General features: G+C 40.0%; 6 protein-coding genes across 14 annotated transcripts in view; 3 read left to right on the top strand and 3 right to left on the bottom strand.

Moving 5' to 3' along the window:
* Positions 1-71,508: 71,508 nt before the first annotated feature.
* NCOA1 (nuclear receptor coactivator 1) lies at positions 71,509-375,823 on the top strand. Of its 5 annotated transcripts, none has more exons than XM_083348417.1 (24): positions 71,509-71,885; positions 111,733-111,848; positions 159,338-159,513; positions 271,987-272,092; positions 279,325-279,491; positions 316,082-316,176; positions 321,261-321,438; positions 325,120-325,299; positions 327,570-327,665; positions 328,966-329,106; positions 331,451-331,598; positions 334,864-336,205; positions 341,530-341,701; positions 345,040-345,225; positions 348,725-348,851; positions 352,343-352,511; positions 356,343-356,660; positions 358,359-358,460; positions 361,695-362,097; positions 363,239-363,413; positions 363,997-364,180; positions 366,067-366,153; positions 374,021-374,077; positions 374,167-375,823. In XM_083348417.1, exons 4-23 carry the CDS (start codon positions 272,004-272,006, stop codon positions 374,063-374,065), a joined length of 4,404 nt encoding a protein of 1,467 aa, XP_083204543.1. In that variant the 5' UTR covers positions 71,509-71,885; positions 111,733-111,848; positions 159,338-159,513; positions 271,987-272,003; the 3' UTR covers positions 374,066-374,077; positions 374,167-375,823. The 5 variants fall into 5 exon arrangements, with proteins under 5 accessions (XP_083204543.1, XP_083204541.1, XP_083204540.1 ...); XM_083348415.1 differs by lacking the exon at positions 374,021-374,077 and adding an exon at positions 163,218-163,282 and having other exon boundaries at positions 71,510-71,885; positions 374,167-375,820; XM_083348414.1 differs by lacking the exon at positions 374,021-374,077 and having other exon boundaries at positions 71,510-71,885; positions 374,167-375,819.
* Positions 375,824-379,610: 3,787 nt separating this feature from the next.
* Positions 379,611-383,010, bottom strand: PTRHD1 (peptidyl-tRNA hydrolase domain containing 1). Its single transcript, XM_083349572.1, has 2 exons — positions 382,677-383,010; positions 379,611-381,299 (listed from the first exon to the last, which is right to left on the bottom strand). Exons 1-2 carry the CDS (start codon positions 382,878-382,880, stop codon positions 381,129-381,131), a joined length of 375 nt encoding a protein of 124 aa, XP_083205698.1. The 5' UTR covers positions 382,881-383,010; the 3' UTR covers positions 379,611-381,128.
* A 482-nt stretch (positions 383,011-383,492) lies between these two features.
* CENPO (centromere protein O) lies at positions 383,493-395,438 on the top strand. 2 transcript variants are annotated; one of them, XM_083348459.1, is made up of 7 exons: positions 383,493-383,725; positions 384,712-384,881; positions 385,881-386,007; positions 387,042-387,301; positions 391,784-391,952; positions 393,402-393,606; positions 394,830-395,438. In XM_083348459.1, the coding sequence occupies exons 2-6, from the start codon at positions 384,732-384,734 to the stop codon at positions 393,593-393,595; spliced, it is 900 nt and encodes a 299-aa protein (XP_083204585.1). In that variant the 5' UTR covers positions 383,493-383,725; positions 384,712-384,731; the 3' UTR covers positions 393,596-393,606; positions 394,830-395,438. The 2 variants fall into 2 exon arrangements, with proteins under 2 accessions (XP_083204585.1, XP_083204584.1); XM_083348458.1 differs by having other exon boundaries at positions 383,701-384,069.
* ADCY3 (adenylate cyclase 3) lies at positions 384,377-474,728 on the bottom strand. Of its 4 annotated transcripts, none has more exons than XM_083348424.1 (21): positions 441,300-441,402; positions 425,625-425,755; positions 424,686-424,797; positions 421,991-422,118; positions 420,532-420,690; positions 416,807-416,969; positions 416,349-416,468; positions 413,729-413,871; positions 412,641-412,802; positions 410,720-410,807; positions 409,733-409,849; positions 406,436-406,692; positions 404,852-404,933; positions 404,182-404,340; positions 403,604-403,750; positions 399,324-399,440; positions 398,732-398,858; positions 398,124-398,248; positions 396,909-396,990; positions 384,721-384,761; positions 384,377-384,419 (listed from the first exon to the last, which is right to left on the bottom strand). In XM_083348424.1, the coding sequence occupies exons 1-21, from the start codon at positions 441,399-441,401 to the stop codon at positions 384,411-384,413; spliced, it is 2,571 nt and encodes an 856-aa protein (XP_083204550.1). In that variant the 5' UTR covers position 441,402; the 3' UTR covers positions 384,377-384,410. The 4 variants fall into 4 exon arrangements, with proteins under 4 accessions (XP_083204550.1, XP_083204549.1, XP_083204551.1 ...); XM_083348425.1 differs by lacking the exons at positions 384,377-384,419; positions 384,721-384,761 and adding exons at positions 472,115-472,988; positions 473,734-474,728 and having other exon boundaries at positions 395,912-396,990; positions 441,300-441,449; XM_083348423.1 differs by lacking the exons at positions 384,377-384,419; positions 384,721-384,761 and adding an exon at positions 390,090-390,234.
* Positions 474,729-484,338: 9,610 nt separating this feature from the next.
* On the bottom strand, positions 484,339-499,326 carry DNAJC27 (DnaJ heat shock protein family (Hsp40) member C27). Its single transcript, XM_083359497.1, has 7 exons — positions 499,113-499,326; positions 490,882-490,964; positions 490,284-490,353; positions 489,317-489,481; positions 489,083-489,205; positions 487,423-487,583; positions 484,339-486,787 (listed from the first exon to the last, which is right to left on the bottom strand). The coding sequence occupies exons 1-7, from the start codon at positions 499,188-499,190 to the stop codon at positions 486,655-486,657; spliced, it is 813 nt and encodes a 270-aa protein (XP_083215623.1). The 5' UTR covers positions 499,191-499,326; the 3' UTR covers positions 484,339-486,654.
* Positions 499,327-538,333: 39,007 nt separating this feature from the next.
* The window catches only part of EXTL3 (exostosin like glycosyltransferase 3), a 149,358-nt gene continuing 135,155 nt past the window's right edge, over positions 538,334-552,536 (top strand). The window contains exons 1-3 of the mRNA XM_083348419.1: positions 538,334-538,472; positions 538,846-538,968; positions 539,433-539,560. The gene's annotated coding sequence lies outside the window, so the exon portion shown is untranslated. The remainder of the gene's footprint in view (positions 538,473-538,845; positions 538,969-539,432; positions 539,561-552,536) is intronic.

Here is a 552,536-nt window from a genome sequence, read left to right as displayed (position 1 = left end):
CAGCACCGCACAATCCTGAGGGAAAGACAGCTGGAGCTGCAGGGCTGTCGGGGCTCAGCAGAAGGCCCAGGATTAGCACCGAGCTCCAGCTGATCGACACTTTCGGAAGCTAGAGGTGCCCTGAAGAGAAAAGGAGGAGCGCAGGAGAGAGGAGAGGATATAAAAGGTTTTGGTGGGAAAGGGCCAGTGAGAGGCTGCCCCTGCCCCCCCGCCCGGATTTGTGAAGAAGAGGCGGCGACCGCCCAACATCCCTGCTGACCACTGAGAAAGAAAAGAGGCAGGAGAAGTGGTTTCCTTTCCCCCAGGACACTAGTGCTCGTGTGCTCGCCGCCTTCTCCATGCACCCGCAGGGGTGGGTGGGGCAGAGATAGCAGATCTAAAGCTGAGCACATTTCGTCTTTGATGCCCCCCACCAGTAGATCAGCGCCATGCTCGCTTGCTGACCTTGCCTGACAGCCACCAGGCTTCCCTTTCACTGAGACCACCCCAGCATGGCCACTGGCAGCACTGGCAATCTCTCCCCCTCCTGTCATCCCTTCCTGAGCACAGAGGGAGGGAGGGAGGGAGGGAGGGAGGAAGGAAGGAAGGAAGGAAGGAAGGAAGGAAGGAAGGAAGGAAGGAAGGAAGGAAGGAGCTGGGAAAGAGACTGCCTTCTGAGCGCTTCTCAGGGTTGTTTTTTTTAGCTGCCAGAGGCTCCAGGCAGGAGGCTTCACATTTTGACCCCTCCCCTCTGTTGGTGCCTCTGTGTGGCTCTCAGCTCACCTCTCCCAGACCCATGCACATGTTTGTGTATATGTGTGTGCGTGCGCAGACAGGGGGGGGTCTTGCAGCCCCACGCTGTGACATTGGAGAGGAAAACAACGGGAGAGATAAGAGAAGCTGCGATGGGAGCTTCTTGCAGCCTTCCACTGGGCTGGGGGCAGGAGCTGAGAGGCACAGGGCATGATGCGATCGGCAGCACATTGAGAAAAAGAACTCCAAAAAAACAGCTTTCATTAGTTTGCAGCCTGCCATTGCAGAAGAGGGCATGGGGCTGCAAGGGGTGAGACCCTCCCCCACCCGCGCACCTGCATGCACACACACACACAAACATGTGCGCAAGTCTGGGAGAGGTGAGCTGAGAGCCACGCAGAGACAACAACAGTGGGGAAGGGTCAAAATATGAAGCCTCTGCCCACTGCAGGCTGCCTGCTGCCACTTCTGCCCGGAGCCTCTGGCAGTTGGAAGGAAGGAAGGAAGGAAGGAAGGAAGGAAGGAAGGAAGGAAGGAAGGAAGGAAGGAAGGAAGGAAGGAAGGATTATAATGAGAGGGAGGGAGGGTTTGAGGGAAGTCCTGCCTTAGCACTTGGCCACAACGAGCCCTGCTCCCCTTTTGCCATCCCATTGTCCCTTCCTCCTGACTCTCCTGGTGGTCTCCCATTCTATCGCCTAGGATGCTTTGGTTACAAAGCCGGGTCTCCTTGCATGGAGAGGGATTGGGACTCCCTCTGACCCACACAGTTTGCCCTCCCGCACACACCATGAGCAACCTGGCCAAGGAGAGCGAGCCAAGTAGCAGCAGCCTTGAGGAGGAGGTAAGCACAGCTGGGGGCCCCCTTGGGGAAGACTGGGCTGAGCTGGACACTTGCCCTCCACTGCCCAGGGCTCTGGGCAGCCTGCACCACCGGGGTCCTCCACGTGGCTTGAGAGCAAAGGAACCAGCACCGAAGAAACCAAAATGTACTTTTTTCTTTTTTTTTAATGGTTTGCAACATTTTATTAGATTGTGGAATAAAACACAAAAATACAAAAGCAAATAGTAGGACACAGTGGGGAGGAAGAAGGGGAAACAAGTGAAGGGGAGAAGGGCAAAAGAAAAGGTATTGACTTCCGACTTCCTCTGTTAAGCAGAATGAAGCCTTAACATCGAACCTCAACTTTTTACTTTTCCATCATATTATAAACTAGCCATTTCTATAACAACAAATGAATCTAATCAGTAAAACCCAAAATCTCCCCCCTTGTTTTTTCAGTCCTCAAGTTTTTGACACCTTGCTAAGCACTGGTGGCACTCAAATATTGTCCTGTCTTAAAAGTGGTGCAATCTGTGAAAAGATTGAAAAGCCCTGCTCTAGATGATGCTGAACTACCACTTTCAGCATTCATCGATGGCAGTGACGACTAAGGCTGTAGAAAACCTTGATCCAGGAACATCTGGACAGCCATAGATTCCCCACCCATATTGTTGGATAACATGTATCAAATATTTCATTCGGTATGTCTTTGCATTATGTAATATTTATAGCTGTTTACAGTAGGCAGTTTCATGTACTTTATAACAGGGCAAAAGGGATGAGAACTATCATGCATTTAACTTTATTTATTAGATTAATGTGATTAATTAGATTAACACCCAGGATTCTATGAGCCAAGTAAGACTGGAATAAGAAATAACCAGGTGCATCCTGGAATAATTGAATGCTTGGCAATAGAGAAAGCGGGGTTCCTTTCCCTTTGAGACTTTTCTACAAACTTTTTTGCCCAACAACCATCAATCTTCCTTGCAACAAAGCATCATTCTGACATGTGGCAATGCTGTAGATAAACACGACTTTCCTGTGGTGGTTCCAGCTTGTCAAATATTATCCCACTGGACATCTATGTGGTCCCTACTCTCCTTGATTTGTAAGTAAAAACTGATTGTGGGCACCGTCACAGCCTATAACTGGATATTTTAAGAACGGACTATTTAGTGGTATTTTCTTAAAAATACATATTGATAAAGGAGAATATTTGTAGTTCAGGGTTGGTGCTCTCTGAACCAAGCTGAGAGAGCACAAGGACCCCTTAAAAATACACATTTCTGATTTCTCTTCATTGCTCAGAGTCCATTAGGATTGAGACAGAACAATTTTGTTAAATAAATTAGAGGTACGTGAAATGGTTTTTCATAAACAAAAGCTTGTGTGGGTGAGAAAGGCTGATACGAACACACACATACAGAGTGCAAACTTCAGGCTAATTAATTTAGTTCTGTAGTTATGGTCAGTAATTTACAATTTAATCAAAATGAAAGTATAGCTTTCCAACCCTCATTTTGAGATGCCTCCTAGCATACAGTAGATAAACGTAAGAAACCTGTTTTTACCCTTTAATCATACATTATTCCTGTAGCCTTCTACTACTTTTCCCAGTCAGCCAAATCTTCAGAATCCATAGTAATAGAAATAATTATTTTAAATATTAGATTAAATCTCAATGTGTTGAAAAACAAAAACAGTTCTTTTGGGTGAGGTAATTCTATTGGGAAGGAAAAAAGGGAATTGGTTAAATTGGGCTTCTATTCCTTCTTTTCACAGAATTGCTGAAAATGCAATCTTCTGTTTCATATTAATAAAATTATAGGATAGGATGAAATTATTTTTCTTGTGTCAGCTGGACACACAGTGATTACTAAATCATTAACGTTTAGAAATCATAGAATTCCAGAAAGACATCCTACATCCATACTATACCCATTAAAATGTGTGGTAAATATCTCTGTCACTTGCTTTCAAAATGACATATCTAGACGCTTCATTATCCAGTTATTAATGCTACCTAAATATTAGGATTTATAAGTCTATATTAGTAACCTAGGAACAATGACAGTTTATTAAATCATACTGCACACATCCTATTCAGGATCCCAGAATTTTTTTTGGGAACTACCGGATGATGCCAAAAGTAGATACAACTTAGCCAATATCAAACAAAGTAGCAGTGACTTATTTCAATGCCTTAAAAAGCTTAATCAACATTTCTGCAATCTAAGAAGCCCTCCCAAATAGGTTTAGATATCTTTTCTAGTCCAGATTGGTGGCCCTCTGCATATAGAATTCTTTCTCAAGAAATGTACAATCATGTTCACATTTCATATGTTGAATGGCCTGGTGCCAATGACTTACAAAGAGAAGGAGGGGCTTTGAATTTTGCTTGTAAGCCAAATGAAACTATGAACACCATAAATGCTAGATGAAAAGGGTGAGGAATCATTAGAACAGGGGTCCCCAACCCTCAGTCCATGGACGGGTCCAGGCAGTGCTTTTTTTGTAAAAGAAAAAGGTGCTGGAACTCACACATGTCATACAACCCGTCTTGCCTACCCTACAAGGTTCCATCCAAAAAAGGTGCCGGAACTCCATTCTGAGCGTTCTATGACAAAAAAAGCCCTGGGTCCAGGCCATGGCATGCCAGCATCTGGGCTGCACAAACAAGCAAAGCCCCATCCCCAGGATGCAGGCAGCACACAAAACCACGTCCCCTCCGGTCTGCAGAAAAACACACACTCCACGGAACCTGTCCCTGGTGCCCAAAAGGTTGGGGACCTCTACATTGGAACACAAGACCAGAAATAAAGCAGCCATTTGGATCTATTCAAGCCTATAATGCGGGCTTTTTGGACAGATTCATCTTATGTGCCAATTGCCCTCATTTCTGAAATTGATAAGTCATGCCTTGTCACTTTCTTAGATTGATTGTAAGTGGCTTAGAGTCACTTTTGGCAAGACGGGCAGCATCTAAGTTTAATTAAATAAATAGAAAAATTGCTGCAATTAATTCTATATGAGGTTTCCTTTCAAAATATTTGGAAGTTGCAGCTGGTCCAGAATAAGGCGGTGTGGGCAGTTCTGGACCTTATGCTATGCTAATACAATGCCACTGCTTTGCAGGTTGCATCAGATTCCAGTGAGCTTCCTGGTTCAATTCAAAATGCCAGTAAAGTCTTCCCAGCAGAATCACAGAATATTTGTTGGACTACCTCTGTTCAGTTGTTGCTGCCTGTATCAGCAGAATCAACAGGCTGGGTGTGGTCCAGGTGTCTTCCATTAAGCAATGCCATTTTGTGGAAACCAGAAGTTGTGTCTTCTATATTATGCTGCTTGTTGTAAGGCCGTGGTGGCGGACCTATGGCACAGAGCGCTTTCTGTGGGCACGCATACCATCACCCCAGTCCTAGGCCTTCAGCTAGGTTTTATAAAACCTTTTTGCTTTAGGCCTCCGCTGCTGTGTGCAAAAAAAAAAAAAAGGTTCAATCAATCAATTTCAACTTCTTGTGGGGGGAAAAAAGATCTCGCAAAGTTGGAATTGATTGATTGAACTTTTTAGTCCCACCCAGTCTGCCGTTACCACTTCAGCCACGCCCACCCAATGGGCCACACCCACCCAATGGGCCATGCCCACCCGGCACCCGACAATACATAAGTGGGTTTTGGGTTGCAGTTTGGGCACTCAGTTTCTAAAAGGTTCGCCATCACTGTTCTAAGGGATAGCACCACCTGGAAATCCAGATGGCCCCACTCCTGTTGGCCTCTTATAAGAGCTAAAGACTCAATTCTTCCTTCCAGGCATTTGGGCTGAGGTGTGAAGTGAAGCACACAAATAAAGCAGTAGCAGGCAAAAAGCAAGCTGCCTTGACATGAACAATATGACATAGATTTATAGAGAGAATTATTATTTCTATTACCCTGCCTAAAAAGTTTAAGGTAGATTATTTACAACATAACCGCTTTAAGTTTTAAAACAGACTAAATAGATTAAAACTGATAATACTCATTTTTACCCAGAAATCTATAGGCAGCCAATGCAGTTATTTAAGAATCTGGCTACTGCATTTTGAAATAACTGAAATGTCCAAATTATATATACATTACATTATATATACACACTGCAATATGTCTCCATTCTCAGATTACTAGCTGATGTACCATTGTTTTAGGTCATTGTCTTCAGGAAATGAATGGAGCTGTCAGGTTAATTGCAGCTGGGCTTCTGGGCATGACCTCAGTCTGAGATACCAGATAAGGCCATCTCATCCTCCAGATAACAATACTCCCCTCAGCCCATGATAAGCAACTCTTTCTATCTCAGTTTATTATCCTGATCTAACTCATTATTGCCCACAGATAGGCATTTTGAGAATAATGACAAATTTGGGAACTGATAGCATTTTGATAGTCACCAATACCAAATCTCTTGATGACCACAAGCAGAGGTCACAGAGAGATGATAAAAAGCATTGATGACCTAATGGAAAGTCGGATAAGTTCCATATAACAGCTTGTTAGATATTTGAGTTCATCAGAAGGCCTTGTTAATAGATAAACTCCTGAACACAAAGAGCAATGAAAAAATGCTAAGTATTTATTTATTTATTTATTTATTTATTTAGATTTATATTAATTAATTTATATTAATTAAGTAACAAGAGCCAGGTTGATGTAGTGGTTAAAGCATAAGGCTAGAAACCCAAAGACTGTGAGTTGTAGTCCTGCTTTGAGTACAAAGCCAGCCAGGTGAATTTGGGCTTGTCACTTTCTCTCAACCTTAGGAATGAGGCAATGGCATATCATTGATGAAAATCCTTGCCAAGAAAACTGCAGTGACTTGCCCAGGCAGTCTCCAAGAATTGGAAACGAGGAATGGAATTAAGAAAAAAAACATGTAAGAGTCGGTTAGGTTGAATGATTAAGGTATAGGACCAGGTGTGGGGAAACCTGAGCTCTAGATCTACCTTAGGTATAGACAGGGCTTTTTTTCTCATAGAACGCTCAGAACGGAGTTCCGGCACCTTTTGGGGATGGAACCTTATAGGGTAGGCAAGGCAGGTTGTATGACATGTGTGAGTTCCGGCACCTTTTTCTTTTACAAAAAAAAAAGCACTGGGTATAGAAGCCAGATAGCAGGGGTCTTCAAACTTGGCCCTTTTATGATTTGTGGACTTCAACGCTGGCTGAGGAATTCTGGGGGTTGAAGTCCGCAAGTCATAAAAGGGCCAGGTTTGAAGACCCCTGCCATATAGTGACTTCAGGCCAGTGTGGAGGGAAAGCATCCAGTAATCATCATGAATTCTATTCCTTTGCTGGAAAGGAGGCATTGGATCACATCCTATTTCCAATTATAAAAGAAAGATGCTGACAGCACTTGAGTAGGAGATGGAAGTGGATTCTTGTGTGGAACACCAGGGAGGAAGAATTAGTTGCTGAGAGGATCAAGATAAACTGTAGCTTAGCTGGAGATTGACGGAGGAGGAGGAGGAATGGGTGTGGATTCCAGGAAATCAACAGCAGAAGAACTGGAAGTATAAGCAGAGTCTAGCAGCCTCTCCACTCCAGCAAGGATGCTAACATCCCACAGCTATTCAAGGCATCTTAATTCTTCCCTCCCCAACACAGCCTGAAAGACTGTGTAAAGCCAATATTTTGCAGTAGTTCAGAATAGCAACTGACAGCACAGAAGCCAACTAACTTCAGGGTGGCTAAAGTCATTGTTATAGCTTAAATAACTATATAACTATATCAGCCAAGAACACGTAAAAATGTTACAATCAAGTACAGTTTCCAGGACTAAGATTAAAATGGAAGTAATCCAAAGATCTAACTACCCAGGAAAACTCTGCTAGATATTAGTTTACCAATGTGATATAAGCAAAATAACCTTTTTATTTAATTTAATTCCATTTATAGCCCGCCCTTCTCCGAAGACTCAGGGTGGCTTTTTGCTGGAGATATTGCCACAGTATAGGATTCGAAATAGTGCTGAATTTGTATTGTACAGAATTTGTACTGTATTTTACTGAACTTTTTACTGAACTTGAGATGAGTGCTCTAGTCCATGGGTCGGCAACCTTAAAGACTCAAAGAGCCATTTGGACCCATTTCCCAGAGAAAATAAAAAACCGGGAGCCACAAAACCCTGCTGCTTACCCCCTCCCTCCCACACGGAGTGCCCCACCACCACTGCTTCCATCCACCCACAGACGGAGCGCTCCACCGCTGCTGCTGCTTCCCCTCTGCACAAAGCGCCCGCCACCAGCCACTGCTTCCCCCCACCCCCGATGGAGCGCTCCACTGCTGCTGCTGCTTCTGGCCCACCCCTGCACAAAGCATCCCACCGCCACTGCTTCCATCACACACACCCCTCGATGGAGCGCTCTACCACTGCTGCTGCTTTCCCCCTCGCATGAAGTGTCCTGCGGGTTGCCAACCCCTGTCTAGTCTCTTGCCACTTAAGTCCCCAAGTACTTTCATATCACCTGGGGCTATTTTGAAGCAAACTGAAGATACTGATTAGAAACAAACATGTCTATTACCTTGTAGCAGGTAATTGAACTCCAAGGGTGAAAGGCTGAAGGTCTCAAACCTCCTTGCTCATAAGCCCTGTGGAAATTCACATCTTGCCTCCCCCTCCTATTTTGGGGTAGTTGTTGTGATTCAGCATCAGCCTGTGGTCAGATTCGGTGGTCTCTTTTCTTTGCGAGGTTCAATTTCCGAGTCAAGTACATACCCAGAGGTCGCAATCAAAGAGCGGATGCTCTGTCCAGGAAGCCCGAATATTCCCGAGTGGAAGACAAGCTTCTGTCCAGGACAGTGCTCCCCATCGAGTCTTTTGCTGCGGTGCGGGAGCCGATAGATATACGGGCTCAGACCCAGGAGGCACAGCAGCAGGATGTGTGGGTGGCTCAGTGGAAGGAGGAGGTGGGGCCAGATTCTCCATGGATGGTCATGGATGGACTCTTATTTTATCATGACCGGCTCTAAGTTCTGGGAGGGCCACTCAGGGGACTCATCCTCAGCCAGTGTCACGATAACCCGGCGGTGGGGCATTTGGGCCTGTTCAAGACCCTGAACTTGGTCTCCTGTACCTTCTGGTGGCCCCGAGTCCGACATGACGTCCAGGCCTATGTCACTTCCTGTATCCAGTGTAGGCAGGCCAAGTCAGTGACAGGGGCCCCGCCCGGATTACTGCAGCCCTTGCCGACACCCAAAAGACCCTGGGGGACTGTGTCCATGGACTTTCTGATGGATTTACCCCCGTCTTCTGGTTTTACAATGGTGTTTGTGGTGGACATGCTGACCAAGATGGCGCATTTCATCCCATGTTATGGTTTACCATCAGCCCGCACCACTAGTCGTATGTTCATTCAGCAGGTGTTTCAGCTGCACGGCCTCCCTGATAGAGTCATATCTGATAGAGGGGCCCAGTTTACAGCCCGTTTCTGGCGGGAGCTGATGCATGTGTTGGATGTCAAGATTTGCCTCTCATTCACGCATCATCCTCAAACTAACGGGGGGACCGAGAAAGTCATCGGTATACTAGAGCAATATCTGCACTGCTATGTCAATCAGCAGCAAAACAATTGGGTCGACTATCTGGCCATAGCTGAATTTGCATTCAACAACTCGCAGCACACCTCTACACAGATGACACCGTTCTTGGCCAATGTGCGATATCACAACCGGTTTTTCCCCCTTTCCCCATTAGACTCACTGGAGCCGGCAGTGAATGACTACATGGCAGAATTACAGGCGATCCATCGATTGGTGCAGCGACAGTTAGAGAAGGCCAAGGCCGATTACAAAAGGTTTGCTGATCGGTCAAGACGGGATACGCCTCCACTATCAGTGGGAGATCGGGTCTGGCTGTCCACCAGGAACCTACCGTCAACCCGGCCAGCTAAAAAGTTAGACCATTGATATTTAGGACCCGTCCCAATCAAGGCTGTCATCAATCCGGTCACCTATTGCTTAACTCTGCCACATTCCCTGCGTGTGCATCCGGTCTTTCATCAGTCTCTGTTGGTCCCCGAGCAACCGGTGTGTCCACTCCACCAAGCAGAACCTCCCCCACCGGAACATCATGATGAAGACAGCACCCCAAAGTACGAGGTCGCCAGCATCAGGGACTCCCGTTGGCTGAAAGGTCATTTCCAGTACCTGATCGAATGGAAAGGCTATGGACCAGAGGAGTTCACCTGGGAAGACGTGACCACCATTCATGCTTCTGCTTTGGTGTCTGTCTTTCATGTACAATTCCCATCCCGACCACATCCGGATTGGCAGACCCGGGGAAGGGTCCTGCGGTGCAGGATAGTGTTGTGATTCAGCATCAGCCTGTGGTTCCAGCAGCTGAGTCGGATGATTCTGAAGAGGAGGAGGAGGGGTTTGGAGAGCCTTTGGTGTCAGAGGAAGGGTCTAATGCACTGCAGAACTCTCACCCTGGCCCCTCCCATCTTGTTCCTCCTCAGACTCAGCTGTGTGAGCATGAGGGATTGGAAGAAGATGATCCACAGCTGGCTATGTTCAGGAGTAGGAGGCAATCTAGCAGAACAGAACAGAGGAAAGCAATGAGGCAACTCGGGAGAAGGCAATGAGAAGCCACGCCTTGGGACTGCTGATAAAAGGGGAATGTGTGGGAGGTGCTGGTTGCTGAAGGCAATGTTTGAAGATCTTCTGCTAGAGTCCTGCTCTGTTATTCTTGTTTAACTCTTGTTTAACCTTTTTGGTTTAAGTCTTGTTTGAACTTTTTGTTTAACTTTTGTTTGAATTCTTTGTAAATAAATTTGGTTGGGTTTTTTCCAGCCTGTTGACTATAAAAAGGGGTTGTCCCTGATATTCAAACAGGGCTGGTCATAGGCTGGAACAAAACAGTAGTCCTTGGTTGTTTCTGCTGCTAACATCTATCTCCCAGGAGAATTTCAACTAGCATCCTCCTGTTCACCCTGGTGTGTAATAGGACTGTCTTTCCAGCAATTAAGTAGTAAAGATATGGAAAATTTCTGTAGTGCTCTTGGCTATATAACATAGAAATTTGAATCTAAAAAATTTCAGTCCTCTTTGGGAGATAAATTGATCTCACAAGAAATAAAACCAAACTTTACTGCAAAAAAAAGATTAAAAATTGGAACACAATTCAACCTAAAAGAGAATCCAATGCTGTGTGCTGAAAAATTTGCTACAAATGAGTGCTTCACAGTAAAATATTTGCAGAGCTTCAAAATTATTATGGATCACAATATTTCAGAGCAGGAGTGTCAAACTGCTGGCCTGCAGGCCAGATGCATCATGCTAAAACCGTGCCCACTCCATTGCTGGCAATAGGAAAAAAGTTGCAATACGTCGCGATACATCATGTGACGTCGCGAATTTGACACCCGTGTTTTAGAGGAAAAAGCCTATCTTTTAAGACATACCTGGACTACCGTATCTGAAAGAATAAAGTTACATGCAATTGCTTAATCACTGTTATTTTTCCCATTTAGCATATTTTTGAAATTCTCTTGAGATTTTTGGTAACTTAGCATTTTCTCAATATTGCTTTATTTTTTCCTGAGGAATTTCTTCTGTATTATAATGTTTCATAAAATTCTTTAATTATTTTTTATTGCATCATTTTGACATTGTAGATTGCCTCTCAGATCTTGTAGTTTGTTTATCAATTTTTTCTCTCTTTCTTTTTTCAGTTTATAAGCCAACCATCTCCCTGGCTTATTGGCATTTTCAAAGAAGTTTTTTTTCCTCTTTTGATTTGTTGAACCATTTCTTCAGCTTCTATTAGAATTAATTTGTGTTTTATTATCTCCATTTGTTTTTAAGAGTTTTCTTTTGTGTGTCTCTTTGTAGCTCTAATTCTAATTTTGTAAGTTCTTCTTTGAGCTTAGTTTATTGTTGTTTTTTGTCTTTCGTCTTTTTTACCATATAGGTTATGGCTACTCCTCTAAAATATACTTTTGCTGTATCCCAGACATTTTGAAGTGATGTATCTTCTTTCTTATTTTCTTTGAAGAAAAATTCCATTTCCTTTACGGCTTTTTGTATAAATTCTTTCTCTTTCAGTAAGAATTGGCTTTAAGTCCATCTTGCTTTTTTCTTTGTTCCTCTCCAAATCATTTTTATTGGATTGTGGTCCACCCATACATTAATTTCTATCTCAATTTCTTGTATATCCCTTCTTAATTCAGGGGATACCCATATCATGTCAATTCTGGACCGCTGTTTGAACAAAAAGTATATTGGGATTTCTTAGGATTTATTTCTCTCCATATGTCCTGTATACAAATTTCTTCTGTCATTCTGAAAAAAAGCCTTAGGCGAAATATTCTTCTGGATAGAATGTTTTTATTTATTCAGAAAGAAAAGGCTCTTGAAACAGATGTTACATACACCTCAATTATTTGGGCGTTTCTTCCTTTAATACATTAATTTGGAGGCTGCTGGAAAAATGAACAAACCCTTTTCTTTACCAACCTCTTCCCATGATTTTCCCTGAGGTCTACCTTTTAGTTTTAAAAGGAACAAACTTTTCTGACCCTAAGCAAGAGCAGCTCTCCTTCTGGGAATGCCTAAGCCTGTCTGGCAAGCAGATATAGTATGTCCATCATATGCTTAAATGAACTTGTTTTCAAAAGACACCCAACAAGATAGGTAGAGAGAAGAAAAGATTAAAGGGACATGCCTATTGCAGGAGTCCTTAACTTATGACCACAATTGGGACTAGAATTTCTGTTGCTAAGCAAGGTTAAGTGAGTTGTGCCCAATTTTATGATTTATTTATTTTTGCCATGGTTGTTAAGTGAACTGGCTTTCCCCATTGACTTTGTTTGTAAGACGTTTGTTGGGAAGGCCACAAATACATGCCAGTTGGCAAGTGCCCAGATTTTGATCATGAGGTCCAGGGAATGCTGCTGTCATAAGTGTGAGGACCGGTCGTAAGTCACTTTTTACAGTGCCACTGTAACTTCAGTCGCTAAACAAATGGTTGTAAGTTGAAGACTACCTAAAGCAGGTCTGCACTGTTGAATCCTACAACCCACTGAAGCATCCTTTCTCCTAAAGGAAAAAGGACCAGGTTTATCTGTGTTAACATGCCTCATGCCTTAATCCAAATCTCAAAGGCTGTTTAGTTGTAATTACATACATGGATTACATTCCTCCACCTCCACCTTTTTCCTTTGCTTCCTTCCTCCTATCTTTTTTCACCTCCACAAGGGGAGAAACTAAAGGAAGGCTGGGAGGGGGAAACCGCTTATTTGAATCTGTAGACTGTGAGATTTACTGATTGTATTATAATATCAGTATGTATTCATATAGTCCAGACATGTCAAACACAAGGCCCGGGGGCCGGATCCGACCCGCGAAGTGGTTTCATGTGGCCCACGAAGCCATCCTGGAAACAGTGAGGGAATGTTCCCCACTGCCTTGGCCCTGGCCCTGGCTCAGAGGCCCTCCTTCTGCCAGAGACCCTCAGATCTGTCCCACTCCTGCCCAGGGCCCCATAGGCACCCTTGATGCGAACGATGTAGAGTTGGCCATGCCCACCCAGTAGGCCATATGCCCTCTAGCCACGCCCACCCAGTAGGCCACGCCCACCCAGCCCCCTGAGGGCAACTGCAATGCTGATGCGGCCCTCAATGAAATTGAGTTTGACACCCCTGATATAGTCCCTCAGATGGCTCCTAGCAATTTTTGCAGAGTCAAAATAAGAATGAAGGGTCAAATGCAAATAAGAAACCACTGAAGTTTCATTTGCAAAAGCATCAGGCACAAGTTAGAATAAAATCAACTCAGTAACATTGCAGCCTCTCTAAGGCTACTATGAGGAGGAAGAAGAGACCTGTAGTTTCTCCTTACAGAATAGCCCTTAGCAGAAGCCTTCCATTTTTCAACTCAGTGAGAGAAGTTCATTTTCATAGAGGCCAGCTTGGGGATTTCTCCTGAAAGGCAGGGGAGAGGGAGGGAGGGAAGGGGCTGGAGTGAAATGCTGACTGTTGTCTCCAAAATGCATCTGCAACAGATTTGCTCAATTCCATTCAGAGCTGAAGGGGGGGAGGAAACAGTTCCAGATGTTCTGAGGAACTGCAGAGCCAAGAGCAGCAGCAGGAGAGAGGCAGCTTTCCTACCCACTCTTCCTTGTCATCTGCCAAGCAAAGCACCTACTCTAACCTTCCCCAATGCGACGCCCTCCAGATGTGTTCAGCTTGCACACATATGTATTACATGCATTATGCTGGTGGGTAATTTCTGAGAATTATAATCCCAGAACATCTGGAAACATCAGCTTGGGGAAGACAGATGTACTCTACTCAGCACCGTGCATAAGAATTCAGGATTGATAATAACTAGTTCAACCAGCTTAAATTTGTGTTCCTTTTAGAGCGTCCAAGGTCTTGAGGGCGTTTTTCTTAAAATTTTAGTCATTTCTACAACTGGTATCCTTTCTAAGATTTCCTTTTCTTTACGTATTTTTCCTAGGTGATCTTGAAACAACAGATCATCACCAGCTGAATCAACAATGTCATGTAAAAAGCAAATGCAATTTCAGTTTGTATCAATGGTCTCCAAATCACAGAACATAAAGATTTTATTTTATTCTGTATTAGATGCCACTTCTCTGTTGTGCTCACTTCTGGATAATATTGCTCTTCAAATACCTGAAATTATGCCACATAGAAAGCTAAGTCTGTTCTTTATTATCCTAGAAAGCAGGATATAGAATAATGGATTCAGGTTACAAGAAGAGAAGCTCTGGTTGAATATTGTTATGTAATAAGAGCAGTTTGACAGAAGAACAGGTGTGGAACTCCTGTTTCCAAATATGTTTGAGCAGAGGTTAGAAAGTTATCCATGAAGGGTGCTTTAATCTGATTTCCTGTGTTTAGCATGGCACAGGGTCAACCTCAATGACCCAAACTGCCTCTCTCTACTCTGTTTCCATCCCTGTTCTTGATTTGAATAACTGGTATGGGGGAGGAATTTACCACTAGGAGACAAATGCCAAATTTGCAACCCTTGGAAAGCACATGGCTTAAAGCTACTGAATAATAAAAAGTAAAATCTGTCATTTGCTGGCTAGCCTCTATATAGCAAGGCTTGTTGAGACAAGCTGAAAATCAAATCAAATAAATGCAAGAAATACATGTGTACATTTCTTCTGAGAAGAAAGTCTCATTGTGAATATGTATTCACATATTACAATTTGCTTAACCATAATTTATTGAATAAATAATAAAGACAGGACCAAAAAAAAACCTAAAGCCCACAATGGCTGAATTTGCAAAATCAAACAAATCACACAAAATCATAGGGCAATAAGATTCATAGCCATTCTGTTCAGTAGGACTTTCATACAACTGCTCACCTAAAGTGTCAATTAACCAAAGCCGATTTTCTGATATTTTTCACCACTCTCTTAAATGTTTTCTTTAAATATTTAAATAATGTTACTAGTTTTAATATTTTCAGTACACTAATCTACTTAATTTTAATTTTGTGATTTGTTAAAATTGTTTAATCTAGCTAGTTGTCTTGATATTCTACATTTTTTATTGCAGTACTCTAATTACCTTAAATTTCAGATCTGTCTTTTATGGCATTGTATTTATATAGTATTCATATTTATTCTATGAATAATAAATATATTTAATTTTTTGGCTTTACAGTGATTTGTTTAGTCATGCTTTACAGATAGGATTGTGTTTATTGGATTGGTTGCATATATTTTTTTAACCTGCTGGGTTTTTTTCTTAGTCGACTCTACGACAATTACTGAATGATTTATGTGGGTGAAATTACATATCAATTCATCACAATTACAATTTAAATGGAATCATTCAATTATAAAATATATATCCTAATTGTAAAATATTACCACAGGTTAAAATTATTTTCAGTACAGATCAGTGAACAGTTTGGAAGGAGATTTTTATAGCTATATGAAAACTGGGGCTGAGAAATATAGATAGGTTTTTATGTTTTATAGAGAAATGCATGGCAACATTGGGCCTTATCTCAGTTTATTGATGGAGATGTGAATGAGCCATGTATTCACAAATACCATCCCATTCCTGCTCCATTTTAAAAGTATTCAATTCTATCTAATTTGAAGTATTAAAATTACCACCTTTAGTATAAGCCTCAGTCTTAAACTATCAAGGTCTTTAGTAAATTGAAAGTGACTCTTCCCCAAGCACAACTTTCACAGAGTTCTTTTTAGCAAAATTTATTGAGATAAACGCATTGTAGTCGGAACAATGGTAGCAGCTAAACTGTTTTCAATTTAGGACCAAAATGGTAATGCACAATAGAGCAGAGATGTTCTAACATCCTTCTGATGAAGTGATGTAATGGAATGAGAATGGAGAATGAGATGTTGCCTAGGAAATAATCAGTCAAGTTAGGCAGGAGCCCCCATTGCCTTAACCATCAGAGGGGAAAAACTTAAGAAGAACCTGCCCTGATGGACCGAGTTATTACAAGTGGCAGGAGGACGTTTGTACTCTCAGACTTTCAAGATTTAGTCAATGCAGTCTTACAATAAAGTAGAATTAGTTCATCTAGTTGTGTATCCTTTCTGATATACCAGCAAGGAAGTGAATCTCTTCAGTGACAACGGGGAAGATTGCAGCTGGTAACAGTAGAAGTGTTTTTAAAAAAATCCTTCCAATTATGTAGTTCTATATGGCTATTTCATGTTTTGATATCTGTAGCCAAATATACGTTCATGAGGAAAGATTGCAAACTGGAATATTTTTATATGAAAAAGAAAAAAAGGTGAATTCTGAAGTTTACCTCAAAATACTGCCAACTATCCACCACAAGCCACAGCAGTGCCAAATGATTGCACAGGCATGGTAGTGTCATCCCACTGCTGTTAGGTACTTGTGTCCTGTGACCTGATGCAAGTTGCCATGTTTTCGTGATGCTGTTATTATCCATATTTTACCACTTGCCCCCTCCCCTGCTTTCTTCCCTGTCCAAACACCCAGCGGTGGAGTTTAATATCTCTGAAATTTACAAATGGGGGAACAGTGAGCATCAATCATCGCTTGCTACGCTTTAGGGAAAATACAAGATTCAAACTAGTGCCCAATTAAACAGTTTCTGAGTGGCCTCAGACAAAAATGTATTGGCTAGATTCATACACTGCACTAAGCCACAATTTTTAAATTATATTTTATTGAATAACTGGCTGGGTTCCATTACCCTTAAGTAATAAATCATCATTTACAAACTATAAAGATAAGGTTTTCTCAACACACTAAGCCAAAATCAAACTTCTGCCTTGTACTTCATGTGAACCTTGTCACTGGACAATTTCAAACGGCCCACCTTGAAATGCTGACAGATAATAAGTCAATCAGTGTTTCTCCTCCAGCTAGGGAACAGAAAAAAAGATTTAATCACCGTCCCACCAAAGCACTGTGACCCTGGAGCAATATAAAAGCCATTCAGTACATTTTACACAGATGAAGTCCTACACAAATTACCAGTATGCTTCTCTTCAATCCACATTTTCAAAAATTGTGAGATTGTTTAGTCATTTGCACCATCATCATAATAACGACTGTCATTGGCCTCTGAGGGTTTTCGGAAAGTAATCAGACATTTAGCCCCAAAACCTTGTGATTTTTTTAAAAAAATGTAATGTATCCAAAACAATATTCATTATATGTGTTGTTAGTTTTACAGCTGCCCTCCCTTCATAGGTTTAAGTAAGGGCATTAATTACACTTGGCTGGAAAACTCTCAGAGTTGTCAGGACTTGACTACTTTATTTCTTCAGCCTTCCATTGGGTCAACTGAGCAAAGGTATCTTGTCTCTCAGCCTTCTTTCCTTTTATGTATTTTCAAGCTACTCCGTGGTCTTTTCCTGGACTGCTCTGGATATCATCAGCAGTTTTCAAAAGCTCATTAGTCCAACATGGCTCTTCTTCTACCTCCACTCCAGGTCTTAACTCACTTTTCTCTTCCTGTCACCAAACCAGCCCTTTTACTTTCCCTTCCCAGTGAGAAAACTGTTATTTCCCAGCCTGCGCTTATTAGAAGTATGTCTGAGTTGTCCTGTGACAGGATAGAGCAGGGGTCCTCAACCTTGGCAACTTTAAGACTTGTGGACTTCAACTCCCAGAATTCCTCAGCCAGTTGGCTGAGGAATTCTGGGAATTGAAGTCCACAAGTCTTAAGGTTGCCAAGGTTGAGGACCCCTGGGATAGAGGACAGTATTCATCTACTGTATCCTTTTATAATAATGATGATAATAGTTGCAATATTGAAGACTGTGTAATAGAGTTAGGCTGCCTAGATAACTAGTTACTAATTTCTCCTATACTAAAAATCCTGCTGATGCTGCAAAAAATGATAGGACACCATAACACTAATTTTGTATCCAGCTTTTCCCAGTGCTTTTATTAACACTTTGCTGCAGCAACAAATTAGGAGAAGGTAAGAGAGGAGGATGACATCTTCAACAAAACGCAGGCTGCAGGATTATAATTTACTAATGGCATATTTCCATTCCCTGGAATAACCAAAATCCTCTCAATAGTCACTCCATACAAAAAGGGAACAAGTAATAAAAAATCCACATATACAGACACTTTTTCTTTCCAGTCTCCTTTCTACAGACAGGGGGAAAATTAACATAATTAATTTCACCCTGATAAGTCACAAATCATCATTCCCTTAAACTATCTGCTAAGTCAGCTGAAGTTCAAGAGCTCAGGGAAAAGCTAGAGTTCCTCTGCAGATGGAAACATGGACTGCCTACAAGCCTTACACGATTTCACTCTCTTTTTTTAAAAAAAAAAGATTGCTCTATGTGTGTATAAGGGAGAAAGATGCTACACTGCAATAGAGCAAGAAATAATTTGACTCAGCTGCTGAGCTTAACCAGTTTTTCTGATCAAAGAGGCCTGGAGCTGTTTCTGAATCATTTAAAGATAAAATGTATGATAAAACTTTTCAATAAAAAAAAAGAATTGGCTATAATTAGATGTTCCCAACAGGGACTCCCTAGATCAAACTGGTGGCCCATGGACCAGTTGCAACACGCACAGGCCATGCCCACCCCAGCTCCAGAAAGGTAAAAAAGTCACGATACTTCACAATATGTCACCTGACACGATCATGTTTGACACCCCTGCCCTAGATGCATTACTATTGTGGCTTACAGAATTTCCAGTAATGGTGCATGTAGGTAGGGAATTCTGGGAACTGCAGTCCTAATGCATCTTTGTGGTCCTACTTGAGTAGGATAGTTTTTGGGATTGGGAGATCAGACTTTAAGGTAACACATATTGTATACAAAGAAGGGACACATCTGGACATCTTTGACTTCCCCCAATAAAGTTATTTTTTTCATCTGGATATCCAGCCTCAGAAAAAACTAATTTCCATGCATTTTTCATATTTAGAATTCTCTAAAGAGCATCTATAATAGCAGGCTGGAATAAGTTAATAACAAACTTAATAAAGAATGCTGGCTGCAGGCAGCACTAATGACACCCAGGCATAGCCAAAGTAGAGAAACTCAAAGGAGCCAGAACAAATTCAATGCTCCTTCTCAAAATTCTTGATTATTTCCATGCCTCAAGCTCTGAGTAATACATACAATCAGGACATTTTTAAATAGCCAAAGCTTAGAAGAAGGATGTGAAGTTGGCAACTTATGTAGTTATAATGAGGCAATACTATATTTTACTGTAAGGGATACATAGGACATGCAGTGGTATTCTAAATCTCATAAAGACTTGATATCAACTTTGTCTGTCTTCTGTCTATCTATCTATCTATCTATCTATCCATCCATCCATCCATCCATCCATCCATCCATCCCCCTGTGCCTGGAAACACCATGTCTTCAGGGACTTGCAAAAGATGAGTAGAATTGAGGCTAACCAGATCTCCAGATAGTTCCAGTACTGTAATTTTACTTTATGTTATGAAAAGTTTTCATTATATTTTATGGGATGTAGTTATAAGTCGGACAGTACAATTTCTACATTGAATTCCAACATAATAAGGAGGAGTCTAGACTTTTAGAAGTGGAAAAAGATGGCAAGTACAGAGAGTAAGCAAGATAGCCTTGATGAAAATATGCAAGAACAAAAAACTAGGCAAAAGATTTTTAATATATATATATATATAAAATTGATTATCTGGTCTGGTTTACCTGGAGACGCTGGTAACAAGTGTGGCAAAGTAATAGTCTATTACTGGTTTTGGAGATGTTTTTGATGTATAGCACTGTTATCTTTTTTACAGATTGCATTGTTGTGCTATATTGGGTTGAGTGACCAGGCACTTTTTGATGAAGTTGTGTGGATATCCATTTTGTTGGAAATGTTTTTTTTAATTAAAAAGTTTTAAAGTACATCTTTGAACATAAACCCTATCCCCCCCTACCCCTACCCCTAACCCATACCCTAACCCACCCAATACCCCTACCTCCCCCTGCCCCCCCAACTTCCCAAAGCAGAATACAGGGTATTATTTTCACGATCTTAATCTAAAATATACTAACTATAATTACACTTTAAATCCAGTCGCGCTTTAACTCTCCTTAAACATCATAATATATCTCCATTACAAATATTCTTCACATATTCCAAATGCTACCATTTCTATCTAATTCAAAACTTTCAAAATCCATTCTTCTATAATAAACAAATCAACCTTCTTCCAATATAACAGTACCAAAAATTCTACTAGTTATTAATTATAAATATCTTTTTCTTAAAGATCTTACATATTCCACTAAATTACATTAACTTTTAAAATTGTAATCTTTTACAATTCAACCATACATAATAATATATTGCAACATCACAACCACATCTTCAAGATTTAGACTAACAATTTAAATACATAGATACTAATTTTTAAGATCTACTGTAAATACCATCCCCAAATATCCACCATTATTAGATCTTAATTATCCTACAATCTTTAACAAGTTCCATTTCTAAATCTTATTTCTATCAAAGTCCTCCATTAATCTCTACTGTTGTTATTATTATTATTCCTTAAATCTAAATGCAGCCCATGTCCTTCTTTGAATCTTAAGATCTTTAAATAAAACCAAGGATTGCACAGCCTCCGAAACTATTTCTTGTAACTGTCGCTCTCCTTCTTCCTTTCCTTTTTGACTTCTGAAGATGATGGTAAGCCTGCTTTCAATACATTAGAATAAAAATCATGTGCCTTCCCTACTGTATTAAGACAATATCTTTTTCCAGAATAATTCACCACAATCCCCACTGGTATCTCCCACCTAAACCGAAGCTGTTGTTTCTTTAATTCATTTGTCAGGAAAAAAAATCTTTCCTTTTTCTCAAAATTCTTGGAGGAATCTCTTTCAGAATCAAAACCTCCTGATTAGCCACTTTAAGTCTTTTATTATAAGAGATTTGAATGATCTCATTTCTAATCTTTCTCTTTGTAAAATACACAACCACATCCCTTGGCAGTTTCCTTTGTTTAGCAATCCAAGAATTAACACGAAATACTTTATCTTCTCAAAAAAATCCTCAAGTTGAAACCCCAAAATAGGAGCCAGGGCATCCACCAGCATCTCTTCCAGATTCTCCTGCGGATTTTCTTTCAAACCTCTGATCCTCAGGGCGAATTCCATATCTCTATATTGCATCATCATCATTTCATCTTCAAGTTTTTCCATTTTATTCTCCACTTCACCCATTTTAGCCTCCAGCATCAGATTATTTTGTTTCACTTCTTCCATACCTTCATCCATATTCTCAATACAGCCTGTAAACACTTGAAGTGCCATCAAAGTATCCTCCCTTATTTTCTTGCTCTTCTTTCCAATAAATTCTGCCAACTTCTCAAATATTTTTTCAGACTGAATTTTTAAGGCATCGTTTAGAGCATATTGTAAATCTTTTAAAGTCAATACAGATGCAGCAGCTTCGGGGGGTAACTTCAAAGACTGCGTTCCAGATTGCTGAACAAACAATGCCTCCGCACTTTTAAAAACGGGTCTATGCGGTTTGGGAGCCATTTTTGCAACTAATGACTTTCAATACACCCTTTCACTTTCTAGTACTTTGTAGTTAAACTGTGAAATAACCAAATTTGGAAAATAACTTTTTAGCACCTCCAAATTATAAATAGCTCTTTTAAGGTTTAAAAGTCCATTTTACATATTCCAACTCAGTTCAAACAGTCACTTTACTTTAAAGAAAAACACTTTCGCTTCTTGTTAGAAAGAAAAAAAAATCAGTCAGGCGCCATCTTCCCCTTCTTTCAAAACAATCATTGGAGCAGGAAGAGAGTTTGAGTTTCAGAGTTAAAGCTTTGTACTTGATATTTATACTACTCCTGCATCAGCTCTGCTGCTACCGTCACTCAAGATGTCAATCAGATCCGGCAGGAGTGGATTCAGCGTCTTGTTCTGCTAAAGCAGAAGAGTCCTTTGTCCGGAGCATTTCCAGGCTTCGGGGGGGGCTCTCACCCTTCATGCCCCAGAACAAATGTATTGGGGCTCTAGGGGAACTCTACCCCTACCTGGAAGCTCCCCCTCCCCTCTTTGCCCGAGGAGAAGGGTTTTCGAGCGGCAGAACAGCTGATCGTCGGCTATTCCGCCGCTTCAACAGGATCGAAGGGCCAGCGGTCGAATCTGACCGTCCTCGCCGCTGAAGCGCCACCCAGAAGTCTGGAAACGTTGTATATATGATCTGTTTCCTTTTTTGAAATGTTCAGTTTGCTGCAGTGTGCTTGTGTTCCTCTAAATAGTGTTCTTGAACAGCTTCTCTTGTGAGAGCTGGGGTTGTTACTTCGATAGTGCAGAATTTGGTTGGTGTGGGTAGTTTTATGATAGTCTGGTGTTTCTGATTTGCCATCACTGCTGATGAAGATACCCAGGAAGGATACTTGTTTTCTTCTTCCCTAGTGAGTTTTATTCCTTTGAAGATGTTGTTGATGGTTTCATGGGTGTTCTCGAGTTGGTCCTTTTTTTATTATGACTTATGTCTTCTACATACTGGGTTGTATACTTTGGGTTGTATGCATAGGGAGTGCTGTGATAATCCAGCCAGCAGACTGCTGCAATAGTTATGAGGCAGTCAGGAAATGAACCATCTGCTTTGATATCTTGGCACTGAGGATCTGTTCCTACAATCATTAATTCAGGCACGTCAAACTTACGACGTCACGTAACATGTGACGTATCGTGAATTTTCCCCCATTGCCGGCAATGGGGTGGGTGCAGTTTCAGTATGATGCATCCGGCCTGCAGGCTGGCACTTTGACATGCCTGCATTAATTAAATGAAATTTAGAAATTGTGGTGGGTTTATAGATGAAGGACTTTAAAGAAAGTCTTTTATCAATATAGACTTCTAGGTTCTTTAGTACAGAGGAGGTTCACAGCTAGCAGGTCTGAGAGCAGAAGTGAAATACAGCAAACCCTATCTTGTTTGTGTTGGGGGGGGAATAAAATTATGAGCAAGAAAAAAACAGTATTAGCTGAACTAAAACTGAGGAAAGAAATTTAGCCCAGCTATTTTTGAAAATTTAAGAGGAAAGTTTAAATGTTCCCTTAAATGTTGTAGTAAAATTTGCAGGGCTTGACAGTCCAAACTGATGAATTGGTGAGCCAGCCCTACCAAAAGTAGGCAATCGAAGATTCATGTAATTAAAGTTTATTATGGTTGTAGAGAAGCATCAACCCAAAAGTTAACAAAGTTATATATGATCCAATAAACTTGCTAGCTGGTCTTCACTTAAGAGCCTGATCAACTCCTGGGCTCCTTGTTCTTCCTTGCCTGCTGATCAGCAACCCTGAGAATAACTCTTTAAACATTCTCTTTAATATTTCTTTCAAATGGATTTTCTTTCATTAATGCACCAAATGTTTTTGCTACTTTCATTATTATTTTTAATCTAGAAAAGTACTAAAATAATATGGAAGAAAAAAGGAACCCAAGAAGCTTATTTCTCTTTCCGTCTCTAACAATGTGCCATTGCATTGTTAATTGGATTTGAAGGCTCATTTTACATAACCCAATGTTTTCAGGAGACCACAAAATGTTTCAAAGAGGCAGAGAAGCTCCTTCAGAATGCTGAATTGCCACAGAATTCTTTGCCTGAGTCCTCAGGAGAGTGAGATGGACTGGGAAGTGTGGGGTGTGAGTTGCTTTATTCTCTGGAGGGAGATGTTCTTGTTCAACGCAGCACAGCAGGAGAGGGGGGCAGAAAACATCACAGCCCAAGATCTTCCTAGGTTCAAATAATAATGCAGACCACATCCCTTCCCCAGGACTGGATTTTTTGCCTTCCTTGTATCTCCCAAGAATACAATTAGTAAAAGCTCCCAGAATAATTTACAAACTGAAAAATGTTCTGTTTTGTTTTACATTATGTCAATTTTTAAAATAGCACACACATACACACAAGTGTTTTATTTGCAGATGCTAATTGTGTTATCTAGCAAATACGTGGCATCTTCACTCTACCAGACTCATAATTCCCTGTAGAAGAACCACTCCATCTGGACAAATAAAAGCAGCAGAAGAAATAATCCTGCATATTACACCAGTGGGTCTAACCAATCCGACTTCCTGGCAATTAGAGACAAATAAGAAATCCATAAGCAGGATGAACGGGCAACTTTAAAATTCAGTAAATGTTAATACTACTTTACATTGCATTTGACTTAATTATGGAATTTTAAAAATGCACTCATGCACCAATTTGGCTTATATTAAAAAGGGTTTAAAGAGGAAGTGTCATACTGGGGAATATGAGAAGACTTTGGACTTCCCCAGCAGCATCGTGTCCATTGTGTGGAAAAAGAAATTACTGTATAGAATAGTTAGGCCTTTAAAGAAAGCAACCAAGGTCTTCTTCCCATGTTCTCTTGGCTATCTTCAGGTGAACTGAAAGCTCCCAAATCAACAATGCACCCTAGAGGGCACCCTTGCCTTATAGAATTTTGTCCTCCCCATCTGAAGGTTTAGTGTACCTGGTGCAGGCTACCAATTAGAAGCTCTTATTTGGGCTTTTCTCCACTGCTGAATTATAGCCTTGGGTCGGCATGAAATTTGTATTCACATTGCCATTTCCTATCCTGTTTTTTTAGTTGTGTTCTGATTCATTGCCAAATGATGCTGTCCTGATTCTGCATGTTCGGCATGTGACAGGCAAAGCATCTGGTTGATTTCTCTGGTTTTGCTGTTCTCTTTCTCTGGCCCATCACTGGATAGCAAGAAAAAGATCCACTAAACATGATGCTGTAGTTGGAATGGGGTGGATCTGGCTAGAGCAGGGGTGTCAAACTCAATTCCATTGAGGGCCACATCAGCACTGCGGTTGCCCTTGGGGGGCCGGGTGGATGTGGCCAGGGTGGGCACGGTCTAGTGGGTGGGCGTGGCTGGACTGGGTGTGGACTACTGGGCAAGGAGACTCCAGACACCTATCCTCACGGTTTGGGCCTTGCTCCCATCTGGGAGACCTGAAAAGGATCCTTCTCCACCAGTGGGCTGGCCTGTGCTCCCTCCCCTGAGATAGCAGCCACTGACAGGGTGCTGGTTTCAGGCGTCCCTTCCTTTTCCATGTTGGGATCTTCCCCAAATCTTTGTCAGTCTATCCCTCAATTCTAGGGACAGCGAATGGGGGTCGGGACCCCAAGACAGATAGGTAAAATTTGTAGTTTCTGGTTTAATGTCATGGTTCCGATAGATGAAACTCTTCAAAAGAACTTTGAGACATTGTTTACCTTAAAGCAGTGATGGTGAACCTTTTAGACACCGAGTGCCCAAACTGCAACCCAAACCCACTTATGTATCATCGGGTGATGGGTGGACACTGCTGCGGTGGTAAAGGCAGACTGAGTGGGGCTAAAAAGTTCAATCAATCAATTCCAACTTTGCGAGATCTTTTTTTCCCCGCGAGATGATGAAATTGATTGATTGAACCTTTTTTTTTTGCACACGGCGGCGGAGACCTAAACCGAAAAGGTTTTATAAAACCCAGCCGAAGGCCTAGGAATGGACCGACGGCGTGCGTGCCCACAGAGAGGGCTCTGCATGCCACCTGTGGCACCCATGCCATAGGTTCACCACCACGGCCTTAAAGTATCTTTTATTTGAGAAACAAAGTATCGGCACTACATAATTGAAACCAGAAACTAAATTCCCCTCCCCTGGATACAAAGTCACAAAGTGCAATTCGCTCCTCCATTAAACAGTCATAAATCACATTTCCCAATTAGCTTGAAGTGCAGGCTTTCTCCCCAGCTCTCCAGCCTGCCAAAACACTATCTGCTCTGGGCCCAATATCCTTGGGTTCTCATGATTAAGTTATTATTGTTATGACTAGCTGGACAATCATCCCTATTCCCTCTCCCAGCAGCAACTAATTCATTCACGGGCAGAGGACTAGATGAAGGCAACTTTTTAGAATTGTGGCAGGGAAAATAATTGCCACATCATACAGGTAGTCCTCAACTTACCACAATTGAGCTTAAAACTTATGTTGTCAAGTGAGAAATTTGTTAAGTGAGTTTTACCCCATTTTATGATTTTTCTCGCCACATTTCTTAAATGTATCACTGCAGTTTTTAAATTAGTAACATAGTTGTTAAGTGAATCTGGTTTCCCCATTGCTTGTCATTGCTTGTCAGGAGGTCGCAAAAGGGCTCACATGACTTCAGAAACCTACAACCATCATAAATGTGAGTTTGGAAGTTGTCAAAGCATCTGAATGTAAATCATGTGACCATAGGGATGCTGCAACGATTGTAAGTGTGAAAAATGGTCATAAGTCACTTTTTTCAGTGACTTTCTAACTTTGAATAGTCACTAAATCAGACATGTCAAACACAAGGCCCGGCGGCCGGATCCGGCCCACGAAGTGGTTTCATGTGGCCCGCAAAGCCATCCTGGAAACAGTGAGGGAACGGCCCCCACTGCCTTGGCCCTGGGCCAGAGACCCTCCTTCTGCCAGAGACCCTCAGATCTGTCCCACTCCTGCCCAGGCCCCCATAGGCACCCTTGATGCGAACGATGTAGAGCTGGCCACGCCCACCCAGTAGGCCATACGCACTCTAGCCACGCCCACCCTGGCCATACCCACCCGGCCCCCTGAGGGCAACTGTAATGCTGATGCGGCCCTCCATGAAATTGAGTTTGACACCCCCGCGACTGAATGAACTGTTCTAAGTCAAGGACTACCTACCTGTATTTGTACTGAAGTTAAAGGAAAGCAGAACAAGACATTTTACATACCAATCGGTTGAACATTTATACTTGGATCTGTTTTGCATTTTTGTAAAGGAGGCACACAGCTAGTTTTATTCTTTTATTGCTACTCTCCCTGAAAGCCCATTGGACAAAAATTAGAATAATAATAAACAAGCATTAAACATTTATCTCAAGAACTGTTTTCCATTTCAGTGTAAGCCAGTTTACAGCTATGGTGCAATTAATCTCTTGCTTGCTTCTTTCATTATGCCTTCTTCAGTTAGACTATTATCAGCCTGGATGTTCTCTATGTACTTCTTTCAAAACAAGATGACTCCTGAAAAGTTCTGGATTAAACCCTCAGCTTCAATTATCAGGTTCTGCTGATCACCAAGAGCCCTTGCATATCTTAGACTAATATATTGACTACAATAATGTACCTAGAAATGAGTACAGCCACCATGGCATTGCTTTAATCGTAACCCATTTATATAAATTTATTTATTGTCAAATTTAGTTCTGTCACTCCTCACAGGCCAACCCATTGCAATTTTCACAGTAACAATAAATAGCATTAGATAACATGAGTTAAAGGAATACAAGCATAAATGATAACAGGGAAAGTAAAACCCAAACCAGCCACCATACATTATGAGGGCTCATATAAGAAGTAGGTTTCATTTAAGAATAGAAAATGAGAGTGAAATCTGCATCCTTGACTTTAACTTACTTAGTAGGAGGCAGCTTGCAAAGAGTTTTCTTAAACTACAATTAGTGATGCATTTTTCATATTTTTATGGGTCTAATACAAGACAATATACAACTCCTGTATTACAAAAGCTTTATGGATGTAAGGACCTGCCTCAACTAGGTCTCCCAAGAAAGCAGAACTCTTGAAACAGGCATTGTCTCAAAAGGAACTTTTATTGGGAGTTAGTGACAGCTAGGAAGCAAAGTGAGGTCTGGGGTAAAATCCCATGCAAGCAGTATATCAAAAGCAATATTCGTTACTCCCCCCCCCCCCGCAGGGTCCCACTGTCCATTTGAATCTCAGCCCATCCACAAGCACAAACCGTCTTCCAGATAAGGGTGATGGTATTCAGTTGCATTCCTTCCCCTGGGGGAAGGGCTGTTTGGAAAGCAAAGCAAAGCAAAGCATCCCCCCTCCCAACAGAATGGTTATAGAAGCAAGTATGGGATAGAGCAGGGGTAGGCAACCTCGGCTCTTTTATGACTCATGGACTTCAACTCCCAGAATTCCTTAGTCAGCTATGCTGACTCAGGAATTCTGGGAGTCGAAGTCCATGAGTCATAAAAGAGCCGAGGTTGCCTACACCTGGAATAGAAAGAAAAGTGATACATTTCTTTGGATATCTAACAATGGTTTTATTTCAAAGGTTGAATTCAAATATCCTACATTACTTTGTACCAGAGTATCTGAAATATATATATTTTCATATGGTCTTGCATATGTTTGGAGGAAGCCATTCTTGCTATCCTACTAATACAGGCCATATGTTTGAAAGGAACTTGAGAGAAACCTTCTGGGTTCCAAAATGGTTTGCCAAGGAAAGCTTTTCAGTTCTTCCTCTGATGACTTTTTGACCACATTCTGTTGAATAAGCTACAATTGACTAAGGTCATACATTGTGTTAACCATAAACAGGCATTAAAAATTAAATAAACTATGTCTCAGAGCAATGTGTGAACTTAGTTAAAATGCTACCTAAGAAAATCTCTCTGGTTTGATCTTGTGATAGGAAAGAACCTTTTTCAAAATATTCATATATGAACTTAAATTTTAGCTTGGATTGACTTCATTGATTACATCAGATAAGATCTGCATTCTATACATCTAACCACATTCACAAATGGCGTATTTAAGTTTCTTTGCAAGGATTTTTTTTACTAATGCTTGGAGCCTTTTACATTGTTTAGTTACAGCAAATGTTCTCATCCTTAAAATATAACTCCAGGTAAAAACAAAGCAACCAGAACGAAGCAGGGAATAGGAAGAGAGGCTGTTAGCAAAATAGAGGGTGGGGGAAAATGTGCTGTGTTATTGAAACTACCTCCAAAACTTAAAACACCTGCCCTTCAGGTACAGAACTTTCACAGGATCTATGGGGAAGGAGGTGTTTTTAATTTCTCTGAAAGTGTTATCTTGGATACCTTCCAGGGCCTAATCAATCACCAACATCTTAGAGTTGGGAGGGTCCAAGTAGTTAGAACATGTTTTTCAAATAAAGGTTTTTTCAAAGACAAATAACCTGTTTTGGAAGGAGACGAAAGGATCACGCAGAATTTACTGCCTGGGGATGATTGTGGAGAGGAAAAAGAGGACTGGGGGAGAAAAACGGTAAAATTCCAGGAATGGCTTCTAGTCAAAATTGTGCTTTCTTATTATTTATTTTTCTACTCAAATCTAATATTCCCCTGAAGTGAAATATTGGCAATATTTCACACACAAGGTCTTCCATTGAAAATCTCTGTTCCAGCATTCAGTGATCTGATTCACACATTGTAGAAAGTCATAGTTGCTTAACAATGGTTTACTAAGTAAGACACAAGTTTAGTTTAGTTTAGTTTTATTAAATTTTTATACCGCCCTTCTCCCTAGGGCAGATAATAAAAGTACAAAACTACAAAAGTTAAAATAGAATTAAATTAATGCCCAAGATAAAACAGTAAAATATACAAATATTTAAAAACCCAAATTAACTCCCCATCAGGCCAGGCCAGCTTGTTCAAACAGGTGGGTCTTTAACCCGCGCCGGAAGGAGCGGAGATCCGGTGCCATCCGGAGCTCCACCGGCAGTTCATTCCATAAGGCCGGGGCGCCCACAGAGAAGGCCCTCCCCCTGGGGGCCACCAGCCGGCATTCTCTGACTGGAGGCACCCTGAGGAGGCCCTCTCTGTGGGAACGCACAGGGCGGAGGGGGGTTGACGCCGGCAGCAGGTGGTCCCCGAGGTATTCCGGACCCATGCCATGTAGGGACTTAAAAACCGTCACTAAGACCTTGAACCTCACCCGGAAGACAACTGGTAACCAATGTAGCTCGCGGAGCAAAGGTGTAACATGGGAGTACCGGGAAACTCCCAAGACAACTCTCGCGGCCGCATTCTGTGCCAGTTGGAGCTTCCGAGTGGTCTTCAAGGGAAGCCCCATGTAGAGAGCATTACAGTAGTCAAGGCGAGAGGTCACGAGCGCATGAGTGACCGTACACAGGGCATCCAGGTCCAGATAGGGCTGCAACTGGCGCACCAGGCGAACCTGGGCGAAAGCCCCCCTAGTCACAGCTGCTACATGATCTTCCAAGGTAAGTCGTGAATCTAGGAGGACTCCCAAGTTGCGAGCCCTATCCACGGGGGGTAACAGCTCACCCCCCATAGAAAGGGATGGAACAATTTGAATGTCCCGGGATGCCGGAATGTACAGCCACTCAGTCTTGTCCGGGTTGAGTTGAAGTCTGTTCCTCCCCATCCAGACCCGAACCGCCTCCAGGCAACGGGACATCACAGCGAGGGCATCACTGGGGTGGTTTGGGGTAGAAATAAAAAGTTGGGTATCATCAGCATATTGATGATACCCAACTCCAAAACCACGAATGATCTCACCCAGCGGTTTCATGTAGATGTTGAACAGGAGAGGCGAGAGAACCGACCCCTGAGGAACTCCACAAACGAGAGACCTAGGGGCCGATCTCTGCCCCCCTGCCAACACCGACTGCGAACGTCCCAGGAGATAGGAGGAGAACCACCGAAGAACTGTGCCTCCCACTCCCAATCCCCTGAGACGCCGCAGCAGGATACCATGGTCGATGGTATCGAAAGCCGCTGAGAGGTCTAATAGGACTAGGACAGAGGAACATCCCCTATCCCGAGCCCTCCAGAGATCATTCACCAGAGCGACCAATGCCGTCTCCGTGCTGTACCCGGGCCTGAAACCCGATTGGTACGGGTCCAGATAATCCGCTTCATCCAGGACCAGAGGGAGCTGATGCGCCACCACACTCTCAACAACCTTCGCAAGAAAGCGAAGGTTGGAGACTGGACGAAAGTTGTTCAACACAGCTGGGTCCAAGGCAGGCTTCTTGAGGAGGGGTCTCACCACCGCCTCCTTCAAGATGGTGGGGAAATTACCCTCACTCAAAGAAGCAGATATAACCGCCTGGAACCAGCCTCGTGTCCTCTCCCTAGCTGCATAAACCAGCCAGGAAGGGCACGGGTCCAATAAACATGTGGTGGAGCTCAGCCTCCCCATAATCCTGTCCACTTCATCAGGGGTCACAGAATCAAACTCCTCCCAGATAACATTGACAAGACCGCCCGTGTCCTGATCGTCAGACTCTGCCCAGCTGGAGTCCAAACCGGTCCGAATCCGAGCGATTTTGTCCGACAGATGCTGACCAAACTCCTCGGCACGACCCTGTAAGGGATCCCCCCTCACCTCCTGATTAAGAAGTGAGCGAGTCACCCTAAACAGGGCAGCCGGGCGATTATCTGCGGACGCGATGAGGGTGGAGAAGTAATTACACCTCGCCACCCTCATCGCAGCGAGATAAGACCTAATATAGGTTCTTAACCGCAATCGGTCGGATTCGGATCGGCTGGACCTCCAGCAGCTCTCTAGGCCCCGTTTCCGACGCTTCATCTCCCGGAGCTCCGCGGAGAACCATGGAGCTCGTTGGGATCTGCGCCGGGTCAGGGGCCGCAAGGGTACAACTCGGTCCAGTGCCTCAGTGGCTGCCCTTTCCCAGGCTTCCACTAAGGCATCCGCCGAGTTGTGAGCGACGGAAGCAGGTGGGGATCCCAGCACTGCCTGGAACCCATCAGGGTCCATTAAGCGCCTGGGGCGGTACCATCTAATTGGTTCCGTATCCCCACGGCGGGGGGTGGTAAAACGGAAGACCAGCCGCAGGAGGTGATGATCCGTCCATGACAGGGGCATGATAAATGGAGAGCCCCCACCAAGATCATCCAGCCATCGTCCAGATAAAAAAACTAGGTCCAGGGTGTGGCCTCCCTCATGAGTTGGTTCAGAAATTACCTGCGTCAGGTCCATGGCCGTCCTGGAAGCCATGAACTCCCGAGCCAACTCAGATGACCCTCCCAGGGATGGTAGATTGAAGTCACCCAAAACTAAAAGTTTGGGGAACTCAATCACCAAACCGGAGAGGACATCGAGTAGCTCAGGCAGGGCTGCCGCTGTGTGACTAGGCGAAACGTACACCAGCAGCAAGCCCAACTGCGCCCCCGAACCAAACCTCAAAAAGAGAGACTCACACCCGACTATCTGAGGGACGGTGGTCTCCCGCGGACATAAGGTCTCCCTGATAACTACCGCCACTCCCCCGCCCCTACCATGAGCCCGGGGCCGGTGTAACGCTCGGAAACCTGGTGGGCAAAGATCAACCAAAGGGACCCCACCCTCTGGGCCCAACCAGGTTTCGGTAATACAAGCCAGGTCCGCATGCTCACCCTCCACCAAATCCCGCACAAGGGGAGCCTTATTAACCACGGACCTGGCATTCAGGTACACCAGCCGGAGCTCAGGAGGCTGCGCATCCTCGCTCCCGGCACCTCGGGGAAGAAACAGAGGGTCGGAGCGCCTCACCGCTTGTAAACAGCGGGGACGGCCCTCCCGGTAACGATACGGCCCTCTGTCCATACGCCTGCTGCCATACCCCAGTGTCGTGGGAATCGGCAATCCCACGACCCGCTCCTGAGCCCCAGATGTAACCACACCCCGCTCCCCCCGAACGCAGTCAGACCCAGGCCTGGCCTGCACCGTGGTTGTATGGCCACCCCCCATAGTCAAACAACCATTACCCCCCGCCCCCCTCCCTAACCCCCTAAAAAATTTAACTAAAAAAGTAACCAGGGGCCTCCTATTAAATTTGGATCGAGAGCCCCTGACCTTACCCGGCCATCTCTCAGGGTCCCAATAATTGGGCCCCTCATCGAGACTGGGAATGGCGAAAAAGGCGGGACGCACCCAGGAGAGGGGGGCACCCCTGAGGGTGAGCAAGTCCGTGCTGGAGTATCTATACATAAGTCCAACAAGTCCAGATAAGGCAGTCCCATAATGGAAAAGTCCAGTAGGAGGTTCTAAAGGAAGGAAGTAAAACATTCAGGCCATCAACCAACCTACTGCCACCCGGTTGGATGCTCCCGGGGGCAGACCCCAACCCGTCCTCCCACGACCGGTCGAGAGTCTGAACCAGGGGGATGGTCAAGAATGTACACCCTGGGTGGGGCATAACCCATAGAGCTCCCACCTCTATGGGAGTGCCGATGTGAAAACAGGCCGCTCTCCCACTGCGGCCTGCACCCAGGTCCGTCCCAGTCCAAAGGGGAATAGAGAGGCAGATGGAGAGTTAGTAATTGGCAGTCCACCGGAGCTGCTACGGCCCTCGCAGACCAGATGGAAAAGCACCGACCACCGCCATATCACTGCCGATGGAACGGGCCAGCAAGCCCCGAAAACGCCGTCGTCGCCATCACCGTCGAAGGCCGGAACAAGGCAAACGAAGCAGCAACACCACCGTCGTCGCCGCGGTCGTCCTCTCCACTGCCAAAGGCAGCCCGAGGACGCCGTCACCGTCGCCACCTCCGCCGCCGGCAGCGGCTCGAAAAACAATACCAGGGACATCTCTGCCACCAAGCTGACCAGCGGTCGTCCCCTCCACCGTCGAAACGGCCCGAAGACGCCGCAGCCGCCGAAAGCGGCCCGAGGCAGGTCCAACAGAGAGCTCCCCGCCGCCGCCGCCGCTAACATCGCCGCCAACACAGAAGGGCCAAAATAGAGGCGCCGATCAGCTGGAGCTCCGAGGCCACCGCCGACCAGCTGGAACCTCAGAGACGCCGAAAACTGCCGAGAGCCGGCCAGAAGCAACAGCGTTACTGCCCGAAGCAGCAGAGAACGCCGTCACCACCAGCCCGAAGCAGCAGAGAACGCCGTCACCACAAGTGCCTGGGATCACACGTTAAACTATAAACCATTGTTTAGAACAGTGGTTCTCAACCTTTTCTTCACCACGGACCCCCTTTAAATACCTTTTGTGTCCACGGACCATGGCCGGGGATCACCAAGACTTGAGTCAACATTTAAATCATAACATTTCTTCAAGACTTCATGGACCCCCTGTGACATCCCAGGCCCCCAGGGATCCACAGACCACTGGTTAAGAACCACTGGCTTAGAAATCATGTTTAGATACATATCGTACTGAAATTTAGTTTGCTGAATGAATGAACCTTTATTGTCAAAGTACAACCATGTATACATTGAGATTGGCTGAGCCTCCCTTCGTGCCCCCACCCCCAACTTACAGTGACACAAACCCTCCATCTTATTACACCCTATGAGCTAATTGCACAACACACCAGCCTCGCAAGTCAATTATGCATAAAGTTTATATTATTAAGTTTATATTATATTATATTAAATTATTTCCCATTCAAAAGCCTAACAGCCCAGGGATAAAAGCAGTTCTTCAGCCTGTTGGTATGGCTGGCTATACTCCTATATCTCCTACCCGATGGTAGGAGAGTAAAGAGATGCCGTCCAGGGTGTTAGTCATCCCTGAGAATTTTCCTCACTCTTCCAAGGCAGCGAGCCCTGGCGATGTCATCCAGTGGTGTCAGGGGACAGCCCACAATGTCTTGTGCTGTGCTCACCACCCTCTGTAATACTTTCCTATCCGCGGCTGTCAGACCAGCATACCAAACCACAATACCATACAAGAGGATGCTCTTTATAATAGACCGGTAAAAGAGGGTCATAAGCCGTTGTTCTACCCTGTTCTTCCGCAAGACCCTGAGAAAGTGAAGTCTCTGTTGGGCCTTTCTGGCCACCTGGGTTGTATTAACTTTCCAGGTCAGATCTTCACAGAGGTAGAGTCCCAGAAATTTAAAGGAGGAAACTCTCTCCACACAGTCCTCCACGATGTAATGTGGGGCAGGTTCCTCCTTTTTCCTCCGGAAGTCTAGCACCATCTCTTTTGTCTTGCCGATGTTCAGGTGCAAGTTGTTGTTACACCATATGGATAGTTTTTGTACCTCCACCCTGTATGCTGTCTCATCCCCACCTGTAATAAGACCCACCATGGTAGTATCATCTGCGAACTTAATTAGTGCAGTAGATGGGTCAGATGATACATAGTCATATGTGTACAAAGAGTACAGGTAGGGGCTAAGCACACAGCCCAGTGGCGAGCCGGTGCAAAGCTTCAGGGGGGTGGACAAAGCGGACCTGACCCTCACTGTTTGTAACCGGTCCCTAAGAAAGTCTTGAATCCAATTGCAGATAGAGGGTGAAAATTTCAAGTCAGTCAGCTTCTCGATGAGAGTGCTCGGCAAAATGGTGTTGAAAGCTGAGCTATAATCAACAAAAAGCATCCTGATATAGCTTCCAGGTTTCTCAAGATGACTTGCTACAGAGTGTAAAGCAGTAGCTATGGCATCATCTGTAGACCTGTTCCCCCTGTAGGCAAATTGATGTTTATTGAAATCCAGTGGGAGGCATGTCCTGAGATGTTGGAGAACCAGTCTTTCAAAGCATTTCATGACTACAGACATTAATGCAACAGGTCTGTAGTCATTCAGGCACTCAACTGCAGTTTTCTTGGGGACTGGGACAATGGTAGCTGCTTTCAAGCACGATGGTACACATGCCGTTTGCAAGGAGATGTTAAAAATCCTTGTCAGGACCCCTGCTAATTGGTCAGCACAATTCTTAACCACTATCCCCAGCACCCTATCTGGGCCTGCGGCTTTGCTGGGATTCACAGCCTTCAATACAGTTCTCACTTGGTCTTCAGATAGGGTGAGTGGCTGAAAATCAGAAGGCCGGCCAACAGAGGCTACGGGATTTGGTCTTTTTACCTTGTAGCAAGTGAAGAAGATATTCAGCTCCTCAGCCAACAAGGCATCAGTGTTAACCATGCTCCTCGTACTGCCTTTGTAGTTGGTTAAATGCTACAGTCCCTGCCACACTTGCCTCGGATTGTTGTCTGCTAAGTGGTTCTCCACCTTGTGTTTATATTGCTGTTTTGCCATCCTAATGCCTCTTCTAAGATTTACCCTGGCCTCTCTGTATGTGTCCCTGTCCCCTGCCTTAAAGGCAGAATCCTGGGCTCTCGGGAGTGTTCAATGTTCTAGGAATACAATTAGTGCTTAGTTTGGAAATCCCCAAGAGAGAGAGGCATAATACAGGCACACATGTATACACACACACACGCACACACACACAATCTTGTGTTCAAATGGTTGTTTTCCTCATTTTAAAGTGGTGAGTGCAATCACAGATGTGCCAAAATGAAGAACCATAGTCATAAATCAAAATCACTCAAAACATAATGATCCTATAGCCAGAACATTTTATGTTAAAATCAGTCTAAGTGTTCCTAAAAGGTCATTTAAATATTTTCACAACAGCACTAAAAGTATGTTTGTATTTCCGTATTCATTGTAAAACCTCTTTTTTTTCTTATTCACTGAAGTTTTCTGTATTTTATTTTATTGATTTATTTTGTTCAGTCTGTATGCTGCCCAATTCCCAGCAAGTCTGGGCAGTTACTATTACCATATGATAACATGATGTCTATTAAATTGAACATTTGTATGCAGGATGTACAGAGGAAAAATTACTATTCCTGCACATACATGAGAACAAATAAATCCATTGATTTTAGTGGAAGACAGAGCGAAATGTTGGCTACCATACTAGATGACAATGAGAAACTTTGTATTGTTCCTTTGCTAACATCAATGGAATCAGAAGTTGGTATTTGTGAAAAGTATGACCAATCAAAAGTGTTGCAATAAATTTAAATTCCTCCTTATTTCAGATCAATTGAATCTTCGGGTTGGGTGGGGGTGCCTTCAGGTCAGTTTCAATTCCTGACAACTATCTGGATAAATCCCTGCAATTTTCAAACATGTTTTGCCATTGCCTGTTTCCTACAGCTGAGTGTGTGTGTGACTGGCTCAAGGTCATCCAGCTGTCTTTATACCTTTTCTGTCACTGCTTTCTCATAAAGCAGGGGTCTTCAAACTTGGCCCTTTTATGACTTGTGGACTTCAACTCCCAGAATTCCTCAGCCAGCACTGGCTGAGGAATTCTGGGAGTTGAAGTCCACAAGTCATAAAAGGGCCAAGTTTGAAGACCCCTGTCATAAAGCATATGGGAAGTGAAACTGAATTTCCTTATGGCAATGACCCATAATTTGGCAAAATCAACTGAAATCAAAATAAAATAAAAACATCTACTAGAACTAGATTGTCTAAAGGAAATCATGTATCCCCCAATCAAACCATAGAGAGTCAGGATAAGGCTAGAAAGCCAACTTTAGCATAACGGAACAGCTGCTGGAAAATAGTTCCTTCTTTACTCTTACATAGACAATGGCCACACTAAAGATTGAAAGTAGCTGGCTGCTATGAAGAAGAAATGTCACATTTCCTGATAGCAGCTTGGTGCTTTTGCTTTGTGTAACTGTAACTCATTTATTTTTATCAACAATAACATCAAAGTCTTGCTGCAAAAGTCCGAGGCCTCCCTTGAACTACAAAAAAATATAACGTGCGTAAGATATGCTTTCAGATCACACCTACAAAAGGAGACTGGATAACTGAATTTGTAACAGATCTTAAATTAAAGAATGAGTCTTGTGACTTTTGTGTGTTGATTGAAACTTTGATGTTTCAGACATAAGAAACAAGAAAGTGCAACAGTCAGAGATGATTCCCCCCACCCTTTGGAAACACTACTGATCTGTACCAAGCAGCAGAATTCATTCGCTCACAACTGAAAGTTACGAGGCACAGCAGGAATAATACTTTGGATTTGGCCATCAGCTATGATAAAAAAAATTTCTGGGAAGGAAGGAGACCAGCAGTATCCCTAGCTACACAGCTTTAGCCCTAAGAACAGAAGTAGGAGCAGACAAAGAACCTTGGAATCAGGGCAAGGTGCATAGAAACCATGAATGTAGAAGAAATAGTAAGACAATATGTTAAGAGCCTCAATAGTACTAACTCTGGGCCTAAAACATCTGAAGTGTTACCAATGGTCAATAGGGTTGATTTAGTCAAGTCAATAGAAAATTATCGTAAAAAACCCCAAAATTGAAACTGTTAAGCAAATGCAAAGATATATTTTCACAGAATTAGATGAATCCCAACTCACATTGCTATTAGTAAAGGTACATGGTCAATAATACCTGCCAATAGAATTACATCAGTAGCACTGAATACAAAATTGAATGCAAAACTGGTCAGAGGACCAGTAAGTGGGATGAATGGCCACATAAAATTCTAAAAAAGAAAAGAAATGAAAGAAGTTTCAGAATTTGCCAATATTCTAAATAATTTTAAAAATGATTCAAAGAGAACACTAACACTTCCTGACACGAGTGGAACTCGGTAGAGAACCAACAGGCATGAAGATATTTGAGCTTGGTTGTTTTTTTAAGATGTTTCATTACCAAATGATGATGTTACCTAGTCTGATAATAAAACATCTGAGAGAAAACAACGAAGTTCAGAGAGCACCAAGAACCTCACAGTTCAACTCCGAGCTACAAATATTCTCTTCTATCAGTACAAAGAAATTATTGAAATGTTTCAGCTTGGTATGAGCACCAGGACTACATGAATGTAACATGGAGTACATTTAGAACACTATGTGTTCAATATAGTTTTAAACACATGCCTTTTGGAATTTGTTCTGTTCTGAATTTCTTTATGCAACACCTGATGAAGGTATTTCGGGAACCATGGGGCACTACAGAAGAAGACTGTGATCATTGCTATTTGCAGATATACCAAAACTGATATCCCCAAAAGATACTCAGGGAACTGTGGGAAAATTCATTCCCAGTTTGGCTGTCTACACTACAAATCTGAGGACAAAGATGTCATCCGGCATTGAACTTTACCATATGACAAGGATATAAATTACATAAGAATTCTCTAAGTACAACACTTGTTTTGAAATTTTATCATACTTCTAAAAGCATCCACTAAAGCTTTCAAGGACAACTTGGTGTTCTCTTTTGTTCCTGGAATATGATGGGTCATCGCTGCCTGTTGCATATGTATCATATCCACTGACCCTTACAAACGTATGCTGAAATGAGAACTAATTAACACTCCATATAAAATATAACAACTGTTGCAATTCAACAATATGGCTTTGACTTCAGTTTTAATCAAGCAAAGCATACGTCACAAATCAAATAGTGACTATCAACGAGTATTGAGATTCAGACATTCATATGAATGGCATAGAGGAAAGACATCCAGTGAGCCAATTACATATGGCAACAAATTGCAGAGACCACTAAAGCAGATGAAATTCTTAAGGAGGTTTGTAAGGTGATAGTAAGACATGCAAAGGATTATACAATTTATGTGCTCCTGATACGTCTTTTCTGGGCTTTCAAAATATAAAGATATGCTTCTCCAAGGATACAGCATCATTATACCTTCTTTATGACATTATACCTTCTTTATGACAAGTCACAATTTTAACCAACAGGAAGGTCATGCAGGAAATAAGAAGTCCAAAAGGCAAACCAGAATCAATCTGCATTGACTTACCATAAACTCCAATTCTGAAATGTGGATTGCTCAGTGTAGATTTTCTCAAATATACTGCAATCAGCCGAAGCATTGACCTGTTCACTCTACATAATCAATGGAATATGTGCTAATGGATTACTTTTCTGGTTATCCAGAAATTAATTAACTAGCAAACTTGTTATTGCAAAAGAATATTAAGTATATTGAAACTATGGTTACTGAACATAGCATACCATGAGCTGTGATATCATAATATAATGGATCAAAATTTGTTGGCATTATATTTAAAAGTTTTGCCACAGCATATAGGTCTGAACGTGTAATTTCAATTTCCAAATATGATAGATTTGCAGAATGTTGTATAAGGATTGTCAGAACTTTCTTGAAAGAAGCTGGAGATGCTTAAAAAAAGATCCTTGTTCTCTAGGAACTATAGGGCATTTCCTTTGTAATGTTCTTAACTAAGCTTTTGTTTAGGAGAAACAATGATACATATCTCCATTGTAGATCCATCCTTGCCACAATGATAGAGCTGTATCTCTTTGTTAATTCTTTCATCTGGTCCTGTGAACTATGGACTAAGCCAAAACGATATCACAAAGCTCACCACAATCTTACTGAGACAAAACAGAATCAGAAGAATTTCTTTGATGTCACTGAAAATATCTTTTTCCAGTTTCAAATCTTGGGGGATTGGGAGTGGGAGGCACGGTTTTGCAGTGGTTCTCCTCCTATCTCCAGGGACGCTCGCAGTCGGTGTTGGCAGGAGGGCAGAGGTCGACCGCGAGGTCTCTCATTTGTGGAGTTCCTCAGGGGTCGGTCCTCTCGCCTCTCCTGTTCAACATCTATATGAAACCGCTGGGTGAGATCATTCGTGGTTTTGGAGTTGGGTATCATCAGTATGCTGATGATACCCAGCTTTTCTTTTCGACCCCAAACCACCCCAGTGATGCCCTCACCGTGATGTCCCGTTGCCTGGAGGCGGTTCGGGTCTGGATGGGGAGGAACAGACTTCAGCTCAACCCCGACAAGACCGAGTGGCTTTGCATACCTTCATCCCGAGTTTATTCGGACATTCCACCTCTTGCTATGGGGGACGAATTATTACCCCCCGTAGATAGGGCTCGCAACTTGGGAGTCCTCCTAGATTCACGGCTCACCCTGGAAGACCACATAGGAGCTGTGACTAGGGGGGCTTTCGCCCAGGTTCGCCTGGTGCGCCAGTTGCGGCCCTATCTAAGCCGGGATGATCTATGCACAGTCACTCACGCGCTCGTGACCTCTCGACTAGACTACTGCAACGCTCTCTACATGGGGCTGCCCTTGAGGACCACCCGGAAGCTCCAACTGGCACAGAATGCAGCTGCGAGAGTTGTGTTGGGAGTTTCCCAATACTCCCATGTCACACCTCTGCTCCGTGAGCTGCATTGGTTGCCAGTTGTCTTCCGGGTGAGATTCAAGGTACTAGTCATGGTGTTTAAAGCCCTACATGGCAGGGGTCCGGAGTACCTCAGGGAACACCTGCTGCCGGCGTCAACTTCCCTCCGCCCTGTGCGTTCCCACAGAGAGGGCCTCCTCAGGGTGCCACCGGTCAGAGAATGTAGATTGGTGGCCCCCAGGGGGAGGTCTTTCTCTGTGGGCGCCCCGGAGCTATGGAACCAGTTACCGGTTGAGCTCCGGACGGCGCCCGATTTTCGCTCCTTTCGCCGCGATCTGAAAACATACCTGTTCGAACAAGCCGGCCTGGCCTGAGGGGGGATTGGTGGGGTTTTTACTATCATTTTATTGGGGTTTTACTAATGTATTTATTGTTTTTTATGGGCATGTATTTAATTACTTTTTAATTTTTATAGCTTTGTGTTTTATTCTTGCCCTGTACACCGCCCTGAGTCCTTCGGGAGAAGGGCGGTAGAGAAATATTAATAAATTAAAAATTAAAATTAAATTAAAGTACTACCAATAGAAAACTTAGAACAACTAAGTGAGAGTGCCAAGGGATACCCAGATGCTACTATATGCAGATATCACATGCAGATATGCAATCAAGGTGCCAAATTGATTATTTGAATAGGGTTGTATGTTATGAGAATAAGTTATATTTAGCAAGAGAGATGTGTGAAGAAATTGGTATTTACCCAAGTTATAGGGAGTAATATGTTCCCTGCAATATGTTAATTTCTTTTTCGTTCCAAGTCAGAACTTGAGTGCAAACAAATCTTAAGAAGTACACTTGATATAATGGAATGTGTGGATGACCTTGAGAGGTGCTGCCTAAGAAACAATCAGACAAAAGAGGCAGGAGCCCCCAGTGGCTTAACTGTCAAGAGAAAGAAACTGAGGAAGGACCTACCATAACTGATCAGCCAGTGGCGGGAAGTTTATACTTTCAGACTTGCAAGATCATGTGAAGTATTAACACTACTTTACAATGTCTTGGTAAGGCCACACCTGGAATACTGCATCTAGTATTGGTCACCATCGTGTAAAAAAGATATTGAGACTCCAGAAAGAGTACAGAGAAGAGCAACAAAGATGGTTAGGGGACTGGAGACTAAAACATAAGGAACGGCTGCTGGAATTGGGTATGTCTAGTTTAATGAAGAGAAAGACGAGGGTGGACATGATAGCAGTCTTCCAATATCTCAGGGGCTGCCACAAAGAAGAGGGAGCCAGGCTGTTCTCCAAAGTGCCCGAAGGCAGGACAAGAAGCTTTAGATTGTAAGCCGCCTTGAGTCTTTGGAGAAGGGCGGGATATATAAATGGGATTAAAAAAAAAAACCTAATTAAGGAGAGAAGCAACCTAGAACTAAGGAGAAACTTCCTGAGAGTTAGAACAATTCACCAGTGGAACAACCTGCCTCCAGAAGCTGTGAATGCTCCAATACTGGAAGTTTTTAAGAAGAGACTGGACAGCCATTTGACCAAAATGGTATAGGGTTTCCTGCCTGAGCAAGGGGTTGGACTAGATGACCTCCAAGGTCCCTTCCAACTTTATTATTATTATTATTATTATTATTATTATTATTATTATTATTATTATTATTATTATTATTATTATTATTATTATCCCTATAATAAAGTAAAATTAGTTAATCTAGTTACGTTTCCTGTATGGTTTACCTGGGAAGGCAGGCAATTAATTCATCTCTGTTATCACTGCTTCTTAGTGGGCTTCCAGATATTTTCAGTCCAAACTATTTTGATTATACTAGTATATTAATATGATAAATAAATCTGGGAACTCTGTCCAAAAGATTCCATTCTTGTTTATTGTCTCTTGTGGAAGAGACAGTTCACTCTGTGGGATAAATAACTATAGAAGCTAAATTTTCACAATCCAGTTAACCAGCTTACTGAATTAACACATTGTGAGGGGTTGTTCAAAACGTTTGAACCATAACCCTGCAACCAGTGTTGATTTGCACATGATAATTAACAATGAAAAAGTGTAAGTAAGGTTAAATTTAATCAAACTTAGCATGCTGTGCAAGTACAACCAACTGTTCCAGTTAAGTATGCTGTGTGAACCCAATCTCTGACTGGATTCACACCATTGTGAGAAATCATTCTTTGTTATTTATTGCATAAAACCTAATTAACTAAGTTCACAGAATACAATAATCAAAAATCAAATACGGTATTATTGCTTAGCAGTGGGAAACTTCTAAGATACATACATTATGTTGAATAAAAGCTATCACAGGGCATTCTGAAATTAAGTAACATTCAGATTGTGACACTGCAAGTTTTCCTGTATATTAATAAGTATTTCAATATAACTATCAACATATACATGCAATGAAGTGATTAAGGTGTTGGACTAGAATTGAGGACATTCAATTTCATCTCCACTCTCATGCTTGGGAGTGCATTGGGTGTCTTTGGAATAATTTCTCTCAGTCCTATTTATTTCACAAATTTGTTTGGGGGATAAAGATACCTTCAGCTCTAGGGAGCAACAACATAAAGCAAAACAGGATATAAATCTAACTACCCTAGTCCTTGCTTAGCAACCACAATTGGGGCTTGGTCACTAAGTTGCTAAATGAAACATCACATCAATATTACTTTCTATGTTAAACTCTCCTCATTGCAGGCGAGCTGCAAAGTGTCACTGCGTGTTTTTTAGTTTTGCCAGCTTTGCTCATTTCTATCTGTACATTTCCCCCTGCTCTCTGCACCTGTGTTACTATCTTATCATGTAACCATAGTGACTCTCATATGTCCAGCTATGTTATGGTTTTAGACTGTTTTGTGCGCATGCCTAGAAAAAGTTTCTCACAGTTACTTTTTTACTTTTCTCTTCTGCCTGATGAGAGAATGTAGTCAGTTTAGGTCTTTTGTTTTCTCATTAAAAGGTTTACCATAGAATATGCCTTGGATTTCCTTTCTTTGATATTCACCATGCAAATGAACCACAGTCCATCCTCCTCTGGTTGGAATGTTAATTGTTCCGCGACATTTGGTAGCAGAGGATGGTTTATTTTTACTTTCAAGATAATGATGCAAATGATGATTATGTGACCAAGGGGCACTTTGATTATCCCAAATGTGTACTGGTTGTAAAACACCCAAATGATAACTATATGACCGGTAATAAATGTGAGGATTGGTCACAAAGATTTTTTTTACTCAATCATAACTTTGAACAGTTGCTTAACAAGACAGTCAATAAGCAAGGGCTACTTTTAATTCACACCAGCTCTGTAGTTATGCCATGAATATGACACCAAATAGTATTATGATCAGGATATGAAGATTTCTGCCCAAGGGGCTTACTATCTGAAATTGGCAGTTGGAAGAGAATAGGAGAAGAAGGGAAGTAAGAGGTATAAAGAGGATCAAGGAAGCCCAACACATCTCTAAAAGGTATCTTGGAGCCTTTTAAGGACAGCACAAGGACTTTTGTGGGAGGAGAATATAAAAAAACTCAGAGGGTGGCAATGAGATAAGATAACCTTTATTGTCATTTTTTACTGTGGGCACACAGACACACATTAAAAATGAAATTGTTTGTCTGCTCTCAAAAGAGTACACATACACAACACACATATAAACATGCCATATACAACATATGAACATACCTACACCCTTATATATAAATACATACAGTATAAATATTGATCACATCTTGCAAGACATAGCAGAAAGAGAGTTCACAAGGTTAATACTGCATGGAACAAAACTGTGACTGAATCTGGTTGTTCTGCTTCGGATACCATGAAGTCTCCTCCCAGAAAGTAACAAGGAAAACAGGTTGTGAAGAGGATGTATAGTGTCTGAGACAATCCTGTGGACCCTGTTCAAGCAATGCTTATATGCTATGTCCTGGATGGAAGGGAACTGCCAATAATCTTTTCTGCTATCCTCACCACTCTGCACCACCTTCCTGTCTGAAGCAATGACAGTGCAATCCAAACCCTACCCTTTTACATGTGGGTGGAGATTCATTTGCACAACCACTACAGATGCTCTCACAGGAGCACAAGCATAGCACCAATTACCACACTTTAAAGCAAGAGCATCTGATTGCAGGAGAAAATGTAGCAGCCCTGCCTCCTAATTAACTATATTTAACTTTCACTTCAGCTTTGGAAGTAAAAGCTGAGTTTGGTTCACGTCATACTAAGCCAAAATTTGGTTAACCATGGCTTGTTGACAAGCCACAATTGGCTGGATTCACTTAATACATTATGGACTAAAACACTGTTTACAAACCTTATTGGCAGCATTCATAGATTGTTTTATACCATAGACAAACCACATTATAGCTTATGGCAATCTGTGAACTTTGCGAAAGGCTGCATTTGCATGACACTCTTTGGATAAAGGATGAAGAAGTTTCTTACTTCTCCATTTGCAGCCAGCTTGTTAACCACCGATGGAAATTCGTCATGTTATTTCAAACCCCAAACAGCCATCACTGTGGCTTTGCAGAAGAGGAATATGAAAATCACATTTGCTATAGATTTAAAGGGCTGGTTTCCACAAATTGGCAGTGACCATTAGCATCTTAGGCAAGGCCCTAGTCCTGATTAACAAACTCCATGTAACTCACCATGCTGTGGGGTGGGAGTGAGGGTGAGGTGCAGGCAAAGTCTTTGTTGGAAAAGAATGGTTTTGAGGAGTAATTTAAGAATAAAGACAAGAGTTTTAGGACATAATTAAAATATAAAGTGAAGCTAAAGTGAAAATTGTCTGTCATGAGCGCACACATCTCTTTGTTCCATCAACAGAAAAATATTCAGAAAGGCAGGCTTGGATCCCCATTTCCATTACTTCAACCTGCTGTGAACAGCAGTGCTCTACCTGAAAATTTTTGCTGGACTTCCAGTTATTGTTATTGTTTTATTTATGTGTTACAGAAGTCAGTTTGGTATACAGCATTTTGCACATAGCAGGATGTTTGTTAACAACTGAGTATCATACTCTAGGAACAACCCCCCCCCCCAAATGGTCAGTGATTTTAATTATGCATCTGAGGAATATTTTCTTCTGTATTATGGGTATGCAATGCTTTTCATAGAATCAAAATTTAATTACTTTTGATATAGGTAATGAAGATCAGTTTCAGTGATTGCATTATTATTCAAATATTTGTCAAAGAAACATGCCCAAAACTTTCAAGTTTTTGTGTGAAAAAAGCAACGGAATTGTAATGTATTGGGATCTTTACTTGAACTGTTCACGTGTCTGTTTGAATGCTGCTCATGGTTGCTCAATGGTGTGTCTGTGTAACGGTCACTGACTAAGCCAGACTTGCTGTCTCCAAGATCATTGGATGATTTGGGGCTGGAATGGGTTCCTTTAAACCTATTGGCCGCCGCCTAGTGGCCAACTGTATAAGTAGCTGCGCAGCAGCCTCTGTTTCAGTTCTGTCCCTGTTTGCCTCAATAAAGCAATGTTCCTGTTTGCAACCTCTCATCTCACTTATTGCCTGCAAAGAACCAGCTACACAACAGGAATTATTGGAATAATGTATTGAAATCCAGAAATATTCTGGATTTTGCTTTACATTTGCTTTACATTTGCCATAATATCCCATATTATTTTCCTAGAGACTGAAGGCTGATAACCTAGTAATTAGCAGAGATTTCATTGCTATACTAAATGACACCTGTGCTGTTTAAACAAGCCTGGTTATAGATCATGGTTAATCACCAGGTTCATATCATAGTATGGCATATTGTCATGACTGAATTCAGATACAGTAATTATCCTTTATATGGTTTAAAATTAACTTACTATGATTTGTGAATCCACCCATTGTGATTTGTAGCCATGGCTTAAGCCCGAAATCCCCAACCTTTTGGGCACCAGGGACCGGTTCCTTGGAGAGAGATTTTTCCATGGACCAGAGGGTGCATGATTTTGTGTGCTGCCTGCATGTCACGGATGGGGGTTTGCTTGTTTGTGTGGACCGGTTGCTGGCATGCCGTGCCCGGTACTGGTCCACGGACCAGAGGTTGGGGACCCTTGGCTTAAGCCATAATACAATGTGAACACAATCAACAGTAGTCAACAAATTATGGCTAAAACAGGACTTAGCACAATGTAAAAATCTAGCCAATTTATGAATGAATTACTCTTTACAGAATCTTATTCCTTCTCTCTTGGAATGTGCTGTCAGCTAATATTATAAACCACAAGTACTTAAGATATCAACCTCTGAAATAGGAGAATAAGAACAGCTGGACACTTTCCTCTCTGCAAATTAATTAAATGAGCCAGGCACAAAAGAAGGCTGGATCCTGCCCTTTAATAATTCCATGGGAAAGAAAATTCCAGCAGATGCTGCTTGTCATGGGAAGCTTCACCTGCTGAAATTCCCTCTTCTACCCGATTAATAAAGATGGAGGAGCCCAACCCTCTTTTGCATCTGGCCATTATAGCTGAATTGCTTCCATCTGAAATTCAAGAAATGCAGAAAGATGCCTATGACTGGATATTTTACATCCATCCAATAGTTTTGCCTTTAATGGACCTGAAGTAGAAATAGTTATTTTAATAAGAAAAATGATTCACTGTCTTCTTTTTTGATGTGAAGTGTTAGATTCACATCATTTGCATCTAGCTGACAAACTGTGTGACTGTGATAGTGGTATCTTTTTGAAGCAAAAATTTATGTATGACACAGGTGGATTTGAGAAGCAAATCTGAATGCTTGAATTAGAAATAGGTTTGGCTTAAAATGTAAGCTCAGGAAAATTGGTCCAGCAGTAAATGAGCATATAGTCTATATCAGAGGTGTCAAACTGCTGGCTCGTGGGCCAGATGCGACATGCTGAAACAGCACCCACCCCATTGCTGGCAATGGAAAAAAAGTTGCGATATGTCGCAACACATCACATGACGTTGCATGTCTGACACCCCTGGTCTATATAATCAACAAGCAGGTTGTTGATATTTCTTCATATAATGCTAATCTGTAATTTGAGTAATTCCCAAATACCGTAACTGTCTTCATACTAAACTAAATATTTACAAACTGCAAATAAACTACACTATGGCTTAGTATAATGCTTAGTATAATGATGTGTACATATTATATGAACCAAATGTACACTTAACAATGGTTTAGTGAATAAAAATAGCTGTCTTTATACAACATGTTAAATCAAAACAATAGTAATGCAATAGCTAAGTTGACACATCGGACCCAACAGTGCTTTTACTTCACTGATTCTGAAATGCAGAAAACACACAAAAATACCCTAACCAAGAAACAGGACCATCATGATTGCAAAAAGCATCATCCATTAAATGTTGTCTGTTGGTGAAGAAAAATCTCCTTGCTCTGCATTCTTTATACTAAAGAAATCTCTGCTAATCTTCCCACTCTCCATCCATACTTTTTGGTAAATATATTTCTGCTCATTTATCCAATGGTTTGTAATCAGTTTTGAAAAAGGGCTGTGATAAGAAGTTATGAGAGGGAAGATCAATCATAAAAATGTAAACAAAGCACCATAGTCCTGTAAACGCTTCCCTCTGTTCCTGTAAATTATCAAGATAAAACTCTAGAATGTCACCAGATTTGCAGCTACCCCAATAGCTGTGGCCGGTAGGGTGTTGGACCTGGCTCATACTGGCTAGTGAGACCCGATTGTTAAGTTTTCTGAAATTTTGATTGAGAGCAATGCTGAGCTACTACATAATGGCTGGTATGCCAATCAGCATCTCTGCATCTAGCAGCACTGTGTAATGGAGCTAGCAGTGTTGGTAAGGTCTGGAGGATCTGAGCAGCATGTCTATTGAAACAAAGGTCATGGGGGTGGTGGTTTTCCAAGCCTTTTGAATACACACACACAAACCACATTTTTTTCTCCAAAAAATTAGTTGTTAAGCATTTACCTGATGGCTATGGATATGTTTTGGAAGGGATGCAAACAAAGCAGAGAGAGAAAGTAAGATCTATACATAATTCAAGTGGCCCAATTCCTTTTATGTTGTGATGGCTTCATTAGATTTATTTATTTATTTAACAAATTTATATGGCTGCCCAACGTGCACACAAGTGAATCCAGATGACTTATCACATTAAAAATCCACAACGTAAATACCATAATCCCCACCCCCATGGCAGCAGTAAATTAAGCAAATGGTTGCTTAATTACTAGCTACTCATTTTAAGCTAGGTAGCCATGAACTAAGTGAACAGTGATTCATCTAAGTGTTAATCTCCAGTTAATTTAATTTATTCAGGGATAGTCAGACAACATTTTTTTCATTGAAGGATGTGCCATAATCCAATGCATTTGCTGTGTCCATGGCACTGAGGCTTTCCTGTTTCCTGGCTTCATACGTTGCGCTAAGCCTTAAAATAAAAGGGAGTAACCTCTGAGTCATAAGCAGCACACACACATACATATATGGCAAATCTATTTTTTCATTTCAAAATTTTCCAGGTTGCATTAAATTTGGCAGCAAAATTCCATGCAGGGGAGGCATCAGATAAAAACGAATGTGAACCCCCTGAAAATTGCCCACCTCAGCTTTGATCCAGCATTGATGGTTAGATTCACAAAGCTCACAAAGAGGACACCAAAGTTAGTGCAATTATGAATTAGTGCAATGTTTGGACCAGTAAGTTTCACTTGTAGAATGACTTTATGAATAGGTGTCTGTTCTCTACACAGGGCAAGGGGGTGAGTAATTTAGTACAAAATTTATTTATTTATTTATTTATTAATTTAATTTATATACTGCCCTTCTCCCGAAGGACTCAGGGCGGTGAACAGGGCAATACATAAAAACTAGATACAAAAATTAAAAATTATTAAAACGTGATTAAACAATGCCCATAATAAATTAATACAGATTAAAAATTGAAGTCCATTTATAAAAATCCCACCCCGTCCCATCAGGCCAGGCCAGCTTGTTTAAAGAGATGGGTTTTAAGATCGCGCCGGAAGGAGCGGAGATCGGGCGCCATCCGGAGCTCGACCGGAAGATGGTTCCATAAATCCGGTGCACCCACAGAGAACGCCCTCCCCCTGGGGGCCACCAGTCGGCATTCTTTGACCGGTGGCACCCTGAGGAGGCCCTCTCTGTGGGAGCGTACTGGGTGGAGGGAAGTTGACGCCAGCTGCAGGTGCTCCCCAAGGTATTCCGGACCCATGCCATGAAGGGCTTTGTAGGTCATTACTAACACCTTGAACCTCACCCGGAAGACAACTGGAAGCCAATGCAGCTCGCGGAGCAAAGGTGTGACATGGGAGTATCGGGAAACTCCCAATACAAAATTGCAGTAGGTCTCAGAAATTGTTTCTCCAAAGCAAAGTGAGAAGAGAAACAATTTGGTGTAGCGATGAAGGCATCAAGCTAGAAACTAGGAGACTGTAAGTTAGGCATGAGGTTAGCTGGGTGACCAGTCACTCTGGCTCAGCCCTAGGAAGCAGGCAATGGCAAGCTACTTCCAAAATTTTGGCAAGAAAACTGCAGGGACTTGTCCAGAGAGTCACCAAAGACACCAAAACAGCAAAGAAAAGTAATAACTGGAGGACCGAGAGAGTGAAACTACAAAGATATGACTGCCTGCTTTAGTCCTTCTTTATTCCTGAACATCTTACACTTACTTTCGGCCAATGGGACATTTGGGCAGGTAGATCCCAGCTTTGCATTAGTCAATGGATACACCAGGCAACGAGGCTTCTTAGCTGCCATTGGATGCTTCTGCTCTGATAGCCAATAGGTAGATCAAGGGATTTTAGGAGTTGCAGGTCTACCTACGAGCTCCATGATAACCCAAAGAGTCATTCTTCTAAGTAGCATTTTACTTTCATCCAGTATTTCTTCTACATATGTATTTAACATTTAGTTCAAGTTCTGTGGATTTCCATTTTGAATATACCGTACCATTTTAACAGCATGTTGTGCAGAAATCCATCTGAAGTGTCAATCTAAGAATGTGTGTAAGCCTCTCCTCCAATTCTGATGTGGTATTCCCCCTCCCGTGGAGAAGAAATCTTTAAACTATCCTTGAAATGACACTGAAATAAAGTTCTGCATCAGTTTTACACAACTGCTGCTCTCAAAGTCAAAAAGACCCTTAGTGGGCATGGAGTCAACTTTGAACAAGTTTGGGTTTCTTTTCACTTTCAAGACAGATGCTCGCAAAGCTTGTTACATTCTCACTTGAGTTGATTGTCTTTAAAAAGTGGGAGAAAGGATGGGGGAGAAAGAATTTTTCTTCTGTATTTTAAACTTGGCCTGCAGCATCATGCCTTTAATTGAGACAAAATTAATTAAGAAGACAAATGCCATACTGCCATTCTGTACAAGTTCTATCATTTTCAATTCAGTCTGTTGCCAAAATAAAAGACTAGATCTGAATAGACATCTGTGTGGTTCATCTGTTGCTCAAATTTCTCTATTCTTGTGGGAGTAAAGGCTGTGTGTCGGGGGAGGGGAAGCATGGATTAGGAAGACTGAGCTTGTTTTAACTTAGCCATTTATTTGTAATTATGTCGTTATTATCTTCTTGTAGACAAATGCAAATGTTGTGACTTAATAGAAAAGGGGCTCATTTTGAACCTTCATCTTTTCTACAAAGCTCGTGAAGAGCCTGAGCCAGAATCACTCCTTCTGCATTGATGTCATCAGTGTCCTTGGCCATTGGATTCTTGTGATGTTGCATTAAAACCTGGGCAACACCCACACATCACAAATTGGCAAAATTAAATCAGTCCACTAAATCTCACAAGATTTCAGCAACATCTAAAAACTGAACAGCTGCAACAATTAACCCATTTTCCCAGCGTACACTGAAAATGCACTTATCAGTAAACTAGGCAAACTGGGTTTGCATATATATAGTAAATCACACACATACACAAAAATCATTAATAATATGAATCTTTTCCTGATGGCTAAGTGGATTGCCTTTCTTTTATGTAAATTTATATAAATTTAGAAAAACAATACAGAACTCAGGCAATCAATTATAACTTGGCTATAATTTGATATTTTTCATAAAAGCCAACTTAGCTAGTATGCTATTTTGATTCCCTCCCCCATAAAGTGAGGGGGAGAACATACAACTGTAAAATTGTTTCAATTAATCCTTTATTTTCCACTATTTTTTGTCTTATCCCTGCCCCATAACTTTTGCAACCTTTTAGATTAACAAGCTAAGGACAATATCACACAGATTTAGAATGCTCAAGACTGCCTGCATCTTTTTCTCTTAAGTGAGGAAAAATCATTGCATATGCAAACACCGTGGAGTTCATACTCAAAAAAAATTGTCCTATGGTTACCTTTGAATTAGGTCACAGAAATAAAAGGGGGGGCAGCTCGAAATAATATTTCACTGCTGATCCCAGATAATGATGAGGTTACGTAACTCATGAGAACAGACTTCACATTCAAAAAGCTTTCTGTTGCTTCTGAAAACACAAGGGGGCGCTGGCTAGGATTTTTTATTTTATTTTTTTACTTTCCTTACTGTTGCCAAACCACTAAGGTTGCTTAATTCACATACTTTCTGAAATGGGGACCAACTCAGCAACTATATTAGTCAATAATTTGTTTAAAACAAATAATTACAAATCATGCAATTCTTTCAAGTTTGCACTGCCCAAAGCTTACATGAATGATAAAAGTAGTAGTCAGAATATAAAGCCATTAATTATCCTTAATGGAATCATTAATTAATGTTGGCTGATACAAGCAAGAAGTGTAAAATTGGTGCCTTAGTTTTTGGGTTGTTGGGTTTGTTTTTTTTGAAAAGAGTCAAAACTGTGTATTTCACATCCCATGATCCTATGACTTCCTTCCACCCCTCCACCTCCCAATAGGTTAAAATACAAAATGGCTAATCCTAAAACGGATGGTTTATGTTTTGGTGAGTCACATGATCTCAGAAAATTAATGAATTGGCTAAACAATTATTAAGTTTGGGGGCAAGCATTACCATCCAGCCTGAAATAGACAGGAGGACTCTTCTCCTCCAACTATATTATATAACTATGGGGCCACGGTTAAAACAAACAAACAAAACAGTAGGAGGTTGTGGTTGTTGCTGCTTTAAAAAAGCAACAAGGCAATGGGGAAATGCTAGGTTTGACTTTTGATTTGCACCAGTGAATGAAATTGTTGTGTGTCTCTTTTTGAGTTGAATCAGCTTTTACACTTCGTGTGCAATAATCTGTTCAGATGGGGCATTCTGCCGAGCAGTCCAGGACAAAATGGCCATTGAAGGCAAAAAGCAGTGATTGGGGGGGTCACAGCCAATTGAAACAGAGGAATTTGCCGAGGACGAAATGAAGCACAGCTGGCAGATTGTACCGCCTGGCTTGTGCTGGTGGAGGAAAAACAGTACTTGTGGTGCACAGCAAGAAAATGCAGGTAACTGTTGCCTTCCTGGCAAGCTAGAAGAGGATGAGAATGACATCATTCATTCCTGATCTCCCAAAACAGTAGCTGGTTCATCCTCACGCTAGCGTAAGGAAGTATAGATCAATACAACTCCTTGAAAGTTCTCTGTTAGCTCCTGTCCTAATGGGGAAAACACTATTTAAAATCAAGGATGACTGAATCATTGTAAGCTGAGGATAAAACATTGGCATTAAAGAATAAAGCAGCTACCAGAGGATATTTCTACTGGACCTCTATTCCTATAATTCTCAACCAACAGGGAGAAGGAGAAAGTTCAGATATATTTTTGTTAGGAACAATTCCTGGTCATAATGGGAATATGATTAATATAGCTATTAAACATTTTAGTAGAGGAATGCTGAAAAAGCTCTTCTTTCCTACAGTTTGCCCAGGAAAATGAAATATTGTCTTCTGTGTCTCTGAACCATCAGCAGAATCCCTTCGGTGTTCCAGGAACATAGCTACTAATTGATCTTGCAGCTTGTAGCTGGTGGTGTCCAAATGTGACCTTCAAAATTACAAAAGCTATATCTAATTCCAGTAACAGTTTCAAGATTTAACACAAATATTTATAGCAACCCATATACGTTATGAGTATTGCAAAGTTAAATCCTGCTGATTTTGATTGGAAAGATGTAAATATTTGCTTGATACTTCCACTGAATTTAGTAGTGCCTAAATCAATCACATTAAAAAGAAGTATCATGGCCAATTCTCAGTCACTGCCTGTACAAGTACTGTAGTTTTCATGGCAAGGTTTTCTAGAAGTGGTTTGCCATTGTCTCCTTTCTAAGGCTGAAAAAACGTGATTAGCCCAAGTTGGCTTTGCGCCTAAGGCGGGACTAGAACTTACCATCTCCCAGTTTCTAGCCTGGTGCCTTAACCACTATACCAAATTGGCTCAGTCTGCAAATAAGCAGAAACATGCACATAAGCAGTTCATTATCTGGTCCACAGTCAGCCCAAGGCCCTATCTGTTATAAATGAACTGTTTTGTCTCTTTGTATTATTGGTATAAAAGAAAAGATATGGCCATAGGCTGACTATGGAGCAGATAATGGAGGAGTTATGTGCACTTTCCAAATAAAGCTAAATTAGAAATAGAAAGACAATCACTTTCCATGATATGATCTTGAGTATGTACTCACTGTTTTTCAAGGAAAACATCAGGAATTGCTTTGAGATCCTGAACCTTATTCACAGGGAGCCAGAGGGACTGTGAAAGAAATTAAAGAAGTTCCTAAGGATGAATGTGAAATAGAGGCTGCCAAAGATCAAGAAACAGAAGAAAGCAAACTGGATGTCAGAACAAATGGTAGAAATTGCCAAGAATAGGAAACAAGTTAATTCCAAGAAAGTCAAAGATCTCAGGAAGGAACTTAACAAAGAATTTCAGAGAATGGTTAGAAAAGACAAAAAACAACTTTACAACATCTGTAAAGACATTGGATGGAAACAGATACAGGAAACAAAGAAAGTCTTTGAAAAGATTTCTGAACTCAGAAGGAGGTTTCAACCTCAAATTGGTATGCTGAAGGACAGCAATGGACAGATGCAAAGAAGATCAAACAGAGAGAAGAAGTATGGAAATTCTGTACAGTGGAGATGTCAATATTCAAGATAGCTTAGAAGATTTCCTCTACTACAGTACAAATACTCTAACATTCAAATATGAAGTTAGATCAGCAGTCACCAAGTTAGAAAATCTGCAGGAATTCATAGAATATATCTACAGAAATACACAGTGCTTTTTTGTTAAAAAAAAAGGTGCTGGAACTCATGCACAGCTCCGGTAGACTGGCAGAAGCCTCTAGCACACAACATCTGGCTCCAGTCGAAAGCCCTTTACGGAGCGGGGGTGGGGGGGGAACTGCTTTAGGGAGCTTCTGAGAGGCACAGATCACATGAGCAGTGTCAGCTGACGAACACCATTGTGGCGGCTTTTGAGAGGATGCTTGTTTGAAGCCAGGATGTCTTCTGCCACCTCATCCTCCTCTGCCTCTGATGACCCAGAGGCTTCCTCCAGAGCCAGAGTGATCAAGGCGGCGGCGGTGCTGCTGCTTTGGAAATGCACCTGGTCCCTCGAAGAGATTCACTCCAGGAGCCAGTCTTGGTCTCTGGTGGCCAACGCGGGGGTCAAGACAGGCGGTGGTGGTGGTGGGAGCTGCATGAACCAAATCAGAGAAGATGGTCAGCTTTCAGGGCTGTGAAAGTGTTTCTGGGTCAACCTTCGATGCCTCCAATTTCCCTGGGCAGCTTCCTTTACTTGTGCTAGCGGCTTAGAAGGAGCCAGTTCTTCCCTTCAAAAAAAGGTGTTGGAATGCTGTTCCAGTGTATTCTATGACAAAAAAAAGCACTGGAAATACATAACAGAAGAAGAACCATTAAAGATTCAAACTAAATTATGCCATCACATGTAAAAAGAGAAACAAATTGGATTAAATCAGTCCATTCCAATACTAAATTTAGTCAGTCTTGAGAAAATATGGACATATAAAGATATCCTAAACTCTGAAGGGAATTTAAAATCTAAACAAGAGATGGAAAATCAGGGTATTGATCTATCATGGTGGGCATATTTACAAATGCAAGTGAGATATGATAAAGATGTTAAATTGTATGGATTTTATAAAGAGCAGACCTTGTTTGATCAGATATTATTAACCTCTGATGAGAAACTAATTAAGAAAATGTATAACTTTTTATTGAATTTGAAAATGGAAAATGAACAAGTAAAAGAAAGAATAACATGGGCAAAGAATTTTGGATACAATATAGACTTAGAGAAATGGCAAAACTTGTGAGAAAGAAATTATAAATTGACGATGACAACCTCTTACAAAGAAAACTTATATAAAATGTTTTCAGATGGCATTTGCCACCAGCAAGACTAGCAAAAATGTTTAAAAATATGTCAGATAGAAGTTGGAAATGTAATCACAAGTCAGGTACCTATTACCATGTATGGTGGACATGTGTTAAAGCAAAGAGATATTGGAAAAAAAATACATACTTGGCTAGAAAACATGTAGATTTTAAACCTGAGCTTTTCTTAGTGGGTATAATGCCAGAAAAGCTAGACAAACAAAGTATATACTTGATTTTACATGTGATAACAGCGGCAAGAATCACATTCGCACAATATTGGAAGAATGAAGAAATGCCACCAGAGGAAGAAATAATTAAAAAAAATACTAGATTGTGCAGAAATGGACAGACTTACTTTTACGTTGAAAGAAAAAGAAGAAACAGAATACTTTCAAACTTGGGACTTATTAATGACTGGAGAAAAGAATAAGGGATTAGGAATTCAAGTTGTATTAGTGAATGATAAACTCAGACCAAACATTTGTTGTTTTAATACATTTGAATTGTATTAAAAATCAATAAACAATTATAAAACAACAACAACAAAGTCTTGGAAAAATATTCAGATACCACGTTCAAAGATCAGAACTATGCAGGCAATAGTTCTTCCAGCATGGAAGCAAAAGTTAGATTCTGACGAAACAGGAGAGAAAGAATATTAATGATTTTGAATTTTGGTATTACTGCCTTCTGAGAATGCCGTCGATAGCCAAGAAAACACAGAAATGAAACAGAACAAATCTATCCGAGTACAAATGACCAGACTCAAATGACACATTATGCAAACTTTTCTCCTGAGAAGTTCATAATACAGGAAAAACTGAACGAAAACAGAAAAAGACCAGCAAAATAGATGGACTTTTAAATACCTTAAGCAGGATTGGAAAATTGCTTGGAGATCAGGGCCTATAGTATATATCATTTATTTATTTAAGGAGGACCTGATGTTATATGTAACTTTTGTAATATATTGATTCTTTTTATTGAATTGTTAACCTACTTTTATGAGATTAGGATATATGCCACTCAGAGTCATTTGGAACTGAAGCAGGCTATATCGTTTTGGGGTGTGTGTGTGTGTGTGTGTGTGTGTGTGTACAGGGGAATGAACACTAAATTTTTCTTTGTTTTATTGTTCTTTATTTTTTACACTGAAAACTGCCCAGAGCTTTTCTGGTCTCTAAATTTAATTAATTAAATAAATTAACCATTGGAAAGAGTGGGTTGAATTTTTCAATCCTTTTTGAATGTTCTGAATTGATATAATGGAAAATAAATTTGCTAAGCCTACCAGAAAGACAGATTGATGTACTGTAGTTATTCAGATACCAGGTTAAAAAACAGGGGGAATGTGAGTTCTGGTCCTGCCTTGGGCACAAAGCTAGCTGGGTGATCTTGGGCCAGTCATAGACTCTTAGCTCTAAAGAGGAGGCAATGGCAAATCACTTCAGTGAGTTCTAGTCCCACCTTAGGTATAAAAACTCTCTCAGCCCATGATGTCAACCTCAGGCAACAAATCGGTTGACCAATACGTGTAGCAATCAATGGATCGATATTTGATTGATGCAAAAATGTGGACTCTGTACTTGTGGGGAAATGCTGGGAAGAAAAATACGGTAAATAAGGGGCTTTAATTCCAGTATGATCTGCTCTATCCTGGGTTACTATGATATGGAAACCAAACCATTAGCTTTTCATAGCCAAGGTCAGATGTGATCTTTGAATGGTGTACTGAGTGCTGCATTCAAAATAGTATTGAGTGAGCCTGGGTTTAAAAACAAAATGTTATTTAACTTTATATATTTTTAAAATTAATTAAAAGTGATTATTCTCTACTTCTGTGTTTCATTATTTTTTTTCCTTCTATCACATTAAAACATTTGGAATTCTTGGATGCTGTACTCAGAATCCAGGGGCTCCAATTTATGTAATTCTTCATTAAGCCATAATGCAGCTTGTCAGGGAGTTAAGATGGCAGTTACAGCTGTGTGATCAAAGCCATACACAACACAGAATAACAGAGTTGTTATTCATAACCACTTTTCCCACATGTTACAATATATGGGGAAAAAGGGGTGGGCTTTGACCATGCGGGCACATTTGCCACCTTTATTTTTTTTAACCTCCTCCTGCAGACCCCCCATGTAGCTTAGTTAACTTTGGCATGTTGTGTGAGCACCACTAATTAGGTATTATTCAATAAACCATGGTTAGGGCAGGGCATACCCAAACTTGAGGTAAAAAAAAACAGCCACTCTAAAGCAAGTATAAAGACTGCTCAGAATATTATAAAGACTTTTCATATGTAGGTATTCAGGATTTAGAAATGTTTAGTTCTGAAACATGTAAATCAATTGGATTTTATAGAATATAGTGGTATAAAAAGTAAGTATAAAAAAGGATTTTTATGCTATTTCAAAACCTCAGAGAAACTTGGAGAAAATGAGGATTTGCAGAGGAACTGGAAACTAACTGTGTTAGCCTGGTGCAGCAGAAAGAGCAAACACTCTAACATACAAATTGAAGCCAGGTCCACAAATCACATTAAGCCATAACGTGGTCTGGGTTCTATGAACCCAACTATTGTGGTTTGGAAACCAGGATTTACACTTGAACTTTTGCATGACCTTAATTTTTTTTTAATCCCATTTATATCCCGCCCTTCTCCGAAGACTCAGGGCGGCTTACAATCTGATGAGCACAAATCAATGTGCTTAGCATGACCTTAATTTAAATATGTTAGTCTGTATAATGGGGTGGCTCAGTGGGTTAGGATGCTGAGCCTGTCGATCAGAAGGTCGGCAGTTTGGCGGGTCGAATCCCAAGTGCCATGTAACAGAGTGAGCGCCTGTTACTCGTCCCAGCTTCTGCCAACCTAGCAGTTCGAAAGCACGTAAAAATGCAAGTAGAAAAATAGGGACCACCACGGTGGGAAGGTAACAGCATTCTGTGCGCCTTTGGCGTCTAGTCATGCCGGCCACATGACCACGGAGACGTCCTCGGACAAGCGCTGGCTCTTCGGCTTTGAAACGGAGATGAGCACCGGCCCCTAGAGTCGGAAACGACTAGCACGCATGTGCGGGGGAACCTTTACCTTTATAATGCTGGAAGACTATTTGCTTCTTTGGGGGGTGCATTGGGCAACTAAATGCCATTATTTCCATTTTAATATGTTTACTCATTTTAAAATCTGCTTTTCCTAATATTTTGCCAAGTTCTCTCGAGGGAGAAGTGAGTGGGAGAAGTGAGTGGAGCCAAGAGATAAGGAAGTCTTCCCAAAACTCCAGCTGTATATGGAAATAGTTTATGACTTTTTTTCTTTTCTTTTGCAGAGGCCACCTGTGTGTGTTTAACCCCGCTAGCAAGTAAAGATCTATCCTGGCATAAGAACAGTTAAAGGAGAAAGCTTTGCCTCTTTTATTTTGGAACACCCAATTGCTAGTAATGGCTCAGTAGTAGTTTCTGGGGGGAAAAAGTATAGCTCTAATCTTTTGTGCTTTGAGTTTTGTTCCTTTAGTTCAGGGGTGGAGAACCATGGCCCTTTTATGACTTGTGGACCAACTCCCAGAATTGGCATGGCTGGCTCAGGAATTCTGGGAGTTGAAGTCCACAACTCATAAAAGGACCATGGTTCCCCACCCCTACTTTAGTTCCTAGGCAGAGAATTTCCTTCATCCCAAATCATGGAATGTTCCCCCTTCCGCCTTGTAGCAATTTTCAGAACGTTGGACATAATTCTTTTCTTTATCTATTACTCTAATTTTCTTTAAAACTGCGGATATCTGGATTTGGCCACAGGACTTGCTTTAGATTTATGTTTCTGAACCTTGGCAACTTTAAGATGTTGGAACTTTAATTCCCAGAATTTCCTCAGCCAGCATAATTCTGAGAATTGTAGTCCATGTCTTAAAGTTGCTAAGGTTGAGAATTCCTGCTCTGGATGAAGCAGGTGCTTTAGGAACCAGCCATCCCATTTCTATTTCTGTAGCTGAATGTTCAGAACACCTTTACCGATTACATTTCTGCCTCTCTTGCAACTGCTAAAGACACAAGAATCAGAAGGGAAGGAAAGTGAGTGCGTGCTGTCCTAAAGTGATGTGGAAATATAGCTGATGCCATGGATACATAATGTACCTTTGACAGCATCTTTCTCTGTTCTAAAGCAGATGCTAACTGGCATTTTCAGGCTTTGTCTAGCAGCAGGGGAACAGCCTGAGCAGCTAAGACTGGCCTTTTAATAAATAATTCCTAATGCTCTTCTTCCTGGGGGAATGTTTCATCTTATTTATTTATTGTTTTAACAATATCTGTAACCCATCTTAGCCCCAAAGGACTGTGGTACACAGTGTGCTTATTGTAATGGTCAATAATTCCAGTAGCAAATGCCGAGATCCTCCACCCCCAATATAGGTAGTCCTTGACTTACAACCATTCAGTGACTATCTGAAGTTACAACACCACTGAAAAAAGTGACTAATGACTTGTCCTTGTATTAATGATGGTATTCTTACAATCATATAACTAAAATTCAGGCACTGGATAATTGGCACTTACCTTCAATGGCTGCAGCATACCAGAAACCTGTGATTGCCATTTGTGACCTTCCCACCGAGCTTCGGAGAAGCAAAGTCAATCGGGAAAGCTGATTCACTTAACAACCAAAAAATTAACTGCAGTGAGTCTCTTAACAACCACAACAAAAAAATCGTAATTCAGGCGCATCTCAACAACCGCCTTGCTTAGCAATGGAAATTCGGGTCCAAATTGTGATTGTAAGTTGAGGACTATCTATATTGCTTGGGCCTTTCTGCCAATAGCTTAGATTTCATTGTACAGTAGCAATCCTTGGTTGGCCATCGTATCCCCTAGTATACTGGGAAAATCTTTTTTCTGTGATCAATATCTCCTCTCTCCAAGATTTAATTGTTCCCAGGTGACCTTGCAAACTCCCCAAAATGGTTACCTTGAGTCCCTGCCAGCTTTCATTTTGTTTCCTAAGAGCCAACATTCAAGTGGCGCTTCAGGACTACTTTCTTCCTTAAAATTCATCTTTGAAATATAGAAATTGGGAAGATTATGTTCTTGAATGCATACCTTGTTTTTCATCTGCCTCTGTTTTTCAGTTGTAGGATTTGATAACAACTCAGATCAGAAGGAACAATTTTTGGTATGGCTTTTGCTCAGATTAGATACATGAATATTTGCATGTAAAGAGCAGGGTTTTATTCTAAAAAATGCAATCTATGATCAGGAAAGCTACTTAGAGGTACCACAAATAGAAATACCATAGAAAAGGAAATTTAAGTGTTTTTCTTGTTTCATTTCTGAGGAAAATGGTCCATCTGAATCTCGTTTCCTTTGGAAGGAAACAGCCCATTGATGACAATGGGGGATCCCTCACAAACCAAATATCAGTTCTAGAAGGAGGTGTTAATGCCTCAGAGTTTTAAAAAGCACTTATATATCTATCAACTCTGTTAGACCTCATCAGAGCAACACAAAGCAGTCAGTCAGCCTAAGGAAGCCATCTTGCTCCTTTTGCCTTTATTATTTATTTTAAATATCTTCTTCTTATTGTGACTGTTTAGTATTATTTTACCTTACTTTTCTATCTAAATGAATGATTGGATCTCCATTGATCCATCCTCTTTTGAGATATTTTTAACGTCTCTGTGTAAAACCTCTTAAATTAGATATGCCAAGGACTGAATCTCTGACTTTCAACATTCCAAGAATGCACTGAAATAGAAGGTTTCTCAAGTTATGATAGTTAGTGGCCTCACCACCATGCAAATTAGCAATAGAATCACGAGAGCAGCAAGAAGGAAAAATAAGCCTAGACTGCTGAATTTTAACCTTTAACAAAAAGGTTGAAGTTGGCAGGTCACCTTTTTCACAGCATGGTGGGAAGTACTATCACCTGCTAGTGGTTACAGCTAAAGCTATTAAGAATGCAGGAACAGAGCTAGCCCAGTGTTTCTTAACGTTGGCAACTTTAAGGTGGACTTCAACGCTCTGAATTCCTCAGTCAGATGAGGAATTCTAGGAGTTAAAGTCCACCCCTCATATAGTTGCCAAAGCTAAGAAACACTGTGCTAGAGAAAATTTTGGCAACTTTATTTACAAGCCAGATTGCTCTGAGTATTGAGGTAGTTATTTATGGAAACTGAAGAAAGACTTATTACCAAACATAAGATATCTATAGCTGTTAATTCATACTGATAAGATAGACTCTCCTTGCATTTTGTTTCATGTGAGAAGACCATAAGAAGCTGAGTCATTATTCTGAAGATTTCCAAGAGGGAAGGACATATTCGATATCCCTGTCTTTCTTAATTGGTTTCATGAACTAGGGAGATTCATAGTATCATTTATTCATTATATGACCTACAGTATATTTTTGCCATAGAGGGCAGTCATAAAACAAGCTAAATCAAAACTAAACCACATTAATAGCCAGTTTCACTGTGCTAACTTCTAATGTAGGTTATTTGATTCTGACATAGCATATTGTCTGAACTTAGCAAATCATGTTATTTGATTAAATAAACCTCTGGCTAAGCAAATACACTACAGATTAGATTTTAAGTAGGATAGCAATGAAGATCTTGGAAAAGATATTCAAATGTTGTGAAGATCAGAATCATGATCGTGCATGCACCTGATAGAAGCAAAAGTTGGATTTTAAAGACGCAGACAATAGGTATTGATGATCTTGAACTTTGGTGTAGGAGAAGATTCCTGACAATACCCTGAATAGTCAAGAAATCAAACAAAAGCATCATAGAACAAGTCAGAGTTCTCTTTCAAAGCACAAATGATGGCTTAAATCATGTTTTGAACACTTGTGAACACTTGGAACGCATGTGAAGACCTAAATTCCTTGAGATGTGTATAATGCTAGAAAAGGTGGAAAGAGGACAACCAATGGCAAAGAAGATGGTAATTATAAAGGTGATGGATGCATTGTTGGAAGACCCAAAGGGACAGGCTGGGGCAGATCATCTTATAGAAGGTCTATCTATCTGGTTACTAAGAGTTGACACCGATTTAAAGGTACAGTAGTGGCCAAAATTGTGGAAACCTTTTGGGAAAAGTGTACAGTAGAAATTTATTTATTTATTATTTAAACTTGTATACCGCCCTATTCCCGTAGGACTCAGGGTGGTTTACAGGGAAAAATTAAAAATACATACATACAAAGTTAAAATCGATTAAAACTAAAATTAAATTAAGTCCCTGAATTTAAACTAAAACCCCATTAATAAATAATTAAAACCCCTCAGTCTGGGCCAGACAGCTCAAAAAGCCAAGTTTTCAAATCCCTGCGAAATGAGCGAAGGTCGGGGGCAGTCCTAAGCTCCGTGGGAAGATGGTTCCAAAGGGCCGGTGCGCCCACAGAGAACGCCCTTCCCCTGGGGATAACCCGCCGGCATTCCTTGACCGGCGGTACCCTAAGAAGGCCCTCCCTGTGGGAGCGCACAGGACGATGGGAAGTTGATGCCGGCAGCAGGTGTTCCCTTAGATAATCCGGACCCAAGCCATTGAGAGCTTTATAGGTCATTACCAGCACCTTGAATTGAATTAAAATGCCACCTTTGGTTAATTTTTCACCAATTTTTCTTCTAATTTCTTTATAACTGTAGCCTTGTTCATTTAATAATACTATTTTACATCGCTTTCTGGGCAACCAATCAACTCTTTGTACCATTATTTTAAGGTTATTACGTTTTACAAGCTCACTAAATGAAAGAACACAAAAAAACCCCCAACCAACTTGATAGCGATCACATAACACACTGACAAATGTCCTCCTCTCAGCTTCAATACATGATATCAATAACTGAATCCTACTGTGATCTGATTGGCTCATTGCCAAAACAAGATGACACCTGATTGGCTCTCTAAACACTCATGCTCACTAGCTACAATCAGATGAAGGAAAGCTACCTAATATCAACCTAAGCAAGTTGTGCTTCCTTTTAATGGTTATTTGGCTATAGCTTTTCATAGAATATAGTACAGATAATTGAACAAACTATGTTGCATTACATTCTTGATTAAATTATCTTTCCATTGATATATAATTTAAAAAGTGGTGTTATTAGCCATCAAACCTCAAAAATACATTTTTCCCAAAAGGTTTCCACAATTTTGGCCACTACTGTACATCAAATTACTAAACAAGCTATCACTTAGGGCATTTTTATATGAGGGTTCTTCACAGACTGAAACGAACTCCAGATCTACGTGTTCCTATAACAGTAGGGTTGAAAAGCTAAGCTACATTTCTGCTTTTGCTGCCATTTTTTAACTCTAATTTTTTAATTTAGTTTAATTTTAATTTATTGTACAGGGGCCTTTAATTTTAATGTTATCTTAACTTCTGTATTTATTGTATGTTATTGTTGTTAGCTGCCCTGAGTCCTTCGGGAGATAGGGCGGCATATAAGTCCCAATAATAAATAATAAATAAATAAATGTAACTAAAATGGCAGCAAAACTAATTTGATGTGTTTGTGTGTGTGTGTTTGAGGCTCCTTTTTCCCGTTAGAAGAAACTCTTGCCTCTAGCCGCCACCCAAAAGAAGCAAGTGTGAAATTGACAAGTTTTCCTGAATTTTCCTTCTTTTCTTTGGCAGTGAACTCACTGAGAGTGAAACAATGTCAAGAATCCCCCCTCCATTTTAAATATTAAATAGAAATCGTTGGGAGCTTTGTTTCTCACCCTGCAACTGTAGAAGAGGAAAAGACGACGGTACAGCTACTCACCAGGGATTAGACATTGCAGGAATGATAGACATTCATTGTCTATACCTGTTAGAAATAAAAAGGATGGAATATAAAGAGGAATGGTGGAGCTACATTATTTAATCATCCACTCAATGGTTTTAACTAAATACAAAAACCCACAAATCTTCTGAATTAAATAAATAAGCCAGCACCAGCAGCCACTATGTATATTTCTTTGAAAATGAGGTTATGGGGAAGCTCACACTTACCACTGTTCTAAGTTTATTCGTTCCCTAGCACCATGATTTTTTTTTTAAGAAAATGAAAACAATTTCCTCAGGAGGATCAGGGTTTGAGGAACTTGTTGAGGAGCAAAAATAATTTATTTCCTTTAAGTGCTGCAACTTAGTAAGTATGAGAAATCTATCTAAATACCTTGCTTTAAATCAAGCTCTTTCTGGACTGTTATCCTGCATAAATCTGTTTGGTGAATCAAAACCCTTGCACATCCATTCCATAACATATTTATTTGTTCATTTAATTTAGATAACACCATAATCTTTTATGTTCTGTGCAAATAGCTGATGCCCAAAACTGTTATTAGTTTTCCCCCCTATGAATATATTATCAATTATGTTGTTTGGGATGTGGGTTAATTTTTTTTTGTTTGATGTTTTATTGTGTTGTATCTTTGCTGTAAGCTTGAATGAACCTGGAAATATTTGGCAGCATAAAAATTCAATAAATCTTCATTATTCTATTTATACTCAGATAGGGAATAAGACCTTGTACTAATGAACTCAATAGGACTTCGAGTAGCAAGGATAGCCTTCCATGTAGTATTCTTAAAATCTGTATTTTGTACTTTAAGAATAGACGTTCTTAACTCTTTCCAAACAAACATTTGCATGGAATAATAAGAGAGAATTGGTGGATAAAAAGAATTTTTTTAAAAATCTGCTGTATTGAATTCTTGGCTTTTAACAAGTCTTCTGGACTTTTATTAGTAAACCATTATTGATACGAGAACTAATGGTAAAAGTAATTTTACTTTCTTTGCATAAGGACAAATGACAGGTGAATAATAATAATAATAATAATAATAATCATAATAATAATAATAATAAAGTTGGAAGGGACCTTGGAGGTCATCTAGTCCAACCCCCTGCTCAGGCAGGAAACCCTATACCATTTCGGACAAATGGCTGTCCAGTCTCTTCTTAAAAACTTCCAGTGTTGGAGCATTCAGAGCTTCTGGAAGCAGGTTGTTCCACTGGTTAATTGTTCTGTCAGGAAGTTTCTCCTTAGTTTTAGGTTGCTTCTCTCCTTGATTAGTTTCCATCCATTGCTTCTTGTCCTGCCTCTGGGCGCTTTGGAGAATAGCTTGAGTCCCTCCTCTTTGTGGCAGCCCCTGAGATATTGGAACACTGCTATCATGTCCCCCCTCGTCCTTCTCTTCATTAAACTAGACATACCCAATTCCAGCAGCCGTTCCTTATGTTTTAGTCTCCAGTCCCCTAATCATCTTTGTTGCTCTTCTCTGTACCCTTTCTAGAGTCTTGACATCTTTTTTACATTGTGGTGACCAAAACTGGATGCAGTATTCCAAGTGTGGCCTTACAAAGGCATTATAAAGTGGTATTAATACTTCACGTGATCTTGATTCTGTTCCTCTGTTAATGCAGCCTAGCACTGTTGGCTTTTTTGGCAGCTGCAGCACACTGCTGTCTCATATTTAAGTGATTGTCCACTAGGACTCTGAGATCCCTCTCACAGTTACTACTATTGAGCAAGGTACCCCCTATACAATACCTGTACATTCGATTTTTCGTGCCTAAATGTAGAACCTTACTTTTTTCACCATTGAATTTCATTTTGTTAGATAGCGCCCAGTGTTCAAGTCTGTCCAGATCCTCCTGTATCTTAAGTCTGTCTTCTGGAGTGTTGGCTATTCTGGAGTGTTGGCTAGTAGGACAGCTGGTCACTTTCAGGTCATCAGCTTAATAGATTCATTAGATCCTTGCTTTAGACAAGCATATATGATATTTCAGTTGTGAAATATCTATCTATGTGTCATTACTCTTATCAACATCACTACTATTTCAATGTGGAGTGGTGTACCGGTACATTGATTTCAGAAAAAAATATTTGAATTAATTTCCCAAGAGATTCTATTTTAAAAAATGAGAAAATCTAAATGATTTTTAGTTATATCTATATGACAGTAGAAAAAAATGACAAAAATTGTCACTGAGCTATGCTACTTTTAGAAGGATGAAGACTGGTTCTATAAACAAGCGTACATCAGTGGCTCTACAACATGCTACAGGAAGTCTCTTAGGGCCTGTTTGAGGCCCTGCACTGTTCAGCATATTTATAAATGCAGCAGCTTAGAAAACAATATCAAGATTCAGGATGATCTTGACAGTCGGCAGAAACCATCAATAAGAGTTTCAGTAGGAACAAATGCCAAACCCTCCCTGCATGTGGACTTGAAACAACAAATGACAGGAACACGGGGAATTTATGGACAGGAGAAAATCTTTAAATGATTTGTCACAAATAAGTCAACAGTATGCAGGTGCAAAAATCCCAAGTGTAGTGCTAGTGTGCAGCGACAAACACAGATTAATGAGATTAAAATAAGTGTTGGGCAACATATACATTTAATAAATAATAATAGTACTCTTGATATATATGTAATTTTCTGCTTTGCTTAATATTGCTTTGTATCAGAAAGGGTATGCTTCGTGATAATAACTATTTGGAATCTTTGGTTTTAAAAAATCACTTATTAAATTAATACACTTCTGTTTATATCAGTCCTCAAGGTATTTTACATATGTGCATCATGAGGAGCACAAACATACTAACCATCATGAACTTCCACTATGCTAAGTACGTGTATGAAGTCATCTTGTGGTGGATTATGTCTGGTGCAATTTTAGGTTTTAAGTAACTGGTAGTGTGGCTTTGAACACGTATTGTGGACAAGTAATTGCACAGTTCACCACTAGGGTGATTTACTTTTTTGACAACAGATGGCTGAAGTGGCAAATGTCTGTTGCTTTCCACAAGATGGTTGACTTATCAAGATTGCAAAGGGAGGGGAACAAATTTAATTTTTTCCTTTCCTGATACGGTCCAGTGATGATTAGGTGGCAGGTATGCTAATTGAAGGATGACAACACAGGGCCTCTCTTTCCAGGTCATATTCAAACAATGGGAAAGAACTGAGAGAAAAGTCCTCAAGAGATGAAGGTGGAAAGACAGGTCTGAGGGAGGCTCTGAATTCATGGATAGGGTTAGGAAATATTTTAATTCCAGGCTGCGCTAATATTCATAAGGTACAAGTATCTTGTAGAAGTAAGTACCTTCTTAAAACCTGTTTTTATTTATACAGTAAAACTCAAGTTTGTTCGTTACTAGGGAGAAAGTACACATTCTGTTTGCCCTTCACTTCTATGGGCCACCTGGTTGAGAAAGTGATGTTATCTTTCACCTACTCCTAACCCGTCACAAATGCTTTCCTTATTTGTGATTTTCTTTTTTCCATCCTAAGCCATCTTAAGACCTTCTAAATAATGAGCAGTGCTTCCTTTCAATCTAGTGACAAACCAAGCTCCAACTGGCTACACAACCTGATATGCCCTCTACCCTTTATTGGCTGGTTGCCGTCCTTAATGGCCATTTCACAACAGGCTACTTTGTTATTATGGTCTATGGTGGTTGGTAGCTGCCATGTTTAATAAACTTGTAGTTGATTCAACAATAGCCAATGAGCTTTCTTTGCCTTGTTTTTCATTGCCTCTAGAAACCCATTCCCCTGTCCACAGCACTCTTATAGAGTTTCTTTCTCTTTCTTCCCTTCAATCTTGCTACATAGGATTGGAATGAAGTTACAAAATTCAACTGAATGCTACTTTGCTTCTATGAAGCTGAACCATCAGTTTTTCCTTGTTACAACGTTCATATGGATCTATAGTGGACTCTAGAAATAAAGGGACAAACTGTTCCTGTCCTTTGATTACAATAGCATCAGAGTAACAAAGGTACAATAAGAAGAAAAAGGGGACAAGCAGGAGAGAAGTAGTAGAGGAATAACCAATCAGGTTCTGGAGTGACTACAGGTAGTCCTCGACTTACAACAGTTTGTTTAGTGACCATTCGAAGTTACAATGGCATTTTTAAAAAGTGACTTATGACCATTTTTCACACTTATGACAGTTGTAGCATCCCCCATGGTAATGTGATTTACATTTAGATGTTTGACAACTGATTCACATTTATGACAGTTGCAGTGTCCCAGGGTCATGTGACCCCCTTTTGTGACATTCTGATAAGCAAAGTCAATGGGGAAACCAGAATCATTTAACAACTGTGTTACTAATTTAACAACTGCAGTGATTCACTTAACAAAACTGTTACTAATTTAATAACTGTAGTGATTCACTTAACAAATGTGGCAAGAAAAGTCGTAAAATGGGGCAAACTCACTTAACAAATTTCTCACTTAACAACATAAATTTTGGGCTCAATTGTGGTCATAAGTTGAGGAATACCTTTATAGTTCCAACCAAGCACAAATTTGACCTGGTTGCCAAATTGGACTCCATTTAGTCAGTTTTAGGCACAGAAGGAGACAAGCAGTTTAGGATGCAAACCTGAATTATCCCAAGTTAACCAAATGTCTGTGCTGTCCCATACCTCCCCATATTCCTCCCATTTAAGTTACTTTAGAGACTATCTAAACCAGAAAAGTGGTCTGTGGTGACTGCAGAACGAAAAGATAAGAAAAAAGTTCCCACAACACAGGATGTGTGAGTGGCCCTGAAGATGTCATTTGCTTTAAGTAGAAATTCTGAAATGATTTGTTATCAGAGGCAGATTTTGTCCAATTTAAATAGTGCCTTCAGAATAATATTCCTCATTGGGAAGATAAGGATTAAATTCGGGTTTCCTCCAATGTCTACAGGTCAAAGGACATAACAGGGAGCTGCCTTTAACCACTGGAGTTGCATTCCAAAAACTATTAGGTTTACACAGAATTGACACAAATGATATTTATTCCAATTACATGTCCATTTAAATTTAATATGACTCACCAGTTAGGGAGTTAATATTTTAAAACAACTGCATTTTTGTCACATTAAAGATAGCTTGAAAATTTTGGAGAACTCCAGGACTGAATTCAAGCTTTATAGCCCATTTATAAACATGCAGAAAACATGTATTTATCTACTAAGTTTTTATGTGGCTTACTAAAGTGGAACATATAACCTTAACAGTAATTTTTTCTACAGTTCGACTGATACACTACAATCACCTTATAAGAAAAGACAGGAACAACCACTCAGATCCAAAGCCAAATCTTGATGGCTTTACAAAAAGCCCAATAGGCTGAGGCATTTCATCGGAGCTGTTCCTAACTGTAGCCAAATAATAGATATAAGGCCATTCACAGATAAACCCGTCAAGGCATTAACCTTCTGCGTTTCACTAAGCACATTGGCGAGTAATGCTGGGCTACATTACAGCCAGAGTGCTCCTCTGCTTCATGTATAAATAGCACAAACCTTTGCACATTTAGTAAAAAATTAAGCTGTACTAACTTCATTGAGGCGTTCTTCTTTCAAAGACTCCTGGTAAGATGCAACATGCATTTAACATATGGGACTTACTTCTAAGTAAACACGTGCATAATTATTCGGCTTCGGTTTTTACTTGCACGATTTGCTTTTTTGAAGAACGGCGCTGCCAATGCATTTTCTCTTAAGGCTGCCAGGTTTCCCGCGAACCCCAACCGCAGCTATTTCAAGACCAGCAAGAGCTTTTCGTGAAGAAATTAGACAGGTGAAGGAAATACCCCCCCCGCCCCCGTCAGTTTTGGCGAAACCTTTCCTCTGTTCAGTCTTTACTGGAGAGGCCATTTTATTTTGCAATATAAACATGGAAACTGCTTAATACCTAACACGCAAAAGCACGTTAAAAAGACCGTCTGGAGCCTGCTCGGGGACGGGGTGGGTGGGTGAGGGGGAGAAATGCGTAGCCCGGGGGTCGGCAACCTCGGCTCTTTTATGACTCGTGGACTTCAACTCCCAGAATTCCTGAGCCAGCTATGCTGGCTCAGGAATTCTGGGAGTTGAAGTCCACGAGTCATAAAAGAGCCGAGGTTGCCGACCCCTGGCGTAGCCCAACAGGCCACTTCTGGAGGGGACCAGGTTGGGGCAGGCTGGCAGACGGAGGCGGCTGGCGAACGAAGCGCTAGAGCGCGGTCTGGAAAGCGCACCCATGCCCTGCCTACGCTCCCCGTCGACGCCTCTGCTGCAAGCGCGGTGCGGCGGCTGAACGCCCGCAGCAGGGCCACCTAGGGAGCCGAGCCCTCCGTGGAGGGGGGAGTGGAAGAGGTTAGGGGGCGGCAGCGGCGCTCTTTCGGTCCCCCCCCCCTCCGGCTCTCGCTCCGCGCTCCCTCCGGCCACCCCTCGTAGCTCTCCCCGGCTGCCGTGCCCAAGATGGCGGCTGCAGCGCGCGGCTAAGACGGGGAAGGGGCACAAAATCGCGGCGGCCTCCATTTCTCCCACTCCCCTTTTCTCTCTCTCTCTCCGCACCCCCGACGCGGCAGCGCTTACTCGGCCGCTGGGTCCCGCCTCCCGCTCCTCCCCGTCCCCACCCGAGCCAGCCAGCCAGAGCCGAGGAGGAGCAGCCGGAGGAGCCACCGGAGAGGGAAAGTTGCAGCCAGGGGGCCCCGGGTGCCCAGGAGCCCACAGCGGGAGCCGGGGCCCCAGCAGCAGCAGCAGCAGCGCCAACGCCACCGGCCCCGCAGGAGCTGGGCTCCGACGCCTCGGCCAGCCGCTCCTCCTCCTCCTCCTCCTTTTCACGCCGCCCCCAGCGGCCTTGGCCCGGCCTGAGGGAGACGGTAAAGAAGCAGGCAGGCAGGCAGGCCGGTCGGGGGCGAAGGCGGCTGTCAACGCGTCCGTCCGTCCGCCCCACGGAGGCGACCGCAGGAGAGCCGCCGGGGCAGCTGTCAGGGGGAAAGAAGGTGGGGTTCCAAGCTGGGGTCGATCTCTGATTTGGGGGAGGGGGGGGCTGCCGAGGAAGGGGCGGGGCGCAGAGGCGTGCAGAGAGCGTCTGCAAAACGGGGCGAAGGCGAAGGAGTGCGATTTGGGCGGGAGGAGGGAGAAGGGGTAGATGCAAAGAAGGGGGCGCGGTGCAGGTGGCCTTGGGCAAAGGTGGGGTGCAGCGGCCCCATTTGGGCTGCGAAGAGCTGCAGCCCCCCCCCCCGAAGAGTGACTAGGGGAGGGAGGGGTTTGGAGGTTGGGGAGGGGGCAAGGAAGGGGGCGTGGCGCCTAAGTGGCTATGGACTGGTGGCAAAAGGGAATTATATAATTGTGCGTGTGAAGGGCGAGGGGGGCAGCAATGCGAGCGGCCGAGAGGAGACGAGGGTTGGAAGGGAAAGGGGAGGAGGCAAGCAGGAGGAGGGGGGTCCGGGAAGTAATGTGGATCTAAGGGATAGAAGGGGGATCTGAGCGTGGTAAGTTAAGTGGGTGCTCGGAATCGAATCTGTGACGAGGAGGCAGGGTTGTTCCTGCAGGAAAAAAAGCGTTTTGGCTTAAGATTTAAGGGCAAAAAGCAGCTTGGATAGTAGAAAGGGGGTTGCTTGGTTCCTTTTATTTATAGTTGGATACCGTTGGGAGAATTTACTGGTGTAAAAAATTCCACTCTGCCGATGAACCCTTCTTCCAAGGTGCTGCCTATGTAGTGAAAATCTGAATTACAGAAAAGACTAGGAAGCCTTCACATTTTCCATCCTTGTTGGTCCCTAAGATTATCATTGTAGGATAAGCTTGCTGGAAGGATCCCCTAAGGCAGGGGTGTCAAACTCAATTTCATTGAGGGCCACATCAGCATTGCGGTTGCCCTCAGGGGGCCGGGTGGGTATGGCCAGGGTGGGCGTGGCCTACTGGGTGGGCGTGGCCAGAGTGCGTATGGCCTACTGGGTGGGCATGGCCAGCTCTACATTGTTCGCATCAAGGGTGCCTATGGGGGCCTGGGCAGGAGTGGGACAGATCTGAGGGTCTCTGGTGGAAAGAAGGTCTCTAGGCCAGGGCCAAGGCAGTGGGTGCCGTTCCCTCACTGTTTCCAGGATGGCTTCGCGGGCCACATGAAACCACTTCGTGGGCCGGATCCGGCCCCCGGGCCTTGTGTTTGACATGTCTGCCCTAAGGTCTAAAGCAGCGTTTCCCAACCTTAGGAACTTGAAGATGCATGGACTTCAACTCCCAGAATTCTGGGAGTTGAAGTCCACGCATCTTCAAGTTCCTAAGGTTGGGAAACGCTGGTCTAAAGAAAGTGCTAGAAACCTCTGCAGGTTGGAAGCATAGTATCTTGAATATATGTAGAAGTCAATGAATACTTTCCTGTGTAGGATAATTGTGTGGGAGGAGGTCACTTGAGAAAATGAGGTGTGAAGTTCAGAAAGAGTTTGAGGTGATCATCAAACTTGGTAAGATTTGGTGTATAACAAGCTTTCTTTTTGTATCTTGGGTTTCAAGAAGAATAGGAAGCAGTGTTGAAAGTGACTTATCCCCACCACAAATTAGCAGTGGTGGTGGTACAATCTGGCCTTGAAACAGGAAGGTTTTGCTTTCCTACTGGCAAATCACGGAAAGGAACTTCAATTTAGTGAGTAGAGTTTTTCATTGCCTTTCCTTTTGGGTGACCCTAGCACTCCATGATAGCAGAGGTGGTTGCTTTGAGAAGTCATTTGCTTCTCTCCAGTAAATGTAGCAGGCAGATAGGGCTACCGATTTATAAAGAATTGTATGCTGAACTAGTGGATTCCTTTACTAGGTGGGGGAGAATTGGATTAGATGATCTCCAAGATCCTTTCCACCTTCGCATTCTATGATTAATCACGAGCAACTTTAACTATATGTCTGTATGCTGACCGATGCTGCTTTCAATTTGTATCCTTTCACATTCCATTCCACTGCTTTTTAAAATAAGGGATAGAGGAGAGTGATTTGCTTCACAATGGCTCCCCACCCCCTCCGCCTACAGTACATGTCAGGCTCTTAAATGACAACCTATTTGTGCATTTCTTGTTTTAAGAAAATGCAAATGCTAACAGTTGCTATCCAGTTTAATAGAAGAAGAATAAAGTTGCATCCTTGTTGTTCTTTGTATGATTTGATCCTCCATTATGATTATCCTGCTTTGATACTTGGAGTGGGGGGATGGCATACTTCACAAAGAAAATTGGAATGGTGACAGTTATATAGTCACAGGGAAGTTTAGTCCAAAGCTGTGTTTCTCAACCTCAACAGTTTTAATATGTGTAAAGCTTGTCTGGGGGAATTCTGGGATTTGAAGTCTACATATTTTTTTTGCTGAGTTGAGAAACACTGCTTTAGACTGTAAAGTTCCCTGTCATTTTGTGACTTTCATCGTGGAGAATAAAAGTGCTTGTTTCTTTTAAGTGGAAAAAAATTGATGTTGCCCATTGTTATCTTCTAAAATTAATTTATTTATACCCCATGTCTGTAAACTATTGGTGCTTAATTACTGTTTACATGCTCCTATTTCAGAGGGCTTTGGGAAAAGAAAGTAATGAACTTCAACTATTCTGCTTGATAGAAATTGAGATGGTAAAGAGATATCAAATAGCTTTTGTAGTAATTTGGGTTTGAGATCTTAATTTTGGAGGGTAAGGGAATTATAAACAAAGATTTTGTGATGATGGGGGACATCTGATAGTATTAACATGACTATCTGGAAATCATGGTCTATTTCTGATTGTTAACTGGTTTGGTTTCATGTAAAAGTTTTTTCAACTGACCTTTTCCCACTTTTGAGCTATCATATGAACATTGAATATGTTTATAGTTATTATAGTTCAATGTGTTATACCTGAAGCATGATATTACTAGTTTGTGTTACATTTATATTCCTGAATTACTTGTTTATAATATATAATCTAGTTTCTAAGTGCAGGCCCATAACCTTCTATCTAAGTTACCTGACAGTTTTTAAGCTCATACCTTAAAAAGTGTAAAAATGAGGGGAAATTGAACTATTCAAACATTCCGTTTAACACAGAAACCGTGATTGAAAGGTGACTTCCTTCCGCTGTGGGTTGGAGGAAATGAACCTTGCCGTGGGAGGTTCTTAGAACTTTCTCATCATTCTCCCCATTACTGTATATTCTGATGATTTTACCAAATTCATGCTGAAAAACAAGGAAGTGTTCTATGAAGTAAAGTGTGATGAGTTTAAAAAGATACTTATTTCTTGATTTCAGCCATGGAATAGGACATGCTAATTATTAGAACCTTTATATGCTATTCTCTTGCTTGCTCTATTTTCTTTAGAAGAGGGGGTTACAAAATACAAATGTAGGAAAAAGAAGATTATATTGGATTCAATATTGAATTGGAATATCTAGGCCAGTGGTTCTCAACCTTGACAACTTTAAGATGTGTGGACAACTCCCAGAATTCCCCATTGAGCATGATCTAAATTGATACCATCTTAAACTTCTTCAATCTGTAACCTATTTTTCAGTTCAAATTACCATCTTCATAGCTTAACATGGTCAACATTACAAAACATTAAAAAGTTTTTTTTATTTAATTAAAATTAATGCTAACAGCTGAAGTAAGAAATACAGATAAGACAAATGGAGATAGGCTTAGCATGAACACAGCTAATTTGATTTCAGTGAATTGAGACTAGTTGCATTTTTTGTGGTTTGTTCGCTTTTAAAATAGCATGTATCTTAACTATTGTGGATTAATTTTATGTATAAACAATGCCTCTGTGGCTAATTCAGTATTAACATGATTTATGAGCCTAGCCTAGAGGTGAGTTCAAACAAAAAGATAGGGAAAGGAAAAGAGACTTGTACATAGATTTCTATTGAGATGTATATATCATTTTAAATGAATCTTAAAACTTTTAAACTATTTAAACATTTCATCTTCAAATACCTCAACAATGATTGAAGTAGCTTGGTTTGAATTTAGAACAGTTTCGAATTTAAAAGATTTTGTACAATATGACCTGCAGACTTTTGTAACTCGCTCCTGTATTCATAACTGGATTCATAGATCTTGCCAAATCATACTACAGTTGGGTTGGTCTGAGCTCAGCCATTGTGATTTATTGACTGTGATTTAAATCAAACCAGTTTAGTCAACTGATTATAGTTAAAAATACATGGCTTAGCATGAATTGTCTCCATGTATGATCAGCTGATAGCAGTCTCAGGAGCTATTCAGTTTGACTCTGAAAATGGATCTGGAATAGGCATGTTCTGGGGTGGGAGATAGCACGGAAAAGGCAAGTACTTCAGTCAGGTACAGACTAAGAGAAAGCAAAGCACTGGCGAGATGGAGGAGAGGGTGAGTGGGCTGGATGATATGCTGTGGTTGAATTAATGGTGATGGCAGCAAGGCAAAGGAAGGCTGGAGAAATGAAGGTGCAATGGATCCTTTATGACGGAAGCTGGTAAGTAGAAGGAAGATGGAGAGAGGGTTGGGTGAATATGCACTGGCTAAGGAAAGGAAGTTGGAGAAGAGGGGTGGTTGAATAGGTAAGTATGGGTTGTTGGCAGCCAAGTGATTGATTTGAGTAAGGTTTACAGTGAGGGAAAAAAGTATTTGATCCCCTGCTGATTTTGTATGATTGCCCACTGACAAAGAAATTGTCAGTCTATAATTTTAATGGTAGGTTTATTTTAACAGTGAGAATGTGAGAGTGATAGGTAGACTAGAAGACTTTGCACACTTGAACCATAGTAGGTCAAAGCAGATGTGAGGGGAAGGAGAATGCTGAAAGATCAGCAGATGGACTGGCCAAGAGGAGGAAGAGAGGGAATCATAGGGCATGCCAGCCTTGCCTTACTCGCCAGTAAGAATTTTTTTTCTCATCTAAAACCCAGAACAACCAAAGTGATCCAGATTTTGATTTGGCTGGATTGTGTCCCACTGAGGATGATGACGATGATAAGTTGGAAGGGACCTTGGAGGTTATCTAGTCCAACCCCCTGCTCAGGCAAGAAACCCTATACCATTTCGGACAAATGGCTGTCTAGTCTTTTCTTAAAAACTTCCAGTGTTGAAGCATTCACCGCTTCTATTAATATTTCAGAAATTTTTATTCCTTGCACAGAGTAAACTGTGTTTTCCATTTCATGCATGCTTTTAATACCAACTATATTTTGGTCACATTCTACTTTTTGCATGCTTGAAAAAATATTATTAAAAGTGACATCCTTAACAAAAATAACTTCAGAGACTACTAATAATGGAATTTACAGTTATTTAAGCCAGTTGTTAACTGAGTTCTGTAGAAATTTGATCAGATGTAGCGTCTCCCTTGCCTTCAATTCAAAGCAATTAAGGTTTAATTAACAAATCGGTATATTTTAGATAGTTTGGTTAATTTTTTTGTTCGCAATTCTTTTGTGGCAAACAGATCAATATTCATAAGTGTGACATATTTAGAGTTTGTTATGCAAAGTACCGTAAGTTACTGAAATAACAGTTTTGATTATTTAAAATGTGTACATTTCCCCACATTTTGGGGATGATTATAAGTGTTCAGCAATATTATTTTCAAGGATCATTATATTTAAAACTGTATAAATATATTGTGTGGGGCTGACTGGGCTGTGAGAACACTGCCACTGTATTGGCAACTTCTAGTCTCCCCATCTTAGAATTTTCCACTTTTTGTAATTTTATAATGTTTTACATTTAAAAACATTTTTTAAAAATGCAATCTTAAAATTATTTGTTTTTTAATGTTTTTTTATATTGATCAAATTGTATGTCACCACCCTCTATGAGGGAGATGGGTGACTAAGAAGATAGATAGACAGACAGACAGATTGATTGATTGATTTGAGTAAGGTTTACAGTGAGGGGAAAAAGTATTTGATCCCCTGCTGATTTTGTATGTTTGCCCACTGACAAAGAAATTGTCAGTCTATAATTTTAATGGTAGGTTTATTTTAACAGTGAGAAACAGAATAATAACAAAAAAATCCAGAAAAATGCATTTCAAAAAAGTTATAAATTGATTTGCATTTTAATGAGTGAAATAAGTACTTGATTTCCTAACAGTCAGCAAGATTTCTGGCTCCCAGGTGTCTTATATAGGTAATGAGCTGAGACTAGGAGCACTCTCTTAAAGGGAGTGCCCCTAATCTCATCTTGTTACCTATATAAAAGACATCTGTCCACAGAAGCAATCAGTCAATCAGATTCCAAACTCCACCATGGCCAAGACCAAAGAGCTGTCCAAGGATGTCAGGGACAAGATTGTAGACCTACACAAGGCTGGAATGTGCTACAAGACTATCGCCAAGCAACTTGGTGAGAAGGTGACAACAGTTGGTGCAATTGTTTGCAAATGGAAGAAACACAAAATAACTGCCAATCTCCCTCCGTCTGGGGCTATATGCAAGATCTCACCTCATGGAGTTTCAGTGATCATGAGTGAACCCAGAACTACACAGGAGGATCTTGTCAATGATCTCAAGGCAGGTGGGATCATAGCAACCAAGAAAACGGTAACACACTATGCCGTGAAGAACTGAAATCCTGCAGTGCCCGCAAGGTCCCCCTGCTCAAAAAGCACATGTACAGGCCCATCTGAAATGTGCTAATGAACATCTGAATGATTCAGAAGAGAACTGGGTGAAAGTATTGTGGTCAGATGAGACCAAAATCAAGCTCTTTGGCATCAAATCAACTCGCTGTGTTTGGAGGAGGAGAAATGCTGCTTATAACCCCAAGAACATTCCCATCATCAAACGGGGTGCTTTCAGGGTATTTTTCTGCTAAGGGGACAGGACAACTTCACCACATCAAAGGGACGATGGATGGTGCCATGCACCATCAAATCTTGGGTGAGAACCTCCTTCCCTCAGCCAAGGCATTGAAAATGGGTCGTGGATGGGTATTCCAGCATGGCAATGACCCAAAACACATGGTTGGGGCAACAAAGAAGTGGCTCAAGAAGAAGCACATTAAGGTTCTGGAGTGGCCTAGCCAGTCTCCAGACTTTAATCCCATGGAAAATCTGTGGAGGGAGTGAAAGTTTGAGTTGCCAAACGTCAGCCTCAAAACCTTAATGACTTGGAGAGGATCTGCAAAGAGGAGTGGGACAAAATCCCTCGTGACGTGTTCAAACCTGGTGGCCAACTACAAGAAACCTCTGACCTCTGTGATTGCTAATAAGGGTTTTGCCACCAAGTACTAAGTCATGTTTTGCAAAGGGGTCAAATACTTATTTCACTCATTAAAATGCAAATCAATTTATAACATTTTTGAAATGCGTTTTTCTGGATTTTTTTGTTGTTATTCTGTCTCACTGTTAAATAAACCTACCATTACAATTATAGACTGATCAAACATTCAAAATCAGCAGGGGATCAAATATCTTTTTCCCTCATTGTAATATTATATTCCCAAAATGAGTTTTAAGTCAAATACATACAAGAATTGGAAATAGGAAAATAGTATTTCTGATTTTTAACTTTCCTGAGTCTATTAAACTTGCAAAACTTAGACAATGCTGTTAAAAACTAAGGCAAATATATGTGTCCCAGGATAATGTTGTAGGATCCAATCTGAGTTGATCACCAGGGCCATAGGTTTAGTCTTCCGAGCTTTCGCACTCATTCTGGAGCCCATCCTCAGGGAACTTCTCTCACCATTCTGAGCCATCCTAGTGAGAGAAAAGTTCTGTGAGGATGGGCTCCAGAATGAGTCCAAAAGCTCAGAAGACTAAACTTCTGGTCCCAGTGACCAACCTAGATTGGATCCTGCAACAATGCTGTTATTTTTAAAAAATAAAGCTAGCACTCTTCAGTGGGTTTTGAATGTCATGTTATAAAAATAAATTGCAAATATTTTGTAAACAACTTACATTAAAATAATTACAAAAGTAAAATTTGGGATATAATTTTGTTAATTATTTTATTTTTAGACAGTTAAGGCTACTCTGATGTTTGTTGCCTCGTAGTAATTGAGAAATAGAAATGTCTAAATGTATTTTTTGGATTTTTTTCATAGTTGCATGATTATACATAAATTCATTGTTGCAATCAGTTTGCCTAGTTTTTGAGATAGATAGAAATTGCATCTCTTTTTTATAAATCTTATAGTTTGAGTAAGTCTCATTGACCAGTTTCAAGAATAATGTCAGTAAGTTTTAGTAAAATTTTGGTGGAGATGTGTAGGTTATTATTTTTTTCTCTTCATCATATCGAGTTTTGTTGCACCTCCAGAGCTATAAGATCTTGCTTACTTCATAAATTTTCCAGAACTGTAATCTGCATAATGAAATAAAGTTTGAATGCAGCTTCTATGTTAAAAGAATTCTGGGTAAGAATGCAGTTTTGAGTTGAAACTAGTTAACATTTCCATTAACCAAGAGTGACCTGTGCATTATCAGGCTGCCAGTCTTTTTAGCTCCGCTTCAATGCAAAACAAAAATAAATGTTCTTGCTTTTTTAGATTCAGAAGTGAATGCTGTTTTCACCATTTCAGAATGTTGTGGTAGAGACGTCTTGCATTGCATGCCAAATTATTTTGTAAGACTGGCTTTACAGTACTTCAGGAGTGACATCTTTGTAAAGCTTGGTAATTTGAAGACCATGCTTGCATAAATGTGTTTGAAATGAAGTGGATTTTTTTTGATAAAACTTGAAAGAATGCATTAAAGTGCTCTCATTTTGATATAGGAGCCACATCAAACATTGAAACAACTTCCTGTTCAGAAAACACTTGCATGTAAAGAAAAGAAAGTGGTCTATGGTTTGCATGACTGTATAGTGAGTGTTACTTTCTTAGAGTGGTTAGAATGGAAATTTATCATTGCACTTAGTGAAAGTGCAGCTTTCTTCTATTTCCAGAAAAAATGGCTTTAAAACCTGTCAGGAAATTATCCAGATGTCTCTTATTGTATGAATAATAATGAAATTGAAGCTTCTTGGTGGTTTTTATGTACAAGAAAAGCAAGATTGTGAGGGGAAAAATCCCATAAAAATGACAAAACTCAGTTGTTATATTTCAGAATAAATACTTTCTATACTTTCTATACTTTACTTCATATGTAAGGATATTCTTTTCCTTTATTTGATGCTGGATTGGACAAGAATTCCATCTGGAGTTCTCTTCACAGTTCTTTCCTCCCTAATAATCTTTCCTCCCTAATAATCCCCTTCTATTTTCCTTCAAGTTTTCGGCAGAGGGTAGATGAGTGGCAAGATGGGTGATCAAAGCCCCTCCCCTTTGTACATACATGCAATTCAAATGCATATACAAAAAAGTTGGCCCTTGGATTGCATTGCCATGAAAACCATTACATCTGTTTTGAGCCCTTTCTTCCCAATGAATACCACTGCATCCTTCCCAATTGTAAATTAGCATTCCATGACATTGAGTCCTCAGAAGTCTGTTTTGAATTCCTCAGTATTTTTCTAAATCTTTTAAAAGCAAAGAAGGTGGATAATGCATCTTGGATACATAAAGTCTATCATTCACTTTAGAACTACAGGGAATGCTTACATCTACATAATTTTAGTCCTTATTACAATGGAGGAATATTTTGATTTAAACTAATTTGCCTTGCCTCAATGTTTTATTGAGTTCTATGACTTATTTATGAGTTTAAACGAGACATGTCAAACACAAGGCCCGCAGGCCGGATGCGACCCTGCATGTGGTTCCGGCCCGGGGACCTGCTCTGAAAAGAGTGAAGGACTGGCCCGCTGCACCTCGGTTCGGCGCAGGCCAACCGGGCACTGATCTACAACCTGGTTGCATCCATCAAAGCCAGAACGCGCTCAGCGTTAAATCCACAGGGCAGCCCACCTCCTTGCGTGCGCATGCGAGCAGAGTCCGGTGTCCCTGCTGGCTGTCTTGTCACACAGGCTGACTTCATCCAGGACCTGGGTGCTGGTCGTCTCCTGTGTGCACACTCGGGCCGGGCAGAGGTGGCAAGGCAACTCCTTGCTGATTCCAGTCATTCTTAGGCTGAGCGCATTCTGACTTTGATGGATGCAACCAGGTTGTAGATCAGTGCCACCATCCCAACCCCCCAGCACCTCCAGCCTTGCAGCCACGAGACATCCCTTTCAACGGGACCGCCCCCACCCACCCACATGGTATAGGAATGGCCAGCAGCAGCATATTAGTGCTGGCAGTCCCTCCCCCTCCCATCACCCCTTCCTGAGTGCGGGGGAAGGAAAGAGATGAGAAGGCGAAGGAAGGGAGGGAGGAAGGAAGGGAGGGTGGGGAAATGGAGGAAGGAAGGAAAGAACGGAGGGAGGAAGGAAGGAAGGAAGAATGGGAGGGGGGCAAGGAAAGGGGGAAGGAAGGAATGGAGAGTGGGAGAGAAGAAGGAAGGAACAGAGGATGGGAGGGAGGGTGGGAGGGACCATGTCCCGGCACTCACCTTGGTCCCATCCTCCTCTGCCGGAGACCCTCAGATCTGCCCCAGTCCTACTCAGGATCCCCTGAAGCAAGTGATGTTGTGCTGGCCATGCCCACCCAGCACGCCACACCCACCCTGTAGGCCACACCCATCCCAGCCACATCCACCCGGCCCCCCAAGGGCAACCACAATGTTGATGTGGCCCTCAATGAAATTGAGTTTGACACCCCTGGTTTAAACCAAATCTTGTATTTTGTCCTAACATAGGATATTAGGGCTAGTTTGGGGTAGTGGTTAAGGCACCAACCTAGAAACCAAGAATCTGAGTTCTAGTCCTGTTTAGGCATGAAGCTAGCTGGTTATCTTGGGCTAGTCACTGTCTCTCAGTCCTAGGAAGGACGCAATGGCAAACTGCTTCTGAAATACCTTGTCAAGAAAACTACAGGACTTCTACAGACAATCTTTGAGAATCGGGTACCATTGAATGGAGAAAAAAAATCCCCAGTAATTTAATCAGTTTGATTTCTATGCACTCCGCCTTGTGATACCCACGTATATAGGCATCATTCTTGTAGTTGGAAGGTTGTGCTAGCAATGCAGAAATCACGGAACACTCTCAGTCCTATATGCAACCCAAGTTCTCTAGCTAATAACTAACACAATGCAAGATAGTAATGATTTTTTAAAAATAATAATAAATTTGGAAGGGACCTTGGAGGTCATCTAGTCCAACCCCCTGCTCATGCAGGAAACCCTATACCATTTTGGACAAATGGCTGTCCAGTCTCTTCTTAAAAACTTCCAGTGTTGGAGCATTCACAGCTTCTGGAGGCAGGTTGTTCCACTGGTTAATTGTTCTGTCAGGAAGTTTGAAAAACATTTAAAATTATAAGAGTTGTGTTCTAATACTTAGGGGAAGGGAATCCCTGCTTTATGTAATGTTATTGTTTAATTTAGGCTTGGTAGTCCAATAATTCTTAATCCTTTTAATTATCATTACAGAGAATTCAACTATCTCGAATATAGCAGAGAATGCTGAAAAAAATGGTCAAGTTCTTATTTCTAATCTAATAAATTGAGAATGTGTCAAACAATATAACTCACACTTTTTCTTAGCTCCTTATCATGAAGTTCCTTAGAAGAAATAAAAATGATTTCGCAATACTCAAATTTCTTATTGTTTATGGTTAATTGAAGCAGTTTATTTAAGGTTACCAGTGAGCCATGTGCATGATCCTAGTATGTACTGTTTTCAGTGATGAATTTTGTCCTTAGGTCCATCTGAAGAGGAAGCTTAATCCATGGGCTTCCTATAAACTAGAATAGGTTCTTAGTTTCTTTAGATCTGGATTGATTTAAACTAGCCTTGGGGATACAATTTTCTTCTTCTTCTCCCCTCCATGATTACAATAAATACACTCTTGTGACTACTTGGAAGTAAATTCTACTGAGTACAGTTGGACATATTATGATATAGAGAGTATTAACTGGGGTTTTAATTGTATTTTAATTGTAATTGGGGTTTTTAGTTCAAGGTTAGTGTAATCATTTTAATTGTTTTTAATTTTTGTAACTTGTGTATTGTTTTTAAAAAACCTTGTGAACCGCCCTGAGTCCAACGGGAGAAGGGTGGTATATAAGTCTAATAAATAAATAATAATAAATAAATAAATATATAGATGTATTGTATTTAAACTCAGTAAAATTGACCAGAATATATGGGATTTTTAAAATTCATATTTTTTCCCTATTTTACTCTCTGTTTATTGTATACTATAGGTAGGTGATGGACTACAACAGCTCTTGGGATTATAGATTTTTGTTCCAAGTATCAGAATCAATTATCTCCAAAAGTTAGGTATTGATTTAAAAGGCTTATCTAGCTTAATCTCTTTGATTAGATAAAATATTTCTGCAGGCAACAGATAGAAATATTCCTAATATTATAAATTAGACAATAATTATATTAAGCAAGGAATCACTGTTCTCTCCACAAGAATTTAATTATGTCTTTCTTCATCCTACATTTTCTGATTTTAAGAACTCTATTTGTCAGTCAGTAGCAATCTTATGAGAGAATTGCCTCTTTGGATGCTTTCCAGGAATGCAGAATGGCAGTTATTACCCTGCTAATCATAAGATCTGAGGGGGGAACACAAACAGATTATCTTCTTTTTACTGAGGAAAGTAGTGTAGCACTGTTGCAAGGGGGTGACGTACTTTCACAAATGAAGAAAAACTTCAAACCTAGGACTGTTTTGCTTCTGAATCTCAAACTAGGTAGGGTCTTTTTGAGCTAACTCCAGAATCTAATGAACCTCTGATTCATGTAATGTATGTGTGTTAGCAGAGTGTTATCTGGAGATATTAAGGACACTTTCCAGTCAGGATGGTACTTCAAACATGGCTGACTACTGCTTCATGTTGTATAGAGAATAAAGAGTCAGTCTTGTTTTGATTTGTTTATTTTTTATACCACATGTTTGAAGATACATATAGCAGAAAACAAATAGACATGCTGAGTATGTTTCACTTCCTTGATATCAGATTGGTATAGGACAGCATAAACAGAAGTAGTGTCCTTATGGAAATATTCTTTCATCCAAAATATACTTACGATCTCTTGAGTCCAACCAGCTATTGTTTTAATGTGTTGTATTTTTCTAACAGAATACAAGGTTTACTACAAATAGGTATAAATTCATTTTCAGAATTACATGTGAACCGAATGTAATTATGAGAATTGGTATGGGTGTACAGTAGTAGTCTTAAATATCATAGAAATGATACATAAACGTTATAGCCTGTCCCAAACCCTGGGGTCTGCCATTTCATTCAACTTTTAAGTCAAAGACATTAGCTTAAAATGTGGATATGAACATTACTCTATAGATAAATCTTCCTTTAATAATAATGAGGTTTTGATTATATCCTGAAATTGAACGAACACCAAAAAATAGATGTTTTGGAAGAGACACACAACCATGAACCAGAAGAAACTATTAGATTTTGCACATATGTAAAGCTTGCTAATACTTGTTGAACAGGCTCGACAACTACAAACGTCAGAAGCCAATGTCCATGTATATTTTCTGTCGTATTCTATATTCCATTCCCTTGCTTTCTGTCACAGATTGAAGTGTTGACTTTCAAACTTTTCAGATTTGGAATTCAGTTTTAATCCTAAACTAAAAGATATTCCCATTTTTAACTATCACCTCAGTATATTTAAGTATGATCTCGTTTTTTGAAGTTTCCTTTTTTCCTTTATCAACAAGCTGAGCATGGGGTTGCCTGGCATTAATTAAAAACCAATGGCTTGGGTGTGATGCTTAGACAAAGTAAGTTTCTTTGCCTTTCTATTGAAAACATCACCTAGGCTGCATATTTTGTAAAGCCTTTTCAACCTTTCACTTTGATGCTAAAATAAACTTCTCATGTTCATAGGAAGCATGATAAGGACAAGGTAGCTTTATTTAATTTTCCGTACTTAGATCATTTGCCAAAGATAAGCTTTATAGAAGTTCCATATATGCAGGTAGTAGATGTGATTGATTTTCTCAAGAATGTACAAAAATGTTTAAATGTATAAATTAAGATTCTTCTTTCTTACTGCATATTTTTTTCTTACTACCATTTTTATGAGTTGATTCTTGCCTTTCTTGTTCTTCTAAAAGTATTTTTAAATATAATAATTTTATCCTTTGCTCACTTTATAAAAACAATTTGCCTAATGTACACTTTGTCTGCATGGTGGTTCTTTCTGGGCAGAATACAATATTAAATATATTGTGTACAATTTAAACATATAATAAAACCTCAAAGAGAATAAAATATATTGTGTATAAATATAAATATATGCTATCATTAAGTTCACAGTTCAAAAGTATCTATAATTTCAGATATTTTCATTCTATGATAATCTTTTATTTATCAATTATTTATTCAGTACACATATTCCAGTTTTCAATTTTTTTACTCTCTCTAGTATGCTAATTTTCATTTCAAGAGCTAATTTAACAGATAATGTTATCAGAAAAATCATGGACATTGATATTTTTGAGCGTCTTATAAATTGTTAAAAATAACATTCTATTTTAAAATATATTTAATATATACCCAATAAACTTACCAACACTTTCAAAATTCTCATATCACTAATGTTTATGAAATTTCTAAAATTTGACAATCTGTTTTAAGAAATCAGTATGATGGACCACAAAAACCCAAGCTAGGTTTTCTTTTAAAGCATACTGTATTTTTAATTTGATAGAAGAAAAATTATTAAATACATAGGAAATAATCATAGTGTGTTAAGTTTATGATTATGTAATGTTGATTGGTTTGTTATCTTGAGCCTATCCATTTTTTAAAAGTTTATGATTACATAATGTTAATTGGTTTGTTATCTTGAGCCTATCTATTTTTAAAAAGTGTGGCCCCTTGTCCACCCTGATTTATTAGTAGTAACATTACCCTTATCATTGCAGTGATATGCTTTCAATTTAAAGAGTCTTTGGAGAAAATAAGTATGAGCTATGGAACTGATCAAACAAAACAAACAAAAAAGCCACTATTCCTAAACTTTGTACATAAAATAAATGATTTAGAATTTTAGTTCAGCCAAAGCAATTTTATCAGTAGAGAATGGATCCGTATCATGACAAGAATGCTTGAATTTGTTTATAGAGTGGAGTACTTTCAAACAGTAGCTATTTATGTACTGTAGTTATATGGAAAATTTTGTATATATGCTATAACTGAATTGTATTATAAATCTTAAGAGAGAAAATGTCTAAGTCTTGAAAACATAATGAAACGATTACTAACTAGGAGAGTGCTGGGATTTCTGGTAATCTAGGAAAAGAACAAGATGTCTGCTTCAGATTTTGACTGAATAGACTCATCTTCAAGTCTGTCTAACCTCAGCATGAATATGCCCTGGTAACTACTATTCTGTGTCATGTTCACATGACAATTGCTTTTATCTCATCTCCAAGTCTTAGTTGAACCAGCTTAAAGTAATACTTAGGTCTTCCATTTGTAAAGCAACATTTTTTCTCTTCTTGTGACATGCCTTTTGTCATAATTATGATTTGACATAATTCACTGATGTGATTAAAGATACAGTTAGGGATTGGAATCAGACTAGCTGCCTTCAGCCACTGGACACTACCATTTTGGCTTTGGTAGAAAAATAGAAAATGCTTTTGAAAGAGTACTACACCTTAGTTTGAAGAATATTTATTTTTATTTATTTAATTTAATAGAGCTAACACTTTCTTATGAGAGCACTGGACCTATGCTACACAAAAGGGAAAAAGCAAAATGTTCTGCTAGCTGCTTCTGCTAACAAGAAGTTTAGTTTCCTGTATTTTTACTGGTTTTATTATGTTGGTGGGAGTTACTATTTTTGCCTGTTGACTCCATGCCTGTCAACAGGCTGCTTCAAGTTGCTACCTCCACAGGGGCAGATCTGGACTTGCTGCTGGCACTGCTATTTCATTTCAGCATTAATCAAGGATAAAGCTAACTCATTATAGGTAGTCCTTGACATAGGACTGTAATAGAGCCTGCCATTATGGTTGTCTGTCATGCTTGTTGTAAAAAGGGATCAGTCACATAACTGATCCAATTTTATTACCTTTTTGTGAAGGTCTTTAAGCAAACACCACAGTCATTAAGTGAACACCATGGTCATTAAAGCAAAGCAATGTTTCGCTGTGGGTGCAGTTTTGCCAAAAACTTGAAGTAAGTGCCAGTTTTCAGCAAAACCTTTGTAACACATGGTCATGTGACTACGGAATACTGCAAACAGCTATAAATACCGCTATGTTGTTGATCGCTTGAAGTTCGGTCATGTAGAGGGGTCCCCAACCATTAGCACTTAAAATCCATGTTGTAAATCCCCTTTTTCAGGTCCATCGTAACTTCAAACCGTTGCTAAATGGATAGTCATAAGTTCAGGACTGCCTATATTAAGTATTCCCTCCTACTTCATCGTGCACTGTACTCTTCACCAGCAACCATGGGTTTAGTTGTACATGGGTTTAGTGTTCTTTCAGAAGAGCACTAGATCCATGTTCAGAAATAATGCAGCTGCCATTACATTTCTTGTTAACTTGATGGGTTATGAAATACACCATTCAAAGCATCTTTTTTATTTTTCCAATCCTGCCCGGCCTCACAGTAGGGGAATTGATCACTGGTTGTTTTCCTGTTAGCAAGTGACACCTAGTGGGAGGAGAAACTAACCTGGGGCATTCATCAATCACTTTGTTTCACGTTAAATAGTAAGGAAAATCAGCCTTATTACTGTGCCAAATTGACTCAGCAATTGAGGCAGGAGATTTTATGGCAGATTACTTTTCATTGTTGTTTTCTCAAGACTGATAAATTTAAAATGGCCACATTTATTTTATGTATTTATTAAACATTTATACCGCCCATCTTGCTGAAGTGACTCACACTTTGTCCAAGGTCTGTTCTTCTGCATTTAAAGCATCACTTTAAAAATAGGATCTTGAATTGATGGATATACGTATGTGCAATATTTATTATGTTTGCTTAATAATTTAGGATTTTTTTAAAAAAAAGTTGACTCCTATTAATGGGACTAAGTATTATTCAGAACTCAAGGGACGTGGTGGCTCAGTGGGTTAGGACACTGAGCCTGTTGTTCAGAAGGTTGGCAGTTTGGCGGGTCGAATCCCGAGTGCCACGTAACAGAGTGAGCGCCTGTTACTCGTCCCAGCTTCTGCCAACCTAGCAGTTCGAAAGCACGTAAAAATGCAAGTAGAAAAATAGGGAGCACTACGGTGGAAAGGTAACAGCGCTTCGTGCGCCTTTGGCGTCTAGTCATGCCGGCCACATGACCACGGAGACGTCCTCGGACAAACGCTGGTTTTTTGGCTTTGAAACGGAGATTAGCACCGGCCCCTAGAGTCGGAAACGACTAGCACACGTGCGGGAGAACCTTTATTATTCAGAATTTTATTTTTAGCACTATAACTTCTGACAGGTTGTTGATCTTTTTATGTAGTTTTTCAGAGGTTGTATTGACAAATGTTTGCTAGAAACATTAATATATTGAAAATAATCTTGCAAAATAAAATTCAACTAGTGAACAAGAAATTGTGCTGACAAGTTATGCATGAAAATATTCTACTTTGATTAGGATTTTAATATGTTTTTCAGTTTTTTATCTGAATTCATAAAAGTTGTGTTAATTTTATTTTTGATTTTAAGTTTGCAAAATAGTGAGTTTATTCATTCAGCTGATACCAACTTTTAAAAGCTAATTTTTACTAATTTATTCTCCCCTCCCCCAAGCCACTTGCACTTTATCCTCACGGATAGTTTTTCCAGTGTATATGGTAAATTAGCAAATTGTCTAATTCCAGTTCTTTATCTCTCAGTTTAGTTTAACTATGCATACTTTAAATCAGAGGTGGCGAACTGTGACCCCCTTTATGACTTATGGACTTCAAGTCCCAGAATTCCTAAGCCAATCCTGGGAGTTGAAGTCCATAAGTCATAAAAGGGCCATAGTTCCCCATCCCTGTTTTAAATAGTCAGAGTAATTAACCAAGAATATTCAGAGTCCCAGTGGGTTGGAAGGTAGATAGGTGGTAGGAAGAAAGGTAACATTACAGTATTAAATGAATGTTTCCTGGTAAAGTCACACACTATTAATTTTTTATACTGAAATCTCAAGTAAACATTATTGTTCAAATTACATGTCTTGTTAAATTTCTACTGTTGTAATTAGATTCCAGAGATATATGATGAACATTGATCAATTTGTCTCATTTTTCTGCATGATGATTAGCAATTGTTGCAGTGTTAAAGGAGGAAATGCAAATGCACTTTGGGATGGGAATGTAGTCAAGATATTTTATCAGTTTCCAATGTAATCTCACATTAGGTACACGTAGGATTTCCCTCTGGAGAAAAAGCAGGCTGGAAAACTTTCACTAGTCTGTTGATATCACATTAAACATCCACTTAATATTTGGCCTTACTTAGTTACATAACAGTTTATAAATGTTTATTCAGAAGTCATACATATTAAATCCTGGTACATATTAACATAACATACTGCTCTTTAATTCTGATTTTGTTTAATTTTTCCTTTGAATAATGAATATTAAAAGCATGCCTGATTAAATTTATATATTTATTATTACAAAAAAGATTGCAAAAAAGAGCAGTTAAGAGATTTCCAGCAACTGAATGACCTTGCTCTCTTAATTCTGCTGTCATTCTGTGATGGGGAGCTTGGTTGTTCAATTGTGTTTTAGTGGGTGGTTTCAAATCCAGCTATTCTAAATGTTTCCTTAAAGATGAATTTTAATAGAAGATAGAAAACTATCAATGGGAAGAATCTGAGGACATGCTAAGGCAGGGGTCCTCAAACTTGGCCCTTTGATGACTTGTGGACTTCAACTCCCAGAATTCCTTAGCCAGGCACACTGGCTGAGGAATTCTGGAGTTGAAGTCCACAAGTCATCAAAGGGCCAAGTTTGAGGATCCCTGTGCTAAGGCATTTATAGTCATATGATTGTTTCAATTTCTGCTTCAAATTCTGGGGCAGTAGATGGCTGAAAGCCAGTTTGGTGATGCAGTTAAGACACCAGATGAGAAACTAGGAGACTGAGTTCTAATCTCATCTTAAGCACAAAGCCAGTTGGGTGACCTTGGGCCTGCAGTCTCAGCCCTAGGACTGACAAAATGATTCCTGAAATTGTTGCCAAGAAAACTGCACAAAATAATCCAGGTAATTGCCAGGAGTCAACATTGACTTGAAAGTGCGCACACATATGCATACATACACATATAATCTATATATGGGGCTGGTTAAAGCTAAGAGGAAAAGACATAGCCACATATAGCTATGTCTTTTCCTCTTGGCTGCACCCAATTTCATCTTAGCTTTAAGAGATTCCAATAACCCTATAGTCCAGTGTTTCTCAACCTTGGCAACTTTAACATGGGTGGACTTCTGGGAGTTGAAGTCCATCCATTTTAAAATTGCTGAGGTTGAGAAACACTGCTATACTTGGTCAACTGCAAGTATCTGGAAACAGTGCTGATAAATGATTAGGCAAAGGACTAAGACTATATATCTTTCAAAAATATTTGAAAGATTTAATATGACAGCTATAATATTAACCTGAATTATTCTTATATCAGGGAAAAGGGCTGCATTTACCATCATTTGATAAAATTTACAGCTTTCTCCTCATAGGTTCAAGACAAGAAAAGATAGAGAATCTATTTGATAACCTATTTAGTGATTTGCAATAAATAGCTGAGTGTTTTCAACAGAGTGATTTAACCATAGCCATAACAAAAACTATTTTTTTTAAAATTAGGAATAGGAATGAAGAAGAGTTAAATTGGGGTAGTGAATAGAGAGCTAATATGGATTACAATATATTTTTTGAGCAGAGGTAGGTCATATTCTAATGTTTGTAGCTGTGTCTTTCTTTTACACCTAGTTCTAGGCAGTGCACCTTGGGGATTTTAAGTAGATTGCACAATCTTAAATTTAGCACATGGTTGTTTATAGACTTAAACTCTATTATAAGCTTTGTAAGCTTCCTACATGTATGGATAATTCAGAGGTTGAGATTCAAGTGAAGAATCTAATACATAAGCATTACATCCACTATAAATGAGAGATTGAAGCCTAAACTTAATCAATCAATCAAAATATAGGAAATAGCCTTATCTTGGGGAACATCCTTCTAAGGAATTAAATAGCACCTATTAAGAACTTCATCATTAAGAAGGAAGCAAAGTACTAATAAAAACTAGGCTATTTTTTATCTCACCCTGTTGGAATTTTAGAAAAAATAAAAAAGAATTGCTTTGTTGCATTTTTGCTAGTGCTGGGGATGGTATTGTATCCAAAATTATTCTTTCTTGCTACTGTAGTCCTGTGGCAACTACTTCAAACAATAAACCCATTCTTTGTTGAGGACAACTAATTGTAACACTTGACCCTCCCTGAAGCAATTTTAGTTGCCCCTGGAATTCTGAACAACTATTAATCTAATTTAATTGAGATTTCTGTAATGTATATTTAGTTCTTAAATTATGTCATCTAAATCCAGAAATTGAAATAAGTGAAGAGTAAGTTACCATTCATTAGAAGGTATTAAAGATTGTGTGCACACAAACAGATATATTTGTGTCAATAGTGCATTCCTCTATTGATAGTGACTTATTCAAGGAAATGTTTAATTTGGCTATGGATCCCATCAATAAAATGAAAACTGTAGTGACCACAAAACATTTTACAAACATAACATTAATTGCTGATTATGATAGACCAGTTTGGTTCTTATTAAATGTCTTATTAATGTACCTTTTCTCCCATTCATCTTGGAAAAATATAAAAATATGAAATCAAGATATCTTAACTTTACAGTGACTTGTGCTGGATACATTAATTTGGGGGATTTCGTACTGAAGGATGGTGATAATGTGGGAGGGGCGGAAGGAAGATTTAAACCTTGGTTCTGTCAATCTGGAGTGAGCACTCTCTTATGTTACAATCCTCCAGGCGATTTAGGTGATTAAACTTGATCTACTTCTTACTACTCATGAATGTGTCTTTAAATTTTTTGTATGCTGTAAAATTTTAAACATTTAAATATAATTACACCTTAATAGATCTAAAGAGCTAGTTTGATATAGTGGTTGAGGCATCAGGCTAGAAGTGAGTTCTAGTCTAGACACAAAGTCAGTTGGGTGTAGGAAATGACCAGGCAAAGCCTGAGAACAAAGTCAAATGCATCATTGGTCTGGAGTTCCTACAGTTTTGAAAGGGACCTAAATCCAGCCTCTTTGAAGTCTGTTGATTCTTATCTGGTGTCAATTTGCCTTGACCGTTAGTAGATCAGATTCTGATGTATAGATTGCATGGAATAAACTCACATTGCTTTTGAACTCTCTCTTGGTTCTTGGTTTCTTGTGCCTGACATCAGGTGACCTTGAGCCAGTCAATCTCTCTTAGCCCTAGGAAGGAAGCAGTGACAAACCACTTCTGGCAAAACCTTGCCAAGAAAATTGCAGGTGCTTGCCCATGTAGACTCCAAGAATGGGACACAATTGAATGGAAGGGGGAAAAAAGATAGATCTAAATAACAGGAGAAGATTGCAATTATTGGTGAGATACAAGAAAACTTTTTGGCTTAGTCAAATGGTAGGCATAACTACCCAACATTTCCACACATCCCTAAATCTATGTTTTTATTATCAAAGTTATGTTCCGTCCATCTTGTGGTTTGAGGTGACTGAGCAGCTCACAGTAAGATAAAGTACCAAACGTCCAAACAATTATAAAAAAGCAGATTAAAGTTAAACAATGTTCACTTATTCAGCAAGTGTAAGAAGTTTTTGCTCCAATATACAGAAGAAGCAAAACTAACAAAAAGCAACAGCAAATAAAATATTTTGCTGTTTTCCAAGAGATAAAAAAAAATCAAGGGGAAATACTGCTTAAGCTCCTAAAGGCAAAATGAAAGAAGGAAAGGTGTGAAGAGCCTAGAGCAGGGGTAGGCAACCTGTCTCTTTTATGACTCATGGACTTCAACTCCAGCTGGCTCAGGAATTCTGGGAGTTGAAGTCCATGAGTCATAAAAGAGACGAGGTTGCCTACCCCTGGCCTAGAGAAACTGAATCCCAGCTACTGTACTGCTGAGTCACGATAACAAATGGAATGCAGTGTTTAATGACTCCCTGAGCATTTTGCACTTTGTATCTTAAAAGGTGAAGGAATTTTAGCAAGCTATGTTATCTGGTGAGATTTCCTGCAGTTTTGTATTTAAAAAGCAGCTAGTTTATTTTGATAGGGGTTGGAGATTATAAGTAGGTACTTTGCAAGAAATTAGGCATGAAGAAAACATTTGAATCTGTTGATGCAAGTAAATGGTGTAGAAGTGGCGATAGGGCATATGTTTATGGGTCAACTTAAAAATTTTAATAAGGAACAAAACATGCACATGGTAGCACATATTTCAAATTATAGAGAGGTGCATTTCCATCAAATACATTCTCATATGCAGTGCAGAATTAGTTGCTACTCTTGTCTTTCTGGTGTCTTTACTATTTCCTGTCCTTGGAGACTTATTATATAGAGCTGGAGTATTTGTAAAAGAAAGCAAATAAAGGCCTTAAATGGATTTGAGAGGAGTGTGGTGGCTAATGACTGCTGATAAGGCCATTTTCTATCATAATGTAAATACTGTGCAGAGTGTGTAATTAGTTTATATTACAGTAATTCTTTGAAGACTCACAGATATATTTACAAGCTGTAAGTAGAATTTCACATGCAGCTCAAACAGTGCTCAGTAATCAATTTTTATACAGTACTTGGTCACTGAAGATAGAGCTTACAAGAAAGAGTTAAAACCGTATCTTCTAGCTAGAAGGCAGGACTTAAGATTTTTGTCTGTTTAATGGAAGAATCTCCTTTGTTTTGTTCTTATCTCTGCCTAGAACTAGAATTTCCCCCCTCATATCAAATTTTAGTGTTCAGAATAAGAAAAACAATCAGAGATAGTGAAAGCAAAGCAGCATATGATTGAATACAACTTTAGCAGCTGTGCACTAGCTAAAAGGTGGACCACTTTGAGGCTGCTATGTGGTGGCAGAACTTTAGAGAAGCAGAAGAGCAAAGAAGCAGGCATCAAACTGGAGTCAGGAATGGATGAGCAGACAAGGATTCCACAGCAGATAAGGGGGTTGCTTGGAATCCATACTCTTTATGCTCCATGATGCAGTTGTAACAACCTTCTAATGGTGTAGAACTATCATGGCAGATGGTAATCAGGAGACTTAGAATCTTTTCTCTCCCATATGAAATAGTTACCACGACTGCAAATTGCAAAGCAATTGGGGAAAGAATTATGATAGTACTGACTTTGGTGTCCCAGTGGCAGCCAGGCTAATCCCGACTTTGCCATCAGCAGGAACTCAAAGAACCGATCTGGTTTGAAGGCTGGAAAAAGTGTTGCAGCAGCACCTAGCAATCTTGGTTACTCTAAATCAGTTCCCCTTCTATTCCATTGGCACAACGGTAGCAGGGAACTGAAGAACACCAGATCTAGAAGTATGTTGGAGAAGAGGAGATGGATTCTGAGAGAAACAGGAGAACTATGAACTACTAGCCTATTTGGACCCAATACAGTGCCTCAAGGACTAGAAGAGGAGCATGCCTCCATCAGGACTTCTCTGCTCATGTGAAATATGGGAATCCCAGCAAGCCTTCTTCCCACACTCTTGTGAGCAATGAATCTTCAGATCCAAAATATCTATAATCTTGAACCAACCCATGGAGCACAATAGCTATTTCATGTCTGATAGGAATAGGAGGAATCAGTTGCTCTAATTTCCAGATGTCCATCAAGTAGATGGCAATCTTCATCATCTGACTACTCAAACCACTGTTTGCACTGCAAAAAGGACTCTCTTTTCATAAAAAAAGAGTAAAGGAAGAGAAGAATTTGTGAAGAGACTCAGGAAGAAGATGGATATCCATCTTGGTAGTATCAGAGGCAGAGGGCTGAAAGAATGAGAGAAAGGCCACTACTTCACTCTCAGGTTCTTCACTTATTAAGTGTGGAGCTCAGTCCCAGACATGCTCTAGTCAGTTATTCAGAGGTATTGCAAGGTTTTGCTTAAGTATTTCCTTCATGTTGCAGCACAGACTTTAGTATGGCCTTTTCAGATTTCTTTACAGAGATAAGGAGCTGATGGAACTAGCCAAGCCCACAGCACCCTCTATGTTGGTGAACAGGATGTTATCTCTTATTCAGAAAGAACAGGAAGCGGCTGCATATGCCTAATATTGATAAAGGCAGTAGCAGCTCTGATTTCTAAATCGGTAATGCCAAGAGAGAAAGGAGAGCTGGAGAGGCACTTATAAACCTAATCAAGATAGAACGGACATCATCTTCAAAGTAAGATGGTGAAGCAGCAACTTTGGGAATCAGGGATGCAGCTTGTTTCTACATTATCTTCATACAAGTGTTCACATGGGATCTTTTATCACAGGGGTGTCAAACTTCCAGCCTGTGGCCGGACGTGTCATGACGAAACTGCGCCCACCCCATTGCCTGCAATAGGGAAAAAGCTCCAATACGTTGTGCGACGTCACATGACGTCACGAGTTTGGCATGTCTGTTTTACCAGAACCCCACAAAGAGGCCAAATGCCTAAGATAAAGTGTCACTGAACTAGTTATAGCAGCAGAGTTCATGGCAACCATGTTTATGGAGTGCTTACATTTTTGAATCATATCTATGGCGGGCACAGGGTATTACTACTCAGGCAGTGGGAGACAGGCCACTAATCAAGAACAGTCTCACAACAAAGTCATTCTTGGGGAAGAATCTATTTGAGAAATCAACTCAATCTTAGTAGAAAGCAAGGATGAAAAAAAAAATCCTCGTCCTGACCCCTAAAGGGTGGGTGCGCCAGCCCTCTGGAACAGCTTACCAACCGAAATCCGGATGGCCCCCGACCTCCGCACCTTCCGGCGCGAATTAAAAACTTATCTGTTCCAGCAGTCCGGCCTGGCCTGATAGCTCTAATCTGGGGTCCCAGTTTGTATTTTACTATTGTTTGTTTTCACTATTGTTCATTCTGTATGCCTACCTTATTCTGTACACCGCCCCGAGTCCCTCGGGAGAAGGGCGGTTTATAAAAACAAACAAACAAATAAATAAATAAATAAATAAATAAATAAATAAATAAATAAAGAATGTAAAAAACCATCTTTGTTCTTTTGCTCTAGAGACTGCATCCTAACTTTTTGGCCTCTCAAATTAATGCCACTACCACCCAGGTGGAATGATACTTCCAAAATTTTTGTGCACCTGGAACACACACACAAGGACAGATGGGTGTTGGAGATGGTTTGGTGGAAATTTGCTCTAGAGTTCGTAGGGACACTAAAACATCCAGGGGAAGCCAGTTACAGTTTTCTCCATAAAGCCATTGATAAGCAGTTTGTATAAGCATAAATATGAACACTTTCACTGTAGTCTTGAAGTGTCCCATAAGGGCTGCCATTTAGAAGTACTTTGGGTCCTCAGACTGTCATAAAAGAGCCGAGGTTGCCTACCCTTGGTTTAGTGTATTGCATTTGTAGCTTTATTTTATTTTATATATTAATGATTTATAAGCTGCCCAAATGCTGGAGAGGTGCAGTTACAATAAATAGGCCAGCTTCCTAAGAAAAGTCAGTCAGAGGTTGCTCCCCATTCTCACTGGGCAAGCAGATGAGAAATGATAATTTGTTTTGGCTTTGGTCCTACTTTGAGAATGATTAATCTGGTTTAAACTTTCAATGCAGCTTTTCATTGCAGAGAAATCCCTCCAGGCACTCTTGGTTTGAGTAGATTGCTTTTTCTGCCAGAAAGTCAGGTGATCCGCTGTTGGTGGTGTCATTTATAGATGCATATTGAGGTTAAATTTCAATCTTTATTGCTGTGGTAGACAAATGTGCTATGTAACCTGAGTCAATAGTCCCTTCAAAGCAAAGCTGAACCAGTTGGGGCTCTTTTGCAAGAAACTCCACAAAGGTGTGTGCAGCTGTGTCTTTGGAATGTAGAAATTACACTTTCTTTTGCCTTGGCCATTTAGGTACAAAAGTATTACTTCTCTGGATATAGATTCTTTCTTAGTAGGTTTAAAATAGGGAAAGGCATATATTTAAGAGTAAATGAGAGGTTGAAAATGGATCCCATAACCGATATTGAAATAAAAAACCTGTTGGACTCAGAAGAGGAATGTGTTAATCAATCTTCATTTGGTTGTTGAAGGTTATGGTTGTGTTTTATAGGATAATGTAAGGTAGTTGCATGCAATACGGTATGTACATTTGAAAACCAGCACAAATACCCTGGGGTAGAGGGCATATCCATTGAATAGTGGTATTTTCTTTTGTGTAATAAAAGATAGGCATGCACTATCATTGGCAGAGGGCAGAATGCTGCCATTTATAGTCAGTCTCTCATAGTCGTGGCATAACCGTTCATCTTTTGTCTGTCTTTACAGTTTTCTGTATCTGTTTTTTCTGGTTTTATTGGGTCCCCTTCTCTGTCACTGTTTTTCTTCATTAGGCAGAGAACCACCAATGAATCCTGGTATTCTAGCTCTTACATCAGACACGTCAAACACAAGGCCCGGGGGCCGGATCCGGCCCGCGAAGTGTTTTCATGTGGCCCGCGAAGACATCCTGGAAACAGTGAGGGAACGGCCCCCACTGCCTTGGCCCTGGTCCAGAAACCCTCCTCCTGCCAGAGACCCCCAGATGTGTCCCACTCCTGCCCAGGCCCCCATAGGCACCCTTGATGCGAACGATGTAGAGCTGGCCATGCCCACCCAGTAGGCCATACACACTCTAGCCACGCCCACCCAGTAGGCCACGCCCACCCTGGCCATACCCACCCGGCCCCCTGAGGGCAACCGCAATGCTGATGCGGCCCTCAATGAAATTGAGTTTGACACCCCTGTCTTACAGGCTGCCATTGCTGTCCTATAAACACAAAGGAGAACTGAGCGAGTCAGCAAGTGGCAAAGAAGAACACTTATGGACTTGGTGGAGCCTATTAATGATGAACTTTTGTTGGCATATCAGGTGCTTGACTATGTCAGTCACAGATAATGGCCTTGCCTGGCATAAGGGCTGATATTTTGCAAACTAATAAAGAGATAGCTTGCTTTTCTTGTTGATACTTCGGCATTTTTCAAGAGCAGAAAAATGCACTACTGAATGATAAAAAGCAGGGAACGAAACCTGTTGCACCAGTATCCTCCTGAGACTTCGGCTGCCTGAAGTCAGGAATGACTGTTTTGTAGAAGCAGGAGGAGAATCTACTCCCAATACTGAAACAACTTACTTCAAGACAGAAAGCATTGTTTGCTAGATAGAAGCACTGTGCTCTCAATTCCCCCCTCTTGTATTTTGTAATTTGATAGTGTGTCATTCTGTTGCAATATAGCTTTTGAAAGAGATGGGGGTAGAATTTAATATGTTAATTACTGTTCATGTATTGGGAATCTCTCCTTTCCCTTGTGCCTCTCAAATAAACTCAGAGGTGCACAGAGATTAAATCCAAGTTTTCTCTGTGGAAATAGTTTCTTTTGATGGAAACATACCATTCTGTCTTCCATTAGCAATATCATTGTTCATTTTTAAAGTCACATGTTGCAAAAACAATCACATTTGTTCTCAAGTGGACAATAATGATGACCATGGAGAGGCTGGGATGAGGGAACTGTTCCAACTCAATTTGATATAAGCTTTAAGCTAGAGGAGTGAATTCGATCCTGTGACCCCAGATGAGGTGGACAGGATCATGAGGAGACTGAGTTCCGCCACGTGTTTATTGGACCCGTGCCCCTCCTGGCTGGTATATGCAGCCCGGGAGGAGACACGAGGCTGGTTCCAGGCAGTAATAACTGCTTCCTTGAGGGAGGGTACCTTCCCTGCCGCCTTGAAGGAGGCGGTGGTGAGGCCCCTCCTCAAGAAGCCTGCCCTGGACCCAGCTATTTTGAACAACTATCGTCCAGTCTCCAACCTTCGCTTTCTTGCGAAGGTGGTTGAGAGCGTGGTGGCACTTCAGCTCCCTCTGTTCCTGGAGGAAACTGATTATCTGGACCCATACCAATTGGGCTTCAGGACCGGGTACAGCACGGAGATGGCATTGGTTGCGCTGGTGAATGATCTCTGGCGGGCTCGGGACAGGGGTTGTTCCTCTGTCCTAGTCCTATTAGACCTCTCAGCGGCTTTTGATACCATCAACCATGGTATCCTACTGCGGCGTCTCAGGGGGTTGAGAGTGGGGGGGCACTGTTTTACAGTGGTTCTCCTCCTACCTCCTGGGCCGTTCGCAGTCGGTGTTGACGGAAGGGCAGAGGTCCGCCCCGAGGCCTCTCGTTTGTAGAGTTCCTCAGGGGTCGGTCCTCTCTCCCCTCTTGTTCAACATCTATATGAAGCCGCTGAGTGAGCTCATTCGTGGTTTCGGGGTGGGGTATCATCAGTATGCTGATGATACCCAGCTTTTTCTTTCCACCCCGAACCAACCCAGTGATGCCCTCAACGTGATGTCCCGTTGCCTGGAAGCGGTCCGGGTTTGGATGGGGAGAAACAGGCTTCGTCTCAATCCTACCAAGACTGAGTGGCTGTGCATACCGGCATCTCAGACTAACCAATCTTTTCCATTGTTAACTATGGGGGGTGAGGTGTTACCCCCCCATTGATAGGGCTCGCAACTTGGTGTCCTCCTGGATTCACGGCTCAGTTTGGAAGATCATATAGGAGCCGTGGCCAGGGGGGCTTTTGCCCAGGTTCGCCTGGTGCGCCAGTTACGGCCCTATCTAGACCGGGATGCCCTGCGTACGGTCACTCATGCGCTCGTGACCTCTCATTTAGACTACTGCAATGCTCTCTACATGGGGCTGCCCCTGAGGACCACTCGGAGGCTTCAGCTGGTGCAGAATGCAGCCGTGCGAGTTGTGATGGGAGTCTCCCGATACTCCCATGTAACACCTCTTCTCCGCGAGCTGCATTGGCTTCCAGTTGCCCTCCGGGTGAGAGTCAAGGTGCTGGTGATGACCTATAAAGCCCTAAATGGCATGGGCCCGGATTATCTAAGGGGGCACCTGCTGCCAGCGTCAATTTCCCATCGTCCTGTGCGGTCCCACAGGGAGGGCCTCCTCAGGGTACCGCCGGTCAAGGATTGCCAGCGGGCGATTCACAGGGGGAGGGCATTCTCTGTGGGTGCGCCTGCCCTATGGAATCAACTGCCAACGGAACTCCGGACTGCCCCCGACCTTCGTTCATTTCGCCGGGACCTGAAAACCTGGCTCTTTGAGCTATCTGGTCTGGACTGAGGGGTTTAATGTTTTTAAATTGTGATTTAATTTTTGTGGCTAGACTTAATTTAATTTATTTTAATTTTATATTGGATTGTTTTTAAATTTTGCCTTGTAAACCGCCCTGAGTCCTTTGGGAATAGGGCGGTATATAAACCGAATAAATAAATAAATAAATAAATGAATAAATAAATCTCGCAATGTCACATGACGTGTTGCGATGTATCGTGACTTTTTTACCATTGCCGGCAATGGGGTGGGTGCGGGTTTGCTATGATGCATCTGGCCCATGGGCTGGCAGTTTGGCACCCTTGCTTTAAGCCATTTATATGTTTTAAGCCATTTTAAGCCAGATAACGTGACCAGGACACTGTTTTTTTTATTGAAAAGTTTTAACATACAATTTTTCTTTAAGAATCCCCCCTCCCCCTCCCTCCTCCCTCCCCCCCTACCTCTACCCCCTCCCCCCCTCCCCCCCGACTTCCCAGAGCTAAATACAAGGTATATATAAAAAAAGCAATCATAAACAACCATATACTAACAACCATAAACTCTAAAATCCATCACTCTCTAGCTTATATAGGATAAGACAAACCTTAATAATATTAAATATATATAAAGAAACTAAAATAGAAAAAGAAAAAAGAAAGAAGACTTATTCAAATGCTACATGAAACTTCTTAACCCTATACTTGTTCTGGACAAACTCAATCCATTTTCTCCATTCCATAATATAACGTTCTTGCGAGTGATCTTTCAAATAGGCCGAAATCTTCGCCATCTCTGCCAGGTCGGAGACCTTTAAAGTCCACTCTTCTATGGTCGGCAGTTCCTCTTTCTTCCAATACTGACCTATCAAAAGTCTTGCTGCCGTAATTAAATTTAACATCAACTTAGTGTCCACAACCGTAGCATCCGTAATTATTCCCAACAAAAAGAGTTGCGGACAAAACTCTATCCTTTGCTTAAAAATCTTCTGCATATTCCACCAAATTTTTATCCAAAAAACCTTGATCTTTTTACAAGTCCACCATACATGAAAATATGTTGCATCTTCATCTCCACATCTCCAGCATTTTGGCTGATAGTTCGGATACATAGTTGCAAGCTTTTTAGGATCTAAATGCCATCTATAAAACATTTTATAAAAGTTCTCTCTTAAGTTTTGAGCTTGTGTAAATTTTACGTTCCTCACCCAAATCTTTTCCCACGTGTCCATTGTAATAACTTCTTGGATGTTTTGGGCCCATTTTATCATACAATCCTTAACGAGTTCTGTTTCTGAATCAATCTCTATCAATGCAAGATATATCCGTTTAATATGTGCTGGTCCCTGATTTCTAATTTGCTTCATCAGATTTTCATCAGTCATTGTAAAACCATTTTTCTGATCTTCTTTCCACCTGGCCCGTAGCTGAGTATATTGAAACCAATTTTGAACAATCTTCTCGTCTCGCAAGAGAGTATATGGCTTCAAACACCAAACATTTCTTTCCAAGCTTAAAATCTCCTTGTACGTAGTCACATCATGTTTGAAACCAGCATGTATATTTTCTATTGCGTGTTTTGGAATTGCCCACAATGGTATCTTACAATCTAACTTATGTCTGTACTTCTTCCAAACTCTCAACAAAGCCTGTCTTAAAATATGCACTCTAAACACATTATCTACCTTCTTATCATACAACAAATATGCATGCCAGCCAAACAGCAAGTCGTGGCCCTCAAGATTTAATAATCTCTCTTGTGTCAAATTAATCCAATCACTTATACCTGCTAACGCAGCAGCTTCATAATATAATTTAAAGTTAGGCATTTTAAGACCACCTCTTTCACGAGTATCCTGCATAATCTTAAGTTTAACTCGTGGCCTGACCAGGACACTGTTTTGAATAGCAATAGCACTCAATAGCATTTAGACTTACTTACCACGTCACAGTGCTTTACAACCCTCTCTGAGTGGTTTACAGAGTCAGCATATTGCCCCCAACAATCTGGGTCCTCGTTTTACTGACCTTTACTGGAGGATGGAAGACTGAGTCAACCTTGAACTGGTGAGATTCAAACTGCCAAACTGTTGGCAATCGTTAGTCAATAGAATTAGCCTGCAGTACTAACCATTGTGCCACCATGGCTTTTGATTCAGTTAGATGTCCATTGAATTGCTGGCATAAAAGGAAACAAGGAAAAAAAAGAAAAGAGAATGGATAAAATTATGCATAGAGTGACATGCTTTTTAACATTTTTGCCATTAATAAATGCATAGAGTACCAAAAGGAGTTTTTTTATACTCATAGCACTAGATTTAGAATAAGTAAAGCAGCACTCTATGGCTTATGGTTAACTTATGGCATTAACTATCACCAGATAAGATGAAGACAACATAGCAAGCTTAGTTTAAAAAATTGTATTTTAAACTTGTGGTTTATTCCTAGCTGCTGTGAAAATGCAAGAATTTTCCAAATCCTTCATGTGCTGTGTGTGAACTTCTTTAGACATTTGATTGGTCATTGTGGGCTATCTATTGGTAGTGTAGGTGGCTACTCTTAATAGTAGCCACTGACTTACATGCCTAACTTATGTTACAATACAGGGTCATTATGACTTTGACTTTCTTCCTAAACCAATACGATAGATGAGTAATCAACTCTTTGTATATTGCGGCAATCCAGAGACTCCATGCCAATGGGAATATCTACTTAGATCAATACAGCTGGTCAAAGTGACCTGTTCATTATAACTTTCTGTCCTTATAATCATATCAGATCTTGAAAACCTTAGGAGGAAGAGAACTACAGCCTGTGCCTGCAGACACAGGTATTTAGGAAATTAAATGTTCTGACCTTTCTTCTTAAAGTGGTTCTTGTGTCCATTTTGAACTTTTTCCTGGAATAAAGTAAACATGTTGTATTCTATCAGGCTATGTATGGATCAATACCATTTGTTTTAGAGTATTAGAGACATAGACAAAAAATGTTTAGGCATTTGGTTAGCTAATAGTGTGGTATTTAATAAAGTGAAGAGAGTTTAACTAGTTAAAAGTTAACTGTAAGAAGCAGCTGTGATCTAATTCTAATATTAAATCTAATATTACTGAGTTTCTGTTCACTGTATGTGGTCTTTTAAATCCTGTGAAAATAACACATGCTTTAGGTTTTTCTCCCCCATGAGAAAAGTAATCTTTGGGTGACCATCTTTTTTCATGCTGGTATGCTCATCTGTTAATATCTTTCTTGCCTCTAGCTTCCTTCTCATGATTCTACTCCTTTCTCATATCTCCTTTATCTCTGACCTCCCCCACAATAGGAAAAATAATGCATCTGCACTAAACAAAATTGCCTAAGGAATTCATTTATCTTCTCTTACAGTGCTCTGGAAGTAGAGGACAATAGCAGTAGAGACTTAGTTCCTTAAAATTATTACTTTACCCTGATTCTTGAGGACATACAGCACATTTCCCCCCCAAAAAAAATTTTGAGTGCTGAGATTAACTGAAATATTAAAGGAAGTTGTATGACTAGTTTATAAATAAAACTAATTAATTTATGAGGGTTAGGCTTGGTAAGAAGTGAATAAAGGATTAAAATTAAAGTATAAAATATTGGCGTATTTAAAATAAAATTGATAGAAACTTGCAAGACAGAACTTTATATCATGATCATTTGAATTGGAAAAAACAATAAAACAAAATTAAACCTTACTTAAATGGAAAGGATGAATATGCTTAGTTTTGCCTCCTTCATAAAATCTGGTTCTTTCTTTTGAGATTACCATACTGATTTTTTTTGTTCCAGATTTTTTGGATCAGCTTTACTTTTATTACAATGTACTGTAATAGCAAAAAATGACTTTGCTCCCAACTTATCCAGTCAAAATGGTAACAGCTCCTGATAACAATTTTATTCTACATGCAAAATTTGATTGTGACCCCACAATTCAAGAACCTGTCCCCTGTAGAGCTGGGACCTGATTCCCACCATTCTGAAACTAAGGGATGATACTAAAAGCACACTGAACTGCTTAATAAACTTACTAATGGCTTTTTTGTTTTTGTTGGTTTAGAATTCATTAATATTTAAGAACTTAAGAATGATGTCAGCCAGGATACAGCTTGATTTATCTGTCATCAGCAGAGTAGATTACATTGTGCTGGGGAAAAGTTTTACATTTATAGAGATCCCTGCTGATTTTCATTGATGAGTTACTGGAAAAATGAAGTTTAGAAATTCCCAGAAAGCATTTGATTACAATTATGGTATAGAAAAATGTACTTTTGTGGGAATTATTTTTGCCTTGGTTTATACCGTTTTGTGTTCTTAGATAGACTTGGCAAAGTTGAATTGTTTCAATACTTAGAAAGCAGTGAAGGCTTTGGATTAGATCTAGAGAGTTAAACATAGACCTTCCCTATGAAATCTCTTTCACTGGCCTGGAACCCTATCTATCTCACAGAGTTGTTTGGGCAAAAACAAAGAGGGAGTACTAAGAAATAAATAAAAAATATTTAGAATTTTGATATTCACATTTTATTTATATTAAACTAGTAATGTGTTTGAGCTACAGTGCTATTTCATTTTTTAATTATAAATGTATAAATTGCTGCAGATTAGGCTAGGAGAGATATTGTTGGTAAGTGTGGAATATATATAATAAATAAAGTCCTGCCAAGCAAACAGCAACAAGTTGGCAGATAACCACAGATAGACACATTTAGAATTTTGAGGAAGAGTCATAAGCAGTATCACACAAAGGCTATTTGATACAGATACAGAGTAACAGAGTTGGAAGGAACCTTGTAGGTCATCTAGTCCAATCCCCCACCCAAGCAGCAGACCCTACACCATTTCTGACAGATGGCAATCCAGTCTCTTTCTTCTTGAAAGCTTCCAGTAATGAAGCTCCCACAGCTTCTAAAGGCAATCTGTTCCATTGATTGAGTGTTCTCACTGTCAGAAAATTTCTCCTAATTTCTAGGCTGAATCTTTCTTTGTTCAGTTTCCATTCGCTATTCCTTGTCTGGCCTTCAGGTGCTTTGGAAAATAGGTTGATCCCCTCCTCTCTGTGACAGTCCTTCAAATATTGGAACACTGCTATCATGTCTTCCCTGGTCCTTCTCTTCACTAGACTAGCTATGCCCGGTTCCTGTAACCGTTCTTCATAGGTTTTAGCTTCCAGTCCCCTCACCATCTTTGTTGCTCTTCTCTGCACTTTTTCTAGATTCTCAACATCTTTTTTATAGCGTGGTGGCCAAAACTGATACAAAACTGTATTCTAGGTGTCTTAGTAAGGCTTTATAGAATGATATTAGTACATCACGCAATCTTGACTGAATCCCTCTGTTAATGCAAGTTAGGATTGCATTGGCTTTTTTGGCTGCTGCCACACACTGTTGACTCATATTTAATTGATTGTCCACTAAGATTCCAAGATCTCTCTCACAGTTACTGCTATTAAGCCTGGTTTCACCCAATCTATATGTGTACTTTTGTTTTTTCTTGCCTAAGTGTAAGACTTTACTTTTCTCTACACTGAATTTCATTTTGTTAGATAGGGCCCAGTGTTCAAGTCTGTCAAGATCCATCTAACAGAGTTCCTCTTTGGAGTCAACCCCAGTTTTCCACATATCTTGTTTCCAACTCCAAGCCTTCCCAAAAGCCAGACAGAGAAAATGTGAATAGGTTTTGGATTGTTTTGTGCTTTGGGATCGATAAAATATTCCTTTCTTATTTTCCTTTGTTTTCCTGATGTAGTGAGGAATGTATCAAAGCCGACACTAGTTTTCACTATCCACCATCACCATATTGCTGATTTTGGTGCCTCAGCATTTCATTTTGAGGTGCTCATAGCCACCTGAAAGTAAAGTTATTTTTTGTTTTAAATGAATCTGTCGAGTAGTGATGCAAAAGGAAATATGCATTCACAAAAGTGTCGAGAGGCATCATATTGCTCACCATGAATATTGGTGGGTGATTAGGAAATATCTATAAATTAATTCACCTTGTTCAAGATTTATATATTAGTTTTTGTTCTGTTGATGTCAAAAGACATCATTTGATTGCACAAATACCCCATTGTGAGCTGAAGCAACTTTACACACAAAGCATTCTTCTTGAACTCATTTATTTATGTCAATGAGCTAATCAGTTATTATCTAGAGTAGTTTTACAAAGATTTTGATTTCCTGAGCTCACATATCCCTTTATTTTTATATGAACTTCATTCTGCCTCTGCTTTTGCATTCACTTTGAGCTACAATATAGTACTGGGAGTACATTGTAGATTTGTCAGGCTTATGGGAAAATGGTGTTGCAGTCTGCGCTGTTATTATAATTGGGATGGCTTCTAATGATGCCAGGAAAGGAAAATAATTATGGTATTAAAGCCCATTTATAATCACTGAAGCCAGCCAACCATCCCTGTCCATCAAAAAGTATTTCCCCAGGTTTGTTTGGATCTATATAACAGTGGCCTGAATGTTTCTGGGGTGGATATTGCTGAGGCATTAAAATGCACATGGATTACAGCATGATGTGTGAAGATGGTCCTCTGGAAAATTGACATCTGGCTGAGCAGGGCACTGCAGGTAGAGATCAAAGCAGAAGTGGACTTTCAGTGGGGAAAGGAACAATTGAGCATGTGGCACAGTTGAGGCAAAAAACTAGAGACAAGAAGCACTGGATATCAATTAATCTTTGCTTGCCTGAAGAGAGATGTTTAAGATAGAGACAGGCAGCTTTTAGCACATTGTGTTTTTGGAGGACAAAGACTAAATTGGATAGAGTGATGGCGCAGAGTGGACAGAGCCAGCATTTTACGGATTTTGCTCTCAATTGGGGATGGTATTCCTTTTAAAATAATCTTGCTTCAAAACAGTGGGAAACTAGACCAGTGATTTTTTTTGGTAATTGTAATTGGAAGATAGCCTGGGAACTGCAGAATGGAGTGCTGGAGGTTTTAGTCCTGAGGTTTCAGATTTGGGCAAACAGCACTTGTCTTTGACATGACTTGAAGAGGTTTAATGTTGGCTGGCCATAACAAGGAAGAGATGTAATTTTGAGAACAGATCATAAATCACTTTTACCAAGTGCTGTTGTAACTTTGAACTGTTATTAAATAAATGGCCATAACTTAACGACTACCTGTATGGGTCTATGACAATTCGCCATGGCCAACTTGCCACAGGACAACTCAACACAGGACAACTCGTTGCTGGACAAAAGTTACACCAATAACAAAGAACTGGTGGAAAAGGAGGGATAGAATGAAATGTGATCGACAAAAATTAATTATTTTTTAAATTTATTTTAAATAATTAAATAGAATTGTTAAATTGTTCTGCAGTGAGTTGTCGAATGGCAAGTTGGCTGTGGTGAGTTGTCCCACAGCAAGTAGGCTATGGTGAGTTGGCTATGGCAAGTTGGCCATGGCAAGTTGGCTGCAGCAAGTTGGCTGTGGCAAGTTGTCCCATTCCCCTACCTGTATGTATGTATTATGATGTATTATTATTGATGTTGTTTTAATTGTTGGTTGGGAACTGCCCAGAGTTTGACATAAGATGGGGGTGGCTATATAATTGTTTTAAATAAATAAAATGTTTGCATGTAAACATTCATTATACCTGTTAAAATATATTTCTTTCAAATAATTGATTAGTATTTTTGGAGATCATTTGTAAATATAAGATGGTAACAGCAAGATTCCCTATTAAAAAACTCATGATTCTGTGCTTTTTAGTTGACTGTACCCCAGCTTCCTTATGATACTTTATGACTGTAATAGATATTTGATGGAAATCTTCTTGCTTTTGAAAATAGGTGGCTTAAATAACTTTTCTATATACCTAAGATTAGGGAGAAGTGAGTGCAGGAAGATTTTTCAGAGTTTACTCTTTGTTAAGAATATGGTCTAGCACAGGGGTCAGCAACCTGAAACAGTGAAAGAGCCACTCGGAACCGGTTCCCTCACAAAAGGAAAAACTGGGAGCCGCAAAAAATGTGTGCACATGCATGTACATGCACGCATGCGCAGAACAGGGTTTGACTGAAGAGTGGAGCCAAGGCGAGATATGCACCTACCCTGCATATTTGAATTGATTGGTTGAACTTTTTTAGTCCCACTTTTTTTTTTGGACTGCACATGGCAGAGGACTGGGAACCGCAGGAGATGGCTGAAAGAGCCGCATGCGGCTCCGGAGCCACGGGTTGCAGACCTGTGGTCTAGCAAGACATATATAGTATAGGGTTCCCTGCTGAAATAGGGGATTGAATTAGAAAACCTCCAAGATCCCTTCCAACCCTGTTATTAAGAAATCTCTTAATCCAGGTAATAGTTTAAAGTGCATTTTGCAGGCTTGCCAGTCTCTTTTGAGCTGTAACATAGTTTAAAGTTTTCTCCCATGGAGCACTGTCTAAAGCTCTAATTGTGTCACAACTTTTACTTCTGTGTCCTATAATCTCTGTTTATGGATCACATGACACGCTCTTTGCAAGGTAGGTTCAGCATACTGTGTTAAGGAAACGTACACGAAATGGACTAGCAATATAGAGCAGTGTTCCTTAAACTTTTTAAAGAAGTTCACTGCTTGTTGGGAAATGGCCCAGTTTTAAGCTATTTCTTAGCTTGTTTTAGAATCACACACTGTTAAATGAAGGAATTTGTTGAGAACTGCATTTTGCTATTTTTTTAAAACGGTTAGCATTCTCAATTTAGCTTTGCTATTGAAAAGGTGAGGGTTGGAAGGAAATAAGTAGTTAAAATAATAACTTTCTCATATGTTTGACATCACTGATTTGTTAGCATATTTTTAAAATGTATTAAGAGGCTGAAACAATTAGCATCTTGTTTGGGTTTTGTTTTAGCTATTCCTGTTTCTCTCCTATGATCTACTTTCTGTACTTTCCTGATATATTGACTACCGTACTTTCCGGCGTATAAGACTACTTTTTAACCCATGAAAATCTTCTCAAAAGTCAGGGGTCGTCTTATACGCCGGGTGCTGAAAATTTAGGGACAGGGCTGGCTGGAAAACCTGGAGCGGATCTCCCATTTAGTCTGCGCAGGGAAAGCGGGACCAATTGGAGAAGAAGCTGCAGTCTGTGATTTTTTACAGGCTGGGGTCTGGGTGTCTTTCCTTCTAAAGTTGAAGAGCAGCTGTAGTATATCCCAACTTGAAAGGCAGGTGGGGAAGGCAGCAGCCAGAGCAGCGGCTTAGCTCTAAGGTCACATTTGACTCAGGAACTGGGCGGGCTGGCTGGAAAACCTGGAGCGGATCTCCCATTTGGTCTTTTTTTTAAAATCCCATTTATATCCTGCCCTTCTCCGAAGACTCAGGGTGGCTTACAATTTAAAGCACAAATCAATGTGCTTAGCAATAGCCTTCATTCTGTGTATATGCCTGTTTATTAGGGCTTTCACCCCCCCCCAAGCAGCATTATTACAAAGTCAGCTTATTGCCCCCAACAATCTGGGTCCTCATTTTACCTACCTTGGAAGGATGGAAAGCTGAGTCAACCTTGAGCCTGGTGGGATGCGAACCTGCACTAATTGCAGGCAGCTGGTGTTATTTAAGGCTCTGTGCAGGGAAAGCTTTAGAGTGAATTAGGAAAAGTGAAAAAGTGAATTAGGAAAATAGGGAACGGTTGCTGGAATTGGGTATGTGTAGCTTAACGAAGAGAAGGGTGAGGGGTGACATGATAGCAGTGATCCAATATCTCAGGGGCTGCCACAAAGCAGAGGGAGCCAAGCTATTCTCCAAAGCACCTGAAAGCAGGACAAGAAGCAATGGATGGAAACTAGTCAAGGAGAGAAGCAACCTAGAACTAAGGAGAAACTTCCTGACAGTTAGAACAATTAACCAGTGGAACAACCTGCCTCCAGAAGTGGTGAATGCTCCAACACTGGAAGTTTTTAAGAAGAGACTGGGCAGCCATTTGTCTGAAATGGTATAGGGTTTCCTGCCTTAGCAGGGGGTTGGACTAGATGACCTTCAAGGTCCCCTCCAACTACTACTACTACTACTACTACTACTACTACTACTACTACTACTTCTTCTTCTTCTTCTTCTTCTTCTTCTTCTTCTTATTATTATTATTATTATTATTGTTGTTGTTGTTGTTGTTTAATCCACTTGCACTGTTTTATGTTTACATGTTTGATGACAAACAGCCTTATGTTTATAAGTGACAGTTTTCCTACTAAGCACCTGCATGTCATAAGCATTTGAATTAAAATTACCATATTAAAATCAAATCTGATGGTTTTAAATTTTTATTTGGTGTGCGTTGGAAGAGGGGTAGTCTTATATGGCGAGTATAGCCCAAACCCTATAATTTAACAGGAAATGTAGGGGGTCGTCTTATACGCCCAGTCGTCTTATACGCCGGAAAATACGGTACTTGTGCTCACTTCTCCATGCTAAAGCTTTCTTTAGCATGATTATATGCTTTGAGATGACAGCATTTCAAATATGAATTCTACATTTTCCATAAAAGTAAATGTCCAGTGGTTCCTAATGTTTGGTCTCTGCTTTTTTTTTTTTACAGAGCCACAAATCTGCAAAGCAGAAATTATTTGCAGGAAATTAAATCAAGGCTAATTGCAGTGATTGGTCTTCAGAAATTTAAATCTTTGATAGCTGATTCAATTAGAATGCCAGCAGGTAAGCACATCAAGCCTTTGCTATTTACACAAAAAGAATTAAACCTTTTTGTTTTGCACTTCTGAATTTAAAAGCATTTACTGTCCAAATGTGGTATTTCATTCTACTGTGCATAATAGTATTTATGAAATAGCCATTGCCTTTTATATTGGAAGGCAGGAATGTGGCTTTGTGTTACCTTTGAATTTGCCAGTGACCTTGAGCATACAAGAAACATATAGTTTGGGAACAATTTTTAAAATCTGATTTTCTTCTAAAATAGCATATCCTGATGTTTCCCACGTTATGTTTACCTTAGTGGTGTTTCAGCTAAATGCCCCTCTTCCTTCATATCTTCATATTTCATTAGAAAAAAAACCTCTTGGACTTTGTCAATTAAAAGATTAAAACATCAATATTTGACTATTAAGGTACAAGCATATTTACAACCTCTCTTTGTGCTTAAATAGAATTTTTCAGCACTGTATAGCACTGCTAAGAAAAAGGAGTGAAAACTGAATGTTTTGTATTGTAACAATGGGAATGCAAGACTCTCTAAATACATCTCTGTATAATACAAATTACATAGTGCAAGCATTTTTTATATGTAGTACTAATGGGCATTTACCATTCTCTATATATATGTATGGCTGGTATGCAAAGAAATGGAGTATTTTTTGCACAGAGGCCCTATATTATATTCATAAAGGAAACCATGGGTGCTGGGCAAATACAAGTCTTGTTCTAAGTTCTATAATGAAAAGGGATGGGGCAAAGGTGCACAGATGAATACTTTTCAGGCCATCTGTTGTTTCCATAGTATTATTGTAGGATCTGCATCTTCTCAAAATTTCAGCACTCAAATGTATCTTTTTAATAGTTGTACAGCTGTTGAGAATTTGAATAGTGTATGTATGTATTGTTTACTGGGCTTGCTATGTATGTATTACTTAAAGCTAATAGAATCAGAATTACTGTAAGAATGCTGACAATTAGGGTGAACTGATCATTTAAATAAGTTAGCAACACCTATTATGCCTTTGTCAACTCTTTGAAATAGCACAGTTTCATATGTGAGGAATAAAGATAAAAATCAGAAACATTGCATTGCACAGATGAAATGGCCAGAGAGACCTTATCCAACATTTGATTAGAGGGATTTGTGTCCTATCTGAAGGAACAGAATCATACTCTAATTTTGCTCCTAGATTCTCTGTTTTGATGAATAATTTAAATAATCTCTGTGACTAGGAGTACTGCTACTGGCTGAAGCTAGTATGTTAGTTATGCTCATTCTTAGAAGGGCTTAGTTTGGCCACTGTGATTCATAATTTGGTTTACCATTTCGGGTTCCCTGTTGATCTGTTCATGGGACTGTTCATGGAACCTGGATGGGGCAAGGGTGACGAGGGAGGGTCCCAATGGGCTTTAGACCAGGAATAGGCAACCTTGGCTCTTTTATGACTCGTGGACTTCAACTCCCAGAATTCCTGAGCCAGCCATGGGTGGGAGTTGAAGTCCACGAGTCATGGGACTTGGGAATGGCAGCAGGAGGTTGCACGGAGGGACATACCAACGTCTGGGATTATGCCCCCGCTGTTTTCAAGCGGTAGCGTGCTCCAACCCTCCGGTTGCTACCTGTTTATCCGGGGGTGAGGGAGATCGGGTCCCTGAGCTTAGACTGGTGTATTTTAATGCCAGATCTGTGGTGAACAAAGCTCCCCTCATCCGAATTTTGATCGAGGAGGAACGCGCGGATCTGGCATGCATTACGGAAACCTGGTTGGGCCCAGAGGGAGGTGTCCCTCTGACTGATCTTTGCCCTCCTGGTTTCTGTGTGCTACACCAGCCTCAGGCTCAGGGTAGGAGCGGAGGTGTGGCGGTGGTTATACGGGAGACCTTATATCTGCGGGAGACCACTGTCGTACAGATTGGTGGGAGTGAGTCGCTCCTCCTGAGGTTTGGCTCTGGGGTTCAGTTGGGCTTGTTGCTGACATACCTGGCGCCCAGCTGTGTTGCAACGGCCCTGCCCGGGCTTCTCGACACCCTTTCAGGGCTGATGGTTGAATTTCCCAGACTTATGGTTCTGGGTGATTTCAACCTTCCATCCCTGGGCGGGTCATCAGAATTAGCTCGGGAGTTCATGGCCTCCATGGCGGCCATGGGCCTGACCCAGATAATTCAGAGTCTGACCCATGGAGGGGGTCACACTCTCGACCTGGTTATTCTATCTGGCCAGTGGTTTGATGATCTGGAAGGGGGCTCGCCAAATATTGTCCCCCTGTCATGGTCCGATCATCACCTCCTGCGGCTGGTCTTCCAATATGCTACCCCTCGCTGCTGGGCTGCGGAGCCGACCAGGTGGTTCCGCCCTAGGTGCCTGATGGATCCAGAATGGTTCCAGACGGCGCTTGGGTCTATACCTATCTCCCTCACTCACAGCCCGGCCGATGCCTTGGTGGAGGCTTGGGAGAGGGCTGCCACCGAGGCACTTGACCGGGTTGTAACCCTTGCGACCCCTGACCCGGTGCAGATCTCATTAAGGTCCATGATTTTCTGTGGAGCTACGGGAGATGAAGCATCGGAGACGGAGTCTGGAGAGCTGTTGGAGATCCAGCCGATCTGACTCTGACCGATTGCGGCTAAGATCTTTTATTAGGTCTTATCTCGCGGCGATGAGGACGGCGAAGTCTAATCACTTCGCGGCCCTCATCGCGTCCGCAGATAATCGCCCGGCCGCCCTGTTTAGGGTAACTCGCTCCCTCCTTAATCAGGAGGTGAGGGAGGAGCCCTTACAGGGGCGGGCCGAGGAGTTCAGCCAGCATCTGGCGGACAAAATTCCTCAGATTCGGACCAGGTTGGACACTGACTGGGCAGAGTCTGACGGGGAGGAATCGAGCAGTCTTGAGAGTAGTATTATCTGGACTGAGTTTGATCCTGTGACTCCCGAGGAGGTGGACAGGATTATGTGGAGGCTGAGCTCTACCACCTGCTCATTGGACCCGTGCCCCTCCTGGCTGGTTTATTCAGCTCGGGAGGAGACACGAGGCTGGTTCCAGGCAGTGATATCTGCCTCTTTGAGTGAGGGTGTCTTTCCTGCCACCTTGAAGGAGGTGGTGGTGAGACCCCTTCTCAAGAAGCCTGCCCTGGACCCAGCTGTTTTAAATAACTACCATCCAGTCTCCAACCTTCGCTTTTTGGCGAAGGTTGTTGAGAGTGTGGTGGCGCATCAGCTTTCTCTGTTCCTGGAGGAAACTGATTATCTTGACCCGTACCAATCGGGTTTCAGGCCCGGGTACAGCACGGAGATGGCATTGGTCGCGCTGATGAAAGATCTCTGGCGGGCTCGGGACAGGGGCTGCTCCTCTGTCCTAGTCCTTTTAGATCTCTCAGCGGCTTTTGATACCATCGACCATGGTATCCTGCTGCGACATCTCGGGGGGTTGGGAGTGGGGGGCACTGTTTTACAGTGGTTTTCCTCCTACCTCCTGGGCCGTTCGCAGTCGGTGTTGACGGGAGGGCGGAGGTCCGCCCCGAGGCCTCTGGTTTGTAGAGTTCCTCAGGGGCCGGTCCTCTCTCCCCTCCTGTTCAACATCTATATGAAGCCACTGGGTGAGATCATTCATGGTTTCGGGGTGGGGTATCATCAGTACGCTGATGATACCCAACTTTTTCTTTCCACCCCGAACCAACCCAGTGATGCCCTCGACGTGATGTCCCGTTGCCTGGAGGCGGTTCAGTTTTGGATGGGGAGGAACAGGCTCCAACTCACTCCTGCCAAGACTGAGTGGCTGTGCATACCGGCATCTCGGGAAAACCAGTTTTGTCCATCGTTAACTATGGGGGGTGAGGTGTTACCCCCCGTTGATAGGGCTCGCAACTTGGGCGTCCTCCTGGATTCACGGCTCAGTTTAGAAGATCATACAGGAGCCGTGCCCAGGGGGGCTTTTGCCCAGGTTCGCCTGGTGCGCCAGTTGCGACCCTATCTGGACCGAGATGCCCTACGCACAGTCACTTATGCGCTCGTGACCTCCCGTTTAGACTACTGCAATGCTCTCTACATGGGGCTGCCCTTGAGGACCACTCGGAGGCTTCAACTGGTGCAGAATGCAGCTGCGCGAGTTGTGATGGGGGCTTCCCGATACTCCCATGTAACACCTCTACTCCGCGAGCTGCATTGGCTTCCGGTTGCCCTTCGGGTGAGATTCAAGGTGCTGGTGATGACCTATAAAGCCCTTAATGGCTTGGGTCCAGGTTATCTGAGGGAACACCTGCTGCCGGCATCAAGCTCCCTTCGTCCCGTGCGCTCCCACAGGGAGGGCCTTCTCAGGATACTGCCGGTTAGGGAATGCCAGCAGGTTATTCCTAGGGGAAGAGCGTTCTCTGTGGGCGCGCCTGCCCTCTGGAATGATCTACCCGTGGAACTTAGGACCGCCCCCGATCTGCGTTCGTTTCGCCGGGACCTGAAAACCTGGTTTTTCGATCTATCAGGCCTGGACTGAAGGGGTTTTAGCTTTTTAAATGCTTTTTAAATGTTTTAATTGGGCTTAATTAATTTAATGTATTTTAATTCTATATTATTTTTATATTGTATTTTATTCTGCCCTGTATACCGCCCTGAGTCCTTCGGGAATAGGGCGGTATAGAAATTTAATTAAATAAATAAAATAAATAATAAATAAAAGAAACAAGGCTGCCTACCCCTGCTGTAGACACGTCTATTTGGGAAACTCCTTAGAACATTTTTTATGGGTAGATCAACATTATCTTTTATTTTTTTTGGATTGCAACATGAAATGTATAATATTAAAAGTCACTTGGCTAGTGGGCAGGCATAAAAATTGAATAAATAAGATTCGTTGGTCAAAGATCTTATGACTAATTACTAATATGCACTACTTTCTTTAGAACAGATTATTCATATTACATCAGAAGAATATATTTAGAAAGTGTATTACGAGCCCACAGATTAAAAGGTGTTTACATCTAAGAACATACATTGGTTCTACTTTATGGGGGAAAAAATAAAATAGACATGACTGCCATTTTGTATGCATGCAATATTGGGTTACCCTCCAAGAGAACATCTTGAAACTTAAAGTCCTACTGGACTCTGCTAAAGCTTGTTGTTTCGTGATTCAGAGATGGTTCTTCTTTATGATGGTGTCTGTCCTATGGAATGTCCACTATGTCATATGTGGGGCATCAATTTTGATGTGTTTTAGGTGTTTAGTTTTTAAATTTCAAATTGGCCATCCCAGCCATTTGCCTATATATGTGTATGACTGTGTGATACATATATATATGTATGGATTTCTTTTATTCTTCCATTTTTAATCTAATGCTTTTTTAATTACTGTAATTACTGCAGATTTTTTCTCAAAGAAATATTGTGTAAGTATTCTTAGCTAGAAGGAAAAAGGTAATTGAATCAAAAAGATCTGAATATAGTCCAATGACTAATATCCTTTTCTGCCAGAGGAAAGTAACAAGGGAACATAACCTGTTGATTCTTCCAGAATTCTCAGCACTTTTTGATAGCAATATCATTTTGAAGAGATTGTGTGAGTTGGTTGGAGGTAATACTGCTTTGTCTTGATTCTGCTGCTATCTCAGATTACCTCCAGGAAATACTGGAAATTTCTGCTCAACCTTGTGACATTTGTGTTATGGGATCTTTTGTTATTTATTTCTTATCCCCATGCTATTTAACATCTGTATGACTGGCACTCACCATTTTGATTAGATTCAGATAAAATATTGAAATGCTCATTTACTATTTCAGATAACCTTAGGATCTTTTTAAGCTTACATCTTTAAGCCATTTTTGACTCATGGCAACTAACTGGACAAGTCCACACAGTTTTCATGGAAAGATTTTTGGAAGTAATTTGCCACTGTCTTCTTCCAGAGGCTGAGAGAATGACTAGCCCCAAAGTCCCCCAGTTGTCTTCATGTCTAAGAAAAAAGTAGAATTCATAGTCTCTTGGTTTCTAACCTGGTCCCTTCAACCATTAATCAAACTGGCTCTCAAAGAGCTTTAGTTAATAATGTAACTGGTACTGTAGTGAGTGGAACTGGGCATTATGATCATGTGATAACGGTTTTCCACTTTCACTGGCTTCCATTCCCCTTGAACACCTAATTTGTATAGGAGGTTTGAATCTATTAAGCAACATATAGTAAAATAATGCCTATTCTTGTATGTTTACATTTGGGTCTTAAAGTCACTTTTTGAGGTGGTGCTCTGAATGTGTCATGTGATAATGTGTTCTGTTAATACTTGTGTACAGTTGGGCTTTCTAAGTAGCATTTTCCTACCTTGGAATGGTTAACTTGGAGACACCTGATTTACATCTACTTTTTTATTTTTTTGACATTGGACAAAGGCCTCCCTCCCTCTCTCTCTCAGATAGATCTATTCATTTTATTTGCAGTTTTAATTTTCTGTATTTGTTCTACAGTACAGTCTTTACCCCTCTCTGCTGTTTTAATCCCTGCTGTTTTAATATACTGGTTAAATTAATTGTATATATTTTTAGTTGAAGTAACTTTTTGCATGGCACTGAGACTAATAAAATTAAAATTAAAAGTTCTAAAAATACTGGAGGCATTTCCTAAGTTGTCTGGAAAATACAATTTAAAAAGACAATATATGGCATTATTTGTTTGTTTATCAGGGTACCACCCACCACAGTCTCAGAATGATTCTTTTGGATATAAGTGAGAATGTTGGTTCCCTTTTTATTTTTCAAACAAGTTGTAAGAGCTGGATTTTAGAACAGAACAGAACAGAACAGAATAGAATCTTTATTGACATTTTAAATGTACACTAATCAGCATACATTAAAATGAAATTTTGTTGCATTCAGCTCTCAAAAAATACCATTATGCATAAATAACCCCATATATAATACAGAAAACCATCATAGTTCGAATACATGGTGAAAAAAGAGAATCCATATATAATACAGAAAACCATCATAGTTCAAATACATATATAATACAGAAAAACATTATGGTTCGAATACATGGCGAAAAAAGGAGAATCCTGCGAATTTATAAGATGGATGGCATAAGGAACAAACCTGTTACAGAATCTAATAGTTTTGCTACAAATACGTCGAAACCTTCTCCCAGAGGGGAAGCAACAGAAACAGACTGTGAAGTTGGTATGGGGGTTCTCTAACAATGCTTCAAGCTCTAAGCACATAGCACTTATAAGCAGTATCCTGAATAATGGAGAGCAAGCTTTCTATAATCTTCTCAGCTGTCCTTACCACTCTCTGTATGGATCTTTTATCGGAGCCTCTGCTACCACCAAACCAAACAGTGATGCAGTTTGTTAAAACTTTCTCAATTGTGCCTCTATAAAAAGCGGCCAGGACAGAAGGAGAAAGATGTACTCTTCTCATTCAATGCAAGAAATGCAAACACTGGTTTGCATGTTTTACTAAAGATAATGTATGGAGAGACCAATTAATAGAAACTTGGGATCACAAACTTGCATAAGGCCTCTCTTGTAGGATTGGAGAATTGGGCTCAAAGTGAACAGAGCCTTAGTTTTGTATATAGCCGTGAGAAGCGTGTTTGTGAATGAGTTGCATTGCTCAACACTATCCTTATTATCCAATGCAACTGTCTGGTTGTTTATTATACATGTATATCTTTTTTCTAGAGCAATAGGTGCATTATTATGGTTTTCATGCTTGGGAAATGTGATTCCATAAGTGAACTGTTATCATGAAAAATGGCTTCTAGGCTCTGTACATTAAATAAGGTCATGTTTTTTACACAGATGAAAAAAATTAAAATATGCATCTTGTTTTGAAGGCCTAAAGTAATATACATTTGTTAACAATACTAAATGCCATGTTTAATTAGTTGATTTTCAGCTTGGAGAAGACTGAGGGATACTGCAATGTGTGTGTGTGTGAGCGCGTATGTGTCTGTGTGTGTATGCGCATACATACACATACACACATTTTATTAAAAGGGTTAAGGACAGGGGTGTCAAACTGCCGGCTCGTGGGCTGGTTGCATCATACAGAGGCTGTGCCCACACCAGCTCTGGCAATGCAAAAGTCATGTGACATGCCACATGACGTGGCAAGTTTGACACCCGTGGTTAAGGAGAATATAAAAACCCACAAACTAATAAGAATAAAGAAACCAAAAGAAAAAAGAAGAAAAGACAAAAATGCAGAGGAAAAAACAGAAATAAATATAACCTTCCAATTTCTTTTGTAGCAAATTCATATATAATTACTAAGCTATCTCTTACTATATGATTACAATAAAAAGCTCACTTTTTCATATTATGCATTGTTTCTAATTATCAAAACCAGAAGTTGGAGCTTCCAATGGAGAATGTGAGTTTCTGATGGGGAATTAGGAATTTCTGTGGAGAATTTTGGTGGAATGATGGTCTCTGAAGAGCAGCTGAGTACAGGAATGGGAGGCAAATTCTAGCTGTTGCAATCTCCAGAAATCAAAGAGAAATTGTGAGATTAACTATGTGTACTCCAGATGATGGTTCCTTCTGAGTTGCCTGCAAAAATTGCAAAGTTTTGTAGCTGGCTCAAGAATCAAACTTATAGGAGTTCAATGAAGGGAGATTTTATGTATATGTGGCAAAAATAAAATGCCTTATGATGAGTTAAATCTTCTTTAGATTACAAAAAAACCCAAGAAAAATATGGTGACTTAAAAATTCAATTGAAAAAGTTTAAGAGGATGCAAGAAAGTTTTAAAAACGACAAGGAAACAGTCTTTTTTCTTTTTCTTTTTTCTTTTTCTCCCTTTAATTTTTGAAAGTGCTTGGGTTTAATTTTTCACTAAGTCAGTTAAAGAGACCAGTCCAGCATGGAAAAATTTGTTGGAATCTGCATAACAAAAGACAAAGAATCAGACTGAGATTGTGAAATGTAGTTCCTATGGAGGTATGATACTTGCGGTGATTGACATTATTAGGATCTACTAAAATATAATTGTCAGAAACAAAAATATAGTAATGGGGGTTATCTTTTTATTTTATCTCCTTGAGACATCTCTACTTTTGGATTAAAAAATGGCTATTAGAAAAATGATAATTTTGCTGCCGGCATCAACTTCCCATCGTCCTGTGTGCTTCCACAGGGAGGGCCTTCTCAGGGTGCCGGCGGTTAAAGAGTGCTGGCGGGTGATCCCCAGGGGGAGGGCATTCTCTGTGGGCGCGCCTGCCCTTTGGAATGATTTACTTCGGACCACCCCCGATCTGCGTTCATTTCGCCGGGACCTGAAAACCTGGTTTTTTTATCTATTAGGCCTGGACTGAAGGGGTTTTATTTTTTTATTTTTTATTTTAATTCCATTTATATCCCGCCCTTCTCCGAAGACTCAGGGCGGCTTACAAGCTTAGCAGTAGCCTTCATTTAGCTTTTAATATTGTTTTAATTGTTGGGCTTAATTAATTTAATCTATTTTAATTTTATACTATTTTTATATTGTATTTTATGCTGCCCTGTAAACCGCCCTGAGTCCTTTGGGAATAGGGCAGTATAAAAATTTAATTAATTAAATAAATAAATAATAGGGGCAGGAGAGGCTTGCTAGAGCAACTAGTGGAAAAAATGTTACAGAATATATACTTCAAAATTTTTTGGAACAGATGGGAAACAAATTTGATCAGATGGGAAATAAAATGGAAACTTGGGAAAAAAGGAACGGATGAAAGATTTATGAAGACAGGAAATGAGAAGATGTCAAAAAAGTTGAAAGTTCTGTGAAGCAAATTTCTGGAGAGGTGAAACAAAATTATGACAGAATGGAAATTTTAAAGGGCAAGATAAAGGTTGAAGGCAGAGAGCTGGAAAGAGAATTGGATAGTCTGGCTTTAGTTGAATTAAGAGCGTTCCTGATGAAAATAATCAAGAGTGGCCTACTAAAGTTTTGGCAAGTGTTTTGGATTTAGAATAAGAAGATTTGAAGGCTGAAATTGGTAAGATTTCTAGAATAAATTCCAGATTTGCCAGAATGAGGAGTGTCTCTAGGAATATTTTGGTGCCTTTCATTAGAAAGAAGATGAGTTCAAGTCATACAGCAACATTTTAATACAAAATGGAAAATTCAGATATAATTGTTCTGAAAGAACTTCCTGTTAGAATTTTCTATAAATGAACATCTCTTCCTGGCTAACACTAAAATTCTCATTCTGATCGGATAAATTGGAAGGTGTGATTTTTTACTTTTAAACAGTAAAAAATTATGCTGAATTCTGTTCAGAAAGCAAGAGACTATTTAGGAAGACATAAAGACACCACCTTTCTGAAACATATTGACAGGAACTTGAGAAAATTTTCATAGGATGGACATACTGCTAAGTGTTTCTTTTTTTGAATCCTTAGTATCATATGAATATAGGTTTTAACTGCCCAGAATTCCAACTTGATTATTTGGCTTATATTTTGACTGTTATTTTTCCATGGAACTTAAGTGATTCTTACTAAAAAAAACAACTTTATGGGCACATGTGGAAATTTATTGAAATGTTAGCCACCCAAAATTGTTTGCTTGGCAGGTAAATAGCTTTGCTTTTAGAGAAAAATAATCTTTCCTAAGTTAGTATTAATTTTAATTATTTTAATTTTAAATTGTGTAATTTAAATGTATAAAGTATAATTGTTGTTATGAAGGAATTTTAATATTTTGAGGGAAGAAATGTAGTTTGATTGCCAATCACATCAGAAATTGAGCCTCTGGAATAACCTCAGTTTGAGAATTGCAGGGTGTTTTATTCTGGAATTTATGGCAAAAAATTGAACTTCTTTATAGCACTTCAAACAAACTTTATCTCCTCTCTCTTTAAGATTATATTACATGGTTCCTTCTTTGCATGTTCAACCCTTTTTAATTAGCAAATTCATGAATCACCAATTCACTTTTTTCCATTTCAGCAAAAAGGGTAAAAATTTATTATGATTGCGATAGTCTCTCAAGTCTTTGCTTATTGTTAGTAAAGCATTTGGGCAAGGAAATGTGCATGCATGCAGCAAAACCTGTTGCAGGAGAGTTGTAAAACAAAGAGTAAGATGTCTGCTTTTTTCTGTTTTTTATAAAAAGGAAATGCTATCCTTGGGACTAATATTAACACAAAACTTTAAAGAAGGAAATGAAATCAATGGAAAGAAATGAAGTCAGATTTCAGTAGCCTTTATATAAATGTGAATTACATAGAAAATTATTTGAAAGATTTAAGGTAATTTTCATGCACTTTCCTGATCTTTAAATGGTGCCTTAACAATATCGGCTCATGCCCTACTTATAAAACAACTTGGGTGAACAAATACATGATATTAATAGCTCCCTTTCTTTTAAATTCTCTGTCAAAACTAACCTTTTCCACACCATCTCTGGATTATTCTGTTAACCCTTGAGCATAACTGCAAGTGAGTTTGAGTCATATGAAACTGAATTTGTAAATATGTATTACTGTTAATTAAATTTCTATCCCATCACCATTAAAAGCAATTCTACATGTGTATGTGTGACAGAGACATCTAAATCCATTAAACCTTTTGTTTAAAGTTTTGTGCTCCATATATTAGATATTGCCACACTTTTCAGGAAAAGTCCAAGAGAAAGAGAAACTTGTGTTTGAATATGGGGAAAAGGGTGAGAACAAAGTACTACTTCTACTTAACATGCATAATTACAAATAGAACTTTGATCTTGAAAAATGTCACAACTCATTTCCACTTTCTCATAAACAGTATTGCTTGCAGATCTCTATCATGAATAATGTTTCCCCAATTTCATTTGAATGCAGTCTGCAGTATTCAGCCATTTAATGTTTTCTTTACATTTCTTGTTCAGTCACAGTTCTTTTTTAAAGAGCATTTAACAGTCTTGAGATCAATTAAGTGTTCAGGATATACAGTGACTCCCAAACATAACAAATTCCCCTGTACTAAACTGTTAAAAAAATGTTTTGTGCTTTATAACTCTGAGCTGAAAAGAATAATGAATGAGTTTTCTTCACTGGAGAACTGTAAAACCCATGTATTTGGTTTATTTATTTTTATTAAATTAACTTTATAAAATGAATGCATGACAAAAAAATATATTAGCACAAGGATCAGCTCTTCCCCAGTTGTGCATTCATCACTGCACTTATGAGACTAATAGTTTGGGACTGGAGGAAGAGAGAGGGGAAAACAGAATGCTGCATCTTTAAAATACCACCAGAGAAAAAAGCAAGATTAAATGTCTTAGATTTTTGCAAAGACTTCCAATGCATACATATAAACATTTAAGGACATATCTTATTACTTTGCAATATTTTCTATAGGATCAGTACTGTGCAATTTAGACTTTGAAATTTTGGCTCTGTTTTCTGTCTTTTACTTGGGAAAGTACCTGGCAGGTGAACAACTGCAAGAAGCAACAGGTGTGCCATATATTCTAAATTTAGGGAAATGAAATATAGCTGTTGTGTCATTTTAATTTAAGTAACCTACACTGGCTGTATTTTCACACAAACTGAGGATGAGCAGCTTGCTGGTATTTAATAACTCTGGCCAGAAGATTTGACTGACTAACACATATTATTTGATCCATGGGCTATTATATCATATCATCATATGTGATTCAGAAACTCTGCTATGTTCTTCCTTTAACAAAAGGGAGTCAGAAGCCATGATTCTTGGCTTTGAACTATAGCTAATTCAGAATAAAACAGTCAAGAGTTTCTGATTTTCATGTAACAGAAAGTGAACTGCAAATGGAGTCTTGCAGGTGTGATAACTACAGATTCTTATAGAAGCAGTGAGGTAGGAATAATGTCTGGTATCTTCTAGAATAAAGCAGAAAGCTGAAGAATTCTGGTTTATTGTTGCATGTAAATTCTACTTTGTTTAATCATGTTTAATGGGCATGCTTTTACAACTTACATAAATTAGTGTGTATTTCATAAAAAATTGAGAAATATGATCTGTTCTTTTGTCCATGCTCTGAACTTACCCAACATGCATTTTCATTGCAAGAATCTGCTTTCATTGCAAACTGGTGCCTTTATTTTGATACCCCCATTAGCCCTAAACATCATAGCTGATGGCAAGGGATTATAAATTGTTGTCTGGAGAATGAAGTTGCCCTGTATAGTTTAATTTATTCCCAAGTTTCCAATTAACTATACATACTAGAAGAGTAATGGTATTTTAGGGTATTTTAGTAACTTTTCAGGTTTTACTGATTTTGCAGAGATAGAGAAGTATAGTATGTATATTCTAATCTAGGTTTGTCAGCTACCATATCACTGAGAGCTACAGGATATGAGGGATTGTGATTGTCCAGTTTGTTTCCATGAACATCCTGGTCTCTTGACTTTTTAGATTCTTTTAGTGAAAAAATGAATTCTGACATAATGTGAAGTATCACTTTATTGTTCTAAGAGCAGTGATATTGCAAAATAAAGATGGAGATTTTATTTATATTTCATATTTCTAGAGTGCCCCTCTCCTTCAAGGGGGAAGAGGGTAGTACTTATGTAGTATAAAACCAACTTAATTATGTAGAAAAGTATCCTGCTACCAAATAAATGACTGAGGTAAACTGGGAGATCATAGGAACTTCTTGTGGATTGTGAGATAATCTTCACCAGTTTGCCTTCTGTTAAAAGCATGTTATTGGCTATATCTTTTGTATTCGTTTCGTAAATAGCTAATTCTCTATGTTAGCTATTTTTTTAAAAAAATACCCAGAACATAATTTCAGAAGTCCAAATGTGCTACTCCATATTTTTAGAAATACCTTGAATGAGCACATTATTAAGATACCTTTATTCTGAAATTCCACATAATAGTGCTGAATTGAAATCAGCTAAGGAAATTCTTAACTTAGAAGAAATACTGCATTGTGTTTGATGAAATGAGAAAGGGCAAAACTGTAGTAATCCTGGTCTTGAGATTTCCTGAATTTCACCACAGATACTGTTTCCAGAAATAGAAAGTTTGTTTGTTCCCTATTGGTACAGTTAACAACCTGCATGCCTCATCTTTTACTATATATTACAAGTTACAGAATGTGGTCCAAGAAAACCATTATGTACTGAATTCATTGCATTTGTGGATAAAGAAAAGGAAATATAAACTCAAGAAAAAGAAGCAGAGCAGTACTACCAGGATACGATGGTAGTTTTAAGCATAAGCTTGCTCAAGTGAGGCATCACAAAGTATAACAAAGGCAATCTTCTCAAATGTCAATAGCTTATAATTTTCTCTGTTTATGAAAAGTTGCTAGCTTGCTATATGAATTGATGTTTGTCCCTTGTAGTTAAGAGACATATATTCTAACATATGTTTGAGATCCTATTCAAGACTTACCGTATTTTCCGGCGTATAAGACGACTTTTTAACCCATGAAAATCATCTCAAAAGTTGGGGGGTCGTCTTATACGCCCAGTCATCTTATACGCCGGAAAATAGTACATAAATCAATCGAGCGCCCCCGTTCTTGCAAAGCAACTTCAAGCCTCCTTAGTCCAGTCCCCCCTCCAATGTGATTCTCCCTTCCCACCCCCAAGAGCCTCTCAGCCCCTTCCCCTCCCCCTTGCAAATGCCAGACCCCGGGAGCTCTTGCGTCTATTCCAAAGGGTGGGTGGAAGGAAAAGCCCCTTTTGGCTGCGGCTTGGCTGCAAGTCAGCGAGCCCGGGAAGGCACGCCCTCCCCTCTCACTGTGGAGGAAGCAGGGCAGGCTGGCGTCTGGCGGGAGCCGGCAGGGCAGTCCTGCGCACGCGCGCGTTCCCCGGCTCCTAAGGAGTCCTCGGGGAGCCATGGCAGGCGCCTCACACTCTTCCCTCTTGAAGCAGCATCGGCGGAGCCGTCCGGCGTCGGGCGGGAGCCGGCAGGGCAGTCCTGCACACACGCGCACTCCCCGGCTGCTAAGGAGTGCTCCTTAATCCTCCTTTCAGGATTAACATTTAATTCTTCTCTTAGTTTTAGTTGTTTAATCAAAGGACATATGTAGATTCTTATTTTTTTAATTAATACTTAAACATAAAAGAATAGAGGTGATGTGGGTAACAACACATTGGATTTAGTTAAAAAGTGTAAAGTGCCTTTGGCTGTTTCTCATAAAAGAGTCAGGATTTTTGTGCTGCCTTTGCTACCATATAAACATAGACTTCCCAGCTAAGGCTGGAAATGGGACACACAGCAGCATAGCTGTCAGAATGCCACATCTATGCAGAAAGAAAAGAGCACAGAATTAGGGCGCTTCAGCAGCCTGTTCTGATTATCACAAAGGAAATTATTTTTGTTCCTCAGAGAGGAAGACACTGAGCACATGCAAATGGAAAGAGGAGGGCTGTTTAGAAAAGAAGAAATGTGGAATGACTTCTAGATTTTTTTTCAGACTCTGTTTACACGTAGTCCTTGATTTATAACCATTCATTTAGTGATCATTAGAAGTTACAACAGTACTGAAAAAGTTAGTTGCAACAGATCCTTGCACTTACAACTATTGCAGCATTTCCATGGTCACATGATTAAAAATTCAAGTACTTGGCAACTGGCATGTATTTATGACAATTGCAGGATCCCAGGATCATGGTCGCCATTTGCAACCTTGCCAGCTGGCTTCCGACAAGCAAAGTCAATACGGTTAGCCGGGTTCACTTAACAGTTGTATCATTCACTTAACTAGAGATTGCTGCAACACCTGGAATTTCTTGTTGAACCCAATGCATAATTAAAGGGAAACATCCGTAGGCCCCAAGCAAGATCCTGCGAGAAATTCAGTTCAATTCAATTTATTGCAGTCAAAGTTCAGCACAGGTAATAAATAAAATTTAAGACAGAGTTAAAATATATTTGTAAAGTAATCTAACTAGCATCTAATATATGAAATCCAGGATGAATGTAGCCTATATTAAATTATAAACATTAAAATACATTAAGTATGGTATCTAAAATTACAATAAAGTAAAACTATTAATATCAGCAAAGTGGTAATATCTAAAATTTAAATTAATTACAGATATAGGAAGTGCATTGCAAGAACCCTGTGAGAAGTAATCGGAGAACCACCCAGGATGTTTTATTACACAGCGCTGAAAGGGGAGTGGCTTTTGTGGCATTGTGTTTTATGTTTTTAGAACTATGTGGACTTTGTTGTTTTGCTTTTTTGGTGAGTTTAATTTTCTCTCACTGAGCTTCCACTTCTCCTGTGGCATACAATATTTGGGGGAAGGTTCTTCTGCTTTGAAACAAGAGAATAGCTATTTGGATGCTAATAGTTAAAATAGATCTTTCAGTAGCCTGCCAGTCGTAGGAAATGTTCAGCTTAAAGCAGGTTACAATAAGAGTGTTTTAGATTCGCATTTAGTAGGTAATTTTACAGTGGAAGCCAAATAGCTGTAAAAAAAAGTCAAGCTCTTGCGATATGGTAGAAGAGAACCCAGTCAATGAAAATTCAGTTGGTTAGATAGGTGACTTAAACAACAGCCAAGGTGGCCAATTTTGCTCCTGTTTCCAACAGTAAATAATCTAACAATCTAGAAAAGCAATTGCAATAAATAGGCAGCGGTAGAAAGCTAGGGCCCTCTATTCTATTGCAATGAACCTGTGATGGACAGAAATCACTGGTTCATATCTAGAAAAGCTGAGAGTTAGTTGGTGGTGGGTGAGGTCTTTAGGAGCACAACAGAAGTGCCTGATCCAAGGGTAACAACTTTTTAGTCTCAAGGAAAGAAAGAGGAAAAAAGACTATTTTTCTCTAAAAGAATAAATTTCTTTATGAAATGAACAGATCCTTTTCCACCAGTGTACCTGAGCAGACAACTTTCTCTCCCAAAAAGTAGAGAAGGGAACTAGGGGATTAGCCATATTGGATTTAATTCTCACAAACAGAGATGAAATGATAGAAGGTGTCGAAGCCACAGGAACCTTGGGGGGAAGTGATCATGCAATATTGGAATTCAACATTCTGGAGGCACAAGCAATAGAACACAGCCAAACTAGAGTCTTGGACTTTAAAAGAGCTAATTTCAATAAACTTAGAGAGACCATGGGAAGAATTCCATGGATGAGAATCCTAAAGGGAAAAACAACTCAAGAAGCTTGGGAAATTTTGAAAAGTGAGATAATAAAGGCCCAGTCTAGTACAATACCAACAAAGAAGAAAAATAACAGCTCTCAAAAGAAACCAGCATGGCTGCATAAAGAACTCTCTGATAAATTGAAAGATAAAAAAGACAAGTATAAGAATTGGAAAGAGGGGCACATAACTAAGTCAGAATATCAGCAAATAGCCCGTGCCTGCAAAGATGAAGTGAGGAAAGCTAAGGCTCAAAATGAACTAAGGCTTGCGACCAAAGTCAAAATAACAAAAAATGCTTCTTTCAACATATAAAAAACAAGAAAAAAGTTAAGAAAATGATTGGTCCATTAGTGGGGGAAAGTGGCAAGAACATGACAAGCAACAGGGAGAAAGCAGAACTATTTAACTCGTTTTTTGCATCTGTCTTTACACAAAGGGAAAAAACAGTCCAACCTACCAAAAACAGTGCCATAAAAAACAGAATAGAAACGCAAGTTAAGATAGGCAAGAAAATGGTGAGCACCTGTCCAGCCTAGACGAGTTCAAATCACCAGGACCAGATGGATTACACCCCAAGGTTCTCAAGGAACTGGCAGACGCGATCTCAGAACCACTGAACTATATTTTTCAAAGATCCTGGAGCACTGGGGAACTACCAGAGGACTGGAAGAGAGCTGATGTAGTTCCCATATTCAAAAAAGGGGAAAAAAATAGATCCTGGAAACTACAGACCTATCAGCCTGACCTCAATACCTGGGAAGATTCTGGAAAAGATAATCAAACAACAAATCAGCGAACACCTTGTTGCAAACAAAGTCATCACTAAAAGTCAACATGGATTTGTCAAAAACAGATCATGCCAGACAAATCTTATTACATTCTTTGACCAAGTGACAAAACTAGTGGACCAGAGGAATGCTGTAGATATAATTTACTTGGACTTCAGTAAGGCAGTTGATAAAGTAGATCACAACCTACTACTTGATAAGATAGAAAAATGTGGGTTAGATAGCATCACCACCAGATGGATTCGTAGCTGGCTGACAGGCCGTACTCAGCATGTGGTCCTCAATGGAACTGCATCTACATGGAAGGAAGTGTGTAGTGGGGTGCCCCAGGGCTCTGTTCTGGGCCCAGTGCTCTTCAATATCTTCATTAATGATTTGGATGAGGGGATAGATGGGGAACTCATCAAATTTGCAGACGACACCAAGCTGGCAGGAATAGCCAATACTCCAGAAGATAGGCTTAAGATACAGAAGGATCTGGACAGACTCAAATACTGGGCGCTATCTAACAAAATGAAATTCAATGGTGAAAAAAGTAAGGTTCTACATTTAGGCAGGAAAAATCAAATGCATAGGTATAGTATAGGTGGTACCTTGCTCAATAGTAGTAACTGTGAGAGGGATCTCGGAGTCTTAGTAGACAATCACTTCAATATGAGCCAGCAGTGTGCTGCAGCTGCCAAAAAAGCCAACACAGTGTTAGGCTGCATTAACAGAGGGATAGAATCAAGATCACGTGAAGTACTAATACCACTTTACAATGCTTTGGTAAGGCCACACCTGGAATACTGCATCCAGTTTTGGTCACCACGATGTAAAAAAGATGTCGAGACTCTAGAAAGGGTACAGAGAAGAGCAACAAAGATGATTAGGGGGCTGGAGGCTAAAACATATAGGGAACGGTTGCTGGAATTGGGTATGTGTAGTTTAATGAAGAGAAGAGTGAGGGGTGACATGATAGCAGTGTTCCAATATCTTAAGGGCTACCACAAAGAAGAGGGAGTCAAGCTATTCTCCAAAGCACCTGAAAGCAGGACAAGAAGCAACAGATGGAAACTAGTCAAGGAGAGAAGCAACCTAGAACTAAGGAGAAACTTCCTGACAGTTAGAACAATTAACCAGTAGAACAACCTGCCTCCAGAAGTGGTGAATGCTCCAACACTGGAGGTTTTTAAGAAGAGACTGGACAGCCATTTGCCTGAAATGGTATAAGGTTTCCTGGACTAGATGACCTCCAAGGTCCCTTCCAACTATTATTATTATTATTATTATTATTATTATTATTATTATTATTATTATTATTATTATTATTATTATTATTATGACCAGGGATATTCAGTCATAAGAGGTCTAGGGTTTATGACATGTATATATGTTTCCTGCAAATTGCCTGTTTTGTTGTAAAGCTTGTGAGCATGAATGATTATCTAGATAATATAGATAGTGCTACCATGCAATTAACCCTTGTGCATATGAACATAAGAGACCTGGGGAGATAAACTTCAAACTGAGGAAGTTGTGAGGCAGTTTTTCCAGGGTAGTTTTTTTTAATTAATCTGCTTTATGCTGAAGGCTAGCAGGCAAAAATGACAGGTAAAGCAAGTATTAGTTCCTCCCCCAGCTACTGAGGGTATAGTGTGACCTGATGAGTACAGTAAAAAATAGAAATACAATTGTCATTTTGGATCAGATTATATTATTCAGCATCCTGTCTCCAGTAATGGTAATGAGATGTCATTCGGAAATCCCCTAGCTCAGAGGTCCCCAACCTTTTGGGCACCAGGGACTGGTTACGTGGACTGGTTTCTGCGGACCGGAGGGGGCGTGGCTTTGTGTGCTGCTTGCATCCTGTGGATGGGGTTTTCCTTGTTGTGCGGACCAGTTGCTGGCATGCCACGGCCCAGTACTGGTCCACGGACCAGGGGTTGGGGACCCCTGCCCTAGCTGAACATTATGGAAGACAGAGCTGTATTCTCTTTTAAGGAACTTCTGTTTTTAGCTCTAAGGAAGGATAGCAGCTACCACTTACTACTACTATTATCAGTAATTTGGACACTTAAGTCCATGAAGTTGAGCTTATTCTGCCTACATTTATATGTTTCCTCCTCTTTTTAATCATACCCGAAAACACTCCAGAGTCTTAGATTCTGAGAAGCTCTTTGGGTGAAGGGACTGGTTCAGAACAAATAACGAGAAGCAGCTCTTCAGAATATCTTTAAAATATGCATGTTGTCCACTGTTTCTTTCTCTTCTCTCAAGACAAGTGTGAGCTCAGTTGGCACAAGCTTTTGCTTGTTATGAATAAGAGGCAATTATGATGAAGCAAGTTTGCTTTAGACTTCAAACACCAGGGAGTTAATTTGCTGTAGCCTGATTGAAAACACAAATAAAACATTTGTAAATGCTTGCCCTGGGATAGAGAAAATCCAGCCGGCATGCAGGATGCTTTTTAAATATGCAGATGTTCAAGCATCGTTCCCTTCTGCTTCAGGTATTTGACTGCTGAATCAATGTGTCAGCTGTCTTTACAACTGCTGTTTAGTAGTCAGTTCACACACTCAGCTGGTAGTTATCAGTGCTGGTGGACACCCACCTGGATAGGGCTGCCATATGCTTAGAACTTGCATCTGTTTTGTTCCATAAATTGTTCCAGAGTATTGAGATGGACAATAGAAATGAGCAAAACAGATAATGTGCATAGAAAGGTATGTACCTGCAACCTCCCAATAGAAAGTAATGTAAAATAGTTACAGGTATAGAAATCTATTTTGAAACCTATTTCTCCTTCCATTTCTTAGAGGATTGTCCACATTAGATTTACCCAACTCCTGTTTCCCTGACTAGATATTGAGTCAGCTGAAAGTATAATACAGAACTCTAGCCACCAGCCAAGGACGAAATCTAATAGTCCATGTAGAAATTGCTGCACACCATTTTACTTACCTTTCCCAGCTGAAACCATGGAGACTGCCTTCAAATGTTATGTGACATTTTTCTAAAGGACATCAATATGAATAAGTTAAGAGAAGAAGGATATCTTTAAAAAGATTTTCTACATATCCTTATACCCTCCTGTCTGATGTAGCCCTGCCATTCTGATCTTTGCACTGTAACACAGATGGCTTTGGGAACGAATCCCACCATCTCATGCATAAAAAATAAGTTTGACAGTTTTATGCTTTCTGGGCAACTTGTTCAAAAACAAACCAGTAAGTTGACACTCGTTGTTGGAGAATCCTCTTCATGGCATTTTCTTCAGACATTTCCTTGTGAAAGTCTAGCAGGAACTCAGAACTGTTGACCTAGTAAGCCTGTGGAGAGCTTTGCAGGATGGTAGCATGCTTCACAAAGTCACAGCAGGGCTGCAAGTAAATGAAATTCATTTCTTACAGTTTCTTAATCTGCTGGGAGGGAGGCTAAGACAACAAGTTACTTGTTAGATAGGGTCAATAGGCTTGGTAGACTTCGCATCTAGGACGATTACAGGTAATGGTTGAATACTTTTCTTATAGTCTTTTAATGCGGTTCAAAAAATTTGCTGTCTTATACAATTAACATTGACATATTTTACAAAAGCAGTTTCAATTAAAGAAGCTAGCTTGGTAAGATGCTGAAAAATCTTAATGCTGCTCATGCTTGGTTTGCTTTATTGTTTGGTCAGAGGAACTCTTCAGCTTAATGGTATTAAAATATCCAAGATGGAAGTGTTTTAATAGTCTTATAAAGTGGATCGTAGAAGGAATTGTATTTATCCTGCCTTGTCAAGGAAGGCTGAAAGTGATACAAATGTTTGCTAGCAGATAGTCCTAAAAGCTTTAACAGCTTTAAAGTAATTGAATGTATAAAAGTGTTTATCACATGAGAAGCACACCAAATTTGAACACCTCCCCCCCCCAGTGCCTTTCTATATTCCTTGTTTGAAAACCAGCAATTTAAACAGGATGTCTACTCCCATCTCTTTCCATTGTATTTTGGGACAGCGTGATCAGGCACTGATAATTCACATTTTCATTTAATGCAGTTTGTGCAGAAATAAATTCTAAGATGTTACAGTAGTACCTCGATACTCAACCTTAATTGATTCAGTGAGGCATGACAAATACCAAAAACGATGAGTACCAAGCAGAATTTTCCCTTAAGGAATAATGTAGTGAGTCACAAGGCAGCCAACAAACAAGAGGTTCTAGCTTGTACGTTGAGTACCAAACAAACAATGAGTACTGGGACAAAATTTTCCTGTCAAAATGTATTGATACCAAATTTGAGGAGTTTCAAAGCAGTTGAGCACCAAGGTACCACTGTATTTGAACCATTCTTCCAATGTACAGCAGTACTTACTTCACTTGTTACCACTTGATGGTTTGATGTCACATTGCTACTATTTTCCCCCACATATAGTATTTTTATAGTCCATGTGCTCCTCTGGTTAGTCCATCTGAATTCACAGTAATCAGCATTGACACTGTCTTTCTGCTGGCTTCATCTTAGGTTTATGTTGAAGAGAGCCTTAAATACTAGCAATAAAGGTAATTCTCAATAACTGTAATGGAGCCTGGAATTTCTGTCATATTTGTACTCAATTTTATGTCATTTTTGGCAGTATTCATCAGGTGAACACAGTGGTTGTTAAGCAAACCTGTTTTCTGCAATGAGTGTTTTTTTTTGCTGAAAACCAGAAGTAAAGGTTGGTTTCCAGCAAAAAATGTCATAAATTGCTGTCATGTGACCATGAGATATTGCAAATGGCCGTAAATGCAAACCGGTGTCCAAGTGGCCAAAATGGGATTATGTGACTGTGGGGTGGGATGGCCATTAGAACTTTGACTCTGGATTCTAAGTACCATTTTGAGTGTCTGTCAGAACTTGAAACAGTTGCTAAACAACCGGTTGCAAGTTGAGAACTACCTGTTCTTAGATACTTCTCATATTCATGGGCAGTTTCCCTGTTGGTTTGATCTATCTGCTACATTGCAATAAAACCAAAGGATGACAACATCTGAGGAACTGTTGTCTTTAGAAGCTTTTAGACTATTATAAGATCAACACAGCTATTTGCTCAGTATGGATTATGTATGGCAGACATGTCAAACACAAGGCCTGCGGGCCAGATCTGGCCCACGAAGTGGTTTCATGTGGCTGGCAAAGGCATCCTGGAAACAGTGAGGGAACAGCCCCTGCTGTCTTGGGCCCAGCCCAGGCCGGCCAGGAACCAATGTACAATTTTGTGGTGGCCATCTATGCTGAAATGCATTCAGTCTTAGCTCCACAAGGCCATCTGGAAACAGCGAGGGACCAGCCCCTGCCACATTGGCCCTGCCTCCTGGGCGTGTGCTGAGGAGGTGTCACCCTTTGTGAGGAATGAAGAAATGCACCATGGCTTGGAAGTGGCCAGCAAATGACAGTCGCCTAGTTCACATATCTGGCTTGGTGGGCTCCGGGGGAGGGATTTCAGCAGGCAGCGGGGCGCTCTCCTCACAGCGCCAAGAGGCTGAGCCGGACAGCACAAATCCCAAAAGAAGTGCGACGACACCCAGCTCCCAGCCTGCCCGGTTTTGGCAGGCTGTGGGGCGCTCTCCTCACAGCGCCAAGAGCTGAACTGGGTGGCATGAATCTGATGAGAAGTGCAGTGCTGCCCAGCCCCCAGCCTGCCCAGTTTTAGCAGGCAGCAATATGCAAAGCTGGCAAGCTTTGCACCACCCGGCTCAGCCTCTCAGCACTGTGAGGAGAGCGCCTTGCTGCCTGCCGAAACCGGGCAGGCTGGGGGCTGGGCATCATCATGCTTCTTTTCAGATTCACGCCGCCTGGCTCATCCTCTTGGCGCTGTGAGGAGAGCGCCTTGCTGCCTGCCGAAACCGGGCAGGCTGGGCGGCATTGCGCAGGTAACGACTCTCACTCTGCTCATGGCATCCCCTCCCCCAGATATGTGAAGTAGGTGAGGGCCATGTGCTGACCATTTCCAGGCGATAGTGCATTTCTTAATTCCTCACGAAGGGTGGCACCTCCCCAGCTGCGTACCTTGCCTGTTTTTCTCCCTCCCTCATCTCAAATATTTTCCCAGCACTCTATTCTTGGAAGTAAGGGAGGGAGGGAGGGAGGGGAGGGTCCGAGGGAAGTCCTGCCACAGTCCTGTCCTGCTGCCCTTTCACCATCCCCTTGCCCCCTCCTCCTGGCCTATCCTGGGGGGGTCTCTCATCCTATTGCTAAGGAAGCTTTGGATACAAAGCCCTGTCTCCTCCCATGAAGAGGTAATGGGCCTCCCTCTGAATTTTCCCTCATACCTATCATGAGCAACCTGGTTAAGGAGAGCAAGCACAGCAGCAGCAGGCTTGACGACGAGGTAAGTGCAGCTGGGTGCCCCCTTGGGGAAGTGAGGCTGGACTTGGTGCAGCAGGTGCTTGAGGGCCAGGCTGGGTGTTTGACCTCTGCTGCCCAGGGTTCCTGGCAGCCTGCGCCACCATCAAGGCCCCCCTCAGATGGCCTGAGAGGAACAGTGAGGCTCCTGTAGTGGACCATGCCTTGGCACTTGCCCTGGTCCCTCCCCCTTCTGCCAGAGACCCTCAGATCTGTCCCACTCCTGCCCAGGCCCCACAGGCACCCTTGATGCGAACGGTGTAGAGCTGGCCATGCCCACCCAGTAGGCCACACCCACTCCCTCCAGGCCCACCCAGTAGGCTGCGCCCACCCTGGCCACACCTACCTGGCCCCCTGAGGGCAACCGCAATGCTGATGCAGCCCTCAATAAAATTGAGTTTGACACCCTTGATGTCAAACGTGTGCCCTCCAAATGTTGCTGACCTACATCTCTGCATCTCTTCTTTTGCTACTGTAAAGCACCAAATTATCAGGAACTTAAACCTCTGGTGATGGGAATCATTGATTCTGCAGGGAATGGCTGAGGGTCAAGATTTCCCCCCCCCCCCAAAAAAATTGTAATATTAGAACTTGTAAACTGATAAAATAAATTGTGCCCATCCCCTTTTAATATGGTCAGTGATTTCATTGTGGTTGGGGACACACAAGAACTAAATATACCACTTCCTTTTGTAATTCAACATTAAACTATATATATTACAGGGATTTTCACATGTAGCTTGCATAGGCAGAGCAAGAAAGCAAAGACAGGAACACGTTTTGACAGTATTTCTACTTTGCCTGAACAAGCCCAATCAGGTTTAAAAAAATATTTGTCCTACCCAAGCTGCTCATAGCTCCTTGGGGGCTCATAATCCAGAGTTTAAGAACCCCTGGGACATGGTAAGTCCTGTAGCTTAGAGATAGATGGGTAACTTGTTTGCTATTCTGTGATAAAGGACTGCTAGTGCAGTACTTGTGGCTAGAGGATATTTGGTGAGATGTTAAAGATGTGAGTATGTTTATGGTGAAAATTTCATTCTACATTTGGAAGGTTTTGGGTTGGTGTGACTCAATCTCCACCATTCTAATTTTCTTTTGAATCAACAAAGACAGTTTATGTATATATTTTAAGATTAAGATTATTTACTGCTTGAAAACTCAGCTAGGGAATTTTTCTGGTATTCCATGGGAATGTTGAACTTGTAGCCTTCCTCAAGGTGTTGTGGAACGCGACAAGGAAGTCACTTTATAGGTTTCTAGTGGGCATCTGAATGACCAATATGGGATCTGGGTTAGATTCTTATGTTGAGTGAGTTAGATTTCATTTAGCAATCTACGTTGTCATTCAGCTGTGCTTTTTGGAGTAGGGGGTGGAGTGGGCTTGAGACTTTGTTTTTGTGTTTGTTTCCTTGACTGTCAGAAATATGTTTGAAGATAATATTTGTGTGTAGGGAAAATCTCTTGAACATAGTTGGCTAGAGAAAGGACACCTCCAGGCAAAGTTTTAAGATGAACACGAACACTGGGACATGCTAGGAGATATAATTAACCTGATATATTGCATCTGTTTAGATCTATTTTTAAAAATCCCTTTGAATTGTTGAATTGAATTGTTCATGTTTTGTTTTTAACTCTTTAAGGTATGTTTTGTATTGACTCTCTTCTTCAGCTAGTTTCAACTAAGCTGAAATTTACCTTTTAACATGGCACAGCCATTTAAAACTCTTTATAACAGGGGTGTCAAACTCAATTTCACTGAGGGCCGCATCAGCATTGCAGTTGCCCTCATGGGGCCGGGTAAGTATGGCCTGGGTGGGCGTGGCCTACTGGGTGGGCGTGGCTAGTGTGCGTATGGCCTACTGGGTGGGCATGGCCAGCTCTACATCGTTCGCATCAAGGGTGCCTATGGGGCCTGGGCAGGAGTGGGACAGATCTGAGGGTCTCTGGCAGGAGGAGGGTCTCTGGGCCAGGGCCAAGGCAGTGGGGGCCGTTCCCTCACTGTTTCCTGGATGGCTTCACGGGCCGCATGAAACCACTTCGCGGGCCGGATCTGGCCCCCGGGCCTTGTGTTTGACATGTCTGCTTTATAACATGCTAGTCTGAAATTGCTAAAATCAATTGATTGTCTTGTAAAAATGAAGATACTTCCTCTTATAATGTTTGCAGTTTAAATTTCTGCTTTTTTGTGGTTTAACAGGCACTTTGCTTTGCATTTAGTACAGAGTGGCAATTGGATATTGACATATCCAGCAGTATGTTATATTCAGATGTGTTGAGTTGAACTGTGAGCATTCCCTAGCCAGCATACTGGCTGGGGAAAGCTGGGAGTTGAAATCAATGTATCTTAAAGTTGCCAAGTTTGAAAAACACTTTTTAGCTCATAATGTACTTCCCACATATACAATGATTTTACTTTTTCTACAATTCCAGTTTTTTTCTGTACCTTTTTCTAAAATATATTTATATTGCTGGGGAACAATATAAGTACAAGAAAGTTGGCTTAATAGAGATCACATTGAAATCTAATTTGTATCAACTTGGTGTTGATCAGATCTTTCATAAGCACTGAATGGTAGAAGAATGGAAAATTCTTTCATAGGTTCTTTGCACCTGATATCCTCATTTGTGGTCCTATTCTTTTACAGAACAGGGAGACCAAGCAATATTCAACCATTGCTCCAATGGTTCTCTTTTGATCAGCTTAAAATCAGCTTTAAAATTTCCCTTTTAATCAGCAGTGGTTGGTTGCTTATTTGTTCCTTTCCTCTAAGAAAGGCATAATTTTATAGGAATTTGTGGGTGCCTCTTTTGCTCCTGTTCTCCTTCCTCACTTGTTTACAAGATATCCGGATTCTTCTTGTGCAGAAAAAATTAAAATATTTCAGACAAGTGGCTGGCCAGTCTCTTTTTAAGAAAAGAAATGGTATAGGGTTTCCTGCCTGAGCAGGGGGTTGGACTAGATGACCTCCAAAGTCCCTTCCAACAACTTCTTCTTCTTCTTCTTCTTCTTCTTCTTCTTCTTCTTCTTCTTCTTCTTCTTCTTCTTCTTCTTCTTCTTATTATTATTATTATTATTATTATTATTATTATTATTATTATTGTTATTATTATTGTTATTATTATCTTATGTTGGATTGCTTCGTGCTATCCTCATGAGTTTTGAGAAACTACAAACAGAGGCTTCTCGAGAGAAATTTTAAGCTGGACATAAGTTAAACAAGGAGGGACCTTTCTGGGTTAGAAGGCTAAGCCATTAGTAGCTCTTCACCTGTTCATAGCCCAATAATATTAAGATGATAATAAGAAATGATCCATAATTCTTGAACATAGGAAATGATATGGACTGAATCAAACAATTGAATTGTCCTATTACTGGTGAAAGTAAATTTCCAAAAACAGTGAAGAGATCTCTTAATTTTTGCTTAGTTTAAAATCCTTTTTCTAACTTGGAAGATGTTATGAGTTATGTAAATAATTTGCTATATTATGGAAACTTCAGTGTTGTTGGTCCTAGGCCAGTAAAGCTAATTATAGATTATGGCTCGCCATGGGTAGAGCCTGTTGAATTTTCTCAGATTTTCAGACATCAGGGTGGATCATGGATGATAAGCATATCAGGTAGTCAGAGAAAAAAAGAATAAGCATTCCAAACTGGCTTTAGTTGAGCTTCTTCAGTAACCATCTGCTTCATGCCATTTTGAAGCACTTCTATAAAATCTCCCTATGAAAACTCCCTCTTGCAGTTTCATAGGTACAGTTGATAGAACAACAATGAACAACAGAGAAAAGTCTTACTTTTTAATACGTATTAGAATTTCTAGAAAACCTACTGAATAACTTGAATTGTAGCAGTGTTGGAAGGTATGTGATTCAAATAATGGAGAAAAATAGTAGCAGCTATATCAACTGATCTATTCCATAATTTACTTAAAACCTTTTCTTCCTTGATCTCTATTCCAGATGCTGTTTGGTTTTTCTCCAGCCTATACACCAATGTTAACTGCTTTTGGAACACAAGAGTATTAAACTTTTAAGAAATAAAATGATGATTTAATGCATGGTGCACCAATGTTGGCAAAGATTCTACTCATAGCCTAAGTTCTGTAGTAAGCATTTTATATTTTTCTCAGTTTTCCTTTGGTGTAAATTTTGGTAGTGATTTTTCCTGCCTCTCCAGCTACACATTTAATTGAATTTAGAGTTTCTGTGGTTATCCTTTGAATAACATAGGTTCAGGCAGTTATGTAATAATATAATTGGTCTGGTATATTTAATAATTAACATAGTATTCTATATAATATTACATTAAAAAAACCTAGCAGGTATACTTGGCTTACGTAATTTGATCTATTTCAAATGTGTTCTTTGTAAAGATGCTTAACTGAACAGAATAAAAGTTTGTACAAACCCTTTTTCATTTCTTAGCCCTAATTATTTCTTATGTGAATACAATGCCAACTATGCCCTTTGAAAATTCACCAAAGTAGAACCTTTTGTAAAAAAAGAAAAGAAAAGCTAATTGCTGTAATTTCTTTTCCTTATTTATTTCCCCAAAGTTTTGTGGCCTTCCTTCTTTAACGCTTCCTCTCTCCTAATATTATGTCAACAGTCTGAGATTCATTTAGTACATAAAATTGTTACTGTGCTTTGTAGTTAATCTGAATAAAGTCCAATAAGATTAAAAATGATGTTTCTTGAATAGGTATAATCTGTATAATCTTCAGGACCCTTTAAAGTAGTTTACAAAATATTTGGCACACCCAAGTAATTTTGAGGGTTTTTTCACTGAATAGGGATGAAATACCATGTGTGTTCAAAAATTCTACACTCAGAAAGAGCTTAATTCACTTTGCTGATAGCAGTTGGTAACCGACATTACATTAAGAATCCTACTTTTTTCACCCCATCCCTATTTAATTCTAAAGAATTTTAATTTTATTTACTTATTTCCTAGTTTTCCATTTTCCCCCTCTACCAATTGTACTTCCAGTTGTGAGCTTTTCCTGGAAGGACTGTGGATTAATGCTACAACATGCATGTGCATACAGAAGATTTCAGGTTCAATCCTTGATATCTTCAGGGGTCCTGGGGAGTTATGGCCAGTGAATATAACCAGGACTGAACAAGATGAACCAATTCTGTGACACAATATAAAACAATTTCCTTAAAAACTATGGCTTTCATTCAAAAACCCCTGGGAATTTCAGCTATTTTTACTTGGAATCTGATCTACTTGTTTATCTGAACCCATGGGTAATCTTAATCTCTTTCTGAACATTCAGATAAATGAAATTAATTTATAATAGACAGTAATTCTTGATTACAGTAATTATGTCAGCTAACATGAGAGATTACTAATAGGAGATTATACCAAACTATGGAGGCAACTGTCATTTATTTAATGTATTTGGACACCACCCACGATAGCATAGGGCTTGTATGATTACTGTTGCCTCTGCAGCCATCTCCTTATCACTCAATACTTCCTGCTCTCGAGCAACAAAAAGTAGAAAGAATAAGAGGAATAGGAACTAGGATAAATTTATTCAAAATGCATGGTTATAAATAATGAGTATAATTCCAGTGAAATATATTATCAATCTCAGCTACTGTATGAAGATTTCAAAATTACTGATTCTTTCCTGCCTTATAGAAATGTTACTAATTTGAAGCTGAGAACCTATGATTTGCATAAACAATCAATCTGAAAAAGGCCACATGCAAGCCCACAATGCAAAAAAATAAATAAAATAAAAAGGAATTTAACATGGATTTTAAGTTTGTAATGAAAAAGCAAAATATTTAAATTATTGATGTGCATATTCTCAAAATGAATTCTGGGATGTGTGAGAAGATGGAGGAATGAAAATGCAAGCCAAGAATGTGAGTTTCAGTTTAAATTCAGATCCCATTATTAAGAAGGGAAGATTCTGCATTTTCTAAGTGGCATAAAACTACCATTAATGTTTAGAGTGAACTAGATAATTGTTAAAATATATAGCAAAGATGGTTTTATAAAGTGGTAAGTTCACATGTAAAATTCTGTGATATTAAGCTGGTAATAAAGAGGCATCTTTCTTCAGGATTTTACCAAATTATCACGTTTGTTTTTATTGTTGGCTGCAGAGGTGTTTTTTTTTTAAAAAAAAAATCTTTTTTTCATGAGAAGTTACAGATTTTGACATGACAGTGACATCTGCTCTACCCTGCAGGGATTTGTGATATAAAATATCTAATTGTAATACAGGCAGGAAAAGACAGCATGCTTCTGAACAATATTTGCAGGACAAAATGCAGCTGTTCAAAAACTTACAGGCTGAATTTCAAGTCTGCTTCTCTTTCTCTTTCTCTCTTTCAGTTAACACAGCCATACTTTGTTTACTTTGTTTTGTAGCCTGTAGATGTTAAAAATGTTGCTGTTCATGTATGGGACTTGGAAATCCTTGGTGGAATTATTTGGCGAAATACCACTGTAGATATCACATGAATTATTTTGCTCAGATGTTGTTATTATTATTATTATTATTATTATTATTATTATTATTATTATTATTATTATTATTATTATTATTAGAAACACCCTCTACTAATAAGATTTGTTGTGGAGAACTAAATTTGTTTCATGGATTACTGCCTTGTCGTGGCGAAGGGGCTTGCGTAATTCAATGAAGCTATGAGCTATGCCGTGCAGGGCCACTCAAGATAGAAAGGTCATAGCAGAGAGTTCTGACAAAACGTGATCCACTGGAGAAGGAAATGGCAACCCACTCCAGTATCTTTGCCATGAAAACCCTATGGACAGTACCAAAAGGCAAAACAATATGACGCTGGAAGATGAGCCCCTCAGGTCGGAAGGCGTCCAATATTCTACTGGGGAAGAGCAGAGGGCTAGTACTAGTAGCGCCAGAAAGAATGAAGCGACTGGGCCAAAGCCGAAAGGACGCTCAGCTGTGGATATGTCTGGTGGTGAAAGGAAAGTCCGATGCTGTAAAGATTTTTTCTCCATAGGAACCTGGAATGTAAGATCCATGAATCAAGGAAAGCTGGACGTAGTCAAACAAGAGATGACAAGACTGAACATCAACATCTTAGGTATCAGCAAACTAAAATGGACAGGAATGGGTGAATTTAATTCAGATGACCATCAGGTATACTACTGCGGGCAAGAATCCCTCAGAAGAAATGGAGTAGCCTTCATAGTCAATAAAAGAGTAGGAAAAGCAATACTGGGATACAATCCCCAAAATGACAGAATGATCTCAGTTCGAATTCAAGGCAAACCATTCAATGTCACAGTAGTCCAAGTCTATGCCCCAAACACCGGTGCTGAAGAGGATGAAATTGACCGGTTCTATGAAACCCTACAGCACCTTATAGAACTAACACCAAAAAATGATGTCCTTATCATCATGGGGGATTGGAATGCTAAAGTAGGAAGCCAAAAGATATCTGGAATAACAGGCAGGTTTGGCCTTGGAGTACAAAATGAAGCAGGGCACAGGCTGATAGAATTTTGTCAAGAGAATACGATGGTCATAGCAAACACTCTTTTCCAACAACCCAAGAGACGGCTCTACACATGGACATCACCAGACGGTCAACACAGAAATCAGATTGACTATATGCTCTGCAGCCAAAAATGGAGAAGCTCTATACAGTCAGTAAAAACAAGACCAGGAGCTGACTGTGGCTCAGACCATGAGCTTCTCATTGCAAAGTTTAGGCTTAAACTGAAGAAAGTAGGGAAAAGCACTAGGCCACTCAGGTATGAATTAAATCATATCCCTGTTGAATATACAGTAGAGGTGACAAATAGATTTAAGGAATTAGATCTGATAGACAGAGTGCCTGAAGAACTATGGACAGAGGTTCGCGACATTGTACAAGAGGTAGCAACCAAAACCATCCCAAAGAAAAAGAAATGCAAGAAAGCAAAATGGCTGTCTGAGGAAGCTTTGCAAATAGCTGAGGAAAGGAGGGAAGCGAAAGGGCAAGGGAGAAAAAGAAAGATATGCCCAATTGAATGAGGAATTCCAGAGAATAGCTAGAAGAGATAAGAATGTTTTCTTAAATGAACAGTGCAAAGAAATAGAAGAAAACAATAGAATAGGGAGGACCAGAGATCTTTTCAAGAAAATTGGAGAGATGAAGGGAATGTTTCATGCAAAAATGGGCATGATAAAGGACCAAAATGGCAGGGACCTAACAGAGGCAGAAGAGATTAAGAAGAGGTGGCAAAATTACACAGAAGAACTATACAAGAATGAGCTTAACGTCCCTGATAATCACAATGAGGTGGTCACTGACCTCGAGCCAGACATCTTGGAATGTGAAGTGGGCCTAAAATCCTGAATTTTACTTTTTTAAGCACACACATGTTAACAGCATTAACATGCCTCTTAAAATCAGTCCTGTCCTCCCACAAGTGTTCATCTCTGCTGAGTCACTTAAATCTGGGTCTGGAAGCAGCGGCTTGTAATAACCTTAAGGAAACAAAGACCTTGGCCCCATTCATAACACCTAGCAGTGTTATCAATAAAAAAGGCAGATAATGAAAACATCTTAAGGCAAATGCATAGGCTTTGGAAGGCAAAACAGGTGGATGGTGTGTAGGATGCATTACTAGAGGTTAATTACCTTTTAAATTACAGTTACTGTTATAATCAGATGTGGTTGGGTCTTCAGTGGAAATTTTCCAGTTAACCTTGCCAATTATTTTTAAAAACAAAATTGATCTTTATTGAATAAGAAAGAAGGCCCTCCTTTTTCTAGAAAGTCTAAATACTACGTCCCAATTGAAGACTCCTTCATGCCTCTGCAGCACATATCTCTTGACTAGTCATGTTTCCCACAGGCTGTTTTAGAGCTTTCTGTTAGATGTGTGTCCAAATGAGCCAGGAGGCCTTTGGCAATAAATCCAGACTGGGGGAGAACAACCCATACGTAAAGTTAATATTGTGAAGGAATGTTCTGTAAATATAGAACAGATTATGAAGATCAAGGTTTGCTATTAGGGTGCTACCAGCTAAAGACAGCTTTAGTGTGGAAAAGGCTTAGCGTCTCTTTTTGAAACATTGAACTGTGGTGGAGTCTGGTGCTGAGTTGCAAGACAAAAGGGCTCTTTTCTCAAGAAGTTGAGAGACAAAATCTACATAGAGTCCTTTGTAGGCAGAAAGAGACCAGAAGGAATCCTCTGTAAACTTTCATAGGGTTTATCACATAGTTATGCTGAGTGTGATTTAGTCTGGCAATATATTGCTGTCTGTGGGGGAACAGCAATAAATAAAGTATTCTGAGTAATTCATTGTGTTGTTCTTGGTTCTTTGAGCCTGACACGAACCTTTTAACTGTTTACCAACGTGACATTAAGTTGCTGCCCCTTGATACGGGATTCATCATATGTGTCTCATTATTAATGGACATGCCACAAACTCCACAGAGGAGCCCCCAAAACATATCAAAATGGAGTTTATTATCTTGGCCTGTGTTGCATTTGAATCAAACTGAAGAAAGATTAAAGCATTGGGAATTTGATCCAGAGAGAATCTGTATAAATAATATGGGCTGGAGCCATACTGCTGCACTTAATAAAATTAGCATATCAAATCTTACAAATGTTGTGGATGGCTGGATGCCAGTTTGACATATTTTATTTATTCTACTGCCCAAAGCAAAATATTTCAAATGGTGCATAAATGGATAGAAATAATAAGTAATATGAATACAAGAATAAGGGCTTTTTAAAAATATTTTTCTGCTTTTAAAAATTACCGTTACATCCCAGGTTGGACCTTAACTCTGAATTCATATACCGTAAGTAGAAGTTTAAAAGGAAAAGATTAATAGGATATGCATAATTCTCATAAGTTCAGTCATTTCAAAAGCAAATATAATCAAATAAGGAATGTGTATATTATAAAGACAGATAAGAATGCATTTCTTCTAGAAGTTGCTTTGTGAAAAATATGAATCACCTTTACAGCCTTACAACCAGCTATGTCCTGAAGTAGGAATATCCATAGAATTAATTCTGACTTCCTGTCTTTTGCTTGTATTTACTTTAAATATAGATTTCTCAGTGTTTTATTCTAAGAAGAGGCAAAAAATATCCCAAACTCCTTTATCTAGAAAAACAACTTCTAAATATTGCCCAGGCCATTGCTTTGAATCCCTGAGATCCATTCCCTTTTATACAATAGTCAGTTGCTTATATATACACTGTATACAGGAGTTCTTTATATAAGCACACAGATGGATCAGATTAAAAAATATTTAATTTAAAATTCTGATTTTTAAATAACTACAGGAAGAAAAGCTTAGAAAAGCTGAGCAACAACAAAGCTAGTGGAGATGACAGTATTCCAGCTGAGCTATTCAAAATCTTAAAAGTGCTACACTCAATTTGCCAGCAAATTTGGAAAACTCAACAGTGGCCACAGGATTGGAAAAGGAACAGTTTACATTCCAATTCCAAAGAAAGGCAGTGCCAAAGAATGTTCAAACTATCGCACCATTGCACTCATTTCTCATGCTAGTAAAGTTATGCTTAAAATCCTACAAGCTAGACTCCAGCAGTATGTGGATCGAGAACTACCAGAAGTACAGGCAGGATTACGAAGAGGCAGAGGAACTAGAGATCAAATTGCTAACATACGCTGGATCATGGAGAAAGCTAGAAAGTTCCAGGAAAACATCTACTTTTGCTTCATTGACTATGCCAAAGCCTTTGATTGTGTGGATCATAACAAACTGTGGCAAGTTCTTAAAGAGATGGGCGTACCAGACCATCTTATTTGTCTCTTGACAAACCTATATGTGGGCCAAGAAGCAACAGTGAGAACTGGACACGGAACCACTGATTGGTTCAAAATTGGGAAAGGAGTCCAGCAAGGCTGTATACTGTCGCCCTGCCTATTTAACCTATATGCAGAGCACATCATGAGAAAAGCAGGGCTAGATGAATCAAAAGTTGGAATTAAGATTGCCGGAAGAAATATCAACAACCTAAGATACGCAGATGATACCACTCTAATGGCAGAATGTGAAGAAGAACTAAAGAGCCTCTTGTTGCGGGTGAAGAAGGAGAGTGCAAAACTTGGGTTGAAACTTAACATTAAGAAAACCAAGATCATGGCATCCAGCCCTCTCAATTCCTGGCAAATAGATGGGGAAGAAATGGAGGTAGTGACAGATTTTATTTTCCTGGGCTCCAAGATCACTGCAGATGGGGACTGTAGCCAAGAAATTAAAAGATGCTTGCTCCTTGGGAGGAAAGCCATGGCAAATCTAGACAGCACACTAAAAAGCAGAGATATCACCCTGCCAACAAAAGTGCGTATAGTCAAGGCTATGGTCTTCCCAGTTGCAATGTATGACAGTGAAAGTTGGACCATAAAAAATGCTGAGCGCCAAAGAATTGAGGCCTTTGAACTGTGGTGCTGGAGGAGACTCCTGCGAGTCCCTTGGACTGCAAGGCGATCAAACCGGTCGGTCCCACAGGAGATCAACCCTGACTGCTCTTTAGAAAGCCAGATCCTGAAGCTGAAACTCAAATACTTTGGCCACCTAATGAGAAGGAAGGACATACTGGAGAAGAGCCTAATGCTGGGAAAGATTGAGGGCAAGAGAAGAAGGGGACAACAGAGAATGAGGTGGCTAGATGGAGTCACTGAAGCAGTAGGCGTGAGCTTAAATGGACTCCAGAAGATGGTAGAGGACAGGAAGGCCTGGAGGAACATTGTCCATAGGGTCGCGATGAGTCGGACACAACTTTGCAGCTAATAACAACAACAACAACAGGAAGACCAGAAGTTGAACTTAGCTCTACAGTCTGTCTCTTTTTTAAAAAAAATTCCATTTATATCCCGCCCTTCTCCGAAGACTCAGGGCGGCTTACAAGCTTAGCAGTAGCCTTCATTCTATGTATATGCCTGCTTATTAGGGCTTTCACACACCCCCAAGCGGCATTATTACAAAGTCAGCTTAATTGCCCCCAACAATCTGGGTCCTCATTTTACCTACCTTGGAAGGATGGAAGGCTAAGTCAACCTTGAGCCTGGTGGGATGCGAACCTGCACTAATTGCAGGCAGCTGGTGTTACTTAAGGAGGCATTAGCCCACTGCTCCACCAAGGCTCTTAAACATAAAGCATTATTTTATTTTATAAAATAAAAAAAAGAAAACAAGAATGATAGAATTATATAGCAGGCAATCCATGTCCTTACTAACAATTGCTGAATTATTGCCTTTGAAGACCATTTGGAAATAGGAATTGGATCCAAGATATAGGTGCCTGCATGCTGGCAGCTTCACAATCCATGACACAGTACACTAATTTTATAGGCCCTATACTAGTTGATTTCTATATTTTCAGACATAATTCAAATTGCTGATTTGAATATATAAAGCTATTTATAGCTTGATAAGTAAGTACCTGTGAAGTTCTGAAGAATTCAGGAGATTCAGCCAGTTCAAATGAGTATAAAGATTTATTGCAAGTTTAAGCTCTATAAGAATCTGACCAACTAACGGTCAAGGGAAATGAGCGGGAGATAAGAAAGGCATTCAAGGTGGGCTGGACTTTTATCTCTTGTGGGCGCAGTGACGTGTGACTTATGGTGTATTTGACTCTTCCCTGAAACTCAGCTTGGTCATTTCCTACAGTACCTTCAGGACCATCATCTCTAACCAGATTTTACCTATCCAAAGTTTTTCTATTAGGCCAATCTACAATCATGCCCCATTTTAGGTAAGAGAGGAGGTTGAAGTCTGGAGATGTTTCTCTATGTTCGCTCTTGCTCTCTGAAATGATCTCCTTCTATATATGTTGTTGGCTTCATTAATATTAGTTGGAGTCTTCCAGAAAGTAGTTAAAATTATTCCTGAATTTTGGAATGTTAATGTGAAGTGTTAGTTAATTTTAATTACCTGATTAATTTCTTTATACCCAAACAATGTAATACATCTTATAATAATACAGTAAAGCAATATTTAAAAACAAAACAAAAACTTATGTAGAAATAAAAAGGAATGGATCATACAGGAATTCAAGGTATGGTGTCAAAAAGTTACATTGGTCAGGTTTTACTTTAGTGGATCACATTAGTTGAAGCTATCTAGATCAGGGGTCCCCAACCTCTGGTCCCTGGCCCTGTGCCGGCTTACGGCCCTTTTGGAAGTGGGCCACAGAAGTGGTGGACAAACATGTGCATGCACAAAACTGCATTTGTGAAAGTACAGCATGTACGTGTGAGAAACCATCCCCTCTTTCCCCCTCACCGCCACTGCCTCTGCCAGTCCACTGCGCTGGAAAGGTTGGGGACTGCTGATCTAGATACTTGAAATGGCAAAACCTTGATTGTACTTTAGTCTGAAGCCAATGCAAACAATTGATTACTCTCTGACAAAATAAAGATTCAGAGCTGTAAAGATACAGCTAGTCCTTGACTTACAACCATTCATTTACTGTCCATCCAAAGTTATAGCGGGACTGAAAAAAGTGACTTATGACCAGTGGTGGGATTCAGATTTGTGAACAACCGGTTTGCTGTGTGGATGCCGCTTCTGGAAGTCCATTCTGGGCCTGGGCAACAAAAAATTAGCTACCGGTTCTGCCGAAGTGGTGTGAACTGGCTGAATCCTACCACTGCTTAAGACCATTTTCACACTTATGACTGCTGTAGCATTCCTGGGATTACATCATCAAAATTTGGATGCTTAGCAACTAGCCTGTATTTATGATGGTTATAGTGTCCTGGGGTCTTGTGATTACCTTTTGCAAACTTCTGACAAGCAGAGTCAAATGGGGAAGCCAGATTCTCTTAATAGCCATGTTAATGATTGCGGTGGTGCTGGGGTTGGAATGCATTATTGCAGGCTAATTCTGCCAACTGCCAGCAGTTTAATTCTCACCAGCTCAAAGTTGACTCAACCTTCCATCCTTCTGAGGTCGATAAAATGAAGACCCAGAATGTTGGGGACAATATGCTGACTCTAAATCACTTAGAGAGGGCTGTAAAGCACTGTGAAGCGGTATATAAGTCTAAGTGCTATTGCCACTAACTTAACAACTGCAGTGATTCACTTGACAACTGTGGCAAGAAAGGTCATAAAATGAGGCAAAACTCACTTGACAACTGGCTTATTTAGCAATGGAAATTGAGCTCATTTGTGGTTGTAAGTCAAGGACCAGCTATACTCTCTTCAATTTAAATCCAGTCCTACTTCCTCCTGTCTTTTCCATGGATTAAACAACAACAGCTTTGTATTTCTCACTCTTCATATGAGGCCAAATTTGGTTACTTACATATTCAATATTAGTGCCCTTGGAAATTCTAATTTCCAATGTGCATTTCACAAAAGCTTAAAATAAGTTGACATTATTAGTGAAAGACACTAAAAAAAAAACCAAAAAGATCTTCTTTGGATGTGTTGAAAATGCAAGAAAAGAAAAGAATCAGAATACCAACTGCTCAAAGAAGAACACTGATGGATATGAAAAACAAGAGAAAACTTCTTCAGATATCTTCAAAATAGAAGTATGATAAATGAAACAGTGCACCAGCTGCTTAATACAGATGGCAAAATGCTAGTAAGAAAAGGATAGAACTATTATTTGACTATTATCTTCCATACCCAGGGCTTTTTTTCTCATAGAACGCTCAGAACGGAGTTCCGGCACCTTTTTTGGATGGAACCTTGTAGGGTAGGCAAGGCGGGTTGTATGACATGTGTGAGTTCCGGCACCTTTTTCTTTTACAAAAAAAGCACTGTCCACACCTAAGAGATGTAGTTCCATAGGCACTCTGAAGAGCTAGGCTACTGAAAGATTTAGTTCAGTATTACTCAACCTTGGCAGCTGCTACATCTATGGATATCAATTCCAGAATTTTTAATGATGTCATTGCTGGCTAGGGAATTTTGAAAATTGAAATCTACACTCTAGGGAGGCACCCAATAAAGTTTGGCTAAACCGTTTTGGTTTTGGTTTTGGTTTTTTGTTTTTGTTTTTTAGAGATCCTGGAAATGGGCAAAGTGTCCAGTGACAGGATGATTGCCTAATATATTAGAAGGTTTTCATGCTGTTATTTGTCTCTGTTCTCTTTGCCAAATATATATACTGCTTTTCTACCTTTTGCCAAAATTTGGGGGCAAGATTACCATTTTTTAAAGGAAGTCTTCATGATTTGAATGACATCTCTGACCCTGCTTATTAAGAATTCTGGTGACTGCCTGCTCTTTGTGATACCTGTCTGATTTGCAGTATACAATGTAAAATGCTATTATTGTAGTTTTCAATAATCTCCCGAGTACTTGACCTTCTTAATTTACCATTCCAATTTTCTTTTCATCCATCCCCTAATAACTTTTGAAGTTTGCTTATCTGAAGTGAAATGTACCAATTTTGCTTTCTCAGCAAGTGTCTATTTAAATGCATATTGATTATTGAGGGGTCCTTGGTGCTCTCTGAGCTAGGTTGTTTTCTTGCAAATGTTTCATTACCCAAACTAGGTCACATCATCAGTGCTAGTAGGGAACACTGATGATGTATTCCCCAAGGACCCCTCATTTCAATCCTGAACTACAAATATTCTCTTTTATCAATACCGATCACTGTTTTTAATCAGTTCAATAACTTTTAGTTATTTGGCAAAATCATAAATAAAGGCACATTTTAGGATTATGTTCAGAGTTATACTCCCCTCCTCAGTTCCTTGAGTAGCTATTACATGGCATAATCATGCTTCAAAAAGTTGTGGGTTTTTTTTTGTCAAGTACGATGTGCATTTTCCCAATTATCTGAGAATAAGTGAAACTGCATATTACTATTTCTGTTTCTTTTTCAGATGCTTCTGAAAAACAGTAATTTGCCATCTGTAGTTTGGGGATTGAGTACAATAGCATTTTCCCTAGTTCTAAGTTTCTTGTGGGATTGCTATGGATGCCCACAGTGATTTGCTCAGTTTGTTAGTTCTGTGATTAAATTGGCATGTCATCCTAATCAAACTGGAGAGTGGTCTGGTCAATTGGGATGTGACAAGATTCAGCCTTGGGCCTTGTACTCATCAATATTTTTATTAATGACTTGGGTGAGGAAGTGGAGGAAATAATTTTTAGATCTGTAGTTGGCGCAAAATTGAATAGGAGTACTCCTAGTGATAAATAAAATTCAGAAACAGCCTGGTAAGTTAGAAAGAATGGGCTGAAAATAACAGAATGAAGTTGAATTAAATAAATAGATTTAACAGAGACAAAGTTATACATTTAGAAAGCACCAATCAAGTGCATTGATATATATTGAGGGATTTCTGGCATGGAAAAAAATCCTTGGGAAGAAAACATTAGAATTATAACTGACTACAAACTGAATGTGTCCACCACATAATGTGGCTGTAAAAAAAGGCAAATGCCGTTTCAGTTTCATCAACAGAAATATGGTTTCCAATTCATGGGAAGTAATTGTTCTGAATGTCTTGTATAGATTAGATCAGAAGTCCCCAACCTATGGGGCACCAGGGACCCAAAGTGAGGTTTTTCTGCAGACAGGAGGGCGTGTGGTTTTGTGTGCTGCCTGCATCCCGTGGATGGGGCTTTGCTTGTTTGTGTGGATCAGTTGCTGGCATGCCATGACCCGGCACTGGTCCATGGACTGGGGTCAAATATTTTGTCACTTCTGGGCACTGGGCTTTAAGATGTAACCATACAAACTGGAACAGGTAGAAAAGTTCAGGTACATGTTATAAGTAGACTGAGGTGTTATGTTTAGCACTGAGAGAAAGAGCCCGAGATATGACAGAACAGTTGAAATACCCGAAGGATGGTTGATAGAAGAATGTCAGGACCTTTATCCTCTCAGAGAAGAAGAGAAAGAAAAGTAGATAAGCAAAGACGTTTCCAATATAGTTCCTCAACCACTGATAGTGAGATGTATCTCACTATCCTTATCTTAAATAGAAACCAATGAAACTGATAGCCTTTAAGAGCTATTCTGTGTAACACACATATGAACTCTGTGTCTGTGTAGAGCAGGGGTGTCAAACTCAATTTCATTGAGGGCCGCATCAGCATTGCGGTTGCACTCAGGGGGCCGGGTGGGTTTGGCCAGGGTGGGTGTGGCCTACTGGGTGGGCGTGGCTAGAGTGCGTATGGCCTACTGGATGGGTATGGCCAGCTCTACATCATTTGCATCAAGGGTGCCTATGGGGGCCTGGGCAGGAGTGGGACAGATCTGAGGGTCTCTGGCAGGAGGAGGGTCTCTGGGCCAGGGCCAAGGCAGAGGGGGCCGTTCCCTCACTGTTTCCAGGAAGGCTTCGCGGGCCACATGAAACCACTTCGTGGGCCGCATCCGGCCCCCGGGCCTTGTGTTTGACATGTCTGGTGTAGAGGGTTTCTGAGAATGTTCTTGATCTGAGATACCAGGAGGAAGCCTCACCCCTCTCATCCCCTACTTTGTCTGTCTTTAGACAGATCCTCTTGCTGTTTTCTTTCTAACATTATTTTATTTGCTGAGAAACATTTGTATTTGTGGTTTTTTTTGTTAGCAGTTAGTATTGTTGAATTAATTGTTGGATCAACAAATACATTTTCTTTGAACCCCTTTCTGGAAGCATTTTGTTCTGCTGGGATGAGGGTTAAAAACTCTTTTTTGCAGGGTGGGTATTTAACAGTGTCTAGAGTTCATCTTCAGAACATTACCAAACATGCCTAGCATTATTAGTTCTGTCTCGGGACTTGTTGTGTAACAGGGCCGCTGTAGGTCCTTCACTACAATCTCTCTTAGGGACCCTGTTTGCAGGACTCAATGTCATTGTGAGACTAAAGTTAGAAGTCTTGCAAATAGAGATTCAAGGACACAAACACAAAAACTTGGATATCTTTAGGCAGCATTTTCAATTCTCCACCTGCGAGTGGGCCTCCTTCAATTACTGTCAATTGCTGCTTTGCTTAGGTAAGCATTAGATTGTTGATTCTCATCATTTATGCAGTAGATTTTTTTTCCTTTGCCCTCTAACCTTCTTGTCTAGAATCCATATTCCTCAGCACTGTGGCAAGTGGTTGCATTTTTCCTCACCAAGCGGGCCATTGATCCTCTTCTTGTTGAGGGTCATGCATGTATGGTATTCTAGTCTTTGTTGTTTTCTAGTACTAAAAAATACTAATACTAAAAAATAAGACATAGTTAGGATTTTGTCTGAAGTTTTGAAAGTTTACTACATAGTTCTATGTGAATAAACATGTGATCATTGTAATATCCTTGTATTTCAGAATGTGATGGGTTTTGATGATCCCCACTAAATAACATTGAGTACTTCCACATTGGACATATGCTACATTTTTTTATTGTCCTAGGGCAGGGGTAGGCAACCTTGGCTGTTCCAGCTGGCTCAGGAATTCTGGGAGTTGAAGTCCACGAGTCATAAAAGAGCCAAGGTTGCCTACCCCTGTACTAGGGTTTATATGCAACTCCAGAAGTCCTATCTTTCCTCTTTTCAAATTTTCCTTTATTGAAGTAACTCTGATGCTTCTGCCAAGAGAAATAAAAGATACACTTACCTCACAAATGATTATTAAGCTCTGTAAACAAGATATAATACAAAAAATAATTAAATATTTCATCTGCAGCCAATTTGTAAACTTGTACACCTCTGTTTATCCAACCAATCTGACCTACTATAAATCTCTTGTTTATTCTTTGAGATCACTCCTTGAATCCATCTTGGTTGGAACCAGTGCAGCTTCGTTATAAACGTAGTTGTAATTACTGAATTTTGCAAAAACAAAAATTTTGCTCATCTCAGAGAAATTGGCATAAGGTGGGGCTGAGAGGGAACTTTTACAGATACATGACAAGTACATATTCTCCTCCTTTTGTACAGGGCCTGATCAGCTGCTTTTTCCCTTCTTCGAAAAATTAAGTGGTGGAGACCTATAAAATTTCAGTAAGATTCCGGTGGCCTTAATAAATTTCTTAATTCTTTTAATTGTGGAATTCTGATTTTCTCACAATTTCAGACATTGCTTTCATGAAAGCTATAAAATTGTTGATGGGGTTTCAAGGTCTGATTGTCTGAAAAACTTTTTTACATACTAAACAATTAGCAGTTTTCTCCCAGGTTTTTGTGGCTGAGACTTGTGAGGCTTGTTCACTTTTTGCTGAGGTTTGAAGACACTTGTCTCTGTTATGTTTAAATGAAAGCAACAAAGGTTCTATTTTGGTACCCCTCTGTGTGGGGTATTCCTCTTTAATATAAATCAGCAGTTGTGCTTGATAGCCTTCAAATGTTAGCCCTTGAATGAAATGACTAATGTATTTCTGTGTGGCCTGTGAAATAACATATGCTATATTTTAAGGGAATAACAACACCTGTTTTTAAACAGACATATTCATTCAATAACAAACTAAACAGTAGAGCCTGTTTGTAATGAAACAGAGCATCACTTCCAAGGAAAGACATTAGATAACTTCCATCTTGCTTTTGCTTTTCTGGAATTTCAAGATTCCTGAATACAAGATAGTACAGTAAAGAACACAAGGAGGGAAGACATCATTGTGGGGGGAAAAGAAGGTGGAAAAAAATCCAAGAATATATATTTCAAATTACAATTGTCAAGACAGTGACAATTAATAACAGTGAACATTATATATGCAGTATAGTATAATGCAAGGATAAAATATTTAAACAAAGAAACATTTTCTAAAATGTTTTGTAATACATAGATATTTAAACAATTTTGTAATGCAATAAGCACAGATCAAAATATTTAGAAATTATTTAAGTTAATTATTAAAGTTAAATGTGACTTTAATGAACACTAATGAATCCTTTGGGTGGTTTGCTATAGATTTTTGGCAGTCAAAAATTGGTAAATCTCCAGCTCTTTATTAGAATGTCTATGATTCATATATATGGATTCTTTCTCTTCAAGATCGTGGTCCTAATCTTGTACCCTCAGGATACATCCATAAATTTGGAAGACGTCCAAATCTGAGGCCCAGAAGGAGAAGTAAAAGGATAACTAGCATCACACTTGACACCTGATTTTTAGGTAGAGTAGCCTTTAGGAAAAATACCGGTACTTGAATGTCATACTATAAACCTTATTCTTAAGCTATATTCACTCTTTGGATTGCAAACAATCAGCTTTTCTTTGCTAAATATCTGCATTTTCTTAATGGGAAATTATACAAGGAAAATTATTAAAATAATTCTTTCTGAGCCTATCAGAAGTCACTTTATAGGGGAGATGAGTAGCATAAAACTTTAATAAAATAAATTATAGAACAGCAGATAAATTCTACAACACATTCCGTGAATATAACTCTAGTTTGTGGTGGCTTCATTGTCCTTTGGTGTTGTATATCAGCTGGTTTAATTCCTGAATTTTAGATCAACTTTGAGCAATTCCAAGGATTTAAGTTAATGCTTTGTATCAGATACTGAAGCTCTGCTCCACTATTACACACATAGGCTTGCTTCAATTTCAGCAATTTTTGTCTGGTACAGTGTAATAGAATTTATCTTCCTCATGGGGAGCAGATGGATCTCTTGATCCTTCAAAACCTCTAGTATGGTAGCTGGCTAGTCTTCCATATTTGTGAATCATAAATCAAAATGATCTGATTATTTACTATAATTGTGCTTCTTCAAGGGGTATTCAGTAACTTCAGAGTACCCACTAATTGTGTTACATGCAGTCTTTAGAACTAGGGAAGATGGTGGGAACTGTGTGCTATGAAGGAAGACATGGCTCTTCCCCCAAAAATGCAGAACCCATTTGTGTGAATTCAGAAATGACCTAAAGAGTTACAGTTAGGTAAGTACGGGTAGTTCTTGTTTAATAACTGCTCCATTTAGTGACTGCTCACAGTTGTAATAGAGATAAAAAGTAGCTTCATGACCAGTCTTCACATTTACAATTTCTTCAGGTCTGTAAAGCAAAGGAAAGCTAAAGTAAAAATATAAACATAGTTGCAGTTTCAGGTAGTGTAATGAGTGAATTGTTGTCTCAATTCAAAAACTATCTATAACCAATTCTTAACAGCTATCTTTTCCATCTTGGAGTACTGATGTATAATAATGTATTTGGGTGCAAGAATCTGTCTCACATACATACATTTTGGTATTTATAAATATATGTGTGTATCTAATGAAGTAGATCTAGTCCATAGAGCTGACAAGATATTAATCTTGTCAATTTTTAGAATAACACAACATTCTGGAAGTTGTTTCATTAAGTTTTGTCACTGAAGCTTGCACTGAGGCTTAAATTCGCAGGTGATGCTTCATGTATTGGCTTTGAAAATTCCAACAACAGTTTTTAGTCTTTATGGCATTTTATAGTAGATCACAATAACACACATAAATACTCCTGAATTGGGACAGAATGTTACCTCCTTCAGCTGTATAGCTTTGCAACAGCTAGCACTTGGACTGGAGTTAGGACTCTTAGTTTTGTAAAAGACAGCAATTGGCATGCATACATAACAGTGCAGAGCAGCTTCGTAGCAGAAGCTTCCAGAGTTAACTAAGAGATTATGCATACATGTGATTGGCTGTTCTTCCTGGTTGCTAAGGAACGTTCTGCACTTTACTGTTTAACACTTAACTTGCAGGCTTTGTGTGATATCCTAGCACTGCTGTTTTCCCAACATGATGTTCATACTTGGAGGCAGAAGGTATGTCTTCCCAGTAGTTCTTGGGGCTGTTCTGCTTTGCAACCACATATTATATATTCTTCACATGTGTTTATCAGATTCTATGGTATTCTGGATGATTCATATGAAAACATACAAAATACTGTTTTGTGAGTCTGGCTAAAATTTAAATGAAATCGTCTTAATTCATCGGAGTGTTTTGTTCCCTAGCTGATTACTTGTATTTCAGCAATGGCACATATATAAAATGATGCCTTGGTGCATATACCAAGTTTATTTTCAGAGAACAGAGGCTTGCAAATTTAGGGGAAAGATACTGACAAAAATGTCAAGGTTCTTGAATAAATGCAACAGACATATAAAATATTTTAACCACTATCAACTGTGTTATTGATGTGAACATTCATAAACAAAAAACCTACTCCATTTGAAGTTTATAAGGATACATCTTCATTTAACTTGCTTATTGTTTACTTCATTAGAATTAATAAAATGAATAATAAGGATGTTGGATAAACAGGTCACCTTATATTGATTGAAAGCACTATATTCTCATTGTTCAAAATGTAAAATCTGTGTTCCAGTTTTTAATGTGCAAAAGCAAATATTTATTTCCTGAGTGAGAAATAAAAGGGTTTTTACATGCAGCATCAGAACTGTATAGTTACACTTATTTTCTATCCTCCTATGTCCTTTCATCCCATATCCGAGGTTGGTGTAAAGTAACAACATTAGTGTAAAACTGAGAAACAGAGTAATTATTTTTTATGAAGAACAGCATGAATACATGCAAATTGAAGCTGGGTTGGGGGTGATAACATAACAGACATCCTCTCCAATAGCTTGTCAGTAAATGCATCAGTTCCAAAACATTTTGTCAATATGTATTTGGAGCAGTCACTATAATCTAAGCACAAACCACAAGTAGAGTTTGTATTTGCTGACTGAGAATGTGTTCTAGATTGCTCCTGTGCTTCCAGCTGTCAGTGAAGTGAAACTTCAAAGCTAGAGAGGCAGAGACATGCAGCTGTTGGGGACCCAAAACAGGGACAAAGTGTGGTGGTTTGCCATACTATCATGTTCACTAGGCACTGGCTATTACTGGCTAAAAATGTATTCCCATAATGCATGAATTGGGAACATTTGTGACCATTTTAGTTAGTGCTATATAGATATGTTGTAGATGCAGTTTTTATTTATGATATAATAATGAAACTAATAGGGACGCGGTGGCTCAGTGGGTTAGGACGCTGAGCTTGTCGATCAGAAGGTCGGCAGTTTGGCGGGTCAAATCCCAAGTGCCGCGTAACAGAGTGAGCGCCTGTTACTCGTCCCAGCTTCTGCCAACCTAGCAGTTCGAAAGCACGTAAAAATGCAAGTAGAAAAATAGGGACCACTGCGGTGGGAAGGTAACAGCGTTCCGTGCGCCTTTGGTGTCTAGTCATGCCGGCCACATGACCACAGAGACGTCCTCGGACAAGCGCTGGCTCTTTGGCTTTGAAACGGAGATGAGCACCGGCCCCTAGAGTCGGAAACGACTAGCACGCATGTGCGGGGGAACCTTTAATGAAACTAATGTTTGAGTTTTAGGGTGTTGGACTAATTGGGGAACTTGCTTTCTTTTCTTCTTCTTCCAGAATTTACTTGATGCTGTTCTCACCCAGAGGAGGACAGTTTACTGACAACTGCCCATTGAAGATCAGCGCATGCGTTTGTTGAAATTCTAAGATTGCTTTGTACACTTTATATGATACTGAAGAATCTCATTTTTTGTTTCTCCATGAATTATCTATCACCTCTGGAACAGTAGGAGGTAAGTTGCTATCTTGGTTTTAAAATAAGAATAGCTTAATACTATAATAGATGGCTCTTGCAGTGGAATCTGTCCATGTGAATTTGCCTAAAGCAGAAATCCCTCTTCTCCTCTTTAGTTTACCTTCAGAAGTGCATAATCCTGAAGTTGTTGTTACCAAATTGGTCTTTCTAGTGCATTGCAATAAAGATCCTGCTAGATATGGCAGATATAGAAAAGAGCTTTTGGCTTGGAGAAGCTGAGGTGAGCTTTTACTGAGCAAAATGGTCATGATTGAACAGGGAAAAAAGCTGATGGAATTAAGGCTAAAAACGAGAAGACAAACAATTTTTATACATAATTTATTTTGCTGGACTGATTTAACATTTAAATTCTGGAATTCACAGCTTCCACAATGCTTGTGAAATCTAGAAATAGATTTAGATTCAGGCAGGTAGTTGAAAAGCTGATTTTGTTCTGGCATCTTTCTCTTGTCCACTCCTGAAACTTGAACGGCACATAACTATCCTTTATTAATTTCAGAAGAGCTAAGCAGAGTGCAAACTAAACTGGGAAATTAAAAAATCCTGGAAGAAGGCAATGGCAACCCACTGCCGCATTTTTGCCAAGAAATAACATGGATGTGTCTATATAATCAGAGATGTCAAACTTGCAACAAGGAAGATTTTATCTTTTTTCATCAATTAAGACTGATCTGCAGGATGTGGTTGTCCCAGCATGATTGCAGGCCACTAATATTTCTTGAGGTTAGAGATACACTACATAATCCTTTACTAGCCACCATGAAGGCAAACTCTCTGGTCTTTTTTTGTTATGCGTCAAAAGTAATTGTTGTGATTCCGTGCCAACCTGTGATCCCAGCAGCTGAGTCCGGGGAATCAGGAAGAGGAGGAGGGGCCTGGGGAGCCATCAGAGTCGGAGGAAGGCTCTGATGAGCTCCAAGACTTACATTCCAGTGAGGAGCCTGGCCCTTCCACTTCTGCTCAGGATGAGACGCAGCTGTGTAGGGAGGCTGAGTCGGACTAGGAGGATGCACAGCTGGAGGACATGAGAGACGCCCACAAATGAAGACAGGCCAGGAGAGTAGGCCAGAGGAAGGCAATGGGGTGAATCGGGGGGGAGGGGGAGAAGGCATTGAGAAGCCATGCCTTGAGGACTGAATTACAAAAAGGGAATGTGTGGGCAGTGCTGTTGGTATTGCTGGTTAATAATTCTTGTTTTGCATTGTGTTTTGGGTGGACAATTTTCTCCATTTGGATTGTGTTTTGTTGCACAAAAGAATAAGGAGAATAAGGGGAGAGATAGTTATACACAAAGTTTGTCAGTGAAAACCACATGTCCTGAAGGATCCATCCAGAGCAAGAAAATAGTTGAAGCTGGCTTTCCCAACACGGGTATATAGTGTAAAGATGCAGGGGAATTCACTAATCGGGGCTAGATGGTGATGATGATGTTATCCATTCAGTTATGTATGACTCTTGGTGATTCTATGGGCCAGGTCTTTCCACATCTCCCTATCTTGCACTAGTTCTTTGAATTTTTCTGTGCTCTGGCCAATGTCAACTTTGATGGTGTCCAGCCACCATGTTTTTTGACAGACCGGTTTCCTTTTACTGCTGACTCTTCCAAACATAATTGCTTTCTCTAGTGAATTCCCTTGCATGACACGGCCAAAGTATCTGAGTCCAGAACTGTATAATAAGTAGGGAGAACATCTATGAAGATTCTCAGTCATCCAGGTCATAGTTGTATCAAAAACTAGTAGGGTGATTACATATTAATAAGTAGGGAGATTGTATTCTTCAGCAAAAACTACCCTTATAATGCATAATATAATGTAATTTTGCCAAAATTTTCTACTAAATTATCATTCTGCTCTATTACCCTTTCTTAGAGTGATGAAGAGCCAGGCTTTAGCCATTTTTCAGGAAGATTTGGCTATGCATATATCTATGATTGTGATAGATTATTTAGGTTTCATATTAGGTTTGGTTTGATTTTGACTGTTTTTGGTTTTTATTTATTTGTGCTGCCTCGAGTAATAAATCGTGAATTGGGCAGCCTTATACATTTCAATAAATAAATAAACTTTATTATAAGAAGGGAGATACTGTTGCAGTTTCTTTTTAATATGTGCAGGTTATAAATAGAAAAGCCACTCTGAGCCCCAAAGAGACTGAAAGCTTATGTGTTTGGTTTTTTAAAAAAATGGTTGTACAAACTTTAATTTTTTGTTTTGTTTTAACTGAACTTTTAGCTGAAGTCTGAAAATTTATTTTGCTAAACGTATTTAGTTCAAAGTATGGTTTATTAATTAGCTATAGGTATACTTCATACCAATTTTAGCATTTGCATATGACAGGAAGTTGACATTTTCAGTTTTTCCCCCTCATGTACATATGACTTGTTTTCTTACTGCTAGAGAACATGTTGCTATATAGTATGCGGATATGAGTGAGTAAAATTCTTTGTTTCTTAAGATCAGTTGTTATCAGTGATCTCTCATCAGGATATAAAATGCGTCAAAAGTAGCAGTGCCATTATGTGTTGCAGTCCTGTGTTAGACAGTAATCTGAGGTGGAGAAAAGTGATGACATCTCACCCTTTATTTTCAGTGGTAATCTCTTTCTTTCTTTCTTTCTTTCTTTCTTTCTTTCTTTCTTTCTTTCTTCTCTCCTTTATTTTTTATTGTTATGAAGTATTTAATTTTTTTGCTTATCCTAATACTCTTCTGATGTTTTCATTCCTTTTCCTTTCTTTTGCCTTTCCTTTCCTTTCTTTTGCCTTTCCTTTCCTTTCCTTTCCTTTCCTTTCCTTTCCTTTCCTTTCCTTTCCTTTCCTTTCCTTTCCTTTCCTTTCCTTTCCTTTCTTTTCTTTTCATTTTTTTTGTTTTATTTCAGGGGTCTTCAAACTTGGCCTTTTTATGACTTGTGGACTTCAACTCCCAGAATTCCTCAGCCAGGGTGCCTGGCTGAGGAATTCTGGGAGTTGAAGTCCACAAGTCATAAAAGGGCCAAGTTTGAAGACCCCTGTTTTATTTGAACAGATATTTAAACATGTCACCAAGAAAAAGGAGGATCAAAAAATGAATTATCAAGAAGTTTTTAGCTTGATAAAATTGCACACAATCTTAGATCAGTGCTGCATAGAAATGTTTCTTATATCAATTTCACTGTTATTATAAACAAATTAATAATCATAATTAACAAAGGCAACCAATGTCATAAAATCAGTAAAAAAAACTATTGCCATCCAGAAATGATACAACTAAATGATTTTTGAATAAGAAGAGTAACATAAATGGGCAATGCTTGATGACCAAGCATTGTTGCTTTCTTTTGATGTGTCTGCAAAACATTAGGAACAGATACAACAAATATTTTTTCAAATATTTTGGTCTCATTTTAAAATATTATTGAGGACTCCAAAGAGATTTGGTTTATGTGGGCTATGTCTATCAAATTTATAGTGTTAGAAATCGGAGATTTTTTTAAAATACGCATTTATTTGACTTTTATTTTTATTTATTTATTTTATTTTAATTCCATTTATATCCCGCCCTTCTCTGAAGACTCAGGGCGGCTTACAAACTTAGCAGTAGCCTTCATTCTATGTATATGCCTGCTTATTAGGGCTTTCACACACACCCCAAGCGGCATTATTACAAAGTCAGCTTAATTGCCCCCAACAATCTGGGTCCTCAGACTTCCTGAAAAGTTCTCGGGGATCTCCAGATCACACACTTTGAGAAACACTGGGATAGATAACTGTAAGCAAAATGGTATTCATTGCAAAATGTTAACAGATTCATAATGAAAAGTGTATGAGCATAATAGGGGAAATTGTGGTAGCTTGCTGCACCATTTACTCAAGAAGCATATATCTTCATAAACAGATTCCTCAGAGCTTCCTATGTTCAAAACACAATATTTTTCAGATTTTCTATAAAACCACAATGGTCAGACAAAAAGTTGTGTTACATGGTTAAAACTCTCCTGAAGCAGATAGATTTTTGACTCGAAATATTCTGATGCTGAGATCCAGAAGAGTACATGGAACACTAGCTGTAGCCATGAGATAGTAATAATGACTGTTTCTTTTATAGCCACTAGGAAAGATGCAAATTTTCTGATCAAAGAGAAAAAAGGTCAAACTGGGAAAAGTGAGCTAATATTCTCAACTTACAACAGTTCATTTAGTGACTGTTTAAAGTAATGACTGTTTTCACAGTTGCAGCATCCCCATGGTCACCTGATCAAAATTCAGATGCTTGGCAACGGACTCATATTTATGACGGTTGCAATGTCCCAGGGTCATGTGATCCCCTTTTGCGACTTTCTGAGAAGCAAAGTCGATGGAGAAGCCATATTCACTTAACAGCCGTGCTACACCTAAAAACTGTGGCAAGAAAAGTTGTAAAATGGGGCAAAACTCACTTAACAAATCTTAACGACAGAAATGGTGTGCTCAATTGTGGTCATAAGTCAAGGACCACCTGTACTGACCATACTATAATGGGATTCAGGGAGAGAGTCTCAGGAGGAAGCAGGGATTGAGGAGAAAAACACAGGTTGACTATCAGGTTGACTATCAGCTGAAGCTAAAGAATCATTGGTTAAAAGGGTTTGTGCTATAGGCATAATTGGGAAGCAACACTTGAAATAAAGGTACGCAAAGAAGACCATCCTTTTATTATGTCCTGCAAGCCACAGATTGTGTTGATGCAGTTGATTCTGTGGGTTATGTTTTCTTGTGGCTATTTTTACTCTTTAATCTATTTGTGCTTAATATCATCGCTATGTTTTTTAAGTTATTTTGGACTTCAGAAGTCTCTCCTCAGGCAGATGCCAGTTTGTGTGACAGACCTGTCCTACAACATAATGGCCATGCAATCTGCAATGCTCACTCCAGCATTTTTGTTTCATTTTTATTGCTTTACAGTATATTCATTTTGTTTTATTAAATATTTTAACAGGATGTTAAAGAGAGAAAAGAGAGGAAGAAAATGAGAAACAAGGGAATGAAAAAGAAATAGAAAAGATATTTATAACGTATAAAACTGAATAAGGATTTTCAAAGTAACAGTGGATTACAGTGAATATAAAAATGATCTTATGTCAATTTAGCACTTTAAAGTTATTATTGAAATCAAACTAGTATTCGGTCATTAACAATGTATGACAGGAGTATTAAATTAGAGTTTATCCTTATCCTAAATCAGACAAGAAGTAAAATTATAAATCCATATTTTAAGGAAAAAAGCGAACTTAAATATGATGCAAGTTCATATGCAGAGTTATACTCCATAAATGGTTCCAAGTTAAATTATATTTAAGTTAAAATTATATTCATTGTGTTGAGTTTTGTATACATACTGTGAGCTGCCCTGTAATAATGTTATGAAAAGCAGACTGAAAATCTAAACAGTGATTTAAAATACCAAGTAAAATTGAAAGCAAATCTGACTTCAAGTGGTATTGTGAGGATTTTCCCACTTGTGTCACAGAAGAACACATATAGTATATTTTAAATTAGAATGTCCAAAAAGCACTCAAATGTTCCTGTGATGTTGTCCATGATCTGATCTTGTCTGTACAGCACAACAAACACATTTTTCAGAAATGTAAGTGCAGACAACTAAGCATAGAAGCAGAATACATGGGGGGGGGGGGGGAAGAATGAAATTCTGTCTGATATACTTTGATCTGTCTGGATGTGTACAGTATTTATAAAGCAGGGGTAGGGAACTATGGCCCCTTTATGACCTGTGGACTTCAACTCCCAGAATTCCTAAGCCAGCATGGCCCAGTCATAAAAGGGCCATAGTTCACCATTCCTGTTCTAAAGGAAGGATAGCATGAATTTTCTTCAGTCATAACTTGACTACTTAAATTTATAGAAAAATTGTAGGTAAAAGGCATGTTATAATACATGAGAAGTATTGTTTAAAAATATTAGGAGGCGTTGAAATTAAAAATATACAGGTTGTCCTTGACTTACAGTAGTTCATTTGGTGACTATTCGAAGTTTCAACAGCAGTCATAAAAGTGACTTACGACCATTTTTCACACTTACGACCCTGGCAGTATCCCCATGGTCATGTGATCAAAATTCAGATGCTTGACAACTGAATTATATTTATGACAGTTGCAGTGTCCCAGTGTCGTGTGATCACCCTTTGCGACCTTCTGACAAGCAAAGTCAATCTTTTTGGCACAGATTTTTTTAAAAAATATTGGTAAATAATAACCCATTTCATCAGAAATTATGGAGCGTTCAGTGAATCTAGTGTTTTCTATCTTAGAGTCATAAGTTTATTTATTTTTTAATTCCATTTATATCCCGCCCTTCTCCGAAGACTCAGGACGGCTTACAAGCTTAGCAGTAGCCTTCATTCTATGTATATACCTGCTTATTAGGGCTTTCACACACACCCCAAGCGGCATTATTACAAAGTCAGCTTAATTGCCCCCAACAATTTTACCTACCTCGGAAGGATGGAAGGCTGAGTCAACCTTGAGCCTGGTGGGATGCGAACCTGCACTAATTGCAGGCAGCTGGTGTTACTTAAGGAGGCATTAGCCCACTGCTCCACCAAGGCTCCACCAAGTTAATTTTACCAGAGAAGCAAAAAAGAAGCGTTGTGTATTAATGTTAAATGAAGAATGAATCTATGGTTTTAAGTATATGCATTTTAGAACAATGAGTCTGAGTTGTTGATCTGAACTTGCTATGCATGAATTGTGAGTATGTTTAAAGGAACCAAAGGTATAGGAGACATTTTTGTCACAAATGATTTTTTTTCAAAGTCCAAGGGTATTTTTTGTAGTTGAGACATTGTCAAAATTTCATCAAGATTTGTAAATAATAATAATAATAATAATAATAATAATAATAATAATAATAATAATAATAATAATAATAATGATGGTGATGGTGATGATGATGAAAAAGAAGAAGAAGTAGTAGTTGGAAGGGACCTTGGAGGTCATCTAGTCCAACACCCTGCTCAGGCAGGAAACCCTATACCATTTCAGACAAATGGCTGTCCAGTCTCTTCTTAAAAACTTCCAATGTTGGAGCATTCACTGCTTCTGGAGGCAGGTTGTTCCACTGGTTAATTGTTCTCACTGTCAGGAAGTTTCTCCTTAGTTCTAGGTTGCTTCTCTCCTTGATTAGTTTCCATCCTTTGGTTCTTGTGCCTTCAGGGGCTTTGGAAAATAGCTTGACTCCCTCTTCTTTGTGGCAGCCCCTGAGATACTGAAACACTGCTATCATGTTCCCCCTCTTCCTTCTCTTCATGAAACTAGACATACCCAATTCCAGCAACCGTTCCTTATATGTTTTAGCCTCCAGTCCTCTAATCATCTTTGTTGCTCTTCTCTGTACTCTTTCTAGAGTCTCAACATCCTTTTTACATTATGGTGACCAAAACTGGATGCAGTATTCCAAGTGTGGCCTTACCAAGGCATTGTAAAGTGGTATTAATACTTCATGTGATCTTGATTCTCTCCGTCTGTTAATGCAGAGGGATAGAATCCTTGGGTTGTGATTTGTTTAGCAGTCACACAAGGAATAAGATTGCAAAGATTGGGCCCATTTTTACATGAAAGGTAGTTGTGTCAATGGTAGAAAGGGATTTCAAAATATGATTTCTCAGCAGTTTTTCGGGACTATTTAATTTGTCATCCTACTTAGATAGCTCAGGACAAGTAACCACATGTTTTCAAAAAATACATGGCTGGATTTTAGTCTTTTGGGGCCTGAGCTATTTCAAACTTCACTATTCAAATTTGAACCAGGAGCAGTGTTTGGAACAATATGGAAGTTTATTGAAAATTCATGAGCAAATGTCATAATTTATATTCTAATGATCTTGCACCATGATTGAAAATTGGTCTAGCTTGTTAGTCTCCCCTTTTATAAAAAAGGATATGACAAATGAGTCTCATCTATTTGCATTCCGTCCCCCATAAAAATATTTAATGATTTGTTTCCCTTCCCCTGAAACCTAGGAAAGTTTGATTGCCACCAGACTGTTTATAGCACACAGCTTAGAGAAGTTCTTGTCCAGCTGTTTCTCAGTAGCCTTAATGTTTAGGACATGGTTTTAATTCAATGAATGGTTTGTGGGACTTTTACACAGACTTTCCCAAGGGTTGCTTCCTCTGAATAAGGAGTAAAGTATGGGAAACTGAATTAGGAAGAATGTTTTTTAAAAAAAAAACAATTAAAGGAGAGGAATGTATATTAAGATACAAGTCTCGTGTTCTAAAACTGCAATATTTTAACATTTTAAAACAACACTTATACAGGGGAATCTTTCATCAGTTTGAAAGCAGCTCCAGATGTCTCCAGACATTGCTTGCAATAGGCAGATGATCAGAATTCTGGCTTAGTTGTGCTGCAAGAGCTGCTAGGAGATACTAGCATTTGCTGGATGTAGTAACAATCTCCATTTCTGGGACTGCTTAAATTTGGAGCTGGTAGATATCAGGACAACCTTATTAACAAGCTGATCTATTCAATTTTCAGGCAGTTCCACAATCCTGGTAAAAGTCCCTTTTAATTTTCCCCAATTATAAAAGGAAACTTCATTGGCACACATGATACAACAACAACAACAACAACAATAGAGTTGGAAGGGACCTTGAAGGTCTTCTAGTCCAACCCCCTGCTCAGGAAACCCTATACCATTTCAAACAAATGATTGTCCAATCTCTTCTTTAAAACTTGCAGTATTGGAGCATTCACAGCTTCTGGAGGCAGGTTGTTCCACTGATTAATTGTTTCTCCTTAGTTCTAGGTTGCTTCTCTCCTTGATTAGTTTCCATCCGTTGCTTCTTGTCCTGCCTTCAGATGCTTTGGAGAATAGCCTGACTCCCTCTTCTTTGTGGCAACCCCTGAGATATTGGAAGACTGCTATCATGTCACCCCTAGTCCTTCTCTTCATTAAATTATATTATATTAAAACACTAGCCTGTATAACATACACTACATCCCCTCCCCCTCCCACTGCTTTAACTTTCCCTGCTTTAACAAGCATTGTGCACTGAACTTTTGCTTGGCTGCAGCTGGCTGGTAAGTTTCACTTCATGCCACCATAATTTCTTTCAGTGGGAATTTAAATGCAGGAGGAATGACATTTCCATAGCCAGGCAGCTTTCCACCCGTTCCAATAATTTAGCTTTTTTTTTTAAAAAAAAAAAGCCAAACATATTCAGCATCTGTTGAAAACATGGGGAAGAGGGATGAAAGCATTCCCTCCCACTCCATCTTTCTTTTTAGAGCAGATGAGGTTTTTTTTTTAAAACCACTCCGTGAACTGGCTTGGCTCACTTAGACAGGGCACTGACTGAATGACAATTTTTGGTTTTTTTTGTGTGTTGGTTGATTGGGGGAATCTCTGATTGACTCATGACATTCCTTGTGTGCTCCCAGCTTTCAATATTGACAGGGTGGAAAGCAATTGCAAAGCTAAATTCAAATCATTTTGGAGCCACTGGAAAGTGGAAGTTGTCGTTATAAAAGCACTGTTAGTTTTATTGAAAATAATGCTTTAGTTGTATTGAAAAGCATACTGTCTAAATTTTGTTTTGATCACATACAGTTGAAATGGCTAATTTGTGATGTATGCAAGACTCCACATTAAAAATATATTTTATAATTGGTTCCTCTCTCTCTGGATAACTGGTTCCAACTTCTGAATTGCTCTGTTAAAACACTTTATTTTATATGCAGCCCAAATGCCTTCCTATAACTTAAAACTGTATCCTTTACCTTGTCCTTTGGGATGATAGAAACAGGTCTTGAGCTGTGCTGCTGCATACATAAAAAGCAGGTGGAGCTTCAGTCTACCCATTGTAGCTGCCATCTTGACTTCCTTTGCCCCACCATTGATGTATGTTGGATATCTACACAGTTTACTGAAGCAGCAAGATTGTTGGCACTGTGGAAAAATATTCTCAGCAACCCACTTGAAATAGATGTGTTCATAGTCTTGTCTGCCAAAATTTGGTGGAATTAATGAAAGCTGATATCTCTGACTTGAGTGCAGGAATTTGAGTTGTGAGCTACTTTTCATGAATTGGTGAATAAAGTGTTTTTCCTTTCAGTTTGAGATTCAGCCAGTCTGAACTGAGTGAGGTTGCCACAAAATATTACATGGATAATGTATCCTTTCACCTGCAGTTCCTTCCTCCAAATTTTTGTGATTCAAGGATATGGGATTTCCTTCACAAATACTTAGCTTTTGCAGGAATGAAACTGACATAATAACAGAAAAATGGGGAATACTGTTTCACAATTTGAAATATATGGCAATAATGTGAATAAAAAATGTAATATATTACATCAGAATCTTAGAATCCCTTTGTAATAAGAAAAAGGAAATTAAAATTCTTGAATTATTTTTTTCTCCCCCCCCACTCTTTTTGTTTTGTCATCTTATGTTAAGAGATGCTTTACAGCATTAAAAGAGAATATAAGTTGGAATCATGGTTTTAGTTGTACCACATGCCTGTGTCAATGCGCTTTTTTAAGAAGTTATAAATATATTTTAATATCAAAGGAACTATTCCTTCAAAGGGAATTGTTCCCTTTTATAATTCACATCAAAACCTCAATAAGGGGTGGAAACATTCTTGTTCAAAAATGGCTTGCTCAGAGCAATTTGGCTTACTTTTGAGGAAACTGAGAGGCTTTTGAGGCTAAGTAAGCAAATAATGAAATATATGAACATGCCACTAGCTAATTAGTGAATTTTAATGGCTTAATATCATGCAGATATTTTACTGGCATATATTTGCAGCACAGCTATTAATGAATTCCAAATTCCATGTAGCTTCAAATCTTCAAATAATATTATGCCTTTATTTCCTTTGAATATGGCAGGAAGGCTTTTCTTTTTTTATATAAAAAAGGAAAAATTTACATAAATATGTCATGTGATCCCCTCTCCCCCATGAAACATTGTTTCATTGGCAACTGACTCAAATTGTAGTGTCCCGGAGTCATGTGGACCTTCTGACAAGCAAAGTCAAAGGGGAAGCCAGATTCATTTTACAATCATGTTACTGACTTTACAATTGCAGTGATTCATTGAATAACTTGGGCAAGAAAGATTATAAAATGGGACAAAACTCACTTAACAGCTGTCTCACTTAGCAATAGAAATTATGACAAAAATTGTTGTAAGTCAGGGACTACCTGTAGTTTTAATTAAGTGAATTCCTTGCAGAAAGGGATTCATACTTTATGATAATGTTAGGATGTTATGCAAAGCTTTTTTGTCTGATCAAGTATGACCTATAAAGGCTTTTTTGAAGTAATCAGGACATAATCCTGTTTGAAAATCAGTCTTCTACTTGGCTTCCCTGATTTCTAAAGTATCTATCAAATGTTTTCCTGTTAGTTCAGATAGATGAGAAATTTTGTTGTGATCTCGCCTTGGATATATATTTTTCTGTTGCCTGGCATGCTCTGTGGTAAAATCTGTGAGTTGTTACCATTTTAGTGTTCTGTGTATAATATATGGATTGAAATTATAATGGATGAATTGCAAGATGTTTGATTAGGGTAAGATGTTGGTACCACATGCCATTTATAAATGGTGCCCACTTGACCTGCTTTCTTCCTAATGTGCTTGTTCAAGCGGATGCTACACAGCTGTAGCTTAGAGATTAAATTGCACCTGGGCCATAATAGAAACCAGGTCCTTTTTTATCAGGTTACTTCACAGGCAGAATGATGATGATTTGATTTTTTCCAAGAAAGTGGAGCATATCATGAGAAACTTTTACAGAACCAAGATCAACGATTCTGTAAATGTGACTGCTTCTCCAAAGGAAATATAGAGCTAAATTCCAATCTGAATTCAGATAGGCGCTAATTTTGGAAACGATTGTTGGATTGCCCACTTGGGGACTTAATTAAATATTAGTTTTACCTGGTGTAAAGCATTTTGATCTTTCCACACAAACAATCAATCAGTTCAGAATATCACTTTTTCTGTTATTTACAGGTAGGATATTTAGTAACTTTTTGTTCATTTGAATAGCATTCTTGATAATAACTGAAAGTTTTAAAAATAAATACTTACAGTTCATCCTGTTTAAGATCTCAAGGCATATACCAGTGCCATTTTGCTATGCTAAGAGGTTCTGTAACCTAAAGACTTTATATATGAGGTCATTTTAGATGTCACTTTAGATAACGTTGCAGCCAATATAGATTTATTATACCTAGGTTAATTTCTGTTGGTATCATCATGCCAATAATTGCTAGCAATTATTTTATTACATTAGCGTACATATTTATCCTATGTCTAATTTACAATAGCTAGAGATTATATGAAAGCATTTGAAATAACTTTTATCATTCTTATAAAATTATGTATTTCAGGTTGGTCTTTCTGAATAAATTTAACAATCTTTCGCTTCAACCTGAATTATTTTGTATCTTAGAATTCATCATGCTTTGCTAAATCCTTTAATCACATTATGCTTAAGAAAGCAGAAGTGGAGATGGTGGAGAGGTGGAATTCTACCTAGATTAATGTGTGTAAAGACTGTGTCTGCTACATGCTTGACAATATCTGGCTGCTTTTCAGGGAGAAGTTCTAGAATGAAAACAATTTTAAATTGAGATTGAGATAAACCTGAGCTGTCAGATGAAAAATAAGAATTAAAGACAATGGAATAATAATAAAAAGCATTTTGGATCATTCTCATAACCTATGGATTGCACTAAATCTGATAAAAAGAAGTATGCATAGAAACAGAATATATTATTTAACATCCAGATCTGTATTTTATTTGGAACTCTAGAGATTTTCTTTTTTCCTCTGTTTGTTTATTTAATTAAAGGGTGGGAAACTGCATGAGGTAATTGGTGGTTCTAGCATTACTTGAATTTGAGAACCTTGTCTAATTTTGCATGTTGTGTGCTCCATGTATTGGCACATTCTTGTATTTAATCCTCTGAACTATTTTAATTTTTTGTTCTTGCTCTCTCTCCTCCCTCCCCTTTTTTATTTACTTTTTTAAAAGCAAACTTGACATAATTTTTAATTTTAAATATGCGGGCATATCAAGTGCTTGCTATCTGGATTTCTATTTTGCTGTTAATTAATTTACATAAAATGGCTCTGTGACAGTCACATAGGTATACATAAGTCTTAGAGCATTGGTTTTTAGCTTTGGTTATAGAAAAGACATGTCAAACACAAGGCCCGGGGGCCGGATCCAGCCCGTAAAGTGGTTTCATGTGGCCCGCGAAGCCATCCTGGAAACAGTGAGGGAACGTCCCCCACTGCCTTGGCCCTGGCCCTGGCCCAGAGGCCCTCCTTCTGCCAGAGACCCTCAGATCTGTCCCACTCCTGCCCAGGCCCCCATAGGCACCCTTGATGCAAACGATGTAGAGTTGGCCACGCCCACCCAGTAGGCCACACCCACCCAACCCCCTGAGGGCAGCTGCAATGCTGATGCGGCCCTCAATGAAATTGAGTTTGACACCCCTGTTATAGAAGATCCAAGAGGGATGTACCTAGTCCAGGGGTCAGCAACCTGAAACAGTGAAAGAGCCACTCAGAACTGGTTCCCTCACAAAAGGAAAAACTGGGAGCTGCAAAAAATGTGTGTGCATGTCCGTACATGCGCAGAACAGGGTTTGACTGAAGAGTGGAGCCAAGGCAAGATATGCACCTACCCTGCCCCCTCCGCTCTCATTCACTCACGTTTTGTTTGGAAAAGCTTCTCTCTCGCTCTCATTCACTCAAAAGGCCAGTCGTGGTGCCTCCATTGACTTCTATGGGGACGCTTGGCAATGAAGGGGCCGATTGAAACCGCTCCCGGTAGTGCTGCTACTGCTAAATTTTCCACTTGCTGCTTGGTTCTGATGAAACCGGAAAACCTCCGGATCCCATTGCTGGGGGTGGAGGAGGCTGCCCAGGTTCGGCCATAGCAGAAGCCGACAGTAGCGGTGGAGGTGGCGGCGAGAGAGATGCTGGATGTCTGCCGCATCTCGGTCAGCCTCCGTCAGCCCCGCAGAAACAAATTCCTGGGCCAGCCCCCATGGCAGCAGCGGGCCCCAAGGGCTGAGCAATCGTTCCGGCGATGGCTGCTGTTGTTGGGGCGGCCTACTGCACTCGCTGAGAGATGCTGGAGGTGCTCCAGGTCGGCATGGTAGCTGCTGTGCTCTCCGTCTTTGGCCCAAAGGAAGAGGGGACACACACACACACACACACACACAGAGAGAGAGAGAGAGAGAGAGAGAGAGAGAGAGAGAGAGAGAGAGAGAGAACTCCCCCTCCCCAGCACGCCCCATCTGACCGACCCACTCACCTTTCCAGCAGTCTTCTTGTCTCTTCCTCTGCTGCCGCCATGTGCAGTCCGAGGAAGAAAAGAGGTTTGTGGGCAGTCCCACAAACAGCTTGTGGGAAGTCCCAAAAACCAAAGAACTTCAACCAATCAATTCAAGTTTCGCAAGGTATTTTTTTCCCATGAGAAGTTTGAATTGATTGGTTGAACTTTTTTAGACCCACTTTTTTTTTTGGACTGCACATGGCAGAGGACTGGGAGCCGCAGGAGATGGCTGAAAGAGCCGTATGCGGCTCCGGAGCCACGGGTTGCAGACCTGTGACCTAGTCTAAGACTAATGGCAGTAGCATGTTAAGATTTTTTTTTATCCTCTGTTGATATTGTTAATCCTCCTTAAAGTCATTCAATTTGCCACTAACCTGTGATAGTGAATTCTGTAGTTCAGTTTTGTTTTCATTGTCTTACCTAACTCTCCTAATATTCAAATGTACTGGATGACTTTCTGTTCTAATGTTATAAAAAGGGGATTAAAAACTTTTCTCCATGTGTTCCTTGACAGAACCATGTAAAACTCTATCCAGGTTCCGTTTTTCTGAATCCTTTGCACATACAGTGGCCAACATTGTCTATTCCAAATATACACTGAGATGAAATGTTTTAAGGTATTTAACTGGGTCCAGACCCGGATCAAAATCCATACTCAGATGCTGATGTTGATGCTGACTGAATACCTTTACTTAATAGTCATTAAACCCAGTCTATCTCACAAAGCTGTTGTGGGATAATATGTGAGGAACCATTAATGTACAGCACTTTGAATTCCAAAGTTCCAATAAAAATGCCAGTCAACATGGGATTTACCATTTTCACAGCAGCCATAGGTTGATTTTTCATTGAGCTATTTATCATAACTTCAAAATTCCTTTCCAATCAGTTCAGGCGCCCTTATCATGATGCCAAGGAAACAATATGATTTTGTTGCATATGTAGATCTCCTCTTGCAAATGAGGGTGTGATGACTCCCCTGGATGCTTCCCCAGATACTTCTCTGGAAGTCACCTCGGAGGAGGATGAACCAATTCCAGACATGTCTAAAGGGCAGTAAGTCAATGGCTCCAAACAGCCGTCTGAGAGGGATTTGGCTAAAGCACAGCTGCAGCAGAACAGCCCTGAGGCTTTAGGTGGGGAAAACATGCAGCTGTAGCCAATCAGTGATGAGGAAGAGGAGCTTCTGATCCAAGAGTACATAGGGCAGAGAAAAGGCAGGAGCAGAGAAGGTTAGCCAGATTACTCATGAGGAGAAAGCCTCACCCTTCATGATGGGCTGCACTGGAAGTTGGCACAACAGACAGATGGAGGTGATGCTGGGAACAACATGTTTATTTCCTAGCTATGTGTTTTCTGGTCGTGATTCTTGCCTTGTTTTGGAATGACACTATGCCTATCTTGATCGTGCCTTGTGAATTTTGGACTTTTCTTGCCTTGTGAACCTTCTTGTGTTGTGGATTTAATTTTGCCTGGTGGGTTTATTTTGATTGGGAAAATTTCAAGTGCCTTGTGGACTCATTGGCCATTGCTCTGAGGATTAGCATTGGTCTGCTTGTGGCTGGACTTAATTGGGACAGCTCTGGGTTTTTGGGAGTTCCTGGGTAATATTAATAAACCCACTAAACCACAGTTATGTGTGTGTGAGCAGGACAGCACAGACTGTTGAAAATAGGTCTGGATTTAAAAATCTTAAGGCTATTTTAAAAGAACTGTAAGATCAGAATTTTGTATTGATCTTTGGAGACATTTCATTACTGCATCAGGTCTCAAGGTTAATTTTTTATGTGGGAAATCTAATGGAAATCAAACTTTTTTATTTTCTGAATCATAAAGGCTTGTTGTTAATTACATATGTGCATTTATTTATTCTGAAATTTGTTTTGTCTCTGATTGCCTTGCAAATATGATTAGTGGAGTTATTACATATATTTTCAAACTGGAAGAAAATTCGCAAAGTCATATTCAGAATTTGAACATTTATGAATCAAATAATTTAAATTATTATCATCATATTTTGTATTTTACTTTTGATGTTTTGGATTTATACTGTGGACTCTTGTAAGCTGATTTGACTGGTAATGAACAGTTGAGATAGGCATTTAAAAATGAAAGAATAATGAAAAATACTAGATAATAAAATAAAATATAGCTAATGCAGTGTTGAGATTTGTACTTGATCTGGTTAACTATGTTGTATGAATACAACCATTTTTAGCTAATGAGGCAATATTAACCATTTGTTTAGCAGCACAAATTTATCATCCATTGTGGTAAATTTTCTGGAAGGGAAGAAAGTAAGCAAGGGAGATTTGTTATACCCTGTCTGATAGGTTCTTCCAGTTTGCCTAAATGGGTTTTTAATTCTGAGCTCCAGTTCACCTAGAGCTTTTCTAGGAATATATTCTTACATGTTGGTGCAGTTTCCACTGAGGCTTTTACTAAATTTAAACACTATTCAGTATTATCTGCCTTCCTATCTAAATTTATTATGCAGTACATTTCATAACATCAAGGTCTTAGGCTACATATCATTAAAGAAAACATTTTATGTGATAGTGTGTAATCTTAAGATAAAGTTACAGAAATGTGTTTATTTTGGTGTCCCCTTTGACACAGTAGAATCTAATCTAGAGCAGAGGTCCCAACCTTTTGGGCACCAGGGACTGGTTACATGGAGAGAGGTTTTCCCATGGACCGGGGAGGGGTGTGTGTGGTTTTGTGTGCTGCCAGCATCCTGTGGATGGGGCTTTCCTTATTTATGTAGCCCGGTTGCTGACATGCTGCGGCCAGGTACTTGTCCACGGACCGGGGGTTGGGGACCCCTGATCTAGAGGATTTTTTTTCCACTTGATAGAAAGCAGCCATAGCTTTTTAAGTTTGAAAGACTGGAGCAGTTTGAGGGCTCTAAAATCAGTTATACAGTTGGAATGGGCTAGGACAGTATTATTATGCTGTCATTTAGGGAAACTGGAAACAGACTAAGAATTAGTGTGCATCTCAAGTTTATAGATCAGCAAATCCGAGGATGCTCTAGAGACCAGACCATAAAGAAAGCTGCAATAATTTGGGTTCCTTGTGCTATATGTTTTGTTTTATTTCTCTGTTCGATTTAAATAACGCAGAGTCTAAGGGTGCTATACCTCGGGATCCACTTGTTTGACTTATTTGGTTCTGTATAACATGTTACTTTTGTGGCTTCTTCTGTTATTGTTGCTATTAGAGAAAGGGGCTGGAAAAGAGAAGCCATAACAAGGCTGTGTTATCTCTCTCCACCACACAAATCATATCATTCTTTTCTATCCGTTTGTCTAGGACATTCTCCTGTTACTACCATGAAAAACCAGCACCCTCCCTGTTCCAAAGCCTTATTATTTCAAAATCCAGGTTACAGCTCCAGAAAGCCCTTGTGGTACAATTCAAAGAGCTAACTTGCAGAAAAATATAGGTAGCTTTATCTAATAACAAAAGACATAAATTAGTTACTGAACAGAGGAATGTTGACTCCTCTCAGGATTCTGCAGGGACTGCCTGCTTAACAAATATGGTGCCAATTTATCTTTATTTTCATTAAGAAACAGAATAAAGTGTTCTCTTATTTGGAGACAAAATATTATCAAGGTCCAGCTGTAGGCAATGGACTGAATGGCAGAGAGTCATGCTATGAGATATCAATAATGTTTTGTTTCATAGTTATTAGCATTATCTACTTAATGTAGTTATTTAGTTAAGAGACTGCAACTTTGCTCCTAGTTGTTGGAATGGTGCTTAGAAAGTGTCCCTGGCAGGTAGTAGGGATGAAGAAATACTAGTTTCTATCAGTTATTTCCCCAGTCTGAAATCTTTCTGTTCTGCTTTTTCACTTATTTGCATTAAAAAAGGGTAGATTTCACATAATGTGTATTTTCCCCTAATATAATGCATTTTATGTATGCTTTTCAATTTTGGCATTTTTGTTGCATACTTTTCACATTTGTGTACACATCTTATGGTTGGCAAACTGCCTCATAACATTTGGTGAATTGTGAATGCTGAAGAATAGCTCCATTTCGTTTTGGAAGTTGATTTAATAAGATTAGATATTTGTGATACTTTGAATACTAAACAGCTGTGTCTACCATTCCTGATAATTAGTGGTTCCTGTATTTAAGGCAAGAATCTCATTTTTGATAGTGCTTTCCAATCAGGATCAGAAACTTAATTTTTCATAGATACCACATTAGTGCTACCCTGTTATTTGTCTTGTCCCCAAGTATTAGTACAATATTCTGTTTAAGTGCATCAAGCATTATAGGAAGTTTGATGAGTGATCTCAATTAGGTTAGGTAAAGCAGGCAGTGGGAAAGGAAAATGTGGATATCTTTTAAGTTATGAATATTCAAAGATTAGGTATTATTTTCCTCTTGTTCTGTGAATTTACCAATTTAACTCTGAACTATGGAAGATATTGGCCCGGTTCAGAGAATCAAAAGGGAGTAAGCAGATCTTTGTTTTGGGCCCATATGCACCTTGACTCTCAACTAAAGACACTGGATGTGAATACATACATAACAGTTTTGGATTTTGATATTACTTTGACCCTGATTGGAACTGGCAGCACATGTGGTACACAGGCCATAAATTTTTAGGTTTGTAATTCATTGAAACTAAACCTGTAGGATGATGAAAAACCAAGTTGCTTTACTGCATTAGTAAATATTTTTCATGTTCTTATGCACAACTATTGATGTAAACCTGTTGTGAGTTATGAACCTCTTACTTCAAGCTGGATGCTTCCATTGGTGTGTGGCTTCTCTTACCATACAAAGTTACCCCTCAGTGCACTTCTTTTGTGGTTGTCTACTGTCTCTCATTTAGTTTTTGTGCATTCTAGGTATAATACATCTTGGAATTAAGATAAGATATAGTACTGGGTTTGAATGGATGGGTGTGGGAAAAGTAGTTGCAGTGGTCTTAATTGTGTTTTGGAATAGAGTTCAGCCATATCCACATCCTAACATTGAGCCCTATTGTCTTTTAATAGGCTATTCAAGTTGGAAGATGAGATCGATTGTATCCTTCTCTCTTTTGTTTGGTTACTATCATACATTACATCAATGAACTGTGAGTTATTTAGTCTTCAGTTGATTCCACATTGTTGCTGCAATATTTCCAAACTTTTTTATACAGATCACTGCTTAGGTCAGGGGTGTCAAACTTAAGGAAAAAGATCATTTCAACTGGGGAGGTCTTTAAACTGCCAGCATGGAATGACTTGATGACCATGTGCAGACAACACACTTTCTGTTGCTTACATGGTTATGACTTCGTACAGCTGTACATGCTGGCTTTTTCCTACATTCTTTCCACTAATAGCTAGTTTTAAGTTTATTTCATGAATCAGATTTCTTCTTCAACGGGCTAAGAAGAAAAACAGCCTAAAGAACTTATAAAATATTTTTTTTCTTTTAGTCAGCAGGAATTGTTGCTGTGCCTTTGTGTTTGGATGAATCCATAACTTAGAATAATCTAAACTTTGTTGGTTATCTGAAAGAACCCAATAGTTAAGCAATTTCCTTACTATTTATATCTCATGATTATAAACATTATGTTGGGGAGACAATTCGGGTGTTTCTCTTCTTGTAAACATCATAGTAGTACTGTATAAAGTCTGCTTATAAAAATTACAGATAGATAAAAATATAGATAAAATGTAGATTAAAAACCTACATTTGTTTTCTGAAATTAAGGCATACTGCTGAAAGATGCAAAACAAATAGTGAAATTTACATTTTTAAAGTTACATAAGGAAATTTGCTTCAAAGGAACCCGAAATAGAGATACTTGTGGATAATTATTAACTTAGTTCTTGAGTATTAACAGCTAGATAAACTAGGCGATGAACGTATACAACTTATATTAGGATAATTGGTGAATGTAAATCATTTAAACATTCCAAGAATTAAAACATAATAACCCCCATCCCACTCCAGTCACAAAATACTACAGTAGAATACAGTTTTACTAATACAACTAGTAATATGATCTGGAATTATTGACCATACATCTCTTGTAATGATTAAATAGCATTTTACTGATTATTTGAAGAATATGACTGCATCTAAGGAAACTTGTTTATGGGAATGACACAAGAGAGGCCATAAAGGACTGAGAAACTGCAAGTTCTTGATTGTATAGATAAGTTATGTCAGAATAGCAATCACAATTGCTATCTGAATGTATTTAATATTATTTACTGGCTTGTTTTCCTTTTTCTTTTGTAATGAGATTAGCAAAATCATTTTTATAAATCACTTTCTGTTATCTCTGGAAAAATTATGCCTATATTTGTGAATGAAGTACTGTGTTAAGTAACTTAATAATTCAGACTTTGAGCATGCTTGGAAAGCTAAATGAACATAATATTATATAAACTCTTCTTTGTCAAGATCATATCTCAAACTATATCATAAGAAAGTTGTCCTTAAGGTTTGGCACCAATTATTGTGATTGTACAGTTTTTCTTAGTTAGATTTGAAACAGAAGTCACATTCCATAAAACTTGCATGAATCAAAGTCTCACATAATCCAAAGTATATATTTCCAAACATTCTCTTTGCTAGCAATATTTGGAATGAAGAAGAATGCTTGCAATGGAAAGGGGATAGTTTGAACTGATTTTTAAGAGCTAACAGTGCCATGATCTCATGCAACAAACTGGATGAGGATATATTCTAATTTGGGCCAGAGCATTACTCTAAAGAACTATGTACTTCAATACAAAATAGTCCTGCTCCTCTCTCTTACTCAATAAATATTAAGTTGCCAAACTTCAGTTGCATTACCTCTCTCATCAAACTACTCCAGTAATAGGATAATTTAGACTAGCGTAAGCAACATGATAGTCTCCAGATGTTTTAGACTATTGTGTTTGTTAATCGTAGCTAGCATGACCAATGGTAAACAATTACTATATAGGAAAAGCAATGCAAGGCATCCAGGAAAGCATAAATTAAAAATAATTTTAATAAACTTTATTCCAATATTTTTGCAAAATGGCAAGAGAGATGGTTTCAACAAGTTCTCTGGCCAGTTTATTTAATGGTTCCAACAAGTTCCATTGGTCAGTGGACCTCTCATAAATAAATGAATAGTTTATATACTAAAATATTTATTCAAATCTTTGCTTTCCATATAACTTGAATGTGTTCTTCTACCATCATGTGACAGCTACCTGAATATGTGAATTGCTGTTTTCATGTTACCTCTTCTCCAGGCTAAGCATTTTTATCTTCTACTAGATCCAGCTTGGTGTTGTCTATTTTGAAAGTGGCTTTTCACAGCTTTCATGTTCTCTACTGAGGAGACACAGTTTCATTGATTAGATAGAAAATTGTAGGTTATGGTAGAAAAAATTGGGTTAGGCAGCATCACCACCAGATGGATTCCTAAGTGGCTGATGAACCACACTCAATGTGTAGTCCTTAATGGAACTGCATCTACATGGAGGTGTCATGGATCCGCCCTCAGACTTCTCTCCAGATGCCAGTTCAGAGGATGAGGGTGAGTTTGAATCTGCAGAGGAAAGTGTGGAGCCAAGTATCGGGGCTCAGAGAATGCTAGCCTGATAGAGCAGCCTCAGCTGGATTGATTGCAGGAGCCTGAGGCTGAGGGAGATGAGCCACAGCTGCAATAAGTTGACCAGGAGGCTCTAGGTGTGGACTGGGAGCAGCTGCCACCCATTAGCAATGAGGAGTAGGTGGAGTCCACATCTCCTGATCCAAGACATATAGAGCAGAGATGAGACAGGCAGAATGCCGGTCAGCTAGACTACTAATGAGGCAACCTCACTTCTCATGAAGGGCTGCACTGGCATTGCCTACTTAACCCTGCCTGAGGACTTGAGTGTTGCTGGAGCAGCATGCCCAGTTCTGTGCCTTGTGTTGTGTATCCTGGCCTATTTGACCCTGGACTGCTTTCCTGGACTTTGTGTGTGCCCATTGGACTCATTTCTGTACTAATTTGTAGATGACAGCAAACTGGCAGGAATAGTAAACACTCCAGAAGATAGGCTCAAGATATTGAAAGATCTCAATAGGCTTGAACATTGGGCCCTATCTAGCAAAATGAAATTCAATGATGTGAAAAGTAAGGTTGTATATTTAGGCAAGAAAAACCAAATGCACAGATATAGAAGAGGTGGTACCTGACTAAATAGTAAGTGCAAAAGGGATCTTGGAGTCCTAGTGGATATTCACTTAAATATGAGTAGCAATGTGCTGCAATGCCATAAAAGCCAACACAGAGGGATAGAATCAAGATCACGTGAAGTGTTAGTACCACACTTGATAAGACCACACTTACAATATAAAAAAGATGTTGATACTCTAGAAAGAGTGCAGAGAAGAGCAGCAAAAGATGATTAGGGGACTGGAGGCTAAAACATATGAAGAACAGTTGCAGGAAATGGATATGTCTAGTTTAATGAAAAGAAGAAGTAGGGGTGACATGATAGCAGTGTTCCAATATCTCAGGGGCTGCCACAAGGAAGAGGAGGGGCAACTTATCAGTGGAACAACTTGCCTCCATAAGATATGGGTGCTCCCAACACTGGAAGTTTTTAAGAAGACATTGGACAACTATTTGACTGAAAGTCCCTTCCAACTCTCTTATTCTGATTAAATGGGAGATGCCTGAGACACTATGAGACAATTTATGCTTTGCTGTCTGCAGTTACAGCTTACTCGGATCCTAGGTATGAGAAGACAAAACTTGAATTTTGGCAAATGTTTTAATAAGCAAAATGTTATGCTTTATAATATATAGTGCTGTCCACTTTTTTTCCTGCCTATTTGTCTTGTAAAAAGTAAAAGATACTGAATAGCATCTTGCCAAACTGATGTAGTTGTAGGCACAACTATATTCTGTCAAACTGATGAAGTAAAAACATACCCAGGCATTATTTCCAGCAGCAACAGTAGTACCAAACCAGAAATGAAGTATCTCTAAGAGGAGAGACTAATTAATGTGCGGCTTGCACTTTGAAATGAAAGTGGTTCCAGCTTTTATTCATTTTAAAAAAATGCATAAATAATTTTTAAATTTATTTTCTTCAGTTGTCAACAAACAGAGGGAGAACAATGTATATTGTGTCAAAAAAAAAATAACCTGTTATTCTCGAGGCAATGCAATTGACACTTAGTATGATTAGAGTCTCTATTTTTCAGTATATTATACTGTTTCTTAAAATCCGTAATACTCAGCACTTGGAAATACTACCTTATCAAAAAAGCAGTCTTCCAGTGCACAGTAATGTATGGACTACTGAAGGGTATTCCTTATATAAATGCTTTCTTTCTGTTAACTTACCAGAAGCTTAATGCTTTTACCTCTAGGGAAAGTTTCTAAAAATTCCTCTTACGGAAACACGTGTCCTGTGCATTTTAAGAGGTTTCTCTGAGCTAAAAGCTTTCAGTTCCCCCTTTTTTTTTTCCTTTTCACTGTCTCCTCCTGCTTCTTTTGAGACGAGCAGCTTGCCTGGAGGGTGTGGCAGAGAAAGAACTCTCTCTGGGATTTGTTCAAATCATGTGGTATCTTCTCTTCTCCAAGACATTGCTGCAGAATGTTGCTTGATAAGATAGAGACCAAAGCTTTGTGTGCTTCAGAAATCTTTGCTATTTGCTCTTTATATTTATATATTTGCTTCATGTGGATCAGAGAGACAAGTTGCCAAGGCAAGAGTGACCAGAGTAAGGTAGGCCTGGGCAAAAGGACATTTAAATGGGTGGCAAACATTGAGTGGCTCTCTTGAATGAGTCCAGAATGCAGAGAGACTGCATCTCAAATGCTGAGTCTTGCTTGTTGAGTCCATTGCTGGTCTCTTACCTGATTTTAATTATGCTCCTTATTAACATAAACTGTCTTATCCAAAACATTTATGGTAGCGCTAGATAGCTATAAAGGATTCTATTGAACAGATTACAAAATGTTTAAATGCCGTATCATGTTTCTCAAAAAAATTAAAGATAAGGAATCAGTTTAAAGGAACACACATGTTTCATAAATAGCTGAAAATACATTCATTGTATTGATGCCATATATGCTGGAGTTTTTGAATGAATTAAAATAACAAAAGAAAAAAAATCCAATATTTTTTAAATGGTGCTCTGCCTATCTTTTTTATATGGCAATATAGTAGGACTTGGAAAAATTCTCAGCTGTCTCTGTGAGTTGTTATTGCTGCCTAGTTACCACTTATGTCAGGATTCCATTATTTATTGGAGCTAAAACTTTTTCCTTTCAAAACGGTTTTTAAATTATAGCTTATTTTAGGTCCACTAAATGAGGTGGCTTAGGATATGACAGAGATACTTTGGAAATCAGAATCTGTGGGATAAGATAAATCACATATTCTTTAATCTGATTGCAATGATGCCACTCAAATTGTATAATAGGCAAGATACAAAGTTAGCCTTCTTGATGTTGTAATTTTGAGACAATGTCTCTTGGGAAAAATGAAACAATTCCAGGATGTTTCAAGCATGGTCTTTATTTATTGAATCTTTATCTTGGATATTCACTGATTGCTCCATGTCTCCACTGAAATGTGAATATCACTTACCGGAGACAATGTGATTACTTTTGATAACATGCTCCACTATTAAGAATAAGACTATGTGGTGACTTCAGGCTTATCTATGTTAACTAAGATATGATTTACTTGGCTAATCTTATTTTCTGGATTTGCATGATAGAGTGAAATATAATCTAATCATGTGTTCTAGCTTAAAGTGTGGTTGGGGCGTTTATGTTTCAGTTCGTAGTTTGAACATAACCATTTTTTAGTCTCTCTAATTGCTCCTTTACTTATAGTAATTCATTGCATAGATATAACACAACTGAAGTATTCTGAGTGCTTTGCATACGATTATGAGATAAAACTGTATGAGCTCAGAAGAGCTAAAATTGCTATTGAAGAATTAACCTGTAGCTTTTGCGTTAATTCTTCCAAAAATAGAATCCTTTCTTTCATATAAATGCTACAGTCTAAGCAATATTTATTCAAAGGCAGTTGGGTGTTTGAGGGACCAAACCTGTTTTAATTTCAAATTATAATTTAAGGACTATTTTCTTAATTATTAAATAGTCTCTAATCTGATAAAATACTGGTAAATAATAGGAAGTTTTTCTATTATAACTTATAAAGATAGAAATATTTATCTATAGTGTAGATAAGAAATTCCATAGAGAACTTTTTCAACCATGATTTAATGCCTTTGGAATTTCGATTTAATGCCTTCTAATCAGAGGGTGAAGCAGAGGAAATATTTTGAAATGGTTTTACAGATTTATATCTTTTCTCCAAAAAAGTTATAAGGCACATTTGCAGTTTTTGTTTCATGCATAAAGTCTAATCAGTTTTTTTGGCAGCCATAAAATAATCACGTGCTCATAACTGTCAGAAATATTTTCTTCATAAAGGAAAGTCACCACTTTTCTGTATCTTAAAAGATTCACGTTTTAAGTATTATATGACTGTGACTTACAGCTAGCTATCTGTGACAGAAGACCAGGCCTTGATTAGTTGAATTTATATTTAATATGAAGAAGAGTTGTTGTTATGGGCAAAATAGGAGGAAAGAGTATTATATATATTTGCCACCTTGAGTATTATTATTTATTATTATTATTATTTATTAAACTTATATACCGCCCTTCTCCCGCAGGACCCAGGGAGGTTCACAAGGCAATTAAAACAACATTACAATACAAAAATTAATAACAATTAAAATCGATTAAATTTTCCTTAATTAAAATCTAAAACCCCTATAACTCTGATTAAAAACACAATTACAATAAGTTAAAAAATTAAAAAATCCTCAGTCCTGGCCGGAAAGCTCAAAGAGCCAGGTCTTCAGGTCCCGGCGGAACGAACAAAAATCAGGGGCAGTCCTAAGCTGTACGGGTAACTGGTTCCAGAGGGCAGGCACACCCACAGAGAAGGCCCTCCCCCTGGGTGTTGCCCGCTGGCAATCCTTTGCCGCCGGCACCCTGAGAAGGCCCTCCCTGTTGGAGCGCAGATATCCCGGACCCAGGCCATTTAGGGCTTTATAGATCATCACCAGCACCTTGAATCTCACCCAGAGGGCAACAGGAAGCCAATGCAGTTCACAGAGCAGAGGTGTTATATGGGAGTAACGGGAAACCCCCATCACAACTCGCGCGGCTGCATTTTGCACCAGTTGAAGCCTCCGAGTGGTCCTCAAGGGCAGCCCCATGTAGAGAGCATTGCAGTAGTCTAACCGGGAGGTCTAACCGGGAGGTCACGAGTGCATGAGTGACTGTGCGCAAGGCATCTCAGTCCAGATAGGGCCGCAACTGGCGCACCAGGCGAACCTGGGCAAAAGCCCCCCTGGTCACGGCTCCTATATGATCTTCAAGGCTGAGCCGCGAGTCCAGGAGGACACCCAAGTTGCGAGCCCTATCGACAGGGGGTAACACCTCACCCCCCCATCATTAAAGATGGAATACAATGGTTCACTCGGGATGCCTGTACGCACAGCCACTCAGTCTTGGCAGGATTGAGTCTGAGCCTGTTTCTCCCCATCCAAACCCAAACCGCCTCCAGGCAACAGGACATCACGTCGAGGGCATCACAGAGTTGGTTTGGGGTGGAAAGAAAGTTGGGTATCATCGGCGTACTGATGATACCCCACCCCAAAACCACGAATGATCTCACCCAGTGGCTTTATATAGATATTGAACAGGAGGGGAGAGAGGACCGACCCCTGAGGAACTCCACAAATGAGAGACCTCGGGGCGGACCTCTGCCCTCCCGTTAACACCAACTGCGAACGGCCCAAAAGGTAGGAGGAGAACCACCGCAAAACAGTGCCCCCCACTCCCAACCCCCTGAGATGTCGCAGCAGGATACCATGGTCGATGGTATCAAAAGCCGCTGAGAGATCTAATAGGACTAGGACAGAGGAACAACCCCTGTCCCAAGCCCGCCAGAGATCATTCATCAGCGCGACCAATGCCGTCTCCGTGCTGTACCCAGGCCTGAAACCCGATTGCTACGGGTCAAGATAATCAGTTTCCTCCAGGAACAGAGGAAGCTGATGCGCCACCACACTCTCAACAACCTTCGCTAAAAAGCGAAGATTGGAGACTGGACGATAGTTATTCAAAATAGCTGGATCCAGGGCAGGCTTCTTGAGAAGGGGTCTCACCACCGCTTCCTTCAAGGCGGCGGGAAAGACACCCTCGCTCAAAGAAGCAGATATCACTGCCTGGAACCAGCCTCGTGTCTCCTCCCGAGCTGAATAAACCAGCCAGGAAGGGCACGGGTCCAATAAACAGGTGGTAGAGCTCAGCCTCCCCATAATCCTGTCCACCTCCTCGGGAGTCACAGGATCCGCTCAATTCCTCCCCTTCAGACTCTGCCCAGTCAGAGTCCAAACCGGTCCGAATCTCAGCGATTTTGTCTACCAGATGCTGGCTAAGCTCCTCGGCATGCCCCTGCAAGGGCTCCTCCCTCACCTCCTGAGAAAGGAGGGAACGAGTTACCCTAAACAGGGCGGCCGGGCAATTACCTGCGGACACGATGAGGGCGGCGAAGTAATTAGACTTCGCCGTCCTCATCGCCACGAGATAAGACCTAGTGAAAGATCTTATTCGCAATTGGTCAGATTCAGACCGGCTGGATCTCCAACAGCTCTCCAGACTCCGTCTCCAATGTTTCATCTCCCATAGCTCCACAGAAAACCATGGAGCCCATCGGGATCTGCGCCGGATCAGGGGTCGAAAGGGTACAACCCGGTCAAGTGCCTCGGTGGCAGCCCTCTCCCAAGCCTCCACCAAGGCATCAGCCGGGCTGTGGGTGAGGGAGATAGGTATAGACCCAAGCACCGTCTGGAACCGTTCTGGATCCATTAGGCACCTGGGGCGGAACCACCTGGTTGGCTCCACAGCCCAGCGGCGAGGGGTAGCGTATCGGAAGACCAGCCATAGGAGGTGATGATCAGACCATGACAGGGGGACAGTATTCGGTGTACCCCCTCCCAGATCATCAAACCACTGTCCAGATAGGAAAACCAGGTCGAGAGTGTGACCCCCTCCATGGGTCGGGCCCTGAATTATCTGGGTCAGGTCCATGGCCGTCATGGAGGCCAATGAACTCCCGAGCTAACTCTGACGACCCGCCCAGGGATGGAAGGTTGAAATCACCCAGAACCATAAGTCTGGGAAATTCAACCATCAGCCCTGAAAGGGTGTCGAGAAGCCCGGGCAGAGTTGTTGCAACACAGCTGGGCGCCAGGTATGTCACCAAAAAACCCAGCTGAACCCCAGAGCCAAACTTCAGGAGGAGCGACTCACTCCTGCCAATCTGTACGACAGTGGTCTCCTGAGGGTATAAGGTCTCCCGTATAACCACCGCCACCCCCCCCCCGCCCCTACCCTGAGCCCACGCCTGGTGCAGCACACAGAAACCTGGAGGGCAGAGCTCAGTCAGAGGGACACCTCCCTCTGAGCCCAACCAGGTTTACATAATGCATGCCAGATCCGTGTGTTCCTCCTTGATCAAATCTCGGACGAGGGGAGCTTTGTTCACTATGGATCTGGCATTAAAATACACCAGCCTAAGCTCAGGGGCCCGATCTCCCTCACCCCCGGGTAAACGGGTATCAACCGGAGGGTTGGAGCACGCCACCGCTTGAAGACAGCAGGGGCGTGATCCCGGATGTTGATACGGCCCTTCGTGCAACCACCTGCTACTATTCCCAATCGTCGTGGGGATTTGAGACCCCACCCCACAACCAGAAATCCCTAACCCCAAGCTCGTCTCGCTGGGAACCTTCTCCGGCCTGGACTGACAGCCGGTCGATAAAATACCCTTATCCCTCCCACCCCTATCATTCACCCCCCTCCCTAACCCCCTAAAACAACCGGCTAAAAAACATAGTAGGGGCTTTTTAATCCGCTTCAACCAGCAGCCCCTATCTATGCCCAACCACCTCTCAGGGTCCCAACAATTGGGCCCGTCCTCAAGAGTAATTTATAAAAATAATAAGGCAGGCTAAAAACTGAATAACTATTGAGAACAAGGTTTCTGAAGAATACTGGAAATTGGTAGGAGAGTTATGGAGGAATTTGTGTTCATGGACAGTCTAAATCAGACTTTGCTCAGGAAATTCTTGGTGGAATAAGTACTTTTTGAAGAAGATATGGAACAGATGTGTGGCTCTTATTTAATCAGATGATCACTGTGAAAAGAAAAGGATGGAAAGTGTCATGGGCTGTGTCATGCACTTCACTCAGAGATGGTGGTGAGTCAGTGTGGTAGAGTTTGGTTATGGACAGAGGAGAGAGAGTAGGCTGGCTTTGAGATTCTCAAAGCAATGATGAACCCATTGGGAGACCCATAGTCAATGCAAGAAGAGAGGCAGTATTATCCAAATTCTGTGGCTGGTGCATTAGCTGGAGTAGGTACTGTTTACTGGATATTGGAAGAGAATGTGAACAAACTGAGTTGAATTGATTTTAACCACCTTATGTAGTATATAGGCCAGCAGGAAGTTATCAGCAGGAGTATATGAAGGTAAGCCTTTTCCTTCCCAAGCCCAGTGGTACTTCAGTTGGATATATCTGCTAGAACAATTTCTTTGCTGCCACTGATATGAGCCTTGTGATGGAGCATATCTGGGAAGGGTATGAGGATAAGTGTATAAAGGGAATTAATTGAACTTATGTGTAGATTTTGATGGAAATGCAGTTGAGGGGAGTGGATGGATAGAGAATAGCATCCTCTGCTGAGAGTGGAGTTCGCAGAAGGGTGTGATTCGGTGGGGAATTATTAGGTGTGAATAAAAGGGAGCAGTGGTTGTAAAAAAATGTATTGTCTGTACATTTTTTACAGACATTTTTACATTTTACATTTTTACATTACAGAGAGTGGCTGTGGAACCGAAGTGATTGAGGGGGTGTGGAGGTAGATGGAGAAGAGATAATATAGATTAGTAGGAAGATTAGGGAAGGGAATGGTGAGGGTCAGATTGGGCAAAGGGAGATGTGCTGGAAGGTAGGAGGCAGGTAGCTAGGGATGGGAAAAAGACTGCCTACTTCTGCCTCCTGCTCTCAAGGCAAACCATAAGTTACCAGATTGTCAAAGTGCCTGACTTCCAGCTGTTCTTGCCAGAAATGCTTGTAATAAAATTTGTGTCGTTCACAATTTTACTGTAGATTAGAGGGCAGGCATGACCTGCAAAACCTGATTGAGGAGAAAGAAGCTCTCCTCCTTTTAGAAATGTGATATTTTCATTTTTAGATCTTCCACCAGCTGCAGACTATAGAAGGGGAATGTAGAGTGGTGATCTCATCCATTGGTGTCAAGAGGCATTGTTCCACAGATGACTAGATGGAGACGTACTGATAACGTTGGCTCTTAGGACAAAGTAGGAGCGCTGTTCATGTTCCATCCTGCAGGGTGATTTCCCTGTCTGAACTTCTAGACTTTATCAAGGTGTTGATGTTGGCATTCCTGAAGCTGATTGTTCTTGGGATTTCAACTTGTCTTCCTGCCCTGGAAGAAGGGTAAGAGGTGATTTAAGACATCGTGTCAAGCAGGACAGTTATGAACATATCTAAGGTTGCACATGGTCTGATGCATTCTAGAGGCCACCCTTCATAATGTCCCAAAGGAGGTTTTTCAAAAGGCAACTGGACTTTGTTTTTCCTTGAAGATGTTTTGCTTCTCATCCAAGAAGCTTCTTCAGTTCTGACTGAATAAGAACTGAAGAAGCTTCTTGGATGAGAAGCAAAACGTCTTCAAGGAAAAACAAAGTCCAGTTGCTTTTGAAAAAGCACCTTTAGGATAACCATGACTTGGATGACTGAGAATCTCCATAGATACCCTTCATATTGTTGTCCAGAAATTCTTGCATCAAGGCTAACTCTTGAATAACCATAGGATATTGTCTCTTAGCTGGGACCAGGGTTTCTTGTTTCAAATAGATGGTTACATGCCCAATGAAAAGACAAAATAATTGCTTCCTTTTCTCCAAAAAACAGCTACAGTATACATGTAATGCTATATATATAGAATGCTGTAGAACTGGAAAAAAAGCAACTGAAGGTGAATAAGGTTTTCAATATCAAGATAGGTTAAAACATCTGTACACAGATTTCAAGTTTAGGATATGTGTGACTAAGTGAGGAATTAGTACGGAGGATGATAAAGTGGAACATGATGGAAAGAGAGTTGATTGAGAATTTTTCATTTTTCCTTCTAATCTTGAAATCAGCCATTGAAAGCGTCAAATTATTGACACAAAATGTGGTATTTTCAATAAGTTTAGGTAGCTTTAAAAGAGAAAGATGTTAGATGTTAGTCATCATGTCTTTTAGGAAACCTCCACATTCATAGGAAATAACACTTTGAATATTAATTTTATGGCAGGATGCAACATTACAAAAGGGCTATTTGCACCCATATTGTTCCCATGTAGTATCTCCTGGCATATAATTGGCCACTGTGAGAAACAGGATGTTAATAAGGAAGTATTTTTCAGGCAGTTGCTGAATTAACGAAGATCAAAGTTCTGTGGTTGCTAGGGGTCAAAAAACAATTCAATGGCATGTAATCAAAGTTCATTCCAATAATCAGAACCTTAATTTCTTTATAATTGTTATCACCATTTCAATCTGCCAAGTGTACAGTATTTTAAATTTGGAATATGTTTGGGCAAAGATGCATGTCTGTATACTTACATTGTGCTTTGCTTTCCCATTTATTTACTCACCTGTAAAACAAGTTCCCTGAGATTTTGAACACTGTGGGATGAAAACTGTATCAGTTTATAGTAACAAAAATTCAGAAAGAGTCTGATAACACCTTTTCAGACAAATGAATTTCATTAAAAGGCATAACCTCCCCAGAGCCTCTTGACAGTGAGGTGGATAGTAAAATAAATACATAAATAACTGCTTTCATGAGCTTCAGATCAGTTCATCAGGTGCATCATCATACATACATTGTCATACATACATCATCATACATGTGATGAAATGAACCACTTTCCAAAAGCATAAGCTATCAGACTCCTGATTTTCAGAAATTTTAGCTAATGAAATAGAAATTATGCAGTACTAATATACAAAGCCGCAAACAAACTCCATTAAGAGGCATTTCTACCGTACTTCAAAACAACCTGAATCAAACAATGTCCAGTTGTGTTGCTTGGCATTGCATTACCTCATTATAGGTAATTTTATTTACACACACACACACACACACACACACACAGAGAGAGAGAGAGAGAGAGAGAGAGAATTTACAGTACAGTTTCTTTTTTCAGCATCCAGCCAGAGTGAATTCTACATGTTAAATGTTAAATTTATTTGGTATTTTAATCTCCTTTTTCTCTTTTTTGTTGTTGTTAGTGCTGGACTTGTGTTTTGTTTTATTGGTTTGTTTTTCTGTTTTTGTTTGTTTTCTGTTTACAAATATATTTAAACATAATAAAATAAAGTAGTGTTTCTTGGATGAGCACTTGCCATGTTTCATGACTCTAAAGCAGACATGTCAAACACAAGGCCCGGGGGCCGGATCCGGCCCACAAAGTGGTTTCATGTGGCCCGCGAAGCCATCCTGGAAACAGTGAGGGAATGGCCCCCATTGCCTTGGCCCCAGCCCAGAGATCCTCCTTCTGCCAGAGACCCTCAGATCTGTCCCACTCCTGCCCAGGCCCCCATAGGCACCCTTGATGCGAACGATGTAGAGCTGGCCATGCCCACCTAGTAGGCCATACGCACTCTAGCCACACCTACCCAGTAGGCCACGCCCACCCTGGCCATACCCACCCGGCCCCTTGAGGGCAACCGCAATGCTGATGCGGCCCTCAATGAAATTGAGTTTGACACCCCTGCTCTAAAGCTACAATCCAATGTTTTTCAGATGGATATTGCTGGATTTCAGAGATACTTTTATGGAATGAATTGTTTCTTGAAATAGCAAATTAAAATAGCACTTCTGGTACATGTACAGATACAGTCATGGCCGAAATTGTTGGCACCCCAGAAATTTTTCCAGAAAATCAAGTATTTCTCACAGAAAAGTATTGCAGGAACACATGTTTTGCTATACACAGGTTTATTCCCTTTGTGTGTATTGGAACACAACAAAAAAGGGAGGAAAAAAGCAAATTGGACATAATGTCAAACAAAACTCCAAAAATGTGCCGGACAAAATTATTGGCACCCTTAACTTAATATTTGGTTGCACACCCTTTGGGAAAAATAACTTAAATCAGTCACTTCCTATAACCATCAATAAGCTTCTTACACCTCTCACCCGGAATTTTGGACCACTCTTCCTTTGCAAACTGCTCCAGGTCTCTCTTATTGGAAGGGCACCTTTTCCCAACAGCAATTTTAAGATCTCTCCACAGGTGTTCAATGGGATTCAGATCTGGACTCATTGCTGGCCACTTCAGAACTCTCCAGTGCTTTCTTGCCATCCATTTCTGGGTGCTTTTTGACGTATGTTTGGGGTCATTGTCCTGCTGGAAGACCCAAGATCTCGGACGCAAACCCAGCTTTCTGACACTGGGCTCTACAGTGCGACCCAAAATCCTTTCATGATGCCTTGCACACATTCAAGGCACCCAGTGCCAGAGGCAGCAAAACAACCCCAAAACATCATTGAACCTCCACCATATTTTACTGTAGGTACTGTGTTCTTTTCTTTGTAGGCCTCATTTCGTTTTCAGTAAACAGTAGAATGATGTGCTTTACCCAAAAGCTCTATCTTGGTCTCATCTGTCCACAAGACGTTTTCCCAGAAGGATTTTGGCTTACTCAAGTACAATTTGGCAAACTGTAATCTTGCTTTTTTATGTCTCTGTGTCAGCAGTGGGGTCCTCCTGGGTCTCCTGCCATAGTGTTTCATTTCATTTAAATGTCGACGGATAGTTTGCACTGACACTGATGCTCCCTGAGCCTGCAGGACAGCTTGCTTTCCTTTGGAACTTGTTTGGGGCTGCTTATCCACCATCTGGACTATCCTGCGTTGCAACCTTTCATCAATTTTTCTCTTCCATCCACGACCAGGGAGATTCGCTACAGTGCCACGGGTTGCAAACTTCTTGATAATGTTGCACACTGTGGACAAAGGCAAATCTAGATCTCTGGAGATGGACTTGTAACCTTGAGATTGTTGATATTTGTCCACAATTTTGGTTCTCAAGTCCTCAGACAGTTTTCTTCTCCTCTTTCTGTTGTCCATGCTTAGCGTGGCACACACAGACACACAATGGAAAGACTAAGTGAACTTCTCTCCTTTTTGTCTGCTTTCAGGTGTGATTTTTATATTGCCCACACCTGTTACTTGCCCCAGGTGAGTTTAAAGGAGCATCACATGCTTGAAACAATCTTGTTTACCCACAATTTTGAAAGGGTGCCAATAATTTTGTCCGGCCCATTTTTGGAGTTTTGTTTGACATTATGTCCAATTTGCTTTTTTTCCTCCCTTTTTTTGTTGTGTTCCAATACACACAAAGGGAATAAACCTGTGTATAGCAAAACATGTGTTCCTGCAATCCTTTTCTGTGAGAAATACTTGATTTTCTGGAAAAATTTCTGGGGTGCCAACAATTTCGGCCATGACTGTATAGGTGCAAAGACAGAATGAATAAATGTATTTAAATCATTTTTTCATAATTGTGACTTTTCATCTACTGTACAGATAGTCCTTAAAACAGTTCACTTAGTGACCATTTGAACTTACAATGGCACTGAAAAAAGTGACTTATGACCATTTTTTCACACTTATGTCCGTTGCAGCATCCCCACAATCACGTGTTCAAAATTTGGATACTTGGCAACTGACTCATATTTATCACAGTTGCAGTGTCCCGAGGTCATGTGGTCACATTTGGCAACCTTCTAACAAGCAAAGCCAGATTCACTTAACAACCGCTTAACAACAATTCACTTAACAACCGCTTAACAACTGCAGTGATTCACTGGGAAGAAAGATCATAAAATGGGGCAAATCGCACTTAATAAATGATTCATTTAGCAATGGAAATTTTTAGCTCAATTGTGGTTGTAAGTTGAGGACCTCCTATATGTGTTCACTCCGTGTTCTCCTGGTTTAGCTTCCTTAACTAAAACAGCAACCAAAGGCCAAGACATTAGTCTCTTGGGCCAACTGTCTTCTTTACTTGCACAGACAAGTAAAGGTTAGTAAGCTGGATATTCTTTCTTTTCAAGAACAGTAACACCTGAAAAGTAAAATATATCTTCTTATCACTTTGCTTCCCTGCACTTGTTGAACAGTGTACTTCTGGCCAACCTCATTAATCAGATATGCAAACAATTAGAAGCAAACAAAGTCATAACTATTAGCCAGCACGGGTTTGTTAAAAACAGATCATGCCAAACCAATCTTATCTCATTCTTTGATAAAAGTGACTAAACTAGTAGACCAGCAAAACGCAGTGGACGTAGTAAACTTAGATTTCAGTAAGGCATTTGACAAAGTAGACCACAACCTACTGCTTGGTAAGCTTGAAAAAGGAGGAATAGACAACATCACCACCAGATGGATCTGTAGCTGGCTGACAAACTACTCAATGAGTAGTCCTCAATGGCAGTACATCCACATGGAGAGAAGTAAGAAGTGGGGGTACCACAAGGTTCCATCTTAGGCCCAGTACTTTTCAATATCTTCATAAATGACTTGGATGAGGGAATTAATGGGGAACTCATCAAATTTGCAGATGACACCAAATTGACAGGAGTAGCAAACACCCCAGAAGACAAACTCAGGATCCAAAAAATTCTTGACAAACTTGAACAATGGGCCCTATCCAACAAAATAAGTTTCAATGTGTAGAAAAGCAAAGTCCTACATTTAGGCATGAAAAACCATAGGTACAAATGGGTGAGACCTGGCTTAAAAACAGTAACTGTGAAAGGGACCTTGGAGTCCTAGTGGACGATCACTTGACCATGAGCCAGCAGTGTGCAGCAGCAACCAAAAAAGTTAATACAACCCTCAGTTGTATAAACAGAGGCATAGAATCAAGATTATGTGAAGTATTAGGTGAAGGTAAAGGTTCCCCCGCACTTGCGTGCTAGTCGTTTCCGACTCTAGGGGCCGGTGCTCATCTCCGTTTCAAAGCCGAAGAGCCAGCGCTTGTCCAAGGACGTCTCCGTGGTCATGTGGCCGGCATGACTAGATGCCAAAGGCGCACGGAACGCTGTTACCTTCCCATCGGAGTGGTCCCTACTTGCATTTTTTTTACGTGCTTTTGAACTGCTAGGTTGGCAGAAGCTGGGATGAGTAACAGGTGCTCACTCTGTTACGCGGCACTCGGGATTCGACCTGCCAAACTGCCGACCTTCTGATCGACAAGCTCAGCGTCCTAACCCACTGAGCCACCGCACCCTAGTAAGATCATACCTGGAATACTGCAACCAGTTTAGGTAACCATATCACAAAAAAGATGTTGAGAGTATGGAGAAAAAAATCAGAGAAGAGCAACTAAAATGACCTGGAGACTAAAACATATGAAGAACGGCTAAGGGTCTTGAGTTTGGCTAGTCTAAAGAAAAGAAGAAATAGGGGAGACATGATAGCAGTGTTCCAGTGTCTAAGGGGCTGCCACAAGGCAGAGGGGGCCAGATTGTTCACCAAAGCACCAGAGGGAAGGACGAGAAACAATGATTGGAAACTGATCAAAGAGAGAAGCAACCTGGAATTAAGGAGAAACTTCCTAACATGAGGACAATTAACCAGTGGAACAGCTTACCCCCAGAAATCGTGGGCACTCCATCATTGGAGATTTTTAAGAAGAGACTAGGCATTCACCTGTTTGAGATGGTATAGGTTCTCCTGCTTGAGCAGGGGGCTGGACTAGAAGACCTCCAAGGTCCCTTCCAGCTCTATTCTATTCTATCTTGGTTTCAAAAAGCAGCTGTGAAAGCATGAACTTGCAAGACCCATGTCATTTACTACAGTTAGTCCTCCATAATAGGACCTGATATGAACCTTACCTGAGCTCCAGAACATATGAATTGGGACATATTATAATGTAGCTGAAGAATGAACATAAATATTCTGGTTTTGATTATAGCCTTTTTTCCTAGTGTATTAGTTATTAAAAATGTGCATAGGGAACTTTTCTTTCATTCATTGGGCTGCAAAAAACTTTCTAGAAATTCTGTATGGTTGCTAGGAATTGAGAGTGACTTCATGACATATCATCATCATCATGTACCATCATCAATCAGTGTAAAATATGGAACAGAAAAGATCCTATTCCATGTTTTGCTGAAAGTTCATAACTCACTTCAGACTTTTGATTTCCAGTCTGTTGGTACAATGACTTGCAGTAAATGATGGTAAAGTCAGTTTTCTGAGGTTTTGGTTTCATTTCTGGTCTCTCTAACATAGAGAAAATACTTAGGAAGAAGTTGAAGTATTAAGTTATTTTTGCTTGGACAGTTTTTCCATTTTCTTTTTGCTCCATATTTTCTCTTACATAGAAAAGGTAGAATGGATAAGTATTCCTTTGTACACCCCGGGAAGTATCAATATAAACTCTGAAGAACATTTTGTAGGGCTATTGGCAGTAGTGGGATTTAAATATGTGAACAACAGGTTCTCTGTGTGGATGCCGCTTCCGGAAGTCCATTCTGGGCCTGGAGAACAAAAAATTATCTAACCAGTTCTGCTGAATTGGTGCGAACTGGCTGAATCTCACCACTGGCTATAGGTCTATACCCAGTATTACATTGTTTTTGTTAGCTGCGAAGTTGTGTCTGACCCAGCGCAACCCTATGGACAATGTTCCTCCAGGCCTTCCTGTCCTCTACCATCTTCTGGAGTCCATTTAAGCTCACACCTACTGCTTCAGTGACTCCATCCAGCCACCTCATTCTCTGTTGTCCCTTTCTTCTCTTGCCCTCAATCTTTCCCAGCATTAGGCTCTTCTCCAGTGACTCCTTCCTTCTCATTAGGTGGCCAAAGTATTTGAGTTTTAGCTTTAGGATCTGGCCTTCTAAAGAGCAGTCAGGGTTGATCTCTTCTAGGACTGACCGGTTTGATCGCCTTGCAGTCCAAGGGACTCGCAGGAGTCTTCTCCAGCACTATAGTTCAAAGGCCTCAATTCTTTTGCGCTCAGTGTTTCTTATGGTCCAGCTTTCACTGCCATACATTGCAACTGGGAAGACCATAGCCTTGACTATACACACTTTTGTTGACAGGGTGATGTCTCTGCTTTTTAGTGTGCTGTCTAGATTTGCCATGGCTTTCCTCCCCAGGAGCAAGCGTCTTTTAATTTCTTGGCTACAGTTCCCATCTGCAGTGATCTTGGAGCCCAGGAAAATAAAATCTGTCACTACCTCCATTTCTTCCCCATCTAATTGCCAGGAATTGAGAGGACCGGATGCCATGATCTTGGTTTTCTTAATGTTAAGTTTCAACCCAAGTTTTGCACTTTCCTTCTTTACCCACAACAAGAGGCTCTTTAGTTCTTCTTCACTTTCTGCCATTGGAGTGGTATCATCTGCAGTATTACATTAATAAAGCTGAACTACAATCCAGGCTTTCTCTGTTGAAGTTTTCTTTGTAATGATAACTGCTCCATAACAACAAGTTTCATTAAAAATTTATTCTACTTCTATAATGATGAGCTCTTGACATTTGACTTCAGATATTTTTAATTATAGAAGTACTGTAGCATCAAAGAATCATTTAAAGCAAGTTTTCAATATTCTGTGACTTTATGTTTCTTTAACTTAACTACTATGTATAACAGCTTTAGGCAAATTTATTTGGGTATTTCACATACAAGTTGGGCTTGTTTTTGTTGGGAACAGCTTCTAGAGTTACAAAAAAAAATCCCTTTAGGAATCTTTCTCTGGTTGTATTTGCACAAACTGCCTGGAGTCAGCTGTGAGTTGGGGAGCCATAGAAATTTGTGCAATAAGCAAATAAATAACTCTAGCTGTAAAGCTAGATTTCCCCCCCCCCAAATGTGTATGCAGTAATTGTCTGCTATTTGTTGATTCTGTTCACAACCATATTGGACAACCATATTTTAATACAAATCAAGTCCATTGGGCTAGAATAGGGCTTGAGTCAGGAGACTGCTTGGTCTGGTGCCCAATGAAAGGTGGTTTTTTTTTTTGTTTTTACAGGTTGCAGTGAGCTGCCTAAGATAATTAAATGAGATAGGCAACCATGTACGTTCTTTAAATAAATTGCTTTACTATTGTTAAGAGAATCTGGAAAATTAGTTTATAAATCATCGTTAAGTTGGCATGTTGTGCAAATGTAACCTTTCTTTTTTTGAGTGACCTCTCCCCCAGATTTTCTTGCACAGCATGGAAGGTTGTTTGTTGATCACTATGAAGGTGTTTTTATGCTGTATTTCTTGGGAAGTAGGTGCAGTCTCTGTGTGGACAGACATTTAAAAGATGGAAGAAGCAGTACATGGCAATCATTTAATCTCAAAACAGAATTACAGTAATAGTCAGCTGTACATGACCATTATTTTGTTTGTTCTATATTTCCCTTTGGTGTTTCTTTATTCCTTTGGCTTAGATCCCCAAGTAGCTCAAACTTTTGAAACAAAGGGGGGGCATCATACTGACAGCACTCTATTAGCTATGGATGATGGTCCACCAAAGCATTGATCATGTTCTATTTGACTGCCACCCATGGACTTCAGAAAGTGAAAGACTCCTGGGAGCACCAATATATGTCTGGAAAACAGACATATTTAGCAAAACAGATAAGCAGAGACAATAGCAATCTTTAGCAATACAACTGAAAAGTGATATGTTCTGAAAATGTTATTTCCTGTCCTATCATTTTATTTATTACATGAAATTTTTGAAACTCACGCATACTCTTAAAGACTTCTATACAGTCAGAAATAGAAATTGCTAACAATTCTGTTTCTAGCTCTCATTTAATTACTACAGCTTTTTTAAACAATGCAATAAATGTGATAGCATTTGTTTTTAATAAGAGCTGGATTTATTTTGTCCTTTTTTCTTATTTTTGCAAATTGGGATATTAGCATCATCATCATCTATACAATAGCTCTTAATGGTTGGTGCTCCCAGAAACTTGTCCAGCTGAACCATTTGTCAGGGCATTGTCAGTTTTATAAATAGAAGCATTTGAAATGAAAATGCCAGAAAAGGTTTATTGTGATATGTATCATTTTTCTTTTGTCTATTTTGTCTAACAATTTATTTTCCCCTTTTCAATTTTCAATTACTTTGGAAAACCTGCATATCCGTTCTTAAATCTACAGAAGGGAAGTAAAAACTACAGGAGTGTTTGCCCCTTGAATGAGAGTTTGACAAATGTTAGTGAAGCAAAATGACTTTTTAGTTGTGACTTTTGCAGTTCTGATTGCAGTAGTGCAGGGGTGTCAAACTGCCAGCCTGCGGGCCGGATGCATCATAGCGAAACCGCGCCCACCCCATTGCCGGCAATGGCAAAAAAGTCACGACATGTTGCAACACGTCATGTGACATTGCGAGTTTGACACCCCTGCAGTAGTGGAAAGGATGGTTTATCCTAGAGTTTGAATTTTAATAGAAACAAGCATCCCATGCAAGTCAAGTTCTGATAGAACAGGTGGTTGTTCTACATCATATGGACATAGCATGACTTACGACCTCATACTTACGACTGTCACAGTATCCTCATGGACACTGATCAGAATTCAGGTGCTTGGCTACCCGCATGTATTTACAATGGTTGCAGTATCTGGAGTCATGTGATTGCCATTTGCGAACTTCCCAGCCAGCTTTTGACAAACAAAATCAGTGGGGGAAGCTGGATTTACTTAATAACTGTGGCAGAAAAGATCATAACATAGGCCACAACTTACTTAACTGCCTTGTTTAGCAACAGAAATTCTAGCCCCAATGGTTAGAATTCTAGCCCCAATGGTTGTAAGTCATTTTGTAGTCAAAGTGAAGCAGATTTAGCAGTCATAGATGTGGAGAATGGAAAGGAGTGGTAGATTGGTGTGTTAAGAAACCTTGATGCTGGGACTGGCACATACTCCCCCTTTTTCCCTTAAATATTCCACATCTTTTTACCACCCACTGTGTTTGATACAGCTCATTGCCTCCTTGCCAGGCTCTTAATCAGTAAGAGGTAATAACCACATAGATAAGCATGTGCTATTTTCCAGTGCCAATTATTAGATCAGCAGATGCTGGGGGGAGTATTTATTAGAGCATGTCATGTTAGTAATCCCAAGGTGTAATTAGACTTGCAGATTTCTCCTGCTTCCACACTGCTGATAACATGGTCCAGATGCTTAGACGGAATATGTGTTTGCGATGGTAGTTGGCATATTAGGCATTTTGCATAGTCATCCTTATCTGCATTGATCAGAAGAAGATAATGTTAGATAATCAAAATCTTAGGGTTTAGACTTTATGTAATTTGCATGGGAATAAATATTGCCATACGTAAAATTGATATTCTACAATTTACTTTTTAATTTTTTTGTAATAATCAGTTGGCACTGATCTTTCATTCCCTATTTGCTTTCTCTGTAAAGTGCTACTTTAATTGCCATCTACTCAAACGTAATTAAGATAATAGGAAATTGCATCCTGCAATCACTTTTGAATTTCACTATTTGCATTAAAGCAAGCATTTGGAATGTTAGAATATATTGCTATTGGAAACATTATGATTATTTAATCTCTTTGGCATTTTTCTGAGTATACTGTAATCTTTAATTTTATTTTTGTGGTCTTGTATAGTTGGTTAATTAATAAATACTGATTTCTATAACTTATCCATCACTCTTGCTCCAGTGAGTTAATGTTAAGTGACTTTATATATTTTCTGTGGGGTAGACTTGTTTACTTCCAGGAGAATTGCCCTATGTGCTCAATCCATTTCCCCACTTCCTTTTTTCTCACTTTGAGAAACCCTTGAGAAAATATCATTCCATGAGTGGTTAGAGAAGCAAATGTTTATATAAAATACAATTAAGTTAAATTATACAAAGAATCGATATCCAAAATAGAGGATTCCTGGACTTTGGGAATCCTCTTGCACCTACTTTTTTCCCAAGTGAGGCTTCTGTTAAGGCCTGTTAAGAAAAGAAACATTGCTGAACACCTGAAACTGTGTGTAGTCTTACAAGACTTAGGAGAAGAGAGAACTTCTGTTCCTCACGTGAACAAGACTCATACAACATGATTACTAAATATCTGTCTTTTCCCCCTTAATTTGCATAGCCTCCCAAGACAGACAATAATCCTAATTCCTGGAATGCCATTTTCACTCCTTCCCCAATTATCATTAATGACTTAACTATGAACAAGTCACTAATGCTATATTTGGGGGGGGGGAGATTAGTATTTAAGGAGCTAGGATTGCTGTGTATTTTAAAATTCTACATAAAGTTGAGGAGAAAAAATATTTAAGAATAGTGAACCAAATCTGATGAATTTCATGAATGTTGAAATGTGGAGCTTTCTTCCACGTTCAAAGATTGTGCTCCACTAATTCAGGCTTGTGGCCATGGTATCCTGTTGGCACTAAGAGTATTTTATAGTTTTCTTCCCTAATGTGCGGTCACATATAATTTCACCATAGCATAAAAGAAAATGACAATGTACTTCTAAGTTTGAAAAGTCACAGGCCATGTATAGAATTTAGAAGTTTCAGATTCCTGTGATGGGTATACTAAGGTGCATTCATAAAAGTTAGGTTGTAGGCCTTTATTTTACTTTTATTTGCCTTTTTATTAAAAGGCAACTCCACAATCTCAGCTGATTGGAGTGGCACAACAGTATTATTATAGTCTTGGCCAGCACCTGGTCACTTCAGGGCCATGTATTTAGAGGGATGATCTTTTGTTAGAATTTGCTGTCTGTGTTGACACTGCATATTTACTTGTTTGAGACATCCACCACAACTATTTCACGGTATGACTATTAATGGCATAAAGTCAGGAACTTTTACATACATTTCATACAAGTATTATATACTGATGGCAACAGCATTGCAAAGTATGGTTAGTGTTGGAAAATGTGCCAGCTCAAGCAGCTGGGATCAGGTGGTAGATGGTAATATACAGATTTTAGGTTCCTTGAGTGAATTACTGTATTTTGTTAAATATTTATAAGCAAAAGCAGTTAGGAACTTTGTTTCAAATTAGTCAAGAACATCTTGGGTCAAGTTTACTGGCAAACAAGTGAAGTGTTGAAAGTACTACTTGAATAGCATCACTTAAGATAGAAGAGTTGGAGATAGAGGAGGAATTAAGGGTTTAAAGTCAGTATTTTGTAATGATGTCTTTCATTAAAGAGTGGGAACATTGACAAGTCAACATATTGAAGCTCCTATGTTTTTTCTTGAAAGAGAAGTGATGCCATATGCAGCCTGTTATACCTCTAATTATCAGGCAAGATGATTGCCAATTAGCAGCTGAAATAAAATACTTTTAAAGTATACTTTTAAAACTGTTTTTCCAAAATTGTTGTAGCTTAACCATTTGGAGGGAACATTTAACATGCAAGCATTTCACAGTTTCTAATCTCATTAATTTGTGCATCCACTCTATGAAACTGGTTGTGGCAATTCCCACTTTACAGATGGAGAATTGAGGTTAAATGATAATGATTTGCTTAAGGCCACTCAACTAATAGAGATTTTAATTGTGGATAGCTCATCCATGGCCAGAGTTCTCTTTGCTGCATTCCACTGGCCTCCATTTTCTCAACTTTTTCTAAGAAATGTTGCATAACAATACATTTTCACTATGAACAGCCCTTAAGAAAGGGGTGTCAAACTGCCGTCCTGTGGGCCGGATGCCTCATGGCAAAACCGTGCCCACCCCATTGTCAGCAATGGAAAAAAAGGTTGCAATACATTGCAACACGTCATGTGGCGTTGCGAGTTTGACACCCCTGCCTTAAAATGTTGGGCAATGATGTTTCCCAGATCAATAAGCTTAGATCTTTTTAATGAGAAATCATGGGGACTGAATTAGGAATTTTTCTTTTGGCAGAATATGTATGCCTTTACTACTGAAGTAGGAACTATATTTTCCTTTCTGGGTTTGAATGTCTTTAGGTCAGATTGTAGAGAACCCCAAGGATCTCCACATTTCAGGAATAGCGGATCAGTAGACATCTTTCTTGTCTCCTGATTACCAGCCTAGAAAACCAGTTTGTTGCAAAGTTAGTATTTGATATTTTTACTTCCAAAAATAGGTTCTGTGTAGGTATTCTCAGAAAATAAAAATATTGAGCATTTGTAGCCCATTTATTTATTGAAAATACGATCACTTGTCCAGAAGAAAGACAGATATAAACCTGGTTAATGAATAGCATTCTGACTGATTAAAAGGGGTCTCTGGGAACACTGGCTTGCCAATTGGCAAATGGATGCTGTGTGGCAGTCATTTTGTGACTGGTCATTTTTGCTACCCAAAGTAATTGATCTTCATATTAAAAATTAAACAATTGTTTATGGGGGAACTATAATTAGCCTTTGTTTTTTGAAGTTTTTGTTTGATTATTTCCTCATTCTTTATTGTAAGCAATTACATATTTGCCCTCTCTTTGAAATTATGAAATAAGTGATCAAGCCTTTCCCAATCTCATTCTCTCCCCCCCTCCCAATTTAATAGACTACAAAAAACATTGCATATACGAAGGGGGAAAACTGAGAAAAAGGTTCTGTACAATCTCCATAGTTAGATAGACCTTATTGCCTTGAAAGTGAGTCACTATGGCTTCCAGAATAACTTTTCAAGCAATGCTAGGTACTTTCTTCCTGCAAAATGGTGAGTGACAATTTAGTAACTAACTTGTCTTGCTAACTAAGTAACAAAGGCTAAGTGACAACTCTCTTGTAGCTCTCAAGGTTGAAGTATTGTCTATTAAATTGGGTGAGGTATATTTTAGTTTTCCAGTTAGAATAATGGGGTGGCTCAGGTGTTTGAGAAAAAGTTGCAATCTGGGAAAATCCTCCCAGGGTCAAGATGGTGCAACTGTTGCACTACCAGTTGGTTAGGCTGCAATTTGTGTTTTGATAATTAGTCTCTAGGAGGGCAATTCTTTTCATTTTCATGTGAAGATGTGTGGAAAGAAAATAAGGAATTAAAGCATCTTTAGCTATGGGGGAAAACAGTTGCATTTGAGGGGGTTAGGGTTCAAACTCAGAACTGTGCAGCAACACATTTTTCCTAAGTTTTTTTTCCTAACCAACAGTTCCAGGTTAGAAGATGCAAACTGCTAATCTATGTAATTTATAGTACATGATAATATAAGTACTGCAAATGTTAAATAATACAATTTGCATTTTAAAAAGGAACATATTCAACACCTTTTAGTGAGAATTTAGTAAACTTTTAACAAGAATAAGCTTTCCAATTTTCATAAATATGGGACTGGCTGAGGAATGTAAATGTCTGAAATAAAGTACACAATTTTAATATAAGGATCACTGGATCAGGAAGTGATTCTGGCACAGTTCATGCTGCACTTGAAGCTGCTGAGCAAGAGAACTAACTTATTCACAGGTCAGGTCCATTTCTCACTCTACTACTTTTACTGGTGTCAGTAATACACTGCATAAGGCAGTTGTAAATTCTGTGTCACAGACTAGCAGAAAATTCAGTAAATATTCCCTCATGGGAACACTACCTTTGAAAAGTGACAATCAAAAGATAGTTGAATACTGTTGCTGCCACCAACCACAAAGTTCTTTGGAATAGCCTTGCAAAATTGGGAAGAGTTTGGTTTCTTGGTCATCCTGATAGGTGGCCAGATACGTTTCTAGTTTAGTAACAACAAGAGACTTCCCAGTTGGGGTGATGGATGGCATATAAGTTGAATAACTGATCTTGTTGGAGCAGACTGAAGTTTATTTAGATTGTGAATGCATGATACTAAATCAGCTAAATAATTAACAGCTGGACTTGAGCAACTAAGCACATGAAATGTGCTAACCTTGGGTGGGATGTTTTTTTTTCTGCCACTGTGTGCCATGTGATTCTAACCCAGGGCTTTTCAACCTTTTCACCCACTGTACCACTTTTAGGATATAGCAACATCCGAGTACCACCAGTCACCTAGCAAGGTGTCAAAAACTTGACCAAAAAAAAAAAAAAGGAAAAAGTGATGAAGTACAGGTAGTCCTCGACTTACAACAGTTCACTTAGTGACTGTTTGAAGTTACAATGGCACTGAAAAAATTGTCCCGCAAACCACAGCTGAGCAAGACACCTGCCTGCCCGCCTGGTGGCACTCTTCATCCTGTTGTGAGCGTTTCTGTTGAGAATTGGCAGCAGGGCTGGGGTGGGCGATGTTTGACTTTTATTCCCTCCCCCCCCCCGTCTGCTGGGTGGTTGCAGCAGGTTTTGGTCACTTCACATGACCCTGGGACACTGTGACCGTCATAAATATGAATCAGTTGCCAAGCATCTGAATGGAAATCACAAGACCCTGGAGATGCTGCAACATTCCAGCTGATCGGTGCTTCTTCTGGGCTCAGAAGCGCCAGGATCAGCGCCGAGCTCCAGCTCCAGCCATCTCTCACTCAGGCTTGTATGGTGCTGCCACCAGTTTAGCTCATTCCCCTCCCCCTCTACCTCTTCTAGGATGGTCGTGTACCACCTGTCAGGTACCAAAGTACCATAGGTGGTACCTGTACCACTGGTTGAAATGCCCTGTTCTAACCCACTTGGTTAGTTAAAGGTTCGGTCTGTTGTGCAAATCCAGAGTACGAGTTAATTTAGTAACCAAGTTAAGTGTGTTGTACAAAAGCAAGTGTGACATTCTCTTTGTAACATGAGGCAGAAGCAGTCTCTTTACTTCTTAGAGTACATGGGTGACAATGTAAATGTGAACTGCAACTATAGAGCAGCTTAAATATAAATCTTTTATTAATATTGGAGGCAACTAATTGGAGAGCCAACTGTAGTATTAGAAAAGCATCCCATTCCTATTTCTCTAATCTCCATTAAAATGAAGAGAGGAAATCTAAACATAATGAAGAAGTACAATTAGCTTCTCTGTATGTGCTAAGAAAAAACAACAACTAAGAAAACATGTTTTGAAGTGTATATCAGTGGAAATGATAAAAGTGCTTCAGAGCCTGGGAAGGGTCTTTTTTATTTACTCAAAGTTGCTGTATACAGTAAGTCAAATAGAATCATGCATGTTTTCCAGTGAATGATCTGTTGCAATCACAAATTCATCCTGAGATAAGAGGTTGTAAGAATTGCAGCAGGAAGCAGTGGTTTTAAGAAGTAACAAGGGAAGAGGAACGTTGAGAAGGCCAGGTGCTCAAAGTTGGTGTCTCAATCTCTTCTTGGGCAACAGGCTGGGAACCAGTTTATTCTGCAGCAGAATGAAGGATGATACTGTATATTAAAGTTGAGGCAGCTACTGGTAGTCAATGGAGAGGGGCAAGTAGCAGTGATCTGCAACTATACTATAGCAGTGTATACCTTTAAAAATGGCTGTCATACCCAGGAGAATATTTTTGATGTTTCACTTCTAAGTGTTGAAAGAATTTAAAAAAGGCTTTCAGAGAGCTAAAACTTCCCATTTAGGCATGCATCTCTTGCTGTGTTGTTGCCTCTGGTTAAACAGGTATTGCAGTTTTTGAAGCCGACCAAGAACTAGTAAAACCTGTTTATCAGCAATCACTTTTAAACATAGGTGCTTTATTCAAAAGTTTTTGAATGCAGTTATAGCTTATTCAAAAGGCACATTAGGAAGAAAAAAGAATAGGAGTGGACAGCCTATCATCCTTATACTGTTTCTGCTATTCCATCTCCTTTTTATTAATTCAGTGATCCTCAAATCATGCTGCTGAAATTTAGTGGCCAAATGTTGAAATTCTGGAGCGTGATTTTTCTTTTTTCTATCCAGAATAAGAAATAAGTCAGATAAGTCAAGTTTGATACATCAATTTTACACACTCAAAGCACAAAAAGACATGAATGGCAATCCCACATCTTCCATTGGATCATTTTGTGTTAGGAGCATAGACCTGAAAACTTCAGAAGCAGTCTATGAATCTGTCCTCCCATGTCCCCAGCCTCAAAAAGTTTTATCTGCTCCAGATATAAATGGGAGCAAAAAAACCACTCCAATTGATATGGCGTTTCTTAGTGCCCTGGAAGAGTAGCGAGTCAGGCTACGAGAAATAGAGATGGAAGAGTTGTAGTGGTAGCATAAAACCAGGGTCGGAGTAGCTTTGCTGCAAAAATCTAAACAACCACTAGATGGCAGCAAAAAGATACCCCCAAATTTATTTGTGTATATGTGTGCGTGTCATCTAGTGGTCTTCAGGATTTATATAAAACAGATAAGCCTAATAAAGTTGGCTCCTCAATACATGGTAAGCCTAAATAAAATTGGATTCTTAATACACAGGAATTCTGACAAAGGATTCATCCTGGATCTCACAAGTGATCAGATTATACTAGATTGATGATAAAATAGTTTTATGTGCTAATATTGATTTTTGGTAATTAATTATAAATTACTTATAAATTATGAACTAAAAAGATTAAATTAAGTTCTGAAGTGACATTTCTTCTCAGATCTAAATGTTTTCTTACATTAAAAAAAGGGGTGAAGGAAGGGAAGTTTTCACCAACTGGTATGGATTGGCTAAGTTGTTAACATCAACTTTCGAACAACAGCCCAGAATATATGCATTGATTTAATTTTACATGCCTCTGAATAGGATTCCATACGACAGTGCTGAATCAGATATGATCATGAGATTGATAGTAATTTTTGGTTAACTTTTAAGATAGCTATGTAGTTAGTGAATATGAAGATATTACATTTAAATTCATATTATGTTGATCTCCAGTATTTGCAAAATTAAATCCTCTGTGATTTCAGAAAGGCTGCATGTAACTGCCTTCAGCCGTCTTGATATGTGAACAAGCCAGAAGTTGTTGCTCCTACTTCACATCCTTGTTCTGCTAGGAACATTCTTTTCTGCTGTTGCATAATATTGTCAGGTCAGACTAAAGAATTAGTAACAACATTTGGTAGCTCCGTCTGTTTGATTTAGTAAGGCTAACTCCCTGAGTATATTAATGTTGATGGATGATGCAATTTGAGCTGAATCTGCATAGCTAGGTAGAAGACTAGAAAAAAATCTTGTTTATCAAAAATGGTGATGAAACTTTTTTTCAGTGCAATTCAATATTAGTGATGCAACAGTATCATCTCTGCACTGATAGGCAATAGGAGAATCATAACTACCAGTCATCTTCTACTCTAAAATTTATTATGAAAAGTAATATTTACTTGATTTATATTGTGTCTTTCCCATCAAAGAAATCAATTCAGGTAGCTAACAACATAATTTTAAAAATATACAAATATAATAGCCCAGTTGGAACATGATTTATAGTAACCAAATCTTAAAACAATTCTTTAAAAATAGTGTTTTGGAAAGTTGGTTCAAAAGAAAATGTGTATCAGAGTATTTAGATTCTTAAAGAGTGCATACTGAGAGAAAGATATGCTTAAAACTGTTTTACTGGAAAAATAAATATAGAGTTCCATGTCTTAGAAAAAAAATGTGACACTGAAAGTAGATTCCACCCTCTTCCCCCTTCCTCCCCCCCCCAAAAAAAAAAGTTCAGAAGAATCTTGGTAGGCTTCAGCAGTGGACACTATCCAACAAAATGCTGTTCGCTGTGGAGAAATGTAAGGTTCTGCACTGAGGTAGAAAAAACCAGATGCATGGGTATAAGATAAGTGGTAGCTGGTTTGGCAGTTGTGCCTGTGAGAAGGATCTGGGTGTCCTGGTAAGGTAAGCCATTTGTCAATGATGAGCCAGTAGTGTGTTGTCACTGTGAAAAGAGTCAGTGCAATCTTGTATTACATCAGCAGCTGTATAACATCAGAATTATGGGAAGAGATGCTGGCCAGACCACCCTGGAATACCATCTCCTGTTTTGGTCACCATAATACAAGAAGGAGGCTGGGAAGTCTATCAAAGAAGATGAACTGAGACTAAACCTTTTGAAGAATGGTTATGGATATGGGATATGTTTAGTCTAAAGAAGAGAAAGCTAAAGAGTGGCATAGAATAATAGGGCTGGAAGGGACCTATCTTCCAATACTTGAAGGGCCATTGCAGGAAAGTGAGCAGGATTTATTCTCCATGGTTCCTGAGGGCAGGAGAAGAACTAATGGATGGAAGCTTTACATAGAGAAATCTAAATTGAAAATAAGGAGGAATGTTATAACCATGAAAAGTATTGAGCAGTGGAATAGCTTGCTTCTAGGAATTGTGGGTGTTCTATCATTGGAGGCTTTCTAAGGTTAGATCCTTCTTTGTATAAGATGGTCTGAGGATTCCTGCCATTCAAGGTACTGGACTAGAAGACCTATGAGACACCTTCTAGCAAAGTTCCATTTCTCAGCTAGTCAGTGTATGACTTGCAGCAGTGACCACATTTGTCTATTTAACTAGATCATAGATTCCTGATACGTACAAAATAGAAATATAATTGATTCTGTGTTTAACAGTATAGTGACCTCCCCAAAATTATTGCATAAAGGATGCATAACTACATTCAGATAAATTTTTGGCTTGGTCAAAGCCAGCTGCTTAGCCTGTCATTCTGGCACAAAGAAAGTAACAATTTAACAATTACTGGATGTTGCTGAAAATAGTTTAGCACTGGTCTAGGCTGCCTGTTGCGAATATCAATGGTATCTAAGAAAGTCCTGCACAAAAAGAAAAAATAGCTAAAGATGAGAGTGAGCATAAAGAGCATTTTTATAGAGAAATAAGAAGCTGATTTGTCTTGTGGCAAGTCATTTGCCCATCTGACTTATTTACTCTGTGTTGCAGCAACTTTTCAAAGTCTCCGAGGACTTTTTTTATCATGGTTCTTACTTTTTAATTTTGGGATGCTAAGGAACTATTGCTGGCAAAGCAGTTGCTCTTTCTGCTTATGTGAAGCTCAAAAAGTGAGATGAGAAATTCTTCATCTGGTCACTGATGAACAATCCAGGTTGTTAGTGCTTCCATTCTTTTGTAATTATAGAAAAGGGATGCATGAATGTATTAGGGATGCATTCTGCTTTTACAACAGAAATGGACAAATTGATGCTGTTGGATGTTCTGATTTACAAATTGTATTCATTCAAACCAGCATAAGAAGTATTGGGAGGAGTATGAGAGCATTAGTCCAAATCTCCAGAGTGGTTCTGGGTTACTTAAGGTAGCTAGCTTTTTAAGCTTTGCTGTTGAATGCCATGTGGTAATGCAACCTTCCTGTGGAAATCATCTTTTTCTCCATCAATGCACAATAAAGTCCTGCACACTGCCATGTATCACTTTACTAAGAAATTTGACAACAACAACAACAATAAACAAGTTGGAAGGGACCTTGGAGGTCTTCTAGTCCAACTCCTGCTCAGGCAGGAAACCCTATACCAGAGGTGTCAAACTTGTAATGTCACGTGACGTGTTGCAACATATCACAACTTTTTTTCCCATTGCCAGCAATGAGGTGGGCACAGTTTCGCTATAATGCATCTGGCCCGTGGGCCGGCAGTTTGACACCCGTGCCCTATTCTATTTTAGACAAATGACTGCCAATATCTTCTGCACCCAAAGTCTTTGCACCTGTGTTATGAGCTAGTATTGGATGAACTAAATCTTTGTATAGTCATCACCGTGTCTTCATTTGTCAATGTGTGGGTTTTAAATTTTACCAATATTTTGTGGGTTATTACTCAGTTTTAAGCAGTATTTTCTTGTTATTTTGTTGAAAGAAGGAAGTACTTATTTTGATCTCCGCATTTGTATTAAAAGATTCAGATATAAGCCTTTAATTATAACATTGCCTGACCACCATAAACCAGACATCAGATCAGAATCATAATGCCACCTGAATGTTTAGAGTATAAACTGTGGTATGTTGCCAAGTGTCAGTATCTAAGTAGACTGCCAGTCACATGCCAAGTTAAGCATAAAAAGTCTCTTCCATGTTCCAAAAACAAAATTCCAAGTTAATAGGTAGAGTGTAAACACTGCCATTTGCTATGATATTTTTCTGGCTTCTAACCACAGCCTGATTTTTTTCAGATGTTATGAACTGAAAACTGGTTAACTTTAAGATTTTAATTAGACTAAATAGGCTTCCAGACCAATGGCAGAGATGAAGATAGGGCCTTTCTTATAGTAAGTACCAAGATTATAGAATTCCCTTTCTTAGAAAATTAGTGTTGTGATTCAGGGTCAGCCTGAGGGTTCGGCAGTTGGGTGGGATGATTCAGAGGAGGAGGAGGGGGGTGTTGGAGAGCTTGCTGAGAATAATATTGAGGCTCCACAGAGCCCTCAGCCAGGCCCCTTCCATCTGGTCACGACGCAGACCCAGCTGTGTGAGCCTGACAGCGTGGATGAAGATGACCCACAGCTGGCCCTGTTCAAGGATGCCCGACACAGGAGGCAGTCAATCAGGAGTAAACAGAGGAAGGCAATGGGGCACCTCGGAAGGAGGCAGAGAGAAGCCACGCCCTGAACTGTTTAAAAAGGGAATGTGTGGGAGGGCTGGTTTGCTGAAGGCAACCGTTTGAATAGCTCCTGTTTTATGGTTCGTGTTTGCTCTCTTTGCTCTGTTTGCTGTTTTATGTTAATAAATTTGGTAGGCTTAGTTCCAGCCTCTTGCCTTCTTGTAAAGGGGTTGTCCCTGCCTTTTCTGCAGGGCCGGTAGCAGGCGGGAACAGAACAATTTGTGCTTTTAAATGTTCCATGAATTTTGTTTTATTTTTTAATTTAGGAAAGCCAATGAACTGTATTATTTTCATTATGATTGTCCAAATTATTTTGTACATCACTATGAGATATGTAAGGGACGTGGTGGCTCAGTGGGTTAGGACACTGAGCTTGTCGATCTGGAGGTTGGTGGGCCAAATCCCGAGTGCCGCATAGCAGAGTTACTGTTACTGCCTGTTACTCGTCCCAGCTTCTGCCAACCTAGCAGTTCGAAAGCACGTAAAAATGCAAGTAGAAAAATAGGGACCACTACGGTGGGAAGGTAACAGCATTCCGTGCTCCTTTGGCGTCTAGTCATGCCGGCCACATGACCACGGAGACGTCCTCGGACAAGCGCTGGCTCTTCAGCTTTGAAACGGAGATGAGCACTGGCCCCTAGAGTTGGAAACGACTAGCATGCATGTTTGAGGGAACCTTTACCTTTACTTATGAGATCTGTACATGTTTTTTTCCTAAAAGGCCTGCTGTATCTGTATAATGAAAGCCTTAGATCAGACATGTCAAACCCGTGACATCACATGATGTCGCGCAACATATCGGGACTGTTTTGCTATTGCCGGCAAAGGGGTGGGCACAGCTTCCGCGTGATGCATCTGGCCCGCGGACCAGCAGTTTGACACCCCTGCTAGATAAACCAGAAAAAAATCTACCTCAATCACCAGAACCTCACATTCTCAGAGTGTGAGTATATACACTTTACTTCTGCAAATTGTTGCAGGGCACAAAACTACAGATTGAATCTTTAGCACTTTTTATCATGTGAGTAGATTTTTGTAGCTGGATGCTAACACAATGGTAAGAAATACCATTGTGAATAGATGTTACTGAGATGCTAATAATAATTTTGTGGCAGCTAAGGAGCAAAATCCATCAGGAAGTTTTTTTGTGCACACCCTAGATATCTTCTGAGAATGCTTAAGAATAAATAACACAATTTGAATCACTGTTCTTACTATGCTGTGTTATATTTTTGTCTTCTGCCTCCCTTTTTATTTTGCTGCTTGCTTTTCCACTTGTGGTGTTGAAGTTGAGTTGTTACAGTTCACCATTTTCTGTCAGGGAATGTTGTTAGTGTTGTTTTTTAGGTCGGAGCATGTTGTAGCACAGTCCTTTACAAGAATGATCCTAAAGCACCTCCCTTTCTCCATGTAGTGGTTTATGCTTAATATATAATGTCTCAGAGTACTAGTTAAAAGCTCAAGGCTCAAAGAAATGTTTATGTGTCATTTTATGTCTCGGGTTCTTCTCTCTTCAAATTCTGAGTTTTGCAGATTTTCAATAAGTTTAACCCTTGATGTTTTATCTGATCCCTGTGACTTCTGTCTCCCCAGCTTGGCTTAAAGCTAGCCGTTTCTTACTTGCAAGAGGCAGGAGCTTCCCCTGGAGAAGAGAGGAGAGGAATAAGGTATTATCAAGCCCTTTTACAACAGAAGTGAAATATCTCAAATCAGAAGGAAGCACACAAGTATTCCATTACTTGTGTGAGCAAGTTTCCTTTGAGAATAAATGCTAAGCTTCCCTTCAGGGTATCATGGTCAAGCCCTTGCAGAAGCACATCTCCCCATTGCCTCTTAGAAGGCAAGGGTTCAACTATTAATAACCATGAATTAGTTGCACTGTTAGCAGCTGTGTCCCTGGTGGATTCTCTGTCCCTACTCATGCTCCTACTGCAGAACTAATGCATTCCCTTTGCATTTCTGAAAATGTAAGACTATCATCATTGGGATCATAACATCTGACATACAGATCTAACAGCCTCTCAATTATCTGGTGAAGTCAGCTTGCTTAGGTCTCAGCTTTCAATAGCAGCAAAATACACTTTAACAATCTGAAGTGTGTTGTGCATACCAGTTCTCATTTTATTTCCCCAGTTTACCTTTCTGCTAAGTGGTTTTGTCGAGTATAGTGTTAATGGCTGAGCTGTATCATCCTTAGACACCTGGAAGCATGTAGTTTATTCTATTCTTTATACTGTGTTTAGAACAGTGTTTTTCAAACTTAGCAACTTTAAGATGTGTGGATTTCAACTCCCAGAATTCCCCTAAGAAACTGAGTTTCTTCTTCTGCCCTTATTGGAACAGTGCTTTACCATTAAGTTGCAAGGCAGGGCTACTAGTAACCTCTTATTAAGAGGAAATATAGTGTTTCATTGCTGACTTATTACTGCAAATAGAATATTTATCCTAAGCTTATGTCCCATTGAATCTGTTAAGTGTTTAAAGTTCAACCAGTCTCTTTGTTAGCTTTGTTGCAACAGACAGATATGGCTATTCCTCAGAAAGGTTTTTAATCCTAATGTTTGAGGGCAAATTCCATGCTTTTGGGTACAACTTCTGATTAGCCCTATGATTTAAATCTCTTACCTAGGCTGTACATGCTGATAATGGTAACTTTACAATCTCAGAATCTGCATCCAAATTCTTTTCTTGTTCTGGGCAGCCACCTAAAGACATGCTGAGTCAGCTTCAGTAGTTTTCCGCGGGGAAGTAGAAATAAATACATCTTAGGAGATAGAATACATACTTATATTCTTGTATTACCATTGAAACCCAGAAGCTAAAGCATCTTTTCTAAAAAGTGGGAAGAATTATGCAACTTGCCCATTCTCCAGTTCTCATCCTCCCATCTTTCACTGAGGGAGAATCAGGTTGGTGGGGAGAGAGCATCATAATGTTGGGTTCCTCGTTTGAATAAATGACTATTCAAATGATAAGGTACTACTTCTAATGGGAACATTAGGGTACTAAAGCCACTCTAAGACCTCCTTAGTGCAGACTCTATCATTAAGAAGCAAGCTCTTTTCCCTTTTATTGATTTATTACATAATTTATAATCCATCTGCATTCACAAGACCCCAGGTGGAAAACAGTGTATTCCTGTGTCTTTGTTCCTGGTTAAATGATCCAATGATGATCCAGTGATCATGGCCAGATGATCTCTACAATATATGACATAGATGTTGGCAACTACCATATGAGGATATATAACAGGAAATCATTGAGGTGAATGTGGAGAGGTGGTGTTTGTGAAAGAGCAGGTGGATTTGTGTATTGCAGTTTTTATACATTAAAGATAACCCTATCACAGGGGTGTCAAACTCAATTTCATTGAGGGCCGCATCAGCATTGTGGTTGCCCTCAGGGGGCCGGGTGGGTGTGGCCTGTGTGGGCGTGGCCTACTGGGTGGGCGTGGCTAGAGTGTGTATGGCCTACTGGGTGGGCGTGGCCAACACTATATCGTTCGCATCAAGGGTGCCTATGGGGGCCTGGGCAGGAGTGGGACAGATCGGAGGGTCTCTGGCAGAAGGAGGGTCTCTGGGCCAGGGCCAAGGCAGTGGAGGCCGTTCCCTCACTGTTTCCAGGATGGCTTCGCGGGCCACATGAAACCACTTCGCGGGCCGGATCTGACCCCCGGGCCTTGTGTTTGACATGTCTGCCCTATCAGAACTGTGGTATAGGTGATTTTATTGTAAAAATCTTCCCAAGTGTACTGATTTACCTTTTCTTATTTAATTTAATGAAAATAATATGATGGATTTCCATTGGCATAGCAACTGAATTAAACCGGTGACTTCTACCATCAAGAAAAGGTGTTACTCCATTCTAGCTTATCTTTCTTAATGACGCTCCAGTCTGATGGCATAATGGCAATTGACAGCCTTCATTTATAGAAATGTTCCTTTTAATATTCTGACCCTCAGGACACATTTATTCACAGCTCCAGCAACTTTTATATTACAACTACCAGTATATATCTATCTATGTATATGAGAATGAGTTATGATGGTCTCTGACCAAATTAAAATGTATTTTTTAATAAATATACCCCTTTGTTGGGAAAGAGATAAATGTTTTATTAAATTATGTTCTATAAACATACATAATATATCCATTGTTACCTATGTTGCTAAATTACCAAATTACTATGTGGCTGGATCTCCTCATAGAGTCTTCCTAAGTGGCAGGACATAATTTGCTAGGGGTTATCAAAGCTAGTATGTGGAGGAGGCCATTCTTCCAGGGACAGATTTATAGTTGTTTGCCATCCAACATCTCTTCTTTGAGATTGGCAGCCATATACATTGAATGAATCAAATGAACAAACCAATGAATGAATTCCACCCCATACAAGCCAAACAATTTTTTTTAAAAAAATGTTCTGCTGCCAGCACGGAATAGCAGCCAGTTAGAATCAGTTAAAGGGAGGGAAATATATCAGACAATTGGTAGCAGGGGGTATTGGAACAAAGGATCCCCTTTTCCCCATTATTAAAAGGATTTGAAAAATGATTGCTGTGGGTTACATCTGAGCACTAAGTTGCCAAACTTCTATTTTTGTTGTTATTCCAGACATTGCCAAATATGGTGGTTGGTGATGGGCTGGGACTTTATGCACTGCTAACATAATTTAGTTTTATTTCCCTCATTTAAACCAAGTACATATGAAAACATAGAGCCTGTAATAATGGCTCAATTAGCCATTAAGTGCTTTTACAAATGTATAGATCTCCTATTTTTCTGAACATAGGACTATTTCAAGGGTTTTAAAATGCTACTGATGCATAAGTTGGAAGAAGTACACTTCTGTTGTACATGTGGCTGGAGTATACACTAAAATCAAATTCAGAAAAATAAATTTAAGGATGAGATACCCTTGATGCACAGGCTTAAAATAGGCTCACTTGTTCATGCTAGGTAAAGGTAAAGGTTCCCCCGCACATACGTCCTAGTCGTTTCCAACTCTAGGGGCCAGTGCTTATCTCCGTTTCAAAGCCGAAGAGCCAGCGCTTGTCCGAGGACGTCTCTGTGGTCATGTGGCCGGCATGACTAGACGCCAAAGGCGCACGGAACGCTGTTACCTTCCCACCGTAGTGGTCCCTATTTTTCTACTTGCATTTTGACGTGCTTTCGAACTGCTAGGTTGGCAGAAGCTGGGACGAGTAACAGGTGCTCACTCTGCTACGCGGCACTCGGGATTCGACCCACCAAACTGCTGATCTTCTGATCGACAAGCTCAGCGTCCTAACGCACTGAGCCACTGCGTCCCTTACTTGTTCATGCTAATTTGCTAGAAAACCAAGATTCACTTGAGATGATAAAGTACAGATGAAAGTATAATGAGTACCCATTTTCTTACACTTGTTATTGTTGCTTTACCTAAATTTGGCTTCTCCTGATCATGGGAAAAGGCAATCAGCTGACAGGACATTATTGTGCCATTCCTCAATCACTGCATTTCCTATCAATAAGTGGTACATTCCTACTGTCATGTTATTACTTTGAACAATAAGAACTAGGAACCTAGTATGTTCTTCCATGAATTGATTAGCTAAGATGATCTAAATATTTTATTTATTGATATCATACTATGCTCTCCACCATATGAAGCAGACCCATTTTTTAAAGATTGAATCCAAAAGGAGTAGGCAAAACCTGTTGTGATTCAGGGTCAGCCTGTGGGTTCGGCAGTTGGGTCAGACGATTCAGAGGAGGAGGGGGGGTGTTGGAGAGGTTGCTGAGGGTGTTGGAGAGCTTGTTGATGAGAGCCCTCAGCCAGGCCCCTCCCATCTGGTCACGACGCAGACCCAGCTGTGTGAGCCTGACAGCGTGGATGAAGATGACCCACAACTGGCCCTGTTCAAGGACGCCCGACGCAGAGGGCAGTCAATCAGGAGTAAACAGAGGAAGGCAATGGGGCACCTCGGAAGGAGGCATAGAGAAGCCACGCCCTGAACTGTTTAAAAGGGGAATGCGTGGGAGGGCTGGTTTGCTGAAGGCAACCGTTTGAATAGCTCCTGTTTCATGGTTCGTGTCTTGTTTTTGCTCCGTTTGCTTTTGTGTCCATAAATTTGGCAGGCCTAGTTCCAGCCTCTTGCCTTCTTGTAAAAGGGGTTGTCCCTGCCTTATCTGCAGGGCCGGTAGTAGGCTGGTACAGAACAAAACCGAAAAGTCCAATCCTGAAAGTTTCCACTTGAACCTTATGCAAAGATTAAATAATTGATTGTAAGAAAGCTTTCCTATTTTGTTTCATTCCAGTCTTCTGCTGTGTTACCACTGTTTGAAGCTACCTTGACCAGCTGCTTTTGCTCTTTTCTGCCTAAGTTTTGCCTTCCTCAAAAATAATTGTCCTACCTTCATTACTTTTGAGTTTATTTCGACTGTCACATCTGTTTCCTTCCTCAGGTGCCTTAAAAACTACATTTCTTCTGATTATCAAACTGTTCCTGTGTCACTGGAGTATTACTTACATACAGACAAAACTGAGTTTTTAAAAAAGGGTGGGAATCTAGTATCTGGCTTGTTCTATCTAGAGCATGGGTGTCAAACTCGCCGCATCACATGACGTGTTGCAAAGTATCACGATTTTTTTTTCATTGCCGGAGCTGGGGTGGAGGTGACCTCTGTATGATGCAAGCGGCCCATGGGACGGCAGTTTGACACCCCTATTCTAGAGGGTAGGGATTCAAAGACTGAAGTTTAAGTCAATAGCATTTATTTAAGCAGGAGAAGTTGTAATTGATTCCCCCCTGTTGATTAATAGTTTCATTTTTCAGTACTATGAGCATCCTGAAACGCTAAATGAAAAGTATTTCCCTTTTGATAAATACCTGACAGTGATTTGTGAGAGTTATGTTCAATTATGGCTTTGAAGTTATGGTCTCTCATCCTAATAAAACATTGGCTATAATGATATAAGAACAATGGCATTCTGGCTTTTGAAAATGAAATTCAGATTATTAATATTGCAAACATGTGTGCCTATGTATTCTGCTTATGTGATAAGGTTTTAAGGCTAGCAGTACTTAATGAACCTAGGATTTAGGAGATCACTAGAGATTAAAAATACTTTTGTGGTACAAGGCTTTTCTCTCTCACACACACATACACACACACATAGAAGCATGCTGAGCATAGCTTATAACGTTATCCCTCCAGTAGATTCCTGTATTCCATCCTGTTGCTAGGAAACCAACACTGTTCTAAGATTGCTTGCAAAGAGTAAAGTCAGTTGTTTGCCACCTTCTTCTGTTCCAGCACAGAGTGACCAAAACCAACTGGCTGGCTTTGACCCAATATTTCCAAAAAATAGGGTTGTTTTTTTTCTATTCAGGCAACTCTGGATAAGATCCTGGCCAAATCCTACCTTTTATATGGTGATTAAAAAGAGTTAAGTGTGCTTATTAAATCTTAAGAAACATTCCCTTTCATCACCCATCTTTATAACTACAATCACAGAAATATTAACTTTTAATAATTGCACAATAGGAAAATTGTCATAGATAACCTTATATCCATAGAAAACATTCTGTGAAGAATAGAAGTGCGGCTTCCCATTTTCTGCATGTGTAGTTCTTCTATAGATTGGACAAGCTTAAATGAGAATAATATGCAAGCAAACACTCTGAACTATCATGGATATTACACACACACAAACACACACACACACACAAACACACACACATTTGCTATTTGGAACTGAAAGTCTGTTTACTTCCAAAGGAGAAATGGTACGGAATTGGTCTTCCCTGTTATTCAAAGTCAGCTGAGATGAGTTAAGATCTATATGCTATTCCAAACATAAGAGGAACTTTCTGGCTGGAAAATAAGATTTTTATAATCCTTTTAGACACATCTTTGGAAGCTCTTTTCACAAAACGTTCCTTGATTATTTGATTTTTGCTGAAAAATGGCAAATTTGGACAAAGCAGATTTCTTGGAAATTAAACATTTCTCCTGTACCATTTTCCATTTTGACCATTTTCAAAGCTGCTACATGTTATTTGATGTTGTAAGAAAACTATAAAGATGGGACAACATCATGGGGGTTAATCACTGTGTCTCTGACACAGTCATGTTTACTTTTCTGTGCAGCTGCTCTAATCCAGTTTGCAGCCATTTTGAATGAAATCAAAAGGTTCAATCATGAATGTCTCACATCATATTCTGTTTGATCTGTAGCTGAAATCTTTTGGGATTCAATAGCTATGGGTTCACCAAAAGAAATTGTTACTATTTTTACTATCATTTCTGAAAGAAAAGCAAGCTATAGTTGCTATGGAATTAGTTTCACCTGCTTCTTGCATTAGATAGAGATACTAAAAAATGTGCCTATGGTATTTGAGTTTTAAATATCTTGGAAAAGTTTGAGGAGGTTTGAATCACTGCTTTAAATCTGATCTCTGCTTTAAATCTGAATTCCTATGAAAACAATGTAAACTCCACTGTTCCTTTCAGTAGACCAGCTAGACATCATCACCTACATGACCTAAGCATGCTCAGATCTGCTTGGTAGTTACATGGGGGACCACGAGGAAATACCAGGACTGTATGCTAGACTGTAAAGTTTAAAAAAAAAAAATCAGAAGAAGGCAGTAGCAAACCATTTCCATATTGTTGACAAGAAAGTTGCATGGTTATGTTTCTAAAGTCATTAGAGGTTGACTCAACCCAAAGGAATTTTTATATTCCCTTATTATTGAAGAAGTGTAATATAATGATTAAACAGTTAGACTAAGACATCCTGACTCACAAGTCTAATCTCAGTTATAAAGGTGCATAGGGCAACTTGCCATTATTGTTCAGTCTAATGAATCCCTTAGAATAATTGTAGAATAATTGTGGGCAAAAGTTGAAGAGGGGAATGCCATGCACAATTCTTTCAGGGCCTGAAAGAGAGGCAGGACATAAATGTAACCAATAAACAAAAATAATACATCACATTCAATGGAACTTCTAAAATTGTGTTTGTAAAAACAGTACAGTTTTAAGTCTGCTTATTCAGAAATATATTAGATTTGAGCTCACTAAAATTTTCTCAGTTAACTATTTTGGATTGAAATCTTAATCTGTGTATATTTTTCAATTTTTACGTAGCCACGTTAGAAGTTTCTGAAGATAATCCTGGATTTAAGAGGATTTTTAATGATGAATTTACTTCAAAGGCATAGTTCTTTGAAAAAAAGGACTTGTATTAGTTTGATGGTCCAGATTTCCTGTTTGCATAGACATAATTGGTCTCAGCTCATTTAAGATGAATCTAGATTACGGTAAATGCAAAATTCAGACTATAAATTATTTCAGACATATAACATAACATGTAGTGCTTCTAATCAAAATACATTGTGCATAAATGTTTTTGTCCCCAATAATTTTTAAGGGTAAAAAGGAAGATATGACAGGACTCGTAAAAATTCACAAAGAAAGATTTTTGCACTGTAAGGCCTTACTAAGAATTATATGGCTGATGTTTAAGCCTCTTAGAAAATTTGTGCCTTTACAAATACAATCTTTTGCATCCTGGGAGAAGGATCTATAAACTTAAGCCCTCTAACTTAATTTTCCTTTTCTAGATTCTAAGCTACATGGTAAGACAACAGTTTTCCATCTATATCATTAAAGCTGTACTATTATTGTTAATGTTTTTATTTCAGTTCTTAACAAATCTTAACACAATTGGGATGGACCTTGGAGGTTCTCTAGTCCAACCCCCTGTTCAAGCAGACAACCCTATACTATGTCAGACAAATGACTGTCCAGTCTTTTCTTAAAAACCTCCAGGGTTGGAGCATTCACAGCTTCTGGAGGCAGGTTGTTCCACTGATTAATTGTTCTCATTGTCTGGAAATTTCTCCCTTAATTCTAGGTTGCTTCTCTCCTTGATTAGTTTCCAACCACTTCCTCTTGTCCTGCCTTCAAGTGCTTTGGAAAACAGGTTGGAAACACCACCACCCCTTCTTTGTGGCAGCCTCTTAGATATTGGAACACTATTATCATATTATCCCTAGTCCTTTTCAAAAATATCTCCATGCATAGGGAGAAAAGCAAAGTTTTACATTTAGGAAGGAAAAACCAAAGGTATAAGTACAGATTAGGTGAGACCTAGCTTAAAAACAGTAACTGTGAGAGGGACCTTGGAGTCCTAGTGGATGGATCACTTGACCATGAGCCACCAGTGTGCAGCAGCCACCAAAAAAGCTATTACAATTCTGGGTTGTATAAACAGAGGCATTGAATCAAGATCACACGAGGTATTAAAACCCTAGTGAGACCACACTTGGAATACTGCAACCAATTTTGGGCACCATATCACAAAAAGATGTTGAGACCTTGGAAAAAGTTCAGAGAAAAGCAACTAAGATGATCAAAGGCCTGGAGACTAAAACATATGAAGAATGGCTGCAGGATTTGGGTTTGGCTAATCTAAAGAAAAGAAGAAATGGGGGACATGATAGTATTCCAGTATTTGAGGGGCTGCCACAGAGAAGAGGGGGTCAAACTATTCTCCAAAGCACCAGAGGGCAGGGCAAGAAACAATAGTTGGAAACTGAGCAAAGAGAGAAGCAACCTGTAATTAAGGGGAAACTTCCTAACATCAGGACAATTAACCAGTGGAACAGCTTGCCTTCGAAATTTTGGGCGCTTCATCACTGGTGGTTTTAAGAAGAGACTAGACAGTCACTTGTCTGATATGGTATAAGTTCTCCTGCTTGAGGAGGGGGCTGGACTAGAAGACCTCCAAGGTCCCTTCCGGCTTTATTCTATTCTAATATATAATTTAAAAATTGTACATATACAAACACAGTGACACACAGTGACACACTGGATATAGTATGTTAAAAAGGAAAGGGATATTAAGGAGCAGTTAAGCAGCATTTAGTCACTATGCCTTAGTCGTCAGTTGCAGAGTAGAGAGATTTTTCTCATAAGTAGAATAATCTTTTGGACCATAATGAATCCCCCTAGCCTGGATTGATGTTACACTGAAAAACAACCAAGTTAAATCCATCCCACTTTGCTTAGTCATTCAGTTTTCAATAATAAATGCTAAATCCTAATCCATTTTTACACTCTTCCAGCAATTTATATTAGTGAATGCCTCATGCATGATTCCCTTTACACATTGGTGTGGGGAAAATTGCCTGACAAGGTGAGAGGCAAGCAAATTTGATAGATAAAGTATAGAAATTGAAGATGAGGTGTAAATGAGAATGGAGAGAAGCAGAAATACAGAAAAAATGCTATATAGATATAGAAGGGATTCTTGGTGAAAGAGTAGCTAGTTCAATAGAATGGAGATGGTAAAGCAAAGGAATATTATAAAGACAAGTAGGCACATTTTGAAATGAAAACTTTTTAACAGAAACATGTAAATATTCTATTTATTTATTTAACACATTTATATTGCCGCCCATCTTATACTAAAATTCCGGGCAACTCCCAATCAAACTTAATGGAAAAAATGGTCCTTGTGGTATATTCATTCTAAAACTGCAAAAATGACCCACAAAGTATTGTGACTTCTATGCAAACCAATAACTATTTTGGAATAATGCCTAGTTCTGAGTTGTGTATTCTGTTGTCAGGATTACTCATTAATATGCTATTTGTTTTATGTTGCGTTATTTAATTTTACTGTTTGTAAAATATTTTATGCTTGTTCCAGTGCTCAGTGATTTTACAACAAAGTTCAGATCTGAAATTAGTTTTGTTATCTGAATGTTAAGAATGTCATTGGTTTTGTAAGCATGACAAAGATATGGGTTTATCCATAACCCTTTTAACAAAAAATATATTAATTTATTTGCCTAGGAATAACTTAACATAGATTCTGGGGTGATTTCTAAATTCCTGTCCACTCTTAATATTTCTGTGTTGCTTTTCCTTATCTGACCTTGTAGGATTAACTATACATACTCTGTCCTTTTCCATTCTTGATGTATTGTATAAATATAAAGATGGATGACTGTTATGTTATTGAAAAAACATGGCTCTATTTAAAGGTGTCATAAGCAGATTTAACATAATATTATTCCCACAGCAGGCTGTTCCTCACAGCCCCAGTGATGTGCTTTCTTGCCATCCTTGATGTGGGAAGAAAGCACATTACTGCTTCAGAAACTGCTGCATCCACAGCATTGCTGATCACATATAAGAATGGGAGCTGCAATCTTTAAGGACTGTTGTAAGAAGGATAGGGAAGAGTGCAGTGCTAAGGGCAGGTGCAGCAAGGAAAAGAGGAACAAGAAAGACTTTTGCTGGAACGTGGAAAAATCTAGGAAGACCGAAAATCCTTGATGGGAGACAGCATTGATAGTTACTGATAGGACCAGTAATCTTTTCGATTACTTTGAAGAGTAAGATTTCTTCCTTGAGGTTGTTGAGAAAACTGTATTGTAGCAGGTATGTGATCTTTTCCAGACTCATGAACATCAACAACTCTTTTCCAGAGATTTGCAGAGATCTCTTTTGACCAAAGTGTGGTTCACTTCCACAAATCTGTGTTCTGAAGAACATGCTTTGATTGTGGTAAACAGTGTGTGTTTATTTTAAAGGAAGGCCCCCTCACATTCATACCTGATTGTCCTCTCATTGACTGGAACATCTGACTCAACTTACTGCCGTAAGAAGGCTGATTATCCAAGAGTTATAGGTTTTTTCCAACCAAAACAGTTAATGTTAGTTCATTATGTTCAAGAAATACATAACGGTACAGTATAACATGGGTTATTTCTTTAACTTCAATCTCTTTGTAGGACTTCAGAGAAGTTCAGATCATAATGTAAATCACAATAATGCAAAAGTATGGATAGTTCTAATGGATCATAATCTTTCTTTCAACACTATATTATGCTATTTCTACATAATCAGTACATCTTGTGGCATAAAGAGTGAATTATTAAGAATTGGAAAACTTTCACTTCTGATGAAAGGTTCTGTTGAAATGGTATTGAAGATGTGGTTCTTATTTCTTTCTACAACGTAGTATATTTCTATTTCAGTTGCAAACAGCAGTTTTATTTATCTGGATTTTTGTCAGGACAAGAATCAAATCTGGTTTTCATTAGACATGTAGACATGTAGCTAGAGAATAATTGAATTCTTGAAAACAAAGCCATCTTACATAGTATTCTGGCCTTCAGAGATCATGAAAGTTTAAAAGATCATGTTCTGTGTATGAATGTATTTAAGTTAAATTTAAGTAACTGACTGCATTTTTCCTCTAAAAGTTTCTTGTGAAAACATGCTGTTTGTCCCCGTCTGCCAATGAAAAGTTGGCGTTGGAAGCACCCATTTTTGCAATATTCACTGTGCCACACACAGCTTGGTGTGGTCCTTGAGTCGAAAAGAGTTGTGCACCCTTTACTTAGACTAAAGTGCACAAACCTCTGACTGATGGTTGCAAAAGAGAAATATTTCACACACAAAAAAGGAAACTAAGATGATTGCTTGGTTATCTCTGTTATTTTGACCAGTTGAGGAAGAATAACTGCCAGATTATCTCTTCAACCTTTCAACAGCAGTTGTGAACCTATATCTGCTGCTTTTAAAACTGGAGGTCCATTTCCTGCCATGTTTCAAGCTGTCAGCATATCACAGATTTCAATAATATTCTGTGGAAATTCACCTTGTAGATTGCCACCCAATTCTGGCCAAAATAGGAAAGGTTGACAATCCTGGCAGGAATAATTTCTCCCTGTGCATAACAGTAAGCTACAAGTCATATTATTTATCCTTTAACCTTTAAAACTTCAGTGTTCACTTTTTGGTTTCTCGTTCATAATATCCTTATTTTGTTATTCCCTTCTTTCAAATCTTAAAAAAAATAATGGAACTAACCGTTTCTTTGGAAGAGTATCCTAACTTAAATGATCTGGCAATGATTAAAGAAATGCGAGAGTTCTCATTCAGGGGCAGGATTTCATTTTGAAAAAAATAATAAGGAGAAACACAAGAGTATACAAAATTATGCATGATTTAGGAGACATGAACAGGAAGTTTCTTCCTTCCTCATATTACAACTGAGATTCATTCAGGGAAGCTGAACAGATTCAGATAGATAAACAGACATGTTCTTTCAAAAAATATACCGATTATCTCTGATCTGAGTAGCTTTAACAGATGTTAATTTAAGGCAGATAAAGTTATTAAACAGTATGCCTCTAAATATTACTCGTCATTGAAGGATTTTATTGCTGTGATGCATTGCTTGTGGTTTCCTGCTTGGACACCATGGGAGCAGCATGCTGGATTAGCTTGGCCCTTGGTCTGATCCAGAAATCCCCTTCCGTGTGTGTGTGTGTGTGTGTGTGTGTGTGTGTGTGTGTGTGATCTTGTTGATGTCAGGGCAGTTTTGCCATCTGGGTGACAATTAAGTATAGTTACCTAAGCTGTTACATTAGATAGGAATAACAAGTGAGATGAGTTGTGAAGAGGGAGCTCCAATCCAAGGTACCATCTTCATTGTTTTCTCTTGTCACTTAATTGAACCCTAAGGTCTTCTTGGCTCTGTGGGAAGCAAGATACTTTCATCACTAGCTTATAATTATTTCTGTTGTGAAACCCCACATGAGGCATTAAAATTAAAATAATAAGGGCAGTGAGATATTGATCCCTCAGCAGGGAAGTGGTTGGCAGAAGGCAGGCTGCTGGAGGGCTTTGTTTGTGAAGTACTGTAGAGGCACCGAGGGCTCTCCGTGCTAATGAGAATAATCATCCTCATTGCCATGTAGCTGCAGAATTATGCTTAGCAAAGGCTGAAGAAGCATGTAATTGAGTCAAACAACAAATGTAGTTGAGCGAAGGAAGGAAAGCAAAATCTGCAAAACTAGAATAACTCCCTTAAGGACTTCGCCATTTTCATAAGATTGGAAATGCACCAACAATAGTCGTTCCCCTTTAGTAAAAATAATGGCAGAATAAAAAAATGGCAACTGGAATTCTAAGAATGTTCCTAAAAAACTTTGTTGTGGATTAAACCAATTGCTATCTACTCCAGTGTGGCATTTCACATTGTGGCCAGTTGGATGTTTTTAAGACAGTGAGAGGCAGTCACCCTCTTGTTAGTATTATGGGCGTGCCTCCCTTCTCTCTCTGTAAATATCACACATTCGAATATTCTCCTTTGTATCTATATCTGTATATATCTATAAGAGCTAAGCTGTTTTGGGTTGTGCTATTGATATCTCAGATTCAGATAGGAAGGGCCCATCGAACAAGCTTCTTGGAACTGATTATGGAAGCTATTGTACAGGCAGTCCTCAACTTACAACCACAATTGAGCCCAAAATTTCTGGTTTTTTGCCCCATTTTACAACTGAATCACTGCAGTTGTTAAGTTACTAACACGGCTGAAACACGGCCATTGACTTTGCTTATCAGAAGGTCACACAAGGTGATCACATGACCCTAGGACACTGCAGTCATAAATATGAACCAGTTGCCAAGCATCTGAATTTTGATCATGTGACCATGGGGATGCTGCAATAGTCATAAGTCCCCAAAACGGTCATAAGTCCCTTTTTTCAGTGCTGCGGTAACTTCGAACGGTCACTAAATGAACTACTGTAAGTCGAGACTACCTGTAGTAACAGTTAAAGTTTGAGCCAGTATGATGTTTAGAACAGCTTTCTTTTTTGAATATAGAGGGATTAATATACAGGAAAATTAGGTATTATGGTTTTATTATGCCTGAGCAAACTTAATAAATTTATTTGAAGACTTTTATTAGTTGATGTTGGCGAAATAACCATCTCCTCAGGTCAGGAAAGACTTCTCAGATTCTTATCTAATGTGCCAGAAACCAGAGTTATTGGTGCTGGATTTAGCAAAAAACACATTGCAAATTTTCTAGCTTGCAAATAATCATTGGAATGATCTCTTATGGCACTTTACAGAGATTAAACTTGTTTCTCTGTAACAAAGTAGATATAGTGATTTCACCTCCACTCTCAAATCTAGGCTCCTTATGAGGTTCACGTCCTGCAAAAGGCACATGTGCAGCTTGTTCCCCAGTTTGTATAAAACTGTGCATGAAATACTTGGAAATATTTATAAGCTCAGAGCCAATCCATCTGTCAGGACCCACCCCAAACCACGTCTTAGGAAGACAAAATTCTTGGAGTCAAATCTATTCCAAAAAGAATCTTTACTATGACATGCTTGGTTGTAGGAAACGAGACAGGACTTAATATTATCCCACGAAGTAAACCCTTATAAAGAGTTCCCGGTTTAACCCCCCTTAACCCCATTTGGTCAGTCCCCCATCCTTTCTCTCGTATCATCCATCTCGTGGGAAAAAGGAACTTAGGACCCTTCATGTTTATTGCTGTCTTCCGTGACAAAAGCCAGATGCTAGCCCCCCCTTTTGTTTCCCCAGTTCAAAAGGCTTCTCCTTTCCTTTGAAATGTCTAATACCGGTTCAATACACATCTCTTCTCTTCGGGAGATGGCAGAATCCATGGAATAATGTTTGAAACATTCCATTTATGAATATGATATAAAGGGATTCTGACACCATCCCAGTAAAATGAATTTGGAATATTTTTGGTCCCTCGTTTTGACCTCCTCCAGAGCTCCCCACAAAGTTGAACTCTTTCTTGGCAAGGGGACATGAATGTCTCTTTCTTCTGTAGTTTGTGCATCCAGGCACAGCTTTCAAGCTGACATGAGCTTTTTCAAAACTGAGGAAACACCCAAAAATCAGAAAAAAGAGAGCAATATTAATATGAAATAATCTATATGTGGTTCATTTTTAATTTGCTTCTGTGAGCTTAGAAATCATAAAAAGCTTGCCCCTTCAGTATTTGGGAAAATAAAAACTTTTGGTACATCATTAAGATTCTTCAAAATGTGAAGATTGTGGAAAACAAGAATCTATTCCTTTCCAATTAAAAATATTGACTAGGATTATTTCTAAAGGAATCAAATGATGCAATAAAGCTCAATCTTGCTTTCCCACCAGGGAAGCCCTTGTTGACTTAGACCTTCAGTTGCTAAGTGTTTTGGCACCTAATGTTAAATTGGTGTACTTTCTATAGCTGTACTTTCATATCTGTAGTTCTAAGATCATATCTGCAGCATGCGGAATGAATCTCTTACATTATCTGAGCGTATGTAATTCACACGTATGAACATATGAACATATCTTAAAGGTATTTCATATATAGAAAAATATTTTGGATAGCTGTTTTCCATATACTATTTGTGAGACAAAGATATAGAAGAGTGGCTGTTTCATTGGTGCATTTATCAATATACATTGAAGTGGTTAGGCTTAAGGACATAAGGGCAGCCTTACTAGATTAAACCTGTTCATCAAAGGATGTCTCTCCATGAATGTAGTAACCCCCTCCTTCCTTCACCTGTTCAGCAATAGATAATCAGAGGCCTTTTAAAAAATATATTTATTACTAAAATTTAAAAATACAAAGATAAAAAACTAGTACAAATTAAGAGAAATATAAAAAATAAAAATAAAAACAGGAAAAAACACACATATACACATACATACACATATATTACCCAAAAACCTCTTCATAGCTTCATAACCTTACTTAAACAAGTAAATCAATTTTATTTCCTTTACATAATAACTTATCATTTTCTCTAAAAATACAAAAAATACAAAAACTCTTCTTCCCATCTTATATCTATAAACAAATCTGTAAAGCCTAATCATTCAAACTTAAGAAAAATGCCATTAAGAAATAATAATAATAATAATAATAATAATAATAATAATAATAATAATAATAATAATAATAAAATAATTTAATCTTTAATCTCTTCAAATAATGTCCCACAAATTAATTTCTTACCACCTTCTCTTCATCTCCTCTCAGAAAGTCATTTTTACATGTTTAACTCTTTCAATTGATGCAACAACAAAAAAATCTCTTCTTCCCATATTTTATCTGTAAACAAATCTTTAAAGCCTCATCATTCTGGTCACGAAAAACCCATAAAGGTTCCAAGGGAAAAAAATCATATGCATTTTAATCTTGATCAGATAAGTTATAAACTTTTTAAAAACTTTTTAAACTCTTAAAATTTATTTCTTTTAAGTAGTCTGTCCCAAAAACGTATTTATTTCATTCTCTGTTTATCTTTTCTCAGGATTCCTTTTATAAGTAAAACATTTCTTTTTTGTAAATCCAAAACTTGTCTAAGTCACTTTTCTGAACTGAATCCATACATTCAAATCACTCCTCTGGTTCATTATTTGTGTGCCCCTTTTAGCTATTTGTAAGTCTTGTATAAAATCATTGTCAATGTATTCTTATATCCTGTCAATTTTAAATCAGTGTCCAAAATACCCTGATTTTCAGTTGTATCTCTTTCCTTTTTTGAGCTCATTTTTATAGTAATGGACAATCTTAAGAAAAAGTTCTGAATACACTGTTGCAAAATATCCTTGAATTCTTCCAGAGTTAAAATAATTTTATTAGTGGGTCTTCCCCTTTAATTATAATCTTTAGTTCTTTAGCGTCTAGTAAGCAGCCTTCAACATCCTCTCTTATGTTTTTCCCTAATACATATATTCCCAGGGGGAAAAAAACCATACACTTAAATTCAGAATCTTCATATATTTTAATATGATTTTAAACAAACCACAAGAACTATTCTTATAATTATTTCAAAATCTTATTTCCTATCAATCTAGCCCCTTGTTTAAAATTTTCCAAAATTACCTTTTTGCTATTTATTTCCAAATATTTTTTAAGTTATTACACTTACATGAAACTTCTTTCACAGAGGATTGAGTGAAAATCAGCTTAAAACATATCCTTCTGAAGGTTCTTATTAACCAAAACAATTTTCAAGCTATTTCCAGTGATTAAGAAAGGAAGTGAGCCATGTGCTTTTAAAAGCTCCAAACTGTGGCTTGGGCAAACCTGACTTTCTTGGTTCCCAGAGTTCTAAAACCTGCTGGATATTGCTGTTTTGCAATCTTGTATAGAGTAGTATGGGTGATCCCAGGTTCTCCTCTTAATCTGTAGAGGAATTTGGGGAGCCAATGCTTTCACTGACTCCTCTTTCCACTGTGGTTGTTGACTGCACTCCTATGGAACCATCTTCATGCCTCTATTACTTCCCCAGTATTTGGAGGCCTTTGAATGTCTGTAACATTCCCCAGTTTTGGCACTCTTCTAATATCTGGACTTCAACTCACAGAATTCCACAGAAAACAATAATTCCCTATTGCTGAGAATTCTGGAAGGCATCAAGGTTAGGAGCAGCTGCTATACAGATTTTATATAGCTATCATGTTAAGAACCTTTGGTAAACGTTATCTATTGGAATTTAATATAATGCAAACACTAGCAACAGAAAACAATCCAACCAGGGTCTTAAACTTCAAAAGACCTGACTTTAACAAACTCAGAGAGAACCTAGGAAAGATCCCATGGATGAAAATCCTAAAGGGGAAAACAACCCAATAGTGTGGGGAACTCTGAAAAATGCAATCATAAAAGCCCAGATCAGCACAATACCACTGAAAAAGAAAAACAAGAACATCAAGAAGAAACCAGTATAGCTGCACAAAGATCTCTCTGACAAACTAAAAGATAAAATAGACAAATACAAAAAATGGAAAGAGGGTCACATTACTAAGGCTGACTACCAGCAGACAGCCAGAACAAGCAAAGATGAAATCAGGAAAGCAAAGGCTCAGAACAAACAAAGACTTGCAACAGAAATCAAGGATAATAAAAAAGTTTCTTCCAATATATTAACAACAAGAAAAATGTCAAGGAAACTGTAGGTCCACTAAAGAGAAAAGATGGCAAGGAAATAACAGGCAACAGAAAGCAGAACTGCTTAACTCATACTTTTCACCAGTCTTCACACAAAAAGAAACTATAGCTCAACATACCAAAAAACCCCACTGCAAAAGACAAACTAGAAACAAACATTAAAATAAGAAAATGGTAAGAGAACACCTATCCGACCTTGACAAATATAAATCACCAGCACCCGACAGATTACATCCCAGAGTTCTGAAGGAGCTGGCAGATGGTATCTCAAAACCATTGTATCATATATTTCCAAAATCCTGGAGCACCGGGGAAGTATCTGAGGATTGGAAAAGGGCTGATGCAGTCCCCATCTTCAAGAAAGAGAAAAAACAGACCCAGGAAACTACAGATCAATCAGTCTAACATCAATACCTGGGAAGATCCTGGAAAAGATAATTAAAAAAACAGATCTGTGAACAACTAGAAGCAAACAAAGTTATAACTAGTAGCCAGCACAGGTGTATCAAAAATGGATCATGCCAAATCATCCTTATTTCATTCTTCGATAAAATGACTCAACTAATAGAGCAGCGAAATTCTGTGGACATAGTATACTTGGACTTCAGTAAGGCATTTGATAAGGTAGACCACAACCTACTCCTTGGTAAGCTAGAAAAAGGTGGAATAGACAACATCACCACCAGATGGATCTGTAGCTGGCTGGCAAACCATACTCAACGAGTAGTCTTCAATGGCAATATATCCACATGGAGAAAAGTAAGCAGTGGGGGTACCACCAGGTTCTGTCTTAGGCCCAGTATTCTTCCATATCTTCATAAATGACTTAGATCTAAGGAATTGAAGGAGAACAGATGACACCAAACTGACAGGAGTAGGCAATACCCCAGAAGACAAACTCAGGATCCAAAAAAATCTTGGCAAACTTGAACAATGGGCCCTGTTTAACAAAATGAGTTTCAGTGTGAAGAAAATCAAAGTTTTACATTTAGGCAGGAAAAATCAAAGGTACAAGTACAAACTTGGTGAGACCTGGCTCAAAAACAGCAACTGTGAGAGGAACCTTGGAGTCCTAGTGGACAATCACTTGACTATGAGCCAGCAGTGTGCAGCAGCCGCCAAAAAAGCTAATACAATCCTGGGTTGTATAAACAGAGGTATAGAATCAAGATCACGCAAAGTATTAGAACCGCTTTATAAAACCCTAGTAAGACCACACCTGGAATATTGCAGCCAATTTTGGCCACAATATCACAAAAAAGATGTTGAGAGTTTGGAAAAAATTCAGAGAAAAGCAACTAAGATGATCAAAGGTCTGGAGACTAAAACATACAAAGAACGGCTGCATGACTTGAGTCTGGCTAGTCTAAAGAAAAGAATAATAGGGGAGACATGATAACAGTATTCCAGTACTTGAGGGGCTGCCACAAATAAGAAGGGGGTCAAACTATTCACCAAACCACTAGTGGGCAGGGCAAGAAACAATGGTTGGAAACTGAACAAAGAGAGAAGCAACATAAAATTAAGGAGAAACTTCCTAATAGTGAGGACAATTAACCAGTGGAACACTTGCCTCCAGAAATCGTGGGCACTCCATCACTAGAGATTTTTAAGAAGAGGCTAGACAGACACTTGTCTGAGATGGTATAGGTTCTCCTGCTTAAGCTGGGGGATGGACTAGAAGACCTCCAAGGTCCCTTCCAGCTCTGTTCTATAATAATAATAGTATTGCATGAAGTTGCACGTAATCTTTAAAATATGTTTTAAGTAAATCACAGTCATCTAATTCTCTGCCAATGAATAGTAAAAATTAAAAATCAAAATTATAAATGAGCAATCAGTTGTATTTTCTCTTGGCAGTTATGTTTTTTTAAAAGAAAAAGATTTATTAATAGGCACTGTCAGGACCCACCCCAATCCATGTCTTAGGAAAACAAAAACTCTTGGAGTCAGTTCTAGTCCAAAAGGAATTTTTACTAGGACATGCTTGGTTGTGGGAATACAAGACAGGACTTAGTATTGTTTTACAAATTGAAATTTTATAAAGGGTACCCGGTTCAACCCCCCTTCCCTCAACCCCATTTGGTCAGCCCCCATCCTTCTACTTCATGTCATCCCTTTCATGGGGAAAAAGAGGAACTTCGAATCTTTCTGGTTATTGTCTACTTCCTCTCCAGAATTAAAAGAAGACACAAGCCAGATGCCTTCTTCTCTAACCCTCCCTTTTGTTCCCCCCAGTTCAAAAGGTTCCCTTGGCCTTTGAAATAACCTAAGGCAGGCTGAATCCACATATGCTCCTCCTTCCTCGGGAGATGGCAGAATCCATAGGGGGGGGGATAATGTTTTAAACATACATTTATGAATGTGATATAAATGGATTCTGACAGGCACTGAGTAGATTCAGTAAGCACCATATATATATTTTAAAATCCTAAAATATTTCAGCTAGCAATTGAATAACATTTCTGTCACCACAGTGGGATTAGAGTTGGAATAAAGCAGTAGGAGTTATTTTTTTTATTTTTGCAAATCTTAGCACTCGCCCTCCATTTCTCATTAGATTATGAATGACAAAAGCTTGATCATTCATTAAGTATATTATAGCCAGGTACGACAGCAGTTTGGTCAAGGAAAAACATTTCCATTTTGCTTTTGGTACTTCCAGCAAACTATCAAACATATTTTTTTATCTAGGCAAAACACCATTTCAATAACAGAGTAATCATTTCAAAGGTCTGTATCATTTGTCCCATTCTGTTCGGGCCGGTTCCTTCTCCTCTTGATCCCTGTGAGAGCAAGATAGAAAAACCTGTGTGTGGGGGGGTGTGCAGGTGCTCGAACCGGATTAATGAATGAATGGGCAGAAAGAAAGAGAGGGATAGGGAGGGAGAGAGAGAGGGAGAGAGACAGAGGGAGGGGGAAGAGAGAGAGGGAGGAAGAGAGAGTGAGGGAGGAAAAGAGAAAATATGAATATATGTGGTTGTCCTTACTGGACTTTTAGTAAAGAACGTATAATGAAATATCAGTTAAGAGATGAGGTATGGGGATAATTATGCTGTATTTAAAGATGGTAGATAAGCTACTAAAATTTTTTTACCTGTTGGGATGAAGGAGAAAGGTTTTTTCCCCTCTTTCTCCTGTCCTTTTCTATTTTTCCATTTGTAATTTTTATAGCTTGCACCGGCTTTTTATTTCATAAATACAAGGAGGACTCAAATAGACATTGAGTATTTTATTTGAAAGTAACCTTCGACCCTGCATCTTTTTTGGAGTTCAAAATGTTTTTGTTGCATGCCGAAATAAAAATTTGTTTTCTTTGTAGCAGTTCATTGATTTCATAAATGCAACACACTATAGTTTTTTTATAGCATACAGGTAAAAAACATTATATGCAGTGTTATCTTCATTTTAGATGTCAAAAGGGTTTTGTGGCTCCCAGTGTTTTCTGTGGGAAACGAGTCCAAATAGCTCTTTGAGTGTTTAAGTTTGCTGACCCCTGGTCTAGATCAATATTTTTCAACCAGTGTGGGCTGGGCCAAGGTTGAGAATCACTGGTCTAGATGCATAGAGACAATAGACAATTTCACATGTTCTAGAATTGTTTAAACTACTAAACAAAATATGCTTTCTCTTTACCACCAATCTTTAATTGCTTAAGATTATATTTCCCATAGTTGTTCTTTGATTTAAATAAAAATAGGAGAACTTGTATAGAATCCTATAGAATAAATAATTTAGTCCAAAACAAAAGAATGAAAAGAAAATCAATAATTAAAAAAGAAAGAAAGGTGCCATACAAAACCCAGAGAAGATGCAATGCAAACTTGATAGATACATAGATTGGCATTTGACTTACTGAACCAACTACCACAATCATGTTTTCTTTTCTTCCTCCCTTTTTCTTTAGATTTCATGATTTTGTGATTGCAAACTGGCATTGCTGTGGGAGCTTTTTACCTGAGAGGTAGAACAAAATTGCTTTAGTATTAGAAGTCTTGCATTGAAGACTTCACATGTTCTAGAATTGTTTAAACTACTAAACAAAATATGCTTTCCATCTCCACAACTGATTTTTAGTGAAATAAAAACCAGATACTATGATCAATTTTTCAGTTTTTCTGAGACCTGCAAGGGAGATGGATATAAAAATGAAACTGATGATTGACTCACCTTGATTCTCTTTGGGGAGAGACAATCTTGGTGTGACTTTCATGTTATAGCCTGACACTAGAGTTCCAGTTGTCCTTGTGGAGTTTGTGTATAAGGCACATTCATTCACGCATTATCCTTCCCTTTTGAATAGCCAGTTGTAGCTTTAGTAGACATCCCAGCAGTGCAAGTAGTATGCAAGGAATCTTTTATTGACGGTTGGAATAAGAGGACAATATGTAATTTTGTGCAGTTTTGATGACTTTAATATTATAGTAATATAAAATTAATGCAATGTCACGTGATGTCGCATGATGTATCGGGACTTTTTTCCCATTGCCAGGAATGAGGTGGGCGCCGTTTTGGCATGACGCATCCGGCCTCTGGGCCGGAAGGTTGACATGCCTGAACTGTAGTATATATTAGTACTATAGTCAGTACTATAGTAAAAATAATGTAAAGTGCAGAAAAGGGGAGAAATAGTTAGAACTCAAAAATGTGTATTCACATCTGTAGAATGTTTGGGTAAAATTATGAGGTATATCAGTGAGAAGGATTATTCCATAATGAATTGGTATGATACAGTGTGAAATGGGAATTTTTAATTGATTTTCCGAATAACCATTGGTAGGTGCTGGTCTGCCTTTTTTAGGTTTATGAAAGACACCTTGTGAATCTTTTGGCACCCAATGAAGGAAAAATTCTTAAAAGAAATAAAAATATGTCTGATAAAATAGTATGAATAGTCATGATTATACTGTTACTAAATACTATTCTTATGTGGGCATGATTTGTTGATGCAGGGAATTAAAGTTCCTTTTTCTACTGCAATTTTATTTTATAGCTGACATATAAGAAAGAAAAATATGATTGTGCTGTTTAATAAGGTATATTTCATTTATTCCGAATCCATGAAATTGAAGAGAATTATCCATAAATAGAGTCCTATAGCAGATTGTATATTAAATGAAAAGAAGAGAAAGAAGCTTGGAAAGAATGAAGAAGCAATATTTCACTGCGTTCTTCAAATGGAATCCAGCTTTTAAGCTATTCCTCTTGCTTTACTTGTTAAAGAAATGGCTAAGATTGTTATAATATCTGTTTATTGCTTTTTCAATAGATAAGAGATAGCAGTGTTCCGAGATGGAATGAGATTATTGCCATATATCTCAGGTTATATGTGAATTTGTCTATCTGTATTTATAATTATCTCCAGAATGTTCACTTATATGTTTATCTCTAGAAAGAAGCATCTGGTGGGTCTTGTTCCCAGATCTGTTTCATCAAAGTTATGTATACAAACAGTTTCAATTATAGTTTGAAAGATAACACATATCTAGCAAATGTTTAGGTCAGAATTCAGAATGAGTTTTGCTCAGCACACTAAGATAGTTTTGAACAGTGATCTTTGGCCATTAATTGCTATTTATATGATAACATACAAGGTTTTGAAAAGTAGATTTACTGTTTGGGCAGATCGGTTCTTCGGTTCTTCCTTCATGTTACTCGTTTGTTTGAATTGAAATATTTCATACTCCAGAAGCATTGAAGTACAGTACTAAGCTACAGTTGGTCAAGTTTTGCATTTTTTCCAAGGATAGACAGGGATTTGAGAGAAAGGAACAGTTTAAATTTAGAATGGATTTGAATCTAAAAGTATTGTAGCTCTGTGATTCTAATATTTGAATATTATATTTTTCTGTAATTTACATAGCTTGGAACACACTATTGGCTACTTCTTTATATCTGATTACATGTTGAACAACATTGCTAACTATAATTGTTAGCAATAATAGTTTCAAACTGTTTACATATTGTATATTATGGGAGACATAGGTGAGTTGAATGAATGTTGTTCCTTTTGGGACTCTCATCTGGCTGTTTTTTCATCCCAGGTTGGTCAAATGTAAACAACAGCGTTGTTAACTCTAGTGACTGTTGTTCTCAGCCCAAAGAAAAATACAGCAACTTTGTGAATAACCCAAACTCTTAAGGAACTATGGTACCTCTGGATGGAAATGCAGTTTTTTTCCCCTAAGCAAATGCTTTCTCTTTACCACCAATCTTTAATTGCTTAAGATTATATTTCCCATAGTTGTTCTTTGATCTAAAGAAAAATAGAACTTGTATAGAATCCTATAGAATAAATAATTTAGTCCAAAACAAAAGAATGAAAAGAAAATCAATAATTAAAAAAGAAAGAAAGATGCCATACAAAGCCCAGAGAAGATGCAATGCAAACTTGATAGATACATAGATTGGCATTTGACTTACTGAACCAACTACCACAATCATGTTTTCTTTTCTTCCTCCCTTTTTCTTTAGATTTCATGACTTTGTGATTGCAAACTGGCATTGCTGTGGGAGCTTTTTACCTGAGAGGTAGAACAAAATTGCTTTAGTATTAGAAGTCTTGCATTGAAGGGAGCATGACAACTTTGGGGGGGGAAAACTGTCTTATTTAAACAGCCCAATTTCATTAGGAGATGCTTTTAATTATTTAAATATATTAGCTGCCTGACTACAATTGACTCTGGGCAGTGGGCAAAAATAGGGAAAAACAGATAAAAAAAATCAAATTAGATGGACAGCACAGACTAAAATCTTATACACAGCAAAATCAAACAAAACAAAATAGAGGAGCAAAAATGTTGCTCCTCAAAGCAGCATAAGAAGCCCATGTTTAGGGACAACATTTTCCCTTTTGCAATGGAGCACTGGTGTTTAGAACAGTTTTGTCATATTCTTACAGCTCACTTCATTTCATATTTTATCTCTGTGTCTGTCATATGTGGAAATACTGGACTGTATTCTTTGGCCACCTAATCAGAATAGAGGACATTGGCGAAGACCCTGATGTTGGGAAAGATTGAAGGCAAAAGAAGAAGGGGAGAACAAAGATGGTTAGATGACGCAACATAAATTTGGGCAAACTCTGAGATACAGGGGAGGACAGGGGAGCCTGGTGTGCTATGGTCTATAGGGTCACAAAGAGTTGGACACGACTTAACAATTGAACAATAACTTGAATGAGGAGAAAGAAAAAAATATCTCCCATTTGAGGAAGGGCTATGCATATATCATATGTGTATTACAAAGTCTGGAGAGAGAGAACAAGTAGATTATTTAGGGGAGGGGCTGCAATTCAGGAATAGAACATCAGATTTGCTTGTGCAAGTTACTAGCAAATTTAGTAAATAAATGGATTAGAACAAAAGAGACCATGAAAAATGGTTGGAATTATTTTTTTTGGGTGGGGGGAGAAACTGGACCAGATCAATAAAATGACAGTGTAAATAAATAAGACTCTCTAACCTCCTACAAATGAAATTAGTAGGTGTGGGAAGATTACTGCATTAATTGTCCACTCGACCATAATGGAAAGTTAGCTATCCACACTCCTTAATTGATAGTGTCTAAGACTGAAGTTCTCGATAGCAGTCTCAGGTCAACCCAGAGCTGTGCATGCTGAATTTTATCCAGAATAAATGGCTGAGTGCCACAGAATAAGAAAAAAAAGTTCATATTTTAATACGATCTCATCTACTTTGCACTTCCCAAACCATCATATAGATCAAATTCCAGTTGCATGGTATTTGAAATTCTCTCTGAATGCTGGAATGCAATTCTCTACCAAAGAAACTTCTGCAGAAACATACAGATGAGATACGAGACAAGTGCAATTTCTTTGATAGGTTAGGGAAGTGGGATGAAAATAGCAATGAAATTTAATACAGACAGGGCAAAGTTCTTCATATAGAAAATAAAATAAATGCACAGATATAATGATTTATAGGTATGTGACTTGCAAATAGTACTTGTGTCAAAGAGCTTAGAATAGTAGTTGATTACCAGTTAAATACAAATCAACAATTTGAATTGCCCACAAAAGGCTTTATTGGCTAAAGTATAATTTCCAATTTAGGGCTTTTCTTTTCATCCAGCTAACTGCATCAAGAAGATGCCTCATTGTTTTTCTGTATCAAGTCCCCATGATGCTGCTGTTATTTCATCTCCAGCTCATTACAAGGGCACTGTAGATTCAAATTTAGCTGTTCCAGTTTAGAAGTGAAGATTGTCCTCTTCTCATATAACACGTTTTACTGTAGAAATGATATAAAATGCATCCAGAACTATACTAGCAGGGTTCTGCCCTGCTCCTATTAGCTATCTGAGGCTGTTGCAGGCATTAGTCGGATTGATCTCAGCTCTCCTATGTAAACCAGATAGGAAACATGACTAGATGAGCTAATTCTACTTAATTGTAAAGCTACATTGACAGAATTTATTTGTCCCTCAAGGTCATTTTCCCATACCATTACACTTTTGAAGAGATGGGGGAATGCACAACACTATATAGCTAACATGCAAACACAGGCAGATTCAAGAATTCATGGCATGGGGCCAGGTTATTTGAGGGACCACCTTTTTCTGATTATATCTGCCCATCCCATCAGATTTAGCAGAAGAAGTATGCTGTGGGGGCTATCAGCCAGGGTTTGAAGGTATACATTTTCCATAGCCATTTATACCCACCCGATAAATTAGGATGGATCCTTCCTAAGTTTCTGCCTCTGACTATTAAATCCCTGGGGGCTTTCCTCTTTCTTGTCTGATTGTTTCCTAGGCAGCATTTCTTCTACTTGTCCCTCAAGGTCATTTTCCCATACCATTACACTTTTGAAGAGATGGGGAAATGCACAACACTATATAGCTGACATGCAAACACAGGCAGATTCAAGAATTCATGGCATGGGGCCAGGTTATTTGAGGGACCACCTTTTTCTGATTATATCTGCCCATCCCATCAGATTTAGCAGAAGAAGTATGCTGTGGGGGCTATCAGCCAGGGGACCAAGCTTGGCAGTTCCCAAGATGCATGTCAAATCAGATCTGTTTCTGGCCTGATGTCTTATACACTATATCAAACTCAGTCTGTCCAGCATTATTTAATTATAGCTGACCTGAATATACCACAGAAACCTCTATTGCTACAAAATGTTACAAGGGAAGTCCTACCTGGGATTTGCTATATGGAGGACACAACGCAAATGTTATTTAATCCAATGTAATTTTAAGTAGTGTCTCAGTTGTACCCTCCATGTACTGAACCTCAGGTAGAGTATTCATTTCAATATTTCGCAACACTGGAAGTTTCTCAGGTATATTAAAGTTTCTGAAGTACCGTATATTAAAGTCAGCTATGCTAACAGTTATCGGACCATATATAAAATTCACCTTGTCTGAAGCACACTTGCATTGATGTTTTATTTGAGAGCTTCCTAGAATAGTTTCATTGGCCATTGTATAGTGGATTTTGTGGACATTTTTTGTCTGATTCAGCAGGGCTTCTTTTACATTTTAGAAACCAGTCTGGTCATGCATTTTGGTTTCAGTTATATGATTCCAGGAAGTATACAAAGAAAACTCTTGTCAACCCTCTAGTAGTTGGCATTTAAGGATATACTCCTTCTGAATCTGAATGTTTCCGGTTAGCTGTCATTGTTAAATTATCATATCAGGTTAGTTACCATTATTAAAATTTAGAACTGAGCACTGTAGGAAGAAATTGCAATCCATGGTGGCAAAAAAAAGGATCAGGAATACAGTAGCACTTTTTCTAATTAACAAGTTTTATTTAAAAAAATAAGCTTTCATGTGCTGTTGCTCACTTTATCAGATGCATAGAGTAGCTAGACTGATTAAAATTGGGGTGAGGTGGAGAGGAAAAAGTTAGTTATGCCAACGTGCACATGAGACAGATAAGTACCTTATCAATTAACAGTTATAATGTGTTAAAAATCCATTGTCAGTATTTGAGTTTTTCTTACCGCTCTCCTCCAGTTGGGCTAATGACTATTATTACTTCATTTGTTTGTAGAATTTATATAGACTTATATTGTAAAGTTATTTGGATGCTAAAAACAGAGTGGAGACACTGTATTGATGTGGAATCTTGAGTGACCAACCGTGTCCTTTGCGTCTATCGGTGTTTCTCAACTTTAAGATGTGGATTTCAGCTCCCAGAATTCCCTAGCTAGAGTTAATGATAGAATTCTGGCTAGAGAATTCTCAGTTCTCAGAATTGAAGCCCGCACATCTTAAAGCCCAACTCTGAGAAACACTGGCCTATATGAACTCTAATACTAGTCCAATTCCAAGAATCCTTTAATGTGTTATTTATGATTTTATTTATACTTCTTATTTCTGCCCTGCTCAAACAAATTTCTTAGAAACCATTTGCAACATGTAGAACTGTGAGGTTTAAAGTAAAGTAGCAAGTCGAACAAGCTGGTGCTGGTGGCAGCCTTTGATGCTGATTCTCAGTAATTTGCACAAGCAAATTACTTGTGGTGCCATGGTTTTGTTTCATTTGTTAGTTTGTTTATTTTTTAGTTAGTTTGTAACCCACCTTTATTATTTTTTACAAATAATTCAAGGCAGCGAGTATATCCAACACCCCTCCCTCCTCCTATTTCCCCACAACAACAACCCTCTGTGAGCTGAACTGGGCTGAGAGAGAGCGTGATTAGCCCAAAATCATCCAGTTGACTTTCATGGCTAAGGCAGAACATGAACTCATGGTCTCCTCTCTCTAGCCTGGTGCCTTAACCACTAGACCAAACTAGCTCCCTCTGGTACTTGTGAATGCACCATGCAGTGTAGAAACTGCTAAGTGATTATGTTATGAACTCATACAAAAATGTGGATGTCTCCTGTAAGTAATTCTCGATCCATCATTCAACAAAGTATTTTGCATTTTCTTTTGGGTGCTCGGAAACACTATGTAAGCATTAAATGGATTTGCTTTGCTCACCTTCTAGTTCTTCTGTGTTTATACACATCTACTTTCAGGCACGGAAGTGCATTCGCTATCTGCTTATTCCTAGTGCTTGGCTTCTGAGTATTGTTTTCCAGGAGGTGTATCTGCTCTGTTCCCTTGAGCTTGGATAGTCTGCCAGGTGGCACCAGGGATCCCAGAGCACCGCTGAATTTGAGTGGCTCTGGCGGCATGTGTTTAGTTTAATTACCCAGTCAGCTGGTGTGGGAATCGAAAAGCAGCTCAGCTCTGTTGCTGAATCTTTTGCCTGTCGCAACAGTGTGCAGCACAGAGTACACACACCCCAATGTATTCCAAACAGCCAAGAGCACATGGAGCTGGGGGTGGGGGAGAGAGGCTTGCAAAGGAAGCATGTTAGTCATCAGGTTGTTGCTGCATAATTCAGGAACACGTTTGCCTTGAACTGGAGATTAGCCAGGTAAGGAGGCTGGTTTTTGCACAGAGAGTACTCTTTTAGGCATTGAAGCTGTACAGTATGTTGTTTGCTTATGCTTTCTCCTGCGTATTGCAGCTTTGAGCGTTGGTCTTTCGGCAGCAAGGCATGTCCTATTTCTAGGCACTTTTCATTGCCTGGAAAAGAAGGAGGGTCCTCCGCTGCCTGTTATCTCCGTTGATTTGTGTAAATCAAAGCTAATGTTTTGTTTGACTTTTACGTAGATTAAATTTATCCAGTGCAGGAGGCTCGAATACCTTCAGCACTTGAACTTAAATTGAGTATAGCTTGAACTTTGCTAACTACTTGTTCCTTGAGTGTTTTGCCGTGCCTGTCCCCTTCTCATCTACCCTTCCTCTTAGAGATACTGGATATGTTGTATACAGTAATGCTGGGTAGGATTTGGACAATGTTTTAAAGTTAGAACTTGTGTATTTCAGCCATGACCTTGAAAACGGGTGTGTATAAGATTCAATTGTTAATACCTGGCAGTGGTCATCTCAGTGGGTAGCAGAATAGGTGTACCTTTTTTGTTGAAAGGCGGAGAAGGTCTCTGAAGGGAAAGGGAAGACAAGAGCTCTTGCAGGAAAATATGCTTATTGCTTAATAGTCACTAATCATTGACAAACAGTAAAAGCAGCAAATGCAACAACAACCGAAAGTAAATTATTTCAGCTTTCCTCCTAGCAAGGAATCATATATACAAAAGAAAAGGGGAAAAATTTCCTCTGAGGGAAATTGATTTGCTGCTGATTTATCATCAAGATTGCAATGTTGCTGTGTAAAAATCGGGAGACTTCCTGATCTGATTTAACCCTTCAGAAATTCCATGGGCAAATTTTGAAAGCCCAGAAAAAAGGACAAGGAAAAAAGAGAAAAAGAAGACAACAAGAATGAGAAGAATTATTTCAGTGGCTTTCAACGGCATCCAGAATATGTTACCAATAATGTTATTTGGGGCTCAAGATGGCATCGTATGCTTACAGACATTGTGAACAAGTCTGTTACAGCTGATGTTACACTATTTGCATTATGCTACTCTGACAGAGGGCCACATATTGGAAAAACAGAATAAATGCAAGAGTCTGTACATGAGTTGCTACGCAGCATGCAAAGAAAGTGGATGCCTGCACATAGCTGCATTATTGTAATAATTTTTTTCAAATTTTGAACCACGAGTACCTGCAGTCTGATATCATGCATCAATACGGGTGTTAAATGTAGCATTTAGCTTGTGTGGAAAGAGATTTACTTTTGTATTAAATTTGTGTTGTTATGATGTAGAATGTAGTTCTCAATGGGTATGTCCAGTTCAATTGATAATACATGATTTGTTAATTGTGAAATGTGTAGTAAGATAATGTAATCTATATGTTGTTTGATAATCTTAAAATTTATATCATATTTAGTCCTCTGCTTTTTTTTAATCTGGTATAGATATATGATACAATCACCTTGTTGCTGATCCTGCTTCAGTGATGGAATTGGGGGTGGGAGACAGAGTTTCTTTTTGAAGAAGTTACATCATTGTGCATATTCCAGAATGGGCAATGCCTTGTTTATTTGAGCAGATGTTTTGGGGGTAAATAAAGCAATATCTGAACTTAAAGTACACCCTTCATACCTTTAGCACACAGTGTCAGCTTATAGTTGTGTATGGGTAGTTGAATACAGTTGAATATATCCATTCTTGGTATAAGAGGAAAAAACAAAAGCACACAACAATTCTGGGTGGAAGAACCAATCTGTGTTTAAGTGGAAAGCACAGGTGTAGGCACTAAGATTTGCTGGGGAAAGAGAGATAATTTAATGACTCTAAATGTACTGAATTTCCTCGTATGTCTCCTTCTAACCCAGAACAGTCTATTCTTAACATCACCTCTGCCAAGAGAATTATTTTTAACTAAAGAAATAATAGATTAAAGAAAGTTCTTCCCCCCCCCAAAATCTATCCAAAGCATCACCCTATTAAACTGCTATGTTCATAGATAAATGGAAAGTGGACATGAAGTATAAAAAGAAAGAGAGAAGAACACCCTGAATCTATGTCTGTAATCTCTCAGGTTCTGAAACAAAGTTCTGCTCCATTTCCCTCCTGACGTTCAGACATTGAAATTCTCAGAGCTGCAAAATAGGGTTTTTTTTAGCTGTGGCGCTTGTTAACATTATAAAGACATTTTGTTTTATTATTTCATTTTCCTCCCTTACAGAACTTCTTTCTCCGCTCAAAGCATTTGACTTTGTCACTTAATTTCCCTGGCCATCTGAAACTGTGTTTTTTGTTTAGTTTGGAAAGCCTTTCAAAATAACAATAAGTTTGCTTGTTTTGAAAAAGATGGGGTGATTATAGTTAGGCAGCTTTTTTTATTGCTCTAATTTGAAACCAGCTTTTTTTTTATTGCTCTAATTTGAAACCCGCATATTTTGTAAATAAATGGGAAAATAAACTAAAATAAAACTTGCAAAGAAAATTGAGACCTTTTGATAAAATAGAGATGTGCCCAGACATGCCCCAGTCACTTCTAATCAGGTCTGTATTTCAAATGAAATCAATTCGATCTCTGATTATCCCAGGGAACTGCTTTGATTAAAGTACAGTAAGAGGAATTTCCAGGTCTCCGTAAGTTTGCCTGGCTCTGTTGTGAAAAATGATGGCAGTAAATTGTCTCTACAATCCCATGCAATGTGCTTATTTCTATGACTAGCATCCAGCCTGAGTTGCTGAAGTAGATGCAATAGTTTTGGAGTAATAACAAAGAGAAAAATAGAGAAATATGTTTTATCTGTATATAAGTAAATAAAATATATGCAGTACGGCATTCTTTTAAAACGACATGTTTTCTATACATTGCACATTTGACTGATAGTTCCCCCCCCCTCATGATGCCATCCTGAATGTGTTGCCCAAACAAGGCCATATCTTTTTAGGTCTGTGATTTGCTGAAGCATATGCTTTCTGATGAGGTTGTTCGATTATTGTTATTAACCTAGCAGATGTATTTGAACAACATGCTGAGATTGATTACTTGAATTTTGTTGTGGCATGGTTAGGTAGTTAAATTTGTTTATGATTTAGTATAGTATGAAAACTCTGAAGACAGAGCATCACAGTTAAATGTTTTGTGTGAACCTGTCCCTGATGTCTTGTGATTCAAGACATCAGGGTTGGTTTGAAACAAGTGGTTGGTTTGAAACAAGTCTGAATTTCATAACAGCAGTTTCTGACTGTTAACATATGGAAAATTAGGAGTGTGCTTGCCTGTATTGATCAACCATTATATCCCTTTGTTCTGCCTAAGTGCTTGAGAATTGTCAGCATCACTTGGTTCTAGAACAGGAATGTGCAGAAATATCCCTTTATTTCAGTAGATTTACTGCTTTGCTTTCATCCTCTTCGTCTCAGGTATCTGTGGCTAGTCAGCACATTGTTCCATATATCCTCTTTTATGTATAGCTTTTCAGTTTATAGACGCCTCTTCTCATCTCACCTCCTGTCTACCTATCCCAGCAAAACCATTCTTCAACTGATCTACTTTTATAGCGGCAACCCAGTTTTGTATTTGTGTTGGAGCATACGGCAAATGCCTGTGCAGAATTAGGCACAGCACCTTTTGATGCCTTGCTTTTGGTACATAAACCCAAAGGAAAGAGTAGCAAATTTAGATTAGCAAGAATATATCTATACTTCATTTTGGAAAGCATCAAACAAAACTGATTGTTTTGTTTCTTGTCTTAGCCTGTACATTCCTGTGTAGAGTTTTGGTTATCTTTTGCAGTTGCACATAACTAATTGGAAAATAGAAATGCATATTTAATTGGATATTAGCATACAAACACCTTTGAGGGTCATGCAGTTCTAAGACAACTGTAACCAAATGTCTGTCTGAGAATTCGGCCTTCCCCTTCCCATATATAGGAACTTGAGTATCCAGATGAGAATTAATTCATCCTCCCTGATGGAAATTAAATTAGAATCAAATATAAGGAAGGATTCCAATAATTACCTTTACCTGCACAACTTGCAAATCCTCATTGGGGACTGTTGGATTGCCATAAAATTGTACATCTGCACAACCGTTCAGAATTTTGGGTAGCAAGAAAGCGTTAAACTTTTCCTTTCTATATGTAATATTGGAAGAATGAAGAAGTGCATAGCTATCAAATGTTATCAGCTGAGATACTGGTTAGAAAATCTTACCAATCTAGAATTTGCTTTCCCCTCATAAAACTAGAATTATTTAATAGCCCTCATCTATTATTAGTAGGTGTTTTATTAAATTAAGATAAGTAATTTAGGATTATAGAATTAATATAATAACATTGTTATGAGAAAGAGCTGCAAATCATGAAATCTTTTAATTGCAATCTTGTCTTTGGTTTGAATTGTTCTGCATCCTTCAACAAATTGCTCTTGTGTCAAATTCACATCCAACCAGGAGTAATTATACTAGCCTGATTCGTCTTTCTATGGATTATTGGGTATATGGGAAATGAACATTTTAAAGTGCTCCTGTAAATGTTACTATTTAATTAACTGAAGACCATTTTTTATATGTGCTGCTGCTATAATGTATGGAGAATGTATTATGACTGCTTTTGTAGAATCTAGAAATGGTAGCAAATGTCACATTGAAACATGAGTCTATATTTTGGAAACAGAACACATTGCACTGTAGAATAATATGTAACATTTGAGGGAAAAACATTTGGTAATACATTGCTTTTTGAGACTTTTGCTTTCATTTGAACAGGAAAACAATGTTCTTTAACAGAAAATAATAAAAAGCTTAAATTTGTATTTTTAGTGTAAGCACTGAAATACACACTCAGCCCATCATTAAAAGACATATCCAATAATTCTTTTTAAAAGCCTTTAGAATTAATATTAGCATTTTTATTAAAATATTTGAGTAGGAAATATGCTATGTAGAAAAAATCTTTGCTCATAACTCCTTATATATTAAAAAAACAAGTGTGGTTAAAATGCTGTTTAACTTACATTGAACAAAACATTGTTTTATTGGATTGTTGTACATTACTCAGAGTGACTTTCTTTGAGATGGATGGCCATATAAAGTTAATGGAGATAGATAGATAGATAGATAGATAGATAGATAGATAGATAGACAGACAGACAGACAGACAGACAGACAGATAGATGATAGATAGATAGATCATCTTGATTCATTTTCATCTTAATTATTTAGTTAGAAATAAAAATAATGCATTTTTTCTAAATCAAACTGCTCTACCATAAAAATAATGAGCAGAACTAGAAAAATCCCTTGTTGCCTAGAAACATTCTAAAGTCTCCAATAAATATCTTCTCCAGTCCTGTTGCTGAGGTCTTTCTGATTAGAGATTTAACCTGGGATGATCTTCATGCAAAGTAGCAACTCAGCTTAGAACCCTGTGGGTTCAACAGTGTGCTATAGATATATAATATAAATGATCTCCTGGTGTTGAAGACAGTGCTACCTGGTGTTAGTGGCTATAGGCCTTTGTAATTTAATGTAACATTTAATGCAAAAAATGATCAACAGTAATAAAGACTTATTGCGTATGTTTTTATGTAGCACACCAGTTCCAGAAAATACACATTAGCAGATTTACATACAGAATGAACTTCTAACATTGAGCGGATGCATTCATCTCCTCTTTCTCTTTTTTCTATTAGTTTCAGAGAACCACTTCACATGTGGATAAAGTTTTGAAACTCGGTAAATAAATGATTGGAATGCCCCCTTTCTTGAGATTTCTGGGCCTATCTGTTCAATTCGAATTTTAAAAGTTAATGTAAGGAAACTAAGAGATGTTTTCTTCCTATTCCTCCCTAATGCAGTTAGCATTAATGCCCCAAAGGCCATCTAGACAACTGGGTACACAATGTGGGATGTAGCAACAAACAGCCGGCAGGAAGCCAGTGTGGGAGGACAATACAGAAATAGACAGTTAACCAGTACAGGTAGTCCTCAGCTTACAACAGTTCATTTAATGACCGTTCAAAGTTACAACAGCACTGAAAAAGTGACTTATGGCCATTTTTCACATGACCCTTGCAGCATCCCCATGGTCACATGATCAAAATTCAGATGCTTGGCAATTGACCCATATTTATGACAGTTTCAGGGTCTCAGGGTCATGTGATCCCCTTTTGTGACCTTCTGACAAGCAAAATCAATGGGGAAGCCAGATTTACTTTATTACTGTGGCATGAAAGGTCATAAAATGGGGCAAAATTCACTTAACAAATATCTCACTTAGCTACAGAAATTAGTTGAAGACTCATTTTCTTAATCAGATGCTCATCTGATCATTGTAACAACTGAAGAATGGATTTAAAAGTCTCTAATTTACTCATTAGAAAAAAGTCACCTTAAAATAATGAGACATCAAAGGCAGGAACTTCAATTCTGTCAAATTTGTATGGATTTTATAATTTATTTATTTATATATCAAATGTTTTAATCACCCATAACCCTAACTCTCAATAGCAATAGGCCATAATATGGTCTTACTTAAAATATATAGTAAACTTGTAAATGTACTGCAGTTGTCTATTTACTTACTTTTCAGTAGATATTTTTGTATTTTTCTATATTTTTTTCTATCTGTCTTGCATTTATGTTAATTTGGTTACATGACAATTTTTATTAAAAATAAAAGCAAAAATACAATACCAATGTAGATATTTTTTTATATATATATAAATTCTGGAAACCTGTTTAGGTAGTTCTTTTTGGCTTGTCAGAATCTGCCTGGCTGCAAATATATACTTATGGAACATGTTTGAAGGAGTTCTGCCAAACATACATAATATGGAATATGGTTCCCAGATCAGGAATAACAGACAGAGCAAAGTCTCAGTTTAGAAATTGGTCTTTCCAAAACTATTTTCCCACCCTCACCCCCATATCCATAGATATGGATCTATATGGCAGTATCAGTAAGTAAGAATCTGGAACAAATGGCACATGAAACTTAGCTTAATTTGTATTCCATTCACCCAGGTTCTTAGCTTCCAAAGTATCTCCATTTGTCACTAATCTGTGGGTTTCACAGCTACTATTTGCATTTTACCAATTTCTTTTAAAGCTAGGTACATATGAAATTGGGATAATTGCATCAAGTTAAGAATAATCAATTCTACTTCTGAGCTTTCTTAGGTTCTGTAACTACAGGAGCTCAAACAAGCTCTCATTCAATTCAGCTAAGTACAGATAATTCTCTTTCCTCCACCCATCCAAGCTGCCACAGTGTGTGAGTGATGGTCCATCACAACATTGCTTAGGCTTGAAATAAAAGATTCCAAGTTCTTTAAAAGGGTTTTCAGCTGAAATTCATAGGCAGTGCTTGAAGTCATGAAAAGTACAGATACTCTAAGGGATTGCTAAATGGTAACAACCAAAGAAATGGATTTTTCTGCTCATTGCAGTACTGATACATGCAGAAACGTTTGAAGCAACTCTTACTAGTTTTCTCCCACAAGAGAGGACACCCTGCGTGACACGGAAGTGAAATGACAGCTGCCCCTCATGCACTTGCACTTTGGCACTCTTTTTTACTTGAGGTCCTGTCCCTAAAGCAGATGTATAATTTATTTACAGTTCTGAATTAGCAAATACCCACAAAAGTGTGAGTGGAACTCACTTGTACTTCCTGAACATGTTACCTGTTTAGTTTTCTGTTACTCAGGTTCTTTTTGTAGTCTTTCAGTTTCCATCTGCCATGTTCTAAGAAGCTAACAAAATAAAACATCTGAAGCTTGATGAATATACAATCTATTTATACGTTCTGGTAAACAACAACCTTCCCTCTCTCATTTCTGAACCTCAACACATTGCAGAATGAAGGAGAGGCAATTGCTGGGGGCCCTCTCCATTGTGTGCCCCTAGTTGCTATTAGCCGCACGTGATTTTTGTGCCTTCATAATGTGAGTCACTCATAGCTTTGTGTTCACCCTACTCCACACACCTGCCTTTTTCGTTGTCGGGGCCTAACACGTAACTTTTGATGCTTTGTTATATCCTGTTAATGCAGTGGACATCATGGATGTATTTTTTCTAGATTTTATTTATTTATTTATTTTATTTTAATCCCATTTATATCCCGCCCTTCTCCGAAGACTCAGGTCGGCTTACAATTTAAGCACAAACCAATGTGCTTAGCAATAGCCTTCATTCTATGTATATGCCTGCTTATATTATTAGGGCTTCCCCCCAAGTGGCATTTTTACAAAGTCAGCTTATTGCCCCCAACAATCTGGGTCCTCATTTTACCTACCTTGGAAGGATGGAAGGCTGAGTCAACCTTGAGCCTGGTGGGATGCGAACCTGCACTAATTGCAGGCAGCTGGTGTTACTTAAGGAGGCATTACTCCACCAAGGCTCTCTATTTCATTTAGATGATTAAGGCAAAGGGAAAGGAGAAAACAACACTAGTTAGTCCTAAATTTCTTATCAAATTTAATAACTGCTCTGATGATGCAATGTAATATCCAAAAAGTAATCGGAGGAAAAATGGCAGTGCTTGCCAGTGGTTGCCATGGTTACATTCAGTTCTTACCAGAAGAGGAACAAGTGTGAATTCTTCTTTCAGATAGTGTGCTGCATCACTTATCCAAATAACATTAAAAACATATTTGGATAATCAAAAGTTGATGTCATCAAGAGCTGAGGTCAATTTACATTGGAATGAAAATGTCATGGTGTTAATAGTAATGATGTAATGAGCTGGCATAGAGTTAGAATTTCAAATAGCCAGAGGATTGTGGCAAAGAAGGGCATATTGTATGGTGCTGACACATATGATAAAACATGTGATGACATCACATGTGATGGCACAAATACCAAGACCAAAATCACACATTGGTGTGCAAATAGGTCATGTTATTTATGTGATGCTGTTACCAAGGTTTGCTACTGATGTTACTGAAGCCAAAGGTCAGTTAGATAATTTCCTTTGCCTTGAGAATATTTGGAGATCAGGGTCTGAGAATTGCTGCAGTTTGCTTTCTCAAGCAGCTGCTATGAAGTAGGTGGCAGATGCTGTGACAACTTTCTCACATCTTGGTTGGTTTCTGTTCCAACTTGCCACTGGAATATGTTGCGGGTATAATCAGACCTCCTATGGTAGATTCAAGATTTTTTTTAAAAAAAACCCACACCAAAGTAATGGATTAGACAGGCTGTTATTAGCAATTGAGCTCTATCATCCTTGGCTGTGATTTCGAAGTCTGAAATCAAGAACTGATAAATTTGAGAGAGAAAAACCTTGAAATACTGTTCATCCCCAAAAGCAAGACAGATTGAAATAAGTTGCTATTTCTACTGTAGTAGTTGCACTTTGGCCTCTTATGCCACAGCGTGTAATCATAAAATACCTACCTGGCAGAAAATTTAAAGGAAGCAGCAACAAGTTCTTTTGCTCCCAGATGTTATGTTGAAGATTGTCAGAATATATGTTCTCCGTTGCATGCTTTGAAATAGAATAATGTTCTCACTGCTTGATATCATCCAATAAGCCAAATGTAGAGAGCTATGGAAAAGAAGCAGAAATCAGTGAAATTGTGCACGTGTCTTTTACCATGCATTTAGAATGGAGGAAAGCAGAGAATTAGAAGGAAAATATGGGATAGTCTATTAAAGACAAGAGGAGGAACCAAAAGTATTACCAGATTAAATATGGGAAGACTATTTTAAACCAAGGGCCAAGTTGGCTTGAAACAAGAATATGTTATGCATGCCATCAGCAGCTGGGGTTACCCACTGTGGACAAGTAGCTCCCAGCATGCATTTCTAATGCCACACAAGCTGTTCATTCATTCAGGTGCTCTCTCTTTCACACAAATAAATATACGCTGCCTTGCTGAAAATGCCTCGGGAACTATATAATGCCTCTTTTAGGTCTAATAGAGACATTTTTAAAGCCTAAACTGCTAATAGTGATCATATTTACATGTGATTTTTCAAGGATTCAGTGGAATTCAGTAAATAAGCAGTTAACCTTTCCCCTCCTATGCAGCAATGCATCTGGAAGTAAATGTCTCCTGTGCTGCAATTACACTCTAAAATGGAAGTATTCCTAATAGACACAACTGTGGACCTGCATTCATCCTGTGGAACAGTTTTCCTCCAACATAAATGGAATACATGATAAGTCCTTCTGCAGATCATACTAAGATATCAACTTGACAGTTTCCTTCAGAATAGACAGTAGCAAAATCAGCCTCCTGTAGGAAGAGATTGTTTCTGGTGCATGCGCATAGTATTGTCATCTTTACAGTTGTGGTCCTCTGGGATAACAAATATGAGGGCCCCCTTTATTTGCAAATAGATTAGGTTCTTGCTGCTGAGGAACAAACTCTTCCATAGGATCATTTATTTTATTTTATTTTTTATTTTAATTCCATTTATATCCCGCCCTTCTCCGAAGACTCAGGGCGGCTTAAAAGCTTAGCAGTAGCCTTCATTCTATGTATATGCCTGCTTATTAGGGCTTTTCACACACACACCCCAAGCGGCATTATTACAAAGTCAGCTTAATTGCCCCCAACAATCTGGGTCCTCATTTTACCTACCTCATCTCTGTGTAGCTGATCATTGTATCTTTATTTGTGCGTTGGCCTTAGAAAAGGAGTTTATTTGGCACTGCTAATTTTTTTATGTTGATTCCTGATAAAAAGATAAAAATTACTGAAGTGGTATACTACTAAAATATTACAAACCTAACCTTGACTCGCCTCTTTGAAAAAGACTCTTCCTTACCTACCAATCTGTTCTCCAACAGTGTTCTTGTATCTTTTCCACTTATTATTAGATTAGCATCTTCCCAGCATTTTTTACAGGCATGTGATCCAAGGAACATAAGGGTAAAGTTGCTGTGACTGCTTGTGTAAAACAGTAATGGTACAATTCAAGGAGAGCAGCAGAGGCTTACCACTGAATACACACATGAGAATTGAGTATTCACTTGGAAAAAGGCACTTTGATATGATTTGAAATTACACCTGGAAAACATAAACAGCAGTGTTAAAGAAACATCTGCAGAGCATTGTCAAAGCATTTTTTCATGGGTTTCTGCACTGGTCAAGACCCAGGAGCGTGTAATGTTTAAAAAGCCATTCATTGTATTTGTAAGTCTAACATGAGTCACATAGCCATCAGGCCCTTGGCTCTCTAAACTAAGTTTGCAATATAATTTGCCTTATTGCTTTAATCATGCTGAGTTGGAGTGATGAGTGGAATTAACTAGTAAATTTTGGGCCACAAAGAGTCATTCATCAGAGGCAATTTTGCAATATATAAATCTTGGTATTTTGCTTTGCGAGTATATTGCTTTGGGTTATGACATGTGTATTAAATTCCATTTTATCTCTCTCCATGGCAAAAGCTTCCTAGTCTACTTCGGTCATATCTTTTAAAAATGCTATTTATTTAATTTCAGAAAATTCAGTCAGGTTCATCAGATAGAAGCATCTTTTCCCAAGAGTGTAAAACTGACATGTAAGGGTAAATTACCTTAGAAGCAACTATAACTGTAAAGGCATTTCCAGAAGGGGAAGTTTCATCATTGCAGCTTTTTGGAGATTGAAATAATCTCTGCTACACCATTGGCCCTTTCTTGTCTTCCCTAACTTTTTGCTAGTCTTTGTTGAGTTTGCATTTATTATTAAAGCTTAAGGGAAAGAAAGGTTGCATAGAATTTAAAGGAAAAAGGGAATGGAAGCTAAGGTGACCTGGTTCCTCAGATAAAGTATTGAAAAGATCTTCATCAGCTTATAAAAATTTGAGGCCATTAAAAAATGACCCATAAACAACTTAGAGTAACCACCTATTTTTATAAAGGCTTTCATCTAGGTTTAATTATATTAAGTAGCCAGGATTTGTACAATATTTTATATACAGTATACAGTATAGCTATTTTTTTCACCAGGATATTTATCTGATTTCATCTCAGTGCATTATAGTTAATACCATCTTGCAAGTAATTTGTGCAACTTTTCAATATATATGTATTTCCTCTTTCTACACAATTGTGTATCAGTACAACTTCAGTTAATACAACAGGCAGTAGAGGTACGCAAAACATTTTGAATTGGAACCATTTCGAATTTTAAGCAATCAATTTCTAGCTTAAAATACCTCTTTTGTGTGCAAAACAGCTGTTTTATTCATTCTGACAGTGCTTCAAGCTTAGCAGCACCTCAGCTGAAACAGTTCCAAAAATAGTCAAAGTAGCCCATTTCAAACTTGAAACAGGGTGTTTCAGATTCAAGGCCTTATGTTTTGAACTTGAGAAGGCTTAAATCAGAAACATCGTTCACACATAAGACAGTATATGTAATAGTGAGACATTCTCTCTATACTTATAGAGAATACTTATCACTTTTGCAGATGTCAGAAAAATTGGATCAGGTAAGACCAAAAGAACCTTAAAAGGAAACATCATGCTAGGCTAAAGTAGCTAGACAAAATAATTTGTCTCTCTACATGGGGCTGCCCTTGAGGACCACTCGGAGGCTTCAATTGGTGCAGAATGCGTCCGCACGAGTTGTGATGGGGGTCTCCCGATACTCCCACGTAACACCTCTACTCCGTGAGCTGCATTGGCTTCCGGTTGCCCTCCGGGTGAAATTCAAGGTGCTGGTGATGACCTATAAAGCCCTACATGGCTTGGGTCCGGGATATCTGAGGGAACACCTGCTGCCGGCATCAAGTTCCCTTCGTCCAGTGCGCTCCCACAGGGAGGGTCTTCTCAGGGTGCCACCGGTAAGAGATTGCCGGCGGGTAACACCCAGGGGTAGGGCCTTCTCAGTGGGGGCGCCTGCCCTTTGGAACCAGCTGCCAGTGGAGCTGAGGACTGCCCCCGACCTCCGTTCATTCCGCTGGAGTCTGAAGACCTGGCTCTTCGAGCTCTCTGGCCCAGGCTGAGGATTAATTTATTTTAATTGGGGTTTTATTTATACAGGGATAAATTTAATCTTTTTTAAACTTGGTTTTTAACTTTTGTATTTTTGGTTTTTAATTACCCTGTAAACTGCCCTGAGTCCTCCGGGAAAGGGCGGTATATAAATGTAATAAAATAAATAAATAAATAAATAAATAAATTTCTTTACTTAGGAAAAAGAAATAAAATGCACATGTGTAAAATGAGGAAAAACATTCTTAGAACAGTTATTGAACATAAACTGAATATGACTCATCAGTATTTCATGGCTGCCACAAAAAACAAGTACAGTTGTAGGTTGCATCAAATGAAGCACAATTGCTTAATCATCTGAACAGCTTCACTTTATCCTGGCTTTATTAGACCCACACCCCAATCAAAGTACTATGTCTTGCTCTAGCCACCATATGTTAAACAGAGTTTATTAAAAATGAATTGGGACAGAAGAGGGCTGGAAGGACTGGAAGCTACCGTAAGTCATATGAAAACAGTTTGAAGGAGGCAGCTGAACTTTGTTATGACGAGAAATGATATCAGAAGTTGCCTAAGACTTGTTCTCAGTCTACCAAGAGATAGTACAATACTCTTCACTCAAGCAAAAGTGGAAAACTGTCTGTCTGTCTGTCTGTATTCATCTGTCCATCTCACATAATGACTTTGGCACCATACATAATAAAATAAAATACATAAAAGTGAAATACATAAATACCAATAAAACCACAATTTAAAAATAAAAACAACATGCAGAAAATGTATCAGTTAAAAATCACATAATCATCCTATAGGCTCCATTCTACTATGGGATCACCAAGATCATTGATAAAATCATGTTTTGATGGCTTTCTGGAAAGCCAACAGCTGCCAGCCTTACCTTACAGGTGGGGGGGGAGGGAAGAGGAAAGGCAGAGATGTTCCACAAGGCTAGGACTACACTAGAAAAAGGTTTTCTCCTAAAACCCACCAGATAAAATTCCTGAGGTGATAGGATCTGAAACTCGGCTATCCTGCCAGACATGATGGAATAGGTAGATGTTACTGGGAAGAGGCAGTCCCTCAAATGAATTGATTCCATGCCATGCATGGCTTTAAAGATCAAAACCAGGACATTTAATTGGACCCAGAAGCACAGTATCAACCAATGCAGCCCACAAAGCAAAGGTGTAATGTATGCAGTTCTTGAAGCACCCATAAATGTTCACATTGTCACATTTTGCACCAGCAGAAGCTTCTGGATACTCTTCAAGGGCAGCTGTGTGTAGATTGTGTTAACAGTAGTCTGTCTATGAGGTGACTGAATAGAACCTCCCAGTCCAAAAATAGACTGGTAGACAACTGGTAGACAACATGAAGCTTTGCAAAGGCCCTTCTCACCATGACTTCTTCCTGCTCTTTGAGCAGGAGTTGCAAGTCCAAAAGAAGTTCCAAATTGGGTCTGTTTGGGGTAGAGCAATTACATCCAAGACTGGAGATGGTAAATCCCCACATAGAGAAAGCCCCCAAAGCCACTTGGTCTTACTAAGGATATTTGAAACCTGTTGTTCTCCATCCAGATTCCCATGCTCTCCAGGTACTGAGAATTGATATCAACAGCATCACTTAACTCACCAGGAGCAGAAATACACCACTGAGAATCATCAGCATACTGGTGATACCTCATCCAGCACTTCATGTAGATATTAAACATGACTGGAGAAAGCTATCCTTTGGTGATTCTTTCACTTAGATTACTGTACTGAGCAGTGGGATGATCTAAATGGTCTTTTTCAATTCTTGAATTTTGTTATTCTATGTTTCCCGTTACATTTTAATGGGAGTCATGCTACTCCTTAATGTGCAAGGGGAAGATTTTTTGAGTAAGTTCTGGTTATCACAACCATGATATCAATTAGCCAAGCTTGTATGAGCCAATGTGAGCCAAGCTTGTATGAGCCAAAAAGTTAGGTTCTACATTTATTTATTTAATTCCATTTATATCCCGCCCTTCTCCGAAGATTCAGGGCGGCTTACAAGCTTAGCAGTAGCTAAGTAGGCATGAAAAAACAAAGAACAGGTATAATATAGGTTGTACCTTTCTCAATAGTAATAACTGTGAGAAGGATCTCGGAGTCCTAATGTATAATCACTTAAATATGAGCCAGCAGTGTGCTGCAGCTGCCAAAAAAGCCAACACAGTTCTAGGCTGCATTTACAGAGGGATAGAATCAAGATCACGTTAAGTGTTAATACCATTTTATAATGCCTTGTTAAGGCCACACATGGAATACTGTATCCAGTTTTGGTCACCATGATATAAAAAGATGTTGAGATTCTAAAAAGAGTACAGAGAAGAGCATTAAAGATGACTAGGGAACTGGAGGCTAAAACATATAAAGAATAGTTGCTGTAATTGGGTATGTCTAGTTTAATGAAGAGAAGGACTAGGGGGTGACATGATAGCAGTGTTCCAATATCTCGGGCTGCCACAAAGAAGAGGGAGTCAAGCTATTCTCCATAGCACCTGAAGGCAAGACAAGAAGCAACAGATGGAAACTAACCAAAGAGAGAAGCAACCTAGAACTAAGGAGACATTTCCTGACAGTTAGAACAATTAATCAGTAGAACAACTTGCCTCCAGAAGTTGTGAATGCTCCAACACTGGAAGTTCTTAAGAAGAGATTGGACAACCATTTGTCTGAAATGGTATAGGGTTTCCTGCCTGAAGAAGACCTCTATTTCAACTCTATTATTCTGTTAATATTTGTGCATCCAAAGTATAGTAATGCCAAATTGTGCTTACAAGACTTTGATAAGCCCGAAAGCACAATGTTAATTTTACCCTTGCCTTTCTTCTCAAAACATTATATGTCAATTTTTGGGGGTGGGGGTGGTCTATTCTTTCTATTGAACTCAATAGCATAAAATATGATTGGGTTTATATTACATAATTGGGATTATATTTAATCCATTAATGTTATTTCTTTGAATGAAAAATATAAAAACTTCTGGTTATTTATTTTAAATCATGAACTCTGTGGGTTCTCTTCCACATGAGGGCCTAGACAGTTGCTCTTATTGTTGTCCTCCCATGTCTGGCTTGCAGGTCTGAGATGTTTTCAGGAATAATGATTGTCTTCACTTTGGAAATAATATTACTGTACTTATATGAAAACCACAGATTAGATGAGATGGGTTTGAATCAATTTCATACAGATTCAAGTTGCTTCTAGTAGTGAGAAGAGATACTGCAACTATGCAACCATGAAAGAGATTACCATTTGCAAAGTTAGCTGGGGGTGGAGGAAGAAATTTCTCTAGTAACAACAATTATGGGTTTTTCATACTCCTTTCCTGTTTCTAAATAGTGTCATTTCTGTAGGCACAATTATAGCAATGTAATAATTTGGCATGATGCAGAAGGGAAAGGAATATATTTGAAAGTGATGATTTCATAACAACGATTACCAAAGACCTCTTAAATGATAAAGAGGCTCATATTAGTGGTAACACTGGGCACTTCAAAAGTGGATTTGAAATACTGCTGAGAGATATTTTTTTAAGCATTATGATTAAAGCAGAAGTTCCATCTTGCTAGAATACGTTACTGTGTTGTGCAAGAATTACACAGTATTCCCCTGTTTACTCACTGTTAAACCTTGTTCAACAAAGAATTTTTCCAAGAAAAATATGATTAAAAAATTGCTGTGGTTTATTTCTTTCCATGAGGATGTTGGTGCGCCCTTTTCTCATGTAAGTACCACCACCACCACTATCACAGCAAAAAAAGCCAGAAAACCAATTCAGTGATTAATTGCAGTTTTCTTCACTGCAATCAAAAGAAAGCAATAAGAAACAATAACATCTGATGAGACTACTTGTCATTAGACAGAATGTTCTAGAATTATGTTGTCCCAATGAAGGAGAATATTTGTAGCTCAGGGTTGAAATGAGGAGTCCTTGGTGCTCTCTGAGCTTGTTTTCTTGCAGACGTTTCATTACCCTAACTAGGTAACGTCATCAATGCTAGTAAGGAATGCTCCTTACTAGCACCGATGTTGTTATCTAGTTAGGGTAATGAAACATCTGCAAGGAAAAAGAGAGCACCAAGGATCCCTCATTATGTTGTCCCACCCCTCTGTGGCATGAATTAAGTCTAAAATTCTACAAACGAACCTAATTAATGTCGTGTTTAGTATTATGTATGTTCTCCTCCTCAAGTTACTTTTAAACTAACAAAGATAGAATACAAAATGTACGGTAATAAAATTAATGAATAAATGTTTGGCCCAAGATGTTTTGCTTCTTGAGATTCCACAACATTATGTATTGTCTTCCACATTCACCACCCCTACAATCAGTATGCATAGGGCAGTAAAGTTGTTTGAGCACATGAGATAAAAAAACTTACAAATATAAGTCTTCTTTCCTGAGAGTAAAAATACAATAAAATTAATAAATTATTTCTATCACAGAAATCAGCTTTTTAGAAACAGAGGAATGTAATTCTTCGTTGGAAATAGATCTATTGGTAATCTAAGATGGTGTTAAACGTGAGTCTCTTATAATGCTTCAGGAGGTCATAAATACAAAGTTGCTTTCTTCAGCCCTAATTGCAGGGGGTTGCTATCAGGCAACCAATTTGTAAAATTTGGCAGTTGATCAAAATACGGTATGTTTGTCTCCCCCCCCTTTTTTTAATGCTCCATAAATGTCACAGTGACAGTTTGTGTTTGCTTGTTGGACATGCCTTCTATTTGCCATCCAGAATAGCCTAAATGTGCAAATATGTCGATCTGATTTTAAGAGCAGGATTGTCAGGATACGTATTGCTAGATTCTATTTTTTTTATAGAAAAAGTGCTTTTGGCTTCAGTTCCTTTATTGACATGCCCTTTATTGTCTACAGTTTTCTAGAAACGATTAGCTTCTCTTGTAAAAAGCCAGTCCAGAATCCAGCGGGATTTAAAGCGTTTCTTTCCTGATGATTCTTAACTCATTTTATTGATGTCAATGATATGGGGGACCGTTAAGTGTTTACACCTCATCATGTTCTCTTTCTGAAGACTCTTATGAGCACTCTGTAAGTTTTTCACTGTGTTATTAAATCTCCCAGAAGACTGTCTTTAACAATGCAACATCTGTAGTAGAGGGAAGTTTGGCAATTGAGTGACAAGAGTATACCCATTAAATGTATATGTTAAACAATCTGGAAAATATCTCAGTTTAGCATCTGCTTTCAATTAGATAAGACAGTGACTGGTCAGTGTAAGAAAAAAGCTTTATTGGAAAAGGTAGACATAAATTATATGTAACTAGTTTCAGTCAACACAGTGTCCACCATTAACAATTGCTACATCTTTTAATGGCCCTAAGATTATGAGCAATATTGACTTGAGAGGGAAAATTGGGTAGTAAAGAAGAAACAAAACTGCTGCCATCTCAGCATGGGACTCAGACTCAAAGTCTAAAGTTCACGGGATTGTATCTCAGATAAAAAGAAAAAGGTTGGAAGCCTTGTGACTATAGGAAAACATCTGTGTGGTTTTCTTGAGTACAGTATAGAAGAGGTTGGCCATTGCTTTATTCTGTGTGTTTTTAGTTCCTCAGTCCGGCATACAGCTCTGGTTATTTCCTGGTAGTCTCTTATCCAAGTAATAACCAGGCACGACTCCACTTCAATATTTCAGATCAGGCAAGGTTGACTACATACTGCAATCTCCTCAGGAGTGTTTTAGAGCATAATCTTAATATTAAAGAGATATGCAATGGTGTAGGAAACCAGGAGACTCTTGCCAAAACCAGAGACATACAGTATGGTAATAGTTGGAGAAACAAAATAATCTACTATTCCTCCTTCCTTATTCTTGTTTGCTCATATTTTGCTGCTCTCTTTCTGCTTTCTCAATCGGTGTCATGGATTGTAAACATCCTTGGGGCAAGGGCTTTTCTTTCACTCACATTTCATAAAGGCTTTCTGTTCCTCTGTAAAGTATCACATACATACACACTCTCCAGCTTTTGGTCCTGAGAGCATAGAAACAAAAGCCAGCCAGATATCATGAGCTTGTTCATGTTTTCTGGTGTCTTGAACATACAGCTGAGGCATCGTCCTAATGCCATGAAAGGCAGGGTTGTCCTCTGCACGTGCTGACTTCATTGTCTTACTGCAGGCTTGCCATCTCTTGCCTGTCTCATTTCTGTGGGTTAAAAAGTTAAAAAACAGAACATTCTAGTGTAAAGAAAGTGTGGAGATAGAGCATTGTAACTGTTAATGCTGAAGTTCTGAGCTGGTGTTGTGACATTTGTTCTCTGAACTCAATATCTTCTCACACTACAATATTTTAGTTGTCATCTCTAAACAGTTATTGTTTTTCAGCTGGGCAGATACTTTTAATAACATTATGTAAAACAGCCATAGTTTTGAGACAATGAGTCTTTGTTTTAGAAATGCTGGGCAGTCATCTTCTAGGGGAATATATGGGACTGAGTATTTTGGCAGGAAACTTCTGAGTCGACAATATATTACTTATGGGCATTATGCAGAAATGACTTGGTGGTGTGTCCCTTTCTAAAAAAAATTTCCAGTGGACTAGCATTTGTAATTATGGGTTTAGGAGAGTGCATGTACACAACCTCCATGCTCAGCTTTATGTCTGAGAACCAGTTCCATATTTGTACCATCAGAAGTGAAACAGATTGGTAAAGGACCACAATAATTTCAATATGGTGTTTTAGTTATGGATGTCCACCTGAAGAAGCCTTAGGTACTCAATAATGTTTAATAAACATTAAAAAAATCTGATAATCTAAAATGGTTTGGGATGAATTAGTATAGTGCTTGTGTTAGATGTGTATTGTAATCATACAGAACTCAAAACCTTCCATGTAGTTGGTCACATATAGAGATGTTTCTTGCATTTTGATAGTTGATTACTTTAAGGACACAAGATCTATTGAATTATGTTCCAGCATCCTGGTTTCAGTATTGACTAATCACTTGCCTCACAAGTAAAATATGAAGGCTTTGTTGTTCTCTGATTTTCTGACACCTTGGATTATGTATGCTGTTTATGAACAATCTATCTAATTATTATAGTTAGTAGTTGATAATCCCTCTTTGTATTTCACAATCTTAAGAATAAAATGGATCTTGTTCCTATAAATGCAGTGTGTCAGTTGTAATTATTTGATTGTGAACTCTTTTCACTTAAGTATGTAAATAAATTCCATTCCTCTCGTATCTGAGGATTATTATAGAATGAAAGTTATGGTCTCCTATTTTAAAATTAATTTTGAAATCAGGTGCTCATGTTCTTCCAGGAAGATCAGACCCAACAAAGCAAAAGATGTAACTCCGTATTATTTTTTCTTTTCTGAGGAGATTAGTAACAAATTAGATTTGTTACTAAAGTAGATTGTACACCACTTGGGCATGAAAGATAAAGACTGTTTTCCTGGAGAACAAATTATTATACAAAATAGATGATTGCCATTCATAGGTAATTGAAATATGTAAAATCTGAGTGCATCCTGCCAAACTGCTTAAACAGGGTTTGTCTGTCAGCAGCAGTAGCTTGGCAGCTAGTAATATTCATAGTTCTCACTCCTTGTAGCAACCTTCCCCAAGTGGATCTTAAGTGCTTGGTAACTGCCAGCCAATTAAGCCTTCAGGGCTTCAACTAGATAAGACTCCTCTGGAAAGAAAGAGGGTGAGGGAAGTTTTAAGGTTCTTATCTGGGGTGCCTTTTGCCCAGTTTTTGTAGTTGACAGCTGTCAAATACAATCTGCTCTTCAGAAAATCTTGCAAACCATTTGAGGTTGTTTTATCCCATGGCACAATAGGCCAAATTGTTTGGTTAAACTAATTATTGTTTTGTTATTTAAACCTTTTAGAAATTCAATTTGTTGTCTGTAATGATTAAATTAAATATTTCTTAGTTCTATTAAAAATTCTATCATGGAAGATGTTATTTCAAATTTGTAACTTAGTAAGATATGTTTGGATAGCTTTCTTTGCAGACCATAAGAGATGCCAAAAATATGATTTAAGGAAGGAAGGTGATGGATCCTCATTTGCTTTAGGACAGGGGTCCCCAACCCCCGGTCAGTGGATTGGCACTGGGCTGCGGCATGCCAGAAACCAGTCCACCCAAACAAGCAAAGCCCCATCTGCAGGATGCAGGCAATACATGAAACCACGTCCCCTCCAGTCCACAGAAAAACCTCTCTCCACAGAACCGGTCACTGGTGCTCAAAAGGTTGGGGACCTCTGCTTTAGGAGACAGATAATAAATCCAATATATTTTGGTGCTAATACAGGTAGTCCTTGACTTGGACCCACAATGGAGCCCAGAACTTATGTTGCTAAATGAGAAATTTGTTGTGTTTTGCCCCATTTTACGACTTTTCTTGCCACATTTGCTAAGTGAATCTCTGCAGTTGTTAAATTAGTAACACGGCTGTTAAGCGAATCTGGTTTCCCCATTGACTTTGCTTGTCAGGAGGTTGCAAAAGGGGATCACATGACCCCCACAGAATGCTGCAACCATCATAAATATGAACCAGTTGTCAAGCATCTGAATGTAAATCATGTGATCCCATGGGGCTGCTGCAATGCTCATAAGTCTGAAAAATGGTCATAAGTCATTTTTTTCAGTGCCGTTGTAAACTTTGAATGGTCACTAAATGAACTGTTGTAAATCAAGGACTATCTGCAATGGACAATTCAGACGACACTCCTTTGATCCAGTGCTGATTAAATACAGGTAATCCTCATTTAGGGACCACAACTGGGACCGGCAGCTTGGTTGTTAATTGAAGTGGTTGCTAAGGGAAACCACGACTGTGCTGATTTTATTTCAGATTTCCTCTGCTTTACAGATTTGTGAAGGGTGTAAATGCAAGGAATGATCACAAAATTACTTTTGCATCACCATCATAACCATCACCATAAAAAGAGGCAGTCACTAAGAGAAATCTACCTGTATTGTAATCAATTGCTCTTATTCTAATACTGTTCAAGGCTTTAGTGGATTTTATAGTAAGACCAGCCATAACACAGCAACCAGTAGCTCCTTCAAGGGGGAAAAGGAGTTTTATGTAGAATATATAGAAGTTTTAACAGATCATTATTAGGTCGTCGTTCTTCAAATACAGAAAGGTTCATTACTAACATTTAAGGAAGCATTAGATGAGATATAATTTTTGGAGCAAAAATATGAATTATCCAAATAAACAATTATAATTGGCCTCTTCCATATTTATTCAAATTTTTTGAATTCCATTTGGATGACTGATTTGGCAGATTGCCATCGTAACACATATACAATGATTAGGCAGAGATGATAACAAGAAGCATTAGCTACAGCAAGAAGATTGCACAGACTGATTACAAACAGCAACACGACAAAGTAGCAGCAATGGCATATTGAAAAATCTGCAAAAAGCACATTTGCCTGAAGGCAAGATCTGGTGAGACCATAAAATAGAAAAAGTAATGGAAAATGAAGAAGCTAAAGTGCTCTGGGCTTTTAAAATTCAAACACACAAGCACCTGCCACCCAATATTTCAGAGTTAACAATTGTCAATAAGAAAGATAAAAAGTCTGGATAGTGGATGTGGCAGTACTTGGAGGCAGCAGAATAGAAGAGAAAGAACTGGAGAAAATCACAAAATACACAAAAGACCTGCAAATAGATGTAGAACAACTGAGGTACAAGAAAGCAAGGATGGTACCAATAGTAATAAGCAAATCCCAGAATATCTGGAGCACCAGTTGAATACTATTGGCATTAACAAAATAACCATCAGTCAATTGGAAAAAGCAACTTTACTTGGAACACTTATATCCTGTGACAATACCTTTAATATTATTAAGCAACAACATCTATCTATCCCAGGTCCTTGGGAAAGACTTTATAGATGGACAAAAATGCCAAATCCGATCTAAACAATGGGCTAGCTGCGATCAACCATGATAATAGAATATTATCTTTATGGCTGTGTTTAATTATGGGAAGGCTTGAATAGAAATGCTCTGTAAAAGTATGAGAACTCTAGCCATGCAATCTTAAATACATGTTGGGGGCAGTTTACACAACATGCGTGTTTAGTTACACTCTTTTTCCTAGATACTATATAATGAAGCTAGTAGTTGTGTTTGTCATTATATCCATAATGCTCTGGCTGCAGAAATATAAGCTTAGAACTCCCTAAAGAATTGTAGAAACTTGTTTTCATGATAATCAGGAGCTAACAGGCCAGAACAAGGAAATTATTTGGGAAGTGCCAGTCAAGACGCAGTTTTATGGAAGACAGACTATGTTATGCTGTTAGAATATATTGCTGGAGATGAACAGGTGAGATGAAAACACCAGCAGACTTTGGCATGGAGGCATGCATTCTTTGCCCATGCAATGACAGAGGGATCTCTGGATTGCTGCTGTTTACCCAGTGGGCCCCAGGCAATGTTGTGCTTGTTTTCTTTGGCTGTTAATGGGTGGGTGGAACTGGCTTGACATGGACTGTTGACATTTTCTTTCAAATGAGAAGTCAAAGATAGAAAATTTCACTTACAAAATCAAATCACAGTCATGCAATTTCTGGCTCATAGTTTATTTAATGATTCATTATTTCCTCTCTGCATCAACAGGTGGTTTCACTATTTTGTAATCTGCAAAAGTAAAAATAAAAATAAAAATAGAGAAGTCCCAAGTTTGCAGGATAAAAGAAAGAAATGCTTCAAACGTCTTGGTTTGCTAAATGTGCTCTTGACCACTTTTCATTGGGATTTTGCCTGCATTTTCTCAGATGAGAAGCATTTGGATGACAGCTGTCAGAACAATAAATAACAACTGTTGAAAAAAGAACTTAAGCATCTGTTGTTTTAGTAGCAGCTCCTTAATTTGACTTCTCGCTTCCTATAGATTCTACCCATTTCTCCTGATTTCTTGCTGATTGGTTTAGATGCAACTAGTTGTAGATTCAAGAGTCTTTGAAAGAAACACTTGAGGAAAAAACTGTTGGCTGTCAATTCTATTACTTCAACAACTAAAGGAGATTTGCGACAGTGACAAATATCTGTAGCTCGGATATAAGTTGAGGGTAGAGGTTCGTTCTCTTGTGGGTTGGTTTTCAAATGTTTCATTACTAGGCTAGGTAACATCTTCAGCAGAATTTAGATGTTAGTATCGGTGTCCTAAAGGAGATTTCCCTGACTGAAGCACTTGAGCAGAAGTCATTTCTTCAAAGCAATGCCTTCAAACAATTAAGGCTGCCCCACAGATAGGAGTAAGAAGGAGCAGATAAGCCCTCAAAAAAGGATTATTCCCTTCCCATTCATTTGACTGTATTAGAGGAAAGCAAATTGGAGTACATGGAGAAAGAAACAGCCTGCACCTATCTTCAACAGTGAAAGGACACAGGGCAGAAAACACCTTGCAGCCAAAAAGGCTTCACACACATTTGCATTACTCGGGTAACCCTGAAGACACAGGTAAACTTCCAATGACTCTCTGAAAGAATGCAAATGACAGCTGTCTGCAAGCAATATAAAACTTTTCATTCCTCATCATCCAGTTAGAGCTGAAGAAGCTTCTTGGATGAGAAGCAAAACATCTTCAAAGAAAAACAAAAAAGTCCAGTTGCCTCCTGAAAAGCACCTTTGGGACAACCATGACCTGGATGACTGAGAATCTCCATAGACATGGAGAAAGAAAGTCTTAGTTATACCACTTTGATTAGTTTACTTCTGACTCCCAAACAGGGTTGTAAAAACACAGCGTTTGTCCGAGGACGTCTCCGTGGTCATGTGGCTGGCATGACTAGACGCCAAAGGCGCACGGAACACTGTTACCTTCCCACCGTAGTGATCCCTATTTTTCTACTTGCATTTTTACATGCTTTCAAACTGCTAGGTTGGCAGAAGCTGGGATGAGTAACAGGCACTCACTGTGTTACGTGGCACTCGGGATTCGACCTGCCAAACTGCCGACCATCTGATCGACAAGCTCAGCGTTCTAACCCACTGAGCCACCGCGTCTCTTTAGGGGTCCATTAATGCAAAATATCCCACCATTCGTCTACTGCCTTTCTCAGTTACATAGCTTTTCTTGTCTCTGCCTGCCCAGAGGCAGCCCTGTAAAATGGTTTAAAGTTGAGCAGATTCCAAATTTCCCATATTCATATGAAATACGGTAGCTCTTCTACTAGGTCAGAGGACCTCAACCTTTTGAGGACCAGGGACCGGTTCCACAGACCGGAGGGGGCGTAGTTTCCTGTACTGCCTGCATCCCACGGATGGGGCTTTGCTTGTTTGCATGGACGGGAGGTTGGGGACCTCTGCACTAGGTGTTCTGGATCTTTTTTGCCAGACAAAATATTATCTCAGCCAATAGGCAAAGCATTTCAGGATTCGTTGTTCTTTTCTTTCCCATCCTCCCAAAATAAATAATTAGCTGGTTCTTCTCTCCTATATTATTCCTGTTTCCAATGAGCAAGACAAAATCCTAGATAATAGAAACCGAATCTGGAACAAGGACAGTGCAGTTTGTTAGTATGCAAAATTGCAAATATTCACTTACCTCTACCATTCATGCATCAAGACTCACCCTTAGAGTCAGGCAATTCATTTGAAGCTCTTGGGGTCAATTCATTTTTCCAGCTGAGCCATCAGAGTTATTTTTAGGATGTTTTAAATTATTTTTTGGTTGTCAGCTTTGGCAAAGGCTGTTGCAAAAATAAACTAGATTTATATTATATATATATATATATAAAACAAATACCTGACTGTATTAAATGAATGGGCTAAATAAAACCAGAGATTTCAGCAAAACCTGCAATTCTCTCCATAGCCCCCATTTACTTTATTAGACAGATTGTCAAGGTCACTATCTTCTTGTCTTCTCTTCAAATGGGACTCAAAAAAGTGAGACATACGTATTTTTTTTCATGCCTGACCTTGAAAAAACTTTTTGAAAAAGATCCAAATTTTGTTCATGATGTTTCAAGATTTTTTCTGAATTATTGTTCAATCCTGCATGACTCAAACTCGAAAGGTTTTCACATTGGCATAATGATTGCTGTTGCAGATTGAAGTTTGTTTTGTTTTGTTGAAGCAGAATCAGGATTGAATGTAAAGTAGCAGTTTAAGCAATTGTAGGGCTGTGAAGGAAGTGGAAGAAAAATGAAGGCAGGTTTATAATGTAAAGCATATAATTCTTGTACTTAGAGCTGATGAGTTTTGTCCTTTGGGGTTTTTTGAAAGAGCCAACATTCCCCCCCCCCATGGCTGATTATGTTTCTTCTGACATCGTATGAGTCTTCAGTTATTATGCCAGGAAGGAGGAAAAAAATTAAATCTGTAGTCATTAGTTCCAAACCAGTAGTCCTTCTTTGTCAGCCTCATAAATTAGGACAAGTGACCAGTGTTTCCATTGCAATTGGCACAAGGGTGTGGTTTCTATTGATTTGTGATGCTAATATTCCTAAAACAATCTTTGGCTCTCAACAGATGCTTTCATCTTATTAACAGAGATTCAGATCTTAGCAAAAACACTTGAATCGTTTTGAATTGGTTAAGTGATTAAAATGTTGTGTATTTAATTATTCTATCTACTCAGTTTTGATAGTATCAATCTCTCCTCGAAATCCAATGGACTTTTTTAAAAATCCAAGCTGCAAATAAGTATATGGTTGATTACTGATACACACCCATTTACCGTAATATAAAAATCATTTTACTCTGATGTCTTCAAAATATTGGTGTAAACGTTCAGGTTATTTTGAATATTAATTTCATGTTTTTAGCATTAAATATGTTTGCCTATTAGTAGTCCTGAAGGAGAAATCAGAAGAAACATTAATTTAAAATGCTTAGATGAAATACTGATCTTATAGTAAAAATGTAAAGAAATAAAATGCACTAGAACCATTGTTTTTTCAAAACACATTGTGGGGCCCTTGGTGCTCTCTGAGCTTGGCAGTTTTTTTGCAGATGTTTCGTTATCAAACTAGGTAACATAATCATAATTTAACCCTGAGTTACAAACCCTGAGTTACAAATATTCTCTTCTATTGATATCAAAACACATTGCATATATAAAATCATTTCTATAACATTGCATGTTGAGAACATTAAGTCTTATGTAAAGATGAAGTTTGTTTTACATACCATAGTTCATCAAATCTGGTAAATTTTATTTGCAAACAGTGACTATTTTATGATTTTAAAAGGGTTAAATTCCTTCTCAGGTAGCATCTCACTCCAAATCTTTTCTATCAGTATTGTTTTTTAGGTAGTTCTCAACTTATGACCAAAACTGGAAGCAGAATTTCTGTCACTAAGCAATGTGGTTGTAAAATGAAATGTCACGTGACCATAGCAATGTAATGACTGCAAACCCAGCACTCCTGGTTGTTGTTGTAATTCCAGATAGGTGGGTCAGATAAGTGGAGGCAGTCCCAGGCAAGGAGCGCAGGGGTGGGAGATGCTTTGTGAGGCCTGGGACAGGTCCTGCCTGCATTCTGGGGGAGGGTGTGCAGTGTGTGTGAGCATAGGGAGGTTGTGGAAAGAATATGCTATGGCTCAGGGCCCACAGCTCTGGGGCTGCAAGAAGCTCCTCAGCTCCTCAGGTCTAGCAGCTTGGCATAAAATCACTGCATCCTGGAAAGGGCCAAATGCTCTGCACCCAGGTTATCTTTATGGCTTCCCTCCTACTATTGACTCTACTGTATATGAGGCAGCTGCTGGCCCTGCCAGGTTTGTTCCTACTTGCATCTCCCATGGAACCCCAGAAGCATTACACAAGCTATACGCTTGGGTATAGGTCATGTCTCTTCGTCCAGCATTGTCATAACTAATAAGCCAAGGGCTACCTGTATAGATAAGAAGAACAAAATGACATTTCTTAGATTCTTTGCTGTGTAGTATCTATTTAAATTCTCAAAATACTAAATAAAATTTAAATCCATCAAATGGTGAAAAAGCTTGTGTGTAATCACATGCAAAGTTTCTTGGGAGTAAGATTAAGACTCGGACTGAGTTCTAGGTAGGTACTATATAAAGTTGTGCTATAAAGTACTATAATAATTCATATTATTTCCTAGCCCTGCTAAGACTGAAGCTATTATTTTGTAATAGTGTTCAGATGAAACCAATGGTGCTGATAGCTAGCAAAGTAAAATCAAACAAATACTATATTGTGGAAACGATTTAAAATTGAGTGAATATTTGGATATGGTTTTTTGGAAGAAAAAGGAAGCTGCTAGGTAATCTTCCCCCTCTTTAAACAGGTGACTTGAACCTTGCTTCTTGAAGCTGCTGCGGGTAAACCATTCCCTATGTGTTTTCCATCACTTTCCACCTGTTTCATTTCTTGATGATGTTCTTTGTTTCTTTCACAGGTGAGAATTGACTCAATATGAGTGGCCTTGGGAACAACTCTACGGACCCAGGAAACCTGGATTCTCAAAAGAGGAAGGGGTCACCATGCGACACTCTGGTCCAGAGGTAAGTACAATTTTAGGGGATTATTCTTCCAGGATAGAGGGGGTTTTTTCTTTTCTTTCTGGCACTCTTTTTCTGCACAAGCAGATGGGAGCAGATTTCATCCCCTCGGATAAGTTCACACATCCCACCAGTGTTTGGCTGTTTGTTTGTGAGTATCTACTGTAGAAGATGGAACACAACTCTCCATCTGTTCGTCTTCTCTCTTGGGGAGCAACTGGTGATTTGTGACTGAAGCTGTTTTTACTTATTGATTGACTTGAGTTTGTAGCACACTTCACACTTTATGGTCATTAATATTTCTCTTGTTTCAAAATCTAAAATCCAAGAAAATTTATTGCATCTTCAAATTATATGGATATCTAAAGGCATCTAGAAGGGGATTGGCCATCTCCCTAAATGTTGTATTTTTTTTTAAAAAAAGAACTAGAAAATGATGATTATCATTTTCTCATAAATTGATAAAACCTTGCTTCTCAGGTTTTAGTTAGAACACTAATACTTTTTATCAGTTCATTTCTTGGAAAAGTCAATTAAAAATCCCCTTATTAATCGAATACCAAATTTTCTTTTAAAATGTAATTTTTGAGTATTTTGAAAACTCACAGGAAATTGGGATCAGAGCAGATATCTTGAACTTTTTGAAACTCGCACCATTTGAATTTCTTAAAATGGTATACAGTTCCAGTAATGGCTTTGTTAATTCAGCTTTGTTCTACCTGTTTCCCCCCCCCCCCAGCATTTTACTTAGGAGTGGTACTAGATACTGCATTATTCCTCCATGCCAGCCCACTTTGCACTGTCTATATTTCACTCTTCATTACAGTTCTCTCATGAAAAGGTTTTTCCTCTTTATGAGGAATTGTGGAGAAGGTAATTTTGGAAGTAATTGTGATAGCTGGCAACTATAAATAGCAACAACTTTAAATATGTGGCAAAGTAGTACTTATTCCAAGGAAATATTCCATGGAATATGACATTTGTTTCTTTATTACATTTATATCCTGATTTTTCTTCAGGAACACAAGTCAGTGTACATTAATATCTCCGTTTTGTCTGTGTCATTGACATTGACAGTCTGCTTGACAACAACCCTTTTGAGATAGATTGGACTGAGAGGGCGAATGGTACAAAGTCACTCAGTGAGTTTCCATGGCTGATGGTGGAATATGTTATACCATACTGGTCCAAAAATTCTGGGGGAAAAACAACAACTATGCTGCTGGTGCTAACAACAAATGTTCCCCTTCCATGCAGATATTCTGACCATGGATTATGAGAGGGCTATCCTTGCTAGTTTCTTCTATTCTCATGGTTTCTTTTTATATGACTAGAGGTTTGGTTTGGTTTTGAGCTGTGTAAAGTCTAAGGAAAAAGAGCTCACATAATTTTATATAACTGTATTCACATACCTCCTTTATTTTCTGTTTGGTCATTCATCTGTTTCCATAGTTCAGAAACTCCTCACAATAGGAGCCTAATTCTGAGGTCAAGCAAGTCATAGGCCCATTTGTTTAGTTAATTTATATTCCATACTTCAAACATAAATTTTACATTGCAAAAAAGCTAAACTAGAAGAAATTATTATTAATATGCTAAACAAATAGCCACTGCAGTATCCCACTTAGATTAATAATAAAATCAATACTGCTGTCAGATGTAGATGCTAATACTGGTTGTATTTAAAAGTCTGGCAGAACAAAAAATTATTTTTATCCCTTGCCAAAATTGTAGGAATAAAAGTTGCAAGTGGATCTTCTTTTAATACTGAACGTTTCTATAGCATTCCCAGGCGTGTCTATTCTGCTGAAAGTATGGATAGTGGATAGGAAAGTGTATGTGAACTACACCATCATGCTATTACAATTCAGGACAGGTTACAAGGAAAATGTCTCCTCAGTTTGTAAACCAGCAAGTTGGGGGAATCATTTGCTGTTGTACCAGAATTAAGGAACTATGCAAAAGTCCAAGTCTACAGACATTGATGTAAAAGGGACAAAAGCATACAAGAAGAAGAAAACCAGCTTATTAACAATTCCTACATATGATAATTGCCACAGTGACTTCTAATGGAGAGACTGGTAGAGCCAAATTGATCCAAGCCAAGCCTGTGCAAAACATATACTGTTTCATCCCTTTTTCATAGGGAGCTCAGTGGAAGTTAGTTTATTATTTCTTCAAAACATTTTTCACCTTCTCTAATGCTGAAATGGTTTCCATAATGGCTTCTAGGAAAACAGTGAGAAACAAATCTATATTTGCCCATAGGAATAATGTGTAGATAATAATATAGAAGGAGAATGCGGTGTAGAATAGGGAGTCTGGATGCATTCTGTAAATTTTTAATGAGGAGCAAAGAGAATGAAAAAGGAAAAGCCTTCACGTTTCTTACTTAAAAACAAAGGATTGCAGCATTTGACAGACTAATATATTTATTACAGCACAACTCTGTCAATTAATTGGCAGGATTATATATATCATATATAAACTGTTGCTTTTTTATATAATTTTAAGGCTGTGGGCTTTTTGTAGTTCTTCATATTATCATGTAAAGATATACTTATTTTCATTCTATTGTAACATAGTAAAATGCCGTGAAACATTCCAAATCCAGTGGTACAGTATAAATGTGATGATGCAGAAATAAATAAATACATACATACATACATAAAATTGGTGCCATGCATGACGTAGCACTTGTGATAATTCTGTGAAGCAAAATAACAATTAACAGGCACAGCAATTAAATGGCAGTCCAGCCACCGTAACCCTGACAAGTTAATTAATAACTATAGTGAATAGTGAATAGAAAACAGCTATTTGTAATCAGATTTAAATGGATAGTGTCAGATTCTTGACTGATTGTTTTAGCTCAACAGTTCCTTATCCCAACTGTAGTCTTCCTTTGCAATTTTTCTAGTAGTGAATGGCAGATTTCATATCAGAAGCAGGATTCCTTTCGAAGTCAAAGGTTTCTCCTACTTGATTCTAGATATTGCTGTTCGTGATATTAGGTTTGTGTCTGCTGATTCTGTTGATTCTACATGTGTGTATGTGTGTACACACATACATTCTACTCTATAAATAGAATTATTAGCATATAGAATTATTATATATATATATATGTGTGTGTGTGTGTGTGTGTGTGTGTGTGTGTGTGTGTGTTATGTTAACTATTAGATTACCTTGCTAGGCCCCAAACATGGGGCAAACCTTTATTTCCTGTTTTCAGCCTTATCTCAAAGGCTCAAGAGGTTAAAAACACTGCCTAATGTGCAATCAGCCCAGGTTCGAATCTCAGAAGGGTATGACTGACTGATGAAGACTAATGAGTCAGAAATGCATCTCAGCCTCCCTTAATTCTTTGTTAGTAATTTACACACACACACACACACACACACACACACACATATATAAGCTTTGGAAGATGAGCAAATTATTCTGTCTCCTTCACTGGAAAAGTATTAGAGTTTTAGAAATGCCTGGTGTAAATCCTTAAGTTGTGACTCCCAGTGGCTGTATAAACTGAGACAATAGATTATGTCCTGGATAGAAATTAGACATTAAACAGATTTGGCAACTTTAATTAAATCCTCTGATATTCTACAAGCAATAAATTAATAATGCAGATCTCTGGTGTCCATTTACTGAATTTTAACTGACTATCTTTACTGATGTTAATGCTAGTCTTTTATGTGGGTCTCTTTTTCCCAAACACTCCAAGAGATAGACACCAGAAGCTAGAATTATTTTTTTAAAAGAGGTATATCTCAGTCTTAATTACATTTTGATTTTGTGTTTGAAGACAATGTTGGGACAAACTACTTTAAGCCCAATTTTGCTCAGTCTCTTTCCAAGTAAAGATCTTAACTGGTTGAGCCCTGACTTCATTTAACTTAACATCCCCAATACTACATCGTAGAATGGGCAAAAGTTAACCCTTGGGTTAACAAATATATTTTTCCTATTTTACTTTCTTTTCAGCATACCTTCTAAGATGGCTCCTGCTGTTCTGTTTGCATGTATCATCTAAAGGAGAGTGCTGTCTTCAATAAACTGTTCTTTTACTCACTTGCATATTCATGCCAGTTCAGTTCATTAAAGCCCTTAATTAATTTGTATGATTAATTGGCAGAGGTTTTTAACAGTTTGTCAGAATTAATTTCAGCCTGCTAATATACCATTTTCTTCTGTGTTGGAGTCTATATGCTTAATTGTTACTGATGGTGGTAGCTGACTGAAACTATTCTTATTAGGCATTTTTGTAAAAGCAGTTGCTTTATTTTTTCCATCAGTTGCAGCTTATATTACCATAGCAACAATGGCAATGAGTTGTTAATATCTTAATGAATTCACATATGTTGCTTTACTGGTTTCCTGCCCACCACCCTTTCTTTAATTTCACCTGAACAAAAATGTCCAGAAGTAACATTTCCCATTTCTTCCACAACCTATGCACCTTTACCTTTCCCAGATTTTATTTATGTGTGTGTGTGTATGTGTGGTGTGGTGTGTGTGTGTACACACATACACACATGTTAAAGCTTATATGCGCGAGTGTTTAGCAGAATTTTTCATTTGAGTATAGGAAAGAAAGATATTCTTGTAACTGTTCTTTTTTTTAAAAAGTTATGCTTTCAACAGCTTATCTGGGTCATCCATGGTCTTCAAAGAACAGCATGGAAAAAAAAAGTTAATTGAACTAGTAGAATATTGTTAAAGCAGGAATCCAAAGTGGAGAGAATACCCTTAGTATTGTTAGGTCTCCATTTCTGGGAATAAATGAGGTTTTAATTCTGGAAAAATGAAACTTGGAAAGAATAATTACATTTATCAATATCAGTGGTTATGGCACATTCTAGTACGACAATCAAGCACAACATTCTAGGAACTGCATCATTCTTCCAAATAATGGAGACACTAGTTGAAAGGGGTGGAAGAGAGGTTCTGTTTAGGTTCTATATTCCCAGCTGTGAAGGTGTTACCAATGGAGCAAAAATAGGAGTCTGATCAATAACAGAAATCGTGGGAAAGGACCTGTTAAGCAGCTTACAACTGTTAGCTATTCATTTTTTTAAGTTTAGGGGGGAAAACATTGCAAACTGTAGAATTGGCTTTTTGCAACTAAACAATAGTTAGTTGTTCTTCTTTGGCTTGATTTTATGATCTGTTGGCTACATTTCAGTTTTGTTTATGAAGTGATTGCTATTGCAAGGAGATTGATTATCTTTCTTAATTCATTTTTGTCTTTTAGTTTATTAACTCTGTTTGTTGGCATGCTGCCATCACATTTTATTCCCCAGTAGCAACTTACCAATTGCTTTTTGCCCTCATTGAACTCCTTTTAATTCAATAAGTTGGGTTTTTTTCTGCCTTAATGACAGAAAGGACACCTCAGATATGTGTAAAAAGGAAAGAATTAGGACAGTTCAAAAGAGAAATACATACATACTATCGCACTATTCCAGAGTAAGCAAAGTGCAGAAAGAGAGTAAGAGCATGCAAGCAAAATAAATTAAAGGTGTGACTTACAGTAAAAGGGGAAAAAAGGAAATATGACTCAACCTAATTTTAAATCAACAGTAGCTACTGTACCTGTCCTTCTCCTTCTACCCTTCTTTAGTTCTATCATATCCAAACTACATAGATTTCATTTTCTGCTTTATGTTTCTCTTTTTTGAGAGAAAACTCCATCCTACCATGACCTTTTCTACTTTCCCCTTCCTATTAAATGTATCAGCAGTTAACAAAATATAGTCTTCCTTCGTGTATTTCTTTGTATAAGAGAAAATAATCTTTGATATTTCTGACAAAGCAATTTCAAGAGCTGACCTGAGCATTACGACAAAAATACCATATTTCATAAATGACTGTAATTCTGCAGTCCCATCATTAACCGTGGACCCCTGGGTCATTAAATGAGGATGTCACGTGATCACGACCTCCTGCTGACTTCCCCATCGATTTTGCTTGATAGTGCACACTAATAACAATATGAACACTTCAAAGAATAAAAAAAGAACTTCCAAAAATAAAATTTCTGAATACATTAACAGTCACCTTTGCTGGGCTCCAGCCTCACACTAATTCAGTGCTTGATGGACAAGCTACCTGTTAGAAGTCTTCTCGAACTGGCACAATTGGCAAATATTTTCAGGGAGAAGTGACCCCACAAATAACCTGCCTCCGCTATTCAGGTCTTAAAAGATGGTAACTACCAGAAAAAAACTGGAAGCCAGTGTGCTGGTGCAGCAGTGGTGTCATATGGAGAAATGGGGCACTTGAAACTGTGCAGACTGCTGCATTCTGGACCAGTTGTAATTTCTGGATTACCTTCAAGCATGTTATTATCCAAATAGGAAGTGACTACAATGAGTGACTATCAGCAGGCCTGCTAGTCCAGCAATAGGTACAGTTGGCACATGAGATGTTTCTGTGCAAAGCCCCCCTGCAACCAAATAGAGTCATAAATTCAGGAGAACCGTAGAATTGCGCACTACTTCTCCCTGTTCCCTCAAAAATCAAAGATGATGTGTCTGCAGGTTATGGGGCAGGGAATTAAAAACCCAACGCTACTCTGTATTTCTAGGGTTGAGTCAGAGCTGGGTTCCTCCTCAACCAAATCCCCACATCTTCTGGGCCAGAGGTAAAAATGAACATAAGGATCCTCTCTACTTTCTAAGGAACGATCTATTTAAACTTTTTCTAGATGACTGAGTTCAGACACGTCTTAGGCACTTCTATAGGATCTGTATATCTGGAGTCCAAGTTCAAGCAAAGCCAAGTGATTCTATCAAACAAATGCCTATAATAAGGATTCCCACAACCCCTCCTTATCAAAAGAGACCTAGTCACCTGAAATGAGACCACCAGCTGGCTTTCTGCAGATGCATTAAGAGTGAAGAAATGAGCTCACTGCACCACTCTTTATCACCACAAGATAAGCCCTAATGCTCTTATCTCTGCTTAGTCAGCTTCACTCTTCATCTTGTGTCATCTGTCTCCTCAGTGGTCCCTCCCTCCACATCCATACCTGTTTTAATGTTGAAACAGATTGGATTTCAGTGAATTTATGGGTGCTTAGAATGTGTTCACAAAAACTCCCAAGTATTCAAGGAACTGATATATTTGGTTTGATTTATTATTGGTTTGGCTTTTGAATTATTTCTGAATAAACCATACATAGGTTTTGATTATGGAGAATTCAGTAACTATGAATTGATTTTCTCTAACAGCAATGAGAAACGACGCAGGGAGCAAGAGAACAAATACTTAGAAGAGCTGGCAGAACTGCTTTCAGCTAATATTGGAGAGATTGACAGCCTGAGTGTCAAACCAGACAAATGCAAGATTCTAAAAAAAACGGTTGATCAGATTCAGCAGATGAAAAGACTCGAACAAGGTAGATCTATAAAATCTTTTGTCTTTTTTGTTGTTCATTTCCTGTGTTCTTGAATTTATAATACAAGGCAATGGTATATAAACTATGTGCCAGGATCTTCTTGAGGAAGCACAGGAGAACTTGAAAAATGTTCACAAAGGTAGAATAGAATCCTATCAGTCATCCACTGCTAAAGCCCAATTGATCAAAATTTAAGTTTTGCATAAGATTTTCTTCCTGGTTCACACTGGATGAACTGGGAAAATAAGATCTTTACTGTTCTACAATGACAACCTGATTTTTAATAAAGGATTGCAGGTAAACTTCGGCTGTGTTTTGATCATAACATTCACTACATGCAGATTGTATAAGGAAGGAGCCAAAGTTATTTTTTAAAACTAATGCAGGGTTAATATCCCATCCCAAAGGTAATAACACAAAATTGCAAGTAGTAACACCATTCCTAATCCTTACTTGGTGGATGGTACAACAAATATTGGACATGCACTAAGAGTATTAGAAACCAAAACAAGTTCAATACATTTGAGGGGCACTGAGCCATAGTACTGAAAGCCAAGCTGCATATTATGTGCAACTCCATGTAATGAAGGATGTATTGTACACTTTTTCTGTAAATTAGCAAACAGCTTTTGGGAGGATTGAAATGTGGCAGAAGACCTGCTGGCTGGAGAGATAAATACTTAATGTTTCGTTGTTCTTTCCCCCCCCATGATTTTCTCTTTATAACATCATAATTCTGTATCCTGCAAAGTTAATGTGGAATCAGTTTGGAATATATGGATTTGGAGCAAGAAATTCACAAGCAGAGAAACGTTACTGTATGCACTTTCGTTGTATTTCCTACTGTTCTGATATCACAATACTCTCTCAAAGTTATTTACCAAAGCAATCACCAATGCATTTTGAAGCAGATTCCCCATATCACTCACTTTATATTTTTGTATTTTTTTGCCTGAGATGCTGGTGCATACAGTCAGTAGTTTTCCTCATTGAACTAAAATGTACTATTTCAAAGTCAGTATTATTCCTCACCCCCATCCCCACCCCAGTTTAAATTATATAGCCTGTGTGTATGTGATTGCTGGGGAGATTTCAGGGAAGAATTAATATATTGGAGTCAATGCTCAACTATTTCTCCAGTGCTGATTCTCTATCTTTCCAGCTGCTTGGGACCATTTATAATAAGAGCTGTGTGCAGAGCAAGAGTACATTCAATTTTGCTGGCTTGTCACTTCCTACTCAAACTTCCTCTATCCTTGCAGTCACTTTAATTTTCTTTGCTAAAACATAGTTGTAGTTCTATTAAGAATATAAGAGCAGGTGATTAGCAGGCATTGCAAGCTTTAGACTGAGACTCCTTAGTCATTAACCATTAAATTTTGCTTCATCAGATCTGTTTATTGCAAGTGGCACAGTAATTTTATGTGCAAATAAATTCGTAAGAATCACTAGCCATCGAATTCCAGTAATGTTACAGGGGCAGTTCTACGCCATTGGCTAATATTCAGTCCGTATTTAGTATAAAGATTTCTGTTTATATTTCAAACAGACTTCTAAAGAAGCTTGTGAGATACCTATTTTAATGTGATGTACCGTCTGAGAAACTACAAAAATATTTTGTTTGGTAGAGACTTGGATTTTGGTTTTAGGATTGAAATTACAAAATTATACAGTATTTCTATAATGCTTGCAATTGGATGACACCAGAGTCTTTTAAGAGAAGGGAATTGGGATAGGAGGCAGATACGGCTATTTGAGGATTTGTAATTGCTTCAGAGAACTGCTAACCATATCAGGCAACATTATACAAGTATACTTGTTGTCTTCAGTTGCTGGTTGGATATGCCCAATCTAATATAATTGAGATTTCTTGTATAGGAAATAATGCACCTGAATTACTTTTCATTCAAGTCTGGATGGTGAAAACTTTTGTGAATTTTATGCACAATTGACTTGGGAAGCCGGTGTGTGGTGTAGTTGGTTCACATGGTGTAGTAAGATGGCGTTGTGATTCAGGGTCAGCCTGTGGGTTCGGCAGTTGGGTCGGACGATTCAGAGGAGGAGGAGAGGGGTGTTGGAGAGCTTGCTGAGGGTGTTGGAGAGCTTGCTGATGATGGCCTTGAGGCTCTGCAGAGCCCTCAGCCAGGCCCCTCCCATCTGGTTATGACGCAGACCCAGCTGTGTGAGCCTGACAGCGTGGATGAAGATGACCCACAGCTGGCCCTGTTCAAGGATGCCCGACGCAGGAGGCAGTCAATCAAGAGTAAACAGAGGAAGGCAATGGGGCACCTCAGAAGGAGGCAGAGAGAAGCCACGCCCTGAACTATTTAAAAGGGGAATGTGTGGGAGGGCTGGTTTGCTGAAGGCAACCGTTTGAATAGCTCCTGTTTCATGGTTCGTGTCTTGTTTTGCTCTGTTTTATGTTAATAAATTTGGCAGGCTTAGTTCCAGCCTCTTGCCGTTTGTAAAGGGGTTGTCCCTGCCTTTTCTGCAGGGCCGGTAGTAGGCTGGTACAGAACAGATGGAGGGTTTGTTGTCACTGTGTGTTGGGGGGTGGGAGCACAAAGGGAGGCTCAGCTAATCTCAATGTATACATAGTTAGTTGTACTTTGACAATAAAGGTTCATTTCACCAATTACTTTGTGAGCTTCCAACTATAACATTTCTACAGTGCTACAATTAACTTTTTTCACTGAATTTTAAAAAGAACAACTTCCTTATTTTATGTTACTTCAGTTTCATTCAAAATAACATTTTTTTTAAATTATGAGATAAAGCTATCTCTTTAGGGCAGGAGGTGGGATAGCAACACATACCTGACAATTTACCACTTGCCTCATACCTGATACCTGGACACAAGTTCATAATGATATCATGTATATATCATAATTCTGGCCTTACTGCAAGATCCTGGTTGCACAGTAGTGAGAATGCAGTATCGCAGGCTAATTCTGACTACAGCCAGGAGTTCGATCCTGACAGGCTCAAGGTTGACTCAGGCTTCCATCCTTCCAAGGTCAGTAAAATGAGGACCCAAATTCTTGGGGTCAAAATGCTGATATTGTAAACTGGCCAGAGAGTGCTGTAAAGCACTATAGGGTGCTATATAAGTCTTAAGTCCTATTGCTATTGTATTGTGGGTGCTTTGGCCCAAAGCATCCATTTATGCAGTCCTTCTATTTTTCTGCATTTTAAAATTGTATCTGCTTAGATGTGTATGTGTATGTATGTGTCTGTGAATGCAAATATCTGTGTGACTTCAGTGGATTTTCAGTTGGCTGCCAATGCACTAAACCACTGGTGTCAAACTTGCCACATCATGTGACGTGTCACAATATATCACGACTCTTTTTGCATTGCTGGCAATGGGGTGGGCATGGCTTCAATATGATGAAACTGGCCTGCGGGCCAGCAGTTTGACACCCCTGCACTAAACCCATCACTTACTTGAAAGCAAGAGCTACAATTAATGGCACAATTAAATATGCTGAGATGAGAGTAAATACTCACTACTTTCTGGAAGTCTGAATAATTTCTGGGAGAAACAACATTTCTCCATCATCTGAAAATTCAGTATTATCACTTTTTTGCAAGAAAAAAATTGCTCAGATAATCAGACAAGTAAGTAGAGCCATATACTACAATATGTAATAGAAGCTGAATCTTAATACTACAAAGTCCATTCCAAAGTAAATTATTGGGGATAATTACACATTGCTGAAATGCTACTTTAGGAAAACAGAAGCCAATAATAATAGCTGGGGGGGGAGGAGGGGGAGGTAGAAATATCTAGATTTTCAGTTTAAATTTTTGTGCTCATACAATTCAAGAGAGAGGTTCTCTCACTTCTCCCACTGTAGCTACGTAAATTGCTAGCAGCTGGGAGCATGAGAAATGGGGGCCCTGCCAAGGTCTGTTCTGGAATCCCTTCATGCTTAGATGAGAGAAAGAGGCACTCCATGTTTCTCTCTAAATTGAATGCTTGCTTTGTAGCATTGGCAGCTAATTTGAAAGACAAAACATAGGGCACATAGTCTGTCAACTTGCCAAGGAGAAAAGACTCTGCTTTTCATCCCAAGGAAGTTTTCTTTACATGCAGAATGGGGGGTGGGTTTATGAAAGAATGGTTCTAACATTCTTGCCAAGGATATTTGTGATCTCTGCAGTCCATGCAGCCCACAAATAAGCATGTTCGCATGTTAATGTTTTCTCATGTTTACACCTTTCATTTAAGCCTCTAAGGAGACAGTTTACACACTGTGTTTATTTTGTGGCTAACAATGATGCATGCCTCTCAGTAGGAACAGAAAATGAAATGGCTGCTTTCCCTGTTAGCGATCATATTATTCTTGCTACAAGTTAAATATAAATACAAAAAGCTGTTCTTGATGCTCCTTGTGAAACTGCATTGAGATTGCAATCAGCTGGATTTATCACCTTCTGTTTCACAAAAGTTAGCTTTTTTAAAAAAAAAATCTGTATGAAAAATATAACATTTTCCACTAGATATCTAATTTTGGAAGGGCATGATTTCAGTGTTAACATTTTAAAATTAAGTTATCATTAGGTGCCAAGGGAAAGTAAAATAATATCTCTGTCAGATATCGGTTTCCATTCAAAGTACGGTAGGCAGTTTTGAACGTGATAAGGCAATTGTCTGATTTTAAATAGGCAGCCTCATATCTCTGGGAAAAATATATAATTCCAAATCACAATTCTTTAAAAATATAATCTCAAAATGTCTCAAAGTTTCTTGTGGTTTAGCAAAGTGATTTTGTCTTTGTCCCTGCAAAGGCTAAGTTGATGGAACATTCTGGACAGGACTGAAGGAAGCCCTTTTACAGCTGCTTGAATTTTTCAAAACTATTCAAACAGACCACCTCAAATAGCAGAGGATTGGTTTAAAAAGAAAGGAACTCCTGTGAATCCAATCCAAATTCTTCTGCTCAAATTCATGATGCTGGTTTTGAAAAGTAAATAATAATTCCACACATTTTTAATTATAAATTGACACTTTTGCCTGTGCCTTTTGGTGAGTGTTAGAAGAAAAATGGTTTCTGGAGAAATGTTAAGTAATGTTAGACCAGGGGTGTCAAACTGCTAGCCGGCGGGCCGGACGCGTCATGTGGAAGCCGCTCCCACCCCATTGCCGGCAATGGCAAAACTGTCCCAATAAGTCACGTGATGTCACATGACGTTGTGAGTTTGACATGTCTGTGTTAGACTGAAGAGAAGTTAGTGCCATTGGCCTCTGTGGCTTTAGGAAACACTCTAGGAAAGTTATTGCAGAACCCAACCTAGCTGGGGAATTCTGGGAGTTGAAGTCCACACATCTTCAAGTTGCCAAGGTTGAGAAACTCTTGCTACACACTATTGGAGAAAAAGAAATATTTTGGAAACATGCATTCAGTGATATGTTTCATCAGATTTCATGCACACTAGAGATTGAAACTGAAGGGATTTTTCAAGGAGGTAAGTGCTTAAGAATTTCTGGCTTATGGGCACTTTCAGCAGTCATTAGTCTCCTTGGCATGGCATAGCATGGCTGAACGTTAACTAGGCCAATTGCTGCTTCCTTGAGCTTTGCTCTCTTCTGGCAGCTTATCTGCTTCTGCTGATTGTGTTGTTTGGGGAAAGGAGGGAGGGAGAAACCTCATCTCATTTATACTACATTTATTTGTAATCTTTTGAATATGGGATGATGGTTAAGAACATCAGTATCCATCAAAAAATACTATCTGAACGTTCAGCATTTGGGATCGTGTTGGTGTCTTCTCTCCAGAACATTTTCTATTATTCTCAGCAACAACAAAATCTATGAATGCTGGTTTGTCTATTTCAGGGGTATCAAACTCAATTTCATTAAGGGCCGCATCAGCATTGCGGTTGCCCTCAGGGGGCCGGGTGGGTGTGGCCTGGGTGGGCGTGGCCTACTGGGTGGGCGTGGCTAAAGTGCATATGGCCTACTGGGTGGGCATGGCCAGCTCTACATCATTCGCATCAAGGGTGCCTATGGGGGCCTGGGCAGGAGTGGGACAGATCTGAGGGTCTCTGGCAGGAGGAGGGTCTCTGGGCCAGGGCCAAGGCAGCGGGGGCCGTTCCCTCACTGTTTCCAGGATGGCTTTGCAGGCCGCATGAAACCACTTTGCGGGCCGGATCCGGCCCCCGGGCCTTGTGTTTGACATGTCTGGTCTATTTGATTTCCATTCCTGATTGTTAGTGATTTCTACCTCAGGTTGTCTCTACAAATAAATGTGTGACTATATTTTGAACTAAAATGCATCAAAAATAAGTAGTTTTGGGTAGTGGATTCCATTGTTAGTTCCACAGTTGACTTGCATGCCTTTTCCTAAGAATAAGCAGAGTATTTCCCTTAAAGTTATTAGAGTGAGGAAGGTTAAAAGATATTGTGGATTAAGGGAGCAGAAGGTTGCTAAACAGGACGGGAACTGAGCTCTCTTGTTTAAGAGCATCCACCTTTCAGTACCAGCTTTTGAGGTCAGGTAAAAGGAGAGACTGCTTTAAAGTCTACTGGTGGAAACAGGATGCTGGACTAGATAGATTTTTGGCTTAAATACCACAAGGTTGCTATTCTCACTGAACTCCGATTCTGCTGGAGATGTAGGAGAAATCTGAGCTCAGCAGTCTTTAGCTGCTGTCTTCTGCAAGAACAACTGTTTATTCAATAGGAAGCAGAAGGGCACAATGATAAAGGTAAGCAGTTGGGGGCGGGGAGTGGCTAAGAAGCAGTAAACAGGAGCCATAACAAAAGTAATTATTAAGAAACACTGCTTAGGACTGTTGATTTCTGCTGCCCTACCTTTTTCTAAGTTGTTTTCCACATTAGAAAAAACTAGAATCTTTAATGTTAAAAAAGGCCTTAGAAATAAACAGATGTGATTTTGCCACGGATATACAAATGCGACATTGCACTCAAATATAACAATGAATGTCAGAGCATGTTGGGAAGTGGTTGCTGTTGCTAGGGGAAGTTTTGTGAAACAGCCTAATGAATTATAATGCCCTCTACTCATTTGTAGAACTGTTAGATATCAACTACCTTGCTTCATAGCTTGGGAATTAGGTGTTTTAATGCCCCTTCTACATTGATGATAGTGCAAAGGAAATTGGTTTGCTGGCACTGGGCATTGTGCCCCCCAAAACAAATTACTGATACATAGGATACATAGAAGCTGAACTCATCTGGCGATATAAAATCAATCTGTAGTTGAGCCTCACTTTCTCCTCCTTGTGCAATATTTTATTGAAAATTGTTGGAATGATTTCCTGACATTTTGAGAGAAGTAACATACTGTAAAAGACTGAAAATGGATTTAATATAATTTAAGAAATTGACCAACCCCAACTCTGTCCCCAAACAAAGGAAGCCATCCAGAAAAGCCTCACTCAATTCACTTTGCATGATCACCAACTGCAGCTCCCCAGTAACTCCCCAAACTATTAAGTACAGTCCTAAGATACCAATACGCTGCCCATCTCTATCCCAGATGCCGTGGCAAGGTAAAGAGAGGAAGTTTTAAATCTTCGGAACATCAAATAAATCCCCGTTAAATCCCATAATCAGGATTCTCAGTGGCCGAGAGAACACTAATTTGGCACCGTCCAAAGAAAAGCAAAGGTATGAAGCAGCAGGTGGAAGCTACATTGAATGGAAACAATCCACAGTTAAGCCCTTTTTTTGCCAAGTGTTCGTCGGGGCAATTCCTCCTATTGACGGATTTCTCTGCTCTGTTTCTTTTAAAGATGCAAGAAGCCAGTCCTTTCCCTCCATACCAAGCATCTCATTTGTTTCTCTCCCTTAGAATACTGTAGAGGGAGGACCTCGAGAGAACAGAGGAAGCCTTCTAGGTCAACCCTGGCTGCATGCTTATACAGCAGTCCAGGCCTGCTCCTCTGCCTCTGCTTTGCATGCTAGGCTGCTGTTATTTAAAAGTATCAAACAAATTCTTTTAGAATGGTTTCCCAGGACTGGAGCCCTTCCAAGGCCAGTAATGTACAGTTGGCAGGACATGGAGTTTGCGGCTGTGGCAGCAGTCTGAGGTTCATCTGCCAAGACAGCTATAAACATGGCAAAGGAAAGAGTAAGACAGTTAATTTTTCAGCACTCCACCTTCCCACAAAAGTTGCATGATAGTGTTTAGACCAGCGCTGCTCTGTGAATGGTGCTTTTCAAGTACTTGGTGCCTAGAGACTGCAAAAAGGGAAGGAAGGAAGGAAGGAAGGAAGGAAGGAAGGAAGGAAGGAAGGAAGGAAGGAAGGAAGGAAGGAAGGAAGGAAGGTTTTCTTGAAGTCATAAGTTTGTTGTTTTGTAAATGAATGAAATAGATGGATGAAATGTCTGTGTATAATTGAAATTTTATTTATTTTGATTTATATAGTGGCCCATCTTAAAATGCATTACTTTGGGTAGCCTAAAAACAATTGTAAAACAATATAAAAGCAGAATACAATATTAAAATATATTAAAACATATTTTAAAAAGTACTACACAATCTGCAACTATTAAAAACAGTGAATAACAGTCAGCTGTATAGACTTTACTAAGATGATAAGTTTCTTCTAATTAATTTGTATCGAACTTTTCAGTATGTTGTATCTTTGTGGAGTAATTTGCCAATATGTTCAAAGCAATGAACTAACTTTTTCAAAGTAATAGTGAATATATGGATTAGAAATTGTTAAGTAGATAAAAATAAAAAAAATATCCATGTTTAATCCACAAGCATTATTATTTAACTTATGATGAGAACATGACAGAAAAAAATTAAACATATATACATAGTCCACACAATTATAAGTAAAACTTATGGCAGTGGCCTCATAATTGGATGTCCAATTCAGCTATCCAGGCGATCGCTCTGGCATTGCTTCATGTAGATCTTCTAAGGAATGAGAGAATGCACATCCAGGGCAATCTAACCCTAACCTTAGCCTACAAACATGTAGCACATCTTTGTTGTCAGTCCATACCCTCTGAGGCTCAGGTATACCAATTTACTACATGGAAGGTCTTTTAGTCACTGTAGATAGCCATTGATGAACCTTGTGTGAATGGCTAAGACCATACACCCACTAGCCATCCCAACAAATTGTGATGGCATTTTGATGACTATTTCTATTTTATAGATGAAGAATTACAGACAAGAGAACAATTTGATCATGGGGGTCATGCCCAACTGAGATTTGAACCTATTCTTATGGACCGCAACTAATTTAAACTCAAAGTGCTCCTCCAGGGCATGCTATGTGTACTTGCTCAGTCTGCCAAAGTTGTCATCTGAGCTAGATGAAACAACCCTAGACAGGTGCAAGGCCATATAATTTGTGGGAGATTTTCCAGTAAGAATTACAACACAGGTGCCCTTTTCACATTACAGTCCCTCTGTGGGAACCTCTTTTTTGTGGCATCATCCCATTAAGCAGCTGGAACATTTTTAAAAGCCCACAATGACAAATGTACACACTCCTTCTCAGCTGGGACATTGGTTTCACAGAACAAATCTACTAATCAGACTTTTATGAAATATGGGACTGTACCATGTAGTGGGGAAAGGCTTGTGCATTCTAGTGATGCCATGAACTATATACAATTGGGGGGTCTATATTCCTAGAAGCGTCCCCTATGAAGTCAGATCATAGACAAGGGGTCAGACTAAATACACTAGAAACATACTCCAGTATTCTGCTAAAAATCCAAAACGGTTACAGTATTCAAAATCAAGACAGTGTCAATATGATACTGGAATATGAGTCTTCCCAGAGCAAAAGGTATCCAACAAGCTACTGGGGAAGATTGGAGGGAAGTATGAGTAGCACTAGTGTTTATAATGTAGGTGGATTAAGGATATAGAACTAATGACGTGGCCAGAGGCAAAAGGAAAGTTTGGTAACACAAAGAGTATATGCCATTGGACTGTGGAATGTGAAACCATGAATCAAAACCAATTTGATGTTGTGAAAACAGAAGTGTCAAGGCTGAATATTGACATTCTGGGAGTCAACAAAAGAAATGAATTGGAACTGTTTACTTCTCTTCAAAGTAGAAGCAGACAAGGAACCATCACTCTTAACAAAATATTGTCCAAGACAGTGCTCAGATTCAATCCCCGCCCCAATGATATCCATTAAAATTCAATGCAAGGCAAACACTATTATAGTGATACATATCTATGTCCTAACCAAAGATACAGAGAAAGTGGAAGTTGATTTAAAATAATTTAAAGCATCTTGTTGATGCAGCATTAAAAAAATCATACTAAATATAGAACTAAAGTGCTAAAGTTGGAACCAAAATGGCATTTGGAATAAAGGCAAAATTTGGTCTCAGTGCATAACACACAGGAGAAAGACTATCAGAGTTCAGCCAAGAAAATTCAATGATAATACAGCCACCTTTCCCCAACTACTTAAAAGCTGAACAACATTGAAATCAAGTTGATTATATATTCTCAAGCAAAGATGAAAAAGCTGTACTCCATGAAGAAAAACAAGATTTGATTCCTATTGTGGCACAGATCATGGGCTCCTTCTTGCAAAATTACAACTTAAACAAAATAAGCAGAACAAGAAGATATAAGCTCACCAGTATTCCATAAGAAGAGAAAGTTCATGAAACCCTAGCAGCACTGTTTAAAATCTTACAGGATATTGTAGTTAAAATGCTATATTCAGTTTCTAAGCATGTATGGCCCAGAGATGAAAATAGATCAATTTATTTAAGCATTTTATTAGTTCAATACCAAAAAAGGGCAGTGCTGAAACTATTGAACAGTTGTACTTTTCTTACATGCTAGTAAAATAAGGTTGAAGATTTTGCATTCATGGAAGGGGAACTGCCAGATGTACAAGCTGGATTCAGAAGACACCACTCCCCCTCCCCAAGATAACATTGCTAACATCTAGTGGGTGGTGAGAAAGATAAAGAATGAATAATTTTACTTTATTGATCATACAAAGGTTTGGACTGTTTAAAAGTATAAGAAACTAATCATAACCCTTAAAATATGGCAGTACTGGGTTACCCCATCTGTTCTAAGAAAAATTTGTATCATAACCAGAATAGTTTGAATGCTATTTGGAACAATTAAATGGTTCAGAATTGAGGAAAGATATGTCACAGTTGCATAATGTTATCTTATTTAATACATACAAAATAGATGTAGTGAGAAATGCTGCACTAGAAGAAATTGAAAATGGGATTAAATTCGGAATGTGGGGGAGAAACATCAACAACCTCAGATATATTGATGATATCACTTTGGTGATTGGAAATCAGAAAAACATAATCAGACAAGCTCAACAAAATGTTTTGATGCGTTTGAATTGCGCTGTTTCATGCAGCTATGTGTGTCAAAACAAACAGTTAATGAAATCATCATATGCGTTCTATTGCAGATCTTGAGGAAGAATGGTCTGTAGGAGATATAAATTTTATATTAAAGATAGCAATTACTTCACTGACCCATATTTTATTTATTTATTATTAGTTTTATTTATTTATTAGTTTTTATAAACCGCCCTTCTCCCGAGGGACTCGGGGCGGTGTACAGAGGAAGGGAAGGTATACAGACCGAACAATAAAATAATAAGAAACACTAATGCACACAAACTGGGACCCCAATTAACGCTATCATGCCAGGCCAGCCTGCTGGAACAAAAAAGTTTTTAAGTCGCGACGGAAGGTACGGAGGTCAGGGGCCATCCGGATTTCGGTAGGTAAGGTGTTCCAGAGGGCTGGCGCACCCACTGAGAATGCCCTCCCCCTGGGGGCCACCAGCCGACATTCCTTGAGCGGTGGCACCCTGAGGAGGCCCTCTCTGTGGGAGCGCACAGGACGGTGGGGTGCTGACATCGGCAGAAGGTGCTCCCGTAGGTAGTCCGGACCCATGCCATGTAGGGCTTTGAATGTCATTGTTAGCACCTTGAACTTCACACGGAAGGCAACCGGAAGCCAGTGCAGCGCACGGAGGAGAGGTGTGATATGGGAGTATCGGGAGGCTCCCAAGAGTGTCCGTGCCGCCGCACTTTGCACCAGTTGAAGCTTCCGAGTGGATCTCAAGGGCAGCCCCATGTAGAGAGCGTTACAATAGTCTAGGCGAGATGTCACAAGGGCATGGGTGACTGTACGTAAGGAATCCAGGTCTAGATAAGGCCGTAGTTGGCGAACTAGTCGAACCCGGGAGAAGGCCCCCTTGGTCACAGCTCCAATGTGGTCTTCCAGGGAGAGCTGCGAGTCTAGGAGGACACCCAGGTTGCGGGCCCTATCAGCCGGGGGAAGTAACTTGTCCCCAATGTTAAGCAGTGGGACGTTCTGACTCTCCTGGCTTGCCGGTACGTACAGCCATTCAGTCTTGTCCGGGTTCAGTTGAAGCCTGTTTCTCCCCATCCATTCCCGGACCGCTTTCAGGCAGCGGGACATCACGTCTAGGGCATCACTGATATTGTTAGGAGTTGAGATAAAAAGCTGGGTGTCATCAGCATACTGATGGTACCCTACTCCAAAACTGCGAATGATCTCACCCAGCGGTTTCATGTAGATGTTGAACAGGAGAGGCGAGAGGACCGACCCCTGAGGGACTCCGCAAGCGAGAGGCCTCGGGGTCGACCTCTGTCCCCCTGTCAGCACCGACTGCGAGCGACCCTGGAGAAAGGAGGAGAACCAACGTAGAACCGTGCCTCCCACTCCCAGTCCCCTGAGGCGTCGCAGCAAGATACCATGGTCGATGGTATCGAAAGCCGCCGAGAGGTCTAATAAGACTAGGACAGAGGAATGGCCCCTGTCCCGGGCTCTCCAGAGATCATTCATCAGAGCGACCAATGCCGTCTCCGTGCTGTAGCCCGGCCTGAAACCCGATTGGTACGGGTCTAGATAAACCGCTTCATCCAGGATCTGAGGAAGTTGGTGCGCCACCACGCTCTCAACAACCTTCGCAAGGAAGCGAAGATTGGAGACTGGACGAAAGTTATTCAAAGAGGATGGGTCCAAGGTGGGCTTCTTGAGGAGAGGTCTCACCACCGCCTCCTTCAAGGCGGTGGGGAAGTGACCCTCACTCAGAGAAGCAGAGATGACCGCTAGGAACCAGCCTCGTGTCGCCTCTCGAGCTGTATAGGCCAGCCAGGAAGGGCACGGGTCCAGTAAGCATGTGGAGGAGCTCAACCTTCTCATAATCCTGTCCACTTCCTTAGGAGTTACAGGATCAAATTCTTCCCAGATGACGTCGACAAGACTGTCCATGTCTTGTTCTTCCATCTCAGCCCAGTTGGAGTCCAGACCAGTTCGAATCCGAGCGATTTTATCCAGCAGATATTGACCAAATTCCTCGGCTCGACCCTGCAAGGGTTCCTCCCTCACCTCTTGGTTTAATAGGGAGCGAGTCACCCTGAACAAGGCAGCCGGGCGATTATCTGCGGACGCGATGAGGGTGGAAAAGTAGTTGGATTTTGCCATCCTTATCGCAGCGAGATAAGACCTGGTGAGGATTCTTAGTCGCAATCGGTCGGATTCGGATCGACTGGACCTCCAACGGCTCTCTAGGCCCCGTCTCCGACGCTTCATCTCCCGGAGCTCCTCGGTGAACCATGGGGCTCGCTGGGATCTGCGCCGGGTCAGAGGCCGCAAGGGTACAACTCGGTCCAGAGCCTCCGTGGCTGCCTTTTCCCAGGCATCCACTAAGGCTTCTGCCGAGCTGTGAGCAGGGGGTGCATGCGAGTCCCTAAGCGCTGCCTGGAACTTATCAGGGTCCATTAGGCGCCTAGGGCGGTACCATCTGACTGGCACCGTGCACCCACGGTGGGGGGTGGCAAGGGGGAAGTCTAGCCGCAGGAGGTGGTGATCGGTCCATGACAGGGGCGTAATAGTTGTGGCACCCCCACCGACATCATCACGCCACCGTCCAGACAAGAACACCAAGTCTGGGTTGTGGCCTCTCTCATGAGTCGGCCCAGAAATTATTTGCAGCAGGTCCATGGCCGTCATGGAAGCCATGAACTCCCGAGCCAGTTCGGACGATCCTCCCAGGGACGGTAGATTAAAGTCGCCCAAGACCATGAGTCTTGGGAATTCAACCACCAACCCTGAGAGGACATCGAGTAGCTCGGGTAGGGCCGCCGCTGCACGATTAGGTGGTAGGTACGCCAGCAGCAGACCCAACTGCGCCCCTGGGCCGAATCTCAGTAGGAGAGACTCACACCCGACCATCTGAGGGACGGTGGTCTCTCGCGGGCTAAGGGATTCCCTGATGATAACTGCCACTCCCCCGCCCCTCCCATGAGCCCGGGGCTGGTGCAGTACCTGGAAACCTGGCGGGCAGAGGTCTACCAGAGGAACACCCCCCTCTGGGCCCAGCCAGGTTTCCGTGATGCAGGCCAGGTCCGCATGCTCACTCTCCACTAGGTCACGAATGAGGTGAGCTTTGTTAGCTGCGGACCTTGCATTCAGGTAGACCAGCCTTAGCATGGGAGGGTGCGCACCTTTGCTCCCGGGTCCTCCGGGGGAGAACAGAGGGTCGGAGCGTCTCACCGCCTGTACAGAGCGGAGATGACACTCCCGGTGACGATACGGCCCTCTGTCTGTGCACCTTCTGCCATTCCCCACCATCCTAGGGATGGGACGTTTGTCAGTACGCCACTGGGTGTTATCGGCGACTGGTCCTCGTTGTACGCCGTCGCGAACGGCCGTGGGCCTGGCATGCGTTATGGTGGCTGGAAGGCGTGCCTTTCCCGCACAACCATAGTCTCCTCCCTCCCCCCTCCCTAACCCCACAAAAAACTTAACTAAGAACTTAATCAGGGGCCTCTTGTTGGGCTTATGCTGGAGGCCCCTGACCCTGCCTGGCCATCTCTCAGAGGCCCAGTGGTTGGGTCCGTCATCAAGATTGGATGTGATGCAGGCGGGTCGCACCCAGGAGAGTGGGGAACCCCTGAGGGCGTGCAGTGCTATGCTAGAGTATTGAACGAGCATAGTCACAGGTGGATCCGGGAAGGCTGTCCCCCGGATGGTGAATTTGCAGGAGGGTCGAGTCGGGTAGGTGCGTATCTGGATCGTCGCCCTGCCACTGCCACTTGGCCGGGCGAACCCCCAGAAGCAGGCCACTCCTCATCCTCTCACGATGGGTTGTGACTCTGCTTCCGGAGGTGGTCCAGAACGTACTCTGGGTGAGGCATACCCCATAGAGCTCTCACCTCTATGGGGTAGCAGGTGTAAGGCCCAGCCACTCTGCCACTGTGGCTAGCACCCAGGCCCGTTATGTCCTGTGGGGGAGAGAATGGGCAAAGATGGGTGAGAGTGGGCAGAAGGCAGGATGGAGGGATCCATTAATTGGCGTCAGCTCCGGTGGTTCAGCCGCCCCAAACAGTTCTCTCCCTGATCCTCTGGGCGTTGCTCCCGGCCTATTGATTGAGGACCGTCCAGAGCGTGGTCTCCCAGAGGTACGGGAGTCCCTGGTGTCATGCCCCTGGTGTTGCTGTCTCCGATCAAGGTGTCTCGAGGAGGTGGCTCGGGCCGTCGCCTCCATTGTCCAGCGTCTCCTTTGGTGTGAATCTTTCGGAGGCAGCGCCGTCCAGGGGCAGCCCACGGTGGTCGAGACGCCGCACCGCTGTTACTAGCGTCTCTGTCAGGGCCTCTGTCAAGGCCCCTCGGAGGACGGTCGACCAGGGCCCAGAGTAGCTGCCTCACCGCCCATGTCTTCGTTGCTGCCGCTACCGTTGTAAAGCTGGTCTGCGGCGTCTCCTTGAGGATTGTTGCAACGGCCGTAGCGGTACAGGGGGCGGGTCGAAGATGCCGCGCCGTCAGTGCTACCGCCGCTGTCAAGGCCCATGGGTGGCGAACGACTAGGCCTGGAGAAGCAGTCCCGGCCGCGGTCGTCCTCGCTGCCGCCTCTTCCACCGCCCAGCTGATCCGTGGCGCCTCCTCTGATCCTCGGAGACGCCGCCGCTGCCCGTTGCTGCTGCTGTTGGTTTCGTTGCCGGCGCCTCCGCCGCACAGCTGATCTGCGGAGACGCCACCCTTGCCCGGTGATCGGCATCGGAGGAGACCGCAGACCAGGGCTCGCTGGGCTCTCACCGCCGAAGATGCCGCTGCCACCCGGGAGCCGGCCAGGGGCAGAGCAGAGCCTTCGGCCCCTCCTGTATGGCTGCGAGGGCTGCCGTGGTCCAGGGCTGTCGTGGTCCAGGGGCGGGCCTCTCGACGCCGATGCCGTCGCCTCCGCCACCCAGCTGGTCCAGTTGGTCCGCGGCGTCTCCGTCGATAGTCCGGAGACGGCGCCGTCCCCGGGAGCCGGTCAGGGGGCCGGGGCAGAGCAGAGCCTCCGGCCCCTCCTGGATGGCTGCGACGGCTGTCGTGGTCCAGGGGCGGGTCTCTCACCTCCAGCTCCGCCGATGCCTCCGCCTCTGCCACCCAGCTGGTCCAGCTGGTCCGCGGCGTCTCCGCTGATAACCTGGAGACGCCGCCGTCACCCGGGAGCCGGTCAGGGGGCCGGGGCAGAGCAGAGCCTCCGGCCCCTCCTGGATGGCTGCGACGGCTGTCATGGTCCAGGTCCAGGGGCGGGTCTCTCACCTCCGGCGCCGCCGATGCCTCCGCCTCCGTCACCCAGCTGGTCCAGCTGGTCCGCGGCGTCTCCGCTGATAACCTGGAGACGCCGCCGTCACCCGGGAGCCGGTGGGGGGGCCGGGGCAGAGCAGAGCCTCCGGCCCCTCCTGGATGGCCAGGGGGGGCCTGGAGACGCCCCGCCGCCACCGCCATCGCCGTTGCCAGGCTCCCTGGATCAGCGACCAGCCTGGGGGCTTGAAAATCGCCGCCGCAGCCGCTGCCGTCCTTTCCGCCGGGGCCTCCGCCGCACAGCTGTCCCATATATTCTGTGGGACATATTTTGTATCTTCTCCTAAAATGCATAAAGCCACATATTGCCACTTACAATTTATTTTCTCTTCTGTTCATGGAATCACAGAGTTGGAAAGACCCAATGATAAAGGTTAATTTAAATCCTTCTAATTAATTGGAAACACATCCCAAGGGTAAAGCTTTACGTGATTTTCAGGAAAGTTTCTGAAATTTTCAAATATCTGAACCCAGCTGAACTACCTGCCATAGAAGATGGGAAGACACAAACTGCCTAAATCAGGCATGTCAAACTCCCAGCCTGCGGGCCAGATGCATCATGCCAAAACTGCGCCCATCCCATTGCCGGCAATGGGGAAAAAGTTGCAATATGTCACGTGACGTCATGTGATGTTGCAAGTTTGACATGCCTGGCCTAAATGATGACACTTTTAATAGCTAAAGATATTTATTTTCTAGTTTTCAAAGACTAGCATGGCTCTGAAACTATGCATAAGATGCTTCTCATATGATTCCAATTATAACCTGGATCAAAGTTTTTAGATGGAGATTGTTCTCAATTTCTAAATTATGGTGGTTTTCTTCTTTGCTTTTCTCCAGTTCCCCTTTCCTCCTCTCTTCCAGTGGTCTGCTGGAGATTGAAGTGCCAGAAGCATATTGCTTGCAGTAACCTTACCTTGCATTGGTGCTTTACTTAGTTTCCCCCAATTTACCCTTTCTTTTTAAAAAGAGTGCGAAAACTATAATGTACGTGCAATTAAACATTCTGTTTGAATTTTCTTTCAACTGAGAGCCAGTGTAGGGTAGTGGTTAAAGAGCTGGCCTAGAAACCAGGAGACTGTGAGTTCTAGGTCTCCCGTAGGCATGAAAACTGGTCGGATGACTTTGGGCCAGTCACTGTCTCTCAGGCCAACCTGCCTTATAGGGTAGTCTTTGCAGGGAAAACAGGAGGCGGGTGGATTAGGCAGTGGCGTAGCGTGAGGGGTGCAGGGGGGGCCGGGCGCACCGGGTGCAACATCTGGGGGGGCGCACTCGCACTCGCAGCTCTCTGCCCCTGCCTGGCTCACTCACTCTCTCTCACTGCAGTGCTGGCTGTGCGAATCCGATCCAAGCCGCCGGGTCGTTGCCCACTGTAGAGGGGGGGTGCCAGGCGTGCGGTGCGGTTAGGGGGCGCAAATTACTTGCCTTGCCCCAGGTGCTGACAACCCACGCTACGCCACTGGGATTAGGTATGTTTGCCATCTTGAGTTATATATAAAAAAGGGCAAGATAAAAATATCGTAATAATAATAATAATAATAATAATAATAATAATAATAATAATAATAATAATAATAATAATAATAATAATAATAATAATTTTATTTGTATACCGCCCTTCTCCCGAAGGACTCAGGGCGGTGAACAGGGCAAACATATAAAAATACAAGGATACAAATATTAAAAAAGATTAAACAAGGTGCCCAGAAATAACAACAATAAGTTAAAATGCACTAAAACAATATTAAAATCCAAACCCATCACCCATCAGGCCAGGCCAGCTTGTTCGAACAAGTAGGTCTTCAGATTGCATCGGAAGGAGCGAAGGTCAGGTGCCATCCAAAGCTCAACCGGCAAATGGTTCCACAAATCCGGCACACCCACAAAGAAGGACCTCCCCCTGGGGGCCACCAGACAACATTCTCTGATTGGTGGCACCCTGAGGAGGCCCTCTCTGTGGGAGCGCACAGGGCGGAGGGAAGTTGATGCCGGCAGCAGGTGATCCCTAAGGTACTTGAAGAGTTTCAAGTTATTGCTACCTCTGTATTATATCCTGGGTCAAATTGTGTGATGTTCAGGCAAACTGTTGTACTTAACAAATTGCAGTTTCCTCATATGGAAAATAGGGGGAACAGAACAAGCTGTGGGGGAGGGATGCTTGGCACTCCCATTTTGCCCATTGCCCCCTGCAAATCCCTGCACACGTGCTTATAATATTGTATTGACTGGTTTGTGATTCCATAGATTTACTATAGGAAGATCATCTTAAAAATAGGTCTAAGATGAAAATGGCAAGGAGAATGTATATTTCTAGGGCAACAAGTGGTGGCTGTGGAAAGCATTGAGAACCATTTGGTCATCTACATATCATCCTTGTACAAATAGCGCTCTCTGCATTTGAGATATGAATTTGGAAACCACAGCATGTTAACCTATTCCATTTACGACACTGAAAACAAGAGAGACATATTGTACCAAAAACCATCTTATTATTAAATTGTGAAAAAAAAACTGCACTCCAAAGTTGGATGCCTCTGTAATCTGATTAAAATGTTATATACAATTCTGGTAAATTCCTTTCAAATGAGGACATTGTTAAGAACTGGGCCATGATAAGTAGAGTATCTTTATTGTAAGAAAAGACAGAAGCATTGTAGTTCTTTTGTACAATATAATAAAAAGTAGGATCTGGTGGATGAAAGTCATCATGGTTCATTCAGTGTATGAGTACAGCAATTGGGGTTTCTTTCCATTCTTGTCTCATATACCTCTTACTCCTCTATTGATGCGTGATACATAGTAGAATTGCTAAAAAGACCTTGGTGATACAATGCTTATATAATTTCCACAGTCACTTAGCCTTAAAAAGAAAGATTAGACATAGGCCTCTTTTATCATGAGATGTTCAAGATAGCAAAGTTGGTTTATTTGCAACAACAATATGCTTTGCATAAGAATAGGAATAAGAATAAGAACATCTAGCTGGCTAGTTTTAGAAATGAAGTACTAACACCTCCGGTCCTTTCGCCGCGACCTCAAAACTTTTCTCTTCCATCAGGCTGACCTGGATTGATGATGGGTTTTTAAATACGTTTTAATTTTTAACTGTAGTTAATTTATTTTGGGGCTGTTATTTTAATTCGTTTTTTAATTTTTGTATTGTTGTTTTTTATTGTTGTAAGCCGCCCTGAGTCCTTTGGGAGATAGGGCGGCATATAAGTCCCAAAAATAAATAAATAAATAAATAAATAAATAAATAAATAAATAAATAAATAAATAAATATAAATAAATAAATAAATAACACAACTTTCCCCACCTGATTCTGTCCAAGTGTGTTGATTTACAATTCTAATTATAACAGTATTTGTAATCCAACACATCTAGAATGTACTAGGTTTCCAAAGGTCATTTGTCAATTATAACTTGTGGCTCTTCTCCAGCATGCTAGTTAATACGTTTTTCAATAATAATGCAATTTTTCTCATTATTTAATGCCTAGAATTATATTTGTGATAAAATTTAAGGTTCCTATCACCAGTGTTCTTTATCATTCAGATTGCACAAATGTTTTGCTGACCATCTCTTAAAGAAAACCATAATCATTGTGCATAGATTTGATTGTTAGACTTCTGACCTCAAGTTGGAAGAGACTTCAAAAATAATTTATTACAACCCCCAGCCAGAAATTCGCCATTACTGCTATCTTAATAGAACACTGTCCCAGCTTCTGCTTACAAATGAAGACGTACTGCTTTCAAGGCAGCCTATTTCACTGTTGAGCAACTCATTCGGTCAGTTCTTCCTAATTTTAAATGAAATAAATGATTTGAAATAAATGTTCATTCTAACATTTAGTAACACAAAAGACTATGTCATACCTAAAATTAGATAGTGATCTCACTGAAGCTTGGTTGTCAGCCTAAAGCTGATCTCATCAGTTTAGCCATATTGAATTTTAAAGGAGCTCTACTCTATCCTTTTAGTCTAAGGGAGATCAAAAATTGTACTAATCAATGCACTCTTTAAAAATACTCAGCAGTTTCATGTTCTGGATAAAACCAATAAGGGAAATCTCATCATATTGCTTTTCATCCTACTTTAAAAGTGTCCAGAAGTTGGCAAGATTACAAGCACTGGAGGTAACAGGAAGGTGAATATTTAAAGAAGTCACAGTATAGACTTATAACATAAGGAATGGTTTGGAAATGAATAGATAACTCAAACTGGATGCTTTATCTTGTAAGTAGTTTTATTTCATCCAGGCAAATGAATGAAGTAAATTTGAGCAGTTGCATCCTAGAGAGAATGGAATGTATCTTGAAGGGAACAGATTTGGAATTGAAGAATGTTTCAAGAAACATTCCTTGTTGATCGCAGTGAGGATGGATTCACAGAAGCCACTGACTGAGATGGACAGCCATAGAAATTGAGCAAATAAAATAATAAAATAAAACAGAATTGAGAAATGTGGGATTTGGAGGAGTAGACATTCTCCCAGACATTTCCCATAACACAGTCAGATGCTCAGTGTTGAAATGTACTCTATCCTCAGTAAGTACTGAGAAATCAAGTAGTGCAATGACATGAAGCAGGTGGTAAGGGCACAGCATCACCAAGTAGAGGCTAGTGTCAAGAACCAGCTTGACTGATCCTTCAGAACCCTGGACAAGTCCCATAGGAAAGTGGAGTTACTGTGGGCTGAGGATTGACTGAGCCCCATTTAGGCTCCAATTTCAGATCTGTCAGATTCAGAAGATCAATGTAATAGGATCCAGAACTAATGCCTCTCTGGTTTACAGTTTTCTGATTCCCCTTATCTCTTCTCTATTTCTCTCTTTGGATTTATGCTTGGTCATTACAGGAAACCTGATCATGGCAGTAGCAGGAATAATTCTTACTGGCTTTTATTGCTTTTCTCTTTCAGTCGCCCACATTTATATTGATGAACAAAAGGTATTGTCTACATGAACTACTTTCATTTGTTCACATATGTTCTTTGCCCCCACATTGCTGCTTGCTAAGATGTTGCTGAGAGTCTTAACTTATGAACTCACAGGCCACCCACCTGGAGGCCACTGGTTATATCAGAGGCTTTTCCAGCATGGTACTGCACTGTAAGTCCCCTGTAAATGAGCTGTAAAAGTTTTTCTCTGGGTCATGAATTCCAATGAGCTAACAATTTCTTCCACCTCTTTATTACCAATACAGTAGAGCTGTCTTGCTGCTCTCATCTATAAAACTAGTCTCTCTGTCTCCACCTTTGAATTTGGGTTCTATCATGAATTGGTTTCAGATACAGACTCCATTCATTGCTATAAAATGCTTCTTTGCAACAACACTGGGCACTTTCTTCTGCATGTGTTTATTTTATATAGCCCTTCCTCCTATAAAGCAAGTCAATACAATTTTAATATATCTGCTGAGAGTTTCAATCTAGTTGACAGTTAAATATAGAAGAAGCCAAAAGAGAGACTATAAATGAACAATGTAAATACCTCGCTTTTTCCCCTCCCAGGCCTGTGCAGTTTTTGCAGATTTATGATTAGACTATGCTAGTATATAATCCATTTGTGAGCACAAAATACGGCATTCCAGAGCTATTCTTATTCAGATAAAGTTTTTGATCTTTATGAATTTATTGAAAAGATTCAAAGCAGCTAAGCAATGCTTCTGTGTAATTCATTTCTATTGAGTGCATCTCTATAAGATAAATTGATGGAATATCATTCTATTAAATAGGGGGCATTGACGTAATAGTGATTTTATTGCTAAATTATATTTAAACCAGGATGTATTCAACTCACTCATTCCTACCCTAGATTATCTGATGCAAGATCTTTCAAGATCAAGATCTTTAGCAACCATCTGGGCTGATTCCTGCTTAGGAAATGGTTCAGTACCATCTCCAGGGGATTTATAGAAATTTTCTTAATGCATTATTTGACTGAGAGGTTCTTACATGGAGAAGAATGGGGCTATGCTGTTAGCTTTGCCCTTAGATAGTCCTGTTATTTGCTCTTGAATTTGGACATAAGAAGAAGCACTCTGTTTTTTTCTTCCACCTTTGATCTCTGTTACCATGTTTTCTTGTTCATATCTGTATATGAATTTTCATATGAATATGTATCATTGCAAACATAACATTAGAGTTGTATTTTTGGAGATGCAGCAGGCACACTGAATTATGCTTCAAGTGATCTTCAACTGAGTAAATTACAAAAATAATGGAGAAAAATAGAAGTGGATTTATAAGATAAGAAATAGAATAAATACTTTAAAACAGTAAAGAACATAAAAGCAAGAATCCTACTGACTCAGGCCAAAAGCTCATCTAATCCTGCAATCAACATCTCAGAATGTCCTTACAGGTATATTTAGAAGGCTCATATTCTTGGAAGTAGTAGTCCTCTTCCACTGCTATTCTGCAACAAGTGGTAATTAAGACCTATCTTTGAATGTGGAAGTGGAGGGATGGATACAGCCATCAAGATTAGTGGACTTTCAGAGATTAATCATAGGAGAGCTTTGCTGCAAACCATATGTTATGATTACAAATAGAATGAATAAATAAATGCAATACTGAAATAAATAGTAGTTAATAGAATTCTATGCTTTGTTTGCTATAAACTGTATGTCCAGTTTTGTTGGGAATCTTACACTTTCACAACTGGAGAGACTAAATATTGCTTAATGATTATTTAAAATTTTGAAACTAAAACCATTGGCTTGTAAAAATATAATTTTAAAATGAAGGATCTTCTTAGATTCTTACTACTGCAAGGAAAATTAATGTGGAGAAAGGCAAAGGGGTTGAGACTGAAGCAAGAAAGAGAAACCAAAGAGATCAAGTTGGAACAGCTAAATTGTTGCACTAGATATTAACCCTTGAAGAATTCCTAGTATATTGGACTAGCACAACAGTTTTCACTTGCCTATCTCTTTCATTTCAAGTCAAATGAGATAGCCTTTTGCTGATTTTCTTTCAAATTCCTTGGGCTTAAATACTGTAAGTTATAGAAACCTGAACCAACTGCCTTTTTTCCTTCTAGAGGCTAGGCAAAGATTAAAAGATTCTTCTATGGTACTCCTAGTATACAATATATTCAAACATACTGTTTTAATTCTATATCAGATTATTCAGAGAAAAATTATAGGTATTATGGCCACTAGAGTGAAAATACAATGATCAGAAATGTCATTGATTTAACTTTGGAAACCTGCTGAATTACATGTTTATATGATTTGAGTGTTGTCTTATCAGAGCCAGAAGCAATAATGGAAGAACAGAGAGCATTGAAGTGACTGAGCTTTGAAATAAAATCAACTACTCAGTGGCTAACAACCATTATATTAATTTGAATGCAGTAGACTGGGCGGATCAAAATTTGATCTTTTAAGTTCACGTCCCTTAGAGGCCTTAGGTTGAAGGGCTAAAAGATCATTATAAAGGGAAAAACTTAATTTACTCAAGCCATATTATGTCACTCTAGTCATATCTGACCAGTCAATGGATGAAGAATCAAAGGACATGAACGTGAAAGCACTGGTTATTTGTCTCTGACATTTAAAGCTAGTGCTGTCTCTCAGTTAGCCTTCTGCGTAATATCTTGTGATTTATTGTTATGTCTCTCAATATTAAGGCAATTTTATGTGTGGCTGAGGGCACAACTGGAGACATTTTTTTTCAGGACTGGATTTTGATGAAGTGGAGAACTAACCAACTATAGAAAAATGACACCAAGAAAAGTGGGAATTCAGTTAGAACCACATTTCTTTAGAAATAATACATCAATAGGCAGTCAGTGCATTCTAGTTTACATTTGGCCAATGCTACATAATTTTTTCTGTAACAGTTCATATAACCAGCCTTTTTAGCTTCATAAGAGACTAGTGCAGCATGAACAGTTACTTGATATCTGAACATAATACTTAATAACATAATCTATAAAAGCAACTCTTTCTGGCTATTCTCTTGCAAAATATTGTGCTGAGGATTCTACTTAAGCTCAGCAAGTTCTGTTCTGAGATGCACAGAACACTGAACTCTGAGCTTCCAGTTTAATGAAGAAAGTATGGGGGGGGGGAATATGAATCTTTAACAGAATCATTAGTTTTTGGTTTTGTCATTAAAACAATGTTGGACCCTAAGTGTGATAATAGACTCTTGACATTATCTCTCCAATTTGAAGTATGTGTTGCACAAGATACAGTTTCTTCCATCTCATGCAGTGTAAATCTACAAATTCAGTTGAGGATATATTTTGTGCCTGCTATGGCTTAAGAATATCTGCTCAGGATGGGCTTTGCTTCTGTAGTTGCACCTTATTTGTGAAATATCTTGCTTCAGAGGATTCATTTGATCCCAAGGTTTTGTAAACAGTTTCCCTCCACTGGAAGTTGTTCCTACTCCCCAGACATTGGTCCGGAGGGCCCCCTAATTCTCAGGAGTACAAAGGGCCCCCAGAAAGGATAAAAGTATACAAAATGTGCCTACCTCCTTATCCCTGTGAGAACTCAAATCCTGAAGCATGTTATATTTTCAGTATTTTATAGCCAATGTCAATCAATTCAAGCAGTGTCTTCATAGAGAAGAGCCACAGTCTCTGTGACAAGACCTCTTGTTGATAAGGACTAGAAATAACATGGAGAAAATGCCTCATGCCTCTGCTGCTGAACAACATGTGGAACATGCCCCAGCCCTTTATAAAGATCATACAGATAAATACAACCAGAATATATTTGGCTGGGGAAAAAACAGTGGAATGAGAACAAAAATTACTTTAGAAGTTAAAGATCATAAAATCATTTCTTCAAAAATGTTACGGCGCTATTTGCTAATGAAGAATAAAGGAGAATCTTCAGTACAGATAGAGATGTAGGCAGTACTGTTTTTACCTGTTGACCAAATGAATTATCACATAGATTTCTCTCATTTCCTATGGAAGTCCAAGAGCTGCAGGGCATCTCAGAGGCAGATTTGTGGAAGCTCTAATGTGTCAAATGGTGACAATGTGATAAAAAACACAGAATTTCTACTAAGAGGCCTCAGGCATTTTTCCCCCTTCTAGAAGGGAAAAAAATTGCCCTGAGGCCTTAGCTTTATGTCATTTGCTGGTACATCAAGTCTGCTTGTGCATTTGAGTCCATGAGCCCTGGCAGTAGAATTAAGTACAATCTCTTAGGATCATAACTGAAGGACAAGGCTTCTTCAATACATTTTCCTCTTCCTCTAGGATTTGGGAGTAGCATAAGAAAGTTGCATCTATTAAAAGTCAGAATATTTGGGTGGGATTTGATTTGAAAAGGAGAAGCAGCACAATAGCAAGTAAAAAAAAATAGGCTGAGGGACTAGAATAGATACCATCCAATATGATGAATTCTTGTTCTGTTGTCTAGTTCTCACACACAGCAGATGGAGTAATCTACCTGCCTTAAGATTATATAACTGAGGAGGGTATGTGAGACTCACCTGTTTCTCTTCAATAGAAAATGCTAATACAGAGATATTAATAGGATGCTGATGTATTGCTTTATTTGTATTATTTATATCCTTTGTTCAAGTTATTGTAGATTCAAGTGACTTACAAATAAAATAGACACTTTAATAATAAAAATCTAGTAAACACTATCAAAACTTAGCTCATTGGGTTTTTCCAGAAGACTGTTTGATAGTAGAAAAATTTCCACAAGTCATCTAGTTCCCTTCGTCCTGTGCGCTCCCACAGAGAGGGTCTTCTCAGGGTGCCGCCGGTAAAAGATTGCCGGCGGATAACACCCAGGGGGAGGGCCTTCTCAGTGGGTGCACCTGCCCTCTGGAACCAGCTGCCCGTGGAGCTCAGGACTGCCCCCAACCTTCGTTCATTTCGCCGGGACCTTAAGACCTGGCTCTTCGCGCTTTCCGGCCCAGGCTGAGAATTGTAATTGGGGTTTTTATTTTTTTAGGGATTGATTTAACCTTTTTAAATTGTTTTTAACTTTTGTATCGATCTTTGTTTTAAATGCCCTGTAAACCGCCCTGAGTCCTTCAGGAAAGGGCGGTATATAAATCCAATAAAATAAATAAATAAATAAACTGATATTCTCTACCCTACCTCAGTCCTCTAGCCAAATGTACACAAAATATACCTGTAAATCCTTCCTGCCTATAGTTAAATAATCTCAAAGCATGTCGCTACTTCACCTATTGTTTGTGAGAACTAGGTTATGGAATAAGAACATACCTCAATTTATTCCTTTGGCCATGGAGGATAGTTGTCTTTCTGGCAATTGTTCTTTCCTAGGTGTTATGCTACACTGATTCTTTATTAGGTACTAATGACTATTGCCATAGTGCAGACATGTCAAACACAAGGCCCGGGGGCCAGATCCGGCCTGTGAAGTGGTTTCATGCGGCCCGCAAAGCCATCCTGGAAACAGTGAGGGAACGGCCCCCGCTGCCTTGTCCCTGGCCCAGAGACCCTCTTCCTGCCAGAGACCCTCAGATCTGTCCCACTCCTGCCCAGGCCCCCATAGGCACCCTTGATGCGAATGATGTAGAGCTGGCCATGCCCACCCAGTAGGCCATACGCACTTTAGCCACACCCACCCAGTAGGCCACGCCCACCCAGGCCACACCCACCCGGCCCCCTGAGGGCAACCACAATGCTGATGCGGCCCTCAATGAAATTGAGTTTGACACCCTTGCCATAGTGTCAATGTCTTGGTCAGTGGACATACCACAAATTGTCACATTGTATTTTAGTTAGCTAAAATTAAAGCTTTGCAATGATTGAGAGACATTCAATTGAGCTCTGTTTCCTTCATAGCTGCTTAGTAAAAGTAAAAACATCTGTACTGGACTAGGGCCATTCTATGAGTGAAGAGATAGACAGGGTGCTATGATGGAGGTATGTTGCTCTTTAGAACATATGGGATCACATATGCCTCCGGGGTCTGTTTCAAGTGGTCAGCTGCTTTTTATTGTTTTACATGTCTTAACATTTTCTCTTATCTCCTGTCTGTTGATTTAAAACATGCACTTGAAAATTCTATCAAAGTATGGCTGCTTCCCAAGACTGCACATAGTACTAGAAGCTTCCAGCTATTGTTTGTTCTGCATTTTGAATTTTTTCTGTTCTTACTCTGCCCTCCCAGAGCAGCAGAAGAGCTAATAAATATGGACTCTACCACTTGAAGCAACATTTAAAGGATTTGATAGACCATTCCATTCATGAAAAAAATCAACCTTTGGAAGAGAATAATTACAGGCTAGCTTTCTCTGTGATGAGTAGCTGTGTATGAGTATCTATGAAGATTCTTTTATGTTAGATTCTATGAACAGGTTAATAAAATCTGCTGATAGCGTAAAAAAAATAACAGAATAGGCTGCCCTACCTAAACCCCACTAGACATGAAACTAGATTTTTTTTTCTTGTGCCAGAGGTCCAGACTCCTGGGCTCAGCAGATGGAGGTGGACCATTCAGTCTTCTCTGCCATACTACTGAGTGTCTGGTGCAAATGTCTTTAGTGCGCCCAATTCAGAAGCTGACTAGGTATATCCTGGGTATCTAGGACACAGCTGTGCATAACATTTACATACACTACATTACATGTATGTTGTTGTTAGCTGCGAAGTCGTGTCTGACCCATCGTGACCCTGTGAACAATGTTCCTCCAGGCCTTCCTGTCCTCTACCATCTTCTGGAGTCCATTTAAGCTCACGCTTACTGCTTCAGTGACTCCATCCAGCCACCTCATTCTCTGTCGTCCCCTTCTTCTATTGCCCTCAATCTTCCCCAGCATTAGGCTCTTCTCCAGTGAGTCCTTCCTTCTCATTAGGTGGCCAATGTATTTGAGTTTTAGCTTCAGGATCTGGCCTTCTAAAGAGCAGTCAGGGTTGATCTCCTCTAGGACTGACCGGTTTGATCACCTTGCAGTCCAAGGGACTCACAGGAGTCTTCTCCAGCACCATAGTTCAAAGGCCTCAATTCTTTGGTGCTCAGCCTTTCTTATGGTCCAACTTTCACTGCCATACATTGCAACTGGGAAGACCATAGTCTTGACTATACGCACTTTTGTTGACAGGGTGATGTCTCTGCTTTTTAGTGTGCTGTCTAGATTTGCCATGGCTTTCCTCCCCAGGAGCAAGCGTCTTTTAATTTTTTGGCTACAGTCCCCATCTGCAGTGATCTTGGAGCCCAGGAAAATAAAATCTGTCACTACCTCCATTTCTTCCCCATCTATTTGCCAGGAATTGAGAGGGCCGGATGCCATGATCTTGGTTTTCTTAATGTTAAGTTTCAACCCAAGTTTTGCACACTCCTTCTTCACCCGCAACAAGAGGCTCTTTAGTTCTTCTTCACTTTCTGCCATTAGAGTGGTGTCATCTGCATATCTTAGGTTGTTGATATTTCTTCCGGCAATCTTAATTCCAACTTTTGATTCATCTAGCCCTGCCTTTCTCATGATGTGCTCTGCATATAACTTAAATAGGCAGGGCGGCAGTATACAGCCTTGCCGGACTCCTTTCCCAATTTTGAACCAATCAGTGGTTCCGTGTCCAGTTCTCACTGTTGCTTCTTGGTCCACATATAGGTTTCTCAAGAGACAAATAAGATGGTCTGGTACTCCCATCTCTTTAAGAACTTGCCACAGTTTGTTATGATCCACACAATCAAAGGCTTTAGCATAGTCAATGAAGCAGAAGTAGATGTTTTTCTGGAACTCCCTAGCTTTCTCCATGATCCAGCGTAGGTTGGCAATTTGATCACTAGTTCCTCTGCCTCTTCGAAATCCTGCCTGTACTTCTGGTAGTTCTTGATCCACATACTGCTGAAGTCTAGCTTGTAGGATTTTAAGCATGACTTTACTAGCATGAGAAATGAGTGCAATGGTGCGATAGTTTGAATATTCTTTGGCACTGCCTTTCTTTGGAATTGGAATGTAAACTGATCTTTTCCAATCCTGAGGCCACTGATGAGTTTCCCAAATTTGCTGGCAAATTGAGTGTAGCACTTTTACTGCATTGTCTTTTAAGATTTTGAATAGCTCAGCTGGAATACTGTCACCTCCACTAGCTTTGTTGTTGCTCAGCTTTTCTAAGGCCCACTTCACTTCACATTCTATGATGTCTGGCTCGAGGTCAGTGACCACCTCATTGTGATTATCAGGGACATTAAGCTCATTCTTGTATAGTTCCTCTGTGTAATTTTGCCACCTCTTCTTAATCATTACATGTATAGATGCAAGTTTATAGCAGCTTTGTAGAAAAGGAACTGGCTCTTAATCTCAAGGTATTTTCTAAGCAACAGTTTTTCAGGATTTTCTGAGCTCAGAACAGCAGTTATTAGATACAGCAGTATTAGCATGCAGCATATTTTACTCACAAGTGGAGATCATAATATTAGTCTACTTTGAATCACCTTGAATGATTGCGTTATTCTATATACATGCTAAGTATACTCATGCATGTAATATCTAACACCTTCTACAATTGTTGCACTTGAAGTAAAAAATGACTCCTTCAAAGCAATTAATAATGAGATTAGATACTATGGAGTCTTAATTTCATATAAACTCTACAGCACAATACCTAATAGCAGTTACTCTCTCTCTGTTTTTCTAAGACTGATATTAGTTGCCAACTTTGCTTATATTCACATGTAAGTATAATTTTTCCATAACTTGGAATTGGAAGAAAGTACCGTATATACTTGAGTATAAGCCGACTCGAGTATAAGCCGAGACCCCCAATTTCACCCCCAAAAACTGGAAAAAGTTATTGACTCGAGTATAAGCCGATCCGCCGTTCTGCAAGCCTCCGCCGCCGGCGGAGGCTGGATCCGCGCTCTGCAAGCCTCTGCCGCCAGCAGAGGCTCGATCCGCCATTTTGCAAGCCTGAATACACAGGAATACCCTGTGTGGCCGCGGCTCTCGGGGAAGCCCTGGCTGTCCGCTTCCTCGCTCCACGCTGCCATTTGGGGCCCGCGCGTTCCCCGGGCAAATCGCGGCGCCCAGCAGGCGAGGAAACATGCCCGCTCCAGTCGCCCCCCCTTCCCTCAGGAGACGCAAAGCAAGTGACCGCCCAGAGCTTACCGAGGACTTGCGCGCGGCCGAGGCTTCGGTGCTTCCAGGATCGCGCGCACCTCTCCCAAGCCGCCACCGTCCGGAGACCTGCCGAAGTTTGGGGAGGTTTGGGGAGGTGCGCGCGCACCTCCCCAAACCTCCCCAAACTTTGGCAGGTCTCCGGACGGCGGCAACTTGGGAGAGGTGCGCGCGATCCCGGAAGCACCAAAGCCTCAGCCGCGCACAAGTCCTCGGTAAGTTTTTTTGTTGACTGGAGTATAAGCCGAAGTGGAATTTTTCAGCCCAAAAAGTGGGCTGAAAAATTCGGCTTATACTCAAGTATATACGGTATTTGCCAGTTTGTTTTCTGGCATGTCAGCCCTGCTTAATTAAGCTCTAATTTTTTTCTATTGAGCAGAACAGGCTTTAAACATGAACATATGTACAATAGTGTTATCTTAATCAGTATTTAAGCTTCTTTTATGAAGCAACTTTAAAAAGAGAAAAGAAACAATACAAGGACATGGCATTCTCAAGAATGGACAAAGATGCCAAAGGAAGGGTTTTTTTTCATAATATTAATTCATGCAGGAGAGTGTTTGGATTATTACAACACACAGGGAGAGCAAGGATAAATACAATTAAACACACTGGAAAAACTTTCAGTGGCCCCACGAGAGCATTTTTAAAAATATAATTGCCACATATACCTTGGGGAAAATCTCCCTGGAAATTCTTTTGCCCATGTTGAAAACTATCACCTATTGGTATCAATGAAAGCTTTTTGTGGGGGGGGTTGTGGGGGGAGGTGTGATAGTAGCACGTAAAAACACAGTAGTTAAACATAGGTTTATGAGCTTTAGTCTTTACAAAAAATCACATTCACACCATGGAACATAACATAGGGGGAAAATAATTGGAACCAGTGGACATTAATTCAAGGACAAGGAACTATGGCTTCTCAGCCAACAGTAGCCATGCTTAACCATTTCTTTTGCTCCCTTATAAAGAGAACTTGAGGTTCCTTGTAGTAGTTTACTGGCGTTAAGTGAACTGAAGTTAATGGCTATTCAGCAAACTCCGAACAAGAATTAGTGCTTGACAGAAATGTAGACTAAGTAATAAAGAGTTTTTTAGACTGGGTGTGGATGTATTTCTAGATGGTTTATTTAAAAGTTCCATTTGCTATGGATCAGTGCAGAAGCAACATCTTTGCATGACTTCTTATTCTTTTTCCAATCTGCTGACACTCAACTTTCCTGACTTCCAACCTTTTACTAGTATTATGTCTTTGTTTTACTTAATGAACGCTCTCCTGATTTCTGCCCTCTTGTTAATCCTGACTTTGTTGTGTGTAATCACTTGAATGTCTTCTGCCTGTCTTCAATTGCATAGATTGCTATCTACAACTTCTCTATGTCTTTCCTGTCCACACCCACCCACAATTATGAGAGATGGCACAGATGCTAAACGTGCGAATATTTTTAAGCCAAGAGAGTTAGGTGCAGTTTATGGAAGGAGAGAAGGGATAATTGGACACTGAAATATTTTTTGGATGATTATTGTCAGATACAAGGAGTAATCAGATAACATTTCCACGTTTTAGAGATTTCAGATTTTTAGAGGCACAATACTAGTTTTTCATGACAAGATGTAGTAATGTTATACAATGTTGGTTCACTACTTTTTTGCGTATAATAAACTTCTTATTTTCCTGAAAGTTTACTGCTTTGCAAACTTTAGTATACATAGTTTGATTCATGCAGCCTGAAAAGTTGAATAAAATGAGGTTGAATAGTTGGTTGGTCTATGTCAGAGGCCCCCCAACCTTTTGGGCACCAGGGACCACTTCCGTGGAGAGAGGTTTTTTCCGCATACCGGAGGGGGCGTGGTTTCACCTGCTGCCTGCATCCTGCAGATGGGGCTTTGCTTGTTTGCGCAGCCCGGTTTCTGGCATGCTGGGGGCAGACCAGGGGTTGGGGACCCCAGGTCTATGTGAAATGAAGGAGGTCTTTTAGAAGAGAAGGTTGGGAAATGTTTGCGCCTTAATCCGGAACTCCCCTGCATTATTATTTGCATTATGGAAAAGCTGTAGCTTGGAAATATAAAAACCTGGTTAAATTTTGGATCCCCAGATTAATAAAAGGAACTATTAAGGACAGAATGGAGAGTTCTGTAGTCTAAATTTATTGTACAACACATATTTTTGTTGTTCAGTTGTTAAGTCATGTCTGACTCTTTGCAATCGCATGGACCGTAGCATGCCAGGCTCCCCTGTCCTCCCTTGTCACCCAGAGTTTACCCAAATTCATGTTCATAATGATAATGATAACTTTATTGTCACTTTGAATGTACACAAATCGGCATACATCAAAATGAAATTTCGTTGCATACAGCTCTCAAAGGGTCACCACCTCCGATATATACTTCTTGTTCGTGGCTCGCTCAAATTTCACATTGTCCATTTTAGTCTCTAGGGAGTGAACGATGGCACACAGGACAGATGGAAATGGGGCTCCATGTGGATTAGCCCTCAAATTCGCTTGTATTCTGACAACCTCGCCTTCTTTCCTTTTTCTGATCCTGACTCTTCCACCTTTTCCTTAAAGAGGCCTTGCTTCTTTTCGCCCCTGGAGCATGCTGCCACCGCCACCAACTCCTCCAAAAGCCTCTCTCTCTTCCTCTGGGCCTGCCGACAGCCTTATCCAGTTCCTTTGCTCCATAAGCTCCAGGTCCTCTCCTCCTCTGCCTCCTCTGGAAACAGCCCTGATTTGCAATACAATCCATCACTGGGCCAGCAGTCAGATCTTGCTGCTGGTAGAACAAATTCAAACAGCGCCAACAACTTTTAACAGTCTCACCAACAGTTCCAAAACAACTAGAAACTCACCATGCCAGCAAAGATTGTTGGTCCGTATGTCGTATGTTACCTTAGTTCCACCATGTTGCTCAAACACATTAAAATTCCTGATCATGTGGCCTATAGCCCTTACTATCCCTCCCAAAACTATTTGCTTTCAAGAGCCAATGCAGCGCAGCCATTCCAGGCGCCGCCATCTTAGATCATTGCATCGATAACGCTGTCTTGTCTCATCCTCTGCTGTCCCCTTCTTCTTTTGTCTTCCATCTTTCCCAACATCCAGGTCTTTTCCAACGAGTCCTCTCTTCTCATTTGGAGTATTTGAGCTTCAGTATCTGTCCTTCCAAAGAACAGTCAGGGTTGATTTCCTTTAGGATTTGACTGATTTTTATCTCCTTGCAGTCCAAGGGACTCTCAAAGAGTCTTCTCGAGCACCTCACTTCAAAAGCATCAATCAATTCTTCAGCACTTGCCCTTTCTTATGGTCCACCTCTCACAGCCATACCTTCCTACTGGGAAACAAAGCTCATATATAAGCAGGCAGACCAACTCTTCTAATTCTATCTTTGTGATCTGAAATAGGTTTGTAATAGAGACATTTCTGGCTATCTCATAATATAGCTATAGAACTTATTTAGTCCGTATAAATCACTTTTAAAAAATTCAAAATGTCCTGGAGGAAAAAAAAAATGCCAGGCACAAGCATACTTCTGGAATTCTGCCTCTTGATGCTGGCCTAATTCCGTTCCTCTCCAGGTTTCTGCTTGTGCCATCAGTTTCTGTTCCTCTCTTTTTATAGCTGACTCCTGGATTTTGCATCTTGCCCTTCTTAAGCAAAGCAGCAGATACACAGATAACACTATTGATACACTTGCTCCTTGGAAGAGGTTGGATTTGATGAAAATTGCTTCCAAGTTAAGCAACATTTTGCTGCTCTTCCTTTAAAATTATTTTCTCTTCCCCTTTTTCATTTTGTGGAAGTATATTGGATTTATTTTTTTTGTTTATAAAATAACATTATTATCACAACCCTATTGGGGAGACCATTAGCATTTAATTTCATGTTTCACCATCACCATCATCACCATAGTCATCATTAATCCAAAAAGTATTGACTGCCTATAGCCTCAGAAAACAAGTTCCAGTAGGAAGGAGGTCCTCCCTGTGGAAATAATATCATCATTAGTCATCATCATCAGAGTTGGAAGGGACCTTAGAGGTCTTCTAGTCCAACTCCCTGCTCAAGCAGAAGACCCTATACCATTACAGACAAGTGGCTGTCCAGTCTCTTCTTAAAAGCCTCCAATGATGGAGCACCCACAACCCCTGAAGGCAAGCCATTTCACTGATTTATTGTCCTCACTGTTAGGAAGTTTCTCCTAAATTCCAGTTGCTTCTCTTCTTGATTAGTTTCCATCCATTATTTGTTGTCTTGCCTTCTGGTGCTTTGGATAATAGGTTGACACCCCCCCCCTTTCTTTGTGGCAGCCCCTCAAATATTGCTGTCATGTCACCCCTAGTCCTTCTTTTCGACCTAGATGCAAATACATACATAAATAAACATAAACATAAACTAGACATACAAATAAGAGAATATTCTTCATGGGTCTTCCAGATCTCCAGACTAGAATTCCAACAGTTACTTCAAATTGTGGAATTTCCCAAATTTCTTGTTAAATTATAAGTTTAGTCCCAAAATCTGATGTGAGGAAGTACCGTATATATTAAATAAAGATTTAGTTTGGGGGATGGAAATACATTGTTTTTGGATTTTTTAATAATTTTGCTTCATAAAATAGACTTCTTTGAATGCCCACACTACATTATTGAAATTGTGGGTTGGGAATAATATTTAGACACAGTGGAGAAGGCAGTAGTGTTTCATTCTACCAGCTGATTGTTTTGAATAAGACAACTGAAAGTACAGTGTGAAACTATTTTGTTAACTTTGTAAAAGGATTCCACATCCCAATTAAAGGATCAGAATAGAAAATCATGGCAATACCTCTGAACAGTAATTCAGTGGAATTGGCATGACGACAGAGATGTTCAGTGTGTGCAACAATATTTTAGACTGTTTTCCTGACTCATGGACAGGTTTTATACAGGGCCCCAACTGCATTTCCCATGTCTATTCCACAGCTTCTACAGCATTCCCTAAAATAAAGCAAAAGTTGAGATAGTTGTGTTTTTATGATCTCAGAATCACAGAATTGGAAGAACATTGAAAACCATCCCCAATCCAGATGGCTTTCTATGTCATAATTACAGATGAAGCTCTGTATTCTTTTCACTTTGCATAATTTCCCCAGATTAGTCTGTGAAAGTTAGTTGATCCTATGCCACTAGAAGAAAGAACCTACAGCATGTGATTTTGCCTGCAGAGAGTTCTTGCTTTTGAGCTAAATTACATACTGCAGGAGAAAGCTATCTTTAGAAGAACATTATCCAACCAGAGACCCCCCTCCAGATGGGTTGGATTATAATTCCCAACAGCCATGCCACATGACTATTGAATAATGGGAATGTTAACTCAGCACAGCTCAAAAGGCTGGGAATGCTGTGGAGGAGATTAGTTTCCATTCCTACTAAATGGTCAATCAGATCCTCGGCATGAGCAAAAATCATTGGAATGAAATAATGCTGGATTCACTTTCATGCTGCTCAACAGTTGGCTCTTTGTGAGAGCATCCTCAATCCAACTGCTGTTCCAAGATCTTCCTGGCTCTTGCTCTTCCCTATTTGTGGACCAGTTTTTATGAGTTTCCTAATTACTGACCCTGCTTCAGTAATTCAAAGAAAAGAGGATCTTCCGTTTCTCTTTTTAAACAAGGGCTGTCTCTGACTTTAAATGAATGCCCTTGTTTTTCCCTTAGTCCTAGACAGTGCCCCTCTGGTTTCTTTCCCCCTTTTTTTTTCTTGGCATATTTCTAGTCTCTGACCTTATTGGCAACCACGATTTAAACATTTGTTATGCTTTCTCTACAAACTTTTTCTGGAATGGCTAAGGTGTACTCAAAAATGAAAGTAAATTCTCTTTGTTTAAAAAGTGTATTTTTCTACATTGTAGAAAAAACAGCTGATGATGATGTCCAGAAGTCTGATATCTCATCCAGCAGCCAAGGAGTGATTGAAAAGGAATCCCTGGGGCCTCTTCTTCTTGAGGTATGTGCTTAAGAAAACAGCTGCTCCACGTAGTATTTTTAATGCAATTTTTATAGAGCTTTCCTTTAAAATTTGCTGGAAAGTAGAAAGTAAGTATTTGCATAAGAAATTGTGGAATTTTTGTGTTGGGACTAATTACTAAATAGGCTAAAAGAAAGATGTTGGGGAAATGGATTACAGGTAGTCCTCAACTTACAATCATTCATTTAGTGGCTGATCGAAGTTACTAAACCCCTGAAAATAGTGACATATAACCATTTTTCACACTTAACGACTATTGCAGCATCCACTTAACCTAGTGATCACAAATGGATTTTTGATCCGTGTTCATTCTCTGCCTATGATTACCTTAAAAGTATTTCTTTTGCATTGGTTATTCACTTCTCTATTTCATGTAGCACTGCATGACTGTAGCACCCAGTTCCCATTGCAACCAATTATGTTTCTTCTGGCAGATCCAACTCTCATTTCCATATAACAACCTGGACAAAAAACATTCTTATATACAACCATTTTCGGTACTTTTTATTAACATTCATTCTTTGCAACAGACCACTAAACATACCTATTACCTATTTCTGCCAGCGTTTCCATGTCTTAAAATTTTTCTATCTGTTCTCCTAACCTCAATAAATATTCTATGCAAATCTATTTATTTTGTCTAATATTTTTATTTAGCTATAATTTACAATTACTGATTTGATTTTTGTTAACTAACACAACCTTTTGATATGCTACTTTTCAGATCCATGTTCCTTCTTACATCATACCATCTGTCTGATTCATTTTTTTTCAACCATCAACATGTAATTGGCTACATACAAAAGTACTTCCCCAAAGAATGCACTTTTAAAATCTACAAACATTCCTTATCATTTATCCATAAAAATATTAAACACGTAAGGGGACATAAGCATCCTTGTTTTACTCTTCACTCACAGTTGAACTTTTAATATTTCCATTTATTCTTTTGAATGTTTTACTTCCATGATATTCAGCAACAGCACACAATGTTCAAAAATTTAGCCTACTCACTTTTATTTGAAGCTTTCTTTAAATCGCCAAGTTAAATATTTTTTCTAACTCAAGAGTTTTTCAATGATAGACCAGAGAGCAACAATTTATAATATATGTACTTCTCAATTTTACTATCGTCACTCCCATCTCAATCTTTAGGGAGAAAGCCATATCTTTACCTTTTCTGAGAGTCAACAGGTTGGCGCCATCCATATTTCTAGAGAGAAGCTGTTCTATAAGGCAGGTATCACAGCAGGGAAGGCATACTTTTGAGACATTGCTTCACCAAGAGCACCTAGTTGGATGGACAGAAACTGTTGAGGATAGGCAGTACCACAATTAATCTTGTATTAAAAACCATGTAGGTCTTTAAAGGTGACAACCAGGGTGCAACTGGCACACAAGATATATTTCTGCAAAGGGTGGTACCTGCTGTTTGAACAGAAATCTTAGGACCAGGAGGACTCCTTGTATTGCTTACCAGATCTGATTGGGGGAGTGTAAAATTGCCAAATTGCTACGTATAGGAGTACTTAAAACTCACAGCCACTTAGTCTTGAGGGTTGAGTTGAAGCCGGTTCTTTCCCATCCAGAACTGTGTAGCCTATAAACACTGGGAGCACATTTCCGTGGCATTACTTGGAAGGCCCAGGACAGTGATGTACAACTCAGTATCTTTACATTGATTATACTTGACTTCATGCCAATGGAGGATCTCACCCAACTGTTTCATGTAGATGTTAAATAGCCCTCCACCACTCCATATAGCATCAGCCCACAAAAGCGAAGGTGGAGAGCTGTTGAAAAAGCATGCCTCCCACTCCCAACCACTTGATCTGGCCCTGTAGGATACATGAATGATGATATCAAAAGCAACTGACAGATACAGGAGGGATAGCATGGATATATCACACCAATCCTGTGGCCAATAGAGGCCATCCAGAAGCATGATATCACTGTAGATATCACTGTAGTGATATCTGAGTACTGTATCACAGCCTTTAACCTTATTGTAATGGGCAAATACAAAAGGTTGGGGACCCGTGCCCTAGAAGATATTAGTGCACATTTTCTGATATGCTTTTCACCCCTTTCATTCATAAATAAAGCTACCTTCTGTGCATGTATTCATTAACTGTGCTCCACAAGTTCAAGCCACGTTCACTCTGAACAGATATATTCCTTCCACTGTTTCCTGATTTTTTAGACACACAACGTATCTATTTTTCTTTATTTACTTTCATTCTGTCATACTCTTCACAATTTTATTACTTTTATATTTCATGTTTCAAAATTCTGTATGCCATTTGAATTGGGCGGTATTAATAAATAAATAATAGGTCATTACTAGAATGGTTAATTGACCTCTGTTGCCCATTATAGCTTTGCTCATTTGACATTTTCACGCTTTTTAACAATATGGAGAATGTGTAGGCTAAATTAGCAGTCACGGTTATACCAATGCTGTATTTCCTGGTAAAGGTAAGACCACATTCTGCCCACTTGCCACTTTCTAGGAGGTGCATGCAATGTACCAACAAACCCTCAGGCTAACAGGTTTGAAAAAAAAAAGTCACATTAAAGAAGGGGCGTCATCTCTTGGAATGATTCTTTAATCAACCAGAGATTCTTTAACCTTGATATTTCTTGTAATCCACATTCCCTACTCACCAATCACTTGTACCATGCATGTTTGAATTTTTACATTTAACAACAAAATTAATGCCATTCCTAATATCTTGAAATAGATTGTTTATGATTTGTCTCATGTTAGATAAGTGTCAGATGGATTTACATCCAATACCGTTTTTCAACTGTTTATTCACTTTTTTCCTTTACCTGCTGTGTCCTGTATGATTTATTCATGCACCTTTCTCTTTCCCAAATACTTTTTAAAATCATATCACATTTAATTGTTTTGATGAGACTGTTAGTGTGCTAAAACAGCTGAAAATTAAAGGGGGCAGAATTTTAATTCAGACAGGAACCTGTGAGCTGCACTTTCCATTCAAAAGCATGTAATGCAGAAGCCTCTTGTTGCTTAGCAACAAACAACTGTGTCTCAGTGAAACTGCAAGCCATGGGCTAATTTTGTTGGGGGGGTGGAGAGGTGGTGGAGAGTGGATTGGCTTGGTTTGAAATTACTTCCTGTTTCCAGAAGCTAATATAGAAGGAACCTTCCAGTACAAAATAAAGAGTGCAGAGCCAGATAAATTATATCTCCCTAGCGAAGCAATACTAGAAAGGGGAACAAATGCTGACAGAAATGTCCAAGTTTGTGGTTGGGTCTGGGCACATATTGTTTTGAATTATGAAGGGGCAGTCCAAGCCATCATCAATCCTGTATGACTCAGGCAGCACTTGGGCATCCCTCAACTATACCAAAGGGAAGTCACTCCATCCTGGTTAGAAAAAATACGGCAATCAGAAATCTGCTCTGCCTTGTGCTAGATTCTAGTTTACTTTGTCCCACTTCAGCAGCAATCCCACTGTTTCTTTCATTCTTATGAATTTAAAGGTGCCCCTCCTAATCAGCAAGGACTGTGCCCTTTGAGCATTTTATCTCTTCATAAGACTATTTTAGGCCAGGGGTCTGCAGCCCCTGGGCCGCAGTCCATTATTGGGCTTTGAGCCGTTCAGAACACTTGTCACTTGAGCATATGAATCTGTGCATGTGCGTTTTCCCACTGCTTGCGTGGAACCATCTCCTCTCCCTCCCCCCCTCCCCCACAACCAGGCCCCAAAGCCAAAAAGGTTGGAGAACTCTTTTTTAGGCCAGTCCCATTAAGATCCTTCTGGTTTTAAATATCTGAAGAACAGATTTTCTCTCTCAAGTTGGCCTTCTACAAAAAGAAGAAAAGCCTTGGCTTGATATCTAAAATGTGCATAAAGGGAAGGTAAAGGTTCCCCCGCACATGAGTGCTAGTCATTTCCGACTCTAGGGGCTCATCTCCGTTTCAAAGCTGAAGAGCCAGCGCTTGTCCGACGATGTCTCCTTGGTCATGTGGCCGGCATGACTAGATGCCAAAGGCACACAGAATGCTGTTACCTTCCCACCGTAGTGGTCCCTATTTTTCTACTTGCATTTTTACGTGCTTTCGAACTGCTAGGTTGGCAGAAGCTGGGATGAGTAACAGGCGCTCTGCTACGTGGCACTCAGGATTCGACCCGCCAAACTGCCAACCTTCTGATCGACAAGCTCAGCGTCTTAACCCACTGAGCCACCGTGTCATTACCAAAAAGATTGATAATAGGAAGACAAATGTTAGTCGAATTATGAGATAAATTATGGGATAAAGTATCATCCAGTGGGAGTTGTCACCTGTGCAATCCGGTGGCTAATCCTGGAGCATCAATGCTAACAATTATTTCCTTTCTTTATATAAGCATTGAAGGAAAACATGCTGGTTAGACAAGATCCTCTGGCAGAGTCACCTTGGGCAGCAAAGAGCAGCACAAAGAAAGTGGTAGGGGGAGAGCCAATTATGAAGTTTGGCAGATTTGATTGTAATATAATCTAAAAATCTAGACTTTTTCATCTGAAAACATTTGTTACAATGGTCTGTTAGTACATGAAGTGGGTGTGTTACTACTATTCATGCAGTGTTCGACTAATTTAATAATTTATAATTTAATAATATTTATATACCGCCCTTCTCCCTGAGGACTCAGGGCGGTTCACAGGGCAGAATAAAATACTAAATACAAACATTAAAAAGAGATTAAATGATTGCCCAAGTTAAAACAATTGGAATAGAATTCTAAAACACCAAGTTAAAATTAAAACACCAAAAATAAAAAAAAACCCACCAATCCCCATCAGGCTAAAGAAATATGCATTTGTCCACATATGCCTAGACATCAGTAACTTTTATATAAGTTGATTATGTGAATTAAGCATGACTCCTGCCCTATTTATCATTGTTACTTGTATATTTCTGATACTTTTCCCATGATAGTGCCCTGATCATCCATAACCCAATTTGTCAGCTCTTCATTGTTCTAAAGACCTGTAAAGATAGCAACACCTTTCTTAATGCCCTTTGTCATTGTTTTGGCCCCTGCAGGCACTGGATGGCTTTTTCTTTGTTGTGAATCGTGAAGGACGGATTGTGTTTGTGTCTGAGAATGTGACCAGTTACTTAGGCTATAACCAAGAGGAGCTTATGAACACCAGTGTCTACAGTATCTTGCATGTGGGAGATCATGCTGAATTTGTCAAGAATTTGCTGCCTAAGTCACTAGGTGAGCAGTATGACTTTCTTGGCCTTCTCTCATTCTCTTTGCAATATTGCTGCTGAATCAAAGAAACACATTCGTATAATTTCAATATAAATTCATGTCAGGATACTAGGATAACTTTTCTAGATAGTATATGAAGTAAATGTGCAGGGAAAACTAAGGTTCTCTAAGACCACAATAGTTAACCTAGAAACATTTTTACCAGAATATAACAAATATATTAAAAATCATGATGTAACTGATGAAAATTTCAGGTATCCTAAATCTGCTTCTTTATCTAGAGTTCTGATTGATATTCTTTGGTAATTTTTGTGAAGGAAACAAGAAGTTGAGCTTTTTAGCTTAAAGAAGTGATAACAGATGGCCTAGTACACAATGACCATGCTATTCTTTTCTTTACACATCAGATTTATAAAGCCACTTCATACAATACATTTTTAGGTGTTTGATTTCTTCAAGGCTTTAGCTTAATATGTTGAATGTTTCTCAGAATGTGCAAGAGTTGAGTAGATGCAAGCTGCGCTCAGGAGCACTAGCAGGTGGTTAGAAGATTAGGAGGCAGCTCTGTTTTGCAAACAAGATCCAATTTAATTTTGCTGGTGACATGCCATTCCAAATGCATATCATTCATTCTGCACTTAAGCTGATTTTTGAATAATATGCTAACTCACAAGCATCATTATGTAATTCTCAATAAGAACTTCAGTTGACTACTCAACCAGAAACCATTTTTTTGCCAGTCTGAAGGCTAGAAAGCTAAAAATGTGAATAGCTTACTGAGTGTCAGCTTAGCCAGCAGACGAAAACAGTGACTGGAGGCACAAAGATGCTCTTTGGTCTGCTCATCATTAATGTGGCACATTGAGTACATAGCCTGATTCAGTCAGAGAGGTTACTGGCAGCTTACAAATCAATGTTTTGTTCATAGAAGGTCAACTGCTTGCTGCTGTTTAATCAACTTGATGATAAAACCCCTCTTGCTTAGCAAGGTTCTGTTTATCAAACTTATGGCCTATTAGCTAAAGCTTTATTAGTTGACAAGTCACTAATTCAGTAAACTCTCATAGTTCTTACAACTGCCTTATTGGGTCAATGCAATAGTCTGCTGAAGCTGCAAAGGTGCATGTTACACTTCCATGGAGGAAAAGAGAAACCTTTAATAACACACTGAGCACTTTATGGAAAGCAAGTGAAGGTCAGCAATGATTTTATATGAATATAGAAAGCCAGAGAGATAGAAATTCGGAACTCTGCAGGTTCTTCTCTGAAGGTTCAAAATATAGGTAGAAAATGAGCAATACAGATTTCTTTCTTATACTCTGGAACCCTTCATTTGCTACAGTCCTACTTGATCATTCACATATTCTTGTATGTGTGCATCCATGAAACATACATGTATATGTGTATGGTCACTGACACAAATTTAAGAGACATGCCTGTGCAACCTTAATGGTACTTGAAATAAGTGCTAAATGCAATAAGTTCAAGATCTACAAGAGTCCCCTATCTAGAAAAGTGTCATCAAAAAGGGTTAATACAAAGCAAGGATGTGCAAGAGTGAAAATTTGAAAGATGCTCTTCTTTGAGTCTTTTGTAAGACGAAATAGCCTTTGAAGAAGAATCCTTTTAAAATTATAAATGTGTTTTAGTGTTCTGCTCTCTTTTTTATTTCTATAGCTACCCTTCTTTTTTGGTTGAATTCCACAGTGAAAGGAAGATTGTAATCTTGGATCCTTGCATGTCCCTATAGTTGGATAAGATCTTAGTCAGAGATGGACATTTTTTGGCCCATGTTCACATGTACCACCTAATAATATGTCCTACCTGCATATGCACAATCATATATACCAAGTACATTTTGCTGGGGAAGAGGATGCCCAAGATGGATCTTACTTGCACCATTTTTCCATTAAAGGGCACAGCTCTGCAGGATTTAAAGATTATTTACCTTCATCTATTAGCTTTAAACTTTATTAGATTTATTTCCCATTCTTATCCAGGAATCCAAGGTAGTTTACATAAGGTTTCCATTTATTTTATTTCACAACAAAAACCCAGTGAGATAGATAGATAGAGGTGAAAAAATCAGTCACCCAGGCAAATTCCATTGCTGAGGTGGGAGTTGAATCTGGGTCTATCGGTGTTTCAATGCTACATCATACTGGCTATCTAAATGTCAAATAGCTGAAGTTTGCTTTAGATTTTAAGTAAACAATCAGATGCACCCTTTAACTTATGCTGCAATTTTAAAATGGTCTAGCATAGACCATTTTAATATTGATTTCAGTGTGGCTGGTATCAAATTTGCTTCAGTCAATGTAAAATTGACTTAAGCTAATTTAATATAAGGTAGGTTTAAATCAATATTTCACTTAATCAGGTCTTAATTGATTTTAGCTTACTACAGTGTACACTTATGCATGGATAGAGTTCAGTGTTTTGTGAAATGTTACTGTAGCATTAAATCATATTCTCGCACTCACATACAGCTCAGCCAGTTTTCTATAGACAAAAACTTGTGTCTTTCTAGTAGTTTCTGAGAAAATTGTGCAAGGTGTTCTTTATTCACACTGAACATGGATTTTTTTTTAAAAAAATTGTGAATATGGTTGCCAAGGAAACTGCTATGCTGAATGCAACTATGAGAGGTAACCATAGCGGAAAATGTCAGAAGTACCATCATTCTGTGAGTCTAATATATCCTTTGCATGTATATGTTTTCAAGTCAATAAAAGGATTTAGTCATGTAATGTTTAGCCACAAACATTACTCTTGGGTCACTCTTGACCCAAGAGTAATGTTTGTGGCTGGAGACATGTTTCTTCACCACCACCACCACCACCACCCCAAGAATCAGTCTGTGATCCTCCTGGTGAAACCGTGACATCATAGTTTGATATTTTGGGATGATTTTTAGCTCCAATTTTTGGGGAGATATTATTTATGCAAAATAGATCAGTTAAGACTGTGTTGGCTTAGCATATTTATTTTTCAACTTTACTTCTGGAAAGACCCATTCCCAGCTATTCATTACCATTTGTTAATCAGTCATGGGGATTTTTTTTCAGTCAAGGAAGGAGAAGTAGAGTTACTACTGCACTTTTCACCTACTGTAAAAAAATTCCCCCGGATTTTTTCCTCTTTGGAGGATAGCAAGGATCACAGAAAGAAGGAGAAATAGGTCATGGAGCGGATGGTTCCTGATTGCTGCCATAAATGTTCTTAGAGATGGTGGAAGGAGTAAAGAGAACATGGGGACGAGCTTGTCCTCTTTGAGAAGGAAAGGGGGAAGTAGCGAGTGGATCTTCTGGGCCTCTACTGCATTTCCTCTGCAGGATAAAGGGTGCTGCACTAGTAGTCATAGTAAGAAAGGAACGCAAGAAATTTTTGCATAGAGAACAAAAGAGGAGTGTTTGCTGTGGTCAGAGGTTTTTCCACACTTCCTGGTTCATGCCATCTGAGTGCATGTCAGAGTATCTAGAATAGGTAATAGCGGTATAAATAATGGTATATGGTTTATACCATAAATAAGCAATAGAAAGATTGTGGCTTTGACTCATTATAATAGTTTCTTATACTTATTGGTGTTTGGGCAGAGTTGTAGTAATCTCATTTCCCATATTCCAGTTTCTGCACATTCACTTTTTCAAAGCCCTTCAAGAAGTGTTTTTTGTTCTATCCCAGTTAATGGAGTCCCTTGGCCCCAAGAATCTACCCGACGCAACAGCCATACCTTCAACTGCAGGATGCTGATCCGTCCCCCAGATGAGCCAGGTGCAGAGAATCAAGAGGCCCGCCAGCGTTACGAGGTTATGCAGTGCTTCACTGTGTCTCAGCCAAAACTGATCAAAGAAGAAGGTGAAGGTAAAAACAGACTGCTAGATCTGGAGGTGGAAAAAGGCTAGTTCATGATGCATCGCGTTTTGGGGGGAGACCCAGAAAAGCCACAGATGATTTCCTGCTGTCCTTCCATAAGACTTTTTTTTTGCAAGGGAATTGCAACTCTGTAAAAGCCCATACACTCTGCAGCATTTCCTGCTTACTAAGAGTAGGATTTGTGATATCTGTAACTCAGCATGTAAAACCCACAGACTTTACTACACTGCATACCCTCCAAATTTCACATTCAGCTGATGAGCAACTTTAATCCTCACAGGAAAGGAAAGGTTTCCAAAAGGCCCATTGCAGCCCTGTTCCTTCTTGCTGTTTACATTCACACCAGTCTGTTGCATTTGCATCACTCTTTGGATAGAAAAGATTAGAAGTCATATCTCCATGTATCCAATCCTGGCAGAGTATGTAATCAATTGCATAAAAATAAAAATGTAGGACTCTTTGAACCACCTTGCTAAAGATGCTAAAATATAATCCTTCAGAGCTTAATGCAAAAGAAACTAATTTCCATCATTAAAGCTATTAGGGGTTTGGGCTAAGACTATTACAATCATTGTCATTGTTCAGACATGATACTTTTTGGTTTCTATAGTACTGCAACATGCTATTGGATTATGTTAAATACCTTATTAGAAAGATACCAGCCAAAGTCATAAGGAATAGGTAGATATATAGTACTCATGACATATTCAGATGTCCTGCCTCTTAGGTGGGTTTTGACATTGTACAATTTTTTGATATTCCCAAGTCTGTAATGTTAATGCAATAATAAACTAGATTTCTGAAATTTTAACAGCAGCACTCTGATGATGAAGTCACTCTCCACAAAATGAATTGAGTAAAGTGATATCTCAGTTGAAAGTTAAAACAGAGGAAAGGGAGGTAGGTTAATGATACCCTTCATTTATCTAATCAGTGAAGCTGGAGTGTTCTCCTGATTATTTTCCAGTAGCAAGCTTGTCTCCTCTGATTAACCCTGAGTGATCTGTAGTTGCTTCCAGGAATACAATACTGTGGTTTCTGAAATCCCCCACCATTGTGCTGGGTGGGTATCTGCCTGGATTCCAAATGCATAATTTAGCCAACATGGATTCAGATTTGGGATCTTGATCTTGATCTGTACTGTTCCTCAGATGCATCATGCCAACAAGACTTTCCAGCAAAACACTTCAGGCTTATTCCTCCGTAACGGCCATTCCGTTCCAGTGCATTAGCTGTATTAATCCATTGCAGCTTTCACAGGAGATCATGACTAGAAGAAATAAATCACAGAGGGGTTTATGAGCACATACTTTGCCTAGAGCTGATAATTCTTGGCTTCCGCAACTGCCTTTTATTTTGCAATGTTGCCAGATACAAATGGCCTTAAAATTAATTCTTCCAAACAGTGTGGAATGAACACACGCATACACAGGGGAGTATGCCAGTCCTTTTCTCTTGCAAGCAGATTTTTAACCTTTCCCAAGTTGGCACCCTCCAGACATATTGGTCTATCATTCCCATTTCCCCAGTGAACACTGCCAATATCTGTGCAAGGTGGTGGGAATTCCAGCCCAATACATCTGAAGGGTTTCACTTTAGAGGGATGTTGGTTTATAGGATCTCGTTACTGTGAAGAATTCAAGTCAACAATGCTGCTGCTCATGCAAAATGGGGGGAAAAAGGCTTATTCCTAAACTGTGGTTGCAGGGGGACTATTTTCATTCTTCACCAAATGAAAACAGAGAAGCAATTCAGTTGGGCTGTTGCAGTCTTATCCTATCCCTGAAATGAGAGAAGCCCATCCCATCAGTTTTCCTTTTGTGAGGCCTTTCTTTCTCTTGCATTCTCTTATCCCTTCTCCAGTCATCCCCCCCAGACCTCCTCCCTAATGCTGCAATTGCCCCAGTTTATTTGCTCAGAGCTCACTTTTGTTGCTCACCCTAAAGCCCAGATTGAACCACTGTCTCAATATTCCATTTTGAGTGAGGTAAAGAAACAAAAAAGTTGCATTCCTCATCATAAAGTAAGTTTAAGGAGAACCTGGGATATCTTTAGTCAAGGCCTTCCTCTTTTACATATACTCTTTGCACATACAAAGTATAGAAGATAAATGAAGGGAGCAAAGTTCTGACGATCATGCAAGATATGAGAAGGGAGGAAGGAGACAATGTGGAAGAAGTAAATGAAAATGAAAAGAGGTGGCATGGGAATTTAAATCAGTAACCTTCAATCTTTTTTTTGGGTTCTATTCATAACAGATTTGCAGTCCTGCCTAATATGCATTGCACGAAGATTACCTCGATCTACAGCTCCTGCCACATCAGAATCTTTCATGACCAAGCAAGATACTACAGGTCTCTTTCAGAAAAATAAGTAGATAATTGCTTATACAAGGCTTTGGAAATCATAGAGTATTTTGTTGACTGCAGTTTTGGTATAATTGAAAGATCCGCTTGCTTGGCCATCTTGGTCTCCAAAATAAAGAAGATTCCATGGAAATCTCTTAGTTGTTCTTTTTAGTGCCTGGGACTCCTCTCAACAATTATTGAGATATGGGAATGAGCAATAATGAAAAAAGCAGGCTCCCCCCCCTTTTGTGTTTGGGATTCTCTTGTCGTTTTTTTGTTTTTTAAAAAAACTATGTTGAGAGTTTTGCAGCTTACATTACTGTTTTTATGTATTAGCACCTCAAAATTATGGGGAAAATGTGTCTAATGCTGGTAGCAGTATTTTAAAAAAGGATCCAAAGATATTTGCTGGACTTCAGCTTTAGGTTGCCAATCCCTGCTCTATAGTTTTATTAAAAAAAATCTGGAGCCAGTGTAAATGGGCAAGGGACAAGAAAGGACAAATCTGCAGCCCTGTATGGATGTGAAATAAGTTACTGAGTAACTTTAACGTTTTAACACTATTCATTTTATATATCTGCTGTTCTTCCATCCACTTAAATAAAAGTCAGCCTTGCCAACTTTGTAATGCATACGATTGTGAGTTATAAAGGTAGGAAAGGCAAGAATGTCAGCCACTTAAATAGTGAGATGGGCACTTTATAAATCTGATGAATAAATAAGAACACCATTTTTTGTGACTTACCTACCGCCTCAACCCAAATGAACTCTTAAGTGATAATAGTTAAATATAGGCCTGTTTAGTTCTATATGTGTAGATTTTGCCATTTGGACATCAGCTGCAGACCAGGAATTAAAGGAGTGATAGTTGGTGATTTCATATGTGTAAGAGAGAAAAAATAGCATTTCAGAGGTTTTGCAGAATTTAGAAATAATGAAAGGCACTAGACATCTTTTAAGAGAGCAGGAGATATTTGGATAGTTCACATAGAAGAAAACCTATTTACATAAGTGGCAGTCATAAATAAGGTTATAAATGGTAGTTTCATGTTACCTGCCTTGTTTATTTAGGCTTGTGTACCTTTTACACCTCTAAAAACAGCATTCAAGACAGCATACACAATTTTTAAGTAATGAAAAATTAACAGTTAAAACGTAAATAGAAGGCTGAGGAACGGAGTGCAGCTTACAGCTAATGGACAGGTGTAGAAGGTGCAATAGGTATTGAATATACTGTATGCTTTTACTTGCTCTGCTTTAGATACCTAGGTCTATAATATCTTTGTTTTCATTCCACTCCACACAGGTAAAATCATCTCCATTGACACCAGTTCCCTGAGAGCAGCAGGTCGGACTGGCTGGGAAGATTTAGTGAGAAAATGCATCTATGCTTTCTTCCAGCCTCAGGGCAGGGAGCCGTCTTACGCCAAGCAGCTATTTCAGGAAGGTAAGGAGGCTTCTGTGTTTGAACACACTTTCACGTTTGCTGGATGAGGACTTTTCAGAGTGTAAATACGATTTTTTTAAAATGAAGACTGCACATAATACTAACAAAGGAAATGGCTGTGTAGTGACCGTGGTCTCTCCAGCCAAGCAGGAAAGATGGCTGGTATGGTCAGTAGAATTCCTCTGAACTATACTAAGCTACCCCTTTACATTCTTTTTTTTTGAAAATTTTATTAAGTATACATTTAAAAACAAAAGTGGACATGATTCAACTTCCCTAGCTACAACACTACTATTAGTATTGTCTTATGTTACAGAAAGAAATAACAAAAACCTAACATTTTTGATCTCTAGGGTTAACCTGTCCATTTCAGCGCAGGATAAAATTTTATCTATTTTATCTAATGCTTTACATTCTTATAGCAATCTGGTCTACAAGGCCACTCAGCTCAGGGGTGGTGTGCTAACTCAAAGGCTTTTTTTTTGAGGAAGTGACAACTAAAGCAAACAGGCTGCTTCCTTGGTCCCAAAGGGGACAGAAATATTCCAAAATCTCTGCATCTTGCATCTTTTTATGCAGACTGAGGTATGCTATTCTGAATCTTGGATTAGAGCACGGAAGATAATTTCTGACTCCCAGTCAGCCAGTAAAGCTCCTTTGGGGAAATCCTGTCTAACAATTCTCAAACATTAGCTTGACAGAAGAGAAAGGGGCAGGCAGAGCCTCTCCAGAAAATTTCAGATAAAATGTCAGTAAGGTGATGAGCATTCTTGGCTTTTATATTGGTAATTTTCCTAAGTGCTAATGTAAAGTGTAAAGATGTTTATCATTTTACAACACCCTTGAAACTTGGATCAGTAAAATTGTATCTCCTTACAAGCTGGGGCTGAAAGAATTATTTCTCTGCTAAAAGGATTAAATTGTTTATGAAAATCCCAGGAGGATTTTGACATGTTAGGACTTTCAGATGGAGATGGTTGATGATTTCTCACTGAAGTAGGGCTGGGCAACTTTGGGGGGAGGGGTTGGTACTACAGTAATCTTGGGGTGAGGGTGAACCTGACTACATAAACTGGGTGAAGGTTGTTTAAAGACCCATCCACCCAGAAATTTTGGAGGGAGAAAAATTAAAACCTCCATTTACCTCTAGAGATACTTGTTCACATTTTGTTTTTTTCCCCTCTTCCTCCTGCTTTTGTATCCTTGGGAAACATGGTTTTAAAAGTCAGTCTTTGTTCCACTAGGAACAGAGCAGAGCAGAATTGAATTGAATTGAACTGAACTGAATTGAACTGAACTGAATTGAATTGAAGCCAATCTCAATGTATACATGGTTGTACTTTGACAATATTGTAGGATTTTATTTTCTGCTATATAAGGAAACATGATCCTTATGCACAACCATTTTCATGTCTTTCTCCAAACATTTACTCCTCTTACAGACATCTTATGATCCTTTTTAACAGCATTTGCATGTCTTAAATTTCTCTGTGTCCCATGCAGCAGTCCCTGCTAATAGCAAGGACAGTACTGGTCAGTCTGCACACATTTTGGCTTAGCATGCTACAAGTGTGACTAAGTGTGACTAAAGGCCATCTTTATTCCAGCATGCTCACGCTATTCTTTGCAAGATAGGATCTCTAAGAGAGAACCCTGTAGGCCAGCACACTGTTACTTGCTTCCTTCAATCTAGAACAGACATGTCAAACACAAGGCCCAGGGGCCAGATCCGGCCCTCAAAGTGGTTTCATGCGGCCCGCGAAGCCATCCTGGAAACAGTGAGGGAACGGCCCCCACTGCCTTGGCCCCAGCCCAGAGACCCTCAGATCTGTCCCACTCCTGCCCAGGCCCCCATAGGCACCCTTGATGCGAACGATGTAGAGCTGGCCACGCCCACCCAGTAAGCCATACGCACTCTAGCCATGCCCACCCAGTAGGCCACGCCCACCCAGGCCACACCCACCTGGCCCCCTGAGAGCAACCGCAATGCTGATGCGGCCCTCAATGAAATTGAGTTTGACACCCCTGATCTAGAAGGTACATGCAATGTTTAAGGTGCTTCATTTTAAAAAAAAGTATATTGATTCTATTGAAAGCTAAAGCCATGCTTCTTTTTTTAAAACCTAAATGATATGGCTATCAATTGGGAATTTGCTGTTGAATTTTTGAGATATGGTTTTGATGTGTTCCAGGGGTTGCATCAGATGGGCATGTGGTATGTACATTGCTTGTGGACTGCCTACACCTGCTACTTCACAAACATTGCTAGCAACAAGAAGACAAATCATCCTAATCCTTAAAATACCTTTTCTTTTCTGCCCCTTCTCTTTCTGTTTCTGTTCAGTGATGACACGGGGCACGGCCTTCAGTCCATCGTACCGATTCACACTTAGTGATGGGACTGTACTGAGTGCTCATACCAAGTGCAAACTTTGCTGCCCTCAAAGTCCAGAAATGCACCCCTTCATCATGGGCATTCATATAATTGAAAGGTAAGTCCTGAAAATTCCCAGGGTTTACTGGGTGTCATTGCCTCTCATTTTCTCTCCACCCATCTTTCATAGACAGCAAGCATCTTTGGGAAGGATTCAGTCTCTTTCGATGTAAGAGTACAATTCAACATATATACAGAATGCATTTTTAAATGTGTCACACTGATTGTACTAGTTACGGGGTCTTCAAATATGGCCCTTTTATGACTTGTGGACTTCAACTCCCAGAATTCCTCAGCCAGCATGCCTGGCTGAGGAATTCTGGTAACTGAAGTCCACAAGTCATAAAAGGGCCAAGTTTGAAGATCCCTGTAACTAGTTGATATGTCTCTTTGCATGTCATGGTTCTCTCGTATAGCCCTTAACAAGAAATGACATATTTACCACAGGATGGAAAGGATGGTGGTAACAAAGGCTTCTTGTGCTATGTAATCTGCAGACTGAGCTATCTTCTCTGTATGTTGCAAGTATGTTAGAAGTACAAATGAAGGAAAAAATACCAAGGTTTTTTTTTTTGCTTTCTGCCTCTTGAAGCTGGTTTGAGTCTAGCCCTTGAGAGGATGCATGAGCTAGAAGCTTCACTGGACAGGGCAAAGATGTCTTAATCAGTATTATCTAATCTCAACAGAACCATGTCTTCAAAGAGTAATGGAAAGAAGCAGATGCTGAATCTTTCTTTGGCATCTTCTCTCTCTCCCTTCCTCTTCTCTCAAGCTTAAGTACTACTTTCTTAATTTATTCCTCTTTCCCATTGGAAGTGGGAGAAAGGGGATATTTTGGTTACATAGCAAGAGAATGCATTGAGGAATACATCATGAAATAGCCTGTCCAAACAAGCTGTCGCTTCTTTTGCAAAACATTCAAACTAGCAGCATGTAAGGCAGAGCAGAAACAAATTGCAAAAGTTGTCCAAAGTGAAGAATATTCTGTCCTTTTCTCCTTAATATCTGTGTGGATGCAAAACCAAACCAGGCAAGGAAAGATGTAGAAAAGCATGAGCAGACCCAGATGAAAGATGATGACGTATAGAGTCCGTATAAAGTTGGATAAGAAAAGCTAGATAATTACAAACAAAAACTTTTGTCTAGAACACGCTCAGCCTAAAAAAATAGGTGGAAGTACCTAAGGAAGCCACATCTGTGAACCCTTTTTCAACTCTCCCCTATCTGAGAAGTTGCAGTGTATGAACAGGTTTTGAGAGTGACTTAAGCATCCCTTTAAGTAGAAGAAAAACTGATAAGGATACCGAATCTAGGGGTATTGTGTAAATTAGTCAACAACTGGTTCTCTTCTATCTCATCACTTCCAAAGTTGGATAAAGAATGCAGTGGCCGCACCACTCCTGAGTGGAGGCAGTGATGCTAGCAGTGGAAATCTCTGGGCTTTCTGTGGCAAGAGGGACCTGTGATCTGAGGAGCTGGCCAGTGGCAGTGATCATGGCAGCTGGAGGGGAAATACTCTGATAAGTGCCTCAGCCTGTTGCAGAAGAGGCTGCAGGAGAAAAAAGGCAAGGATGAAGGCAGTGTTGGCTGCCAAGGCAGCAGCCACAACAGCGTTAGAGACTGCAGGCCACCCGGTTATGCTAAGAACCACCACTTTTGCGTCAGGCTGATGACTTGGCCGAGTGTTAGCAGGACAGTAGATCTGTGCTGGCATCCTATCTCTCCGAATTAGATTTTGTAGGGGGGAAAAAAAATCTGGTTCGTGTGATCGGGAACAGACTGGCTAGCCCAGGGGTAGGCAACCTCGGCTCTTTTATGACTCATGGACTTCAACTCCCAGAATTCCTGAGCCAGCATAGCTGGCTCAGGAATTCTGGGAGTTGAAGTCCATGAGTCATAAAAGAGCCGAGGTTGCCTACCCCTGGGCTAGATTGTACCTCTGGTTAAATCTCTGAGAAAGCTGGCTTGAAGAATATCTTGCTGCACTCGCTGCTTTCAGCCTTCTCAGAAAAATCACAAGGGAAAGATCACGCATTGGGCTTCCTGATAATCATTGACAGGAACAGCCAATTGAATTTATGAAATTTCAACAGTGATTTTTGCTTGCTTGTTGCTTTCTAGTCAGCCGTGGAGGTTTTTTTCAGGTTCATTGCCTGCCTTAAGGGAGTGTCTGCGCCAGCCTTTCCTGTTGAATTATTGCATAAGAAGGAGGTCCAAATCGTGAAATATTTCCTGCATTCCTTCTTAGTGCTTTACTTTCAGGTTCTGATATGGAAAAGTTATTACCTTGTAGAAACCTTGTAGAAGTACAAGCACAAACCATTTACAAGTTTTGTATAAAAATTTATACAAATATAACACAAACCTCCTGGATCTAGGACTAAGATCTGCCAGGGCATTTTTCTGCCCAGTTCCTTCATTAGTCCAATCTTTTCCAACTTGATACATATTTTCCTTTATTTTGTTAAGATGAATTTGCACATTGATGCATTCTTAATTGCCTTCACGTGCTGCTAATTTGATATACTAATTTCTTTTTATGCAATTATTTGACCTAGCTAGTTTACATCCCCGAAAAAATAACTACTCCCAAAGCTATTTGAAGGACTGTAGGACCCAGATGCTTGTTATTTAATAGAGAGGGAGCTACAGTTTGTGGATGGAAGGTTACAACTCAAATAATGGCCATTATTTTATGGCTGGGAGTCAAAGCTGACATGAATAGTTTTGGCAGGGTGAGAGGTCTTGGATGTCTATGAAACCTACCAAGAATAGTTCTGGCTTTGATACCATCCTGAATAGACATCCAGACCTGAATGTTTTGAAGGCTTTCTTTCACTTTTTGAAGAACAGGACAATGAATGAGTGGGAGGTTTATGTTTGGGCTTTTGATTCCTGAATTGGAGTCCTTTTGGAATATTTCCCATGGTAGCCAGGCCCATGCATAAAAGAAAATTATACAAGATATAGATAATAGTAGCCATTTATTTGATCCTTCAAAAGAAGCCAGCAAAACTTTACTTTTCCTTCCTACACACAAACAAACACACACACACACACACACACACACACACACACACAGTATGTAAGCTCTCTCTGTGTGTATGTATACATACATACATATACATACATTCATATACATACACACCATATATCTTTATTTCTATCTATGTATATAAATAAATTGTTTCTCAGGTGTACAGCATTTTTGCACTCCCTCCTCTGAAAGGACATAGCATAAACTAATCAAGTTCTTTCAACGTGGGTGGGGGGGTCTGTATTTTCTTTTTCCACCAACTGCATTTTTTCTTATCTTGATTCAGAGAACACAGTGCCCTGTCGCCTCAAGAGAACACTAATCCTGCAATGCCTCTTCCCCGTGTCAGTCCCTCCCTGAACCCCAGCATTTCTCCAGGACAGGGTGTACCCCTGCCAACGCCTCTCCCTCCCTCCAATGGTAGCATGTTAACAGCCAACACAAACCACCCATCAGGATCCAGCCTGCATGGCAATAGCAATGCTGCAACCACCCAACCCAATTACGGATGTTCACCTGGAAGCCAGATGGGAGGTAATGTTGCCTTAAGCCAGGGACAAGCTGGTCCTCCGAATAGTACCCATCCTATAAACATCAGTAGCTCTCCAATGAACAGTCCTGGGGTCACCCCGCCACAGTTTATGTCTCCAAGACATCGAGTAAGCCCTGGACTTGTGCATCGGCCCAGAATGCCAAGCAACCCATTCTCCCCCACTATGCCTTCCACACACTCCCCAGTGGGCATGGTGGGCAGTTGTGGTGGCAGCAGTGCTGTCAGCAACAGGCCATATCCAGGAACTCCATTAAACTCCATGCAGGGATTGACTGATGGACCTAGCCCTCCAGTGGGCTATTCCACACCCCCTCCTGTCCTGCGTCAGTTGAGCAATCAGAACTCCCCCAGCAGAATGAACATACCACACGTGAAAACCGAGCCAAAAGACAGCAAGGAGATGTCGTCCATTCTTTGCAGCATGGCCCACTCTGACAACAGCTCCAATGACAGCAAGCCCTTGGATTCTAGCTTGCTGCATGGCAGTGACAGACTCTCAGAGGGTGACAGCAAGTGTTTGCAGGCTACCAGCCACAAACTAGTCCAGCTCTTGGCTTCCACGGCTCAGGAGCAGTTACGGCACGTGGATGCAGATACCAGTTGCAAAGAGCCCTTGTCTTGTACGGGTGCATCAGGGACCCCAGCTTCTGGGAACCCTGTGGGCAGTGCATGCCCTTCCTCCCACAGTTCCCTCACAGAGAGACATAAGATCTTACATCGGCTTCTCCAGGAGGGCAGTCCTTCTGATATTGCCACCCTGTCCATGGAGCACGATAAGAAAGATGGGATGCCTGGTGGGACAGCTACTGCTGTTATACCACAGAGTCAGGCTCCAGGAAACTCTGACGTCAGGCTGGAGGCAGATGCTGTGAAGAAGAAGGATTCAAAGGACCATCAGCTCCTTCGCTATCTGCTTGACCAGGATGATAAAGAACTAGTAGCCAACCCTTCCTTGAGCCTGGAAGATGTGAAGGTGAAAGAAAATACAGAACAGTTGGATCCTTGTAATGCACCTGTGGCCCCACTGCCTAAGCCCTCTGCTCAAGAGGAGGTGAAGCTACAGCCACAGGGACAGGTAAGTTTTTAGTTCAAACTGGTTTTCTGCTAATACATTTTTCATTTCTTATGAAATTTATTCTCTGCTGCTGCTGCTAATTTATGATTCTCCTTGGCTAAAATTCAGCAACTTACTGAATTCTAAGGAAAAGGTTGATATATTCCAGAGTACCCAGTTTGGCAAGGAATCACATATTATATCAGGCCCAAACTTTATCTGTAGAATGAGGAAGAATATGGTACTGTATATGTATTTCAGAACTCTTGCATGGATCTCCTACACACAAAAAATATAGTCTGTAATATTCATATTATTAACATAAGTTCTCTGCAGATTTAGTCTGGAAAATGAAACAGTGTTCTCATTTTCCTAGCAAGCTCCAACAGGGTTTAGGAAGCATCCATTTTCAAAACTAGAGTTTAAATGGCTAGAATAACCAATAGCAATAGCACTTAGATTTATATACTGCTTCACAGTGCTTTACAGCGCTCTCTAAGTGGTTTACAGAGTCAACATACTGCCCCCAACAATCTGGGTTCTCATTTTACCGTCCTCTGAAGGATGAAAGGCTGAGTCAACCTTTAGCCAGTAAGGATCAAATCTCTGGCAGTCAGCAGAATTAGCCTGCAACATTGCCTTCTAACCACTGCACCACCATGGCTCCTAAACAATTCTATCTCTCAAAGAAATCTCCAGATCTTTATTCCTTTCCTTAAGGCTTCTCCCATCGGAATACAGTATTTTAGTTTATTTGTTTTTTAATCAGTCTTTGGAAAATTAAAGCTGTGCCTGTGGGTGCTAGTGGGCCTGGATAATTTGTGAAAACTGCAAAGAACAGGATACAGACGGAATGACTGATCTTCCTTATTCTTAAAAGGTTTACCTGCTGTTGAAATGAAGTAGTTGTTGAGTAGGAGGAATGTATTATTGAGGTAGGAAGCTGGAGGTTTCTATGGGAAAGCCTTTTAGTTTATGCAAGTGGAAAGAAAGAAATTGAGTAGCACCAGATATAGTTTGAAAATGGTGTGGTAACCTCTCTGTTCCTCAAAGAAAAGTGCTGTAATCAGATTCTCCCATCGAAATCTCTTCCGGGTTGTTTTTTTTAACAGCTTAATTTAATTCCTGTAATGTGATTTCTACCTCTGAACATTCTTGCCAGTCAGTATCAAATGTTATTCTTTTTGGGTTATGCGTTGGCTGCACACAACACCTGTTTCGATTGTATTTCCTGGTACAATCCCAGGATTTTGTTCAGTTGAGTGAAGTTCATGTAGCCTGCCTATTCACACTTGACAAGGTGAAGGATGGACTTGGGGCATTCACATTAGCACAAGCTCCTTTTCTTACACTTTAAAAAGTATGAGTTAGAGATCCCAAGAATTATTGCAGCTCAAAATGTGAAGGTTCCAGTTTGTGAAGCGTGGAACGTAATCAGCATATTGGTAACAAGACAGAGCCTTGGCATCAGTGTGCACACTTGTAAAGGGGAAATAAATTAATAGAAAAATGTTTTTCTAAATGGCTACAAATCATGATAGCTTGGCTGTATTATTTACCTGCAGTATCGGAGGCAGGTATGTCTCTAAATGCCAGTGTTGGGGACTCTTCTCCCCATGCCCACCCTTGAATCTTTAGTTTGTGTTGTGTTTCAGATGAAAAGACCAGAATTGTGGACTGCACATACATTATAATTTGCCAATAATCAGTAACCTTGATGCTGTCTTGGGCCTGGCTAAAATGATTGCCATACCTTTGATTGAGGAAGGGAGCTTCTGTGAAATAAACTCTCAGTTTCAAGGTCAAAATTAAAACAATACATGTTGTGGTTCCGCAGAGACAATGGCTTTAACACAGACATGTCAAACACAAGGCCCGGGGGCCAGATCCGGCCCGCAAAGTGGTTTCATGCGGCCCGCGAAGCCATCCTGGAAACTGTGAGGGAACGGCCCCCACTGCCTTGGCCCTGGCCCAGAGACCCTCCTTCTGCCAGAGACCCTCAGATCTGTCCCACTCCTGCCCAGGCCCCCATGGGCACCCTTGAGGCGAACGATGTAGAGCTGGCCACGCCCACCCAGTAGGCCATACACACTCTAGCCACGCCCACCCAGTAGGCCACGCCCACCCTGGCCATACCCACCCGGTCCCCCGAGGGCAACCGCAATGCTGATGCGGCCCTCAATGAAATTGAGTTTGACACCCCTGCTTTAACACAATATATTACAGACAGAAATGTCTTCTAGATGAAACTTGTGGACAGTAATCATGTATATGAAAGGTAGTTTCTGTAATGAATAATTTAAGGAAATAGGGTATTCTTTATGTAGTTTCCCTACTGTGCCTGAATACGTACAGAGAGAAATATTGAATTTTAATCTTTAGAAATATTTGAATCTTTGCAAAGAATGGGAAGGGGAGAATCTTGAATTTATGTGAATGAGACAAACCTCCTGTATTTCAAGGTCCCTCTTTAGTTTTGTGTGTGCCCCAAAAGAAAGCTTCCACTGCAATCTTATATGGCCAGGACTAGAAACTACAGATTTTTACATTGCCAGTATATTTTGGGACAACACTCAAGCTCCCTGGTAACTGAGAGTTACCCAAAGTTCAGAGATTTTTGGCACGTAATTTCTCAGCTGCTTGGAGTGTGTAAAATTGCTTGATTTGGCTCCGTTTCACATGAGGAGATGGTGCTGAAGAATGCAAAAGAATGTCCAGATTGTTATAACGTTTTATAAATACAAGTAGTTATTGAGAATTGCAGTTCAACTATTGGATAGTATTCCCCATCTCTCTCAAATGCACCCCATCTGAAAATCAAGTGAGTGGTTACTTTCTTTAGAAATATAGTTTTAATTTGTAAGCTGATTTTTTTTAAAAAAAATCTCCAATGGAAGAATGGATGGTGAAAATGATGGGTATTGCTGACAGCTTTAATTAGAGATTAGACATTGTCTAAGTTTTAATGCTGATTGGAAATCCCTCATTGACTTTTTGGCATGAAACAGGAAAAAATGAAATTATTATATAATTTTAATAATTAGAAAAATTAGATTATGGCCAAATGTAAGTAAAACTGTAAAGATAGAGTAAGAGATTAATTTATATTTATACTTATAACTGCTTTAAAAGAAAATTGGAAGTCATTTCTTTACACTTATTTTTTTCAAACTTTTGACTTTATTCTTTTCTTGTTTCCTTCTTTTTTCTTCTCTCTTCTTCTAAATATTAGTTTTTATCTTTCATTTTGCAAATGTAATAAAGTTATGTAAAATTATAAGATGATTTAATTAAGCATATTAGATTTTCAGATTAGGTGCTAATACATTGAATAATTTGAACCTGAAGTTCTTAATTTACATCTGGTAATGACTGACATCATAACTAATGTGTATTTGTAACTGATATGGGTCCACTGACACCAATATTGAATAAAGTTTACATGACATGATTTCTTTAATCACAAAAGTTTTATCTGAGTTTTAAGGGACCAGCAGGCTCTAAGCTAATGATCAGGGGTAGTTTAAATTTCCCGCTAGGCTAGAGATAATGAAAAGGTCTTGGGTGGAAGGGTACAATTAGGAAAGTACCAGAGTGTGGAGGAATAAAATGGAATAAACTAAGGTGTTATAACTCATGTTATTCCCCAACCTGCAGGCAGCTGATTTTTTCCAGTCCTACCTGGAATTTTCAGGGTATCAATATGAAGTCGTCTTATTGCAAAGGGTTATGTCTACAAAGCCCTGTCTTTAGATCTGAGAATCCCATTAGTTCTCATATCTAAATTGCATCTCCCTAATAGCTTTTTTCTTTAAAAACTGAAATTACTAGGGATTCATTACATTCTTTATGAATTTATTAGAACTATCACTAAGCACACATTTCATTTATAAAGCATACATGTCAAAATAATAATAATGATAATGATAATAATAATAATAATAATAATAAGAAGAAGAAGAAGAAGAAGAAGGAGAAGAAGAAGAAGAAGTAGTAGTAGTAGTAGTAGTAGTAGTAGTAGTAGTAGTAGTAGTAGTAGTTGGAAGGGACCTTGGAGGTCTAGTCCAACCCCCTGCTCAGGCGGGAAACCCTATACCATTTCAGACAAGTGGCTGGCCAGTCTCTTCTGAGGCATTATGAAACCATTAAACGCTACCACAGCAAAACTAAACAGAACAGCCTAACACTCAATATTCCTGGACAGATAACTACACCTTTATGTGATTTTTGAAAGTCTAGCAACATCAGCCTGTAGTGTTGGGTTTCGGTGAGAATAGAGTTTAGAGGCAGATGAAGGCTGCTGAATGGCTCATATTGACTTGGTCTTGGTCCTGCTAGAGAAATATGCAGCATTTTTAATTTGACTTCCCTCCCCCGCCACCACCACCCCTATTACCTTTGTAATGCTCTGAAGAAATTGTTCTATCTGCAGGTCTGAGGACCCCAGACTGATACGGAGCCAGTCAAGTGGTTGATATGATTGCATTTGTTGCTGGGGTGGGGGTGGGAGTGGATTGTATGGGTTTTATCCTTTAGATATTGTAAACCTCCCAGAGTCATTGTGTGTGAATTCGGTGGCCAAATGCATTTGTTTAATCAATAAATAAACTTCAAAATATATATGCATACATTTCTGAGCAGAGTAGCACATAGCTATAACTGGCTCCTAATTCTGTCAGATAGGTAAAGCTGTCAGCTTTTCAGGCATCTTCCTATCAACTTTTTCAAAGTCCAGCCATTTCTGCATAAAGTACCGGTACCTTTATTTCACCTTGCCAGTAATTTAATCCTTGAAGTGTTTCTGAATGTCCCCCCTCCATTTTTTTAAAAGTCCAGATTGCTAATTCAGAGCATACCACTGAAATAACTCTTTGAGCTATTTTAAGCACAGTCCCTTGGCCCACCACCACAAAATGCCCCAAATTTTTAATTTTTAAAATTAACAGGTGTATGTGTGTGTACATTTGTGTATTTCTCTGCTTTGACACTGTCCCATTTGGCTGTAGCAGAGGAAGATGGGAACAGGCAAGGCTGACCCTAATGTAGATAGTGTTTTAACCAACAGCATTTCCTCTTTCCCCATGCCCATAATGAAATACATATTTCTATCACATTTATTACTCTTTTAGCTGGGTTGTCTCATTTCTTTAGTGCTTTAGTTGCAAATAGGTTCCACTTTGGTTAAGTATCTGCTAGCAGTGAGGTATAGCAGTATGAAACAAGAAACCATTGCAGCACCAAACCCAAGCAAAAGGACTAGCATTTTTTAAAAAAAAAACCCCTCTAATTTTGGTTATCTCTCAAAGGCTCAGTAGCTGACTTATGTTCTTGCTTTCTCCCTTCAGTTTGCATCTGATCTTGAGCAGATGCTGCCTCCGCTGGAAAAGTCACCCCAGTTGCCACCAGGCTTGTGTGGGTCAGAGACAACTGAAAGTGGGGGTATTACTATCAAGTCAGAGATCCTGAGCCCCTCCCTTCAGCCCAGTACTGCTGCAAGAACTCCTACTGGGATGAGCTGTATGTACTTCTGAGTCTTTTAAAATATATTCTTACTAGTGTTTCCTGTGGTTGACAAATTGTATTCCAGCACTGCATGTGCTTAAGATGTTTAGATGTTGATTAAAAATAAGACTGAAGTTTTCTCTAAATCCAATAATCATCTCTGTTCTGTTGTTAAAATCAAATTTGTTTTGATAATGTTTAAGATGAACCATCTGTTTTTCCATGGGATTTCCAAGTTGCTTTTCAAGACAATTAAGGCTGATTTCTTGAGGTATGGCGTATTTGGGAAGTATTAAGCACTGACTAAAACTCAGGTCATATTAAGTTGTTGAAACAGCTATAATTCATTTAAAGATGTATTATAATAATGGTGAATCAACCATTTATTTATATATAATGTGGATAGTTTGAGTAGAAAGATCAATGCAGCTATGTAATCTTAGTTTGTTGTTCTTTTATGGGTACTGTTTTGCTGGAAGCAACATATTCCATCACTCAGCAATTCTTCTTCATCCTCAATCCTGTTGTAGAATTATCAGGAGAAAATGAATTGCTTGTTATGAAGCCCTTATATTCCACAGAAAAATCAGCTCATGCAACCAAAATTCAGGTCAACATGTGCTAAGATGGCACATATCAAAGTGCTTAATCCATATTTTTGCCCACTATGACGTAGTCCATTAATTCTCATGCAGTGTGTGCCATGACACTGCTTAGCCTGTATTTGGCATTTTTAAGCTTCTATCTCTTTAATTTTCAGCCACCTAATCTCTCAAAACTTTCTAAATAGTTTCTCTTCTTCAAGACCCCCAATTGTGGAAGGTTCAGGAACAAATATTTCCATTATCCATAATTGGTTTACAGAATTCTCAGTATTATTTTCCTTTGTTTTATATGTACATATTTTTGTATGGTTCTTATTTCTGTAGACTCAAGGCAATTAGCAGCCAAATCATAAATATATAAATACTCAGAATACTGCCAATTAATAAAATTTAAAAACCTTAACTAATGGTGGCCCTCACATCATTAAAATCCAAATGCTCTGGAGAGAAGGAGATGATTAAATTAATGAACAGTTTTCAGAACTCTGACAATTTATTTGTGTTGTTAGGTCATCATGGCTGTTTGGAACTTCAGTGTTCAGAGACAGCTTATTAATATCATTAGCTGTGGAATTATTATGCTCGTATCTTCTTCATCACTGAGGACAACAAGACTCCTTTTTATTTTTTTGACAACTAGCATAACAAGCTATGGGTCTGCCTGGGACACTCACCATCCTAGTGTTGAACTGAGCCTGTGTAGTGCTTGTTGGCTTTAGGATAAAGACTGCTGGCCTTCCAGTTATAAGGCAGATACATTATTTAAAACCTGTTTAATATAGCAGTAAAAGGAATTGGATTCGAAGCTGGGAAACTGTGTTATAATCCTGTCTTAGGCATGGAAGCCAGCTGAGTGATTTTAGACCAATTATTCCATCTGTGTCATAGGAAGAAGGCAGTGGTAAAACACTTCCGAAAGTGTTGCCAAGAAAGCTGCATTGACTTATCCATGTAGTTGCCATAACTCACATCTGACCCAAAGGACTCAAATAAAATAAAATGTCTTAGTAAGTGTAAGAAGCTTTTGGACATGCAGTATATTACTAGGCTGTTTTGCTAGCTGGCCAGCTAGCTTTTAATAATCATGTATGCTCTTTAAAATGGAGAGAGCACAAGAGGGCAGCAAAAAAATAAATTTGGTAATGCTAAATTGCTTGATGACCTAGAAGTGATCCTTACTTTGCCATTAGCAATGAGGGAAATGTTGAAAGCCTGTATTGAGCAAAATCCTGGCTGGGTGACTTCTTTGTGTCCAATTTTTACAGTGCCTTATAACTAAACCAGTAAAATATTTTAAAAAGCCTGTCACAAGAAGTAACTGCTGGATTTCATACCTATTGAGATACACTAGCACTGGGCTTGTTGCTAGCTGTAGAAAGAAAAGGGAGAATACTGCATTAGGAGAACGGGGCTTCCAAGTAAGTTTTATGAACCATAGTGCTCAGGCACAAGGCACATGTCAAAGAGCAGTTATTGCTTTCCCGTAATTGCAGAAAATACAAGGTGATTTGAAAAAGCTGTTCATCTCTTGGTTGTCTTAGCTAACCATTTCTGCTGTCATTTCTTTGCCAGTTTTGTGATGCAACTATAGTAACATGTAGCTCACTCAAGCCTGTTAACCTGCGCACTGTGGGTTGTACTCCACAAGAAGCTTTGAAAAACCCAACTTTTAAAAACTAATTAAGAATCTACAACAGTTTTTATAATAGGATTCATTCATTTTGAGAGAGAAAGGTTTTTTTGCTAGATAATTAAGATGATACAAGTCCCAGAGAATTAGTATTACAAGGTGGAATGCAATAAGTATTGTTGTTCTTCTTATTAACATTATCCTTGTTATTTGTAGGAAGCATGCAAACCTTTGGGTTAACAGATATTTTCTACCTGATAGAATCATCCTGTATTATTTATAAGTTTGCAAATGCTTTGTAAATAGAGAATTATCTGTTTAGTTTTTTGAATTCCAAGAACATAATTGCCAACGTGATTATAGGATTGAAGGTTGAAACATTTTTTCTGCAGTTAGAGCTAGATAAGAAAATCACGGAATCCAGTTAAACCTCTGATAAATTTTGCAACATTTTGAAAATGAAATTTGGATTTACGTATTTCATGCATGTTTTATAAAGTACAATTGGAGGGCTTTCTTAGCAATTGAGGGTAGGTAACTTTTAGTAATCAAATTTTCACATTAACATTATCCAGTATTAATTTTTCACAATCTCTTTTCTGAAATACCTAAATAATATTTGAAAATGTAAAAAAAAAGCTGAGGGAAATAATTCACATTTTTGCTGTTAGAATATTCCTTCCAACTAGTTTCAGCTTGCAGTTTAAATCTATCCCTGGGTTATTATATTGAATACTGAAAATATTATGAGGTTTGATTAAATGTGCAAAGGAATTTTTATTAATTGTTGAGTGGGAAAGAGAGCCCTCTGGTGGTTTGTATAGGAATTCCAGACAGTACAAGAAGAAGCTTTTGACAGTATGGTCATTTTCAGAAGCTATGCAATTTTGCACTGTGGATTTTAAAGCTTTTTTATTAACATTTTTCTTTATGTGGAAAAAAAATTAGGTAAGGTCAAGAGAAAGAGAACATTTGAGCCATATGTGTGGCTCTAATGCCAGCTTATACAACCTTGACCTTCTCTATCTAATATCACTGCTAGTATCTTTCGTTGACCAAAAGCAGGGAAGATTAAAGCAATTTTGTGCTACTCTCTGAAGTGAACTTTTCTGTTCTAGCTGTTAATGGTGGGCAGGGAATGCAAACCGGACGGTCCCCATTTGAATTCTGTGATCCAATGGAGCCAGTTCAGCTACGGACAGCACCTTTCCCTGCAACAAATGGCAGCAGCCCTCATCATGGCTTGCCATCAGAACAAGGCAGGGGGGCAGTACCTGGCCCAAGTCCCTTTCAACCGGATACTGGTATGTGCTTTTGCTATGACGAATGTAAACCTCTATTTAAAAGGTCTATCTGTATAAAAAAGAATTCCTTTTTGTGATAACTCTTTCAGTAGATTGACCTATAGAATAATTACTTAGCCTGTCATGCAGTAAAACCTGTGACTACATGAGGCTTTGGGCTTCTACTTTATTATTACTAATATTTGTTAAACCTGTATCCTAACTTTCCTCCAGGAGAGCAAGAGCATTCATAGTACTTTTTCCTTCCTGGTGTAATTTGAGCTGAGAGATAGTGATTTGCCCAAAATTGCTCAACTTCTGTGGTTGTGAATAGATTTGATCCAAGACTTTCCCAGTCTTTGTTCAGTAGCTTAATCATTAGACCATATTGTCCCTCTGTGTCCAAATGCAATGCCTGGTCATGCTTTCTTGGGCTGATTACCTGAATGGTTAGGAGAAGGAATTTGTTTTGCATATTGAACTACAAATGTAATTATCACATGCTTAGCCTACTCAGAAACATTAGTTCTGCTCAGTTGATCTTTCACCTGAAGTAAAGACACAAGTATGAAGAATAGGGATCTTAACAGTCAGTAGAGAAAGTGTCTTCACTGCAGAATCTAGAAGTGTCTTATCCTATCAGCATCCAAGCTCAACACCAAAAGATCTGTATTGCAGCATTATAGAATATTGAGGGGGAAAATTTGAGCATTCATCTTAAAACCCCTCCTTCTGCTTTTGTGAAATACTGCTATATCCTGGAGTCTCTCACAGATACTGGTCTCCCATTTTCAACTTATGCAGTTAAGATCCTTCTATTGAGCTCCTGTAGGTTGAAGTACAATATTCATGGATCTGCTACATGAGGAAAATGTATCAAGCATTTCAAGATGTACAGTAACACACAGTTTCTGGCAAATGCTCTAAGAAACCTCCCAAAGTTTCCATAGTACCAGTGAAGGAGACTATTTGTAGCTCAGGGTTGAAATGAGGGGTCCTTGGTGCCCTCTCAGCTTGCTTTGTTTTCTTGTAGGCATTTCCTTACCCTAACTAGGTAACATCATCAGGGCTAGTAAGGAGTGCTCTTTGCTGTCAGTTTATATTCTGGTGTCTTGCCTGTCTGTGTGGGTGTGGATGGTCTTAGGCAGTGCTTTTTTTGTAAAAGAAAAAGGTGCCGGAACTCACACACGTCATACAACCCTCCTTGCCTACCCTACAAGGTTCCATCCAAAAAAGGTGCCGGAACTCCATTCTGAGCATTCTATGAGAAAAAAAGCCCTGGTCTTAGGGATTCTTTGGTTGGGCTGTTTGGCAGTTTCTGCATTGGGGTATTGCTTACTTGATTGTTGGCCTGAAGTTGATAAACTGACAGCAAATCCCACTCCTTACTAACACTGATTATATTACCTAGTTAGGGTAATGAAACATCTGCAAGAAAACAAGCAGGCACAGAGAGCACCAAGGACCCCTAGTTTCCATAGTCTTCAAATTCCCCAAATCCTATGAAACGTTTGCAGTGTCAGATCGTGTGCAAGAAATCGTCCTCATGCCTTAATTTTATCTATAGTTTTGATGTTATATTTCATATATGCAACTTTTTTTCTAATGAGCAAGTAAGATAATTCCTATTACATGGAATATTAGGGTAATATTTGTGATCAGCTGTGTGCCATGAAATACATGCAAATTTCAGTTCTCTGAAATAAAAAATGGAGGGCGTGTCTTGTTTATAGGCAGAGAACTGATTGGCAGAGGGAACATGGCCATCGATGATACAGTTTGATTGTATTTGAATGAATGTTCTAGAAGGACTGTGATTTGATCTGTTGCCCTCTCGGATCTGTTGCTAGCTGCATTTCTAGTATGGATTGTCAGCTCCCTTGGCTTCCCCATCTGGAGCAATACTTTCCTCAGACATAATTTCTTTATTTTCCAGTTGCCAAGCAACCCTTAAGAATACTTCACCGCTGCTGCACAGCTAGTTCAAGAATGAAATAAACTCTTCCAGGTTGAATTTTCTCTCTAATCTGTGACTGTGTTTAGTCACAGGCCTTGCACTACAGGCCATGCTGACCTGGTGCCCTTCTAATATGTTGCACAACAATTTCTATCATCCAGGACAGGGTGGCAATTTAAGTTCAATGCACCTGGAGCATTCTAGCCTGGGAAAAATGGAGATGTATTTTAGCTTAAGGACTATGCTTGTTTATTGTGAAGCTACAGCAAATAGCCCTTAATGCTGTCATGGCCATGTTAGTCTAGAGCAGACATGTCAAACTTGCAACATCACGTGATGTTGCAAGACGTATCTGAGCTTTTTCGCCATTGCAATGGGGTGGGCGTGGTTTCTTCATGATGCGTGCGGCCTGCGGGCCGGCAGTTTGACACCCCTGGTCTAGAGTTTCACTGGTCTAGACAGCCGCTGGACCTCTCAGGACCAACCAGATGAATACACGTGGACTTCATTCTGCTCCATATTTTCAACTTACAGTGAGCTTGGCTGAAAACACATGGGAATAAAAGTTTAATTAAATAATGATCTGAATAGCCTCATTGCCCTCATCTTTAGACATGTGTATTTTAGATATGCATATCTTTTTAGTGTGTATTTTGAAAGTCTTCAATTTAAAGGTTTTTTTTAAAAAAGTTGCTGCTTCCTACCTCATGTCCTAAAGCTGTTATTTTATTCCTTCAGCACCCATTTTCCTACTTGGAAGATCCAGGAGATGTTTGCCAGAGTTGCAAAAGTATTTATTTTCACGATAGTAACTTTAGACGGCCTTTCAGGCTGTCATGTAACCACAAAGGAGGTTGGACTTGGCAAGCCCAGTGAACTGACTGAGGGTGCTACAGGTGCATTATTAATCATCATGCACCTCTGGCTTTTGAGTACTACATCTGACAGCTTTTACCACTGTGAAAATGGTTCCAGTCAGTCCTTTCCTTATAATTTAGGGGAGGGATCCTCCTGATCCTAACTTTCACTGTCACTGTGACCTCTTAATGCGCCACCATTATGTGTACCAAGTATTTTCAGGTATAAGGCATCTTTGAATTTCATAGAGGGTTGCTGTCTTTGAGGATACCCATAGAGCACTGTGAAGGGCCCCAATGGAGGATACATCAAGAACTGATAGCCACCGTGTTGCAAGGAATCCCAGGGAGCATTTTCCTTGCTGTGAGCCAGACCATATAGGGCCAAGAATGTCTCGTGGTTCTCATGGCATATCCCAACCCATAGAACTACCATCTTCCCGTCACAGAAACTATGAACTGTTACTGAGCAGTACTGCTACTCAGGCAGATAATTGTTTGAATGTTGCTTAGAATAGTGGATTGCCTCCTTACTGGTCTGCATCAAATAGTCTTATACAATAGAACATTTGTATATCTTAATCCAGTTTAACCTATGAGTAAGCTCCAGCCTAGGTGCACTCACCTCCTTTTGTCCTATTTTATATCATTATCAAACTAGTGTGTTCTTCTTGTTCCTTAAATGACAAATACTTTTGTCTCCCAGGATTGCCTGAACTGGAATTGGGAGTCACTGAGCATCAATTTGGGCAGCCAGCCATGGGAGAGCAGATCCCGTGGGCAGATAATTCCATAGCTTCCATCAACAGAGGACCTATGACTAAACCAGATGAGTAAGTATAGGGATGTTTTTCCTTGATCATTGGATATCCCAGACAGTCACATGAGAAGTTTAAAAGTCATCTAAAGATTTTTTTCCCCATTTGTGGTATTGATATGGAGAGCAGTCCCAAATGCTTATGTCTGTGCATGTACACGCAGAGACATACATATATACATTCCTAGTGCATTTTTTTAATCAAGGAACAGTAGGAACCATAAAGCTGCATTTATTTTTCACTTCTGTTCAGTGAAAAAGAAATGAAAGAATATGGATTAAGTAAGTGTGTCTTCACTGGGGAAAACTCTGGATTCATAGGGATGATGAGGCTGTATTTCATACAAATGTGAAGTCTTGACATTCATCTCACTATCTCTCCGGTTGCATACAGCAAGAGACTCCCTCATTTTCCTTTGATTAAGAGAGCAGCCCTTCAAAAGATCTTCTTGTGTAAGATAGCAACTTCTTTTAAGATGTTGTCTTTCGTTCTTCATTAGGCATTTCTTTCTGGTCAAAGTCCAGCCAGGGAAAAGATTGTGCCTTAGACAACACGGTTCCTTTGTCAAGTCTGAAAAGATGCTGTCTCAAGGTGCCAGCCCTTAGGTATTTCTGATGGTTCATCCAAGGAAGTTAAGAATCTCAGAATTAAATCTCAAGTTCAGAAAATCTCAGCACCTTACTTTACTTGGATTCTTCTGCATAGCCTCCTAACTGAAGCAAAAATGTATCCGATCACTGTTTTTTATTCCATGTCCTCATGAGATTGCCTTTGTCTCATCTTCAGCCTACAGCTGAGGCAGCTTAAAACTTGTCTTGAGCTACTGCAATTTTTAAAATAGAGTTTTCCTTCTTTTCCTGGCAATACTTTTTTTTGCCATGATCACATGTTTCATTGACAATGTGGTTGATTATACAGTCAGGAATTAGTTTCTCCCAGCTTCTACAGGTCACTTTAGGCCTGCAGGCATGCCCTCTCTTCTCAATCGTTCAGGAACACCCTTCAGTAATTCATTTGGTAGCAGAAGAGACTAAACACCTGACCTCAGTAGGGACATCTGCCTTCTTAATAGCTGAAGACCATTTTCTGAAACAGTTGTCAGGTTTTATTAGGTCTTATGTGGACTTCTTACAGAAACAGGTTCAGTGCTTATTATTTGAAGAAGTGCTAAATCTATTTTTTTTGTAAGCATGGGTTTAGCATCCTTTGGAAAGGAAGTGCCCTTTGGGAAGAGAAATGAAGTGACATGAATTCACGAATCACTTTCTTTAACTTGTCCCACACTAAAGCACTAAGGCTAGCACCCACACCAGCCTCATTTTTGAGACAGCATAACAGTTGGTAATGAGGTAATTTTTCTCCGAGTTCCTGGGCTAAAGGATAGCTGTTTAATATAGTTGTAAGACTTTTCAGTTAAGATATAGTCATTCAACTCTTTAACACTACACCATCTAGTGCAGGGGTCCTCAACAGGCTGAGGAATTCTGAGAGTTGAAGTCCACAAGTCTTAAAGTTGCCAAGGTTGAGGACCCCTTATCTAGTGACATAAAATTGCCCAAAGAATCCCTAAAAGACTGCTTCCATAAAATAATAATTAATTTGGGATGTGGCACTGGGAAATGATGAGGTGTATTTTTGTCTAATTGCTACTGTCCATACTCCAACCTCTTCCTTATTATCCCCTCTCTTCCAATAACCTTGAGTGATGTCCTTATTTAAAATAAAGCACTCAGCCGTTTTTATAAGTCTAACGGGAAATTCTCTGGAAGCAAACGTAAGTCTTGGCAGAATGTTAGTTTAGGCAATAATCCTAGGAGAGGACAGAAATCTCTCTTGCTACAACTCTTTGCCTCCAGCTGTCCTGTCTCATTTCCCTAAATGCATGCAACATGCTATTTTAGAATGGGCGCGGAGTTGCCGCCTGCCAGGAAGAACCCAAATGCATGAGCGCTGAGTGAAAGAGGATTCAGTTACAGGTTCTTGGCCTCCTGCCCCAGTTTTCCATTGGATAAATTGCCTCATAGCCAAAGTGGAACTTGTAGCATGAGGCTTTCCTCATCCTATTTGTCATTAATGAATCCTTCCTTCCTTCCTTCCTTCCTTCCTTCCTTCCTTGATTGCTCCTTATTGCAAAAGAGATGCTGAACAGGATCAGGGCAGGTTTCTGTCTTCTATCAAGATCTCCTGCAAGGTGTCATTCAGAGGATTTTAGGGATCTAACTGAAGAACTGGAATTCTTTCTTTCTCTTTTTTTAGTGGGGGAGAGGGAGAGGGGAGGTTGTGTAACTGGGGAGGGGGGGGAAATGAAGCATCCTGTTCCTCTTGTAACAAATCCAGTGTTTGATTTCTTTACCACTTACTTTCATTAGCCTTCTTCTGCTGTCTTTAATTTCTTACGTTAATTAGATTTTGAGCCCTTTTAAGAGTACAAATGGAAGATTGAAATGCCCGTTTTGTTCTGAGCCAATAAGAAAGAGTGGTCTATAAAATATAAATGAATAGTTAGCTTGAATAGCTCAGTAGCCTCAGGGTAAGGGAAACTTCATTATACAGTCAGACATTCTCCACTGTGTGTGTCTTGACTTTGTTGTTCAAATAGTCTGCAATTGTTTGCTCTTTGAGCCTGTTTCTGGCAATGACATATTGAAGTCTTTGTTGTGTAAGTGCTCCTGCAAAGAGTGTATAATGGGCTGCTGAACTAAAATCTCTTCTACCTACCCAACACTTCTGGATACAGTACACACTTTATAAAAAAAAATAGATCTAAAACTGCATATACAAGTTTCACACAAAACTAAGATTCTGGGATTGCTGGCTGACATAATCTAACTTCATAATCTAACTTCATAAATCTGTAGTTTCATTTTTGCGATGAGTCTTTCTGACAACTTCCAGGTCATTAGGAAAATCAGAGGGATATGATGGTATGAAGATGACTGAATGGAAATTTTGTATCTTCTTGTATTAAACCCCTAAATAAATATCCATTACATGAAAATACAGCTTTCCTGAATCACAGCAAAGTTCCACTTAATCCAGTATTGAAAGATGCAGCCAGAGGCTAATAGGAATCCCACAAGTGGGGCACATACTTCCTATTCATTGTTTGCTTCTCCCATAACTTGTATTTTAAAATTAACAACCTTTCTAAATAGATATTCCAGTGGAATTAGTTGTTGCATGAATAGTCTTCTACCTCTCCTTAGGTAGTTCAAGATACGTAGAACCACCCTTGTTTTATCCTCACAACAACTTCCATGAGAAGAATTAGGCTTAGAGATAATGATTGGCACAAATCACCCAGGTGGGTTTTACAATCACATGGGGATTTGAATTCAGGTCTCCCTAATTCCAATCCATCTCTGTATTGTCGCCTGCTTGCACATGGCAACTCAAGGCGGCTTACACAGGTATGCCCATATGAAAGTGCAGTGTTTTTGTCATGTCCCAAGTCAGATATCCAAAGAGATTTGAGAGCTTTCATGTCTTTGTTGACATTCTTACAGCCAGTGCATCACTTCTCAGCTGGATGAGCTCTTATGCCCTCCCACCACCCCAGAAGGAAGAAATGACGAAAAAGCCCTTTTGGAACAACTGGTGTCCTTCCTGAGTGGCAAAGATGAAAATGAATTGGCAGAACTGGATCGAGCTCTTGGCATTGACAAACTGGTCCAGGTAGTGAGCTGCTCAATCTACTTCTATATTTTAAGGCCTGATCTTATGTAACATATAAGCGTTTTTTCCAGAATTGGGAGTGTTTGAAGGGCTGGAATGGAGAATTGCACTAGAAAGAGTGCAATGATAAATGTGAGCACACACTTAAAAACAGAATAAAATACCTCTATAATATATGTTCTTTTATGTTGAGGAACATTGCCTATCAAAAGCTCCTTTAAGATTTTTTTTAACTTATCCTTTCTTTCTTATTGTTTATTTTAAATACTTATTTTTAACCCCATTAAAAAGCCTGGCATTGTCTACGGTTAAAAAAAAGGCATTCCCTTCAAGGCATTCAATTATTAAAACAACAAAAATTTACATCAAGTGAATAGTGTAGAAAAACAAAATAAATTTGATGGGATGAACATTAAAACAGTAACAGAGGAACAGAAAATTAAAAAAACACAGCATTTAACCTGTCTTTAAAAATCTGAGAGGTTAAAATAAAACTTCATCTAGTTTGAAAAGAGACCCAATAAAAATCCCACCGGGCTGTCTCATTGGAAGAAGACATTCCACAGGGGAGATGGGCTTCCATTGAAAAGCCACTGCCCCTTTGCTCACTGCACTGGAGCAGAGGTGCACTGGGACCAAGCCTCCAAATATGTCTTCAGAACATAGGCAGGAATACATAGAAATACGAGTTTGTTTGGGTATTGCAAATCCTCGCTGGGAAAGGCTTTACAGGTTAAATTCAACACCTTGAATTGGGATCAGAAACAAATTTTGCAGCCAATGGAAATCATATTCCTTCTTTCTGATCTTTTTCTATCGCAGAATGCTGATTCTCTGAAAGTAAAAAGTGAAGTGTTTTAACCTGGGTAGCTGTTACATTGAAGTGCCTTTCATAGGTGAAGCACCAACATGGTAGCATTGTCTAAAACCTAATTGCCGATCAGAATTCTCCTGGGAAGGAAAAAAGCATTACATCTGATATAAATTCATGGCCTTGGTGCATGAAGTATTATTATTTATTGCAATCACGGGAGCTAGTCCTTGATTTACGTCCAGTCTCTTAGCAACTGTTTGAAGTTACAACAGAACCCTGAAAAAGTACCTACAACATGGATGTAAACCCTTCCTCTCAATGGTCACATGCTTGGCAGCTGACCCACATGTGTGACCATTTACGGCAGCCCCTCAAAATCACATGACCACGATTTAGGGCATTTTTGTTGAAAATCAGCATGTACTTCCAATTTTCAAGAAAAATGCCCCATAGCAAACAAGAAATTCATTTAATCACCATGACATTTGCTTAATGGTTACGGCATTCTCTTTACAACTGCCATTTATGTTTAATGACTGCTGCATGAAAAGGTCATAAAACTGGGTTCATTGTGTGATGACCTGTTTACAGTTGTTACAACTTATAAGCATAATTGGCAGGGTTCGTTACATTCATAAGTCGAGGACTACCTGTAGTCTAGAAAGATCATGTGTTTTGACAATTTATAGCAATCCAGTTATAAATTCCAAAGGCAGTCGTATTTAGGTCCAAAATTTGTCTATGGTCATGTACAACATTACAAACTAATATCTGTATTTTTGTGCTGGCTGGAACCTCTGTGTAATATATTTTTAAAAATAACCTGTCTTCTAATCCTTCACTTGGCTCCACTTCAGGCCTAATGGCAGTAATCATCTTTGCTATGTATGCTTGTTTATTATTGTTTTATTTATCTGGGATTTTATTTTGTTGCTTGTAAAATAAAAGTTATCCAACATTTGCATATTCATTCATAATCACTAAGAGTGTAAACTATTTGGGATTGTAGCTGCTAGGGAAGATTAAATCTCCATCTTAAAGGGAACTGCAGTAAAAGAAGAAAAAGGTAAAACAGTTGTTGGTGACATGGAGTGTGTGGAGAGTACAGTAATAAACAATTCTCTTGTTCTTGGTAGCAGATTGCAAGAGAAAAAAAGATAGTCAGTCGCATTTATCTAAGTATCAAGACATAGCATTTATGTTGTTGTAAGCTGCCTAGAGTAGCCTATGGCAAGATAGGCAGCAAATAAATTTAACAAATGAATATTGATCATACATTTGCATCATGATATGTAAAACTAATTTAGCATACCAATTCTCAATTTCAAGAATGGCAGGAAAATTTGGTGTGATCGATTTAGAATTGCCTTTCTTATAAATTAATTTCAAATATTCTCCCCAATATTGTGATATTTTCAATTAGCTATACCGACATAGATCATACAGGACTTGAATACGTTTATGAAGAATCTTAAAAAGTTCGGCATGTCATTTTTTTTCTTGCATTATGCCTTTCCAGGAGGAATAAGGCATGAAAGTGTATTTCATTACATCCCAACTCCCAACTGATTTGGCTTTTTTTTTAAAAAATATCTATTACAATAGAGCAGGGCTTTTCAACCAGTGGTACGAGTACCACCTGTGGTACATTGGCACCTGGCAGGTGGTACGTGACCATCCTAGAAAAGACATAGTGGTGGAGGGGAATGAGCTGAACCAGTGGCAGCACCACACAAGCCTGAACGAGAGACGGCTGGAGCTGCAGGGCTGTCAGGGCTCAGCGGAAGTGCCAGGATCAGCGCCAGGCTCCAGCTGGAACTCAGTGCTGATCCTGGCACTTCTGAGCCCAGAAGAAGCGCCGATCAGCTGGAATGTTGCAGCATCTCCAGGGTCTTGTGATTTCCATTCAGATGCTTGGCAACTGATTCATATTTATGACGGTCACAGTGTCCCAGGTCATGTGAAATGACCAAAACCTGCTGCAACCACCCAGCAGATAGGAGGAATAAAAACCAAACACCCCCCCACCCCTGCTGCCAATCCTCAACAATCCTCAACAATCCTCATAACAATAAAAACCTTGGACAGGAGGAAGAGCTCCGCCGGGTGGGCAGGCAGGTGTCTTGTTCAGCTGTGGCTTGGGGGGGCACTTTTTACAGTGCCAATGTAACTTTGAACAGTCACTAAGCAAACTGTTGTAAGTCGAGGACTACCTGTACTTCATCACATTTCCCCATTTTGGGGGTTATGAAGTTTTTGACACCTTGCTAGGCGACTGATGGTACTCAATGTTGCCATATCCTAAAAGTGGTACAATGGGTGAAAAGGTTGAAAACCCATGCAATAGAGATTATAACCTCTCTCAGCCATGATCCCAAACCCTGTATAATTGGCAATGATTATGAATAGATATGCATGTGCTGGGGAGGATGAATTCACAGTCAACAAAATAAATTAATACATAGGAAAGCCAATCTCACGGCTTCCTAACTCACCTATTAGCTATTCTATGCTTTGTTGTTGTTGGTATTCAGTCACTAAGTCATGTCCAACTCTTTGTGACCCCCATGGACCATAGAACTTGTCCTTCACTGTCTCCCGTGGTTTGTCCAAATTCATGTACATTGTGTTGATGACACTTATCTGTTCATCTCATCCTCTGCTGTCCCCTTCTCCTTTTGCCTTCAATCTTTTCCAATATCAGGGTCTTTTCCAATGAATTCTACACTGGATAAAATGTAAGAAATTGCATTTTTTTAAAAAATCAGTGTCCTCTAAACATTTGAGCAATCTGTGGGATGTTTGGGCTCTGCTTAAAGGGATTTGTCTTCTTTCCCTGTTTTCTTTGTGGCGGAGAAGAAGCACTATAAACTATTTCACATACCTAAAATATTTAATTGTTTAATTATTAGGGTGTTGTTGTATTCCTGAATTTGCTTTTAATACAAAGCTAATGTCCCAGCAATGTATTTGGAATTCTGCTGAAACTCAGAAATTTCACCTCATTTCTTAAACAGGGAGGGGGCCTAGAAGCACTGACAGAGAGGTTCCAGCCACAGCAAGTAACACCACCACCAACTCTTGTGATGGACCAGAAACCTGGCATGTACCCTCACCCTTATCCCTCGGCTTCCCCCACTGCCAACCTTGCTGGGCCTTTCCCAGGCATTGTGAGGCAGAAACAATCCTTTGGACCTATGTCAGTCCAGGTCCCATCACCTCGTGGAGCTTTCCCTGCTGTGGGGATGCAGCCGCGACAGGCACTCAATAGGCCTCCAACAGCTCCAAATCAGTTGCGACTGCAGTTACAACAGCGTCTACAAGGGCAACAGCAGGTGAGTCCAATCTCAGCTTGTCTGGTTATTGCCCATAGTGTGCTGGCCAAGCTGAAGTAATTACCTATCTCTTGATAGCCCTACTTCTCCTTTTCCATCAGTCAAAGAATGTTGTTAGCTGCGAAGTCATGTCTGACCCATTGCGACCCTATGGACAACATTCCTCCAGGCCTTCCTGTCCTCTACCATCTTCCGGAGTCCATTTAAGCTCACGCTTACTGCTTCAGTGACTCCATCCAGCCACCTCATTCTCTGTTGTCCCCTTCTTCTGTTGCCCTCAATCTTTCCCAGCATTAGGCTCTTCTCCAGTGAGTCCTTCCTTCTCATTAGGTGGCCAAAGTATTTGAGTTTTAGCTTCAGGATCTGGCCTTCTAAAGAGCAGTCAGGGTTGATCTCCTGTAGGACTCTAATGGCAGAAAGTGAAGAAGAACTAAAGAGCCTCTTGTTGCGGGTGAAGAAGGAGAGTGCAAAACTTGGGTTGAAACTTAACATTAAGAAAACCAAGATCATGGCATCCGGCCCTCTCAATTCCTGGCAAATAGATGGGGAAGAAATGGAGGTAGTGACAGATTTTGTTTTCCTGGGCTCCAAGATCACTGCAGATGGGGACTGTAGCCAAGAAATTAAAAGACGCTTGCTCCTGGGAAGGAAAGCCATGGCAAATCTAGACAGCACACTAAAAAGCAGAGACATCACCCTGTCAACAAAAGTGCGTATAGTCAAGGCTATGGTCTTTCCAGTTGCAATGTATGGCAGTGAAAGTTGGACCATAAGAAAGGCTGAGCGCCAAAGAATTGAGGCCTTTGAACTGTGGTGCTGGAGAAGACTCCTGCGAGTCCCTTGGACTGCAAGGCAATCAAAGAACACATTCATTTACTAATATGCTTGTGGCTGCTCAGGAAATGCTTGAGCACCTATTTGGGCAAGTTTCTTACATACAGCAGTCCCTTCCTTGTCTTGGCACAGACCTATTCCTAAATTTTTTAGGAACACTTTTCCTTTCAGTCCTGGCCTTTCTTTTAGCATGTAAGTAACTAACCACCTCTTCTACCATTTATTCCAATATCTGGCATCTTTAAATTTGGTATCTCCATTTTTTTTTTAAAAAATATCATTTTCATTGAATACATTTTTAACAAGAGAAAGCAGTACAAATATTAGAAAAGAAATAAAATATTGAAGAATGGTGAATAAGCACGAAAGAAAATAGAAAAAGAAAAGATTACAAAGGAAGTGGCTTCCGATCTTTTTGACAGCAGTTTTAAACGCATTTATATTTTACTCTCCCTTTCTAAGGTGACATAATTTTTTTTCTTTCCGTAAGTTAACCTTTCTAAAAGGCCTGGTATCTTTAGATACTGGATTAGAATACCAGAATGGATATCTCTTTCTTCTTCTCTCTGCAGTCTTTCTTCTCACCACTATACATGCTCTGAAGATCGGAAAATAAAATCTATGGCTATTAGACATTGCTGCCCAACAACTCTCAGATATCTAAGTTAGTGTGGGCAATAGAATGAAATGCTGGATGCTTTGGATCAATAATAGCTAAAAAGCTGTAGGTCCCCCAGTCTTGAAGGATGCAAACAGTCAGCTGACCTTGATTTATGTTGCAAGTTTTGTTGACTTAAAGAAATGGTTGAGGTATGCAGTGCAGTTTGTAGAGAGACCAAATCTTATTTGTTTCTTTGTCTCTAGATGATACACCAAAATCGGCAGGCTATTCTAAACCAGTTTGCAGGGAATTCTCCAGGTGGTATCGGCATAAGGGCAGGCATGCAGCAGCAGATGACACCTCAGGTAAATGGTGGAAGTCTTTTGTCCAGGTTGTGTCTCTCAGCACTTGGTGCTGAAAATCATACATAACCACAATATCTATTCTCTGTGAATTTACCTAATCCATAATAAAAATCTCTATGTTGTTCTATGGAGGAAAATGCTACTGTTTTATTTTATCTATGCACTCTGTAAGGAAACATTTCATTTTGCCTCATGTGAATCTCCAGTGATTCAGCTACATTGAATGAACCCACATTCTAGAATTATAGCAGAGGCAGGGGGGAAAAACCTTCTACCTTCTACACCATTATTATATCATTTAAGTCAGTGGTCCTCAGCCTTTTTGGCACCAGAGACTGGTTTCATGGAAGACAATTTTTCCACGGACTGGATTGGGGAGGAGTGCACAACTTAGATCCCATGCATGCACAGTTTTGCTTGCCCGTTGCTAACCTCCATCTGTGTGACCCTGTTCTTAACAAGCCATGGACCAGTGCCAGTCTGTGGCCAGAGGTTGGGGCCCCCTGATTGGCTCGTTGCCTTGGAAGAGTGAGGAAAATTCTCAGGGATGACTCACACCCTGGACTGTATCTCTTTACTCTCCTACCATCCGGTAGGAGATATAGGAGTATAGCCAGCCGTACCAACAGGCTGAAAAATAGCTTTTATCTGTGGGCTGTTAGGCTTTTAAATGGGACATAATCTCTGTGAACTTATGCAGAATTGACTTGGGAGGCCGGTGTGTGGTGTAGTTGGTTCACATGGTGTGGTAGGATGGATTTATTTATTTATTTAATTAGATTTCTATACCACCCTATTCCCGAAGGACTCAGGGCGGTTTACAGGGCAGCATAAAATACAATATAAAAGATAATATAAAATTAAAATAAATTAAATTAATTAAGCCCAACAATTAAAACAATATTTAAAAAGCTAAAACCCCTTCAGTCCAGGCCTGATAAATCGAAAAGCCAGGTTTTCAGGTCCCGGCGAAATGAATGCAGATCGGGGGCAGTCCGGAGTTCCACAGGTAAATCATTCCAAAGGGCAGGCGCGCCCACAGAGAATGCCCTCCCTCTGGGGATCACCCGCCGGCACTCCCTAACCGGCGGCACCCTAAAGAGGGCCTCTCTATGGGAGTGCACGGGACGATGGGAAGTTGATGCTGGCAGCAGGTGCTCCCTAAGATAATCCGGACCCATGCCATTTAGGGCTTTATAGGTCATCACCAGCACCGGAGGGCAACTGGAAGCCAATGCAGCTCGCAGAGAAGAGGCATTACACGGGTGTATCGGGAGACTCCCATCACAACTCGCACGGCTGCATTCTGCACAAGCTGAAGCCTCCGAGTGGTCCTCAAGGGCAGCCCCATGTAAAGAGCGTTGCAGTAGTTATTATTTATTTATTATTGTTCTTTTACCAGCTAAAGAGCCCCAATACCTCATAAGGACGTTTTCCAGATTCTTTATTATTTGAGTTATTTTCTTCCACCTCTGCTATTATTTTTGTAATATAGTGACCAGAATAATAAGTTAATTCAAATGTTGTTGTATTGTTTATTTGCAAATAAATAAATAAAGGGATGTCACCATCATGGTTGCTCCTGAAAAGCACAGTCCTAGCCTAGAGTCCTTGTTAGCAAAGTTTAGGACAAACTTCTGCAACTTGACAGTCTCATCCCACCTCTTGCGTTGGATTACAGATAGTCCTCAACTTACAACAGTTCATTTGGTGACCGTACAAAGTTACAGCGGCACTGGAAAAAGTGACTTATGATCATTTTTTCACACTTACGACTATTGCGGCATTCCCCATGATCATGTGATCAAAATTCAGATGCTTGGCAACTGGTTCATATTTATGACCGTTGCTATGTCCCCAAAGTATGTAATCCCCTTTTGCGACCTTCTGACAAGCAAAGTCAAAGGGAAAGCCAGATTCACTTAACAATTGTGTTACTAACTTAACAACTGCAGTGATTCACTTAACAACGGTGGTAAGGAAGGTCTTTAAATGGGGCAAAACTCCATTAACAAATGTCTCGCTCAGCAACATAAATTTTGGGGCCAATTGTGGTCATAAGTAGAGGACTACCTGTACACTCTTGTCTCCAGTCAGCATAGATGTTGCGGACATAGATGGAGAGCACCTGGCTACATCAGAAACATAGATTTTCAAAACAGGCTGTATGGAGGAGAGACAGGCTTGAGAGCAATAAACTTGGGTTATAAAAGAATGAGTGAGCATAGTGATAGAGACCAAAGGAGGTGTTCTTCTAGACAAGCAGAAGTAGGAACAGCTGATGCTTCTCCACTCCCTCTTTTTTCAAGCTAATAACAACTGCACTAAAAATCAGAAAGCTGGAATTCTTTAGATTATAACTGGAAAAAGAGAGACCCCTCCTGGGGTCAGGGATGTCAAATGACAAACCAGCAGATCATTGTTCATATTCTTTTGTCTTTACCAGAGGAGACTATGTTTCTTCTCCTTCAGTAATGAGAGGAGTTGATTAATGGCTTGGGTCTATTCTTGCTATGTTTCTAGATATTATTGATTTATATTTTCTAATCTCCCTAAGGAGTTGATGAGATCTATAATATATTAAATCTCCATGGATACATAGTTAAATGATATAATCCCATGCTTATAATAAGCCTAATGATATAATAGAGGAGCTTTTCATAAGTGTCCTTGAGCAGAGCATAATAGCAATTGCAGTTCCCATATTCCATGTCCTTCACACAAGTATATTATCTCCATATCTTGAACCTCCATTTAACCATGGTGTTTAACGACCATTCCTATTCTGTTATGGCAAAATCCAGGTAATTAAGCAGTTTTTAAACAGTGCATGAATGAGTAAGGGATTGTGAATAAGAAAAATAGCCATGGGAATAATATGTATACTTCTGTCGTTTGACTCACTTGATTGAGCTCTTTTGATTATTCTGTGCAAGCATCAGTTCCTAAAACAAGCATCTATTCATTTTAATGTCTTTATCAGTAATTTAGCTTTTTTTTTTGCTTGTACATACAAGCTAATAGGTACTATATCGCTACTATTGGTTCCCCTTTCTCTGCACTTTTGCATAAAGAGGTGTGAGAAGTGGTGGAAAACAGAGTGTTGAGGAATGTGACTAGTGAGAGCTTTGTGAAAGTTCCTTAACAAAAGCACTTGGTATGTCCAACCTTTTGAGGAAGTGGCTTTTCATCTGAACACCACCAACACTGTTGTGTTTTCTTCTTCCTCCTCAGCCCCCTCTGAATGCACAGATGTTGGCTCAGCGTCATCGTGAACTTTACAGCCAGCAGCATCGACAGAGGCAACTCATGCAGCAGAGAGCCATGCTGATGAGACAGCAGCAAAGCTTTGGGAGCAATCTCCCTCCCTCAGCTGGGGTTCCGGTGCAGCTGGCAGCTGGGCGCCTTCCCCAGGGTCCCCCACAGCAATTCCCTTTCCCCCCCAACTATGGTACGAATCCTGGAAACCCCCCTACCTCCACCAGCCCTTTCTCCCAGCTGGCACCAAACCCCGAAGTGGCATTGGCCAATCGTAGCAACATGGTGAACAGAGGGATGATGGGAAGCGTCGGAGGACAGTTTGGCTCTAATATGAACCCACAGATGCAACAGAACATATTCCAGTATTCCGGATCAGGTGTGTCTCAGTCTGTATCTTTTAAGGATAGTTTGCTCTGTTGTGACATGCTGAATGTTGGGAAAGGTGATATTTCAGTTAGTTGACACAATTTCAGGATGTGAGGGTTCAGACATGTTCAGAGGTTTCTGGGTAAACATAGAAGTATTTATCCAGAAAGTTAAAAATGATTTAAAAGAGAGGCATAATAGTATCTGCTTTTTCCCTGTAGTCTCTAGTGAAACACATTTAGGGTATGTGTAATACTTGACAGTCCTGCAGAACCCATTAGATGAGAAGTGATACTGAATTCTGAAATGGAGATGTAGAAGTTGAAGCTACATCTAGCAATAGCACTTAGACTTATATATCACTTCACAGTGCTTTACAGCAGGGGTCTCCAATCTTGGCCACTTTATGACTTGTGGACTCCAACTCCCAGAATTCCTCAGCCAGCATGGCTGGCTGAGGAATTCTGGGAATTGAGGTCCACAAGTCATAAAGTGACCAAGGTTGGGGACCTCTGCTTTACAGCCCTCTTTAAGTGGTTTACAGAGTCAGCATATTGCCCCCAACAATCTGGGTCCTCATTTTACCAGCCTCAGGAGGACAGAAGGCTGCGATAACTTTCAGCCAGTCAGGATCGAACTCCTGGTAGTGAACAGAATTAGCCTGCAATACTACATTCTAACCACTGCGCCACCACAGCTCCTGTAGATCCCAAAATCCTTGTGTGTTATGCCCATAGCCACTCCAAAACCTGCAACGTGTTCCAAAAACTGCAGCATATTGTCATCTTAAATGGGACACGAGGGAGAAATATAAAATCTTATGAATTTTATTTAATTTGGCTTACATGAAAGTACATTTAATTAATCACATTTAATTAAAGCTGACAAATCTCTCAAAAGCGAAAATAGAGCTCTTTGTCTGAAAAGTTGCATACTTGTGATTTAAATGAATATCTTCACCATCTCCACCCCACTCCAGAATGCTTGCATCTCTCAACTTCTTGTTATTGTTAATGGGTAGCTACATGTGTTTCAAGCTCCAATTCTAATCCAATACTGATTTGAATAAATCAAGTTTATGGCATAAAATATTGTGGTTGTCATTGTCCTGTGAATTAACCCAGTTACCTTTTGTTGTTGTTTCATTTCAGGAATGGGTCAGCAAGGTGAAGCAGCTTTTGCCCCATCACTAAGTCCTAGTAGTCCCTTGATGTCCCCTCAGATACCTCCATCTCAGAGCCCCATGCTGCAGTCTGCCCCACCCACACCTGGGTATCAGTCACCTGATATGAAGACCTGGCAACAAGGAACTATGGGGAACAATACGTAAGCCTAATTCTCAAATACAGATGCTCATAGTTTAACCTTTAATACCAACTCTTACAAAGCTTTTTTGATATCTTTTGACCAGACACCCCTGCCTGCTCAATAGTTAGACAACTTAGAATTTGCAGTGAGGATGATGAAGGTGATGAACTACCTTGATGCTCCATTCCTCAGAGCACACGGTTGACAATCCTTGAAACCTGTAATCAACTATACTTCGATCCACTTTATTATTGGTTTCCTGGTATTCCTTCAAATATTTTTAGGCTGGACTGGTCAGATTACTGTTATTAACATTTTCTAGATGGTATGATATAATTCACAAATGATTTTCCTGTCTTCTTTTTCAAATTTTATTATTAATTCAAGGTAGGAAAACACTTCAAATGATCATTTCAGATAGATCATAGCAAATCTGTTTTGGATGGACCAGCTAGTTTTGCTCTTCTGAACTGATGCAGAAGGATTGAGAATAATATGTAATTTGTCTGCTGTACAATTTAACATGTTTCTGAAATTGAGCTGGTTTCAAAAGAAACCTATCCCAGTATGTAATTCCTGTTCCTCGTTCTTTCAAATGCAGTGTATACGGCCAGGCTGGGCAGACTCAGCCTTCCTCAGCTCAGCAGGGAATGTATAACAACATGAGCATCACAGTCTCCATGGCCGGAGGAAATGCCAATGCCCAAAATATGAATCCAATGGCTGGGCAAATGCCAATGAACTCATTGCAGATGCCTGGCATGAACCAGCTATGTTCTGAGCAGGTCAGTGTATCCAGATGTGTCTCCCTTCCTCTCCTGTGGACTTAGCCAAAGAGTTGTCTCAAAATATTAGCCCTTAGTAAGACTACACTTGGAATCCTACATACAGTTTTTGTCATCAATTTTAAAAAACATGTAGAAACTCTGAAAAGAAAAAGAGCAGAAAAGAGCAACAAATATGATTAGGCGGCTGATGGCTAAAACATATGAAGAACGGTTGCAGGAATTGGGCTTATCTATTCTAGTGAAAAGAAGGATTAGGGATGACATGATAGCACTGTTCAATATTTGAGAGGATGCCACAAAGAGGAGGGGGTCAACCTATTTTCTAAAGCACCAGAAGGGATGGAAACTAATCAAAAGAGAAGCAACTTAGAACTAAGGAGAAATTTCCTAACAGTGAAAACAATCAACCAGTGGAACGGCTTGCCTTCAGAAGTTGTGGATGCTCCGTCACTAGATGCTTTTAAGAAGAGACTGGCAGCCACTTGTCTGGAATGGTATAATTAGCATATACTGGTTTTTAGCCTTGGAAATCTGACCCTTGTACACTTCTACCCCTTGCTGTCTCCTATTCCTTACTGTAAAGTTTTTTGATGTTCAAGATAGCAGATCCAGTTCTGCTGAAGAATTTAATAGATTTCAAGATGACATGACATGACTGTAAATGTTCTAAGGTTTTGCAGCTTTTGCCTCAAAGCATATCTTAAATCTAGGGACGCAGTGGCTCAGTGGGTTAGGACGCTAAGCTTGTCGATCAAATGGTCGGCAGTTTGGCGGGTCGAATCCCGAGTGCCGCATATCAGAGTGAGCGCCTGTTACCTGTCCCAGCTTCTGCCAACCTAGCAGTTCGAAAGCACGTAAAAATGCAAGTAGAAAAATAGGGACCACTACGGTGGGAAGGTAACAGCGTTCCGTGCTCCTTTGGCGTCTAGTCATGCCGGCCACATGACCATGGAGACGTCCTCAGACAAGCGCTGGCTCTTCGGCTTTGAAATGGAGATGAGCACCAGCCCCTAGAGTTGGAAACGACTAGCACGCATGTGCGGGGGAACCTTTACCTTTACCTTTACATCTTAAATATAAGCTGAGGGTAAAAAAAAAGCATAGTTTATACATTAGGAATTCAGAGTTCACATTTGAAGATTTAAGGTGCTCTTGTCAGGCTTGTAAAGCAAAGGTATAATCTGCCCAGCAGATTTACTCAGTTTGTGCTTCCCTTCCATACTCCGCATATGCCTATAAACAGCAATGAGCAATGCTTAAGTTGTTTAACCCCCATTGAGTTGTTTAACTGCCTAAAATCACTTCAAACAGTGACATGGACAGCATATAAATTTAATAATAAATCAATAGATGAGCCAAAATGCTTTAAAAGACAAAGGACTCCTGCCTTGTTAAAGGGTTGGACTTGAAGACCTCCAAGGTCCCCTCCAGCCTTCTGATTCTATTATTCTAAAGACCTCCAGGTTGTTTCCTCTCCACTGTTTTGCGTATTTTGACAGTTTTTGTAAGCTGCTTAGAGTTGGGGCAGTTTGATGGGGCATAAAATCACAATAATAAATACATGAGTAAGCTCAGAGCTGAGGAGCTGATGGTATTTAAAACAGGAACCATTTGGAACAAGCCTGATCAAGAAATATTGTTTTCATTGAATTATCAAGCACTGCGCTAACTTGCTTTTTCTGTCCAGATACCATATGCAAAGCTTTTCCTCAAGCCAGGGAAGACAGATGTTTGTAGTGAATTGGTCACCTGAGATGATGCCTGCAGCTCCCTTTGATTTTGAGTTTTCATTTGTCTCCTTTCTCCTGTGACAAGCTTATTAAACAATTTTTAATTTCTCATCTTGTGCTGATGACTTGTTGTCTTATTGATGCTGTTTTCAGGTAAACGACCCAGCTCTCAGACCCACCGGACTTTATTGTAACCAACTTTCCTCCGATCTTTTGAAAACAGAAGCAGACGGAGCACAGGTCAGTAAGACATTCCTAAGGCTGAACTCTGTTGGGAAAATTTAAAGTGGTTGCTTTGTACTGCATCTGAGGATATTCTCAGAGAGGCAGTAGGATTCTGGCCACAAACAACAGGGTCAATTCAGTTCCAAAAAACTTCCCAAAGTCTGCCTAGCTTGGAATTGCATTGAAAGTGGGCATCCTTTACACATCCTGAGATTTGCATTGTGACACACTGGCAAGCAGTTTGTTTATTTTCATTTAATATTGAGTGAAAATTTCCAGGACAGATGATTTTGCAAAACAAAAGCCTACCCCATAAGATTCTTCTGATTTTTCAGACAATATTCCTGTCCTAGCTCCTTTGTACCTTGTCTTGCTTTTTGGTTTCAGAGCTACTGTATGTACAAAAAGAAGCATACTTATTTTATTTATAATATTTTTATGAGCCGTGGTGGCACAGTGGTTAGAATGCAGTATTGCAGGTTAACTCTGCCTACTGCCTGGAGTTCAATCCTGACTGATTCAAGATTGACTCAGCCTTCCATTTTTCTGAGGTTGCTAAAATGAGGACCCAAATTGTTGGGGGTAATATGCTGACATTATAAACTGTTCAGAGAGTACTGTAAAGCACTACAGAGTGGTATATAAGTCCAAGTGCTATTTCTATTTTTTGTAACCAGTGAATTTCTTTTTCCTGTTTTGCAAAATCAGACATGCCTTTTCTAAATCTCAAGGAAACAAACACAAACTCCCATGTCTTGGCTATAAATTTGACTTACGATGTGTCAGGACAGAAGAATTGTTCCCAGTAGAACACATGATACCGGAAAGCCTATAAGTGGCAAAAGCTAAAACTGAATCTCTACTCTTGAGTCAGGCAGACCAGCAGTTCCCATAAGGTCACTAGATTTAATAATTCTTATCAGTAATAGCAAATGCAATAAATGATGAAAACTGAATAGCTAGAAGAGCAATGCCACCTAAAATTCTCCTTTATGACACTCTAAAATTTGAGTTTTTAAACTTTCATTCCGAACGCAAAACACAATTAACATTTAAGTCAGCCTATCCAAGGAGAGCATTCTGGAGATAAGGGACTGTAAAACAGAAGGTGATTAATCTTAAGCAATGTAAAAGCTTGAGGAACATTCTCCAGTGACGATCTTAACATCTGAGCAAGGGGACATGGTCACAAGGAAAACTTGAAAGATCAGAAACTTGGAAGTCAGCACTGCTTACTATTGAAGACTGGAATTAGCTCCTTATGCCCAATCTCCATTTATAATCCTGCTGCCATTTTTCATTAACTGCAATTTCCTACTGTTTTCAGGAGTGATCATAACAAAGCACACTATGCAATAAAGGAAATAATAGGTAAATATCTATGAGAAATCTATTGAAAAGTCACCACAAGTATAATAAAAATGTCAGGTAGCATCTTCAGATTGTAAACTATTCCTTAATGCAGGAGGCAAACATATCCCAATTTACAAGGTAGATGCTCTGTTGACCAACGGTAAGTTCAATTTTGCCAAGATTGAGTTTATGTTTATTAGCCTTCATCTAGGCCAGTGATGGCGAACCTTTTAGAGACTGAGTGCACAAACTTCAACCCAAAACGCACTTATTTATCGCAAAGTGCCAACACAGCAATTTAACCTGAATATTGAGGTTTTAGTTTAGAAAAAAACAACTCATACATTAACATCTTTTGTCTTAAAAGAAAAACACAATAACAGAGCTTTCAATGATACAAACAACTTTTTATTGAAAGGTAAAAGTTTGCATTTGGCATGCTTTTGAACAATTAATATGATTTTTGCTGTTGTATGCATGCTGATAATTTGTCTGATCTTGGCTCATACTTTATAAGTTTGAGAGCAACACATGCAGCACTCAGGTCATCTGTTAGTCTGTTTCTGGTGTCAGATTTGATATAATTGAAAGATGAAAACAGCTGCTCACAAGCATAAGATGATCCAAACAAAGTAAGGAAAGCAATCCCAAGTGTTTTCATTGACTTAAAATTATTTGGCAGAGAATTCCACACTTTAAGAATTTCATTTTCAGAACTAACTGTGCTGTGCTTTGTCATCCCTTCTATCTTCTCAAGTGTTTCACACAGGTTATAGAATTTATTTTTCCATACAGAGCTTTCTTGAAATTCCAATAGCTCCATTTCTAGATTTCCTAAATCTAACCAGTGTAAGCAGGAAAGATCAAGTTCTTCAAATTTGGCTTTATCTGGAGAAGTAAGAAAAAACAGGGTGGTCTCCATCTTACGGAACTGTAAAAATCTGTTACTAAAATTCACCTTTGCAGCTGCTACAATGCTAGAAAATTCCTTGTAGATTTCCTGAGGCTTGTAGGATTGTCTGCAAATGTTGTAGAATTTCCTAAATGCATTTTTAGATGTGGAAAATATTTTAGCTGCCCACTTTGAAACATCCTTTCTGCTCCGGAGCCGCATGCGGCTCTTTCAGCCGTCTCCTGCGGCTCCCAGTCTTCTGCCATGTGCAGTCCAAAAAAAAAAGTGGGACTAAAAAAGTTCAACCTATCAGTTCAAATATGCAGAGTAGGTGCATATCTCACCTTAGCTCCACTCTTCAGTCAAACCCTGTTCTGCGCATGTGCGAATGTACGTGCATGCGCACACATTTTTTGCGGCTCCCAGTTTATCCTTTTGTGAGGGAACCGGTTCCGAGTGGCTCTTTCACTGTTTCAGGTTGCTGACCCCTGCCCTATACCTTGTAGTTGTTTGTTCAGTATATTGAAGTGTAGTGTAAAATCTGTAAAAAACATAAGATTGGTAAGCCAGGCCATATCAGTGAGCTGTGGACATTCCTGCCCTTTTTCATTCATAAACAGCCTAATTTCATCCAAGAAGGCTACAAATCTCTCCAGGACTCATCCTCTGCTCAGCCACCGGACATTATTGTACATAAGTAAACAACTATACTGTGACTGAACCTCCTCAAGAAGTGCTTGAAACTGTCAAAAATTCAGAGCACAGCCATGATGTATTTCACCATTTTTGTGACATCTTTAAGGACATCGTCAAATTTTTTGCTGCTTTCCCTGGCACAAAGAGCTTCTTGATGTATAATACAATGGAACTGAATGACTTGATGTTTTGTTTCTTTAACAAAGAACTGTATGAAACCAGATGTTGCCCCCACTATAGAAGGTGCCCCATCACTAGTAATTGAAACCACTTTTTCTAGTCTTACGTCTTGTGACAAAAAAGCCTCCATCACAGCATTGTAGATATCTATCCCTTGTGTTCTTTCAGGCAAAGACACCAGTTTCACCAGCTCTTCTCTCATGATGTTACCAATAGCATAATGCAAAATTACTGCTAGCCTTGCATGATTATTTATATCTGTGCTTTCATCCAAGCACATGGAGTAACAGGCTGCCTTTTGTAAGTCAGTGGTGAGCTGCTAACATCACTTGCCATGCGCTGGATACGATCTTTAACAGTATTTCTGCTAAGTGGCATCTCAGAGATGCGTTGAATAATTTTATTCTTGTTTGGGAAATCATGAAAAAGAGAATTACTCCCAGACAACATGGCCGTTTTGATAATATCCCCATGAGAGAGGGGCTTACCATGTTTTGCTAGGCACAGTGAAATTTGAAAACTGGCAGCTGTCAGATGATTTGTTCTGGAAAGATAGTTACAAAAACTAAGATACTGGGAATGATATTTTCTCAATTTCCCTTCAAGAAACTCTTTTCTTTCATTTTCACCAAATTTGGCAATACTTTGGTGTCAAAGTGCCGTCTGACACTTGATGTGCGACACTCAACACTTTCATTACACAGAATACATAATGCTTTCCCATTGCATTTGGTCACTACAAATGACTCTGTCCAGGCCTCTTGGAATGATCTTCCACTATCTGTTTTTGCATTTTTTTGCTGTACTCATTTCTGGGTGTCTACAAAAACATAAAATTTTAAAAAATGAAGCATCCAATACCTGCTGGGCTCTCTCACTCCTGCTTATTTCCAGGTACGTGAGCACCAACTTCTTCCTCACTGATGTCACCCAAGCCACTGCTGCTAATAAACTTCTTATCCAAAGGGAGGCCTTGGGGAAATTGGATTCCCCCTCTGTGAGCAAATGGGGTGGTTCAAAACGAAGCAAATTTGCTGCGTTTTCAAGCATTACATTTGCACACAGATGGAGTTCCCCATCTCTCCAAGATCTCTGTTCAGATAAAAGGTGTTTGAGCGCCTATGGGAGCCTTGGAAATGCAGTGAACTCTGTGCTGGGGCGATGGCGCGCATGTCCACAGAGAGGTCTCTTACTGCCCCCTCTGGCACGCGTGCCATAGGTATGCCACCACTGATATAGGCTATTATGAATCCCAAATTACCATTTCAGCATTTCCACAATATCACCTACATTTGACGGAAAGGAAAACAAGAACTACATTTTATGTCTCCAAACAGGCTTTCTTTCTTGGCTTTCTTTCAGCATCATTACCTATCAGAACAGAGAAAGTAGTTTTAGAACAACAACCAAACTGATATGAACCTAAAAAAATCTAGCTGCTGCTTCATAAAAAAAGGGGCCAAAATGTCAGATATAAAATGGAATGAAAGTTATCAGAGCCTTGAATGCTAATTTATTAGAAGTCATATTCTAATTTAAATTGACTATTTTAAACCCAATCCTTGCCTTCATATTTTAAATGAATTACTAATCCAAATATTTTAAACATTTTTTTTTCATGGAATTGATCCAACTGCCATTTTTTTGAGTGGGATTTTTTCACAAAAGGATTTTTCAGAGTTCTTTTGTGGCTTAAAAACAATGTAAGACAGTCTTTCTCAGCTTGATAGCTCCCTGTTGTTGGAAATTATAATTAGAAGATATGACACCAGGTTGGAAAAAGCTGGTGTAAGCAATGGTTATCAGATACCTTTATTACCTAACAAGATTCAACACAATCTGCTGAACTAATCAGTCCTTCATCATGATTGTCTGAAGCATTCATTAAGATACTAGTTTTATTATATGCAGTTTGAAGTCCTTTCAAGAATTCAATATTTAAAGATGTTTGTTCATTTTACCTAGAATTAAATAACAGACGTGTACAGATTGCACAACAAATGACAAAATCTCATTTTCCCACAGCATATAAACATGCTATTTTATAATCAGTGTTTGGGTTCATATACTAATTGTAACATAATAAAAGTTAACTTGATTTTGGTATATAGCACATTCTATGAATCTAGCCAATACCTTAGCATATCACTGTTCCAAACACATGGAGATTCTTCACTAAAGCCTAAGGAAAGCGAAGACCCCCTTTCAAATTAGAAAAGCTACTTCCGAGTCTATGAAACTGTTCTCTATTTCAATAATGGATGAAAAATGGCAAATTTGAATCTTGATGTTTATTATATTACCTGTTTACTCTATATGCAAAGAATCAGTGCTGTCTAAGCCCATCTGTAGCGAATGGGTAGGGTGTCAAAGCGTAATACCATGTGATGACTGCAAGTACTATAATAACTCCTTCATTCATCTGCTTGATACTTCCATGGATGACCCCAAAGGTTTTTTGTTGTTTGACTAGCTTTACCAGACAACTTTTTGCCAGAGTCTCAACCTGGAATAATACTTGCATAGATATGTGGGTCTGTGAGATTTATGACCAGGACTGAGATCAGAGAAGTCACCCTAGCAATACTCCAAATTTTGCAGGCTTCATATTCAGGCACACCCATAAACCGAAAAATACTTAGAATTATTGAATCATAGGGCTGGTGGGGACCTTGGAGGTCTTTTAGTCAAACCCACCGCCCGAGGCAGGAATTGTTATGCTACCGCAGACAAATAGTTGTCCAATCTTTTCTTGAAAACGTCCAGCAATGGAATAGCCACAATTCTGAGAGCAAGCTGTTCCATTGATTCATCATTCTCGCTGTCAGAAAATTCCTCCTTACTCCCAGGTTGGATCTCCCTCAAATGAGCTTCCACCCATTGCTGCTCGTTACTTTTATCAGTACTATTTAAAATATAATCATTCCTAAATTGATGCTCTATCAAAATGGTCTGCTGTTAAAAGAGATGGGAATTAGCATCAGTTGGGAAGATTTTTTTTATTAAAGACTGAGAGGCTTTCAAGGGTCTTGAGGGGAAGAGGATACTCTACTGTATAAACAGTAAAACAATAATCCCACAAATCATATCATAAAATCCCAAAATGGATTTTATGCCATCCATAATGGATTTGCAAGCCGTTCCATAATGGAATGGATGCACCCAAGAAGATCTGCTCTAACCTCCTGTCACTGGCACCTTGGGAGGGTTCATTGCCGTGTCCCCACTTGCAATTGGATGGGTAGGTTGTATCCTAAGCAGATGGTCTGTGCTTCACTCCAGCTGCAAATGCTAATTTTTAAAATAGGTGTCAGTTTTTAGCCTTTAATGTTTTCATGCAGTGAAAACAGAATTTCAACAATGTGGATGTTTACACTGATTTTGGAACAGAAATGACATGCGTACAGTGAGGCAACGTATACCCTGATTTACCCAAAATGTATGTAAACTGCTTCCTATTCAACTTCTTGAAGTGGTTTGCAATAAAAATTCAATAGAAAGCATATCTATTTAAAAATTAAGTTTATTTTGGAGACAGTCAATATTTGTAGGTTTTTTTTTCATAGGGAAATTGTTAAATGGACAGCCTGTGAAAACAAATTTGCATAGGTTTGTGTGTATAGGCAAGCTTAGTGATAAATAAATATTCCTCTTGTATTCTGAACTAAGTTTCAGGTACAGGCCTATTAGGTAGATTAGTCTGAATATAAATATATTGGCTACTTTCTAGGTCTCTTATAAAGTTTATTAATGTACTTTAATTGAAACATTTTGTACTCCATGCTAAATGCATGCTAAGAATATGCTTATACCCATGTATACAGTTTCCAGGACTTGCACAATTTACACATCTGAAGTAAGAGCTTGCTAGCACAGGGGTCCCCAACCCCCAGTCTCCATGGACCGGCACCAGGCCAGAAACTGGACCACGCAAACAAACAAAGCCCTATCTGTGGGATGAGGCAGCATATGAAACCATGTCCCCCTCCAGTCCGCAGAAAAAAACTTCTCTTCACAGAACCGGTCCCTGGTGCCCAATAGGTTGGGGGCCACTGTTAAAGCAGATTTAAATTATGAAATTTTATTTTTAAATGTTACCACACTCTTGAGTTAATTTCTTTTAATTTCATACCCTCCCCTATTTCCCCATGCTACCTATTTAGGATTCCTAATATTAGTGGCCAATTCTTGGGCTCTGCATGCATACATTCATAATCTTTGTGTAGCTTTTATTATTGTGTAGTTATTTTATCCTGCCTTTTATTATTTTTATAAATCATTCAAAGTGGCAAACGTATCTACTACTCTTTCCTCCTCCTATTTTCCCCACAACCACCAATGCGAGATGAATTGGGCTAAGCGAAAGTGTCTGGTCCAAAGTCACCCAGCCAGCTTTCCTGTCTTAAGGCTGGTTAGAATTCAGTCTCCTGATTTCTGGCCTGATGCCTTAACCACTAGACCAGGGGTAGGCAACCTCGGCTCTTTTATGACTCATGGACTTCAACTCCCAGAATTCCTGAGCCAGCTATGCTGGCTCAGGAATTCTGGGAGTTGAAGTCCATGAGTCATAAAAGAGCCGAGGTTGCCTACCGCTGCACTAGACCAAACTTAGTCTTGTTGTCCCCATGTTGTCCTCCTTTTCCCCCCCACGACCAAGAACCTTAGAACCTCCAGGGTAGCCCATCTTGTCTTGAATGCAAGAAGATGTGAATTTTTTACCTAGCTCTGATCCAAATGAGTGCAGCGGTTTTCTTTTTGTAGGGCAAGAAGACAGAAGAGCCTTTCTCTGTGGTGACTACAGACTAGAGGAATTCTCTAGTGAGTTTCCACTTCACCGTAGTACCCAGTCCATCTGCCCTGGGGCCTTTTCCCACGCTTGGCTAACTGTTTCTTTTGCATCCTGGCAGGTCCAGCAGGTCCAGGTGTTTGCTGATGTGCAGTGTACGGTCAACTTGGTGGGCGGAGACCCTTACCTGAACCAGCCTGGCTCCGTGGATACACAGAAAGGCAGCACAGCCTCTCAGACCCCCCAAGCCCAGCAGAAAAGTCTTCTTCAGCAGCTACTGACTGAATAACCTGCTTTTCAAAGGAATGTGAAATTTAAATAATGACATACAGATATATAAATATATATATATATAAATATATATGTATATTATATATTTTTCTGAGATTTTTGGTATCTCAAAAACGTGCAGCCATTCTTCAGCTCTTGTAGTATATGGAGCAGGGGGGGGAAACCCTCCTCCCCTTTTGGTTTTTTTAAACAATGATGGATTTCAGCAAAGTGAGAAGACAGAATCATTGAGCCAAATTTTACAGATTATCCTTATTTTTATAATCAGTTGCTGGCTTCTTTTCCCAGAAGGACATTACTAGTGGGGTTGAGGGTGGGGGTGGGAGAGCAAAACGGAAGGCATGTTGCTGTGAGGCGGAGGAGGAGGAGAAGGGGTTGAAGTCTCAGTTTCAGCTGGATCTGTCACTGATTTGCATCTTCAGTAAAGCAGGAATGGGCAAATAATTGTGCACGCTCATCTCTTTTTTGGGAAGGGATGTTCCTTAGCTGTTCTTAAACATGTACGCCCTTGCTCACTGCTTGCCCCCAATTCGTTTGTGCAGTCAGCTTTTCTTAGCAATTGTGAGTTTGTCAGTTTTAAAGAAAAATAATATTAATAATATTAATAATAAATATTTTGCCCCACTGTTTTTTTTTAATGTTTTATGCTGGTAGACAGCCTCCTTAGTGACAAAGAGGCCTTTGTAGTATATGAACAACAGATCGAGTGAGAGTTCCTATGAAAACTAATATAATTGTTGAAAATAAAACATGTAAATCCATTTGGGGGATAATTGCAATTATTTTTAGGGGGAGAGGAGGAAGTGGCTCTGAAAGCAATGCACCAAGTGCATCCCACCCATTTCTGTGGGATTTGTAAGAGAGACAATTCTTGTCAAAAATGAAATGGAGGAAGTGCAGCAGAAATTCAAGGTGTAGTTCTGGCCACTATTGTAGATTTTTTTTAAAAAAAATAGTGATTCAAATTGAGCAGTCAGCACTTGTTTTTGATTCTGTTTAACAGCCAAGGTAGCATAAAACTATTTAAAATAATACGGATTATGATTACAATAAAAAGGCGCTTCTCTGTGGAATGGGAGACAAGTTAATACTTTCCCCCCCTCAGGCCTTTTAATGTAAATAGCTCAGACTTCTTGTATAAATTGGTTTCTTTCTCTTTTTAGTTGGGGATTGCTCTTAAATAGCATTGCTTTTGGAAGGGATGGGGGATTTCTTTCTTTTCTCTCTTTCTGAAATTTTGTTGATGTGTGAAAATAAAACTGTGTAGCTTTTGTTAAATGAATTTGCAAGAGTTTAAAACACAAAGAGACAAACCTAATGGCTGATGTTGCATTATTGCTTACAAAAGGTGTGGACTTACATTTTTAACAGTCTGGAAGAGACACAGGATCATGAGAGGAAGGGGGTGATAATAAAAGACAGCTTGCTCAGCAGGTGACTAACAATAGTTCAAGGCACCTCTAAGATGCAGAGATCTGCCCTAGATGCTGGCATTCTAAAGTTCAGATTTTCTCTTACTTGTACCCATGTGGATTTAAAAAAAATAAAAACTAGGAGTGTGTTCACTGCTCAGACCTGAACTAAATACCAAAATCCAACATTCTGTCTTGCCACTCTAACCATGCAAGGGTTTGGTTTTACAGAAATCAACCAGCATCGATGAACTATCAAGAAAGGATTAAATATATTTATTCTACTGAACATGCCTCAATACTGTAGCACTGTACAGCACCTAGCCAAATCTTGACTGATCTTTAAAACGTCAAGCAAGATTAGGTCTAGTTAGTACTCGGATAGAATATCAAGAAATTGAAAGACTGGAAAAAAAAATCTCAAAAAGTAGCAACAGCCCTTGGTTGTATAAACAGGGGCATAGAATCAAAATCACGTGAAGTATTAGTACTGCTTTATAAAACCTTAGTAAGACCACACCTGGAATAGGGCATCCAGTTTTGGTCATTACATTACAGAAAAGATGTTGAGACTGTGGAAATAGTGCAGAGAAGAGCAGCTAAGATGATTAAAAGACTGAAGACTAAAACATACAAAGAACAGTTGCAGGAATTAGGTATGGCTAGTCTAAAGAAAAGAAGGACTAGGAGTGACATGATAGCAGTATTCCAGTGTTTGAGGGGCTGCAACAAAGAAGAGGGGGTCAACTTATTTTCCAAAGCACCTGAAGGCAAGACAAGAAACAATGGGTGGAAACCAATCAAGAAGAGAAGCAACCTAGAACTAAGGAGAAACTTTCTAATAGAACCAGTGCTTTTTTTGTAAAAAAAAAAAAAAGTGCCGGAATTCACGCACGTCATACAACCTGCCTTGCCTACCCTACAAGGTTCCATCCAAAAAAGGTGCCGGAACTCAGTTCTGGGCGTTCTATGACAAAAAAAGCCCTGAATAGAACAATTATCCAGTGGAGCAGCTTGCCTTCGGAAGTTGTGGATGCTTCATCACCGGAGGTTTAAGAAAAAACTGGACAGCCACTTGTCTGAAATGGTATAGGACCTCTGCTTGAGCAGAGGATTGGACTAGAAGACCTCCAAGGTCCCTTCCATCTCTATTCTGATTGATTAAACATAACTGTATATTGTAACTGGGAGAACTCAAGCTTATTTTATTTTATTTATTAAATTTATATGCTGACCATGTTGCATTTATGCAAATTGAAAGAGACTTAGCTTTTCTTTTCTTTTTTTTTTTGTAAACTTCCATGTATCCCAACTGGAAGAGGCTAATAACTAGCTGGGCCTTTCTGATCTATTCTTTAGGAATTATGGTTCCAACCATGCCAATTTAACAGACTAACAGTTAGAAGGGACCTTGGAAGTCTTCTAATTCAACCTTCCACTCAAGCAGGAGACCATATACCATTTCAGACAAATGGCTGTCCAGTTTCTTTTTACAAGGGTCCAGTGATTCAGCACTCAGAACTTCTGAAGGCAAGCTGTTCCAGTGGTTAATTGTTCTCACTGTCAGGAAACTTCTTGGTTCTAGATTGCTTCTCTCCTTGATTAGTTTCCAAACATTGCTATCATGTCACCCCTTATCCTTTTCACTAAACTAGACATATCCAATTCCTGCCATCGATTTTCATATCTTTTAGTCTCCAGACCTCTGATCAGCTTTGTTGCTTTTTTTCTGCACTCTTTTGGGGGCCTCAACATTTTTTTTTAACCAAAATTGGATGCAGGATTCCAAGTGTGGTCTTACCAAGGCCGTATATAGCAGTACTAACACTTCACGTGATCTAATTCTATCCCTCTGTTAAAGCAGCCTGGGATTGCATTGGCTTTTTTGGCTGCTACCACACGCACAAAATTTCATTTTGTTAGATAGAACTGTGTGGCTGTCGAGATCCATCTGGATCTTGAGCCTATCTTCTGGGTGTTGTCTATTCCTGCCAACTTGCTGTCATCTGCAAATTTGGTAATTCCTCTTTTATTCCCTCATCTAAATCATTTATGAAGATATTGAAGAGTACTGAGCTTAAGAGAGAAATTTGGGGTATCCTCCTGCTTACTTCCCTCCATGTACATATAGTTTCATTATAAGGCTACATTTTGAGTGCAGTTTGTCAGCCGGTTATGGATTCATCTGGTGGTGATGCTGTCTATCCCACATTTTGCTAGCTTACCAAGAAGTAGGCTGTGACTTACTTTGTCAAATACCTTATTGGAATCCAAGTATACTATGTCCACAGCCTTTCACTGGTCCACTTAGTCGCAGCATGATCTGTTTTTGACAAACCTATGTTGGCTTCTAGTTACAATTTTGACTTGCTTCTAGGTATTCGCAGATCTGTTGCTTGATTATCTTTTCCAGGATCTTCCTAGGTATTGATGTCAGGCTAATTGGTCTGTGGTTTCCTGGATTGGGTTTTTCTTTTGAAGATGGGAACTACATCAGCTCTTTTCCAGTCCTCTGGTAGTTCCCCAGTGCTCCAGGATCTTTGAAAGATATAGTTCAGTGGTTCCAAGATCATGTCTACCAGCTCCTTCAGAATTCTGGAATGTAATCCATCAGGTCCTAATGACTTGAACTCATCTAAGTGGACAAGTGTTCTTTTACCATTTTCTTACCTATTTTAATCTGAATTCCTAGTCTGTCCTTTGGGAGTTATTTTTGGGAGGTTGGGCTATTTTTTTCCTGTGAAGACAGATGCAAAGAAAGAATTAAGCAGCTTTCCTTTATCCCTGCTGCCCGCCACTTCCTTGCCATCTTCTCCCACAAATGGATGGTTTCTTTTGATTTTTATTTTTTATATGTTGAAACTTTTTTTATTTAGATATTTGTTGTCTTAGTTCATTCTGAGCCTTAGCTTTCCTGATTTCATCTTTACAGATTCAGGCTATATGCTGTTATTTTCCCTTAGTCGTGTCCCTCTTCATTTTTTATTTTTGTCTTTCTGTGTACCAGAGTGTTGTTTGTGCAACTGTGCTGGTTTCTTCTTTCAGTGGTATTGTGCTCTTATGATGCTTTTATCATGTTATTTTTATTATTTCCCAAGCTTGAGTTTTCTTTTAAAAATTTTATCCATGGAATCCTTCCCAAGCTCTAAGTTTTTTGAAATCAGTTCTTTTAAAGTTTAAGACTGTTTTGCTTATGTCTACACTATGTTGAATTCTAATACAATATGGTCACTCTCCCCCTGCAACTTTAACCCCCTCTTATCATTTTTTTGTTAGTAAGAATTAGGTCCTGTATAGCTGACCTTCTAGTTCCCTCTATCTTTTAGATGACAAAGTTGTCAACTAGGTTGGTCAGGAATCTATTAAGTCAGATTTTGTCTCCCAATTGATCTCAGGGTACTTAAAGTTTACCATTTTTACTGTTTCCTACACACATTTGTTAAATGTTTAGCAAAATGTTAATCTATTTTTTTTTCTTCTGGGTTGTCTGGCCTGTAATATACACGTGTGACATGTCATTCTTTTTTCTTTTTATATTGACCCACGTGCATTTTAGGAAGCTTTCATCCTTGGTTTTATGCATTTCCATAAAGAAGTAGCGATCTCTTACATATAATGTAATTCCATCTCTTTTGGAGCTATATATTGGCTCGTCTATTGTCATTCACAGTATCACAGTACTGGAAACTACTCATTATCACTTCACTTAGTTTAATTCATCCAAGTTTACACATATCTAATTAACAGTTTTTCAGCCATTGATTAGCCAATCCTGGTTCTGCTGAGTGAGCAGCCCCAAACCACAGCCATAATAAACCCATAATCTTCTTCAGCAGGTTAACAAAACATTTCAACACAGACCGTGATTTCAATATGGAATTTTTACAGTGCATTATTCAATACATCCACTTGGGATATACAGTATAAAATCAAAATAACTGTCTTAAATGTATACATGCTATTTAGTTTTTGCAGAAATATTTTTCTGCTTTAAAGTACATAGGACTGTAGTTCACTACTTTATGATACATTGAGTTGTAAAAATCCATCCTACATGTCAATGGGAACAATTCAATATGATAGCTGTCTTCCATTCAAGTATCCAGGAGTCATTACCAGCCAGATTAGACTGCAAATTTACCAATCCATCAGCATTCTTCCCATAATAGCAGTCAAAGTGAAGACTAAGTCTACAAGGAAGACTTAGAGGATAACATAATTTTTTTTCCTGCTGCTTCCCAACAACTGATAATTACAAATTTATGTAACTACTGATCCTGGCAGCAGAAAAAAAAAGTTATGAACAGGGCCACTGGCTGCATTTATATAATGGATTGAATAATGAATTGTGACATTCTAGCCTAGTGTGTTGCATGAATAGATCCGGTTTTATGGGCCAATGCAAATACACAAAGTTGATCTAATCAATTCAGTTATGATTAAATTACAATCAAATATGTCACGCAAGCATAGTAATAGATTCTCCACGAGTTTGTCTAATTCCTTTTTAGACTTGAGAGTTGAAGACCATCATCACCAATTTGTGAAAGAAAATTTCATACTTTTACTATGTATCAGGCAAAAGAATTCACCTGCTTATCCTGGATATCCCACTGTTCACCTTCAGTGCATAGCACACTTCTACAGTATTATCATACCTTGCTAAATGGAACCATACCTAACATTCACCTATACATAGAAATGTTCTCTTTGTAGCTCTTTGAAATTCCTTATCATTTCTATCACCCTGATATTATCACTGCTCAACCCTAACTCCACATTTGCAAATAAATTTTAAAATGCAGATCTCAAAATAATTATTGAAACTATTTTCTTAACACATGTAACAAAGTGCTCCTAAGAGGCCTCATCTTCTTTATTCATGAGTTTTTATGTTTTTATTGAGATTTTGTCAAAAGCTTTCTAAAAGCTCAGAAGGGTTCTTTCTGCATCTATGAACTGCCGCTATAGTAGTATTAGTGCAGATAAATGAGAATATTTTGCTACCCAAAATATTTCTTAATCTAAATCTATCCGAATAAGAATCAAATATTATTTACTTATTAAATTTATATGCCACCCATCTCATCAATAAAGCAATTCTGGGTGATTTAATACCCTGAATCCCCTCTTCAATAATATTAAGGCACCCAAAGTTTCCTCCTAAATTGAGAAAGCTGTGTTAGGCTGTACCATGAGATGCCTTGCCTCCTAATGATATGAATCCATTATTTTTTTAGTATCTTTATGAAATACTCTGATTGAAGTAAATTCTTGCATCTCACAATGCTCCTATTATAGTGCAAAGGGAGACTGAAAAAAACCAAGTGAAATATACTTTTATCTGGTCAACTGTGCTCATGGCTAGAGAGAAAAAGGATCATTTCAAGAGTTTGAAATTCTTTAGATGATGATGTACGTGCTCCTTCAGGTAGGGACGGAGGGCAATGCAAGTTGCTATGTTTTCTGGTTGTTCTATCCAGACTTTATGATCAATGCCATTCTGTTGCAGTCTGTCTGCTAATGTACTCAAGGCACACTCATCTGGAGCCTAAGAAACAAAGGAAAACAATCTCAGTGTAATATAGAATCAAAGATTGCTACAGTATTCATTGGTAACCTGTCTTGGTAAAGCTACAACGACCAACAACTCCAAGAATTATCTGCTTAACTGAAAACAGCAAAAAGTATCAATTGTACTTTATGTAGTAAACTGTAACAAACTCTTGTTTTGAAGATAATTAGAGATGGCAATAACCACAATTCAGTCCATACAAATGCACTGAATTTTATGCCCTAATATTGTGCTGTGATTGGGAAGAAATTACAGATGTCACTGCATCTTAATGCCTTAGAAACCGGTAACATGTTTTACACACATACACACATATCCATCCCTCAGGAGCAGGGGTCTTCAAACTTGCCCCTTTTATGACTTGTGGACTTCAACTCCCAGAATTCCTCAGCCAGGCACGCTGGCTGAGGAATTCTGGGAGTTGAAGTCCACAAGTCATAAAAGGGGCAAGTTTGAAGACCCCTACTCAGGAGCTCTTGAAGCTGAATATGCATTAAAAATAGCATCACACAAGATTTTATCTGTCCATTCCTTTCCTCCACCATTTGGATATAATCAAAGCTACAATGCAAAGGCTTGGATCCAAAATGTCCAGTCCAATCTCCTGTATGCAGTTTTGCCGATTAGAACCCCCTAATTCGCAAAGTAATATTTTTTTTTACAAAAAATAGGGGGGGGAGGAAATCTGTTAAATTCCAAATCTTATCTGTTAGATTCCAGAACGTCATGGCCAGAAATCTATGTATTTATTCAAGAATCGGATATCATTTCCATTTTATGCTCTGGCTACTCCTGTTTATTATTATTATTTGGATTTATGGTTTATGGTTAAAGCCCATTCTAGAAAAACAGTTCCATGGTTTGACTCGGCAGAAACCCTTTCAACTTCAGTACGCCTGCTAAAACAGAAACGATCGGCTTCATGGCACTTTCAAGACCAGGGGTCTTCAAACTTGGCCCTTTTATGACTTGTGGACTTCAACTCCCAGAATTCCTCAGCCAGCTTTGCTGGCTGAGGAATTCTGGGAGTTGAAGTCCACAAGTCATAAAAGGGCCAAGTTTGAAGACCCCTGTTCAAGACTAACGTAGGCCCTTCCCTTCCCAACCAGCTGCAAAAGGGAAAAAGCAATAGCAAATACAGGGAACATCAGTTTGGCGAAAACTTGAAGAAACCAGGATCACGCATGGGAAACCTATTAAATCCCGCTTTTCAGATTCACAGGTTAATGCAGCCACGTAATACAATACCACCGGTACCACCCGTTTTGCAGGGCTGGTCTGGGGAATTCTGGGAGCTGAAGTCCACCCGTCTCCCACTTGCCAAGGTTGAGAAGCACCGTTAGGCACGCTCACCTCCAGCACCACGGTCCTCATGCTGCCACCCTGGGCTAGATAAGCCGCGGTGTCTGGATGCTCGTGGTACGCGTGGACCACGGCCAAGGCCGCGTGGCAAGCTTGAGCCACCGAGGCCCCCAACGGCCACGAGAAAGGCTCGCGTGACAAGTCGCCCCTCAGGACCACGTATTGCACCAAAGAGCGCGCCGCCGCCGCCGCCATCCTCAAGCCGGAAATGAGGTAATTCCTAAAGGAACTCTGGGAAAAGGATAAAGGAAGGGAGGCGCCGGTTTCCGTACAAGAGAATAATTTAAGGCAGGGGTCTTCAAACTTGGCCCTTTTATGACTTGTGGACTTCAATTCCCAGAATTCCTCAGCCAGCAAAGCTGGCTGAGGAATTCTGGGAGTTGAAGTCCACAAGTCATAAAAGGGCCAAGTTTGAAGACCCCTGATTGAAGGAGTGGGGTTAGCCATCTTGCTGTACGGCGTCAGCTGAGGTAGAGCGCCCGAGGGGGTAGACCAGGGGTCGGCAACCTCGGCTCTTTTATGACTCGTGGACTTCAACTCCCAGAATTCCTGAGCCAGCACAGCTGGCTCAGGAATTCTGGGAGTTGAAGTCCACGAGTCATAAAAGAGCCGAGGTTGCCGACCCCTGGGGTAGACACTCGCGAGTCATTTCGGGAAGAAGGAAAAGTCTCGCCCCCCTCCGTGTCCGGATGACGTACTTCCGAGGGCGGCGCGTCGTTGCTGGGCGGGAGTTTTGAACCCAACCCTCGGTCAATCGCGGAAGTGACCGTAGTGAATTTTTTTTAGCAGGCAAGTCGGGAAACTGGCCGCGTTTCCAACAGCGATTGAGCCCCTCGAGTCTAAAGATCGCTGCCGTTGCCCTCGGGAGCCCCTCGAGTCCCCTTTTCCTCCTGATTTGGGGCTCCGGTCTGCCTCCTGAATAAAACGAGGCGCTTAAACTAAGAATTTAAACGAGTATAAAATATGAGAAACAGCCAGGCAGGCTTCCGGAGGTGTTGACTTCTGTAATGCCGGTTATTCTCAACCATTAATTCTTCTGGGTAAGGATGGTGGGGATTTATAAAGCAGTGCGTTAGGATGGCAGTGGGGAAATTGACTTATGTGGTTATACTAGTGGGTTGATGCTATAAAAATTACTACCGCTAGGTACCTACTGAGTAAAGAAGCTGTTTAAACCATGGATATATTTTTTTCCTGAAAATGATTAATTCTATTCCTGAGTTTTAACTTTTCAACACTGACATTCACGATTAAGCCATTCTTTCTGTGTTAAAATTCTGCAGAAATCTGAGGAAGTTAATCTTGTAGGATTATTATTTTTGGCTTTTTAAAAGGGAATTGAAAGTAAAAAAAATGGACAAAATTGCCATTTCCTCTACAAATGGTAAGTTAACAGGCAGTAATCTGCAGGTAACTACTATGTTCTAGTTTAAAGTGTTTAAAGAAGTAAAATGGACCCTCGTATATTATTCACTGGCTTTTGTACAGAGTGCTGCTTACCAGAATGGAAAATCAAGCTAATGCTGTAGTTTGGTAATTAATACTGAACAATTAGCAATTATCTAGTTATAATTAGGTCTTAATGTACTGCCTATCTAATGTCTATAATTATAACATTAAAAGCATGTGTAAAAATAAGTTCAATAATTTTAATGTACTTTATGAAAGATATTTTTATGCAATATTCATCTGCTTACTGGTTTGAATTATGCACTTTAGAAGTTTTCAGACAATCTGTAAAAATATTAATATTTTGATAATATATTAGTATATTTAATATATATATAATATACAAAATTATGTATAATATATTTAATAGGGAATGAACTCCATAAACTGAGTTAAATAAATCTTATAAAAACTTTATGAGAAGAGGATAATTTTTGCCTGCTAGATTTCGGATCACAAATTCAGTTTCTATAGCCACCCATCTTGGTCAATGACTAAGCCAGTTTATTTCCGTTTGTGAAGATAATTGGGTATGATTTTTATATTAAAATTTTGTTTTTGCATATATTATTTGCAGGTACATTACCTCATTTGGAAATGTTGGAGGCTTCTGCCCACAACGTAGCACTGAAACAAGGGGAAATAAGGGAGCATGAGAAGAAGATATTAAAGATGAAAATGAAGATCCTGGAGCTGAGACGTCAAAGAGATGAGTTAAAAACTAAATTAAATGTTTGTCAATCACAGGTGAGTGTGCAGTATGTGTTGACATAAAGACAACATAGGCTGATTTCTTGTTTAAGGGCTGGCAGAATGTAAATCATGAAGCTGGGTTACTAAACAAAGTTTTGCCTGAAAGGATAAACTTATACTATATAACCTGAACTTTAAAGAAGTTAAAATAGCTTTTAAATTATCTACAGTAAAGCTCCAAGGAAAATGAGCACATATTAAACAATTTTCTAAATATTTCTAGTCTGATAATTCAGTTATGTTAATTCACTTCTGTAAAAGAGGTGGGTGTAGGTATTGCTTATATAAATGCATTGTTTCTTGTTTCTGACTTGCAATTTTTATATTGTGTTAATGTGATACCCTTATCAGTAATTGTATTTTGCTTAATTAACTATATTTCTCATTTTTCATAGTACATTGAACCATAAATAAACCATGTGGTCTGGGTTGTGTAGCACACTAGACAAAAATTGGGTTATCTAGTAACTGAGTCAGTGTGTCATAATGTGTAGACTTTGTGCTATATTCTCTAAATTCATTACCCGTTAATCCATAATACATTTGTTGCTACTAAATTTTATTGCCATTGCTGGATATCTCCTTGTAGTTATAATTAAAAATGTTCCCTTGTGATAAATCCTGGAAAATCAGATAATGCAAACAGCTTCTAGTTTTAAGTTGTCCAATGGTTACCTTAATCAGATAAAATGGAAATTATACTGGGACTCTCCTTTTTTAGACCAGGAAAACATGTCTCATTCTATTGAGCATTGAATTACAATTAATTTACTTGTATAATTGTCTTGTGGTATATGAATTTGTATTTGGCTTGGGAAAAACTGTACAGAACATTTTTTACCTGCACACAGCATGTCAAATATTGGAAAGAACATGGCTCTTAAGAACATTTTCCTTAACAACCTCCTTTTAGTACAAGTGATGGATGTTTCTGGGCAATATAGACCTAACAAGTTGTAATCATTGAGTTGTAACTCTCCTGTTCTTTTGTAGTTCACTCTAGGCAAAGATGCTATGAAAAACAGTTTGCAAGTTTCTAAGGCTACAACAACAAGCCAACAGGCCTTAGGGTGGAAGATAGAGAATGCCAAGGGTCTGCTAGAAGTTTTTCATCTGACAGGTACCCTTGTCACATATTAATAAAATTCTGTTCTTAGGCTAATCAGTGGCCTGTCAATATGGTTTATCTTAGCCATTTCTCCTCTCTGCTTTAGTTTAGAACTTATAAGGCTAAGGTCCTGGGTCAGGGGTTCCCAACCAGGGGTGTGAGACGATATTCCAAGGGGTGTGAAAACTTGGGTTCTCAAAATTATAGTGTATATGCATAATTCGTTGCCATTATTTTGAACTTTTGTAAGGAGTGCAAGAATATATCAGAAGTGTTCTAGGGGTGCGGGCTATAGAAAAGGTTGGGAGCCACTGTCCTAGGTTACTCTATCTCTGCCCAAAATATATCTGACTAATTTTGTGCAATATACTTTTCAATAAACAGAGCTGTATATCAAATCTTTTGGACTGGGACAACAAAAAGATGAGTAAGGACTGGAATTTTGGGTAGGCAAGAAGTAATGAGAGAGCCAGTTCAATGTAATGATTCAGAAATCAGGAGGTTGTGTGTTTGGTGCCTGCCTTAGGCGCAAAGTCACTTGGGTGTCTTTGAACCAGCTATTCTGTCTTAGCTGTAGGATTTAGCTGTGTACAATTGTGAATCACTTCCAAAACTACTGCCAAGAAAACTGCTTGAACCTGTCCATGTAGTCACTGACTTGAAGGTGCACGTGCAAACAATAAGCAGGCATTCTGAGAATTTTATAAATAATCATTTGTTAAGGAACAAATGTATAGGAGCAGATGGCAATATCAAATTAATTTTACATTGAAGCTTACCGATGAGACTGGGTTAGAATTTGAACGGGAAACTCCCAAGGAATTTTAGGATTGTAGGCTAGATTAGGAAGTTGAAAATCATTTCTAAAGAGCACAGTGGCAAACCACTTGTATAACATTGTTAAGAAAGCTGCATGTTTACAGTATGTTGTCGCCAGGAATCATGCTGAACTTGAATGGGGTTTTTACATTTTATTTAGCAGCAGACAGGTACATTACTTTATCAACCCAGCTTTGAAATTCTGATCTTAAATGCATTTTTTCTAGGCCTAAGTGCAAAATTGACAGAGCAAGGAGTCTCCTTTTGCATCAGAACTGCCTTTGAAGGAACTTATCTAGATTCCTATTATTTAGACATCCTTATACAGAAGCCACTCCAGATTCAACACCATTCAATCCCAGTTTTCATACCTCTGGAGCAAATAGCTCATGAGCATTTGCAGAAAGACATTAAGTGCTTCTTGTCTGTACTCTCAGATCATCTGAACGCTTATACTAGAAGAAAATTCCAGGTAGACCAATTACAGGTAAGGGGGGGGGGAAATGGTGTCCTCGACATGTATGAAGCAAGGAACATTTTGCTAATGGCCTTATTTTATCTTTTCTCAAAGGAAGTTTCATGGAGGGTGCTGTGAACTGGGTGTAACTAATACAGTCTTGGAGTTTTATTCTGCCGTGTGATTATGGCTGCCTCACTTTTAATCATCAGATAGTATTGACCATATTTTAAACTGGACAAGGGCTGAAGGCCCAAGCAAATAAGCTGGATTAATTTGAACCAGTGATTTTGTATATATAAAGGGGCCAATTTAAATCACTGAAATAAGGATTCTTAGCAAATCATATTTATAAATTATGAATTTAGAATCTTGAACAATTATAATTTTGCTCTGTCATTTAAAACTAACAATCAGTAGCATAAATATTCATTTTCTGTTGGATTCATTTAATGGACCTTACTATAATAATCTAAAATAAAATTTCAATTAGAAAAAATAATATAAAAATTAATAAAATAACTTAAATTGTAAATTTAATATGGCCTATCTAAATAGCTGTATCAAGTATACTGTAACACAGATAAAAGACTTAGTTACTTCTGATGTCAAATTTATTTTCCCTTGCTGTATCTTGGTTTTCAGTTATATACAGGGAACGACAAACCTGTTTAATCTTATTTTTGTACCTACAGTTTATTTTTTTTTCCAGTTCTACGTCAATTTGCACTTACACAAAATTGTGCCTTTTTCTTTGCATTTCTTCTGATGAAAGCAACATATAGGTAGTCCTCGCCCTATGAGCACAACTGAGCCCAAAATTTTCATTGCTAAACAAGATAGTTGTTAAGTGAGTTTTATCCCTTTTAAAAGTCTTTCTTGCCACAGTTGTGAAGGGAATCACTGCATTTGTTAAGTTGTTAACATAGTGGTTAATTGAATCTGGCCGCCTCATTGACTTTGCTTGTCAGACAAGTCTGACAAGCCTCCTTAAGTAACACCAGCTGCCTGCAATTAGTGCAGGTTCGCATCCCACCAGGCTCAAGGTTGACTCAGCCTTCCATCCTTCCGAGGTAGGTAAAATGAGGACCCAGATTGTTGGGGGCAATTAAGCTGACTTTGTAATAATGCCGCTTGGGTGTGTGTGTGAAAGCCCTAATAAGCAGGCATATACATAGAATGAAGGCTACTGCTAAGCTTGTAAGCCGCCCTGAGTCTTTGGAGAAGGGTGGGATATAAATGGAATTAAAATAAATAAATAAATAAATCACATGACCCCAGGACACTGCAACCATCATAAATGTATGCCAGTTGCCAAGTGTCCAAATTTTGATCACGTGACCACGGGGATGCTGCAATGGTCAGAAGTGAAAAACTCATGTCACTTTTTTCAGTGCCTTTGTAATTTTGAATGGTCACTAAACAAATGATTATAAGTCGAGGACTACTAGTATTGAAGCAGATGCCTTTTTGCAAGTATGGAATTGTTTTTCATCAATCTATAGTTCTGTATATACCTCCATATATCCATTTTGTGTTCATTTTGATCAGAAAACTGGTTTGCTATTTGTTATTGATATGAACATTGAGCAGTAACTAAGCTGGGAAGCTAAGAACTCATTCATTCATACCTTCCGTTTTTAAAGCTACTAGCCTTTAATGATGATGAGAGGCTGACATAGGGTTAAAATATCAAAATACAAATTAACGTATCAATAAAAACATTGCACTGGGGACAATTAACTCCAAGTATATACTTGCATACAGGTTTATGCAACAGTCTGGTCCAGTGCCTATATAAAAAAGCAGTCTTTAAGGCACTGTGAAAGACAGCCAGCATCCTGGTTCTAACTATTTTCCCTAAGAAACATCTTTGCACTTGACATGGCCAACTACACCTACTGCTATATCTGGTCCCCAATATTTAAAATATAGTGCATTGACCTTGTATAGACCTTTTGAAAATCATAGTGTCATGGGTTCTCCATTGCTGGAAATTTTCAAGAAAAGACTGGACAGCCATTTGTCTTGAATGATATAGTTTTCCTGCCTTGAGCAAGAGATTGGACTAGAAGACATCCAAGGTCCCTTCCAGCCCTATGATTGATTCTGTGTATGCTTTTTGTAAATTTTTGAGCTGTAGTGAGTAAACTGGCCACTAGGTGGACTTCAGCATCGCAGTATCTGTCTAGACCAGGGGTCGGCAACCTCGGCTCTTTTATGACTCGTGGACTTCAACTCCCAGAATTCCTGAGCCACTCTAGATGCTAAAATAGTAGCTATAATTCAATCCTTATAAAAAAGATAAATAGTATGGTAGATTAGATTCACATGGTTTTTAGTATATGTATTTCTTTTTTTTTTAAGCGTGTGCCTTCTTTCACAATTAGGCCAAAAGATGAAAGGAGAACATTATTCTTACACTTCAGGTGTTTCTGTTTGTATTTCAAATTACATGTTAAAGTAAAGATGATAAGGAAAAGCAAATCATACATGAAATACAATAAACATAAAAATGCAGTAATGTAGCAAGATGCAGTGAAAACAATGCTTGTATTTTGAGAAATATTTTGCTAAAAACTACATTCTAGTTTTTTTTAAAAAAAAAAAGTCTGGGCAACCATTTGCCTGGGGTGGTATAATTTGTCCTGCCTGGAACAAGAGATCTAGATGTGCATTTCTGACTACATTGGGACCTGAGGTGGCTAGTATAGAAATGAGAATAGCAAAGCCAAAGATTGAGCTGGTTTTGAGAAGAAATGGGAAAAATGAAAATCTAGGAATGACACAAAAACCAAAATGGGAAACCTCTCACAAGGCAAAAAATTCACGAGACCTGCAGACCTTCAGGAAAGTTTGCAAATGTTGCTTCTTGATGAAAACTTACAAGTGACAGAGAAGTAACAAGAGTACAAACGTATACCTATCCTGGTCCGCTTGTTTTAGTACAATGGAAACTTCTCCTGAAGGATAATAGAGAGAGAAAGAGAGAGAGAGATTTTTGTTCAAATGACCAGCAGTATGAGAACTTCTGGCAGAACCTATTCTACTGATAAAAGAGAATATTTGTAGCTCAGGGTTGAACTGTGAGGTCCTTGGTGCTGTTCAAGCTTGGTGGTTTTCTTGCAGACATTTCATTACCAACCTAGCTAACATCAGTCTACATCTGCAAGTAAACCACCAAGCTAAGAGAGCACCAACAACCCCACAGAACTTGTTCTGATTATGCCAAATCTCAAGAGAGTTAGTCTCTTTTCTAGAAAACTTACTGCATTAAATTTTTTGGGGGGGGAAATCCCTTTTAGTGTGACTTACTGCTTTTTTCTTCTTCAAAGCCTAAGAAGATGAATAAAATAAAGTTGATTCTTGTGATCAGCAGAAACAGGTTGTCCAGGTGATTATCCTAAACAAAAGACTGAATAAAAGTTTTGATTTGGCAACATTAGGATGCGATAGATTTTAATCTTAGAACTATAGGGTTACAAGACATACAAGATGTATTCTATTTCAAGTTCAACATCAGGAAAAAATTACAAATACATGTACAGAGGTTATGCCTATATAGGTACAGTAAGCATATAACTCACCCCAAAGGTTTTTCATATTTTTTTCACACGAAACTTGTTTTTTAAAGAAAGAATCCACTTGCTAAAAAAAAAAGGTGGGGCTTCTGAATGAGGGGCTGCAATCGGCCTTTTCACTGAACCTTAATAATCAAGGGGGGGGGGAAAGCAACTTAAGCTTTAGTTGTGTGGAGACTTTTTCTCTTCCCTCTCCCCACCACACCTTCTGGGTCCCTAGTAGAGAGCTTCCCATTAATTCCTGGCTACTTCTCCCAGTTCCCATACATACTTTACATTATTTCCATAATTATATTTGATACATACAAAATCATTTTCCTCACTCCCACACCCACCCGTATTGGTAACCACTATAGCTTGTGCCAATGCGCAGTGTCTGTAGTTTTACAAAGAGTAGTGTATTGATGTAGATATGCAGTAGAACCAAGTAAAAGTGGCTGCAGAAGTTTACCTCCATCCTTTAGTTTGAAAAATTCCCTGGCTAGGTTTCAATAACGAAGGGGCTTCTCTGCCTTTTGTCAAGTTGGAATAGAGGCTCTCCTTTTTAATCCTAATTTTAACAAAGTATCTGAGAGCTTCCTATCTAATAGCAAAAAAAAGAACAAATCAAATTCAAATAATAAAGGACCGAAGGAGCACAAATCTTAAAAATATCCAATGTCTAAAACTGTAGTCCATTTCTTTAAAAACTTCAAACCTTTAAAAACCTTTTTAAGGTTTTAAAAACCTGGAATAGTTAAAAAAAATTGTAGTCACTTTGGCTGTAAAATAATACAAAGATTTCAGAAAAATCTCCATTTCAGAAGGCCTTCACACACAACCCCCGCCCATCTTTGCTGGTTAGTAAACTATGCTTTATCTGAGAGAGCACCTGGAAAACAGTCTCCAAAGATAATCTTAGATATGATGTGCATTATTCTCTTCCTTGCAGGAACGTTTTGCCATTTTTCTTGAAGGATGCATGAAAGGAAATTCCTCGTACAGTCAGTTGGAATTTAACTACCGTGTAACAGAAGATGGAAATTTTCCATTTAAAGCAAAGATCATATATGGAAATCACATAAATGCTCTCCCAACCAAGGTCACTGTTGTATGTAAAGGTGAGAAGTAATGGGTTGTATTTGATAATTGAACAGATTATTAAAGTGAAGAATCCTTTCAGTTCACCTCAGTTCTTGGTGATTTATAGGTACAAGCAGGTCAGAAGCAGTAGTTAGTGGAAAATGCAGTAGCCTATTTGTTGGTTGACGAGAGCCGCTGCAAGCCATGAGCCCTACATGGGACCCCACTAGCTTTCTGAGTGCAGTTCAAAGTGCTATATTTTTTAAAAACCTATAAACCCTCGTACGGTTGGGCTTTATTAACATCACTCCTTTGTCATGGAGAGATCCTCCTCAACCCTGCAAGGAGGTGGGGCCTGTTCCATCAGCCCACACCAGGCAATTGATGGAGCCATTAGGGTTTCAGTGGGAATTGGAGGTTATTCCTGATGTTCTGTCACGTCTTGCTGAGATAAGTGATGGAATAAGTGATGACTTGGATCGGAGCAGATCATACGTATTTTGGCTCTATGGATCCTTTGGGGCTCTCTAGTTTACAGATCAGCTCTGGGACTTGGGCCAGTAAAAGCAGCAAAGAATGTCATATCCACAGATAGCCAGCCAATGCCCCCATTTTGGATGACAGATGTGGTATGAGAATTATTCAACTTCTTGGATAAAGTTGCTGGGTTTCATTCAGTTGGACTCTGGCTTGGGAAGTCTTATGGAGGTGCTTGAGGCACATCTTAACCCAATTAACTAGGAAGAAGTTGAGCCAATCAGCAAAAGTCTACAGTCTTGTCTTATTCCTTTCTGTATTTCACAGGGTTTAGTCAATATCCCATTAACTATAATTTGTACCCTTTGTGAAGCATATATTGATTTCAACCATGTAATGAAATTTCCCCCAATATTCATATTGGTTTAATTGATTTAAAAAGATTTAATCTTTTTTAATTGTTTTTAACTTTTGTATTGATTTTTCTTTATCCTGTAAACCGCCCTGAGTCCTTCGGGAAAGGGCGGTATATAAATCTAAATAATAAATATCTTCTAGAATTTTGAATATAAAATGGTTTAGGTTGTCAAGTGGTTTCTAAGTATATTCTTTTAAAGTTCCCACTTATTGTCTCTATATGTCTATCAGTTCAAAACTGCCAAGATAATTTCTTGTCCCAAATTCTTAAAAAATCAGCTTATTTTCAACAAATTTCATCCCTTAATTTCCTACTTGATATCACAAATAGAATTCCTTCTAATTTGCAACTTGTCCAGTCCTTTACAGTGGTCGTGTACTTAATTCAAAAATTACAGAGGTATTAGAGGTTCCTATTTATGGGGTACCCAATTAGAAATATGCATTTTGTTTTAGTATATAACTTCTCTACTGTGGGGATTCAAAGACCTCAATAGAAGAAAAAAGTCAACTACCACACAGAAAGAATAGAACTGGAGAGAAATGAATGCAAGATTTTCATACTGCAACTCCTTGTCCTCTTTTTTCTTCAGCTAAAGATGCACCAGTTTCTGTGGGCGAGATGGCAGCAGCTCATTTGGCGTTGTTCTATGAGAAGCCTCTTCAAGATGTCTTTGTTTCTATCACAGCCTCAGCTGAAAATCTGAATCAACCTATTGCAGCCGCATCGTCTACCTATTCCATATCTGGTAGCAAAAGTGTTTCCTCTGAGGTTGCTGCATTATAAATTCCACTAAGGTAGGAAGATGAAGCGGGATCTCACAGTAACAGAGATTGTTCTACCCAGAAAACACATAGTATTGATGAAGAGTTGTTTATTTTAGTATAAAAATAAAATACTTTAGAATGCTGAAATGCTATTAGCAATCTGTTACAGTAAAATCCTAGCAGATAATATTCTTTAGTTGAGTCTTTTTTTTCAAGTAAGTACAAGATAGATTGGTCACATTTTCATTTTTAGTTTACGTGTTATATTCTGTGAAGTATTTACTATTTTCCTATGGAAATGTAGCCCATTTCATTTTCCCATGAAGGGGGCTAGAAACTTGTCCTTGTGGCAGTATTTACATTGTAACTATCTGCTTTACTTAGTTTTGATGTTGGAAGTTCCGATTCTACAGACTTCAGTGATAAGAAAGTAGTTGCTTGGTATGTTTCATTAAATAATAGTAATAGCACTTAGACTTATATACCGCTTCACGGTACTTTACAGCCCTCTCTAAGCCGTTTACATATTGCCCCTAACAACCTGGGTCCTCATTTTATTGACCTCAGAAGGATGGAAGGCTGAGTCAACCTTGAATGGGTCGGGATCGAACTGCAATGCTGCATTCTAACCACTGTACCCCTACAGTTCTAATTTGCCTAGATTAGAATGATTCAATTATTTAGAAAAAATAATAAAAGTTACCTAACTTAGCTCAAATGTTTGTTGTATCTTTAATTGTGTAGTAGTCATTAGTTTTGTTTTGCAGGTTTTTCTCTGTCCCAAATTTGGTGTAATCATTTTTTTTAAAGTCAGGAATATAATCAAACATAATCATAGTTGAGGGGTCCTTGGTGCTTTCTGAACTTGGCTATTTTCTTGCAGACATTTCATTAACCAAACTAGCTAGCACCGATGATGCTACCTAGTTTGAGTAATAAAACATCTGCAAGAAAACCACCAAGCTCAGAGAGCACCAAGGACCACACACACACACACACACACACACACACAAACACACACACACACACACGATTTCAACCCTGAGCTACAAATATTCTCCTTTATTGATAATAAAAGTTGTTGTTTTCATGAATTTAGTCAAGATTTTTGCTTGTTTCCATATTGGCATAGGCTCCTTTGTATCTTAGGACTTGAGTTGATAGGCCAACGTTTCTCTTTTCTCTTGATGAGTCAAGGCTGAACTAAACATAACCGGGGTGACAGGGCATTTACGCTCTTCTTTTTCTTCCAGGCTACATCAAAAGAACAAAGAGCTCTTCCAAATTGATGGAACAGAGACTCTGAAATAAGGCCAAGGACTGCAGTATAGCCTGCAGTATAGTCTGCTTTGCATCCTGTCCTACCGAAGGCCCTTAGTAGCATGAATAAATGATTTAATTCTGCCACCTCATCTCAGTTATGATGACTTTTGTTCTCCAGCATTGAACATCGCCTATTTTAAAACATATTGTCTTACATTTTTTAAAACTGTAGCTATAATAGTATTCAGAGACTCATACCCTAATTCTTTAGGCTTGTCCTGCTTCCATTACAACTTTCTTTACTTGATTCTGGCCAAGCTCTGCAAAGAGGCAGTGTTTTCCACTGAAATGTCTAACTTACCTAGGTGAAATGAGAAATTATATATGGAATTATATAAATATCTGATTTAGTAGGATTGTCTGTGTGGATTAAGTTTCTGTATATCTGAAAACGCTGCAAGAAGATGAATTTGGTCCTCTGGCACATTTGTATCAGTCTTTCAAAGCTCCCGAAATAGATTACACAATACAGGAGTGAGGAAAGCTGTTCTCAAGTCTTTGCTCTGATATCACATTTTCACAAATTAAATGTAGATTAAATGGGGACATGATATGAAATTTCCTTTATATATTCTATATTTGTACATGTTTTATTTATTATGCAATACAACTTTAAAAAAGGAACTAATCTGTAGTAAATGTAAAAAACCAACTAATAATCAGGGTGTGCGGTTCTTAACGGGGCAGCCCCTCCCCCACAAGCCTCCAAGTATAGCCTTTGCTGATTTGGGAATTCATCATTAAGACACAAGTCCTCAGTGTTCAGCAATACAAAATTTGTTCTTTTGTTTATGTGTGAATGAGACAAAAATGGTGCATCAACATCCTCTCTTGACTTATTATAGTTAAATATTCCAATAGCATAATGGCACTCAAGACATCACTCTGAAAACAAATCATTACTTCTAATAAGGTTATTTAGCATTCGACCCAAACATGCACATTTCCCCTTAGAGTGAATGACACAACCCCCTTTTTCTCCCCAAAAGAAAACAAGAGACAGCAATTTTAAAATCAAACTGAGTCTATTTGAGAAACTAAACAAATTACATATTTTTTTTATTTCAACATAACAATCAGATGAAGGCTTTTAATAAAACAGCCTTGGTTCAGGCTGTATAAATCTCTTCCTTTTAAAGCATCAGCAAAGTTGAGGGCAGAAAGGGATGCAAGGCACAGCCTGAAAGAGGCACCTTACTTTCACAATTAAGATGCATTAAAAATATAAAGGTATCTGTTCTCATATATATTATCGTATATATATATATATATTACCATTCATATACATGAATGATCTCTCCCTTTTCCCCTCCAAAATAGAGCATCTTGTTCAATGAAAAAGATTTCACGTGTTCTTTTTCCTTTCTGCTATTTGCCTGTTTTGAGGCAATTATTAACTCCATTTGAACCAAGTGTGAACCTTATGCATTTTTCCCAGTTCATCTGCCCATTTGTAGTGCCCCTTCGGAACTTGCATTTGTTTTTACAAAGAAGTCTATGCAGAGCTTGGATCAATGGAAAATTAAAACCACTGCACATTTGAACTAAAGAGATAATGCAGAGTGATCTAGCCAAGCAAGGCTGCAGTGAGAATTCTATTACCTCCGGGCCTGAATGTGCAAGAAGCCACGTATTTGTGCAAAAGGCAGGATTCTTCCTATCGAAACCTCCCTTCTACTGCCCTTTCTATATCAACAGACAAATGCAAACTGATGGCAAGGGAGCCCCTTTGCAAATAATAAATGTTCAAGAAGAAAGGAACAAGCAAAGGGGTGATTTCCTGTGAATCTATTAATGGTGTCTATACCAATCTCCCATCCAGAGCAGCAGGTGCTGAAAGCAGTTTGTCTTTGGGCGTTACAGAGGTACCTGCTTTTTTCTGCTATTTGCATGTAGAGTGTGAGAAGTTCAAGAACTGTCAACCACCTGATGAGGCAAAGTCACACATGAACCATTGATAAAGGAACCTTGCTTTTCACGTCCTTTCATAAAATAGGTCAGCAAGTCACCTTTGCCTTTGACGTAAATGTGCCCTCGACGCACAAAGCGGAAGCCATACTCTTTCAAGATAAAGTGAGTTTCTTCCACCACCTAAAAAACAGAGAATACACAGATGTAATCAAACAGGTTGCAGCTAAGTCTTATCAACCGTTTCTTTTTAGGCTGTTTTGGTTTGCGTATCACTATTTTACCCACCTTTTTAACTGACCCCCAAAGAAGTGAACTACAAAGGTTGTGTTATATTGTGAAATGAGGATATGTCAAACCTCATCAAAAAGAAAATAAATGCAGACAGAAAATTCTACAAAGATCCATAAATACACCCTCTTGGAGCATGCAACCAGGAAAATGCATACTATGGATATATGTTCTACTAAGTTATGTTTCATCACTTTGGAAACTGTTGTTATTTACCTGAAATCACTTCCTGATTTTCAGGAGGGGAGAGTATATAAGCACACAGCATTAATCATTAAATTATTAAATATATTTTTTAGTTGGGACTTCGTTAAAATGCTACACAACCGACAGCAACAATGCCATTTTAAAGCAAGGAGTCTCCTTTCTTTTTGGAAGTTTCCAACCTGTCTTCTGGAGAATCTTGGAGTTCCTTCTCTGTTTAACAGCAGTTTCTGAAGGTCAATGATGGCAGGCAAGGGTCTGTGGGAAATCAGTTCCCTCACCATTATAACAATTCTTCCTTATGTCTGGGTTCCCCAACTTAAGTAACTTTGCCGATATATTCTGATCAACTTCGATCAGCATGACCAGTGCATTGATTGCGAATTACAATGGTTGTGTAGTCCATTATATCTGGGCGAACCCAATTGATTGTCTGATGTCTCTTAAGAGCAGATTGGCATTCAGTGTGACTGGAATATAATTCCTTTAAAATGCCCCGTCCATTGTCTGACTTAGACAGACCTCTCATTTTAATCTGCACTGAGGTGAACTGAGAAACCATTTTAGATAAGTTTCTTGTACCTTTTCAGATCATCCTAATATATAAGAAATAATGAGATTCCATACAATGCTGCTATGCATATTGATTCCTACTGTCTCCATCTGGGGACACAGTTTCTAACCCTTTCTGCCCTTACTACACAATAGTCATTAAACCTGACCTTAATACAGTTATAGTCAGAAGTGTATAATCACAGTTAACTGCCACCATTTTCAGAAACCTTCCTGTTGTCCCCATCAAAGCAAAAGAGTTTCCCCACCTGTATGTTTCCCATGACACCTGTGGACTCCATCCGGCTTGCCACATTCACAGTGTTCCCCCAAATATCATAGTGAGGTTTACGGGCACCAATCACCCCTGCTAGCACTGCTCCTTTATTCATGCCTGTCAGTACATTATAACAAAAAAAGAAAGTGAGAAACAAATGCATCAAGTATTCAACAGTACTTTTAAGTCTGCCTCGGAGCCAGAACAAGACCACAAGTAGGGAAAGCTAAAATCCCTGATGGATTTGAACAATGATTCCAGGAAATCAGGACACTATATTTCACAGTACCCAGTCAAATATCTAGGCTCGGGAGCCCAGAACTATGAGTGCAGTAGTGACCTTCCCACTTCACTGTTGTTCCTCAGGTATTAGTATTTAAAAAAGGGAACATTTTGGAACATTTGGCAAATAGATTTTTCCTCCTCTTTATCCTTTAGAGCGTCCATTAAAGCCATCTAACCTAACAGCTATTATCTGGTAATATGCCTTGTGTAAGCATTCCTTTTGCCCTGAGTCTGATATTAATCAATTGCATTGTTCCAGTGTACTGAGATTAGTCCCAGCTAGCCCATATTCATTACATAGGATATCCCACTTGCCTATTCGCAGCATGAAGTTATTGAAGGACTGATAGTTAATGTTCATCAAGGTCTCTTTCATGGCTAAGGCAAAGTCTGCAAGATCTGCCAAATGTTGCCAGCGCTCCTTTTCTGAAAGATCTTCCTTCTAGGGAAGGCAAAACACCAAAAGTAAAAAAATAAATAAATCAGAAGAGGAACACTTCTCCAGTTTTAAATTTTATTACGAGCTACCATGAATAAGCATAGCTCCCAAATCTCTTATACATGTTAGACTTCATTAAATGTATGTGCATATATTAAAAAAGCATTTCCTAATGACCTGCAAGGTTTTTGAGTCTGGGCTGTTTCATTTTGTCCATATTTTTAATTGTTTTCATTTTGTATTAGAATTTTTTGTAAGCTGCCCAGAGTCTGTTGGAATGGGCGGCCATAACAAATTCAAACAAATCATATCTGATTATTAAGATGTGGTCCCTATAGCCCTTTAGCTAGTTCTCAACATCAGTTCCATTCTTGGATGATTTGGGTTAAGTCTGCAGTGAGTTGTGGCCGTGGGTATGGATGGGTACTTCCACAGTCGTAATTCTTCTGTCTTCCTTTCATTGCTTACCTTAACAGTGTTGTAACCATTGCTGTTGACATCGGGTGTCACACCAGAAGCTGCCATGTATGTACTGCCAATGGTTTTGATTTTAGTGATGCATCGGAACTGGGGATCATCCAGGAGCTGTGAGAGTAAGAGATCTCGTAATTATTGCAAGGATCAATAAATCAGTCAGAAAGGTAGATTTGTGATGCTATGGAGCTGATCAGAAACAATGAGGACCAATTCTTGACCTTACAATGCAATCTTGTACATGTCTGCTGAGACATAAATCCTATTAATGTAATGCAACATATACCTAGACGCATTTATACAGGACTGCACTCTTCCCTACCATGTGTGCCTCATGAAAAAAAGGTGTACAACTACTTCCCAGAACACGAAGCACATAATATAAGCAATAACTTGGAAGGAAATATGCTGTATGTGCATATGTTAGATTTGCATGCTTAAATTTAGCAACGCAATAAAGATATGTGGCATGGACATTTACTGCCAAGGCTCAGGAGCACAGATTTTGAATTCACATGATCTTATTTCCCTTTTTGAAGGGGATGAACATTTATGATATATAGTAAAGTGATAGGTGGCAAGATCAACACAGATCACTTCCTCTGGTATCTTGCAAATCCAGTATGTAATTAATATGGGTACAACTGGATCTTTCAAAGGAGAGAGCAGATTTTGGCTATCTCCACTGACAACTGGCTATTGAATGCCTGTTTTACGCTGAGTGGCCCACTAAAGCAGGTTGGGAAAATACTACTTTGGCAAAAAAAAAGATACCTTGACTTGGCAGAAGACTGTATTAAATATACGATGTAAAAACCTTTTTAATACATTTGGTGTAGGAATGGCAATTATCTCTATTCTTATGAAATACGAACACGGTCAATGTTTTGAATCTGTGCCTTTCTTGCTTTGGATAGTGGACTTGTCATGAGGTTTGAGGACATGAGGAATTCCTGAAAATGTTACTGGTGCTAAAACAAGCTGATAATTTAATTACAATGTTGTTCTTCAACATGGTTTTACTTTTATGGATCACCTGTAAATTGGTTTTGAGAGAGTGTTTGGCACATAACTTTTTTTTCTTCAGCTCTAGCACCAAAAGCAAGATAGAAATTGATAAAACAGAGTTGTATTATGAAAATCCAAGTTTTACCAATTGACGACAATCAATACAGCAGATAGTTTAGGTAAAATAACAGATTTCAATATTGCTATGTAATGAAACTCATAGTTTATTTATTTATTATTTGGATTTATATACCGCCCCTCTCCCGAAGGACTCGGGGCGGTGTACAGGGCAATTAAAATACTATATACAACACATAATATACAAAAATTAAAATAAATTAAACCAAGTAGCCTAAACAATAAAACACATTCTAAAATTTAAAATTTAAAATCTAAAATCTCAATCCCTCAGTCCAGGCCGGCAAGTTCAAATAGACAAGTCTTCAGGTCGCGGCGAAAAGAGCAAAGGTTGGGAGCCATCCGGAGCTCAACAGGGAGCTGATTCCAGAGGGCAGGCGCGCCCACAGAGAATGCTCTCCCCCCTGGGGGCTGCCAGTCGACATTCCCTGACCGACGGCACCCTGAGGAGGCCCTCTCTGTGGGAACACACAGGATGATGGGAAGTTAACGCCGGCAAAAGGTACTCCCGTAAATAATCCGGGCCCATGCCATTTAGGGCTTTATAGGTCATCACCAGCACCTTGAATCTCACCCGGAAGCCAACTGGAAGCCAATGCAGCTCGCGGAGCAGAGGTGTTACATGGGAGTATCGGGAGACCCCCCATCACAACTCACGCGGCCGCATTCTGCACCAGTTGGAGCCTCCCAGTGGTATTCAAGGGCAGCCCCATGTAGAGAGCGTTGCAGTAGTCTATCCAAGAGGTCACGAGCGCATAAGTGACTGTGCGTAGGGCATCTCGGTCCAAATAGTGCCGCAACTGGCGCACCAGGCGAACCTGGGCAAAAGCCCCCCTGGTCACAGCTCCTACATGATCTTCTAAACTGAGCTGTGAGTCAAGGAGGACACCCAGGTTGCGAGCCCTATCTACGGGGGGTAACACCTCTTCCCCTATAGATAAAGATGGAATAGAATGGACAACCCGAGATGCCGGTATGCACAGCAACTTGGTCTTTTCGGGATTTAGATGAAGCCTGTTCCTCCCCAACCAGATCCTCACCGCCTCCAGGCAACGGGACATCACGTCAAGGGCATCACCGGGTTGATCTGGGGTGGAAATAAAAAGCTGGGTATCATCAGCGTACTGATACCCCACCCCAAAACCACGAATGATCTCACCCAGCGGCTTCATATAGATGTTGAACAGAAGGGGAGAGAGGACCGACCCCTGAGGGACTCCACAAATGAGAGGCCTCGAGGCCGACCTCTGCCCCCCTGCCAACACCGACTGCGAACGACCCAGGAGGTAGGAGGAGAACCACTGTAAAACAGTACCACCCACTCCCAACCCCCTGAGCCGCCGCAGTAGGATACCATGGTCGATGGTATCAAAAGCCGCTGAGAGGTCTAATAGGACTAGGACAGAGGAGCAACCCCTGTCCCGAGCCCGCCAGAGATCATTCACCAATGCGACCAATGCCGTCTCCGTGCTGTACCCAGGCCTAAAGCCCGATTGGTAAGGGTCCAGATAATCCGCTTCCTCCAGGAACAGAGGAAGCTGATGTGCCACCACACTCTCAACAACCTTCGCTAAAAAGCGAAGGTTGGAGACCGGACGATAGTTGTTCAAAATGGCCGGGTCCAGGGCAGGCTTCTTGAGGAGGGGCCTCACCACCACCTCCTTCAAGGCGGCAGGGAAGCTACCCTCTCTCAAAGAAGCAGTTATTACCGCCTGGAGCCAGCCTCGTGTCCCCTCCCAAGCTGCATAAACCAGCCAGGAGGGGCACGGGTTCAATAAACACGTGGTGGAACTCAGCCTCCCCATGATCCTGTCCACTTCTTCCGGAGTCACAGGATCAAATTCTTCCCAAGTAACATTCCCAAGACCGCTCGATTCCCCGTCAGACTCTGCCCAGTCGGAGTCCAAGCTGGCCCGAATCTGAGCGATTTTATCCGCCAGATATTGACTAAACTCCTCGGCACAACCCTGCAGGGGCTCTTCCCTCGCCTCCTGATTCAGGAGGGAGTGAGTCACCCCAAACAGGGCGGCCGGGCGATTATCTGTGGACGCAATGAGGGCAGCGAAGTAATTAGACTTCGCTGCCTCCATCGCTGCGAGATAAGACCTCGTGAAGGTTCTTAACTGCAATCGATCAGACTCAGACCGGCTGGACCTCCAACAGCTCTCTAGGCTCCGTCTCTGACACTTCATCCCCTGGAGCTCCACGGAGAACCATGGTGCCCGCTGGGATCTGCGCCGGGTCAGGGGCCGCATGGGAACAACGCAGTCGAGTGCCTCCGTGGCCACCCTTTCCCAGGCTTCCACTAAGGCATCGACCGGGCTGTGAGCGAATATGGCAGGAACAGATCCAAGCACCTCCTGGAACTGTTCAGGGTCCATTAGGCGCCTGGGACGGAACCACCTGGTTGGTTCCGTAACCCCGCGACAGGGGGGGGGCGAAACGGAAGCCCAGCTGCAGGAGGTGATGATCAGTCCATGACAGGGGTGTAATAGCTGGAGATCCCCCTCCCAGATCATCAAGCCACTGTCCAGATAGAAAAATAAGATCGAGTGTGTGACCCCCCCATGAGTCAGGTCCTGAATTACCTGGGTCAAGTCCATGGCCGTCATGGGGGCCATAAACTCCCAAGCCAACCCCGACAAACCTCCTAGGGATGGCAGGTTAAAGTCCCCCAGAACCATAAGTCTGAGGAACTCAACCGCCAACCCAGAGAGGGTGTCGAGGAGCTTGGGCAGGGCTGCTGCTACACAGGTAGGCGAAAGATACGCCAGCAACAAGCCCAACTGAGCCCCAGGGCCAAATCTCAGGAGGAGCGACTCACACCCGAATATCTGAGTAACGGTAGCCTCCCGCGGACACAAGGTCTCCCTTACAACCACCACAACACCCCCACCCCTTCCCTGAGCCTGAGGCTGGTGAAGCACACGGAAACCTGGTGGGCAAAGTTCAGTCAGAGGGACACCTCCCTCTGGGCCCAACCAGGTCTCAGTAATGCAAGCCAGATCGGCCAGTTCCTAACACAGGAAGCTTATCTCTTCAAGGACAACTCTTAGAATAAGTAATTGATTTTCTTTGGGCCAACTGATCAAGAGGGTACTTTAGCCTATTGATTAAAGCTGACTCACCGCATCAAAATCTGAGATTATTTCATTGAGGAAGCGAAGGCACTCAATCCCGCCATTATTTATACTTTCCTCTGTGTAGAAGTCGGCAAAGTTGGGGATAGAGGCAAACATAACACCAATTTCATCGTAAGACTGACTATACAGCTCCTACACAAGAAGGCAAGAAAGGTGAGGAAATTAAAATAGATAAATGGTGCTTCTATATTCAGGCATAATTGTCTTCATGTACTCAATTGTGCAATGCAACATTATATCCAATCTCATCTCATAATTTCTACATTGTCTTCTAGTTTATAGTATTGTATTTCCCTGAAGGAGGCAACAGCTAGCAGTGCCTTTATCACCTTTGGTTAATACATCAATTGTATGCCTTCCTGGAATAAAATAATTTAATGGTGTGTTTAACAAACTGGTTATCTCTAGTCTTAATAACTATAACATGATCTATACTCTGGAGTATACCGAGTTGCCAACACAGGCTTGATTTAATTCCCACTTCTGCCTATCATCCCTTTAACAAAAAAAAATCCTACTTGCATACTGTTTTCTCCATGAACTGCTTGTTTTCCAATATGTACCTCATCTCGTTTCTTAGAGCCAAGAAAATGGCGTGCCACGTGTTCTGGCAGCATGTTGGTGACAAGAGCCTCATTCCAGCGCCGCATCTCATACACACGCTCCTTCTGGCTATGCACATCAATCTTCCATAAGAATAAAATCCTAGCCAACTTTTCTACCTGGATAAGGGGAGGGAGAGGGGGGAAAAATGTCACTCTGATAATGTAGTCCAAAATCCCACGTTAAAATTTGATATTATCTTTTATTCCTCAATGAAACTAAAAAGCGATGCCATTACCAAGTTGAATCATTTATGTTATGAATGAATCTTATTATCTGAATGCAAAAAAGTACATATGTACAGAAATATATGTTCTAAGAACAGGAACACTTTTTATGTGATTTTTTTTTTGCCACGAAGCAGTAGAATCCAGAACTTTTGGGTTTCAAAAAAAAGTTGACTCCTCAGTTTCTAGGAAGAGAGACATTTTTGCCATTTAAGCTGTCCTCCAGTAGGACTGGAAAGATTGCATATTTATGAAAATAAAGGCAAGCGAAGATAGATAAGGCACCCTGAAATACTAAAATGCTAAGAAATACAGAAATACAGTTACCCTAACAAAATCTGATGGCAAACTGAACTCCCAAGGTGCCAACTGCCTAAAATAAGAAATTTAGCAAACTACTCACATGACGTGAGAAATAGTAGAAACTGAGCATCATCACCAAGATCATGGCTGTCATGGAATACTTTGATGGAACTAGTGAAATCCTGAAAAGCAAACGAACAAGATTCACAGTTACAAAACTTGAAAGGGTGAAGTACATGTTCAGCCAAGTCATGAGATCAAGATCTTCCTGAATTCCTGAAATCTTCACTTCAATCTGCAGGTGGAAAGATCTACATAGAAAACAAGCACAAGACGAAAAGCAGGCCTGTCAACTTGCTCTCTACACACAGGAGAAATATCTGAAGGAACGTGCATATAGAATTGGACTGCCACATTTATAATGAGAGTACAGGTAATCTTCGATTTACAATTGTAAAGGAGCCTAGAATTTCCGACCTATGTCATGACAGTCATAAGTCAAAGCACCTATGGGACTGTTTCAATTCTACAACTTTTTTGCAGTGATTGTAAAGCAAATGCCACAGTCCTTAAGTGAATGCCACATTTGTTAAGTGAACCCATTGTCCACAATGGCCTTTTTTTATTTTGCTGGAACCGGAGGTAAACACCAGTTTCCTGAAAAAAAAAGTTTCATAAACCATAGTCACGTGACTGCAGGACACTGCAAAAGGCCACAAATATGGACCAGTTGCCAAGAGCCCAAATTGTGATCACACAGGGTGGGAAGGTGTTGGAACTTCAAATATGGGTCATAACTACCTTTGGGAGGAGGGTCCTTTGTAATTTTGAATGGTCACTAAGCAACAGGTTATAAGTTAAGGACTAACTGTAGTCTGAGAAAGAGTGTCTGACATGTTAATTCAGCTGAAGATAGTATGCAACTTCAGTTCTAACTTCATTCAACAAGCAAGCAAAGCTCATGGAAATTTAGGAGTATTTTACATATAGTTTCAAAGAAAAAAAATGCATTGCAGCAGAAGTCAAAACAAGTTTTTTGGATTCTCTGCATCCAAAGCTAGTCTTCCTGAATTCAAAGAACAAAACCTTACTACCTTGTTACCTTACTCTCCCTCTTTTCTTCCAAATTCTTTATTTAAAAATTCCAGGATTTGGAACCCCAGATTCTTCATTCTGGAACCCACATCTAAATATATGAAATTGAATGGAATGCACTTTCTTGTACTATCTACTTGTTATATTTTTATCCTGTCTTTCTTTCGGGAACTCAAGGTGGAACATACACAACTTCCTCCACGACAACAATCCTATGAAGAAGTTTGGGTTTAGAGTGAGGAATCAACCCAAAGTCACTCAGTGAGCTTCCATAGTTCCTGATTCGTAACCTTAAGCACCTCAACCAATAGACTAGCATCTTCACTTCTTTTAACCTTCTCCTCCAATGAAATTTATGATTTAAATCACTTAATCTATGGAGTCTCTTTATGTTGCTATGTAAGTCTGACATTTATTGATGATGTACCATACATTAAAATTAATTAAATAATTTAAAAGAGCAATGCATACCAAAAGTAACAAAATAGTGAACAAGTTATTATTAGCCTCTTTTCACTTCAGATATGACCTAAGCCCAATATTACCCTAAGCACACTCCCATGACATTTTTGACCTTGAAATTTCTTACATGTTCTCCTGGAATCGCTCCTGATCATATCTGTCAAAGATCTGTTGCCAGGCCAGAATGTTGACCACTCCCACTGCCCCTGTGATCATCACCATCAGAGTGAGCTTGACCATGTGGCTGACTTGCACCAGCATTATTGTTGCAATGAGTGCCAACACTGCTATGTAGCTGTAGTATTTGGGATTCTCTACACAACCACTTGGAAGCTCTGCTGGAACTGTATTATTGACAATAGTGTAATACTGCTGGCAGCTGAGCTGTTGAAACAAAAGAAAAGGGGTTAGGATGTCCTCTGTTTTCAAGAACCTAATTTTCCAGTGAAGAAGGAAAAATTCCTTCTAGCTAAAAATGCAATATCTGGAGAACTATTAGATACTAGCACATGGATACAGAAAGCATTAAGTTTTTTGTGATCACCTATATTTTTTCAATCAATATGTGCTATGCCTACATACCACAGCCCACAGAAAATCTTTGGTTACTCCTTTCTTTAGGTGCTATACATAATACACATAAGCACTAATCATGTCAAGTAGTTTCAGTAACAGTCACTTCCTATTGTAGGAATAAATATCCCCATTTCTGTTTGTAAAATACATCACTGAACATTCTATATTTCTAGCCCACAGTTGGTTAATGAACTCTATTCACTTGTGATTCAGCAAAATGCTGAAAACACATTTTAAGTTTGCTCTAATTTCTTCCAGTGTGTGTCCCTGTACTCAGACAAGTAAATCTGGTGCAGAATACATACATTTAATATTTTAAGTTACAGCCTCTCTTTCGTCTTCAACCCTTTATTTTTATTTTTAGACCACATTTATTGCTGGGTTTTTTTCTAAAATCATGTGACTTCATACCCTAACAAGTTGAAGTGTGATTCATACCCACTTTAAAACAATCAGTAACAATAAATAACGAAAGCACCATATGCAATACAGCATTGAATGGTACAGTGGAAGACAGAACAACAGAAAAACAACACCCAAAAAAGATTTCGGTGTGCTCACAGCAGGTGAGTGCAAAATGAGTAAACACTGTGGCAACTGTGAAGGCAAACAAAATTCTGGGGTACAGCACTAGAGGATCACCAGCAGAAAAAGGATGTCCTAATCCCACTGTATAGGACAGACATGTCAAACACAAGGCCCGGGGGCCCAGATCCGGCCCGCAAAGTGGTTTCATGCGGCCCGCGAAGCCATCCTGGAAACAGTGAGGGAACGGCCCCCACTGCCTTGGCCCTGGCCCAGAGACCCTCCTCCTGCCAGAGACCCTCAGATCTGTCCCACTCCTGCCCAGGCCCCCATAGGCACCCTTGATGCCAATGATGTAGAGCTGGCCACGCCCACCCAGTAGGCCATATGCACTCTAGCCATGCCCACCCAGTAGGCCACACCCACCCAGGCCATACCCACCCAGCCCCCTGAGGGCAACTGCAATGCTGATTTAATTTTAATTTAATTTTAATTTATTAATATTTCTATACCGCCCTTCTCCCGAAGGACTCAGGGCGGTGTACAGGGCAAGAATAAAACACAAAACTACAAAAATTAAAAAGTAATTAAATACATGCCCATAAAAAACAATAAATACATTAATAAAACCCCAATAAAATGATAGTAAAAACCCCACCAATCCCCCCTCAGGCCAGGCCGGCTTGTTCGAACAGGTATGTTTTCAGATCGCGGCGAAAGGAGCGGAGATCGGGCGCCGTCCGGAGCTCAACCGGTAACTGGTTCCATAGCTCCGGGGCGCCCACAGAGAAAGACCTCCCCCTGGGGGCCACCAATCTACATTCTCTGACCGGTGGCACCCTGAGGAGTCCCTCAATGATGCGGCCCTCAATGAAATTGAGTTTGACACCCCTGGTATAGGACTTTAGTCAGACTCCCATTTGGAATACGGTGTCCAGTTCTGGAGACCTCACTTTAAAAAGATATCGTTAAGACTGAATGAGTTCAGAGACGGCCAAAATGGTGCAAGGTCTGAGGAACAAAACATATCAGGAGAGACTGGAGGAACTGAATATGTACAGCCTGGAGGGCAGAAAAGAAAGGAGGAACACGATCAAAACCGTTAAATATATTAAGGGTGTGGAATAAGGTTCTAGAAGGCAGTATTTTCAATATGAAGCAGAAACCAACACGGAGGCATAATCTGAGACTGACAGGAGGGCAGTTGAAAAGTAATGTTAGAAAGTATTACTTCACAAAAAGAGTAGTGGAAGTTTGGAATCAACTTCCAGGGAAAGGTAGCTGGTCATTCATCAGTAAACATGCATGGGATAATCACATGTCCACCATTCAACCAAAATTAAAAGATAAAAAAAACCAAAATAAAATAAAAAAAATAAAGATAATTTAAAAAAAATAAATTTAAAAGAAAGCAAAAAACAAAAGAAAAAAATCCTCAAACGCAGACTCAGTGGACCGCTGCCCTTTTCTGCTGACAGTTTTCTCTCTTTTTTCTACGCATCCAGCTCTCTCCTTTCGATTTATCAAAGCAGCCTGTTCAAGCTCAATATGCATTACATTAAAAAAAAAACCATATCACCCCAAAGGGCCTTTTAAACCATCAAAGGATATTAAAAAAAAGAGCCACCACAGGGCAATCTGAAGATTTGTCTAATTGATTTTTAAACCTTGGATGTTTTCTGATGGATTAACAAAGCCCAGACTGATCCTCCTTAGCAAGTTCCATTATCAATGCGCCGTTCCAAACATGGCCAGCAAAGGATAGGAAAAAGAAAAAGCATTGCAATAAACAATCCTTGTGCCATTTTTTTTGAGAGAGACAGAAAGAGAAAAAAAAACACAGCCTTCATTCTCTTCCCCCACCCCTTTTGGAAACCTCATCAAAGTTTGCCACCCTGAAAATAGCAGTATTTCCATATCAATTTTAGCATAGAAGAGCTCAAGGTCTGGCCAATTATTAACAGGTACTAAAAATAATCAACTGCAGCTGGCTTTTTACTAATTTCCCTTAATGATTTCCACTGTACAACTCTTTATGCACTTATCAACTCAGCCAGAAAAGAAATTCAGAGCAGGTGTCATGTAGGACTGGAGAAAAGACCATGTTTTTGATGTTTCAAGTTTTTTTTTTTAAATTTGCTTTGGAGCCTTGGAGAATGAATGAGGAGGGAGCAACATACAAACATTAATCCTGTCTATTATCTATTCACTAAAAATCCATTTTTAACCCTTTCTCAATTTTTTCTTCACCTCCAGCTAGAAAGCTAGCAGGATACAATGATATCAAGAAAGAAAAACTGTCTTTTTTTTAATCTTTGCTTACCATATCTACAATGTCTGCCATGGTTAGGATGAAAATGGCAGACATGGCCCAGGTGTTCCTGGCCCAACGAGTTCTGTCAATCCATGTGGAAAAAGACACGAGCTTTTTAGGGAAAACCTGTAATAATAAAAATGCACTATTTCTTTATTTAAATTTATGATAGCACTGATATAACATCCAGCACTGATAAACTAGGAAAATAAGGATCATGTTAATTTCCTATGGGGAATAGGGATGGAAGAGAGACAGTAACTAAGTAAGATTACCACTTTTTGCATGCAAAAAATGTGGCCTCAGTCCATAGCATCTTTAGCCATCTCCCTATTAGCAATTAATTGCATTTTCTAGAGTTATTCATTCATTGTTGTCCCAAATTCTGCCCAAAATAACAGCCACAAGGAAAGACTTCATAGTACTCCAGTGATGGCTAAGTGGTGCTATGAAGACACTATAGATTATTAGCAGAAAAATTGCCTTAGTGCCTTTTTACCACCCCAGAGCTCCTGCCACTTATTACAATTGATGATACTGTTTTCCAGATTTTTAGAAAATAAACCTGAAAAAAGGAAAACTGCAATCCTCCCAAATTAAGACTATCAAACACACTGATCCTACCCATATGAAAACAATGGCACCATCCACACTCAAGATGGAAAGTCACAGAACTGAAAATCCACATACCGTATTTTCCGGCGTATAAGATGACTTTTTAACCCATGAAAATCTTCTCAAAAGTCAGGGGTCATCTTATACGCCCAGTCATCTTATACACCGGAAAATACGGTAAATACATATGCACATCCATACAAACAAGAAGCAAATATAGGAATCCTACTATTATAGCTCATGTAGAACTTGAAATAAGGAATATTTTCATGGAAACACAAATATTTCTGGTAGTATGGTGGAAAAACTTTGTATTGGCATTGAAGAACAGCAAAGGGTGAGATTCCTACAATAGTTAGGGTGTTTTGGAGGAGACCTTACCCTGGGAAAGATGGCAGCAAGAGAACAGAGAGTCAAGATGAGTAGAAGGATTTCGCCAACAACAAATGTCACATAATTTGCTAGCAGCCTGCAGCAGAGTAGGAAATAAAAAAAAGAAACCACTGGATGTAAAGAGGAAGATCAAAGATCAATATTTTATTCTGATTGCAGAGGTAGTCAAATACCCTGTTATGAAAAAATATTCTGGCACATAATTGTTGGCATTATTTTATAAAATTGTTTCACTCTTGTTGCTTGCTGACTATTTCTGACTGATATAAAAATACTCACACACACACAGTGACCCCAAATATATATAAAAACATCAAAAATATAAAAATGAAAAAATGCATGTAAATGCTATATGCCTGCAATCACCATTTTCATGTGCCCACATACCCTCTTTCTGGGCACGACTAAACAGGTTAGGTCCTCACAATTGTCCTAAAGCCCAGGAGGCATGAAGCTGACCAAATTCTTGCCAGAAGGAGTTCAAAAGAATGGGGGCAGACAGGTACTAAAATGCCAATTTCCAAGTAACAGTCCCATAGGATCTGGAGGAAGTTGGTCCTATTTCATCTAGTTTAAGGGGCAGATGAAAGAAAAGGGGTTTTTTCAGTTAACCAGGTCTGGAACCATATGGAACCACAGATATAATAAAAGGGGGTTCTTCAGTTAAACAGGTCTGGAACTATAACTAAAGGTAATTACAAACATCTTGATTTAGCTCCCAAAGGAGAGATCATTGCTTTGGGTGATATTGTAGAAGGAATAGGGAATGGCCTTGAAGGACAGTGGCAATATCCATTCACAAGCCAATGATCAGAGAAATATGGCTTAAGCCCATTTCAAGAAACAAACTTAATAAAATTCACATGAAGGGATGGAGGAGGGAAACACATTCAGACTTGCAAGATTCTGTTAACTGTTCTAATAAAAGTAGCTTTAAGCCTATATTATATAGGTTTCTTCGTCTGTTTACCCTAGAGGGGTGACAGGCACATTCTGTACCAGCTATAGCTTCCATGTATAGAATTTTATATTAATAGTGGGAGGTGATGACGGTATGAGTGACTGTGACCAGGGCTTTGGGGGCAATATTGTTTGTAATGAGTACATAAGATGAAGAAAAATTCTCCTAGTCCCAGTTACTACCTACTCTTTAAGCAGAAGCTGTCAGTCTTGGAATTTCCTAAATTTCAGACCTCTGAGCTGGAGAGTACAACTCCATTCAGAGTCAGGGCCTGAATATCCCTGGAAAAAATAGGCTATAAACCCAAACTTACTCTGACTTGGGGGTTTTCATTCAGAACCTATTTCTCCCCATTCAGAACTTATCAGCCTCCAGGCACTGCATCACCACATTAGCCACATTACCTGTCCCATCTGGTAATGAAATGTTTAATTTCATCCTTAGCACTACAGGTAGTCCTCAACTTACAATCATTCATTTAGCAACTGTTCGAAGTTACATCAGTGCTAAAAGATATGATCCTCACAGTCATATGATCATGATCTGGGCACTTGTGTAGTTGGTTCACATGGTGTGGTAGGATGGAGGGTTTGTTGTCACTGTGTGTTGTGGGGAGAGAGCACGGGGGGGAAGGCTCAGCTAATCTCAATGTACACATATTGTACTTTGACAATAAAGGTTTATTTATTTATTTACTTGGCAACTGGCTCACATTTACAATGGTTGCAGCATCCCAGGATTACGTGATCACCATTTGCAACCTTCCCAACCACTTTCTGACAAGCCAAATCAACCACAGCAAAAAAGATTGTAAAATTGGGTGTAGTGACTCAATGCCTCACATTAATGAATATTCCAGTCCCAATTGTGATCGTAAGTCAAGGACTACCTGTATTCTAACAACCCTGTTTGAAAAGGGCACAGCGTCACAGATCTAGCTGTACTAACCGTGGATCAATGAAGATCTCCACCATAGCAGTAAAGAACAGGACCACACATGAACAGCTGAAGGCAGCCCCGCTCTGCTTCTCTTTTTCCACAGAGTAACGTGTCTCCATCTCAGGATCAATGAAACGCATGGATAGGCGATAGGTGGACCTGCCTTTTAGCCTGTCAGATATTTAGAACATGTCAGATTGTTAGGATCCTCATCTGGGACATATGGGATTTTTAGAATACTAGTAAAATGGTAGTCCAATGTTACTGAGACTTCAACAAAATCACCTTTAATTGCCTACCACTGGGAGGAAACATTCTGCTTGTGGACTTCCAAGGGAATTTTACTTAGCCTTAGGACAATGCTGGATTAGAAGGGTCTTTGTTCTGATCTGGCACGGATCTTAGCAAATAAAAAGCTGCCTCATTCCAGATGAGAATGGCCCATCTATCTCAGTTCTGGCATTATGTCTTTGAGGCCTCAGGAAGAAAGCAGCCGTGCCAGATCCCTGTTCCTTCTTGTGAGGCTTGGTATGTCCCTAAGAAATTCTTTAAAATCCTCCTAGAATGTTATTTGTCTTGATTTTATTTTGAAAAACCACCTTATCAGCTTAAATCATGATTGCAAAGTCAGCTGGCTATGCTGAGGATGGCTTGTTCTTCAGTTTTATACAAGTGTATATGAGGACTAAAATAATGGCACATTCTATTAAATGCTGTGTGCAAAGCTCTTTTTTTTAAGTTATATTGCAGAGACTGAGACCAGTTGATGGAAATATTTTTTTCAACTAAATGAATTAGCCCAGTGTATGATAAACACACAAACATAAATAAAGAAAATTTGTAGCTTGAAATGTAAGATAGAGGAAAAGTAGAAAGTAAATACAGTAAGTCCCCAAAATATTGTTTCCCACAATAAAAAATAGCAACCAAAGTAAGACAAGGACCTGAATCAAGGTGAAAATCTGAAACCAAAACAGCTGTGGATATTTGCTGAGAGTAAGTGCAATATTCAAACTGGTAGAGGAAGAGAAAAAAAAACATTGGAATGGAGCAAAAAGCACACAATTAGCTCCAAGGTGGAAGGGAAAGAGACCTACGCCTGCACAGATTCCCTCTCCAGCAAGGCCTCATTAAGCAACTTATTGAGCTCCTGTTCGTTTTCTGAGGCATCCACCACTCTCTCGGCCAAGTCACGTAAGCGAAGACGCCTTCGAGGGTTGGGAAAGGACGGATGCGCTACCTAGACAGAAAAGAAGGCAAACAAAAAGTTGTGTTTTACTTTCTCCTGAAATTTAATTAAACAAGATCTTGTTTTTTTAAAAAAAAAAAAAGCACAAATTTTATTTATTTGTTAAATTTATTTGTCACCCATCTTGCAGTTCAAGGTGAGTCTTTTATACCAAGTGGGCTGATAGTTGGTTCTCTGCTATCTCACCTGCTTCTCCACTCGCACCTCTCCCCAAAGAGGATCTCTTCCTGCCCAGCTTAACTTCATCACTGTTTTTGACCACTTTTTTTTTAAAAAAAACACCTATTTACCATACAATTTAAACATACAATTTCCCATTTAATTTTTAAATTAAAATAACTCTTTAAAAAAAACAAGGAACAAAGAAGGGAATGATAGTCATGTTGCCACACGTGGATGACACACCAGCGACATAGGTAAAAGATCTACAAAAAAGAATTGTCTAATGTGTTATGTTGAAATAGCTGAAATTAACAGTTGGAAATATTGCTTGCATTTCTGAACTTTCTGCTCAGATTTGGACACTTGAATGCCGCTCACTTGCCCTCGTTGCTATTTTTTACCTGTCTTACTATTACTTTTATTGCAGTTGTAGCAGGAGCATATACTTCTCCTGAATGCTTAATTTGACATATTCTCCCTTATGTGTCACTTTGTCATGAAACCATGTTGCAATTTTATACATACACACTACACGCACCCTTTTTTTCTGTGCAGTGTGCAAAGAAAACATCTTTGCAATGTTTTCTGATTTTGAAGGAGGTGTCACTCAAGTTTAAAAAAGTGTATTAAACTAATAAATAAATAAATATGAAAAATATTAAATACAGTACTGTGGTTACTGAAACCGGAAACAGCTGATTTGCAGCTGGAAACAGCCTGCAGCAGCGGCGGAAAAAGTCTCTCATTTCAGGCAGCCATTGGAGGAAATAGTAAATCAAATCTTCGTTCATTTAATGACCCATTTGATTCAATTAATGAGTTTGATTTTAAAATGTTGTAGTATTGAGTCTGATTCATTTGACAATTACGAGCCTAATGGGCAGGCTCTATTAGGCTCACACCTCGGGGACTACCTGTAACTCCATTCAAAGCTGCTGTTCAAAAGGCAACAGTTGTCTTTCGAACAGCATCTTTAGGGCAATCATGAGCAGCATGACTGAGAATCCCCATCAATATCAACTCCACTACAAAATCAAAAATTACAGCAATAAAGAAAAGGGAAGGGGACTGGAAATCATATTACAAATAAAATATTTTTAAAACTTTTACCATATAATTGCAGAGTCATCTTCTTTGTCCCAAAGACTAATTAAAGGTTAGCAAGCAATACACATCAGCAATACTGCAGCAAATCAAAAATAGATTTCTACTGCCAATTATATAAGCTAACCCCTTTAGCCAATCTAAGCCCTCTAATCCACAGTTCTATTACTTGATAGATTCCAATCCTGGAAATATACTGAATAAAATCATATACATCCTTAACATACGGCAGTTGACCCAGAGTCATCTTAATGTTAATATTACCCAAAAGGAAACAACACTAGGACAAGTTCAAACAAGTAAGTTAAAGTATCAACTGTATAATATCTGAAATTGCAGGGAAATAGTATGCAACGTATATTAAGGCTTCAAGTATACACTAAGCAAACTTAGTGCTTAGTATATACTTGCTTGATCACTTAGCAAGTATAGACTGGAGTGTGTAGCAGTTGTACACTGGATTACACTTATTTTAAGAACACAGGGAACTAATTCCATGGTGCTTAAGGCAAACCGCTGTTGATATAACTCACCTGTAAAGCACATTCTCTGCATGCAAATAGTTTTTTACTATTCCCTAACGCAGGAGTCTCCAACCTTGGGAACTTTAAGACTTGTGGACTTCATCTCCCAGAATTCTGGGAGTTGAAGTCCACAAGTCTTAAAGTTCCCAAGGTTGGAGACCCCTGCCCTAGCAGAAGTGTAACAGAAGGCACAAATCAACAAGCCTGACTGAACTTTATAGCAATCCTCATCAGAGGCCTAAAGATAGGCAAGTACTTATTAGAGGGCTTCTTTACACAGAAATCTCTCATATTTGGAACTTTGCTACAACACTAACCTGATATTCAAAGTCTTTAGTTTCTCCTCCCTCCCTCACAACCTGCACCCATGTAAAAAGTTTTTTTTAATTGCCTAATGCTGGATTTACTGCTCTTACGCTTCCTGTTAGTTTTATTCCCTGGTTAAGGTCAACTGGTTATTGATTCCATTTTAAAGATTTTATTTCTCAAAAGCATTTTAAAATGTACATTACTCTAGAAGGACTTTAGCAACGATTCTTTTTCTACCCACAAAAAACTCCAATCTATGCATATATGCAAATGTACATGGTTTTTATATTTTACACGTAAGCAGTTTCTCTTGGAACACGTTTCAATGAAGCATATATTTATCTTTCTCTATCCATTCTGCCCCTTTACCCTAGTATCCGATTCTTCTGCCTCATCTGGAGTTGTGCAGGTTGTATTAATGCTCCCATTGCATTCTTTGGTGTTGATCAATTGAGGCGAGTTCCCATGAGAGGATGAGACAGATAACTTCTGTAACATGAAACAGAAAAAGAAAGAGAACAATGGGTATAGGACTAGGCATTACACCTCTTGTCACAATTTCCTTCTCTAAATGCAGAGAAGTCCCAGTCAAAATAATTTTTGTTTTAGAAAGAAAAACATACAAATGCTTAGAATAGCTAATAACAGCAGTAGTATCAAGGTAATCAATCTGAAATAAAATCAAGCATCAATCTGACCTAGTATCACAATAAAGAAGCTGAAAGGAAAAAGATAGATGAGAACACGTTCTTCCCCTTTCTCTGATCCTAACAAAGCTGATATATAATTCCATTCTTTTCAAAGGACCTAGTGAAAGGAATACTCACCACCCCATTGATCCCATTCTTGAGTGGCTTCTTCGGCACTAGTATGAGGTAGGTGGTGATCCCCTTTTCCTTTAGGTATTCACACCGTGACCCACCATCTCCTGGTTCCACCTCAAATTCACCTTTTAAGCAGTTCATGGTGCTCTGAGAAATGTGCACACGTCTAAAAGGATCACAGAAAATGCAGTCAGCCTTAATAAAGGAGAAAATGTGAGAGCTGTTAAAGAAAAAGACCAGAACTTTAAGGACTTTCAGAATTTACACAAATAGAATATATCACTGTCCTGAAATAAACAGAAAGTATTTTTCAGTATAACATCCCTGATAAATTTTTATTTATTTTATTTATTTTACCTATACTAGTAAACTTAAAGAAAAAGTAAAAGTGCAAGGAAAAAGGGGAAAAGTAAGAATATAATAAAGAGAAAAGAAATACGTAAAGAAATTGCTTCCAAATTTCATCACAAGTAACAAATTTCATCACCTCCAGAGTTACACACAATTATCTATTCATCCATTATCCTATCACATATCTATAGAGGAGTCCATAAAACACAATATTTCCAATTTTGGTGTCAGCAGGAAGTCCCTAAAAGGCTGCCAGTAGTAACAACATATCTTGTTTTTAACCTTGATCAAGTATACAACTATATATTCTTTCCTTTTACTTCTAATAGTCTCAATATTTAGTTGACTCAAATATTTTCATAGGATTTGATTTCTCTTCACTTCTTCTTTATCTATCAGTCCTTCTAGGTAAACCAGACAGGAAAACATGACAAGATGAACTAATTCTACTTTACTGTAAAGCTACATTAACAGAATCCTCCATGTATGAAAGTACAAACTTTCCACTGTCACTTTTAACTGCTTCATCCATTAAGGTGGGTTTCATAAGTCTATTTTTTCTGACCATGAAGTTCCTGCCTCTCTTCTCTGACTGTTTCCTAGGCAGTATGTCTTCCCCTCATGTAATGTGTGAATCATCCACACATTTCATTACATTTTCCCATCACACAGAGTTTTTCAGGTTTTTAATAAATCTCTTTTATAAATCTCATAAGAAAAAAATTATCCAGGTGACTTTCTTGGTTTTCATTTATATTTCTGTTTTGATTTTTAAAGCATTAACAGGGTGGGGTTTTTTTTTTGTATATTTAGTGAGACATCCTTTTCCAAGTTATTTTTTTAGCCTGCCATTTGTAAATCCACTTCAGTACCATCTCTATTTTGTCAGATAAATTTGTTCCACTTCTATCATTTCTTCAGTAACATCTTTTCAAAAAAAGAGTCAAACATCATGACTGACATTGTTGATACTATAGCCGCTAATTTCTGGCTCCATTCTTCAAAATTCTCCTTTAACATTTTCAATGGTTACAAGATTTTGCATTATTTTGTAGGTCCAGTTAACTAACACAGAATGTGAGCTTGTATTTTTTTTTCCTCTCAGCCCAGTGTCTTGGCCTCTTTAGTATCCAATTTTTAATAATAAAATTACCTATCATTGTTACATCTTGCAATAACCAAATCAGATCTATTTCCCACAAGAAGCTGTTTGTTCTTTATAATTCATTCCAAAAATATTATAATAAAACTTTCTATATTCCAAATTTATCTGCACCTTTAATCCATTTATAACTTTGTAAGATCGAAATCTTAGCTTAAATTTACTTAAATTCTTTAAATTCTTAAGCTTTTATTTTTTTTCATTAAGGATTGAAGAAAAATTCACCCAGTATTTTCAAACTTGACATTCTGAAGGTCTCTAAGCTTAACAGTAGTTAATAAGTAAATAAGCAATTTCTGAAAGTGATTAGAAAGTAAAATTAGCAAACTTAGGATTCTTTAAAAGGTGCTTGACAATGATTTCAAGCAAGATGGCTATTCCTGACATTCACGCTGGTGGGAGACTGCTGACCTGTGGTCTCCTGGCAGGGAGCAGCCATCCAGAGCAAATATGGGCAATCTTCGATCATCACTTTATCCGGAGAAGTTCCAAGGAACCTGTCTACTCACCAGTTCTTTAGTCTTTGCTACAGTTATCAGTTCAGCTTTCGCAGAGGCAACTTCAGTCCATCATTCCTTTCCCCAAAACCCACAATAATATATTATCAAGTACTATCTTTCCCATGTTTTAGGACACCATTTTCAAAATAAGCGACAACTGGATTTTGCCCAAGTGGACATAAATATTAAGGTAAAGGTAAAGGTTCCCCCGCACATGTGTGCTAGTCGTTTCCGACTCTAGGGGCTGGTGCTCATCTCCGTTTCAAAGCCGAAGAGCCAGCACTTGTCCGAGGACATCTCCGTGGTCATGTGGCCGGCATGACTAGACGCCAAAGGCGCACGGAACGCTGTTACCTTCCCACCGTAGTGGTCCCTATTTTTCTACTTGCATTTTCACATGCTTTCGAACTGCTAGGTTGGCAGAAGCTGGGACGAGTAACAAGCGCTCACTCTGTTATGTGGCACTCGGGATTCGACCCACCAAACTGCCGATCTTCTGATCGACAAGCTCAGCGTCCTAACCCACAGTTTCACAAACTAGAAACTCCTCACTATCTGCACTACTGGAATGTGAAGGAAACCAAAGGTAGGTGGTGTTGCTTTTCACTTGTTGTACTGGCGCTTTGGAATAGTTTCCTAACCAAGATCAGACCAACCCCTTCCTTAATGGCTTTCAGAAAGATGTTAAAAAGTGAGTTGTTCCAGGAAATATTCTAGTTAAGTTCATGAACTCCATTAACTTGTTTCTTAATTTTGTTTTTGTTAAGTTTTATCTGGTTTTGATTTTTATGTTTGTTTTATATTTTGTTTATGTTGTTATTTTAGAGCTGGGCTTTGGTTGTGCTTGTGGCTTATCGGTGCATATGGGACTAAACTGAACTGTAGAATATTTATTGTCAGTAGGGAACGTGCATGCAGTATGAGTATAATTAAGGTTAGTTTATAACTCACTTTCTCCCCATTTTAAACAGCATAAATGAATGCATGTATGGATCTTAATCTCTGTAATATTAAAGCAAAAAACCAAAAAAGAACCTTTGCCGAAAGGGCATAGGCAATCTCCTAAATCCAGTTAGATTGAATAGGATCAACTCCTTCAAGGTATTATATATTCAAGACTGTAATCAGAAAGGACTCTGGAAGCAGGCATTTTGAATCATTGCCTCCACTTTGGCATTCTCTACCCCACAGAGGTCCCATCTGCTCCTTCTCTCCTAGTTTTCAGAAGGGAGTTCCTCCGAGGATAAGATGAAGACATGTTGTGAGCAAAGGCTGGAATTTGGTGGAAACATGACCTTGTACATTTTCTGCTTATTTTTATTGGTTTTGTCAATTTTGCTTTTATAAGGGGTTCATTTACTATTTTTCAGAGGGTTGTTTTTACCAGGTTGTTTGAAACTCCAAGAATAGATAGCATATAAATGCAATGTAATGCAATGCATAATATGTGTTTATACATTTCTAAGTGATCCTAAAGCATATCCTAAGAACAGGTACCTTGTTTTTACTGCAGAACAGTGAGTCTAGCTGCTAGTTAAAAATAAATATTGCCTTAAATCAGTATAGTATTTTCAACAGAAGATCTGGTTTTGAATTTTTAAAGTTTGCAGTATTAACTTGCCTTCTAAACACAAATTAGAACTGTATGATTCTTTGTAATACATTTATAACAATAGTCCTGGGGGGGGGGAAACAGTCCCTAGGAAGGCACTTACCCAGGGATGCCGCCTGCTTCCATCTTGTTAGCTACAGTTACATCTGTGGACCATACATCATACTGCCAACGTTTCTGCCCTAGGACTCCACCAAGGACAGCACCACTGTGCACCCCCACACGCATGTCGACATCTGTTTTGGTCTTCTCTCTTACATAGCTTTAGAGGAATAAATTAATAACAAGCAATATTTATCTCAAAAGAATGGTTATTTCCTGTACTTGGAAAGCTTTGCTATGGCTGCTTTTATTGCTGCTAAGGGTGGCAGGAAGGAAAAGAAAATAAACAAGTAATATGAGGTTGTTATAATTGTTTAGGTTCCATTAAGGGAGCACAAACTTCCCCAATACAGTAATCTCCAGATGTGGGTAGACCACAGGGCCCCTAAATCTCAGCCATCATGAACAAATTTAGGTTTTGAAGAGGATTTGAATAGAGGAATAGGCAAACTAGTAAAAATTAATTCTAGATGCAAGATATGACTTTTTAGTTAGCACCAGGGGAACAAAGCTATAACTCAGTAATAGAGCTATTTCATTACAGCGCAAGGGTCCCCTGTGAATCCTTGGCCATTTAGGTAGAGCTGGAAAAACTAGGGGCAACAAAAAGTGATAAGCTCTATCACTGTCAACCATCCTGGTTTAGAGCACTGAGAGAACATAGTTTTGTTTATTCTTATGAAATCTGAACTTGTGCCAGATTCCAAAGATTGCCTAATAATCCAGCTCTGCTTTCCTCTTCTCTTTTATTTCTATAACTTGTTTCTATAATGGAGTTGCAAAACTAATTTCAGTGTTGCTATTCCTGTAATTTTCCATAAATACGTATTTTCAAGGCCAACATTTTCCATTCCTAAGACTTTTCTAAGAATGGAATTTTGTTTTACAGAAGAGACAAAATTAGCTGGAAAAATATTGTTTAGTTATCTTAATGAGTGGGAAAAAGACCAGGAGACATTTTTTTCTGAATCTCCAGCTGGAAAAGATAAGCTAAGATGAAAATTTATAGTTTAGAAGCAGCCACACTGAGGGGAAGATTTCTACATAGTTAACTTTTGGGTGAAATATATAGAAGGATATATACATGTAGTCAGGAAATAATGATATAATAAATATTACTGTCTTTAATTATGGTAGGACAACAGAGAGAAGGGAAAAAGTTCTGTAAGCAAATGGAGAATCTTGCAGTAAGGCTTATTTATGTATTTATTAAATTTATTTGTCACCCATCTCTTTCCTGCAACTCTATGACTTTAACAAGTTATCTAGGGCAAATATGGCCCTCATATCTGTAATTCAATAACATTCTTATAAAACAATATAGTTCACAAAAAATATTCCTGGGCAACTTGATAAACCACGAGGTTTTCATGTGGGAAAAGAGAAAAACATGAATAATAAGAAAAGACAACAACCCAAACCAAAAACAGCATGTAAATTTGTGAAGTGTGAATGCTTACGAAATAGCTTCCACCATAGCAAGACCCATCATGATTGAGCAAACAGCATGGTCCTCACGATAGTCTGGCAATCCACAGATACAGTAGTAGCAGTCACCCAGAATCTTGATACGCAGTTGATGGTGTCTCTGCAAGAATGCCATTTAAAAAACAACAACAACAAAGTAAATGTTTAGGATTTTCAGGTGTCAGAAACCTGCATATTTCTTTTAAACCTATTGTTGAATCATGGAAAAGGCTGCCATGGCTTCCCTGCCTCGTTCATCCTCTAACCCACAATCCTTTCCAATTATGGTGTACCACGCTAACAACCCTAGCTGATAATATATGACTCCAATTACATGTGATTCCTTTTCAGAACCTTAATGCAAAAGAAGAAGAAAAAGGCAAACAATACTTTAATCTGCCTCCAGAAGTATGCTGTACTTTTGAAGTTATTACAAATAAAAATCCATTCTATTCTTCATGGCTCAAGCACTATCTCAGGTTCTGAGTATGATAGCACAAGAAATTTTCAGATACATTAGAATATATTCAGAGCATATAACATGAATGGTCAGGGAATTTAAAATTAAATCATATAGCAAGATTAAAAAACTGAGTGCTCAGATAATTCTTTCTGACAATTCCTTACAGCATTTGTGTGTTTTTCCTGGATCACATCATTATGCCCTCTTGTGGCAGCATGATCCCAAGAAAATATCTGATTTAAGAAGTTGCCAACAGGAGTTAAGCAGCTTTTACTTTCTGGCAAAAGTAAATACTCAAACATCTTCCGGAATGTGCTTCCACCTTCATAGTTCTCAAAACAGTCCCCAAAATCTTAATATACTATATTTACTTCCTAAACATTTTTTAACATTGTACAAAAAACAACAGTGGGAAGATACAGGGGGAATTACATATGTAACATGCTGTCATCTGAAATCTCTATAACATTTCATGAAGATAGATTGATTTGATAATAAAATTTTTACTCAGAATCACCCTTTGTAATTCTTTTACAAGTTAACCTACAATAATTTACATATTGCTGAAACATTCACTTCTAGTAAATAGGAGAATAATTTTGGCAAAATCCAAATTGGATAAGATGGCTCCACATTTGTGATAAAATAATTTGGAGGCTTTGTTTCTTACATTTTCTGAAATGAAATCTCATAATTAATTAATTATCACTATTTAATTAAATAACACTATAATATATGCTAAAGTAGTTTTCAGTTTGTTTACTCTTTAGCATATTTAATCTAAGAAGTTTCTCAAGATAATAAAATAATTAATTATAGGTGATAGCAATAATACCTTGCAAAATTATTTAATTAATTTGACAAGCAAACATCTCCAAAACAAATCTGGCTGCTAATACAAAATAGTTATCATGACTCGAATAAAAAATTAAAGTAATGTGAAATAGATCTAAAGTAATTTCTGAAATAATTCTTATTCCAGTGCTCATTATAGTAACCTCCATAAACACAAGTACAGGTAGTCCAATACAACAGTTCATTTAATGACCGTTTGAAGTTACAATGGCACTGAAAAATGTGACTTATGACCATTTTTCACACTTATGACCATTGCAGCATCCCCATGGTCACGTGGTTTACATTGGATGCTTGACAACTGGATCATATTTATGATGGTTGCAGTGTCCCAGAGTCATGGTATCCTCTTTTGCAACCTTCTGACAAGCAAAGTCAATGGAGAAGTCAGATTCACTTAACAACTGTGTTACTAACTTAATAACTGCAGTGATTCAGTTAACAAATGCGGCATGAAAAGTCGTAAAATGGGGAAAAACTCACTTAACACATTTCTCAGCAACATAAATTCTGGGTTCTATTGTGATCCTAAGTCAAGAACCACCTGTACTTTAAATAGCTGGCATAATCACGTTTATAGCAGCTTCATTCCCCTATATTGTCTTTAGTTCTATTAATGAGATTTTTTATCATCCTTTTGCAAACATTGCCCTCCAGATGCAATTTCACTACAGCTTCCATAGTCCTATATGGAAGATAGCTGAAAAAACAAATGTATGTACTCAAATCAAATATCTCAAGCAATGCTACAGAAACCTTATAATTAAAAAGTACTAAATCTATCTTATTCTGATATTTGAATACATTTAGGTATGACATCAGCTGTGCACAGAATCTTGTTTGGAAGTTGAATATACTGCAGTAAGATATGTTTATTTATTCAGAACTTTGAGTATAATCTCAAAAAATGTTTTATATTTGAATGTGGTTCTTGCTGGTATTCCTTATTTTTAAATATCTAATTTCAGCCAGAATTTTTTAAAAAACATAGAATGGCACTTTAAAAATGGAGGAAGAAAAGCAGAAGGACAGGAAAGCTTAACCTCATCTCCGGTAAATCTTCTCCCTTTTTATTGCTGCATGTATATCAGAACTGTATTTCTCTGCTTCTTCTCCATTTTTAATATGCTTCAAACTGCACACAGTCATAATTACAAATAAGAAGAGTAGTTTGGGTCGAATTACATATAACATAATAATAATAATAATAATAATAATAATAATAATAATAATAATAATAATAATAATAATAATAATGTTGGAAGGGACCTTGGAGGTCATCTAGTCCAACCCCCAACTTGCTCCAAAGATGTAAAGGATTTCCAGAATTATATGTCAAGCAAATAATCAAGATTGATTAAGAAACTCACAGCTGCTAGTTTATCAAATCGAGCAAAGAGTTCGTTCAAAAGTTTCACCAATTCTTGGGCACTGCATGAGGATGACAGCTGCGTAAAACCTACGATGTCAGCAAAAAGGATGCTGTAGAATGAAAGACATGAGAGCCAAAACAGGTGAGAGGTCATCAGTTAGATTAGCTGTAGCAAAAACAATTCATGGTGGCTGTTGTAGCATTTGATTTATTAGTCTCTCTCATCTGAAATCCAGTCTCAGTGTCATCAGTCCTTGATTTTCTGCTTTAATTCTACTCTGCATTGATGTTTACTAGCTTCTTCTATTTCAGAAGTGTAGAGTGTTTAAGATATTAGGGGCTGCAACTGACTCCCAACTGTGTGGAGGGCCACAAAAGGCTGCTATCTTAATAACCCAGTGAAATGACCTAACTATTTTTGTTCAGCTTTTAGGAAACGTGTAAGGGGAGAGTTGGGAACAGGAGGCTTCCCAGTGTCGCATCATTCCATTCCCATACTTAAACTCCTATCACCACTGCAGACCCCATGTTTGGCTGTTAGGATTTCAACGATACAGGTTCAGGTGCTGGAGAAACGCAAACCAGTTTACATAGAGTGACAAGAAGAAAACAATTCCCTACTTTTGCTCTGTTGTTTTATTTCAACACTAAACACAATAATTATATTAGTCCATCTGCTTCTGAGCTGCGTGTTATGCTGTGATGAATTTGGAAAGTTATTTTGCTTGAATTGTGCTTTGTGAATTACGTAGTTGAATTACATAATTACTTTTTCCTGGGGAGACGCTCATTGTGCCCATAAAGATTTACTTCAAATAATGGCTTGGCATTAGATTATATTTTCTCTTTAGTTATTGTGTACTGATCCAGGAGATGGCCTTGTCAGTACCAGAAGCCATCTACAGAACTCCCTCCTTAAAAGAGCCACATTCGTTACCTGACATTTTCATGGCGGTACATATACATGGTATTGAACTGTTGCATTTCTTTTTGGCTTGCATCTTTCTTCATATCCTTCAGCATTTCATCCGCTACATGTCTGGGCAAAATTGAAAGCATCAACCGTTCCTAAAGTGGGAAAATAAATAGACATATTCAAAAGATGGAAGAATTGTTAAAAGATAAATTAATGCTGTAGCAGATTACCCCAGAAGCATGTAGAAGAGATTTCAGCTACTATGGGGATTTTTTTTCCTCATCTCATGGTGAGAAAGAATGAAAGCTCAAAACTCATGTCTTTCCTGCAGAAATGTGCTCCCAGATATGAACGATTCAGTAGTGCCCACTCCAGACTCTGATAACTTATGTACTGCCAGGAAGAACCTGTCAGCAGCATCTATCACTGTAGTCTTCTGGGCCAATTGTCACAATAAAGAACTTTTGTAGTAATTCTTGTTTTATCAGCAACTGATCTGGCATGGATTACCACATTCTGAAATCATGAGAGCAGCTTCTGAAAGCTGTTAATTAGGAATCATGAAGGAAAAGCAGCACTCAAATTGAGGTGTCACAAAAGGCAGTTAAAAGAGTGCCATGAGTTTTGCATTATGGCTTCTGACCCAGCCCTACAGACAGTATTGAACTGTATAGAAAATGCTTGATCATCGTATACACACAACATGCCTACCACATGAAATCTTTTCTTTGCATTATACAAAATCTGTGTGATGATAGAGTTGCTACTCCAGCTCAGATGTGACAGGAAATAATGGGAAAACTTCATCAGGACTATTTAGGCATTACTAAATGCAGAGAATGCACTAGACTATTTGTTTTGCAGATACAGTTCAGTTTTAAAAATGTGTAGCAGATGATGAACTTTGCCAGAAAAATTGTAAAAGGAACACCCAATACTGTAGTTGTATCACTGCAGACAAATATTGGGAAAGAAGTGAAACTAGTATTTTCAGCTAAGAATTTAGGTCATACCAAATATACTGTAACTGTTATCAGTAGTTACTGATACTGTGAGATAGCCATCATGGTCAATCCTTTAAGCTCTATTAACTTCCATTGATACTTCAAAATTCACAAATTTAAATTTTTCACTCTTTGCATAGAAGCATATTAAAACCAACCTCTATTATCCAAAAACCAGTGGTAAAGAGAAACTGTGGTTCAGTTGCAAAGCAAAATTCTATGAAAAGAAAATCCATTCCTAACTTCTCATCAATTTCATTTACCTCAATCCAACACATTTAAACATAAGCTGAATCAGAAATGAACATGTGCTATTTCTAGCTTGATTCCAAAGATTCCAAATTTGTATCTTGAGCATTGGATGCAAAAGCAAAAACACCCTATAACAGTATATTCAACTTGATTCCCAACATGGAATACATCGAGGATCCAACGTGCAAATTAAATATTTTGAAACTGTTATACAAGCAAAAAGGACAAATGTATTTCTTAAATGTTGAGAACTCAGTATTAAGAAAAAAACCAAGTTGACCCCTCTTTAATTTAGTGGAGTATACAGTAAAAGGTGGGTGAGGAAATCTCAGGCTAACAAGATTGGCTATTTAAGCAAAGAACTCAGCTTCATCCTCAATTTCCTGAATATAGCTCAATTGCTCATTAAAAACTGAAGCACCAAATTATCCCCACTGCATCCCCTCTGAGATCTCCCAGGAGAATTTGAATGGCAACAGCAGTAGCAACAGAAAACATCACCCATTCAAACTCTTTTGGCACTCTTTCAGACCCGTCCCATCAATTGCCAACAATACATTAGCACTTACCTTACAAGCTCCGCACCATTAAATGGCTACACTACATAGTATCTTCCGAGGCTTCACCAGGCACACATTCCAAAGTCAAACAAAAAAAGGGGAGCGAACTTAGTTGCACCTGACTATACTGTATGTATAGATAGTGTAGAACTTAGTGTAACATCTGCCACAGAACGTCATGGGCGCTTACATGATATGAAACAAATATTTAGCTGTTTTTTTTTAAGTTGCACATTTCACTTCTGGCTGTTGAACTACACAATCAAAAACCTGGGGGATAATTCTCTTCCAGAAAAGACAAAGAAAACAATCTTCAGAATTAAGATATGGTAAAAGTATATACAGTATACAGTGTGTGGATACACACACACACACACACACACAGAGTATATATATGAATGAATACGTCTTATGTTTTCTGGGGGAAATTATTTGAATTTGAATGCTTAGTTTACGAGCTATGCTACAAAAGTTTTTTGTACAAGTCTAATTTTACAGTACATTTTTTTTAAAAAATTTTCCATTAGATTTATATCCCACTTTCCCTCCAGAATTCAAAGCAGTATAAATAACCTTCTTCTTCCAGAGATTCCTCATAGCAAACAACCTGTAAGATAGGTAGGGCTAAGCAATATTTAACTGGCCCCAAACTATCCAATTTAGCTAACTATGAACTTGAATACAATGAACTTGAACTAGAGCCTTCTTGGTGCCAGTTCCAAGATATTAACCCTTATCTTGAACATGCTAAGCCCACAGCCTCAAAAAAACAAAACCTTTGTGATTGTATTATATGTTGTATTCATTTTGTTGTGGTGGTTTGGCATGTGTTTAATAGCTTTTTATGCTGCACTGGATAAAAGTATTGTATTTCTTTCCTTTTGTTTTTATATTCTGTAGTACATAGGTAATTTTATAAAGCTTTTAGAAAATAAAGGATGCAAGCAGAAAAACTAATTCAATTAAATTACTGGATTCTGCAGAGTATAAAACAGTTAACTAAATTGGTTTCTTCCAAAAGGAAGCCAAAAGGAGTGGGGGAGTATCTGTAAGGAACCAAAAGGGAGGGCTTTGAAAGATCAGTATCTTTCTCATGTGATGCCTGTAGAATATTTGTGTCATTCAGTTCAGTGTTGTTGTTTTTTCTTCCATTCAATTGTTTCCAGTTCTCAGATACTGCCTAGAGAGTAATTCCTGCAGTTTTTTCCTTCCTGTGGCTGAGAATCGCCCAAAGACACCCACCCTGTCTTGTCCCTAAGGCAGGATTAGAACTCATGGTCTCCCAGTCCCTTGCCTGTTGCCTTAATCACTACACCAAACTGGCTCTCAATCAGTTCAGTAATGAAAAGCAATTCGTTCTATGGAAGATTCATATTTTTAGAGAAGGATTACAAGCTAAGAAGTAGTTCTATACATTTGAATGGCTGGAACTGAATGCCAATGCTCAGAAACTCTATCTGATAGTGATCAGCATCAAGACCAGCGGTACTTCTGTGCCACTCCTGCAGAAGTGGCTTTACAAAATAAGCTGAGGCAACAAATCACGAAGGGCAACATTATACAAAGTAGAATTGTTTTTTTTATGATGAATACATCACAAAAATTCTAGCGTGCAAAAAGCATTGTCGTTTACGTAATATTCTGTGCTATTAGTCTGTCTGGGATTTCCACTGGGTTAGATGTTGCCAATCACCTAACTCTAGAAACCACAACAATAAAATATATTCCTAAAATTGTAACCACTTGCACTTCATTGTAGTCCTAAAACACTATCATGTGAGAATATTCAGCAGGTAAACATCAAGGCTCCCTTCAAGAGCAAAGCCGCTGGGGCTCATGAGCAGGAGACTCAACATATTGACTCTTTCTTTACTTTATGGTGAGAGGAAACTGATATTTAAAGTTACCATGCTGAGCGCTGCAAAGTCTTTTTCTCAGTCACTGACAATCAGCAATCTACTTCCAGTTAAAGAAAAGCTACAGATACCATGCGGTGAGGGAAGAAAGCATGTTTCCACAGGTGACAAGTAAATGAAGGTAGTGTTATGTACTGGGCTCATTAGTAATACCACTTGGGTTGCTGGAGCAGCTAACGGCTCTCCAGCAACCCAGACTACAAGTGTCTAGCACTATAATTGGCTATCCCTAGGTGGCAATGGTTGCTTCAAACCTATTGGCTGCCGCCTAGAGGGCTAGACTATATATTGCGGCTAGTTGCAGCCATTTGCCAGTACAGATTCTGCATGAAATAAACTATGAGTTTCCCTGTACTCAGTTACCTCGTCTTCATTCCTGCGCCAAAGAACCCGCTATTTAACACTGGTGATGAGGATGGGATCCTGCTTCACTGAAAAGAGTTGAAGTCTACGAGGGGAAGGCAGCACACGCCGGAGGGAAAAGGCATTTCCCCCCCCCCTCTCAAAGTCAGCTAGCAAGCTACGCTAGCGACCTCGTGCTCAGTGGACTCATTCCCTGAGCCTGGAAGCAGGATTCAGAAGGAAACACAGGAACCAGCAAAGGAAGTATGCCGAAGGTCGGGAAACTTTGAGAATTCGACGTGAAGCACCTGGAGGAATGGCCATCATATTTGTCCCAGGTAGAGAACTACCTCAGGGCAAATCAGATTGCAGAAGAAGGACTGAAGGCCGCAACACTACTCTGCGTGTGCGGCCCAGAAACCTTTGGCTTGGCCGAGAACCTTTTCGAGCCGACACCGATTGAAGCAGTCTCCTTTGCAGACTTCAAAAAGAAGCTAACTGGACATTTCCAGCCCAAGATGTCTGAAATGGCTTGGCGGTTCAGGTTTGACCAGAGAGTGCAGCAACCCGGTGAATCAGCTTCTGAATTCATAGCGGGCCTGAGGCAGGCCGCACGCCTTTGCAAATTTTCAAATTTAGAAGAGCGACTACAAGACCGGCTCGTCTGCGGCCTACGGGACCGAACGCTTCAGCAGAGACTCTTTGCCAGACCAAACTTAACGTTTTCTGAAGCACAAGACGAAGTGATGGCTGACGAAGCCACCGGGGGCACAGTTCGAACAGTACAGCCCGCCAAAATGACAAAGTTTGAAGAAACGGTCAACCTTGAGGACGCCAAATGCACCAATGAATCTTCTGAGGAGGAAGAAGAGCCCGAAATCAACAGACTCCAAAAGCAACCAAACGCACGACACGGCAACAGCCAGCAGCAAGAGAACATTTACAAAGCAGTTCTCTTACCTAGATGTAAGGGTGCAGCGGCAACCATTTTCACGCCGATTGCAGATTTCGATCAGCCACATGCAGAGCTTGCGGAAGGACAAGCCACATCGTAGTGGTTTGCAGAGCCCGCCAGAGAGACAGGCCACCCAAACACCAATCGGAAGAACCGACTAGTAGAGGTACTGGGGCCCAGGGTCCAGTTAGTATGGGGGTTTTCAGAAGCCGTAGAAGCGTGTGCCACACTGGGGCTCGACACCCCCTCAAACCTAAACTCAGGCTCTTGGTAGAGCTACAAGGAGTTCCATGTAAGATGGAATTGGACTCTGGCTCTGCAGTCTCAATTATTTCTTAAGACACTTTTAACTTCATGTGTAGGTGCAGTAATATTTGGCCCAAACTAAGGCCCTCAGATATAATCCTAACTGACTTTCAAAATGCTCAAGTTAAAGTTAAGAGAGAAGCCACTTTGATGGTAAAATTTAAGAGGTTTTTTGTCATTGTAGTAGGGGGCCAGAGAACGAGTCTCATTGGACTCGATTGGTTTGATGCCTTAGGTATTCAGATTACTAGCATAAACCGGACACAAACTGCAAACCTCGCATCAGTATGTGAGGACTATGCAGATGTTTTTTATTCAGCCCTAGGAACATACACAGGCCCGCCTATCTCATTTAAGCTAGATCCCAACGTAGTTCCAATCAGGATTAAGCCTCGCAGGGTCCCCTTGGCCTTAAAACATAAAATTGATTCAGAAATCAATAAGCTTATAGAACAGGGCGTGTTACAGCCTGTTGATGGTGGGGAGTGGGAAACTCCTATAGTCACTCCACTTAAAGCCAACAGGGAAATTCGCATTTGCGCTGACTATAAATGCACACTAAATAAAGCCCTCAAGCAACACGCTTACCCAGTCGATTGATCACTAAACTGGACAGGTTGCATCCAGATAGAGTGGCAGCAGAAGCCTCTTGACCAAAACCCCTGAGGGGGCTGCACATGGGCAATTGGGTTTGGGACAGGAACTATGGTCATGGGAATCTGTGGGTTCCTGGTCAAATTAACAAAGCATCCGGACCCCTGTCTTATGAAGTGGGGTTGGAGGGAGGGCAGCTAACGGCTCTCCAGCAACCCAGACTACAAGTGTCCAGTGCTATAACTGGCTATCCCTAGGCAGCAATGGTTGCTTCAAACCTATTGGCTGCCGCCTAGGGGGCTACACTATATATTGTGGCTAGTTGCAGCCATTTGCCAGTACAGATTCTGCACGAAATAAACTATGAGTTTCCCTGTACTCAGTTACCTCGTCTTCATTCCTGTGCCAAAGAACCTGCTATTTAAGAGGTAGTTCTTGACTTACAACTATAACCGAGCCCAAGATTTCTGTTGCTAAGTATGGCAATTGTTATGTGAGTTGTGCCTCATTTTACAACCCTTTTGCCACATTTGTTAAAGAAATCATTGCAGTTGTTAAGTGACTCATGTGGTCATTAAGCAAATCTATTTTCCCACATGGACTTTGCTTGTTGGGTAACTGGCTGGGAAGTTTACAAATGGTGATCACATGACCCTGGGACAGTACAACTGTCAACAACAATAACAACAACAACAATAATAATAATAACAACGATGGTGGTGATGATAAAGTTGGAAGGAACCTTGGAGGTCTTCTACTCCAACCCCTTGCTCAGGCAGGAAACCCTATACCATTTCAGACATCCAGTGTTGGAGCATTCACAACTTCTGGAGGCAGATTGTTCCACTGGTTAATTGTTCTAACTGTCAAGAAATTTCTCCTTAGTTCTAGGTTGCTTCTCTCCTTGACTAGTTTCCATCCGTTGCTTCTTGTCCTGCCTTCAGGTACTTTGGAAAACAGCTTGACTCCCTCTTCTTTGTGGCAGCCCCTGAATACATGTCAGTTGCCATACATGCAATTTTGATCATGTGATGATGGGGATGTTGTATTGGTCATGTGAAAAAAGGACATAACTCACTTTTTCCAGTGCTGTTTTAACTATGAATGGTCACTAAACAGGTAGTTGTAAGTTGAGAACTACCTGTAGTTGCCCAACTACAGTATATACAGAATACAATATACACAGGACACAGTTTGTACAGATAAAAAGCACAGATACACAGTACAATTAAAGCAATAACATCTGTTTTAGAATTTAAGGGAAAATTTTACCAAGGTATGTTCCAGTTTCTAAAAAAGAATATACAGCCCACAGAACATCATTAGATGACACAATATAATAACAAAAATATGGTGCATTAGTAAAATATTTTCAATTGCTACATTAGGAAAAAAATCACACATAAAATTAAAGTAATGAGATTTCAAAAGCTGGAACCACAACCAAAAGTTTGGTTGTATTTTATGATTTACATTAATAGCAATGGATCATAATCTGGTGTATTTCTTATATATGATACATTTTCACATGTATAGTATCTGACTTTTTATTTACATGATAGATTTTTTGCATTTTCTCTCTTTGTTCTTTGTTCTTTTTAGTAATTATGTTAATGCAGTTACCTAATATTGTAAAAGAAAAATAAAAATAGCTGCTCCCTAAAAAAACCCAACACGAATATGGTTTACAAAATAGAAAAAAATAAAATTATTACAAATCAACATAATATGAAAGGCACTATCCATGCTTATCATAACTGAATTACCTTTTGTGTGTTTATTTGAATTACAATATATTATTTAACAGCAGAAGATTTCTATACAAATGTATTTAGGGAATGCAGTACCATATTTTCTCAATTTTTCCAGTATTATTACTCTGGGGCCTAACCCTTAAAGACATATTTTGATCAAATGGCCAGCCTCACTAATAATGCATGCTTTAAATGCACAGACAACAATGCTACTGGTTTACTGCAATGTATTCTACATAGGACTATCCCTAAAGATACCTCCAACATATAATTGGTACAAAACATAACTGCTGTATTAAGCTACATGAAGTAATGTAAGGTTGATTCCTAAATGTTGCAGAACTACTGAGTTTAAAATGTTAACAAACTTGATAATATTGCCCACACTCTGCCTCCTTCCACCCTAGAGGGAAAGGACAACAAGGAATATAGCCAAGCATAATGAAAGACTTTAGGGTTAAGAAGATTTAGAAGTGATTGAGCACCTTTGGAACCATGTATTTGATTCTAGATGGCTAAGAATAAATAAAAATCCATAGAATGAACTAAATAAACAAACAAATATAATGATATAATACTTAAATGTTTATTCCCTGATCTTTTTTACACTAACTTGAAACACCTCCCCTTTATCTGGATGAAGTTTCAGTTTATTATTCCTCTCGCACTCATTGCCACTGCCGTTGAGTCCAACTTCTAGCAGCCACATAGATAAGATTTACTCCATGATGATCTGCCTTAACCTGGTCTTTCATGTTTTCCAACACTGTACCCATCACCACTCTAACTGGGTCCATTCATCTTGCTGCTGTTCATCCTCTTCTTTTCTTTCCTTCTGCCTCTTCCAGCACTTAGGGCTTTTTCCAGAGATCTGGGTCTTCATATAATGTGTCCAAAATAGTATAATTTGATCCCGATTAATTTTGTGCCTTAGGTAAAAACTCTGGGTTGATTTGTTCAACAATCCATTGGTTAGTTTTTTGGCTGTCCATAGTATTCTAAGAAGTCTTCTCCAAAAGGAACATGCAAAGGCATCAATACTCTTCTTTCCTGCTTCTTGAGTGTCACAGGGAACACCATAACTTACACGATTCTGATCTTTGTAGTTATGGCATCTGAATATCTTTTCCAAAGCCTTTATGGCTGCTGTACTGAGTGTTAGCCTGTAGTATATTTCTTGACTGCTTATTCTTATTGTTGATGTTTGTTCTTAAAAGGCAGAAGCTATCTACCAGTTCAGTATCTTCATTGCCATTTCTAAGGCTGGTTGTTTGACCTGGTGTCAATAGTTTGGTCATCTTTATATTTAATTTTACTCCTGTTTCCTCAGTTTGCTCCTTAACTTTGATTGCTAGAGCTAGTAGATCCTTCAAATTTTTGATTGCTAAGGATAGCATCATTAGCATAATATGTTTTATTGATGTTTCTACTTCCAATATTAAAATCATACTCATTTCTTTCAAACCAGCTTCCTTTAATATATATTCAGCATATAGGTTTAATAAATAAGGGGACAGTATACAACCTTGTCACAATCCTTTGCCAACCTGGAGCCAGTCTATTTCACTGTACTGTGTTTTCATGACGTGCACATAAGTTTTTCATGAGGACAATGAGATATTCTGAATTCCCATTTTTCTGAGCACATTCCAAAGATGATCAACATAATTGAAGGCCTTTCTATAATCAGTGAAGCATATACTGACTTCCTTTTCCTATTCTTTAGCTTTCTCAATTATCCATGTATATCAGACTCATTTTTCTAAAACCACCTTCAACAACTTGCTTCTCTTCTTCTATGTAAGGTTGTATTCTATGTTAGATATGAAATTAAGAATATAGTTTGCACACTCTGTTAAGTCTCCTTTTGTTTTTAGCGCTGGAATGCAGATTGACCTCTTCAAACCTACTGGCCACTATGTCAATCTCCAGATTTGCTGACATAACTTGGTAAGAATCTTTACTGATTGTTCTTCTGCTGATTTCCATATTTCCTTCAGTTCCTGGAGCCTTCCAACTTAGTGATGACCAGAGTACTGAACTAACAATGAAAGATGAAATGAGACAACTACAAAATGCCATCTTAGGCATCAAAAAATTAGGATAAGACACTCTCAATCAGGAGATCAAGCTCTTTATTACTCAGGAAATGAAAAACAAAGAAGAAATGGCACTGCTTTTATAATTAGCAAGAACAGAACTTGACCAAATGATATTAATTAAACTTTTGACACTATTCTAACTTTATTTCTTATTCCTTCTATCCGAAGTAAAACAGCTTAAACTGCCATAACAGCTTTTATCCTATTGATTTTTTATAAGCCTTCTCTCTGGTTTCTGTCTATTCTGTCTTTTTATTCAGGTTAGTGAATAAAAAATTATAGATCTATTCCCTGATGCTACCATCAACTGTTTAAAATTAAATGTGCACTCAGACACTAAATCTACAGTTCCAGGAACAAACATTCACTTCTAAAGGACTGTTAGTGCAGCTGAAAATGTAATTAATGCTACCTAATTTAAAAAGTGACTGGTCAATGATGATCAAGTATGGGTGTTTCTTTTGAACTGCAGCCAGCTCTTGGCACTAAACTTTAGCATAATCAGACTTCTTCCAAAGCTAAGAATAATAAATGATATAAACTGAGGGTGCTCTTAATCCTGTATCAGCCACAACACTGTGAACACCAGGTTGTATAACTTTTTCTAAGAGATAATGAAATATGAGAGTTGCTGAGAATTATAGGAAAAAAAGCAGTACCAATGATGGAGAAAAAAGTCTCACAATGCTCAGAAACTTTATTTCAGAACTGAGAATTCATTTTCTGCAGTACCATAAAACCCCACCCTGATTAACTAGGAAAAACAAACCAATCTAACCCAGTACAAAAATGTACAGATAGACCTCAACTTACAAGCCCTCGTTTAATGACATTAAAAATTATGACAGCCTTGGAAAGGGTGTTTTATGGCCCACAAAGCATTACTGACTGTCATAAAATACCATAGCACATCACCCCTGAAGTCACGTGAATGCATTCTGGGCACTTGGCAGCCAGTTTGCAAATGACCTGCAATCCTGTGATCATCATTTGCTATCTTCTCTGCCAGCTTTCCCAGAAAATCAGTTGGAAAGCTGACAAGGAAAGGCTGCAAGCAGAGGAGACAAAGAAGAACTGAAATCCTTCGGCCTGCAGGAACAGAGCTGAAATCTTCATGTGCATGGAGGAGAGGGGAAATCTTTCAGCAGGCTGCAGAAATGGAGCTGAAATCCTAAAGATTATGAATCCTAAAGATAGTGGCAGCCTCACAAAGACTTCCTTCCCTGCACGGAAGAGAACTGACAATCTTTGGTGGTCTGCAGGAATCTTTAAAACCAAAAGGGATGGCTGCTGGGAGGATTTCAGCTCCATGCAGAACTGAAATACTTTAGCAGGCAGCTCTTTTGCACCATTCATTTAACAATCTGGGAAACTGCTTAATGACTATCACCAGGAGTGCAGGTACTGAGGTCATTGAGCAAACAATCATGTTGCATTTTGCTTAATGACCATTTCGCTCAACAACCAAGATTCCAATCTCAATTGTATTCATATATCGAGGACTATCTGTATGAGTGTTGGAAGGGAGTCAATAAAGCGTCAAGAGGATGTTCTCCAGGGAATAAAAATGAAAATTGGGGGGGGGGGCGGAAGAATACATATAGGAAGTATAAAGAGAAGAAGAATAGAAAGAGTATTTACAGGTAAACCAATTTTGCAGACACTGTCAGCAAGCTGCTATACATACAACCTCTGATTACTAAACAAAACATTTCTTTTTAAAAAAAGCATTTTGAATTATCAGAAGTGATGGGCTCTCATTCATTGGATGAGTTCAGCAAAGGCTATAATCCCTCTGTTGGGAATACTTTTTATCTGAATATGAGCTGGAATAATAGGTTGGATTCAGTGGCCTAAATAACCATTGCAACTCTTATGTCTTTATGAAAACAGGGGGAAGAAGGGAAACCAGAATGCTGCAGTCTAACAGAAGTCAAAATTGGCAAACTGCATCTCTGAAAAGTGCCCACTACAAGTCCCATATATAAAGTCAACCAAATCAACTGGTCTAATCAAACTATATATCAGAGATATTCCTGCCTTTATTCTCTTTGCTTGCCTATCTTAGAATTAGATGCAGAAGCCTTTACAATTTTCAGTGAAAACTCAGGAGAGATAGGATCAATTTGTTGTATAGAGAAAGCTCATCTTTATGCCTGGGCAATAAAGAAACCGTTTCTTGCTGCTCGCTGTATTTTTTCTGACACCAACCGTTTGACTAGTCTGGAAATATTTGCCTTTTGCTGTCTTGGAAATGGGTTGCCATAGTGACTCCATCTTACATCAAGGTTCAGTTTCAAGAAGTGAACAGATATGATTGGAATTGTGGGATGGAAGGAAAACAAAGACATTTTATTTTGTTAAAAGAGACAGAAGGAATCATCTCTTCTAATAGTCTTCTTTTCTCTTAATCTACATCAGCCCAAGTAAATCATACATGTTAAACTGCTTGCAGTTTGAAATGAAAATGTGCTGAATCTTGCAGTATGCATTTTGTTCATCCAGCAATGTACTTGGCACATAGTTGCTTACAAGGCTCCAGCCAAAATATTATGCACTAAAAATGTTGTATTTTGAAACCAAACTGAGACATATCTGTTTCTTTTGTATAATTCCTTCTTCATCTGCTCAAGGGTGGACTAGAATGTGTCTTGATCTTTAGGTATTTGGAGTAATTCCTATTTTACCTCTGAAGTGAAACTAGATCTTAGTTAACAGCATCCTTTAATACCACTTCTTTTCCACACAAAACACAATTATATTTCCCATTCCCCAATTCTGATCAGGATTTCAATACAGGAGAGAGAAGTTTAAATATTTCCCCCCCTTACTGCCGTCTTTCTGAAAAATCAGACTCAGACTCATTTAATTGCTATTTATAACCAAAACAATTACTTACTTAGGCAAAATCAGAAGAGAACATATAAAAGATATATAAAAGACCTCAAAAATATTGAAAAGATCTGCATAGTATAATGTAGAAAATTTTGGAATGTAAATTTGAAATGAAACCACAACTGTTCCTATTAGGTATAGTCTCAGAAAAAATAACAAGAAATATTGTAAGATCTGTGCTTAACAGACCAAGAATAAGTTTTGCTTGACACTGGAAGAAAAACTGTCAGACTCCTAAATGCATTAAAGACCCGCAGAGATACTTTTAAGCAGTTTATTGTTTCTTACCTATAGGGAGAAATCTTGTGAAACATTAAAGATATGTTCTAAGAATTTCTATGGATGAGCTATCTTGACTCTCTTTTCCCCAAACAAACTGTCTAAATTACACTATTTCTTGGTCCTTGGAATGCAGCCCCTTCCTCCTGGAAATCCATTCCAACACAAAAATCAATATAACCATTTATACTGTAGTTTGGCTTTTAAGAGAGCCTGAATGCTTAAAAATATTGCAAATTAACAATGAAACACGAAAGCCAGAAATCAATAATTTTTTTAAAAAATTCTCTTTTTCTTTTTATTCTTTTATATGGAATGGAAAAGAAATACTAAAAATACTTTTTAGTATTTTAACTTTTATTAAATTTGTTTCATCTAGCATTTCTTTCTTTTTATCAACATACATACACACCCACACATATAATTAACAATACAATTATCTAAATATTAAATTCAACATGAAAACTATTATCATAAAGTTAATATTTTTAATGTGGATTGCAGGGCTTTTTTATTTTATATTCAACTGAATGAAAAGTTAAATACTATTATGCTTGTAACATTGAAATCCTGGCAATTAATACTGACGTAAGTTTTACTTTTATCTTTTTTTAGTTTAATACCTTGTGTGATTTAAATAATAGAATGTTAATTTTTAATCATGTTCTATAAATATCACTGTATTATAATCTGCATTGAAATATTACAATATATCCAGATTTATAACATTACAATAAAAAGGGAGGTGGGAGAAGAAAAAGGATGGAAGACTTTAGTAGAAAAACAAAAGTGAAGAAATAATTTTGTCCCTGTACTGTAGAACTAACAAAAATTGATAACAGTATCTTGTAGGGTTTGTTTTTTTGTTTTTTTGTTCTTTGTTTAAATTAGAGGCAACACTATCATCAATACTTCTATGAAGAAATATTGTATATAATGCTGTAGGCTGGGAAGCAACATTTCAAACTGGTATCAATTTGCAGTATTTCTTAATGTGGTTCGATATATTGCATTAGATTTTAGGACATAATTCTGCTGTGTGTTTACGCCACATCAACAAAAGACCTACTGACCTCTTTTGCAAAAGAGCTTTCAGCTTTCAGATCTCACCCACACTAAGTTTTACCATAATTACTCTTAATCACAGGAAAAATGTTGTTGCCAACATCAATGCAGGAGAAGAAACATTTGTAGGGATAAATACAGGGCTTAATCTATTATTTAATCTACCAATTCTTCCCTCTACATGCCCCACCTATACAATTTTAAATAATTTTTCTCTCCTGTCTCCAATATTCTGAGCGAGATTAACTTTATTTCTCTCTCTCTCTCTCTCTCTCTCTCTCTCTCTCTCTCTCTCTCTCTCTCTGTGTGTGTGTGTGTGTGTGTGTCTGTGTGTGTGTGTGTGTGTGTACGTTCATGTACAGGAAACTGACTGATATTAACTCTGCACACATTTTTTTTCTGAAAATCAAATATATTCATGTCAGAAAAAATATTTTTAATTATAATCAGACATTCAAAGCCCACTTTTTGAGCTAAGAATGAATTATTTCTATAGTTTTAAATTGCAGAAAACTCCAGACATGAAAGGTAATTCAGAGTATATCAGAAAGAAAGATCTTGGTATACCTTTATTTTAGCTCTGTAGGTACCAGTTTATGGTGTTTAAAGTTGAAGCCTATCAGACTATATCTCCAGTCTTTCTTAACTGTCCAGATTACTGGTGAGTTGAAAATTCTGAGAACAGCTAAAGTATAACTCAGTTTTTAATGTAACTTGGAATTGCCTTTGAAGAATTATTTGGAAACTATTGTTGGCCCAAAATGTATCAGTTCACTTACTGGTTGGTAAGGGCTTCTTTAACAGGATTCTATCCATATTATGAGTATTGCACTGGTTACCAATAGATTTTTCAATACAATTCAAAATATAAGTTTTAATTTTTATAGCTCTACATGGCCTGTCTTCCGGCTACATTAGAAATCTACAACCTAAATCTGGCCTTCCTCTGTGCTCCATCCGAGTGGGTTGGGTTGGGTTGTTGGGTTCAGCTCATTCTATCTATTCTACTTAATTCAATGGTGAGCCCACATCTGGAGTCTAACTTAGCATAGGCTCACAAGAGAAGACAAGCTGCATGGAAAAGAAATATTCTGTCAAATTGAGGATTTATTTTATTCAGTTAGCCATCTTCATGAAATTTCTGCTTCAAAAGCATACTCTAATTTTGTTTTGGGAATTGCTCTGAATGAAAATAACTTGATTATTAAGTGCATTTTTACTGAGGGCCTGGAGAGGGTTACTCTTTGATAGCAGATACAGAGAGAGAATGGGTTGCTATGGGAACAGCACTGTCACCATGGTCTCTTTCTTGATTTCACTGAAAACAGCTAATTCGTAATAGTATAAACAAGGAAGAATCCTCCCAATGAGATGCAAGCTTAAATGAGAAGTTCTAAACTCCAGGAAAGAGGCAAAATCCTCTGAATAGAAACTATCATGCCTCTCACAAGTAAGCTCGAATTGGGCCAGTAACTTTCTCAGAGATGGGCCCAGTAAATCTGATGCAAAAATAGTTCTGCCATGCACATTCATATGTACCTAGATACAAATCTAGAAATCAAAAACTAAGAAAATAGATTACCTTAGATATTAAATTCAAGTTTTGAATTTATTAGGAGGATATAAGCCAGAAACAAAGTAGAAGCTACAGATGGAACTCTTTGATTCTTACCTGCTGCTGACTTTGTTCCTCAAGGTTGAGCTTGACCTCCAGAGATTGCCGAGCTTCTAGGAAGGCTTTGCGGTGCTTGCGGTCTGCCATGTAGTAAGACATGATACCCACACAGATAGTGCACAGATAGATGGCAACATTGGATAAGATCTTGAATGAAAAAGGGATAAGTTACAGTTATCAGTCATTCCAAGAGAAATATTTATATAGAAATAGAGTAGGTTATAGGTGGCCTTCCAAACTCTGATGAATAGTAACTCCCATTAATCCTCTGCATTAGTCATACTGAAATACACTGTTCATTCCTTCTCCAAAAGATTGAGGTATGGAAGATGAGGCAATTGAGCTTCCTTTCTTATCCATATGAGAGACTGCTGTTGATTGTAGCTCCCCCTATTACCATATTGCAGTGAAAGCAATCTTTAGACTACAACTCCCATAACATTCAGCTAGCGTTTAAGGGCCACAGCTTCAATAAGTCTGGCCCAAAAAGCCTGAAGGACTTCAGGTTTCTCACCTCTAGTGCAGGGGTCCCTGACCCCCAGTCCATGGAACACTACTGGGCCGTGGCATGCCATCAACTGGTCCGCACAAACAAGCAAAGCCCCATCCGTGGGATGCAGGCAGCACACAAAACCACACACCCTCCTATCCATGGAAAAACCTCTCTCCATGGAACCGGTCCCTGGTGTCCAAAAGGTTGGGGACCTCTGCTCTAGTGGACTACATAGACAACAGAAGGATTTCAACTCACATTCAGGATTGGAAAGAATTAAACTGAATTTTAAAAAGCATGACATGTTTATTAAATTGCTTTATTCTGAATAAATTCAATTTTGAAATATCTGAATGAAATATCTGAAATATCTCCCTATCTAAACCTCTTTATATCATACTAAGTAAAGGTAAAGGTTCCCCCACACATGCGTGCTAGTCGTTTCTGACTGTAGGGGCCAGTGCTCATCTCCATTTCAAAGCCGAAGAGCCAGCGCTTGTCCGAGGACGTCTCTGTGGTCATGTGGCCTTCCCACCGTAGAGGTCCCTATTTTTCTACTTGAATTTTTACGTGCTTTCAAACTGCTAGGTTGGCAGAAGCTGGGACGAGTAACAGGCGCTCACTCTGTTATGCGGCACTCAGGATTCGACCCGCCAAACTGCCGACCTTCTGATCAACAAGCTCAGCGTCCTAACCCACTGAGCCACCACGTCCCTTATATCATACTAGACTTAGGATATTCTGCCTACAAAATATAATCTCTACCACCAATTAATGTCCAGACTCTCCATCCAATAAAGCAGTTTCCGTATTCTAAATATGGCCTCACCAGTGTGGTATAAGCAATACTACTGCTTCCTGTGATCTTGATGCTATCCCTCTGTTGATGCAACCTAGGGTTGTGTTGGCTTTTCTGGCAGCTGCAGCGCACTGCTCATATTTAAATGTGGTCCACCAGCACACTTAGACCCCTCTCTTAGGCACTACCTTTGAGCCAGGTATGGCCTATCTGAACTTGTGCATCTGGTTTTTCTTGCCTAAGTGTAGAACTTTATTTTTCTTAACACTTATCACTAGATGAATTGCATCTAGTTTGTCAAGATCATTCTGAATCTTGAGTCTATCTTCCAAAATGTTAGCAATTTCCCCCAGCTTTGTGTCAACTGCAGATCATCTAGGTCATTTATGAAGATACTGAAGAGCACTGAGCCCATGATAGAACCTTGAGCAATCCTACTGCATACTTCCCACAATGTAGATGTAGTTCCATTGAGTGCAATTAACTACAGATCCATCTGGCAGTGGTACACAGTCTATCCTGCATTGTTGTATCTTTTCAAGAAGTAGGCTGTGTCTACTTTATTAAATGCCTTACTGAAATGTAAGCATTCTGCATCCATGTCTATGGAAATTCTCACTTATCCAGGTTATGGTTGTTCCAAAGGACAACTGCCTTTTTAAAAGGCAACTGGACTTTCTGTGTTTTTTCTGTTGAAAACACTTTGCTTCTCATTCAAGAAGCATCTTCAGTTCAGAACTGAAGATGCTTCTTGGATGAGAAACAAAACAAAAAAGATTATTTCACACAAGAGGAACAATACACAATACAAGGATGGAAGGGAAAAGCAGGAGTATAAAAAGCAGCAAAAGCAGATAAATCTGTTAATATGTATATAAACAGAGCTATTTATATAATATGGAAAGAGATGAATAAGCAATACATCTCATTTTAAAAAATATTGGTTATTTTTCTATCTAGCACTTACATATTTGAAACACAGAATCCAAAGCTGTTCCAAGCAACTATCACAGACTTGGAAAGATGTCAATCAATGGTTCAAAGCATATATGATCATCTCAGGCTAACATAACAACTAGCAGGCTTTCAAACAGTAACTGATAAGTGAACATTAATTTGGGGGAGGACAGTACAGGTAGTCCTCCTATTACAAGCATTCGCTTAGTAATCGCTTAAAGTTACAACAGCACTGAAAAAAGTGGCTTATGATTGTTTTTTTACACAATCATTGCAGCATCCCCATGGTCATGTGAATTCAGAAACTTAGCAACCTGCACGTATTTATGACAGTTGCAGTGTCACGCGGTCATGTAAGCACCTTTTGCAACCTTCTAACAAGTAAAATCAATGGGGGAAGCTAGATTCACTTAACAACTGTGGTACTAACTTAACAACCACAATGATTCACTTAAGAACTGTGACAAGAAAGGTGGTAAATTAGGGCAAAGGTCACTTAACAACAGAAATTTTGGGCTTAATTGTGGTTATATACCAAGGACTAGCTGTAAGAAGAACTTGAATCGCTACCATGACTATAAAATCTGTCTAAACTTTGCAGTTTAATATACTAACCACATGAAAGTAAGCTTTAGCACATACTTCTATTACAAGTCAATCTACTACTAAAGGCACAGGAATACAGTTTGGGGAAAATGTCTCTCCCTGGGGAGAATATAACTCAACTCTTCTTCAGTATACGCTGTGTCCTGCAGTATGCCAAGGTGCTTCCAGATAAATCTTTCAAACTACAATATATATAGTAATTTCATAGAGCATTCAGTCAAATTTGTAATCTTTAGCCATTAAGCCTTCTTCCCTGTCTTCTTTCTTGATGGGAATAATCTATTTATTTAAAAAGGCATTGTGAATCTGAGAATTTTATTTCAGCTTAAAATTCATATAAATAGAAAGCTAAATATTCCACTGAGTCTAAATGTCGTAAAAATAAGTATCAGTTTAAGATTGCTAATATTTTTGTTGTTGTTGTTAGTTGCGAAGTCGTGTCCGACCCATCGCGACCCTATGTACAATGTTCCTCCAGGCCTTCCTGTCCTCTACCATCTTCTGGAGTCCATCTAAGCTCACGCCTACTGCTTCAATGACTCCATCCAGCCACCTCATTCTCTGTCGTCCCCTTCTTCTCTTGCCCTCCATCTTTCCCAGCATTAGGCTCTTCTCCAGTGAGTCCTTCCTTCTCATTAGGTGGCCAAAGTATTTGAGTTTTAGCTTCAGGATCTGGCCTTCTAAAGAGCAGTCAGGGTTGATCTCCTCTAGGACTGACCAGTTTGATCGCCTTGCAGTCCAAGGGACTCGCAGGAGTCTTCTCCAGCACCACAGTTCAAAGGCTTCAATTCTTTGGCGCTCAGCCTTTCTTATGGTCCAGCTTTCACTGCCATACATTGCAACTGGGAAGACCATAGCCTTGACTATACGCACTTTTGTTGACAGGGTGATGTCTCTGCTTTTTAGTGTGCTGTCTAGATTTGCCATGGCTTTCCTCCCAAGGAGCAAGCGTCTTTTAATTTCTTGGCTACAGTCCCCATCTGCAGTGATCTTGGAGCCCAGGAAAATAAAATCTGTCACTACCTCCATTTCCTCCCCATCTATTTGCCAGGAATTGAGAGGGCCGGATGCCATGATCTTGGTTTTCTTAATGTTAAGTTTCAACCCAACTTTTGCACTCTCCTTCTTCACCCGCAACACGAGGCTCTTTAGTTCTTCTTCACTTTCTGCCATTAGAGTGGTATCATCTGCATATCTTAGGTTGTTGATGTTTCTTCCGGCAATCTTAATTCCAACTTTTGATTCATCTAGCCCTGCATTTCTCATGATGTGCTCTGCATATAAGTTAAATAGGCAAGGCGACAGTATACAGCCTTGCCGGACTCCTTTCCCAATTTTGAACCAGTCAGTGGTTCTGTGTCCAGTTCTCCCTGTTGCTTCTTGGCCCGCATATAGGTTTCTCAAGAGACAAATAAGATGGTCTGGTATGCCCATCTCTTTAAGGACTTGCCAGAGTTTGTTATGATCCACACAATCAAAGGCTTTAGCATAGTCAATGAAGCAGAAGTAGATGTTTTTCTGGAACTCTCTAGCTTTCTCCATGATCCAGCGTATGTTAGCAATTTGATCTCTAGTTCCTCTGCCTCTTCGAAATCCTGCCTGTACTTCTGGTAGTTCTCGATCCACATACTGCTGGAGTCTAGCTTGTAGGATTTTAAGCATAACTTTACTAGCATGAGAAATGAGTGCAATGGTGCGATAGTTTGAACATTCTTTGGCACTGCCTTTCTTTGGAATTGGAATGTAAACTGATCTTTTCCAATCCTGTGGCCACTGTTGAGTTTTCCAAATTTGCTGGCAAATTGAGTGTAGCACTTTTACTGCATCATCTTTTAAGATTTTGAATAGCTCAGCTGGAATACTGTCACCTCCACTAGCTTTGTTGTTGCTAATATTTTTAGAGCTTCCCTAAGCCAAGTTATTTCAGGCATATTGATTAGGTATTAGGGTACTACGGTAAGGACAAACACCTAAATTTCCTTTATTTAAACTGAGACTATCATATAGAAATGGGGGAGATATAATGTTCCAGATTATTGGATTTGCTACATTTTGCTATCAATGTTTCTCTGCAGTACATGGAAATACAAGTTTCATCTCTATTCTCCAGACAGACATTGTTTCAAATAAGGATTATCCTCAGAAAGTAACAGGTAAACCACATAGACCTAAATAATACTTTAGATCAGTTTATTGCTAATCATTTTTTAAACAAACTGAAATATTGCAAGATATTTTAGGATTGCCTAAAATTACAAAATGGCAGTACATTTTGTACAGTACATGTTGGGCAGCAGGGGGGCCCAGCTGTTGTTGGCCGGGCCCGGAACCTGAACCCCGAGAATTGTTTACTCCTGTCCATCGCTGGAGCTGTGGATGCCCTCACCGATAAACTGACTTTATTACCTTCACCCAGTCATCGGACCTTTTCCTCTCTGCGACCTGCCCGGAGCTGGATAGTGGTTCTCCCTGAAACTGGAAGATCATGGTCGCTGTGAGAGGGCAACCATGCCCAGGAGTCACTGTCCAGCTTTGTGGATTTATTATTAATATTTATTTCATTTGTCCTTGCCGATCCATTCCTTCCGGCTTTTTATTTTCATCGATGGCTTATTCTGCGGGTGAATTGTTTGCCCTAAGGGAGTCTCCCCTCTCCCTGGTGTGGCCCTCTAATCTATGCCGCCAGTTCCTTAATGACGGGTATTGGGACCCCGAGAGGTGGCATGGCACGAAAAGGAGGCTTCGGGGTTTTCTTTTTAAACTTTTTAAAGGGTTAGGGAGGGGGGAGGAATGTAAGGACCAGCAGAAAGATGGGGGGGTTTCGCCGGACCTACTCCAGTCCAGGTTGGTTGATGGTCGCGGTGGTAAGGGGGCCGGGGGGGGGTCATGGGGCCCGAGGGGTCAGGGTGGGGAGAGCGATCCCCACAGTGATTGGGAATGGCGACAGATGGATGAACAGAGGGCCATATCGGAATCTGGGATCGCGCCCCCACTGTCTTCAAGCGGTGGTGCGTTCCAACCCTCTGGTTTCAACCTGCTTTCCCGGGGGTGGGGGAGGGCAGATACCTGAGCTCAGGCTGATCTATTTGAATGCCAGGTCTGTGGTGAATAAAGCTCCCCTCATCTGGGATCTGATTGAGGAGGAAGGCGCAGACCTCGCATGCATTACGGAAACTTGGTTAGGCCCAGAGGGAGGAGTCCCTCTGATTGAATTATGCCCACCAGGTTTCTGTGTGCTGCACCAGCCTCGGGCTCAGGGTAGGGGCGGTGGGTTGGCAGTTGTCATTAAGGAGGCCCTTTGTCTGCAGGAGGCCACTGCCCCTCAAATAAGCGGATGTGAGTCCCTCCTCCTGAGGTGGGGCCCTGGAGGTCAGTTGGGCCTGTTGCTTGCGTACCTTTCTCCCAGCTGCGTGGCAACGGCCCTGCCTGGGCTACTTGATGCTCTCTCGGGGCTGGCGGTTGAGTTTCCCAGACTTATGGTTCTGGGGGATTTCAACCTGCCCTCCCTGGGGGGGGATGTCGGGGGTGGCCCAAGAGTTCATGGCTTCCATGATGACCATGGACCTGACCCAGATTATTCAGGGTCCGACCCATGAGGGGGGAAACATGCCCGACCTTATTTTTATCTCCGGGCAGTGGCTTAATGGTCTGGGTGGGGTCTCTCCAACTATTCAACCCCTTTCATGGACAGATCATTATCTCCTGTGGCTGGGCCTCTGTTACGCCACCTCCCGCTGCTGGGAGGCGGAACTGACCAGGTGGTTCCGCCCCAGGCACCTGATGGATCTGGAAAGGTTTCAGATGGTGCTTGGATTGATTCCTGCCTCCCTTTCCCACAGCCCAGTCGAGACCTTGGTTGATGCCTGGCAACGGACTGCTTCTGAAGCTCTCGACCGCGTTGTGCCTTTACAGCCTCTGACCCGGCGCAGGTCCTGGTTGGCCCTTTGGTTTTCCGTGGACCTACGGGAGATGAAGCGCTGGAGGAGGGGCCTAGAGACCATTTGGAGATTCAGTCAGTCCGAATCTGACCGAATACAGTTAAGATCTTTTACCAGATCTTACCTTGTGGCAATGGAGGTAGCGAAGCGTGCCTACTTTGCCACCCTCATTGCGTCCGCAGATAATCGCCCGGCTGCCCTGTTTATGGTGACCCATTCCCTTTTAAATCAGGGGACAAGGGAGGACCCCTTGCGAGGACAGGCCGAGGAGTTTAGTCAGCATCTGCTGGACAAAATCGCTCAGATCCAGACCGGTCTGGACTCCGACTGGGCAGTATCTGACGAGGGGGAAGCAACGGGTCTGGCCAACATTATTTGGGAGGAGTTTGACCCTGTGACTCCAGATGAAGTATCATGGGTAGATTGAGTGCCACCACGTGTTTGTTGGACCCGTGTCCCTCCTGGCTAGTTTATGCAGCTCGGGAGGTCACACGAGGCTGGCTCCAGGCAGTGATTAATGCTTCTTTGAGTGAGGGGTGCTTCCCTGCCACTTTGAAGGAGGCGGTGGTGAGGCCCCTCCTTAAGAAACCTGCCTTGGACCCAGCTATTTTGAATAATTTTCGTCCTGTCTCCAACCTTCGCTTTCTTGCGAAGGTTGTTGAGAGCGTGGTGGCACGGCAGCTCCTGCTGGTCCTGGAGGAAACTGAGTATCTGGATCCATACCAATCGGGTTTCAGGCCCGGGTACAGCATGGAAACGGCATTGGTCGTGCTGGTGGATGATCTCTGGCGGGCCCAGGATAGGGGTTATTCCTCTGTCCTGGTCCTATTAGATCTCTCAGCGGCTTTTGATACCATCAACCATGGTATCCTGCTGCGATGTCTCGGGGGGTTGGGAGTGGGAGGCACCGTTTTACGGTGGTTCTCCTTCTACCTCTCGGGCCGTTCACAGACGGTGTTGGCAGGGGGGCAGAGGTCAACCCCGAGGCCCCTTGATTGTGGGGTGCCCCAGGGGCTAGTCCTCTCTCCCCTCCTGTTCAACATCTATATGAAGCCACTGGGTGAGTTCATCCGTGGTTTCGGGGTAAGGTATCATCAATATGCTGATGATACCCAGCTTTTCATCTCTACCCCGAACCAACCCAGTGATGCCCTCGACGTGATGTCCCGTTGCCTGGAAGTGGTATGAATCTGGATGGGGAAGAACAGGCTCCAACTCAACCCAGCCAAGACCGAGTGGTTTTACGTATCGGCATCTCGTGTAATCCAGGATATCCCATCTTTGGTTATGGGGGGAGAGGTGTTACCTCCCGTTGATAGGGCGCACAACTTAGGCATCCTCCTGGATTCATGACTCAGTTTAGAAGATCATATAGGAGTTGTGGCCAGGGGGCCATTTGCCCAGGTTCGCCTGGTGTGCCAGTTGCGCCCCTATCTGGACCGAGATGCTTTACGTACAGTCACTCATGTGCTCGTTACCTCCCATGTTGATTACTGCAATGCTCTCTACATGGGGCTGCCCTTGAAAACCACCCGGAGGCTCCAGCTGGTGCAGAATGCGGCCGCGCGGGTTGTGATGGGAGCATCCCGATACTCCCATATTACACCCCTCCTGCGTGAGCTGCACTGGTAACCGGTTGCCCTCCGGGTGAGATTTAAGGTGCTGGTTCTTACCTATAAAGCCCTACATGGCTTAGGCCCGGGATACCTGCAGGACCGTCTGCTGCCAGGAACGATTTCGCCCTGTGCGCTCACACAGAGAGGGCCTCGTCAGGGTGCCGTCGGCCAGACAATGTCAGCTGGCGACCCCCAGGGGGAAGGCCTTCTCTGTGGGGGCACCTGCCCTGTGGAATCAGCTTTCCCTGGAGCTCTGGATGACCCCAGACCTCCCGTCCTTTCGTCGTGACCTTAAGACATTTCTTTTCCAACAGGCCAACCTGGACTGATGATAAGGGGTTTTTAATATGGTTTTAAGGTTTTATTGGTTGTAGTTGGGGCTATAGATATAGTTTAATTTTTAATATTTGTATTTTTACTTGTATTTTACTGTTGTTAGCTGCCCTGAGTCCTTTGGGAGATAGGGCGGCATATAAGTCCCATTAAATAAATAAATAAATAAATAAATAAATAAATAAATAAATAAATAAATAAAATGTCTCTTCATTTTACAATTTAGTGTAGATGGATTAGCAACATCTAACATTCCCAAATTAGTATCAGTACTGAAATGTTTTGGATTATTCTAAATCTAGAGTTATAATAAAAAAACAGCTCAATCTCCCATCTTGCCTGAGATTAAGCCCTCATCCAGGACTCCAGCCAACTCTTTCCAACGACTCCCCAAACCATTCCCAGCCCATAACTGACAGAATCCTCCTTTGTTTTTTCCTTTATTGGATCAAAAAGGTGAGGTAACTACCTCTGGCACGTCAGACTGGCTTTGATTTAAAGGGTCAGCTTGGTAATCTAATTGTTATAGATGTGTGTGAAAGATGTATGTGGAACTATTATATACATCAATAGAATTTTACAGTGTCAAAATGCTACATTCTAAAATTAGGTAGGCACTTCATGTGAACTAAATGAATATTTTTCCCCCACATATGTATTATATATATGGACAGTCATCTATCAGGGATGCTTTAATCTGAATTCATGAACCTGCAACACATTTGAGCTAATGCCCTAAATGTCCCCTTCCAACTCTATGATTGTATGGTTTTTTTAAAACCAGTTTCTGAACAGGTCAGAGCAGTTGCCAAACTTTAAGGGCAACATTTACAACTGTTACTTACTAGGGACAATTCCAATACACATTACTAATTTTCCTCAGCTCATGTCATAAATCATTTTATTCTGCCTTAGTAAGATCCCACCTCAAGTATTGTGTTCAGTTCTGGGCACCACACACTTAAAGAGAAAATGGAACAAATTCACAGAAAGACAACAAAGATGATTGAGGAACTAGAAACTAAACCCTGAAAAGAGAGGTTAGAGGTAATAGGTATGTTTAGCCTTAAAGAAAAATTTAAGAGAGGCTCTCACAGCATTCTACAAATAATTGAGAAGATATCCTATAGAACAGATATGTCAAACACAAGGCCTGGGGGCCGGATCCAGCCCGTGAAGTGGTTTCATGTGGCCCGCAAAACCATCCTGGAAACAGTGAGGGAACGGCCCCCACTGCCTTGGCCCTGGCCCTGAGACCCTCCTTCCGCCAGAGACCCTCAGATCTGTCCCACTCCTGCCCAGGCCCCCATAGGCACCCTTGATGCGAACGATGTAGAGCTGGCCACGCCCACCCAGTAGGCCATACGCACTCTAGCCACACCTACCCAGTAGGCCACGCCCACCCTGGCCATACCCACCTGGCCCCGAGGGCAACCGCAATGCTGATGCGGCCCTCAATGAAATTGAGTTTGACACTCCTGCTATAGAACAAGGCTTTTCAACCTTTTCACCCATTGTACCACTTTTAGGATATGGCAACATCCGAGTACCACCAGTGGCCTAGCAAGGTGTCAAAAACTTGATGACCAAAAAAAAAAGGAAAAAAGTGATGAAGTACAGGTAGTCCTCGACTTACAACAGTTCGCTTAGTGACTGTTCGAAGTTACAATGGCACTGAAAAAAGTGCCCCCCAAGCCACAGCCAAGCAGGACACCTGCCTGCCCGCCTGGTGGCGCTCTTCCTCCTGCCTGAGGTTTTCATTCTTGTGAGCATTTTGCATATAATTGAAATTAAATACAACTAAAATGCTTATTATCCAGTCATGTAATGAATACATTTTCTCTTCTGTCCCACTGAAAGTTATAATTTGGTAAGAATATCTGCAATTGTTTGTGAACTATAAGTATGGCATAAACTGCTAAGGACTTTAGCTAAAAGCCAAAAAATCCCAGGGATTTTGGTAGTACAGTACATCTCTGGTTTAAACTTAAACCTTCAATAAAAATGAATAGTATGAATGCCGCTTTGTAGTTGTGTAATCAAAAGAAACAACGAGACAAACACAGAAAACAGTAACACAAGAAAAAGCTGACACCCAGATATCTCATCAGCAACATTTCAGATGCTATTGCTCTCAGGTCTTCATTAATGTGTTTTGGAAAAGAAAAAAAACATTGTCATTTCTCTAGATATTTGAATATCAAGGGGCAAGAAGATGTCTGGGGAGATCAACTTTTTACACACAGCATCCCATAACCACAGAGCAAACAGATTCCTATCTTAAGTCCAGAAACCAAACCATGTGTGGCTTGGATGACTGCTGCCGAAAGTTGCCTATTTTTAAGGCTTTAATTTACATATACAGTCTTAAATGGATTGTATACTTCAGAATGCTCCAACTATCCTGTTTTGCCTCAACTGGTAATGAAAGTATTCCTAGCCCCTTTCCCCAATTGATGCCTTTTTGGTGTGTTGGCTTGCAGCTCAGCCAACACATTTATCAAATCCAGAATCAAATTATTTCCCCTCAAGTATTCTAGAATGATTCATTAACACCCCAGCTGATACGGTTTTACATATGGGACAGTGTCGAGATAGTTTTAAAAGGAAAACTGGCAAATGAATAAATGAAAGTTTTATTCATGACTGCTGCTAATATCATCTGAGCAGAACCTCCATATAAGGAAGCTACATGTCTCTAAACAAAACATGCTGGGCACAAACTACCAGGTAAGGCTGATAACTTCTGTCTGTGATCTGGCTGATCACATTTACAGATATTACAATTTATTCCATTTACATCCCACTTCTTTCCCTCACCAAATAGAAGTCAGCAAATCATATTCAACAGTCTGGGCTGCTAGACAGTCTGGGTTCCATTTTAAGTGCAATCAATATCCTCCATAATGTTTTTCTGTTTACTATGTCAAATGCTGCACCAAGACCTATAAAGGCAGAAACAGTTGTTTTCCCTTACTGACATATTTTGTAATTAGATGGTTCAAGACAAAGTGACTGTCAATAATGGATCGATTCTGTCTAAAGCCTGTTTGTTCTTCTGCAAGAATACACTTTTCATCAACCCAGTTCTTGATTCTACTCAAGAGGAAACAGGCAAATACTGTATTTTAACCACAATATCTATTAGGCTAATGGGCCTGTAATTACTCATTTTTATTCTTTTTAAAAATTTATAAGAAATTATAAGTTCCAGAACTGAGCTTGGTCAATGAAAGTATTTCCTCAATATTAATTGTAAACCTCTCATCTGCACACTGTAGTTGAAAAAAAAATTTTCTTTCTGAAGTTTTTACATCTTAACACAAATTTACCTCACAACTTTTCCTCTTAGTCAGTGATATACAATATGTAGGATGAAGACACTAGATTGGCATGCAAGGGATGATGATTTTGGACTGCTGTTTCAAACAATTCACTTTTCCCCCTCCCTATTTAAATTTGGCTAGTGGATGCCAAAAATTATTTTCCTGCAGATCGATAGATCTACCAGTATTTGCATGTCTTAAAATTATATAACCCCCTTTTTGTATTATTAGCAAACATTCTATTAAGAGACACAAATATCCCTACTTGCTCTAATTTTTTACAACATATATAATTTGCAATGGTTCACTCCATTTTTCCTGGAGAAGTCGTGTCAATTGGCTAAATCTGTTTTCTACTTTTATAGGTATAAAAAGGTAAAGGTAAAGGTTCCCCCGCACATGCGTGCTAGTCGTTTCCAACTCTTGGGGCTGGTGCTCATCTCCGTTTCAAAGCCGAAGAGCCAGCGCTTGTCCGAGGACGTCTCCGTGGTCATGTGGCCGGCATGACTGGACGCCAAAGGCGCACGGAACGCTGTTACCTTTCCACCGTAGTGGTCCCTATTTTTCTACTTGCATTTTTACGTGCTTTCGAACTGCTAGGTGGGCATAATATATATATTATATATATGATGATGATGACGGATGGGATTTCGTCGAAACGTCGCCACAACTTTCTGAAGATGAAAGGAACGCGGGAAGAAACCCGAGATATATATATATATATATATATAAATCAGACCAGACTACTAGAGTAGGGTACAAAAGTAAATACTCCTGGTCAAATGACAGCAGGCACTATATCTGTCCAAATATGTGGGGACTACATTTTAGAATTCTTCATTGAAGCTGGCAAGAAAAAGCTCTCTCAGCATATATACTGTAAAACTCAGAGCTATCCCAAACAAATTTAGTCTGTTCATTTTACAGTGCTGGGATGTGCAACCTTAGGACCTCAAAAACTAAACTAAGAGATGAAAACCAACAGGAGTTTCCTACCATTCTATATCAGAAACATGAAAATATAATCCCCTAGATAAGTATATCACTATTAAAAACCAAAGAAATCTAAAACTTCCCAAAGTGCAGCTTCATCCACATATGTAATAGGGTCACAAGGTGGGTGGGACCTTAATCTTTACATTTTAAGTGTGGCCTCTGTCACCAAATGATTGCTGAGCCCTGCATTGATGATTATGGAAGCAATGGTTAATAATTGCTTAAAATTCTACAAATTAGAACAGGAAAACTCTCCATGAGGTGAATTTCTGCTTGACACTTTGGAAAACAGAAGGATAAAATCCATCAAACGATATTTCAGAATTCCTAAGTCAAAAGACTGGGATTTATTTTAAAATAAGATGACTCTCTCATTCGAGTGCCTTTGAAAAACATTTCTAAGAATAATCTGAGGGAAACCCACTCCATCTCACACCCCCACCTTCAACACCAATAATTCTCATGCATGTTCACCATTGACTTGCCATTTTTAGCACTCCTGAGTTGTCATGACAACCATCTGTGTTCTGAAGCACAGAAAATGTGCTGGCTTCAAGATAAATTTTAAAGCCTAGTCATTATATCATAATATAGACCCTAACAAACCTATGTTCATCTCTTCTCTCTCCAGAAATCCTTAATTATTATAGGATATCTGTGCAAATGTGTGTGTATATATATTTATATGATATATACAGATACGTACACCCAAAATGGAAAGAATATGGAAAAAAATCAGCTATTATGCTTTTTTTCCTAGCATCATACAGATTTTTCTTGCTATGGATATTCAGTCCAGGTGAAAATTTCATGACTTCTTGTTGTCTTATTTTCTCTTATTTTATTCAGCCATAGTTTCATTCCATACAGCATTAACCTTGTAAACTCTCAAGCTTCCTCCTTCTATTATATATTCAGGATGGACAGTATTTAATATTTATTTGTTATATATATGTAGAGGTGTGGGTTTATACATATGTCTATATAGTATGGTTAGGTGTGTGCCATGTATGTGTTCCACTTTGAGAGCAGGCAACTAAATTTCATTTTTGATGTGTGCCGTTGTGCCCACAGTAAAAAAAAATGACAATAAAAGTTATCTTATCGTATCTTATTTGCTAGCCTACCATTGCAGGAAATGGATAACAAGAAAAAAAAAGTTGACAAAGATCTTCTGAAATGTTCGACCTGCAGAAATTAATTGATGATCCTTTGATGATCTGATGATCCAGATGCAAAGCAATAGTTGCTGCTACTGAAGGAGTGGACTGCTGTCACAGATGATACGTAGCCCTTTATTGAAGGCTTTCAAGCAAAGCTCTGACAGGCCTCTGTTTACACTCCAGCAAGCAATCAAACTAGATTACATTCAAAGTTTCCTTCCAACTATATTTATTATTTATATCCTCATAGAACTAATGCAGCATACACAGTTCTTTACCCTACCCATGTATTAATTTCCCAGCAATCCTGACAGGTAGATTAGAAAAACAGGAAGTTGCCATACTGCTATCAGTCCAGTCAAGTATTAACTACAGTGATAACCCTTTAGGGTTTCAAGCAGGAATCTTTCTATCTGTCTTCTATGCACTACTAAAATTTGCATGTCTGTAAGCTTTAACTGGGTGAAACAGTGCATCATAAGGCAACTTTTTTTGAAACAAGGTACCTCAAATGGGCTAATATAGCATGTGTCCAGTATCCATATCCATAACTCCCGTGGAATTAAAAATTGGCAAATTTTATAAATCATTTTATGACATAAAAATTATCATACAAAATATCATAAACCATTTCTTCTGGTCAACTCCTGATGTCTCACTATGCTGTACAGTTCAATGTGGGCCATTTTCAAAGCAGATACAGCTCTGAATATCTCTCTGAATTTTTGAGAACTTTTCAAGTACATTAGGAGCTCTGCCATTAAGTTAGGTTCAGAAACTAAATTCAAATAAATGTTAAGTCATGTTTTCTTTAACAAGTTTCAACATTAAGCCATAATTATCTAGGTTCATATATAAACTGTAAACCATGGTTTAGAAATCTCAGTGATTGAATTCATACACGATTCAATGACACTATGACAAACGAACATACCAAAGAGTTCCATGGCTGAGAAGATTTGAACCTAGCCTCCATTTCCATCAGTGGCCTCCATTATATCTCATGTCTTATTGCTACAGCTCAAACTACTAAAGGTTATATAAGGAACCATAGATATACTACAATGCATTGTCATTTTGTTTAATCTAGTTAAACTTTGGCCTTCTGAAAGTTTATGATTGAATGCCTGACACCAGTCTAGTTGCATAACATTTTAGTTTTATTCTAGAAGAAAGCATTTGCAAATCTTATTGTGAGGATGACCACTAATATGAATGGTTTTATAAGGAGATGAAATAAATATGCATTTGGATATGCAAAATGAGAATGAACATTCCCAGGAACCATGTTTCCTTCATCTTCCTGACTACCAATCCTGCCATTCCACCTGGATTCTGCTAATTTTCCTGAAGTAAGTATTCTGGAACAGAAAACAGTTGGAGGTATTCTAGAACATTCTAGTAGTTCTTAGCAGAGTCAGTTTGATACATTGTATAATGAAGGAAGAAAGATGTATCAATGGGCTTTGCTCATGATATCTCAGTGGACCCTCTCTGCTTATAAGCACTGTATCTCTAAATGAATCTCAGATGCTAACAACAATGTAAAAAAATAATTATTATTCTGATGCTCTGATAAGCCACTCTGAGAAGCAGGATGCTGGATTTTAATGCATTTTTACCTATGTAATGATTAAGGCCAGCCTGCCTGCTGTAATCTTGACTTGCTGTGAAAAACAAATTAGAAGACAAGAGAAAATGACCTTGAGATGGGAACCAGAAAGAGCCAAGGGCATTAACTATCAACTTCTACAAAAAAAGATAAAAGTAAAATAAAAAATGAACAGACTGCTTTAATGAACACAACATTCATTTTTTGAAAAACAGATCTATACAATGTGAATCAGAGTACTACGTATATGTGAATGCATGTTTTTTTATTTATTTTTCATTTACATTCCACCTTCCTTTTTGGAACAAAAATAGCACCCGCTAAAGTCTCCCCTCATCCTGACTGAAATAACCAGAAAAGAGGTTGGGCATACAAAGAGAACTTGCCTTTGCCTTGGTCAAGTGAGACCTGAATTCTAACCACCTTAGTCCAGCACTTTAACCTGAGGATTTGTACTTTATAAAGCATATATCCAAATATAACATGAAAATAACCACATTAAGATGCATGTGGTGAACTGTCTTAGAAAGACTGTGATTTGGTAAGACTATGAAAACATCAGCTCCCAAACACCAACTCCTCTCCTTCTCTCAAATACCTGTCACAACCACATGACAGGTGATAAAATCAAAAGGTCTTGTTCCTATGAAAGATTTGAAGCACAGCAGTCCTAAAATCATCCACTGGCTTTGCATGTTATTATTGTGCATGCTTTTGACTCAAGAGGTGGATAGTTCCCTGCGGAGACAGTTCAGGGCTTCAGTTGCCTGTGTTAAACACAAGCAATTAGCTTTAAAGAGGGCAGGGAGACAAAGTGTCTGAAAACAAACAAACCTCAACAGCAGAGAGGCAACACAAAGGGAAAGACCAGCAGGGCTGACAATCACCAAACATATAACATTCATGTAACATAAATGGTAATACAGGTAGTCCTGGACTTACGACCACAATGGAGCCAAAAAATTATAAGTGAGACATTTGTTAAGTGAGTTTTGCCCCATTTTATGACCTTTCTTGACACAGTTGTTAAGTGAATCACTGCAGTTGTTAAGTTAGTAACACGGTTGTTAAGTGAATCTGTTTTTCCCATTTGACATTGCACGTCAGGAGGTCACTAAGGGTGATCACATGACCCTGGAACACTGCAACCATCATAAATATGAACCAGTTGCCAAGCATCTGAATTTTAATCATGTGACCATGGGGATGCTGCAATGATCGTAAGTGTGAAAAACGGTCATAAGTCACTTTTTTCAATGCCATTATAACTTTGAATGGTCACTAAATGAACTGTTGCAAGTCAAGGACTACCTGTACACATATAAATTCCTATGAATAACATTGGACTGTACAGGCCAGAAAGCTCTTCACCCAAAAGGCTATAAAATCTATGAGGCAAAAGTGGGAGAATTTTAAGCTACACAACAAGCAATATATATTTGTGTAAATTACTAACAAAGAATTAAGGGAGACTGAAATTTGTTAGTAATTTACACAAATATATGAACTGTCCAGTGTGACTACAGCTTCGCGGGTGTTTGTGTGTGGATCTTTGGTCATTCGGGTTTTTTCCCCACGTAGAATATATGCCTCTGAACATGTAAAATAATTCATTCAATTATATCATACTTTAACATGAGCCTATAAGCAACATTTTTTAAAAAAAGATCCTATTTGTTCAGTGATTGCAGAGCATATTAAATCTTACAACTATCCTACAGAACAGAACAGAGATCCCTCTCTGCATCTCAAAGAATTTCAGTTTCTAGTTTTTCCTAGTAGAGAGCTTATAGACATTAAAGCAGTGGGTGCTGACAGTGTAAATATATTCAAGGCTACACCGGTATCAAACTGGGAATTCCTCTGACATTTTCCAGAGTTTATTAAGTATACCTTACAACAGGGATCAGCACAGTTTTCACCTGATGAACATCACTATGTGCTCTTGCTTGATGGCATGGGTTTAATGGATAAAATTTATTAATCCAGAATGCTGGTGATATGAGTGACCTCATGAAATCATTATGCAAGTAGCCATCAGTATTTTTATTGTGAAGTTTCTAGAAGGACACCAGATTTGCAGGCATCATCTACACTAAGTATCACTTCCTCAGCCTTGTGAGGAGCAGGTTGCTTTATTCACTTTATTATGGAGTTTACAGGTTTCAAATCCTTAGAATATCTGTAGCTTGCAGCTAATCTGGGAAGAAGAATACAAGGAGGAAGGAAGAAGCAGCTAAGGATAAAGGAATCAAACAGTCTGTCCAAATCTGATCCTTGTCTCTTTTGCTCACCAAATCTTCCTCACTGCCATCTTTGCTTTTACACCCAGGCTATTAATATTACCTCCCTAGAGGGAACTTTCGAAAGGTTTATATAACAATTATAATAATAATAAAGTGGTTCAGCAAACAATGTTTATTTTTGAACGTTATGTTCCTCTTTTTCCATCTGGGGCACGCTGTGTTGCCAAGGTTTTCCTGCCTAGGTACTTCCTGTACCATCAAAATGATCAACATAGAGAAAACCAAAAAGCATCTTGCAAGACAGTCACTGTTACTGTAAGAGCTGGGTCACCCAAATGCAGTTCACATTCGCAGTAGGATACCTCCGTGGTTCAGTTGTAAACTCTCTTTTTTTTGTTGGTTAATGTAAATGTATAAAAATGTTGTTTTTATATAATGTATTTAATCAACTTAAGTACATCTATCCACTGTACAAACATATATATTATACACATGTATCACTTAAAAACAGCATTACATAGCCTATAATAAGAATATCAACCACCAATGTTAGAGAAACATATTCCATGTGAGGTCACAACTTACTCTTTAAGAATATTCTTTGGGTAACATATGCTGGCAGATGATACCACTCTAATGGCAGAAAGTGAAGAAGAACTAAAGAGCCTCTTGTTGCGGGTGAAGAAGGAGAGTGCAAAACTTGGGTTGAAACTTAACATTAAGAAAACCAAGATCATGGCATCTGGCCCTCTCAATTCCTGGCAAATAGATGGGGAAGAAATGGAGGTAGTGACAGATTTTATTTTCCTGGGCTCCAAGATCACTGCAGATGGGGACTGTAGCCAAGAAATTAAAAGACGCTTGCTCCTGGGGAGGAAAGCCATGGCAAATCTAGACAGCACACTAAAAAGCAGAGACATCACCCTGTCAACAAAAGTGCGTATAGTCAAGGCTATGGTCTTCCCAGTTGCAATGTATGGCAGTGAAATTTGGACCATAAGAAAGGCTGAGCGCCAAAGAATGGAGGCCTTTGAACTATGGTGCTGGAGAAGACTCCTGCGAGTCCCTTGGACTGCAAGGCGATCAAACCGGTCAGTCCTAGAGGAGATCAACCCTGACTGCTCTTTAGAAGGCCAGATCCTGAAGCTGAAACTCAAATACTTTGGCCACCTAATGAGAAGGAAGGACTCACTGGAGAAGAGCCTGATGCTGGGAAAGATCGAGGGCAATAGAAGAAGGGGACGACAGAGAATGAGGTGGCTGGATGGAGTCACTGAAGCAGTAGGCGTGAGCTTAAATGGACTCCAGAAGATGGTAGAGGACAGGAAGGCCTGGATGAATGTTGTCCATAGCATCGCAATGGGTCGGACACGACTTCGCAGTTAACAACAACAACATATGCTGAGATACATCAAAGAGAAGGGCCGGGATAATGACTTTTTTTCTTTGGTTGTATTTTCTAGGACTCTTTTAACCTTGTCACTCCAGTTCTCTATAATCTACCTTAAAATGTGGATTTATATTCATTTTCCAAAATTAAAGAAAGAGTGCAATCTACATATTGCTCAGAAATAAGTCCTATGAGTAACTTCACTGAGTTTCTTCTCTAGTAGATAAATATTTACTAGTATTCTATTTTTGTTACATGAGCTTGGAAGAGATGACAGCAAAAATCAAAACTGGAGGTCAAATCACTTCCATTCTGAGATATGCAGATGACAAGACTTAATAACAGTAAAGAAGGTTTAAAAGAAAGCATGAAAACTATTTTTTGCAAAATAAAATTGGAAAATGAGAAAAACAACCAACGGGCTTAGAAAATTCATAACTGATGGTAAAGAAGTGATGGTCGTATATCATTTCATTTTCATGAGTTCAACGAAAGATAGAATGGACAGTGTGCTGAAAAAGTAAGAAGGTTAATCCTAGGGAAGAAGGCAGTGGCAAACTTATACAAAATGATGAAAAATAAGGACCTCCAGATCAGCATAAATTCCTATCTTAAACTGCAACCCAAACCATAGTATCCCCTCTCATACAGTCCATTAATATATCCTGAGACAACTCCGCACATGCCTTTTACTCCTCCAACCATCAACGCCCTCCTTCCTTAAAACACCTTGTTTTTCCTGCTACCATTCACAAAATGAAACCCTGATTTCTATTGATTCTTTCACTATAAAATCTCTTTAGTCTCAGGTCTGGACTAAAGCGTTTTGCCTACTGAATCAGTACAGCTCAAATCAAGTCTTTATTATGGTCATAGATCACCTTACAACCAGTAGAGTAATTTTCCCTCAGCCAGCAACAAAATGAATTGTACTCAAGACTGGCAAAATTATTTGAACTTGTGCTGTAGAAAATTTAATAAATGTTTCCCCCATGAAGAAGCACTATAACAACTACAACATATTATGAAGTAACAATGTTCTACTCTTTCATGACTCCCAAAATCAGCCAGAGCAGGAATCTCATTTTGACAAATAACAGAAACAACTCCCCACTTTTATTGCCATTAAACCTAAACACTTGTAATTTCAACAGAATGCATGTTTCACCAGTTTTCACCACCTCTACTACTCTGATTGCAGGAAGTTGGTCTCATACACTACATAGAAATTACACAGCACAAAATTTCTTTTATTGTGTGTTTTGTTAATAATAATCCATGGGTCTTGTTTTCAAATGCACTAGCAGTCACTACTTTATTTCCCGAGACAGTTCAAAATGCTAGAGTCTAGACCAGGGGTAGGCAACCTCGGCTCTTTTATGACTCATGGACTTCAACTCATTGAAGTCCATGAGTCATAAAAGAGCCGAGGTTGCCTACCCCTAGTCTAGACCTAGCTATAAAAGACTGGCTTCCACATGTATGAATCTATTGAAGATCTCATTGTTGGTGATCTCATTGTTAACAGATGCTGACAGAAGTATGGAAGAGAGCTTTATTTATGGTGGCTTTATTTTTATCCTCTTCTTTGATTAATTTTAATTGCATTTTTAAATGCTTTTAGTTCCATTTGGCTATTGAATAATTTAAATATGTTGGCATTGCTATCTGTTTCCAAGGTTTTTCTTTCATTCATTATTTCAGTTTTTGTTGTTTTAAAAATTATAAATTATTTTCAAGTTTTAAACTGTAAGTTACAAATACACACACACCAATCTCTCATTTCATCTACAGAGGGAAGTTGGTTGTTTAACTAGTTACAGTTGAATCACCTTTTCTTAGTATTTCTAATATAAAATCAACAGAATATGGCTGCCAACCCAGCATAAAAAAGGAAACTCTAAGTATAGGTACTAACCAGTATGTTACCCAGAATTCTTAAATTAATGAATTTAATACATTAAAAAGCCAAGCAATCAGGGGGAAAAGGGATCAGTAACTTGTCTCTTTATTGGCAGGAACAAAACAATCAGCAAAATTAACCAGGAATATGGAAATGGTAGACTTGTCTCTATTGATAGATCTCTGATGATTTGCAGTAGATCTTCATTAACCTCTGACTAGTAAGCAAAATCAGAAATGAGAAAAAGAAAACACAAAACTCCTTTCTGGTTGGATTTGTGCTAGGTCACCTACCAGACTAAGCTTTTCTATAAAACAGAAATATTTGTTGGTTCCCCTGGCCAAATTATTCTAGAATTCTCCTGATGCACGAGAATTCAGGAAACACATTTTATGGACAGCTCATGCATATGAAAGATATGCAATTGACGACTAGTCCCACCTTTGAATCTTTTACACCATGCTCCATCTTGCTCTAACCACAAATATTTTCATTTTAGTTTATGGTCAAGCAGCCTACCACAATTGTATCAGAAACTTTCAGGTTCTGATAAAAATCCTAAATCTACCTATACCTTAACTGGAAGCGTGAAGTCAGACTTAAGTTTCCATTTCTTCTGACAGGGATTTCTTCTAACACAGACATGTCAAACACAAGGCCCGGGGGCCCAGATCCGGCCCGCAAAGTGGTTTCATGCGGCCCGCGAAGCCATCCTGGAAACAGTGAGGGAACGGCCCCCACTGCCTTGGCCCTGGCCCAGAGACCCTCCTCCTGCCAGAGACCCTCAGATCTGTCCCACTCCTGCCCAGGCCCCCATAGGCACCCTTGATGCAAATGATGTAGAGCTGGCCACGCCCACCCAGTAGGCCATACACACTCTAGCCACGCCCACCCTGGCCACGCCCACCCAGCCCCCTGAGGGCAACCGTAATGCTGATGCGGCCCTCAATGAAATTGAGTTTGACACCCCTGACACATTTGCCATTTTCCGTAATTCTGCTCTATCAGTTTGGTTCTAGCTTTCTTTGGGACTCTTCCTGTTTACTACCATTCTCTACCTCCTGCTTTCTTAGTTAGACACCTTCCTTTTTTCCCCCTGCTGCCTCTGGTAACTGGAGCAGAGCTACTCAATCAATGGCAAAGATGCTTCTGCTTGCCCCTGCTCTCTGGGAACTTAGCCAAAGTCACTGCAGCTCTACAACTATTTATTGTACTGCAACACAACAGATTTAGCTTGCAGGATTTAGCTTCTTCTTGATGTAGCTTGCAGATTTTAGTTTTTATATGATGTAGAATTTGGGTAGCATCTCCTTCTTGTCTTCAGGTTAATAATGAGATTAAACCGACCATGATTTCCCATCTGACACTTGCAGGCCTGTTGTACAGTTTCAAAATGCAGGCTTTATAGAAATCCCGTACGTGCAAATACACAGAGGTGTGAGTTCTAAAGAGGGGAAACTGGCATGTGCGCCGGCTGTACAAAGCTCTATGAATCCAGAAATAGCAAATGATAAGCACACTATAGTTGGCTGGTGACATACTCATATCTCTAGTGTTAACATCTACAACTGTTATGAACAACCTAACTGGGGGGGAGAAGGGAATTCTTAAAATGCAAACTATTGTCCCACACACAGGAATGATTCACATCTAAAAGTTAGCTATGATACCTACCTACAGCTATAGAAGTTTTACCATTATATTTGAATGTAGAGCAAGGATGAATCACATGTTGTGACCTGGGATCATGGGTCTTTTAGCTTGCCGTTTTTAATCTGTGAAATCATTTTTACCCCATTACATCAGCCCGGCCCACCCGGTTATTCAGGAAGGGTATTTTGTGGCTCAGTGGTTAGAATGCAGTTTGGCAGTTCGATTCCCACTGGCTCAGGGTTGACTCAGCCTTCAATCCTTCTGAGGTTGGTAAAATGAGCATCCAGATTGTTGGGGGGCAATATGCTGACTCTGTAAAACCACTTAAGAGAGGGCTGTAAAGCACTGTGAAGCAGTATGTAAGTCTAAGTGCTATTACTATTTTGCAGACCCATCAGTTAAATAATTTCTTACTGGGGTCCAGTAAGAGAGCCTTTCTGCCATCCCCCATGTTTTGAAACATTCTTCCCCCAGAAATGAAGTGGACTCCCCACTCTCCAGAGTTTTTGAAAATATCTGATGACCTGGCCCTGCCAACTCACTTGGGGCTCTCAGAGGAGCACACAGCAGTCAGGTTGGTTAGCACCTTGAAGTCCCCCCCTTTTTTAAAACTTTCAATTTTAATTATTGTATTTTTGTTTCATTGCCTAATATAATATTCATGTGTGGTTTTTATGTCTTTATCTTTAATTGTATATCACCAAGAGTCACTTTGTGAGTGATGGGTGGTTTCCAAATTAGTGTCCTATCCTGAATATCAGCCAATTAGAAAGATTATGTTAAAGGACTTCCCAGTTTGCCATTGGAACCTTATCTTACTTTTCCTCTAAAACTAATTGATCACTCGCTGCTTACTTGACTGTTGTATATAATTATACCAAAAACTATAATCTTTTCATATTCTAAATAAACTGTTAAATTTTAAATGTTTAATGTAAACTTTTAAAAAACATGTTGACCAACCTATTGTTATCTCAGAAGCATTCCTAAAAGTCTGCTTGTTAAGAAATGATGTCCCATACACTCAGAGATACCTGAGAAGTTAATATAAGTACAGCATTCCCAGGGAATGGAACACAATTTTACCCGGCACATAAGACAAGCATTCAGTCTCTCTGCCAAATTAATGAAACAAATAATAACAGTAATAGGCACACTGAATGTAATCCCAAAGCATATGGGGCACTGCACACTGAACACCAGCATTAACAAAAGCACCATCAGTCAATTGCAAATGACAGCTTTACTTGGAACAGCTTTCATCCTGCAACAATACCTTGAACATCACCAAAAACAACATCTGTGTATCCCAGGTCTTTAGGAAAGACTCCATAGGTGGATAAAAATGATAAATCCATTTTCGACCATATGGCTAACTATATAATTATTATTATTATTATTATTATTATTATTATTATTATTATTATTATTATTATTATTATTATTTTATTTATATACCGCCCTTCTCCCGGAGGACTCAGGGCGGTGAACAGGGCAAGCATAAAAATACAGAGATACAAAAGTTAAAAAGGATTAAATATATGCCCAACTAAAAACAGTAACTACAAATATTAAAATAACAATAAACCCCCCCATCCCCCATCAGGCCAGGCCGGCTTGTTCAAATAAGAATGTCTTTAGATCGCGACGGAAGGAGCGAAGGTCGGGCGCCATCCGGAGCTCAACCGGTAACCGATTCCATAGCTCCGGGGTGCCCACAGAGAAGGACCTCCCCGTGGGGGCCACCAATCGACATTCTCTGATCGGTGGCACCCTGAGGAGGCCCTCTCTGTGGGAACGCACAGGGCGGAGGGAAGTTGATGCCAGCAGCAGGTGTTCCCTAAGGTACTCCGGACCCATGCCATGTAGGGCCTTAAACACCATTACCAGTACCTTGAATCTCACCCGGAAGACAACTGGCAACCAATGCAGCTCACGGAGCAGAGGTGTAACATGGGAGTATCGGGAGCAACCAATGAAATAGTAATAATAATAATAAGCCAAAGAGAACTCAGCTGAAAATTCAGTTCAGAGAATAAAAGAACATCCCTATCCCAAAACATAATTTTCCTTAAATATCACATCAAACAAAGGAATTCTAAAGCCATAAACAATAAGAAATATAAAACAATTTTGGAATGATAATAGTTAACAATTCAAAACAACATTCCCAGATCATGTAAATTTTTTAAGCTGTTTGAGGAAAAATGTCTAGAGTGATCTGTTTGTGACAATGCAACAGAACACTCTAGATATTTAGTATTCTGGGAATATTTTAGAAGGCCTAAAATAAATAATACTGTGGGGTTTTTTTCAGGATGCTAGCTGCCCAAGTAAGGATATACCACTGGACAAAACAAGTTAGGACTAGGGAAAAAATGTGTAAGTCCTATTCAGTTTTCTCCCTAGAGAATTAATTCTGTTTTCTTAAGAGTACCAAGATTATCATAATCACCACGATTCTCATCTTACTTTTCAATGTGTTATTTTACTTCTCATCCAAATTCTACAGTAAGCTGACCAATTTTCATAGTCATTTGAGAGCAAATTTGTTTCTTTTTCTTCTGTTCTAATTAAAAAGAAAAACAAGGCTTTTTAGCTCAGAATTATGTTTACTGTGATTTTTGTGCATTTAAGGCACCTAGAAACAATGTGTTTTAGGGAATTTGGTGAATTATTTCAAAAAATCTAATCCATAACCTTACTTATCATATAACATGGTTAAAACAAAGTCATAATGAGAGATAGTCTTAAATAAACATTGACAGTATGGAAACATGGAAATCACTGGTTCAACTAATAAGGAGATGCTTCTGCATTTCTCAAAAGATGTTTCATGAGTGGAAAAGTATTTTGCTGAGCTATTTGCCCTTGAGTGATATGATTAAAGTGTCACAACCTTGGTGCCATTTTGCTTTATGAAAGACTCAGAATTCCATTCATGCCAAATGAAGGCCATACATAACACATTTATCTCTGTTTGAGCATAAGAGACTCCAGGACTGAAGCTGCAGAATATCTCCGACAATTTACTTTATTCATCCACCACTACAAGTATGATTGTGCTAAAGAATGGCCCAGAGAAACCCAGGTGGTTTTACTCCAGAGAAGTTCTTCATTAATAAAAGAATGATTTAGGAATAATTTGGTACTTGCAAACAAGCATAACAGATCAATTTTTCTGGCTGTACCTGACTCTTACAAATAACCCTCCGCTGTCTTCATCTTGACAATATCAAGAAGTTATTCTACATATACATCCTCTTGCAAAAGTGAGGCTTTTCAGGGATTATCACATAGCATCAGAACTACCTGAACAATAGTTGACTTCTGTAGTAATAAAAAAAAAGTGTTTCAAATTCTCCCATTGCTCCTCGCATTTTTTTTTTCTTGTGTTTGGCATTTTTGTTTCTGCCTTTGTTTGAAATGTATGTAACAACAATGGCAACTGTAGCTATTGACGAAGTTTGGATTGTGGGCAAACTGCTCTTAAGGAGATCTTTCCTCTCACTGAGACACATTCCACTCCACTGAGGCAGCAAAACAGCTCATAAGTGCAAAGTGTTCCACCTTGATGAAGAGCTAAGTTCACCCAACCTGCCTCAATTGGCCAATGTGCCTTGTAAACAGCAGTGAAAAGAAGTAAAGCAGATGCTCCACTCCATGAATTAAAAGCATGGCATAATTTCAGGGGTGACGAAACAAGCTGCTCTGGTTCCACGCCGCTTCTGAATAAAACTCAAAAGTGCTGATAATACCTATAAAGCCCTGTCTGACACAGAGCCTTCTCCCACTTGTCTCCAATCATTTCTGCCTGCCCAAACCAATATGTTTCGGCAAAGTACGGTAGGTGTGCTAAGGAGAAATTTCCTGACAGTGAAAACAATCAACTAGCGGAACGGCTTGCCTTCAAAAGTTGTGGGTGCTCCATCACTGAAAGCTTTTAAGAAAAGATTTGTCTGAAATGGTATAGGCTCTCCTGCTTGAGCAGGGGGTTGGACTAGAAGACCTCCAAGGTCCATTTCAAATCTGATGATGTTCTGTCCTGTCCTGTTCCATTTGTCATCTGGTGGGATTGAAGTAGCATCTCTGTTGCGACCGCTTTGCAACAGCATCCCCCCAGAGAAGGGCGGCATCTTCTCTTCTAGGATTCTGGAAAGCTCTGAAAACCTGGAGCTTGTGTATTATTGTTTGCCTAGAGCAGGGGTCTTCAAACTTGGCCCTTTTATGACTTGTGGACTTCATCTCCCAGAATTCCTCAGCCAGGCACGCTGGCTGAGGAATTCTGGGATTTGAAGTCCACAAGTCATAAAAGGGCCAAGTTTGAAGACCCCTGGCCTAGAGCCTAGAGCCAATTTTTGTTGTCTCTAAGATTATTTTAGTCTGGGTCGTCAACTTGGTTTAATGTTGTGATGTATTTCTAATGGTTTTCTAGTTTTGTACACTGCCCAGAGTCTATTGGAGTTCCATTGGCTACTAGAGCCAGAATGGAACATGGATACTTTCAGTATGTCCAATGACAGAGTTTTGTTAGGGATATATGTGTATTTATATTTTGTTTATCTGGGGCATCATATAATTTAATTAATTTTAATTTAATTTAATTATATTTTTATACCGCCCTTCTCCCAAAGGACTCAGGGCGGTGTACAGGGCAATAAATATAAAAAAGCGGAATACAAAAGTTAAAAAACGATTAAATATTTAGCCCAGTTTAAAACAGTATTAAAATATATTAAAACCCTAACCCATCAGACCAGGTCAGAACTGCTCGAATAGATATGTTTTTAAGTCGCGCCGGAAGGAGCGAAGGTCGGGGGCCGTCCGGAGCTCAACCGGCAAGCGGTTCCATAGGTCTGGCGCGCCCACAGAGAACGCTCTCCCCCTGGGGGCCACCAATCGGCATTCTTTGATCGGAGGCACCCTGAGGAGGCCCTCTCTGTGGGAGCGTACTGGATGGAGGGAAGTTGACGCCGGCCGCAGGTGTTGCCGTAGGTAATCCTATGCAAAATACTGCTCAAGGTATTGAATATGCACAAGCCTGCTTTTACAAGTATCATCAAAAGAGTCCATTTAATTTGTAAGATTCCTTTTTTTATTAAGTCAATTTTATAAGATTGTTCTTTTGCAATATTGCTCCACCATAACCTGAGACAAGTGCTCATGCCTAGCTGAATTTCTAACAGGACCCTGGACCCTAACACAAATCTACTAATTCAGTCATTCACACTTGGTAGCTGATTTACTATCAACTCATAATCAGCCTTCCTTAACTTCAAATGTGTTGGACCAGCTGCCTTAATTTCCAGCAGGATCTACTGGGTGGAAATTTGGGGAATTGTGGCTCACTGCATTCAGAGGACTTCAAATTGATGATCACTCTTCATGCAGCTTTCTTCTATTTTCATTGCCACTTGCATGTTTTTATATTCCATTTCTAAATTCTGGATGTGAAATATTTTATATGAGCATGCAATTTTCAAACCAGGACAAAGTCAGGAAGCATGGTCTTTGGTACTTTTTCAGCCTTGTAACATGACTTGAACATGACTTTGAACATGACTTTGAACGATCTCAGAAATAGTTTTAGCCATTTAAACTGAGTTGCATAGGCAAAGGGGAAAGAGACAGAAGGTTAAAGCCACATTTTGTTTTTGTGAATTTGTACAGCTTTGCTTTCCAGGACTTTTTTGAAAACAGCAGGGATACCCAAATTCAGCACAAAACTGGGCAATCCCCAGTCAAAAATACTTTTTGATAAAACTATCCATAAATAAAAGATCAGCTTTCCCCAACTGTAGATTGCAAGTCTCAGAAATCCAGCGATTTGGACATGCTGCTTACCATGAGGAGAACTGCAGTCATTAACCTCAGATTTCAGAATGGGAAAGCTATTCTAGAGACTGATTTGCAGCACATACAGCAAGGCTCCCACTGACTTTCAAACTATCAGTATGCCAAGTAATTGCAACTGAGCCAATCGTTACCAAAGCAAGCAAACCAAATAAGGATCAATCTCATGTACCATGCTAAGCCACGATTTATTTGCTGAATAGGTCAATACCATACCATGCTATGCCATAAACCAGGATTTAGAAACTACAGCAACTGTATTCACATAGGCACTAAATCAGTTGCACTATGTGGGACCAATCTAGAAGCACCAGAAAAAACAGGATATGGTAGGAATTTGTTCCATACCAAGATAAGTCATAGGAAAATCAGCTGACCATATACCTAAATCCAACATTTGCTTTTATTTCACAACTCATTCACCTGGGTTACAATCAGGGCCAACTATATTTCTGAAAGCCTTTATATATGTTGGATCTCTTCTCTCCTACCTGCACCCCCAATCCCTTTTTCCCTTCCTAGCTCCTGCCTCTATTTCCTTCTCTTACTTAAGATCTTAGCTATCAACTGGTTCTCCACCCAGTACCTCAGTAAAAAAAAATCTCTGCAGCAGCAAGGTACTTTCAGTAAAGAGTCTAATCAGTGTCTGGTTCCACTCTACTTCTTCTGACCATTATCTTAGATTACAGCATTATACCCAATACCAAACCTGCATATTGTATTTAGAGTAAGAAATAAGATCAGTTCAGCTTCACTGAAAATTATGGCTGCCCACAGTGTCACATCATTTGTCTAGGCATGACAATCCCTGATGACAAACACAACTGGTTGCACTCTCTTTAGGAAGATTTCTGCTTTTCCTCAAATGAAATCAACTTTAAATTATCTGTAGCATTGTCTATGGAGATTCTCAATCATTCAGCTCATGGTTGTCCCAAAGGACTTTCTTGGGGGGGTTTTTTCGTGAAAACGTTTTGCTTCTCATCCAAGAAGCCTTTTCACTTCAACTGAAGCATCTTTGGAATATTTGTAGTATTACAAAATAATACTGTACAGGATCATTCTGTTTCGGCACCCTGCCCCTCCAAATAAAATTCAGACTGTGAAACCTAAATGCTTTTTGGATTTCAACCTTCGAAACATTTTAAATGCACATTATCTTTTAAAAATTTAAATTATTTAAGATAGATCTGTATAACAAGCTTTATTTTGGACTTGCTAGTTAGATATTCTGTGTCTCAAACTGTATTTTTTCAGCAGCAGTATGGTGAGGAAGAAACTTTAAAGATTACTATGTCTGGTGGAATAGAAATCAGTGCAAGAAAGGACCAGTTAGTCATGTAGATCAGCAACACCTTACACAACAATGCCAATGAACTGTGTTCAAAGTCATGAGATCTTGAAAACCATTGTACCGTTTGCTTGTTTTCTGAAATGGGGGCTGAGATTCTAGAAATTCAAATTATATAAATCATGTTAGGCTTGGAATTCCACATATATGAACAAGTTCTATAGAGTAATTTTATCTGCAGCACTAATCTGCCCCCACAAGCTCCCTAATCCTTCATCTAAAATCAAAAGGTCCCCTTTTCTCCTTCCTTTCCATTAACTTCCTTTCCATTAGGCCACAAAAGTTTTGGAAGTGATTCCCCAAAGAATTCCAAAAACTGTTACCATCTTGTAATTTTAGCATGAAAGAACAGGAATATTAATAAATATGTAACTGGAAAGTAACCAGTTGACTTATTGTCATGAAATGTCAGCATTAAGCAAAATTAAGTCAAGGTGAGTTTCCGTCCTACCTCTCCCACTGGGAGTGTAGCTCCCATCAGTCTGCTCAATAGCCAAGGGAAGCTTTCAGCCTAGAAGAAGATATGCACCTTTGAACTCATTCACAGGTTTCCTTTTTACCAACACATCATTTTTACCTGCCACAGCAAGACGATTCCATAGATGGACTCCAGCTGTTGCTGCTTCTGCTGTGCAATGGTGACTCCTAACACAAGCGTGTGGATGCCACAAGAAATGGCGGAGATAAGGACAATGGGCATGAGATGCAAGGGGAGGGTGAGGAAGAAGGAGAAGACAAAAAAGGCCTGCCATCCAACTGTATCACTGGCCTCGTGGTAGCAGGCAAAATTCAAGCCCAAGTAGCAGAATATCTGAGCAGCTATCAGTATCCACAGAATGTATGGCATGAATTTCCGGGTGACACGATCAGGCAGGAGTTCATACTTGCATAGGATAAAGAGGAGGATCTGGGCAGCCAGGCCCACTGATGCTGCCACAGTAGGTGCCAGCTTCTCTGAAGTGTACACCACTGTGCACATGATGATAACGTAGCAATCAAAGAGGGCTGCAAAGACCACCAGGACCAGCAAAGTCTCATGACGCTGCCTCCGGAAGTAGGTCTGGTAGAGGTTCTCCAAGGACTCAGGGGCGAACGTGAGTCGCATAAAACGGGGCAGACAGAGGCAAGAACCTGAGTTCCTCACCGTCACCTCATGGGTCCGGCCGACCACATGCTCCGGGTCAGAAGGCAAGCTGACTGAATAGTCTGCAGAATACTCTACTGAGTATTCAGGCTCGGAGAATGCCCTATTCCGAGGCATCCTGCTGGTTTCCACCACCCAATCTTTATAAGCTTTGTGAAGAGAATCTCCTATAAGCCAAAAGTTACCTCAGCGACAGTTCAGCTCCCAGTAACCTGGAAGGCATGGAAGCTTTAGGAGCAGGTATTCAGTGCCTTCTTCCAGTGTCAACTTTCAAGATGTCATCTTCCCAACACATGACAGCCCCTGACTGAGAGAGAAATATATTAGCAGGGGGGAAAAAGACAGACTCTTTTTGCTTCAAGTCTGACCTACTATAACATGGCTTGAATCTTTACCAACATCCAGCTCTACAAATCATCACCCTCAGCTGTCACTCCCATTTCCCTTTGACACTTGCAGTAAGGATAAATTTAAAAATTAACATTTTGTGAACACAAGTAATTATATGGCTAAGTTTCAGAAGCATTTTATTAAAACGCTTAGTCTGGTTTTCATAATTTTAGGCATCAAAGCAACTGGCTTCTAAAAATATAGGAAGATAGAGCAAAGTTAATTCTCCAGCCATTTGTTATATATTTGATTCTTTTATTCTTTCTAGCTTCTGTTTCATGCCTGTGCCCCTAAATCAGTAATCGTGCCCACACACTGTTTCATCTGGGTTAACAAAACTCAATGGCTATAGTCACAGTATTTACAGGCAGTGCTCAAACAAGCTACATTATGGCTCCTGGTTTCACAGCATACTGAACCACAGTTGACTCAACCCGATTTAAACCTTGTCTGGGCAAATTCACTTGATAAATACAGGGGAAAAAATTTGGAGGCAAATATTGGATTAAATCCCTCCTGCTAATTTACAGCAATCATCCAGATCTGATCAGAAAAGCCTGCTGAATCCATAAGAAAAGGTAAAGTGGAAGGCATGGTAGTAAGTTGGCCACCCTCCCACAATCTTCACAATGCTCAGAAAATTGCTCTCCCTTCCTTCTTACCAGTTTGCTCAGTGGTGTCTGCAGAAGTAAGTTGGTTAAAATCTTTGGATCAGGCCCCATTGAAAGGTCCTCTAAGCTTATGTGTGATATTCAGCTTTCTCCCATCCAGAGAGGGAGTGAGAAAGGTGGGTAACCAACTCTTCCAAGAGTCTTCTTACATCTTCTTCCTGACTGGCACTTTGCGATGGAGAGCTTGACCAAGGGGAAAATGAAGCCTTTTCAGCAGCAGCCCAGCCCAAATAAAGCCACCATCTTTTCAGAAGAACCCCGTTTTTTCTTTTCGGCAGAAAGGTCCAGCTCAGCTATGCCCCTTTCTCAGCCTTCTCTTATTCATCCATCTTACCTAGGAGCCTCTGGATTCATCTGTATTTCAGGTTTGGGACCTGGGATCTAGGATCAGCTTTCTCTTTTCTTGCTCTCCCCCTAAGGTGTGCGGTTATTTCTGCCACCGGACGAGACCCACGTTCCTGCTGCTGTGTCTGAGAGAGTTTGTGTGTGTGTCCCTGCACAAAAGGGAGAGATTTTTTTCCCCCTTTTTCTTTTAAAGGTCCCCTCCCTGAGCTGCAGGCAAAGAAAAAGGAGGAGCAAAGCAAGGCCTCTTCGCGAACGATCAAGGAGATCGAGGGTGGCGGTGGTGGGGATGGAAGGAACTCAAAAAAGTGCCAAACGAACACCCACACGTGTCAAAACGCTCAGCTTCCCTCTGGCCCTCCGAAAAACGCCACACAGCACAAGCCAAGACGGAGAATCTTCCAATGGCTGATGGTGGAGGGTCGGGAATCTTCTGCACCCAAGAAGCTCTGGAGTGGGAGAAGATTCAAGCCAAGAGGCATCTCTCTGGATCTCCTAACCTCACCAGGAACCTGGCGAAAGAGGAAGATGCCTTTTTTTTCTTTCCCAGCCCTCCCAGCCCGAGTTGCAATCGCTTCCAGGCTGGCTCCGAGGGCGCAAAAGCGGGACGGATTGAGCGAGCTCGCCGTCAGACCTCGCCTGCTCTCCTCGTTGGTGGTTCGGTGGCCCTTGGCCGGGCTTGGAGGTCGGATCTCCCCGGCCCGCGAAAAAGGATCGCTCCAGGAACCGCGCCGCCTCTGTTCTCCGGCGGCCGCGGTTCTCCTCGTAGGCGCAAGCGCCTAGCGCCAAAGAGCCGACAGCCGAGGCAACCCCACCCCTGCCGGCCCGTTTCCTCGGCCTCTCCCACGCTCTGCTTCGGTACTGGAGAGCCTGGGAAAGGAAAGCCGGCACAGCTGCCCAAATCCCACCCTTTTTCTCTCGGCCCCTTGGAGAACTAACCCTTTGTGCTCTGGGCCAACATCCTAGCAGGAAGGACCCGCCGCTTACCTGGGGCCACTCCTGCTTTTTTTCCCGCCATGCGTCAATATATTAAGATGCTCAAAGCTCCACCGTACTAATCTCCACTAAACTTTCTAGAAAGATAACTCTCGGTTTGAACCTGAGGGTTTAAAACAGACCTGGAAAGTTCTAAGAATCGGAAAGAGTAGATTCACATGTTGCTTAACGATAACGTCACTTATCCGCCTTTGTTTTTTTCATGAAGACCAGTTATTCCGTTGGTTGATTGCTCTGTTAGGACATTTCTCCTTTGTTCTAGGTTGCTTCTCTCCTTGGTTAATTCCTATCCATTGTTTCTTGTCTTGCCTTTTGGTGCTTTGGAAAATAATGTAGACCCCCTCGTCTTTATAGGAGCCCCTCAAATATTGGAACACTGCTATCATGTCTCTCCTAAAGTTGGTCTCTTACTTAATCAACACATGGATTCATATATGTAACACTATTCACCATGGGTTGATTAGAGATGTTTTGTTGACTAGCAGAAGTCACATGCTACGTTAAGGTAAAACCAAAGAAACCATTACACCATGCATGACCTCAATCAATGTGTCTTCACTATGGTTTGTTCAGCCTATATAATGGGAGCATGAACGACCCATCTGTGAGCAATAAGTATTTTAAGTAGCCAACTTTTATCATGTTCCTACAATATAAAGCTTGTAAAAGCAGTTTATAGAGCCACTAGACTAGAGTCTCTTAGGATGAGTTTGGACCAGGCCCTTTTTTTTTGGCCCAACCCACCTCACAGGGTTGTTTCTGTGGGGAAAAGAGGAGGAGGAGGAGGAGGAGGAAGGAGTATTAGGTATGTTGCCCACCTTGAGTTATTTGTAAAAATAAAGGTGGTAAACAAACAAACAAATAAATGCTATATCGAGTGATGTTTTTGAATGCTGATCTCACCCAGTCTGATAAACTTACAGAATCATTTTAAATACAAGTTTCTTTAAAGTGAGGAAATTATACTGCAGCATTAATAAAATAATCCTTTCATAAATATTCATATAAATTCATTACCAGAGCTAACATGTGTTTTAACTACATTAGGGGGTGGTTGGGTCCATTAAATTAGATACTGCGTGGAAAATATTTCTGAACTTAAATGCTATTATGCCACTCTCCTCCAACTCAGACTAATCAAGCTTTGATTAGTCAAGGAAAAAAGAAAGAGCACATTATCATGTGAATCCATTTTGAATTAGGAAATAAAACTTCTGCCCTGGATGAGTTTGTAGCCCTTCCCCCAATAGATCCACGATAGGCAGATTTAAATTAACATGTATGGCAGCTTTCCACAAACTAAAGGAAAATGATTATAATGGTGAAGGATTTGGAAAGTCCAATAAAAACATGCCAGCATTATGACTTGTCCCAATTCGCATTCCCACCCACCCCCTCCAGCCTTGAGAACTAGTCTCCTTCCCCTTTTCTTAATCTGCCCATCTCTTTATGTACCTTGCCTATTTTACTGTAGGCTGGAGCCAAGGGCAAGGGCTGTGTCTCTTCTAATTGATGTGAGTCACTAGGGGAATCATCATCTGTCTGAAAAAGCAAATAAAGAATGCAATGAAAACATTAAGGGTTAAATAAATATGAAAGGGAGACACAATGGCTTTCTTTCTATATATGAATGTTTGTTGTCAGAGAATGAAGTAGACTTGCTATTTATTTCTTCGGAAGGCAAAAAATAACAGGGGAGCTGATCAAGGATAAAAGGATAAATGTCTTCCTAGTGTTAAGAGATTTTCAAAAGCAGAACTGCCTCAGAAAATTACCCTTTGCTGGATATTTTTAAGATGTAGTGGTTGCAATTGTTCCAACTCCTTGGAATGAATTCTGTTTTTCCCAAATTATTTCTTAGATGTATTATATCAAAATACAAATTAATGAAATTACTAAAGCACAGATTTTAAATTAAATGTGTTTCAACTAATGCTAAGTGCTTTTCTCCATATGAATGGCATCCAAGAAGCCTCTTGGGCTGGTCCATAATTAAAGTACAACTATCCAAAACATAACCCCAGTACTTTCAGCATCAGGAAGAGCCATTTAAGCTGAACCCTGCTCCCTGCAGAAATTCATCCTAAAGCATCCTGTGATGATGTCTTCTAGCCTCTACCTGAACTTATTTAGTCAATTTGCATAGCTGCTTACTCAACCTGAGATTTGGGGCAGCTAACATCCAATTTAAAAAGCACCAAAATAGCCAAACAATTAGTAAAACACATCTTACTTGAGACCACCATATATCCACAATAAATAGAGGGTGATGTTACCTGGTTGGGTAATGAAATGTTGGCAAGGAAACAACCAAACTCATAAGAGAAACAAGAACACCACAATAAATGTATCCCTGAAAACATAGAAACTAGCTTCCTAGTTAAAGGTCTACTGGAAAAATCAGATATTATGGCTTTGAAGGGCTAGCAGAGTTGGGACCATCCAAAGCTTGAGGGGGCTGCTGTTCTATAGGACAGGCACAGTGACAGAGAAGACATATTGTAATGGCATGTGGGAATGACCTTGGGAGACAGGAGGAAGAACGGCAGGTTGGATAACCATCATTAAAAGATATCTCAATCCACAGAAGGAGGTGGATTGCATTTCATAAGGGACCCCTCCTAGTTTCCTAGAGAGTAAAAGGAGAAGGAGGAGAATAATATTTTCAGTCTTGCAAGATTCTTTTAATGTAACCTTATAATAAGGACAGTTAGTACTCATAATTGTATTTCTTATCTGAACCACCTGGAAGGATTAACACATACCCTCCTAGATCCCTTCAGATGAATTGTTTAATGTTTCTTAATGTTAATGTTTCTTTAGAAACCCAGTGGTGTCCACCAGGTACCAGAGGCAGTCCAAACAAATGGATCCTACTCCCTACAATAGAGATTTCCAGAGTGAGTTGATCGCATCACTACAGTACAGCCCTATCAGCACTACAAGATCAAACCAAGGAACAGATTCCACATAGGCCTAAAACTGCTCCTATTAGAATGGCCATATTAAACTTCTAGTATATTTCCCCCATTCCTCTTTTATCTTTTTGAGTCCCTGTCTGAGAAGTGTTCATACATTTCTCTCTTCATACAGGCTAAAGCCATGTTAAATTGTTTGTTGCTTTGGCAATGGATCATCTCTCTCTGTCAAGGTCATCTTTTATACTTCTAATATGCCCTTAGACAAATTTAGTATGTGGCCTTAGTGTGTATGTGTGTGTGTGGTACATGGTTTATAGAATTCATATCCTTGAAGGAAGTCTATCATTTATCTGGATAACTGATTCTGTTTTCTTGCTTTTCCTTTTACTTATTTTTCTTTGAATAATCGCCTCTGGAATTAATTCTTCTATGTAGTTTTTCAATATTTGGAATCTTGGGAAGGTGACTTGAATACAAAAAATTTAGTAGAGGCTTCAGATATGCCATGGACATCCACTGTGCTATAAGCCACTTCTGTACAAACTAAAGAAACAAATATCAAATTATTTTCAAGATATTCAATACTACAGGCAGTACTCGACTTACGATCACAATTAAGCCCAAAATTTCTGTTGCTGAGACATTTGTTAAGTGAGTTTTGCCCCATTTTACGATTTTTCTTGCCTTAGTTGTTAAGTGAATCACTGCAATTGATAAATCAGTAAACTTGTTATTAAGCGAAGGTCACAAAAAGGGGATCCTGGGATATAGCAACTGTCATAAATGAACTAGTTGCTAAGCATCTGAATTTTGATCACATGATCATGGGGATGCTGCAAAGGTAACTGTGAAAAATGGTCACTTTTTCAGTGCTATTGTAACTTTAAACAGTCACTAAATGAACAGTTGTAAGTTGAGGACTACCTTTATGTACAATGTACAAGATTAATTAATTCTTCTCTTCACTTTTCTGGATAGGTTAAGGTAAATGGAAAATGCATGTTGCTAGGCACATTCACTCACTTTTTTGAATCAGTATCATCCTTTATATTAAAAATGACTAGGTACCAGATTCAATCCGATGTACCTTAATTCTACTTTCTATATTTAAGGATGAGAGAACAACTCTGTAATGAAAGTCATACTGGCAGCAGCTAGATAAGAAATACTAACACATTGGAAAAGCTGCTTGGGTCATTCAACAGATAAGTGGATTGGGAGATTATGGAAGTAGCTTTGGCTGAGAATATGAACGCAAACTAACTTTTCTAAGGAAATATCTTGCTTTGGCCTCACTGATACATGCTGCCTTTTCATCATACATGTTAATTTGAATCATCAAATTTTTGAATAACTACTGCTAATTGCTCTTGGGCATCATTCCAGCAAAGGACCACCCAACTGATATAATAAATTACCTCCAATGAGGGGTTGGTATAAACAGATATTAATGTTTGGTGTTTTTAATAAATTAATTTTGTTTTAAAGTTGCATTTCGCTACTGTGGACAGGTAGAAATTTGAAGTTAAATAAAAGAGGAAAAATCAGGTCACTGTCCTAAATGTTGTATTCTATAACTATTACACCTGGCAATTCATATCATTTTGTCCTTATTGCATAGTTTATTCCAGTTCACATGCACAATAACTGTCAGGTCCCCAAAGAAATACATTTTAACCCCATGCCTATTTTCCCTTTGTCTGTAGCCTTTCTTTGTGGCCTGCCATTCTGTTGGGGTGGGGGATTGCTTTGCGCTGTCTGTGCGATGTCCTTCCCCCAGGGCAGGGGTCGGCAACCTCGGCTCTTTTATGACTCGTGGACTTCAACTCCCAGAATTCCTGAGCCAGCATAGCTGGCTCAGGAATTCTGGGAGTTGAAGTCCACGAGTCATAAAAGAGCCGAGGATGCCGACCCCTGCCCCAGGGGATGGAATGTCTCCCTTATCTGAGAGACTGTTTGCACTTGGAGCCAGAAGAAATAGAAAGTGAGAAAGACCTTGAAGAGCCCCTGGAAAAAACTAGTTACCAAAACACGATGCCACCTGTGGGTTGGCTGGGATTCAAACGGCACACTGAGACTCTGTGGGGAGGAGTATTGAACACTGCTCTTAATATATTGCTTCGGGTGGTTTTCTCTCAAATTCCTTACAACAGGGGTGTCAAACTCAATTTCATTGAGGGCCGCATTAGCATTGCGGTTGCCCTCAGGGGGCTGGGTGGGTGTGGCCAGGGTGGGCGTGGCCTGCTGGGTGGGCGTGGCTAGAGTGCGTATGGCCTGCTGGGTGGGCGTGGCCAGCTCTACATCATTCGCATCAAGGGGGCCTATGGGGGCCTGGGCAGGAGTGGGACAGATCTGAGGGTCTCTGGCAGAAGGAGGGTCTCTGGGTCAGGGCCAAGGCAGTGGGGGCCGTTCCCTCACTGTTTCCAGGATGGCTTCGCGGGCCACATAAAACCATTTCACGGGCCGCATCCGGCCCCCGGGCCTTGTGTTTGACATGTCTGCCTTACAATAACAATACAGGTAGTCCTCGACTTATGGCCACAATTACACTCAAAATTTCTGTTGTTAAGTGAGATACGTATTTGCTAAGGGAGTTTGGCCCCATTTTACGACCTTTCTGGCTGCTGCAGTTGTTAAGTGAATCACTGCAGTTGATGAATTAGTAACCTGGTTGTTACGTGAATCTGGCTTCCCCTTTTGACTTTGCCTGTCAGGTGGTTGCAAAAGGTGATCACGTGAACCTGGGACACAGCAACGTGAGTCAGTTGCCAAGCATCTGAATTTTGATCACATGATCATGGGGATGCTGTAACGGTTGTAAAAATGTTCATAGGTTCCTTTTCTCAGTGCAGTTGTAACTTTGAACAGTCACTAAACGAACTGTTTTAACTCGAGGATTACCTGCATACAAAATTAACTGCTTACTTGATTTATGCAACACTTCAGTGATTCACCTTTTGAAAATTCACTTGTGTATTATTTGCTTCCATTTTTCTTTCAATATAAACAGTATGTTGGGTTATTTTCTGTGTTACAAATTAATTTCTGGGATACAGACTGTAGGATATAGCTGAACATAAAGGCTATATTATGATGTCATTAAGTTTTTAAAAACTGAATCAGTTTAAATAACTGTAGTGACATGGCAGAACTTGCAGAGTAAAAAGTTAACTTAAGCCTCTTTTTTCCAAAGTTCTCTGGGGCTATACACCTAGTTCCATTTCCTACCTTGACATACTTACTTGGTAATTACAGCTGTCACATCCGGTCTTTATTCTTATTTATTTTAAACACTTATATAGCCGCCCATCTTGTAACAAAATCTGGGGCAGCTCCCAATCAAAAATTAAAACATAAAAAACATTATTATAAAAAAACAAACGCATTAAAAGCAAAAACCTGGTGCCAAGTCAAGATTACAGTTTATTTCTTTGTAAAATTTATTGGCTGTCCATCTTACCACGGGGTAACTCTGGCAGCTTATGCAGTCACCTTATCTTATCCCAGCACCTGGGCGAAAAGCCAGGTCTTCAGTACTTTACAGAAGACTAATAGTGTGGAAGCCTGCTGAACTTGAGGGGGAAAGTGTATTCCATAGGGTAGGGACTGCCGCAGAAAAGAAAATGTTTTCTAGCTCCCATAAGATGTTTAAGGGAATTGACTACAAATGTGCCCACTCTGTCTAACCTGGTAGAACAGGTAGATGTCTTTAGGGAAAGGTGGCCCCATAGATTTTTCAGAGGGCAACTTGGGAGGGAGGGAGCGAAGGAGGAAGGAAGGAAGGAAGGAAGGAAGGAAGGAAGGAAGGAAGGTAGGTTGTGGAGATTTCCAGAACATGCATGAAAAACTGGCTGGATGACTTTCAGCCAGTCATTCACTCTCACCCGACCCACCTCACAAGATTGTGGTTGTAAGGAAAACAGGAAAAGGAAGGCGTATTAGGAATATTCTCTGCCTTAAGTTATTTATAAAAATAATAAAGGCAGAATTAACAAAATAAGGAAGGAAGCAAGCAAGCAAGGAAGGAAGGAATTGCCAGAATACTCCCCAAATTTATAATTCTGAGTGTATGGCAATTGTATTGATTCGAAAGTGGTTTCTACAATTTCTGCTTGCAGTAGTAGCTTTCTACAGCCATGTCAAACTGGAGTCTAAGGCAACAAAAGCACAAATGTAACATTAGCCACTTCCACTCTTACAGCATATGAGCTACTGCTTGGTAAGATGGGACAGCCAATAAATTTTACAAACAAACAAACAAATATGAACCATAAAATTGCTGTACAGTTTTTGTGGTATTACAGTCTAAGCCTTATTATTCCACTTGTTTCAAGTGAAACAATACAATATGATGTGTGCTAGAAGTTTCATCATAGATGGCATAGAATCATATGTCTTAAAGCTGTCAGCAAATACTGTATAGCAGAAAATGAAAGCTATTTTGAAAATATCTGCTTTCCCAACAGCTCAGAATGCTGTTTCTAGAAACAGATCTGCACGCCTCCAGCTATAGCAGCACCCAGTGGTCACTGCAGTATATTTGGTCTACCTTTTTCCACCAAGACAACGCTTTCTTCAATGGTGTAATGTAGGACGTGAGCTCCACAAAGCATTTCAGCACCAAGACAGAACCCCACCCCCCACTTCCTTGGATAAACTGATTACCGAATGTCCTTCTTTAATACAGTTCCAGAATAGTTAGAAATGGATGGATGCATGTTATATGCAGAGACCTGTAACCCAGCCATCTTTGAAACAGCTAGCAAACATCATGTGCTGTCAGATTTCTTAGAGGAGGTGGAGGAAACGATCCTAACATTTGGTGCAAAAACAAAACAAAACAAAACAAAATCCAGATTTGGAAAAGGAGTAGCCAAGGTAGAGTAAATTGCACGGTTACCATGATATTGATTTTTCAGCCAAGCATAGATTTAATTACAAAATGCAGATAGCAAGCCAGGTTTTCATTTAAGAAAGCCCCAAGCTCAATACTGTATATAAAATAACTGTAAAAGCAGGTAGGTGGTTTTAAGTTAGCACTCATCCAAACTAATTCATTTGCCATAGTTCCAACGGGTAGAAAGGTATACAAAGGTCTCAGTCCCAGTTAAATATTTTAAAAATAAACAACTGACACAGTAGATTTAATACAGAGATTTCAAACACTTAAGGCCTTGGCTATAACAGCATGCAGAAGTGCATTTTCTATCAACTTACATTAAAGATCCTCTATGCCTGCAGGCATTTTATTTAAGTGATAATCTGCCAAGTAATACAGTGTATTCAAATTTATTTAAGTGATAATCTGCCAAGTAATACAGTGTATTCAAATTCACGTACTCCTGCAGAAAGTCTAGGAGTCTGAACAGCAGAAAATATATCGGGGGGAAAAATCCCTGCTGTTATGTAACTGAAGCTTAACTACCTTCAGTTACAGTAGTTCCATTTTTTTCAGAAGCAAAGCCTGCATTAGGAGGCAATATTTTGCACAAAAATGTGTGTGTGTGTGTGTCTATTGTATGTTTGTGTGTTTTAAATAAAGACTGCAATTAAAGCAGGCATGCCCAGAGGATAACAGCTTTGGCAAAATGTTGCCTTTCATGTGCTTTGCTGATTGTCCCCCCACCATTACAAATTACAACAAACTGCTGTCCTGACAAATATTCAGGACAGGATCTGAGCAAACTGTTATCTTTCCAATATTTGACGTTCTGATCTACAAGTATTGCCCTCTCCTTCAGTTAAGATGGCATTTTGATACATTAATAGACATTACAAACAACTCTGTCCCAACAGCTTCCCACATTTTTTTTTCTTGAGAGTTTTCTTCGAAGGCTTTGAGCTATTCACACACAAACTTCAAATTAGGAATTATGTAATTTGAAAATTAATGCAAAGGAGGGTATCTATTTTAAAATAAAGTGAATGCAATGTAATTTTGTTAGCAGCAATTTTACAAATTCCTAACTGTATGACAATGTAGTATTTTAACCCTTCTGGAGTACTCCCTTTCCATTTGGCATAAGAGCACAAATGCATGGGGAAGGGAGATTAAATTGTCTTGTAAAGAGAAGTGAGCAGTTTATTAAAGCTCTTTCCCAAGGATACCTATTCTTTGAAGTAACCCTGTATTTACAAACAGGAGAAAGAGGAGTCCTAGGTTACCAGAAAAGCCTGCAGCTTCTTATATATCTAAACTGTTATATCCGATAAGCTAGAAGCAGAGTAGGGTGGAGAACTGGACATGGAATTTCAAGAATTGAAAAGGTTACCAAAAATTCCTTCTTAGGACTTATTTGGACATTAATGATGTAAAACATTATAGACAAACCAGATCTCAAAAAAGTGCAATTTATGAATATACTGCATATCCAAGTAGCTTAAAGGAATTTGACATTACAAAGCATTCACAAACAACCAGAAGAATAAATATCACTTCTAGAAGACAGAAAATAAAGGAACATTATTGAAGAAATTCACAGAAACCTATCACAGACACACACACAGCAACGTGTATTTTATATTCATACAGAGCAGGATAAACTTGTATTTTGGCTGTGAAGTATCTTAGTCCTTCTGTATTTTGATCAAAAGCTAGATAGTTTTCACAGAAGTGAGACTTTTATTAAAAGGCAGCCTTGCAGGACTTGTCCATGTCCATCCCGAGAACACTGTCTCTTTCCTTGGCTCAAAGAACTCACAGAAGGCATGTGGAGGAAAAATCTCAAAACCTTCTGAAAACTGAAACCCCTTGGTGACCTGATGTTTATTTTCTCAATTAATATGTACTTGCAGGTATAACTGCTGCCCTCTAACACACACCCAAAGGAGTGTTACTCCCATACCTTCCAATATACAATGTAATACAGTTGCCAATCCCTATGGGCCTTCACAGGGACTGGAGAAACAGAATCAGAGAGAGAGATCAAGGCACACCGCCATCTTAACTTCTTGTACTATTTTGAGATGTTCTAAACAGCAAAAGGTGCTAGATGGAGGGTAATGTATGACTGCACATTACAACTACTATGTTACATTTGACCATTAGAAAAATCAGCTAAATGACTGATTACATATAAAAGAGTTTTGTTCTCCAGAACTTCTTAAATTTTAGTTTAATGAAGCCTAAGATCTTCAGGATTTGGGACTACTATATACTCGTCCTAAACTCATGAAGTGGGATTTCTTTGGCAACTCACCCATTTGTTCATAAGGCATTCTTTCTCTTTTGTCAGATAATATGCTGTGATCCTTAGAATGGTAAATAATTTCAATAATTTGTATCCTAAGTTAGATCAGTTTTTGCAGAAACTCCAATTACAGAGGTTGTATTCTAGGTAGCTGAAAAACTGCTTCTATGACCTGCAGGCCAGCGCCAATTCCAGAAAAGAGTTAAAAGTATTCCTTAATAGTTATCCTTTTGCCTGAATATTCTCTCAACAAAAAAATCCAAGAAGCACTTATCAATACAGCCGACTTTTCTTCGTTTCTTTCTTTGGAATAGCATCACACCCCCACCCTAACCCTAACTTAATGCCCATTTAATTTTAGAAAAAAATATGAATATGCTATGAATGCTGTTCTTTTTTATAATTGGGGTAATGGTGTTATTTATATGGTGTTCTTGTATCATTCCTTGCTAAGGAATTATTTGTTTGTATGTTTTTAAATTTACTTCTAGGACAAGTATGTAAGCTGTTCAGAAAATCACAGTGGCATATAAATCAATCAATCAATCAAACAAACATGTTAGTACCAGTCATGAAATCAACAGGCCACCACTGAGTTTGTTTCACCTAGTGTCTTTCAATTCAGGGGTTCTGTTAATTATACTTGAGTACATACAGTGAGTTTTTTTCTTTTTCACTTCCCTTCTTCCCTCATTTAATTTACAATTAGGGAGGAAGGGAGAACAAATTAAGACAAATTAAGCTTCTGTGTGACTGAATCTCACATCTGGTGAAGATTATATTCTTTGCTAGCTCCAGGGAGGTATACACAAACATGCCTAGAACAATATGACTGAAATAATGATCAAAACAACTTACCACCTAACTCATTTTGTAGGAGGTACTGTCTGTCCCATCAACAGATCACAGTGACTACTAGTGCTTTGATCCTGGCTACTATGCTATATTTTTCCGATTTTTATTTGAAAAAAACAGGAATTCTTTAACCACTTAGTTCTTTAACCACTTAGTAATGAAGTGGTTCAAAAAATATGGATAAAATAATTTCCAGTGTAGGACAAAGAGGAACAACTAAGTGCTTCATTAGAGGCTGAATATCAGCATTGGTTTTGAGGAAAATAATAAGCAATATTAAAATAAGTGATTTAAACAGAAGTAACATATTTTAGAGTCATCTCAGTCTATGGGCAACTTTTTTGCAGGGGAGAAGAAAGGACTGGGTATTACTGTTGTTACTGTTCCTGAGGTATTCTGATGGGTTTGGATGGCCGCCTCAGAGAGGTCTCCTATATTGATCTATTCATAGTGAACAGAAAACAGCTTTGAGTAAATGGTGAAGGAAATTTGCCTTTAGGGAACTTCTGTGTCTTGCTTCCTTTGTCTTTAGCAGGGAGCAATTCTTGATGCCTCTCTCAGAATAGCTATATCACTTGCTATTGGCGCAAGCTACATCTTCTTGTGTTTTACTTGATGTTTTTGAGCAAGGCAGTTCGTGCATTGACCACAGCTTTGAAGGCGTCCTCACTGCCTGGAGCCATACACTTATCTGGGTGGAGGAGCACTGCCAACTTTCGATAGGCCTTGTTTACTTCATCCCTGCAGAGCAAGAGAGACAGAGATAATGGAAGAGTGCAATAGAAATGAGTCTATTTATAGAACGATAAATCTTAAAATGAAAGTCCTTCAATTACCTAAAACTATTTGAATTATACCAATGAAGAACTACCATTATTCATTTTGATTAGAAATCTAATCAAACAGAAAAATAAAACTGAATTTACAGTTATATTCAGAACTTGGAGGTCCATTATAGCTTCACCTCCTGCATTGCTCTAGACTTTTAACTCCAGACACAGAATAACGATAGTTTCAGAAAGCATTTCTTGTCATAGACGGTACTCCCTCCATTCTCAGTTCAGAAGAAAGGGCTGGATAATGAGCAATGCCTAACTGACGTGGTCAATGGACACTGGAGAGCTTACATCCATTAGGAGCCAGAGGGGGGGAAAATGAGGCCTAAGGTAAGTAGCTGGTTGTTGTGAAGATATATATTGGCTAAATATCACCTATCTATACATAAAATGTTTGCCATAAATTAGTAGATGCCTTCTTATATTTTCAAAATTCAGAGCTTCACCATATCCATCCCATTCCTTCTAGTCCAACTCTATCTTGCTCATTTCTACACCATCATAGATTATTTATTCTGTAATGGTTAGATCCTTCCTTACCTTGTAGCTCCTGGTTTGACACCCAACATATCCCAGCTATCCTTGCTGTTGCGAATCTTCCGAATGGCGTCTACTTGCTCCTTAGTGAAACTGTTGCTTGTGCTGGTTATGGGGCGCTTTCCACCATTATCACATAAATCAACAATAGCAGAGTAGAAAGTCTGCAAGCATGGAGAAGGCAAAGTTACAAAGTTCTTGTATGCACCCATTGCTCAGTAATCTTTATTTCATTAAGCAGATCAAAGTCCAAATAATTTTCTTTGCCTTCCTTTAGCAGCTCATTCTACTGTTTTAAACTCAGAAATTGTGAGAAAGGAAATGGCCTACAGGGACTGTAAGATTTTTAATTTTACAAGCAGAAAATCTTCAAATAGTGCAGAAGCTTAAGCTACATCATGCTGGTTTTACCAAGTGCTTTCTTGGTTTATTTTTAGTTGGAATACTGTGCCATGGGCCTTCAGATCATTCATTGGATTAATTCTTGTACATTGAAACAATCTCTTGCACTGCTTGTTCTTTTTTTTTTAATATAAAGAGCTCTGTGCCATTTCAAAGACTAAAGGGAGGTAATTAATTTAAAATTCCTTGGAAAACTAGAGAGAACGTTGCATATGCAGAGAGAATAAATGAGAATTTGCCAGTAAAAGATGAGAGACCTTAGACCAGGGGTGTCAAACTCAATTTCATTGAGGGCCACATCAGCATTGCGGTTGCCTTCAGGGGGCCGGGTGGGTATGGCCAGGCTGGGCGTGGCCTACTGGGTGGGCGTGGCTAGAGTGCGTATGGCCTACTGGCTGGGCGTGGCCAGCTCTACATCGTTCGCATCAAGGGGGCCTATGGGGGCCTGGGCAGGAGTGGGACAGATCTGAGGGTCTCTGGCAGGAGGAGGGTCTCTAGGCCAGGGCCAAGGCAGTGGGGGCCGTTCCCTCACTGTTTCCAGGATGGCTTCACGGGCCACATGAAACCACTTTGCGGGCCGGATCCGGCCCCCGGGCCTTGTGTTTGACATGTCTGCCTTAGACATTTTCTCTCCAAGTCAAGAAAAGATACTGTTAGCTTCAGAATAGAACAAGAAAATATAAAATATTTTACCAATAATGTCTTAACAACGAAAAGTGAAAAATGACAGAAAAACACCTGCATTCATGAATGGAAATATTACTGGCATGCTTGTATTTATGCCCCCAAATAATGTTTCAGATACCTGCACCAAGTCATGTGTCAATGCTTGACATCATGGTAACAATGGTTAAAGAAAAAAATCAACAGCACTTCATTTTGTATGAGGATAAAGATTTACAAAAAGAAACAAAATAGTTGCTACAAAAACATCTTACAGAATTAAGGAGAAACTTCCTGACAGTGAGGACAATTAACCAGTGGAACAGCTTGCGTTAAGAAATCATAGGCGCTCCATCACTGGAGATTTTTAAGAAGAGGCCAGACAGTCACTTGTCTGAGATGGTATAGGTCGTGCTGCTTGAGCGGGGGGGCTGGACTAGAGGACCTCCAAGGTCCCTTCCAGTTCTATTCTATTCTAAGAAGCAGATTCTCATAAGAAGAATTCAATCAAGGATGTCTAGATTACAAAGCACAAATCATCACGCTTCAAGGAAAAATGATGCAGGAGGACTGCCTTGTTTTGCACTGTAGATTTTACCTGGAACATCTCATTAATTCCCTCACTAGTCTGTGCAGAAGTTTCGAAATAAAGAAACCCTCTGCTTTCTGCCCACAATCGTCCTTCACTTTCATCCACACAGCGCAACTTGCCACAATCAATCTGAAACAAAAATGAGAGAACATTGTAGTATTGTCCTAATTATTTATAAGCTCCTAATCCCTTTAAGCACTTAATGAACATGAGCTTTCAATATCTTATACCAGTCTTTACCTTATTGGCACAAACCACAAAAATAATGTTTTCCATGTTTCCATGTGGTCCAAGTTCTTGTTTCATCTCAGCAAGCCATAAGTCAAGGGCATCAAATGATTCTTTTTGCCCAACATCATACACTAGGATTACACCCTGGGTGTCTTTGTAAAATTCATTGCGAACCTAATATAAGGCAAAAATAATGCAGATGAATTTAATAGACCAGCAGACAGTTCTAGAAAAGTGACTTAAACTATAAATAAGCAGCGCATCAGCTTAAATTAAGCAAATAAATTTCTGACCATTTATGTGCAGAAATAATATAATAATTATGTGCATTACATCTGAACAAGTCAAAGTATGCAGTATATAAATATGCCTATTTGGATAAAGTGCAAGAGTACAAATGTTTTCCATTTAGCATGCATTAGTTGACAAAAAATTATTACATCAGTACACTTGACACAGAGGTGAGAAGTTCAGGCAAAAAATCTTGGATACAATTTTGGTGTAATGTACAGATTATGGGGCTGTTTCTCAGTGATTATTTTAACAAATAAAGTGTACTTGCATGCTATGACCACTCCGACTACAGTTTAGCCATTCATTCTCCTTCCAAACAACACAGCTACAAACTACTCATCCTTGGCTTATTTTCTGCTAGCAGAGAGACTCAGTGCAATTACTATTTTAAGAGGGGGAAACACCCCCCTCCCCCCAAAAGAGCATCCATAAATAAATTTACTTCAAGCCATGGACTGGGTAAAATCAGTCACCATGCCAAGTTTGCATAATGCAACCACCAAATCTAAATTATAAATCATGATTTATATCCCACAGTGGCTAGGTTCACACATTAGGCTCAGCCAAAAGGGGACAACATGATAATTTAGTGTACTGTCTGAACTTCTGGCACACACTATTTTAGCATCTTTTTGCATAACTTGTTCCGTCCTCATTGCTAAAGAGCCATCACCTTTCTTACCTCATAAAAGAAGGAGTGTCCAGCCATGTCAAAGATATTCACTTTGATTTCTCGGTCTCTAATTTGCACTCTAAAAGGAAAAGAGTCCTAAGATGCAAGTATGGGCACTCTAAAGAATGTTCCTGCTGTTACTTAGCTAGCATTAATAAGCATCACAACATGAAAGTTTTGCCACTAACAGAATCGAGTATAGGTATAGTCATTAAAAAACAGATGAAAAGATCCAGGATTAATTTAAGACAAGCTGTAATTATTAAATAATCGACTAAAGGAGATATAAGAACAATCAGCACACACCAGCATCACAGTAAAGAATTGATCAGACTTTTAATACTTTCCCCATGTCATACATGAAGACACTTGCAGGAAAACATTCACTGGCCTCATATTATATGCAATGGGATGTGTACTGAATCATCACCAACTGCAAAACTGCTATTTCCAGCAGCATCAGAGCAGAAAAATCACAAACGATTGTGATGGATGAACCATCAAGAGCATTTTCCCATCTCTTGCATGTACAGATTTTAGCTTGGCTCACATATTTTCAAGAGCTGTTGTCAGTAGCTGCTGCCTGTTATAAAAGAAGGGTACTCACTTGGTGACACCATAATCAATGCCAATTGTTGCAAGATATTTGGGCACAAATCTCTTCTCACAATATCGCTTGATGACACAGCTCTAAAAAGTAAACAAAAAAGCTTGTTATCAAAGGGATAGGCTATTTATTCAGCCCAGTCTGCGCTCTCCTTTTCATAACTAATTCTAATCAAAATATTTAAAAAATTGGTTTTGTGTAAATCTAGCAGTTAAGTAAATACAATAGTAGTACAACTCAAATATAGCTGGAATAAACTTAAAATAAAAAAGTAATATAAAGTAAGTTTAAAGTTGAACTTAAGTAATTAAGTATTAATAATTTTCTATTACAGTCAACTACCAGTCAATAGAAAAGATGACATACATAAAACTAATATTAACTATAAGTAAATACACATTACATGATAAAATTTGGCCACATTTAAAAACAGAGCCCACCTGAATCTATAATAAATATGTGTAAATAAAACTGATCAAATGAGCATGGAATTTGATTTGATGTGGGTTTATCAGCTCAAAGTGGGTGTCAGCATACAAGTGACATGCTGCTAAGTAAATATAATTTTTTATTTCCCACTCAAAATGTATATTTCAGTTTTATCATTCATATAGGCAGCACCATAAACTTACTGTATAGCAAGAATAGAATGGAACTTCAATTCTTTTAAAAAGAGATATCATAGATCTTTTCACAGGATATAATGCATACTGATATCCATATAGAAAAGAAAGATTAGAATTGCATTTAAAAACACCTAGGGCAGGGGTCCCCAACCCCCGGTCCATGGACCAGTACTGGGCCGTGGCATGCCAGCAACCGGTCCGCACAAACAAGCAAAGCCCCATCTGCAGGATGCAGGCAGCACAGAAAACCACGCCCCCTCCGGTCCGCAAAAAACCCTCTCTCCATGTAACTGGTCCCTGGTGCCCAAGGGTTTGGGGACCTCTGACATAGGGAGTAGATAAGATTTGTCATTTTCATATGAAATTTGGAATGTTCTATCAATAGCAATAGTACAGCTAGTCCTTGACTTACAACAGTTCCTTGGTGGAGCAGTGGGCTAATGCCTCAAGTAATAACACCAGCTGCCTGCAATTAGTGCAGGTTCCCATCCCACCAGGCTCAAGGTTGACTCAGCCTTCCATCCTTCCGAGGTAGGTAAAATGAGGACCCAGATTGTTGGGGGCAATAAGCTGACTTTGTAATAATGCCGCTTGGGGGGGGGGGTGAAAGCCCTAATAAGCAGGCATATACATAGAATGAAGGCTATTGCGAAGCACATTGATTTGTGCTTTAGATTGTAAGCCGCCCTGAGTCTTCGGAGAAGGGCAGGATATAAATGGGATTAAAAAAAGTTCATCTAGTGACTGTTCAAAGTTACAACAGCACTGGAAAAAGTGTCTTATGACCATTTTTCAAACTTACGACCTTGCAGCATCCCCATAGTCACGTAATCAAAATTCAGACACTTGGCAGCTGACTCATATTTATGACAGTTTTAGTGTCCTGGGGTCATGTGATCACCTTTAGTGACCTTCTTACAAGGAAAGTCAATGGGGAAGCTAATTTATTTAACAGCCATGTTACTATCTTAATGACTGCAGTGGTTCACTAACAATTGATCTGTTCCGGGGTTACCCAGCTCTAGTGGCAGTGGAGCTGGGTTTGCAGTCTGGACACTCTCCTTCTATTTTAAGATCCTCCCGTTTCGATTTCGATCTGGGTCTGCCTTTCTGCCGGATTTATTTAACAATCACTATTCGCCTTAGTTACTCTAGCACGGCTTTGTTCGCCCTCAGGGGTGCCCCCCCCATCCTGGGTGCGACCCGCCTTATTTTCCACTCTGCCTCTTGATGAAGGGCCCGATTGTTGTGACCCTGAGAGATGGCTGGGCAGGGACAGGGGCCTCCAGTATAAATTTAATAAGAGGCCCCTGGTTACTTTTTTAGTCAAATTTTTTGTGGGGTTAGGGAGGGGGTGGGTCGTGGTTGGTTGGAAATGGGGGGTAATCCACCAACTGTTGTTCAGGCCAGGTCCGGGATCAATTGCGTGGGGGGGAGCCGGAGTTGGCTGTCTCCGGAGCTCTGGAGCGGGTTGTGGGATTACCTATTCCCAAAACGTTAGGGAATGGCAGCAGGTGTACGAACAGAGGGCCGTATCGACATCCGGGAGGGCATCTCCGCTATTTACAAGCGGTGAGGCGCTCCGACCCTCTGCTTTCGCCCCGAAGTCCCGGGAGCGAGGATGTGCAGCCACCTGAGCTACGGCTGGTGTACTTGAATGCCAGGTCCGTTGTCAACAAGGCTTCTCTCATCCGGGATCTGGTTGAGGGTGAGCATGCGGACCTGGCTTGCATCACGGAGACTTGGTTGGGCCCAGAGGGTGGTATCCCTCTGATTGATCTTTGTCCACCAGGTTTCCGGGTGCTACACCGGCCTTGGGCTCAGGGTAGGGGGAGTGGTGGTAGTTATGAGGGAGACCTTGTGTCCGCAGGAGGCCACCGTTCTCCAGATAGTCGGGTGTGAGTCTCTCCTCCTGAGATGTGGTCCTAGGGCGCAGTTGGGCTTGCTGCTGGTGTACCTTTCGCCTAGTCACACAGCAGCAGCCCTGCCTGAGCTTCTTGATATCCTCTCGGGGCTGGTGATTGAGTTCCCCAAGCTTATGGTTTTGGGGGACTTCAATCTACCATCCCTGGGAGGATCATCTGAGTTAGCTCGGGAGTTCATGGCTTCCATGACGGCCATGGACCTGACGCAAGTAATTCATGGACTGACTCATGTGGGAGGCCACACCCTTGATTTGGTTTTTCTATCTGGACGGTGGTTAGATGATCTTGGTGGGGGCTCCCCGATTGTTATGCCCCTGTCATGGACCGATCATCATCTCCTGCGGCTGGTCTTCTGTTTTGCCACTCCCCACCATGGGCGTGTTGAACCAACTAGATGGTTCCGCCCCAGGCGCTTAATGGACACTGAGAGGTTCCAGGCAGCGCTGGGGTCCCCACCTGCCTCCTTTGCTCACAGCTCGGCGGATGCCTTAGTGGAAGCCTGGGAAAGGGCAGCCACGGAGGCACTTGACCGAGTTGTACCCTTGCGGCCCCTGACCCGGTGCAGATCTCAGCGGGCTCCATGGTTTTTTGCGGAGCTCCGGGAGATGAACGTCGGAGACGGGGCCTAGAGAGCTGTTGGAGATCCAGCCGATCTGAATCTGACCGATTGCGACTAAGAACCTGTATTAGGCTCACGGCGATAAGGGTGGCAAGGTCTAATCACTTCGCTACCCTTATCGCATCCGCAGATAATCGCCCGGCCGCCCTGTTTAGGGTGACCCGCTCCCTCCTTAATCAGGAGGTGAGAGAGGAACCCTTGCAGGGTCGTGCCGAGGAGTTCAGTCAACATCTGTCGGACAAAATCGCTCGGATTCGGACCGGTTTGGACTCCGACTGGGCAGAGTCTGACGATCAGGACACGGGTGGTCTTGTCAATGTTATCTGGGAGGAGTTTGATCCTGTGACTCCGGAGGAAGTGGACAGGATTATGGGGAGGCTGAGCTCCACCACGTTTATTGGATCCGTGCCCTTCCTGGCTGGTTTATGCGGCTCGGGAGGGGACACGAGGCTGGTTCCAGGCAGTCATATCTGCATCTCTGAGTGAGGGTAGTTTCCCCGCCGTCTTGAAGGAGGCGGTGGTGAGACTTCTCCTCAAGAAGCCTGCCTTGGACCCAGCTGTGTTAAATAACTTTTGTCCGGTCTCCAACCTTCGCTTTCTTGCGAAGGTTGTTGAGAGCGTGGTGGCGCATCAGCTCCCTCTGGTTCTGGATGAAGCGGATTATCTAGACCCGTACCAATCGGGTTTCAGGCCCGGGTACAGCACAGAGACGGCATTGGTCGCTCTGGTGAATGATCTCTGGAGGGCTCGGGACAGGGGATATTCCTCTGTCCTAGTCCTATTAGACCTCTCAGCGGCTTTCGATACCATCGACCATGGTATCCTGCTGCGGCGTCTCAGGGGACTTGGAGTGGGAGGCACAGTTCTTCAGTGGTTCTCCTCCTATCTCCTGGGATGTTCGCAGTCGGTGTTGGCAGGGGGGCAGAGGTCGACCTCGAGGCCTCTCGCTTGTGGAGTTCCTCAGGGGTCGGTCCTCTCGCCTCTCCTGTTCAACATCTACATGAAACTGCTGGGTGAGATCATTCGTGGTTTTGGAGTTGGGTATCATCAGTATGCTGATGATACCCAGCTTTTTATTTCGACCCCAAACCACCCCAGTGATGCCCTCGACGTGATGTCCCATTGCCTGGAGGCGGTTCGGGTCTGGATGGGGAGGAACAGGCTTTGACTCAACCCTGACAAGACTGAGTGGCTGTGCGTACCGGCATCTCGGGATATTCAGAATATTCCATCTCTTTCTATGGGGGGTGAGTTATTACCCCCCGTAGATAGGGCTCGCAACTTGGGAGTCCTCCTAGATTCACAGCTTTCTTTAGAAGACCATATAGTAACTGTGACTAGGGGGGCCTTCGCCCAGGTTCGCCTGGTGTGCCAGTTGCGGCCCTATCTAGACCTGGATGCCTTGCGTACGGTCACTCATGCGCTCGTGACCTCTCGTTTAGACTACTGCAACACTCTCTACATGGGGCTGCCCTTGAGGACCACTCGGAAGCTCCAACTGGTGCAGAATGCAGCCGCGAGAGTTGTGTTGGGAGTCTCCCGATACTCCCATGTTACACCTCTGCTCCGTGAGCTGCATTGGCTTCCAGTTGTCTTCCGGGTGAGATTCAAGGTGCTGGTAATGGTCTTTAAAGCCCTACATGGCATGGGTACGGAGTACCGTAGGGATCACCTGCTGCCGGCATCAACTTCCCTCCGCCCTGTGCGCTCCCACAGAGAGGGCCTCCTCAGGGTGCCCCCGGTCAGAGAATGTCATCTGGTGGCCCCCAGGGGGAGGTCCTTCTCTGTGGGCGCACCGGATTTGTGGAACCGTTTGCCGGTTGAGCTCCGGATGGTGCCTGACCTTCGCTCCTTCCGACACGATCTGAAGACCTACTTGTTCGAACAAGCCGGCCTGGTCTGTTGGGTGATGGGTTTGGGTTTTATTATTGTTTTAATGTATTTTAACTTACTGCTGTAAGCTTTTGGGCACCCTGTTTAATCTCTTTTAATTTTTGTATTCTTGTATTTTTGTATGTTTGCCCTGTTCACCGCCCTGAGTCCTTCGGGAGAAGGGCGGTATACAAATAAAATAATAATAATAATAATAATAATAATAATAATAATAATAATAATAATAATAATTATTATTATTATTAACTGTGGCATGAAAAGTCATAAAATAGGGCAAAATTCACCTAACAAATGTTTCACTTATCAACAAAAATTTTGGGCTTAATTGTGGTCATAATTGAAGGACTAACTATATGTTCAAAATAGAAATACAGCCAATCAGTCAGCTGCCCAAATCCGGCCAGCCTGCTTCGTTGTGTGCTGATTCTCCAAAGCACTTGACGTCAGGACAAGAAGCAAAAGATGGAAACTAACCAAAGAGAGAAGCAACCTAGAACTAAGGATAAATTTCCTGACAGTTAGAACAATTAATCAGTGGAACAACCTGCCTCCAGAAGCTGTGAATGCTCCAACACTAGAAATTTTTAAGAAGAGACTGGACAGCCATTTGTCTGAAATGGTATAGGGTTTCCTGCCTGAGCAGGGGGTCGGACTAGATGACCTCCAAGGTCCCTTCCAACTTCATCATCATCAGCATTATTATTATTATACATGAACCTCAGTCAACTGAACATTCAAATTGGCTGGCGCTGGTGGTTGATACGGGTTGCTATCAGCATCCTGGGTGTCAGCCAGGTACCTCCTTAAAATATAAGATGATGATGATTACCATCATCATCATTATTGCTACTACTACTACTACCCTGAGCCATTCATCACTTTTACTCTGCTTACATCTAAGAATAAGACTATGGCAAAGTAGCTGAAGAAAAACAGAGAAGATCTTCTCTTGTTCAACTCTTATCTGGCAGGAACCATTCCATCATTCTGCAGCACAGGTGTCAAACTCGTCACGTCACGTGATGTGTCGCGACATATCAAGATTCTTTTTGCATTGCTAGCAATGAGGTGGATGCGGCTTTGGTATGATGAAACCGGCCTGTGGGCCGGCAGTTTGACACCCTTGTTCTACAGGAATGGGAAAAAAAAGAAGGAAAGCAGGACTGTTCTGCCAGCAAGCCTGAGATAAGCAACTATTTCTATTCCAACCTGTCACTATATAAATATTGAATGAGAGTTTGGGCTTGTTTTTGCCCTGTGTGTTCTTCTCTCTACTATGTCTTCCAGATAGTATAGGGGAGGGTTATATTACTGGTCTTTGTAATCTACAGGTAGTGCTCAATTTACGACCACAATCGAGTCCAAAATTTCTGTTACTAAGCAAGACATCTGTTAAGGAGTTTTGCCCCATTTTATGATCTTTCTTGACATAGTTAAGAGAATCACTGCAGTTGTTGAGTAACACAGCTGTTAAGTGAACCTGGCTTCCTCATTGATCTTGCTTGTCGGAAAGTCACAAAAGATGACTACATGACCCTGGGGCACTGAAACTGTCATAAATATGTCAAGCGGCTGAATTTTGATCACATGACCATGGGGATGCTGCAAAGGTTGTGTTAAAAGCAGTCAGTCATGTCATTTTTTTCAGTGCTGTTGTAACTTTGAAAGGTCATTAAATGAATTCTCGTAAGTCAAGGACTACCTGTACATTAGAATATTCTTCAGTTGAACAGTGACGTAAAATTCTTAATAATTAAATAACATTTAATTACTATGCCTTAAACCAGACTTTGCTAAGATGCCATCATTCCCAAACATTGGCTCTGCCAGCTGTGCCCATGAGAGTTCTAATCCAAAACTTCTGGAAGGCATCAGATTCTGAAAGGCTAAAACAATCCACGATCAGGATGAATAGAACATGGCCAGGAAGTGACCCAGATTTGAAGGGATTCCAGTCACACGTGTAGACTGCATCCCTTGGTACTTTTTTAAATCAAATGTGCCTTCCTAGGATCATGTAGATCTGAATCACCCTTTCCTTTTCAAATCCAGATCTCTGCACAGCCCTAACATAAAAGACAACAACTCCCACATGAACTCACAAAATTAAAATAAATGGGATTGGAAGGACACACAAGTGGAATTAGAATAATTATTTTATTTGCTGGCTGCCCTGCTCCTAAAGACTAGGTTGGGTATTTGTTTAATAGAGCGGTCCTCATGAATGATTATTTATTGAACCACAATTACAAAAAAATTGTGAAGCACTAATATAAATGTGCACGAATACTAAGAAACTGTGCAGTGCAGAGTGCCATCTCACATCTTTCTGCTGAATTACATCGCTATTGTTAACATTTAAACTATCTTCTGCCTATTCAAATTACTCGTTTACAATAAAAATCTAAAAGTATGTGTGTGTTGTACCTACCATTTGTTCCACTTCATTGCAAATTTTGATTTTTGTGCATTTATTTCAGTTCACATAATGGAACTAATTATTTTTATATTAACCAACAGTGATTTTATCTGAAGACCATTTGCTGCTTCAAGAGTTCTAGTAGGTTGAATCTTTTTTTAATATTCACCACCAGCTCTCTGGGTTGCAAGAATCCCCATCGTCATGGCCAGTAAATGGCAGCCAAGAATTTTGTGTTTCTTTGCTGCTTCCTAGTGACTTGTCTGGATATTTGCAGCCAAAATAACAGTATGGTAAATTTAGCTACAAAGCAAACCAAATAAAGTTGCCACTGCCTTCATCTAACATACCTTGCAGAGTTTACATGTGGATAAATGTAATGAAATAATCCATATGATTTAAAAATTTTGGGTAGCATGTATCTACTTAATGTTAATTGTTCTTAATATTTTTTAAAAAAATGTTTTAATTGTTGGTTTTATGATGCTCCCGAGTATTTTGTTACGGGCGGCCACATAAATTTGATAAATGAAATAAAAATTAATAACACATAGCAAAACATTTTGGAAGCTCCACCTTAACCCAACTCCTCTACCTCTCCAGACCAAATCACATCATTTTATTCCACAAACGATCGAGTATCACAACGGCCTAATAAAGCAGAGAGACCTAATTGGTCAGCCAGCTTGTCGTTCTCCTGCTTCAGACCAATAAGGCGCCTCTGCTTCTATTGCTACTTTTTTTTTTACCTTGCCAACCTCGGCGTTACCCATGGAGATTACTTTGATCCTTAAAGACTTGCGCATTTCTTTCCGTTTCGTCTCCATCCTAGCGAGTAAGACTAGAGAAGCTGACTGAAGCTCACTTTCTTCACGGGGTCTGACTTAAAACTCAACAGACTGGCGCAAATCCCCATCACAATGTCCCGGCTTCAGTCCTTACTTCCGTTATCTCCGTCTCCATAGTCGGTTCAACAAGGGTAGTAAAGCCCCAACAATGCTTCGCGAGTCTTCATGATATCGCGAGAATTATCTAAGGACTGTCTCCGGGCGCTCGATGCAAAAGCAAGGAAGTCTCGCGAGATCTAATCAGAGCGGTCTTTTCGGTAGTCGGAAAGTAGGCGGATTTGCAGCGTTTCTGTTTAATCAGAGGCAAGTTTGACTTCAGAGTGATTATTTCTAGATAAGCTGCTATAGAATTACAGCATTCAGTGCTATAGTTCCCTGGAGCAACCCTGTTCGGGTATATGTATTTCATTTGTCTAGAATTGTGCTGGAAGCGACACTTTAATGGAACTCCCTTTCCATTATGAAAAGTCTGGATTCCTACTTCTGAGACCGCAGAAGTCGGAAAAGTGCTGGATAAATAAAATAAAATAAATAAACCTTTATTGTCAAAGTACAACATGTGTACATTGAGATTAGCTGAGCCTCCCTCCCTCCCCCCCCCCCGCTCTCTCCTCCCAACACACAGTGACAACAAACCCTCCCTCCTACCACACCATGTGAACCATGTTAGGCAGAGAGCTTGGTCTCCCCAAAGACCGAATAGTAAATAAAGACAACAGGCAGAAAATGTCTGGGACTTTTGCATATATATTATATGGCTGTGGAAGTAATTTATTTTAACGCAGCAGTGGTGCACGAGCGGAAAAGCTGAACCTCTATAGCAGGGGTGTCAAACTCAATTTCATTGAGGGCCACATCAGTATTGCGGTTGCCCTCGGGGGGGGGGGCGGGTGGGTATGGTCAGGGTGGGCGTGGCCTACTGGGTGGGCATGGCCAGAGTGCGTATGGCCTACTGGGTGGGCGTGGCCAGCTCTACATCGTTCACATCAAGGGTGCCTATGGGGGCCTGGGCAGGAGTGGGACAGATCTGAGGGTCTCTGGCAGAAGGAGGGTCTCTGGGCCAGGGCCAAGGCAGTGGGGGCCGTTCCCTCACTGTTTCCAGGATGGCTTCGGGGGCCACATGAAACCACTTTGTGGGCCGGATCCGGCCCCTGGGCCTTGTGTTTGACATGTCTGCTCTATAGGGTTTCTGTTTGGCGCATTCCTTCGGAACCCTTTATGAACCATGCAGCATTCTGCCTTGTTAAAAAGAATCTAGCTTTATTGCAAAAATGGATTTGATTATAGTGGTGAGGGAAATGAACACTGTACAAAGAGGCTTTTTAAAAAAGCTTTTCAATCAGCTGGCATGTTGTCTACCTTTATAAGGAGTATGGACTCTAAATGGGAACGGGCACGATAGATAGATAGATAGATAGATAGATAGATAGATAGATAGATAGATAGATGATAGAACAATAAGAGTTGCAAGGAATCTTGGAGGTCTTCTAATCCAACTCCCTGCTCAAGCAGGAGACTATACCATTTCAGACTGTCCAGTGGCTTTATCTTGGTATTGTGGATCACATTCCCAAAGTAATAGAACAAGAGGTATCGGACCTAATTTTGATTTATGAATTGAGATTTTTTTGCAACAAAATAGCACCACCTAGTGAAAAAAAAATAAGATTATCCTTAAACCAGACGATCTATATATGCTGAGCAGGACTTTAGGCTAGAAAAAACACATTCAAGTGAATTTTGATAGTCAACTGCAGAACTATAGAAAGCTATATTATAAAGATTTCAGTATATACAGCTAATTATGTGTAGTGAGGTGAATAAAATTTTAGATTATATTCCCAGCAGAAGAGAGAACAATAGTTATGCAGCTGAAGATTTTTTAAAATTAGGGAGCCAAAAGGAAAATACATATAGTGATTGGAAAATATCCCCCATTATCTCTGCCCCAGTTTTCTTTACAAGATGTGATTGATAATCTCAATTAGAATTATAGCATTTCTCTTTAATATATTAATGTTATTGAACATTACAATCAAAAAGATAAGAACTAATATAAACCAATAAAGTAAAAGAATAAAAAGAAAAATAGGATGGACAGAAAAGAAAAATATATATGAAGAAATGACTTTCCATCACAGCAAGTTTAAACAATTTTAGTAAAGTATTACCTTGGCTTAAAATACAACAAATAATCTCTTCTTCCCATATCTCATCTCTTATCTATAATTTTTTTAAAGCCTCATCATTCAGTCTTGTCAGCAAAAGTAATTTTTTGCATGTAATTTTATTTTATTAAAAACAAAATACAAAACTCCAAAAAAATTGAATAAAAGATAAATAAATAAACAAAACAGGACATTAAACAAAATGGTGCATTAAAAAACCAAACACATATTATCCCCCTTAATTGAATACTAATAAATATATTGCAACAATATTATTTTCCCATCCCTTGTAAAACAGCCCCCCCCCAAATTTTAAACTTCTAATTCTATTTGCAAATTATTAACCTCTCATCTATCTGCTATCTGCTATAAATAGTTAACAGGTAGAGCAACAAAACTAAAATTTTTAAAACTCTCTGTTAACAGACTATTACTGTATACAACTCATAAAAGTCTTAACATGGCTTCTTATCTATCCCAAATCAACCCAACAGTTAACACTAATTTGTCCTGGATCAAATATCCATGTTTGTTTCGTGATACCATCTCTTATCAGCAAAAGTTTATTAAGGATTACTGGAGATAACATATTTTAACCTTGATAAAACAAACCAGTTTTATAATCTGTTCTTTTATTTATAATTATCTTTTTATATTTCTTCTCTTAACAATCTTGATGCTTAATCCACTCAAATAATGTCCTCGGAGTTGACTTGTTTTTTTGTTCCTTCTCACAAAATTCTTAATAACTTTAACAAATCTCTTTTGTAAATTCTATGTAGGTTATCCAAGTCATTCTTTTACCTTGTAAGACATACATTGGTTTCATTTTTTATCCAGTGTAGCGTCTCCTTCCACATTATTACCATAGCCCATCATTTTAAAATCCATTTTCAGATCAATCTCAGTCTTATCTGATAAAGTTTGCTCAACTTCCTTACCATCTTCCAAACACAGTCTGTCTACAAAGGCAGACATTTTAAAAATTAACATGTCCTTGATCGCAAATATCCTTTTATATGGCCAATATTAAAGTATTTTGCTTCATTCTTCATTAGTAAGTCAAATTTAAGTGCTCTTCTCCTTTCATTGTAATCTTTAATTCCTTCCAGTTCCCTCTAGTACAATCTTCAAAATTCCAATTTACAATTTTTAAGTATTCAAAACAACAGCATTTTTCCAATCCAACTCTAATCCCAGAAACTTATTTCAAATCCATCTGGAGCCTTAACCTGTTTATAGCTTTCCAAAATCAATGTTCTAATCATCCTTTTGCTGCTTATTGCAAACAAGAGGAAAGATTTTTATGTCTTTATTTTTTTAAAAAAACTTCTTTCAGTAAGGATTAAAGGAAAGCCACTTGGTGCATGTTATACTATTTGATGATCAGAAAATTCTTAATAGTTGAAAAACAGTTAAAAAGCAATATTCAGAAGCGATTTAGAGAGGAAGTATGCAAACCCAGATGCTGAACTGCAGTTTGAGCTAAGTTAAGTTCTAAACTCTCTGGAGAGTGCAATTTTGTGATCTCCTCATGAGGATCAATAGTCTGGAGCCTTTGTGGGCAGTCCCAATTCTCTCCTTGTTTGGAGAGAATTCGCAAACAGTCAGTTAATTCACTGGCTCTTCATTCCATTGTGATCATTGGCTCCATTCTTAGTGGAGTTATCTTCAGTTCACCATTTCTGCCCTGGAAGAATAAGAGCATTTCCACATTATCATTACTTTTATTCTTTAAATTCAAAAAATAATCAGAATCTGATTATTTTCTTTGCTATCAGTTTTGGAACACAAGGAATATGCTGAGATCAAATGAGCCCATCAGTCTGCCTCCAACTTGACAGGAGTGCAAAACCCCATTTAATAATCATCCTGACCCTCATGAGTTATCATGGTCCTGGAAAAACAAAAATGTTCTCATTCCATGCACAAAAGATAGTAAATCACTACAATGTTACTAGGATATGAGTACATGAGGAATGATGGTTTGTTAAAAGGAAAAGAAACATCCAAGCCATTTTATCACCAATTGCAACTGAAAATGAAATGAAATGATACCATTTGGAATTTTAAGCACTCTCAAATCAGACCCAACCTTTGGCAGTTGTAAACACGCCATCCCAACTGCTCCCAATGATAATTTATTGCCCTTTCAAAGATATTTCTACTCCATAATTCTAGCATCCACTTTACCTCTTCTAGTTTCCGTTACCTTGTCAAGCATAATCTTTTTCCCCCCTATGCTATCTTCTCCCTAGCATAAATGAGGTTTTCTTGCTAATCTTTATTTATTCAGTTAATTAATGTATACATCCTTCCATGCCACTTACTTCAAAGAAGTCATTTTTATTTCTTTCAAGACTTCTTGCAGTCCATGCTTCTTTTAATAACTATCTCCATATCTGCGATTCAAAATATATATAATTCATGATTATTCCTTTCTCAGCAACTAAGTTTCACAATTATACATTATAATGGGATAAGACATTATTTAACTATTATGATCTTGATTGTCATGGAAATATCCTTCATGAACTTGTCTAGGCTTTTATTGCTTTCTCTTCTAGGATTACTCTCTCTACTTCTCTAGTCCAATGTCTATCTGTCCTTGAAAATTATATTAATATCATTACTTATTCATCATGAATGGTGAATTCAGTAATCATTCTTTCGCACATTATCTCTGTATTCTTATTTAAATCCACATTTTCTCTTCCCATGTTTACCTTCATAACACATTTGTTTTCTTTACAGTACTTTCACTTGAGTATTTTAATCTCCATTTTTATTCCAGTTCTCATCTCTTTCAGTACTGCCATTCTTATGACATTTTATGCTTCCTTGTCTTCTTGTCTTTATTGTGTACCACTTCATTTCTTCAAACTCCGTTCTTTCGGTATCTTCTTACTCATTCTCAAATTTCCTTGGAAGAATATTTAGAAGCATTTAGAAACATGGACTGCAAGAAGTCTTGAAAGAAATAAAACTGACTTAAGATAAGATAAGATAGCCTTTATTGTCATTTTTTTTACTGTGGGCACAATGGCACACATCAAAAATGAAATTTAGTTGCCCACTCTCAAAATGAAACATACATGACACACACCTAAACATACTATACACAACATATGTATAGACCCACACCCCTACATATACATAACAAATATTAAATACTGTCCATCTTGAATATATAACGGAAGGAGGAAGCTTGAGAGTTCATAAGGTTAATGCTGTATGGAATGAAACTATGGCTGAATCTGGATGTTCTGCTATGGATACCATGAAGCCTCCTCCCAGAAGGTAACAAGGAAAACAGGTCGTGAAGAGGATGTGTAGTGTCCCAGATAATCTTACGGACCCTGCTCAAGCAACGCTTCTGTGCTATGTCCTGGATGGGAGGGAGGGAACTGCCAATGATCTTTTCGGCCATCCTCACCACACTCTGCACCGCCTTCCTGTCTGAAGCAGTGATCCTTCCAAACCAGACTGTGATGCTGTAATGACAGGATGCTCTCGATGGTCCTCCTGTAGAAAGTGGCTAGGATAGGAGAAGGAAGATGTGCTTTTCTCATGTGATGCAGAAAATGCAGGTGCTGCTGTGCCCACTTCACCAGTTTCTCACTGTTGAGCAACCAAGCCAGCCTACTTGTTAGCTGCACACCCAGGAATTTGATGCTGGTAACCATCTCCACAGGTGAATCATTTATGCACAGAGAAGTGTGGTTGTGCCTGCCTTTTCTGAAATTGACAACGATCTCTTTGGTTTTTCCAGTATTTAAAACTAGGCTGTTTTCCTTACACTAGTTCACCAACCCCTCAACCTCCTTGCGGTAAGCTTCTACCTTGTCATCATGAATAAGGCCCACTACTGATATATCGTCTGTGAACTTCACAATGTGGTTGGTGGCAAACCTAGCACAACAGTCATGGGTCAACAGGGTGAACAGCAGCGGACATAGGACGGAGCCCTGAGGAGAACCTGTGCTCAAGAAATGGTATTAGAGCTATTTGTTCCAACACACACATATTGGGGCCCGTTGGTAAGAAAATCAAGAATCCAGTTGCACAAAGGAGTGTTTAATCCTAAAAGGCCCAGTTTGTCTACTAGATGCTGGGGAATGATTGTGTTAAACGCCGAACTGAAGTTGACAAACTGCTTCTTTGAAGTAAGTGGCATGACAAATGGAAGGCTGTATAAATTAATTTTCTGGCATAATCTACATGAGCTAAGACCTTGCTATAGTCACAATATTAAATTTGTAGGGTTGGAAGTGACTTTGTAGGTCTTCTAGTCCAATCCTCTGCCCAGTGCAGTCCCAGACATGACCATCCAACTGCAGGAGTCAGGCTGTTCCATTCCTTAATAGCTCTCACAGACAGGAAATTCCTCTTAATTTTAAATGAGGGTCTCTCTTTTTAAAGCTTTTACTCATTAGTTCTTGTCCTACTCTCAGAGTTAAGAAAAAAAGGGCAAGGTGAACCTTTATTATTAAATTCTCTTACTCTTGCTGTTTTATCATCTCATGTATCTCTGCACTTTCTGGAACCTAACTGTCTAGTTGGCATATATTTATTTAGATGTACAAATAGTCCTCACCTTACGAGCACAATGGAACCGAGAATTTCAATCTTACGTCATTGCAACTGTAAGTCAAGGCTCTGTGTGACTGGACTTAATTTTATGACCAGTCATAAGTTGAAACTATCTACAGTATATAGGCAGCCAGGTTCAAAGGCTCTAGGTGGCCTAGAGAATTAAAACCATATTGAAAGAATGTAGTATAAAACCATAAAGACATGTATAGCATACTAAGGAGAAAAATCGCTTAAATACCAAAGATCCATTCCCCTCTGTCAGGATCAGAAATGATTCTTCCTCTGGCCTGTTTGAAAATCAGTTTTGGAGCTTTGCTAAAGAGTTGCAAGGTTGGGATCAGATGAACCTCTGAGAAGGATGGCATTCCAGAGTGGCACCAAAGAAGGATCTCGCTGCTTAATGTCTTTCTCCAAGTATTGCTCTAATTTATAAAATCTTAAGCAAAATTTTATCTGTTTGAGGAATTAGAATAAAGGACAGTATTGTGTACATTTGCTTCCAGCCTCTTTTGAATTAAGAAATATATAGTAGTCTTTTCCAATTTTTATGCCATAAGGTTTGGTTCCATATTTGTTGAAATAGAGCTCTTATCAATTTAATCGGCTATTCTGTAGTTTTAAACAATTCAGTGCCATTTTGGCTGTGACTGAACTATGATTGAAGCTCTATCTGCTTTTTATGGGCAATCTTTATGATTATTTTGGGACTTCAATCAAATTGTCATGGCCACCATGTGTACTTGACACATGGACACCCAATTCCATTTATAAAGTCTTTCAGTATAGTTGCATTGTCTTCTTTTTTTACCTCACTTGCCTAAAAATTGTATAATTATCATCAGTATTTCTGTGATATCCTTGATCCACATAAAAAGCATTTTCTTTTCATGTTATTTGTTGACATTCTTGATTGAAATATCTTTCATCAACCTGTCTTGCTTAATGTCAAATATCTGCATTCAGTTGTCATCATACATTCTTCTTATTACTCAAGGCTTTTATCCTTTGTTCCTAGTTGTCAGGATTGATTACTTTGAAATTCACTTCTACTTTTTCCTCTTAGAAGTTTAAGGAGTATTTTTTTTCACTTCAGTTTTTTCAGATATCCCTTTCTTTAAATCTTACAGTTTCTCTTTTGTATGAGAATAAATAAATATTCTGAATGTTATTTCCATTGATCCTATATTCTGATGCTGTTTTTCAAGTCAAATATTGCTGGCACACTCCTGTTTAATTTTCTCATTCCTGAAACTAAACAAACTGATGTTGGTGAGAGAGAAGGAACAAATTACAGAAAAATTCAACTTTAAAATGCATTCCAGGTCTGATGTGAACTCATGCAGATTCTTGCAAGCCTTTTACACATCCGGTATCACTAAACAGGTCTATTTAGAAGGCAACAAGGTAAGAGTTGTGAAGCACATATAAAACAATAATCAATAGGACAGTGCTGGTGGTGATAAAATTTATTAAATGCAAGGTTCAGGTTATATCACAAGATAGCAATAAAAGGAAGAAAAAAGAAGACCCCAAACTTTTTAACTGGAAGACAGATAAATGCTAGGAATAAATAAATAACAAAGGATTATGGAATTATTTTCTTCTTCCATTTTATTTTAAAGATATAAATATTTTTTGTTCTCTCCACCTATTCCATCTACATTTAAGGTATTACTTCTGATATGTAAGTAATACCTTTAGTTAGCTAGATATGCTTTGCACTTCTCAAAATGCATTGATATTTTAAATCAGTGTAGTGAAGTTTTTAAAATATTTGCGTACATGTAAAACATGCCTTAGAGGATAAGCATCGATTCTATGTACAAAGAAAGTTATGCCCTGACATCTTTAATGTAGTATTTGAGTATAATGGGTTTTTATTCATATATTTGACTTGCTTTGTTGGATTTAGGAACAAAGTGTTTAATTTAAAATTGGTATTTTGCAGTTAGTTCCTTCAATGATACAATCTCATCTCTTAGGAGTTTGGAAGTGCACCTGACAAGAAAAAAATATGTCTATTAAACAGTTACAACTTTAATATATATAACATATAAATTTCAAATACATTTATACAACTATCTTTTTTTAAAATTTACTGTATTCTACATAAATGAATCCTATATTTTATTACTTTATTACTTTGTATACTTATCTATACAAAGTCTACGTCTATAGGCAATCCTCTCATAAATGGCCAGTGGAATCAGATCTTCAATCCATTGAATAAATGGAGAAATACATTTATCTTCCCAGTTCTGCAATATCAGTGTTTTAACCATGGAAATCCATTTACAATGTCTGATTTTATTGGTTAAAATAAGGAAGATCATGTACTAGTTAAATAGTTCAAAAGAATATTATCCTCTGAAAATGTTAGATTTTGTGACACAATCAAACAGTATTTACATAATCCATTACTTTCTCCTGAAAATTGTTAAGCGTAGGACATTTTGAAATATGTATTTGAAAGACGCATTATACTTATTATACATCCAACAAATGCTATTTTTTACAATCCTTTATTTTACTTTCAGCATCAGCAGTGCTCTTACTTGTTATTGTGGGGCTAAGTCAGTTTTGCAATTTTCACTCATAGGCTGGCTTCCACATTTGATCTGGCTTCAAACTGGGATACTCACTAGTCTTCTCACACCGAAGGCTATATTCCTTCCATTCTTTGTTGATTTATTTGCTGCTTTTCTCAAGCTGTCATCTAAGTGCCACACTACTAAATTGAGATGGAGTCCATAAATTTTACAACATTAGCATCTCTCATCCTTGCATGCCAGATGCGACTATTGGGAATTGTAGCTTAGCAACGATTGGCAGAATGTGTGCATGCTGACTTCATAAGGGATGGAGGAGGAATAAAAGGCCTGCCATCCTTTTTGTTAAAACAATTTTTTGTTCTTTAAAATTCAGAAGTGCTCTTTAAGCAGCCTTTTCTCTATTTTAAATAGCATGTTTGTACACACACACACACATTTAATAGTAGCTGTCATATGCACTTTATATTTTTAATAGGAAGCCAGTTTTTTTTAAAGAAAATGGAAAATAATGTACAGCTACAGTGCCTTTGAGCATGAGAAAAGATTAGATCAACAATCTAGAAGCAAATACCCAAATCAAGGAACTACCAACTCAAGACAAAAAAGCTAACAATAAATAGTAAGCAACAATAAATAGTTCCAATTAAGGAACCACTAAGACCACTCCCACAATACTGACAAAGCAAGCCAGTAGTACAGGTAGTCCTCTTCTTACAACAGTTTGTTTAGTGATGGTTCAAAGTTATAACAGCACTAAAAGAAGTGACTTATGAACATTTTTCACACTTATGACCGTTGCAGCATCCCCATAATCACATGGTTTACATTTTAATGCTTAACAACTGCTTCATATTATGATGGTTGCAGTACCCCAGGATCGTTTGCAGTCGTTTCACTTTTTTTTTAAATCCCATTTATATCCCGCCCTTTTCCGAAGACTCAGGGCGGCTTACAATCTAAAGCACAAATCAATGTGCTTAGCAATAGCCTTCATTCTATGCATATGCCTGCTTATTAGGGCTTTCGCCCCCCCCAAGCGGCATTATTACAAAGTCAGCTTATTGCCCCCAACAATCTGGGTCCTCATTTTACCTACCTCGGAAGGATGGAAGGCTGAGTCAACCTTGAGCCTGGTGGGACTTGAACCAGCACTTTAAACGCCCCCCCCCCCCGTGGGTTACAATTGTCTGTGCCACAGCTGTGGCCTCGTCAACAGGAAGCTATTGGTAGGCCTGAGCCAAATCTAATTTTGCAAAAATTGTACCGCCTTGCAAGGATGCCAGGATGTGGCTTACTACTGGTACTGGGTATGCATGCTGTTTGAGTGCACGACTGATTGTGCTTTTGTAATCGGCACAGATTCTGACCTCCCCATGGGCTTTTAGTGGCTTTACGATTGGGGTCTCCCATTCACCCCCATCTACTGGCTGCAGTACTCCCTGTTCTACAAGTTTATCTAACTCAGCATCTATCTTGTGTTTAAGAGCAAATGGCACTCTACGAAGTTTAATCCTGACTGGCATTACAGTAGGATCTAGTTTAAATGTTATCGGCGGGCCCATGTACATCCCCAGAGCTGAGTCAAACACATCTGCAAATTCCTCACATACTGTCGCTAGACTCGGTTGATTCCAGTTACTTGGATGCCTAGTGCATCAAACCAGTCGAGCCCGATCAGGCTCATTCGCTGACGCCCTACTACGACAATGTCCAGTTGCCCAGAAAACCCCTTAAATTTAACAGCTAGTGTGGTCTCACCCTTGACTGCGACTCTGATATTCTGGAAATCAGTTAGTATAATGTCAGATGGCCTCAGCTTGGCCCATCTCTTACTGCGATTGCAGACAAAATTAAATGTCTCAAGTGATATAATGGAAATGGGTGAGCCCGTGTCCAGCTCCATCTTGCAGGGGACCTCTTGCAGCTCCACTTGCAGTCTAAACTTCGGCTTAATAGGGCGGCGAGCTCCCGTACGGCAAATGCTTCTTTGGCTGCAGCAAAACTCTATGCTATACTGTCCCGGGGCCCCGGTACCTCTCCTAGTCGGGATGTCCAACTGGCAATTTGATGGCCGGTCCCTCTGGCGACCTCTGCAGACGGACACGATGTGGCCAGTCTTTCTGCAGGCCCGGCACGTGGCTGTCCGGAACCTAAAGTCCATGCGTTGGTGGTAGCCCCCACACCCTGGGCACCTAAGGAAGGGATCTATCTTGTAAGTCGCCCCTTGTTGCTTGTTGCTGTGACGCTGTTGGTCATTGTATCTTTGTAGCTTGTCGACTTCTGTGTTGTCTTAGGGGTCTTCTGTGTGTTCTGCATCCTCGTGGTGGATGGCTTCCTCGTGCTGTGCTGTTTTGGCAGGCCGCATGGCTCGTACAGCCCCTCCGGCGGCTTCATCTGCCATGATCTCTTTCAGCACGTCTGGGAACGAGAGTCTCTTTGGCAAAGAGTGTTTGCTGTAACTCTCGATTCTGGGGACCGCAGACAAGCCGGTCTCATAGCCTCTCCTCAACGTCGAAGAACTGGCACAGGCGTACGGCCTGCCTCAACGCCACGATGAATTCAGACGCTGTTTCACCTGGTTGCTGAACTCTCTGTTTGAATGCATGGCGCCAAGTGATTACCGATAGCTTGGGCTGGAAGTGGTCTCCGAGCCTTTTCTTCAAGTCCGTGAACGTTACAGACTCCAATGGCGATGGCACGAACAAGTTCTCTGTGATGTCGAATGTGGCTGGGCCACACACACACACAGGAGCGTAGTGGCCTTCAGGCCGTCCTTAGCAACTTGATTCGCACGTAGATAGTTCTCGACCCTGGATAGATACAATGACCATCTTTCTGGGTGAGCTATGTCAAATTCTTCCAGCTTTCCGACCTTTGCCATTTCTGCTGGTCTTCGCAGCTGGGGCTCATTGTCTTCTTGTCCTGCTCCTCCGTTGCCCAGTGACTGGTCCTCTGGGCGCGTGGTTGCTAACGTGGCTGTGCTAGGCCGACCGTGGGGGGGGAAATGCTTTTCCTGCCAGGCATGTTTGGCCTCTCCCCTAGTGACTCTTCAGCTCAGTTGGAAGAGCAGGATCCCACCTTCGTCGTCAGTGTTAGATTCTGGGTTCATTGCTTGATTGATGAGACAAGGCGAGTGAGTTCAGCAAAGATAAACAATGGTTTATTTAGTTGCAGGAACTGAACTGAGAAACAGGGCTGAGAATACAGCAGTTTATAACCTGGCCTCTAGGCGGTGGCCAGTAGGTTTAAAGCAACCTATTGCCGCCCTAGAGGCAGCCAATGGCGGCGCTGGAGACGGGTTATCTGAGGAGCTGGCAGCCGTTAGCCAGGTCCCCTGCTTGAGCAACCTTCCAGCAATTAACCCCATGTGATATTCCTTAGGAAGACAAAGCCCAATACATTACACCTTCCCCCTTGAAATCTACTCTCTGAAGTTTAAATTAAGGAGGAAAAATCTATGAAGACATGTTCTAAATTTAATTGCTGAGCCAGGAGTAATGTTTAGAGGAGTTCACAAGCTAAAGGAATAGGAGGGTTAATGGCAATTAAGCTTAGGAATTTTTTTATTTCTATATGTCCCAATCATGGGGAGAGTATGCCTAATATTTTTTCCCAGCTGGAAAGTTCTCATCCATGGCACCTTAATTGAAGGGAATGGGCTGAAGGTAAGGGTACCCAGCACTGGGAAATAGGTTTAGGACCAAAGAATAAGGAATACATACTTAATACTTATGCATCTTTCCCGGCAATACAGTCTTGTTTCTGATATGTGATGAACAGCATTGCACCATACTATACTAGGTTGTTTTGACATTTGCTTTATTTAAAGCAGAGTTTTGCAGCACAGAGTGATATGTTGCTACCAGACCTTTTGTGCTAGCCTCTAAGCCTCTGTCTTCAAAATTCAGCAATAGGCTATTAAAAGATGAGAGCGTAGTTTCTTGCCATATGTGAGGAAAAATGAAAGAGAGAACATCAATTTTCTAAAACAATTATTGCATTAATGAAACATTTTTAAAATAAAAAGAACAGAAGCATAAACTCCTGCCCCCATTCTTCTCAGGGCAATGTTATAATGTTCTTGCTCTCCATTTGCAGTTTTCATTAGGGAACACAATTCATTTCTACAAAATTCCTGCATATCTTTCAAATAAGCATGGTGATTTGCATTTTTTTATATTTATATTTATTCCTTTTATGATGATCCTCAATATGGGTTTTTCCTTCCATGCTGAGCTGATGTTTTAATTAAGTTCCTTTTCCTAGCCAGAAACCACCAATTTATACCCCAGGTATCATTAGATAATAAAGTCCATATATCATTTAAAGCAAGTAATAACATTTTACACTTTCATAAAATCCTGTTCAACATTTTATGTACACATTCTGTATGTGTAAATGACAAATAATATTTTACATGCTTAATACGGTATTATATACAAGAGCCATGGTGACACAGTGGTTAGAATGCAGTACTGCAGGCTACTTCTGCTGACGGCCAGCTTCCAGCAGTTCGGCAGTTTGATTCTGAACAACTCAAGGTTGACTCAGTCTTCCATCCTTCTGAGGTCAGTAAAATTTAGAGAGGGCTGTAAAGCACTGTGAAGCGGTTTATAAGTCTAAGTGCTATTGCTACTGTATATGAATCAACCCCCTATTTTCAGCACTGATATCCATTTCCCCCACCCGTTTGTACATTAAATTGAGGGTTTCTTATTTTTTCTTCTCCCATGCTAAAACAGTGTGCATTTTGCTACCAGCTGTATTTTTACTATAATTTGGAAAGATGCAGAAGTTTGTAATTCATTTGGGAAACATTCTTTCACATTGTCCCAATACAATAGCTTGAGGCAACAGATTAGTAGTTTTGCATAATTGCACCTTTCTGAGAAATATTTTTCACCATACTGTATTGACAGTTATTTATTGGAATAAGTCAAGTATTTGGGATAATTCAATAAACCATTATTTGATTTTCATGGGCTTATATTAGTAAATTAGATCTGTAAGGCCTCCTGGTTCAGGAATTGAGCCAGGATTAAAGGTCTAGAACAGGGGTGTCAAACTCGCTGTGCCACGTGATGTGTTGCGACATATCGCAACTTTTTCCCCCTTGCCAAAGCTGGGGTGGGTGCGACTTCCGTGTGACCCATTTGGCCTGCGGGCTGGCAGTTTGACATCCCTGGTCTAGAGGTTCCTGCAGAATTATTTCATCAAAATCATGACGAGCAAGCAGCACACGGTCTGCTCTTTTGTACCTATATTATGTAGATCACATATAAGTGTGATAGTACTTATGTTATAATATTCCTTTTGTCATTTTGTCATTTGCTTCCTCCCTCTCCCTCAAAGTATCTCTAATATATATAATAGAATAAGAGAGTTGGAAGGGACCTTGGAGGTCTTCTAGCCCAACCCCCTGCTCAATATATATGATTGACAGGTTTTTTTTCTGGTTCCCTTGTGTCAGTGGCTGATTATTGGCAGCTGCAGTTTACTGGGTGAATCATATCGGGAAACCAGGAGTTTCCAAGCCGCAAAGAAAAAGCCGGCCCGGCCGACATTTGACAGTTGACAGCTGTCAAATGGCCGCCCGAAGCAACGGCGCACGCGCACCAACCAGCCGGCCGCCATTCCCGTTGACAGCTGTCAAAAGGGCTGCCGGAGGCCAACGCGCACGCGCCGGATTTGACAGTTCCCGGAACTGTCAAATCCGCAGTCTTCAACCTAGTCCTCCGAACTGAGCTAAGCGCTCAGCTGGGAGGAATTCCCTGACAGCCGCCGAGCTGTCAGAGTACTGTTCGTTGATTGGCCGTCCTCCGAACGGCGGGGAAAATACTGCTACCTGATTGGTTGTTTGTTTTGACAGTTCCCTATAAAAGCCCGGATTGTTTTGACAGTCAGCTGCCGGGAGCTGAACCGAATAAACCTTTCGAATCTTGCCTACGGTCTCGCGTCTGTCTTTCTAAAGACAATTCACCTGGCGACGAGGATGGGATCCCGGTACTATAGAGCTGTTTACTGAGCCGAGTCACCCCGCAAAGGAGTTCCGATCCCTCCCGCTGACGAGTCACTGCTGAAGCCACTCGGAGGGCAAAGGAACCCTTTTTAGCAGCTTGAACAGTACTGTGGACCCAGACCATGGCAAATCTAGGTCACGTCAGAGAATTCGACGTCCGCCATCCTGAAGGATGGGAGTCGCACTGGGGACAAATTGAAGGCTACCTCGTTGTCAATAAGATAACAGAGGACGCGCTCGGCTGAGCTCCGCGAGCTCCAGCTGATAGGCGTCCCCTGGGAGCCCCTCACAAGCCTTATGGCTTGCTGGGATGGGATTGGGGTTTGTTGTGGGGCAGTGTGACAACGCGGAGGCTGTTGAAGCCAGCAGCGGATTTGAGCTGTTTGAACGACCGGCTGCCGGCTGCTGGCCCTGCTACCTACCAGCTGTTTCCTCCCGCCGTTTCGTGCTTTCTCTGGAGCGTTCGGGCTGCTTGTGTCTGGCGCGGCGCTCCCCGCCGCTTTCGGGCCATCCGGGCCACTTTGCTTGTTCTCGGACCGGCTCGAGCTGCTGGGGAGGATGCCTGTCGGTGAGGGGTGCGCCCGTGAGGTCCGCTGGGCTGTCCGGTCGGCGGCGGTGAAGATGGCGGCGACGGCGTGGGCGTCGGCCTGGGCGCGAGTGGCAGCCTGCACGACGATTTGTTTGGGCCGCGCTCGGCGGTGGTGGCGATGGCGGCGGCGGCCCGGCTTTGGTGGTGACAGGGACGATGATATGCTCCGGACGCTCGGGGATTCATCAGCTGGCTTTAGGGCCATTTCTGTTTGTGCCGGCGTTCTGAGACTGTCGCCCCGTTCGCGGGGGCCGGCTGCTGACTCTGGTGCCTTTGGGCTTTTGATCTTTTCGCCGGCGGCGGGACTTCCATGTGGCCCCAAGCCGCCTTGGTCCGCTTTGGTGGTGGTGTCGCCCTCGGGCCGTTTTGGCGGTGGAGAGGGTGACTATTATTACTCACCTTGGCGACGATGGTGGACCTATTCTCTTGCTTCAGGCCGCCTCTTATGGCGACGGCGTCTTCGGACCGCTTGGCTGGCGAAGAAGACGACCGGGAGTCATCTTACCGGAGCAAGGACGACATGGGGCTCCTGCATCGTGTATCATCTTTGGACTGCTTTAGCAGTGACGCTGGTGATTTAGACTACTTTTACTCTGGCCTGCCTATCCTCCTTGCCTTGGACACACTTTTTACCATCTGCCTACCTATCCTCTCCCCTCTCCCATTGGACTTTCGACATACCTGGGTATCGGCCACGGTGGGAGAGTGGCTGGACTTTTCCATCTGCAACCACATAGAGGTGGGAGCTCTATGGGTTTGCCTACCCAGAGGATATCTGGTCCACCCCCAGGAACGGAGCCTCTACCCGTTGTGAGAGAACGGGCTGCGGCCTGTCTTGGGGGCCACCCAACTGAGTGGCAGTGAAGTTGGGTGGATCCAGGTTTCTGTCATGTTCAATCCTCCCATGGACAACTAGGGATGCCTATCCTGGACTGTTTGGACTTCTATACTTATGCGGCAATATACGAGTACGCGTTTGTACGCCCTCGGGGGTGCCCCCCTCTCCTGGGTGCGACCTGCCTCCTTAAATGTTGATGACCTTGATGACGGGCCCGAGTTTTGGGTCTCTGAGAGATGGCTGGGCAGGGGCAGGGGCTATCCATGTAATTCTAGGAAGCCTCTGATTATTTTTTTATCCAAATTTTTTATAAGGTTAGGGAGCGGGGTGGGAGATAGCGGTGGTTTGGCTATGGGGGGTGGCCGATCTACCATGGTTCAGACCAGCCTTGGGTCTGATGGCACGGGGGGAGAACGGGGTGGCGTTGTCGCCGGGGCTCATGAGCGGGTCGTGGGATTTTCAATTCCCACGACGGGGAATGGCAGCAGGCGGATAGACAGGGGGCCGTATCGTTACCGGGAGGGCCGTCCCCGCTATTTGCAAGCGGTGAGGCGCTCCGACCCTCTGCTTCTTCCCCGAGGTTCCGGGAGCGAGGATGTGCAGCCTCCTGAGCTCCGGCTGGTGTACCTGAATGCCAGGTCCGTGGTTAATAAAGCTCCCCTCGTTAGGGATTTAGTTGAGGGTGAGCAGGCGGACCTGGCTTGCATCACGGAGACTTGGTTGGGCCCAGAGGGTGGGGTCCCTTTGGTTGACCTCTGCCCACCAGGCTTCCGGGTGCTGCACCGGCCAAGAGCTCAAGGTAGGGGTGGGGGAGTGGCGGTTATTATTAGGGAGACCTTATGTCCGCGGGAGACCACCGTTTCTCAGATAGTCGGGTGTGAGTCTCTCTTTGTGAGATTTGGTTCTGGGGCGCAGTTGGGTTTGCTGCTGACGTACATTTCGCCTAGTCGTGCAGCGGCAGCCCTGCCCGAGCTGCTTGATATCCTCTCAGGGTTGGTGGTTGAGTTTCCCAAACTTATAGTTTTGGGAGACTTCAATCTACCATCCCTGGGAGGCTCATCTGAGCTAGCTCGGGAGTTCATGGCTTCCATGACGGCCATGGACCTGACGCAAGTAATTTCTGAACCAACTCATGAGGGAGGCCACACTCTTGACCTGATTTTTTTATCTAGACGGTGGTTGGATGATCTTGGTGGGGGCTCTCCATTTATTATGCCCCTGTCATGGACCGATCATCATCTCCTGCGGATGGTCTTCCGTTTTGCCACCCCCCGCCGTGGGGATACGGAACCAATTAGATGGTACCGTCCCAGACGCTTAATGGATCCTGATAGATTCCAAGCGGCGCTGGGGTCCCCACCTGCCTCCATTGCTCACAGCTCGGCGGATGCCTTAGTGGAAACCTGGGAAAGGGCAGCCACTGAGGCACTTGACCGGGTTGTACCCTTGCGGCCCCTGACCCGGCGCAGATCCCAGCGAGCTCCATGGTTCTCCGCAGAGCTCCGGGAGATGAAGCGTCGGAAACGGGGCCTAGAGAGCTGCTGGAGGTCGAGCCGATCCGAACCCGACCGGTTGCGGTTAAGAACCTATATTAGGTCTTATCTCGCAGCGATGAGGGTGGCGAGGTGTAATTACTTCTCTACCCTCATTGCGTCCGCAGATAATCGCCCGGCCGCCCTGTTTAGGGTGACTCGCTCGCTCCTTAATCAGGAGGTGAGGGAGGATCCCTTGCAGGGTCGTGCTGAGGAATTTAGTCAACATCTGTCGGATAAAATCGCTCGGATTCGGACCGGTTTGGACTCCAGCTGGGCAGAGTCAGGCGATCAGGACACGGACGGTCTTGTCAATGTTATCTGGGAAGAGTTTGATTCTGTGACCCCTGATGAAGTGGACAGGATTATGGGGAGGCTGAGCTCCTCCACATGTTTGTTGGATCCGTGCCCTTCCTGGCTGGTTTATGCAGCTAGGGAGAGGACACGAGGCTGGCTCCAGGCGGTTATATCTGCTTCTTTGAGTGAGGGTTATTTCCCCACCGTCTTGAAGGAGGCGGTGGTGAGACCTCTCCTCAAGAAGCCTGCCTTGGACCCAGCTGTATTGAACAACTTTCGTCCAGTCTCCAACCTTCGCTTTCTTACGAAGGTTGTTGAGAGTGTGGTGGCGCATCAGCTCCCTCTGGTCCTGGATGAAGCGGATTATCTGGACCCCTACCAATCGGGTTTCAGGCCCGGGTACAGCACGGAGACGGCATTGGTCGCTCTGGTGAATGATCTCTGGAGGGCTCGAGACAGGGGATTTTCCTCTGTCCTAGTCCTATTAGACCTCTCGGCGGCTTTCGATACCATCGACCATGGTATCTTGCTGCGGCGTCTCAGGGGATTGGGAGTGGGAGGCACGGTTCTTCGGTGGTTCTCCTCCTATCTCCTGGGACGTTCGCAGTCGGTGTTGGCAGGGGGGCAGAGATCGGCCCCTAGGTCTCTCGTTTGTGGAGTTCCTCAGGGGTCGGTTCTCTCGCCTCTCCTGTTCAACATCTACATGAAACCGCTGGGTGAGATCATTCGTGGTTTTGGAGTTGGGTATCATCAATATGCCGATGATACCCAACTTTTCTTTTCGACCCCAAACCACCCCAGTGATGCCCTCGCTGTGATGTCCCGTTGCCTGGAGGCGGTTCGGGTCTGGATGGGGAGGAACAGACTTCAGCTCAACCCTGACAAGACTGAGTGGCTGTGCATTCCGGCATCCCGGGACATTCAAAATGTTCCATCTCTTTCTATGGGGGGTGAGCTCTTACCCCCCGTGGATAGGGCTCGCAACTTGGGAGTCCTCCTAGATTCACGGCTTACCCTAGAAGATCATGTAGTGGCCGTGACTAGGGGGGCTTTTGCCCAGGTTCGCCTGGTGCGCCAGTTGCGGCCCTATCTGGACCGGGATGCCCTGTGCACGGTCACTCATGCGCTCGTGACCTCTCGCCTTGACTACTGTAATGCTCTCTACATGGGGCTTCCCTTGAAGACCACTCGGAGGCTCCAACTGGTACAGAATGCGGCCGCGAGAGTTGTCTTGGGAGTTTCCCGGTACTCCCATGTTACACCTTTGCTCCGCGAGCTGCATTGGTTACCAGTTGTCTTCCGGGTGAGGTTCAAGGTCTTGGTTATGATCTTTAAGTCCCTACATGGCATGGGTCCGGGTTACCTCGGGGACCACCTGCTGCCGGCTTCAACTCCCCTCCGCCCTGTGCGTTCCCACAGAGAGGGCCTCCTCAGGGTGCCTCCGGTCAGGGAATGCCGACTGGCGGCCCCCAGGGGGAGAGCCTTCTCTGTGGGTGCCCCGGCTTTGTGGAACCAACTGCCGGTGGAGCTCCGGACGGCATCGGACCTCCGAACTTTCCGTCGTGGTCTGAAGACCCATTTGTTTGAATTGGCTGGTCTGGCCTGATGGGGGAGCTGGGTTTTAAATTGTTATTTTAGATTGTATTATTGTTTTTTAATTGGGCATTGATTTAATCTCTGTTTTAACTTTTGTATAGTATTGTATTTTTATTTATATGCCCTGTGAACCGCCCTGAGTCCCCAGGGAGAAGGGCGGTATATAAATTAAATAAAACGTAAACGTAAACGTAAACAAAGCTGCCGCCCTCCTCTGTCTCAGCGGGCCCGCTGTCTACGACATCGCCGTAGGGCTTTGTAGCCCTGACCCCATCGCGACCATCCCGTACGCCGTGCTGACCGACCGCCTCAGTAAACACTTCATGCCCCGTCGGTCCGAGCTATTCTGGCGCCTCCATTTCGCCCGCCGCCATCAGCAACCGGGCGAAACCACCACAGCCTTCATCGCGGCGGTACGTCACGCCGCCCGCAGGTGCCAATTCCCCGACCTGGAAGACCGTATCAGAGACCAGGTTATCGCCGGCCTCTCTAACGAGCGGCTCCAGCGGAAGCTGGTAGCCAGGCCCACGATGGACCTCGCTCAACTCACATTAGAGATCATGGCCTACGAAGATAGCCACCGTGAGGTCTCTCCGGTGTACAGAGGCAGCCCAGCCGGTTCAGTCCACCACGCCAGGGAGCCGGACGACGAGCAACCAGAAACCTACGCCGGCGTCGACGACATCATGTCTCGTTTCAGCAAGATGAGCACCGACCACGGGAAGAACCGCAGGCCATCCAGACCAGCCGGTCCGGGCTCAAGGCCCACCGCCACAGGGCTGAAACCTAAGTGTGCCAGCTGCGGCGGGGCTCACGCCAGAGCCACATGCCGTTTCAGAAACGCCAAATGTCACGGATGCGGGAAGACCGGGCACATTCGCTCAGCATGCCGCAGTTCGAACCGGGAAACCCTCCACGAGCTTGAGGAAATTCCGGCAGGTAGGACCCAGGTCCCTTCCCCAGCCAAGGGAATTCCCCGGCCCTCAGTCTTGTCCATACAAGCCGAAACAAAAAGGTCGCCCATCCACCAGTTACAACCCAAAATTAAAATTTGGGTTAAAATCCAAGGGGTGCCCTGCGAAATGGAGGTCGACTCCGGCTCCTCAGTTTCAATAATGTCTTGGGACACCCTCAGAAAAATTGGGTTAAAAAATAGACGCCGTATTCCCCTGCAGCCCTCCAAAATACTCCTCGCAGATTTTCAGGGAGCTGCCATCGAATTAAAGGGACAGGCACAAATAAAAGTAGAATATAAAAAGTTCCTGGGACATTTAACGATTCAGATCACTGAAGCACCCAGGTCCACCCTCCTTGGGTTAGACTGGTTTGAGGCCCTGGGCATCCACCTAGAAGGCACCAACCGTATACAATCCCAAACATTAGAACAGGTTTGCCAGGCATTCGCAGACGTTTTCGACGGAACACTTGGCAAATACACAGGAACCCCTATAGACCTCAAATTAAAACCTGAGGTAGCCCCCATCCGCATCAAGGCAAGAAGGGTCCCCTTTGCGTTGAAACAAAAAATCGAGGCAGAATTAGACCGTTTAATCAACCTTGGGGTCCTGGAACCAACAGACGGGGGAACCTGGGAAACACCCATAGTCACACCAGTCAAACCAAATGGTGACGTAAGACTATGCGCGGACTATAAGGCGACATTAAACCGCGCTTTAAATCCCCATGCATACCCCGTGCCAGCTGTCAGGGACGTGCTGTCAGAAATTGGGTCCGGTTCAATATTCGCCAAACTCGATCTAGCGCATGCCTTCCTGCAACTACCTGTCACCCGAGAAACAGCCGAAGCACAAACCATTGTCACACACCGAGGCGCTTTCAGGGTGAACCGCCTCCAATTCGGCATCTCAGTGGCTCCTGGCATCTTCCAGGAAGTCATGGAGAAAACATTAAAAGGAATCCCAGGTGTATGCCCCTATTTCGATGACATACTCATCGCAGGGGAATCAGAAAACAATTTAGCAGACAGGCTACAAGAAGTATTATTAAGATTTAGAAAAGCGGGGCTGAAACTTAAACGGGAAAAATGTTCTATAGGCGTCCCATCTGCAGATTTCTTAGGCTACAAAATTGACTCGCAGGGAATTCACCCCACGAACTCAAAAGTTCTTGCTATCAAAGGTGCCCCTACCCCAAAGAATAAAACCGAGCTCCAAGCTTTCCTTGGACTTCTAAATTTTTACCATGCTTTCCTGCCAGGGAAAGCAACAGTTGCAGAACCCCTACACAGGCTGCTTGACAAAGGGGCACCCTGGCAATGGACAACAGCCCACGAAAACAGCTTTAGAACACTCAAAAAAATGCTTTCCAGCAACGCCACCATCTCCCACTACAAAGAAGACAAACCCCTCTGCCTAGCCTGCGACGCATCCCCATACGGGATCGGAGCAGTTTTGAGCCATTTAGACAGCAACGGCACCCAAGCCCCGGTGGCATATTATTCAAGAACACTTTCAAAAACCGAAAGAAATTATGCCCAGATTGATAAAGAAGCCCTGGCAATTGTTGCGGGAATAAAAAAATTTCACGATTACCTTTACGGCCGCCCCTTTGTGATTTACACAGATCACAAACCACTGCTAGGACTATTCACATGGGACCGTCAGACCCCCCAAATCTTATCTCCCAGGATGTTGCGCTGGACAACGTTCCTCACAGCATATTCCTACCAATTAATATACAAGCCTGGACACCAAATGTGTCACGCTGACGGCCTCAGCAGATTGCCCCTACCCCACACCGAACCAGACCCAGCCCCAGCAAGCAACATCTTAGCTATTCAAGAGCTACCAGAATGCCCACTGACAGCAAAAGACATTGCTGCCGCAACATCATCTGACAAAACACTCAGCAGAGTGTTAGCATGGGTGCACACAGGCTGGCAAACCTCTTGCCCAGGCACAGAGTTTCAGCCATATTTCTCCAGGCAAAGTGAACTAACGTCACACTTAGGATGTTTACTCTGGGGATGCAGGGTAATCGTGCCTTCCAAAAACAGACAAAAAGTACTTGACACATTACATGAAGGCCACCCTGGCATCGTAAAAACAAAAGCACTGGCCCGCAGCTACGTCTGGTGGCCAGGGATAGACCAAGACATAGAAAAGTACATCGCTGGCTGCTACCTATGCCAAGAATCCCGCCCACTCCAGCCCAGAGCTCCAATTCATAAGTGGGAACTCACAAAAAACCCCTGGTCCCGAATCCACATTGATTATGCCGGGCCATTCCAGGGACAGGTCTTCCTCATAGTTGTGGATAGTTATTCCAAGTGGCTGGAGGTTCTCCCGGTTCACAGCACAACGTCTGCCGCAACCATTCAAGCCCTCAGGGGAATCTTCGCAACACACGGTCTCCCCGACGTTATTATTTCAGACAATGGCCCTCAATTTACTTCTCATGACTTTCAGATCTTCACGAGGAGAAATTGTATTAGGCATTCAACATCGGCTCCCTTCCACCCATCGTCCAACGGCCTTGCGGAGGTTATGGTGAGGACCACCAAAGACGCCCTTAAAAGAATCATCACAGGGAACTGGCACCATCGTTTGTCTCAGTTTCTCTTAGCCCACCATTCCACGCCCTGCACATCCACCGGCAAGAGCCCAGCCGAACTACGATGGGGCCGCCGCCTGGTGACACGACTCGACAGACTCCACCCCGACAGACTGGCAGCCGAAATAACACCAAACACCCATCCAAAAACTTTCTCCAAAGGACAAAATGTTTGGTCCCGAGATTATGGGGGAAGGGATAAGTGGGCTCAGGGGGTTATCCTGGAACAAACAGGACCATTATCATACACAGTGGACACTGGGACTGGACTTATACAACGCAGACACTCGGATCAGCTCCGACCCAGGTCACTGCCCAACCCCCCTCTGCAACCAACTCCGGGCGAGTCTCCACCAGCTGTCACCCCCGGACCTGATGAATTCCTCCCCCAGGACCCACAACCACCTGCTGAGCCCCACCAAGAAACAACTCCTCCAGCCACGCAACCCGAAGGGAGCAACCCCTGTCCCCGACGATCCAGCCGAACCAAAAGGCCCCCCGCATACCTCGCGGACTTTGAATGGAAGGGAAACCCGCCATCTGTTAAAGAACCTGTTAACCATACTGTTTTGAAATGTTCAAATGTTGTTATGCATAACGTACCTGTTCAGGGGGGGGGGGGAAAGGGGGTGAATCATATCGGGAAACCAGGAGTTTCCAAGCCGCAAAGAAAAAGCCGGCCCGGCCGACATTTGACAGTTGACAGCTGTCAAATGGCCGCCCGAAGCAACGGCGCACGTGCACCAACCAGCCGGCCGCCATTCCCGTTGACAGCTGTCAAAAGGGCTGCCGGAGGCCAACGCGCACGTGCCGGATTTGACAGTTCCCGGAACTGTCAAATCCGCAGTCTTCAACCTAGTCCTCCGAACTGAGCTAAGCGCTCAGCTGGGAGGAATTCCCTGACAGCCGCCGAGCTGTCAGAGTACTGTTCGTTGATTGGCCGTCCTCCGAACGGCGGGGAAAATACTGCTACCTGATTGGTTGTTTGTTTTGACAGTTCCCTATAAAAGCCCGGATTGTTTTGACAGTCAGCTGCCGGGAGCTGAACCGAATAAACCTTTCGAATCTTGCCTACGGTCTCGCGTCTGTCTTTCTAAAGACAATTCACTAGTCCCTGCAGTTTTCTTGGCAGCTTCTTTCAGAAGTGGTTTGCCATTATTGTATCTCCTTCCTAGGACTCAGAGGGAGTGGCTTAAGGTCACCCATCTGACTTCATGTCTAATGAGGAATAGAACTAATTGGGACTAGAGCTAGCGTTGTGCACCTCAAGCCCAGAGATGAGACAGTGAGATCTAATCCGTTCCAGTCCTTTATTCACTTACACCTAATAGATAGAACCTTGCCAAACTAACGCTTTACCTTTCTAAGCTATAGATATATCCTGAGGGATTCTAGGGCAGACATGTCAAACACAAGGCCCGGGGGCCAGATCCGGCCTGTGAAGTGGTTTCATGCGGCCCGCGAAGCCATCCTGGAAACAGTGAGGGAATGGCCCCCACTGCCAGAGACCCTCAGATCTATCCCACTCCTGCCCAGGCCCCCATAGGCACCCTTGATGCGAACGATGTAGAGCTGGCCACGCCCACCCAGTAGGCCATATGCACTCTAGCCACGCCCACCCAGTAGTCCATGCCCACCCAGACCACACCCACCCAGCCCCCTGAGGGCAACCGCAATGCTGATGCGGCCCTCAATGAAATTGAGTTTGACACCCCTGTTCTAGGGTGTGGTTACTCTGAGCCACTTGCCCCTTCCCCCTTCCAGTTTGGGACTGTGCAGTCTCTTGATCTGTTTCCTGGGAAAGTTCTCAGTTGGCAAAATCCTCCCTTTCTGCTGTTACAGGTGCACTTCCCATCACCTCCCATTTCTAGCTGGATGCCTTAATCACTCTGAGGAAAGATTAGAGGAAGAAAATAGTTATTTGTCAGCAGATTTACAACTCTTGTAAATTACATTTTTTAAAAATCCAGAGTTTAGATAGAGGAAGCAATTTGCTGGATCATATTGCTTTGCGAAATATATTTGTCAGTGGGAAGGTTTAAGATGAAACAGGAACCTAAGGGCTAATAGAAAGAAGGCAGGCCAGAAATCAATCAGTGAAGTATTCTGTATGTCAATGAAGAGCTTTTCTTACTTTGTTCTTGCAAGGAGGTAGGTCTCAGCACAGCAACAGTTTATATGTTCAAGCCCTGTGATTAATTAACAATTTTAAGACTGCCTCTAATGATCATCTCTCATGTCTCAAGAAATTCAGATAGATTTCCAGTAAATATATTTGGCTGCAAATATAGAAGAGCAACATTTTTTTATTTTATAAATGGCCCTTCTGGGCCCAGATTAAACATCTTGTCTGATCCAGCCGTCTGTCTCTCACCAACTGCCTCTGGGAAACATTCATTCAAATAAACATAACCTGAAAATAGCAACTTCAGTCTCTGACAAACCATGAAGTTGTGAGTGAGGCAAACTTTGAATGAGAAGCCATATGTGTGCAATTTATACAGTTTATATTGATAATGCACTGAAAGTAGAAGCCATATGCATGCAATATGCCATCCACATTGTTACTAGAACTACAGTATTGTCAGAAGAGAGGTATACATTTTCCACAACTCAGTGGCTGTGCAGGCCTGAAACATGATCTTGCAAGTAACCTTCACCTTTTGAAGGTGCAAAAGCCTTTTCTTGGTGTCCCTTCCTATATTAAATATTTTTCACTAGGATGTGCAGAGCTGTTTTTCATGCCTTACCAAAAAATGTTATGGCCATGTTTGAGCCGTCAGGTCTGGTATAAATGATAAAAGCACTAAATGGATAATCTGGGTTCAGATAGTTTGGAGAATGAAAAGAAAAGAGCAAAGAAAAGAAAAGAAAAGAAAAGAAAAGAAAAGAAAAGAAAAGAAAGAAGAGGCAAAGGGAAGAGGCAACTTCTTGCGAGGCCAGAAATGCAGGCAAGAAATAGACCTTGCCAAGTGTTGATAAAAAGGAAGGAAAACTGAACTACCTGTAAAACGTGGGAGAGAGGTGAAAATACAACCATAAACACTTGTTGGCCTCCGTCTGAATCCATTGGGATGTGTCAGGCCCACAAGAATAGAGAGAAACAAGTGCTAGTTTTATAGTCACCTATTCATCCACGGTGACTCAGTGGGTTAGGACGCTGAGCTTGTCGATCAGAAGGTTGGCAGTTTGGCGGGTCAAATCCTGAGTGCCGCGTAGCAGAGTGAGCGCCTGTTACTCGTCCCAGCTTCTGCCAACCTAGCAGTTCGAAAGCACGTAAAAATGCAAGTAGAAAAATAGGGACTACTACGGTGGGAAGGTAACAGCGTTCCGTGCGCCTTTGGCGTCTAGTCATGCCAGCCACACGACCACGGAGACGTCCTCGGACAAGCGCTGGCTCTTCGGCTTTGAAACGGAGATGAGCACCGGCCCCTAGAGTTGGAAACGACTAGCACGCATGTGCGGGGGAACCTTTACCTTTACCTTTTATTCATCCAAATTTGCATACTGATGTGTGTCACATTAGTCCTTGAAACTTTGATGTAAATAACCTTTCTAATAAATGTAGCCCAGTTCAATTTGCTTGTAAGTATCCCGGATATAATTGGAAAGGGAGGAAGGTAGGGTTTGAACTAGATGGCACCTACAGATCTTCCTCAAGTGTTTATTCCAGATTTTCAATGGCTGCCTTTCTCCTGATGCTTCAGGAGGAGCAAAATACAGTATAAGAGGCACTTGTGGCTTTTCTCATTTCTCACTTCTTTGACTCTCTCTAAAGAGAGAACATTGATCACAGACAGCCATGTTTCTAAATCTATTTATTTGTAGCTATTTATTTCAGTTTCCTGTGGCACAGTTCAAAAGAAATTATTCCAATCATTTATGAGTTTTCTTACTCTGTAACAGTCCATCACCCCATACTGAAAGGGTGTAGCTATGGCAACAGCTGAGGCAAAGATGGATAGATAGATGACTACTTGGTGTTAATTACATCACAGGATAACTGACTACATCAATAGAGCTAATCTTCCCAAACTTGCTGGATGTGCCAGGGAAAAGGGGTGAGGTTAGGGGCAGTATATCCTTAGCGTTACTGCCACCTGCTTTTTCTATGACCTTCTATTTCCCTTTGTGTGCTTGTAAATTCTTTCTTCTTGCATAATTCTCTGACTTGGCCTATCGATTTTTACCTTTCTGTCTATGTAGATAAATAGAAATGTGGGTTTTAAATAGCAACCTAAAGGCTGAATGTAGCATCCATTGTAACATGTGCCATCTTTTATCTGCTTGCTTTAATTCTTTTTTTTTCCCCACAGTGCAAAATAACGGCACAGATACACATAGGTGCTGGAGAATCTTACTCAGCAGGTTACCCACAACCTTGAGAAAAAAACATATTTTGGGGGAAAAAAACTCCAGATCTTTAAAAGCAGGTAGGCTAACTGGCTGTTGGGATGGGGAATGCTTCTCCAAAAGGCAGGAACATTTGACATAACACTACTTGTAGCTTTTGCTACCTTTAATTTTTCCCTTGAATTACTACTGGTCTCAAAGGTGCTTTTTCAAAAGGCAACTGAAATTGTTTTTTTTCCTTGAGGAAGAAGAACAAAATGTTTCACTTCTCATCCAAGAAACTTCATCAGTTGTGATGACTGGGGAGAGTGGTTGGAGGTGATGATAGTATAGGTACTGACAGTTGAGATTGACTAGTGGGGGTATGGAAGGATAGGCTCTGACTGGATGGTTGGGGGGCGGGGTGGGAGGATTGTATTTCTTTGCAGTCATCTGGTCATTAGTACTCTCCTGAGAGCTCTTGAACCCATTTGGGGGTTTATCTTTGCCCTCAGGTTCACCATAATCAGAGTGCAATTGGTTGTGGAATCTTCTTGGAACTGCTGAAATGGCTGTGTTGTAGACTGGAGATAGGTGGTGTCTTATCCCTCCCCCTTTGTTGAGAGAGGGCTGCTCAATGTTAACATACAGTAAATGGCCTCTTTTACCCCTTTTCCAAACCAATGGTCCTCTCTATCCAAACTGTGGTTTAAGTAGGTGCCCACTGTCCAATAAAGTAGGATCTTGGACTTTGATTCTGAGATCCAACCTAGATGCACCACAAATTAAAGGTCAATATGTCCTTTGACAGTTCAAATGTATAGTAATACATGTCATTTAGGGTATTTTATGGATATTGCTTTTGTTCTCAGTTTTCCCCAGGTCAGATCTGCTGATCCAGGGATGTCAAACTGCTGGCCCAAGGGCTGGATGCGTCATGGCAAAACCGCGCCCCCCCCATTGCCAGCAATGGGGAAAAAGTCACAATACATCACAACACGTCACGTGATGTTGCGAGTTTAACACCCCTGTGCTGATCTGTTAAGTCCCCTGTTAATCATTTAAACACTTTTGCCTACTGATCACCTTTAGGTTATTGTCTTTGGCCAGAGATCCCAGCTTCAGGGTTACTGTAACATGAGGACCATATAGATCTGGAAGCTATCATATACTTCATAAGGCACATAGACACAGATAAACAGTACAAATCACGATATTTGAGACAGGCTACACTGATTAATCATAAAAAATGGGAAGAATTTGTATGTGCTCTTCAGGATATCTACAGATGCAGATAATATCCAGTCTATGACTCCAATCAGAATCCTCAGATTAAGAGAAAACAAACTTCACCTGTGTTATTTGACTATCTGTTCTGTGCAGCAAAAAATTTTAGCAGACTGCAAACTCTTTGCTGTCATCTGTTGGTTATCCAGACTCTTCCTGTCTAGATCTGGTAGCCCTAAAAATGTGGCTCTTGAGCTTTTTATTCTCTTGAATAACATAATGTTTTTACTCTAGAACTTTGTAAGAACTAAACATATTTTTCAGGGCTAGTAGAAATCAGAACAAAACAAAATACACCCCCATCGCCACCCAAAATCTCAAAAATATTCAGAGAGAGGACATCTTAGAACAGCAGATGTCAGCTGTGATGATTCACTAGTCAAGTGTAAAAAAGGAAAAGTTTTTTTTAAAAATAGTGCAAGCAATTATAATTTGGGGCAAAAAAATATGTATGTATGGTGTAAAGTGATAAGCACTGCCGCAGAAAAAGGGCAAGGAGAGGTGACGTGAAAATCCTAATCAGTAGCTTACATGCTTAAATTCAAATGAGAAGTTATGAAACCAAGTGATAAATATATAATATATTATTGCATGTAGTCAAATCACATTCTACCTTGTTTGAACTCAGGCCACAAAGGTCTTCCAAGCAGAACTGAAAGAGCATTGGTCTTGTGCAGGTGTAGGCAACCTCGGCTCTTTTATGACTCATGGACTTCAACTCCCAGAATTCCTGAGTCAGCATAGCTGACTCAGGAATTCTGGGAGTTGAAGTCCATGAGTCATAAAAGAGCCGAGGTTGCCTACCCCTGGTCTTGTGCATGACTCGTGGTGGGATTGGGATTGAGGGAGTGTGACCAATTGTGCTCCTGCTAGACCTCTCTATAATAGTCAGTTCAGGTGATCATGGTAGCCTTCTGGACCTCCTGCAACAACTGAGGAATGGCAATATGACTGCTCCTTCCTGAACGAACGAATCCATTTGGTAGAAGAGAGAGAAGTCGAATCCTTGTTAGCCATTCCAAATAATTTGCCTTTTTCCTTCATCTTGTTTTATATCTACATGAAACCACAGAGAAGATTATCTGTCCGTTTTTGGTGAGATTTCACCAATATGTTGATGATCCAGTCATACTGCTGTACTCCCTGCCAAGCAGGAGATGCTAGTGTAGAGGAGCTGATCTAGTAGGCTCTTATGATCTGGATAGAGCAAAACAAATGCCAGTACATAGTATAAATAGCAATCCCAGTAAAATAGACTATTTGTTTATTCTAAAAGCACCTGGAACCAACAACTGAACTTTGTTCTCAACGATAGTGATAGTAGTGTCATGGTTTTCCAGAGGAACTGGTCCAGGAACTGGGGATTCATTGGAATTCATGGCTCTTGCTGGAAAAAGTTGCACTATGTACTGTGACAACTGTCACTCATTACTTCGCACTAGATCCCAGTAATTACTTGGAGTTACCTACTTAAAAAAATGTAGCTGATGGAGCTGGTCCTAGTTTAGCAGTATTACAGTCATCATCTGAAAACTGCATTGGCTACCAATAAGTTTACAGGTAGTATTCCAAGTGCCATTTATCATTTATAATGTCTTTCTTGACTCTGATACAGTTTTTATGATCTGATCTGATCTGAATAGAATGTTTTCTTCCTGCATGTGTTATGTGGCAAGGTTTGTTGCTGATTCTCTTTTTCCAGATTTTATTTTTCGGGGTGGGGGGAGAAACAATACAAAAGCATTCTTTCTCCATGACTTCTCCAAGGCTTCCACTTGATGTTGATGTAAGAAAGGTTCCTTCAAGAGTTTGAAGGATAGGTTGAAAGGAATACTGTCTATTTTGTCCTCTCTCTCTCTCTCTCTCTCTCTCTCTCTCTGTGTGTGTGTGTGTGTGTGTGTGTGTGTGTTTATAACAGCTTCATGCCGCTAGGTCTTAAGTGAGCAATTTATGTTGATTTTATAGTTAGGAAATTTCAATGTTTTATTATATGAATGAGTGTTGGGGGGATAAAATAAATGAATAGAATAATGGTTCTATTTTCTTGTGATACAATTAAAACAAATGTAGATATATATGTATATCTTAGAAATCCTTTCCAGGCAGACAAAAACTGGACAATTTATCCCAAAACAGATGACTATGCTGTATAAACAAGTTCATAAAAAAACATCTCATTAAGCATCTGAGCCGTGCTGGCCCAGTGGTTAGATTGCAGTACTGTAGGCTAACTCTACTCACTGCCAGGAGTTCGATCCTGACTAGCTCAGCTTTCCATCCTTCCAAGGTAGGTAAAATGAGGACCCAGATTGTTGGGGGTAATATGGGGAAATTGGGGAATTGTTACGTGTGTCTCCAGACTTAGTTTCACTTTTCATGTGCCATTATTTTGTAACTAATAAACATGTTCTTTGAGGAATTTGCAAGCCTCTAGTTCTGCTTTATTTATCTCTGTCTGTCGGAACCTTGACACTGACTCTGTAAACTGCTTAGAGAGGTTGTAAGCACTATGAAGTGATATATAAGTCTAAGTACTAAGTGCTATCCTGCTACAAAGACATTGAATCTAATGATCCCTACTATATCTTATAGCACTGAGCTGAAGACATTTTCTCTCTCTTTTCCCTTCTCAATGCTAAGAAATGCACGTTTTTCTCAAATGTGTTTCACTAAATAAAGATGATTGCTCTTAGTAGGGACAAATGGTCCCATAATATTAAGATATGCCATTTGTCTTTATTGTAAAGTGATTTATTAGTAACACTTCTATTTTTTTCCAGCCTGAGGGCAAGGTCTATGTATTTTTTTTTTCTATTTGCCAGTCTGCAAGAATAATTCCATTCAATAATTCAAGAAGCTGTTTCTTCTATCCAGCTCCAATGGCATTCATTTCAGCCTCCCAGAGCCAGCACAACCACGAATCCCTAAAGACTAAAACCTAAAGTCAGGAGCTGCACCGCCAAGGAATAAGAATACCTAAAATGATTTTAAAACTATAGGTAAGCCTCGACTTCCAATCGTTCATTTAATGGCCATTCGAAGTTACAACAGCACTGAAAAAAGTGACTTATGACCGTTTTTCACAATTACAACCATTGTAGCATCCCCCTGGTCACATGATCAAAATTCAGATCCTGAGCAACTGGGTTATTATTTATGACGGTCGCAGTGTGATCCCCTTTTGCAACCTTTTGACAAGCAAAATCAAGGGGGAAACCAGATTCACTGAACAACCATGTTACCAACTTAATGTAGTGATTCATTTAACAACTGTGGCAAGAAAAGTTGCAAAATGGAGCAAACCTCCCTTAATAAATGTCTCGCTTAGCAACAGAAATTTTGGGCTCAATTGTGGTTGTAAGTTGAGGATTACTTGTATTATATTTCACTCAACTGTGTAAGTCACAGCATGAAAGGGAAGAGGACTGTTGGAAGAAAGATAGTTTTATCTGCAGGATCAAATCTGAATCTGGAGGTTTATTCTTCCAGGCTTGTGTTGGAGCTTGTCCTCAGGGCTCCGGCACAAGCCTAGAAGCTCAGAAGAAGAAACCTCTGATCCCACTGACCAGAGGTTTGATCTCAGATTTGATCTTGCAACATTATCCTGGGGTACGTATATTTGCCTTCATTCGCAATAATTTTATTTAGTTATCAAATTTATATAACTGCCCATCTTACCAAAGGCAATTCTGGGTGACCACAACAATTTTTTTAAAAAAAAGCTTGTTTTAGAAAAGGACACACATTTTTTTAAAAAACAGTGTTAAAGGCCTATTAAGCTGAAAAGAAACCAGTCTATAAAACTCCCATAAAAGTGATTTATGGCCTTGAAATAACAATGCCATATACAATACTCCATACTTGAAGAATGTGAAAAAGTCATTTCAAGAGGTAGCTATGAGGAAGATAAAGGTAAAGGTAAAGGTTCCCCCGCACATGCGTGCTAGTCGTTTCCAACTCTAGGGGCCGGTGCTCATCTCCGTTTCAAAGCCAAAGAGCCAGCGCTTGTCCGAGGACGTCTCCGTGGTCATGTGGCCGGCATGACTAGACGCCAAAGGCGCATGAAGCGCTGTTACCTTCTCACCGTAGTGGTCCCTATTTTTCTACTTGCATTTTTACGTGCTTTCGAACTGCTAGGTTGGCAGAAGCTGGGACGAGTAACAGGCGCTCACTCTGTTACGCAGCACTCGGGATTCGACCCACCAAACTGCTGACCTTCTGATCGACAAGCTCAGCATCCTAACCCACTGAGCCACCGCGTCCCTTTACCTTTATGAGGAAGATAGTTTGCAATAATTTGCAATAATTACCTAAGGAGACTGTTCTCTTTAGCCTTCTCCCATCCTCTTCAATGGATGTCCTTGTGACACCAGTATTTGTCAACGGCCTAGGATAATACGAAATATTTTAGTGCGTAGAAGCCCTGCTTCTTCTAGAAAATTCCTTGATCAAGGACACTGTACTGTAATTACTAGCAAAACCTTTTTTAAAAGTTAGAAGTTGTCAGAACCCACTCCAATCCACATCTTAAGAAACAAAGACTCTTGGAGACAAGATTGTCCAAGCAGGAACTTTTACTAAGACATAGATGATAGAAGGTATAATAGAGAGGATCTGAAAAATCTCCTCAGTGATCGATATTTTTAAAGTGTCCTCAAGCAAAACCCCACCCCCCAGTCCATTTGGTCAGTTCCGGATCAGTCAAGTTTCAGGTGGCAAGCCCCTCATGGGAAAGGGAGAACCATCAGTCCATTTATTTATTTATTTATTTATTTTATTTTATTAGATTTCTATACCGCCCTATTCCCGAAGGACTCAGGGCGGTTTACAGGGCAGCATAAAATACAATATAAAAGATAATATAAAATTAAAATAAATTAAATTAATTAAGCCCAACAATTAAAAAAATATTTAAAAAGCTAAAACCCCTTCAGTCCAGGCCTGATAAATCGAAAAGCCAGGTTTTCAGGTCCCGGCGAAATGAACGCAGATCGGGGGCGGTCCAGAGTTCCACAGGTAAATCATTCCAAAGGGCAGTCATGCCCACAGAGAATGCCCTCCCTCTGGGGATCACCCGCCGGCACTCCCTAACCGGCGGCACCCTAAGTAGGGGCTCTCTATGGGAGCGCACAGGACGATGGGAAGTTGATGCTGGCAGCAGGTGCTCCCTAAGATAATCCGGACCCATGCCATGTAGGGCTTTATAGGTCATCACCAGCACCTTGAATCTCACCCGGAGGGCAACCGGAAGCCAATGAAGCTCGCGGAGAAGAGGCGTTACACGGGTGTATCGGGAGACTCCCATCACAACTCGCGCAGCTGCATTCTGCACCAGCTGAAGCCTCCGAGTGGTCCTCAAGGGCAGCCCCATGTAGAGAGCGTTGCAGTAGTCTAACCGAGAGGTCACGAGCGCATGAATGACTGTGCGTAGGGCATCTCAGTCCAGATAGGGCCGTAACTGGCGCACCAGGCGAACCTGGGCAAAAGCCCCCCTGGTCACGGCACCTATGTGGTCTTCTAAACTGAGCCGTGAATCCAGGAGGACGCCCAAGTTGCGAACCCTATCAACGGGGGTAACACCTCACCCCCCCCATAGTTAACATGGACAAAACTGGCATTCCTAGCACAATCACTCCCTCCCCTTCACATTCCATCCAGAGAAACAAACCAGAATTCCCCCACCCCCTTTCTTAGTTGCTCATAAGATCAGAGAGAGAGAATGCCTCTCATCGATCTTATTATGAGGGGCAACAGGCAGGCTAGATAAACAAAAGTTACATCTAAGGAGAGAAAATGGAGGCAATAAACTCCCATGTTTATTCCCTTTCCTCCTTGGGAATGGCAGAATCCAAGGGGGGGGTGAGATTTGGGTTTGCACAGAAAGAGAGTTAGAAATGAAATATAAATGGATTCTGAGAGAAGTTGCTAATTGTTTCATAAAGGCATTTTCTGAAGAATATTGAGCTTCTACACAATAAAATATTTTTATTGGCAGTATTCTGCCCATTTTTGGAGGGAGAAGAGAGGAGATTTTGAATTGCAGCTTTCTCTTGTTAACCTAAATTTCCTAGCTTGATTGTCTTTTTCCAATACTATGCCAAAAGGCAACAAGACATTGTTGACTTAACAGCATTTCTCCAGTAAATAGGCAAACTTGGAGGGATCAGTAGTGATGTGCTGGAAGGCAGAAACATATAGTATCTGCCTAGTTAATCTGATACCCTTAGGTGCAGTGGTGGATGGTATCTTGGTAAAAGTCCATTGACATCTACATACCTGATCCATATTTTGGGTTGTATGCATGGGAGTGCATTGATTCTAGATGTTGCATTATGACCTTCTCTATGAGCCTTGAAAGTAGGGATCTCAGTGGTTTGCCTTTGTTTTGTTGATACGTTTGTCAGATTGAATGTATGTGGTTAGGCAGAGGTTGATAAGATCCATGATTGTGTTTCACTCTTAAGTGTATTTGACTAGCACTCCCATGCATACAACCCAAAATATGGATCAGGTATGTAGATGACAAAATATTCTGCTCAATTCCATCCATTTTTCTGTTGTGAGACTAGGCCATCATACCTAAAAGTGGCAAAAGTATGTAAGCAGGGTGGACAAAAGCCAGGAAAATCTCCCTCAGGGAAAGGAAACAATTAGTTAAGGGAACAAAAGGGAGCACATGGCTAGCCCCTCCCCAAGTCTCACCAACAAAAGAGCTGGGCTTGCATGGGAAGCCCCCCCCCCATAAAAAGAGGTCCTGAAGCCTGCCTAGTTTTGAGTTGTTTTTGGATCCCAGACTAGGCAGCTTCTGTCCCTCTGGCTAGTGCCTGGCAGCCTAGTAGTGGACGCTGGGTTAATAATAATAATAATAATAATAATAATAATAATAATAATAATAATAATAATAATAATAATAATAATGATGATGATGATGATGATGATGATGATGATGATGATGATGAAGAAGAAGAAGAAGAAGAAGAAGAAGAAGAAGAAGAAGAAGAAGAAGAAGAAGAAGAAGAAGGCAGGAAACCCTATACCATTTCAGGCAAATGGCTGTCCAGTCTCCTCTTAAAAACTTCCAGTGTTGGAGCATTCACCACTTCTGGAGGCAGGTTGTTCCACTGGTTAATTGTTGTAACTGTCAGGAAGTTTATCCTTAGTTCAAGGTTGCTTCTCTCCTTGACTAGTTTCCATCCTTTGGTTCTTGTGCCTTCAGGGGCTTTGGAAAATAGCTTGACTCCCTCTTCTTTGTGGCAGCCCCTGAGATATTGGAACACTGCTATCATGTCACCCCTCATCCTTCTCTTCGTTAAACTAATTCCAGCAACCGTTCACTATATGTTTTAGCCTCCAGTCCCCCAATCATCTTTGTTGCTCTTCTCTGTACCCTTTCTAGAGTCTCAACATCTTTTTTACATCGTGGTGACCAAAACTGGATGCAGTATTCCAGGTGTGGCCTTACCAAGGCATTGTAAAGTGGTATTAGTACTTCACGTGTTCTTGATTCTATCCCTTTGTAAATGCAGCCTAGCACTGTGTTGGCTTTTTTGGCAGCTGCAGCACACTGCTGGCTCATATTGAAGTGATTGTCTACTAGGACTCCGAGATCCCTCTCACAGTTACTACTATTGAGCAAGGAACCACCTATACTATACCTGTGCATTTGATTTTTCCTGCCTAAGTGTAGAACCTTACTTTTTTCACCACTGAATTTCATTTTGTTAGATAGTGCCCAGTGTTCGAGTCTGTCCAGATCCTCCTGTATCTTAAGCCTATCTTCTGGAGTATTGGCTATTCCTGCCAGCTTGGTGTCGTCTGCAAATTTGATGAGTTCCCCATCTATCCCCTCATCCAAATCATTGATGAACATGTTGAAGAGCACTGGGCCCAGAACAGAGCCCTGGGGCACCCCACTACACACTTCCTTCCATGTAGATGCAGTTCCATTGATGACCACATAGTGTGTGTGTGTTTTTGTGTGTGTGTAAGAGCAAAAATATATTAGTAAAAGTTTGCTGTTATTTTAAATTCACTGGGTCTCTTGTGTATTTTAAAGAACCATTTGTGCCTCAGTGTTCAGTTTATTTGGGATTGAGTGAGACAATTTTCCAGGCCTGTGAGTGTGTGTGAGAGTAACCTAAGCTGAACCTGAGAGCACACTTCTGTAACACTGTCCCTCTTGCAATTTAATTAGCGTTCAGTTGTACTGGTTGTTTTGTTTCTCCCCATAGAGGATGATTTATAAATATATCACTGAGTTTGGAGGGGGGGTGTTCTAAAAATATAAGTTTCTTCTTAGCTTACTAATATCTCCTATTTAAGAATGGATTGGATTGAATATTGTCACATAATTAACAACAGTTTGAGTAGAAAGTAAATAGACATTCCTGCACAAATCAAATCTGAATTTTCAGTGATTATACGGAGAAATGCCATACACTAAATCTGGGATCTTCTGCATGCAGGGCCTGTGCTCAGCCCCTAAATTGTCCTGTCTCTCATTTGTCTTATAATTCTTCCCCTAGGGACTGTCCTTGACTTCTCCCATTTGATAGTTATACAAGAATGCCCTGGGGAATTGCTGCTATTTAGAGTAAAAACATCTAATTGGAATAGATCAGACCAGTGATTTGACTTGCTAGGAAAACAATTTGTATATTTCAGATATTTTAGTAATTAAGGCACGTATGACCAGATAAGCTATCGTGAGTACTGTAATAGTCCTCTAAAGTTATCTGAATAATACATGTATTTGTTCTAAAAGATGAGTACAGCTGCCTTTCTTGAACACATTTGTACTGTATGCTTAGTTTCCTGGGCCAGGAAAACGAGTACTTAAAAGCTCAGGAATTTCCCATGTGTAAATCTCCTTGGCCCATCCATCACCTTTGATGCTTTCGCTATCCTTGCCTTGTTGTTGTTGTTAGTTGCGAAGTCGTGTCCGACCCATCGCGACCCTATGGACAATGTTCCTCCAGGCCTTCCTGTCCTCTACCATCTTCTGGAGTCCATTTAAGCTCACGCCTACTGCTTCAGTGACTCCATCCAGCCACCTCATTCTCTGTCGTCCCCTTCTTCTATTGCCCTCAATCTTTCCCAGCATTAGGCTCTTCTCCAGTGAGTCCTTCCTTCTCATTAGGTGGCCAAAGTATTTGAGTTTTAGCTTCAGGATCTGGCCTTCTAAAGAGCAGTCAGGGTTGATCTCCTCTAGGACTGACCGGTTTGATCGCCTTGCAGTCCAAGGGACTCGCAGGAGTCTTCTCCAGCACCACAGTTCAAAGGCTTCAATTCTTTGGCGCTCAGCCTTTCTTATGGTCCAGCTTTCTCTGCCATACGTTGCAACTGGGAAGACCATAGCCTTGACTATACGCACTTTTGTTGACAGGGTGATGTCTCTGCTTTTTAGTGTGCTGTCTAGATTTGCCATGGCTTTCCTCCCCAGGAGCAAGCGTCTTTTAATTTCTTGGCTACAGTCCCCATCTGCAGTGATCTTGGAGCCCAGGAAAATAAAATCTGTCACTACCTCCATTTCTTCCCCATCTATTTGCCAGGAATTGAGAGGGCCGGATGCCATGATCTTGGTTTTCTTAATGTTTAGTTTCAAGCCAAGTTTTGCACTCTCCTTGCCTAGCATCCCTCTTTTGATCCCCACTAGGGGGCGCCTCCTGCCATTTTCCTCCCATTTCAAAGCTTCGCTTCCCACAATGCACTGAGCATTGGTTATGATACAGTAGTCCTTGTTTGCACTCTGGAAGTGGGAACAATGCTGCAGGAGCCTGCGGGCAGCGACTCACTTCGTCCGGCCAACCTTTCTTTACTCTCTGTCGGGGAGCGCCGCATAAAGTTGCTACTCTTCCCCCGCAGTCCCTTGTAAATGCTTAGGTAAGAGCGGAGGAGATTTTTCTTTCTTTCGGTTACTTCTGCTTGCTCGTTCTGGACAGGGCGGAAAGGGCAGTTTGGCACAGGCGGAGACGGCTAGATATGGCTTCTGCCGTTCGTGCTGGCTGGGGAGCTTCGGAAAGCCGGAGGAGGGTTTTCTGATCCGAATCAGTTGCGAGCCTTTTATTTTGGGCAGCGTCTGGATTTTTTTGCACGATGGGAGTTTCTCCCCTCCGGAAAGGGGAATGCTTCACATACTTCCGAGGCTAGGAAGGAAGGAAGCTGCGGAGTCAGGCGTTGCGAGGTGGTGGTGGTGGTGGTGGGAATCCGCGCGACTGTTAGGATTGCTAGAGTTGAGCGTCTTTTTTTTTTCCAGAGTCTCCCGACTTCGGCGAAGTGCCGAGAGAGAAGGGAGAGGAAGGAGTAGGCATCGGGCGGCGGCTGGAAGCGGCGATCATAGATGTGGAAGGATGTGGTCGGATGCTTGCCCCTTTACAGTGTATGTTCCGTCCGTGTGGTGTTTTTTTTTTCTCCTCTCTGGGAGCGTCTCTCGTACAAACTGTACTCTGGCTATTTTTTGTCTAATGCAAAAAAGACATCAAATGCTTGTCTGAAAGGAACTGGTGTGGCATAAAGCAGCGTTTCCCAACCTTAGGAACTTGAAGATGCGTGGACTTCAACTCCCAGAATTCCCCAGCCAGCTGGCTGGGGAATTCTGGGAGTTGAAGTCCACGCATCTTCAAGTTCCTAAGGTTGGGAAACACTGGCATAAAGCCCTGAACGTCTCCTGCCCTCCCCCACCCCCTTGCCCCTTTGCTGCTTCACCCATTGCAAAACCTTTGTGCGTGAGATTTAAGATTTTTAAGATTCTGTGGCCTTGTAAGGGGCTGCTTCGTATCTAGTTTCGTGGATTCAGGCAGCCTGATCCTGAAGTGCCTGTCTCTCTTTTTCCCCTTGGCGAAGGTGCGTGAAGGGTGCTCCTGATTTTCGGTTCAGGATTTGAATGGTTTTTAAAGTTTTCTCCAAGCACAGGCCAGAGGAAAGATGAGTGCGTTGATCATTCATGAGATCCCTGCTTGAACTTGCTTAAGGTACGGCTGTTGAGTCAATCTCTGCTCCTGCTGAATCCATTAATATGTGTATGTAGTTTAATTAGACTCATCATTTTTGGTATTTCTTTACTCAGGAGTTAGGTTATTTATTAAATTTGTATTTATTTACATAAATTTAAATTTGATGTTATTATCTAGTGCTTTGGGTTCAACTTGAAGCCGTAGTGATTCTTTTTCACTTATTTTTTTTCCCCTCCAACCAAGTGGACTTTCAGGAAAAATTTCAAAGTGAGAAAAATCAAACCTGGCATTTTCTGTTTTTGTTTAAGAATTGTTGTTGTTGTTGTTGTTATGAATTATTATTATTACAGAATTATTACATGCATACCAGCTACCAAAGAGGACTAGAAATCATTTCAGAATTACAGAAGACTAACTCTGAGAAGTATCAGCCAAAATGATTGTGATACATTTTATATTTAAAGAAATATAAAGAAAATGCTATTTATCTTTAAAATCTCTGGATTTATTTATTTATTTATTTATTTCTGCATCTTCCTTCTGCAGTAGGAGATGTGGGGAAGGGGTTCTGTTAATTAACATTGTGGTAATATTCACAATTGAGCTGGAGTTTTATATATGCTTCTGAAAGTGTATAATAGAAAATAATATAAATATATCAAATTTGTTTTGTGTTTCTTTTCTGAGAACCTTAAACCATGATGTTATCTTATTTGCTCCCTCAAACTACTCAGTGGCTGGATTTGTAGAATACCCTTGGTTGCTGAATCAACCCATTCATGGGGTTTTAAAAACCTTTGCATTACAAACCAATCAAATGGAATGCATTCATATACTATGTTAAAGCTCTGGTGGAAAACTCACCCCAATCAACATTTGGAGAGGATTCAACAGTTGTTTTATTTTTCTACAGCAATAAGGCTCCAGGGGGTGATTAATCTTTTGCACCTAGACATCAGCCAAGCCCCAAGATGACATACTCTAGATATTGATCAAAAGTAGATTAAGCATGTGCAAACACCAGTAGAAGACTCCACCTACAGAAAGAAGGATTTTCCATATGATAAGGGTACAAGATAAGAGAAAGGAAGACATTCAAAGTGTAAAGACCCTACAGGCACTCTTTTGCAATAGAACATAGCAGTTTTGAAATAGGGGAAGTGCCAAGGCTGTAATTGTTATACAAAGGAAGAGAGATATGAAGAAGTAACATCACATCCCTTCCTCAACAGCCTTTGCTAAAGGCAAACATTCCATGGATATTTAAATAATTGACAACATATTGGCATCATTATAAAATTCCATACTTAACAGAACTACCAAAGCATATGACTGAAGACATTTAAGCAATAATATCTGTATAGAAAAACAGTTGTAGAGAAGTATGATTTTAAACAATTTAAAGCAAATTTCTTCTGTTCTTTGCAAATCTCCTCCAAATCTACCCCAACCAAGCTGCCTCCTAGAGTTATGAGAGCTTTGCTACTGGAGGTTTTAAATGCAAGTTGAGCAGCTCTTTCTCTGAGATGGTCTGAAGATTTCTGCCCTGAAAGACCATAGTTTACCCATCCCCACCCCCCAAATATATGCACATCGTTTTTTATATCAGCATTGCCAAAAAATGGTTTTATGAGTCATACTGGGCCACAATTCAGCATCTTAGCTGAATTTATTTAGCAAACCATGATGGGGGAATGAATGCATTAACTCAACCAAACCTTTATGCATTTTTGGACTAACTTAGACTTGTTCTGCCATGGAGGTTATTTGGAGGTCTGCACACAAAGAAATATTTCATTGCTTATGTAGCTAAGTAAGATTTACCACATTTCCTTGTAAAAGAACTAGAACAGTAGACTGGAAGAGTAGACTGAGACAGGAAACAGGCCAAAGTTAAAACAAACACACTCTTGCTTCATATTTTCTTATGATGTGCCAGAACTCATGGTGTCTTATAAAACAGCAAACATTTCAAACAATTCTTGAATTCCAAGATGTATTTATTTATTTTTGGCTGGTTGTGCCTTACTTTTACTATTTGGCTATATTTGTACTCCTCCCTGCTGCCATTTTCCTTTTTCATCTTCTGAATGGTTACTTTTGGGATCTTTATTCCCTGGATAGATTCTACTGGTTCTGTTCTATTTCTGCTTCATCCACGTTCTGTATCACTGAAACAATTAAATTTTCCACAGCATTTGTTGGCTTTCTGCTCTTTACTTTTTAAAAACTTGTCTCTCTGTCATCTCATCTCATCTCATCTCCATCATATTTGGAAAGATGTTTAGGAATTTGCTTTTTCTCCAATCAGAAAAGGTTGTTCTGTGTAGGTCAGATCAGTATGCTTTCCACCCCCCACCCCCGTCATAGCCATCTTCTCAATTTAAAGCCCTCCAGCTATTTGGAGTTATATCTCCTGGTATTTACAAACAGCACTTGTATTGATAAAGATGGCTGAGTGATGGGAATTGTTATCCAGTAAAGGAAAAGTTGGTTTGTTGGGATTGGCAGTGATTTCTCAGGAGATCAAACAACAATCTCTTTCCGGAGATGACAGAGACTGAGTTTGACTTTCTGTATGCAAAGCCTCTCTCCTGCTACTAATCTACAGTCTTAACAATCTCTTCCACTGCTCTCCTGATTTTGCTTCCATGACAAAGAACAAAGCAGTATGTATAGGTTTCCAGACAATCTCTTTCCAAATACTGACCTAGAGTACTACTTCCTCTTCTGAAGAACGTCTTTTCAGTATGCCTCTATATATTTTTAATTTCCATTACCATATTGAGAATAATTTTATTATTCTCAATATGGTAATAGAAATCAAAAATATATAGTCTTCCTCCCCACTGAAAAAAAATTGGATCACTCTTCTCACTAACACATGATGTCATCTTTTTGAGAGAATATTCTTTCTTTCACTACATATAGGCTGCCCTAAACAGAAAAGTTTTCATGATCTTCTGGAATAAAGCCAGAATAGGGGGTTTTTTTTTTTAGAAAAGAAGGGCTATTACTGAGATGGGGGTCTTGGGAGTCCTTGATGTTGACATCCTCACCATAGGAATCTGCAGCAAGCTGCTCTCTCTCTCTCTCTTGTTGAATGAATAGATTCCACAAGGGGAAGGTGATCTTGCATATATCCAAGTCCTGACATGAATGACTTTAAAGGTGACAAACAGCACCTACAGTTGTATCCAGAAACCAATTTGCAATCAGTGCGGATCCTGTAGTAGAAGTATTATATGAGCAAAATAAGTTGAGCTTGTTATTAATTGGGCTATTCCATTCTGATCAGTTGAATCTTGTGGATGATCTTCAAAGGTAGCCCCATGTAGAGTGAGTTGCAGTAGTCCAAATGTAAGATGACATGGGCATGTGTTGCAACTGGTGCCCCTGATCAGCAGAGTTATGGAATTTGTCGGAGTTATGCTGTTAGAAAAAGACTGCTGTTCTAAGCTTGGAAATAGAACTCTTTTGAATTGATTCTTTTGTTATAAAATGTTAAAGCTCTAATTCTTCAAGTACTCTTAAGTATTCTTGGTAAAATAAATAAGTTGTTAAACACTACATATTTTTAAAAGTATCTTAGAATTCTCATGAATGGACTAAAATGCTGTTGTGGGCTAATCAGAACTGACAGCTCTTACCTGGATCAACATAATTATAGAGTTGGTGAATAGTATTTGAGAGATATGTCCTTACGTCTCATTGAGAAAGTCAATCTATGTTTGGGCATTCAGTCATGTAAGGCTCTAAATGCAATCTGAAGTGGTACAGCTCAAAGAAAACTGGGTTAATATGTACTAACTAGTCTATACTGTTGACACAAAACTCATTGGTGTGACTGACACGAGACAGGCTATTGAATTCAATTGCTCTTGTGGACTGGCTTATTTTTAGAGCACAGATAACTTGGAGCTTTTATTTATTATTTATAGTACATTTACACTGCTTTTCATCTAAAAAGGCTCCCCGGACCACTTTCATAAGATCAATGAAAGAGGTCAGTCCCTATCCACAAACTAGCAGTCTAAAAACTGTAACCCAAGGGAAAATGAATCATGGGGAAGAAAGCAACATTTGGCACAAATTCACAACTTTAACTTATTTAACTTTGGTCTGTTTACATTGCAAAGGAATGAAATGGAGAAACATCAAGATTGTCTCATAAACATTCAGTGTGTGTGTCACTTTTTGCCTGTTTAAATGGGTGTCTGTGTGTGTGCTCAAAAACAACCCCAGTTACAACAACTGAACTTGATCTGATTGTTAAGAACATCCACCCAAACAATCATCCAAGAATTAATCAATTGAATTTAAAATCTAGGAACTTACTTTCAGCCTAAGGAAGAGAAAAGGGTCTGTGAAACTAGAAAGTGGGAGTATTTTATGGAATTAACAGACATGTTTTCCCAGTCCTATAAATACAAATGCCCATTGTTGCTGTATGTGCAGGGTGGACTTTAGTAGAGCCATCTATATTAGAAAGCAATCTCCATATCTATGAGTGTTTGGTTGTAAATGGGAAAAAAATCTGGGATAGGTTAGAAATAAATATTATAAATACAGTATTTATAGGGTGAGGCTTCTCAATACCCTCTGTGTTATTTGTAATAACATGGTTGGCATTAGTAGCATCTTTCCAACTTTCCGCCATGGCAGTGCCCCATTTTCTATAGCTCTGCTTTTTTATAATAGTTAAAATATTGCCTATCTTTCTTATCTATCCCTTCTTTCCAGATGTAAACTGCATTGGAAATTGATGTTTCAGATTAATACAGAAATAAATTAATAAAAAAATGACAAATGTTTAGATACTTGAGTGTTCTGTTCCATTCCTGGCATTTGGTTCTTCAAATAATAAATGGATTTTGGTTAAACATTAGGAAGAACATTCCAATGGCATAATCTTATAGTAAGTAAAAGATTGTAGTGGTTTAGGCACTACGGTGTCTTATCTGGAAAACTGTGGGTTCTAGTCCTGCTTTGGGCATGAAGCCAACTGGGTTCTTTGGGCTAGTCACTCTCAGCCTTGGAAGAATGCAGTGGCAAACCACTTCTGAAAATGTTGTCCAGAAAACTGCCAAGAACTAATCCAGGCAGTCACCAGAAGTCAACATTGATTCAGAGGCAGAAAAAAAGCAAGTATAGTTGCCTCTAAAGATTGTGGTTTCTCTTTTTCACAGATATGTAATCAGAAACTGGATAGTCATCCATCGGAACACCTTGTATAGAGATTTCCTGTTTTGAATTGGATGATAGATTTAGTCCTTGGGTTTTCAGAATTTTGAAAGTTTAACTGATGCCCCCAAACCAACAATAGCATCTGATGTGCTGTTTGACTAACTGGGTTCCAAAGACCATCCAAATTTATGGTAAAAACTGCAAAACATTACAATCAATTTATTTATTTAGTACATTTATATAGCCATCTCATGTCCGTAGTTCTGGATGGTGTACAAAGTTAAATACACAAAGAACAGTACAACAGGTAATTAAAAACAGTAAAATCATAAAACATAACTTTCAGGAGACCAGTTTAGTTTCCTTAGTAATATAGCCACTTTATAAACCCCCTACCTGTCAGAGAAAGACTGAGGCACAAGAGGCCAAGGTCTGACACGCCCCACCCACCCTCTGCTTGCTCTTGAATCTTATCTAGTCTGGCCTAGCTGTAAATGCCTGTCTGGGAAGATTCCTGTGAAATAGAGATAAGCAGTAAAGTAGCTAATTTAATTTTTCACATGTGGATCTGGTTGTTTGCACTTTACAATACCCACATTACTGTATTCCCAGATTCTTCCAGAAAGCCAATACTATAAGAGTCATGGCCAATTTGATGTCAGGATTGATGTTTCCAAAATGTGGGTGCCGTGGCAGGAAAAGCTCTTCTCCTGGGTCATATAAGATTATTCCTTCACGGAGGGACCTGCACCATGCCCTTCCTGCTGGACTTAATGGCATTGGTGACTGAGGAGAGGAAGTCCCTCAAATAACCTAGCCCCATACAATGTAGGGCTTTACAAATCATTATTAGCACTTTGAACTGCATTTCGAAGTATCTGGCAGTGCAGCTAGTGGAGCACTGATATAACACGTGTTAATCTAGATGTGCACATAACTGCCCACACCAGCTGAAGCCATCAGATGCTCTTCAATGACAGGTTAATGTAGAGCTCATTATAGTAAAGTAATTCATATGGAAAGTGACCAGTGGGTGAATAAGTAAATGAAGGGCCTCCTAGTATAGGAATGGACACAACTGGTATGTAACTTAAAGTTTTTCAAATGTCCTCCTGCACATGAAACCAGAAGGATGCCCCAATTGGGCACCAGGTCTTTCTGGAGCAGTGCCCCCTCTCCGGAATTAAACAAGGTAAATTCTCAGAACTTAGTAGTCCTAAAACTCAAAGCCACTCCATGTATACCATTAATCAACCATCTACCCATCCGCTTGAGTTACTTTTGTGCAGATTGTTAGAAGAGGTAGGAAGATGTCATAAATATCTTCACATATTTAACATATTTTCACCTTCTATGAAGTAATTATGAACTGTGGTAGAAATGATTTGGAAAGAAGCTCATGTTGCACATAACTGCTCCTGATTCAAATTATGAAGACTCAGACCAAATAGGTGATCAGTGATAGAGATTTTTGGTGTTATGTAGCAAGAGAGAAATAGATTATGTGTTAGAAGCAGGCTTTTGAAAATTGTATATGTGAAGGAGAACTGCTATTTATACAGCGAATTGTGTTTTTTAATGTGCTAACTTTCATTTTTATAATTTGTGCTATGACCTGATTCTAGACTTTAGTCAAAAACTTTATTGTAACTTCCTAAATTGCTTAATACTATTGATGAGTCTCTTTTTTGGTTGAAAGGCTACTCTAGGTTTAGCATTAGCTGGGGGAGGGGGATTCCTATTTTCTCTTATTGGGAAATTAAACTCTAAATTAATTTTATTTATGTACAATAGCATGGCATATTAAGAAACTGCTTTATATAAATCAACTCCTGGGTGACTTATTTCAGATTACCTCGCAATTTGTACTTCAGGATATTCTTCGCAGTTTCAAGAGAAGATATTTCTCTGTCTGATAATCTGGAAATGCAGAATTGAATGTGGGACCACTGAACGCATACATTCTTGAAGAACTAGATCCTCACATCAATGTATCAAAATTGAAAAGGAGTCAAGATATTGTTCTTCTTTGGTAGACATTAAGCCTCCTCCAACATGATACTTTATTCTGCAAGTCATTTGAACACCTGAGCCATCTGTAGGTCATGAGTGTATTGTGGTTTTTAAATCATATTTGGGAAGTTGTTTAAACAAACTGTGGCTAAGCAGAGTGGAAAGCAGCTGGAACATTCATTAGATCCCAGTGCTATAAGAACATTTAAAATGGGAGTATATCTCATTGAACTTGATTGAGCTTACATCTGAATATTTACATGTAGGGATACTTTATTGCAGGGGTGTCAAACTCAATTTCATGGAGGGCCACATCAGCATTGCGGTTGCCCTCAAGGGGCCAGGTGGGTATGGCCAGGGTGGGCGTGGCCTACTGGGTGGGCGTGGCTAGAGTGCGTATGGCCTACTGGGTGGGCGTGGTCAGCTCTACTGTACATCGTTCGCATCAAGGGTGCCTATGGGGGCCTGGGCAGGAGTGGGACAGATCTGAGGGTCTCTGGCAGAAGGAGGGTCTCTGGGCCAGGGCCAAGGCAGTGGGGGCCGTTCCCTCACTGTTTCCAGGATGGCTTCGCGGGCCGCATGAAACCACTTCGCGGGCCGAATCCGGCCCCCGGGCCTTGTGTTTGACATGTCTGCTTTATTGTAATTGCAATGAGTGAGCGATTGCTATTGAGCCAGATACAATACCGTAACTGTAATTTTACACCTATAGTTTCAAGGTTGTCTAATAGAACGAGCTACATTTAGTGGTATTTGAACATTTTCCATGTTAATTTTTCAAATACCATCTATAGTTTATAATAAGGAAGTAAGACTTGTCTAGCACTGAATCACTCTCAGAATCTGGTGGATGATAAAGAGGCATGGAAGAGTTTGCAGAGGAAAGAACAGTTGATGGTTAAAGTTTTCTTTCTTCAAAGTCTGAATGAACTTCAAAATCTGAGTTAGTGTTCTCTAATGTGTAGTGCAATTTCAAAATTCAGGATTGAGAGGTCTGTCATATCTAACATATCTCAAGATTTCCAGGGTGGACAAGAGGATTATATACAGTCTTTCTTAGCAATTTTAAGATGTGCGAACTTCAACTCCCAGAATTCCCTAGTCAGCTAAGGAGTTCTGGGAATTGAAGTCCACACATCTTAAAGTTGCCAAGGTTGAAAAAAACAGCTCTATGAGTTCATTTGGAAAGCAATAATCTGTGCTTTGCTGTCAGCAGAAAAGCTTCTGAAGAACTCAGTCCTGTGTTGTCAAATGTACTATGTTGACCACATTTCAGAATGTGTCTGATGTGAGAATATAAATATAACGAACTGTTAATGATCCACATGCAAAAACTTGCAGCTTTGGGAGAATCTTGATAACTTGCCTCTTATCTGATTTGCTAGTCTTTGGAAGGTCTTGGGAAAGTGAAGAGAAGGACATTCTGTCAAGTAATTCTGTCATTGCCTATATAAATTCAGATGAGAACATATCTGTAGAAATAGGGCCATTGTCATCTTGATACCATTTTAGAAAATAGACTGTGGAAAAGAAATGTGAACAGAATTTGCATTTCAGAAAGAATGGTAATATAAATGTTTTAAGTTAATATATTGACAATAATTGTTAGTTTGTAAACATACCTTTATAATGTAAAAAAAAACTAATGTCAGATTGGTATTCCGAAGGGGAAGGGATTCTGGACCTATTTTTTCCATTTCAGTAGTTGCACAAAAACATTTGGTGCACAAAACTGCCTATTTTTCATAGACAATTAGCAGGCGATTGCATTGCTGTTAGATGCTGTTCTGGTGGGAAGATCTTGGGAGCCATAAAAAGAGACAGAAGAAACTGTACCTCCATTCCTGCTCCAAATTAAAATGCAACCATCTTTTTCAGATGCTTTCTAGAGAATTAAAATATTAAAGTTTTTTGTCTGTTTAGGCAGGTATCTTAGTAGATCTGTGCTACATTTTTTCTCAAAGAAATCTGTGCTACATTTTTTCTTCACTCTGTCCTAGGAGAGAGGAAGAGAAACATATAGAAAGTTATATGCTGGTTCTCCAATCATTCCCATGTGTCTGAATGTACAGACATTTGTTCAAATGCCTGTGTCTGAATCCTGATATAGGGTGATACAACAGTCTGTAACCAAAGAGAATGGGCTGGGATTCAAAGACTACAAAACAATTTCCAGTTGTGGGGTTGAGGGATGGCACACATTCTTTCCTTCTGAAGTTTCCATATGTGGATTTGGAAAATTCAGTTCAAAGGATCTTAAAGAGCAGACTCATGAAATTGGCTCCTAGCTGAGAACTTGGGGAGAAGGCAGTTCAAGATTCTCCAAGAGCAGCCAGCTTTTGTGTAATCAAACTAGCCTCCTACATATGCTTGGCTAGACCTCCCATCACGATCATTGTTGATTGAAGTTTATGAAAATTGGTTCCATACAGATAAGAGGACTCCTACTTAGGGAAGTCTCAGTTTCTTCATTTTTGAAACAGAAGACATGCTCTGAAAGGAGAAACTATAGATTTTGAGTTAGTTGGTGACTCTGAGCCAATTACTTTCTCTTGACCCTACTTCAAGGTCCTGTGGCAGGCTTAAAACTAGGGCAGAAATCTTAAGTTAGCCAACTTGAATTTTTAGAAAAATGTGGGACGTCATTGCCTTCTGAGCCCAAGCCAAGATACTCATGAACTGTAAGAAGCTATGCATGCAATTAGGATCAAGCTACCTCCAGGTTTGCTTTAATGGTGTACCTTCTTGGATTTTGCTAGAAATGCATCTCAAGAAGTAGAGTGTTTTGACACTCTAACTGTATATAGCTTTACATTTTAGTGGTTTATTGTTCTTGTATTTTAAAACCACCTAGAGTCATGAAAAGCGTACGAGACATATAAATCTTCTTAATAAAAATAAACATTTTAGCAATACAACTAAATATTTGGGTATGCCTAAAGTAATTCTGAGGATCCTGGCCAAAATTTGCTATTGTGGGAGGGAATGGAATGTTAATGATAACGAGAAGGTTAGCAAATAATACCAATGATAATCAATGATGGGCATATCAGGGAAGTAGAGCCTTTGTATCACATTTATTGAATGTATGGCCATTAGATTTCTCTTTTTCTTCTTTCAAAAAACTATTTGAATCTTCTCCCTCCTTTTTCCTTGAGGGCATCCACTTGATTGTTATTATTGTGTTCTTTCCCATCCACAGCTAATGGAACAGTTGAGGGAGAGAAGAAAAGAAAGCAGCAATTCAGACTTTGCTTTGTGACTGCAGTTAATAAGCAAGATGAAATCATGCCCTTGGTGTTCACTATTCTGCTTCTGGTTTGCCCTGCTTTGCATCAGCTTAGCAAGTATAAGGAACTTTTTATATTTTTCTGACTGAGTCATGTGCTGAGGTGTTTCCAGATGGAAGGCTCTTGGCTTAACTTGCCCCCCCCACCTTCTGCAACCATTTCATCTTTTCCTTTTTACCAGTTTTTTTGCAGAGAAAGTAAAAAAGATAGAATAAGTATTTATTTCCACAATTTAAATTCTCAGTAGGCCATAGCAATCTCAAACAACAATCTCAAAATATAACATACACAGTCAAAATCAACAATAATCATCAATAGCTTTTCTTTTATTTATGTATTTAGATTGGTTAATCTTGCATTTGTTTGTTTGTTTCCTGCCTTTATTATTTTTACAAGTAACTCAAGGCAGCAAACATATCCCACACATCTTCATCCTCCTATTTTCCCCACAACAACAGCCTTGTGAGGTGAGCTGGACTAAGTGAGGGAGTGAGTGGCCCAAGGTCACCCAGCTGGCTTTCATGGCTAATACAGGACTAGAACTCATGGTTTTCTAGTGTGGTGCACTATATCAAACTTTATAAATAACTTGAGGCTGAAAACTTATAATACTCCTTCCTTAACAATTTCCTATTTTAAGAATTCTTACTCCTTTCCTGGCAAGCCTTTGTGGCATCAAAGACCTTCTTTAAAAGAAGACAACAAGGGCTAAATATATCTCTAGGACAAGACTGTTGTGTAAAGTTTGGCTTACCATTGAAAGACCTGACGTCTATTCCACACATCCTTCATTTGGGGATGTAAGCAGCGGTGGGATTCAAATATGTGAACAACCAGTTCTCTGTGTGGATGCCGCTTCTGAAGTCCATTCTGGGCCTGGGCAACAAAAAATTAGCTACTAGTTCTGCTGAAGTGATGTGAACTGGCTGAATTCCACCAGTGGTTGTAAATATAGCCCCTCTTGATGATTTTATAGTATGAGCAGGGTGGTCCCTAAGGTTGAAGATATCCACTCCTATGTGACAACACTTTCGAGATCATATTGCTCAATCATATTTTCTACAGGGTAAATATACCTAGTTTTTTAACTCTTCTTCATAGTGATTGGTTTCCAGTTTTTCCATCATTTGTTTTCTAGCATCTGCATAATACTGCTTGTTCACGTTTAATATGGGCATTAACAGTGCTTTCCCTAAATAGCATTATGTTTTCTTTATTTGACTTTTCCAGCTTCGCAAAAGGTGAATAATTTATCTGCCAAAATTTGTTAACCTTAAATATGTTTTATATTCAAAAATATTAGACTTAACAGCCTGTTTTGTTATAATATTATTTTTATCATTTATTTTGTTTATTTAACTGATTTATATGATCACACAACTCATAAAATATATGTCATGAACATGCCAAGTAGACACTGAATTTGTGTTTTGGCTCTTTGATGGTAAACATTCTCGGATGTCTGGGCTTTAAATGATCCAGCTGGAATTTCTTTTAAGAATATAGCAAAACAGATAAAACCCCATCATTTCAGATTATGAGGTTGCAGTTTGAACACAACCTTAAGAAAACTAGATTTAAAATTTAGAAATATAAAATACATAATATATATAGCAAGTTGATATGGAGCTGGAATTCATACTTGGCACTGACTAACTTCAATGTCCTGATCACCAACAACACTGAGAATATAAATTTATTGGTAAGGAGGATGACAGAGAGTTCAGTAGCAGAGAATATAGTTTACATGAATTGAGATCCCAGCCTTAGATCCTGTCAGCTTCAGTTAAGGTATAAGGAGGGCATAAGCCTTGCTTTTGAATAAATAAATGTAGGGCTCTGCTTAAAAGGTCTTAAGCTACCATAATGCAAACTATCTTTAGGACCCTTAGACACAACTTAAGTAATAGGCTGAGTTAGATGGAATAATACTTCATTTGACTCAGGTCATTTAAAACAGATTGGTTGTGAATTGTGACATTCCTTGGATCCAGAGTTTTTCCATCTTTGATTTTGGATGGGTAGAACCGCACCAAACAGACTCAGCACACAATTTAAGGGTCCTCCTAGATTTACATCTCTTGATGAAGGAGCAGGTGGCAGCATGGCTCAGAAGATCTTTATAGTTTTAACTTCTGTACCAACTGTACTATTCATCAATCAACAAGCAATGCTCATGGTCACTCATTCACCTTTGTCGCCTCATGATTGAATTAATGCAATGTGCTCTACGTGGGACTGCTCTTAGTGATTATTCAGCTGGTCCAAAATTCAGTGAAGTATTTAGTTATGGTCATACCCTGGGATGCCCACGTAATACCTCAGCTCTGCAACCTTTATTGAGTAGTATTTTATTTCCAGGTGTAATTCAAAATTAATTCCAGGTATAATTCCAGGTGTAATTTAATTCTTACCTATTAAAGCATTCGAGGCACAGGACAAGGCCCCTTGCGGGACTACAGTATTTGTCTCTTATTATTTCTGAATGTTCAATAAGATCTGGC

This window comes from Vipera ursinii, assembly GCF_947247035.1.
Source record: "Vipera ursinii genome assembly, chromosome: 1".
Taxonomy (NCBI): Eukaryota; Metazoa; Chordata; class Lepidosauria; order Squamata; family Viperidae; genus Vipera; species Vipera ursinii.
This window is presented reverse-complemented; position numbering and strand designations above follow the sequence as displayed.

Excerpts from the sequence above, each read along its gene's own strand:
- PTRHD1 (XM_083349572.1), bottom strand. The coding sequence starts at position 382,880 with ATGGCGGCGGCGGCGGCGCGCTCTTTGGTGCAATACGTGGTCCTGAGG. Across the intron at positions 381,300-382,676 it reads TGAGGACCGTGGTGCTGGAG|GCTCCAGATGAGTGTGCCTT; the intron begins GTGAGCGTGCCT and ends TTTGTTTCTTAG.
- NCOA1 (XM_083348415.1), top strand. The coding sequence starts at position 272,004 with ATGAGTGGCCTTGGGAACAACTCTACGGACCCAGGAAACCTGGATTCT. Across the intron at positions 341,702-345,039 it reads AACTCCTACTGGGATGAGCT|CTGTTAATGGTGGGCAGGGA; the intron begins GTATGTACTTCT and ends TTTCTGTTCTAG. Across the intron at positions 358,461-361,694 it reads AGCAGCAGATGACACCTCAG|CCCCCTCTGAATGCACAGAT; the intron begins GTAAATGGTGGA and ends CTTCCTCCTCAG.
- DNAJC27 (XM_083359497.1), bottom strand. The coding sequence starts at position 499,190 with ATGGAGACGAAACGGAAAGAAATGCGCAAGTCTTTAAGGATCAAAGTA. Across the intron at positions 489,206-489,316 it reads TTGTGGTTTGTGCCAATAAG|ATTGATTGTGGCAAGTTGCG; the intron begins GTAAAGACTGGT and ends TTTTTGTTTCAG. Across the intron at positions 487,584-489,082 it reads GAATTAATGAGATGTTCCAG|ACTTTCTACTCTGCTATTGT; the intron begins GTAAAATCTACA and ends CCATGCTTGCAG.
- CENPO (XM_083348458.1), top strand. The coding sequence starts at position 384,039 with ATGGACAAAATTGCCATTTCCTCTACAAATG. Across the intron at positions 384,070-384,711 it reads TGCCATTTCCTCTACAAATG|GTACATTACCTCATTTGGAA; the intron begins GTAAGTTAACAG and ends TATTATTTGCAG. Across the intron at positions 384,882-385,880 it reads TAAATGTTTGTCAATCACAG|TTCACTCTAGGCAAAGATGC; the intron begins GTGAGTGTGCAG and ends GTTCTTTTGTAG.
- ADCY3 (XM_083348425.1), bottom strand. The coding sequence starts at position 472,798 with ATGCCTCGGAATAGGGCATTCTCCGAGCCTGAATACTCAGTAGAGTAT. Across the intron at positions 412,803-413,728 it reads GAGAGGGAATCTGTGCAGGC|GCTAAAAGGCAGGTCCACCT; the intron begins GTAGGTCTCTTT and ends AATATCTGACAG. Across the intron at positions 398,249-398,731 it reads TAACTTCATGCTGCGAATAG|GCATGAATAAAGGAGCAGTG; the intron begins GCAAGTGGGATA and ends ATGTACTGACAG.